Source organism: Grus americana, chromosome Z (assembly GCF_028858705.1).
Source record: "Grus americana isolate bGruAme1 chromosome Z, bGruAme1.mat, whole genome shotgun sequence".
NCBI lineage: Eukaryota > Metazoa > Chordata > Aves > Gruiformes > Gruidae > Grus > Grus americana.
The window spans coordinates 27907945-28484660 of record NC_072891.1 but is presented as its reverse complement, the minus strand read 5'-3'; the positions used below and the strand labels follow the sequence as shown (position 1 = coordinate 28484660).

The following is a 576716-nucleotide window of genomic DNA, read 5'->3' as shown; positions in this document are numbered from 1 at the left end:
AGTTTGTTGCTTCTGTACAGGTTTATTGAAAAAGTGATCCTGCAGAAAGACCTTTGAAATATAAATGAATATAAATGAAACATAAAGCCATTTTGTTCCCTCTTCTCATCTCGCCTGAAAGTTTCTTCTGGGTGGAAGCTTTGCTAGACAAAGGCTTAACTGCTGGAACATGATGCCTGTCATAAGAACTGAGGCACGCCATGAGAAGGAGAGCTGGGAATTGTTCCATGCTTTTTCCTTTTCTTTGTCCCATACTGACTTTTTTTTTTTTTCATGCACAGTAATGTACTTTTTTGTGATCACTGAGAATTTCCCTTAATGTATGGATCTACTCTGCAAAAATTGTATTACATGTTCCATTTTTTATAAGCTTCAGTGACCCCATATTAAATATAGTCCCTCCTAACTGCCAGTCAAACACATCTTTAGATTCAGAGTTAATAACTTTTGAAAGGGAAGAAAGGACTTTCCTTTTGTTGAATCATCAGCAACAAAAGGTCCCAAACTCCATAACATAACTGAGCCCTTGCCACATCTACATTAAACCAGTAGAACAATTTCTTTTCTGATAGTAAAATACATCTCAAGGATAACTTCCCAATCAGTGAAACTCTTACCTACAGTAAAATTACCATTTACGGAAGTAATCTGCTCCATCATTTGAAGCAGTTCTCCATGACACCAGGGCAGCCCCAGGCCTCAGGGCACTTTGCACCAGACCCCAAACAGCAGATTGGAACAGGAGCATGCCTGCAGAGAGTCTGCAAGAAGATGTGTAAATCAGCTCACTCTCATGTGCCATGCCTCACAGGAAAGCAGGAAAGATTTTATGCAGAAATTCCTGGCTATGATTCTGAGCAGACAGAGGTAAGTAGAATAAAAATGAGCCTTTTTAGAACTCTAACTTTGCAGTCTTCTGCCACATTTCAAATATTTTCTGACTTTGGATGCTTGTCCATCTTTTCTGTAACACTAATTTGCAGACCTCTAATAGTTTTATCGGGTTTTGTTTGGGTTTGGTTTAATGATGAAAATATAAGCATCAAACTGCATGCTATGGTCTGATCAAGGAAAAACGTCCTGTGTATCAGCAGACATAAAATGGCTCCAGCAGAGATTGTTGCTGGTGGATATAGGCCCCATTATTCATGCAAAACACGCTGATGCCACTGATCGTTATTCCTAATAGCAGTAATCCTCCCTGAATGGGTTTATTAAAGTGTCTTCAGCATCACTGTGGGCTGTTAATGATGTGCTGGTAATAGCCCATTTTGCTGTGTCTACTGCTTAACCCACATGTATTTCTGCTGGGATGAGTTTTTTCCCCACATTAATCATCCACTGAAAACATTTTTAATATTCTCTCTTGCAGCGCAGCTAGAGAAAGCCTTCTGATAGTCATTCCGAGTCTGCTTATTCTGGATCTTCTGCATAAATGTACCTGGAAAATCAGCAGCTTCATGCACCCCTGCCCTCCCAATCCTTCTCCAGAAATAACTGTGGTGGTGGCCTCTCCCAGTCTTGTTAAGAGAGGACCACATTCTGCTTTCCATCTCAGAGACTCCACCTGTACCTACCCTCCTTGCCTAGATACACCACAGCACACTGTAGCACCCTGCTGCCTTGGCTGTCCAGACGGGGTCTCCTTTTGGAGAATAGCAGGCTTCAGCCTGAAGCACCTGCATATAATCTTATAGAAACTACATTGCTCGAGGAAGGGGATGAGGATGCAATGCCAATGTGTGCTGGGTCTGATGCATGCACCCTGATGCGTGCTGGGTCTCACTCTAATACAGTGTTGGGGAAAAAAAACCTTAGCAGGAAAATGGGTCCAGGCACATGGAAATAATCTCATCTTCTCAAGTTTAAGTAAAACTTCAGAATCCCACCCACATTGTATAACACAGTGGAAGTTCACTGTATATTTTTCTCCATTTCAGCTTTATCTGAATTTTCTGTTTTGCAGAAAGTATCGATGACCCCAGCCAGTCGGCTTTCCAAAGGGCTTGGATCTTTTTTTGGTGGAAAAAAAAAGTTTAAAAGTCCTCAGTTTTGTAATCCTCAGCTTTCACTTTGCTTCCCTTTCACAGCAACAAAAATAATTCTAATAGAAGAACTAAGTATGAAATTTTCAATTAGTGATGCAATTAATCCTGCTGTGGGATTTCTGCCATTCTGGCTTTGGTGATCAATTAATGCTTTGCAGAGGTACAGCAAGAAAATCCTAGCATTGATTTTCTTAATAAACTTGCTGCTGTTTGGTGTTGAATACTGTTAATATCTGGGCACAAAAATGTGATTCAATTATGCAAAGAAAATGCACATGATTGTTTTGCTCAGTTAGCTTTTGGATTTTTATAGATGAAAAAAACTGATTAAAAACAAAATTTGGAGTACTATCCTAAAAAGCAGTAGGATTAAGGATATATTTCATAAGAAGTGATGTTGTTTGACACCTCATAGGAAGAGCAGACTTTTTCCTTAAAAAAAAAAAAAAATCTGTTGAATTACCCCTTTAGTACTAGACTTCTTTGCCTTGCGTGTTTATTACAAACAGTATTAGACTTCTATAGGGTTGCTTTCCTTATTGTTAAATCTTTAACACCTCTTTGCAACTTGTCTCTCTACCTTACTGCAAGGCCACAAGGAAAGCAAATGCATCCTTCTCAGTCACCTACATCCATCACACAGTATTTTAAAAAGCTAAGATGAGCAGACTTGGCAGCTACATCATTTGCATTAAACAGTAAATAGAAAATTTCACCTAAATCCAGCTCAGAATACACCCTCTCTTCAGCATTCCAGCAGAGCTATCCTTTAAAGGGGTAGTATCCATTTAGATAATTGAAATTAAAAAGATATTTCAGTTAATCTAGCCTGGGTCTCAATTTGACAGCCAGCTTCAATTTACTTCCCTGAAACTGTTAACCATATATCTTACTTTTGTTTTAAAATGCAGTTCTTATTCAGAAGCTTGGGAAACAGATCAATGCCCGAGGAAGTCCTGGGAAGTAAATTGACTACTAACACCTTTGACAGAAATCCCCAGGTGCATGAATTGCTTTTGCCTTGTCTAGCTGTCTCTGGTGTTCTTGGACTCATTTAATTATGACCTTGTGCCATTATCTTGGAAGATCTTTAAGGTCAAAAGTAATGGAAAGAAAGGAGATTTTGAAGTGTAGCTGGAAGACATCAAATTCTCTTGTCATTAATCAAATTACAGTGTGGCTAGATATATCATCCTCAGATAACTGGTTGTCCAAAAATATAGTTTTTCTTCCAATGACAAAAGATAAAAAAAAAAAAAAAAAGGATTGGAAAGCCAAAAACTCCTATAAGAGATTCTAAAAGAAGAAAAGGTACGTATTTCTATTTTATGCATACAAAAGACAAAACTCATAGCCAAGACCTAAGTCTCTGAACATCCCCCTACAATCAAGAGTTGAATCTGAATCCAAATATCTCAGCATTCATGTTCTATTAAATTGCTAAGCTGTGACTAAGTCTATATCTCAAGGCATTTTAGATTTTCTTTCTTTGTTGTTGTTGTTGTTAAACTGGCATTATAAGAATACACTGAATTTTCAATTTCATCTCTGTTTCCTACTGTTTTCATTTGAGCTGGAAACTGTCAATTGAAAACACAGTTTTATTTTAAAATTTTCAATAAAATCAAAGTACAGAGAGAGTATAGAAGAAAAAAACAACTAACCCCTCCACACACACACACTGTATCTTTGGCCCTTTAGAGAAGGACTTCTTGTACTAAGCTCAAAGGGCTGGCTTTCACCTTTCACAAATGCAATGATTCTAGTCATGGTTATGATTAGATGCTTTTAATATGTTTACATTAAGCAAAGCAGTAATTTGAAACAGATAAGAATCATCAAGCCCACATTAAGAAGCCAGGTTTCTGTAAGCGTATTCAAACTTTTATTTGGAGCTATCGCAAGAAAGAGCAAATGATGCTTTAGGCTGCCACACACCCCTTTACAGTCACTGCGGAGCAAGAGCAGTGAAATATCATAAAAGAAAGCAATGGTTTAATTTACAGGATTCTCATTCGATACCCCCAACTCATTTCATTAGAACCAGATCTTGAGGCCACAGAAAAAGCCACTTACCCAACAAGGTTAGAGACAGCATTCAGAACAATGAATAAATATTTTTGAATAATTGTGGTAAATCCTCGAATTGCATAGAGTTTTGGCAGGCATTTTATCAAAAGGTGTTAATGTCCTGTGGCATTAGGATCGCCAGGTTTTGTTTTCTGCAAAGGGAGTAAGGGTACTAGAGGGGTGGCAAGGGCTTCCCAGGCTCTTAGGGAAGCACCGCCTGTTACGTTTTAGAAAGATCTGTCTGTGGTTTCACGTGGTGCTCTGAAAGGCTCCATTGACATGCACTTTCAGAGCACAGTGACGTTACTCTAGTTATTTGTCCTTTTTATTGGTCTTTCCATAAGTGGTTTTGCATTTATACATCTCACTATGAAGGGAAGCCTGTTTTTAACTAGAAACTCCCAGTTATGCTGGTGGTAAGTCACTGAAGCATTGAAGGAAACTTTGGCATTGGTGAGAGTGTCTCCAAACCACTCTCAGTATTTCAGAGCCATGCTGTGCTGCACACACCCGATTTTCAGTACTATTTTCCATAACCACGCAGCCACTCGCTCTCTTTTAAGAGCAAAAGGCTGGGGACTTCTCTTTAACGCTCTGCTCTTCTTATAAGATCTTCAGCGAGTCAAAAGCTTATGTCCAAGAAAAAACTCTGTCCTCATGATGACTTAAGAGCCAAGGATGCCATTTTAAAATGATAGCTGTGTGTGCAATAGTAAGTAACTTCATATACTGAGAAAAACCTAAACTGAGAAGCAACAGAGGAGGTAGTGCCTCCACATTTTGGACAGTGTTATTTAGCTCATTACGCAGGTTTATTCCTAGTCTGAATGGAGCTTACACAGTTCTCACCACTAACATGCTAACAATGATTAAGCCAAGGCACATACATGAAATAATAGCTGAAATAGCTGGGTGGTATTTCTTGTAGGAGATACAGCAGTTAGAATCCATGTTCCAAATTTTTGCTTTATAGTGATGCCAGTACTAAAGCTAGACTGATGTCTTAAGAAAATTTCTTCCAGCTACACCTAAAAGAAACTCATACAGCAGGGTCATATAGCTGTTTACTGCAGCAGCTTGGGTTTGATTTAACTAGTAGCTGGAACTGTTCATATTTCACTTCTAACTGAAATGTTTTAGAAGTGATGCCCACATGGCATAGCTCTATAATAGGGAATTAACTCAAATGAAGCCAACAGAACTGGACAAATCTTCAAAAAATTGAACTATAGAAACTTTTACAAGACACTCAGACACTCCTTGTGCGGCCTCAGGTTGCTCTTTGCTAGCGTCCAGCTCCCTTGTAACTTGGGAGCGGCTGGACCCTCTTACCTCTGTGACAAACGAAAAACACTGTGAGACACCTGGGTGTTTTGAAAACATCCAGAATAGGTACAGATAAAGAAAGAAGTGGATTTGGTGTGCCTCTGCAACACAATGTGGGACTCCAGTGCCCTTGTGCAGATTTATTGCGTTTAACTGTCCAGTTCAAAGCTGCAGAGGTGACATATGAAGCAGATCCACGAGTGCAGCCTAGGGCTCACAATACTCGCAGTGTGGCAGCTGCGTAGTTTTTAGTCCCTCAGTGTCTTACACCCTGTGAAGAGCAGTTAGCAAAATGAAAGTTTTAAAATAGAAAAAGGGACTGTAACAGTTTTAGACAGCTGCTATATGAGGTAGCAGGTGGTGAACCTACCCAGAGGCCCCAAGAAATATTAATATTTAAAAGGTCTTACATTTCACTAACTTTGGGTAAGTGTGTGGCACTGTCTGTTGCCTTGAGGGAGTTGGAGCCATAGAAATCAGAATGAATGAATGAGAGAAGGGCTTTCGGCTTCTCTGAAATGGTTCTCTCATGGCACTTCCCCAGACCTGTTCTCCATGCTCATCAACTCATCAGCACACTGGGCTGACACCCCACCGGGCTCCTGGTATTGTCCCCCACCACCAGCCTTTGTCCAGGTCACAGCAAGCCACACATATTTAGGTAAGTACTATGCAATATAAAAAGTGGAGTAAAGCTCCACTGTCATGGTTGCTGCTGGTGCATGAGGTCAGTGTGGCAATTTTTGGAGTTGGTTGTCATCCATCACACCAGTTTCACCTGTAACAACCTATGGTTCTCACGGAGCTGCGTATCTGTAGACACCACCATTTTTATTTTTTTTTTTCCGCTGTGTGATGCAATTCTTTGCTGGGCATTGCTTATAGCTAGAGTGTGCTACTCTGAAATCTACATAAACTCTACTGTCAAGATAAAGTTTGGGAATTTAAAAAAAAAAAAATCAGGTTCACTTTTTACCACCTAATGTTACATTGCTATCTTTAGAATTAAATACACATCCCCACCCAATTCAGGTAAATGCATATACAATGGTATCTTGATATCAAATCTCCCAGTCTTCTAGGTTTACAAGCTAGTCTTTTTTTGTTTTGTTTTGTTTTGGGTTTTTTTTGTGTGGGGTTTTTTTTTTTTTTTGGCAGGAAAAGAAGAGATACATTGTGGTTGTCTTTTATTGTTGGAGCTAGTCAGGTGCTCTATTCATGGGAATAATGTTTATTAACCTGCCATTCAAAAAGATGTTGAAAGATTAATTATAAAGTTTTGTTCACTGTGCTATAAATCACCATGTTTAAAAATCCAACTGGCTGCACAAGTTATTTTATTCTAGGGAGACCTTCGGCATTTTAGATGAAACAATTTTTTAGAGGAAGAAAATACCTTCCTTGCAGAAAGCATTAGTAAGTTTCAGTGTTTCAATCTTGCAGACTACAAAAAATTCAGGAATTTTTTTTACCCAGGAGTAGAAAATAGCATTTTTAATCATGGGAAATTGCAAGCAGTTCTAATTACACTCACAGTGATATCTTAAACACACAAGTGTATGCAATAAATTGTATGAAATATTGTATGATATAAAAAAATGTAAAATAATTTTTTTATGGCATGATTTTGAGATGACATTAGCAATAATGAGGATGCCACTGATGAGCTAAGCAGTGTTCAGACCTGTATTGGTACTAGGCTTTACATTCTTTTACCTGACAAGTCACTGTCTTAAAGAATACAAGAAAATGCTGTTTGCAACTGTACCTGACATTTCTCTTGAAAGCAAATTCCTGCAGACTTGCAATTATATAAGCCTAATTTTGTTGGTTTGGTTTTGATTTTTTTTAGTAACTTCAAATCCAGCAGGATCAATTCTGATGCATTTAAACACAAAACATGGCAATACCAGCACATTTCTCAAGAGGCAATTCAAAGTTACTCCAAAACCAGCCTGATACATGGCTTATGCAGATCAACATTTTGCCACAAAATTAGTCTAGCATCTTCGTACAGTCCAAAGGTAGATGATATGTTTCTGTCTCCATGAAGATCATATCCCTCCAAGAGTGCAGGCACTCAGGTTTTATCCTTGCAGATAACTAAGTGAGCAGACTGAACTATTACTTATCCCAACAATGCAACTGAGGGGGGAAGGGGAGAGGAAAAAAAAAGAAAAAGAAAAAGAAGAGAGATCTTGAGAGTAGATTTCAGTGTGCATTCACTGTGAGAAGCTGTCAGAGGTCTGGAAGGCTAGCTGAAGTCATCAGGAACCTCTCTACTATGGGTACAGGTGGTCTGTTGTGAGTGAAATTTTTATTATCCAGCTACAGCTGCATATTGCGTACACAGGTGGGACTAGGCTGCCCAGGTTAAGTGTGAAACCATGTCTTCAGCTGGTATTTACCTTGATTTCAAGTTTAACTTGCTGCACTTCAGCCCAGTAGACACAGGCAGAAGTAATTCAGGGTGGGACAGGGATTCAATCTGCTGCACAAAATTATCTCCTTGGGGAGAGACTGAAGAGAGAGGAATGAGCCAGAAACTCCAGAAAAAACGAGCAGCTGCAGAAGCCACAGGCCTTTCTGCTTCAGGTCTCTTCTTGTCAAATTTTGGCTTCTCAGTCAAGTCTGATGTTCAAGCACCTTCAGGGTTAGGCAATGTCTTTTGCTGATGCAAATGCCAGTTGCTTTAACGGGGGTAATTCTGAATCCCCAGAATCAAGCAGAACTTCCCTGGTCTGCAGCGTGCCGTGGAGGATGCCACCCAAACACTCAGACTGGCTGCAATAGCCTGGGAGGCCACAGTAATTGCCTAGTATCACGATGACACACCAGTACAGCTTTTGGGATCAGAGTTAACATGGCCTGTATGTGCTGCACAATAGCAAGTGGCTCTACCACATACCTCACTGTACAGCTATGCCTTATGCTTTCATTATCTTTTCTGCAGTCTATCTAAAGTCATATTTCTCAAATTTCACTTAGGAAAAAACACAGTTCTCAAGTTTCTCCAATAACTCAAAAGACAGAAATTAGAGAAAGTAACCAAGAATTATTTGAAACATCCAACCACCTCTTTTCTTGCCAGCATCCACTACTTGCAGGCTCAGAGAGGAGCACTCTGATTTCCAAATTCTCCGGCATGACCCCATAGCACTCCTTGGTGTTTTGAACAGTGTTTGACACAGTGGGAGTCCACCCTTCACTGGCCCATCCTACTCCCATCATACAACTTTAATGGCCTTCAGTATCAAGTAGTTCAAGGAACACCTACAAGTATGTTTCAGCTGCTTCACTCCACTGTTTCCTGGGGAAGTAAGACCTATTCAATCCTTCTAATTTTCCATTGGTCAGTCTGTCATCTTCATCTATAACAGCTTATTCAATTTTATCCTTCTTTTACCTGTCTGCCAAATGTAGTTGAAGGCTCAGAAATAAAAATCTCCAAGAAATGTTGTGAGAATTCCTGTTTGGATAGAAGACTGATTAAATCACCTTTTGAGGGGGTGAATTAAAGTCACCTTTCCCTTATCAAACCAGAGAAGCTTCATCCAGTTGGTCCATAAGCACACAGGTGCTGGCCAGCTGATCTGCACATGCCCAGCTTCCAGGCATGAGAAATGTGCACCAGAACTCATCTGGACCAGTGTGAGGGGAACTGGGAAGGCACTGGGGTGGTGGAATGGCCCTGCAGAGGGCAACGTCAAAGCCATGGGAAGAAGATGAGATGCTACAAAGAGAGGGTTAGTAGTGTTTAGGGCACATACAACACAAATCCTTTGGGAAATCAGGCTTCATTAGTTTCAAGGATTATGGTATGACACACATAAACATAGACAGTGGGGAGGAACCCAAAGTACACACTTTGTGGTACACTGATGCAATAGAAATACATTTTAACTCTGTGCCATATTAAAAAGCAGTGACACTATGAATACTGATCAAAGCACAAAGCCATGTCATCCTATGGAAATAGTCTTGGTCTAGACAGCCTGAGCAGACTTAGCTCATTAAAGAGACACCACCCTCAGCCAAGAATTTAATGAGGACTTTCACAACACCCAGGCAAACTTCACAACTGGAACATTCAAATGTCTGAGCTGGTAGTGAACAGTGCTCCATTCTCTGCAACTAGAAGCCAATATTATCTTCAAAATTAGAAAGAACTCCGGATCTCTGGAGCATGAACTCTTAACAAATCTTTCTCCCAAATAGTGAGCTCTCAATTGCTGTAGTTTTGTTGATTAAAGAAGATTCACATTGAATGCCAAGAGAGTAGCACCACTGACCTCAATCAGAGTAGAAGCTGAACAGTAATCTGGAGCAGTTAATTTTTTTAATCAAAATTTGCTCATCAAGAAGACAACCATTAGAGCAGCCAGGCACTGTGTACCATCAGCAGCCTGCTGCTAATTTCCCTAAGAAATGGAGGATCTCTTCCAGGGGTACTGTAGACAATATAATATCAATGCCAAAACAAAGTTTATGCCTGGTCTGAATGTAGATTAGAGTCCATCATTCCAGCAGCCTTATTGTAGACAGTTTTGTGAAGGAGAGCCTTTGTGTATACAGAAGTATTAAAAGTTCAGTACCTCATCCACACCATCTAACTGTCAGACATTCCCTAAGCTTTAAAATAACATTGCTGTGCATGCCCCACCTTCCACCCGGCTGTAAGTACCCTGTCCAAGAGAATGTCATGTTTTTCTCTTTCAAGATATTTAGTTTGGGGAATATGTAACCACTGTCAAAAAATGTGAAGCAAACTATGGATAATAACCTAAAATACTATGAAATGTCAAATAATAGCATGCATATAGATAAATAATATTGTGTCCTGAAATTTGGACAAACTCCTGTCTGCATAATTTCTGCATTTTCTGCAGACAAAACTCAGCAACCTTGGAAAAGATCTTTGTAAATCCAAACTTTGCATCCAACTTCAATTTTCAGAGAAAAGACATCATCCTAACCAGGTTTTGGTGAGAATGGTTTGGCCTGACAGTCCAGTGTTTTAAACAAAGCAGCTGTAGGTATTTGCTGTTAGAGAATACCCATGCCTGTCAGCATTTAGTTGAAGCCTAAATTACATTCAACAATACCATAGAACTGTATTCCAGTATTGTGGAAACATACGGCTAAAAATCCAAATGGTCTCTCAGGCTCATAGAATGGTTTGCATTGGAAGGGACCTTAAAGACCATCTAGTTCCAACCCCCCTGCTGCGGGCAGGGACACCCTCCACTACACCAGGCTGCCCAAAGCCCCATCCAACCTGGCCTTGAACACTTCCAGGGAGGGGGCCCCAACAACCTCTCTGGGCAACCTGTTCCAGTGCCTCACCACCCTCACAGTGAAGAATTTCTTCCTTATATCTAATCTAAATCGACCCTCCTTCAGCTTAAACCCATTACCCTTTGTCCTGTCACTACACACCCTGATAAACAGTCCCTCACCATCTTTCCTGTAGACCCCCTTTAGGTACTGGAAATCTTCTATAAGGTCTCCCCGGAGCCTTCTCTTCTCCAGGCTGAACAACCTCAACTCCCTCAGCCTGTCCTCACAGGAGAGGTGCTCCATCCCTCTGATCAGCTTCGTGGTCCTCCTTTGTATTCACTCCAACGGCTCCATGTCCTTCTTATGCTGAGGCCCCCAGAGCTGGACACAGTACTCCAGGTGGGGTCTCACAAGAGCGGAGTAGAGGGGCAGAATCACCTGCCTTGACCTGCTGGTCATACTGCTTTTGATGCAGCCCAGCATGTTGTTAAAGAAAATCTTCATTACACTTCTGCATTCTGAACTAGCTCTTCCTTTGCCACTCGTGGCAAGAGCTTTCCAGAATGTTTTTGACTCAGGTGATGAGATGTGTGAGAAGATCAAGTAGTATTCTGCCTACTTGCTATAAACCACAACGTGCAACAACACAAATAATAGAATGAAGTCATAGGACAATCAACTTAGAGTCTATGAAGCCAAGATATAACCCAATACACACAGGCAGGCCAAATGACAGTGCTGAGTACCTGGTTTCTACCCTGAGCAATGTAAATACAAGCATCATGGAAGGTGATAAGAGGGGAAACATCTCACTCCAGGGTTACAGTGACCATTTCCAATTTCACTATTACACAGAGGGACCCCCTCTTCCCATAAGCAGATTTCTGGCTCCCAGAGCTGTTCCTAGCACCTTGTCCATTGAGCCTAATTTGAATAGGTTTAAAAGAGTAAAGGGACTGGTTTGGAGGATTAAAAGAAGTAGTTATTCTCTTGCTTATAATACCACCCCAACCAATTCTAGCAGAGCTGAATTACTGTTAACAATAAAAAGCAGCGTTAAAGGCAAAAGCTGTCCAGTGACTAGGGGATCTGCCCAGGACTTGGAAGATGCAGGTTCGCCACCTAAAACCACCATGGACAACCTTGGACAAGTCACTTACTCCTTGACTCTTGGCTACATGGGGAAAATAAGCGTCATGCAACCCTACAGAAATATAAAGATAGACTGAGAAAAGCAATGGGAGTATGTATGTATATTTAAGACATTTTTCCTGATGAAATCTTTGCTAGTTAAGGACCCAACAGACTATTCAAAAAGGCAAGGTAAAATGTACCGCTTTATAGTACAGAAGTAGATGATAAAATTACAAGCTATGTAAGACAGCAGCTCATTAAAGCCAAGGCAACCTGAGCCATGTACAAAGGCCATTTAGGCTCCAAGAAGTTTTCGGGTTGATCTCCTACAAAGATGCTTGCAAAGATCAATACTAACTGATAGCCTGAGGATCGTGGGCCACAAGATTTGATAACACTTAACTCAGAGAAGACTATTATCTTCCAATTTTGTAAAGCCACAGATGAAGTGAAATCCTTCCCAGGATGAAGAATTCTGGGAGGTGTCACTCACAGTGCCTTTGGCTGGCACCAAGTAGAGTTGGGCTCTGGAAGAGTACATAAACAGATCAGGGAAATTAAGATGGCTTGTAATTTACATGCGTGCTGTTCCATAAACACGCTCACAGTAAACCCATCCCTCCCATCGTTCTTTCAAATGCTGTGTTTCTTTATCGTGACCAGCAATTTCACGCACACCACATTTTTGGCATCTTCCTTCCTGAGACAGACTGACCCTCTGCTGCCTGTGCCTCATCTGTGCATCACAGGGAGACATACCAACCACTAGTTTCCAGCAGTGCAAGGCTGTGTGAGCCAAACAACTTCTTCATAAACTGAAGAGTGGTTTTCTCAGCGGGAAATAGCCGCATTGATAAATTACAGATTTTAAACTTAGAAATAAATACATGCAGGATCCGATACCATTCAGAATGTATTCCGGGTATTCATTGACTCGCAAGCTGAGAAGATTTCTAATGGTTCAAAATATACACAAATGCATCTAGACTGCAGTTCAACTAAGCCCCTGAATTAAGTAGTAGTCTGATCCATCTGTTCAGGCCTTTCTCACACACTGAAGAAAATAAAGCATAGCATGGTGACCCTGAGAAAAGTACCTTTCCCCAGGGCAATTAAATGGGTCTTAATATTCAAAATTTTGGAATGGTGCTTTGTTCACTGAAAACTAACAGCTTCTTTGATAGGCAATATTTGCATTGTGGCTAATCTGTTTCCTCTAGTTCAAATCAAATAATGGCAGCATTAGACCTAAGCATATTGCTCCAAAATGATACTTCAAAAATAATTTTTATATTTAATTTTGTAATAATCTTATATTACAAAAGGAAATAATTTACAAAGAAAAGTCAAGCAAGATTTATAAGAAGCATTTATAACGTATTACCCTAACTGCTATTGTTGGGAGAAGAAAATGAACAAATGTTAGACAAAAATAATTTTTCGGGTCTGAAACAGAAGCAGTCTAATGTCAAGATAAATACTGGTAAAGAACCATTGTCCAATTTCAGCTTAATGTTAATCAAATAAAGACTGGTCAGGTTTTATTAATTCAAAAGAAGAACATAATCCCCAGAGCAAGTCTGATCTCTAAATGATGTAGCACCAAATGACTGCAAAGGCAGTAGGCTTGCAGAAGACTGATGGATTGTTTTCATTAGGGGAACACGTATTTTTATTCCCTTAAAGAAATCAATAAAGAGGACTAGTTGCATATCCCATGCTCTTTAGCTTTTTGGCTATTTGGCCTCAGTAAATAACTTTCTAAACTATGCCATATTTGAGTTTAGACTAAAACAAGATTACAGCCTGCTTCACTCAAGAGATTTTTCCCAGACTGTTGAGTGTTTTCTTTGACATTTCTTCTTAAAAACAAGTTTTAAAGCAAATAATAAGACTGAGCTCGTAGAAAGTCTATATCTTATTAAAACATTTGAGACTACTACACTAATTTTCTTCAGACCTGGCTTTTCTCCATTAAAGCTCAATGAAATACTGTCAGCCAGCTGCCTGCTTTGCAAGATCATGAACTAATTGCACAGAGATTGCTTTACGAAGTGAAGAAAGCTTTTATTAAAACTCTGCAATACACAGCTCTTTCAGCATCAGTAGGCGAGTAATCCCTCAACTGGCCCAGCTGAGAGCAAGATTTGTAAGCTGCATGCCCAGTGGTATTGTTTGTTTGTACTGCAGTAACATTTAAAGGTACCAGCTAGGGAGTATGACCTGTTTGTCTAAATGCTGCATTTTCTCATGGATGGGAAAGACGGGTCTTTTAAGAACAAACTGGAATCTACAGCCACACATCTTACTGTAGGAGAAACTAGAAGCAGAGTTCAATAAATAGTAAGATTCTTGCACTTTTTCTACATTGTCTGTGTAGTTCCCCAATGTCAATAACAATCGCAGAACTAAATCTGAAACAGAATGACAATACTGCTAATTACAAGATTCCTTTTCCCAAGTAAGGTATTTTGCTTGGAAAGACCTAACAGACTATTTCAGTTTCATCCTCACCCCTCTAGCCTGATGTACTACCATCAGCACACACTTTATAGGTCCCATTTTTTTTACTTTCATCTGAACCGTAGCTTGCAATCATGTGTTGCAAACAGCATTGAAGCCTACAAGAGAAGGTCTAAGTAAGAACGTGATGGTCAGATTTATGATGCTGTTTGGTTAGTGCTCCTCTTAATTCACAATTTATACATTAGTACAGTCAAAACAGGAAGTGAATATTAATTGAACAACAACCAGTAAATTGCTATAAGGCAAGTTGAGGATAGAACACCACAAGGAGTCTGTAGAATAAAATAAGTTAAGTCTGATAACATGGTACAAGAAGTGTTAAACACCCTGAAGACACTTATTAGCACACTGTGACTTATGTTTGCCTTAATGTGATGGCTTGGTTATCTAAATGCCTTTCAGAACAAATTTCCAGTAAATAAATCCAGAATAGCATAGAAGGTATTTGTAGAATAACTTCTGTTAATGAAGAAGTACAAAGTTCACCAAATTCATCCCTTCCACAGACCTCAAGCTGAGGCTTTGCTTTGAAAGTACACCATATAGTCGTCATTTTCTGCCTTATATTTGTATTTTCATTATTTTCACCTATACTGTTGTCAATTCCACAATGAGTATGTTTCCTACTATTCCTACTTATACACAAATATGATGCTTAAGACTCCAGGCAGAAAATAAAGGCCAGAAGAAGCCAGCCCATTTATTGATAAACTAGGACATAAAAGGAGGTGCACAGTGCTACGTTAACATTTTTCAGATGCAAGTTGCTTTCTAGCCCAGAGAAAGGTTCGTGAGCATCCCAAACTACTGCCCACCGATGCATTTCCCATAACCCACCCTATTATTTCTCACATTCAGCAAGCTTTAGAAGTTAGACCCATGTAATTAATCCCATTTAAAGACTAGTCTAGTTAATTAATGAAACTAGGCTTCATGGGAACACATCTGACTAAGGCAGGATTATAGCTCTGAGCTCCCCACTCCTCTAGGTTGAGTCACACAACAGCCCTTCCACCCATACCCAATACGGGTTCTGTTGGGCAAGGACAGGGATCCAGAAATGAGTCAGGTATCTGCCAATGAGCACATTTAATGTAAAGGTGAATTAAAACCAAAACAAAACAGGGGTTGGTTATTTAAATGAAAAGAACCAGAGCTTCAGGTGCCTGATCTGGAACTTCTTAAACAAGTAGCCACTACCTCAAAGTCTGAGTCTTTGAAATAGCTTAAAGGTCTGGGAACACATATCATCAAAATTCATAGATTTTCATATGCCTGGTTGGCAAAGACTGCTTGTGATTTTTAATTCTTTTGTAATCTGTTTTCCATTTCATTCTTCCTTGGGCCTCATTAGTTTTATCTGAATTGAAGCCATGCTTGAATTCAAGCCATGTTGCCACTTTTTTTTTTTCTTTTTAAAAACCCCAAACCTAAACACCACCAACAATGCCCACCCCCCCACCCCAACCACCAAAAAACCCCACAACACCTTTACCTCTGCTTTGATATCTAACAATTATCTTTTGATAACTAACAGTTATTATGCTGGTATACAGAACTTCAAATTATAGAAGTCACATATTAATGCATTGCTTGGACGATTTGATATACAAACAGGATGGTGTGAGTCAAACATGATAACCTAATTATATAAGATTTCCTTTGCATTTTCCAGGCAAAAAAAAAGTTGGGTTCGGTAGTGTGTTTCATTCAACTGCACTTTTTCACTTTCCTGGTCTGGATATTTGTTCTATCTGATATCTAACTTGTATAGAAATGATGTATTAAAAAGGAAAAGAAATCTTGACAGTTTGTTACCCAATATTCAAGATAAATCTCTTTTCACAAAGTACTTTCAGCACTAAGCTTATCAGATCACTACTGGCTGAACACTTGCAAGACTGAGGGCCTCTGGCTACAAAGTAAAGTGTTTCCTGAAGTGATTAATGTCAGCCTGAGAGAAGAGGAAACAGTGTAGCACTTAGAATAGAAAGTAGCAAAATTAAGCTCAGTTAGTTGCACTAATACCAATGATGATGAATTTATGAGATACCCTGAAGACAACAGTATGTCATACTGCTGAAAAACTAGATCCTGGAAAACTAATAGTTTATACCAAAATGGTAAACAGATTGTATCATTCTATTCTTATGCTATTATTGTTCCAGATAAAAAACATTGAGGCTTATATAAAAATTGCTGATCCAAATGTATCTACTGTACAAGTAGTGAAGTCCAGAGAGCCATAACCAAGAATGAGCAGCCTACACCATGACTGTAATAGACTCAAATACTAGTGTGATGCCCTCATTTTCTTCTTTGAGGACTTTAAAAAGAAAAGGACGATTTGCTTGTAATGACTATAAATAGGGCTCTTCTACTGAAACTCCTTTAACAGGAGGTCCCTTTTGACTCCTGCCTCATCAGCCAGCCCATACTGTGATTCGAGTCATGGCAAAGCATCCCGCTGTGCTCTGTCAGGGATTGTATAGTTAGATCAACATGCAATATTGCACAGTAACAGGACAGTTGATCTAGATTCTTAAGAGAATTCGCCAGCTTTGCTGCAGGCTCCCCAGCTGACTTTAGAGAAGCTCTTTCTCTATTTCAGTTCCCAGTATTTAAGGTGATAATTAAACTAACTTTTGCCTCTGCTCAGTCTAGTTTATCTGTTGGGAGCCAAGCCTGGAGATCTTCTTACATGTGGTTATTTACCACATACTACAACAAATCCCAAACGTTGCCTGAAGTTTGTAGGAGCAAATATTAATCTTCCACTGCCATGATCTACATACTTTGCAAAACACACTCAGCGTTCCTGGCAGTCTCAAAAACATGGCATTGTAATTCATCAGGAAAAGAAAGCAGTTTTATTTTAACCACATATTCTGATGCTCATTTCAAAGTTACATCATCATCAAGAAAAGAAACGAGTGCCTACATTAGCATTTTGCTTTGGATGAGAGACACACATCTGAAATCAATGTCATGATAGTCCCTACTACCAGTATTTTGATTTGCAGGTGGTCTCAGAGCATAAAACTGGATTCCTTTTTTGATGAAACTAAACCAGAGGATACACTCTGAGAGCACACCTAGTACTCTTTAAGCATCAATGGACTTTCAGCTCATAGAACCAGACTGGAGCTTCTTGAAAGTGTGAAATATATATATATATATATTTACACACACACATGCACAAACAGAGATTGATATAGACAAATCAGTCACAAAATGCAGATAGTGTGGATGGTGGGTCTTCCAACACTAAACATTTCAGTACATCTAGACATTAGCAGTGATCCTATAATTAAATTTTAAAATATTTGAAAGTTACTCAGCCATACTCATTATTTAAATTAAAGGAGCAGTATGATTTTTAGCAAAGTTAAAACTCCGTAGAGAAGAAGGCATTAGCCACATGCAAGGGCCTCAGCAGAACCTATCAGCTCATCTCCTGGAGAGTCAAGACCTCCATCAAGCATCTGGTAAGAAAGTTCAGGTACCTGTATATAACAAGTTCAGCCTCTACAAAGTCCCATTGTGTTTCTGTGGCTTTAGTCACCTTACCTCAGTATTCCTCCTACACAGCCACCAGCAACCATGCCTGCAGATGGAGGTCTCTGGCTGAGACCTTCCAGATGCCAACTTCTGAAATAAACCATAATTGAAACCAGAGTTGGACCCTGTCATTTTGCTCAGCACATATGCTTTTCAGAAGCACTTGTCAGGACTCTTAAGCAGCTATTCCAGCTGAGTGAATCTCAGCACCCTCTGTCACCCCACTTTCTTTCTCCTCCCTTCTTCTCTCACTCCTGCTTTTGTCCACTGGTTCCCACTCCCTCAGCACATGTTAGAGTCCTTCCTGAGCTAATTCACATTACTAACCCAGTGGAAAACTGTTTTTTTCTTTCTGGGGAGGTGAGGGATGACTAAGCTAATGTTCTGCAGGATGAGTGAATTAAATCAACTCACAGGGAAGGTAAGGGACAAACACACAAAGTCAGGACAGAAAGCACATAGCCACAACAGGCATAAAGAGGAAGAAGTCCTTCTCCTTCAGTAGCTCTCACTTGCAATACTCAGTTTCAGCCCAGTCACCCCCAACACCCATACCTTCAAAAGCATTTCATAACCAGAAACTGTATCTCACAGCACCAACAAGCAAGGTATTGCGAACAAGGTTCCAAGGTTCCCGTGCTCTAGGACTATGTTGTCACAGAGAGGTCCTGATAAACCACAGGCTGCCTCAGCTACTCAGTACCAGTTTCTCCCACCAGCAGCCAGAGAGTAGCCTATCCCTCATCTCAATCTGCCTTCAGCTGAGCTGCATCCACACCTCATTTACTGGCTTTCGGTGACCCTTCCCTGGCCAGCACAGGTTTTGTACACACCATACCTTTAGATGCTATAACCCCTCTATCATCTACACTTTATAATCATTCTCTTTGGGACATCATGGGAATCAAAACCTTCTCGGTTCAGTTAATGGATCAATTGACATTACAAAGTACAGGAGCCTAAGCATTTCATTCCTAGCACTAAGAAAACTATACACAGTGTGCTGAGACAATTGCTGTCAAAACTGGATTGATAGTATTACTGCTGTGTTATTTCAGAGACACTTTTGTGTTTCCTCCAATCCCAAAATGAATATTTTGTTGTATTTCTCTATGTTTGAAATATTAAGAAAAAAGGATGATGAACTGATCATGAGCTCTGGTGATTGTTTTCCAGCAGCTTTCAGTTGGCTTATCTACACTGGAAATCTGTATAAATATAAGCTGAATTTTAATACAGACAGATGCAGTCTCCTGCTGGACAACCCTGTGCTCATACAAACATCTTTCTTCTCATTTTAGTTTATATTGTTTTAGAAATATAATATCCCTCCAATAATATCCATAATAGTTGGGACAGAGAGAACTACTCCTTCAGTGCATATGACTACAGAAATTTAACCATCACAGTATGTGTCATCAGTAGGACTTCCCAGTGTGTAAAAAGCCTAAGCTGCCCTACCTGGTTTCTCTTCTGGTGCCAAGTAGAAACACCTAGGTGAACATGCCTGAACACTAAGGAAAATTAGACTTATATAGGTGACAAAATTTTTGCCTTCTTAAAACTAACAGCACTTTGCAATCATACAAGCCTTTTGTGCAGAGGTATCTAAGTATGCAGGTTATTTCAATACTATGAAAAATTCTGAATGTTGAAACCCAGTTTATTTCTCTGTGAAATTGGAGAAAAGAAGTCTTGGTTTTATCTTCTTGTTTAACTCACCATCCTCTGACCTCTGACAGTCCCTGGTTCAGCAGGCAGCAGTTGGGATAGGAAGGAGGAGGGTGTTCAAACCCCCAGCTTTCAGCACTGAAGTAATCTCGAGTGCCAAATCTACAAACTTGCAAAAATAAATAGGTTTTGCTTCCCTTAAAACCTAACAAGAGCAATCCTATAAACAGGGGCTAGTAAATACATATTTTTTTAAAAGAAACAATTTTCCTTGAGTATGAAGTGCTGCTGGAAGCAATATATGTATGTTCTACTCTGTTTTAAGGGGATGTTGGAAAAGTGGAGGAGAGACAGCAAAGAATCACAAAAGTAATAAGAAAAAAAAACCACAATGGTGAACAATTCGGTTTGAGTAGTGCTGGATGCTAAAACACTTTTTTCATCTAGTTGGGAAAGGCACAGAAATATGTAAAAGATGAAGCCAGATATACTCAAAATAGTCTAACAACACGGTTTGCTAACCTCTGGAACAAGCTACCAAAGGAAGGGTAGATTCTCCTCTCTCCATGCTTTTGAATCAAGCCTGAATGTCTTTCTAAAGCGAACTCTGAAAGTTATTCACCCCAGCCAAGCACCAGTATGCAAGTAAAATTCAGTGGCCTGAGTGGGATTGTTTTAGAAATCCAGTGATCTGTCCCAAACTCCACAGAACTGTGACTGACACCAACTAAATTAGAAGCAGGATCAGGCTGCGTAAGTTCATTAACTTAGTGAAAAAAGATCTAATGAATAAGTAACTCCACAAACACCCAGCACAATTATTTCTATTTGCACCCTCAAAGGCTCCTCACTCCAGCTGCTTGTCAGGCAGATGAAGCCTGTCATTCACCCCTTTGTAACTCCTCTACCCTTTGTCCAAACCCCCTTTTCTTCTACGGAGAAACCCCTTGCTTTGTTCTTATGGAGAAACCTTTAAGAGCTGAGAGAGGGTAAGGGAGCCTTTAGCTCAAAACAAAGGGAAATAGAGCCAACCAGCAGGAGGCTAACAAGCAAATGACAATTTCTGTCTCTTGGGTCTGAGCACAATCTCTGCAGGCAGTGTCAAGCTCTGTGTCAGCTTGCTGCTCTGCCAGACTTCCAGGATGTCTGCTTGGGAGAACAAAACCTTCCTCCTCCGGGAAACAGCTCGGCCAGCTCCCAGGCACAATGTTCCCTGGCAAGGGCCATTCAGCATGGTACCCCTCTGTGCCCCTGAGGCTGGCTGATGGCCTAAATAACGGGGAATTATAGCTGCGTTGAAACAATCAAGTACCAATAACGGCAGAAGCAGAGCATGAGGACATGCCATGTGGGCTCTGTTTATCATTTAATGTTCTGGATTAATAGTCATTATATTGTAAAATAATGTAAGGTCTGTGCCAGATGAAAACATGACTTGAATTTGTGCAGCACATTACAACCCCAGAGAAGACCAGGGACTTGGATGGCTGCACTAAGACGAGTCATTTAACATCAGAAACTAAGCGAGCTGCAGGGGGTTCTTTCTCTAAGCTTTCTAGACAACTTCTCTTGATTGACTGGGAGGAGAGGGGAGAAATCACTTCTCTGCAAACCAACTCTATTAAATCCATCTCAGCAAAAGCCAGAAGGAATCTGCTCCCATTGAAAACTTAGAAAAAGGGAGGGGGGAGAGAGGAAGCTAATTCAATCACAAGATGGAAGAATTGCACAGAAAGCAATTCTAACATACGGACCTTCCTGTACCCTGTGAATGCATCACATGAGAGAAAAGACGATAAGGAAGTGAATGCACTGTAATTGATACAACACACCAAGACCTGGTTCTGAAGCACATAGGAAGGTCTCAGCAGCTGTGGCATTCAGGACTCTTTCTGAGAAACCATAATTCAGAGTCATTCTGAGTTGTCTTCTTTCAGCATTTTTCTAATGATTTTTTTTTCTTTTCCTGCCTGCTCCCTTCAATTTTTTTAATTCCTGGACAACCACATTTGCAACAAAAGAGAATGGTTGCAGAATGAACGATAAGGTAAGTCTGTCTCACTGCATATAAAATGCAGCTTGGGTTCTGTGGTAATGCACTGCTGGGAAGTCATCTCCAGTGATTAATGCCACTGGTTTCAAGAGAAGCATGAATTTTGCCCAATTCATGCAAGAAGGAGCCTTCCATTAACTTCCATGGGGACTGCAAGCTTTTATACTTAAATCTCAGAGGGGAAAAAAAAAAAAAAAAAAAAAGGGGGGGGGGGGAAAGAGCCATCAAGAGATGCTACAGTCAAATTCATCAAAGTGAACCAAGCAAGAGTTCCTTTTTTATGTGTTCCAACAAACATAGTCTTTATTTTTAAATGGTCTTTTAAGACATGCTTCCTTGACACAAATAATTCCCTTTCTGCCTCTGCAAGACTGTAAATAAAAGAATAGCCCCTTTTGTGTTAAGAGCATCTAAAAGAGTAAGTGTTCTTTTTTATGGAACTGACCTCTTAATGAGCAAAACAAAACAGGTCATTTATGATAAGTGATCCTCTGCCAACAGCCCCCATGCCTGTTACTGATTTCAAATACTTTATGTTCCCCCCTTCTGAAAGGCTTCGTACTCTTTCCCACTCATTAGAAGATGGCTATTATAAATACCACTTCCAGCATTAATATTAAATATGGAAAGAAATACATTCAAACCAGGTTATGGCTGTAAGGCAAACTGACAAAAGCCAGGAAATTCATAAGTTAAATACAGCCCTTAGCTTGCACTGTTGTGAAAACAAACGTGTGGGAGTTAGCAAGGTGCCCAGGGTCAGCGCAAAGCTGGCCGGGTGTAAAAACAGCCTTCCATGCAGGGAAGAGGGAAAGGTGCACCCACCTTCCCCTTGGGGCTCCCCTGGCTTTGGGGAGGGATGGCGCACGGCTGCGGTGCCTGCCCTGGCTCCCAGGGATGGAGAGCATGTCCCAGTGGTGAACCCCACCTCCCAGGGTGGACACTGAGAAGTATCCCCTGGGTAAAAAATGGTCTCATTTGTTCAGCTTGTCCTTGCAGAAAGAAAAATCAAGAGTTTTATCGCAGGCATGCCAAAATTCCACTAGTCATCACCTCACGAGCATCGCGAGCTCTTTTCAGGCAGGAGGCAGGTGCACAGGCTGGGTTTGAAGGACCGTGCTGCTGGGGTGCCTGAGGGAGAAGGGTTTGATGGGGTGGAGGGGCTTCTGGGGCTGGCCTGTGGCACTCATGCACCTCTTTAGACACCCTGGTGCCACACAAGGGACAAAACCCCCTGTTCTTCCCTCGCAGGAGGGTCTTGGGCACACACCATCCCTCATGCTGGAGCACAGTTCTTCCACCCAGCAGCAGCCCCATGCATCCCCTGGGCTCAGGAAGCCTGTCCCTGGCTGGCTAGGGGCAGCCGCCCAGCCCCGCAACAGCCCCGGCAGCATGTCGGTACGGCTAGGAGGCAAACAAAGGATGAATGGCCTGAAAGATGTTCATTTCAGTCTAAAAATTAAATTACTTTGATGAACACTGACTTGACAGTCAATATTCTAGTAGATTTTCCCAGTAGGCAAAAAGACAGAGTAGGGGAGGATCGGGAGGGAGAGGAACTTACCTAAAAATATTTTTTCTTTTGTAGGAATAGTTTTTCTTGTTCCCATATGGATATTATATGTGTAAAATCAGTGGGGTCTGGTACTCGCTTCTAGATCAAGAAGGTGGTACCTAATCCCTGCATTACCCATGACAGGGGATGAAAAATATCTTGGCCTAAATCCTTTTCTTTTAACCAACATGTTGGGGAGAAAAAAAAAAAAAAAAGTTGCAATATCGTAACTAGTATGTTATTTGAACTAGGTTAATTAAATGGCTTCAAACCTCTTATCATTAAAAGCACACTGTACATAGTTGCATTTATACTAATTCCTGTCAGTTTAAGTTAAACTGAAAAGAGACTCAATCAAGCTGTGCTCAGGCTGTTGCTGCAGCTTTTTGGACCGGTTCAGCTAACACACACCTTCTCCTAATCCGGTGCAGATCTCACCCAGAATATCCTCAGGATGCAATAAATATTTAATTGTATGACAAATATTTTATCTGCCTCAGGAGGCTGACAGGAATACGGGTGGTCAGCTGAGCGCAAAATGAGAGAAAACAGGTGAGTCAACGCCATACTGAAGTGTTAGCTTATTATTCCATGACGTCCAGTCTTTGAAGAAATACATCTTTTATAACCTAAGAGAAAAAGGAGGAGGCTGCTTATGGAATTAAATGTTCCCAGCTTCTAATTAGAAGAAGAGTAACTGCAGTGTCATTTATAGAGATCTTAATAATTTATTTCATTTTCAGGACAGGTACATTTGTGCTGTATAATTTTCATTCATGTGCCAATCAAAACAGGACACTTTTTTTTGTTTGTTTGGACTATGCACTTTCCTTCATTTTAACCCTTTATTTAAAGGTGCATTTTGGCACCTTTCAAGCTGGGAAAAAAAATAAATACCAAAGAAATATTAAGCTTTGAAAGTGACAAAATGGGAAAATTGAGATTTTTTTTTTTTAATTATTATTTTGCTTCTGTTTTCTTTGGTTGGGTTTTTTTTTCTCCTTACATCACCTGTTAATCTCTGAAGCAATGCAAAGGTATGGCTTCTTTAGCTGTCATTTACCCATTTCATTGGTGCTTTTCAGCAAAAATAAAGAAATAAATAAAACACTGTTTCGTTCAGAAAACCGCTAAAACACTGTAACCATTTACACATGGCCTGGAGTCTTTTTTTGGTACTATAGGTAAGAAAAAGAAAGTCCCCTCTACTTTAGGCTCAAAGTCTAAATTAGAAAAAATATTATCTAAGCGCACACTACATCAAAGCTTTGACTTCAATTAACTCCAGTGTTATTTATTTAAATGCAAGTTTCTCATTGGCAGACTACCACTGAAGGGCCTCAAGAGGAACATGGAGGCAACGAGGGGAATTCCATTATTCCCACCCTCCAACCTCCTCTCCTGGGCACAGGACCAACGCCAGGAAAATAATACAGTCACCAAATATAGCACAATGGGCTTTTTCCTCCTTAATTACCTTTAAAATTCCCAGCCGAGCACAGAGACCCCACACAGGCTTTCTGTGCTACGTATTAGCACCGGTTCAGCTGAGTGATGAACCTCAGAAAAATAAAAGCTTCATAATGGAGCTTGCTGACACAGCAAAGAGCAGCCCCGTAGAACGAAATGGTTTCAGAGCGGCCGATCCACTCCATCATTTCGAGGAGAGGCGTTTCTGCCTTTGAAAGCCTGCCTTTTGTGTTGCTCACACTCCTACGGGCTGCTCCCTGCCAGACTGTTTGCTATTCTTTGGAGGCTTCTGCCGCTTCCTACATCAGATGGAATTTACCTTCATGTAATTATTTGTTCTGGGAGCTTTGATCTCCACTTCCCTTGTAGCTGCAGTGTAGTCACACTTTGAACTACAAGAAAGTACCAATTTAAAGCTCTTGCTGCAAACATCATAATGGTTAATCCTAACAAAAAGGTGTTAATTGGTCTCCTGGTGATTCTAAGCCGCAGTCACAATAGGTTCTTATATTTGTTTACCGCCGCTGTATTTCCTCCCCAGTAAAAGTGCATTAGATCTGATAACCTTTTCGGCAGGCTTCTCGTTTTTCAGCTCACGTTACGATTTAGGGCAAAACCAAGTATCTATCGATGTCGGAGGAGCGGTTCTGGCCCGGCCCGATGTGATTACAGACCGCCAGGCTCACAACGAGCCGCCTGAGGCTGTGTGCTCGTGGGTAAGAAGTAAAAATTCAGATGACTCCAAAACTCCTTCTGAAGTACAATAGAGCCTCTGTACGAGATGAAAGCTGTTTCTTCATATAATACATTCACTCAAACCTTTGGCCCTGACAGAGATTTCATAGAGCTGGGGAGAAGCATTATTCTGTTTCATTTTTGGATCCTTCTCCTGCTCAGCAGTCCAAGAAATTTAAACTGAAGAAAATGCTTAAGCTTAAATAGCTCAAACTAATGAAAATGGCTCATCATTCTGGACTGCAGTGTTGGGTTTTTGAGAGCTTTTTCTTTATTGTTGAACGGGTTGTTTTTATAACAGAGCCATGACATTTGAAAACACCTTCCCAGCAGAAAACCAAACTACAGTCCCTACTCCTCCAGGCGGGGCTCTGTATTTTTTTTGTCTATATGGAACATGGTGTGCTTTTAAGCATCCGGTGTGCAAACATGTCTATGGCATTACCCAATGGAAAATTAGGCTTGTTTGCTTTTTGTCTTACACAAACAGGGTCCTTACTTTTAACATAACCACTGAATTCTGGTCACAGTCAGATACACTGTATCTGTCTCTCAAAAAACAAAAATAGAAATGACATATTTGAGTGAAGACACTGGAACTGATTTTGTCAGGCCCTCGGGCTGTTTCTCAGTGCAATGACAAAAGGACCAGACAGAACTGTAATTTCGGTGCTCAGCTTGCATATTCCTGGAGTGCAGAGGAGTCGGCTGATCAACAAAACATTACTCAAAAGATAAACATGGAAATGACCAGGACACCAACATCCCACCATGCTCTTCCGACCTCCTAGGGACTTTTCAGCCGTCTCAATGATGAGCAAACTGCCAGCTGTCCCTCCTACTTTCCCGTTTGGTATTCTCACAGGCAATTAAAATATTTTTGTTTACTTCTGCTACACCAGCCCTTCCCACTGACCAGCTCTCCCGAGGTGAGGTTTCCTGTTGTCCTCTTCCTGTGATTAGAGCACCTCAGAGTTAAACACTTAAAAAGTCCTGCTGAAAACGCCAGGAGAGCCCCAGCTGACCGAGGACAACTCTTGAACCCTGACTGAACTCCGGATTTCTCCCGGTGGAAAGGGCTGCAGATTTACTGCAGCACAATCACTGTCAAGGTACATCCCTGCAAAGAGTGCTCTTGAAGACCCGTGTAGCCTCCCCACAGAGAGCCTGCCCTCCCTCCCAGCCCCACGTGGAGGGGCCTCTCTTCCCAAGCATGGCCCTTCTTCCCCCACTCCTTCCTCTCTCTCCCCTTGAGAAGCAAGATAGATTTGTATACCCCCAATTGTGTCTGTAGACGGTCCATGCTACACAATGCCTCCCTGGTGCCCTCCTGCACACAAAATACCTCAAAGCCTGTTGATGAGCAGACAAAATTATATCATCATGACCCACTTCAAACTGCTTTGTAAGCATGGGAGTTCAGAAAGGCAATATCGGTTATGAGAGAGGAAGTGGTGTCCAGCAAGCTTGATGGGAATAGGTGACCTATGTACAGGATCCAGGCTGGGGGAAAGGCAACGCTCTTTCTTGCTCAGCCGCAAGCAAGGAGCTCACTCCCCTGGTGCTCTACATTACCAAACCAGGAGCACTTAGTGATGCTTTTCTATCAGTAAAGGCTTTAGCAAGCTGCTACATGCATGCACGCACACTCAGTTGCAAGCTCCTATCCCAGGGTTATAGGAAGATGGCAGCCCTGAAATGAAAACACCACTATGAGGGTTTATGTTGGAAAAACATTTGTTTTTCTTTTTCACGTTTGTTTTGCATGACTTCCTACAATCTCCTGAATACAATCCAGACCTTTGGCAGCTGCAAGCTATGGTCTGAGGCGTTGATAAATTTATTTTGCAAAATATCTGCAGTATTCTCATTTCATCACAATGCCCCCTGTGAGAGAGGGGAAGGGGCAAAAGATCCATCTGATTTCCCAGCGATGTTACAATTTAGAACTTATGCATTTCACATCTGGGGAAGCTGATAGTCACTGAAAACATTTTTGTTCTCACAGTTAAAACTTGAATCTGTGCCTTCTTTTTCTGGCTCCTACAGGCTGTTTTGTGCTCAGCTTTTCTTGGGTTTTTTGGGTTTGGGGTTTTTTTTGTGTTTGTTTTTTTTTTTTAATCTATTGCCATTAGATAACTAAACATTACATGGGATTTTGTTATGTGACAGTTGTTTGCATTTTTCTTTCAGGGTGGTGGTGGTAATATTTCTTCTAATTGGCTTTGAAATAAAAAAGCTTTTAGAACAAGCTATGCAATATCATCCCACTTCTCCTATTCCCAGGATATTTACAGCCCCACCTTCCTAGGAAAACAAGGGGTTTTACAGCAGCAACTTGATACAATAAATCTAATCATAATCATAAATCACACTTAAAAGTTACATTTGAGGATTATGTAGGTTTAGCAATGAGTCTGGATATTAAAAAAAGAGAAAAAAATCGTCCTATGACAGATGACAAGCCCAAGTTTAACACCTTTGATTTCAAAGCACAATTCTTAGCTGGGAGAACAGGTCTCTACTGTATTTTACATAAACATCCCCTTGCAAGTTAGGTGTCTGCAAAAAGTCAGTCATAGTGTTTTTTTCTCACCTGGGCACTTCACAGTACATGCTTGAAGCCCACAGCTCATATTACAGCATGAACATGCAAGGAGAGGAATTAAAATTACGTGACTACCTGGAGTAGAGTGGAAGAGAGCGAGACAAGTTTTCTGCTGTTATAACTCTGCCAAAGTCAGAGTTAACACAGAATTTCAGTCATGTCTGGGGCTTGGGACCAAGGGTTTTCTTTGCTGAAGAACAAGGCCTCTGGTAGCAATGCTCCATCCTCAGCTTCTTTGCTTGATTTATCCTGCTTGGTAAAAAATAATCCAAGGGTTTTATGGCTGCCTGTAGCGTAATAAAGAACTTCACAGCCTTCAGTAGGTTCATCCTCCCAGGACATGTACAAAGGTAGGAATTTAAGGCAGGAAACTAAGGCTCAGAGAGAGTAAACAGTAGTTTAGTGTCACTCAGAAAGGTTGTGGGAAAACAATCCTTGTGTGGGGTCTGTTCAGCATCAAACGCACACTTGAATCAGATCCTGTTCTCACTCTTCTTTGCAGGACTTTCAGTCTTAACCAGCACTGATGCTTCTTTGTAGAAAACCATTTTTCCTAACCTTAGTTTTAATTACTGATGTCTCATATGCTAAGTCAATTCAGACCAAAACTCCTGAGCAAAGTCGGCAGTAAACAAGGGCATGAGCAGTTACGAAGGAGGTGGCAATGTATTCGAATTCCTCGCAGTGCTGTGTCACTTAAACGCCACAGTGACAGCCGTGGCAGATATCTCAGGAAACGATTCCTCTGTGATCTTCTAGTCACTGTTCCATTTCTCAGTTGAGAAGCAACTCTTCCTCAAAAAGTACTAACATAACTAAAATTACTAAATATTAAAAAAAAATTATCTAGTGTTCATGTTTTCAGGGAGATAGTCATAGAAATCTGTTATATCTGCAACTGAAAATCTGTAAGGACAGGCTCTCTCCTTTCAAGCATCCTGGTACTTCCAGCTGCCAGCATGGCAGTTCAGCATTTCTGATAAAGCACAAATGAAAAGGATGGAGTTGGGAGTGGGGCCCTACCTACACCATTGTAGTAAATTAGAACAAATCTTTGAAAATTAAATGATAATTCGATTAGTTCTGACAGGCATACTTTATCCATTCTCTGAAATCCTGTGGCTTGTGTCATGGCTATTAGTCTGCATACTGTTATTTCAAAATAAGGAAAGAAACTCTACTTAATTCTAGTGCAAGGTGGATTAGTATGTATGGACAATGCTTGAAGAATCCCCAGTTCAAGATAAGGAGTAGGCCACCAGGGGCCTTATTTCCCAACATGTGGTCCTTTCCATAACATATGCTTTCTCTCCATACCTCCTCCACTCCACCATGCTCTCATATCCTTCATGACCACCTTCGCATCTTTTTATACACATCTTGCCCATGTCCCTTCCCCCTTTGTTGCAATGTCCTTGGTTTACTGCATTTTCCTACACGATACCATAGATGTCAAATATAGGTCACACTTGGTCTGCAGTCAATCTACCTCACCCACATCCCCACAGCAACCCAGGGTCCCCCAACTTCCCTACCTAGACCACACCATAATCTACTCAGTTCTTCCCCACATCCCCTGCTTCCAGCAGCGACAGCCTCAGCCATCCCCCATCTCCTGTGCTCCTTATAGCACCTCCAAGATCCTTCCCCACTATCGTCCTACAACCCCAACCCCAATTCCACAATGACATTTGCCAAGGAGCAGTGTGTACGCACCATAGCTGGTGTGGAGCCACCCAGGCACTAGCTGGTATGCATGTAGAAACAGGTCCGAACACTCAGGAATTCAGGAATGGGAACAAGGTGTGCACCAACAAGCTTGCCAGCTGCTGCCTCTCAGGCAACTATCGTGACACACTGCCTACCAGATGCCTGGCAGGTCCAACAGATGGCTTCAAGGTTGGCATCTCGTCCCCAGGCCTCTGCTGCTCCCACCGGGTCCCGTTCAGCTCACTGGAGTTTTGCCAGCTTGCATAAAAGTGGGATCAAATCCCAAAGAACAGAACGGGTGCCAGCCTCCCTCTCCCATGATGTTACCTCCCCATAGCATCGTTATAACCTGACTGCAGCCTTATAACCACCACCTCCCCGCTCTCCTCTGGTGCCCTTACTCTTGGAAGATGCCCCATGCACAGCCACAGAGCTCTTTCCTCATTCTCTTTGGAGAAGTCTTCCTTGTCGAGATACAAACAAAAATCTCAACCTGGGGATTAGGATGCAAAGGGGCCGCATTCCCCATCTCTCGTTCTGAGTGTGCTTCCACAAGATCTATGCTGTGCTCATTTGTTCATCTATATGCCTCTGCTGGCTATCTAACATCCAGAGTGCACACACTTTTCAGTGAGGGAACTGGCTTTTCATCCTGTTGTTGTACAACATCAAGCACAGTGAGATCCTAATCTCCTGCTCAGGATTGCAGTCATCAAAATAGTTTAGTTAACAATCCAATAAAATCTTACCAGACATTCAGTTTACAGATATCTGAGTGCCTGAAATGAGAAATAAGAGGCTTTGCCATCATACACTCAACTGGAAATCTGTGGGTTTATGCTTACTTTGAGTGAATTGCTGATGAGGAAGAAAGGCCATTCAGTGAGGATGGGGAGTGAGCCCTTTTTCCAACTGTTGACAAGAAGTCTTGATTCAAAACTTTCTCTAAAGCATGTAGGGAACCCCCCTCATCTCCCCAGAGGTGAATTCATGCTGTCCTTGCCAAAATGAGGTGGCTTTTTTATTTCCTGTTATCATCTTCCGCATTTCTAAATCCCCAGGAACGATCTGCAGGTGCATTCCAGAGGGGATATTGAATATTTTATTGACAGGCAAGTGCTAAAGAACTGGTTCCCATAGTCACTATCTGAAAAAGTCTTCCCCTCAGGGCTCACGCAAGGGGGGAGCGTGTCCCTTCCTACACCGTCCCTGCTGAGAACAATGCTGGGGAAACCCCCGCTTCCAGGAGGCTCATAAATCTCTCTGTTGATCCCTGACAGTTTTGCTTGTCTTGAAGAAGGAACAAATACACGTGCTTGAGATGTGCATTCCTAACTCATTATTGGTCCTTTAGAAAGGTGCCAGCTGCATTATCTAAAAATAGCTCAGGTACCCATGAGAAAAAAGTTACTTGCCAAATTCTGAGTAAGGAGAAGCTATTGCCCAATATGACTCTAACAAGTACTATGAAAAGAGAGCTCTCTCACACCTAAAAGGTTTGCATATGAACTCTCTGAAGACAAGGCATTTAAAGTGAATTCATTAGAGTAAGTACTTTGTTACTGGGATTTGCCATCAATGCAAAGTTGTCTTTAAACTCTTCAGTGCTCTCTGAGACCCATCACATCTGCACTGGATCTTCCATTTTAACCGTGCAAATATTTCAGGATCATGATGGTCTTCAGTACAGCACCTGTCATACAGCAAGTCTCATTTGGACTAGTTAATGCTGCCTGATTGACCACAACAGCTCTCTCATCCCTCCAATCATGCCAATTCACTGACTCTTTTCAATCCTTCTGCCATGGCTCTCTATGCATAGGCAAGACACCAGACATGGCTTTCTAGTGAAGCAAATTCCTCCCAAGTACTCCTTTTTTCACATAAATCCCAACCCCTAGCCACACCAAGCAAACAGATAACTAGGCAGTGTTCTGCCTTGCCATCTTCTCCAAGTCCATATGCATCTTACTTGATTTCTCTTGTCCATTCAAAATGTGTCTCTTGTATAATGTGCACTTCTTGGACAAAGCTGTCTTTTTCTTGGCTCATGCAATCACATACACATGGAAATGGCTATATTAGTAACGCTGAAGGATGCAGTTCGTAACACATTTTCTTCTTGGCAAAGCCGGTTTAGAAGTTCTCGTTTGTCCCTCCCAAGAGCTGCCCATTTCTCTGCTATGCCACAGCCTTGCATGCCCTCAGTCATGCCATGCACTCCTGCCCGCAACCTGGTTTGCAGCACGTCCCATGAGCACTTCTATCATCAGCACCAGCGAATGGGTGATGTCTGCAGAGAAGGGTTGGAAAGAATGAATGAATGAATGAATGAATGGTTAAGGAGGAAGAGAGATTTCTCAGGCTGACTTTGATGTTGAAGAAAACATATGGCATAACATCCTCAGATGGGAAAGATTTTTCTTATCTGCCCTCCTGACAGTTATCACCCCTCCCATATCCATAATATGAGCCAGCACAGCTACACAAACATGTAGGAGATCGTAGAATAATCAGTTTAGCTACTGCTAGAGGCCTCAGATCAGATCAGTTCTTAGGAAATCTGTTTGATAAGAGAGGAGATTACACAGCTTTTTTCAGACTACCATTGCCAAGCATGTAGTTTGAATACTGACGTTTTGAGACAAAGGGCTTTTACATCTACTTTCAAGCTGTATTACAAAGTCACACTCAGGTGATACGCCAGCTGTGTTTGAAATTGCACCAACACGACAAAAAGCACTCAGGTGCTATCACCAGATTAATTCAGAATTGGCTGATGGCAACCTAAACCAGGCTGAAAAACAGGTACAGTGCCTCTGACCAGAACCGCTGCACGTTCCTCAGCCCCATCAGAACAGCAGGCCTTAGTCAATGCCCCAAAGCCCCACATGAAACTCCATTTGAACATGCAATTTGTACACATAGACTGTGCAGTGCATCCAGAAGGCATTGGGTGTCTAGCAGATGTGTTACACAGTGCATTTGGGCATGCACAGAAATCCCACCTCCTAAACACATTGAATTTACTATGCTTGCATTGACCAACTGTGCAGAGCATGTGCAATACTCACAGCAGTCTCAGTGCCCCTGCGTATGTTCATGCCTGGGGCTACAGCACAGAAGTAGGGAAGTCTCATATAAGTGCTTCTGCTTCAGTTTTCCCCAGCCCTCTCCTATATATAATGGTCATGTCCACTGCTAAACAGAAAACAGTTGTAAGGCACCAAATGTTCAACTTAAGTGCAACCACACAATGGGCTGTCTCTGGCCACGTCCATTCATTTTGATTGTCTCCAGGTAGCTTCATGTTTTCTAGGAGAGCAAAGGAGAGCAAAGGATGCAAGTTAAGAACACGGGCCTACAAGGGACTGTGGGGCTTGCAGGGTCCGCGTGAATTAGTGTTGCTTCATAAGTACTGTGATCTCTTGATCTGTTTACCAGAGAAAGCAAAATATGTAGGAACAGAATGAAACACATTTTGTCATTCTTTACAGAAATGGTATAAGACAAGGGCTGTAATTTGATTGGCTACATTACCTCCTTAATCAGACAGCTCAGTTAATTCCATGGAATTAGTGGCAAAATCCCTATTGATTCAAATGGAGCCAGGATATAACCCAGTCATCAAAACCAGTTCGCTCTTCTTCAGACTCTGTTTTGACCACGAATTATATGACTCAAAATGTGTGGGACAGACAAGCTAAAGACAGAACAGAATTAAACAGAACAACATTCTAGACTGAATAACTCTCAAAGTAATAGGGGTTTTCTGTGCACACAACCCATGCATTACAAAACTTGCATCGTTAAAAGAACTGTATATCAGAAAAAGAGAACAAAATTATCATTAGAGGTAAACTTCACTTTCTTTTACTTGCATAACCCATAATTCTGCTGAATCATACGTTTACTGGTAGGTAATATGTGAGTTATAAGTACAAAAAAGCTGCATTATAAAAACAAAATGAAACAAAGCCAACAACCCCACACACACACAGTGTAAAAAACACCCAGTAAGACTCTTCTATTGTGGCAGGAATTTATAGGGGCATTCCAACAGACTTCTTTGACATCAGAAGAAGATGAGATAGCACAGTGGTATAAATGCCAGAGCACAATTGTTACCAACCATTGGCTCTCAATTAGCCCTTTGTAGAACCAAGATTATTAGGGATTAATGCATGAGTCTGCCTGCTTACACACAGAACTGCACAAACAAGAAAGAGTATCTCAAGATACAAGGCATTTACTAGATCAATACAAGAAAGGAAGGTACTCACATTTAAACAACAAAGCAAAGTAGGAGACAATGCAGACAGAGAAGTGTTTCCAAGAAAGTTTCAGGGGAAGCAATTGTGTGGATAAAACAAACATTAAGGAAATAATCTCACTCAACAGACAATGAAGTGACAGGGCCAAAAGAGGAACAAAGGACTGTGGAACATAAGTTTTATATCATCTTACGCTGAATAACAGATAGCCAGGAGTCCTCTCCAAAGTAAGCAATTCTTATACTAACACTGAAGGAGCAAGATACAGTAAAATGAAAATATATGATAATTGAAAGAGTACAGAGAAAGAAACATGGCTGAAGTTAACAGCTGCTGAGCCGATAAGCCACTTGCAGGAAACATTTTAAAAGATCCCAGTGGCAGCTTTATAATATTCCATAGATAAAAAAATTGCGAAGTGCATCATGGGTAAACGGTGAGGAAAAATGGGGAGAAAAATGCCTTTAAAAAACCCACCAAAGCTTTTATTCTAGCTTAGCTATTTCAAGACACTTTTGAAATCATAAATGAAGTGTTCTACCACAAGAAAAACTAAGATCTTCCATGTGATTGTTACAAAATGGCAAGAGGTGTTTAATCACTTGCTTCAGTAGGCTTGTGGACTGACTTTTGGGCAAATTTTGGCAGAATGAATACCATTACATGAAACTTTCAGTTCCACTCTGACTAGCCCAACTGCAATAATACTGACTCTGCATATGAGAAAACACTCTTTCTAGTGACCTTTTCTGCATTTGTATACTCATATTAAGAGATACTTCCACCTCTCGGGGAAGTCAGTTATCCACTAATATGAGCAAGAGAACCTTCTGGAGCACTTCTTATGTAGCCCAGGAGAGGGAAGGAAGCCCAATCTGGACACACCATGAGTCACTAGAAGTCAGGGGACAAGCAGAGAGCCATCATGTGAATTGTAGGATGTTCCTCCCCAGGATTACCCTGGTGAGCTGCAGCAATTGGAGTCCATCCAAGCTTAGGAAAATATCATCTGCTTAGCTCTGCACCTTTGATTGACCCTTTTGCATTGTGGCAGTTGATGAGTACAGGTTTATGCATTTCCCTTGGGTTTTATTCCCATCGTGCACTAAGGAAACCTGCAGGTACAACCCTGCTACATTCACCTCGCGGCTCCCCCCTATCTGTTTCCCAGTGTGAACAAAGCCAGACAGCAGCCAAGAACAACCCACGTCTTATATGATCACTCACTTCTGCATCCCTGGAGCTGCAAGAAGACAAGACTTTTCAGCAGTCAGCAAGCTGGATTCGCTGAAATGGAGGTTTCCTGCTGCTTTCTACTAGTAAAAAGTTATGTGAACTTTCTCCAAAATGAGGCACAAATCTGAAGAGAACAAACAAAAAGTCTGGCAATCTGCACGTTCCTCCGGAGACTGGGTTTCTATTTTGAAGGTAGGATGAAGCAGGGTATCTCTGCAATACACAGAAAAGTTGGGTCATTATGCTGAAATTGTTTTAATTCTTATTTTCTGATTTCTTTTTGTTGGTGCTCATGAAGGGCAGAAGGGTACTTGCCCAGAGTTTGACCTGTAACTGATTGAAATATGGGCCCTGTATTCATTTCATTTTTAAGCATCTAGCTGAAAAAAGGCTTGGGATGATTGATATGAGGATAGTACTGGAGAAAGTCATATTACAACTTAAAGCATAACAGATTTCACTTGGCGCTATTCAGTGGGAAATGGAAATCAAATACAGTAGCAGAGCAATCTGTCAAAGAAAACTTGTTTCACTGAGCAGCAGAATCCACTTAAAAGTACATAACTCACCAGCATACAAAACAAATGACATTTTCATTTCTTTCATTCCTCATGTCTTAAGGATATGGGATCTAATGCATAAGATCCATTATTATAATCAGAAAAACTGTGAGTAAGAGGCAATGTCTATAGGTTACTCTGGGCATTTAAGATTGTTCTGCACCTTTACCTTCTTCCCCAAGGCTTATCTCTCAGCCACATCTGTCTTAGTAAGAGTGACATAATGGGAAATTGTTACAGGTTTGAAGAATTTGTAGAAGAATGACTGACTAAAGGATTAGTCATTGCGCTTCCTGCATTCCACAGATAATGACAAGGTACTATCTTCGTCACTAAAAAAAAATTTTCAGGGTGGCATATTGAACTGCACCAGGTAATTTGGAAGAAAGGGCAGTCTGTGTAACATATTGGCTTTTCACAAGAACGACAGAAATATGTTGTCATTCAGAGTCACTTCTGGTGACTCTCTAATATGAGTCTTGCAGCAGAGTCTGTGAGTAAGTAATTTGGGTTGGAATTCTCTCAAGTTTACCCATGCAGAATAAAATAGACAGTTCAGAAGTGTGTTGAGCTCCAGTGTGCCAATGTTGATTACTTGAAGCCATGAGGAAAATGATAGAATTCTATTTATTTTTTTATGAGAAAAGGGGTAGCTATTTTTTTGTTTGGCAGCCTGAGGATGTCAAGCTTTTATTTGCATTTCCTGCAGGTTTCAATGGCAGTAATTGAGACAGGTTAAAACCCCTACTCTCTGTGAGCCCTCACTCAAAAGCTATCACTTTAGAAGAGGCAGAAAATCACACAGATCGCCCAACAACTTGAACCCAAGTGGACAGCAGTTTAAATTAGCAGTCAAGACAGTGCAATGTAGTACCCTTTGGCAAGAGGATGACTGGAGAGGTGTACGGTAATCTCCTTAGCCACTACAACCGAAGAAGACAGGAACCATGGCTCACAGACCTTAGCAAGTAATTTCCTTTTCCCCTACCCCACATCACCCCTTTTCATGCATATACTATTCACACTCTCTTTCGGACCCAATTTGGCACATATAATTTGTGGGACTTATCTTGGGGTTAAATCCCTGACCTTGTCATATTAAACCACCCAAGTGCCAGACCCAAGCATCAGCTCTCTCCATCCTGTTTTAACCCCCCCCCCCCGCTCCCTCCAGGCCTGCAATGCTCTGACAAGTCATCCATACAACGTGAACATGTATATCACACATAAGATCTCTCACACAAGAACGTGTATTTCTCATGGCTTTTCTGGTATAGCCAAGCCCGTGTTTTCCTCATGACACTTTGCCTGTCACTTTATGTTAAACATGAGTATTACATTTCTGGACTGAGGGAGCAGTCTCCTGGGTAACAAAAGTATTTTATTAAGAAGAGAAACATGTGCAGAAATATGTCAAGGGTACCTTTGACTGTAACCTTTCCCATTACAGTTTTTTATTGTATTATTTGATATTAGGAAAAAAATGCAATTGGAGACTATAAATCATTAACTGCAGGCCCATCAATATTGTGTTCAAGGCGTCACTCTAAAGCCAGCTAGAAATCAAAGACATATTGATCCATGCTGTTTTATGATTAGCAACATATCACTTTTCAGTTTTGCACTCCAAACTGTTATTCTGCTGCTGAACACACATCAGATTTTAGTGCAAGTTAGGAAAAAAAAATGCTACTTAGGATGGAAGAGGGATATGTTTCTTCTTGTGTCCTTCAGTTATATAAAATGTAGCACAAAAGTATTAATGAGGAAAATATGTACTCAAAGATATCAGAAATGTGGCCCACTAGAGTAAAATTATATGGCTGCAGTTTCACACAAATTTTTTGTTCCAAAATCTTTGGTTCTTTGCTGTCACACCCAGCATAGGTCACCAGACCAATAAAATACCTTCTTTGAGCCCCTGGGAAAGGGACCAAACTCTGAAATGTGAAAGAGTTTGGTGGGCCAGGACCGAGAGGTAGGTTACAACAGAAGAGGACTCGCCTCAGACCTTCAAAGAGAAATCCAGATTTCCCAGTCCTAGTATGTTCCCAGTTATCAAAGAGCCGTGCAACTCATTTGCCCAGACTTTCAGAGATGTTGCTCTTAACATTTGCCCGTTATGAATAGGCACTATTTTCTTACCTAGGTAGATCACACTGCTGCACTGCCTGTGTATCAAAGGCGCAAATAGTCTCTTTTGATATGGTACCACCACACCCGAGAGCAATAAGGAAGAAACTTATCTGATGATCTGATGGGAAGACAAAGAGGGAGATGGTGGAGACAGCACTGCTGTACAAAGCTCCCTGCCACCAGAGTGGGAAGGATACCTCTGACTCTAGCAGACAGCATGTGACAGCAGTGGTGGAACGAGCCCAGAACTGGCCACAGAATGCAAATCCTTCTTCCTGGGAAACTGAATGGTTTTGGAAAATGTTCTCTTTTAAATCAGACTGAATGTTTGATGAAAGGTTGAAGCTACCATATACATTGCCAGGAACACTCTTCAGGGCACTCACCTACTTACTGCAGCTTTTGTTATATCTGATCTGAGGCCGGACTTGGGACCTCCAGGTGAGGTCCCTCACCAATGGTCTGCTCTCTGGCCTGAATGTGCTCAACTTCTCTCTCTTCCCATTGCCTTTCAATGGGGAGTATGCAAAGAAAGGCATCATCACATATATCCTCTGTTCTTAAATTCTTTCCATGGGCATCTAGTTCCAAGCACTGGCAGAAAATAGGATCTTTGATCTGATCCTGTAGAATCAGATATATGTGCTCTCCCTTTTCTCTGTCACTCTCTCCTGGAGTCCCAGTCCTCTGTGAGAAGCCTCTTCTAGCCATAACTTCAGCAAAGATTTCTCAAGAAAGTTTTCTTTTCAACAAATCAGCATTTTACAATAATGTTTCTCACGACAGGAAGATTTTCCAACTCAGGCTGAGTAAAAGCTTTCTCTGAGATAGGCAGAAGTTTATCCTTACACTTTGCTGATACCATTTAGCTTGTCATGCAAATAAAGTCTCATTGACTGTATGTGCAAGCCCTTGAAGTTAAAGCCCTGGCTTTTTCCTGTGTAGCAGCAGTCTGTCTCAGGTAGCAATGTTCCTGGCATCCCACCAAAGTCCATGGAAAGATTGCTGTATGTTTCAGCAGGCTTTGGTTTAGACTCTCTTTGCATAATCAGCAGGCTAGCCCAGTGCAAGATATACCTACCTGCATCAAAAAAATAATGGCATATTAAAATTCAAAACTAAATGGTACCTAGTGATTATCCTACCTTGACACTTGTGTGGCTCCCTTGAAGAGATCCAGCTTATTTCAAGAGTATTACTAAGAAGATCTACCCCTTGTTACAGCACTGAGAACAAAACAGATTTGTGCCTCATGGGAACTAAATGTAGTGCTCTGTGCACCTATAAGGAGAGGGTGGATAAAGATGGCAAGTATCCTGTCATCTTCTGAACCCAGAGTTGGCCCAAGAACTGCAATTATAAGTCTGGACAGCACTGGACAGACTGATGCCCACATCAGCCTGTCCCAGCACGTCCTCAGTTCAGAACAGTGAGGAAAGATACAGTTGAGCTGTCATAGCTGAGACTCCTCCAGGCTTTTAGTGCAATGGACCATCACAAAATGGTCATAGGACCATTTAGGATCCCATGGCCCTGTAACACTCCCTAGAAACTAACTAGTTTCCAGTGACCCAGATAGTCAAACCTGAAAAGATGAACTCTGCTACATTCTCCAGTGACCCAGAACCCAGAACTGCGACCCTAGAAACTTGGTCTACCTGAGCCTCACAACCAGCAAGTCCCCGAATAACCACAGCAGGCAATTTTGCAGTATGTGGAATCGTCATTCTGATCCCAAGCTCCTAACAGCTCTATAGAAGCCGACTGCCTTTTTCCTTACTAGCCATTGGGAACGACTGCACTGAAGGCAGTAACCACACTGAATGAACCTCCTGATGGAGCAGAATTCAGCGCCAAGTCTCACAGTGCACCCAAACCCATACGGCTGACCGTTGCTTGAGGGGGGAATTTAGGCTTTTCTGCCACAATGAACATGTGAATTGTTCTGCACAAACTGGACATCGACTGCATTCCAGTAAGGAGACACAAGATTGCACAAAATAGGGCTGGAAGGGACTGCAAGGGGTCACCTCCTCTGTCCCCCTGCCCCAAGGCGAGCTCAGCTCTACCTAAACCATTCCTGACAGATGTTTGTCTAACCTGTTCAGAAAAACATCCAATGACAGACATCCCATGGCCTCCTTAGGCAGTAAAAATAACTTTTTCTGATCTTCCAGAACTCACCTCAACACATATACCAACTTCCCTAAAGTTCAAGATGAGGGGGGCATCAACTTTTAAATATGTAATTGAGATTTAACTTCTCAATTTTAAGGAGACCCCTCATGGATACAAGGGTGACAGCACAGTATCTTACATATATTTATACTGAAAGAGCAAGAGGCCTTCCAGGGCAGCCAACAAGGAGTGTAGGCCAGCAGCTGATCTGCTTTGAAATAACAGCCATAACTCTGGACTATGCTATTCCCTCTACGCCAACCCTGCTGCAGGCATTTAGAAAGTACCTGTGATCCACCTGCATGCACACAAGTGCATCGACCCCTCTGTGCTTTTCAGATCAGTCTTCAACTGCAACACCAGCGAGGCTCACAGCATCCGTGCCTGGTAGGATTGGTCTTGAGGGAGGTCCCCCAGCTGGCCCCAGTGTGACGTTCCCACACACTCTCGTTCAGGAGGTCACCAGAAGCAATTGGTGCAGATGGGTGCTACCATTCCATGGGATCTTTCCTCCTCTGGGAGACAGGAGGGAGACAGCTACCACACAGTAAGCTAGTGGTTGCTTTAACTGATGGTGGAGGAAAAAGCAGAATAAAAGAATATGACTCTGTATGACAGTATTTCCCCATTCAGTACAGGTGTGCATCTGTACAGATGTGTTCAAAAAAGTGAACAAGAGACAAGTATCATAAAGGTCAAATTCTGATTTCAGCCTTTTCAATAACTCCTGACTTCCATTCTGCTAGCTGGAGAGGAAAAGAACCTAAAACACAGGTCCTATTTGATTTCAAGAGTTTTCTGGGGAAAAAAAGAAAAAAAAAAGAAAAATATGTTCCTTGATACCCTTGGCCAAAAAAGCGTAACATGTTTATTCTTTCATGTGGCCTTTCTCTCTACCAGTAGAGTGGCTGCACACTGGTGGTGTTGAACACAATTAGAGTTTAATCCTCCATCCCCCAAAGTCAACATTTCTTGAAGTTGTCTTCAAAATGGCCCTGAGGCAATTTACAACACTTTTTGGAAGCCTGCAGAATAGAAATTTATACAACAGTTAGGAGAACAGTAGATTTATTTCAGTGTAATTAGAAAAGTTATTCTTACAAAGAAGGGGAAAGATAGGATGACTAAAAAGCAAGTAGTGGAGTTTATAATGTGGAAAACACCAGAGTGGGAGAGAAGTTCCTCTATGACTAGTGGATTGATTGGCCTCACCTAGATAAAACACATGAGGAATCTGCATCACTGCTCTTCTCCCTGGAAACACAGTTAGGTGAGACATAGCTGTGAGTTACTCCCAGGCAGAAGTTTAATTCCTGAGCTACACGACTGCCCTGAATTCATCATGTAGCACTAGCTGCACAACACTTGATGCCCCAAAGGTTCCCCCTCACACATGGCTGCAAGTTGCTTTTGCAATATCAGTGACCTGAATACATGAGAGCAAAACTCTCAGAGAGAATTGGATTCAAGAGGCTTGAAGCTTCCCAGGAATCTGAAAGAGCTGGCATTTAGGTCTTCATGGCCCACTAGAGCCAGTTAAAAGGTCAGAAATAAAAGGTTATTGACCTGTAGATTTTCTTGAGACTCAGAGGGCACCATGACTTCAGCCCTTGAGTTCTTCTCACAACACAGGGATCATAAAGGGGTTTGCAGGTCACCGACCCCTCAGCATATGAAATCAGGAAAATGACTGGTAAATTTACTCTGTGTTTTATTTGATTGGCATTGAATTTAAATAAATTACTAAGCATTGATCACTAATCAGGAAAGCTCATGAAGGGCACAAGTAATTCTCACTGCAAGAGATACTAAATTACACTCTGTGGCCTAAATTATACAGCCAGTCAAATGATGAGATCATAAGGTCCTGTCTGACCTTACAGTCTATGAATCTCCATTGTTTGCCTGTAACAAAGCTAAGTCTCTCTGTGTCTTGATTTTAGTTTTCTCTGTATTCCTTAAACTATATGTCTCAAGACCATCCTAAAATCTACACAGTCACCCATTTGTTCTTGACATGTTGCCAAGAAAACTTGAGAACACAAGTCTCTCTATCACTTTGATCATGAAAGACAAGTGGCTCCTGTTATTTGAAACTGTATTTGACAGGATGGAAGTGAGATAGGAAGTGAAATGTTAAACTCCACCATAAAGATCAATGCTTGAGAAATACATAAGCAAAACAGAACAGAAGTGGATTTTCAAAAGTCAATACAGGACAAGTAGGGAAAGACCTTGGTATACGTTTCATCAAATATCCCTTTAAAAGCCTGGCCCTGGTGCAAGTGAACTCTTTAATTGTTGCTGTGCTCAGAGCACCCTGGCTAATTCTAGAAAGCCACTCGCTGGCAACAGCAGATTGCGAGTGTTTAACAGTGCTAATCGGCATCAAAATGCTGCTGCAGCTTTCTGAGCACCTTTTCACCCACATTCTTCCCTCACAGAGACTAAATCCTTGAAGTCAGTAGAATTAGTCCTGATCCAGGCTGGTGGAAATGGGAGAATCAGCGCCTTGTCCCTCCAAGTGATAATCCTTGTAATCATCTTTTCCTAAAAGGAAAGCAAAAGCCACTGGCTGAAGAAGTTACCCCAACTTTCAGCTGGACTTCAAATATTTTACACACAAAGGAAAGCCTTGGAGAAATTACATCAGAAGTGGATGTTTATTTTAGTGCGGTTCTCCCGACATTACTGAGCAACTCAAGCTCTGCTTCAGGCTAAAAGCATATTATATGGATGAAAGACTAATAGCTTATCTAGCCAGCCTGATGACTGTTAGGATAGGGCTGAGCAAGAGCAAATTTTTAAAAGTGAAAATAGTTGCAAGTTTAAAAAAGATTCAAAGAGCTGAGGAATTCTTTGTGGTTTTGTCCATACAGAGTTTATGTTTAAAGGCCATTAGCAGCCAATATACTAATGAGACAGAAGTAGGCATCATGGTGACTGCTGTTTTTATTATATTCATAGAATCATAGAATGGTTGGAAGGGACCTCAAAGACCATCTAGTTCCAACCCCCCTGCTGCGGGCAGGGACACCCTCCACTACACCAGGTTGCCCAAAGCCCCATCCAACCTGGCCTGGAAACACTTCCAGGGAGGGGGCTGCCACAACTTCTCTGGGCAACCTGTTCCAGTGCCTCACCACTCTAACAGTAAAGAATTTCTTTCTAACATCTAATCTAAATCCTCCTTCAGCTTAAACCCATTACCCCTTGTCCTATCACTCCATGCCCTTGTAAACAGTCCCTCTCCAGCTTTCCTGTAGGCCCCCTTCAGGTACTGGTTCTCAAAGTAAACTGGATTAATAGGCCTGGAAGCACTCATCTTCACTCCAGCCAGGAGAAGATATATTTTAAGCAGTAACCACTTTAGGTCCCAGTAACATGGATCCCTTCACATGAAAGAGCAACACCACACAGCACAGCTGCCATAGCCATTAACACTTTCTGCATTCTGCTTTATACTCCTACGGATAATGTGGACAAGGACACATAACAGGTAACCATTGAATAGCAAGCTAGTGGTCATCAATATTTTACCACAGAAACTGCCCCTTCATGTGTGTTTTCATCCCACAATATCACTTGGCAAATGCAAACTAGTCCATCCATTTTTCATCAAATGGCACACAGTTTCAAACTACCTCACCCTTACCATGGGAACCTGCAGACCAGCTGATGTAGAGTAACCTGTTATCTCCAGTGACTTCTTCACATACCCATGGTTTGAGAAGTCTGATGCAGTTCTGTAATAGTGACACCAGCCTACTGGGAAATCCATTCTCAGCTCACATATAGGGATGATGCCCTTCAGTCAATTCTAACCATAGATCTATAAGCCCTGAACCTAAGCCACTAACCTTCCTACTATTGTTTTATCTAAGAAAATCAGTTTTAGCCATTAGCCTTTTTTCTTCCTCCAGTGAAAACTTGATCATAATTCCTTTGAAACCAAAGTTCACATCAACATTTGCGATATGAAGCCTGGAATAACGTATCAAAACGTCAAGAACTGTTGTAGAGACCTCTGAGGTAAAATCAGTGACAGACGCAGTTGCAGCAATCTGGCTGGTAGGCCAAATTGGAGGCTGATATATTTTCTGACGTGCTTTCACTATAGCCCATTCTGAGCAGATTTTGGAGAAGCGAGGAAAATAGGAAATTCCCGTCATGTCCTACTAAGGAGAATAAAAGAACTGGAAATGTGGCAATAGGCCTCCGAATAAGAATTTAAAAATCAATACCCCTGATGTCCATAACTCCTCCACAGCAGCCTAACGGCAGACCCACCAAAACATATCTCCACTTGATGTTTCCACTGTTTCCTTACACTCTGACATCTGGTTTTTTGGTTTTTTCCCACACTAGACATCTTGCTTGGGACACAGGAATCATCTTTTGGTCTGCATTGGAACATCTGCGTGCACCAGGCAGATCTCATTGTGTGGGGTGGGATATCCTGACATGTGGTATTACAACAATAAGAAATTACATTTTGTTTTTGTTGTATTAAATAATAGCTAGAGATACTGCAACCATTAATCTCAGCTATGATGTGAAGCCAGCAGGCCTGGATCTCTTCTGTTTGTGTTGTTCCCCACCATTTATTACTGAATACCCCCGCTCTGATCCCTTCCTCTCCGACAATACACATTGATCCTTTCTTTTCCCTCCATAATTTGGCCATTACTGAGAGCTGAAAGCCTTCTCCTCCACAGCTCATTATTTACTAGCATTTTTCAAATTACATCCAAAAGCAGAGCTGGCTAACGTACACCCTGAAGCAACAGAGAGAAAAAGAGCAGGAGAGAGAGCATTGCGCTGAAGAAAGAGCCACAGGACCTCATCCTGTTCTTCCACAGCTGTCCCAGTTAAACTTTTTCTTCCTGCTCCCTTAGCTCTTCTCAATCTCATGCTTGCAGAGTTGGGGATTTGGGCACTACTGCTGCTAACACATTGATTGGGCTAACCCCAGGTACCAATGCTGCTCAATAACCCTTGAAACAGAGGTAAAGGTTCATCCTGGTGCATTGCGGTGGTGACTAGGGCAATAGGGGTATTTTCACACAGATTAATCCAGTAACACTAGTACATAACTACCTAAACTGAATTGCAGTAACTGGTCAAACCTGTTCTAACAACAGCTTCTGGCTTTGACAGCAAGCAGCTCCAGTGAAGCTGCTGCTAGAGGGGATCTGATGTTTCAAATGGAAATATTTTACACCAGTTTGGACTTTCTCCAGACAACTGTAAATGATTTTTGGGAGCGGGCAAAGTCCTACAGCTATCTCCGTAACTCAATCATCATTCTTAGTTTGCAGCATTCAATACATTTTTTTCCCACCTTAGGAAAACATATTGTTGTAGGCAGAGTGCATATTCCCACCAGGTACTTTAACATAAGCTGTTAATGACTTGTGACTTCCTTATGCAGTTGGGCAGAAACAACTTGTTTCACACTAAGCAGGTAAGCAAAATTTAAACCAGATGGTTCCAAAAAGGAGGAGCATTGAGAGAAGCAGGATTAACATAATTTTATATGTTATGTACCTAAGCAGGGGAGCCAAAGCATGGGAGGAAAATAGCAATACATTGACAGCCTTCAGTGCTTACTTGGAAGACAAGACAAGCAGCTTACCATCTGGAGTCCTAGAAAAACGTCAGTTAGGAATTTCTTGGAACCACTTATAAACCTTGACCTAGAGCATCCATTTAATATAACAAGGTTCTTGGTCAACTTCTGGCTTGTATAGTTGGACTGTAAAGACACACTGCGAGGCATTAATTGTGTAACAAGGAGAAATCAGCCATGAGAAGACCGCTTTAAATTTCATGAGCCATCATGTGAATCCAATTTCACTTGTCTTTCCAGTTCAAACAACAGAACTACATGGATATGTGGATTTAAACAAGTCCTCCCTCTATGTAATAGCAGCTTCAGATGAAGTGGACAGATGATGCAAATGAAAGCTTTTCGTAACACCTTACCGGCACCTCACTTCACTTGAACAGAGAACAAACTTGTATTTGCAATCAAACTTAAATCTGGTTCCGGTAATTAAAGGGATCTTCTAAATCTCCTCCTCAGTGTCAAGAGACTCTATTTACTGGTTAATTAAAGGCTGTTTCTTAAGCTCTTTCAGAACAGAAAGAAAAGAAAAGAAAAGAAAAGAAAAGAAAAGAAAAGAAAAGAAAAGAAAAGAAAAGAAAAGAAAAGAAAAGAAAAGAAAAGAAAAGAAAAGAAAAGGAAAGGAAAGGAAAGGAAAGGAAAGGAAAGGAAAGGAAAGGAAAGGAAAGGAAAGGAAAGGAAAGGAAAGGAAAGAAAAGAAAAGAAAAGAAAAGAAAAGAAAAGAAAAGAAAAGAAAAGAAAAGAAAAGAAAAGAAAAGAAAAGAAAAGAAAAGAAAAGAAAAGAAAAGAAAAGAAAAGAAAAGAAAAGAAAAGAAAAGAAAAGAAAAGAAAAGAAAAGAAAAGAAAAGAAAAGAAAAGAAAAGAAGAAAAGAAAAGAGAAAAGAGAAAAGAAAAGAGAAAAAGAGTGAGAATGCAAGGCTGAAATTATTGGCTAGACTCTAACCAAAAGCAAAGATTTACATTTATCCACTAGCTCATGTGTGCTGTGTTTTGAAATGTATTATTTCTTTTGGTGTGGTTGAAGGTGAGAAGGAAGGTGGGTTTCTCCTAACAGCTTGTGGGCACGGCTGAGCTTACCAGAGACCCCGTGCCCCAGCTGAGGGGGGCGATGGGCTACGGTGCCACACACCGGACTCACAGGTACCGGCTGCACGGCAGGTCACTCTGTTACCAGCGCTGCAGGGGACACTGAGCATACTCCAGGTGTCCAGGGACATGCTGTACGAGAGAGGGGGAAGGACAATAAGGGACAGATTAGCACAGCTACAATATTAACACAACTTTATGACTGTCAGACTGACCGAGGAAAAAGTACGTATGTGTATCTTTAGATGTCAACATCATTTCACTTTGAAAAAACTTTCCTATGTTTCATTCTGGCCATTGAGCTCATTAATTTTCAGGGTAAGGGTGGTCTGGCAGTCTGGATGCTGTTTAACACTCTGGAAGATCAGGATTTGTTTCTGTCCCACACCACAAAGTTCCTTTGTAACCCCTTGTTATCACAGCGTAAACCAGTACAAATTACAGCTTACATGGCTATACTCCTGTGACTCCCTGTACTGAAGTGATTGCTCAGTAAAATTACCTCACGTGCACAAAACTCTCTGTCCCTCTTTGCCAATGCACAGCATGGAGCCTCCCCTCACGGACCTGTTATAAAAACAAATACACTAGAAACCATCTGGTTTCTAGGATCCATTTCAGTGGACACAAAATAGGTTTTCAGCCAGAGGAACATGTTTGGGATGTTCTTAGATCCTAACACTAATCTGCAAAATCAGACTTTTGAAAGTCAATATCTTAAAACATTTTGCTAATGTGTCTAATCAGTTAAAGGTAAGCTCTTGCAGATCCAGTGCTGAATTACCTGCTGGGTGTTTTTCAGTCAGACAGAAGTGAGTCCTCTTCCTGCCCCAAGTGAACAACCAGCACCGTGTGCAGGTCCTTACAGTCCAAGCACAAGCTGCTACTGCTTCAGCTAATATACTCTGACCCTCTACAAGACTTAATTCCTCAGATTTAGAATAATATTATCTACTCCCAAACAACTTTCTGTCAGTTAAGGCCATGAACAGAAAAAGTGACGGTTTAGCCACAGTATATTGTAGGCACTTGCCAATTCTCTCAGTTTTGTTGTTAGCAAAATTCTCAAGCATCCTTCCTCATAAATGTAGGACTCTGAACATTTGCAGTAGTTTACTGCATAATATAATATAATATAATATAATATTAGATAATACTACTCTACCTCCCAGCCAGGATTAGAAAGATTTATTCAGTTCTAGTGCAGATGTCTGTTCTGACCTATGCAGCTTCTTACACCATCTTCACCAAGTGAATTCAAGAGATGTGCTGAGCAAACATGGGGGTTGCAAAGGACAACCGAGTATGAGGGCAAGGGGTGCTTTGTAGGTGTACACCTGTATTTATACATGCACATATACATGCAAGCTGCTATGCTTTGGTTTAGAAAAGTTGAGGAAATGTGAACATAAAGGCAATTTAATGGGTCTTTGATTCAAAGAAAGTTAATTTTACAGTTTTCTAAAACCTCTGTTCTTACTTGTTCAGTTCTCCCTTCCCACAAAAGTCCTGTCTCCTGCCCAGGCAGTCCTAACCTTCCTGCGGAAGTGCTGGGGAAGCAACACAGACTCCAGCCCAGCACCGGCGGCACTCGGTGACTTGACAAAACACCAGGCACTGCAAGAATCACACATCACAATGCAGCTTTATGAAGACAGCATTCAACTACTATAATAGTAGGATAAAATTTGATAAAAAAGCATCAACATAAGAAAGACATGGAGCTGTTGGAGCGAGTCCAGAGCAGGGCCACAAAGATAATCAGAGTGCTGGAGCACCTCTCCTATGAGAACAGGCTGAGAGAGTTGGGATTGTTCAGCCTGGAGAAGAGAAGGATCCAGGGAGATCTAATGGCAGCCTTTCAGTACGCGAAGGGGCCTACAGGAAAGTTGGAGAGGGACTGTTTACAAGGGCATGGAGTGATAGGACAAGGGGTAATGGGTTTAAACTAACAGAGGGTAGATTTAGATTAGATGTTAGGAAGAAATTCTTCCCTGTGAGGGTGGTGAGGCACTGGAACAGGTTGCCCAGAGAGGTTGTGGATGCCCCCTCCCTGGAAGTGTTCAAGGCCAGGTTGGATGGGGCTTTGGGCAATGTGGTCTAGTGGAGGGTGTCCCTGCCCACAGCAGGGGGGTTGGAACTAGATGGTCTTTGAGGTCCCTTCCAACCCAAACCATTCTATGATTCTATCATTTTATGATTCACTGCTTGCATTGTGTACCCAAATCAGCTGTCTTTTTTTCATATACTTAAATGTTGCTGAGTATTTTGGAATAGAGGCTGCATAAAAAGTCTCCAGAGACAAGGGCTGCTCTCTACACTGCTTGCGTTCACAGTCCTGAATTCAGCACAAAACTACACTCCTGGTCTTCAGGGGGCCCTCTACCTTGTTCCTGGCTCTTGCCATTTCATGGTCATTTGCTTTTCCAGGAGGCATAGTGTCCTATCTCCACTAGCTTGAACATCTCCCTGTCCTCAGTATAGTCGTGTCTGTTAGGAAGTTTCTTTCTCTACCAGCCAGGTTAGCTTTTGGAAAGCTCTACCTCAGCCTCCTCAGCCCTCCCTGCATATCTCCTTTCAGTCATTCTGCTTATTTAATCCTCCCTTTGGACTCCTTTCTCATCCATACCAGGGAAGTGTGACAGACAAGTAAATCTTCAGCTGTCATCACTTCTCCCCTGGTGAGAAGGAGGACTGACAACCTGGCCTTTTCCCACGACTGAGCAAACTAGAACCCATGGGCTACATGTTTGCCAGTAAATTAAACCACTAATCTGTTTTGCTTAACTGTTACAACAGGTCTAGGCATACTTTCTGCCGGGGAAAATTCACATTCTCCTAAATATTACTGATTTATAGACATTATGGATTGATTAGCAAGTTCTGTTCTTGTAACGGGATGTTTTACCTCTTCGTTGTGTATTTTCCAGCAGGAATGATCTGTTTCAATTCACTGATCAAAACCTGATCACAACCTGCAAAAGGCAAAGCCTGCTGTGGTTAAAGTAAGCGAAGTGCAATGCCATGCAGCTTGCCCTGTTTGTGTAAGTTACTCACACACCCAGCATCAATCAAGAGGTGAAAGTTGCTGACAAAGGCCACCTTGCATAAACATTTTCTCATCCCACCTCTTTCTCAGCCCTTTCTTTCTCCTCTGGGAAACAAGCAGCCTTTTCACTTTGCTCCCAAATTCTCCCAAAAAGTACATTTCCCAGCAGTGCCTAACAAAGTCCCACCTTCCCTTTGGAGCACACCACAGTTTCCCATCACCTTCTGACCAAAACAAAGAGTTACGAAAACTCATCCATCCATTATTCACAGGGCAGAGCATACAGAGGTCGCAGAGCATCCCCTCTCCGCGACCCCGTCATGTTCTGCAGCAAAAGTCATATACAGCCCAGACTCCTCCTTGCTGACAGGAGGTACAGTCAAGCAGTACTAATTACTCTTTAGCCAAGGCTATTCAATACTCCGTCATGAACTGGACACAAAACATGAGCCTATTCAAAGCATGTAAGCATGTTTTCAGCATTTAGAAAAAACAGCCATGAGACATCAGGTAAAGAAAAATTCCCTGTCTTGGAAAAGGGGGATATTTGTGAAGGCTACTCCAGAAAACTGCCTCTAAAACATAAAGAAAGAGATCCAAAGAAAAGGAAAAGGCTTCGTTAGGCTTTTGTTTGGTTATGTATCGGTGTAACCTTTCAAGTTAGCTGTACATCTAATTAGTTGTATATCCCTGGAAGGATCTCTTAAGCTCTGGATTTCAGTACCCAGCCACATTCAGCCATCCCTTGGAGTTTCCCAAGTAACTCCATCTCCATGGAAACACAAGGGATAATGTCCGAGATGTACAATTAACATTTAAAGGCAATAGTATGATACAAACAAGATAATTTGATTAAAATATATAGAGTCATGGTTGCCACCAAATGGAAGAGACTTCTTATCCTTTAGAGATTATATAGTAAGAACAGCCAGTTGCTTCCACCCTTTTAATCTTCATAACCAAAAATGAACAGTTTTCACTTGATTCTACTGGATGTACATTTAAGATTTTTAGCAATAACAGTTAGACCTTGAATCTCATTGGCTTTGCAGTCAAGAATGAGTCTGGACCAGAGAGCATGGGTTTGCATAATGCTACTCTTCTACAGTGTGCAGACACTCCTGTAGATTTAAAACCGTATGTATTTTGGGGAGAAATAGCAGCATAAGAGGTTTTCAGGTTTCTCAAGCTAACAAAGACCAATTTTTAAATTAATTTAAATGCCAAATTCAATGTCACCAGCAAGTTGGAGATTGTTCCATTGGAGGCAGAGAGATTCCAGTTCCTGAATGCCTCCAGAAGGGCTTTTGAACAGAAGGCATCCTGTTGAGAAGACTGCAGAGAGACTGTGTGGTTAGAGGAAAGTGAGGTTGGATGTGCACTGATCAGATACACCTAGCAACTCTCTACAGCTCATTAATCCCCTTGTAGCTACGGCCTATATCACTGTGATCATGTTTGGTTTTTTTAATGCAAAGAGAAAAAAGTGAACATCTTAGACTATTTTAAGCATGTTTTTTTTGAATGGTGGGTATCTTGAAGAAATAACATTCAAATTCTTGGTTGAAAATAATTATTTTTTAATAAAACAATAGCTGGAAGGTTGTGGCTACAATTCATAGAAGAGGGAAACAAAGATAAGTCTGAATCTTGAATCTGCAAAGGCTGTTTCCTAGAAAATTCTCCCTGTTCTACCTCCTTACCCACATAGACCTGTTTGAGGGAATGCTTGTGGACAATGGCCACAGTCAAGGCAAACTCCACATTTTTCCAGTTGGGTTTTTTGGGGGTTTTTTGGTTTGTTTGTTTGTTTTTCCCCAGGAGTACTATTAGAAGTATTCACTAAATGCCAGCAGCACAGTCAAGACAAAACACAAGCAACTAGTTCTTTCTGATCTAAAACACAGGTTAACTAATCCACTTTTTAATTTACCAGTAAACCAGCAGTTAACTATCTGATGGCCTGTTCCGCCTTCATGGCAGATTGTTTTTGTAGCTTTGGTTTGATGATTTGGCTAATAACATGTGGAGGCTGAGCTGCACTTTTTCTTTCCCAATCCTTACAGAAATATAAGGTATTTGGCTCCAACTATCCAGTTAAATAAAAATAATCTTTTGATCTTAAAAATCCCAACAGCCCCATTGTTGCCACATTCCAGCTGCACAACAGTGTGCATGTGTTCTTTTGAGAGTGAGTCCAAAGCATAGATACAGAGATCTGAAACACAACAGGAAGGTTTAGGTCTGAAATCATTGTTTTCATAAGGGCTGATGCCTTTGTTGATGATTTGTATTTCATCTCTACATATTGGGCTGGTGAATAAACCATCTCTTCTATTCTTTCTGTTAAACACAATACACTATTTACTCACTTGCTAATAAACTTATTCTTCCTAACAAATCCTCTCATACCGTCATTTTAGAACTTGCAGGAACATCTTCTCTGCCTACAACATATCAGTCCCATAGCAATGCACTATTAGCAAGTTTTGCACTTTGTTGGCTATAGGTCTATGTAAGTTCTGCTCTGTTTCATGCACCCATTTCCAACTAATATTTTTGTGAGCACTACATTAGCAAAAAAATACAGAATCAGATCTCAGCTACTAGCAGAAAGGGACGCTTACCAACTAATAACATAGAAATATTTTCCTTCCAAACCTTACATATTTTCATATAGTTGCTAGCCAACCCCGCCGCCCCAGAGATTATCTACCTTTTCCATTGCAAAGATGTAGCCTGTCTGTAAAACAACACTGATTTCTAGGTGTCTTCCCTATCATAAAATGACTGATCCTTATTTTATTACATTCTAAAAATATATTTCAAGTGGCGAGCAGCAGACTGTATCTCTGAAGCTCATATACATGGTTAACATATTCAGGGTTCATATAGCAAAAGTCCTGGTGAAAGAAGACACAATACATGGAGTTCATAATTTAATAGATACCACCTGTTCCACAAAAGACTCTAAATTCAGCAGCTATATTATAATACGTAATTCTCAATTTAATACCAAATCTTAGTTAGATGGGTCATAGCTTATGCAAACCATACACATTCATTGTAAACAACTTCAATAAAACGTCCTTTGTAGTATAATGCCATTTCAGCAGATGCTTTAAAAAAGAGAAACATTTGTCTATTTCTAAAACACAGCTGAATTGAAAAGATGTAGTCAATGACCTGATGGGAGACCGTGGAGACGTATCCAGACTCTTCAGAGCAGTGCCCAGTGACAGCACAAGAGGCAATGGGTACAAACTGAAATATAAGAAAATCTATTTAAGCAAAAATATTTTACTGTGAAGGTGGTAAAACACTGGCACAGTTTGCCCGGAGAGGCTGTGGCACCTCCATCCTTGGAGATATTCAAACCTGACCGGACATGGCCTTGAACAACTGCTGTGGCTGACCCTGCTGGGAGCTGGGGCAGAGGTTGGACTGCACCATCTCCAGAGGCCTCTTGCAGCCTCAGCACTTCTGAGATATGGTGACTATATGATGCTTGAACATGCTGGATAGACACTCATTTTCTTTTCTTCTTACTAATAAAACTGTAAAATTATTATATGCACCATTTTCCAGGTCCTGGGTTATCTTCTGTCCCTTGCTGCAGGCTCAGGTGATAAATGAGGTGGAGGTAGAGTGCTCCCCTGAGCTGTGGCTGCTGGCACACAGGGTAACTCTGAGACTGGTCACAGGCTGCTGTGGGAGAGGCAGTACTCAATCTAGGTGACTTCAAGGAAATCCCTCCATATCCAGGAAAGCAAAGAGAAACTTCTCAGGAAGGTTAGTTATGCCACATCTGCTGCAGGGTTTCTCGCAACTGCTCTAACGTATTTTATAAAGTGATTAATCCATGCAGGATGCTGAACTAGAGTAACAACTGTCTGCCCAGCCTGATGGTAGCCCTAGTCTGTGCACCTGATCCCAAGATACACTCAGTGCCAAGAGTGCGTTCACTGAGCACGTCTCCATCAGAGGTGCTGCTGGTGTTCAACAGCACCAGAGAGAGGGTGGATCACTAGTTGTCATGGCCATAAGAATGGAAAGGAATAAATTTAAGACTTTTGCATCTAATTCTTCACAAATATTGTGAACTCCCAGACTGGGCTGTCAATATCACTAAGTAGCTAGTCCCTTCTTATTTATTCAGAGAAGAAAAAGTAATGCCCTTTCCCTCTCTGCCAATACAGTTCTTTGCAACCTGCCGGAAAGCTCTTTTTTATACATACTTTTTTAATGCACACCCCAATGTTTAGACAGGGGACATTTCAGTGAACACATATTACATTTCTGTGTTTTACCCTGTATAGAAACTAATATAGCATAACTAGAAAAGAATGCTAAATAAATTCTAACAATGACAATCTAAAAAATTAAAATTGTATTGTTTATATGCTTGGTATTCAGATATTCCAAGCCGTCACAGTTACTTTCTGCCTATTGCGTTGTTCAAGCACGCTTAGGAGTGTAATCTCTGTCTGCCACAGCAACAATCTTTTTGATGCCCTCAAGAGAAAAATTAAATGGTTTGGCCATCCCTCAACCCTTTATATCAGTACCCCGCAGTGCTCCGTCATGAAATTGTTTCTTACTAGCATGGGCCTCGATCCTGCAACGGATGCATGCTAACATTATGGTGTCTGAATGAATCCACTGAATTCAACAGAAGTATGCAGGCTGTGTGAAGTTAAGCACACACAGACAGGCTCGCAGGGCAAAGGTTGTATCTGAGATGACAGGGGGAAAGCTAAGGCATTTTATAGGCCAGCTTTCAACCAGAATAGCTCAACAAAAATAGGAAAAAAAAGACTTTTATCTATTTTATAGATCAAAATGAATGCATTGTTTGCTATTCCAACTAATTTAAAAATTACTCTTATGCTTTTTAACTTAAATATTCTTCTTATGGTGCCAGAATGTACAATCGTTTAAACAGCCACCTAGTTTACCTCTGAATTTATAAAGCTGATATCATAGTTTTTAATTTTTTTTTAAAAACTACACATTTTTTTCCTCCTTGCAACTTTGAAATGGATTAGAGCAGGTGAAAGAAATTACTTGTTCTTCCAAGGACTGAAGTAGCTGCAAGGAGTGAGAAAATATGCCTCAGCCTATTAGCAGCTGCATTTGTAGTTATCGGAAGTTGAGCCTCGGCGTAGAGTCAGGATCCAGGGCCGCGTGCTCAGCTCCGAGCCATCTGTTCACCAGGGCCAGCAATTGCAGCGAGGCCATTTCTCCCAATTTTCTATCCTTGATCCTGGGCAAGCAATGCCAAGCAGTATCTTGAGGTGAGCGTGCCCTACCCTTTCCTGGAAGTAAGACAGACCGTAGATACCAACCGGTTTTTGGATCAATACAGTCATATTTTATTATAGCATCATATAAAATAACTTTTAAAGAGAAACAGCCAAACGGACTGCATGAGGTGCATAAAGTGGAGATGCTTGGACACAAATACCGTGTTTTCTTAGAGGAAGAATGTGAGACAGAAAAATGTGTCTTTCTTCCTGTAGCTTTGCCTGCTAGTCTAGCAACTATGAGCATTGAAGAAACCTCACAAAATCTCTTCTGGGTCCCTAGGGAAGTCTCTTCCTTCAGCACCTCGGAGGCTCTGCATTAGGTCTGATCCATCTGGTAAAAAAGCCCCTGTATTTGTCAAGGTGCCACAGTCACCACTTGTGCTATCAAACACCTGCACCCCTGCCACCTGGGCTGCATGCCCAGATCATCTCCCACAAGCAGCTGCTCTCTACCTGAGCAGATCTCCTTCCATTCTGCTCGCCCACCTCGCTGCAATGCTGCAGCCAGGAGGACACAAGCAGGTGGGTGCCAAGTCACTCCTTGAAAAAAAGTTCCACTTTTGTATAGAAAACCAAGCAAACCAAATGTCCATAGTAAGGAGACTGGCAAAAAAGATCAGGCGAGGAAAGACAGACTTACCTACTCTGTGACTAAAGGGGTGGTATTTTCATCTGGGTGGGAGGTGGGGAGAAGGGAACTGTTTCTATCAGCTTGAATCGATTTGCTGAACATGCAAAGTAGCTAATAAATCCCAACATAAAACAGCCCTGGATGTTGGACGCCCGCGAGCAGGGTGAGGCGGTCCCTGCGAGAGCGTCTGCACGCACCCAACTGTTCCAGAACCCCGTTTGCAGGATCAAAGATGAAAGGCATGTTTCAGCTAAACAGAAGAGAACATACATCAGCACTGATGACTAGCCCTTTTAAAGCTAACAAAACACTAGCTAGCACAACACATCGAATCTTACCTTACGACATGAGTATTTTCAGGGGTTTTGCAAAGTTAACCAGAAACAGCTAGATACAGGCCTGTGCCAAACAGGGTTGCAAACAGCTAATAGCTGCGAGCCATGTGAAAAAGGGGCTAAAGCTCTGCTATTCAGGTAGAGCCAGACAAAGGCAGATGCTCTGCAGGATTATCAGGCCGTGGGATACAGCTCCTGGACCACATTCAACAGCAATATGTAAGCAAATACCGTCAAAAGCTTTTCACCTCCCTTCCTCCTAACATCCACAAGCTTCATATTTGTAAGATAAGATGTTTCTATTTTTGGAATGGAAAAGAAAACCTATTGCCTTTAAGATAAAAAAGTCTGACCTGCATCTTTCTTTTGGTCAGTACCTCTCCATACTGTTAGGGATGCCAAGGAGCAGGGTAATGGTTTGAGTCAGTGCAAATACTCTGCTACCACCAGCTCCCCAAATTTGCCTGCTTCCTGTCAGGACTCTTCAGCGAAAGGGTAACCATCTGCCTGAAAGAAGTATTGTCCCTCACCACAACGTAAAAAGCTGGCTCACTTGTGTTTACCTTGTGGCAAGTTCCCCCTAGCTCTGTTTGTCCTGGGAGACCACATCTCTGTAAATAGTTTAACCCTTTCTCAAGCCAATTAACAATGTGAATGAGATGACAAGTTTCCACAGCCAGTCTTGCAAAGCAGCCAGACATTTCATTGACTGGTGCAGTGCACGCAGTGGCTCCAGGAGAAGGTGCCGGGAGACCCGAGGACACTGTGCTGCAACTCCTGTTGCATCCTTCAACAAATCCTACCTGCCCCAGCTTCCTGGCCTGAGGCTGGGACTAAATATTTTTGCTCCCTCACAAACCTGTTGTTGGGATAAAACATGATGAGATATGTTGAACTCTCATGGAAAGGGCTGCAGATTTGTAAAATCTTAGTTTGCATTTGTGACTCTGGCTTATAAAAATATATAATTGCAATTAAGTAACATAGTTAACCATAAACTTTACCTCTGAATCAGAGCACAGGCTATGACCCACAAATTCCACACCGTGATTACAAAATATCTAATGAACTTCATCTAATACACAAGCATTAAGTAATTTACTAAATGTCTGATAACATAAGAGTAGGATTAGGAGGGGTCCTGGCAGAAATTCCAGTGGCTTTGCCTCCTTCACAGCTTCCTATCACTTCAGAGATAAAGATGATGGTTTCTAGGGTAACTAGACACACACAGACAAAAAAAGGACACATTGTCTAATTTGGTTTCCTGAGACTGTGAGAGCATTGTTGGGCCAGAAGCATAGCTTAAATATGATTATGAAAGAAATATGTAATTTATTCAACCACTCGTTTTAATTCACAGTCATGCCTTACATACATTTTGAGTTTTAAGTGTAATTCTCATATTTAAATGTACAGTTTCTAACAAATAATGACACTTTAAAATTCACCATCCACTATTAAAGACACATAGAGGACAGATGGTCCTGTTGTGTATGTGCATATGTTACCACTGAGGGTGTTTGTACTTTGCTTAATGCCACAGCCACACATAAATGTAAAGATGTGAATAAACATATCATTTTCCTATGATATTTATGTTTCTGTATGGTTTATGTGTGTACATTTATACAGATGATAAACCAGACCACCAAGTCAAATCGCGGCCTTTCACACTGGGGAGGGGAGTAAATTATGCAGGCCTTACAGAGGTGTAAGCGACAAAAGGGGACACGCTGGCAAAGCTGCGGACTAGTGATCCTTTAAAACAAAAGAGACTTAACTTTGTCTCCTTTGGTATTTGCTAGCCAAGGGTATGGGCACACGTATGCGTTCCCACGTGGACACCTGAGCTCTTTGTGACAGAGCTCCGCTCCATTTTCTTTTTTTGAAAGCCAAAGGAGAAGACAGCACGCTGCCGCTGCAAAGCCTGCAGGGCGCTGCCACCTCCTCCCTTCAGGCACACCAACCGTTCTTCGCTCGCATGAGCACTCCTGCCGCCTTCTCTCCACGCTTCCAAAGCTTTGTGTTATAGCATCTGAAGAAGCAGCATGTATCCACCTCTTCAGGACCCATCGTTTCCACTTATCAAGGTCCGTGTGACTCAGAGACAGCATTCCTTCCTCCACTTTCAACAGCATTTAGGTCGCTAACGCCGGGTCAGACAATTCCACTCAGTTATCCAGGACCTAACCGTGTTGTTACTCAGATGTCCCAGCTGGGATGACAGCAATATATTAAACTGTGCTCAGGAATGTTCCCAGGCACTGCAAGGCGATCATCAGTTCTGCTAAATTGTTTGAGCGGCCCTGGCATGGTTTTGGCCCGTGCAAACTTGCACTCCTCTGGAGTGTTCCCGGGCAGGGTTCAGGAGCCAGAGCACTCCAGCAGCCATCCCAGGCACCTTGTGTGCAGCCACACAGTCTTGCCAGGACAAGGGGCTGCTCAAAGACCTCATGGCTATTTCATGCCAGCTGGCCTCAGTGCCAGAGACTGATGCCAGGCATGTTCAATTTCCCAGTATAGACAGAGCCTTTGAGACTTTTCTAGGTCAAGGCTCATCATCCAGGTATGCTTGATGGAGCCATACTCAATGCTAATGAGCTCATTCCTTTCTAATAATTCAAGGCATTTAGTATTCATACCTACTGTAAATAGAGACTATGCCTTGCAGGTGTCTATTTTACAGATTATCAGCTTTTAAATCTAAATGTAATTATCTATTTTAAATTCTCACCATAAATATCAGACCTCCAGTATGAGAAGTCTTCCACATTCAGAGCCAAGCAAAGGAGTTGGAATCCATGACCAGATAAAAGTCCTCCAGTAAGTAATCTGGTGCCCTAAAATGACACCGGTGAGTCACTCTACAGCAGGCTTTTCATGCCCAGTGCTGCTGTAAGCATCCCAGGCCCTGGTGAAATCCAAATTAAAAAAAAAAAAAACAAAAAACCACAAAACAACCCAGGTTACTGTCCAGCAAAGAGCTTGCAATGAGCACTTTAACTGATTTAACCTTACCCTGTTCTGTGGGAAGGCTGATTTCTTCCAGTATCCTTCATATTTCAAGATTCTCTGAGATAAGCATCCCACTCCCTCAGCCAAGACTGATCGCAAATGCCTCAAACACAGGTTAACTGAGCAGTGATGAGACCTGAAAGTCACTTAATACCGCATCCCTGACTCTTTTGGGCACATAAACTTGCTGAAGAAACCTGTGATTTTCAGGGGGCAGCTACAGGAACTTTAATAGAGGTAATTAGAATATTTCAGAAAACTTAATTCTTGCAGAAACCACTACTTCCTGCTACTGCCTTGCCTTTCTCGGCTCAACAAGCACTACAATTTCATTTGCAGGCCTAGGAACCCAGGTACTCAGTTACACAAGTCACACTGTACAGGTTAGTGATGGCAACCGAGACATCAGCATCCTCGCTGCACTGGGCTGCGACCTGTGGACACCTCCTTCTCTTTTACTCCCTCCTTCAGAGCTGTACCAGCAAAGGGATGAGACGGCAGGTAGTGAAACAAACCAAAGCAAGGAAGACCAACCCTGTTTCTTTGCTCCAAAGCAATGGATGCACACTTGAGGAAAATCTTCTAGGCAGGACAGGAGGTCAGTACTTAGCAGACTTGAGCAACTGAACCTCCAGAGTGTGTGTATGAATGCCCCCTCATGATGTTATTTTACACCTGGATAGTGGTCAGCAACACCTTAAGGTCAGATATGTGCTAAGCCAACATAGAAAATCAATAGCATTAAAAAAAAACCCCAACAACAAAACCCCACAGCAAAAGAAAAACCCCAAACCATAACCCTCTATACACATAAAAACGTAAGTAAGCTTAAGAGTTTGGCTATATGTGTGCATTATAGAGAACTGGGATGTTTTACATACAGACTGTATTTTTTGCTTTAAGAATAATTAGGAAGGATTCAAGATGCCTAATTCCGCTTCCAAGACGTATCAGGCACGAGGTAAACTGTACTGCAAGCACCAACAAACTTGCATTTCCTGTTCTTAAATGTTTTGAGGCTCTCCAGTTTGAGATAGAGATCATAGTAACAGCAGCAGAACAGAACAAAGGGAAGGGAAGTGCAACTGAAGCAGAAGCTTAAACCAAAGCAGTAAACTGCATGTTGTCGATGTGCTTTTATTAAGAGGACATGAAAAGGACATTATAAGGGATTCAAAGCATTTGGGGGTGGGGAGGGAGGGGAGGAAGAGACAACACTTGAAATAAATGTTCCATGGAGAGAAAATCTCTAATAATTTATTAACCTTCAGTTTCACATTGTGAAAAAAAAACCCACAAGTTTTACAAAACCTTAAGATGTAGTAGCAGACAAAAAGACACAACATAGACAATTTTATTTCTTCACTTGCACAGTTTTCTTTTAGCACATGAACCACATCTTCAATAGCCAGGAAAGGGAACATTTTTCTGCTCTAATCACTCTTATGCAGACAGGTGTCAGACCTAGAGAAAAGGGGCTGCACAACTACACCAGAAGAGGAAGGCTGTCCTTTGTTATATGTTTCTACAGCAACCAGCCTGCAAAATAAGAGGAACCTTCCTGTCTTATGCCAGGGTTTTTGTGTGCACTCCACTGTGAACTGCATTTGCTTCAAAGTGTGGGGTGTTCTGCGGGACTGGCATGGTCAAATAGCTCGCCAGGATTCCCACATCAATTCAAAGAGCAAGAGCCTAGTGTATTCCCTGCAGAGCCGGAGGCCCACCCTGGCTTCAGCTTCCTTCAGCCTACACACAGGAATTAGTCGAGGACTTGAAAGCAGACCACAACTTTGGAAACAGCTGCAGAAAATTCATCCCACTCTAGGAAGTTGCATGGCACTACAAAACAGATCTCATAAGCTAAGTAGTTAGATGCAGTACAGCTTCATGTCTGGACTCTAATCAGCTTGACAGAGAAAAGAGGTCTCGAACCTATATGCCCTTATTCAAGCAAGGGGGCCCCTGGAGACCCAGTTCTTTGCTTCCTTGTACCTCATGCAGGCACTGGCGCCTGGGGAGAGGTCATGCAAAGCACAGGAAGCCTGACTGTATGACTCCCTTCGCACTCCCGGGAGCGATCCGCAAGAGGAAAGGCAACAGCAAGTCAAGGCTGTTTGCTTCAACAGGGCAACATGTGCAAGTACAGGGATATAGAAAGGAGACCTACCCTATCTAAGGTGTTTTCCTATTGCTTAAAAGCCACCTAAGAGACAAGGACCAATGCTGGGGTGGGGGGAAGGCTGTGGGTTTAAACACTTAAAAAGAAAAAAAAAAAATCTATCATTTCAATAAATCCATTTAACCAGAGGAACTATAACTGTTCACATCTAGCCGGGCCTCACCCTTTAAAAAACTGCTAATGCCTTTGCTAATTAATCAATGTTTTCTCAGTATTCACAGAACTCCAAATACTCTATTTCTGAAATGTACAGGTCTACTCCAAACAACAAGTCAAATGTAAGGCAGCACAGAGAAACTTCCAGTGACCAGTGTAAACACTTTCAGATGACAAAGCTTTCACAAATACAGCTACATCACTGTCACACAGAGAAAGGCAAGCATCACCAATGTGACTATTTCTGTTTTGCATGCACGCATGCGGCTGTTTACTTCTATTGCAGCACACACCAACCATGTTACTGAATGTGCCAGTTAAGTTGGGCTCCAGAAACATTCAGGAAAAAACACAATACAATACATGCTTCATGACAGGATCTGGCAAAGAAAGCACCTGTGAAACATAAGCTTCTGAAATCCAGAAGAAAAAGAGTAGCTTCATCTCTGTCTCAAGACCAGACTGATAAGAAAAAAGTTTGTTTAAAAATCAAATTTTGGTTTCTCAGGATTGTATCTGACGCTTCTGAGTGACCAAGTGTTTAAAGACACATCTGGCTAAGGAAAATAAAAGGCAGCAAAGTTTGATGGCTATTTTTAAGATTCATTTCTATCCCCATAAGAATTTTTCTAGAGCACTTGGGTCTTTGACACCTGGCCACTCAGATGATCATCTGAAATCCAGATGGATGAGGCAATCCAGTCAGTGCAAAATTGCTGCTTTTTTTTTTTTAAGACTTCATCGCTAACCTATCTTGAGGTTTTTTGTTTTTATTCTTGTATCACCATACTCCACTCATTCAGGTCAATGTGGCTATAATGTAGGTACCCCTCCTCCAACCCAATAAATAAATAAATAACTTTGGACAATGACTTCATCTGGGCTTGGTATCCAGAAGCTCTTCCACAGTATTTGCGTTGCAATCAGGAAGCTGCACAAAGAGAGAGCTGCAAGAGATTTTGGCCATTTCCAGATTAGAAATTGAAAGGCATGACCAACAAATGAAATGTAGCAAGGACACCATCTACAAGACACACCATGTGCAACCTGGGGAGCTGGTGGCCTGAGAAAATGACCTCCACGACTTCTTCTTTTAGTACGTGCGTAAGATCCTGCCTTGTAATCCTTCCATTTCTGACCAGGAAGCCACCCCTCCCTCCCACCTCCAACTGTTACCCAACAGTTTTCTTTCTTTGTGCAGCAGAGCAAGTCAGCAATCACAAAATGTGCAAAACATACAACAATTCACACAAGCCCTCGCAACATGAAGACAATTGCAGGCATTGTTTCAGCATGCAAGCACTGAACAATAAATAACTATATCTACAACAAGTAACATAACAGGAATGGGACAGTCTGAATTACTTATAAATACAGGGAGGAAAGGGAACAAGGAGCCTTTGGGGCATGTCATTCGTTCCCCACTCTTGCAAAAACATTTCACCACTGGGCTGTTCCTTATCAAGCAGAAGGTCACTCTCTGCATACGGGACAACGCAACGTGGGATCTAAGAGATGCTGTAGGCGCTGCCTACCCACAAGCACGATCCCGTTAGCAGAGTTCAGCAGCAATACCACTGCATCTTCATTCACAGTGGCATCTTGCTGTTTCAGACCTGGCCTGCTTCCCCTGCAGCTGGCGCTGGCACTTCAAACCACCACAAAGAGAGGTGACAACCATTTCAAATTTCACATATGAACAGTGGAGTCCATGGAAATCAAGTGCTGTGTGCTGCACAGCTCAGAGAAGTTGCGTCTCTTCTTTTTCTTCTTTGAAGGACTGATTAATATTAGCATTAATCCACAATTACTAGGACAAGGACCAGGTCATAGGTTTGTCCATTCATATTTAAACCACGTGCTGAAGCACCGAAGACAGGGTTTTTTTCCTCTCATTCCTTCATGTCTAGGTTAGATAATTTACAAGGTGCAGATGATTTTCTTCAAATGCAAGAGCCGCTGAACGATTTTTCTTCATTAAAACCATTTCTCCAGATCCGAGGTTCCAATTCTCTTCTCCAAATAAAGAAGTAAACTAAGAGCACGGGAAGAGTGGGGAGAAAAAGGAAAAAAAAGAGAAAAAAAAAAAGATAAGAGAAAATCCTTAAAGGTGTTTGCTGAGACAATGTACCATAAGATTTTTGTCAGATGTCAAAGAAAATCTAAAAGCTATGCTTAGGATACAATCCAATTGATGGGTTCCCCATTCCCCCACCAGCTCAGTGTTCCTCTGCGATAGTCAACTACTGATAAATAAGCTAGTCAAGAACATAATTATTTAGCGTCAAATTTTGCCTTTATTATTCTACTAGCCTTACTCTGCAAACCATTCCCCTGACTCCAGAAAGACCATTTAATTTTTTTAGTATAAATTCAGTTATTTGAAACCTCAATCAAACTGGCCCAATACAGCCCAATGATGGGCTCTGCCTACTTCATCATTTCTACGTTCCCCAAAAATCTTAAAGCTTTGGGGATTTGTTTTAAGGGAACATCACCTTGTGGAATTTCTGTTCCGCAAAAGCCCACATGAGCATTTAAGGCAAAGAGTTTTTTCTGTCCTGGGCCAAGGCAAACCTGGTTGGAGTAAAGCAGAAGGGAGGTGAAGGTGTCTCACCCCAATGCCTCCACTCACCATGAAGAATTCTGAATTGAATTTATTCACAATATAGAAGGACATATATGATCCCCTTACTTAAAACATATCTGCTATTCATTAGAGCAAAAGTCTGCCTCATTTCTTTTCACACAGCAATGTTCCATGCATCAATAATTCCATCCCAGAATCCTTTATAAAAATTGATTATTCACTGAGAAATTCAGCCTTTGGATGCCGAGATTGTGCTTTGCTTTTTCAATATGATGCTGTATTAAAACGCCAACTTCCAAACCACCATCAGCTCATCACAGAAATTTCTGACAGCACTGCTAGAATTTTAGGAGGGAAATCCTACATCATTACAATGCAAAGGAGCTCCAGCGAACTCACAGTTAATTTGAATATATCACATCACTCTCAAGCTGTGATGTCTAAGAACAACAAGGAACACTCACAGGAAACACCACAGCCTACATAACAGCCCAGAGCATCAAGCCTCTTTGCAACTGTGGGCTTGAAACACACTATCTTCATTATGTCTAAAAAAAGATCTCTGCAGTTAGCATTGATTAGTCCTTTCATGGAGTAGCATGCCATTCTTCCCACTGAAACACACTATCAACACTGAAGCTAAAACAATGTTCCCTGTCATGGGATAAGCTTTAAAAAAAATTATAAACAATTCTGAAACGGAAGGGGGGAAAAAAATCCCCAACCTACTCAAAAGCCCTAAGTTTGAGGAACGGGACAAAGCAGGCTAAAGTCTTCCTAAAAACTGTCAGTCTGGGGCCACACAGCGCCATGAAAACAGAGGGTAATCAGAAGTAATTTCCTTTTTGTCCCTCCCACCCACTGACAAAGCAGCAGGAGTCAGAAAAAAAAACCAACCTACTTGCTGGATGAGCACACAGCATTGGAGAGATTTCAGTCTACAGCTGCATTCAGCCAGTTATCTTGTGTGTTAGTTAAGATAAAATAATGGCTTTTAACAAGATACTGCAGAGTAAACGAAAGCTTTTTGCACCGTTATATTCTGAGGACTTTTTTTTCAAAATAAAACACTCCCTCTCATGTACTGTAAACTTCAGAACAATTAAGTCAGTCTCAGAAGAATAAGTCAATATTTTTCTTGGCACAGACCTGAGTCCAGGCATTCAATACCGCTGCTCTGATAACACTGAGAACTGCTGAAAGTCTGTAATAATAGAAGTTAACTGAAGATGTCAAGACATTGTTCCCAGCTAGGGAGGAAGCCACCGCGCAGAAATCAGGGCTTCCACCTGCTGGCTGTCGGGGGGTGAGATTGCTCCCAGCACCCAGGATCTGGTTAAGTCTCAAGGGTTTGCCCTGCTTTCCCAAGAGTAAGTCTGGGAAAAACAAAGCAAGGAGAAGAGGGAGGGCAGTGTCTTCAAGAGAAACAACCATCTGAGACAAGAGCAGCTGATGGCACAACGCAGCCCGATTTCACACTAGATTTCCATGCTGACCTGCTGCTTTGCACGGGCCCAACCTCGTATTCTTCACTCAATCAAAGCTCCCAGTCAGCTGAAAGACAACTACAAGATGAATCCTCAGTGTACCACACAGAAAGGAATTTCACGACTACCCTGCATTTCTAGGTATATACTTATATCTACTCTGCTTCAAAGACATTTGTGTTTCATGTTTATTGCAAGAGTCAGACAAGCGTCTCCAGCTGCAAGAAACAAAACACGATCTGTTCCGAAACAGACGAACATAGGGAAGTCTTGGTATACAAGCTGTTCTTCCTATTTGCTGGAGAATTTCCATCAGTCTTGACTTCTAAGTAACTTAGATGCAAAGGCAGAGCTTGTTTAGTTACTGCAACTGTATTTATTTGCCTTGTTCCTTCTAACCTGCCTGCCTTCATGGTTATATTATACACTGTTCATATCCAAAAAGAAACTACCACTCACAGGGCATGGATTATTTAGGATTAAGCATGCCACTGTATTTGGTTGGTTGGTTGGTTGGTGGTAACTGTGATTCCGTACTAAAGTATCAAGGGGCAAGTAGAGGAAAAGAGCAATGCAACACTAAGGGGAGTCTGCCAGATTTGTTGCAAAATACACATAGTTCTGGAAAATGTCTCTGACTTATTTTAAGTGATGTAACTCTAGAAAAGATAAAAATAAGGAATTATTAGTAATAGTTGAAGTAACAGTAGTTAGCGTGAAAGAACAGATTTTAAAAATAATATGTGTAAGTACCTGGATTATCTTAGTATTTTTGTTCATGAACGTTTTCTCCCCTCCTCCTAAAAATTAGAAATTCGCAACAACCAAAACAAGCAAGGCCAAATTCAGACTTGCTTGTGAGAAGATACAATGCTGAAGTTGCACCTGGTAAGAGCTTGGCCCATTATGTATAATTAAATTGTTTTGGAACAGTGTGTGCTATAGACTGGTAATTATTTCAGCCAGCAATATTAATTATATGTCTTCCCGACACTATATCTAGTCCAACATATATGACCATAACTATTTTTGAAAAATCTGTATTTTAAAGTATATCAATGGAGCAAATGCAACCTTAGTCCATGCAGGTGCAACCATGCTGTCTAGGTGAGATGGAAAATTAAGCCTGAAGTGCCTGTAAAACACCTTTCATAAGACAGCAAGTTTCCCCAAAGGCTGTCTGCTTTGAGAAAGCATGCTGTCTGCCTGGAAATTCAAGTGAATTCATTATCAGGCTTCAGATCAGAATTTACAGTATCTTTTCTGGGCACTGATATTGGATATACAGAGTGACCTGGCCTCTGCTGTCAGGAAAATGGCAGCAAACCCTTTTTTAGTGTGCATTTAGTATCTAAACGCAGAGCAGGACTCAATTTCCAAATTACCTACACTTCCACACAAGTAAAGGACTGAGCAAAAATAACATTTTCAACATGTAAATCATGTAAAAAGAAGTGGCTGCAAGATATGTGGCAAACTACCTCCAGCATCTGGCTTTGTCACAGATGTGGTGCCTGGCTTACAACAGCCTGTGAAGATATGTGTCTCAGTTGCTCCAGCTGTAAAATTGGATTGAATATACTCACCCTCCTCAGAGCTGCTGCTGAAAAGCATTATTACAGTGGAATTCAAAGGTGCTACTTCTTACCTGATAATTTGTAATTGCAACATACACACAATTACGAGGGGAGGTGCTTCCATGTGCTGACAAATGCCGTGGGAATTAACGAGTAGGGCACAGTTGTTATGCTGTTCCATGCATCTAACGTGGGATCATAGCAGTCCAACGTCTTGCACCTCTGAATACCGAAGTAGCCTCCAACCACGTACAATTTGTTTCCAGATGCCACTGCATGGCAGCTCATTCGCTTAGCTGTCACGTCTCCCACCTTAGTCCACTGGTATGTCTCACTGTTGAATTTATAAGCGGAGCACGCAGAGAATTCGGTATCTCCACCCATAATAAAAATCTGGTTACCCAGAACAGCTGCAGCCGTGTAGCGCCAGGGCTGGGGGCAGGTGGCTGGTACTGTCCATCTGTTTTCACACTGATCGTAGCACTGAACTTTGGGCAGCTTGTCATGGCTAACGCTGGTACCTCCAAAAGCAAACAGCTTAAGCTTTGCACTGACTACAGCTGCGTTGCTTACTCCCTCTCGCAGTGGGGCAACCATGGTCCATTTGTTGGTCACGGGATCATATTGTTCAACTTGCTTTAAGGATACTGAAGGGGAAGCTGGAAGGCAACCAGTTGCTGCAGTGTGTCCTCCTACTACATACAAACAGTGCTTAAGTTCAGCGGAGCCATGCCCAAACCTAGCTACCAGCATGGGAGCAGCCTTTGACCACTCCTCGTGAAGGGTGTCATACACCCACACGTCTTTGGAGACTCCGTTTTCTGACCCTCGTCCCCCAGTGATATACACTTTGCAGCCTATGGCACAAGCACTGAACTCTTTCCGTGGACTTGGTATGTCTGCCTTTGGAATGATCTCCTTTGCCTTTTGGTCCACCAGGTACAGCTTGTCGCACATAAAGGTTTGGCCACCCAAAAGAAAAAGCGAATGGCCAGTTTTACGGGGTCTGGCACACAAACTAGTGACCACTCCATCATTCTGCAAGATCTTTAACTTGCATCTTATAGATTCTTCTACAATCTCTTTGCTTTTCCTTTGCTTGGTGATAAGCTCTTCCATGGCCACATTCTCCATAAGGTATATGGCTGGCAAGAGGGCCAGTCTCACCGTCTGCAATAGCTCGGGCAGAAAACAGTGCCGCTTACTCAGGTCATAGTTAACCCAGTTGATAGCTGATTCATACACCAGCCTTTCATCTTCAGTTTCCAACTCTTCACTGGAAAGGAGCTGCACTACCATGTCTTTTGGCAGCTGGAGGAAGTCTTCGCTTTTACTGATACTCTGGAAGTTGCTAAGGCACATCCTCCAAGAGAGTTCATACAGCTTGGTGCACTGGTGAGCATCTGACAGCAGCAGCATGCCGAGACAGTTGGTGGGATGAAGGTTCTTCTCCAGAAATTCTGCACAAGCATCCCGAATATCCTGAAACTCCAGCATGTCACCGGCCTCCAGCAGCGATTCTGCATTCTCCTCGTTGATGATAACCCTGGAGGAATATGCATAGTCCAGAAGAAGTTCCAAGACTTCTGGGTGAATTGAGTTATGAAAGTTGACTTCACTGTCCTGGCTCTCCTTCAGTCCTCCGCTGAACATTGCTTCAAAATAGCGGCTGCAAGCAGCTAGAACAGCTCTGTGACAGGGGAATGACCTGTTCCCAGCATGGAGAAGTACATCTGTAAAGAGACGCTGCTGACGCAGAAGGTTCAGGTGAGTAAGGACACTATCAGCATAGGATGACTTGTGGAACAAGTATATGTTTATGGAGCCAGTACTGGCCCTAGATTTGCGATTTTCATGCATGCTGACTGACATTTTCCTTCACACCTATAAACGAAGAAAAAAATTAGTAAGATTAATGAGGCAGTTAAATTAATTATTAATTTTACATACAAAAAAGTGTATTATTCACTGTAAGATGGGAAAGAAAGTCTTAATTTATAGATGAGTGGACAGAGAATTGCATCTACCTTCGGCATGTGTTTATTTTTTTGTAAGATTAGTTTCATAAATGACATACTCTAAATTTGTTGCCCAAGAGCAGGTTTATCTTGGGAAACCTGATCTCCAGCTTTCACAGCAATACAGTAAGCAAGTAAGTCGGAGGAGAAAGAAAAGGAACCAGGACTGATTTTCTCACCCTTCCCCAACCTAGACCAGCTGATTCATTACATATGTACACATGCACATGCTTGAAACATTCTCCTGTACTGAATCATAGCAGGAAGAGCTACCAGACAGAATACCTAAGGAATGTCAGAAGCTGTACAGGGAACAAAAACCTACTAATCCCATTAGGAAGCTTCCCTTTGGTATAATGATTCCATATGCAACAGCGGAGAAGGAAAAAAGGGACCTTTAAAATAAAAGCCTAGCAATGATCATAAATTTACACTTGCAAAACCCTTACAAAAATATGACGAGTGAATTTTAGAGATTGCATCTTGAACTCTGCCAGCAGCTGCCTGTTATAGTGATACAGCATATACACAGGCAGAGTCAGCAGAAAAATGTGTTTTGACTATCAACTGAAGTCACAGAGGCATCACCTCCGAAGCCACCTCAAGAGTCAGGTACTCAGAGCACAAGCCATTGGTTCATTTTGAGGTTTGGAGGAGACTTTAAACACAAGGCATATCCTATGCTACCCTATGTTCCTAACAAACACAATGCTGTTTGGTCCCTCTTTGGAGGTGAATGTTACTGTTATCTGCCATGATATACAGGTCTATGTAAGATTACAGCAGCAAGTTTCCAGATTTAATCAGGAGTCAAGCCAAAACAGTATGGAGTATAAGGAAAGGGAGGAATATTGGCAGCCATATAAAGCTAATGGCCAAAAAGCCACAGTGCAAATAAAAGGAGATGAAGCATACAGAGCCCAGTGCAAGTTGTGGCTGTGACCGCTACTGTAATCTCACTTCTCTCTCTCCAAACTGCAGAGGAAGCTTGGAGAAAGAAGAGAAGCAAACTTCCCTAATCACTATAATATTTGCATGCCCAGAGTCCCTTTTGCTGCACCTTCAAATAAGGAACAGGACAAAAGCCTACCTGGGAAGCACCCAATGCTCAAAGTCAGAGCATGACCTGGGGCCACTTCCATAGGTTTTTAATGTGGATATACTTCCCCCTCTCACAGACTCGAACGTTTTCATATTACTAAGCAAGTTTAAGCAGTACAGAACTGTACAACTCTATTCCCACATTTCATGCTCCAAGATGACACAAGAGCTTTATGAGCCTCAAAAAACCAAAGCTTTTTTAAATAAATACTTGTATTTTTCTATATTTGTATGACCAGAATCTTCAACAAAATCAAAACCATATATGATTAATCTAGGCAGCAGACTCCATTTCAGATCAACTGATTTGTGTATAGGGAATATACAACACCTGCAGATTAACTGCAGCATAGCTGGTACCATCCTCCTCACTAGCTGTGCTGAGGTACAGAATAATTGATTCATCACATCAAACAGCAAGTTTGTGATACACGTTTCCCTTCAGTCACAGCAAAAAAGCCCCTCAAACCAACATCAATTAAGGAACAAAGAGACACTTTACTGCAAAAGTACCATAGCCTATTTCCTTTAATCTGGGATGTGACTTCCTGATGAAACTTAACTAGGATTGAAAAGAACAAGCAACACAGCTCAGTATACAGTGCTCAATCCAAAATCCTCCAAAACAGAGAGAAATCCTTCCCATCAGAGCCACAGGGCAGAGTATCTGTCGACTCTACCATGCAAAAGTTTGGAAAGTTATTTTACCAATGCTCCCTAGGCCAACCTATTAAATGCATTAACGCTAAGCACAGAACAGCCTAAGGAAGCTGGTGCGTCTTCACAACACAAATCCTTTTACAAGGAAAATTAAACTACCTTTAATGCAATTGTATTGTCTGGCAAATACTCAGATGGCATTCAAGGATCCTGAGCACTAATCTCAGACTAAAATTACCCACTTAATCTATAGCCAGAAAGATTATACTGACCGTATACAGGTTGAAACCTGCTGGAACCGAAGGATTACAGAAAGGGTCATGGCTTGAAATACTAGTACATAAACACTTTGGAGACACAGATGGGTGAACCCTTTACTGGCAAAGCACACCCTCCCACCCCCCTGCAAAATTTTAAAACTTTTCCAGGCACATTACCATTTCAAATGCTATTATGATGCAGTGCAAAGCATTCACTGGGTCTCTACAGACTGGCTTTCCTCACACTGAGGACCTACTCCTGCAAGGTTTCCTTGCCAGGGAGCAGGACAGGAGCTAAGCACCCACTGATAAGAGACAATAAAGTCACCAGGGTATGAAGATGCTCTTGCCACCCCTGCTCTCCATCCCAATCAAGTAAACGTGTGGACACCGCAGTTGAGGCATCTCTGTGGAAACACAGTTCCTCTCCTTTGCCCTCATGTATAGGGGGAATTCAGAGTGTACTGAAAACTTTATCATCCACACAGAGTTCAGGAATAGGGCAGGTAAAGTTCACATCAGAGGATGCAAACACAGGGGTTTAGATCCTTCAGCGGGCTCTGCACTCCTGCAAGCACCACGTGCCCAGCATCATTCAGAATGAGCCCATAACCACAACAAAATAGAAGTAAACATAAAAAAACCCACCCTGCAATTATGCGTACGTTGGATACTAGTGAGCTACAGATCATATGCAGAGGGGAGGAGCAGATCACTGTGTGTTACCCAAGCCCACCCACAGCCATAGTAACCAACACTGCTGTAAAAAAAAAAAAAAAAAAAATTAAGAGCCACCCTGCCACTCTCAAACAGCTACTGAATAAAGCACTCAGCGTTTCACTCCACTAAAATAGAAGACTTGGTCTTTCAGTGAGCAATGCCATTTCTTAGGAAGCACTTGCAAATTTTGAAGCACTTGCAGATTTCACATATGCTGGTCTTTAACTGTTCCAGTAACATTGCCTTTATCCCCTCAATGTCATCTATTGAGAAGAATTCAAAGTATGCCAATTCACATTTAAGATAAGCTAACATATTTCCCCAAACAGAACAAAGATACATATCTATACATCTTTTTCCTCCACTGTGGTTGCTGAGATGAGTTCACACATGGACTAGCTGAACAAACACCCTTACAAGCAATTATCATAATTTACCAACAGGCAGTGTTTCTGTAAACATGTCCTTTTGCAGTTTCTGACAATTAGCTCAGTCCAGAATCTTACAAGAATATTAAAATGTATAAATGACATCTCTGATTTCTCCATTTGGTGTTGGAAATTATGCAATCCTCAAATACTTCAGCAGAGGTAATTTACAGTCAGTGAGCAAATGTTCATCTTGAATAATATGAGTCAACTCCCTTCAGGCATTTTTTTCCTTAGAAATAATAATATTTGTATGTAAAAGACAAGAAGTGGTCAGTAAATTACAGATATAGATTTTATCTAGGAACAGAGGTTGAACCAAGACTTTGATTTATAATTACACTTCAACAGGCTACTTGTCACAGCAGCCCAGCAGCAAGCACTACTTTAAGACTAAACAACAGACTCTCTGCCCTACTTCTTAACAGCTATGCAGCATGCAGGTCTCAGCCTAAATCAAATGAAAAATTAAGTATTTTCAAATTAGTGACATATCCCTGATGTAGGCTCATTTTAATACAACTCTGAAATTACGTGGTGGTGGTTGCGTTTTTTATTTACAACCAGTGAAACAGCTGAAGGAGAGGGAATCTGCTGAACATCCCATCGATTTAACTAACACCACGTTCGGTTGCTAAATCTGCAGCGATACTATCCGTTTCGCAGCGCCTAATCCTCATCGTACCTAAAGTCCTCTAGCACAAACTCAGTGGCTTCCTAGGACCTGCAGCCAGATGTAAAGCAGAACACACTGCTCCTGCTAGGAATGCGTTGCTGCTCACTACATGCAGACAAAGAAACGCAACTCTAAATTCCCCCCAGTTCACTCCATCACAATGCCTGAACAACTCCGTCCCCGAAAAGAAACTTGTTGGGTTTCTTCCCAACCTAATAAAGAAACAGTGCCAGAAGTTAAAATGCATTTGGTTTCCTTTATAGAGGAATAACCACGTGCAGAAGTTTCTGTACCAGCGCAGGGAGAGCCGCGTCGCAGCCAGCTCCGGGAGCAGCGAGGCGCTCATCGTCCCCCAGACCAGCCTCACGCCCGCTGAGGGATGCTCCGGCCCTCCCGGGGTCCCGAGGAAGAAGCTGAAGCCCACCGGGGAGGCTAGCAGCCTTCCTAACAGGAGCCGTCACTTTCCGAGGACGGCTGCACACCGGAGACACTTAACAGCTACCGCGGATGCCTACCCACCGGCCGCCCAGCGCCCCGCTACTTGCAGAAGGGGCGACGGTCCCCGGCGCTCCGGGCAGAGCGGAGGAGGGCCGCGCTCTGGCTGCGCCGAGGACCGGCAGAGCAGGGCAGCCCAGTTCCAGCCGCACCGCAGCGCCCCGCGGACGCGGACTTAGCCGCGCTGCAGGCAGCGCGGACCCATGGGCAGCGCCTGCCCGAACACGCGGCACCTCCGCCGCCTGCCAGCTCGGCCCCCGGCGCCCGGCTCGCCGCCGTGCGCAGAGCGAGCGGGGCCGCCCCCCGCCCACCCGCCTCCTCACCGCGACCGGCGCTGCAACAGGTCGGTGGGCACCGACTTACAGCAGCGGCTCCCGGGCGAGCGCGGACGTCCGTGTGCTTTCGCGGGCGGCGCAGCGCCGCGCATGGGAGGGCAGCGCGGCTGCCGGCTCGGCTTGGCGCGGCGGTCCCGCGGAGTAGGCGGCCGGGCAGGCTGCGCTGCCGGGAGCCGCTCAGCCGGGTAGAGGTGGTGCCGCTGGCGGGAGGCGGGCCGCGAAAGGAGGGCGGGAGGTAGGAAAGAGGGACGGAAGGAAGGGAAAAAGGGGGCGGCTGCTGCTGGCACCGCCGGCCGCAGCTCTGGCCCGGCGGCGGCGCGGAGAGGGGTTATATGCTCTGAGGGGCGGGTGGAGCGTTTATGCAAAGTGGGTGAGTGACAAGCGGGGGAGGGACGGGAGGACGCGGGCAGCGCTCTCACACGGGTTGTCGTCCCGGCCGGCGGCAGGGAAGGTGCAAAAGTGCCCCCGTGCCGCCCCGCCGGGGGCTGCAGGACGTCCTCCACTCCCTTCCCCTCCCCTGCCCGCGGGCCGCGCGACGGGCGTCCCGCACGGCACCGGGCCGAGCCGAGGCGGCGCGGTGGCCCCGCGGGGTTAGCCGGGCACCCTCCCGCTGTGAGAGCTAGCGCCGAGTTGCGCGCCCGCGGCGTCTAAACCCCGCACCGTAAGGCGAGCGCTCCCGGCGGGGCGGGAGCTCCGCGGCGGAGCAGCCTGCCAGCGCCCGCAGCGCTCGGAGTGAACGAAGGAGCGTGCTCTGCGTTGCAGACACCGAAATAACTGCACGGGGGTGAACAGCAGCGCGGAGGGTGCGCGTCGCTCCGCGCGGAGGGGCCCGGACGGCGTGTCCCGCCGGCCGGGGCAGCTTCTGCAGCCGAGCTCGGGGAGGAGCCGAGCAAAGCAGCCGCTGGTGAGCACCGCCGCAGTGCCTTGAGGAGCGGCCGGGAGGTCCCGAGGGGGGCCGAACGCCGCTCCCGGACGCTGTTCGTCTCCGCGGCCGCGGGGCGCTGCCGGCAGGGCCGCGGAGCTGCAGCACAGCACGCTTTCATTGCGCTCTCATGAGGCCTTCGCAGAGCTAGGGCTTCAGAGCTGCGCACGACTGCTTCAACAGCACAAAGCTAAGCCTGGCTTTAATTATTTACCAGTTAACAAAGTACGAGAAAAACGCACTTGTGCAAAAGGCCGGTTTCAAAAATAAACATCTAGACGTGATGAAAGTGTTTACATAATGGTATTGTGCAGCTCTCTACAGGAAAAATACAGGATACCATACTAAACATGGTACATAACGCTAATTCACCATTTGCTAATATCATTTAAAGCAATGGTATTAGTTTAAAGAGGCTTCAAGGAAGATAAGAACAATTACTTTACTACCACTAGCAGGAAACTCATAGCTGCGTATAATAGTTTTGAGAATTATTTCATAGTGAAATATCCCCCGAATTTCTCCTGTTAAAAAAACCTGCAAGCAGCTCACCAACATGCAGAGAGTGACTTGTATTCCTGTTCCTGGACTCCTAAGTCTGCAGATAAGCACACAGTCAGTTTACAGCAGGACACATCTGAAATTCCAGAGAGCCTGGGGATGTACACAAGCCTGGAGAGCATGGCTGAACAGGGAGCAGATGAAAGAGTAATTTGTTTCATAGATTCTTTCTTTTTACGATATTGTTTGATTGCGACCTGAAATATCGCAGATTGCAAGGTCTAAAAGTGCTGCACATCTGTATGTAATAAAGTGTGTTTCAAAGCTGTTTAGGTGTGAGAAGCTGTTGGAAATTGTAAGCGACCTTACGCAAGGGGTATTCACGGACACCATGGGTCTAATCCAGTGCTCACTTGAGTCACATAGCTTTAGAGGATTTTGGATTAGACTGTGAATGTTTGACTTCTGTTGCACGTTGCATTGTTCATGTTATAAGTCTGGGTTTTTCCTTTCATCATAACATTTCCCATAAAATGCCTTGATCCTGTTTTCTCCCATTTTCCCTGACAAAACCTGCAGACATTCCGCCCAAATCCTGTCCCATTAGAGGTAACTCCATTATGGTGAATATTCCATAGTCTGGTGTCAGAAGATTATGTCATCCTATGCAATTGAAAACACAGGGACACATCATTTCATACAGTATCAGGATAAACTTCACACAGGCAGAATTATCACAAGTGAGAACCAGAAGTGGTAGAATAGTGTTACCAAATCTATCGCTCAGCAACATCTGAACTGTAAAACTGATTTTGAGCGTGGCTGTGGGGACTGGTCAGTGAAAAATGAGGTCTGTAGAGAGGACAACATACAAGGCTTACACAGCTGCCCACAGCATGCGGATTTGGGTAACAGTCTACATGAACAATAATCCTGTAAAAGAGTGACCAGATGAAGTAGTGATCTTCCTTGTCCTCCATAAAACGAGGAACCTGTTGAAGTTAATCAGGGCAGAATGATTGGATGAAGCTATACATCATCTGTTGGGGAAACAACTACACAGCCAGACAGCCCCTTCTGTGCACATGTAACAGCACATACACACTGTGTAAAGCAATGCTACTGGTGGGAGCAGAGAGAGAAGAAGAAGAAGTAACTCCGTAGTCCTCTGCCTGTAATTCCACACCTGAAACGCTTACAAACCACAACAGCGGTTCTCTTGAACGTGCTCACAGGAGCTCCTATTTATGCTCAGGTGGCAAAGAGCATCCAAAGTGCCTCTGTTCCTTTCTGCATAGGAGTTAAAACTAGGTAGCTCTGGCTGAATACAGTTTAAAACACATTTAGAATAAGAATAACATTCTTATGCATGGCTAGCATGGAAAAAACACTCAAGAAATTAACCTGGTCCAAAGCGAATCTTTGGCCCCGTTCACATTGGTCTAAGAACTAAGTCAGGTCACATTTAAACACAGTTCCGGTTAAGCCAGTTTTGTAGATGGGCCAATCTGTATTTTGACACTGCTGAAAACAAAGCTGGCCTAGCCTATCCCAGGGCATAGTTTAACATGCCCACTGAACTAGTTTAAACATGTTTCTCCTAGTATTTGTATGCCAGGATAGATAGGATCTTTGAAGTGTTGCTAAATATCATTATTTTATCACAATTCACATGATAATTGGCTCTTTTCTCAAAGCCCCAGCTTCTAGAGTCATTGAAATTGATGATCTCTTAGGGTTGGTTTTGTTGTTTGTTTCTTTTAATAAGAAGTCTGAAAAAATGACTATATGAAATGGAAGTGTGGCCTTCAAAAACAGAAAGCGTGTAAAACCCCAAATATTTTCAGTTTTCATCTCTGGAACTCTACGTGCCACATTTGATGCTAAAACAATTAGGGTAGCAAAAACTTCTTTGTTCAACTCAAATCCAGCTTGCTATGCAGAGCAGCACTGCTGTTTTAAGTAAATGAGTTTCACCTCACGCTTTATTTAAATTGGTTTGGCTTCTGTGTTGAGACAAGTTCTTGGATACTTGAATGTATAGCAAAATTTATAATATGGCTTTATTGACACTTAAACGTTTTGCAGGCATACCTATGTAGCTAAAACATCTTCCAGACTACTCACCAGCAAGAGTTCTAGTGCTGGCAGAGCTGTACCAGCAATATAATCCATTTACCAGCACAGGTTATTTCATTGAGGAGATGGGAATACATTTTTTGTTTTGTTAGTATCAGCTGCATCTACAGTAGCAGGGTTTGCCAGTACAGCTATCTTGGCAACACTTTTAAATGCAAACAAGCAGTATGTGCCCGCAGCACAGGCTGAGATCTCATTTTTAATGCTATTAAACAGCTGTGTCTTAGGCTTTTGCCTTGTTAGTCTCTTTTTAACCACATTATTTTGTTCAACTGCTAAATAAACAGCATGGGGTTAAATGTATTAGTGTAATTTATCTTCATTCCTTCCTAATTTACACTTCGAATGAATTAATTAGAATGATCTAATTAACACTGTACAACAGCAGTACCAGTGCCAGAGATCTCACAGGGGGATGGGGCCAGGAACACCCCTCGGTGACCCACACCTGCTTTTCTTACCATTTGCCTTTGATGGGCTTCTCCAGCCTGGCCTGCAAACAGAGATTTGGGTTGATACAGCCCAATGTGGTACAATGCTTGTTTAGTGCCAGAGACATGTTTAAAGTGTTTGGTGGGAGGTCAATACTCAACAGTTCTTAGCAACAATTATGCCAGCTTGCCCACTAGTTCTGGGGTGAGAAAACCCTCTTTGCCCTGTTCTCCTTTTCTCACCTCTGTATATTTTTCAAAAGGATTATGTTCAGTCAGGCTGGCCCTTTAGACGTCTTTCCAGCATAGCATGGCAGCTCAGACTGAAAAGAAAATATCTGCTATTGTCTAAAAACTAGCAGCGCTAAGGAGCAGATGTTGGTGTATGTGACATGCAACTGCTCCTCTCCAAAACATTTATATTGCACCAGTGGGACAAATGGTTTTGAGGTGTAAGTCCCGTGTCACTCATGAAGTATATGAACACTGGCCCATTTGAAGTCAGTGAGTTACGCATTCATCTTATGTGTAAGAGATAGGAAAAGTCAGGCCTTGGTTTCTATTTAAGGCTGAATATGTTTTGTACAAAAGATTTTCAGAAGTGTCAGTTTGGCTGTAAAATAATGTTACAGATGTGGATAATGTTTGGAGTGAGAAAGATTTTCACCTGAGGTTTCTTTTCTTGGAAAAGCCTGACTATTACATCTAGTCCAGAATTTACAATTCTGCATTACTCCAGCAGTATGTGCTTATACAGAAAAGTAGTATTGAGAAAAAAATGTCTCAGACTACAAGAAGAAGCCATCCACTTCTCTTTTGTACATAATTCCTCTGTCCATCTTATAATTTTCCAGTTTGTCTTGTTCTTTAATTACTCCCCAAAAAGTCCCTGCTATCTGACTTTATTTTTTGCCTTTTCCATATTGCCCGTTCTCCTTCTTAGCAAGAAAGTCATTCCTGGTCAATGAAGACAACAGTGGTGATGACCCACTTTTGACTAGGTTTGATTAGCAAGGGGTCTCAATTATTACTGGCGTGCAAGACACTTCCCACAGATACGTGTACCAGCACAGGACTGGGAGTACCGCTGCAAAGAGTGGTTGGTGCCACTTCTGCCATTGTTCATGGTGATGCTCAGCAAAAGTCTTAGCATCTCATTCATATGGTCGTTGTCAGGAGATACTCCCTGTGCATACGTTTGCTGGCTGTTCCCACCTCTGAACAGTGACTCCACGCAGGGACACTTCCTTGCTTTGCTCCAGGCGCTATCTCAAGTCAGTGCAGACTCCAGGCCTTGCAGCAACTTCCCTTTGCTTCTCTCTTGCAAAGTAGCAGTGGCCCCCAGTGGTGACAGCTAAGCTGGCTTCTCATTTCAAGTTTTCCCACTCCGTCATGAAAAGCCTCTGTACTGTAACAGAAAGTTGGCCTGAGGACTTGTGAACTCCCCACATCTTCCAGTTCTGCAGGGACCGTGGGACAGTTCTTCCTGACCCCTTCAAGCCCCTACAGACCTAGGTTTGGACCCAACCAACACCGATGAGCCTCTGAGAATAGGGCTGTACCTTTTATTGTTCGTTAAATGTTTAGTCTTTAAGAAGGGACTAGCTAATTTAAACAGAGGACACTGCGTCATTTAGGGTGACCCCTAAATGATGGAGAGTTTTTGCTTGTCTGTCTTCATCTTTTATGTTAGTATTGAAAGCAGGAAGACAAAAATGTATTCATGCAAATTAATAGCTTTGGATTTGTAAGGACAGGAATACACATCTAAGTAGCTATTTTTACATTCATGAGTAGTGCTACACATTTAAATACAAGGTATTTAAGGACTTTTAATACGTAAGGACCATTTAAGGACTTTTATTCAAAGTATTTAAGGACAAGGATTTTTGACGTAAGATGGGAATACACATACTTTTTTGTAGTGTAACTTCGAGTCACTCAGTCTGAAACACAGACATGGATGTCTCAAAAAAAATTACATTTTAGCTTGGGGACTTGTTACACTTAGATTCTGTTTTGCCCTCAAGTCAGAAGGGAACTAGCTCTTCATCTCTTCAGGCCTGCTGAAAAGTCAAGCCATACACCGACAGATGCTAGAAAAAAGAAGACAATGCACAGGAGCTGAAATGCCCTGACTGTGTCACATATTTAGGACAGAGCTTTGGATTTCTTCAGGTGGATAAGAGCAGACATGAGAGAAAGACTTTTTTTGCTCCTTATGTTTTTCGGTGCCCATGGGACTTTGACCTAATCTGTCCTTATGGATATATAGGTAGATCAGGACCTTGGGTGTAAGTCCAGGTTGCTCACTTGCCAAAAATCTATGTCTCAATGCTGCTATCATCCACTGTACCAAATTAAAGTAACAGTCAACAGACGTCTTGTAGTCATGCTTTCCATCATCATATGCATACATCTTAGAGGACTGCTTTCCAAACTACAGGCTGTGAGGTCATGGGAAGTGTTCCACAGAACCAAAGTAAACTGTAAACTTTATATTGTTTCCAATTCAAAAAGTTTCATGGTAAGAATCCATGAGAAATTTGGAAGGTTAACACGGTTTGTTGGGGACTACCGCCGTAAAGAGACAGAGTGTACAGAATTTCCTGATTTTTATGGGTTAAGGACAGATCCAGACAAGTATTTTAAAGTAAGCTTGTTTGTGTAAGTATGGCTTTATTAATTTTCCTGCTGAACAATTCACCACAAACATCTGGAATGGCATTACTGGTAGTTTTGAGGCCACATTAATTCTGGATGTTCTTAAATAGCATTTTTACAGATACTTAAGAACACTTAAGAAAGGTACACTTTTGAAGGCTCTTGGCAGAACATGAGAAGGTTAAAATAGTCTCAGTTACCTAGTCTTACTCTGTGAAGCTTGATGATCGTGAGGACTAAGTAATCTGATTCCAGACATTTTAACAGAATTAAATGTGTCCTATGGACTTGGTATTTCTGTGGTTTAGATCTAACTTTTGAACACGTTGCCTACAGCAGGGGTTGTTTCCCAGGCATTCTTATATGCACAAGTAGCCTCAGTATCCACATCAGCCTATGTCTGTTTAATGAAAAGGACTTAAAAGGACACATTTGCTTGTTTTAAAAGACTTGTTTATGTACTCTTTCAAAGCCTTTATTTGAGACTTTATTGTTCTTGTGTACAAAGGAAACCAGTGAATTGGATCCTGCCACAGAGCCTGTGTATTATACAAAGGTTTAAATCCTTCATGGTGTTGGTTTGAATTTTTTTAATCTTTTTTATAAGCAAGCCTTTGTAGAAGATGAATTCACTGTTGGTGCAGTGCTGGTGCATTTAGATCTGCAGCAAAACCTTTTTTAAAAAGAAAAAGTAGTTTATGAGTAAAGAAATGTAACTTCATAATAGGCAAAACCTTGCAAATTTCACATTCAACTGTGAGGAAAAACCAGATTTCTTAGGTAAACTGTATTCCAAAAAGGCCCATTATGTCTCTACTCTAAATTTAATTTGGATGATTTAGTTAAGCCCAAGTTAAATAGAAGGGCTTAAACTTGGAAGAATGTGTAGTGCAGGCAAAACTTCAAAACTTTCTTAATACAGTCAATGTGGCATTTACTTTGGTTATTGATTTGCATCTTCAAAGCTCTGCTTTATTTTAGGCTAATGGAGTTTAATTAGAGATCCGATTGCTGCTGAAAGTAGAAAAAATTAATCTGTTGATGCTTTATTTGAGCTAAACATTTCCTGGCCATTTTCCCAACCTCCAGGACATGTCTGAACATGTTGCTACGTTCCTACCTGAAGAAGGAGCCACTTGGCATGTCAACATATGTATATTTTGGCTTAAAGAAAAGACAGTAGTTTGGAAATACAAAAGACAGCTTCTGTCTTTTGTAACAGGTCGAGTGTTAAGATGTAAAAGAGGTAATACATTAAATTAGAAAGAATTTGAAGTGCATAGTTGGAAGATAGCTAAATGATCACTTGGGCTTTCTTAAAGAAATGTATTTAAGGTTTTAGTTAACAGGCAATTTCCTTTTCAGAATCTACTTTCATCTGTATGTAAACTTAGATTTTTGCTCATATAGAATAACAAAGCCTCGTGACTCACCACATCCAAATAATTGATTGGAAGAAACATCGGGTTTTTCCCTACAGGAGTAAATGCACATGCAGCTGTGGAAGCAATCATATCCTGTGCTGGCTAAAAGATCAGAAGATTCCCACTAGTACATTCGCTAGACATCTTTGAAATTCATTGCTTATTGTGATAAACTGCACATATCACAAGTATTCTGGATAGAAAAATACTTGCAAGCTTTGTCATATCACAATAAACAGATGGGGGCAGGAGCTGGCAGCCTTAATAGTGGTCCTCACATAGCAGTTGTCAAGCACATATAAATGGATTTTATTGTTCAAAAGTAATAGTTCACCAAAATATCTAAGCAGATATCTAAGTGCTCAGTAGCTTGTGTGAAATGCCAGCACACCTATGGCACACACACACACAAGCCCAGCCTGTAGTATGCACAAGCCCAGCTAGAACTTGTGTTTGTATGTGTGTAGTCTCATTTTCTCAGCTAGAGGAAAAAAAAAAAAGAAATTCATGGATGATGAATTATATGAAAATTCATCAGATTTGGAAATCTGGCTTTAAAAATTTCTCAAGCAAATATTACATGTTCATTGTTCATATGGAGATTGAAAATACCTAAAAACCTCAATAAATGTTAATACAACTGCCAGATTTTCATGCAAATGAAAGCTGCGTGCATATGCAAACAAAATCCTAAAATTTGCCTAGAGGATTACCTGAGCTGCTATGACTAAGATACTTTGGAAAGACCTTTTGTTCTCTTCTGCTGAAGTACATTTCAAGGAGCTTTCCTTCTGCTGGGTGCCTTTGACATTCCGGTATGTTAAATGGGGAGAAATCTTTGAGGTACAAAATATCTGACAAAAATCATAACTAGTTTCATCAAATGCTATTGATTTTGCCAGATCACAGCCAGATCAAAAGAGAAAAAAAAGATTTTAAAAAAACAAGAAACAACATAGAATTCTCCTTTATGATTGACACAGCAGATTCCATACAGTTCTTATAAAGTCAATAATTATTTTATATTGCTTCTCTGATCAGGTCTAGTGAAGTTGTGTTTCTGTAAGAGAGCTGTGTTGTCTGAAAGTAAAAGAATTTTAAATTTTCTAGACTTCCTACATCTTATTTCCTATCAAATAACATTAATGTGTGAAATTCTAAAACATGCATTAAGTAATGCGATGTGGTTTAGCTTTTTCATGCTACTGCATCTCAGTAAGCAGACTACAGAAATGAAAATACATGTAAAACACAGGGCTCCCAGCCAATCCAAATATAAAGCATAAAATTTTGTCTATGGTCTTCAGACTAGATTTCAACAAGGACTAATCTTTAGACTCCTTAACTTGTCAAATTTTTCCTTTTAGTATATCCTAAATATTCTGAATATTTCAACATACACCGATATACTCCTGGATGAGAAATAACCGCAAAAAATTTCCAAAAGTCCATTGTTTTAAGGGATCAAAAGAAAAAGATCCATTAATAATTTATTACTACAACAAAGTTTGTAAGAAGAGGAAAGGCATTTGACACTGTCCTGCACGACATCCTTGTGTCTAAATTGGAGAGATATGGATTCGATGGATGGACCACTTGGTAGATAAGGAATTGGCTGAATGGTCACACTCAAAGAGTTGTGGTCAACAGCTTAATGTCCAAGTGGAGAACGGTGACGAGTGGCGTTCCTCAGGGGTCGGTATTGGGACTGGCACTGCTTAACATCTTTGTCGGTGACATGGACAGTGGGATCAAGTGCACCCTCAGCAAGTTTGCCAATGACACCAAGCTGTGTGGGGTGGTTAACACGCTGGAGGGAAGGGATGCCATCCAGAGGGACCTTGACAGGCTTGTGAGGTGGGCCCTTGCGAACCGCATGAAGTTCAACAAGGCCAAGTGCAAGGTCCTGCACGTGGGTCGGCACAATCCCAAGCACGACTACAGGCTGGGTGAGGAATGGATTGAAAGCAGCCCCGAGGAGAAGGACTTAGGGGTATTGATTGATGGGAAGCTCAACATGAGCCGGCAGCGTGCGCTTGCAGCCCAGAAAGCCAACCGTGTCCTGGGCTGCATCAAAAGAAGTGTGACCAGCATGTCGAGGGAGGTGATCCTGCCCCTCTACTCCACTCTTGTGAGACCCCACCTGGAGTACTGCATCCAGCTCTGGGGGCCCCAGTACAGGAGAGGCATGGAGCTGTTGGAGAGAGTCCAGAGGAGGGCCACAAAGATGATCAGAGGGCTGGAGCACCTCTCCTGTGAGGACAGGCTGAGAGAGTTGGGATTGTTCAGCCTGGAGAAAAGAAGGCTCCAGGGAGATCTAATTGTGGCCTTCCAGTACCTGAAGGGGCCTACAGGAAAGCTGGTGAGGGACTGTTTATCAGGGAGTGTAGTGACAGGACAAGGGGTAATGGGTTCAAGCTGAAGGAGGGTCAATTTAGATTAGATGTTAGAAAGAAATTCTTTCCTGTGAGGGTGGTGAGGTACTGGAACAGGTTGCCCAGAGAAGTTGTGGAGGCCCCCTCCCTGGAAGTGTTCAAGGCCAGGTTGGATGAGGCTTTGGGCAATGTGGTCTAGTGGAGGGTGTCCCTGCCCGCAGCAGGGGGGTTGGAACTAGATGATCTTTGAGGTCCCTTCCAACCCAAACTATTCTATGATTCTATGATTCTATGAAATCTCTTCAAACCTTCATTCTTCTTCTAGTGTTAGAGCATCACCGCTACAACTGCAGAATTACCATCACGTTCAGGCATTTACTTGCTAGGTGTAATGCTTTAGACACCTCTTTTTAAACCGTGACAGTTGTCAAGTCTGGGCTGAGTTGTGCAGCCATCTCTCCCCACTATCCCTCTCAGTGAGGCGGCAGATGCCTGCCCCAAGCCCCTGGACATGAACAGCCTTCCCTGTCTGGCTGGGAGACAAGCACATGGCATTAGGCAAGACAAGAAACTGCCCAAAGTTCGTGAGAAATGATGTTAAACTGACTGTTTAGGCAATCCCTTATCATGAACAAACATCAGACATCTGAAAAAGGATGGGGTGAATCCTGGCTTTGTTGAAGACAGTAGACAGATGATCGGAGACGTGGTTTTGTCTCACCAATTATTACAGAGCTAGGCAATTATGTTTAGTAAAACAGATGAGCATTTATATTACCTAGGCTCACAAATGTAAAACTAACTCCACCCTTCCCTCTTTAAATGCATCTCTCCTCCCTCTTTTATTATTTCTTATGGTACAATTACTTATTCTTTATAGATAAACACATTCTTAAGGAACTCATGACAATGGTACTTATTCCTTTCTTGTTTTCTGAATATATTTATTTCTCTTTGCACGTTCCTCTCTTGCTGCATCGGGCATAGTGCATCCAGGCTGTGTCCTAACTGTTAACAACGTACATTTCTCTCAGCTGCCCTCCTCGCTTAGCAGTATTTGTCCATAAAGGTAAAAGGAGCTGCAAAGAGGGGAGCCTGCCAATTGCACAGCCAAAATATACTCAGTCACACCCTGGTAATAGAGTGATTTTGGAAGGATTGCACAGATTCCACCCTGATAGGTTTTGGTACCACACCCCTTATCTGATCCACTTATTTCAGTAAATCCCACAACCATGAAAAGATAGGTTTGACCTGTTAATGCCTGCAGGCATAGTTATCCACTCTACCCTGATCTGAACCAACAGATTAACTCAGAAGTTTCTGAAGCACATTTTCTCTACATTATTAATTTAAGACTAAAATCCAGCTCCTGTGAATTCAATGGGAGTCTTGCCAATGAACGTCAACGCCTCTGCTATTTATTCCTTGGCTTCCTAAGCAGGAACTGCCAATCATGCTGTATTACACAGTAATTTTATTAGGCATCCAATCGTGCTTTCAGTGAAGTAGAGACAAGTTACCCTTTGCCTTTGATGGCAACAGATTCAGGCGCCTTCAGCAAACCACCAAATTCTCTACATGTTTCTTTTGTTGGAAGACATAACTCTAAACAACTTCAAACCATCCTGACTTCAAACCATTTTGACTTGTGAACTGATAAACTAAAACATTATGCCATCACATATATGCAGTATCAATCTATAGTCTGCAAGCCTATTTTCTGACTTTTTTCCCCTCTTTCAGGACCTAAGTATTTCCCCATTTCCTTCTGAATAACAAGGGCTGTAAACTAGACATTGGTAGTTTCTATGTTATATCATTCTGCACAACTAATATGAAGCGTCAAGAAAACAGAAGATAAAAAAATTGAAATCTCATTTTTCATCAGAAAATCAACTTGAGCTGTACAAAAATATGTAGTTATTACTTCAGACTCTTTGCCTAGAGGTATGTATTTTTGACTGAGGTGTCTTTTTGTCTGGTTATTTAAAAAAACAATAAATCTATATATGACAAAACATAAGGCTAATGATATTAGGCAATCTTCTTTAAAATATTGGCACCTTGGCACAGTAAGTCTTGGCAGAACTGAAAGCAGTAGACAGATAAGGCTTTAAACTGCCTTCCTCTCTTTGTTTCCCTTCCTCCAGTTCCAGCTCTAGCCAAGGCAAAAAGCCACCTCCAAGCTTCTTTTCACAGTGTTTACATTAAATAGCCCTCAGGGAAGGAAAGCAGAAAAATGGCAGTACATGTGTGCTACCTGAGGAACACAAAATGTGAGCAGCACAAGTCTCCTCCATCTGGGAGTTTGCTTTAAAACCATTTTATCTATCAGCATCAGTAGAGGTGGTTCTAACCATGGGGTGCCATTTGACTGCACGTTCCCCCTGTCCACACAATTGACTTGAATGAAACTGGCTTTCTAAGCATTCTTCAGCTGACTGAACATAGTGTTGAAAATAATAGTAATATATATAGGCTATTTATGATACCATGTATTCATAGCTGTAATGTGAAGAACATTTATGCAAAGCATCCCAGGTAATATGAGCAACTAATGACCACAAGAAGCAGGCATTAAAAAACATGATCTGACCACTTCTTCTGACAAATTAAACTGCAAATACAATACACAAGCCTCGGAGCTCACTGAACAAAAGAGATTACTTACAGACTGCCAAAAAGGAAAGCAACATCTGTTACTGGGGTCTATACAAAGAAAATATTACTGTTTAACTGCAATCAAAACCATTCTGCAGGTCTTAAAATCCACAGTTCACTTTAAATGTATTGGTTTATATTTTCTTTGAAACTCGATATTTCGTAAGGTTTTCTTTATCGCTTAAAAAAAGCTTTTCTCCAAAATATTTCACAATAAATCTTGAAATTCTTTTCAACAGGTCTAACTCATTGTACTGAGTAATACTGCTTACAAAAGCCTCTTAGTTATATTGTGGCAGCTCTTTGGATCGTGAATCAGTGTTTAGTCGTATCTTTCTTTGAGACTCTCCATAGTCATAACTTTCAGATCACAACTCTCAGGCTCCACACTGTACTTCTAAAGGAAATTATCACAATAAATTAAATATTCACAGTAAAAATTAGGGGATTGGGGAGGTATGTATATCAATAACTATATTGATTATGTATTAAAGGATTGATCATCCATTCATTTTATGAATACACAGTTAAAATATTTGAAATCTAAAGTCTTTCTCATATACATAGCACTTTTAAATATAAACTCCATAAATTTCATCGAGTTTACTCTGCACTTCCCCATTAAGTGATTAAATTAATTTTGAGAGCTGAGATACCTCAGCTGACTAAAGTATATTAGATTATCTTCTTTATTGTCTCAGAATCATAGAATATTGGCTGGAAAGTGTCAAGGTCTCTAGTCCAACCTCTTGCTCAAAGAAGGGTTACCTGTACAGTGAAATCAAGTTGCTCATAGCCCTTTTGAAAATCTCCAGTCAACTTTTGAAAAATCTCCAAGAATGGAGGACATTAAATTCCCTCAGCCCACCAATGATGAGCTTGCTTATACCACTCATGATGCTGTTCAGTTTCATTGCTGCAAGATCACACTGCTGACTTAAGTTCAACCTGCTGTCCACCAAATGACCCAGTCCTTTTCTGCAAAGCTGGTCTCTCACCAGTTTGTACCAATGCATGGGGTTTTTTCTGCCTTAAATGCAGGACTTCACACTTGTTTTTGACCTTGTGCCTGTTTGTTCCATGGTTGCAAGGTTCCATGGGTTTGTATATGTCCATCTCATTTAAGTATTTCCTAATTTGATCCTGCTTTACTGTGGGTGGTATCCCTCTCCTCCAAATTTCACTAGTGGTCAGAGAAACCTTATTAGAATAGAATAGAACAGAATGCTAATTCCATCTCTGCATGACCACATGATCCTTCTGTACTCCTCCTTGGTAGTATATCCTGTCTTCCACTTCCCCTACAGTTTCTTCTCGTGTTTGAGCTCAGTCAGATGGTCTCTGTTTGACCACATTGGTTTCCTGCAGTGCCTCCTGGATGTCTTGCATATTGGGATAACCTCACTGGCCAATAAAGATGTCAGGTACAAGCAGGTAGAGTCTACTTGAAAAGAGGGAGGGGGACAATTTTTTTAAAAAATGGTTCCAATTTGGGCTTTGAGAGCACTCTAATATTTTGGCTTAGAATGATCCCCCCCCCCAGTGGAACCACTTCATGTTGTCCCTCATATCTAAATTACACATTAAGGCTGAGACATAGATTCATAGAATCATTTTGGTTGGAAAAGACCTTTAAGATCATCGAGTCCAACCGTTAACCTAGCACTGCCAAGTCCACCACTAAACCATGTCCCCAAGCACCACATCTCTGCATCTTTCAAATACCTCCAGGGATGGTGACTCCACCACCTCTCTGGGCAGCCTGTTCCAATGCTTGACAACCCTTTTGCTGAAGAAATGTTTCCTAATATCCCATCTAAACCTCCCCTGGTGCAACTTGAGGCCATTTCCTCTTGTCCTTTCACTAGTTACTTGGGAGAAGAGACCAACACCCACCTGGCTACAACCTCCTGTCAGGTAGTTGTAGGGAATGAGAAGGTCTCCCCTCAGCCTCCTTTTCTCCAGGCTAAACAACCCCAGTTCCCTCAGCTGCTCCTCATATGACTTGTGCTCCAGACCCTTCACCCGCTCGGTTGCCCTTCTCTGGACACACTCCAGCACCTCAATGTCTTTCTTGTAGTGAGGGGCCCAAAACTGAACACAGGACTCGAGGTGTGGTCTCAAGGCACATACTAGTGCCTTAGTCCTCCCCCCCCGCTAGGGCTATAGATTATGAGTAAACCCTTATGTGGCAGTTTACTTAGTACTACAACCAAGCAGTTGACAGAAACACTGTTTGAATCTTGGACTTGAATGTCACGCCTTTTTCTCTAAGCCATGGTTTCCTTTCAGCTTCCTCGATCTTGTTACTGAACAAAGCATGTATACCCACTCTGCTCATTACAGACTCAAAATCAGAAAAGAATATATAAATCCAGCAAGAGTTCTGAAAAGCAGAAGCTTGGTGTTGAACCCAAATTCAAAAGCATCTGCTGGAGGGATGGATGGAGAATATACATGAAAAAGTAATGTAAGCACAGTATTCTGGGTCTCCTGAAGCTTAAGAGTATAGGGATTTCGAACAACTGTAAAAGAAAGAGCTGAAATAGTTGAGACAGGAAATGATTCAAGAAAGAATAAGAATTTCAGCAGTCAGAGCTGAAGCAAGGAATAAGCCTGGCAGTGCTGTAGGGATTGTGAGAGGTCAGTGACACACAAGCAAAATGTAAGGGGGGAAGCAGGCTTAAAGATCAGTTCAGTCTCAAGGATGGCTTCAAGATTTCTGGCCTTCCCTACTGCAGAAGGTAATTAAGTGAAGTATTGCATTAGTTGAAGTCTTCTTAAAAAGTATTAAAAAAAAAATAATTCATAGCTGCCAAGCCAGCATCCCTGCAGGCTTTTCCTCCCTTTCAATAAAAGCTAAAGGAAGGAGGGATGTACTAGGAGAGCTACAGTGGTATTTCGGTACTGACACCCGTCAAGGCAGGCCTCAGTGCACTTGCTTTATAACAACCTATAACCTATATTTGTAAATACAGATGTAGAGGATTTATTTGTTTGAGGAGATATTGCAGAGTAAAAAAAAAAGAGATATTTGACATTGACAGCTCATCTATAGGTAATGATCATGGAAAAGGATGTGGAACAGAAGGATTATAGCAAATGCAGAATATTGTAGGATCATCTAATGTAGACAGAGCTCAATGGTCTCAACAGAAATGGGAATGGTGAATGAAAGAAAGTCATAGGTGCCATTCTTGAAAAAGCAGTGTTGATTCAGTCTGAAAATAGCAAAAACCTCAGACAAAGAAAAGGTGTAGAGGAGAGAACAGCTCAGTTACGTGCTTTTCAGGGCTGTTTGGAAAGTTACAATGACAAAAGCAAGGTGGACAGGGTTCAGTGGAATCCCTTCTCCACGCAATAGATGTTCAACTCACCTTACTTGAAAATGCCATGCAAGACTGTAAAAATGGAGACTATGCAGCTGGCTTTTATGCAAAGCTGTTGTCTTAATGAGAAAATGTGAAAGGCTGAAGAATAAACATAAAAGAATAATTATTTCATAGACCTGTAAATGTAACAGAACACAGTCCTAGAGAAGAAATAAACAACTCTTAGATCAAAGGATTCATAGATCACATTCACTGGAGGAATAAGTAGAAATTTATTAGTTGCCTTTTTCTTTTTCTCACAATAAGTATACAGCTTAATGTCAACTTAAATTACATCTACAGTTTTCTGACAGATTCATTTGCTTTTTCAGGTTTATGTCTAACACACTGACAGTTTCTAATCAATAGGAGACAATTCCCTTTGAGAGTTATTAAAATATACCGTGCATTTAAATGCAATAAAAAGCATGACTGAACATGCCTCTGTTCCTCATAACACATAAATACCACATCTGGTCCATAAAAAACATGCATTATACAGAGGTTGTATGAATGCCAGATACATATTATTGCATGGAACTGTTTTATCCATCTGGCCTAATTTCCAGATGTTTTATTACTTGTAGACAAGAGTATTGTCAAAACTGTTGCTGGAAGTCCATTTATTTCAAGAGGGCAAGGGACAGGGATAGTGAGTTAAGCTACAGGAAATGTTTGTGATACAGTTAATGGCAAGTCATGTGACTGAATCATCAGTGCTATCATGTTTAAAGAGATGCACTTAAAAATTCAAATTCAGAGTAAAATTTCAGTTGACTGCATTTTAAATATGCACTTACTTATTCTTCCAGCAGTAAATGGCACATAATTGCAGGTAATATTTACAGAAAACAGAGCAAGCAACTAATGGAAATGAAATGGAAACCATTACTACAAAAGTTGCTGGTAACTATAACCATATCCAAAAACATATCAAGCAGTTAGCTAAAAATTCTGAGGACATTGAAAACTAATATCCTTTAATTCCTTCAATTTGGAATTGGGCTGTAGGATTTTTCTTGGGTGTTTTCTCTGTAAGGAACAGAAATGTGTTTTCAAACATTATTTCTAATGAAAGCAACAGTTCTCAAGGAGCCATAGAACATCTGAAAAGCTTGTTTGGTTACCCCACAAAAGCCAGGTTTCTAGTGCAATAGTAAAATATGAGGTAGAGGAGGGGATGAAAATGCATGTAGGTGAGCACATAAAGGAAAGGAAAAGCAGCAGACACTATGTCATAAAAATGGTGTTTCACCAAGATGTCAGAAGAGATAGGGCTAGGTTTAGCCTGAGCATAGCAAGGTAGAAATGAAGCAATTCTAAGAATGCCACTAGAAAGTAGGCACTAATGTAAGGGTTGGACCATAGCAACTAGTTTTCCTTGTAATGAAAGTATATTTCATTAAACGTAGGATTTGGTTTAGTGAAGTACAAGCTATACAGAGATGTGAAGATTACCAAACGAAAACACACTGATTTTTAGAATATTTGGTGTATCAGTGTGACATTTCTGATTTTATCTCTGAAAATAAACTTAGAATTAATACAATAAATTTACTTTACAATCCCATTCAAAATGGCATCATAACGTGATCTCATAACTTCTGCTTCTAAGAAGTAACATTAACCCCAGGCTCTTTTCTGTCCTGTAACATTTCCTATACTGGCACTGAAAACCTAAAAGTTCTTCTTAATTCATTGTGAGTCCTGTTTCAAATTATGTACTACTTTTCACAGCATACCTTCTTTTTAGTAAATCCTGAGCAGGAGCACAGCCATTTAAAAAAAACAAAACAACAAACGTCAGGTAAAGGGAAGCAGTCCTAATAGTGTCTCAGAGAAGCCTGGAGGCTACAGTCTATGGTTCTAATGTCAACTTCCCTGAGTACCTCTCTTCAGATTTACTAGACACCAATGTTTAAAAAAGGTTTACACTATATACACTAAAAACCAAGAAAACATTTCCAAATTGTTTGATATACAGAATGGCTGAGAGGGTAAAATTCACTTCAGCCCTGTGAATACCATGACCCCATAACTTGCATTTACCTGAAACCCAACATAGACTGTAAACATGACCCAAGGCTTAGACAGGACTCAAAAAATGGGGAAAATGCTCATCATCCTGTCTATGAAAAATATGATGGTTACCCCACCATCACTGATAGTTCCTCAGAAATCAATTTAGGATTATCATCAATAACATACCCTACTTCTCAGGTTTAGCCCTGTCCTGCTGCAGCCATTAGCCCTCTTCTCTAAAGACAGCTCCAGGTACTGCCTTATTGATCAGCATTTCAGTAGGCCCCTTATACCAGTCAGAAAACTTGTGGTTTAGTGTACTACCAACCACAAGACCAGGACATCTAGAATTACAGATTGAGTAGCACGACGCAGGAGATTATCCTTGGTAAATGCAAGACCTCTAGGTGGAAGTGAATAGCCAGCTGAATGGCTTCTCAACATGGCCTGTGGCCAAAGCCAGGGGAGACCTCATGTCCCCTCTCAAAAGGTTTGTGTACAATGATTGAGATAGTTGCAATAAGATTAAGGAGGTAATTAATATATCTCACTGTATGTATCAGCCTGATCCCCTGCCCTTTCTCTTTCAAACTCTTTGTTCTCTCACAGTAAACAGAAAGGAATCTGGACAAAGACCATGTCTGATTCTGCTTGTACAATGTATTGCTCAAAGAGGACAGAGTACGCAGAAATACCCTGTGTACAAACACCACCAAGAAGAGAGAGACAATGCACTTGTATAGGATATTTTTCTTCCAGCACTGCACACTCTCTGCAATGTTTTTGTGTTGGAAATGTAAGTGAATTGTTCCTTTTTGGATCCCACAAAGAAGCACTGGTTAAATTAATCTTGAAACTCTACATGACTCCTGCTATTGAAAGTGAAAACAACTCAGCTTCTCTGCACTGCTAAATATTCTGACACCTCTCAGGATCAAATCTGTCACTTAGAATATGTTTATAGTGTATCTAACAGAATGAAATTAAACTTGACTGACTACAGCAATATAAACACATAATAGTAAGAGAATTCAAAACAAGCAGCTTGTTACAAACATCACAAGACTTTCACCTTTATGCTCAAAATGGATTTTTTTTCCAAAGCTAAGAACATAAGGATTATAAATGCTAATAGTAGTATTGGTGTCAGGAGGTCTCCAAATACTTTGCAAAGGAGACGCAGCTTTCCAAATATAACGTGCTAGCCAAAAACATGCTAACCAAGTCACAGAGATGGAACAATCCCAAGCTAAATCAGAACAGCTGCAAATTATATGGCAGGTAGAACTGGCCTCATCCTCAGTCTTTACAGTAATGCATTCACCTGTGTCCCACTATCAATTTTTATTGAAAGCATCTGTAAGCTCTCACTACAACACTCTATTGTCCAAGAGAAAGACAAGTGTTGTTAAAAAACCCCAGTATCCTCAAAGTTTGCCCCTCTGGGGATTTTTCAATATACTGTTACCTATATTATTGTCTAAAACATAGGGTATTCCTTTTGCAGTTCTCATGAAATCCAAGGAAAAAAGGATATCCATCTATTTTTTATTTTCTGGACTAGAAAATGTATCTGCCTTGTATGTACTCTGGGTCCTGTTTGCATACATGCTGTAATCCTAACACATGTTCTTGTTTCATTTTATAAGGACCAGTGGAAGAGTTTGTATCCACTGGCTTCTTTACTGCTCCATAAAGCATGCCTCTTCTGTAATCAAAGTTTGTGATAAAAATTAAATGAGCCTAAGGAGGCTAATTCATACGTCCTGCCTCCATATCCCACATCTACTCTGTCCTGCATTAAGGAGTCTGTATTTGACATTGAAATAAAAAAAAGGGGGTTACATTATTTTCTTTGTAACAGACTACCCTGCATGCAGCTTGCTGCTTTTCAGGATCACAGTCCTATTTTAAAATAATAGAAAATCAGTAACAATTTGCCAGCAATGAACAATGCACCAGATCTACTTTGGCAACACGGTCTGAGCTTTTGGACATACAGATACAAACAGATATGATAACACAAATATACCAAACATTTTTGGAGCATCTCTGCCTTTTGCTAACCCCTTTCTTGCTAGGTGATCTGACTGCTCTTGAGCCAGAACTTGACTTATGGGACTTTACCTCAATGGAAAACCTGGAGCACTGAGTGACATCCCCCCCTTTTTCTTCTCTTCTGCTCCCCCTACAACATTTACTCCCCTACCACTAAAACACAGTGGTAGCACTGCTCCATGTCCAGGACAGCTTTTCCTGCACCCTACCTACCAAGGCACAGTCACAATGAAGCTGCAGCATCTCTCTCTCCAGCTGCGCTATGGAGAGGCACAGCATGGCCAGGTGGCATAGAGCAGCTGAACCTAGTTAAGGGTATCCAAGGAGAACAGAAAACAGTATCATTAGGGTACTGTGCCTAAGAACTTTGATGTCACACACATTTACCTCATTGATCAGTACATATACTTAATTTAAATGTAGGGTATGTTGTAGATCTACTGCAGCTGGCACAAAGATACAGCAACATTGATCAAAGACTATTGGCATGAAAGGACTTCTGCACAGAGTGGACTAACACCAACACCAGATGAGGTCAGCCACAGCTTTACCTGGCCAAGCTCAAAAGCCCCTGTGGATGAAACGCTCTGGCCCCTCCAGGTAGCTTATTCCGGTGCTGCACCAAAGGAGTGACCAGCCTGTACTGATGCACAGGGCTATTCTACCCCTGCACACTTCTCATCATTGAAGTTTCTGAGTATTCTGTTAGTCCGATCCTTAAGTTTCTCAAAGTCTCTCTGAACTATAGGCCTGTCATCCTCTCCTACTAAATTGTACTGTCCACAAATTGGGCACCGCATCACAACAGACCCAGCATAACCTTCCTTAGAGAACCGGGACTCCGCTTGAAACCACAGTGTGTCTTTGTTTAGTGAGGATTTAGTACAGAGTAAAGTCATTAGGAGAAAGAGATCAAAACTTTTCCAAGGCCCCGGCAACTGAATTCATCCTAAGCTTAACATTTTCAGTGACAGTAAGGAGGGAGGCATGAACAAAACAAAATCTACTTGGGTCCTGAGAAACAGTAATTTTGTTTCTTGCTTCTCTAAACATAGCTGGTTTAGCTTTTTTGCTACTGGAAAATTCTTTTAGTGTCCTTAAAAAGCACGGGCTTACCCCTGTGCACTGAATTTTGCCCTGTCTCAGAAGCTGCAACAAGTAGACAATTAACTGTTATCCTGCAATCTGTAATCAGTAAATTTGAATGTTGACTACTCAGAATACAAGTAATCATGAAGTGGGCATCTGATTTGCATGGATTTCTTCAGTGACAAAGTGCAATAATATTTATGTTGCCATATATATACACAGCATGGAGGAGCTCAGCAAAAAATGGAACTCAGCACGTGGAATCCCGGTGCGGTTTCTAATCAGCTAATAAAAGGTGCAGACAAGACTAATTGCTGTTTCCATCACGCCTGTAGTTGCCCTTTCAGGGTGATGTCCCCAGGAGTGAAAGCCAAACGCTGATTCAGTGAGAACATAGCACCACCTGGTGCCAAAGACAAGACTTCAGAAAGGAGGAAAAGTTTTTGACATCTTTCCCCATAATATTGGTAGGTTTAATTAAAAAAAAAAAATAGACAGAAAAAAAAGAATTACCTTTCTCTATAGACCTCATCCTCCTTGATTATAAAACTTGCAATGGTTCTGCACCTCGGACGTTGTGTGGAGACTCCTACTAGGTGTCCCTGGGCCATTTCAATTACTCTATCATGTTTATATTCAGTGCTGACAAGGTGCTTCTCTAGAAAACATCCCTTTTAGAGCTTGTTTAGAGCAGTGTAGTCTAATATAAAGCAAGGGTGTAAAAAGATCTGTGTCTTTAAAGTGTAATTTATTACAGTGATGCAACAGACAAGTGACTAAGATGTTCTGACAGTAATTTAACCTCAAACAAATGTACAGTAATGTTTGTGTGGGTCCGCCTTTGGTTCATAATACGTTAGCAGGTGCCTTGCTGTACCGCACCTCTTTCTGATTCACCAGCCTGCTTATGTGGATGCGCTCTGCTCTCTTGAGATCTTAGAAGCCTTGACGTCACCTCTCTGAAAAAATGCTGCTATGCAGCTGGGCTTGGTCCACTTCCAGGAGACAGAGCACCTAACTAGCAAACTCGGTACCTGGTCTATGTTTTATGCTACCTTGTCATGTTATCAGCTGGAGCTATGCTGGGATTCTGGATGTTATTTCCCCCAGGAAGCAGCAAAGAGGCAGGATGTCCTGAATGCTTAACATCAGAAAACTTTTGAGGAAATTACTGTCTTGCACTGCTATCATAGCTGTCTTGGGCAGACAAACTAGTGGTCCTGTCTGAGTCCTCTCTCCCCATCTGAGTTGCACCCTCTCTATATATGTACAAAGAAGCTCTAACATGATGAGAAGTTTTGCACTACAAGACCTTTTAATAGCACTTAGTTCCATGACTGAGGGAATGCAGTAGCAGGAAGCCAGATAAGGGGCTGGAGATAATAATGCTTAATTGTGAGGAAGCCTGCCCAGAAGAAAGTCAAGAAGAACAACTGGAGCTATTTTTAAGGACAACTTTATTTAGCAGAAGGCCAAAACTAGCTGAATGTTTGGGCTGTAGTAGTAAAAGATCTGGAGACCTTCAGGGAAGTGGTCCTAGAAGCATAAGTAATTCTCCTTCTCCTTGAATAGCCCTTATTCCTCTGTGCTTAAAATAGTGACTCATTTGCTGACTACCTTGCTTCTAATCCAGGACAGCTCTACCACGTCCTTCCATGCCAAACTGTGCATGCAGTGATGGACAGTGGTCTGAGAAACCAGAAGGTAATGATTAGGCACAAATCATTACTCAAAACAGACTGTACCAGAACCCTTACTCGCTTCAGCCTTCCCCCCTGCCTCTGATATCTCATTGCAATCGCTGCAGACCAAAGAACCAGGGCAGATGAAACTAAAGGTGCCAGAGCAATCTATTTGGGAGCAGCCATTCTCCACCAGAATAGGATACTCCATCAGTCTGAAGTCCCCAAACCTGGAGTCAGTGCTGCTCCAGACATCAGAATTCCCAGACAGCTGTGAAGGAAAAAGACAAATCAACATAAGATCATGAGGAGTTTTATAGCCAGCCAGTAGACTAGAACATTTCTGCATCTGGCATATGCTGGTGCTTTCTCCCAATATGTTTTTCACACCTTCTAGGGGCTTAAATACCAAAGCCACAGACTTGACTCAGTACCAGAATCATTCAGATCTTCTTGTATTCAAACAATATAGCAAACACTGAAACACCAATCAGACAGTAACACGGAGTGAGGCTGGCAGCCTAAACCGCAATTCCCTTTACAAAACAATATGTGTATATAATATATGCTGTGTCCACAGTTTGCTTTGTAACTGTTTCACATACTTACACTGTTCATGAATCTGGCATGTGCATCCATTCACAAACTGTCCTTGCTGTTGTTTGAAGCAGTTTTGGCCTGTAAGTTTTCTTCACATCTTACGTCAGTTAAACATCCTGTTTTGGTTTAGTTCTCATCCCTAATTACTTACGTATGTCAACATCAGTACCAGCATTCTCAGTGTGTAGCTCATACACAGCTCCTGTATAATCTTCTTCCATTTTGAAATTCTCCTCAGCCAACAATCATACTTGAAGTCAGCCAGTCCTAAGCCCATAATTCAAATATTCTGTGGTCATACACAGGATTTCTAGGCTGTCAGGGCTTTCCAACCTTCTAGATCTAATAGGTGCCTGGATACCCCTGATATATAATGAGTGTCCTTAAAAATAAATCTGTATAAAGTGGCCAGGATTAAAGAGAAGATACATCTGGCAAAATCTGGACATCCAATCACCATACAGAAGACCATGTATAAGCTAGGTTAGGAATTTACAGTGCAGCAAGTGACTCCCTGCTAGAAGTTTATTCCATTGCCAAACTGCAGAATCTTCACAACCTTTCCATATAGGAAATTAATGTGAGCAGCTACTTGTAGCATGAAATTATCATCCTATCTTACTCAGTCACAACACCTCCTTGTAGGCAAGCCCTTCAGCTGACGTTCCCCTATGCCATTTACCTAGAGAGTAAGCTACTGCATGTAAAGATTCAGGCTCATCTGCAAAGAATATGCACTACTCATACTTAAAGGATATGTTCTGCTACTCACATAGTGGAACAGCTGAAATGCTTACAAGTACAGCGAAAACATTTACTTGTAATTTAAGTCAGTTTCAATTAACTTCGGAATTTAGCTTAGCTTGAAAATGCAGCAAGTAAAATATCACCTTGTTTCCAAATAATGGGAAAGTCACACTTCTTGCTAACTGTGATAAATTTCTTTCAGAAATTACTGGACAGGCCTTTAATGCACTCTAAAAATCTTTTCAAGACACACCAATGTGGAATTCCCAGTCTGGTGTCAATTCTCACCCTAATTTAATGGGCAGTAACATCCCCATATGTTGACCAGACTGCAGCGGCCACAGAGTATTACTTGGTGATAAGAAGTCACTATTTCCTGTCTGCTGCTTTGTTATTTCTCAAATAAGAAGGGGAGTCAACTGCAGAGACTATATAGTAAATTTCTTTGCACACCTGGAAACACTGCTGAGAGATCTCCAGTCATTTTGAAGTGACTGCTGTAGCCACAACAGAATTGGAAGAACTGACAGCCACCTTTACCACTTCCTCCTATAAAAGCTACTGCTGTCTAGCCCTATTCCACCATTTTGGTTACCAAGATGAACCTTTGAGATTCTTTAATGTCTTAACCTGCTTTTGTTTTTTCTCTTTTTTTTAACACAGGGATGTGTGTGTGAAGAAATCTGTACAATTCTGTTGTAGAAGTCAAGCTCAGCCATATTCATATCGATTTTTCACTGTAGCAATTTTTTCCTCCTTCTTCAGACCTCCCAGAAGAAAAAGTTAGACTATAAGTGACATTTAACATTTACCTTAGAGAATGGAAAAGCCATCTCTGATATAACCAGGGGATACAGGTTCCTTATCTGAATCATGATTCATGTTTGCACTTCTGAGTTTTTAAAAATGTGCACAAAAATGCAAAATAGTACTTCTAGTACTCATTCACTAGGTACATATAAGCTGTAAAGTTGTGTAAGTCTTTACAGGCATAAATAAGAGTACATTCCCATTCTACACAGTTTACAATTAAAGCAAAGAGTCTACAATAAAAGAGGATCAAAATCCATTCTTCTCAGGAGCATGACATCATAGGGACAGAACAGGCTAAGGATAAAGCATGAGATTCCTACATCCAAGACTTTGAGTTGATACTGGAGCACAGTGACTTTAAGAAATACTCTCATTGCTTTCCCAGGTTGTCCTATGAATTAGAGGTATAAAATCATAAAGAATTCACAGATACTTTAGAGTATCATTTGCTAATCACAGTACAGTCTGGAAGCATAACCATATCTGTTATCATTAAAGTTTTAGCTATCACTTGATGTATCAGCCTACCTACAAATTTTTAAAAGAAAACTAAACAAAATAGAACGATTCTCCCCTAAATTGTGACACTTCTTTAACCCACTGTAATGAATATCTAAAATAAGGTGTACCTCTTACCTGAAATCTGCTTCCACTGTCTATACACAAATGAGGTTAAAATGTCTCAGCTGAGGTGTTTTCTCCATCACTGTTCCCAACTGTTATGGCCCCATTTCCTTATCTCTACAGATAGCTGCAAAAGATTCCTTCCTTCCCAGACTCCTGCTTTGTCTACATTTATTCCATGTACTATGTCTTATCTTGCCTTCCTCCTCCACTGCCAACATCCGTATCTGATTCTCTAAAAAAGGGCAGTTAGAGACAACTAGTAATTCTGTAAAAGACAGAAAAGTTACTCAAGAATTAAATCCCACACTGCATACTCTTCAGGTGAAGGAAATAATCATTCCACATCTCGCCACTTACATGTTCTACTAATAACTTCCACTAAGAAAGCCCTTCTCTCCCAGACCCTTCCCCACAGACTAACAGGGAGTAACATACCACATAAAATACCTTCTACTGGTGTCTTACCGTCCACATAGCGCATAAGGAACCGTTTGTTCTGCCAGTGCATGCGGATGTGTTTCCATCACTGATACCAGGGTTCATCGTTCACATGGAAGAGGGGACATACTGTGTTTGTCTGGGGAGCGGAAAAAGAAAAGAAGCTCTTTGGGTAGTCATGGGGTGTGGTTATGAGGTTCATAAGAGACAAGGTAACTAAAACATGCTGTCTGGCCAGGGAGCCTATCATTTCCTTAGCTTTAATAATAATTTAAGTGCGGCTATTTTCCCTGTACCCTTCTGTATAAAGATTTTGTTTGGGGCATCAATTAATCTAAAGGAATTTGCTTCCTATTGACAACTGATTTATGCCATGCACATAATATTTTCTTTCTGCTTTGGTAGCTGTCTTTAAGGAACGGAAAGCATCAACTGTGTGTGCTTGGTATCCATTCAGTCTTCCAGATCTTGTGTCCATTCCCTACAGAGGAAAAACACAGACGCTCATCAGCCTATTGCCCTCAGACTCCATTTCATACCTCTGCAGTACTATCCCAGTCTCTTCATTGTTTTTAAATTTCCTCTTGATACGCTCCTTGAGTTGACTAAGGGTTTGTTGTTTGGTTTTTTTTAAAGACCATGAATCACACTGATGTCTTCTCTCCTTGGCACATGCTGGAAACAATTACAGTCCCAGCTCTGCAGTTTCATCATTCTGCTATGCCCAGTGGAAACCCCACTGAGATCAGCAGGCCTCTGAAGACACCAATGTACTGGAGGGCTGCAGCCTGCAGTCAAATACTTTTCAATTCTACAGCTCCCTGCTTATCCTCTTAGAGCCAGTCCCCAGATGCAATATAAAACTGGGTTACATTACAGCACTTCAAACATAGTAGTTTCTAAAAATACCAATGCAAACTCAGATTGCTTGTGGTTATTAAAGACACTACAGTCAGGTTTCCTCAGAAAATGAGGATAGCATGTTCATGTCTGTCTACTCCACCCTTCCACCCAATAACTTTTAAATCCCAGTGGCAAATTTCAAGCAAAATTGACAGAGTAGATGTCTTAGAGATACTAAGTGCCTACAAGTTTGTCCAGTATACAAACGAGTAAAATAAAGAAACTGTATTCGTGAACTTACACAAGGAAAGACTACCTGCTTTCTTTACTGATCATCTGAAAATCTACCCAGAGAAGAAAAAAAATTGCAAAATTTATTTAATTAGTTTCTGTGCACAGAATAGCTTATTTAACAAGTGACAATAATAAATAAATAGGTGAATATTTATTAGGTGACTAATAAATAGGTGTACTTAATTGGTGTAGAACAGCCTTGCTCTACGGAAGCTACAACCAGTGAAAACAGAAGTGAAAGCAAAAATGCTTGATACATCTATAGCCACCAGCCCTTTGGGATGGCCAGGCTGGTTAACACTTAATCAGTTAAGTTAACTTAACTGTAAACAGCAGACTTAGTTAAGTATCTTACAGCTCCCCAGCAACTTCAGCTACTCAACCTTGCCCTCTACTTCCCAACAGAGTTTACTGATCTCTCAGTTGTGCCAAAGAAACCTATGAAATAATCCAGACTTTCTAAATATCCCTAAAAAACTGAACAGAGGTAGGGGATACAAACAGCTGAGTCAGCACAGTTGAGGAGACAATCACAGCAGGCAAAGGGAAGGGCGTACGGAACAGGCGACCCAAAATCTCTGCTGCCACTTTAACAGCAACATGCAGCAATTCCCTCTGAGAGGGCCAGAAAAGACTGCTCTGCCATTTCCACATGTCTCACAGCATGCTGGGGGGCAGAGGGGAGATGGGCAGGCATTACGTGCTCTCTGCCTGTTCAGTATCACATAATAAAGAATTGTTTTTTACTTATAGCACAACAAGATTAAATAACATTCTGCTATGGATAGCCTGCATCAGACAGCTTCCATCAAGTCTTCATGCTCCAATTGCATGGATGGGCACAGTGAACAGCAAACCTGGCATGTTTTGTCATTCCCTTCAGGTGCAGTTCACAGTCTAAACAGGCCTGGCATAGTCCCAACCTTGTCCTCATCCTGCAGTTTATTCCCCCTCTTTCCAGTGTGCCATCAATTTCTTTGGAGGGGGGCGAGATTAGATCAGCTCCCCGGACCTGCTGAGTGCAGAATGACATAAATCTGACTACGTGACAGCAGCACTGGGGACGCCTGGCAGCCGGGGCTCACCTCCTCTTACACTGCTGTGACCCAGCCCTGCAGTGAATCACTAAGCAGGTGAGGCGACAGCATTCCCCGGGGGAGCCCTCTGGACAGCAGGAACAGCTTCTCCTCCAAACTTGCAAAATGATGTAGGCCAAAAGAGGACAAACACTACCAAAGAAGAGGGATTTTACTTCTTAGTAACTCAATGGCAAGATGTCTGTGTTCTTTGCCTACAGATGTAACCTTCATTATGGAGATGCTCTTCCTTTTTTTTTCTTAAGAGTCTATTTTGTAACCCGGACCACGCGACTCCAGAGTTAACCTTTCTGCACAAGGAAGATCGCCGAGGGAGTGATAGCTGACCGGTTCCTCAGTTAAACTGCAGTAACAGCATGCAGGTGTGTTGCCTCCCTCATCACTGTGGGTTTAACTGGTGCATCAGCCCAAGCAACAGCGATGGCACTGCAGTGTTTGCATTAACCCTTCAGTTATAAGTGGCTTAAAACCTGAATTCCTCCCCGCTGTGACTTCCAGCTTTCAAATGCTTGATTTGCTTTCTGAACGCTTCACAACAGCTTTCCAAAATTTGTACTGCAATCTGTCAAAGCACCTAGTTTGTTTGCTGAAAGCTCAAAATACTTTACCACAACTTGGACTTCTGCTTATTCACAATACAGTTTATAACACAATCTCCAGAAAGTCTGTTAAAAAGTGATTTCTGCTGAGACTGAAATTGCTTTGTAGCACTGCAAGAGATGCGTTAGTTTTCCCTTTACAAAAACGTAACCTAAATCAAGACCTTTCCGTACACAAAGGTCAGTATTTCCGACCCAGCAACGCTCCCTCGTTACTCCTTCGAGCGGTTTCACGAGCAGGACCACACGACGACCACTGAGGGAGGAAACCCCTCCAGAGGAGCGAGGCTCTGCCCGCGCTCCGGCGGGGCCCAGCTCCCCAGCCCCCTCCCTAGCCGCGCCGTCACGGTGGCCGCTGAGGGGCTGGGTCGCGGGCGACTGGGCGGGCAGGCACTGAGGCGCGCTGCCGAGGCCCGCCCCCGCCGGTCCCGTGATGGCGGAGGCGGAGCCGCGCTGCAGTTTGAGCGGGTCGTCGCGGGTGGAGGGGGTTGTTGCGCCATGGGTAGAGCCGTAGGGCTGGCCGGGCTGCTGGTGGGGCTGTTCCTCGTGCCCGCCGTGCTGGTGAGCACCAGCCTTCGCCGTGGCGCCCCGTGGGCCGACCCCGAGCCGGAGCTGGCCGAGTGGGAGCTGGCCTCGGGCGCCGTCCCCGAGGATTCGTTGTGGCCCCTGCCGCAGTGGCTCCGCACGTCCCCCCGCCAGCTGCAGCTGGCCCCCGGCCGCTTCCAGCTGGTGCACGGCGCCGGCTCCTCGGCGGGGCCGGCCTGCGGTCTGCTGCAGGACGCCTTCCGCAGGTGAGGGGCGGCGGAGCCGGGGGAGCTGGGGGACTGCAAGTGGCGTCCCGGTGGCGGGAGCTGTTACCTCAGGGCCCCGCCGGGGTCTGTGCTTCCCCGGCAGGTACTACGAGTACATGTTCGGGCAGTCCCGCCAGTGGAAGCGGGGCCGTAGGCCGCTCGGCGCCCGAGCGGAGCCTCAACTGTTGCAGCTGCAGGTGGTGATCGAGTCCCGGGACCCCGGCTGTTACAGCTACCCGCACCTCGCGTCCAGCGAGGCCTGTGAGTACCGCGTACTGCCCGTCACCGCGTTCCTCTCCTTCCACGGCTTATGCGGCACCGTTAGCGCTTGTTTCCCTATCATGTGCCCAGTGTAAAAGTCAGCAGTTTGGTGGGGTTTTTTTTTCAAGGAACTGGAAATCATAGGCTCACTGAGGCTCTCAAGAACACTATCACACAGAAGATAATTCTTGCTCTTAATGCTGTGGGAAGTCTCAGCCCGCAGTGAGTCAGGAAGGTGGTTAGAAGTGTAGCCTATGACTTCTGCAGTTTAGCAAGCATTCAGCTCGTTTACCTGCTGCTATCCTTCCTCATAATAGTCATTACGAATCAGAGGCGTTACGCTGTGCTGTACCCAATTATGTGTGGTGAGATCTATGCGTGGTCAAGAGAGAACCCTTTCTTTCGGTACAGGGTGTTGAGTGAAGACTGATGTTTATTCATCTGCTCTCCTTAGAAATAACTACATTTGAATTGCAGCTACCTTCACTGGGTTATATACATGGTATTTCTGGTTTTCCTGGAAAACCAGAACTTGTTGTTATTCAGCTTGTAGTATTATAAATCCACTTTCTTTCTGTCAGTAGATACAAGAAGGGATTTAAAAACATGATGGTTATATTGGATTTGTTCTGCTATGCTTCTTCAGTTCTATCACTGAAGTCCAGAATGGACAGGTACCTAAAATCAAATCCTAATCACCGGAGAAGTTTCTTAACAGAAATAAGGATGAGTTGACAGTATTGCTTTTTGTCTGGGCAGGTTAGGACAGAATTCAACTTATTCATCTAGTTCCTTCTTGAGGTAATCTGCTGTCGTTTGGTATCCAGGATACAGATCCTTATAAAAAGATCCTTTTAATCTTAAGTCATAAATCTGCAGCAGGGTAATTCCACCTGACTTGTGATAGAACGTACTGATTTTAAGTTTACTCAATCTTTTTGGTACATTTAGGCAAGCAGCGCAATTTTTGTGTGCAAGTTTATCGGACATTTCAATGCAAATAGGTATAGCAGCAAGATTGCTAAAGCTTTAGAATTTTTCTGCCACAGTGAGGTGTTATACTGCTTTACTACTACTTGAACTTTGAACTGGTTTGTGAACCTCAGATTTTAACCAAAGGTGGTTCTTCTCTTCTGTCAGGGAATCTGTCGGATCATGTGATTTCTAAGTTGCATTTGTCAGAACAGTCAGAGTGTTTCCCTGTGCTGTAGGAAGGGAGTTTTCTGTTAGAAATAATATGGAGTTTTCCTCATGTAGTAAGCTGAGCTCTCCAGGCTTCAGCAAGGTTTTAATTTTCTACTTTTAATGGGATAGCTTGTTTAGGGAACAAATGCGGAAATACACAGTTATTAGTCACTTGAGCAGTGTGGCTCCTTTTCTTAATAGGGATAGTATGGGTCAGTCAGTGAGTATCCTATAGCAAGAGTATTGGGTATGTAATCAAAGTACATGTAATCTGCCCTTCTCCCTGCTGGCTTCTTGCCTGCTTGTGTAGATGGTTCCAAATAGCCATACAAAACTTGTTGTTCTGCATTCGTTTAAGGTATGATATATGTTCAGAAAAAAAGCCTGCTGTTTTGGAAGTAAATCCCTGACTGAACTACAATTACCACTAAAACATCTGTGGAAATTACAGTAGTCTTTTAAATTCTGTTTCTTACCCAGAACTTCCAGTACATGCAATCTGTGTTTAAGTTAAAATGGAAGCTTGAGGTGCTTTCTTTATGTCCCTGAATGGCTTTTCTCTGGTAGTTTAGACAAATGTTTGAACTGTATAACTTATAACCAACTATTCTTTCATGTTGAGGCAGATACAATAAATCATTATACAGCAATTTATCCCTCTGACTTTTTTTATCTGTTGCTTCAAATGTGTGACTCTGGTTAGTTTATTATTGCTTCAGTGTTTAAATAATAATATAAATCTATAGATTTATGGATATAGTGTATTTTTATAGATATAGATATATGTGGGGTTTTTTTAAGTTAACATATGTAAAAGATACTTGCTTCTTCACTAAAATTTACTGAATCACCTTAAATGGAAACCCAAAATTTTTGCTTCCCCTTCCCCCCTAGTACTTTGTACTGTACTTCAGTACTCAAACTTAAGGGAGGATTGTTATAGATACCTTCAGATACTATTATTCATTTTAGTTCATCTTACTGCCCCCATACACGTGCTCATTAGATGGTGGGGGCTGATTATTTTTTTTCCTTTTTAATTAGACTTTTATAGTAAGCACCTAACAATATTACTTGACAACCTATATCTCCAAAAAAGTATGTAAGTATAGCCTATGTAAAAGGAAGGTCAAAGGAGAAGTAAACTTTGTTGGTTAGGTCTGGCTTAGTTACCCAACCCTTGTCACCTATGTCTTAAATGCAAAAATAGAATGTTTTAAATCAGTTGGGTTAAACTTGGCTGGAATTCTGGCTCGTGCAATATTTAACATTGCCATTATTAAGCACTGTATTTGTTTTATCATCTTAATGATTAACTGTTGACTCTCTGACTAGTAGCTTGCATTATTTCAGGAGCACATAAATGAAAAATAGCTGCACGGTATCACCTTTAAAACCAGCATTAGTTAGAATTTAAAAAACAAAGGGAGATGCGGCACTTGAAGGATCTCTTTAATACATTGTCCTATCAATCCGTGCTTCCTTGAGGAATAATTTTTTTTATCTTTTCTTTAGATCGTTTAACTGTAACTGAGCCTGTGGCTATACTGAAAGCAGATGAGGTATGGGGCGCTTTAAGAGGTAAGTGGATACTTTTCCTATAAAGCTATTTGTTCTGGGCTTATACAAACTCCGTGCCAGACTAAGAATCAGCTGACTGCTGAGCCTTGCCCTCATTCAGTCCTTCATGGGAAGTGAGCTTGGGCATAGAGGTCAGAAGGATACCCAGATGTGTGTTGGTCAGACCTTCAGTCTGGATGCTCAGCATCTCAGATCCAGTGGCGCACCGTAAACACGCTCTTGCTGTGCCTGAAATCAGCCAAGCTAACCAAATCCTATAATGCTCTCGGATCTACAGTGTGAACGAATTATTCTCTGACTGCACCTAATAACTGAATGTGCTGGCCACATTACCAAGAAGACCATAATGCTGAAGTTTCAGCCTGCTGTTGTTACTGGAATGTTAGTCTAAATTAGCAGATTTTTTCATGCTGACTTAGAAACTTCACCAGTTCCAGAAATGACAGGAATAGATGCATGACAACACCAGAAATTCCTACCTTACTCTCAGTGACTTCCATACTATCCAAGGATTAATTTGGTACAGCTCAGCTGTACTGCTAATTCAGTACTTGTGTATCGTGAAGAACTTGAAGTAAGTTCTAAAGAGAGAACCATTAACTACAGTGCTTGAGCAATTAAGGAAACTGTGCGAAAGAGAAAGAAACTCAGCTACAAAGCATTCTTTCTAGCTATGTAAACGCCTGTAAATAGTTACGGTCCCGTTTTTAACTAAAACTTTAAGGATAAGTACTGGGTTGTACTCCAGATACCTTCCTTGGATTTTTTTTCCCAGGTTTGGAAACCTTCAGCCAGTTGGTTCATGAAGATGACTATGGAAGTGTAAGTATAGCTATTAACTAAAAACTAGTCTTGCTAACAGACAGCGATGTTCTTTATTAAGTGCTCTTCTAGAAACAGCAGATCTACAAGTTTCATTAAGTATTTTTTTTGGAAAATGATCCTTGAAAGCTGTTAACAAACTGAAAAGTGACTAAGTACTGTTTGAAATTATGAATATAAAATGGGAATTCTAATTCTTAAATCTTGTTCTCCTAGTTTCTTGTTAATGAATCTGAAATCGATGACTTCCCAAGATTTGCTCATAGAGGAATCTTACTTGACACTTCAAGGCATTATTTACCATTGAAATCTATTCTTACAAACCTGGTAAGTGGGCTGGTTTGTATCATTAATAATGAAGGCTTTTTGTGGTTGTGTTTTGCCCCCTGAAGGAGGTTGCAGCTGGAGCTCATATGAAAGGAGAGCCCATCTCCTCTGTCTGACTTCTAAAAAGACAGAGTGAACTTTGCTAAGTGAAGGTCAGAACATACACCAGAGTGGGAACATATAGTGATTAGTGAATCCATACAGGAGACTGGGATTTGTGGTATCTTGGTTTTTTGTATTTTCTGTTGCTTAAACCAGCTCAAGTATTTCTTGGAAGCGTGTTTTGAGACATCTGACTGTCACCAAACAGTACAGGGGAGACCTTGCAAGTCCTGGCTTCAGTGCCAGTGGTTGCAGGAAAATTCCAGTCTTTTCAATAACCAGGCTTTGGTAATCCTTTCTTAAGCTTCTAAGAGCAAGCCATTAATTAAGTAGTACAGAGCAAGGAGGGGGAAATTGGAAATGTTCACTGGAAGCTACTGATTTCTTTCACCATGTCCATTCAAAAAGAAAAAAACCCCACATAATAAAAAAAAACCCCTTTCTCTGAAAAGCTTAACTAAGCACACTAAGAATTGTATATTCCCACCTTGATGGGAACGTGATGGATTTGTGTAATCAGAGCAGCCAAAGCTGTGGGTTTTTCTGTTTTGTACTGCCTCTTTCTGCTGTTGAAATCCTTGTAGCAGGGCTCATTTGATGGGTTGAAGTGGAGGATCCTTTGAGTGGAGGAACCTGCAGTTTCCTGTCTTGTCTCTGTCTTGCTTTTCCAAGATGACATGGTGTTAGAAATTTCCCTTCCATGTTGCAGAACTTTGCTGAGCAGGCTTAAGACAGGCAGGAAGACAATGCAGGTAAACCCAGTCTTAATTTCTGAGGTCATCCTTGAACTGTGCTCAGAACTTACCCCTCCATGGGTATTTATCACTTGTATTTACTTTAAAATCAGCTCTTGTTCAGCAAGTAGTTTGCATAATGTTTCATTTGCAACCGAGGGTGCTTCAATGACTGAAAACATAAGGGGAACGTTATCTTCTGCGGGGGGGGGGGGGGGGGAATGCATTATTTATTTTGCATGCATTTGAAGTGAATTCTGCAGAAGTCACTGGTAAGTAGGGAAGTACTAAATAGTAGGATAGTCTCTCATGTTGTTTAGTTTTTGAGTCCAAATTGTTTAGGTAGAAAAGTACAAGATTTTCTGTAAGCTGAAATAGCTGATGATGCATAATTACCCAGATATGTTCTGAAGTGGAAGAAATTCATAAGCATTTGTAGCAGTTCCCCTTCTACCAGCCAGAGTAGCACGATCAGATCAAGAGCTTGTTGACAAGAGTTGCGCAAATAGTTGGCAGAGGAATGAAACAGTAGTATAAACAGGCTGGTGTGCTTTGGTATATGCTTCTAGTATTCAGTGAAATGTGGTATGCTTTTTTCTTTTTTTTTTCTCTTGTTGCTTTAGGCATGCAGGAATTACTGGGACAAGACCACCGTTTTTTGCATAGGTTTTCTGTAAGAGTGAAGCGCTTAACAAGACTGTGTTGCATTATCTGTTACAGGATGCCATGGCTTTTAACAAGTTCAATGTTCTCCACTGGCATATAGTAGATGATCAGTCATTCCCTTACCAGAGTATTTACTTCCCTGAGTTAAGTGACAAGGTGAGTCCTGGAGCAGGGCGGGAGGGCAGAAATCTGGCACGTATTTAATGAAAACCAATGGCTGAATACATCTGCCTTGGCTGATTGTGAAACAGTACTAGAGAGCCAGTAACCAGCAGGTCCACGTTTAGGATCCTACCTGAGTGTCTGTGTGGAACATCTTCAAGTCTTCCTTGGTGGGTGCATGATAAATGACCTTCCTAACTCTTCTGGGCAAATTTGGTGGTGACAATGATCCTCAATGTTTGCAGGCCTTCAGGCAGTAATGGTGTGCAAATTACCTGTTGTGGCGAACACTGCTTGGATTTCTGTTGGTTTGTTTGTTTAACTGGTAGACTTCTGCCACTCAAACAAATGTAAGAGAACTTGTCAGCTGTAGGTTTGGAACCACTGCAGTAGTACTTCGGCCCTTTCTGAGATCTAGTTAACTTTACAAAACACAACATGTCTGTAAGAGGTCCGAAAGCGAGAAGTTGTTTTCTAAAACATACAGTGCAATGTATCTTTTTTATTTCCTGATTCACAGCAGACGTTGCCAATTAAGGAAGGCCATCATGAGGTTGTCACCGAAATCCGGGAATAAACCTCGTAACACCAATGTAGTGTTAAAAGGCAGGCATTCTTTATTGCAGCACTGGATGCACAGGGGATAGCTCCACCCAACGTGCATGCCAGGTGATCACCAACATACAGGTTATGTAGGATCAAAACATACATATTCATTGTTTATCTCAGAAAGGGCAGTCCTATGATAATCATTTCTTAGAATCCATTTCCATATTCTCCTCCCCGTCACGCATGCTCAGTGATTTCAGTCGTGGTCCTCAAGGGTCTCTGGTGGTCGTCAGTGGTCTCGCACCCGTGTCCGCTGGGTGACCCTCTTCTTGCAGGCATGCGCAGTATCCTTGCTGTGGATGCACCTGTCCATAACGACTTCATAAGATTAATATCTCCAAACCTATTGTTCACTTTGGTAGGGACTGTACATGGAACATAGCAGCATTGTACCTTGCCATGGTCAGTCAGCTTCATTACCTATTACCTTGGTTACAAACTAATTATCTCAACCTGATTCTATAGTTTCTGTTTCACGGCCCCTATTCCACGGTTATAAGGTTCTTGCTCACTCACGGTACAGTGGTAACCAAATCAAGCATGAATAATTAAGTAGACCAAGCATAAGCACAAGATTTGTGATTCTGTTTTAAAATGCTTCCTAGAATCTGACCCTCATGAAAATTATGTTGCCAGTGCTTGAGCAGATGTTGTGAAGAATTTTGTAATTCAAAAATTGTAGATGTTGGATGGTGCAGTCAGATTATTTTTCCTAGTAGTGTCTGTGGAGTTCTGTCCTATTGCTCACTGACAGCTGGAGAGAGGGGGATAGCCTTTGTCTCAATAGCCTTTTTGAAAGGGTTCTGGTTTACCATTATGTTTTTTGAGTAACTCAGCTGTGGAAATCATTTCCAGACAAATAGAAGCTATTTAGGTGCTATTAATTATGAGGCGTCATGATGCTTTTCTTATATAGTTTGGCTCTTTGGCAAGCATCTGTTTTGCCAAACTGTAGCAGTCTGGGTCATTTGTCACATTTGTTGGCTGTGTGGGAGTGGAATAACGCTCAAATTCAGGGTCACAAAACAAACACACCCTGATGCTAAATTGCATCAAAACTGTCAAGTGGAGGTGTTGGAAGAAGATGCTGTTCTTTCTGACTTAGCAGAATTTTTCCATTAGTCTTGCATGTCATGTAACAAGAGCCCTGTGTTTCAGAACTAACGATGCAGAGGTGGAGGGGAAAGCTAACTTGCTGCTGTACAGAATTGAAAAATGTATCTCAGAAATCTGATGGAATAGAAACTAGCTTTTTTGTTTTCTTCAGTAACTGTGAGCTAAGGAGGAAAGGAGATTTCTCTTAGTGTGGAAAAAGGAGTTGATCTTTGTGGGTGGCTTTTTTTCCCCCCCCCCACTAGTCAACCCAGAAGTTCTCTCAGTGCAGTTGCACATGTGATAAACCAGGAAAGGCCAACTTGTAAAATTGCTCTCCAGTCTAAATGATAACACTTTAATCCCAATTTTGTGAGCTGCTAGTATAATGCTTTGTAAACTGTCTTTAAATGTGACTACTTTACAGGGAGCATACTCCTATAACCACATCTATACTCCTACTGATGTCCAGCTGGTGATTGAGTATGCCCGGTTAAGAGGCATTAGAGTTATCCCAGAGTTTGATACCCCAGGACACACACAGTCTTGGGGAAAAGGTATGTCCAAGCAAGTATTAATGCTTAAAAGATTGTGGTAAGTAGGGTGTGGTAAGTAAATCAACTTGTTAAAAAGCAGCCTTGAAACCGCTTTGAAAGACCCTTGATAAGAGGAAAGCAAGGGCCAGACACAGTCATGTTCCTGACCTTTATGTGTTAGAGGAACTAAAGTGAAAGGAGGAAGGTGACACTTCCTGTACTGGATGTGTGTGCGAAGGCACAGATATATTCTGTTTGCCTTAGACCGTGTTGTTGCTGTCCACCCATCCAGTACTTCTGAAGTTAGAGTAGTAAGGCAGTGGCTAGAAATAGAGCGTTGCTGTCTCTAGAGATTTCTGCTTTGGGAAGGTTCTTTCCAAGTGGTTGATGTTTCTGTCTCTTAGTAAAGTGGTAATCTGCCAGCACACAAAACACAGCAAAATTGGATACTTCACTCTATTTTCTGGGTTTCAGAGTAATACTTTTCTTGATAGAAAATGCTTCAATCCTTAGAGTGGTGGTGTTTACATGTACTCAAGGATGGGGGAATCTTGTGCCTTAATTCAAGGTGCACTGACTGCAATTTCACTGCAATTAACATAAGGTAGTTTGGGCCAAACTGGAAATAGTAAATGTTTTTCTAGCAGTTCATAGCTTTATCTTTAGCCATGGGGGAAGTCTCGTGCTCATCCTGTGGGGATGTGGCCATAATATTGGAAGACACCTCACGCTCTTTCTCACTAATTTAAAATTAGGAGGAAAGGAACAAGGCAAAATCTAAATTTGCTAAACAGTCTTTCTGAATCCTTAGTCTCCTATGGTCTTTACTGTTACGGAGCACTAATAAAAGCCATTGGCTTGCCTAGTGTATGTGAGGTGGTCTACATTCATATTAAGAGCAAGGTTCAGCTTCCTTGCCTAAAACAAATTGTTCCTGATAGCTTCTTGTATAGTAGCCTTTTTTAATGTGATGCACAGGAGCCAGTCCTGGTGTTGCCTATGAACCTGGGTAGCTGCGCATTGTTTGCATTCAAATTCAAGATATTGGAGAGAAGTCTTAAGGCCTGGGAAGAGGGTGGTTGAAAGAATCTGCCACCAGAGCCCTGTTTGGGGGAAATGTGCTTGGAGTAGGAAACACACATCCAGGAAGGTGCTGCTGCTGCAACCACAGTTTACCAAATAAACTGTGTTTAGGAATCTCCAACCCACATGTAATAACTTTCTCCTGTTTTGTTATCCTGGCTCATTTTGCTTCAGATGTCTTGGCTTAAGAACCAGTGCTTAGTTTTGATGTTTGTCTAGCCTTCCTTTCTTGTGTAGAGGTAAATTCCTAGCAGACTGAGGTGGGGCATCTGCCTTGAGCCATATACCTCCACCTAATCAGGTGTTAACAAAGCAGAGTAATAAGAAGAGAGGCCTTTGGAGCACACTGATTATATTTGGATTCCTTCTAATTGACTACCTTCCTAAATCATTAAAGCTTTTTTATTCAAGTAGTCATCCAGAAGTTGTTTTCCAGTGACATGTTCCATAAATTAGTGTGTGTTAAATAACAAATCCAAAAGTCAGAGTCCTGATTTCCAGTTCCAACCTTGGGCAAGTTTTTTTTTATTTCATCCTGCCTCTGTGTGATTATACTTAGAATAGATGAGCACTTAAGTCATGAATATTAAGCTTTTTAATACGGGTAACTGCCTCTTCCTGCTAGCAAAGTTAGCATACCAACATGGAACTGAATATCCTCTATTAATTGTTTCTATTAGGTCAAAAAGATCTTCTAACCCCTTGTTACAATGGAGAACAGCCAACTGGGTCCTTCGGACCTGTAAATCCCATTTTGAATACGACTTATGACTTCATGACTAAATTCTTCAAAGAGATCAGCAGTGTTTTTCCAGATGCATACATTCATTTGGGAGGAGATGAAGTGAACTTCGATTGTTGGTATGGCGACACTTCAAAGAATAAATATCTAGTGCCTCTTAAACTTGCCTAAATCTATCAATTATGGAACTTGGATGCATAAGACAGTTTTTACTGCTTAACGCAATGATCTCCACTCCTACTTGTGTAACTATTTATAGGCAGAGCATTTGTGATCATCAATGAGCAAGTGATCTTGTGCAGAATTTTGCTTTGACTAGTACTTTCACAAATGTTCAGGTACTTTAAAGGATTTCTTCATGAAAATTAACCTGTCAGGAAGGAGAACTAGTATGGTACAAAAGTACTATCTAGGTAATATAATAAATCGAGGGTTGGAACAAGATGATCTTTAAGGTTGCTTCTAACCCAAACCATTCTGTGATAATTAACATTTAAATGGTTTGTGTTAAAGGAAAAGCAGTTCTTTCCATTGGGTTTTGCCTTCCAGAAAATCTACTAATGTTAAGTATTACAGTACTGACTCTTGTGTGCTTGTATTAAAAGTATGGCATATATTAACAGAGTTCTTCAATTGGTTGTGGATTTTGAATATTTTGGACTCTCTCTGCTGAAGTAACTAATAATACAGAAGTTGGAGTAGATACAATTGGATGAGTATTGAAATTGATCTAGTTAGTATTTGTTCTCTTGAAACATCAAATCTGAACACTCAGGACTTGCTTTAATTTTTCAAAAGAAAGAAAATTTCTGGCAAACGCTGTATCACAAAAGTGTTGGTTTGCTTTTGGGATATTTTCCCAAAGTCTTGATGTGTCATTCCTGCAGATCCCCTGGTACTTATGGCTGCTCAGTTTCCAGACCTACTGGCAACCTTCCCACAAAGTCGCAGAGAAGCCAGGAAACCTAAAGCTCTTAGAAGCTTGAGGCAGCCTGCCAGATACTGCTTCAGAACAGGGATTCCAGTAATTTTACCAGAGAAATGGGACTATTGGCTTAATTTCAAATTAGGATTAAACTGTTTCAAAATACCTAACTTGTGTTAGTCTGCTGCTTCTGCCTCTGCTCAGTTGTGCATTCCAGTCTATGGTGTGCCTAAGGCATCAGCTAGTGTGCTGTGCATAGGTGGAAATGGTTGGGAACCATTTGGTTTAAAACAAAACAAAATTATTCTATTTTTTTTAACTTGTTTTGTTGTTATTATTTAAGGAAATCTAACCCTGAAGTGAAAGAGTTTATGAAGAAGCAAGGATTTGGCATTGACTATGCTAAACTGGAATCTTACTATATTCAGAAGTATGTTGTTTTTTTAATTCTTGCTCCGCTTTTCACAGCCAGTATCCAAGGGTGGTGCTGAGGTGCAGATACTGAAGCTAATTTAGGTTAGCTTATATAATTTTCAGAAATTGCCATGTATTGGAGACTACCCACTTTCTTTTAATACACTGAATGTAAAGTTCACAGCTTTAAAATGTGGGACACAACAAGGACATGTAGGGTAGTTCTACACACACTCTGAATGTAATTTGGTGTCTTAAACTAGGTGTCTGCTGTCATGTCAGCACACAGGGCAGGGAGGACAAGTCCTAAGGCTTTTGCAGGCATTTATTTCTCTCATTGTTAAATAACATGGATTTGGACACCTGTATGAGTTGTTGGTAGTTCTGAACATCGGTTTGTGTTCCTTATACATGGGAGAACATCCTCTTCGAGGCAGAGCACTGAAGGCCAAAACCAGAAAAACCTGGTTTTTCTTGGTCCCCTGTGCAGTGCTGGGAAAGGCCTTATGTACCTTAGGGTAGACAATGTTTCTATTGTGTGTGTCTGTGGCGATCTCACTGAAGTTCACAAACATGATCTTATTTCTAAATTCTAGGATTTTGGACATTGTTTCCTCCTATAACAAAGGATACATGGTCTGGCAAGAAGTGTTTGATAACAAAGCACAGGTAAGATGGGAAAATAAATAAGATAGTCTTGCATAACAGCACAATGTCATAGGAGGCTTCCAAAGTAGTTATGGTTAAGTAGTTAAGTAATTAAGTAGTTATGGTTGTGTCTCTTAAGAGTTAAAGCAAGTTTGCTGACTTTACCAAATCTCCCCAGGTGTGGGGCCCACCTTGAAATTATAATTTATTGAACATGTAAAATAGGTGGAACAGGAACACCAGTACTGAAGTGCTTTCTAAAGGTGAACACAGATAATAGAATATGCTTTACAGCATCAGAGTAAAGGGTAGGGAAATTTCTGCAAGTTTCTTTCTTTTTTTTTTTTTTTTTTTTTCCCCCCTCACATAACCATGCGTCTGGTTTAGTAACACCAGGTGCTCAGCTTTTCAGAGCTGGTCAGATAACTGGTGCAGATAACTGGTTCCTACAGAACCCTCTTAGGGCATTAACTGTCTGTAGGATAAGCTAAGCTTCAGTCTAGTGTGAACTCTGTTTAAAACCAGCAAAGAGCTAATCAGCTTTAGACTGTGGGAAAAAAATTACAAAAGATACCTTCCAAAATGTTATCAGGAAAAATCCTTTTTCCTGATAACAGCAATTAAGATTATCTATAATGTTTTTGGGTTGGGTTTTTTTTGTTTTGTTTTTCCCCCTTTTAGCTGAAACCAGACACTGTAGTTCAAGTGTGGATGGACAACAACTATGCTAATGAACTGAGCATAGTCACTGGAGCTGGGTTCACTGCTATCCTGGCAGCTCCCTGGTACTTGGACTACATTAGTTATGGACAAGACTGGAAGAAATACTACAGTGTTGAACCACTTAACTTCCCTGGTTTGTTACTTTTTTTGCATTCATGTTTTGTACATGAAATAGACATATTAGGAAGAAATTCTTCATTGTGAGGGTGGTGAGGCACTGGAACAGGTTGCCCAGAGAGGTTGTGGATGCCCCACCCCTGGAAGTGTTCAGGGCCAGGTTGGATGGGGCTTTGGGCAACGTGGTCCAGTGGAGGGTGTCCCTGCCCATGGCAGGGAGGTTGGAACTAGATGGTCTTCAAGGTCCTTTCCAACCCAAACCATTCTGTGATTCTGTGAAAGTATTTAGTTCACAATAAGGTATAAACATAAACAATAAGACTATTTAGAGAAGTCATGCAGTCACTATGATCAGATATGCTGTAATCAAAGTACTTTATTGCCAGCTAGAACTCTGGAAAACTCTCAAAAAAAAATTTCAACTTTCCACTTCTCACAGCGAAAAGCATTACTTTCTTCAAACATCTGGCACTGGTGCTTTTGTGAGACAGGATGCCAGACTAGGTGGACAGATGCATCATGCATTAGTTGTGCAAAATGGCTGTTGGTCAACAGACACTGAATTCCTAGGTTAGCAAGCTTCTAGAGTGTCAGACTGTTCTAGAAAAAGACGTGTTCTCTCCCTCTGGCTAAAGCAGATACAAACATCTTGTGCTTTCCCTGAGGCATTCATCTTGTGCAAGGTAGCTCTCAGCTGATTAGCGAGGACTGCTGACTTCGTAGCTTTTTCAAGGAGTGTTCTGTCTGTGGTAGAATGAACAGTTTCAATCAGGACTGAAATCTCTGAAGAATGTCAAAAGGCTGAGGAATGTCTTCAGAGGATAAAAAGTAAAAGCCTTTGTGACAGAGAAGGGTAATGGGTTCTCTGGGCAAATGGCCTGGTGGTTCTCACGTCCAGTAACAAGACTACCAAAAAGTTAAGTTAGTGCTCAGGATAGATATTTTATATGATAAAACAAACAACTGAATGTCAATCCTCTCTCAATATTGGGCAGTGAAATTGTTGATATATGCCCATCTTCTGGGCAAATAGAAATTCTAACTTTCTGCTTTGAATTCAGGATCTGAAAAACAGAAAAAGCTTTTAATAGGTGGAGAAGCCTGCCTGTGGGGGGAATTTGTGGATGCAACTAACCTCACACCAAGATTATGGTATGAACTGCTTTGTTGTTAGATTTTTAGAAAGCCAGCTACACGGAGCGTTATTTATTCCAACAGGACTGTATGGTAGTGTTAACAGTGCTCTGTGCTGAACCTGAGCAGCTATAAAAATTGATGCTTCTGGATATATAAGACCTGGTATTAAAAACTTTAATCCATTCTTGGTTATAGACCATACTTGCTCTAAAACTCAGCATATCTTTACAGGCCTCGAGCTAGTGCTGTAGGGGAAAGACTCTGGAGCAGCAGGAATGTGACGAACTTGCAGGATGCCTATACAAGGCTGACTAATCATCGATGCCGCATGCTCCGGTAAGATGAATAGCTATAGTAAAACTTGGTTCTCATGCCTTATCACCAATGGAGCTCAAGTACAGGCCTAAACTGCTGGCCTGGAAATGAAGGGAGGAGAGGAGGAGAGCTGTGAGTCTAATCTGACTATGCAAGTGTCATCCCATGTGTTTTTGTATCCACAGAAGAGGAAGAACAGGTACATTAAGACAGGAGTTCTAGACAGTTTTGCAACTAATATTTTCAGAATGCCTTAAGTTTCTTCAGTGAAATACTAGAACTCATCTATGTCTCTCTTTCCTCTAAAGGAAAAAACAACATGATTGACTTATTTTAGACAAAAAGGATGTTAAAGGGTATGTGGGAGGAGTACACAGGAGAAAAAGTAATTTTTTTAAAAAAGTTGTTAATGATTTATAATAAATAATAAACAAAAAACCTGCAGAAGGCAATCTAGTGGAGCTGTTTGCATGAGAGGGTGAGCTGGAGCGAGCTGTTCTTTCAGGTATTGCCTTAGTTTAGAGACTGAAAGGGGTGGATGAGGAGTCCCCAATTAAATTTTAATTCATTCGTGGCTACTGTAAACAAAGGCAGTTTGTAACATATTCTTCTCTGCACTTCTTTCCTAAAAAGTACCTAGACAAGTTGCTGGTTAATTATTGCTAGTGCTGTCTTTGTATATTTGCAGTTGTAGAAATGAGTGATTTCTAGGTCTTAAGTCCAAGTTTGACTCTACTTTTAAAAGTATGCAGTCAGAGAGCCTTCTAGGATTTCCCAAATGCTGTTGCAAAGTTGGACTGCAGCAAGAATGCAACGTGCCATTTAATTTCTCTGCAAAAGTTTATGTCAAGTCATTGAAAATCCCAGCAGTGTGAAGAAGTATTTCAAGATAGATACAAATCAGCTTTTCAGAGAACAAGATACAATAGCAGTTGCCTGTAGTCAGCACTTAAGCACTCTGCTCATGTTCCTGTAGGTGTCTTAGCATGATTATCTGTTGGAATCACTGACTTCTAGCTTACAGCATAAACTAGTTCTTAAGTTGAGAGTGACTGAAAGACTCGAAAGTTTTGACTTGTTGGGTTTATTTCAAGTTGGCTTAAAATTATGCTATAGGAAAATAACATAATTAACATATAGCTGTTTTCCTCAGTCATGAGAAAAATAGATACAGTGAGAGAGTTAACAAATACATGTAAAAAATAAGATTAAAGGGCTTTAAAAGCTTATGTCCCATCACTTAACAGGATGGTGCATCTCTTGATGGGCCTCAGAGAAAACACTGATAGAACTGAACAGCGGCATGTACAGTGGCAGTAGCACTGGGATTAGGGTTTTACAGTGAACTAAGCTGTGCTATTCCTGGACCTAGTTAACTATTGTTGCATTGCCATCTTCTTCCTTAATGCTGGCACTTGTATTGCTGTATAGGGAGCTGATCCAGGTGACTGCAGCTGCTCTGGTAGTGCTAGCATGAGTGATGAAGAATGCAGGGGCAGAGTAAGGACCACATCCTGTACTTGTTGCATGCTTTTTCCTTAAACTACTTTCTGATGCTAAACTGCTTCGCTGGCATATAAACTTATGGTAAACAATTCCTGTTATAAACAGACTACCTTAATAAAAGGACATGTCTGAAAGTGATTATTTTTACACAGGCTTTGAACCAGAATAATACTAGAGAAACCATTCCCTTTCCACTGATGAAATGAGTATTCCTTGGAGCCACTGCCTTTCATGTATATGGGGCTTCCTCAGCATTGTGTGAACTCAAAGAGCTGATTTAATCAGTCAGGCTGTTAGGAAGTCTTAGAGCATGGACAAAGAACTATGTCCCTACCAATGTTTTTGTACATGGTATATACAGACCATGGCAGTTGCAGGGGGGCAAGGAGCCTTTCCAAGGAGAACAAACAGCTGTGGCTTCTCCTGCAGCTGGGTACCAGGGGGTGAGGGAACTTTGGAACAGCTCAGTCCACTGGAAGAGCAGTAGGTCTGCCTATCCAAGGCTGAGGCCACTGCTGTTGAAATAGTACCACGAAAGCAGTAGCTGCTATTCAGGTGTAAGCTCAGCTTTCTGTAGGATACAGCAGCCCAAATAGCAGAGATATGGTGATGGGAAAAGGGAAACAAACAGGTGGGTGTATATTACGGAGACCTAGACAACAACCCTGTCTTTTACTAAGGGGCAAGCAGTAGTTCAGATGAGCTATTTCATTATTCAGCTTCTTCCATTGCAGCTCTTAAGTGCAATTTAAACACCAGTATATATTATCCTACAAATTACTGTAGCAGTACTGTCTCGCTCTTAAATATCCAAGAAGCAGAATTTTGACTACAACTACTTTAACTCTGAAACAGAATAATTTATGATAGCATAGCTGGAAAAAATCCTGTTTACTAAAATGGCTCCCCCCAAAATGAATGAAAATGACAGACAGCTGCAGGAAACATTGGGGTTAGGGGGAATGTGCAAATGTCAACTGATTCATATTTTCACATTCTTATGACTACTCTTCAATAAAAGCAATAGATTTTGCAGAACATTGAGACAACTAGCCCCTGAATTTAAGCTTTTCAACCTGATACATCTGTTATTTCTTGGAAGTAGTTTTGTTTACACAAAGATTAAAATAGAGTGCCAGTATCTCTCTTCCTGCCTACCAGGAACCTGCCAGTTGTTTGATTATAATCATACATATTCCACTTTATTTTTAACAGCCGTGGCATAGCAGCTGAACCTGTATTTGTTGGATACTGTGCCCATGAAGCAAGAGGCCAGTAACTGCTGCAAAGACTTCTAGTAAACAACCTGAAGTGCCTCTGGGGTATGAATATACATCTGTGCAATTTGATATTTGAACAAAGACTTATGTTTTTCACTTTACAAATAAAGTTATTTGATGTTCTTGTTGGAATAAAAGTGATGGGGTTTAGCTTTCATTAGAAATGGGGACTCTTCACTGTGAAATCCTGAAACTTGATACCATAGAGTTACCAATTCCAATTTCCTTATATTGTAAAGTTGAGGGAAAATAAAGCTAAGACACTATTTAAAGACCAAACTATCTTTTTGATAGAAAAGTGGCAAATGCTATGTAACCAGATAATTGCAAATCAGCACCATTATAGCTTAAATCTTCACTTCCTAAGGGTCAAAAAAAATCCTCCCCTAACATACTCCAAAGGTGGTAAGGAGGGATCACTGTCAGGAGAACTCTGCCTTTCTTGTATTTTTTGTACAGATCTTACTCAGTTTGCAGAAGCATCCATTCCACTTACTTGCTAAAGCAAGCTCTGGTAGAAGTTACACCCAGTCCTGAATTCTAGTTCAAACTGGTTTCTAACAATACAATAAATATTTCTAGTTGTGTAGTTTAAAATATTTAACCATATTGTTTTATTCAGCTGAAAAGAAATAGAGAAGATAGAGACTGCCAAAACTGTAAAGCTGTTTCATTTACAGACATAAACTTCACGTACTAAAGTAAGAAACAGTCCTAATGGCACATTAAAGTGCACTCAGTGCTCGTTTCTGTGACGAGGATTTGCATCAGTTCTTATTGCAGGTATCTGCAAGATAAGAACTGGCAAAGCAGCAAATTGTGTTTTCATCCCTGGTTGGGCTGCTTTGCCATTACAAGGCTGTGCCAGAACAACACTGTCTCTTGAACCTTCCCTTGGACAGTCTGCTCATTCAGCTGCTAATTCATTTACCACAACCAGTTGGTCTCAGAAGAACATACTGTTGTACATAAATAGGCTCCTGAAAATATTTAACAGGGAGGTTAGAAAATAGCTTTGTCATTCTACAGAGTGCAGCGATCACACCAATCCCATCCTCCTCTGAAGAAGCGCGCTTTGCTCTTGACTGTTCAGGGCTTGATAACTGGCAAGCTGCAAAGTGAAGGTTGCTGAGCCTGATGTTAGAGAACGCAAAACCGTTGAGTAGCCCTAGACAAAATGGAGAACACATGTCACTCAGTTTATGATAAAGGGAAGATAAGTTAGCACAGAAAGCAGTGTAGGTCACAGAGAGAGAGAGATAGAGTAAGAAGTATACTGCAACATACTAGTAAGTTAATTTTTGAATATTACTGTATTGAAGTGCAACACATGCATGAGTCAACCTAATAATATACCTTTTTTTTTAAAAAAAGTATTCTCTGTAAAACCTGGTTTTAGTAGTATTTACTACTTCTCTGACTTAAGAGTTGAAAAGCATGCTGGTTTAACAATCTGGATCAGGTACAAAAATACTACTAGATTTGTGGGCACATGCTTCAGACCTTCAGTAATTGAAATACAGTAAGAGACATCCATTCCAAAATTATTATCTATAACAACAGGAAAAGTGAACTGAAGCCTAATTATTTTTAAGCATATAAAAAAATCAGATTTGCATTTTGTCATTAATGAGACAATCACATACCATCGTTTCTGCTAGTGGAACAGCAGCAACCACAACTCTGTTATCTTGACGACTCTGGATTTCCTGAATACTACCTCTCCGCTGTGCAAGGTCAGCAAGTGCTGCGCTGAGGTGATCTTCACTCACTGTGATTTCTAGGTTCATCAGGGGCTCCAGTATTTGTATACCAGCTTTTTTCAAAGCCTAGATGGAAGGGAAGGAGAGTTACTTCGATGACTTTTTTTTTTTTTGAAAATTGACATAATAAGTACTTACATAACTCAAGCTAACACTGCCTCTTAAATTCTCTACTTCCAAAAGCTATAACAACCCCAGTGAGTGCATTACGCTGCCAGAGAAGAACAATTACCAGATACTGATACACGTACATTTTCCTAGTAATAATCATGCTACTGTGTTCTAGGGCAGCTTACAGTTTCCCTGTACCTTTTGCAGGCAACGAGAGACACAGGCTGATATCATTGTGTGGGAGGTGTCAGGGTGCACCGTCAGTGACTGCACTGTCACGTCTATATCCTGAACTGGGAACCCAAGCAAAGGTCCTAGGATAAACAAAAATTAAAAAAAGGTAAAAAGAAAAAAGCACATTTGTTTTTCGGAAAATTAAGACATGCAAAAAAGTTTCAGGGTTAATTTGGAGCTTCTCACTTCCCTCTTTCCCCTTTCCTTCCCCTTCCTCCCTCTCTAGGGGCCTGACTACTGGTCTTGTTCCTCATTTTGTGACGATGTCACTACACTAGCTTTGCCAAAAGAGACAAAGGAATGCAGACTCACACTTTCTTACTCTCTTTACCAAAAGCACAGTTAATTTTCAGAACCAGAAGTTCCTGAGTGTGCTCATCCATACAACCATCCCCAAAAATTGTTAGTTTTTAATACATTATAGTATCTAAAACTTGTCTATTAAAACAAGACCTCATTTGAAAAAGTAGTGAAACCTTTTGTTTAACCTGAAGCCAGCATACCTTCTGTATTTTCCTTTTAAACACAATGTAATCACAGCAAAGACTGATACTAACCCACCACCAAAACTGCAGGGTTAACTCAATTCCATGAGGGATGAGCCTTGTCTCATGGCCTAGGTAGGTTATCTCCCTCCACTAGACCAAAAGATGTATTAGATTGGATGGGAGGCCTGAACCACATCACACAGCTTTTTGCCTACAGAGAACATGGCCGGATCTATCTATCTATCTATTTATTTTTAAAGCACTTTTAATTACATGAATTTTAGTCTGTAGACAGCAGAGTTGTGAAGTGTCTGAGGAGTGTGAAGAAAGCACAGTCAAGACTCATTCAACAGCCAGAGATGAGATGCTTTCCAACTCAACAAAGCAACATGGAAAAAACACCTCACACTGCTGCTTCTAGAGTAATTCTCATTTATCAATCCACTGCCTGTTAATTTTACTGTAAGGGAGAGTTCTCTGGCCACAAGTTATTAAATATTTCCTGTTTTTAATGAAACGTAAAGGATGCTTTTAGTCCTTTAGAAAACGTATACTTTGCAATTAGGTAAGGCTTTTTATTTTATGCTTTCATGGATTTAACATATTTGAAAATAATAATTAAAAAAAACCCCATCAATAGCTCTAATAGAAGCATGGTAAGTACATGTTGGCCTCTGAAACCACTTCTGTCACATCACTGTGGTTTATGTGATGTCATCAAGTAGATACCTTGTATCTCATACCAGATTAAAAAGCAAACCAAAAGAACCCCCAAGCTCACTGTTGACTGAGGAGAAATCAACCTTAAAACCCAAGGCATGCTGACTTCCATTCTTGGCATAGGGAAAGGAGTGTTTGGTGATTTTTGTAGTTCAGGAAATTCCAGAGTTTTCCTTTACATTCAATATTAATAGGTACTACTGAGGAGTTTAAATTAACATTTAATAGTTTAAATGTATTAAATTGCTTCTTACAGAAACATTAGACCAGTATAGCTGTCATAGCACTTCCTTTACCTTGAATGCATGAATTTGTGATTCCATTTTCTATAGCTCCTTGGAGTTCTTTGGGTAGCATTTCAATGACACTCGCAGCATACTCGATGACAGGTTTTGTCGTTGCTCTCTCCCCTAACCTGGGCCTCACCTCTAACTCTGCAGTTACAAAGTGTCGTTTATCTCCTACTGTTTTGTCCAATACATCTGCAGGTGAGGGGCGGGGGGGGGAGAAGGTGAAACAACCATTTACAACCAAATACATAAAATCCACGTCAAAGTCACTCATAAGATCATTTAAAGTAAATCAAGCTACAAAACCATAAACAAGATGTTCCTTCCATTCACTCATTTTACCTGTAGCTTGGGCAGCATTTAGGATGGTTTCTCTATATGCTATTTGAAGAGGTCCCAAATAAGTCTCAATTCCATATTCACGTTTGATTCGGTCATGAATGATCTCTATGTGTAGTTCTCCCATGCCACAAAGAATAGTCTAGTAAGAAGAGGAAAAACGTGCAAAACTCAGGCTTTAATACAAACTGTTTAAGCAAGGACTTGCATGCTTTTAACAGTCTTAGAAATATTTCAAATTCTAAGGAGCAGAGAAAGAAAACAGGACTGCTTTAGGTCATCTGACATAAACACCATATAAGTGAGAGGGTAATTACCACTGCTGTGACTACTATAAAAAAAGGTCATCATCTGACTACTTTGTAAAGCACAAGCGCACAAGGCTCCATTTTAGTTTGATGCACAGAACTTTGCACATACATGATACGAACATTTAGGGAGTCATTTCTGTTCAAGAAAATCTCAATATGCAAACATACTAACTGAAGGGTGGTCTTGACAGATCTAAAATAAAGCTTGGTTATAAGGTGAGCAATAGAAGATTGATCTTACTTGTCCTGTGTCAGGATCTAGCTTCACTTTTAAACTTGGATCTTCACGCTGAAGGCAGCTCAATGCATTATCTAAGTCTGTAAATACCAAACATTATATTATCTAAAGAGACTTCAGTGATTTGAGAATCACGATGAATGTCTAAACAGCAATTTCCCCGTAAGGTCAAATCTTACTCTCGGAATCCTAGAGAAGCACGGATTTTGGCAAACGAAGTCAACTCAAACTACAAGCAACTTGCAACTTCTGATTGTATCCAACAAATAAACTGCACGCTACAGAGTGCTTGAATTTAATTGTTAAAAGTACTATTTTCAGAGTGATATTTCGTACTTGTATGAAGACAGAATGGAACCTGTAAGTGCTTCATCAAATCAGTAAAAAGTACTGCGCTTTTTGTCAACTAACTCCTATGTGATTTGCCTAGATATTTCAAGATGAGTTCAACATGAAAAGGTTCAAATGCAAATTTCTTTTTTTTATTCCCCATTATCTTATCTGCTGAGGAAACTACAGGAAAGCAGCTACAGAATGATAAACTCACAGCTGAGACTGCATTTATCTACCTTACAGTCTATGGGGAAAAAAAAAAAAACCACAACAAAAACACAAACCAAAAAACCCCACAAAACAAAACATGCAACCCCCCCCAAAACAGGAACACAATAAACCCTAGTGGCTCAGCCTACAGAGATGTTGCTCCAAATCTATGTTCAACCTTGCTCCATTCTATCATACCACACTGGCACTTAGCCTTCCTCCTCTTCATCTCCAACCTAGCTCATCTTTGTTGGAATGAAGATACAAAGTTTAACGTATGTATTTCCAAAAGGAGTCAAATAACCAAGTTGTCTGGTACAGATTCTTCGGAAAGGCAGTAAGATTACAGGTCACACTGCATGGGTGAACCCTAACTAGACACACAGAGGTCTTGGTAAGTCTAGACTTTACACCATAGAGTAACATGAGTGAGTTGCACAAATTTATCAATCGGTGATCTAATAAGGCCCTTTTTGCTGTTTTGCACAGATATATTTTAGATCGTGGTTGTCAGTATCCTTTGCTATTACTAAATCAAGCAGTATTAGTACTTTTCTAGTTTTTGTGTCTAGAAAAGTAGTAGTTCTTCATTTTGAAAGAACAGATGGAGACACTTATTTCCTACTGTCATGCTTAGTTTTGCTGCAGTCATGCTGGTGTGCTATATATAGTGTCCTGAGTACAAATAACCTTGAAATGTGCACATGGACTGGGGAAGAGTCTTGGTCCTTACATATGAGAATATGATTAGGCTTGAACATCTCATTTGTTGAATATTTTATCATATTGTTAGGCAGCTATGTTGTACCTTCTTGTTTGGCCATTGAAGGAGGTTCAATTGTACAGAAGAAGACGGGGTCAGGGATCTCAACGCCTGCCAGCAGAAGGCTCTCTACATCACTGGTAGACCTCTTCTCTTCCCCAGCATCCCTTCCAGCTCGGCGCGCTGCAGCTACCGCTGAAGCCTTTGATGACACTATGGTGTCTCCAGTGGCACTCTACACATCAACACCCAGTGACCCACAAGACACAGGATGGGGAGAGGAGGGGGTATGAAAAAGAAAACCGGAACAAACAACACTACAAACCCTGATAATTTTTCTTCCTCAAAACCACTCGTGCTTAACTCCACTTATTTACTTAGTTATAAACAATTACTCTAAGTTCTCTCTTCAGATAACTAAAATGATCTGGAAGAGGAAAAACTGTGCTCAAATTTAGATTAACAATTCTTTGTCCAGTTCACTGCATTTTAAATCTAACTGACCAGTCATGATATAAAGCCACAAAGAACAGTATTGTTAAATGAAAATTTGCTTATGCATGCCAAAATCTGTTCAGCCAATAAAACTCTGAATTACAAAACTAATAGAAGCAACCATGAAACAAACTTATTTGAACCTACGTTAAACTGTAGGTAACTGATTTGGGGTAACTGATTTGGAACATCACTCTGCTTCCCCGCAGGAGGTCTCTCCATGGCATTACATTGTATTTTAAGAGTTAGAATATAAATACAAGCTCAGAACCCCACTAGAATACATCCTCAGCTTTCAGTCCTTTCCATGTAATCAGCACTGCATCTGCCAAGTCAATTATTGACATTTGTACATTGCATTTTAGGAGGAAGTAGTGTATATGTACTTCAAATAAAGCAAGTTTACATGTCACAATAATCAAGAACAAGTCTGAGATACAATACCATAGAAGAGGAAGCGCACTAATGAAACAAGCTCCCTTACAGAATCAGTATTTTCCATTACCTGTTTTAACCCAACAGTAAGAGCAATGTTGCCAGGCTTTAGTGATGGTATTTCAATTTGCTGATCAGCAAAAGGCAGGAGCAGCCGACTCATTCTCTCCCTGAAAATGAAATTCTTGCATTACTCAGACTTTAACAGACATTCCAATGCTACACTAAACCACACCTCTATCTTACTCACGTGCAACTTTTGTTAATATTATAGACAGCTGATTGAGGTTTCAATGAACCTGAGTAAACGCGAACAAAAACTAGTGGTCCACGACATTTATCATGGAGAACTTTAAACGCTAGGGCACACAGGTCATCCTTGTACCATTGTCTGCAAAATAAAAAGCACAATAAAAAGCATACTTGTAGGATTAATCCACTCAAAATCACATTTACCTAAATTTCCACTAATTTAAGAAGTGATATGTTTCTTATTGTAATATTAATAGAAGCAGACTTTTAAAAATCATTTATACCAAAAAATATTAACCTAAGCAGTTCCAGCTCCAGTAGGAGATGCAAGATGTCATGTCACTCAGCCAATACTAAAGATGATTCCCCAGATCAATTTTGTAAAATGGCAATATCCTCAGATAAAAAAACAGACTTTAGAACTCTAAAGTGCAAGTTTGACAACTGGAGATAAAAGCATACAATTCCAGTAGCACTGACCGAAGCAGGTTTAGCACTCAAGTGTATTTTTATGTCCACACATCTTTACTGTTATTTAATACCTAAAAACAGTAAACATTTTTAAAGATATGAATGTTTTCTTGATATTTTTCATTTTTCCCTTTTTCTGACCCTCCTTTTCTCCCTGTACTTACAGAAAGTCATATGAACGCTCATTAGGTGCAGGCAAATACATGGTAATAGCATCCAGTAACGGCTGCACTCCTTTGTTCTTCAGTGCACTGCCACAGAGGACAGGTACTGCTTTCTGAGCTAGCGTGACTCTGCGGATAGCAGACTGTAACTGCAAGAAAGAATTATTTTCTGTTAACCTATGAACTACAATTTAGTCTTAAGTTGCATTCCAGCTATCAGATATTGCTAACAAATCCCCAAAAGTTAAAAAGTATGTTTGCAAATATAACATCACTCTACCAAACTCCTTTCACTGCTTTTAGTGAGGTCCAAACTATAAACCCAAATGTTTAGATGCTAAAACAGAAGACACTGCTTTTAAGATTTCTAAACATTTCATGCAGATCTGCAGCTGTTCCTGCTCTTTTTCTAACAGTCCTTTGAATTCAGAACGTTGTACCTTGCCACTTTCAACATGCAGTGTCTGAAGATCCAACCAGTTCATAGCGGTTGAGAAGCTACTTTTGTTAGTAAGAATCAGCAGCTCAGACACAGACTGCAGTGAGTCTACATGGAAATTCCATTCACCTTTCCCTAAACTCTTCTGCAGCAGCCTAACTTTCAAGAAAAACAAGCTTCCTGAACAAAGGTATCCTACTTTTAAAGTTATGCCTAGCATGTCTGAGAATCATAGCTAGTGCATTATCGTATAAAATTCATACTAAGCTTGAATATATGTTGTCCTAAATACACAGTACTGTAAATTCACTACAAAAGCTGGTGTGATTTTTTTTAATAAAAAATGCACATCTGCAAAATCATAATCTGCATGTGCCAAAGGAAGAAAACCCCAGCCCTTCAGAAAAACAGCTAGTAAAAACTTGTTTATAAATAATGAAATGTAAAACTTACCTTGTCAGCTGGTATTAAGTCAAAATTTTCACTATATTCTCCTAGAACCAGTTCAGCAAATTCATCATCCAGATCTGCAACCTTCAACAGAATAGTTATTACTTGGCATACAGCAGTTTCACAGACAAGTCACAAATCTTAGTTATGTAGGATATATAGCTAAGCAGAGCAGGAAAAAAGCCATTAAAGACATCAGAGATCATAAACTCAAACCACAGAAAATTATGGAAATGAAAGTTTCAAGAAAGGACAGGGGGGAAAAAAGTCAATCAACTTATAAAGCTGCTGTTAGGCAAAACATCAGTGAGAGAGAATGCTTGTATGTCTTCCCGAAACTGAAAAAGCCTGCAGCCATACAGTGACAGTCATGAAGGGTATAACTGAATATATTTCAGATCTGCAAACAAGGTGGAGTCTGAATTAAGCGGCAAGTAACCTTGGCATGCCAACAGATACACAGCTGGAAAAACCAGACAAGCCTTCAGGGCATTTTGACCACCTTCATATCAAAGGCTTTTAGGTCCAGGAGCTCATCTGTGTTTTCAAACTGTACCACTTAACTTGACAAATAAATTAACTACCGTTTAAACCTCATCTCACATACACCTTTGCACTGTCATAGACCTTGGACACCCTACATGCAAGAAGGCACTTTGCCCCCTCTACCGGTTATGACAGCAAATGACCAAATACTGAAATGAGCCATTCATAAGCAATTACAAGTCTAATTAAGCTAATAGCTAAAACACAAGCGATAAAGGAAAGCATTCATTTAATTAAGTAAAAGCAAAGTGTGCAAGATGGCTGGTATTCAAACTACTAGATTTTACAGTGTTTCTGATAAGGAGTATTAATAGGATAGAAAGCATATTAAAAATACTTTACAAAAACAAGCTTATCTCAATTTTATCACGCTACTGGTCCACCCTTTCCTGCTTCAGGAAGGGCCCAGAAATGAAAGGAAAAAAAAAAAAACCCAACACTGTTCTTACAAAGCTTTTTATCTGATGATACATTTCTTAAGAGGCTAAGTAATAACAATCCCATTAAAAACCTCGAAATTTTGAAAACAAGATTGTGTATGTGTTTTACTGAACTCAGCAATATAAAATGGATCTCTCTGATTCTGATGTTACAAACTAAACTGAAAGCCTAGCATCACTGTTTATGCACTTGTACAATGCTATTCAAAGTTGTACGGAGGGCAGTCCTTCCAACAAATAATTTCCAAGATACTGATATCTGAAATAAACAGTTGTTAACCTCCCATATTTTTGCTTATAAAAGTACACATTCAAATGTAATCACTACTACACTTTTAAGTTGTATATAAGCAAATCAAATGTAATAAAAAAAACTTTTTACTTGGAGACAAGACTTGCTTACAGTCTTTTAAGTACAACCAAATCTTCCAGTATCATCATATAAATTACACAAAATAATGGGGAACCTTAAAATGCCACCTGATGGGAGAAGAAAAACACTCTGGACAAGCTATTTCAAATGTTCTGCACTGATCAACAGGCAAATTATTCTTGTACTTCCATTAATTCTTCCATTCTTCACCCCTTCACTGTCAACTGTGCAAAACCTGGTATCAAGTAGATGAAGTTTCTGTTATCTGTCTTAGCTTCACAGTACGACAATCTATGTTAAAAATATTTATACCGTTCTTTTCTCATCTCTCCCATGGACTTTTGGGATGGATCTGGAACAAGATTTATGGTGGAATTCAGCTGCCTCTAACACAGTGTTTAGTGCCATTTTGACCAGCCTGCAACACCCCATCCAGCTACTAGTTGCCAGTCCAGAAGGGTATGGATATCCTGCAGGTTCTGGGTCACATCTGTTTGCTTTTAGGTTTCCCAGCACAAAAGAGACTGACAAACTGTGGGAGGTCCAGCAGAAAACCACTAAGGTGGCTGGAGTGCAGCTGGAGGCCCAGAGGGATGGGTTGTCTAACTTGGAGAGGCTAAGGCAGGATGCAAATGCTGTCTCTTACTACTTGAAATGGCGGTGAGCCTGCTTCAGGGAAAACACAGCCAGAAGTACACAAGGACAAGCGGCACTGTTGCAGGTTGCAACACGGTAAATTCCCGTTGGATGAAAAGGGATAAGGTTTCATTATAAGGATGATCAAGCACTGGGACAGACTGCTGGGACAGATTGTAATCTCCATCCTTAGACACTTGAAAACTCAACTCAGCGAGGCCTGAGCATCCTGATCTAATGCTGAAGATAGCCCTGCTGTGAGCAGGTCACTGCAGCAGACACCTCCAGAGGCCCCTTTCAGCCTATTTTTTCTGCTGTTCTAAATAACAGTTTTAAATATATTATGTATTTACTTTAGAACTTTACTTGTTCTATTAAGGTATTTCTGGCATCCTGGACTTCTTGGAACAGGTTGGGATCATCAGCCTCCAGCAGCAGCTTTTGCTCAAAATTTTTTCCATCATCCAAATCAGGTTTCCAAATTATTTGCTCCTTAGTCACAACATCAACCAGTCCTCTGAAGGTCTTGGCTTCCCCTATGGGCAACTGCAAATAGAGTGGAGATTTTAGACAGCTGCAAAAAATTAAGAAAGGAGTTCCAGTCAAAAGAAAGCAAATAAACATTTAATTTCTAAGCTTACCTGTAAAAGCAAAGGTTTTGTCTTCAACTTTTGTTTGATACTCTCAACAGCGTATGTGAAACTGTATTAAAACAACAGATACTAAGTTACACAAAATTTAATAATATGGTAAAATAGGTTTACCATTCTTTATTTACTGCAAAAATTACTCCTAAAATTACACAAAAATATAGATCTGCATAATCAAAGAAGTATATCGCAAATATTAACATAATTGGCTCTATGCTTAACAGAAAAACTTAAAGTTGATTAGATACATTCTCTTACAAGGTTTTTAGCAATGATTAAAATAACTAAATACCTTGCCCTGGTTTTGTCCATCTTGTTCAAAAAGCAAATTCGTGGTATCTGATGTTTGTCCGCTTGTCTCCACACTGTCAGAGTTTGGGCCTACAGCAAAAGACAAAATGGAAACATTAGTGCCCACAGCTGAATTATACACTCCCCAGCACCGCCGCAGGACCGAGTTCAGAGTACAGAAGGGAGCTGCGCTGAATGTGCTGTGACAATTCTGTATCTAGCGGCACAGATGCACTCCACAAGCAGCTTCGTCTCATCTCGTCTCTCAGCTGCCGTCATTCCCTGTCCTTCACTAAAGGCACACAGGCAAGGGAACACGGAGAGAAACAAGTGTTACAGGGGATATATATGGAAAACACTCAGTAATGTAGAGACTTAAGACTTTATTGCTAAGATACTTTAAGCACACACAGGCAAGCATTTCTGTGGCTACACACACAAGACTCATTTTCTACATGAAATCGGAAAATGAGAAATGAACAGACAGTCATTTCTTTCCACTAGTGGAGCTGGCCAGAAGCATTCGCGTCAATTAACTTTTGCAAAGGACAGTAACAAAATGACAAAAAAAACCCCAGACTTTATTGGGAATCCCACTTATTTGCCCCTTATTACTATGGAAATTCCTGTACACTACAGGATTTGAAATTTTGATCAAAGCATCAAAACAGATAGTACAGAGCAATATCTCTGTACTATTATTATTATTATTTCAGTCTGACTTGAATCATTAGACTAAAAAAAATTAAAAAGAATCTACCAGTTATTTTTACCTCAACACCAGCTGAAGCATCAAACACTGCTACAGCTCCATCCAGTACTCTCAAGCAACGCTCAACTTCCACTGTAAAATCCACATGACCTAAGAAACAATCTTCCTTTTATACCATCATAATTCAAACAGGCAACATCAACAGGTCATTACAATTTTTTTTTTTTTTTTTTTTTTTTACGATCATGCCAAAACAACCCTGTCTTCACTTGCAGAGAAATACATCCATCAGTCCTTGAAACACACAAGATTGTTACATTGTAATCCCAGAACTGAGAGCAATTTAGTGTGGAAATGTCTGAACTCACTTTAAATAAACTGGATTAGGCACCAGCAAACAACAATTAGCCAAAGCTGAACAGAGCTCAGCCTTTTTACTGTCGCAATTAAACCAATTAAATACTGCACCATATTAAAACTAAGACTTATATTCTACAGCACCCCACCTCATCTCCTCTCCCTTCATAATGTGAGTACTGCTAAAGTGCAGTACCTGGGGTGTCGATCAGATTGATTCTATAGTCCTTCCAGTCAAATGTAACAGCAGCAGACTGAATGGTAATGCCACGTTCTCGCTCCTGTACCATAAAATCTGTCACTGTGTCCCCATCATCAACATCTGCAAACAGGAAACAGGATTACAGTTGGGTAGGTAAATAATTCAAAAGCTGAAATTGTCTTGGAATACAGACGCTGAGAGAGATTTGGAAATACTGTCCCTTTTATATATGTATAAACTATGAAAACTAGCTTTTTTCAGAAAATTATAATGTCAGCTAATTTACCCAGCCTCCCTTTCCAGGGAACAAATACTCCATAAGTCAAAGACAAGCAATTCCAACAAGCTTTTTTTTGTTCTTAATCCTGGTAACACCATGAGAAACTTAAAAAATAAAGCAAAGTCCAAAATCATGAACAAACTACAGTTTTTTAAAGCCTGGCTGCACACATTGTATGGAATGGTAGTGACATTTTAAAATTTAGTAATTAAAATGTAATTAAAACTAAAGTTAAAAAAAACAACAAAAATACAAACAAGAGGTTGCATTTTGCTTGGGGTTTTGGGGTTTTTTTTAATTTTTAATAAGAAGAGAAGCAGGACATTTTTAAATAGGCAGGACACCAAGTACAACCACTGCACAAGCCTAACATCTACCATTCTCATACACAGTAGACAGCAGGGAATTAAGAGGTCAAAAGGTAGCACAAGTGGAGGCTGCTGTGCCCTTTCAATCTTGAAGAATTCTGTGAGAGTTGTTGAAGCAAAGAATTCTTACTGTTCTATGGCTTTCAAAAGAAATTATTACTTTTTGTTAATCTGTTTCTTTACATGTCAAAAGAGAATTGAAGAAACAGCTTTACCAGAAGGGCCAAGGAGCAACAAGTAAAACAAGGAGAACTTCTAATTAAATGCTAAACAAGTCAAGGCACTAAAAGTAAAAGAAGAATAAGAACCCATGACCTCTCAAAGTACAATTGCCTTAGAACATAATGGATTGTGTGTTCAAATTTAATTACATTGCAGCATAACTTTTGAACAACTGGCTTCTATGCTAAGTATTCCACCAGCAACCTCCAACTGCATTGCATGTTACTGTATATTATTAAATCTCTCAAACCTGCTGAAATACAAAAAGTATTTCTAACCTCCAAGTGTTCTTATGTATCCAGAATAATACAGCATTCTTTCCGTTGTCGTAGTTTTCCCTGCATCAATGTGGGCCATTATGCCAATGTTTCGAATTCTGCATAAAGCAAAAACATTGCTCTTACTGTCGTAATTTTTTTATTCAGTGACATTGTTACTAATATAAACAATTAATAATCACTGGGAATAGCATACCAGATGAAAAACATTTTTCCTCTATTCCATATCTAATATAATGTACATTCTGATATGAAGTCTGTTAGTACTGAAATTGTTGTGGATTTTCTTCAGATCAGTAGTACTCAAGAGATTTGGAACAGGTTTCCACGCTTCACTTCAGGGGAAGGCCACTTCTTGGCCTCATCCTCACCCACCTGCCCTCCCCACAGACAGAAGTAGCCTGTCCACCCTCTCATTGATCCCAATCCCTAGCCCCTGGTGCCTGAAACAATCCATTGCGTATATACCCTTTATGCCCCAAAGACAGCATCCAAGTTCCCATAAAGTTGACCTTGATTCTGCTCAGCCAAGTCTTCCTTTCTGAAGTACCTCACCAGTAGCTTCCAAAACAGCTTCACTAGCTCTGTGCATCACAGCCTTGCAATCACCCCCCCCACCCCCTTGCCGCTGGTTCACCATTAATGCTAGCTGAATTCACCCTCAGGACACACGTAGTCTTCCAAGGGAGCTTCACCCCCAAACCATTTCTTTGGCAGCTCAGCCCCTAACTACCTTGCCCTCATCTAACACGGCTGAGCGCTCCCATGAACACAAAGCATACAGCTCTTCCCACACCGGTGGTCTAGTTGTCAAGACATCCCTTCCCCCTTATTCAGCTCCCAGAACCACCGTGGATTTGGAGCTTCCCTAAGAGCCCAGTTTTCGTTCTGATGATGTAAACAAGACACAGTCTCTGACACCAACAACTGTTCTATATTGAAATGTCAGAAGGGTGAAAGTAAGGAAGTACTAACTTTAATCTAGAACATGCATGTGAACTATGCATGTGACAGGCACAATGAAAACCCATGACTTTTTATCACATCAATTGCTCTGACTGCCAGTTACATCCAAAAAATAAGCTAGCATGACGTACCTGGATATATGAGGATTGATGACAGAACGCAGAGACTTAACATCTCCTGGAGACAGACAAAACAAAACAACAGTTTGTAAGACTGGGGACAGTGTAGAAATGATAGATTCAAATCAAATATATTTGAGAAAACTCCTAAAAAGCTTATTTAAAAAAAAAAGATTCAGAGCCACAACTCACGACAATCTCTACCATCTCAAATTTCTGAAGATATGTATTTAATTTTCAATAAATCTCTCTCAAAAAAAAAAAGAGAAACTCTTCAGAACATCTGTAATTTAGAAACAATAGGAAAACGCCAACACAGAAAAGTATCATCAGCACAGTAAAATCTTACTCTGCAGAAGCAATAACAATACATGCCACAGTTCAAGACAACTGTAATGCTGACGTTCATCTGAACTGGCTGTTAGATAACAAATTTCAAAAGTCATTTCTCCTTTAAACACTGAAGCTAGACAGCATAGTTCTCAGGGACAGAATGCAAACTGACCTAGGTTAAGAAAACACGGGAATGAGGAGTTTTAAATGCTTATTTTCTTGACAGGTATTTCTTCTCTCGCACCCTATTCAATTGGAAAATAAGCTGCCAAGCTAAATTTTTATGAAACTAATTCACGATTCCGTTATTCAAGCCATTTCAGTTGTGTTTCAGGAACTCACTTTCCTAGTACTCTAGTGTATCTTTGGTAGACCAGACAGAATTCACAATATTTAAAGTAACATTCATTCACAGATCATCCCTCTTAACGGAGAGACATTAAAGAGGTATATTCGAGGTTAACGTCTCGATGAGGAGGAAGACTGATCTTAGGATAAGCAAGGTAGCAGACTGAAAATTCACCAACACCACCCCCCAAATACAGACTCCAATGAACACTGCCTTTTTCCTTCCAGTTTCTAAAATAACCCACAAAATAACACATTAGTATGTTGGAGATTTCTTGCTTGTCTAAGTCATGACATCTTCTTGTGTGTGGAATGAATCTCTGCCTCCGTGTGACACACTGAAATATTCAGCACAGCAAAACTGGGCAGTAGACAGCAGGGACATTGCATAGACAACTACATAGAAGCTGTGATACATAGCAACAGAGACCGCATGGACATTAGCAACTGAGAAGAACAAGTCTTCTTCTCAGGTACAGGACAGCAGGTTAAAGACTTTTGAGAAGATACACAGTGCTGAATCCATTAACAGTTTGGGGGTTTTTAAAGAAGTTGGTTGCCCACCAGTTATGAGTACTTTCTTCCCATCTCTATCTTGATGTAGAAAAGCAGCCTTATACTACCAACACTACCTACAATTACCATTCAATCTCAGTGCCGCTACTCAAAAACCAGCAAAAATTCCTTTTAATTGAAACGTTGTTTTCCAAGTACCTTATTTTTACTGTCTTTAATCCTGAATCTGCAAAGAAAATACACTAATGATAACTTAACGCTTCAATTTAATCAGATCCCTGTCCTTCTCCCCTTGTCCAACATGCTGGCTATCATCAGTTATTTGATAACCAATTAATACTTCAGGCAACTGGAGAGGGGTTCCAGCATGCTTCACAACTGACCTGATTTCTTATACATCTGTGTCTTTTCTTTCTCTTGTTTTCTAAAGGCTTTATATCATATATTTACTGAGAAAATGGCAGCAATAGAAAACACTTCTTTTCAGTCCTTGAACCTTTTAATTGCTTTGTTCACACTTCATACACAAATTCTATAAATAATGACCAAAAAGAATACAACAAAACACAGTTTAGAAAGTATTCTTCCAGATTTTTAGAGTAAATGCTACTATTAAGAAAATAATTTAAACTTATACCTGGTGGAGAACTGTAGTTTCTTAGACTGCAGTTTTTCTGTGTTACACTTGTAATTCTCATTTTTGTCTTCCTGAAATACAAATGCTTAAAAGGAAGAAAACAATATAGTATTTATCATTATAAATAATTACTTTGTAGGTACATTTTTGCCAGTTGTAGAAAACTAAACTCAAAAAAATATCTACAGGAACTGATGTTGTTTGTTAGATATTTATGTAAGTTCAAGATACCAGCTATTTGGAAGCAGAAGCAGGAAGATGGTAGCACCGAGGTTTAAACAAAGTCCAACCCCAATATTATTTGGGAAGTCCAGTAAAAATCTATGATAGCATCAAAACATGTTGTCGGTACCCATAATATTTTAAATACATCTAATTATTTGTGTCAATAATATAAATTTAACAATGACAAATGTTAGGTAATCAAAATCACAGATAAGTAAAAGAGTTTACAGAAAAATTACAAATTCAACTTCCACTTTCTGACTTATGTGAAGTTCAATCCCAACATGAAATTATGTGTTCTGTTTGGATAACAATTTTTAAAGGAAAGACAAAAAAAAAAAAGAGACACATACACACACAAGATGTTTACTCAGAGTAATAGAGTATTCCTCTTGCTCACAGAGGAACTATCAAAATTTGGGAAAAAGCTTACCTCATTGCACAAACTTGATGATTTCAATGCGTTCACTGAAAATTTCCTCATCATTCTCAACATTCTGGCCCTCGTCTCTAAGGCTGCTCCCTGCCAAGATAAATAAACGTTGTACAAAATGCTTATGACAGAAAACAGGTAACTACACTACTTCCACCTAAATCAATCACGAAACTTCATTGTTTTTCAAGTTAGACCAGGTTCCTGTTTTTCAGATTATTACTTTGCAGGTTAAATTGGGTGTCAGATCTGTAAAAAGAATGTTAGTAAGCCTTAAAAATGCAGCATAAATGCACATCCACAAACATTAAACATATTTCTCAAAGCAATTTGCAAACAGTAAAACAGAAAAATTAACATCAGAGTGTATGCTAATAAGCTCTAGAGCATCTACTACCCATCAGTGAAGGGTGAACAGCTCTTCTGATCTTGAAGGAGGAAGGGGAGCAGGGAAAATTACATATTTGGGACAGAAATAAAAGAAAATGTTAAATACCACAAGTTTTTAAGCATCGCCAAAACCACCGTGACACAAAGCCCAAGTGCAGAAGCTTCACAAGCATTCCTAGCCGGCTTGCTGCTAACTTAAGGTGCCACCAGTACCCAGCTCCAGTGCTTTCACGCTCGGCGGCAGAGTTTCATGACAAAGGGAAAGGGACCTGCATACAGGCTCACTTCCACCCCCCCACCTTACAAGCCAGGCGCCCGTCTCCTGGAGCCGCCGCTGCGCTTGGCTGAGCCGGAGCGCAGGGCGGGAGCGCTGCCCTCACCTTGCGGGCCGTGACAAGCCCACCGTGCCCAGCCCCGGCAGCGGCCCAGGCGGTCGCTCCCCAGTGACGCTCCGCACTGCCCTGCCTGCCGCGTTGCGAACCGCTGGGACGTTACTCCCACGGCCCCCCTCCTGCCTCCGGACGAAGAGCTTTAACGAGACCAAGCCTGGGCTTGCGCCGCGGGCCCGGCCGTGGCCGGGACAGCCGCCATGCCACCGGAAGGCGCGCTCCTTCTTCTTTTCCCTGCCGGCCCCGCCACCTAGCCGCTCTCCCACCCCGACCTGACAGACCCAGGCGGCAAACACTGCCTCTCCGGCCTCTCCCCCTCCGTTTATCCCCTCTTCCCGGCCATGCCAAGTGGGCGCGCAGCCCTCGGGGGACGCGGACCGCCGCCTCTCCGCGAGGAGGAACCAAAACGCCGCGGGGGAGCGTTTCCAGCCGGGGCCGCTTCTCGGCCCGCCCACCCTTTTCGCTGCGGAGGAGCTTGGTGGGCGGAGGGCTCGGCGGAGCGCGGAGACACGCCGCGGGGACGCCGCCATGGTAGGAGCCGGGGCGGTGTGGCGGGATGGGGCCGACAGGGCACGGGACGGGACGGGACGGGGGAGGGGTGAAAGCGGCCGAGCGGGCCCCGCCGCCCCGCGCTGAGGGTGCCGCCGTCAGGCCGCGGCCTGCTCGGGCCCCCGCCGCGTGTCCCAGCGCCGGGGTGCAGCGCCGGACCCGGCCGCCCGGTTCTCGGCCGCCGGTACCTGCTCACCGCCCTGCCTTGTGCCCGCAGCCGCAGAACGAGTACATCGAGCTGCACCGCAAGCGCTATGGGTACCGCTTGGACTACCACGAGAAGAGGAGGAAGAAGGAGGGCCGCGAGGCTCACGAGCGGTCGCGGAAGGCCAAGAAGATGATCGGGCTGAAGGCCAAGCTCTACCACAAGCAGCGGCATGCTGAGAAGATACAGATGAAGAAGACGTGAGTACCCGCCGCTTCTCTGACGCTGTCCAGTCATCCTGATATTTGAAGGATGAGATGAAACGTTGATATCGTTACCAAAAACACCCTACTTATTACTTGGATCACATGTCATACTTTTAAGTAGGGCTCAGGTTGTAGTAGAAAGAGGGTTTTGCCACAGTGAAGACATTTCTGATTTCCTCTCTTCTCAATGGATGTTAACAATTCCGCTCCTAAAAGCGTTCCCTAAGTGTTAATGAGCAATAGCAGTGACTAATGTAATTATGACAAAAATATGAATGCGTTTACTTAGTGCTTTTACATCAGCTTCTGTATTAGCGTAGCAAGAGGCAGCAGGCATTTTTTAAATGGTGTTGATAGAAAAAGTATACTAACAGACACGGTGTTTCAGGAGAACATGGGGCTTGTCTTCAGGATAAATTACAATATCAAGCATAGATAAACTAAAGCATTTTTCTGAATTTTTTCTCTGTTGTTCAGGAATTGAAATCAGAGCTGTAAACAGCTGCAAATTATTGGCAATGAACTTAGTATCTATCCGCTCTGGTTTTGTTGTTTTCCAAGTATAGACAGTTATTTTCCTCTGTTACCTGTAAAGGTATTGGGTTTGTTAACTAGGTTGTAGGTCTTTTTTTCCCCTAAATGGCCTCAAAAATAATGAACCATGACCCCTTCTCAAAGTGTTTGGCTACTTAAGTCATTCAGAAATTCCTTAATAAGATGCATGTCTTGTGTTCCTGTCTTGATGGGAACCGACAAGCTTTTTATGTACTGTACAATCTGTATGTTGTTACATTAAGTGAAATTACTAGTTTACCTTGAAAATTATTTAGGATTATTCTTTAAATATAAGTACATAGTTGTTTACAAATATCTCTTAAAAATTTTGAGCAGGCACAAGGTAAGTTAAAAGGATGTATCTAAAAACGAGCCTTTTTATCTTACTCTTAATACGGGTTTTCTTTCCTTGCAGCATTAAAATGCATGAAAAGAGAAATACGAAGAAAAAGGATGATGAAAAAACGCCTAAAGGAGCTGTACCAGCATACCTGCTGGACAGAGAAGGCCAGTCCCGGGCTAAGGTTCTCTCTAACATGATCAAGCAGAAAAGAAAAGAAAAAGCTGTAAGTAACTGTATTAAAATTGAGATACTTGCAATTACTTGTGACAATGACCACTTTGTCTTGCTGATGCTTAGCTGACTTACAGCCTACAAGCAAAGTCTAAATAAAACCTGAAACTTTGAGTAATGGAGCAATCTAGGACAAAGAAATAGAGGCAATATCTTGATTTTAAAAACTTTAAAGACTAATTAAAATAAGTAGCATGAGTTGTATAAAAAGTAAGGTCTACCACTTTTCTTTCTGGAAGTTTTATGTTTTGGTTGTCCCTTTTCATTTAGCAATGTGGCATGTAAGACTACTGACTACTTTTTCTCACCCTTTCTAGGGGAAATGGGAGGTTCCTGTGCCAAAGGTCCGTGCACAAGGAGAGACAGAAGTTTTAAAAGTGATTCGTACAGGAAAGAGAAAGAAGAAGGCTTGGAAGAGAATGGTTACAAAAGTTTGTTTTGTCGGAGATGGCTTTACTAGGAAGCCTCCTAAATATGAGCGATTCATTCGACCAATGGTAATGTTCTTGAGCCTTAAAGGATGTTTAAGTAATAATTCTGTTGACTTACTGCTTTGAGTTCCTGTGGTGAGGAAACTTTCTTCCATGATAGAACACTCTTAGTAGTTTCCTTGCAAAAATCCAAACTTAAATAGCGTGAGGGTGGGGAGATGCCCCTGCAGTCACAGTCTTGTGTTGAAATACCTCTGCTCTTGCTCCCATAACTGAGATGATGCCAGTAAGTTAAAGCTACGAGCTGCCAAATTAGCAAAGGTCTTTAGCAAAGGCACTTTGAATAGCTTTTAAAGTTGGAGGCTTCTTTTTTCAAGCTGCTGTGGTTCTCTGAGCTGCAGAAGCCAACTCTGTTCTAGGACTCCAGAACTCCCTCCTTCTGGCTTGAGCTTGAAGCACAGTTGTTATTGTATGCAAGGGAAATGCTGTGCCTCCAGCCTCGCCTTTTCTTACACAGCTGCGGGAACAGTGCCTGGGCTCAAGCAACCTGGCAGCGCACAGGAGGAAAAAGTAGGTTCACTAAGATAGTGCAGTGTTTCTATAAATTCCTGTTTCCTCACAGGAATCAACTGTATCAGTATGCAGGCTGCCTGCTGGATCATACATCATTACTAGTTTCATGGTCATCTTACATGGAAGTCCTGGATAGATTTTTATTGACACAGAATAAGTTCGTGGTACTTCATAGTAAAGTACCCTTTACAAAGCACAGGTTGTTAGACAGAAAGTGCTGTAAGAGATGGGTATCTAATATTTTACAATATTTGAAAGGTTTTTCAGTTTTACAAGAAAAAAGGAAAATTTCTAGTCTTAAGAACCCGTAGCACAGTTAAATGCATTACCATAAACAATTTCTTCATGGAACAGAAGCCATCTGGGGTAGCAAGTATTATTCTTGTACTGCTATTAAAGCTTTCCATGTATATTTTCAGGATGTCAATTTTTATCTTGTCCTTAATCAGGTTTTTAAACAAATCTAGCATTCTACAGTAGGCAGACAGCATTCTGTATTCTAAGTTGTTGTATTCTTCCCAGTCTCTCAAAACATACAAACCTGAGGACATCATGCTTAAAGTGTTAAACTAGGTTAGTCGTGAGCACTTAAAGCAAATATTAACTCATTCTAACACTCCTTATGCAACAGGGCTTGCGTTTCAAGAAGGCACACGTGACACATCCTGAACTTAAAGCTACTTTTTGCCTACCTATCCTTGGTGTAAAAAAGAATCCTTCTTCTCCTTTGTATACAACACTGGGTGTGATTACCAAGGGTACCGTCATTGAGGTGAACGTGAGCGAGCTTGGCCTGGTGACACAAGGGGGCAAAGTTATCTGGGGTAAGTAGTTAAACTAGCTATGCTGCAGAACTACTTTTAAAAGTTTTGTCTTCATTGCCTGATGTATTGTTAAGACCATGTCTTATAGTCATAATTGATCCACTGTTAAATACTAGGTTTGGCTGTAGCAGAACCAACTACTAGGCAAGTCTAAAAATACAAGCTTTAAGTTTTAATCTTAGGCTTTCTGTTCACACTTTCAAATTTGGTGACGTACAGAACAAAGACTCAACTTGCTTGCCCATGTCTCACTTTAAGCAATGCTGCAAGTCTATAAAGACCTAACCATGTGAACTATGAGCAACTGTATTGTCTTTTCAGTGGAAGTTCTGTGTAGAAGTATCTTCGTAGGATCAGGCTGACTTCTTTTAACAGAGAGGTTGATTTGGACAATAGCAGGACCTAGGAATTTTATTTTTTTTAAAATCTACCCAGAACTCTAAATGATCCATTTATAAAAAACAGCATGAGTAAAATATTTTGAGAATGTAAGTTCATAGCTCAGCAGAAAGCAAAATGCATTTCAGTTTTGGAACAGGAATTCCCTACACTTAAGAGACTTGTGGATTGAATTTGCAAACATAGAAGAGTAATTTATTATGTGAACTACTTCAAGCTTTTGTAGACATTTAATTCCTTTTTCTCTTTAGGGAAATACGCACAAGTAACAAACAATCCAGAAAATGATGGCTGTATTAATGCAGTTCTGCTTGTTTAAGTTGTGTTTGATACTAAGCATTGGACATGGGCTCCTGCAAAATCTGCAGTGCATTTTCAACAAGCTTGCAAGACCTCTGAAACCTTCAGCCATTTAAGAACATTGACCACACAAGCTGGTGAGGAACTTAAGTGTGCCAGAAACAATTATTCAGATTTTTGTATTTATTATGTTTGCTCAGCTGAGCACTGTCCAAATAAAGTGATCCCATTTTCATGTTTTGCTAATGTCATATGGATTTGATCTAAACCTCCTTGGTGTTTTTACAGGAGCAGTTTCCTGGCTTAGGTATTCACATTCCTGTCATGGGAAATACAGCCACTGTCTCCCATGATGGCCTACTGTAAATAGCTAAAGGTACAGAGGAACATACTAATGTGTATTCTGCTTCTGGGAAAGCAGAACAGCTGGAAGAATGCAGCTAGAATCTTACTGCAGTCTGACATCAGAAATTAAACACTCATTTTGATACTGGTCCCTACAGAAGCATGGGCATGTGAGGTGGGGGGGTGGGGAGGGATAGCTAGGAGGGCAGCTATGTCCCCCCTCATCTCCTATTATCTCATGTCTTTTTCCCCTTTGCCTCCATTAATGGCAAGAGTCAGGGCTGGAGAACATAGCACTGTAGTCCCAGGCAAGAGGAGAACAGTTTCAGATGTTTAAGTTTATGAAGTTGTAGGCAGTTTGAGATGTGAAATTTGCAAATGGCACGACACACCTGATAGTACAACTACTTGCAGATATTTTGGTGGTTTTAAGAAACATCCAAGAAAAGCCAAAGGTCACAAGCATCAGCCAATCAAAATATATTTACTTTGCATCCCCAAAATACAAGAAACAAAAGCTGCTTCTGAACTCAAAAGCTTTCAGCAATGCTACATATTAATTGCATCAGTAATCTTGCAGTCAAGAATTTGGTGGTAAACAAACTTAACACAATCTCACTAATGCTCACCATTTTATATTCCTACTCTTAAACAGTACTTAAGTTCAAGCCAAGGAGCTTTTAACACAAATTGGAAGTCAAATTCTTATAAACTTTCTCCAGTTTATGAAGGCACTCTTACCCATCAATATTGTAAGAGGGAAACTTTCAAACAAAACTTGTAACTTCAGAAGCCAGAATGTGAATAGGTTTGTGCTAAGGTTTTTTGCATTAACAAAGCATTTGCTTAAAGCTAGAGGTGATCACACAGGCAATAAGCAGGCTGAGTAGCAGACCATACAATCACAGAGTAGCTAAGGTTGGAAGGCACCTCTTCAGATTGTGTAGTACAAACCCCTTGCTTAAAGCAGGGTCAGCTACAGCAGGTCTCCAAGGGACACATCCAGTCAGGTTGTGATTGTCTCCAAGGATGGAGTCTCCACCACCTCTGTGGGCAACCTGATCCAGTGTTTGACCACTCAGAGTTTAAAATGTTTTATGTTTAAATAGAATTTTCTATATTCCCATTTGTGCCCACTGGCTCTTGTCCTGTCACTGGGCACCACTGAGAAGTCTTGTTCCATCTGTCTTCGTATGCCTTCCCCTCCCCTCCCAGGTATTAGTACACAAGGTAAGATCCTGCAGAGCTGTCTCTTCTCCAGGCTGAAGAATTGCAGCTCTCAGCCTCTTATATGACATGTTCCAATCCCTTCATCTTCATGTTTCAGGTCTGGCCAGGCAGTCAAGCTAGCTGCTTTTGTACCAGCTTTCTAACTTCTTACTTTAACTATACCAAAGTCGTCTTTCACAGGCTATTTTGTTAGCTTAACGCACTACCCTAGTCTAGACTTAACGTGATTTTTACTTCTTTGTGTAGTGACAAGTGATTTGAAAATAAGACAGGGTCACAAGCCAGTAAATCATTTGCTTGGAGAGGGCATTTTGTCAAAACAGATAAGCCTCCATTTAAGTTCTTGTTGTGTTACCCTTTACTGCGTGTTAACAAATATCAAGAACAGAATACTTTCATTTTCTACAGCTGTCAAGAACATTATAGCACAAAATGTAGTAAATACATGACTTGTTGGCTAAATAACACAACTGTTGCACTCAACATTTTAATGTACCAGACAGTTGGGACTGCGTTACAGCATTTCTAGGTGGCTTGTCAGCAGTTAATAAGGTAGTTTGCTACAAAGTTTACATCTTGCATAGTTGGTATAAACAGCAGAATGCATGTAACATTCAGAGCAACCTATTCTACAGTTTGGTGGGTTTTTTTATAAAGTCTGATGCATAAGCTAATTAAGTACAGGAATTTGTTTTAATCGATGAAAGATTTTTCAATTAATAATCTCTGAGCTTTTAAAGCTCCTTAGTAGTAGAGACTGATTGTAAAATGATGCTAGTTCTAGTGAACTGAACCACTTCAAAATATGCCTTCTGTATAGCAGAAAGGACTCAAATACTAAAAAAGGAAAAAAATAGTCACAAAATATAAGTTTAATTACTACTTCAAAACATTTCAAAAGCAGCCAAGACAGTACTATAAAAAGGAAAAACTAATACTGTAACAAGACTTAAGTACAATACTCTAGAATAGCAACACATCTTTCTTGAGATTTACAAACAGGGTATCACTAGTTTAGAAAACATCTAACACCACATTTGTTAAATTTAGAAGTGTATCCTCTTGGAAATAAAATTCCAGAATGGGCACTTAAAGCAGAGAAGCTGAAACTTAGGCCTATTTGTTGCTATGTTTAACTTAGTAGTGTTGATGACAAATGATCAATTACCAATATCTACAAATGAAATGGTATAAAAAGCAACAAACCAAGGTCAGACATCATCTCAAATATTTCAGAAGTGCTTTTAACTTAAGACATGTATACATTTTCAGGTAAAGGGCTATGAAACATGAGAACAGCAAACAAGAATTCTGCATGAAATGAAAACAGACCAAAAGAGAATGTGGGAGAAGCAAAGCAAATCCTGTTAAAAATTAACAAACAATACAAGAGATATTTGAACAAATGTTGGATTCAAATACAAACCCAATTACATGTAAGGCTGAAGTCACATATTAGTGTTCTTTAAACTCCATTCCTAGACTAAATAGAGCTCAAAAATAATACTGCTTGCTTTCACTGTACACATGTAGTTCCACAATGTAACAGCATTTGGTACAAACTTGTATAAAGTTGATGTTTTAGTCATCAGTTGCTGGTGCAGTAAGATCTTAAGAATTCTTTAACTGTCTGTCTAATTACCATCAAATGCTTAACAGATCAAAAAATATCATCCAATCCTAAAACCCGCCCAAGGTAAAACACTTCAGTGAATACCTTTGTCAAACATGTTCCCTTGCATTAATGTAATAGAAGGTACAGACTATTAAACTACTGTTCTAATGGGCCAATCGGTACCTCAATAAAAACTATTATTTATTTAAAGTATTTTGACTTTGCTACTCTGTATTTACCACAAGATGACTGATGCCAAAGAAGGTGTTATAGAAATAAACTGTGCCCTTTAGTTCAAAGTACTGCTGCAATCACAGTTAGAACAATGTCCAGTTTTAAAGACTGTACTGGTTATCAGAATTGCTAATTGCACCTCAACTGCCCCCGTTTTGTTAGTAACAGTCTGGCCATCAGCTACTGTCTGGGGTACCTCAGATTTAGAGAGCTATCCGCTCAAGTATACTTGAAGATGTGAATGTAAGTTCAGTAATTAAAACCGTCTCACTGAAATGACTTCAGAAATCTGATTGTTCTCAGTAGAAACCAAGACTTAATCTAATAATCCTGTTGTAATATTTATGCATTCAAAATGCAAATGTCCTAAAAGAAAGATACTAATCGAAATAATTTCCAACTTAGCCATGAAAAGTAAAAGCCAGATGAGTGACATTTTAAGCCACCAGCCCTCACAAATCCCAAATTCTTAGCAGGGTAGTAAATGTGTTTTCTAGCCACTTTTTTTTTTACCACAATAAATCTTAGCATTAAGAGAGACGCCATACAGAAGATAACAGAAGTTTTGTCTCATGTGCTATATAGAAAATGCTTCATTAGTTTTGTAAGTGCTTAAGGTTCTCTTGAATATGTTTACAAACAATCATGAAAGTTCTTGAACATCTATCAGTCATGGGCTTCATAAGGAGTACCTGTATGTACATTGATAGGAAGTTACAGCTACCTGTAATGGTTAAAAGAAACCCAGATTTAACTCAGTAATACCATGCCCCCTGAATCTCAAGTTTAGGTAATACACATTTCTTTAAAATTGCCTTTTTTTTTTCTTCCATAAGCTGCTCTTAACAGATTAGAAAGGAGCATGGTACTTCATCAGCTGAAAGAAATAGTATTAATGTATCTAATACAGTTAAAATATCTTATAAATACAGTTAAACTGTATAAGCATACAATCCAAAACCAGATTCTTACATTAGCTTCATAGAGGGATAAAAATTAAGATAGCATTGCAATTATTCAAGTGAACTATGTACTCAGAAGTCCTGAACAGCAATTTCTAGATACCAGCAATTTTGAGACACTGTGGGATACTAGTTCACTTATCTTTAAAAAGGCATATATCAGGACAAAAAGCGGTGTGATTTCCTGTTCTTACAACCATCCTTCTGTCTTATTTCTGAGTTTTTAACCCATTACAAGAGGAACTTCACTTACTGAAAGAAACCTATAGCAAACTAAGGAGTAAGTTATTGTATGTGTGACAAATTAAGTTAAATGTATGGTTTGCCAGAACATCTGAAGGGAAACATGCATGAAAGGCCTGTTTTTATTTCTGTTTGCATACAGCAAAGTTTGGCTGCTGCTTTTAAGAAAAGCTGTGAACTGGGAAGCTATCATCAAGTTAGAAAAAGTGGGAATCAGCAGTATTTGCAAGCAATCACCTGCTAAGTCCTAAAGGCATAGAAGTTTGGCAAACAAGCATTTGCTGAAACACCCACTAATAGTCACACTAATGAATGTCACAACCACCTGAAATGCCAGCACTCACAACCTGGCAGGCACAACATTTTAGTAGCCCACAGCACTAGCCAAGCATTTGGAAAACACAAAGCACCACTTCCATTCAGACCAAAACGAGATCAAAAGTTGTCATATCCTTTTCCTGTAATGTAACAAGTAGTCAGGTATCCACTCAACACATGCAAGTAGTTAGGAAGGCAGTTTAAATGATTCCACATACGTACTGAGTCTACGCTCCGTATGTTCTGGAAAAACTCACACTTACCAAGATGCTCGCTTTGGAAACTACAAATAGTTTACGGCATAGGCATCTCTTAATATTCATGTAAAGAACATTATCAGAGTGCACTATGGTAGTAGATACTGCACTGACCATGTTTCTACTGACTTGGCTGTTTCAAGTGATTCTCTTGAAAGACAGATGCTGCTTATGTTGTTCTGATCTATTGAGTTACACTTTCTTGTGTATTCTGAGACGTAGAATTACAAAATCTTACGTTCTTTTAATCTCATCTGAGAAAAATCTATGGGGAGGAAGGATTTTTTTTCTTGTTCTGCCTCTCTCCACAGTCGAGAACACATAGTTATTTAAAAAAAATGCTAGAGTGATGTCTGGCCTCATGGAAGTCTATAGGAATTTAAGGGACCTTGATAGGGCCAGGATTTCACTCTGCATTTTTCTTCCACAACTGCCACCTCAAATATGCAAACTGTTCCGTTTGCCAGCACAACTGTATTTATTCAGCATGTATCCTTTATAAAAGGAGGAGACTGGCTGTTTACTTTTGTACTCTGATGAAGCTCAACATCTAGTGGTTAAAAATTCAGGAAAACTTGAGGAAAGGTGATGAATCCCAAGAGGAAGTCCAACCCAGAATTTTAAATGTGTGTCCTGTTTCCCATATGCTTTAGTTATACCCTAGTGTTTTACACAAAATAATAACTTTCTTATAAATAGATAAGCTAACAATATTTCATTTTTAAGCTGGCTTTCCTTTTTTCTTGGGTGGACCTTTGTAGCCTTTAGCCTTTCTTCGCAAGTTTCTCCGATCTACAATGGGTACCTCAATTTCTGCTTCCTCGGAGCTGCTGTCGCCAGCCCGCTCTGCTGTTGTCTGCGTGTACTGATCCACCTGCTCAAACTCTTCTGAGTGCTCTTCCAACTGGTTCTTCTGTCCTTCCTGTCCAGAAGGCTGCTGAAAAGAAACACCTTCGAGTTCAACCACTATCAAAGACCTCCTACTCAAGGTAGCAGGGGCCTCCTGTGAGTTGTGCCCTGCTTCCTCATTTTGATCTTTCAATGAGGAAGCTGTTTTGGACAATACATTGTCAGAAACAGGTTCTTCTGCTGCTTCAGCTACCATAGAGTTGGTCAGGCTGTTGTCAGCGGGCTCTTCCTTCGATGTCGAGACAGCTGCATTTTCAGTGATAGTCTTTTCGGGTTCTTCCTGTTCTTCAGTGCCCTCCTCTACTGATGTACTTTCTTCAGTCAGCATTTCTGAAACATTTGCATTTAGAACCTGTGGGGGGAGGGGAAGGGTGCCAAAACAACCAAAGGGACAATTAATTGAAGATACAAGAGGTTGAACAACTACTGCCATTGGCTAGCAACATCAGAGGGAGGGTATTTTGGCGTTCAGCAGTTTTTATAGCACACGTACAGTCAACAAACCAGTCCTTGCCTCCTTTTTGCACAAGGCTATTTTGTGAACTGTACTCATATCCAGAGTTGCTGTCCTCTAATTTCAGATTTAAATGACTCAAAGGATTATTCAGGTACAGTAAAAACATTCTGAAATTAATACTGGGAAAAAAAAAGTTTTTATTTTAGACACATACAATTACAATTTTGCTGGCATATAACAATGTGCTTTTGCACTATAAAAAACCCCAGTAAAATCTGTGTTCTAGAAGGGTATTTTACCAGTAATTAATTACTTGTACACTTCATCAGGACAAAATTACTAGACAATGTTAAGTATGTCCACATAATATTTTGGTGAGAAAGAACTCTTTCATTACTGCCAAGACAAACTGGAGCAACCTGTCTTTCTTTTTGGTATCGCATGCCTATATGCTCCACTTCTGCATATTAAAACAGAAATGTTAGTATATTCTGTTTATGGATTTACATCATCTGGCATAGTAACTGCTTCTCCCAAGAATTTCATATGATGGTAGGAGTTACTTCTATCTGTTACTTAACAAAATAAAAACCAGCAAGGTATGTACCCTCTGAAGGAAAGATGACTTTATGTTTTGTTTCAATTCTCTCACCTTCTCTGATACAATGTCTTCTGAAGGTTTTGCTGGAGGCTCAAGGATTAGCGGAACAAACAGCGTTAAGGGTTCTTCTCCCTGACTTTCAGACTGCAATTTTAATTCGCCACTTAGAACTTCATTCGCCATTTCCTCTTCAGCCATAAGTGAGGTCTTGCCAGTTTCTTCTGTTACCTCACCATTAAGAGGTTCTAATGGAGTTTCCTAAAAATCACATTTCTAAGTCAAGATTATGCCCAGCCATTGTTCCCCAACACCAGTGGGTTTAACTGTTATCTAAATTTGCAGCTTAATGTGAGAAGCATTAGCTTGGTATTGTCACCTGCACTAAATTTCTGACCACAACTTACCTGTTAGGAGCCAAGACAAGCAGCTTTAATGCATCTCACAACCATACGTGCTGCAGTCATTCCTTGAGCCCACTTTCTCTGTGATCAGTAAGAACATAAAACCCTGGAGGTATCACTAGGCACAAAGGGTACTCACAGATTTAAATTCAATCTGTTAATGAGTTGTAGATAAAAATTGGATTTGAACATCAAAGCAGGCAAGCTTTAAGTGGATAAGTAAAAAGAGCCACAGTAGTCACTGAAGCATACCAGCTATTGGCTTCTTCAAAGAAACTTTTTTTTTTTTTAAAGTACAAGATACTTACTGGATCAGATCTTGACCTTACTCCAGTGGTCTGGAATATTTGATTAGAAGAAATCAATTAAGAAAAGTAAGTTGGTACACCTACTTTTTTTCATTGGTATGAAAAAACAGAGTTGATAGTCAGATGGATCAAGGCAGCAAGGATCATATTTAACAGAAACCGTAGATGTATTCCAAACTTATCTGCTATCGCTATCACATTCAGCTCACCTCCTTCTCACTCCGTTTCTCAGGGGGTGACACATGTAGCTCCACTGCTGATACAGACTGGTTCTCATTTTCAACAACCATTTCCTCATCACTCTCAACAGTACTCTCCTCAGGTATTTCTAGTAAGTCTTCAGAGATTTCAGATGCATGGGCAGGAAGATCCAGCCTGCAACAGGATTAAGATATATCCTTTAATCTTTTAGATTAATAGATAATTTTGGTGATTTCAGCAGGGAAATTCTTTCAGGACCAATTATAAAGTGCTGTATAACATGCTTGTCATAGGAAATAAGAATCCAGAAAACTCGATACATCTAAAAATGGCTAACTCCTCATCAGGAAGAAAACATAAATTATGAAAAATTGCTTTGACAATTACAAAATGAAGACATCTATCTCACTTCCATTTTATGGGAAAAAACGTCAGAGATTTGTTTCAAGTCTGTTACTTTAAATTTAGAAAGCAATAATCAGTTACATATTTGGAAGCCACAAAGGGATGACAAAGGAAGCAATTTCTCCCACCCCCACTGTAGAAACAGTTTAAAATTATGGAGATGTAAAAGCAAATATGTTTGTATAATATTTGGATATACATACATTACAAAGACCATGACTGGAAAATAATTCAAGGCAATAAACACATTATGGCTGAAGGAGATTCAATCAGCTAGAGATTAAGTTAGCAAATAGCTAAAGATTAAGCTCTGATGCACTGTATAGGTAGTAACATTAACTCAAACATTCAGTTCTCATTTTTGCAATGATAAAACTTAGATGAACTAGAAGTATTACATACAAGCAAAGAAAAAAGTACATGCGATAGATTTGCAGGAGGCTGCTTCACAATCTCATAGTAAAGGCAGTTTTGGAGGGTTTTGTACCAGGTGCCAGTCTTGAGATGAAGGCACTCCATAGAATAAAGTCCCTGACAAAAGACCGCTGCATTTGCTTATGTGCCTGGAGAGAACCAAGCTGATATCCTGCCCTGTTGCCATCAGGTTTCCCCTTAGCTCTGCTCACAAATACCATGTCACACAGTTTGTTCAAAGGAGCAGTGGCACCTCATTGACTTCATTTTGCAAGGGCCAAAATCCTGACATTCAATAACAGACTAGTCCTTTCACATACCAACTAGACATTTATTAGTACTAACAGGGCAAAGAATTTCTCAACCAGTGGCAGCATCAAACCATGCCATTTGGCCTGTCAGAACCAGCTTAGGGCAGCAGAACAGTAGTGCTGTATCTGTAGTTCCACAGAGCAATTTAAACACAAAAATCAGACTGTATCTAGCTGAAGGCTTCAGCTTCACATGAAATAAAAACCCACCAAAAGCCCCCAAACACCCAACGAATTTTGTTTAAAGAAACCTAATGGAACAAGTTTGAGGGATTTTCTAGAAAGTCACCAGATGATCTTCAGTTCTTCAAAAGAGGTTTCTGGGCTTGCAGTGGGTTTTTTTTGGAAGACAATGAGAGACAGACATGGGATAGGCAGTGGCAGCGTGTGTCTATGCGCACACGTTTACTCACACACAGGAAGCGGGAGGAAGGAGCAATTTATTTATTTACAATAGCCACAGTTCTGCTTTCAGAATGTAAGCCAGTGCAAATTAGTACTTCAGGTCCTGTCTTGTACCACTTGCATGCCGTAACAATTCATACAATTCTGCACATCGCCACCCGACAATTATTACAAGGAATAACATCCTTTAAACTGGAGACAGCTTTTTTTTTTTCCAGGATGTAAGTTTGGATATGATGGTTTTAAAATTGAAATTTGTCTAAACAAATGGCTTTACTCTGAAGATGGGTGGCTCCCTATAACTGTTTGTTATTAAGTGACAAGGAGTAACCAGCTCCTAAACTAAACAGTCAGACTTCATTTTACTGCAATAAGCCACCATAACAAGAGGTCACGAAGGGACACCTCTCCAAAGATCACACCTAGCACTGTGGATATATGTCCAGTCATATTATTGCAAGAAACTATGCTGTATGAATATAGATGTTTTTACCTTCACGCAGACTCTAGAACACCCTCAGCCCTCACTGTTTTCTTACTGTTATTTCCAGCATCTGCCAAGCTTTCAGGGATGCTACATTTTGGTGCAATCACTTCACATGATGTTGCAATTTTCTTTCTCACATCAGGCTTCATTTTTAGTAACATTACAATCAAGCAAGTAAAGTAGGAATAAAGGAGAAGAAATATCAAGTAGCACAGAGACAGTGACCTACTTTGTGACTGCCCAAGCAAAAAATAAGAAATCAGTAAACTAGGGGCTCCTCTACCTGCTTTCTGACACATGAAGAGCATTTTCCACATCTCCTTGGGAAGATCCAGACTCAGATTCCTGGCTACATTTTCCTATCCTGGGACGTTTTAAATGACTGCTTCGTGTCCGAATGGCAATGAAAGTCACATGAAGGTCTTAGGGGAAAAAAAAAAAAAAAACAAAACCAACAAAAAAAAATAGATTGCATTTGCTCACTTGCATTTAAGATCTGCATACAGTTTTTCCCCCTAATATTTAATTAAAACAACTGAGTGCAAGTAAAACAGCATTTCATAGTGGTCCTTTTTTTCTAAACACAGATGCATAATATCTTTACCAAGACTCATAACAATTTTATTCAAAGTCCTCTAAAAGGTTTATGAGTTGAGCCTCAGCACCTTAGAAGGCAGCATATTTTTTATACACTTTGCAGATGAATATGCTAAGATTGGAAGCAGGAAAAAAGCCCACTAACCTATTAATCTACAGAAATCACAATACTGATGATAATCAAGGTTATGTTTACCTTCAGATGTGCTTGCATGGACATCTGTTGATCCTTTTCCTTTATGAGAGTCAGCCTGTGAAGCAAAAGCAAAGCTAATGTTATTCCAAAAACTTCTGAATTGATTGAAATACCTTCATCTCCCAGTCCACGGTTGCATCTTTCTAAAGCACTATGTTTTGGGGGTTTTTTAAATTATTTTTTATTACAAGGATGAGTATTTTTTTCTGCATTTTACTTTTGGCCTGAACATAGAAGATAAACATTATAAACAACACTACCAAGTTTTTTTCCTAAACATGCCATTTATAACAGGTGTCCACATAATTAAATGCTCGAAGTCTTTTTTTGTTTGTTTCCCTTTCTGTATAAACCCAAGGGATTACACTACAGTAGCTGACTAAATTTAACAGGAAAGTTTTAGTTTTAAATTTGCATTCTATTTTGAAGTCTTATTTTTATCATAGCATGCAACAAAAAATGGCAGCCCATGTAAAAGAAAAAGAGATCAGACAGGAAAAACCAGAACTTAGTGATTCAGCAGTAATGCAGGTTAGTCAGCACAAGAGGCTGCTTATGTCAGAGTTCCCTCTCCCTAGAGCTCTTTTGCCTCTTGTTCTTCCTTACCATCCCAGTATTTCCATTTTTTTCTGCAAATCAGCCAAGAACTGTGGTTGAGCACTTGATACTCTGAAGCGGGCACAAGCTGTACACATTAAAATAACGTTATGCACATTGCTCTTTCTTAGCTGCTGGAAGTAACCTATACCTGGCAATAACCAGCATCCCGGTTTTCTGCCGCCTTTCCAGCTTCACTTCCGGTACTACACAAGGCCAGCAAAGAGTGGCCACATCTACATTCTGCTGCTTGAAACAGTTTCAAGTGAGTTTTAAATACATAAAATTTTGTAGACCAATGACAAATTATTCTAGCATCAAAACAAACAAAATGGGGAGCATTAAGTGAAAGGTGAAAATGAAAGTTGGGGAATGTTTTTCTCCTCATTTGGGAGAAGGTGGGGTGTTTTATTTTGTTTGGTGGTCCAACAGTTCTCAAAGCATTGCAGAACTGCTTATAGATAGTGCAGATGCCAAGAAGAGAGCTGCCGGCAATTCTACTAAGCTATGAGGAGTTGGAGCACTTTGGTATGTACTGTCTTTCTCTTCTGGAAGAAGGCAAGAAATAAGGCTTGAGTTCTTAACTCACAGCAACAAAAATCGTAGGAACTACTATCCCTCTGCTATCTTCTCCAAGCATGTCTGTATAGCTCTACAAGCAAAGCATACATTTTAAGAATGTTTTGCTGATATGATCATTATTGGCATAGGAACCTAGAACTCAGTGATAATGCTCGCGGCACTGTTACAAATGAGAGACAATGAAGAACGGTTGCTTCTTGTCATTTAGAGACTAAAAACATCACTACTTTGCTGTCAGTTTTGCTTTGGGAAATGCTAATTTTCTCAACTGGGAAAAATAACATTTGACTTACATTTCAAATCTGAAGTTTAGATATTAATAGCTGAGAATATCAATTCAGCCATTATTTCCTATTTTTAATTAAAGCATTGACTTCTACAACAGCACAGTCATGTCAATACTACAGACAGTCCTGAAGCACACAAATCCATGCACACTGTATTTGGAGCTACCGGTTACTCTCAAGCACGTTATGTGTGGCCTCAGAATGTAGCAAAAGATAGGCCTATAATGAAGGCCTACTTATATGTGATAAGAAACTATTCATTGTTACTTTAGGTAGAAGGCTAACAATTCTTAGAATGAGCACCTGCTACACAGCATGAGAAAAAGGAGGAGCTACAAGACACTTCAAGGTCCTTACATACATACTTTTCAGAAAGGGAGGCCACTAATTGCCTCCAGCAGCATCCTTATCTTCCTGAGGCGTATAGCAAACAATTACCAGGACCAAAGTATTGAGAAACTAGGGGAAAGGTAATTTGGGCCAGGGTCCCCACAACCACCGACTCATAAGCCCCCTACCCAAATTATCCCACCTACTCAAAAGATAGAGGCGGAGAAAGGAACTGAGCATACGTTCTACTTTGCATACTAGGCAAAGAAATATGAACCAATTATTGTAATGGGGAGCGTACCACTTTGTAGTCTTTGTAATATTCATGTATAAATATGACAAGAGAACCAGTGTTAGGGGTGCCTGATTAGAGGAACTATCCTCCTGACACCCAGTGCTGCAATAAAGGAAATGCCTGCTTCTTAATGCTAAATTGGTGTTAAGGAGTTTTCTTTCATTCCCTAATTCCAGTGACAAGAACACAAATGAGATAGAGGAACAGCTTCATAATATTCAAGGACACAAAAATATTCATGACCATATATCTGTATGTAGCCAAAATCTGGTTGATATTTCCAATACGTACAAAGAAAGCTGCAGTCCTATACTGACAACGTACAACTCTGAATGCAAACTGAACACCTTCCGTTGTACTGAACTATGATGTGAATGTGCACTTCTATAAACACTTTTCCTCATTCTCTCCACTCTTACGATGACTCTACTGTTCAACAACCTTGTAGACAGTTTAACCTCAGAGCCTGTTGAGATACTCTCCCTTCTCTACGTTGCTAGCAAACAGCTCAAATTACAGACCCTGACAGCTGTGGCACAGACCCTCTACATTCATGGAGACCCCCCCCCCCCCCCATACCCCCCTCCCCCCCAAAAAAATTGGTATTTTTAACCCCAGCTTAGTCATCAGTGGGAAGAATAATATCCACCCAAAAAGCAGCAAAAGTATTTGTCTTTTATATAGAAGTGCGGACTTGAGCCAATTCAATTATAGTAAGATGGACAAAAAGCATTTCTTACACTTGTTTTTTTAGTAACAAAGTGTATTGGGTCTGGCTGAGATAGAGTTAATCTTCCCCACAGCAGCCCTCGTAGTGCTGTGCTGTGTATTGGTAGCTAGCAAAGTGTTGATAAGACGCCAGTGATTTGGCTCCTGCTGAGCAGTGCCGGCACACATCAAGGCTGTCTCTCCAACATTTACCCCCCACCTCAGCAGTAGGCTTGGGGGTGGGCAAGATCTTGGTAGGGGACAAAGACAGGACAGCTGACCCAAACTGACCAAGGGATATTCCATACCATATGATGTCTGCTCAGCAGTAAGAAGCTGAGAGATAGGGGGAGGAATGGGGTGGGGGCATTTTTTTTTTTTTTTTTTAAACATTTGTCTTCCAGAGCAACCAGTATGCATACTGAAGCCCTGCTTCCCAGGAATTGGCAGGACATCACCTGCTGATGGGAAGTAGAGAATAATCTTGCTTTTTGCTTTGCTTCTATGTGCAGCCTTTTCCTTTTGCTACATTAAACTGCCTTTATCTTGACCCAGGAGTTTGGGGTTGTTTCTTCCATCTTATTTTCCTCCCCTCCCTGCCTTGCTGAGGAGGGGAGTGATAGAGTGGCTTGGTGGACACCTGGTGTCCAGCTGAGGTTAAACCACCACACAAAACAATCAAAAAAGAGGTATCACCTTCTGGGGTAAAAGCCATGGGTTCTGTCAAACTGGCTGCCACTTAAAATAAAGAGATACAGCAAGTACAAGCTCTCCGCATAACCCAGGACTGTTCTTTAAGAACTCGAAACATAAGTATCAAACAAATATAACATACAATTGATCAAACATACTAATCGGTTGAAATGCTTCATTTCTTAAGTTCAGAAATGTTTACTGAACATAAAGAATAGATAATTAAAGTCAGAAGAATAGGACAAGATACATTATGAGCACAGAAAACTTAAAAGCTCTCAAGCCTTTTTAATATACGGATAACAGTTTGTGTACGTACACTTAGCTGTGTTTCTAGCTCAGTCTTCTGCCCACTTGCTTCAGATACTGCTCCAGATTGCCGCAAATTATCCTCTGCTTGGACATTCTTATTTTCTTTCTGTGAGGCCTCTGCTGTTAAGATTTAAAAGAGGAAACAGGGAAATAGAAAATCATAGTAACTTTACATAGCAATCTAATATGATATCACAGATCTCAGGACAAATAAAATCTTTCTGCCAGCTTCCATGGCCAGTGTTCACAGAAGTCACTGCTGTATTTGTAGAGTGTTTGTTCAACTTTTACAAAGTGTCAGAAAACAACAAAACAAAGCATCCATACCTGCAATTTTGAGCTTTTCCCTCTGCAACACAGATATAATGGGTTTTCTCTGGAACCAATGTCCTGCTCCCTCCACTTCCCACAAAAGGTTGTGATCCCCAGGGTACTTCTCAAGATACCGCTTACAAGCTGAACAAACATAAGAACAAATACTGTATTATATATACTGTATACCTAGCTGTACCTCAGTTTTTAAAAAGTTTAGCTGAAATCAAATCAATTTGCAATCTTCCATCATATACATAAACCACCACAGAAAGAACTGTTCAACAAAACAGTTGAGTCTGAGAAACATAATATTGCTTTACTCTACCCATCCTTCTCAATAAATCCCTTCTTCAGGTTTAAAGACTTTCCATTATTCTCTTAAACTGCAAACAAAGATGGATGGGTTCTTCTTCTTCTCTAAGCATCCACTTGAGTTTTACAACTTCACTGGTCACTGTCCCTGCCAATCACAAGACCCAGCCCAGGATGGAAGGGCTATCAGGCAGAAGATATAGTCAAGTGATTTTTGTCACTCCACGTTATCATAGGCACTCATGAAAACCACTGTTTGGGAATGTAAATACGTTACCATTGCATGGTCTGTCATCCATTCACTCTTCACTTCCGGGATATTTTCTTCTCTGCTGTCCCTCCACCTCTTTTCTCCCCATACACATACTAAACATCCATGTGGAGAGGCATGCTTTGGCATTATTCTGTAGTAGCTACCAGGAAAACTACTGTTTTTCATCTGATTCACTATTGATGCATAATCTCAGTGGACAGAATCCCTGTCATATCATTCCTTGACCATGGAAAGGGATTAGTCATTAAATTCTGCTCAATAGATCTTGCTGGTTGAAGCCTAACAAACCAGGTCTAGTCAGATGCAACAACAGACAGTGGACCTTGGAAAAGCAGAAAATTTCCAGTGGCTAAGAAGGCCAGATGAAAAAGTCCATAGAAAGAAGCCTGGCAGATGATCTAAGAGTAAGACAAGCCTTGAGAAACAGGGCAAAGGAAATGCGCTTCTTGCCTGAACACAGTCCCAAGCAAATCATTTCCAAAATGTGTGTCATTTCCTAGATGGTATAACTCTTTTGGGTTGCTAATGGAAGAGCCATAAATGTTTGCCCTGTACATTAGAACAGTGCCTTCTTATACCCAAGTTAAAACATAGCCCAGTATGTCCATTTGACAAAGAGTTCTGAGAAAGCATGAATTAAATGACCTTGTGAGGCTTAGGAGTGAACAAGAAAAAAGTGCCACAAAGATGATATGCATTAGATCACACACAGAAACACCTCAGCCCACTCTGGAGGCTTGGGCGGGGGACGGGGGAGACATACAGTGGTAAACTTCACAGTAGCAGAAAGCCAATGGAGATCCAATACTCTAATCTCATGTAGAGGATTAAAAATCTAATCAGGAACTACTTCGCTATCTTAAATCAGGATTTTTAATCTTCACTGAAGAGCAGAACATTTAATACAAAAACTGAGGATGCAGCCACAAACATGGAGCTTGAATGACAGCACTCATCTGGACATGTAAAGAAAGCACAAAGAACAGAAGAATAAATTAAAGAGCTTGCCTGTGTATGCGAAGGACGATAGTGGGTATCGTAGACCAAGGGATTCTTCAGCAAAGGAATCCACAAAGTCTTCCAATATCATTAGCCCAGAGTCTTTCCCACGATGTTTCTTTCTTACAAAGATTGTGTCTAGCACTGGCAGGTTATAATTCAGGCCACGGTAAGAGCTATAAACACTTCCTGAAATAGGAGGGGAAAACATATCCCTCAGTACTTCAGCACTGACATGTTGTAGCATGGATTTTAGCATACTCCTAGACTTCTATGATTTGTAAAAATTATACCAAACTACATAATTGTAAGTCATATAAAGTTATATTAAAAATTCTAAAAATAACTTATAACATTCATTAAAAATAAGTAATTGCTATCGGCCATTTATTGGTTCTTTGGGCAAGCTTCATGATGTTGCCAAGAAATATCAATAGATTAATATGTTAGAAAATGTCTATAGTACCAGAAAAGAATAGCAGAGATAGAGATGAAAGGCTCACTTTGAAATCTCACTATACAATTCCATAGGAAAACTATACTAAAAATGAAGATGGAGGAGGGAGGAGGGAAAAGGAGACAATAAAATTCTTGAATTGCACATCGCTCCTCAGGACAAATATGAAGACTATAATTCAGCTCTTGTTTAAAGACTGAAACAATAATTCCAATTTTTTAAATGAAATCACAAAAAATCCTAGGACAATTTACATTGAAATTGTCCTTTAAACAACACATTATCCATAATTAAACAAAGATGAAAGACTGTCATAACACATAGGTACTTCAGTATCAGGGGATTCAAGGGAATCAGTGGTGACAAAGGATGCCATATAATGGCATTAAGAAAGTCCATCAACTATCCAATCCATTTTCAGGCCCTCATTTTGTAAGTCAGTGTGAACTATGCCAAAAAAATTGTCCTTTGCTCTAACAAGACCAAAGAGAAGCATACAGTTGTCTATACAACATAGTTAGTCTTCGCAACCTTGTATTTTTGAGGCCAGTGAACATATTTATCTTCATTTTTCAAGCAAGGAAAACGTGGGCAGGGAGGTCACATTACTTGGGCACCCTTTGGAGCACCAGTCAAGGTCTACTACTCTTTCCTAACTATCTGTTTCCAGAGCTGTCTTTCTCCACGTAGACTACTCATTTGGAGAATATAGCACACAACCAAACATGGGTGAAATATTGATAATGCTGGAAGATTAGCCTTCAGTGTTTCCTAACTCAGGACAAGTAAATGAGAGGGCATCATGAGAAATATAACAAGCGAGCATGAATTTATGGCACTGAAGTTTTGCTATAAAGAAGTGTCCCCATTCTAGACTGAAAAGAATCGCTACTCTAATTTCCAGCTTTAGGATGCCACAACAAAAACCACTGCAATGTAAATACTACTTTGTGATCACCACACTACAGCAATTTTGACACTAAAAATAAGACTGAGACTTACACAAATTATGCACTGCATAATTTCTTTTAAAAAACTACAAGAGATAACAATCAGAACAAATTAGCTAGTTTTCCTGTCTTGATTGCCAGACCAGAATAGGTCAGTGACCCAGACAGTTTACTATTTTAACAGTTAGCAAAGGCATATATGTGCATTAGATGGAGAAAGTCTCCAGCAAGCCTGCAGTACCATCATTAATCCTGAATTAGTTAACCCCCTCTAGAGATGAAACAAAAATACTTGTTTCTCCTTGATCCAAATATTGATATTCTACAAAGTGCTGTCAATGTGCCCACCAGCATACCCAAACAGTAAGTTTTATTCAGCAAAATATAAAAACACAATAAATTCCAAAATAACTAAAGGGAAATTATAATGTTTAGAAAAATGGAAAAACAACAGAAAGACTGTACATTAATAACATAAACCTGCCAGCTCAATTGTAATCTCTGAGGTAATGCATGTGTGGAAGGAAAGGCAATCTCTGTTATCAGCAGGTATAGCTGAATCTTATGCCTGTGCGCAAAGTTTCTATACTTTTACGCTTTGAAATGTTTAATGATATGACACCTGATTCTACAATCATATCAGATAAACAGGATCTCTGCATTCTGGAGCTAACATCAAAAAAACCCACAAAACCCCCAAACAAACCACTCCCCCAAACCCAAAAATCAAGCACAGCTCAATTCAACTGTAAACAATTGTTCAACAGATAGAAGAAGAAAAAAAAAAAAAGCTATTGGGTATACCTCATTTCTACAATTTAAAATATTTTTTTTTAGAATATGAAGAAATCTAAAAAGCTTCTTAGATTGCTAAGGCACATAAACACTTAAACCTCAAATTTTAAACTCTTACGATTTCAGGAAAATACCAACTCATGAGTGAGGTCTGCAAGGCTTGCAAAGTCTACTAAACACAATATTCTTCAAATAAGCTCCCTATCCCCCCCCCTTCTACCCCCAAATCCCACATTACTCAAGTGTTCTACCTGTTGGTTTAACGGAATAGAACCCAATAGCCTCTCCTTTTTTCCACATGATCTTAGCATAGGCATTGCTACCGTGACAGAGAAAAGGGATCTCATTTTTTCCCATTTCTTGCGTCCGATAGATAATTCGATTCAAAACATAGAGAACAATCCTCTCTCCAAGAGACTTCACCTAAGGAAACACGGAATAACATTTTAGAAGAATTGTCAGATTAGTTAATATTCACACATCATGACCTTATTTTTCAAAGTTGCCAGTTAACACAGATGCAGATGGAGTCAAGAGAAGCTGTAAGTGCTAAAGCAGAACGAAACTCTAGGGTTTGAGGGCAAGGAGGTGCTCGGAAGCCACAGCAGTATGTTAAGTATAAAGCACTGCCACAGACAAAAGGTATTGCATGACTTCAGTGTGACTCCTAATTCAATGGGTAAAAGCTTACAGCAGTGCTGGGAGTGGGGGAAAATTTTTTAATTTCAACTCAACAACTATTTTTGTATTTGAGAAACATTCACCAAATACAATAGCAGTACATCAGCCTCAGACTTCCCAGGTTAGCAGGTAATTGGAGTCCTACAAAAGAGAAATTATGAGCCTCACTGGGTAGCAGGACTTGGCACACTCAATCACTCCTGATAGAGTGGCAGACAACAGGACATGATGCAGTGGAAGAACTAGTTACAAGAGTTTGTGGCATGAAACAAGGAACTCTGTATCCTTTTCCCTGTCCTGCAGAGTTCCTTTTACAGATGAAATTTAAATTCACCACTATCCTACCCGCAGTGAAGGAAGAACACCCAGACCCCAGAGTCTCAGCTAATCTACCTGTAAAATATTCAGCTTTCCTGATTTAATCACAATCCTACCATTAAGAAGCATATGGAAAACAAGGCTACACACCAAATTCTCTAGAGTAATTAAAAAAATAACAAAAAAAATCAGAGATAAGTGCCCAGATTCTATGAGCTGATATAAGTTACACTCCTGGAAGAATACAGATTTCCAGTTTTGGAAAAAAACACAAAACTCCATGCTACATAGGTATCAGTAACGGTAACAAAGGTCAATGATGAGCAATAAAGCAGATAAGTAAGTTGCAATAAAGACAACTTACTTTCCCAAACCTCATGCGCTGCCACTGCAAGACACCAGCTCCAACTTGCCTCTATCAAACAGGTTCCTGACAATATTTTTAGCTTTCTAGCCTCCTGATAACACCAATAGGTACTGCTATGGCACAATTCACCACTCTACTAAGACATTTCAATACAACCAGACATACAACGTTCTAAAGAGTAAAGAAAAAACTCTTAACATTGTTAACATCTAAATAGCTTACATATGAAGCTATTGTATGAGAGTCATTCTTACTCTAGACACTGTCTTCATAACCAAGTTTCCTTCCCCCTAGTACCTATTCCTCTATTCCCACTGACCTTGCTTTTGACATGAGACAGCCAACTCATTTCTGAATAAAATGAAAACACATAACATCGCAGAAGCTAGCTATTTGCCATTACCTTGAAGGATAAGAATAATTGCTAGGTGAATGTTGGAGTGCTTTACCTGATGAAGCCCTTGTCTAGTAGGGACAGATGTTCTCACAATGTCATCAATTGACCACCACTGGTCAGCAAGATACAGGGCTACAGCTTGAAAGAAACAAGGGGAAATAAGTAGTTAGTGATTCTTACTATTCCAAAAGAAACATATCCATTAAAGCTGCTAAACAATTAGGAGTAACACCACAGTAATCAAGTTAAGCATCTTCTAGTTGGGACTGTATCAACGCAGCTTTTACTAACCTAGCATGTGTGGTGCTGTACACCGTCCCATATGCAATGCTCCCTAGTCCAAAACTTGTTTGAAATCTGAGAACAATAAAACTAAATGCAGATTTTGTGCAGTATGACATATAGGAACTGTTTTTTCAGACATAAGCACTATCCTTCTTCACTGTGCCCTAGCACCTCCTTCCACTAAAAACTGGGCCTGCCAAGGAGTCTCATTCATGCATGTATTTTAGTTTTGGGTTGCTAATGGATAGTGATACTGAAGCTGTGCAGGTTTCAGGGAGTCAGATGGATGTAAAGAGGCTGACAAGCATGTGATTAGCAATCAGGAAGAGTTTGATCTATGGCCATTTGTGGCAAACTTAGCAATCATATACATGGCATTAAATAGAAAGAGACAGAAACATGGAAGACTGGAAAGGAAGGGAGAAAGAGAGGAAAAAAAACCCTCAAAAACCAGTGAGATACCACCTTAGCCAGAGCTACATTAGGACCTAAAGCTAAAGACAAATTTATACTTGATGATGATCAATCACTGCTAATAAAGAGCATCTAAATTCATGGGTAAATTAATGGATTCTATAAATATTCAATAAATTCCTTTTGGAGAGATGAGGTGTACATAAAGAAATCAAGAGATACATGTTGTACTTGTATTCCGATAAGCACCATGTTATTTTGCTACATATCTGGAACTGTTCAAGGCCAGGCTGGATGGGGCTTTGGGCAGCCTGGTCTAGTGGAGGGTGTCCCTGCCCATAGCAGGGGAGTTAGAACTAGATGATCTTTTAAGGTCCCTTCCAACCCACATCCATTCTATGATATCTTCTGAACTCAATGGGTTCAGTTCTACTCCAATTAGTGTGCAGATTTCTATCACTTGTGTATATGAATCCACAACAAAAATAATAGCATAGGAACAAGAACACAGTGAACAACAAATGCAGAAGTGGCAAAGTATGAGCTGCTCTAGCATGGAATGAGCAAGGGTCTGGTTACATGTATTTGTCACAGAAAAAGAAAAAGCAACACAGAGATTAAAATCTTAAAATGAAACCTGTGAGCGAGTCCCCTGGTGCAAACAAAGCAAGAACTTTGTGTGTCTGCTCTTCACCATAAAGAGGTACGAAGCCCACAGATGACAACCTAATAGGAATCTGAAACAAGAGTGTACAATACTTCAATAGACTCTTGCTAAAACAACATTAGTAAAATATACAGAGAATGTTTAGCAGGGTAAGCAAGACAAATGTTGAAAACTGAGTGCTTAACTGTAAAGGACAAGCATCAGACCCCAGCCCTTACTTCAGAAGTTTCTTCCTAAAGACAGGCTACGTTATAAAGAACTCTGACTCAAGCTGTGGCAGATTTAGCTACAGTAATTTATACTGTTACAGCTCTCTGCTGTCAGCAGTTTGAGTTCCTGTGCACAACTGAAGGTGTGCAAAGAGCCAGCAGTATGTTCACTTCAACTGCCCCAGCTATGCAAGCTGTCAAAGCCAACAGAAGAATAAGGCAGGCGGTCAAGAACAGAAACAAACTGGCACAGCAAAATTGCTGTTAGTTAACATGAGCCCTAAGGTGGGAAAGCTGGAGTCAAAAGGGTTTTCTTCCCTTAAACTGCACACATTTTAGAAATTCTAAAGTTGTCTGCTTGATTTCCCCTCAGGAACAATGTAAGAAGGGTCAAAACAAGCCACCTTTCAGGAGCTGAGTACCTTTGTGGAAATGCATTTTAATATTTAAATTCACAAGTTTTCAATATTTAATTAATGAAAAAAAATTGACAGATATTAATGGTGTGGTAAATAGACTTGCTTACCCAATTTAAGAAGATTATGATATGCTATGCCACAAATGAGGATGTTAGTACAAACAAATATGTAGGCATACAGCATCTGCAGAAATGCAGGAAAGTACTCAAGACACTGCTTCTGCCAAAGAATCTGCAACACTGACCTTTTGTTCACACTGAGAATCCTCTCAGCTCACTTATTTTTCATTAAGGTTATACACCATTGCTTTTATTGGTACTAATTCTAATAGAAATGTTCACCTAGACAGAACCAACACTGACCAACTTATCTTTGAAATTAGTGAAGCTTGCTGATCAAGAATTGAACCCAGCCATGAAAAACACTGAGGGACTCAGATACAAAAAAAGAGCCAGTTGGCTTCAGTAAATCGTGAACCCCTTAGTTACTATGATAGATTTTTGTGACTGCATATGCTAGTGCTTTTTAGGAAAGTTTGACTCATGAGTTGAAGTTTTAAGTCTCTTTAAAAATTACTTAATGCATACAGATCCATTGCCTAGAAGCAGCAAATAGTCACTGATGCCCAGATTTAAACACAATTACAGAATAAAAAAAAAAGTAGAGCTTGACACACAAACAGGAATTTGGAAAATACAAAAGCTTTGCTAAAATTATATAATTCAATAGTTATGGACTGGATATTTTAAGTCTTTTAAATCTACAAGTACATCAAGAAAATTGAGACTAAGGTATTTGCTGGTTCTTACTTTGCCGTGGTCTGGCAGAGACAAGAATTCAGGATTGTTTGGATCCCCATACCGAAGGTAAGACATGTAGTCTTCTCCTGAGCTCTCCAAGTCTTCATGACTGTAGCCATTCAACATATCCACAGGGAATGACATCCTCTTGAGAAAAAAGCAAGATTATTACTGTAGGTAGAGAGATACAATGCACAGTTTATCACATATTCCTATGAAACATGTAACTAAGACTGTTGAACACTCCCCCTCTGCTACTCTCTAGAGCCCTCTATATCCAAGCCAGAAAGAAGAAATGCTCCAGACATTTAGTTAGGATAGCGCCTATTAACACCCAGTCTGTAAATCAATACATGAACCCAATCTGTGTTTATAAGCAGAAAAAGGATGGGTTTAGCCATAGATCCCCCAGACCAAAACGTGGCAGATTTCCAACATCCAAGCCCCCTGTTTGCAGCACATGTACAATGGACCACATACTGCCTTGAGGTGGCAAGCTGTTACCTCCCTTCCCAGTTGATGTTTTTGAGGCCAGATTAAGCAGAAAGTGGCCTGTCAAATAAGAAATAAACAGCCCAAAAGATAACAAGAAAGAGAAGTTCATTTATTTCGGAGACCTTGCACTTAAATACATCTCTGAAGAAACCAAAGCACTGCTCAGAACTTCTCTCAACAACTGGCAAGTTAGCATGCCTACCAGCTGGCTGTTTCCAAAAGCATTCCAACTGAACAGATGCTACAAGCTCATTAAAAACAAGAGCCCACAACAGACTCAAAAGACACTTTAAGGAGGTGACAAGACAAAACTAAAGCACTAAAGACCAACCATAGTGGCAATAGCTCCTTGAAAGCTCTTAGATTCAAATTTTCTTTGTCAAAGTGGTGTCAAATTAAGATGAACAAGAGCTCCTGGAATCCACTGAGTGCTCTTCAGCTAATGCTCTTCCAGGTCTATAAAACTACACACGGAAACAGACCCCTTGACTCTCACAAGCATAAGCTACCACTAGTTCATGAGAACCTGTTCTGGAGGAACAGAGGCATCTCTTGATCTGTCTCGCTCAGTTCCCAGGAACTCATTGCCCAACTCCCAAAAGCACAAAGCTTTTCATACGGGATTTACGATCCCTAGTCTCTACTATAGAGTCTTTTTAAAATTTTTTATTTTAAATTCTAGTCTCCCAATTATTTTTTTCCTTTATCTCCAGTCCCCTCTCTCTAATCCACCATTCAGCATTCTACTGACACAGGTAAATCAAATGCAAAAGAAACTTTTATTTCAACTCACCCAGCAATTAAAAAGTCTGCATTTTAAAAGCTTTTTAACTGCAATAATATACTACTAATACTACGTTGCTTGAATAGATGAAGCTGCTCCTTCTACAAAAGGGATTTCTTTTTTCCTGTTAAAATTGAAGAACAAGCTTGGACATGACTTCATTGGCATTTAAAACTGCTAGCTTTAATGCTTTTGCTGGTGAAAACACTAAAGCTTTCCATGAATGCTATTGTTTAGATATATACACACCTTCCCGACAGCAATTTCCTTTCAAATGTAGCTCCTTCCTTCCCCTTACCTGTTATTTGGATTTTCTCTAGCCTTCTTTTCCAGTACCTCATATTCCTCCTGCTATTGCTTATTGCCCCTTTTAGATGCTTAGCTGCATCTTTTAATTTTCGACCTGTTTCTTCCCACCTTCCAGGTGCTGCCCTTGTTAACAGGGCAGAAGCAGGCAAGACACAACTGACACCAGCCAACTCAATTTGCTCCCCCTATTCCCAAGCAAAGGGACTTCAAGAACCAGAGGTGAGGCGTGGGTGCCTTGGAACACAGCAGCAATGGCGTGCACCCAGAGGAGCTGCTGCCAGGGAAGCAATTCATCCACTGCTCTTCTCACCTTTGGAAGATACGGTTTACTCACCCATATTACAGTTCTGGAACACACCAGCAATTGTAGTACACATAAACGGACTAGCCTGATGTAAGTATGTTGCAAGAGGAACAGGAAGAGAGGTGAAGTGTGAGATTACATGTCACTGCTTCTACAACAGGATGAGGCTTTAGCAGCTGGTTAGCTGCAACAGGCCAAGTAAATTTTGCTTTAAGGGAGTACAGGCACATGAAAACCACAAAATTTAATTTTCTGTACACTGGAAGAAAGGGGAAATCCCGCTCTACTATTAAAAAAATACCTAAATGCTTGGATAACTCTGAGCATAATAGACAAATTGAACTGAGTTTTTGTTATTACATGACAAGGAGATAAGCAAGCCACAAGCTGTAACTAAAAGCCTCTAGGTAATAATTCCTGACATTTTTTTAGAATAATGCAGAGCCAAAGCAGAAAACATGCAATAAGAAATTCCGGAGATTATCTGAGTTCCAACCACTACCCCACTATGAAAATAAAAGCAACAACCATATCTTTGCTTATAAGCAAAAAAGACAAAAACCTCTTTTCTGCTAATTAATAAGTTAATTGAATTACCCTCAAAATCAAAGACCTCCTTTCTGTTTAGCTGTTTGGGTGACTTTTATATAGCGTACTTTGATTTTATCCACTCCCAACTCACATCAGTCACTTAACTTTTCATCTTGTATCATTTGAAGAATAGGTTATGCAGGAAAAAACCCCAATACAGAGCAATCATGAACCAACAAAAACCTACTCAGCATCCCTGCTAAATAACCATCTATCACCTGTACCATGCAGCAGATAAGTGTTTGAGAGCTTGTCACTATCTAGTGTGATGTAATTTGTTTCAGTGTTGATGAGATCAGAAGTATTTCACAACATTTAAGTTCATTAGATCCCTGAAGAAATCAGTAACTATACACAGAAAGTTACCAAATTACATTAAAAGCATTAAACAGGTGATGAAAAGGAGAATGTCCCATGCCAATCTATAGCAAAGCATAGGCCAGTCCAAAATGTAAGCACCTTTATTTTGAAATGCAGAATAACCCAAAGACAAACCAAATGGCTTCCAACAGTAATAAATTAATGTATTTCTCTCACAAACCCACAGTTGGTTTGTCAGTGTCTTTAACAAAGTACAAATACAGATGGGTCCACATATAGCCAGTCTCAAGTAATGCAGGAGAGAGAAAAATAGCTTTTCAGTTTTCCTTGACAAGAAGGGAAAAATTACACATTTTTCTCTGTAGAGCCTGCAGGAACAGCACAGGTCTCTGTCACACAGCAACTCATGCCCCTTTTTGTTGCTCTAAGCCTCCATTTGTTGCACAACTGTAAAACTGTCAGGTCAAATCCTTGTCACGTATTGTGAGACTGTACTCCGCTCATGGGGTACCACTCCAATTGGTTAGCAGTCGGGCTGACCTAGCACATGTGATGTAGCCTTAAGCAGCCAAACTCATCAGAACTATTTGTACAAAAGGCATATTAGAAGTGTGTGTTTGGAGGGGGGGGGGAATAAAACTTATTTTTTAAATAAGACAAATTATGCTTTCCATATTTCAAGTGAAAGAAAATAAATCTTACACTCTTCAGAACCGTATCATTTCACGTGATAGTATTAAAGATTGTATGCAATAAACTCACATGAGCAACATTTGCCTCAATGTGGAATTGTATCGCTTTCCCCCTTGTCAACATTGTACTACGTGAGAAATGGCACATCCTTTTTTAGGAACGGCTGCAGCACCAGAGGGTAACAGAGATCAATTCAAGGAACACCAATAAAACCCACATTTAACAGGATGAGCGAACATATTCCTGCGAAACTGAGGCAGTTCCTTATTCACAATTTTTTTTTTTTTTAGACCTTAATGCTTATTGTAATAAAGTAGACTAAGTGGGCAACTTTGCAAATTGATTTTATTATAAATTATAGCTGAGACCCCTATTTCATCTTAGAAGTGCACAGTACATGCAGCTTCCAGCTCACACATGGATTTCAGCAGGAATCTGTTCTGTTCATCCCCTTGCATGCCCTCAATACTGAGGGCCATGAAATAGCAGAAAGAAGCCAAAAAGCTATATTGTTTCTTACAGCATGGCAGAGGGCTTAAATACATCTTAAAACTGGTTTTGTATACCTTTACCCTAGGGGAACTGAAGGCTAAGTGGTTAGGCTGCCAGCCAAGGATTTAGAGGCATCACGATGAATTTCCAGCTTCATGTGAGCACAGAAATGCTAGATACTTGATCCGCCTGAACTCCTGATCTACAAAATGCAAATAATCATTACCTCAGAGACACCAGTATGAGAAATACATTACCAAGATCATGAGGTACTTGAATACATATTGTATCAAAACTTGACAAGTATTGGAAGTAGACAATTACTTGCACAGCACAACTTAACTGCAGAGCTCATTTTCCTTCAAAAAAAAGAAAAAAATCACAACAATTCACCAAGGACTTTTCAACATAACTGGGACAGATAAACAGGCCTGGCATAACAAATACGCACAAAACAAAATCAACAGCTACACAGCAAGTGAATCTTCAGATTTAAATTTGTGTTTAACAATAAAGAATTATAATTTAATTAGGGTGTGATTATTTCATTAAAATTTGAAGTTTAGAGAACAGACACCAGGGTGCTCAAGCTAGAACCTGCCAAATTTTTCTGCTAATCAGGGCAACTAATCCAGCCCCAGCCCACAGGACACACATCAGGTTCAGTCTTGTGATAAAGTATTGGCCTACTCAGAAAAAAGGTAAACTGCAGTAGTGCCTGACCTACCCTTTAATCTATTTAAACAAGTGCTGAAGTACTGGATCACAGAACTCCAAGGACTGCCATACCTTTCTTACAGATCATCATCAACGTTGAACCAAGTTCTGTCTTAAAAATATAATCCTACCATGATCTCCCAGACTAGCAATAAGCTACACCTGGGGCAGCACCATGAGAAGAGACATAAATAACAAGTTAAATATACATCTCCACATATACACTAGCTGCTGATGTTCCAGAGAAAATGAAGCCAGGACTGCAGAAGTCCCAAGCCACACTCCAGAACCAGATCTGATGATGCACCAAACCAGCAATCATCATCTTCATCAGAGCAGCAGGAACATAATTTCTATCTTCCTATGTTAGTTTCCCACCTTGCAAGGTCCAATTGCTGATTTGGTGAAAGCTGTGAAACTACATAAAAGTTGGGAGAATTTTTTTTTTTTTTAAAAGTAATATTTTTAGTTTTCTAGCTTCAACTAAAAAAGAGCACCACATCTACCACTTCTAAAATTGTTAAGTACTACTAACGCTAATTCTATTAACAGATAAATTACATAAAAGTTTCCTTGCTTAGACTACCAGCTGTCACATACACAAAACATTCTCATTGCTTTTGTTTCTTCTTTATTCAACATCCAATACTTTAAATTGTGAGGGGTTCTTTTGAAATTTTTCTTGTTTCTACCCAAATACATTCTGAAACATTTAAGTAAGCAAAAAGGTTGTTCGTCCTTTTCTAATATAAAAATAATTAAATTTTAAACCTATACTAAGGTAATTAATCATATAAATAGGTATAGAGAGTACCTATCTGGTTTATTATGAGTCTTACAGTTTGAAATACATAGAGAAAATCTGTCCCATAATTAACAATTTAAACCACTACTGTAACAAAGCTTTTACGTTTTATAAATATCCCCATCTCTTTTATAACTCAATTTTAATTTTTAATATAATGTATGTCATCTGTGGGAAGATGATGACATTTTAGGAAAGGGAAGTTGGTTTTTTTTAACACTAGAATATATATTAGGATTTCTTGAAAACCATACAGGCTTGAAGAAGCAACAATAATACACTATTTGATCTGCCACATTGAATGGACAACTCAAACCCTCCTCACTCAAATAACTACATATTTAAAGGTAGGTTTTCTTGGGTTTTAATTTAAAAAGGTTGGTTTTGTATATTGCTAAGTGTTCTTCAAACCATTATCTGCACCATAGTAATAAGTCATATAAATACTATCTCCTGCAGTGTGGCTTTTGTTCACCTTTTTAGAGAATATAGACATGTCAATCTTAAATACAAGTTCTTCCCAATTTAGATAAATTTACTCTGGTCTAGGGTTTGGGGGTTTTTTTCCTAAAATTAAAAAGAATTTTTTTTTTAAAAAAAGGAACATACCTGAAATAACATCTACTTGTACCCTATAAAATCCCAAAATAGAAAGGTCTTAAGGCAACATAGGACAGTGGTCTAGAAATTGTTGTCAACATCCAACAAGAGCTCTGGCTTAATATGCCAACCACATTATCCGTAATCTGCTTGAAGCAGCTTATGCAGCTCTGGTTTTCTACCAGAGACACAAATCAAAGCTGTTGATATGAATGCAAATAAACAAAAATAATCAATCTTTTCTGTTCATTAATTAGCTACCACAATTTAATTTTTCTTGTATAACACAGAATTATGAAATCTACATAAAGGATCCAACTCCCCAGTCCTGGTATAAAAGACAACTGCAGTGGAAATCAGCAAGAACGATGGAGGAAAGACCTATGTGACTGGGTTCAAACAGTCTCTTGTCAAATGAAACATGAACAAGGAAGGAAATAGCCCTCCACATTAAAAAAACAAACAGCATTTGCATGCGATTTCTTTGCAATTAAAAAAATAATTAAAGTTTGATAAATGTATATTAACTTCATTAAAACAAAATAGTCTTAAAGTATCTAAAAATTCACTCTAGAATTAAATATATCCAAGTTGTTTTAACATGTAATAAAAAAGATAACATTTGGTAGCTCTAAAAGACTAAACTGCAACCAAAACGTACTAATGTAAAACTAGATACTCTTATTTAAAGTGTAACCAACAACATTAAAGAGTACATTTAACAAACTGGCGGTTAGATTTGCAGAAAACATGAACTCTGCTAACAAATACAAAATTATATGGCTTTAATGAAAACAGGACAGAAAACCTACTAGTTATCAAAACTGAGGTGACGGAGTAGTATTAGTAGTATTAGGAGAATACACAACTTCACTCTCACACCCACCTTAGGTAGGTAAGGTTCTTAAGTATATGCCTGATTAAGCACCTGTGTAACACCATTAGCATTTTGCTCAAGTGATTAAAATTAGGCATTTGATTAGTAGCCTATTTAACCAGTTCTTAGGTATACAAACTACTGACCTGTTATTTACATTTTTTCTACACAGTCTCACATTTTAATGAGATTATCATCTGGTTTCTTGAAGAGCACTTTCTTCAGGAGGGAGTTTTGGGAAATTAATATGCAGAAGTGCTTCCTATGAGGAAAGTGTGCCAGAGATTTACCAAATCAAAATTCTGTGTTTGAGACTACTCAAAATAGCCACAATTAATAAATCAAAAAATGAACTTTTCTATAAGAAAACTTTTATGCCTTTCCTTTCAGCTTCTCATTTGAGGTGAATATATCCATACGCAAAATGAAATCCATTCCAGTTGTGTTTGAAAATAACAAACATTTAAAGGAGAGAAAGATAGGCCTGAGGGATTATTACTTCCTGGATCAGCCTCTCTGACATATCTGATGTCTCCTGTGCTCAGCACCCACTCTTCTTTCTAATCTCCCACTTTCCTCCATCTCCCCTTCACTACACAAGATAAACTTGCTTAGTACCTTAAAAAAATAACACCAAACCCTAAACAGATACCCTAATGACCCACCTTTCCTCTCCGATCACTGCTCTTTCTCCCTTCCATGCCTCAGCAGCTTAGAGCTGCTGTTTTGTAGTTTTCCAGCACCATCCCCTGCTCCCTCCAATTTTGCTCCTGCACTTCATACCCCACAGCATCTGCTCTTAAAGGCCTTCCTATAGCTCAGCACTTGTAGCTCACACTCAGCCTCCCTCCGCAGGTGGGGACACACCCAGCCACACTGCTCTTGCCCCTGCTCATCTTCCACAACTCTGAGTCCCTAGGTTTGCCATCTGCTTCTCCAGGCACCTCTTCAACAAGGCAAGAAGATACACCTCCTCCCTGATCTTCTGCAACTTTATTTGACGCTTGCCATCAGAAGACCATCTCTTACTCCCACTTGGCACCCATGTTTCTTGGCAACTTGTTCAGTTTTCAAACGTTCACACCTTCCTCTACTATTATCCCTTCAGTTTGGAAGGGCCACCTCATAAATACATCTAGTGATTTCAGAGATAAGAACAATAAAGATCTTCCCTTGACCATACTTACAAAAAATCCACTGAATCTGGTTAGACAGCTGGTGGACTTGTAGCCAAAAAGAAAGGCCTGTAACGAAGGCCTGCTTATATTACACATAATAAGAAAACGTAGCCAAGAAGAAAGGCCTGTAATGAAGGCCTACTTGTATTATAGGTGATAAGAAACTCTTCATTATTACTTTAGGTAGAAGGCTAACAATTCTTAGAATGAGCACCTGCTACACAGCATGAGAAAAAGGAGGAGCTACAAGACACTTCAAGGTCCTTACATACATACTTTTCAGAAAGGGAGGCCACTAATTGCCTCCAGCAGCATCCTTATCTTCCTGAGGCGTATAGCAAACAATTACCAGGACCAAAGTATTGAGAAACTAGGGGAAAGGTAATTTGGGCCAGGGTCCCCACGACCACTGACCCATAAGCCCCCTACCCAAATTATCCCACCTACTCAAAAGATAGAGGCGGAGAAAGGAACTGAGCATACGTTCTACTTTGCATACTAGGCAAAGAAATATGAACCAATTATTGTAATGGGGAGCGTACCACTTTGTAGTCTTTGTAATATTCATGTATAAATATGACAAGAGAACCAGTGTTAGGGGTGCCTGATTAGAGGAACTATCCTCCTGACACCCAGTGCTGCAATAAAGGAAATGCCTGCTTCTTAATGCTAAATTGGTGTTAAGGAGTTTTCTTTCATTCCCGAATTTCGGTGACAGACTATCAAACCTAACATAACTAACCTAACACCGCAATGAGACTAGTGTTGCGGTAACCCTATGTACACATTTGCATCTGTTTTTAAAAAGCCTGGTTGTGCTATCCTATCCCCACAACCAGGGCAGACTTCAAAGCTGCACAGATTAAAGCAGGCAATTGCAGACACATGTTAGTACCGTCTAATGGGTTACTACTCATCAGCCAAACAACAGCAACTCCCTTTATGGCTGCTTCAAGAATATTCCATATGCAAATTCGAATGTGATGGTGACCATGGTTACTAACGGTGAGCAGCAGGTCATTAAGCTTTACAATCATACTTTTCATACCAAAGAAGTACCTAGAACAGTTGCCTGAGCTACAACTATGCCATGTGAAGTCTGTGGATGTCATGGTTTTCAACAGAAGAGCTGTAGGAAATTCAAGGATTAAGTATTACTCAAGCTCTTTTTGCCGTTTTTAAATTATCTGTAGGTGGTTTTGTTAGTTTTGTTTTTAGGAGACCTATAACTAAGAAAGCAGCAATTGCTTTGGTTTTGTGGGCAATTCAAATGAAAATTTCTAACCCCCTTTCTGCATTAACATGGGATCTTCCCAGGAGTAGGAGAAACTCACTGAAGTGAAGCAGGGAAAACAAATAAACAAGACTGCAACAACAGATCCCTGTCAGTCAACCCTAAAACTTTCCTGCAGACCAGCAAGCACACAGAATTAAGAAGTTTCAGAGTCTGACTATATGGCCTCATTTACAGTAGCCTGAGGATGAGAATCTGGAAGTCAGCACTACAGTAAGTATAACATATTTGGAGCAGTAAGAATTTAAGCCTTACTGTAGATTAAGAATTGCACTGTTTCCAGAAACAGAATAGGCAGCTATCTCCAACTGTTATTATAATTATCTTCAGAAGATCACAGGTGGTTAAAAATACAGTGTTTAATAAAAGCAAATTCTGAATATTACCTGCTATTTGCACTCAGTGTTCTACAGTAGCAAATTCTTTCAGCTACACACAGCTGAAGGCTTGACAAGGTACAACAAAATGATCAACTTCACAGACAATGCAGTTTGTGAACTCACTAAAACAGGGTGGGATCAAAGAACACCAGAAGAGCTAGGGACACAGATAACTATAAAGAACTTTATCTTGCCTTTCTCAGTGGAAAGGTAGGGTGGAAATCAGGTGACAAGAATACCACAGACATCAAGAACAATGTTCAAAGGATGTAACCAGGGCTGTCAGACACCATTCTTGGGCCACAGACACGATAAAGAAGTCATTACTGAGTGTCAGTCCGAGCTCAGTCATTTTGTCAAGAGGTATTTCAAGCTACCATCCCAGATGACAGTCACCGTTCCCACAGATACAGTGGCAAGTATAAGCATTTCCATATGCCCATGCAAAACAGCACCAACACTTCCTCATCTTTACAAAGGCCACAGAGACTACCCCAATCTAGCACACAGCTGGACTCAGCAGTGAATATGTGTCTTCCTCTTCCCATCTTCAGAAGGATGGAAAAAAGGCACATGTAAACTAAAACTATAAAACTGGAAGTAAACTCCATCCTCTGAAAAATAAGCATTCAAGAAACACAAATTCAAACCTAGTATCAAGATGACTAACATGCTAGGAAGGAGTCAGGCATCTTGTAGGCTGTTCTAGCTAGAAGGAAAAAAAATAAGTAGCAAGGTCTGGTATTTCTTGTTTATGTAGAAGTCTTGTTCCCAAAACAAAGAAGACAACATCAAAAGAGTATTGCATTGCTCAGAGCCTCAAGAATCTGTTCAGACATCAACTGATTTACATCCCTCTTCTCTAAACTTTCCATCGGGACCACACAAATGGGCAGCAGCTCAGGGCACACCATCTTCCCCAAAATGAATCACTTCTCCCCATTGTCCATACTTACTGCCATCAGAACCAATATCTAGCAAACTCCTTAGCTGTCAGAGCACATTCCTGAGCAGCTCTGTGTTTGCCTTTGCTTTCAGCAGTCTCATAATTGCAGATGGTTCATTTTTGTTTCCCACAATTGTCTGGGTATAGCCACTGCTGTTTTAGTTCAACCTATCACAGCTGCATTATAAAAAAACCCCACTTGTTAACATGCATTCACTAGCTATCAGTAAACATGTTACCACAGGACTGAAGTTCTATGTCTGAGAATGTTAGCAAGAACATCTCTAATAGCGGAAAGGAATTCACACACAACCTCCTCCCTGGTGTTATCCTGTCCTTATCTCCATCATCAGCCATCCTGACATCCTTCCAAGAACTTACACTTGCTGTGAATATACAGCATTTCCCCTGCTTCTCACTGTAATACACATTTGTAAAATTCAAACTTCTAAGCTACATCTCCTAGTACCTAGGCTATAGTGTTATGGATGTACTTTATTTTTTGAAAGAATGCCTTAAAAGCTTCAGTAACTGATGTTCTCTAGAAATAGAAACATTAGTTGCTTGTTAGGGGTTGGTTTAGAACAAAGATAAGCAAGTTAATCATATCCCTGAACATATCACCACACCATACTGCATAAGAAGACCTGGACAGTATTACCACTGCTAACTCATTATATTAACTCTAAATTAGCATTCGGCTTTAAGCCTCAGTTGCAAGGATCGGGTTGTTACCGCCTGCTTCTTCAGAAAACTCCTTCACTGCAGTATAAAAAAACCCAACCAAAACCACAACCTCCAACATTTTTAAAATACTTTTAAGTTGTCCATGCTGCACTGTAGTAGCATTTATATTGTTATTGTTAACATCCCCAGCTATTTTATCATCATCAACTCACAAATCATTTAAATTCCCTAAATTTATGATTATTGCTGGTTAATTCTACAACAGCTGTAAGAACTGCTATTCAAGTCAGAAAGCCTATTTGCAGCATTTGCTACCTGCAAAAGAGCTAGATAAAAGATTGGTCTTCTAGCAACACATTTGCTAACCTAAACACATTTCACATTTTTACACCTGGTGTATAAGAAGTATAAAGTCAGTTAGGGTTAATGCAGCATTCCACACCATTCAAAGTCGATGTATACTCAGTGCTTGGTAAAGGTCAGCGCAGCAGCAGGCTCACAACCATTGTTATGTTTGAACTTAGGAACAGGGTGTACTCTTCTAGCACTGCCTCAAGGGCTACTGATTCAACAGAGACCACACCTTGACCAATTATTCTTCCTCTTCAGCGATCCATAGAATTAAAGAAACCTATTTAACCACCCTTGACATGTTTTGATGAAGCCTAGAAGAAAGAGTAAGGGTGAGTTCAATTCACCCTGGCCCATAAACAATTTCTAACCATAAGCTGAAGGTAGAGACACTAGCACTGTGAATATGTAGGTCCACTGTTTTACAGTAATAAAATCTTAAGATGTTATTTTACTACAAAAACAAAGTACAGGACTCAGATTTGAAAACAAATAAAAAATCTAAAATGTTATTTTGAATAGCTGTACAATACACGGTTCAGTACACAATTCAGACAAATGCATCTTCCTAAATTTTCAACTCAAGGAATCATTTTAGTACATACAGATGTATCATTGTTCTGGTTTCAGCAGGGACAGAGTTAATTTTCTTCCTAGTGGCTGGTATAGTGCTGTGTTTTGGATTTAGGATGAGAATGTTGATAACGCACTGATGTTTTTAGTTGTTGCCAAGCAGTGAAGGACTTTCCACTTTCTCATACTGCCCTGACAATGAGAAGGTGGGGGGCACCCAAGAAGCTGGGAGGGGACACAGCCAGGGCAGCTGACCCAAACTGACCAAAGGGATATTCCATAACATATGATGTCATGTTCCATATATAAACGGGGAGTGGGCAATGAGGTGAGGCAGCTTGGGAACTAGGTGAGAAATTGTGCTGTTCATCACTTAGTTTGTATATTCTATTATTAATCTTCTTTTTCTGTGCTATTAAACTGTCTTTATCTCAACAAACAAGTCTTTTTTTTTTCCCTTCCCCCCTCCCACGATTCTCTCCCCCATCCCATGACAGGGGTGGGGAGTGAGTGAACGGCTTCGTGGTTCTTTTAGCTGCTAGCCAGGTTAAACTACAACAATCATTTAAAACACTAGTAGGTTTTCCATTAACTTTGAAAACAAAGATAGATATGTTAGTCCTGACCATTCACTCTTATTTTAGCTAGATTTTAGGGAAGATTTGAAAGCTCGTCACTCTTTTGGGACAGGATTCTTTTACATATTTTAGGGAGATATTTAAAAGCTTCTTTGAAATCTCAGGCTCACTGGAGAACACCAACTAAATTTAAAATGATTAAATAAATATATGCTGCCACATCCCATTGTTAAAAAAAAAAAAAGTCAGCAATAGCAGACAAAACTGCAAGAATGCCAGAGAAGAGCTATCAAGACACTACATGTGCCATTCCAATTCTGTTTAAAACAATGCAGTAGAGGAAACACATTAAAGCAGGCTTTTCCACTCAGGATTGCTTAATCCATATGGTAACAGCTGGGAGCAGAAGTCTGAGAGGAGGGCTGCATTCTGCTTGATTATTATTATTTTTAAATCCATTTCTATTTTATAAAAAAGGTGTGGGTTATTTTAAAGTTTACAAAATGATTACCCAAGAGACATTCATTGATGAAAGACATTCCAAAGAAAAGCATGCTTCTCTACCATAGCTGCCCCAAACTTTGTATTTCAAAGATCAAAGGATGACTATAGCTTTCTGGAACGTATAGCTGATACAACTGATGACTAGGTTACAACCTAAAGGAAGGTTGTATTTATCTGTGAGGAAATGAGAAGCTAGTAACTTGAACAGAGAAATATTTAAGGAATAGCAATGTGAAAATAAGCATAAGTACACACTATTTTAGCTCTAATAATATTACTTGTATTCAAAGTTTATAAACGTAATTGGTAACATCTTTAAATGATTACTACTACTTGATATTCATTGATTGGTATGAGATAGAGATTGATAAACCGAGCCTTATTATACCCAAGAATGTAAGCAAGTAAAGGACTCTTCTATTCTGATGAGCTTCTCTAATACAACCAAATTCTAGGTTCTTCTCTTAGTGATTTCATATCAAACACTTCCACTTTTCACATTTAAAAATGAAAAAAACCCAAAAAAACCCCCCACATTAATGTCAACCTTAACACTGAAATGAACTTCTTCCATCTTTCACTGGCAAAGATTCTGCATTGTAATAGGTGTGCAATTGCCACTAGTTAAACCAACCTGCACAGATAGGATGTTTGGATAAGTAAGGAGAGTTTTAAGTTCGAGTTATGTTATCTTTGCAAAACTTATAGGTGTAAAAAAAACCAAAACACCTCCCAAAAACCAAACCACTATTTTTAATTATTAAAGTGAAGAGAGGTTATCTACCTTAATATGCATATAGAAGAAATTAATAGTACTTTCCAAGTCATTTCTCAGAGTAATGCCTTTCTGTAAAGGAGCTAGTTATGAAACGCTCCAAAAAGACTTGGAGATAGTTACCAGAAAAGTACAGTAGAATCCCATTTTAATTACTCCTCTTCCACAACAGTAAAGAAAGAAACTGTAAAACATTTGCTTCCATACAGAGCAGAGGCTAAGTAAGATCAGATTGGGCGAACAGAAATGGGGAAGCAACTTAAACACTCATCTGCTATGTCAAGAGTCCTCAGCATTTCACCTTTTCATTCATAAAACAGTGTCAAAATTGAGATGATCATTGAGGTTAGCAACACCTGAATTTAAACATTTATAGCATAAAACACTCTCTGCCCTGATGTTTTCCCTCTATGAAACAGGTGATAAAGTGTTTTCTTACTAGCCAACATTAAGACAAGAAGTGAGTAGTTCTTCAATATCTAATTAAGCAGAGGTCAATTAAACAAGAAAGGTACCAGTGCAGTTAAGGAAACAGAGAAAAGATGCAGTCAGTTCCCATAGGAAGAGTTTGAAGGAGAAGTGAGACCATGAACGCTCTGATCTGTAGCAATCTTTTATAGGTCCTCCAGTGAGGCAGCACTGATTTTATTATACTGATCACTCTGCCGTAATACTTATTTCCCTTAAAAACTAGTGGGATATATACCAGGCTATGACCAATGGTGCAGCCCAACACACAAAGCGAATATCTGCACTTAAGCAGAAAGAAGAAAAAGTTCCTTCCTCTCTCCTGCACACACATACACAAAAACCCCAAGTATCAGCTGGACAATATCTCCACACCACAGGCTAGTTTTCGAAATTTCTCATTATTAATACTGAAAAGTCCACAGCCCAGAAGAGCTTAAAGATCATTCTTTAATGGTTTCCTCTAAATAGGACATTAATATGTATATAAAATCAGTGTGTTAGTGTATTCTGTTTTCCATTAATGCTAGTAAAACCTTTTGCTCTAGCTCCCAGAGTAACCCACTTTCTCAGGCTGGATTTAACACTACATAAGCAGGATAGCAATGCTACGTCAATGGCTATCTTAGGCAAGACAATTCCCCTTGTTTTAAGAGGGAAGAATCAACCCTACCTCAAAATAAAATTCAAGAAGTCTCATACATCACATATAGGAAAACATAAAATGTGTGTGTGACTCTGCATATTCATATGTATTTGCACACATATGCACACACAGAGCCATCTTTTGTAGGAGGCATCTATTGTAGCATTGCAATTATTATTTTCATACCTATTTGTAAAGGTATATGTATGTATAATAGATCTTATATACATGTGTGGCTATAATATGTAAATTGCAATTGCAGTAATACATAAATTGCTACAATAGATGCCCCCACAAAAGATGGCAGGCCCTAGCCATCGCGGAGCGGTCTGGGCCAAAACTCACACCAAACGTGGCATCACGCAAGCCCCGGCCCGCACCCCGCAGCCCCGGAGCCCCTCGCCGAGCGGAGGCCAGGCGACGCGAGGGGCGGAGGGCTCGGCCGAGGGGAGACCGGGCCGCCCCCCGCCACGGGAGAGCCTGGCCGGCCCCACCGCCCGACAGTCGCCTCTGCCTCCGCCCCCTTCCCGCGGCCCCGGCGGCCCCCACGGCGGCAGGCTCGGGGCGGCCGGAGAGGGAGCGCGGCGCCCGCGGGGGGATAGCAGCAGGGATGCCGGTGGACACCTGGAGCCGGGGCCTGCCGCGGGCGCAGACAAGGGGCCGCGGGGCAGTGGCCGCTCCGGCCCGCCCACCTGCCTCCCACTGAGCAGCACGGCCCGGAAAGGCCCGGGCCTGTCTCCCTTCCCCCGGCCTCTGCAGGCAGCCGCCCAGGTCTCCCACCCGCCCAGCCAGACTCGGGTGGGCTGCGCGGGGAAGCGGGACGCCCCAGTAGATTACCTCTCACACCCCGCCTCGCCTCGCCTCGCCTCACCTCACCTCACCTCACCTCACCTGAGCCGGCCGAGCCAGCTTACCGCGACGGCGGCACAAGGATGAATGGAGGCAGAGGAGGAGGCAGCCGGACTCCCTGAGAGCCTTCACGGCACGCCGCAACTCGCCTTCACCCGAGCCTGCTGCCCGGCGCCTGATATCATCCCCGGCGGCCTCCCCGCCCCTCGCCGCTGACGCACTCCCGCTGCTACGCCTCGAGCCGCCGCTGCTCGCCCCGCGCCATGGCGGCTGCCGGGGCCCCCGCAGCATCGCCCCCCGACATGGCGGTTAGTGTTGTGCCTGCGCCATCGCCCCCCGTACTTGCGTCATTGCTCACCATGGCAGCAGCTCTGGTACCTGTTCCATAGTCAGCCTCGGTGGCTGTGATGGTATCTGCGTCGTCGCTCACCATAGTCGGGGTGGTGGTACCTTCCCTCTGGCCCTAGCATACGGAGGGAACCCGGGGCTGCCTTGGAGATCAATGGTACCCGCAGGGAGGAAGGAGCAAGGCCACACGCAGTCTCCTAGCGCTGGGCAGCTCACCATGGGGCTAGGGGTGAAGTGTTCCCTCTGCAAGAAAGGGCTGCCTCCCTGTCTCCAGCAGACACCCACACCATGGGCCAGTCCAAGTCCTCAGCGCCACTCCTGTTCACCAAACTGGGGGGCCAACTGAACTGAATTACTGGCAGGAGTGTGTTTTCCAAAGGAAAATGGCCAGCCCTGTTCCCCAGTACTGACCACCACTGGCCACAGCACCCGAGTGTCCACCTCTGAGAAGACCTGCATGCCAGGGAGCTGAAGAGTAACAAAGTCAAACAAGGGTTCTCACAAGAGGACAGCACTTGCCCTTGACTCCGGCTATGCAACGTACCCTTGCTTTATAGCATATGATCCTTTGCTCTGAGCTGGGGAAATACTAGGTGCACAGCTGTGGTGACACTGGTGGCACAGAAGAGGCTGGGCACAAAATGGGGTCACTGCCCAATGTGGGGGACAGCAGTCTTTCCATGGACTTCTTGATGCTATCTGCCAAAGATAGGTTTGTCACTCCGGGGCCAGACAAGCAGGGATTCAGTGCGCTAATGATTATGTGCATGTCCAAAATAATGTAACTTTGCAGAAACTCTCAGATTACAAGAGGGGGTTTCACAGAATAACAGAACGATTTGGGTTGCAAGGGACCTCAAAGACCATCTAGTTCCAACCCCCCCTGCCATGGGCAGGGACACCCTCCACTAGACCACGTTGCCTAAAGCCCCATCCAACCTGGCCTTGAACACTTCCAGGGATGGGGCATCCACAGCTTCTCTGGGCAACCTGGTCCAGTGCCTCACCACCCTCACAGTAAAGAACTTTCTTTTTGGAGACAACGTGAACAGAACTTTTTAAATTCAGTGATTTCCGTAAAAATCCATTTCTAACCAAGTTTTGACAAAGGTCTGTTGGCTACGGAAAAAGGGGTTAATATGGGAATATCTCTTAGATCGTATTAAACCACACTTATTCCATCAAGAAGCCTTGTGAGCTCAAAGATCAACTCATACAGCTCTATGTAGTAGGACCAAGGTTTATGCTACCTTCATTTTTTTCCTAATTAGAGTAATACCGGTTAAATTTTGCACTTGTATTTCAAAGGCAGAAATTTTTTTTTTACGCAGTGTGATACAGTGAAAATTGTTCTGTGATATATAGTAGTAGAAAACAAGACATGTTAATGGAATAAGATTAGAATTTAATCCTGTCAGGTAACTCCTCTTCCTGTGTTTTTTGCTTTCATGACAAATGAAGGAAAGAACCTAGAAATGGGTTATGGGTTTCTACCTTCATTTTTGCTGACAGTTTCATGGAAGGACCAAGAACCTTTGGGCCTTTTTTTGGTGAAAAATTTTTCATCCATTTTGTGTCATGGTTATTACTAGATGTTTTAAAGGAGATAAAGAGCCTTTAACATACACAATAGAATTTAATAAAAATATTTCCCTCTTGGTCACTTTGGATATGGATGTGCTATTAAAATCCTGGTCATAAAGTCTTCTAAGAGAAGAAATACAAAGACAGATATGATCTTAAGGCAGAAAAATAAATTCTGACAGAAATCCTCCAATAAATTATTGCCTTCACGGGTCACCTCCAATGTTGTTTAGAAATAGATTTACATTTAATTTTCTTTTTTTTAACTGTTATTACTTCTTTCATGCCATTTTATCGGTGGAATGCAAAACCTACAAATAAATACACACTTTCTGCTTTCTCTTTAACTTAGGTTGTGAGGCTTACAGAAATCTTTGCAAAAGATGCTTGGTCATGACTAGTGCTTTTCCTGGTAATCATCCTGGTAATCTCACTGTGAGTTTATGTATCCATTCCTGCTCTCCTGTATCATGCTTACATTGGTGCAAACCGCATGAAGTTCCACAAGGCCAAGTGCAAGGTCCTGCACGTGGGTTGGCACAATCCCAAGCACAGCTACAGGCTGGGCAGAGAATGGATTAAGAGCAGCCCTGAGGAGAAGGACTTGGGGTGTTGGTGCATGAAAAGCTCAACATGACCCAGCAATGTGTGTGAGCAGCCCAGAAAGCCAACTGTGTCCTGGGCTGCATCAAAAGAAGCGTGACCAGCAGGTCGAGGGAGGGGATTCTGTCCCTCTACTCCGCTCTTGTGAGACCCCACCTGGAGTATTGCATCCAGCTCTGGGGGCCCCAGTACAGGAGAGACATGGAGCTGTTGGAGCGAGTCCAGAGGAGGGCCACGAAGCTGATCAGAGGGCTGGAGCACCTCTCCTATGAGGACAGGCTGAGGGAGTTGGGATTGTTCAGCCAGGAGATGAACTAGATGATTTTTGAGGTCCCTTCCAACCCAAACCATTTGATGATTCTGTGAAATATTATTATATTAAATTAAACATTTATAATTACTGTTGTTGTTGTTATTATTACTACTACTACTATTACTATTGTCTTCCTTTGTTATCCTATTAAACTGTCTTTATCTCAACCCATGAGGTTTTTTTCCATTGTCCTCCCCATCCCCTTGACAGGGGCGGAGGGAATGAATGGGTGCATTACTTAGTTACTGGATGGGGTTAAACCACAACAGAAAGTGAGAATCAAATCTGGATAATTCCTCCTTCCATTGTTTTGAGAAGTCATATCATATATATGGAGATCTTCTGACCTCACACAAGTGAAACTGGATTGTAAACCACCAACATAGACCTCCTCTTGTACCACATCGATACTACAGTCAGATGTGTGATTGCCACTGTGCATACAGTGTGCAGGTCTTAATGCTATTCATAGCAAAAAGGCATTAGTAATGCAGAGACCTGCAAGTGTGTTTGAAGATGCCATGTGGAACTGTAGATGCAGAAAGTTCTCTAGGAGGCCTCTACCATCACAGAAGAGAACACACTTCACAAAGGCTGAAAAAACGGCTTCACCATTCTAAGACTGCCCAAATTTTCTTGCTCAAATATGTTGATTTTTTGTTGTTTCACCCTCCACATCTTCCACTATTAGGACTGCCTGCAATCAGTAGTCTGGCCTCTGCAGGATGTATATCCCCTACCCCCCATCTCCCTTCATAATGCTTTTATTATGCACTTAATTTGAAACCTGGCCTCGTGGCCCCTGTCCTTTTGTTGGCCCCATGACTGGCTGCTTCTGGCCCCAAGGCTTCTGGCCCCTCACAGCTTTCCTAGTGTGAAATGAAATACCACAGCAGTCCCATGTGCTCTGTGCAGCAAAAAGTCAACCAGGCATTCACTAGTTGCAGTCTTCAGGAGTTAGAGAGGCCCTGTGCAGGGCACACATGGGAAGAAAGGGGGAAAAGACACAGATGGAAAAATTTGCAGTTAAATTGCACCGAATAACTTAAATCAAATTTACAAGATATTACTTAAATGGTGAAGAGCAGAACAAGTTAAGGTAATGTCCTGGTTCTGGCAAGGACAGAGTTAATTTCACAAGGAGCCAGGACAGGTGAGCCAAGCTGGCCAGGGGGCTATTCCATACCATGTGCCTCATGCTCACCGTAAAAGGGGGCTAGTGGGGGTGCGTGGCTCTGGGGCGGTAAATTGTGTTCTGTTATCACCCATTGTGAATATCTGTTATCAGTACTGTTGTTGATTGTTTCCCTCTCCCTTGCTGTCCCAGTAAACTGCCCTGATCCCAACCCTCGAGGCTTTGCCATTGTTTTCCGTTCTCCTCCCCATCCTGCTGGGGGGGGGGGGGGGGGGGGGCTGAGCGAGCGGCACGTGGTGCTCAGGGCTGGGGCTAAACCACGTCAGTCCCAACGTGGGGCATGAGAAAATTGAGTTGAGATAAGGATAGTAATTGGAAGAGGTAACGGACGAAACATGGACTGAACATAGCTTGAGAGTGGAACAGTGGTGAAAGGATGAGAGGTAGATTCTGTGTGTAGATTGTCCACTCTTGTTTGGTGTTGTGATGGTGGTGTTTTGATTTTGGTGTGGGGAATTCTTTTTTCTTTTTCCTTGTTGATGTGATAAGTGTTTGTGAAGTTTTTGTGTTGAATGTATATTGTAATGATAATTCTTAAATATGTGTTTCACAGAGGTGAGGGGTGGAATGTGTTGGGTTTGTGTGGCAAGGTTTTGGTAGCGGGGGGGGCTACAGGGGTGGCTTCTGTGAGAAGCTGCTAGAAGCTTCCCCTGTGTCTGACAGAGCCAATGCCAGCCAGCTCCAAGACGGACCCGCCGCTGGCCAAGGCCGAGCCTATCAGCGCCTCTGTGATAACATATTTAAGAAGGGAAAAAACCCAGACCTTTTGCAGCCAGAGAGGGGAGTGAGAAGATGTAAGAAACTCTGCAGACACCAAGCCCATGGAGGAAGGATGAGGGGGTGTAGAGATTCCCTCTGCAGCCTGTGGAGGACCCCACACCGGAGCAGGTGGAGGCACCTGAAGGGTGCTGGCAGGGCTTGTGACCCCGTGGGGGACCCACACTGGAGCAGTTTGCTCCTGAAGGTCTGCACCCCATGGAAGAGACCATGCTGGAGCAGTTCGCGAAGGACTGTAGCCTGTGGGAGAGACTCACGTTGGAGAAGTTGGTGAAGAACTGTCTCCTGTGAGAGGGACTCTGTGTTGGAGCAGGGGAATGATGAGAGGAGTCCTTCCCCTGAGGAGGAAGAAGTGGCAGAAACAACATGTGATGAGCTGACCGTAACCCCCATTCCCTGTCCCCCTGTGCCACTGGGGCGGGGAGGAGGTTGAAGCCGGGCGTGAAGTTGACCCCGGGAAGATGGGAGGGGTGGGCGGAGGTGTTTTAAGATTTGGTTTTATTTCTCGTTCCTCTACTCTGTTTTGCTTAGTAATAAATTAGATGAATTTCCTCTCTAAGTTCAGTTAGTGAATGATCTCTCCCTGTCCTTATCTCGACCCATAAGCTTTTCGTTATACTTTTTCTCCCCTGTCTAGTGAACAAGGGGAGTGATAGAGCAGCTCTGGTGGGCACCTGGCCCCCAGCCAGGGTCAACCCAACACAGGTAAGCAAGCTCAGTTTATCTTATCTCAATGTGTAGTGACAAGAACAAGTTAGTGTGAAGCAGTTCTTGGTGTGGATTTAACTAATCCATAGTAACTACCCATGAGAATACCTTTACCCAAAGATGAGTATAAGGTAATTACAAGGGGGCTACCCCTTTCATTTTTTTAAAAACAAAACAAATCTCTACTGTGCTTTTACTGCTTCTGGCAGAAATACACACACTTTCTTTGCACTTTAGAGATTTTTTTCAATAAATACCAAAGCACATCTCCATGGCTCCCTTCAAATCCATTCTTAATATCTTTTTTGTCTGTGATAGCTGCAGATACTTGATAGCAGATGGGTAGATGCAGACCACTGATGGGTTTGAATCTCTCCTTGTCAGGCTGGTCACTATTGTGTCCCTGTTACCTCATGCTTCTTCTGTCAACCCATAAATGCTCATGTTTCCTTTCTTATCAAGAGACTGTCAGTTCTCTGAACACAAACCATCTTCTGGTCATAGATAAGACCGTTCCCCATCTATGGCAGGATTAACATTTTATGGCAGAGGAGAAAATGGAAGGACAGCCTTTGTCCTAAAATGCCACACACAAATTACCACAGACAAATGGTAATCCTGAAGCCAGGATTTCATCCCATAGTTTCAACACATCCTAAAGAACCTTAGGCTGTTGTGCACAGAATGTTGCCTATACTATGCTTTTGCAGGTGGAAATGTCTCACAACCTTATCTTTTCACTTGTCGAAAACAGTGATTTTTAACATGGATATGTATCCCTGTGGGTTTGTGGCAACTTTTAAAGGATTTCTGAAGGATAATAGAAAAAAAAAGCAAGTTTGCTGTCCTTAGACTTAGTTTTATTATACAGAAGTGAGCATTGCAAAGCAGAGGTCTGCAGTGTGAGAAAGAGTGAAAATAATTGCTCTACCTGAACACATTTTTAATGCAAAGTTAGAAAACAGCAAAATCTTTCTGTCACCTTCAGATACCTATGTGTATTTATTACTACAAAACATGAATTTGGTAATTGTTCTGATTAGTTCTTAGCACTTTATTTTTTCACCTGAAAAGCAGTGACCTCACCTACTGGATAGTCACATTTTCAGAAATAAATTATATTCTGCTTTTTTACTCCCAAAATTCACAGAAAAAAATGCTTTTAAAATTCACTTGCAGCTCTCCCTGTGTACCACTTGTTTCTATACACTGATTTCCCTGGGGGTGCAGAGGGTGTGTACGTACATCCTGATGCACAGGACCGCAATGGCATTGGCACTCGCCACTGTGTGACCGTGCCTACACTCTCCTGCTCCAGAGGAAGTGTTTGTGTGAGGAAAACAGCTGCTGCAGTGTGCTTCTGAAGTGAATGAATACAAATTTCAAATCTTCATTTCTTGCAGTCACTAGCAAATAGCATTCTGTGTGAAGAAGAAGAGGGAGCACTGGCTGGGGAGACAGTTGGAAGAACTTCTAAAGTTGTGTCTGGAAACCTGGGGAATCTCCCTCAGCAGCACTCTTGAGATGGAGCGCTAAGATGATAACAGATAGGGAAGACTGTTTTGCAGAAGGGAAAGTCCCAATAAAGGCCAGAGAATCACCAATGAGCATAAAGAAACCCACCACAGCTCTAATAACAGACAGAGAGTGATAAGGTCACAGAGATAAGCATCTAAGACCTTTGTGGGGGTGTAAGAGGGACAGAGAGGTCTGACAACCTGATATTATTTTTTACATCTTTTTTTTCTTCTCCATCTAATAGCAGCAAGCTCTCCCTCAGAAACATGGGACTAGAAGGCCCTCCTGTCCATCCCTTTCTACTGAGGGAGGACTGAACCTAGGCGCAACTCTGGCAGATACTTGTCTGAACTTGCTCTTTTAACCTGTAGTGAAGAAGCAGCCACAAAATTGGCCTTGTAGTTTAAAAAACCCCTTTCTTTGATGTGCAAACAAACTTCACATTAATGTAAGTAAATTACTTTTTGTCCCTTGTCATTGTGTCCATGAGCATGATTGATCACAGTCCCCTGACAGCCTAAGAGAACATTTTTATGTGCAGTGCTGTACATTGTTTTTTCTTCACTAAACCACCCCATCCTTTCATGCTTACCTCATGTTTCCAATCCTCTTTTCACCCTTTACTGTTCTTTTATTGACACTGCAAATTTTCAGTATACTTTTAAGTGCAGCACACCAAACTGGAAAAAAAAAATAAAAAAAATACAAACCCGAGACTCCAGCAGTGCAAGTAGACCAAAATAATTACCATAGTTATCATTACTTCTGTTAACGTATCCTGGAAAATTGAAACAAGAAAGATCCTGACAGGATATAGGGAAAGACTTTTTTAATGATGAAGAGTGTCAAGCTTTGGAACGGGTTGACCAGAGAGGCTATGCAGTCTCCATGCATAGAGGTTTTCACAATGAGACTGGGTGAGGCCCAGAGCAACCTGGTCTGACCTCCAAGGTGACCTTGTTTTGAGCAGGAAGTTGGACTAGAGACCTCCTGAGGTCCAACCTGAATTACCTTATTGTCCTGTGAAAAGAATTGCTTCTCTGTCAGTAATGTACCATTGCTGACCCATATTCAGTTTGCAATGTACTATAATACTCAGGTCCTTTTCTAAGGACTGCCACCTGCCCTATCAGTCCCTATGTTATAGGTGTGCATTTGATTTCTCCATTCCAAATGCGATGCCTGTTCCTCTTGCTATCGTTCCCAAAGAGCTCCTCTCTGCCATTTCCTAAGTTTGCTGAAGTTTGCTTTTTCTGAGCACACTGATCATTCTGTTGCTACTATATCTTCTGCTTTACAAGAATCACTCCCCAGTTTTTAAGAGCTTTCTGCCATACTGCAGAGCAACTGCTTTTGGCACCACGTTACTTGTGACACCTTTGCAAGCCATTTGCTAAGTCAGCTTAGTGGGTCGGGAAGTGTCTGAAGCACAACGATGGAAGGATACTTCAGCCTGGGATGCCCTGTGGAGTTTCCCCAAGAAGCGGAAATGTCTTTGTACTAGATAGGGGCTGTGGGTTCGGTGATCCAGTCTTGAATGCAACAACTCAAATTCCAGTTTCAATTTGATCTTCATGTTCCATTCTCTTCAAATTACACACATCCTTTGACATTTCCAAATAATCAGTCTGAGATTTTTACCCCACAAAATCAAACATTCATGGATTGAGCAAATGTAAATATAGAATGAAATGAAATGAAACTGCTGGGTAAGTGATTCTGAACATGCCTTACCTTAAAATGCTATAATACCTGTAACTTTAGTTCAGGTCTTCGTTGTTTAAGGACAATGAAGGAAGCTCCTTAAGGAAGCTTTGAGTAGAACCACCTCACCTGGGAAAAGTCAGACCTCACTACCTGCTAAGGAGGACTTTTCAGCTGAGAGCAATGGTCTGCAAGAAACTGTGGGGGCTGGGGTTGACTGAGAGACCTGTTTGCATTTGTATGTGTGTGTGTCTGTGTGAGGCAACTGGAGACAAGAGGATCCAGGTGATACTGGCAGACCCATAGCATGCTTGTGTCTGTGAGTGGGGCTGCAGGCACTGGGGGCTTGTGTGCACAGGTGCTAGCAACTGTGGAAACTAAGGCTCCAGGACCAGTTAGTGAGGGTCTCAATCAGTTACTGGAGCAATCCAGATTTTGTTTATACATATAGATATGTTTCCAACCAACAGACCTTCATCCTGATGAGCCAGAGAAGGGAACAGTACAAGGCCATTGGTGTGGCTTGTGTTTGTGTGAGTGGTGTGTTTTCTGTCCATGTTCATCAGTGTGGCCAGCTATGTGTATTGTGTACGTGTGTCTGTGTGCGTGCGCTTATTGGGACTACAAACTCAGCCTTGCTCCTAGTTGGACCTGGGAGTGTGGGGCTGTAATGACTACCAGATGTGTCCTCTCCATCACAAGGTTTTGACATTGTATGAACATTGTTTTCATTCCACTGCAACCAAAGAGTTTTAAATTTGTTTATAATAATAAAATCTTACCTCAGTCTCAAAATACTTTGACTGGGAGAGAGTTTGGCTTCTCATACCAATTCAGAAGAACAAGAATCCCAAATACGGAATTTTTAAGGGGGAAAAATAATTCCTTATCAGTTTTATCTCTGAAAGGCTCTGGCAATTCCAGAAAGGGTGAACAAATTACTAGAAATTTTGCATTTGTGTATGCTTGTTAGGCTATACTTGAAATAAAACAACCCCACAGTACAGTTTTGAAGTACTGGCATCTGCATATCTGATCATTTCAAAAGGCCCAGTATGACCTGAGGAGAATATCCTCATTTTACCTCAAGCAGTTATGCTGCAATTGAAATGTTGTCCCAGTTCCATTGCAATTAAGACTCTGCTCATTAGTCCCAGTGAAAATTTCTCCTCTTACAACACCCCTTGTGTACTATAACAAATGAGGGGCAGACTGCTCTGATATTGTATTTCTGTTGGATGGGGACCGATACACAGTGGGATGACCATATCCTCCTGCTGCTGCTGGAGGATCAGGCCACCCTGAACACATGCAGGCAGTTGATGACAAGTGTCTCACGTCCTATCCGTCTGGAATTGTAGGGCACAATTTAGATATGCAGAATTCAGCCATCCAAATAGGTATCAGAGTGGACCAGTAAGAAAAAAAATAGCCATTTTTTTCCCAGGGAAGATCTGGAGACATCTAAAAATCTTTTATAAAGCTTGCAAAAACAAAGTTGAACTTTGCTTCTGCTTGTAGATTTTAGTTTTTTCCAAGGACATTTTAGGTTTCTGAGATACTGCACAGATTTTAGAATGAATGCAGGTGTAAAACACAGTAATTAAGAATTCTAGTTTACCATTTAATACTGCATCTAGAGCTCACCTGAAAGTCACAGCAGGCTGTTTAAAGAGATTGATTCAAGAAGATAATCGTTGTTCTCGTAACTAAAATAAAGTGTGTTACAAAACAGACCTCTACAACTTGAAAATTGATAAGCTCTGAGATATGCTTAAATTTAACTTGGAAATATCAATGTTAATTAATCCTCAAATTCAAAAAAATGAAAGGTAAATATTAATACAAAATGTTACTCTTGCTTAACTCCATGTCCAAACATGATCTTTTAAAGTAGGTCAATATTATCTTAATTGATATTTATGGATTGAACATAACAGTAAAGTTGTCTTTAACACTACAAACTGAGATCTAAATTGAGGCTTTCAAATACTTATGAGTAAATCTGACACAATGTTTGCACATAGTTTTTGTTGGTTTTGGTACTTTGCTGATTATTCCTGACTTCAGTTGAGCTCCCAAGAAATTGCCAAAGCTTCAGGATATAGCAATGCCTGTAGCGTGATAACCTGACATGAAAGAAGGGGAATTTCCAAAGACACAGCTTGCTGGTCCCTCTCTTTTAAACAAGAAACATCAAGTCTATCCATGTTTCTTCACCTTTACGCTGGAATTCACGCTGTGCCCTCCAGCCAGAGCTCGCTCTCTGTCTCTCCCAGCTGACTCCTGCACCATCCATGGCTCTCGTCCTACTGCGCCTAAAGCAGTTTGGCTGGTGGAAAGGAAGGATTCTGCAACGCAAATCTGACCAGTTTCACAACTGAAATTGTTAATTAACGTCTTGAAAAGGCAAAAGTGGTCCATTATGGCCCTCTGCACCAAAACCAATATAAATACACAGTGAGATGTGAACACCCTCCGGGATTATATAGGTCACTTTATACTGTACATAAGTAATGATGTAGGGAGAGAGGGAGAAATTAAAAGTGAAATTAAAAGAAAGGAGGAAATTACTTTTTTCTCATTTCTCCTGCTGACTGCTCCTTCCCATCCCCAGCAGGTGCTGCGGGTACAGGCCTGTTCAGCTCATGTTTCCCACCTGGAAGCCTTTTGGCTTCACAGTCTGTGCGTCAGTCATCAAGCAGAAAGAACTGTTCTCCATTTATACCACCAACTTTACCGGTGCACTTAGGCATGTGTTTCATAGTACCATCTTCTCAGACTGTCTTTCAGTACTCAAGGAACAACAAGCCAGGTGGATTGCCATTTGTCACCAAGATGATTGTCCTGGTTTTAGCTGAGAGGGTTGATTTTCTTCATAGTAGCTAGTGTGAGGATATGTTTTGGATTTGTGCTGGAGACAGTGTTGATAATATAGAGATGTTTTTGTTCTATGGACTTATTGTTGAGCAGTGTTTACACAGGGCCAAGGCCTTTTCTGCTTCTTGCACTGCCCTGCCAGCGGGATGGCTGGGAGTGCACAAGAAGTTGGGAGGAGACAGACAGGACAGGTGACCCAAACTGACCAAAGGGATATTCCATACCATATGACGTCATGCTCAGTTTATAAGGAGCTTGGGGGGAAGAGAAGGGGGGGGCGGCGGCGTTCGGAGTGATGGCGTTTGTCTTCCCAAGTAACCGTTACGCGTGACAGGGCCCTGCTTCCCTGGAGATGGCTGAACACCTGCCTGCCCATGGGGAGTGGTGAATGAATTCCTTGCTTTGCTTTGCTTGTGCGCGCGGCTTTTGCTTTACCTATTAAAATGTCTTTATCTCAACCCACGAGTTTTCTCACTTTAACTTTTCCAATTCTCTCCCCCATCCCGATGGGGGGGGAGCGAGTGAGCGGCTGCGTGGTGCTTAGCTGCCGGCTGGGGTAAAACCACGACAATGATCTTTTTTTGCACTGGTCTGAAGAGTGATCACTTTCCACCCCACTCCATTGCCTGGAGACAGGAGGGAGCTCCAGTGAGAGGTCTTGCCTGTGTAAGTTCCCTTAGATAAACTACCTTTGCTTAGTGCATACAAGAAGGAGGTAGCTTCAACCTTCATTCTGCTTTTCTCCCTCCCTCCCCCATCTCAGAGCAAGCCAGTCATACATAACCTGCAAAAGAATTCATGAAGCCAAGAGCATTCAGAGACCTCAACAGCCAGCATCATACCCCTCTGCTTGCTCGTCAGCTAGGAATCTCTAATGTCCTTCTCTCCACGCACCATCACTCACATTGAAAGGTCCATAATTGGGTCCCTAATCGAGACAAGACAGTCTCAGTGGTTGCTAATGAAAAATGATGGAAGAGGTTACCAATAGCAGGCAACACATGATAGCACTCGTTAGGTCCCTGAATATCTTGATGTACGTTGAGGTGACTAGTGTCCCCATTTCAGGTTTCTCTAAACCTGACCTGGACACACTGCTGTCAGGATGCTTGGGCAGGAGAATGACAAATGCCGCACAGGAAGACACGCAGAGTAGGCATGGTCAGAGGGACTGTTTTGTCATCGGGGTGCTAGGGCGCAGAGGCCACACAGGTCACTTTCTGCTATTTAACAACTGCTCTGCAGGCAGGCAGCCACTGCAATTCCTCTCTTCTTTTTAATAAATATATTTATTTACTTAGTTAGCATATATTTAGCTTCCTCAAGAAAGGGCAGTCATTTCTAGAAAGACTTTGGCCATAGCAACTTGATATGTTTCCTTTGAAATATTTTTGTTTCACCTATAGTGAAACTGAGCTCCGTTCTCCTGTACTGACAGCTGTCTGAACTCCATGTTCAACCCACTATGCATCTGTATATTGTAAAGTGTGGCAAATTGTTTTCCATCACCAGTGGAATATGAAGGATGTTGTTTTATTAAGTAAGCTATTCCTCATTCTGTAAGCCATGGCTTATTAGCAGAAGCAAGCATAGCCCACACGACTGACAGCGGTGAAAGCATTAGTTAAAATCTGATTCACTCTGGGTTTAGTTTTAACCAGATTTAACAAAGACAGATAGTTTGAGCTGGACTTGGGAAAAAAAATAAAAGGAAGACACTGATTGGAGTGTTAAAAAAACCCCTGCTTCCTCTGTTCCTGAAAGAAAACAAAAGTGAGTTTTGTTGAAAGTCCTTTGTCCTCAGTAATGTAACATTTTGTGGGAGTGATGTGAGAGAACAGAACACAGGAAAAAGTCTTCTGGGAAGGGTCAGGCTGAGATTCACAGAATCAGAAGAATGAGAAACAGAAAGAAAATGCAGTATCAAAGTACAGACTTGAAAGTTATAAATTGAGATCCCGAATGAGCTTATCAATAATGACTCATGGAAAAGTTACATTGGGAATTACGCACTCTTCTCTCACTTGTTTAAGAAGTAGCAAAGAGCTGACAGTATTTAATGATGGGCCTTAAGATACAGAAGGATTATCTGTTTTTTTGAGGTACTATTTAAGGCCATGCAAAGCCCACATGCAGATCTGTGTGACTTAATAGCTGAAACACAGCCTGGTTGATGTGTTAAAGCTAACAAAGCAGAGCATCTTGACCTATCACTGCAGCCAGCTGCTTCATCTGCAGGCTAGGTTTCACACGGAGAGAAATAGATTCAGTCCTGTCTCAAGCACTAAAAAGTCTAGTGGGTAACATAAGGAATGGTGTTCAATTCAGAGAGTAGGCAAAGATGTTAAATTAAAAGATTAAGATAACTGCAAAAGAAAAGACTGTAGCAAATCAGTTTACTACCAGGAAAAGTACTCCTTAGTAGAGAACAAAGTGTGCATTTAGCTAAGCCTCAATTGAGGTGGTATAAATACAAAGACAGAATGCAACACTTGGCAGGAACAATACAGGCAACTCTAGATTTCAATAGTAAAATTCTCCATATTGCCAAATGTAACATTTTCAACTGCATTATTCAAATTATCCTCACATGTTTAATAATTGACTGGCTATCACCTAATTTTCAAGAGGTTTGTATGTGTTTGTATGATAAATTACATGCGATAAAGCACTGGTGTGGCAAAGTTTGCCAGAGGCTTTATCTAAAATATGTGACTATCTAGGTGTTATCTACTTTCATGTCTGTTCAAGTGAGATAATACTGATGTTCCTTAAGAAAAAACTCTTACTGTAATAAAAGATGGGCATGTTCATGCAGCAGTTTGAGTAGATAGAGAAAACCATACTTTGTCTGTATTTATGGCAAGAAATACTTTGTTAACATCCTATGTCTGTTCCTAACAGGAAACATATAGTGTCCTGGTTCTGGCAAGGACAGAGTTAATTTCACAAGGAGCCAGGACAGGTGAGCCAAGCTGGCTGGGGGCTATTCCATACCATGTGCCTCATGCTCACCGTAAAAGGGGGCTAGTGGGGGGGCTCTGGGGGTCCGGTAAATTGTTCTGTTATCACCCATTGTGAATATCTGTTATCAGTACTGTTGTTGATTGTTTCCCTCTCCCTTGCTGTCCCAGTAAACTGCCCTGATCCCAACCCTCGAGGCTTTGCCATTGTTTTCCTGTTCTCCTCCCCAGCCCGCCGGGGGAGGGCTGAGCGAGTGGCTGTGTGGTGCTCAGCTGCCAGCTGGGCCTAAACCACAGCTTACCTTCAGCTCAGACTCTAAACTACATAAAGTTATAATCCCTTGTTACTTGTTAGGTAATTTTGCCATTTGATGTGATTAATACACTAAAGTTTTAGCTTAGATTGAACCTGTTGTAGCTGTAATAGAATGCTGCCAAGAGAAGAGATGTGCCTCTGGATGTTGCTGTGGTTCAGCAGTGCAATGCATTGACTATGGCACTGTGCTAGGCTGTGACATGAGCAGCACATACAAGGAAGCAATAGGGGAATGATAAGTATTCTGCTATACTGGGACAATCCTGGCAGGTGGGGGTGACACCTGTGGGATGACATCAACTGTTAATGTGGTGGTTTGACCCTGCCTAGCCACCCATTGCCCACCAAGCTGCTCCATCACTGCCCTCCTCAGCTGGACAGGGGGAGAAAATAAAACAAAAGGCTCATGAGTTGAGATAAGGGCAGAGAGATCAATCACCAGCTACCATCATGGGCAAAACAGAGTCGTCTGAGGGAAATTAATTCAGTTTATTACCAATCAAATCAGAGTAGGAGAATGACAAATAAACCAAAACTTAAAACACGTTCCCCCCATCCCTCTGTTCTTCCTGGGCTCAACTTCACTCCCAATTTTTCCACCTCCTCCCCCTGAGCAGCACAAGGGGATGGGAAATGGGGTTGTGGACAGACCATCACATGTCTCTGCCAATCTTTCCTCCTCACACTCTTCCTCTGCTCCAGTGTGGGGTCCCTCCCACAGGAGACAGTCCTCCACCAACTTCTCCAACATGGGTCCCGCCCACGGACTGCAGTTCTTCACAAACTGCTCCAGCGTGGGTCCCCCACAGGGTCACAAGTCCTGCCAGCAAACCTGCTCCAGCCTGGGCTCCTCTCTCCACGGGGCCACAGGTCCTGCCAGGAGCTTGCTCCAGCGTGGGCTTCCCACAGGGCCACAGCCTCCTTCAGGTGCCTCCACCTGCTCCAGCATGGGGTCTTCCATGGGCTACAGGTGGAATCTCTACACTCCTTCATCCTTCCTCCATAGGTTGCAGGGGGACAACCTGCTTCACCATGGTCTTCTCCAGGGGCTGCAGAAGAATCTCTGCTCTGGTACCCGGAGCACCTGCTGCCCCTCCTTCTTCACTGACCTTGGTGTCTCCAGTTGTTTCTCTCACATGTTCTCACTCATCTCTGTTCTGGCAGCTGTTGCATAGCATTTTTTTCCCCCTTCTTAACTATGTTACCCCAGAGACATTACCACTGTCGCTGATGGGCTCAGATTTGGCCAGCGACGGATCTGTCTTGGAGACAGTTCTATCAGACACAGAGGAAGCTTCTGGTAGTTTCTCACAGAAGCTATCCCTCTACCAAAACCTTGCCAAACAAACCAAATACACTTTGATTTTTCTTTTATTTTCTTTGTTACTCTGAAAAAATCAGCTTTCAGATGAAGGTTTTAGAGAAAATGTAAAAGTTAGTTTAGCTTGGATTGCAGGTTACTAGCCCAAAAGGTTTCAGTTAGCCTTTTGAGACACCCTAGCATGCCCCTGTGGCAAATAATGGTGTCCTCAACTTTTACACTGACAAAACTGCCCTATGCCATGTGTCACATTTGGTTCACTGTTAACACGGGGTACACTGGAAAAAACATGCATGAGAATACCTTAGCCAAACTACTGTTTGGTGGCAGTAGGGCATACATTAACCAAACTGTCTATTTGAATGACAGTAGTTTTAGGGGGAAAAAAGTGCATTCAGCCAACTTAGAAAAGCAATGCTATATGAGGCATTTCCAGGAGGTGGTGCTATTCTCAAGCCTTTTGCAGCTTTTCGGGGAATAGGCTTAGTGGACTGTCTGCCGTTGCCTGTTAAGTTCCAGGTTTGCATCATTTATAATTAACCACCAAATTGATTTGGTTCCTGAATTGCAAGACTGCACGTTGAAGGGCCTGCACTGCCGAACTCCCATCTGCCTGCAGAGGAGCCTGCCTGGGGTGGAGGAGACCTCTCACACCCATGTGGAGGGAATCACTTGTGAGTCTCCACCAGAAAAGGAGACTTAAGGGAATGAGCCTCAGGGTTTTTGTTCTTTGCTTTTCTTCTCCAGACGCAAACCCTCATTTATTATTCTAAACAAGGAATTTAAGCCCAGATCCATAATGGGAGTGGGATGCTCAGTCTTCAGCACCAAAGCTATAACCACCCATCTCTGCAGATAAATCCTCAGTTCCCAGGTCAGTTCCCAAATAAACACCTGTGGGAATTGATGGCTTCCAACTGGAAAGCACAACAGGCAGCATGCTGGGCAGGGAGCCACTGAAAATAGCCTGAAAAGGTGATGCCATCCAAAAGAATGTGTCTCAAAACCTTGCCCACATTGAGCATCCACTGCCTATGCTGTGTTATGGGTCACTTCTGTGCCTCCAACACAGCTCCTGGGACTGGGTTGCCCTTCCTTTCAGTGCCAAATGGCTACTGCTCAGATGAGTTACAGGCTGCAGAAGACTCAGTTCCTATTCTTGCTTTTGCTTGAGGATACCAAACCACACATCTCTCCAGAAAGTGTCCTAGATACCTACTACAGGTTGTTTTTCAAGAGAGAAGCTGGTTTTGTATTCCATTTTAAATCAAGCAACATTTATAACAAATGGTAAACCTAAAGGTTAGGGAAATCAGCTGGAAATTAGAGACTTCGTTATTAAAACTGCACAGGTAGGCTTTGGAGCATGGATGCCCATTCCCAGAGAAGATCCCAAACCACCTGGTTGTAGCCCTGCTCCTGCTCTCAGTCTACATCATTTTCCATCTTATTTATTTTTTGCCAGCAGCATGGCTTCATGTGGAGAGCTAGGACATTTTCCCCACCTTGTGCCTCAAGCCAAAGAACCTGTAGCTTGGTGGTTAGAGCAAAGCTGCCAGGCACATACGGGAACTGAGACCAAACTCCCACCTCGAGCCATGAAGAAGTTGTTGCCTCACCCATTGCTCCAGCAGGAAGAACCTGCATTTTACATGGAAGCCAATGCAGCAGGTGTCTGTGGGCACATGTGAGAAAATGGCCCTTAAAAAGGCTGGGTGAGAAAACAGCAGGTTTGTGAATCCTGACAGGCTTGAGGTGCAAGCTGATCCATGCAGCAGCAGGAACCAAGAGCCTCTAGATGTACTGGGAGAAGTCCTTCAGACATCAGAGGAATTTGAATGTCAAAGTCTCAGGTGCTAGCAGGCTCATACAGCAGACAAGGGGGCAGCTAGAGTTTGGATGGCACCGCGTAAACCTTCTGATCTCTCTGAGACTTGGTCTTTCAGCTGTAAAAAGGAAAGTAATGTTTATCTTAGTGTGTTGCAAGACATGCCTGAATAATGTACCAATCCTACCAAAGTCACTGGAGTGCTCAAGTAAATGAGGTGGCAGGATTGGATCCAAATTCTGGGTTTGGTGGGGAACGGAACCCCAGGACTTTCTTTTGCCAGCAGTATTCAGGCTCTGGAGGATGGACTGTATGTAGTTTCACCTAAAGATGGAAAGTCACAAGCATTAGTTTTGTTTAAAGAAAACTATAATTTTTAACTCCACAACTATCAAACACCAACAGCTTTTTTTTACAAAAAGTTGAGAAGTTTAATTAATGATGACTTTTAAAGCAGGTTAAATCATTTTTGGCCAAGGAGATTTCACCAGGCCCAAACATTAGAACAAATTTTTGCAATACGCACATGTAGTTCATGGACATTTAGTGCATCATGGCTGAGCATTTTTGGAGGACATAAACAAACAGATGGTCTGGTGTTCTCATGGTCACTTCTTTGTTATATTCATTACATTTTTTGCTGCTCTTTGTTTTGTATGTGTAACAGAGATTCTTGGCTTCTGTTTCCCTCATTTAAGAAATGCACTGAAGAGTTAAACATGTTTTAATTTAGGTGCATTGCAATTTGTCTTCTTCAGCTTCTTGGTAGACAAGCCCTTCTGGACTGTTTTTGGCACTAGTTTAGGAAAGCTTCTTTACTCTGGGAGAATATTTAAGCATATGCTTCAGTTTTAAAATGTACTTGAGGCCTGTTGCAGTTGTGGTTAAACACTTTCCTGGTGATTTCAGCTAAAGAATTGGGGTCTTTAGCTGGTTTATATTTTACTTACTGAGAAACGTCTTGTCTGAAAAAAACCTGCCTTGTCTGCAACAAGAAGCTATAAACAGTGAATTAGTGAATCAATGTAATTTTAGACCAGGAAGCTGCTCTGAATTACATTTTTCAGCTTTTGGAAAATTGCATTAAGCTCTACAAATGAGCCATTGGGGATACAAGAGTGGGTCATAAAAATCCATTATGAATATATTAGTTGCATTGAGTTTTAGTGCTGTAAAAAAAATAGTTTCACTGCTTGGCTGAAGATTTACTGAAAAAAAGAATACAGAAGCATCTGTTATTTTGTTCTATTGCTCCTTACACCATGTGAGGATGTGCAAACAAAATAAGATATTGGTTTTTGTGATGTGTTCAGTGTGCTTAAATTCATCCACGTAGTTGCTCCATTGACTTAAAAATAAGGGCTGCATTTGGCTCTGTATCAACAACAGAGCAGTTGTTGAGCAAAGCTTTGGGGTTTTTTCTATGTCATTATAGGAAAATTAAAGAACAAATTCGTTTGTTGTTTATTATTGATGTGGCTAGCAGATGGAAAACATTACAGCCACCCTGCATGGAGTTCATTTTTGGTGCTAAGAGGTAATAGAAAAAAATAACTAGTGTCTCTATCAAAGAACCTACTGAAAAAATGGGAATTGTATGATAAAAACCCTTGCAGCACACATCTGTCAAAAATTATATGTAACATTCATATGCAAGCACTACAGCTCCAGTATTGCAATGCACAACACTAAACTGCACCTGCACAAACTTCTCGGGAACTCTCTGCACCCAGATAGTGTGGAGGTACTGGAAAGACACGGTGACTGCCCAAATTATGGCCCGCATCTCTCCGCTCCTGGCTGGGCATTTTACGCCAATTTACACCAATTTACGTATTGGTGTAACAAGTAAATAGGAATTCCATTGAAATAAATAGGACTTCCGCCAATGTGGGAGGTCTTGAGACATCTCTTCTTTTATGCCAGGTACTACCCTTTAGGCTAAAACATTTTGCACTGTTTTCAGTGAAGCTTCATAGATTCAGGTGCAACTTCCATTGAACTTCAATATAATTAAATTCCTTTGAAAATTCCAGATAAGACTTTTCCACTAATAATGGAAATAGTTTGATGAGCTGCAGATTTACATACAAGAAAATATAACGTGTATATGACACACCTGTTTGCAAGTTATACAAAAAAGCTCTGTTCAAGAAATCCAACTATACTATCACCAGTACTCCCCTAACCCTACTGTAATCTGAACACTTGTGCATCTGAATGAAATGAGGGCCAGCCCAGCCCTTTAAAAAAATCTGTATTTTTAATGGTTAATCATTATTGTGGCCTGACAGCATCCTGCTTATTAGCACCTTGTGTCAGGGTTTGCACACAAAGACTCAAAGCCAGAAATACTGACTAGCTAAATAACAGGAAAATATAATAGAAACAGAAAAATTTCAGCTGGAAGGGACAGCTAAGAGTCATCTAGTCCAACCCCTACTCAAAGCATGCCCAAGGAGGTCATGCTGTGCAAGGCGTTGTTAAGTTTGGAATATCTCCAAGGATGCCAACTAAAACCTCTTTTGGCAACTTGTTAGTGTGCTTGACCACCCTCATGGTGAAAATTTTTTCATTATACCTAATAAGAATTTCCCGTACCTAACTGGTGTCCATTGTCTCATGTCCTGTTACTGTGCACCTCCAAGAAAAATCTGCCTCTGTCTTCTCCATAGCATCCCATTGGGTAGCTGAAAAGAGGACAAAGGTGTCCCCTTTGCCTGCTCTTCTTCAGATCTCAACAGATCTAAATGTCTCAGCCCCTCATATACCATGTGATCCAGCCCAAAGCAAATAGGTAAAAACTGCAAAATTGTTTCTATTTTCTACCTTTGCTCTGTTTGCTCCCTCCGCCGTGTTGCTGGCTAGATTCTTCACACGCCTTCGTGTACCAAACACCTTTCTGCCTTTCCACCTCCACACTCTCTTTCCCCAAAGCGCAGCTTACTCTAGTCAAAGCAGTTAAGGAGAAAAACAAGTACGCCCTCGTCCTCTTGTTCCAAATTTTGGACACAGGCTAATGTACCTGATGTAGAGCCACCATGCCAATGTGTGAGACCAGCATGAGTCCAGCGCTGAGTCTGAGCTAACAGGTCCTTTCACAGTCTGGAAGAAGGTGCACTCCCAAGGGACTCAAAGTCCAGTCAGTTTTCCTTGGCACTGGTGGGTCCTCACCAAGGTGGAGCCACCCCTGCTCTGAATTCCCCTGCTCCACAGGCATGGACAACAGCACTTTCCTGTGCTGGCCAGCAGTCAAATGCAATGTGATGCTGGGAGGTGAAGGCTTTGTGAAAAACACCAAATATTGTCAGGCTTGCATTTAAATGGTGAGCTTTGGCAACACTGACTGTATTTTCAGTTTCTCAGATCAGAGCTCATGAGAGAGACATACTGCTGGCTCCAAGCTCTGCTCCATAAGCTTAATACAAAAAGCTGCCCTAACAGACTGTTCCTCCCATCAGCTGAAGCTCAAACATGGCGTATTTCAAGTCATGTAAATTATTCCCTGACTGGAGGAAGTGTAGCAGAGCATTATAGAATCATAAAATACCAGGTTGGAAGGGACCTCAAGGATCATCTCGTCCAACCTTTTGTGTGGCAAAAGCTCAGTTTAGACAAAAGCACCATCTAGACAAGATGCCCCAGCACCCTGTCCCACCAAATCTTAAAAGTGTCCAATGTTGGGTAATCCACCATTTCCCTGGGGAGATTGTTCCAATGGCTGATTGTTCTCAATGTGAAAAGTTTTCCTCCTGTGCCCAATCGGAATGTTCTCAGGAATAACTTGTACCCATTACCACTCATCTTTTCCATGTCACTCCTTGTAAAAAGGGAGTCTCCATCTTCATTGTAGCCACCCTTTAAGTACTGGAACATGGTGATGAGGTCTCCCCTAAGATTCCTTTACTCAAGGCTGAACAAACCCAGTTCCCTCAGCCTTTCTTCATATCACAGGCTTCCCTTTGATCATCCTGGTGGCCCTTCCCTGGACCCTCTCCAGCCTGTCCACATCTTTTTTGCACAGTGAGGACCAAAACAGAACACAGTATTCCAGGTGTGGCCTGACAAGCGCTGAGTAGAGTGGGATAATGACTTATCTCTGCTGGTGATGCCCTTGTTGATGCAATCCAGCATCCTGTTGGCTTTCTTTGCCACCAGAGCACACTGTTCACTCACACTGAGCTTGCTGACCACCAGGACCCCCAGGTCCCTTTCCACAGAGCGGCTTTCCAGCCAGGTGGATCCCGGCCTATGCTTCACTCCTGGATTATGTTTTCCCAGGTGCAAGACCTGACACTTGTCCTTGTTGAACTTCATAAGGTTCTTGTTAGCCCACTCTTCCAGCCTATCTAGGTCTTCCTGCAGAGTGGCTCTCCCTTCTGAAGTGTCCACTTCCCCACTCAGCTTGGTATCATCAGCAAACTTCATCGGGATGCACTTGATCCCATCATCCAGATCACTTATGAAGATATTAAACAGCGTTTGGCCCAATATCGATTCCTGGGGGACCCCACTTGTGAGGGGTTGCCAGTTTGAAAAAGAGCAATTTACCACCACGCCCTGGGTGCAGCCTATCAGCCACCTCCTCACCCACCTCACAGACCACTTGTCTAGGCCATAACACATCAGTTTCTCTAGGAGGAGGCTGTGGGGAATTGTACTGAAAGCCTTGGAGAAATCCAGGTAGACAATGTCCACTGCTTGCCCCACATCAACCGAGCAGGTTACTTTGTTGTAGAAGGTGATGAGGTTTGTCAAGCACAATTTGCCTGTGGTGAATCCATGTTGGCTTTTCCCAGTCACGTGCTTCATTTGACTTGTGATAGTCCTCAGGAGGATTCATTCCATAACTTTCCCAGGGACTGAAGTAAAACTGACGGGCCTGTAATTTCCTGGATGCTCCTGGATTATGGATTATTCCTTGAATTATGGATGTGCGCTGGAGGCCAGAACCCCTGCTATGCTTTTGAGGACCCTCAAAGCATGCTTATGCAGGGTAGAAGTAACAAAAAAGTCTTTAAGCAGTGGAGTATTATTTTTGCTTATAATTAACTGATGGCGATAAAAAATGCCAAGACAGGAGGGCTACCCCATGCTCCTCTTGGATTCACTCTATAGAGTCTTACAGAAAGACTTGGTCATTCTACATGAGTAGTTTGAAATTAGTTTTAATGCATGAACTACATTTCAAGAACCACTTCTGTTCTTTACAGACTTCACACATTATCCCCATCTTTAGTCTGCTGAAGCCGGGCAGAGCCTTGCTCTCACTGCAGCGGCAGGGGTACTACTCATACGGATTGGGACCAGTAACGTGACACAAGGCTTGCTCATAAAGCTTCTTTTAATCTCATCTCATGAAGTTATTGCAGTCTCCGTGCCGCACATCAGGCAACGCTGCCATCCGTTCAGCTCCACTGGTGCAAAAATGTTTTTAAACCAGCAGGTGATGGGGTCTGGGTGCATGAGCTGGTTTTGACATCAGGATGCAGAGGGGAGGGAATTGCTCTGTGCTGCTCCTGCGCTCTCAAAACATTGTCTGGTGTATCTCACTCTATCAGCAAGTTAAGCAAATTCAGCACAGTGACAAAACATCACTAATTGCTTCAATAAAAATTAAATCTGCTTTCTCTAGTTGTTTCCAGGTTTCACTGCTTTTTTCTTTCACTGTAAGCTTGTGTGAAAGGGCACCACACAGTCTCTGGCGTGATTCTGGAAAGTTAAAGCTACACAGATACAATTGCTGGTTATTTCATAAGGCTTTTATCAGGCAGTCAGCTTTTATGCTGGAAAATATTTTAACTGAGTTTTTAAAGTTTGTGTGCATTCTTCGGTGTAATTCAAACTGCAAGCCAGTTTATAATTTCTGGTAGAATGACAGAAATGGTAATGGACGTACTGAGCTCAGAAAATAAACTAGCCACTAGGGGACAGCAGAAATCCTACCATTATGACGCACAATAAATAATATTCAGCTATAACACAGCTAATAGACGTCAAAACCAAATATATTGTGATATCTGTCTGAACTAAGATGGCTCTCAGTTTTCACTGGGGAGCAGCCTGTCACATTTAGTTAGCTGGGTGGTATAACTAAGAATTGTTTAAGATATTGCAATAACAATGCAACAATGAATGCTACAAATCTTTAAAAAAACCCAACTTGCAGTCCTGTGCTTAATTTTATCAGAAACAAAATCTTTCCTTCCATGACACCTGAACAGACAGAGACAAATTAATCTGGTATGTAAATCTCTGGATGTGTGAACTAGGGTTGGTTTTGCTGAAAATAAATTAAAAGTATCCAGAGAAACTGAAAATTCTGAATAGCTTTAAACAGAATAGTCTTAAGATGTTTGTGGACAAAAGGGCCTTTAGAAGAATCATTCTTCTAACCTATTGAGTTAAGTCTCATGCTGTTGTTAGTGGAATACACAGGAGGTAATAATTTCCTGATAACAATTTCTGGCAAGTTCAGCTTATTCTGTGGTCAGAATTGAGATCTATTTTTCTCCATTGGAGCAGAAAACCTAAAAAGGTCACACGCGTTGACAAATGCAGCTCAAAGAGATGTGACAGAAGCGGTGTTGGAGGGTGGTGTTACACTCTGAGCTCTCATTCTCCGGCTAACAAGAACCTGCCCGCCCTTCGTTGGACAGATCCCTTTCTCCAGGAAGGAATTGGTCCAGGGCTGTTCAAGGCTCTTTCCAAAGACATGCTTTGACCAAGGTTTGCATTAATTGGTGAAATGTTTCATGGCTCTCTAATGGATGTTTAAACAATGGGGCCTTTGCTAATGCATTTTGCAACTGCATACTAAGATCAATGCCAAGACACCACCACAAACATCGTCTGAAACCAACACACGATAAATAATCTATTGCTGCTCCCGTTATCAGATATTGGCTTGCAACCTAATAGCTTTTACGGTTTCCCATTAGACTTGCTAGTCATTCATTTAGTCCCCAGGAAAGAGGTACTGTGCAAAACGAAGGAACAGGCATGGTCTGGTCTCAACAGTTTGTCTTGTATTAAGGAAGCTTAACTGGTCGATCTGGCCCGGGGGGGGTCTCAATGAACGGCACCGTGGTGGACACCCACTGGGCAGCATTCAAACACAGCAGCGAGACAGAGTGAATAAACACAAAGCACTATTGCTCAGCAACGGGTTCAAGAGTAAAAGCCTGTCTGGGCCATCCTAGTCACAAGAAGAATGGTTTAGAAAAATTGTAATACAAAACAACCACAAAAAGAAATATTTATGCCTGCTTTCTGGTCTGAGTGCCTTCAGCCTTTGGTGTTTCAAGTCCTCCCCCACAAACGAGGTTCCACACAGCTGCTGCATCGGGGGCTTTAAGGAAAGCACCGAATGCCCACTTTTGCCATCAGTTTAACTGTAAATTAATGACAGTGAAAACCTCTTTGAAAATCCTAGGATGCCTTTTTGTGCAGAATGCATGTTGATATGTAATCTAAGTGTAATCTTAAATTTTACATGGAATATGTTAAAAAAAATACTGCTTTTCCTTATAACTGTAGTTGTATGGTATGAGCTTAAACTTACGAGACAGATGCTAACAAGCAGGGAATCTCTCCTGGAATCCCCATATGACACTGACACACAGAACATTTTTGAAGGCAGGGAATTGGTAGGAGCAAGAAATGTGGCTCCGGTATTTTCCTGGCCACCTCCCTTGCCCGAGCCCCAGCAGCTCCCTAGCAATTTGCTCTCCATAAATCCCCCACACCCATCTGAGACCTGCTGCTGCTGCTGAAAACTCATCATTACATATAATACAAGGCTTATCTCAGCAAAATGTTTGATCTTGAAAATGAAACTTAGATATCACAGCAATTGATCTTTGATGTTTTCACAGATGCTCAAGGTAATACTAAAAACAGGGGCAGGGAATGGTCTGGAAATACTGAAAGCATTTAGGAGCACAGGCATACACCAGATAAGGTTTGCTGGTGCAGAGATACTGGTAGGCTCTCCTACTGTAGAAAATTTATGTGGCAAAATATGAAAGATTGCCTGGGTCAGTATTGCTTCTGAATAAAAGAAATTGTACCAGTAAGACTTCTATTGCCCCAACAGCACACATGCAACTTGCTCTCACTGGAATAAATATGTCTAAACATAAAGTAAAATAATCCCCCCAGCCAACATTTCAAGCTGGTAAAAGTCTGGACTTCTTATGTGCAGTTCTCCACAGAGAATGTTCCTAAATTGCCATGTGCTTTTGAAAACCTCCACTTCATATAGCCTGTTTGCCTCAATGTCCCCTGTCCTGGTTTCAGCTGAGAGGGTTAATTTTCTTCATAGTAGCTAGTATGGGGCTATGTTTTGGATTTGTGCTGGAAACATCATTGATAATATAGAGATGTTTTTGTTATATGGATCTATTGTTGAGCAGTGCTTACACAGAGCCAAGGCCTTTTCTGCTTCTTGTGCTGCCCTGCCAGCGGGATGGCTGGGGGTACACAAGGAGTTGGGAGGAGACACAGACAGGACAGCTGACCCAAACTGACCAAAGGGATATTCCATACCATATGACATCATGCTCAGTTTATAAGGAACTTGGGGGAAGAGGAAGGGGCAGGCGGCTTTCAGAGTGATGGCATTTGTCTTCCCAAGTAACTGTTACGCGTGACAGGGCCCTGCTTCCCTGGAGATGGCTGAACACCTGCCTGCCCATGGGAAGTGGGGAATGAATTCCTTGCTTTGCTTGTGCACGTGGCTTTTGCTTTACCTATTAAACTGTCTTTATCTCAACCCACAAGTTTTCTCACATTAACTTTTCCAATTCTCTCCCCCATCCCGATGCGGGGGAGTGAGCGAGCAGCTACGTGGTGCTCAGCTGCTGGCTGGGGTAAAACCACGACATCCCCTTAATGTCCTTTTCTAGTCTATTTTAAACCTATATGGCAATTTCATCCAAGGTTTAAAAGGGGCATAGGTCTATGAAGTTCTTACACATTCCCCCAAAATTAACAGAATTGAAAAAAAAAACCCACTGGCCAAGCAGTCATGTTTGTAGGTACTGCCTACTTGTGCAGCAGTTTTCAAACTAGCCATAGGCAAATCAGAAAGGGACATGAGAAGAAAAAGGAGTTATAGCGGGGTACAGTTTGAAGAGGGGAAGAAGCTGAAGCTGCTCTGGGAGGAACTGGAGGTGCTGGGGGGTGGTGAGAAGGTCTAGGAGCATGGCAAGGACCCAACACTGCTCTGGGGGTAGGGTCCCAGGGACACGAGGAGAGCTGGAGAGAGAAAGGGACAGAAATCTGAAGGAAACCAGTCGTCATTAATTGCTCTGCTCATGGAATCATTTTATACAAACACAACTATTTGAAAAGTTGTTAGGCCATCCTTAGAGACACTAATTAACTTTCCAGGATTCTCAGAGAGATTTGGACACCTGGAGATACAAATACATTAAATTCAACTATACGAAAACAATACCCACACCATTTTAAAGTTAATTTATTTTATCCCTACAAAGGCCACACAATTTACCATTGTTTACACCACATAGATGCAGATTGATGGAAATTAATGTTACTTCTTGGTTTTGTACTTTCTGCATGTCCTCCCAGTATTTGTATACAGCTGCTACAATGCTCAGCAATATCAGATGCCGTGAGTAGATCTGAAATGAGCTTCCTGACACTCCAGAAAACAAGCACAGAAAGAAGATTGCCTAGATCTGAGATTATTAGGCAGCTCTGTTTCACTGTATTTGGAAGAGACAATGGGAATTTGGATGTGCAGGCTACAAGCAAAGCACCAATACAGCAAGCTCTTCTCTTGTTCCACACAATCTAACCCTAAAGACACAGTCAGCAAATGGATGTGCTCTGTATACATGGGAGAGGAATACAAGAAAGGTAGCAGAGAAATCTAAAGAAAGTGAGAGGGGACTATATATGCATTGAGGTATTGTGAGGTGAGGGGTGTATACAGGGGAGGAGAAATGGAGGCAGTGGGATGAAAAGGGAATCAGGGGCATAAGGAAATCCTGGCTGTGCTCCTCCTATAGAACAGGAGACCTCAGGCTGTCCTAGACTACCCTGCCAAATTAAGACAATGATGAACATGTTGGGACTGTGCCAGCATTCTTCATGGTTTTTCAGATATTTATGCTGAGAGCTTCCTCTAATACAAGAAGAAAATGCCTAGAAGACAGAGCCTAGAGGAAATCTCTAATGCTTGACTATCTTTTGGCATCTGAACACCACTGAATTTTGAACTGCTCAAAATTAATTTACCTTCAGCTCTGAACATTATGATCTATGCTTAAGATGCTCTAAAAAGGTCCTAGCAACCAGTCTTATTTGAGCAATGAAGCATCATTCTTTTGTTATGGTGCTTAAGACTTTACTATGCATGCTGTGAGTCAACCATTAAGCCTCGGTCTTAAAGAAGCAATGAGAAGAATGACCTTTATTGTGGTAAAGCCCAGTTCTAAATATAATGATTATGCAAATAACCTTCATCCCATTTTGAGCTAATGTGAAATCTCAACTTTCTTTCAAGTTGACGATGGAGTTACCTATTTCACTTATCAACTATTTTTTTATAGGAAATATAGTATGAATGATACTAGAAAAGTACTTAAAGTATTAGAAAAATATTTAAATTATTAGGTGGAATATCTCAAGAGATTTTAGCATTAAAGCATAAACCCCAGTTATGCTTTCCATTTAGGCTTGATTTGACTTACACAAAAGGAAATAGACAGAAAATCTCTCCCATGTGCTATGGCAAAACCTGTGAGACACATTCAGCCATATCATGATGGTTCATGCATTCCTAACTCTTTCTATATTTTCTTCTTCATCTGCTTCCAAAATCTAATTCCAAATTTCCTGCCTTCTCATCTGATGCCTGCAAGCCATCCAAACTCCCAATAGACCAATTCTTTAAACAAATTCATCTTTGTCCTTTACCTTCATGGCAAAACTTAGGTTGAGTGACCATACCACAGAAAATTTCGTGCAAGACCCAAGAAAAAAGTGACTGCTTATAATCTCTCATTTTTAAACTCCTGGCAGAAATATTGATCAAAGTCACAGATTCAAAAATTACTATGATATGATCTCTTCTACAATACAAGATTCCACAAGTAGCTAGCAAATCAAAACTTCCTCGCTCAATTATAGCACATTTTTCAAAACATTTCCCATCTCAGTGGGTGATTTTTTTATCCCCATGGGATAAAAAATTCCTGCGGGAGAAGAAAAGATGACACTGAGTTGTTCAAACAGTTAATTGTTCTCACTGGTAAGAACAGCAAACTGGCAACCCTCTCTGCTCCTCCCACACCTAGAATTTCTTTGACCCTCACTTTCAGCCCGTGTTATGAGTTAGCTGTGAAACTCTTACCATGATCTAATTTTTAGACAAATTTGATTATGCTAATATATTTTCTATCACGTGACTTGAATTACAGGGCTTTACTGCATTTTTTTTTACTAAACAACAGACAGAATCCTTCTTATGAAGAGAGAGTTCCTTTCCCTAGGAACCTGGCATGGGATCTTTAAAGACTTGTAAGTCATCTTCTGCCTCGCTGCAGAATTAATTTTTCAATGTCCTCAGAACATTAGTCATTACTCAACAGAGGTCAGCCTGCCCCAGTTTCTAAATAATAGTTTTTGTGAAATACTAAAAATTGTTCATTTCTAAGGACTAAGAAAGGAAGGTCTCTGTTAAATATTTTGCAGTAATTGAGTATTATCTCTGTTTCAAATGGACCCGAAGTTTTATTATGACTTACCTCATTATGAAGCTTATTCTTATTCAATTGAATTGTGGTCAGAAGGTCATTGTGATTGCATTGGATTTATCCAGGCTCAGGAAGCACAGCTAGTTACTGTCTGTGTTCAGGAACCACTTCTGGACATACTTTTGATAGAGAGAAATTGAATGAGTGAAAATAATTTAGAAAACTAATAGAGAGGAAAATGTAGCTCCAAATCAAATAAAAGCTCCATGCAGCTTTAAACTGATGGTGGATGGTTTAGGCCAGGCAGCTTCTGTCTTACAATAATTCTGGGTCAGCTGTTCTGACACAAACTCCTCAACATTGCCAGCAGTTGTGTGTGATTATCTTACCTCCAATCAGTCAATCATCTGAGATTGCCAGGAGAAAAATTCTAAGCTGAGAAATTGTATTTCTCCATCTAACGGGATATACAATAGCCACTCTGAGCACTATTCAGAATGCGCATTGACCTGACCATAGCACATGTGCTTATAGAGAAGAGACAGGTAACTTTTTATTTTCTGCCTCAGGAGAGGCTGACTTGGGGGAATTCACATGTAACAGCAATCAAAGAAATATGGTCCACGCCAGTCATGTAACTTCTTGAATAATTAACAGGGTCAGTGGGTCGGCACTGAATGAATTCCTGAGATGCAATCAGCAGTAATGCAGCTGGGAAGGCCTCAGAGTATTCAGAGGTTTCTGCATGTAACCGATCAATGCAGCTTCTCCCTCTCAGTGGCACAGTAGCTGACCTTCTAACACAACTGCGAAGAACCTAATTCCTTTTACTCTGGCCATTTACAGTTTACAGGAGTGAGTTTAAAAGCCAGCTGAAAGATTTAGGGACAGAAGCCCTACTGACTTCCAGAAGACCTTATGTTCTGATCATAAATCCTCCAGATGCTTCTGAAAGTCTCCCAGCATGCAGTTTCTCCTTGTCTGAAATAGTGAACCAATGCACTTAGTCCAGAATAGTGTTGACATCAGAAAAAGTTAGATCAACAGTGAGGCTCCAAACATATTTTAGTATCTAGTTCCCAGCTCCTGATGCTCAACTCCTTGTCTCTGACTTGTCTTTGAATACTGGCTGTCTACCATTTCCTCCCATCCTATGGAAGAACACTAAAATACTGGATTCTAAAAATATCTGTCCCCTAGGTCATTCTGTCTGAGTATTGTATCTATGTGTGTGCTTCCAAGAAGGTGCATGTCACCTCTGTCAACAGAGGACGTTGACCTGAGATACGAATGCATTGGGAAGGAGGGGTACAAGGGCCCTCCTCTCCCCTCAGGAAAACCACAGAAGAACAGGAGGAGACTGTCAGGGTCATCAAGACAGTCCCCCGCAAGCTTGGTGAAATTTATGAGGTAATTCATTCAGAAGGACTACACCTACCAGGCCCGTTCCCAGAAAGTCCCAAACACTGTCTAGCACTCCTTAAAGATGACCCCCAAGGAACAGAAGCATTGGAGTGTAAAAGTCAGCAGGGTTTTGTCTCACACTGACATCTTGGTTTAATGCTAATAAAGCTGCACAGAAATTATCACCAACTTTGTACTCCTAGTCTCACAACACTTCACCAGTGCACCAATATGGTACATCTGCAAAATGGGTAATATGTTTATTTTGAAAAGAAATATGTTGAGACACTGACATGCTAAGTCATTTGCCTATGATAGATCATACCATGATTCACAGAACCACAGCTTGGCAGGGGTTGGAGGGGACTTCTGGAGGTTATCTTGTCCAACCTGTGCCAGTGCTCAGTCACCCTCACAGTAAAAATGTGTTTCCTGACATCTGGACAGAAGCTCCTGTGTTTCAATTTGTGAATACTCCCTTGGTGAATCCATGCTGACTACTTCTGATGATTTCCTTGTCCTTCATCTGCCTGAAAATGGTTTCCAGGACTACTTATTCCATCACCTTCCCAAGAACCACGAGGAGGCTGACTGGTCTGTAGTTTCTATTCCTAATGATGTCATAGGCCCTCAGTGACTTCAACAGGCTTTAGTTCAAGTCACAAAGAAGTTGAGAATAGACTTTTAGTGTTAGCCACCAAATGCACCTCTTAATGTCATTGTGATGGTCAGCACTGAGCCAGTAGTTGCCTTCTGGACACAGCACAAGTAGAGCTCATTGTTTCAACAGCCAAGTTGTGAAGTGCCTTCCAGTATCACTTTTGAGGAAATGTGCAACAAAAAAGATGTACTAAAATAGGCTTACTATGAAAAGGCACAGGATGGCAAGCCTGACACAGTACATCGTTCAGAGGGATTTCCGTAACTCTCTGGCTAGTACTTAAACTGAGATATTTCTCTCCAAGTACAAAAATATCCTCTCTGCAGTTGGCTGGCTTTATGAGTTTTTTTGGTCTGATTGCACATTATCTCTCATTTGCATTCTCTGCTCCTTTTTCATAACCCTGCAGTGAACAGACATGTTCTTCCCCTCATATCCCTTGTCCAGGCCTCCTGGTATTCAGTCTCTTCTATTCAAATCTCATCTAACTTCATTATTTTTTAAATATAAAAGGGAAAAATCTATTCCCTGTCCATTGCACTAATTTATTTCTTGACTACATGCATCATTCAAAAACGTAGTCCAATTGTATGAGAGCAAGATGGAAATTCAACTTGCACATCACATCTACAACCCCTTCTGGGTTATGTGGCAGGGAAGAGATACTAAATATAGAAATTAAATAGCTTCCATAGTTAATCTAGATTAAATTAAAATTTTAATATTGAAATTAAATATCTAATGTGGCATTTAATCAGTACACTAATGGGATCGTGTTTCAAAATATGAAACAGAAAATAGAACATTCAATATTTTCCACCCCGGAGTCTGACTCCTAGGATCTGTATTAATTTTTGCTTGGGTGGCTATAATTCCCTTCATACACCTTACCAGACAAAACAGTTTTAAATCACAGGAAGGCTTGGCCACAGCCCAGCTGAAGATCTACTGCTGGGTCTCTTTTGGCATTTACACTACCTGGCACAGGACCCCAGTGGCTGAAAACTGGCTAGGGAGACAGTGGAAAAGCAAAACTGCTGCCAGGCCAGCAGCAGGTTGCTGCTTGGCATGAGCTGCTCTATGCTGATTTAAATCCAAATCTCCCCAGAACAGCTGCGCCCTGTTGAGGGGCCTTACTCTTTGCTTGGATGCTGGCTATGGCTCATTCTTCCAGAGACATCTGCTGCAAACATCATATTAAATAACAGAAGACCTTATTCCACCCCAAGAAGTGCTAGAAGCGTGGTGACTCTCAGCTAGGGAGCTGCCTTTTGTGTCCCCTCTCCTGGATGCTGCTGTGTCTCCTTCTTCACCATGGACACCTCCACACTTTGGGACACTCCCTCATCTCATCAGGATCCAGAGGCTGTCAGCTCCCCTTAGCCCTGTCTGCTCTACAGACAGTGTCCACACAGCACCGAGGCGGCTGGGCATGGCAGCAGGCTCTGGTGAGCTTGTCACCACTGGGGACGAGCGGCTGGAAGTAGCAACTCTCTCTCCTAAAGGTTTTATGGACTCCTCTCCATCAGCACTCTGTAAGTATTAGTATATGAACCTGGAAACCTCATGCTGTTTCCATACCCCATTCCTGTATATCCTTCAGAGCTTCTGCTCACTGCAGTTCGGGTAACGGACACATTTGGGTTCCCCAAGCAAGCTGCATTCCTAAAGGTATCAAAGGTCCCAGGTTATCTTGTCGTAGTATTGCTAATGCCAAAGGCCTGCAAAGCTTTCTCTGAAGTATATTCCTGCACCCAGATGCTTTAATAATTTATAAAGTCAGCAAATCACACAGTGTTGGCACAGACATGCTTTAATATTAAGCTGCTGTAAATCTGGACCAAATACATTCTGCTGAGCCCAATGAAAGGCAAATAGCAATAACATGACAAGACAGCTGAAATATTCAGTACATTTGGAAAGATGCTTGGAAACCCAAATATTTAACAATTTATGCATAGCTTCTGCAGATGCTTAAGGAGGATTTGATTTGGCTGAACACAAAGGTAAGCTACTAATAAGGTCACAAGTATCTGTATATTTACAGTATATAGCACAGTGTTATATAAGAGAGCAAACCCTGCAAGAGGACTGTATGCATTTCTTTCACAACATGCTATGTAATTGCAAAGTAATTCCTCTCATCTACTTCTAGTTATGTCAGACAGAAATGACAGGAAAAAAAAATCCACCCGAATAACCTGACATAATTTTCCCCGTGGAGGGAAAATGTCAGTCACCAGCAGTCACCTCTGGGGTAGAACGCAGCAGGTTTCAACAGCACAGAGAAACCTTGTGCATGTGCTTTGGGACGGGGTGTAGAGCTGTATAACATAAGAGGCACAAAGCAGAAAGCAGTGCCACAACTGTGTGCTCAGTCTGTGTGGGCATGCTTCATTACCACTGGCAGGAGTAGTTTTCAAGCATAGTAATTGGGTTTGTTTGGTTTTGGTGTTTGGTTTTTTGGGGTTTTTTTGTTTTGTTTTGTTTCAGTGGAACACAGAATATGTGATTAAAGAAAACATAGCATTTGTACATAAAGAAAAATGGCATTCCAACAAATGGAAAAATGGTGGGTCCCAGACTAAAATAGATACAGATAAAGTAATAAAAAAAAGTCCAGTAATACGAAGCACAGTGCACTGCAGAGTTAGCATTATTTTAAAATCCCTGCAATCAGAAAGTGAGGCAATTCACAATTCAAGAATCACAAGCACCGTCTTTGTCTATTTTTGTTTACACTAAAAAGCAGGCATGCTGACATCTCCCATACATGTGTCTAAGATAAAAGCAAAAGGCATTACATGTAGACTACAAAGTTTTATCCATATCTCCCATTATAGCTTTGTACCAACCCTTCTCTAGTTTGCTTTACTAGCCCCCCTCCTAAAATTAATACTACCTTCCAGAGGCTGGCTTCACCTTTCTCTTTACCCAGTCTCTCCCACAGGGTTATCCAGCCACCAGTGTTCCACCAACAAAACTAAACGATAACTTATCCCTTCTTGCTTCTGATGGCTTGGCTTTAAAAATGAAAGTCAGTTGACTTTGACCTCCTAAAATGTGCATTTGAGGTTTCATATTTGGAATGCGAAATTAAAAATTCCCAGCCTTGAGCTCTGAGAAATGCCAGGTGAATATCAGATGAATGGAAAAAGTAGAAAGGTGTTTCATCTAGGCTAGAGAGAATCTTCCAACCAACTGCAATGAGCTGCAGCACCTGAATATAAATATGCCTTTCAAAGAGAAGTACATTTAAGCTCTAATACTAAAATAACTTGTGCATATTGATGGCAATGTAGCAAAGCAGAAGTTTCCACTGGAGCTTAAAGCATGCTTTGACAAAGTCCCAGCCCAACATAAACATTGCTTGTAAAAGCAACATTAACAATACCCTGTTGAAATCAAAGGATCATTTCTTCACTAGGACTCAGAGGTAACTCCTTATACACAAACCATAAATATCTATGGCTTTGTCCACCTGTACTCTGCGCCACACCCGACAAGAGGCACAGCCTTAGCCTATCTTTCTGCCTCAAGCCCTGGCTTGCCTGGCATCAGCAGCGTCCCCTTCTCAAACGCACGCCATGAAGAGCTCAGGGAAGAGTCTCTAAATGTCCGCATGTAGAGGGAATTCACCCCCCACCTGCATTAAATGTTGGTCACTGAAATGAGGTAGGGGATAGAGGAGTTTTGCAGCCAGGTACCTGGAGTGCCCTCCAAGCTTCAGCCGTGGTGCATCTTGCAGCGCCAGTCCCGTGGCTGCCCACACTGACCGCACGTCAGGGCAAGGCACCCGTGGGCACTGCCTGTGCAGGAGCGGGACCACCGGCTGGTGCTGCTGAGCTGCTCTCCTCTGCTGTGGTGGGGACCCAAAACCTCACAGTCATGTCATTGAGCAGCAAATATTTCAGAGGAAATTTTTATTTCATCAGTTTCATGTATATTTTAAAGCCGATTTGAACCACTTTTGCTTGCTTCTTGCCCTTGTTGTCTAGAGCTTGTTTCCATCAAGTTCAATGAAATCCTCATCACTAAACTCAACAGGTCCACTTCACAATCCTCACAACCACCATCAAATTTCTGATTGCAAAGTGCCATATCCTGGCTTTGTATTTGATCTTCTGTCCCTGTCTTGCCTGATCTTAGCAGCTATAGCACCTTGCTACTCATAGCTAACGGGTCTCCTTTTTAGTTCAAGTGATAGATGTCTACCTTTTCAAGCTGATCTTTTCCCACAGCTGCTGTGCTTTACTGTAGGCAAGAAGTTAGTTAGAAAAGCAGGTGGGGAGCCATACTTTATGATAACTTTTTTTTTCATTTCATTTAGCCATAGAAATAGTGAGACTAGAGGCACAGAGAGATCAAGTAACATGCATAAACAGTAATTAAAGTTCAAAATCTGGTTCCCAGATCCCTACCTAGAGACGGGAGATGAAAAGCAGAATTTGCAGAGATACTCAGCACTGGGAAAATTCTGTGCCCGTCTCCTGGTGATGAGGGACACAGACACTGGAGAGAAAAAGAAGAGAGCTGTTAAAACATGCGCAAAGTCTTGCTGTCTTTTTAGAAGAAGTGAGGATCAATTAAGTGTGAACATCTTTGAGTATTTCCCCCCTTAGAAAAGAAATACTGCTGGAAAAGCTTTCATCCACTAAATGAGCTTACTTCCTAACAAACTACAGTGGCTCCTCATCATATTAAGCTTGGCTCCTGTTTTTTATTTTAATAAGAGTTAATGAAAAATAATTGTCTGATGAGATTGTCGGACCCAGAGGACCAAGACAGTAAGAGACAAAAACCCCAAACATGCTTGGTGTCGGGTGCCCTGCTTGTGTGCCAAAGACACCAGTCCAGGAGGGTCCCAGGCTTTGCTTTGTTCTGCTGAGCTGCCTGGGATTTATAGATTACAGCAGGGTTAATAAGCTTTGTTAGTCAATCCCAAAGCACACCACATAAAAAACACAAGATTATGGGGCAGCCTCTCCTCCAGGGCTGGGCAAGACCTGGGGAAAGCAGAGACCTGAGCAACCAACTTCTGAGGAGGGGAAATCTGATGAAAATGATGAAAATGGTTTCCTTTTTACATTGCTGCCCTCAGGGAGAGATGCACACGTGGTTTTCTTCAGAAGGCAAAGACTGAGGGTGAAGGTGGGGGTGGTGATTTGCTTTGCTTTGGTTTGGTTTTGTCTGCGTTGCTGCAGAAATGTGAAACTTGCTTCTCTAATCAAGTTACATGTTGTCTAATGCTTCACATTTGCCCGCAGCCTCAGCAGTAAGGTAGGACAGCTGTACAGCATTTTATGCTTTGCCCCCTCATGTGGCCTTATGGTTGACCTGATGCCTAGAAAAACTCTGAGACGCCTCCAGATAGTGCTGGGAGGAGTTTAGAGGAGCCCTGCTGCGTCTCCTCATACTCCTCTCCTCACCCTCCCGACATGCAGGGTGCGCAGTGAAGCAGGTAGCATGGGCAACCACAAGCTGCCGTACCGCTCCTGAGGGTCCCTTCACCTGACTGGGACTACCAATTGGCCCTTGAGGCCATTTTGACTCAGCAGTGCACCCACGAAGTGGCTCATAGCAGACTTTGATTCATTTTCCTTGCAGGATCTGTCACCATTGTTTCTTGTTAGGCTCTGTAGCATCTTACACTGGGGTCTTGAGGGCTCAAATCTTCAATCACCCCATCTTTTCAAGGGTGGTCATGAAGGCCTAGGTGAATTATGCCCTACACTTAGATTTATTATATCTCTGCTCTTTGCTACTGTTATTCAGGGTCCACTGGAGACTGGTTTATCAGACACAGATAACATCTATGCACTGTGGAGTCTGAGCTTCTGGATCAGGTTAGGACATCCGGTGTCTTCTGGTTTTGTCAATGCATCTGTGAAGAAATTATAATCTCCTTTTACAGAAGGACCACAGAAAGGATGGCAAGAATCACATGGTGTCCTGGTTTCAGCTGAGACAGAGTTAATTTTTCTTTATAGCAGCTAGTATGGGGCTATGTTTTGGATTTGTGCCGAAAACAGTGTTGATAATATAGAGATGGTTTTGTCATACAGAGATGGTTTTGTTATTGCTGAGCAGTGCTTACACAGAGTCAAGGCCTTTTCTGCTCCTCACCCCACCCCACCAGCAAGTAGACTGGGGGTGCACAAGAAGCTGGGAGGGGACACAGCCGGGACAGCTGACCCCAACTGACCAAAGGGAAAATCTGTACTATATGACTTAATGCTCAGCACATAAGGGGCTAGGGGAAGAGGAAGGAAGGGGGGTGGTGGAGGCAGCAGCATTTGGAGTGATGGTGTTTGTCTTTCCAAGTGACCGTTATGTATGATGGAGCCCTGCTTTCCTGAGGATGGCTGAACACCTGCCTGCCAGTGGGACGTGGTGATTAAATTCCTTGTTTTGCTTTGCTTGTGTGATGGATTTTGCTTCACTTATTAAACTGTCTTTATCTCAACCCACCAGTTTTCTCACTTTTACCCTTCTGATTCTCTCCGCCATTTCACCAGGGAGGAGTAAGCAAGTGGCTGCGTGGGGCTGAGCTGCCAGCTGGGGTTAAACCACGACACGTGGCTTGTAGGGAGCTGGCACAGCTACACTTGTTCATCTGCTCCACGGCACCGTGCCTCACATAGCGCGTATGACTGGTTCCCATCTGGCTGAGGTAGAGGCTAGCAGAAGAGCCACACCATTTAGTATTTGGCAACAAACACTGCTGCCTAAGTAAGGAGTATTAGGCTCTTCGGTTAGTCCAAGGAGGTCCCTTCAGAAGCAATTCAGTGTTTGATATAGTGTGAAACCTTTTAATGCAATCTACTTTGTGGCTTTTGTAACTAGAGTCACAGAAATATGCTTCCCTAATTACTAAGAAAAAACAACTCCAATTTCTGCCCTGCACATGTTCTAACTGCTTTCTGTCCCTACCTCTTCTGAACCAATTTGCCTGCACCTTGGTTACATGATATGTTATCACTTTGATCAGCAGTGAGCAGGAAATTAAAAAAAACACAAAGAGCAAAGAAATATCACCCTAATGTAATTCTTCTCACCAGAATCTATGTGAAAACACTCATAACAGGAGACGCTTCCCTGCTTACTGGAGACCGCTATATAATGGTATCACTTCATTGGTATCAGTGCAGAAAATACTGAGAATCAGGCCAAGCCAGATGTTTCTGTGTCTTGCACTGCTGTAAAAAAAGCAGCAATGAAAGAGAAGGGCAAAGCATTAGAGGTGGGGAAACCCTCTTAAGACCTACTGACTATTAGACATAACAAAACTGGTGCATAATCTAATGAGAAGGGACCACAGGTATTTGTAGATCACAAAGCAAGTTGTGATGATATGAATCCACAGTGTGTTGCACAGCTTGCAATTCTCACCTAAGGGCAGGTAAAATAAGGTTACTTATAAACGATTTGAGAAGGAACCTAATTTGCATCCAGGACATTTCTGTCAATAAAAATAAACTGTTCCAGCCTGCTGTCTCTCCTCATTCCCTTTTATTCTTGGTTGTTAGTGAGCACCATCTTCTCTACAAGGCAGTACAGAAGTTCCATCAAACACAATTTGTTTTAATCTGGCCACTGGCCAGAAGAGACCAACTTTCTGTTGGATCCCAGGGTAGCTTTACTCTGCTTGACTAAAACACTTAAGTCATACCTTAATTCTAGGTATGCAGAAAAGTCATCTTCCTAAAGTGTATGCCTATATTCCCTATAGAGAGGACAACAAGATGCAGGGACAGACCAGCTTGCCCAAGACTAGCTGTCTAAACAGGATCCAGTAAGCCCAAGTGTTTTGATTCAGCTTATTTGGCCACTGAACCAAATGGGTCCCAATTCAGTGGGTGGGTTTTACTTCTTGGCAGCGGTATAGCCAATTGCCCTGTTTTCCACTGCAGTGTAATATAGGGTATCTCTAAACAGTTTGAAAGCAAACATGCCCCAGTTTTCTTGGATGTAGCCATCTCCTAGGCTACAGACTTGCTTTGAGCCTGCTGCGCTAATGCCAGTGGCGTTGGATTGCAGAAGGCATTGCCAAGTGCTTTGGACACTTCAGCAACACAAAATATTAATAATCATATGCAGATCCAGACTTTCTGATTAGCTCATTGGCCTAGGAACTGTAAAGATTTCTCTGTGTGCCTCTGACCAGCAGTTACATGGTTAGAGAAACAGGTCTCAAAATTACTCCATGTTGTGTCCAAGCAAAATGGAGATATATTTCACTTTTTTTTTCTCCTTCAGAGAACATAAACTTACCCTAGCCCATGCCTGGGAGAACCAGCGCGGCAGGTTCAGCTCTGCATTTTTGCCACAGAGCTGCCTGAAGGCTTGTCTGGCCACATCAGCAACAAGGGCCAGGGCTGCACCAAGGTCATGCTGCTGTGCACCCAGGAAGGGAAAAAGTAGTGGAAAAGGGATTGTGGAGAGTTAATCTGGATGCACCTTTACCACCAGCTGTGAGAGATTTTGGGAAGAGGCGTGCTGCCACTGGGAGGAGCAAGCTCTGCACACCTTAACCCCTTATCTTGGCAGAAGCAGCACCCTCAGACCATCTTCCCAACGATCTGGCACAGGCTAAAATGAGGCAATTGCTGTTTTGCTGCCCTGAGCCATTTCCTTCTTTGACTTGACTACAGCTAGCCCTGTTTTCTCATACGCCCAGGTTGGTGATGCAGTTGGTGCTCTACAGTATGAGGTTCCAATGTTGCAGTGCTTCTTTACCTGGCTGATTTTGTTATTGCGTGTGCCCTGAGCTGCAAGCTGAAGTGTGGAAAATCCTCTCTCCCCTTTCTCTCTGATTTCCACCTGCTGTGTGCTTCCTACAAAACTATGATAAATATGAATCAGGGCAATACTAAATGGAGAGGTCTGCCAGCAAAGGGTCACATCCAGCAGTTGCAGTCTGCTCACTTTAATGACCTCCTACTGAATACAGTCATTGAGTGAGACAGATTTTGTTGTACTTGTTCCTTTCACCAATTAATGTTAGTATGACAGCTTTCAGGAGAAGTCAGACAGGACCTCGGGGAGGCAGCTAAATGCAGAACTCCTTTGAGCATGGAACTCACTGCAACTGCAGCCCTTAATAAAAAAATCCAGTATATTCAAGCATACAAGTAATTAGTATTTTCCCCATTGACAACTGCCTGAGAGTGAGTATGATAATGAACTTTGTTCCTGATAAAGAGTCAAACTGTATTTCAGAAGTTTATGACTATGCAATCAGAGAGATATGCAAGTTCTGGAGGCTGAAAATTTATATATCTTCATTTTCTACTTCCTTGCCTTGTTCCAATACTCTCTTGAGTCTGGCAAGCAGCTGGCATAAACTCTAACATCAAACAATGCACTGGGGCTCCAAACCCTTGATACAGCTGGTGATTCTTTTCTGTAGAGATCCAAAAGGACTATGGAAAAATTGTTTCCTATGCAGCATTCACAGACAAGTCTGTGAAACATTTGCCTGGAAAACCGTTTGGCTGCCCTACTCACAGCAGATCGATTGCAACCTGTAGTTACATCTCCATGGACAGAACTGCTCACTTTCATACAGAAGCTTAAGTTTCATGGTCTGTCAAATAGACAGCCTGGGCTTTTAATAGGACACGAGCTACAGATGCCTCAGTGATAACCTAATCTATTGATTTTCCACTTCTACATTTTCTCATATGTAGCAGCATTACAATCAGATAGTTTCTTCTTGATTCTGCTTAGTTCCTAGTATCACTAACTATACATACACACACACACTCCAAACAACAAATCTGTTCAAAGCACTGAAAAGAAAGTTTTGTGATCTTTCACCTTCTGGTACTCATAAGGAGATGATGAATTTTCCAAGGTATTTTGTAGGTATTTATGCATGAATGAAGTTAAAATACAATGACTGCATTTTGTGCTCTTCCGCTCCTTTTCCGAAGAATTAACTTCTTTTGGCCAGGTTCTTCTCTCCACATGAAAACAGCAGATCCAACAGAGTGAAAAGAGCTACGGTAGTTTTATTTGCTGTAAAATACAATCTGAATCACCAATTTCTCTTCAGCTAATTCATACATAAAGCCTGGTCACATCCATAAGACTTTACATTAAACTATTATTGGATGAGTGGCAGGAACGCATTTGCTACGAAAAGAGGATATAGTAAGCAACAAGAGCTTATAGATGTTGTGCCAGGTAATGACAACCTTTTGAAGGTTCTGGGAGATTTACTTTTATTGTCTGAGGAGATGATCAGGACTTCATGGAAGATACGTTTTATTTTAAAGACATGAGGAAGGAGGTCTCTGCTATCTGGGACACAATGAAAGCAGATGTGAAGAAAGAGGAAGAAATAACTGAGTGATTTTATCACACTAGAGCAGAGCAAAGCAAAAAGGAACAGGGGCAAAGCACCATGGATACAGGTCGTGCAGAACCAGCAAAAGCACAAAGGAGCAGATTTTCTGGCAGCTGGGAGAGCAGCATTTAGAGTGTCCCCACATTTTATGCAGCCTATGTTATTTCCATGTCCTAGTGCTGGCAGGAGGATATTTTTGAATCGTGAAAGGATGGATGGGAGAGCAGCAAGAGTCCTGAGCTATCCTTGCTGGGGCAGGCTTTGCTGGACTGGAACAGTCCAGAAGGGACGTGAAGTGATACGCTCTGCCGAGTGACTGGGGCAAATACTGCTGTCACAGTCAGGGTAATGTGACTGAATTCACACCCCTTGTTCTTCTCTTTTTAAACACAGGCTTTCATAATAGCCAGGGAAAGCTCTGAGAAGCATCAATCAGAGATCCCAAAGTTCAAATCTAAGCACTGTCCTAATAAATCTAGTAGGAGTAAGGGAAAAGTGGAAAGCATGAGTTCATTCATATCTGAGCAAACTACCATGAAATGCTCTAATAAAACGGGAGGAAAGTAGCCAGACATAGTCATTAATATGTACTTTGTACTCATCAAAGCATCTACCTAAGTACAGACAGCAACAATACAGGCCTTAAGCAAAGGCCAAAAAAGGACACAAACTGTACGTGCTGTTTGCAGTATTTTCTTTTTGAAAGGTACAACAGCATAATTCCCTGTGAATCAGGAAAGTGAATACAAAGCCTTTCATTTAGAATATGTATTTTATGTCTGTATTTGCATAAAAGTGTGTATTTATACATGTACACCTACATAAATGCACACAGAAATATATATATGCATTTATGCACATACACATGCTTGCACAGGGATGCCACGTTTGCCGTCCCTGTACAGCAAGCAACCAGAGGCAGCCTCACTAAATTCCACCTCCCGTGAGTGACCAGATGCAAAAAGTCCTGCTGCAGAAACACAGTGTGCTGTGAACCCGGTGCTGGCTGGAGTGGAAACTGATCTCCTTACAGTAGCTGGCATAGAAGGGCCTCTGATGCCCTGCTCACCATGCACTGGTGATGGCTTACCAAGTGGCAGAGCCCACCAAGCCAAGGGGAGCAGCAGAACTCTCTGCTATGCAAAAAAGCTTGCCCACGGAAAGAAAGTTTCCCATTTTCCCCAAAATTGTTAGAGTGCCCTACCTAGCAGGCTTCCTCAGAGAGCATTCTCAGTAATACAGAAGCAATACTGTTAAAAAAAAAAAAATCACTACAAGGAAATCTGAGCGGCAGCTGGTAACAAGAGGACAGTCCTTGCAGTCTCCTTCATTTTCTCCACCCATAGCATATCAGACTTGCTCCACCATTTGAGGGAGACCCTGCAAAAAAGCCAGTCTCTGCAAACTTCTTTTTTTTTTTTTTTTCCCTGGAGGCTGTTTAATTCTGAAAGCACAAGGGGGTTTTCCATTGGGGGATTTCTTTGAAAACATACCTGAAATTTATACTAATTCTTCCTCCCCAGGCTGCATTGCAAACTCCCATCCTTATCTCTTTCCTCAGATTTTAACCTTTGAGCTTATGGCATCCCTTGGGCTCATCCAGGGGCTGGAACAGCCTTCCACTTCTCAGCGTGCAGCCTGTGACCCTGTCACTCACAGCTCAGGAGCAACCCTGATGCCTTCACAGCCCAGAGGACACAGGTTTCAATCATGTGCATCCACCTGAACAAGGCTTCAAAACAAACCATTTTTGCTTGTCAAGACAGAGTCTCTTCACCATCCTTAAGTGTCTTCAGTGCTATGCACATAGCTGAGAGAACACTCCTAGCAATACAGGCTCAGGATTTTCTGTGATTTTTCTGCCCAGCTTCTAAGTTTATCACCTTCTCAAGAGCATAACACTTACATGCTGCGATAAAATTAACTCACCAAGTCCAAATCAAAGCTCTTTTGCTTCCTCTTTTCTATTTCTTTCTACCATCTTGAAGAGCACTCTTCATTCTGTGAAACACAGTTTAGTCCCATGCCCAGTGCTGCCATGAGCCCCAAGCAAAACCCACACTGATCTGGAAGAACAAACACCAGCCAAGCACAGAAGACTGCAATACTGCAGCTACTGCTGATGTGCTTTTGAGCACCTTCATCTATTTAGAGAATCAAAAGGGAAGTATTTGAAGCTGTGAGCAATCAGCAACACATTAAAGGAGCTGAGCAACCTGAAGTCTCATGGGGAATATGCAAAAGCATTCCCTTCACCCTGCAGGTTTGCAGTGTCTAAGCCATCTGCTCCTCTGTCCTCCTCAGAGGAATGGCGCCACAAAGGCACTTGCTTCAGGATACACTGCTAGAAGCAGATACATCCCTCTGGAGGACAGCATCCCTAATGTTAACATCACCCTGCCTGTCTTTCCTGCCGTGGCTCCTACAGAAAGTTATTTCTATTTAGAGCCAAATTTGACAGGTGAAGGAGGTATAAAACACACCCAGAAAAGGAAGTGCTTTGATCACTGACAAAACAAATGCATTCAGGGTTTTTTTTGCCAGAGCCAATGCTCTGTCCCAGACAATGATAACATTTCTGTGATTATTAGAAAAAAACTGCCTTTAAGTTTTACAGTAGAATAGTCTGCTACTTACTCTATAGGGTTTTTTTCAGCCATCTGTCAGAAAGATTGCTTCCTGACAAACCCTCAAGGATTTTTCTGTACGGGGTTGCCCATAGAAGTTCTGATCTCATGATGTTCTCAGGCATCTTGCAGAGCCCAAGCCACTTCCTCCAGGGAGCAAAAAATGAGTGCCTACTGAAACACAATCTTCTGTTCCACTTTCCAGCAGCAAACACAACGGTCTTCAGTACAAGGGAGGAAACTTGTCAGCAAAACAGGTTTCTGGGTAGCAGCAAACATGACTCATTGCTAAAGCCTGCAAGAGACAAAACCACAGACTTCTGGACACCAATTTATTTATGAAAATTCAGATTAACTGTATAGTGGAAAATTTGGCTTCCTCAATTTCTACAGAGGCATCAATCATTCTTTGACAAATTCCTCCTATGCGTGCAACCCATGTAGCATTGTCCTTTTCTTCAGCTTTATCCTCCACCTACCCATTTGTGTTACCAGTTTTGCCATTACGCTGCTACCTTTGACTACCCTGGTCCTTCCCAGAACAACTCCGTTCTGAGCTTCCAGTCATTTTCTTGGAGATACCAGCTTGCTTGAATCTCACTCATCTCTCCCAACTATAAATTATTCTTCATATTCCCCTGGTTATCCAGTTAAAAACAGCCTTATTTCCCGTAATTTGAATTTCTTTTAATAGGCTAGAGTTAATGGGTCATGGTTAGCTGATCCCAGCAGCACCTTCCTGGTGTTTTGACTGTCACCAGTGATCACACTTAATATTTGGTGCATGTCACTACCAGACAATCACTGGCAACAGGACACCGGATTGCTTTTAAGAGCTATCTCTGTGAAAAAATGTTAAGTAACATTCATCTTCAACCAGCAAATGTGTTTCTGTGCTGGGGAAAAAAGACGGGAGTTGTTGCAAATGTACGGAATTAAATTCTCATGTCGTTTGACATAAATCTTCTTAGTGATTATAAATGCATATGACTAGCTGGCCCATATTACAGCACCCTGTTCTAATTTTAACATAATTTTTCATGAAATTAATCATATCTTTCTGGTTCATTTGTTAGAAGTCCTAATTACAGTGGGTTGGATTATGCAGAATGGGAAGATTTTCCTAGGTCACTAGTTATCTCTGCAAATAAAAGTGTCCTGAAAGCACTCTATGCAATATCTTAATAGCTTTTGTATGAAACAAGTGGATATTAAAAGCTGGAGCTTAGTGTTTGTGCAACAGCTAATGCAAATGGGATCACATCTTGCTCCCAGCTTCCAGGGCTTGCCTACACAAAATGTCCACTATCACAGTGATTTTCCCATTGACTAAGGCAGACTGCACAAGTCTTGCTCTCCTGAAACCAGTGCACCTTGGGCTGTGAGTCTCATACTGTATCACTATTTGAACCAAATTTGTCCTAGGAATAACCAAATACCAGAACAGTAGTGGTTGGGACCTCATTAGGTTGCACCTCTTTCCCATGAGATGTTGCACATCTCTCCTACTAAAGAAAATGCAGCAGAGCTGTTCAGGTGAGAAAAGCAAACACATCAGCACTTGTCCTCATTAAAGATCCCATATCCGTTTCACATGGGAGCACATGGTATGCCCTAATGTAAACCTGAGACTAGAAAATTAAGAGATGTTGAGCTCAATGCTCTAACTGTGGTGGAAAAGGGGAAAACAAACTTTATATGAATTACAGTTTTGTCCCTGTGGTTATAATTTTTATGGGACGGCACATTATTATTGTGGTTGAGGAAATGTGCCTTGGGGTGAGCGAGTTACTCTGAACTCCTGTAGGCAGCAAAAGAGCAAAGGCTCAAGTCCGTGGAGGCAGAGGAGGGAAGAGGCTTTTCGCCAGAGCCGAGGAGATCTGCCAGGGCATCAGACCGAGCTCTCCCCGGGCCTGGCCGGGCACAGACCCAAGGCAGCATGGCACAGGACCTGGCACAACAAGTGTCTCCAAATTTGAGGAGCCTGCCCAAGCACAGCCACCCTTTTCCTCCATTTGACAACAGCCATCAACCCAGCTCTGAGTAGGTGAATGAATGGTGGATATATACATGGACATTTCAGGTGAGCCATGAAGTTCTCCTCAGAGCAGCCCTGATGACCGATCTGAGTGGCTAGGTCATGGATTGCACAAGGAAACCACGGCCCAAACGGCAGAATTTCAATTTTGCTTAAAAAACACCAAAAGAACAACCCCATATAAATCACCAAGGTGACTGACAGACACACGGCCACCTTTATTCCCTCCCCCATCTTGTGGGAAAGCTGCTACAGCAAGAACTTTTTTCCCCCTTTGCCACAAACTTTGCAGCTACGAACCTTCTTCATGAATCATTGTGAAAACCAGGCGGCTGCTTTGCAGAAGTCGCACGCTTGCCGCTCAAAAGCGGTGCCTCGGGTGTCCAATCCCACAGTTTTTCATCCTTTATGAAGCGCTGCCACTCACAAAAGCAAAGGCAGCAGTTTTGTTAAAAGGAAGGCTGTGTTTCGGCATTGCTTCCGTCACTGGCTGACTCACTGTTCAGAAGGTCAGTCTCTCAAGAGATGACTAGATGACATTTAGGTATCAAAGCTCCTCCCAAGAGCTCTCACGAACCATCAACAAAGAATAAAATCATCCCTACAATACAGAGTACATAAGTGACCTTCACTATCTGTCATCTTTGCAGTAAGGCTGAGCCTAAAACAATCTTTCATCAGCTCTTTCAGGTCATTGCTGTGCGCTTCAGGAAGGCACGGTAAGTACCTTTTCCTCCAGTGGTTCTGTACAAAATACGGCACGTTGTTTTTCAGGGAGTTTTCCTAATGGCTTTTCATAGCAAGGCTGCCTAGGATGAAAAGTCAAGTTGAGCTTAGTACGTCAGTAAACTGCTCCATGATGCGGAAGCCAGTAAACTCACTGAATTATATAGGTTTGGTTTTTTTTCCCTTACTGCAAATTCTACTGTTTGCAAATTGTGGTTATGCAAACTGCCCTGTATGCTGTGTCACAGCTACCCCCTCATCTGAAATTCACAGGACCGTTAGACACAAAAGTCAGCAATTTGCAGGAATTAAAATTTTCTGATATTTTTCACTTCTCCTTACTGTTAATCCATATCACTCTGTCTGCATTTGGTGCAGTAATGTTTCCAACATTTGTTTTCAGCACCCTTGCACTGCTTCCTGGCCCAGCAACCATGTCACTTCCTGAACTACATGGCTGCATACTTTGCAGCAGCTAACTCTGCAGCATGACAGACCCTTGTTATCAGCAAACGCAAAACACACATTTTATTAAACAGTAAAAAAAAATCCATTCAGTAAGATACATGTTGTATTAGCATGAGAGCACTATATTCCTGCTGAAGATTTCTAGGCATGTTGTTTCTTACATGGTAAAAAGCAGTGCTGTGCACAGACGTTAGCTGGGAAATCACAAGAGCTCAAGAAATATGAATAGAACATAAGAAATTGATTTGCTACAGGGATAGGAAACACATGCAAGTGATGGCTATGTCAAAATGGAATGAAAATACCAATAAATGTAAAAAGAAGGAAAACAGATCTTTAAAATCAAGAGGAAAGATTATAATGAACACTAGGGAAATCCCTGTTTATGGTGGAAATTTTACTACATTTATCTAAGTTTCAACAAGGGTTTGGTTATGTACAGATATGAACTTTTACATTGAAAGACAGAGAAATACAATGATGGTACCAGACCAGTTATTTATTATCCTAATTAATAATACATATTACTTTATATCAGGTGACTGTATATGATCACATCATCTTAGTAAGATAAAAATTATGTTTGCTGGGAACCTGGTACTCAAGCTGCTGCTTCCTACCACTTGTGGAAAGCCCAGGCTCAGGTCTATCGCTCACCTCTGACATTTTCTAGTCATCATTTGTTAGCCTAACATTAAATTGATCTAGGCTCCCTGTAAGGTTTATTCATGGGTGTTAAACTACTCTGCTGTTCTACCTCTAATGGTTAGCATGTACTAATTTCTATATTGTCGTATGGTATTGTCTAGGCCTCATAAAAGGACTGGGATTAAATGATAGCTTGGGGCCCCACGGTCACAGTGTTCCCAGAACAGGCAGTTCTGATGCTGTTAGCAAATAGACACATAACCTGTACTGGAAAGGAAGAGATAGCTTTGGTCAAAAGGGATTGCCTTGGCATTGCAAATCAGGATAGCTCAGAATCCCTTGCTCTCTAAAAATCTCATTACTTTTTTGATGTTATCATAACAGCATTGTGTTTCTTCAGGCTCTCCTTTTTTCAATAAATTCTAAACCACAGCCTTGTTATTTCTCTATTATCTATCCAAAATTGCTCCTCATTGTTCCAATGGACTATAAAGTATCCCTCCTCCTCTACTCTGGAAAAAGAGTGTGTTCCAGTTACAACCACCATCCATTACAACCCTTAGGAAACATAATAATGTTCCTGCTCCTCCAAGCATGTTGGACAAATGCAGGAATTTTACAGGTCTCCTCCCTCTTCCTTTTTGTAGTACACAAGTTTCACTCTTACTAATGGACCCTGAGGGAAGGAAAGTCTAAAGAAACATAAGGCACATCTGGTTTATAGGCAGAAGGGTGACAGTGCCCTGTCCTTACAGCACATGTCCACAGGGGAACAGAATGGGTTCCTCAATCAATGAGCACGTCCTTGGGGAGAGTAGGAGTTGTACCTTCTAGCCTATAAAACCACTGATAACTTTTATAAGAAGTTCATACGAGTAAGCTGAAAGTAAGCTAATATAGAAAGATAATGAGCAAATCGCCATTAGTAAATTGCTTTGGCCATAACTTTGTTAGTTCTCTAAAAACTGTGCAGTGCAGTTGTAGCAGGATTTAATGTATTTGCATGTTTATTGTAGCCAAGCTCAACCTTACTAAAGTCTGCTGCTCAGCTGCTCTGTCCTCACAAGCAGCACAAGAACTGCTCTGCAGGTTTCTTGCTCATTGCAAGACAGTTATGTAGGCGAGAGAGGAAAGAAGCGCAAAATAAAGAATAGACAGGTCAAATAAGGACATGAAACCCCTAATCAACATCTATGAGATCACAGTGAAAACACACACATACATATACACATTCATCTATTTGTACTCGTCTGTACTGATGGGCAGAATATACTGAGCAGAGGTTTTTTTCTTTAATACTGTGGGAGGAAGCTAGTATAAAGCAATCAGAAAAGAATCCTCGGAGTGACCTTCTGTGTTGATGTATGCTGCAGACATTCCCAAAGCTGATGGAGACAGCATAATTAATTTTCATAAATTATTGAACCAAAACCAACTTTCAGCATCTAGAAATAAATATCACATTGGTAACTGTTGCATTATTCACTATACATGGGCTGATTGAAAATCTATGTGCCAAGCAGTGAGTCAAATGTTTATTCGTAGCAGAGAGGTAACGAGGACATATATATACATACGCAAAGCCACAGGGAGACTTACTTCCTAATAGGAGTACCATGCTCATTTATTATTTACTGCTCATTTGCTTTGCAAGAATCATTTACACTTTTAATACTAATGGTGCCATCAAATCTCAGAATTTCAGTACATATTCTGAACACTCCAGTTCTGTGCATGCTGGGTGGGTGGCCAAGTCCAAAGTCTTAGCTCCTGTTTGTATTGCTTTCCTGCTTATTTTAGACAACAGGTTTGAAGAATACAACAAGAAGATTTTCCTTTCCCCAGGTCAAAGGCAGTATACACCTTGGTAATTCATTCTTCTTCAGTTTATCAGGACAAGTGGTATTACAGACAGGCTGCAGAGTAGAATTTACCCAGCCACAAATGCAGAAAAGAGCGCCACACAGGACAAACCAGAAGGGAAAGATGAGAAAAGGAGCAAGCAGAACGATAAATATATTTTGGAGAGGATTTGAAGAGTATATGCACGCCATCAAGTTATTAATATTTGGTCAAACCCTCCTTGAGATTTGTTTGCATAAGTTTCATTAGCATTTCTGTTCTTCAACACATTTTGCAAACAGAAACTATTCACTTCCAATAGTGTGCTACCTGTTACAACCTCACAGCAACTAGATGTATTTTCACTGAGAAACGGGAAATGTTTCACCTGAAAACCTGAGTTTTTCATATTCAAGTGTCAAAAAAATCCACAGGCAATCTTTAAAACTTAACTTTTTTCAAAGGAAAGTCAATATGGTTGCAGAATAAATAACTTAATCAAAAGTCCAGTATTCTGTAGAACAGCAGTTTCAGCAGATATTTTCTGACAAGTTCACTGGTAACTTGCTCAAAGCCTCGTAGTAATTCAATATCAAGCTCAGAGCTGTGCTTCAAATCAAAATATAATTAGCATCCTACTGACATTATTTAAATGGCTTTGTCATACCAGATCCCAAGCAAAACTAATTTCTTCATACTTTTGAAAGTTTTTTCCCCAGAGGTATTGTGCACCTGTGATGTCTCTTCTTCCTCCTAGTATCACTCATGCTTTGATCTCACACCCAGTTACTTGCAGTATCAAACCCACCAAATTCAGACACTGTCTGAATTTACACCTTTGTGCAGTCATGGGAATGGACAGAGACAAAAGCCATACCAATTAAACGATGGCTCACTTGAGCACGGTAAAGCCAGCATACACACATTGGTGCTATTTTGGCTATATTCAGGCCCTCAGAAATCGCTATTTCTTTACATACAGATCCAGGAAGAAGGTAAGGCCCCAGGCATGTGATTAAGGCATTGGCCTGGATCTTAAATTGAAGTTTGTCTTAGATCACTAGCATTTTTCAAAGCAATAAAAGTAATAATGGAAAAATACTGACAAAAGCTAAAACAATAAAATGCATATTGGGAATAAAAAAAAAAAAGAGCCTTCAAGCTATCCAGATCTTATATATACTCAGCAAGGTGCTCCCCACCGCCTTCACGCAGACACTCCCTTCTCTGCCTCTCCCCAGTCCTTGCTTTCCCCACATCGCACCAGAGACCCCGCGCATCCCTCGTGAGCCCCAGCCGGCCTCACAGCCCCCTCCCCTCCCAGCAGTAAGGGAGGGCTGCAGCCCCCGGCTCCCTCTGCTCCAGCCCGGCATGGCTGTACGTGGGGGAGCATCCCTCCCTCCCTGCCTCCCTCCCACAAACGCCCTGCAGCAGCAGGCCCTCCAGCTCTGCCACCGGCCCCAGAACACGCCATTGTCTTCATCAAGCAGCCCTGCTCCCAGAGCTATATCTACAAACAGAATTTTTTTTTAAACCATTTTAATTATGAAACAAGCATTTCATAAGTGTAGGCTAATGTGGTTTGTCCATGGGGACAAACCGGTTGACCAGTCCAGTGCAGCTCCAGGACCACAGTCCACTTACTAACACTCCTGTTGCCCTAACACATCAAAAACCATTTCAGAGTCATTAAAGATTTAAGATGTTTGCCAGCAGAAATGTAAAAACTATTTGCCATATAGCCCATTCCTGTCACTGGAAAACAAGCAAACAACCAAGCCGGGTCGCTGCAGCCACAGCAGGAAGGGATCAGTCCCTCGACACCGAGGGCACAGGCACACGCTCCTGAGACGACAGCCAGAATTACAAGCAGAAATTAGTTTTACTTCCATGGCTCGTTCATGCTTCAACCACTTCTCTTTCCTCCTAATATTTAGTTAAACTTTAAACTTTCTCTGAGGGGGCCCTCATGGAGCCTGACAAACTGGAGTTTAAAACTCTGTTCCAGGAAATGGACAAAAGGTTTCTGGAACAGGAAAAGCTGCTTTGCAACTGTCAGGAATTAGGCTTCTCAGAAAGCCTTTGAGTAAGGCCCGTCTATAATTTTTAAAGCAACCTAGTGGCAGGAATGGGATTCCTGTGAAGGCAACGACCAGCAAGGAGAAACACTTCGAAGTGTGAAGTGGGAATGTGCTGGGAGAGAGCACGGTTACCTTACACCAAGGATCATTCAAGGTGTGACTATGCAGCAGCAGCTCTTCATTAACTTCAGTTGCAGAATTTCTTTTTCAGCAACGTGTGACCCACTAAAAACTTCAGCTTGGCTTTCAGGCCAAGTTTGCATCGTTGGCTGTTACCTTTCCTTGAGCTTGTAAACCAAGACTGTGGGTAGGTGCATTGGTACAGAAGGCTGTAGCGCGAAAGCTCAAGTACATCATGCTGTTGCTGCAGGACCAGCAATCACAAGTGACAGCTGCAGACTTCTCCCGCATATCTAAGCCGGGAGCATCGTTAGCTGCAGCTGACACCTGAGCACCAACACTTCAAGCCCAAGGGCCCACAGTTACTGATTTGGATCGCTGGGTCCACACCAGGTTCCCTGATCTCAGGTCTTTTGACCTTTATGTTGACGTGTCTGTAAGGGTCTAATATCTTTGATTAGGCTTATGGCTTGTTACTGATGTAGCTGCTTGTATATGTGCTGTACAGATAATCTTCCCCTTCACTGCTTATTCTCCTTCCTAACAAGAATAAACTACATAAGGATAAGCACTGTTAAACAGGTTTAACTTCTCCTACTGGTAGTGCTTCAGCTGTTTAAACAAGAGCAGAAGAATTAAAGCTAGACACTTTTACATGTACACCACCATCACTTGGTCCTAATTAATGCAAGGGCTCTTTATGTTTGTAATGATCATTATGAGCAACTTCCACTTGAATTTAGCTATATTTTTTCCTAAGTTGATTCAATGTTTTTATCTGCAGCCTTGATCAAAAGCAGCCTGGCTTCTGCATAGTACAGACCATGAAAAATCAGAGTAATTCCCACATCAAGCCTTCAAGTTGCAGCTAAACTACCAATATCTTCAGATGACACAGGATCAAACATACTCCTTGGCAATTTGTTCCAAAGGCAAATTCCTTTGCTGAAAAAAGAGTTCTAATTTGAATGTTGCTGCTAATATCTGGCATCATGTTCCAGCCACTAGACCTCCATTATATTTCTGTCTGCTAGATTAAGCAATACCATAGTAGATGATTTGTTCATTTTCTGCATTTATGGCCCAAGATCAAGTTTCTTTTTTTTGCTTGGGGGTAAAAAAAGGCAGGTATGTCCATTTATCAGAAGCACTGACATAACTTCTTTTTGGCTACTTTCCCTTCCCTCTGGGTGTTCTTTTACTTTTATCTGGTCAAGTCACTCATCCATAACTCAGTTTCCATTAAACATTCAGCACATGGTTCGTTCACATCAGCGAGATCAACTGCAACGATGAACAATGGCCTGGCTGTGCCTTCCAGGACTCCTCAGCAAGGAGACACAGACGGATTTGCTTTTCTGTACGTATCACAAAAACGAAGAACAGGATCAAATGGTAGATCACAACAATAGATTCAACAGAAAACAGAAATAGAAGGATTTTGCAGGAGCGTTTACTGAGCAGCCAGAGAGAGGAAAGGAAAATGAATGCACCCTTAGAAAGACTTCAGGACCAGTTTGTTGTGAAGCAATGTAATCACCCAGGCGTGAATTCAGCAGCTACACAACCCCCATGGGCGTTTTGGTCTTCAAACACACCCGCATCCCAGCCTTGGAGAGAAGAGAAGCTGCTGGGTGCCCTACCCTTCGATGGATAGCACTCCAGAACTGCGTCACTTTCTGACACTGTACAGCCAGCCAAATCTTAACTGAACTGTCTGAGCAGTCACTTCTCTCATCCCTCCGCCTTGACTGGGTGGACGAACATGATCTTCTCACCAGTCTTGCCACCTAACCCAGCCTTGTGCATTCAGTTTAATTAACAGCACCCAAAAGAGGACACATATCCTCTCCCTTTGTAGCCCAACAGTCACTGTGCTTCCTGGAGTGTGAAGGTTCACTGCTTCATCATGCCTCTGTTGGAGGAGAAGGCACCAGGAGAACAGATAGTCAGAGCCATCTCTCTCAGACACTATGCAAAGTGCCACTTGTTTAACAGGAAACATTTCACCTTAATTTTAAACTGTCTGTGAGCAACACCCAAACTTCATGCTACCGAAAGCTAACCTGACAATGGTGGAAAGCCTGTAAGGCAGTTGAAACCCTTGGCAAATCAAGTTCATGTCACTCTACCCCTCAGCTGGACTTGAACACCATGCAGAACTCAGTAGTTCAGTTGTTAAAAAAATTTGAAGTAGATTTGAAAATAATCTGTTAAAAAAAACCCCAACCAACCAAAAATAGAATTATGACAGCAGAGAAAACTGTTTTGACGAAATGGTGGCCAAATACCCGTGGACTAAGCAAGTGAGTTTCTGCTACAGGTTAAACTAGTTCAGAGTGCAATGCATTTCCTTAACGCAACCCACACATCCACTTTCTGCAGCTGGTCATCTGAAGGGAACATGTCTGCATGTGTGAGTGTGAGTGTTTTTTCTTGTTGGGATCCACTGCAGCCCTTGTCTCCACTGTTTCCCAAGGCTGCAATACTGAAGCTCATCATCTGCCATGTTTATCTACTCCAACAGCCTTTAAACACTGACAGGTAGGATCACTGCCCAAAGGGTTATTTCTAGAGTGGTGGGACAGAGGCCACCTCTTCTGCCCCCTCGCCTGGTGACTGCAGTGAGCAGTGCCTCACCGGGGGGGAGAGCAAAGCCTCCAAAGCCCTGGGGAAGGTGGCCATGGTGCCATGGTGCCAGCAGCAACTCTGTGCTTTACGCATCTGTCCAGCATCTGAAATGAAAGCAGCTCACTTCATGTAGACTGAAACACAAACTTCCAGGTGAGTGCTCCAGGTAAATTTTTAATATCTCTACTTCTTGCTATTCTGATTTATGAAATGCCTCAGGTTTCTGAAACTGAATATAAAACTATCCACTTAATGACCATAGAGAAGCAAAATGCTACGGCTACATAATTTTAGGATGACTCAGTTCTTTGTGTCTTCAGGTCTTTATGGCTTTATGACTTCAGAATCTGATTTGGCTGCCTTGGTTTCAAATGAGGACAAGGCATGCAGTACAATAAGACATACTGTGTCTGTTCCCAAAATATAAGTACAGAGATTTTAAATAAATCTTCATTTAAGAAAGCCATAAGAGAGAATTCCAATATTCTTCAGCCAATGAAAGCAACACATAATACAATTAGCTGGCTGGTCTTGAAAATTGTAATGCTGATGTGCTCTAATGAAATGAAACAGAGGCAGTGTTTGCTCTTCCAGCTGAGTGGGCTGATTCCTGCTCCAGCTCGGTTTCTGGAGGCAGCTCCATCCTCGGGAGGCTGTGCTGTCTGATCACTTGCGTGCCAATGCCCAGATGCTTTTCTGGTTCTGCACTACCATATAGGAAGTCTGGAATCTGAGCCCTGGCAAAGAAATAAACCATCTAAACCTGCACATGGTTTCACAGAGTACAGCTCTGTTCTGAAAAGAAGAGGGATGAAGCTTTACCAATTGCAGGCATTCACATCCCAGTTGAGCAAAACCTTGGAAGTCAGAGTGCATTTTTAAGAACATTATTAGCAATGCAAAAAAAATTATTCTCCAACTGGCTCCAATAACAGCTGCACGTATTTTATCCCTGTTCAGTCCCAGCATCATCTGTTTTTTCAATTACTTGAAATGACTCTTCCAAACCAACTTTTTCTTTCCCCTTTTTGGGTGATGTATATAATTTTACTCTTTTGGATGTGTCTTCTTGACACAGCTTTTTTATATATAGTCTGTACCAAGCAGAATTCAAGACAAGAAGTTAAGTTTGGCATAGGAACAAAGGATACCTTTGATAATTTTTCCTTGAAATGCAAATGGAGTAAAATATGGGTAATCTCCTAGTGATGGAAAGTCATAACTGTTGTACCAGTTCAGGCCCAGGGTAGCTGAGCACATGCACATGTCCTGCTAAAGCCAATTAAATGGAAATTCAGCCATGCCACATGCTGATTGTATTAAGAGCCCTTGGCCCTGCTACAGGACAGAAGGCAAGTTTTGGACTCCAAAGCAGCTTAGAGTAAATGAGAGGTAAATGACAAAATTTAATTGATATAGGTATCTTAAGGCCATAAAGGAGCTGGGACTGCTGTATTAAAAGGTGAGAAACAACTGTAGGAAACAAAAGCAAGCATAACATTTCTAGGAGAAAATAAGCTGATGCCTTCAATTCTGCCATTTCAAACCTCTGTAGGAGGAGGACTTCTACTTTTCTGCTAACTAAAAGGTCCTGTAATACATCTACAGCTAATATTTCCATGTGTCAGATAAAAATGCACATATCACCTGTATTTTCATCCTACTTCCTATGGTCCCTAGCAATTTAGCGCTAAAATCATTGCGTGTGGTTATTTCCAACTGTATGATTTCATTATGTTTATGAACAAATAGTGACTTGAACCTCTACAGTATAAGATGCAGTTATTCTTTTTTCCCAGCTGTTATGCTATGGTGGTAATAATGCCACCTGCAGCATCTCTGTATACTCTCTAATCTTCTCATTGCCCCAGGTAAAGCTTAGTCTTGCCATCCTTTCCCTCACAGAGAACAAACTCAGGCAGAGAAAAGAGGCTCAGCAATAGAAAAGCTGCTACCTTTAATTAAATCACAATGAAGTCTCTAATTGTAGCCCAGGGAAGAGGCTGTTAAATAAACTCATATGTGTTATAGCAAACACTTGAGATGCAAGGTGGAAATCAGTCACTAGTTTTACAAATAAGCATATCTTCAAATTGGTTTCTACAAATAACACAGAAAGCATCATTAAAAACCATTGACCTGCCTTGAGCAAAAAAAAAAAAAAATCAGAGGCTCCTTCTTCTGCCCTCTCTGATGCAACTAGCACAGTCTCCCAGGTCTTTTTGTAACCCTCTACTCAAGCTGCAGTAAATTTTCAAGATTTTTCAGAGCACCTGTTTTTTACAAGAAGATAAACTGACACAGGCATACAGGCTCCAGGCATTTTTTCCTAAATGATCTTCATCTTCAAAATGTACTAACTCAAGTCTAACTTACCTCAATCAGAGATGGCAGCAACAACAGTGCTATATCCAAGCATTTCCACTTAAGCAAATCTCTGCTAAGACACACATGTGGCAGCTCTGTAGCAAGAAAACGTATTGCCCCTGTCCCCATTTACAATATACCATCTGGCTCCTTCCTGTCTCACTTGAGGAAATGCCTTGTCCAAAGTTTCATGGCTTTTGCTTGCTCTCTTTCCTAAGAAGGATTGGTACTATAAAGATTAGTATACTTTAGCTACAGAAAAATCAAAGAGCCTAGTAGTTATGAAAAAACAGGACCAGGATAGAGTGTTCAACTATCAGCTTGAAATACCAAACAACGCTGGAGTACTTTCAGTACAGATTTACCGCATCTTACTAACAGATCACATTGTTCTGAAGTATCTTTTCTATGTGAGTGGAAATTATCACCACCAAGAATGACGCAAGTTCTGTAAAAACACTCAACAGAGAGAGAGATTATACCTGAACTAAAAATCAAGATCACACTGTAAAAACACACTAGTGTGCCACATATACTCCATATTTGCTGCCCAAATACTGCTTTTCTCATGTTTATACATTCTGATTCAAATGCCACAGTAATGACATAGCAGCCATAGAAATGCTCAACAGGCCAAGTCTGTTTTAATTACAGTTACAGATTAGGTGTCTAATTTCTTGTCTTTCCTTTATTCCAATGTCAAAGAAAATACGTACTGAGGCATTCATGTTTGTATATACTATCCTCCTGATGCCATGTCCAGCCTAATAAATTCATTAGCGAGACAGGTTGTACAAATGCTGTCTCTGTGTCTCTTTCATTAAAGCTCATTATTTCCCCTTCTTTCTCACTTAACTTTTCCATGTTAGAATGCATTCAACATTTTTGCTGGTTTCAGCCACTAATGAAACGGTGGGCTAGACCCCTACACCAGTGCTGACAGCCAAGAGCAGCCCTAGCACCCTGCCCACGCATCCTTCCTGAATAGGAAAATCAGGTTGACTGATAGTCCAGATGCTCCATGCAGCCAGCACGGGGCAGGGTGGGTGGAAGAAAGCCAGCATGTGACTTTTTGCATTTGCATTTCAAATTTGTGAAATAACTTACAAGAGGAATGTTTTTCAGGAGGAGTTAGGAACGGGAAGAGAGGAAGAGGAAAGAGATGTCTGAGCTTTACTAAGGAAAAAAAAAAAATAATTCCCTGTGAGAGCAGAATGGCAGATAACTGCCTACAGTCTAAGTTCCAGCCCAAATAAAACTTCATATTTGCTTTGCCATAAAGTAGGTTCAGCTACTTTTCTCACAGGGAGAAAGGCGTTTATGGATCATGCCTCAGGTCCATTTTCAGCAAAGACAGACCTACCTGTGTAAAGAACAAAGATGATGAAGTCAAAGGTAAATAATGAAGTTGTTAGCCACCCCTGTAGTCTAATCACTTAACTATGACACAGGCATCAGTATGGCATCTACGTTGCTGAATGCAAAGTCAAAAAACAGAGAGAAAATTATTCAGAAGTTAAGGAACTTACATTTTGGTTATTCGTTTTCCTGGGAACACTGGAAAATATTGCCCAGAAGACTGCAGGATCTTCCTTAGAGATCTGCAGGACTCCCTGGGACATAGCCCAAGAAACGCGGCCCAAATTTAGTATTGATCCTTTTGTGATTGGGAGGCTGGGCTAGATGATCTTCCAGCCTGAGTGATCCTATGATTTTTGTGAACTTCCTTTCTACAAGCTTGAATAGCCTTTAAAGTTACCTTCAAAAACTAGAAATATCTATAATTCATTAGAAAATGAGCACTTGTTAAAGTTGCAACTATGCCTGTACAACTTGTACTTCCCCAGCTAGCAAACATACTGCTGTAACGGGTGATGCTGTGCCATCCCCACATCCACTTCTTCTCTAGCTAGGAAACCTGAGCTGCTTTATTTCAAACTAGTTAAATTACAGGTATCATACAACCCAATTCAGTTAAAGTAGCACGAAGTTGCATGCTGATTAAAATTATTTACTTAAGTTCAATATGCTGGTGGATTGTTTTTGTAAATTTATGGTAGAGCAAACCATTCTAATTAAATTCAGAAGGGGATGCGTATATACATACATAAAGCCAGTTTAACTAAATAAAAATTTTTAAATGTATGATTAGACATCAATTTATGTGTACAGAAGGCTGTGGCTTGGCCCTCTGGGATCCTAGCATCCTCTTTTATTTTCCTTTCTGCACATGGGAACTCTATATACAAGTACAGATGTATGAATCTGCAAATACTGTCAATATTTCATTTTCTACAAAGTGTGTATGAATCACATCAAGTCAGGACAGCCCTGGGCAGACATAGCAAGTCACTGAAGTAAGCAACACACACTTTAAAAATAATCCTCATTTATTTCAGAAACAGTACATCAAAGAAATACTTGACCTGTGCATCCACAGACTCCATAAATAGTTTGATAAGCAATTAGTACCGTGCAACAAACCCACAACACCCATAGATTTCGAAGTGCTTTGCAAGATAATAGAACATCATTGTTCCCGTTTTACAGGTGGAGTAGCTGAAACAGAAAACTCAGATGACTTGTGTGAGGTCTCATAGGAAATCAGTGTCATGAATGGGGAAAAAGGCCCACAATGGCTGACTCTCAAACCTAATCTTAAGCCACAGATGACTTGACCATGACTAAATTTATAAACAAAAACTGAGACTAAAAAATGACTTGGTTCTTTCAACTGAAATAAGAAACAAAGATTTTTCATGGGTACGAGACATGGTCATTATTGCAGCAATCTGTGGATTGATAAGACCAGATATCCCAAAGCCACTTCTGGGAAGAGGCCCCTTAATAAAAGCCAGATGGGTAGAAAGAGGACAGCAGCATGGAGCAAGCTAGACCCCAGGGTCCACTGGAACCATCGAAACCGAACTTGTGGCAAAGCAACGTTCCAGAGAAACCCTCAAAATGCTAGCAGGCATTTCTAAGTTGCAAGAGTTTCTGCAGAGACCCCTGCACTAACAAACACTTCCTTCATGCTGTAGCACGGGGAGCCCAGCTTCGAGGCTCCCGGGCTGCTTTGCTACCAGGAGGCCTGGCAGGGCCATGGGAAGCAGAGGCTGTTGGAGAACAGTTGCTCTACAGCTCAACCAGGGCTTGCTCGGGCACCCTCAGCACGGTATCGTGGCAGTGCAAGGCCATGAGACTTGCACAGAAAGACAGTTCTACACAGGGTCTTCATTTCTGCAATATGGCTATTCTTATGATTACCGCTCCACTTCGCATGTTTTGCAATTAGAAATAACACTTGTTATCCACTGCGTGTAGACATACTGTCTCAAGAGGACTGGGATTTCACAGGAGAGTATTTCTATGGGCAGAGATAAAAATGAAGATTGACCTCTTTTGGCATGGATATCCACTCTAAGGGGCTGCAGAGACTGCCCTTAGGGCATGCTCGTATACTGCCTTTGAAGAATAACAATGGATAATTCTGTTTCAGTCAACCACCACTGATTTCATAGGCATGGCACGGCACCTGAGCACATGCTTCACAGAAGGAAAAGAAACGCACAGATGAGCTGGGAGAAGAGAACGATGCTACAGACAATGCAGTGTCTAAGGATCTTCTTTCCCTTATATCATCCAGTCATATTCACATTGCAAAGATCTTTGTTAGCTCCCACAGTCGGGAAGTTTGGACTTCAGGTGAGGCCACACGGCTCATTTGGTGTCATGCTGATCTCTTGGTTTTGTCCGTGAGATGGGCACTTCCAGTTTTCCTGAGGTAGCAGATACAGAGGTCTTTGTTTCATACCTTTAAGAAAAAAGCGAAGGAAAAGGGCACAGGCAGGCAGATGCGTTGGAGTTTCTTATGAAAGACACAAACACACTTGATGTAAAACACATTTCTGAAATACTCTACTGGGACAGACAGCGCCAGAGCCTCCAAAAGCAAACCTCACCCTCTCAGAATCACCCTGAAGAACAATTACAGGATTATTGTGGCGAGTTACAAAACTGTTAATCAGAGAGGCAGGACTTTTCATAAATAAATGGCCAGGAACCTGGCTCTCCAGAGCCCTGAACTTTGTGCAGAACCGGCGTTTGGCTCGCTAACATCCTGCAGCAGGTCAAGGCAGAGGAACTGCAGGCGCTGTGCTAGAACAGTATACAGTACTGACAGCAGGGATGTCTGTACGCTGCTACAGCGAGGCATTCATAGAATATAGGTCCAGAAAGTATTTATCAGAGGACAAATATACCCACTCTTTCTGTTGTTCTGCCAGTTTTTCTGCCAAGCATTTTACCAGGACAGGGTCTACTTTGGAGTCAAACTTGTTGGCGAACCAGTGCCCGTAATTCAGAAGCCATCTTAATTCTGCAGCCCCATAGATGCAGACACTGCGAAGGTGGGTACCAGTGCATGGAGGATACAAATGGTTTTCAAGATAATTCCATTTCACCAGACGAGTTTTGCTTTGTAGGTCTGTTATGTCCTGGGCCAACCTTGGAATTTCCCCAGGGACTCCAGGAACACGTACAAGAGTGGCCCAGAAATGCTCATCCGGAGAGTACGTATCCCTTGACCACTCAAAAAAATCTTTTGCAAGAGAGCTTTCAAGGGTATATTGAATAAATGCTCGGCTTAAAACAAAATAGGCACTGCCTACAAATACCTCAATATTATGAGGTGGAGGATTCTTGGAAATGTTGGTTTTTACAGGCATCTGCATGTATTCATAAGGCACTTTCATAAGTTCATAATGATAAGTAAATCGTTCTCTTTTGCTACTGCTTGGCTTTATAGTTTCCAGCATGTTTCCTCCACCAAGTTTCTTCAGTTCAGCAACCAACTCAAAATTTGACCTCAAAGGGAAATCTTGGCCACACAAATTAATAACATACGTCCAGGGAACTGAAGAGTCCATCAAATCCGACAAACAATTGAAATCTGCTTGCAGCCGTGAAATATGTGCATAGTCCACTGTCTCCAATTTTGATGCAATGAAAACATTGGGGAAACATTTAGCTAGATTGTTCATAGCGGATTTGAAACTTTTTGGTGCTTTTTGGTCATAATGGATGCAGTAAATATTTTGATGACTGTACAATGAATGTATGAGCCTTTCTACCATCACTGCATCTTTATGAACAACCAAAGAATAGGCAATTGGAAAACTCTCCTCCTCTGGAGAAACAGGTTTTAGGTGGTATTTCCTAAGTGAACGATACATGTGGCAATCACTTGTCATTGCTACGACATCTTCATCGGCTAAATCAATTATCTCTTTTCTTCTTATCTCTAAGCTCTTGCCAATTTCATGGGGATCTTGCTCATATATGGATGAACAATTAATTTCATACTGGAACTCATTTCTAAGGTAGGAATACCTGTTTCTAACATAAGGAGAAGTGCTCAGGAAGTGCTCAACCAAATAAATGCCCTTAGAGGGGAAAAAGTGTCTTTCGACATGGAGGAGCTTCAGCAGTGCAATCAGCCACCCTGTAACACACAGGATCAGGATCTTCCTTCGTGAGGGACATTTGTAGGCACACTTGCGTCTCTTCATTCTGCAAGAAAACAGAGACATGATGGTATTTTAAATCAGGAACGAAGCATCAGAGACTATTCCAGCTTCTAACAAAGACATGTGCAGACCAGTCTGTCTACAGCATAAACAGCACCTTAGCAGAACAAGGCACTGGAAATCTGCAGTTTCTTCTTAATCACCATGTTAATTCAGAGACAGATTTTACCACAATAATACACAAAGATTTCATTCCCCTGAATTAGCTGACTGAAGGCAATAAACCAACTCAGATTTCAGATGATTTCCAGCTAAATAAGAATGTTGGAACAAGACTTCCACTGTTTATGTTCCAAACCTTTTTTTAATTTCTTATGAGTCACAAACTGAAGTACAGCAACATTGGCAGAAACATGACTGTCCTCTAAGTGAGTAGGAAGGATTGTTTATTTTCCTGAGTAACTCCAGAGGATTCAATGGGAACAGCAAGGGGATCTCTTGTAAGTCTGCAAGGAATGTGTGCTTAATGGTAGATATTAGTATTTAAAAAAAAAATAAAGCATTAAACTGAAGGCTTTAGAATTCAGTCAGAGCATCCTCATTGTCTCCAACACCAGGGCTGGCCCAAGAAGATGTCAAAGGGGAAATTAATTTCCTTCCTATCCTCTCCCAACAGGGTCTGACAAGCACAAAGTCCTCCCTGTGTCCAGATTTCTTCTGGAAAATACTGCTAACCTGCCCTGAAGAAAGAGACAGATGAAGACACAGCACTTCCATCCACTGGAAGGAGTATAATGTAACCTTTCAAAGGCAGGAGGGGTAGTTGTGAGCAATGGCACATCTATTCTGTTCTCTGCTGTGTGAAACAACCTCAGATGCAACTGCAAAAACACACACATGGCCTCTTTTTATGCAGCAGGGTATTTAATAACATTCCTGTGTAGCAACTCAACAACGGAGTTATTACCACAGTAAAAGCTAAATACAGTGATCCTCTTTCCATATAGCTTTGCTTTACCAGCTGACTGCAAGCAGCATTGTTGCTATCCCTGAATTAAAATCAGACCAGAGTCCACATCCAGGTGCAGCATTAAACTTAGCTCTACCTAGCTTAAACTAAGCTCTACTTTGTCTCTAAATTGAACAGCCCCCAATATTTTCTTTTGAAGAAGCTGTTCCAGAATGCTTCAGAGTAAATAAAATGGTGTGGCCACCAGAAGTGGCTCAGATGTCTGCAGATCCCATGTATGCATGTAAAACCAAGTACTGAGGTGTGCATGCAGCACTTACTGCAAGACTAACAGGAATCTTTAGCATTTCCACCAATGTCAGCTGTGGCAAGCTGTAGCTTCAGTTAAAATGCAGCCTGTCAAGGCAGAGCTGCTTCATTAGTCTGTTCTCCCTGACGTTCCCTTTCCCTGTGCATCTTTCTCCTTGATATTTTTCTTCTGGGAACAACAGAAAGGAAAAGGAAACTCCACCTCCCTGTTTCACCTGGGGGTGCCAGGTACAGACTGGGGAACGGAGCAGGGTAAGCCAACATGTACCTATTTTGTAGAAACCCGGGCTCAGCAGCTCTCTGCAGGTTTTGCAAACAGCCTCCAAGTACGCTAACAAAGAGAAAAAAACTGATCTATCTCCCCACAAAGCCAAAAACCCCACCTTCCCCCTTAGCCCGCAAGTGCTTTCCTTCACTTCTCCAAAATAATCGCGGCTCAATGTCTAATCCAGGTCTCCCCTTCACCTACTTCCTTCCTGTACCTATGTTCCTGGAGAAAAGTTGCTCTCGAAAGCCACTGCTAACCAAACCCAGGTTTCCAGCCACATGACGGAAGCCCTGCAGAGGGAAAGAGAGCTAACCTGCCCCTGTTTTTTATTTGGAGGGAGAAGACCCGCATGGTGCGATCTCTCTGTGCAGCCTGCCCTGTGCCTCTGCCCAGTGGTCTCCCTAGCTACCAAGGACAACCCCTACCTCTCCTAGCCGAACAGGAATGGCCTCATCCACGGAGCGAATCTTCCCTTCCTCTCTACCTCCTTGAAAAAGGCGAAAGAGAGCCTGAACAAAGCAAAAGGAGGGGAAAAAAAAGTATATCCTCCACTGCTCCAAAACCCCCTCTATCTATGGTAGCTCTGGCCAGCTTCCAGAATGATGCCAAACATTCTGTTTCTAGGCAAACCAACACGAAAGCCATCATGCCACACTTCCTTGCCTGAAACTAGCAATATAGACCATTAGAGCCTGCTGCAGTCCAGAGTTAGATCAGGATGTGCAAGAAATCACCTGGACACCACTGAGGACTCCCTCTTTGCAGCTGATGAGCAAAGGATCCACACTCGGCTCCCTGAACACTCCTACGGTTTTTGGCACTGCCAACCACAAGACACTATTGTGCCATATAAAGAGGTCATAGAAATCCAGAAGACTATGGCGACATGGTTCAAATTGCCTGTGGAGGAAGGAATTAAGGAGCACTGGTGAGAAATCTTAGCTCCTCCACCAAATCCCTTGTTTATGGAGGGTCTCCCCCTGCTTCTGGCCACCATCTGGTCAGATGAAGAGCATCAGGAGCCAGAAATTACATCCACAGCCCCATCCGTCTGTTTGTTGATTTTCTGAGTGTTTGCCTTTTTGCTTGTTTTGGTTTGTGGGGGGTTTTTTTTGGGGGGGGGTGTGGTTTGGGGGTTTTTTTGGTGTTTTTTTGGTTGGTTGGTTTGTTTTGTTTTTTACAACACACGCTACATCATCATCACCACAGTGGTCCAGACAGAATCAGGCCATGTGTGACCCCAACCACTCTTAAGGACTCTAACATTTCTCCAGCAGTGCAGTTCACCACTACCAATATCGCACTGTCCTTCCTGTTCCATCTTTATCACATTAAATTCATACTCTCTTGTTATGTCCAATGCATTCCACAGCCAGGCTCAGTATACCAGCAAAAGGGCAACAGCTTTGCTCTTTACCCATACATCATTTACCTCTAACCAGGATGAAGTTCATTTCTGCAAAAGACCGGGATTTCTTGAGGAACAGTGTGAGACCAGGGAATGAAATCCCTTGGGACAGAAGGGCCACCACAAATTTCATCAGGTTTTGATTCAAGTGCAAAACTCCTATTTCTTACCACATGCAGCTCTCAAAGCCCCACTCAGACATAGCAGTGTACCGTACACACAGTGTACAGAAGGGAATGGATGACACGTGGCAGATGAGAACAGGCACCTAGAGCTACCTGAAGCACCTGCCTGGGGTAGCACTGACCAGATGCTACCTCCAGTTATCTTGCTCACAAGTATTTTTTTCTCAGGTGCTACCATAGCATATGCAGGACCAATATTCCATCTTTTGCACAAAGATTTTATACTAGGAAGGGAGCTTGGCACTAGCATCTTGTCTTGTTTTGTAAAATGCTTGCACTTTGTCTTCCACACATGAGAAGACTCCTGAGGAAATTAATGGAGACTGATCTCGTCCTGCAACCAACACATATTGCACACCTGGTCTATATACACACATACACAACATCTAACCTGGTCAGGGCACTTACTGGCTGGGATGCAAAGCACTGAATGCTTTAGAGAAGGTAAATGGGTGTTTTTATTTATTCTTTGCATCTGTGAAGCAAGGGATGTTCAAAGAAAACAGATATGCAACAAATACAAGGGAAACACATTTGTGTTGCGTAACACGTGTTCTTACAGAACACATAATTCTAGCCTGTCATAAGGTATCTTAAAGACCATGACCTCAGCAGGATTCAAGAAGGAAATAAGCAATCAGCTGGCTATTGAGACTTTCCAGAGTTACCTTCACCAGTACATAAATACGGACGGAAAGCTAAATTCCCTGGAACCATGACATCAGACAATTACCAGCTGCCAAGACTTCTGACAGGAAGTCTTTACCAATAAAAACATTTCTGTCCTCTGAATCTGCTTTTATCTACTGCTGGATCAGAAGAGGGATTGCTACTTAGATCCATGATATTTGTATCCCACCCAGAAAACAGTTGGGTTTTCTGGTGGTGTATTTCACTGCCTCTTTTTGTATTTTCCTCCCTGAAAGAAGCTGTTTTGGGCAGCTTTACACATTCAAACACTTAAAATAATTTGCTTTCTGCAACTGCGCAAGCTGTGCAATGACACAAAAGGAAGAACAAGGTAGTAGGAGAATTTCACACCGTCCTAAAAAAGATCAGCTGCAGATCAAGTCCTTTGCTCACTGAATGCTGTGTTGGCCTTAGTCAGCAGAATAAACCCTCCCGAGAGGATGGGGCGAAGACTGAGCCATGCTGCTCTCAAATTGAAACTCTCAGTCCTCACTTCCAAGGTGCTCTCCAGCCAGGCTCAGCTGTCTGTGTCTGCCTAAGGGCTTGCAGAAAGACCAGAAAATACATGGCACTCTTCAAGTGGGCAGTGGAGCTCCCCTCCTTCCTCTGTGCTTCAACCCAGTGCGCACGTCTCATCTTTTGGGAGGCTGCAGAAGAATTCTGCAGCTCTCCTGGGGCTCACACAACAGTCATAAAACCCTATAAAACCCATAAAACCAGAGGATAAGCTTTATCCCTTGTGTACTGAAAGTGTTGAAAGTTATGAACAGAGCTATGGCCAGTTAAAGGAAGTACCGGGAAGGAAGGCCAAGCTGAAGGGAAAAGCACGATAGAAAATGCACATAAGGACATACACTAGAATTAGACCTTGGTTTCTATTGACTTGCAGCAACCGGGGAAGAGAGCGAGAACATGGAAATAAGAACAGAGGGAATAAGACATATTTGTCTATCGACATTCATATATGTATCATGGGTAACACAGCAAAGGTTTGGAGAAGTGAAGTATGGTCTGATCACAGGGGAGCATCTGTAAAGACCTGTTGCCTCAATAGTCAATTCCAGCTGCTATCAGCCAGACATGCAGAAGTTTACCTTCCTGAGAAAAATTGTCACTCCTGCTTGTAAACTACTGAATCTTATTCCAGCAATCTATAAACGCAGATTAACGGCTAGTGAAGCTGCCGAGTACCCAAAAGGGCGTGAACTGCTACACTGGGCACATCACAAACATGAAAAGCAGTGTTTGCACCCGTACACCATCCATAGGCAACCTACTTGTGTAAGTCACCCAAGCTCATACTGGAACACTGTCACAGAGGTCAAAGTAAAGTGCACCAGTGAAGCAAACTGAACTGGTGGCTATTTCTCTTGGCTTTTACAATATATATTACTACAAGAACACAGAAATGTTGAATTTCTACTTGGAGACTGTAATTGCTTGAAGTGTTAAATGCTGGCAAGGTGAAACCAAATGAAAGGCTAGTTAAAGGTAAATTAAAGCCTGCTTTTAGGATTCTTTCGGGAGGGAAAAAAGTATTAAAACAATTCTAAGTCCAGCTACCCGACAACACTTCTACACACCACCAGGCACTTACCTTGTGGGCTTCCCTAAGCATGCCTTTGGGGCATGGCCAGTCCAGATCTGTCACAAGCAAAGACGAGCACATCACACACACATCCGACCACATGCCTCTCTATCAGAAGGAAGCAACACCCACAGCATCCCACCCCTCTCCTTCCCACACTAACCCTGGTGCAACCCGGGCTCCAGAACTTTGCTCTTGCATGCTGAGAGGGGGACGGGAGAGGATTCAGCATGAGAGCACAGCCACTGACTTTCTCCCATGCCAGCCCTTCCCCATCTCATCCCTCCGGGAGTCACCCCGACTCCTGCAAACAGGAACAGGGGTGAGTTTGCACAGCCAAGTACTCAAGGAGGGCAGGAGCCCTGGGTCTTCACTGGGCGTAGGACTTCTGTCCAGATCCTCCCTGAATTATAGAGCCCTTTCACAAACGCTGGCTCCCAGGGAAATCCTCTTCTCCTCTCGCTGCACCACACTTTTGCTAAAACTCCCAGATTTTACCCTCTCCATGCTAGCCAAGAACAAACACCCACATTTGTATCAGTCTGATTAACAGACCCATTATGAATTTGCTACATCAAAGTTTAATCCACGACAATTCATCAGAAGATTTCCATTGGAGAAATCTACATTTCCCTTGTCACTAGCACCATAATGCAAGACCAAAAAAACCCATATAAAAATCTGGGAAATGGCTCTCCCTTCACAACTGCTGCTCACATTCAGAGAAGATGGACGAAGGCAAAGCATCCCCCAAGCATTGACTACAGCTCTTAGCCTCTCAAAGATCACGTCCTCAATGCTGTGTCGAAGGTTTCTTTATTCCTAAAGCCATGCACACCACTCATGTTTCAATCACAAAATGAAAACAGGTGAAGAGGAGGAAATCCACTCCCCAGGTGCTCGGGCTTCTGGTGTGAGTGCAGCATGGTGGCCTGGGAGCGGTCCGGCTAAAAGCTTCCACTCATGAACCACAGGCATTAATTACAACTCTTCTGATTGACAGCAAGGCTCTAGTGTGCTTTCTGCAATTTTGAAATTTAAAAGGCAGTCCCTGATAAGGGTGTCCTGGTTTCAGCTGGGATAGAGTTAATTTTCTTCACAGTAGCTAGTATGGGGCTGTTTTCAATTTGTGCTGAAAACACAAATGATAATACAGGGATGTTTTTGTTATTGCTGAGCAGTGCTTACACAAAGTCATAGAATCATAGAACCATGGAATCCATTGGGTTGGAAGGGACCTCAATCATCTAGTTCCAAACCCCCTGCCACAGGCAGGGACAAGGCCTTTTGATGCTCAGCATATACAGCTGGGGGAAGAAGAAGAAGAGGGGGACATTCAGAGTGATGATGTTTGTCTTCCCAAGTAACTGTTACGCGTGATGGAGCCCTGCTTTCCTGGAGATGGCTGAACACCTGCCTGCCCATGGGGAGTGGGGAATGAATGCCTTGCTTTGCTTTGCTTGTGTGCAGCTTTTGCTTCACGTATTAAACTGTCTTTATCTCAACCCATGAGTTTTCTCACTCAGCTGGGGAGGAAGGGGGTGAGCGAGCATCTGTGGTGCTTAGTTGCCAGCTGGGGTTAAACCACAAGAAGGGTTAAGCAAGGGTCAGGTGAAATCTGGTTAGAAACATCCCACCCTGTGAGCCATGTGAACAACCAGGTGCTTTTGCATTTCACTGGCACTCCCAAAAAACACGCACATTGCCTTAAGTCAATATATTTCTTTCAAACTCAAACATTTCCTATTTTAGGATTTTTTATTTAAACTGAACTGAAAAAAAGTTCTAAAAGAAATCCAATTTTGCACAGAAACAAAGTATCAGAGATGGCAACAATCCAGATTTGGGCTTGTTTTGCTGTTTAGCTTTTTGTTTCATCAAAATTAAGCTGGGTTAGAGCAATGTTTGCTTCTTCATTTGCATTTCTCATAATAAAAAAAATGTTCTCTTCTATAAAAATTTGTAAAAAGTAGCAGTGGCAATCTCGGCCTCCAAGGCAGAGCCTAAGAGGGCATGATGATCTGCCTGCCTAAAAACCTCTTCTGCAGTTTCACCTGAATACTGTGTAACTTTTGTTGCATTGATCTAAGCACGCTGGCTAAGGCCACTGTGCACTATCACCGCGGTAGCAAGGTCGCTGCATGTGGTGCTTGTAACGCTCATATACTATTGAATTTGTATTATTTATAGTTCCATAACATTGAACATGCTGTGGAAACAACACCAATCAGTGTAAGCCAGATTTAAATTAGCTTTGCGTGTACCTACCTGAAGTTTCACTGTATTTACCAAATCACTGCAAAAGCAGACCTTTTCAACTGCTGCATCTTCTCAGTGCTAGGCAGACAAAAAATCGTCACAGTTCAGCTAGTGAACTCCATATCTGGGGTAGCATAGGAAACCTCCTACCAGCTCAGTATCTCTTCCCTGGAGGGAAGCAGACCACACATACCCAAAGAGGAGTGGGAAGAAGTCGTGCTCACCTCCTTGTAAGCCCACAGCCCCTGAAAGAAAAACAGGAGCTGCTGATGTTGTGTGTCGGAGGAGAAACTGAGCAGTCAGATACTAACCAGCTGAGTCTGTACGGTAATGAAATATGGTGGTCCAAACTTCTACTCTGAAGAGCCTCCTGTGAGTATGCAAATTTATTTATTGGCAATAACATTTTTTACAAGGTGTACATCCATTCCTTCAGAGCAAAAGCAAGTTTAAAGCACCACTCCTACTTAGAAACCATATAACCATGCCACTGTGCAAAATTTCATAGAATCATAGACTGGTTTGGGTTGGAAGGGACTTTTAGAGGTCCCACTGCCATGGGCCGGGACATTTCCACTGGACTGCTTGAGGTTGTCCCACAACATCTAGGAATATTTTATGCCAGGGAGCAGAACTCAAAGTGGTTAATTTACCCACAGTGCTTCTGGATTTGGCCTTGAAGAAAACCAGCAGAGAACCTGTTCTGTATCCTGGTTGTGATACCATGCATGTGAGACCCACCTTGCCCAATGTTTGTCAAACTAAGCATCTGAGGTCCCTCCACAGCTGGTGGAAAGATACAAGGAAGTGCAAAGGACCATCAGTTTGTCCCAGAGCACGGGCTGTGAGACAGGTTGGATGAGGCATGCCTAGGAAAGTCACTGCCCCAACAAACAGGAGCCAGGACAAGAGCCCAGCTTTTGCGCCAGCACTGCGAGCTCTGCCAGCTCTGCTTGCAATGGTGCAGCCTTGGTGCACCTCCGGTGTGAAGCGTTCTGGGGGTAGCAGCATTGCACCCCGCTCTGATCCTCTGCCCGTAACATCCCGGCAACTCCTCTGCCCCAGAGCGGCACACAGGAGCAGTGGAGAAACACCGGCCTGGAAGCTGCTCTGGTCAGCACAAGACTGAGCTGGCCTGGAGAACCAAGCTTCCACTCTGGTTGACCTCCAACAGCTTGCAGCCACCAGGGTCACAGCAGCTTCAGCCCTCTTTGAGGCCATCCCTCTGTAAAGAGTTAAGGAGGGATTGGAGCAACTCGGAAACACACAGGTTCCCTTGAGCAGCACTGAGAAACTGGCAGGCTTTGGGCACATGCTGCCTCTCTGAAGGAGTGTTTCCACTTTACTAAGACCCTAATGATTTACATACGGAGAGCACTGATTCCTGAGAGAGCCCAGGACTTTACTGCTGCTCCTCAAACTGTTATTTCTGCTGTTTCCATAAACCCCATGTACCCGGAGTAACAGCAACTCCCAGTCTGCGCAACTCAGTGATGCCAATGTCATTAAAGCACAGGAGGAGTCTGCAACTCCCTTCACCCTGAGCAGGAACAAATGACCAACTCTCACGTTGCTCTTGCTCTGCATGGCAAGTCTCACCTGCAGTCCACAATGTCAACCACCTCTTGCATCCCTGTATCAGCAGTACAAATCAGAAAATATGAAAACTGACTGTGGTAAAAAAGGTAGCGGACCCCCCCTGGGACCGACAAAGCAGCCCCAGCCCCTCCAGAAGCCTCTGTTCCTATTTTGCAAGTGACTCACCTACGGCTATTGGAAACAGCCTTCTTGGAAATAAAGCAGTTTCCAAAAAACTGTTCCTTTAAAGTAACAACTGCATTATTGAAGGTAATTTTTCTTTAACTCAAAAGTCAAAGACCTGTGTGTATTTACATTTTAACACCTACTTCCTTCTCCTTCTCCCCACCTAGCAAAAACTCCCGTGGGGCAAACTCAACCATGAAAAACAGTGAAGGTTCAGACAAGCTATTTTTGACAGACACCATTTGTAATGGAAAAGAACCCAATTAAGAGTTTGCTTTAACCAATCCAGAAAGGGCAAATGTGTCATTGGCCTCATCAAAATCTGTGGTCTTCTTTCAACCTTTTCTATGCACTGCAGAAGTGCTCCCAGTTTGTCTGCATACAGATCACATGGATTTATTAACAGCTTGTCAAACACTTTGTTTGAGACTACAAGGAATTTTGCAACTCCCCAGCACTGCATTCCCTTTCCTCATTGTGTCTGTTCTGATGTAGCTTGTGCTCCAATAAATGCAATCACTTCAGTGATTAAAGGTAGAAGCTGCCAGGTGGATCTACAGCACCCACAGGCTCCCTGGATGCTGCCTGCAGGGTGGAGCTGTCATGAACTGCCTGGATCCATCACAGGAAGCCCAGAGCCTGGTGGGACCAAGATGCACCAGAAGCCTCTCCGCAGGCAGAAGGATGAACATCCTGCTTTGAAGGTTGGGTTTTGTTCAGGGAGGCTGGAGGAATCTCTGCTCAGAGCAGGCTGGCCCCATGGAGAGGGAAAGATGCCTCAGACAGTGCTGAAAGCAATAGGTTCAGCAGCAGGACATACAGGCAGGACTACCTGAAAAAGCTTGTAACCTGCCTGTCTCCAACAACCAGCGCCATCACAGCTTTCCTGAGGAACGCAAGGTATGTATCAGCCAACGTCCACTGGCCCTCCTGCTCTGCCCTCTGCCAGTCCTTCCTGAAGGACCTGTTTAGGAGGTAAGCAAAAGTTCAAGCTCAACCACCAACTACATTGAGCTACAGAAAAACAAAAACCATGATCTCCCTTAATGTGTAGCCATACTTAATTTATACTACTTCTTTTCTACTGTAGCATTACCCATCAAAGAGGTCTGTGACTCTCTACAGTTGGCTACAGATGCCACAAATGAGTTTTGGTGTCATGCTAGACAGCCAGCTGGTGGGAACCACCTCTTTATCTGTTGTCATATCAGTTTGGGAGTGGTTAACCCAGAGCGTGGAGTGGCAAGACACATTGGCAGCTACCAGAATAGGGATTCTTGGAAAATTCAGGCTGTGAGTAGGCAGTGCTCTCTCCTCGGTGGATGTGAAATACGTAGTACTCGCTACAAATGCTGCCGTGGGGCAACCTGCTTTTGTGGTTGCCACAGAGCAAGAGTTAAGTGAAAAGGTCAAGTCTGAATGCAAGTCTGTGGAAGGAGAGGAAACAGAGAGAGTGGATGCAGGGGAGCAGGAGCACTCCTATGCCATCATGCTGTTCTCTCTCCCATGCAGAAGCCCTTCTGCTGATGCACAGCATGAACAAGGCTCCTTGCTTATCACTTAGGTTAAAAAAAAAATAAAAAGGGAATGGGTGCTGAGAAGAATAGGAGCAGAAGAACAGGTTGGGAAATGATGAAAGAGGAGAATGGAGAAAGGGATCAATGAGGGTAAGTGCTTTTACATAGGTAGCATTAACAACAACAACAAAAAAATCAAACAGCAGCAAAACAGGTGCTTTCTCTGACATGCTACTCCCCCATCCCTCAAAGGCATCTGAGGCAAAACCAGTGTCTACACCTTTCCTTAGAAACCAGGTCACAATGTATTTCAGTAACCAACACCATTACCATGTAATAACAGGAACTATGGGAACAATTCTCTCTCCTCCTGGCAAAACCACTTTAGGAGAAGTTCTCCCTGATAAAATATTTCTATTTGCCTAATACACACCTGCTCACACAGCATTGCAAACTTGTTCGAGTTGTTTAGATGACCAACTCTGCAGAAAGACACAGTTGGTTCCTTCTGGTGTTCCCTCTACTATACACAAATCAAATCACTGGATGGGTCTGTGGGGAAGGTAGAGGGGACAATGTTCCTGGGAAGCTGGGGAAGGAAAAAAGTAATGATGTGGTTTGCTGAGCAATTTATTATTTTATTTTATTTTATTTAGTAAACTGTCTGTCTAAATTAAACTTTTAACTCTACTTGATTATTCAGTGTTGCTAGCTGGTAAAGTTAATTTAACCATGTGCTGGTGTTTACTGCTGCTAGCTGGTTATTTCCATCACAAAATTATCTATTGATAGGGATCACGGAGCTTCTGTAGGAGTACTTTTTATTGGCATTAAATCTAGATCAGTTGATTCTATCGAGTTTGTCTGGTTTTCCACCCACTTTCCCTGCACTGGAGCCTCAGCCTATGCCTCTGTAACATAGCAGCACCCACTACCAGCGTCGTTCCACATGGCTCACCCCTTGGCTTTGGCCTGCCTGTTGTAATGCTTAGATTTCCTCTACATGATGGACAACTAAAGAGCTAAATAACTGCAATTACTTACATGCTGCCTTATGGACCTCCGATTGCAAGATGTGGAAAAGCAAGCCATTCCTTTTAGACCCAAGCCTAATTAAATGCTAAGCCTGCCAATTTTAAGACCTTGAAGACTTAAAACAACACAGTGCCCCAAGGAAAAACAAAACCAAAAGTCTACACTTTACCACAGCCTCTTTTATGCTTCTTAAAGACAGCTTCTCACCACATACATAGTAAACACGGGTTCAGCAAAGATTTGGCAATTATGAGTATCACATATGATTTTGTCCCCAGTGCTAAACATGAGGGATCTGTGTTGCACAGGATAGAATCATAGAATCACAGAATGGTTTGGGTTGGAAGGGACCTCAAAGACCATCTAGTTCCAACCCCCCTGCTGCGGGCAGGGACACCCTCAACTAGACCACATTGCCCAAAGCCTCATCCAGCCTGGTCTTAAACACTTCCATAGATCTGTGTGTCCTAACAGAACCTGCTGTGCTGACAGTCAGCTGCTTTGCTTGTCTGTCTGCCACTCAGTCCCAACTCTGTATCTGTTCTTTAGAAAAGGCTGGATGCTCTTTTCTAGATGCTTCCAGTACACTGGCGATCCCTGTAATTGCAGTAAAATATCCAACATTATTTCCTGCACATCCACCTCCCAGAGATATGCCGAGGTCTCTGCTCTCTGGCCAGGAAAAGATGCAAGTGACTTCTGCAGGGTCATGCAAGAAGACAGCAGCACAAGAGAGAAGTGAACCTGGCTCCTCTGCATCCCCAACTAATCTGAACTGCTTTACAATGACTTTTGATGGAAGCTGTTCTGGTGGAGGTCTGAAAAGAAAAACTCTCAGCAAATCCCTTGGTACATTTCAAAATAGTCTGTCCTGCCAGCCAGAGGATTTGCAGCCCTGTTAAAGCAAGGAAGTGTTTAGAAAGCCCAGGGATAGTTGGCCATGGAAATTCTCAAGCCTGATTGCTTATACGTTGAGTATGTAAATTCTCTGACTTTAAGAGATGTGAGTATACATGTTTGCCAAGGACTTAATGCACCATAAAGACAGGAGTCAAGATAAAAAATAAATATAAAAAAATTATATTTAAACCCCACAAACTCAGGTAGATAGACTTTACTCACTTCTAATTTGGGGCAATCTAGAATTTAAGAGCTCTCATATGAGAGTTTAAAGTAATACTACTACTACAGTGGAGAGAGGGTTAACTTTTACCCCCAAACTACCACATAACATAAAAATCGGGCCCAAAGGGCCAGAACTTGTGTACATTGGCAAGGAGTAGCACTGTAAAAGAGGGTGGAAGTTTCCTGTTAGGGAGGCAGGAGAAACTGCACCGCGCTGCAGAAAAGCTCACATTAACAGCTCAAAATATTTCTCCATTTCCTTCACCTCTCCACCAAGCTCCCTGCAGACTCTCGTCGTCTGCAAGCCCCCGCTGTAAATCATCCCCTACAAGTCAATTCCTCCCACGTCAAAGTCTTCACTGCCAAAGTCACAGCTTGTCATATCAGCAAGATCATTTCAAGGAGAGGTGCAGACCTACCTCCTGGACTTTGCTGTGGTCTCCCCCCCTTGCGGAGCTCTTTTAGGATGCTCTGTCCCAGAAGATCAACATGGGCACAGCCAGCTCGGTGGTTGAACAAAGTCCTGGTGTCTGCTCCATCCTGCCAGTGCCCGCAGCCTTCAGCTTTATCGGTGTTTCAAGCGCGTATGAAGTCGGATGTACAGAAGTAGCAGGGACGACATTATTGCTTGCACAGATTATGAAAGAAAAAGTGTAAAATGTTAGCTGAAAAACAGTGAGTATGGAGGCTTTGTGTGATAAGCTGTGGAAGCCATTATCTCTATAATAAGCATGTATTTTTGTTTACTCGCATAGCATTTCTAAGCATCAAGAAGATGGGGGAAAAACACCATAAAAAGAACAGATCACATCAAAGCAACCTAATTTCCTTCTACGGCAGGGTGAGGAGAACTTGGGGAGAGGCAGGAAAGCACCCAGCTGTGACAAATCTCTGTCAAAAGCCTCAGCAAGTTCAAGACTTGCACAGTACTTCAGGTACTGAGACTTCAGGTCTCAGATGCCTTGCCCCCTCCACAGATAAAATAGCTCTGCCACGGAGCCAAAGCCAGAAATTTGGTCTACTGGTATGACCCCCACAGTCCTGGTGATACTTTCTGAAACTCTCTTTAGACACAATGATTTGCATTGCAAGTTCACCTATACATAAGTACCTCATACGGTATACAATGTCTCTTATATGGCAAGAAATATATTTTTGTGCTATTATGCCTAAGCTTTGTGTATGCAATAGTTACAAAGAAACATTTGCACGTACCACAAACAAATACCATGGTATTTTCCCTCAAGGAAAACATCACAGCAGTACTCCTAAGGCATATGTAGCATTCTCCTCCTCTCCATCCAGATTTTGGCTAAAGAATTGTGCACAACAGCCTCCTCTTCATCATTAGCCTTCCAGCTCATACAGATTTATAAACCACACACCTCTGTACTGTGTAGCTTATTATTTGCACTGTTCTCCAGTCTGGCTGGAGCAGGCTGAATCTCATAAGCTCCAAAGAGACGTCTGGGTGGTGCAGATTTACAGGATGCTGTAGTTCTGCCTTAGCTGGAGGGGCCCAGCATGGCAAATTCAGACAGTGAAAACAGTTTCTGAATTCCTCACTTAATATTTGGCACTCCCTATATGCATAACATGCAACTTGGCATGACAGCAGCTGGGTCAACTTTACCCCTTTTCAGTGTAATGGGGGGGGTACAGCAGGCAATGGTATAAAATGTTATTAATTGATAAAAAAATTAAGAACATAGAAATATAGCGATTACAGGAATTTCCTGTAAGACAAAAGCTCCCAGCACTATGTACCACAAAAACGCACACAGGCCAACTGCACTCCACAACATCAATCCAAAAAAAAAAAAAAAAAAAAAAAAGTCTTTGATTAGCACCAGGGAATCCTGCCCGGGGCCAGTGGCTACCTTCCTGATGCACCATGTAAGCCACATTGTAGTTAGACAATACGACAGAGCACAAAGATGTGTTGGTCTCTGATGGGCTTGTATGTACCCTGTCATCTGCTTAATGATGCGTCTGTCTGGGTGTCATGCGATTAGAGAACTCCTCTTTCTTCACAGTTGTCCCTCTTGTACTCAAAGCAGAGGGACCTGTGTGTCACACTTGGTCACGTTGCAAATCCTGGTGAAGCTTCCTTAAGTTTTTCAGCAAGAGGTCTGATGAGGCTTGACTTGGCAGAGTTACGCAAAACTTATCTCTGTTGCTGGATTTGGCATCCTGCAGTTTATGTTGCAGAAATGAGCCTTTTGTGACTCATCTGCTGCGTCTCTTAGTTCCTTTATTAATATTTCCTGAAGACCTCAAAAGCTGGAGTCACCGTCTGACTCCTGATGCCCTTTCTGCAGCTGTAACAGCTACACAAATGCCGTGAGCTCCTGCTAGAGTCCTCTTAAGCATCATCTGTTAGTGAGACCAAACTCACTTCATCAGCACACAACAGGACAGCCCACACTCCTTATCCACTTCCTACCTGAAGTCACTTTGTTGTGTCGGTACACAGTAACCACCAAGACTAATGACCGAGCGGGTACATCAGCACCTCTCCAGTGCTCTGCTCCTTCCTCTAACCAATAGCTAATGAGTTTCCAAAATCCCTGCATCGCCCTTTCCTGAAATCTTTCTGCTAAAGTCTGAAAATGCTGTGTTTCTGTCCTGCTAGTGGACATAAAGCTTCTTGAAATCACACTGTACATTGTGGACACCTGCAAGGCCCTCAGCCTTATCTGGCCAGGCTAAGTAGCTGCCAGACTGGCAAGATCCGCATGATCAACAGTCTCTGGACTTACCTGTTTGTTCTCAACCAACATTTCAACATTATCCAGGCTTCCCTGAATCCTATACATCAGCACTCACTGGTTTCTTTATATTTAGTGATAGCACATAGCTTTGACCCTTTGTGCTTTTTTAATTTTACCTTTGGCTAATTCTTTCCAGCTCACCTGGACTACTTCTAAAGAATTTCAGAGATCTTGTCTCAGCCATGAAGGCATTTTTAAGATGATCACAGACAGCCTGTTGACTGACTAGAATAATTTGCACATATTAGGCCAGAAAATAGCATGCACAGTATAGCTTATCATCCACAAAATCTATAGATCTTGGTACACAAGCGATTTTCAGTGTCTGGTCCCCTTTCCTGCATCTCCGCTGTGATCCCAGCACAAGGGCTGTGCCAACACAAGCAATTCAAACCTGAATGTATCCCTTACCACCGTTGCTGCTTTTCAAAAAGTTGTAGTCCTTAAGAATTGTTCATTTATATAAATCGTGTCAAAAAGCGTTAGCTGGGGTTGTTAGTGATCTTTAAGTGCCTTTACAGCTGGGCAGTGTACAGAAAAATACACAAGAACTGGACCAAACCCCATCAGTATCAGATACATAAGACCAAAAAAAAACCACAGGTGCACAAATACAGTAGCATTTCATTTCCCTTTCTATGACCATCTCAGAAAAGCTGTACGTATGGAAGAACAGCCACATCACATCCATAGGGCACATCCAGCCCAGCACGTTGTCTCAGAGTACCTGGATGCTTGGAAAGAGGAGAAAGAGCAGGAGAATAAGTACTCTCCAACGTCTTCTCCACATGCTCTTTCAGTTTCTGTTCCCTTACAACTTAGCAGTTTCCAAAGCCAGGGGTTACAACTTTCTACTTCTCATGAAATTTCAATTTCCTCCATCCAGTGGCTTTTGAACCCACATAAGTTTTCTGACATCCAGTAGACTTGAGGAGAGAGGGCAAGGAAGGGGGGTGAAACACGGACAAAACACTCTGCAGCTGACCTGAGTATTGTGTAAAAACCCACTTAGTCTTACTTGTTTTCAATATTTTCCTTCTCAGAGTCACTCGACTGCTGTAGTTCTTGGTCTGAAAGACAGCAAGCAGCTCTTTCCTGTTTATTGCCTCCACTCCAGTTGCAAGTTTATCTACCATATCTACCCCTCAGCTGTTTCTCTCCCAGGCTATCAAATGCAAAATCATTATTATTAAGGAAGTTTGTTTATTTTAAAAAGTTACCATTAAGGAAATTTGCCTAACTCAGAATGAAACAGGCTGGTTTATGAACTAGATCTTTGGTACAAGTCAGAAGATGTTCAGCGGAGCAGATCCCCAGGTGGGACACAGCAAAGTTCACCTCAAGGGAAGTTCCCCTTAAGCTTTACTCTGATATTAGTAAGTCTGTTCACCCTGTAATGAGAGAGAAGCTGCTACTGTCTCTCCTCGAGGAAAAAAAACATTTTTTTCTGACAGATCCTTGCTGTTCTGTTACTTCTTGTTTCCTCACAGGGAAAAAGACCCTCTTTCCATACTAAAGAAATGAGTAAGTGCACTTGGCAAATTAAACACAACTACAGATGAACACCTACGTTTTTAGCAGTTTACTGAGAAAGAAAAAAACCCACGAGAGACTTCAGCCAACATCACAACAAACCCGGTTCCTGTTATCAAACCACACGTTAAGTTGGTATAACTGTTGCTTAAGAAAAGCTTATGTGGCTGCAACAGCTGGGCACACCTACTGCCAGCCGAGCTGCAGGCAGGTGTGTGCCCTGACTTCAAACGCCTGCAGCCCGTTAACCGCTGCCTCTCTCTGTTCCCGAGACGTAAAATCCCCCCGTAATTAACTTTTAAGATGCACGGCACCTTCTTACCGGAGCTCCCCGGCAGCACTCGCCGGCACCGACCCTCTTCCTCCGGCCGCCACCAGCACCGCGCCCTGCCCAGCCCTCCCGCCCCCGCGCAGCACCGCCCCGTGCACCCGCCGCCCCGCTGCGCGCCCGCGGAGCCACGCAGCTGCCGCCCCTTCCTCCTCCTCCTTCTCCTCAAACTCCGCCGCCGCGGCCGAACCTCCAAGTTTGCGCCTATTGCGAAAGAGGGGGAAGCTGCTGCGGACCCAGCGCGCCGCTCCGCGCAAAAAACTTAGGGCCCTGCTCCGCGGGCCGGGCCGAGCTGAGCCGGGGTCCCCCGCCGCCGCTGTCCCGGGACGTGCCCGCTGGCAGCGCACTCACCGGAGTGGAGCGCGGCCGTCCCGGGCCGGCCGCTGCGGGCAGGACGCGCTCCTTTGCTCGGAGGCGCGCCTGTGTGTGTGTGTATATGATGCGTGTGCATGGACATGTGTGCGACACGGCACCCCATGACGTGGAAGGAAAAAAGGAGGGGCCGCCGCCCGCCCCACAACCTGGCGGGCAGGAGGAGGGGGGAGCTGCGAGGTCTCCGGGAGCCGAGCGGGGGCTGCCGCCCGGGCCCGGGAGCCGACACCTGGGCTCGGGAGGAGCCTGTCGCCTCCCCGCTGCTCCTCCTGAAAACGCGGCGCGGACCTGCCCCGCTGCTGCCCCCGAGAAGGCGGGGCGGCCGGGGAGAAGCACCAGTCTACGCTACGGCTTAGCAAACGCGGCGGCCGGGAGAGACCCCACTCGTGGGGGGCAGCGAGACGGGGCTGGGCGGGGCCGCGGGGCCGCCGGGCCGGGTGCGGGCGCGGCCGAGGCCGAGGCGCATCCACCTCCGGGAGCGGGCCCCCCCGCTGCCGCCCCCCCCGCGGTCCGGGGGCGGCCCGGGCTCCTCGCCTTCCCCCTCGGGCGGCGGCGGCCTGCGCTCGGCTGCCCTGGGAAAGCACGGACGTGCCAGGGGCCGGTTGCCGCGGCCCGGGGGCGAGCGGCGGGTGGGCGCGGCGGGCCGGCGGTGGCTGCTGTTGTGAACTAGTAAGCTGCGGTCTAGCTTTAAACCTCTACTGAGAGTGAAACAATGTGCCCTTGCACTGGAATATTGCAGTTCCCTAACGACTTCCCGGCAAAGGCCGGTGTTTTGGGAGTCAGGCTGAGCTGCCGGGCTCTGCTCTCCGAGGGCCTGCACACCCAGTGCATGGGTTCGGTGGGAAATTTGGAAGACACCACCAGAGTGGAGAGCGTCTGTCCGCTCCCGTAGCACAGACTGTGCAGCTGGGCACAGCTGTGACAGCTCTGCTGAAGGCTGGTAAATGCTTAACGGACAGTAACTGAGTGATGTGTAACCATATGCCTGAGCTCCTTCCACAGTAACAAATGTGAAATGAAAAGGACACAGCTGCTGGACAACTCACCTGTGAGTTATTCTGCTGTAATAATATTGGTGTAAATGGTAAAACTTTCTCCCACAGATGAAGCCAAAGCCTTAGCAACAATATGCCCACCCAACAAACAAAAAAACCCCCAAACCCCAACACAAAACCCCACATATATATGTGAAAAACTTAAGAGTTCTTTGAATTGTTCCATCTTTGAAATGTTTTACTTCATTCCTGTGTCATGTTCAAGCTTCTTTTCTTGATATGGCCAGAAACTTAATTCAAAATCCAGATCATTTCCTACCTGACTGATTACTTGACTACTGGTGACCAGAAAAAGGGCCTGTATCTCCTGTATGCAGTTGTTCATTCTCTTGATAATTTAAACAGGGTATTTTTCTCCAGTTAAGCTTTGAAAGCCAGAAAAAGAGTCTTTGCCTTTGCAGCATAATGACAAAACACTCACCAACTGCAACTGCTCCAAGAATTTATCCAAATTCCTATGGCAACATTATTCTGTATCACTTCTGCCTTCCCCCCCCGCCCCTTAGTTGCACTTCCACCATCAAAACTGCGAGTTGTATTTGTGCACTACAATACTTTAAATACCTTTCCAACGCTGGCCTTCATTCCCACGTTTCTCTTACTTTAACTCCTCTTGCTGGCTATAGTTCAGTTTTGCCTGGCAAGAAGGTGCAACGTTTTGTGCTGATCCTCTGCCTAGAGTGAATATAGCTCTGGACGCATCTTTGCCTTTCTTTCTTTTCTCTTTTCCCTGTGCCTCCCTTGCTTATACCTTTTCATAACCTCTGGCCTGTGTTATTCAGGAGGTCAGCTTATCACACTGGTCCCTGCTGGCCTTAAAATCTATGAATCTTGTGTTGCATTGTCTGCCTCCCAGCTGCTTTTCTTCCTTCTCACTCTCATTCTTTTGTTTTGTGCCTCACATTCTTCCTCACTGGTATTAATCTTCCCACTGATTTTTTTAACGCCATCTCGACAATAAATAAATAAATCTGTAGAAATATGAATCTGAATTTGTGGCTTTTGTTCACTTCATCATCTCTCTCTCCTCTTATTCCCAGCAGGCAGAATGCCAGGGGTTTTGTATTCTTTGCGTTTTATGTCCTTTTTACTTTAGCCTGTGCCACACAAAGTAAGTGCTAACTCACAGGCTAAGAGTGCAGAAGGGGTCTCCTAAATAAAAGAACTGAGTCGTGAAAGGAGCAGGAGGGTCTGGGAGAACTAACCATTGCTGTCTGCCACTTGTGAGCAGAAGCTTTACTACTCTGCTGTAGATAGGATAACTAACAGCTGCCTATCTTGGACCTGTGATAACAGCTTATATTTTTATGCAAAAGTACACTTTGCATGAATTTAAACAGAGAAAACAAAAAATCCTATTCATGATGGTATAACTTTTTGCCATCTCTTAATGGGTCTTCACATTAAGAAAAAGATTCCACTGGGGAGAATAGGGAAAATTCACAGTTGTTAAAAGATTTGGGAAGCAGCATCCTACATTTCTTACTCATATTAAAATGTATGTTGTGAAGTTAACACTTTCCTCAAGATAGTTATATACAATATTGAAAAAAAAACCCTGGTAGCTTACTTTTTCATATAGCATCAGTAACAGACAGTGGTTTTCATGTAACACTTTGCATTTTTCTCTCTTTGCCCAGCTTGAATCAATCACATTTTTTTGTCACTGTATCTTAGGGCTGCCTTAGGTCATGTAGTCATGTTACTATAATGGACTAAAAGTATTACTGTCAAATCCTCCCAGTTTTTATACATTAATTTTATTAGCTTGTAACGAAGAAAAAAGTCAAACAAATGTGTAAATAATTCAGAACTCATTTTAACAGTCAAAAGTCTTTCAATTTTCAGTCTAAGTGGAAGCGTAGTATTTGAATGAACATTTCCTTTAAACCAATATGCCTTCAGGTTTGTTTTGCTGGTGCATCTGTGAGACCACTCCATTTGCTTTCTGTGCGCAAAGTGACCTTTATGAAATACCTGTCACTCAGTAGCTGTTAACTTTTTTGACTTCCAGGCACTTCGCATTTCTTTATCCTTACAGCCCATCAGGCTATGATTGCTCATGCATCCTAGGGCACAGCATTAGCTCTCTGCACATCAGACCCCTCTCTCTTCCCTAAGCCACCTTCTGTTTAAGACACTAATCAAATCTCTGCAGAACAGCTCTTTGCACTCCAAATAGCTAGCTGAGGTTGTTATGTATTGACAGGAGATATTTCTCATCCCATTCACTGGAGTTAGGAGTAGCAGGTGCTATTATTTCATCTCTTCTCAGAATCCAGAGAACGAAAGAGCAAGAATGCCATTTGAATGCAGATAACGCTCATGACAGTCAAATGTGTTATAAATATGCTACTGAGGCAGATTCACACATTGTAAAATTAAAACAAATAGAAATCCTCCAGAGATAGGGGCGAATATCTAATATGTTGTTAGATGAAAATTTCCCGTTCCATGAACAGGCTAACTGTATTTCCTGCCATATGCCAGCACATTTTCTGCCTATCAGAAAAACTTGGCTGGAACACGAATGGAATTTCCCTGAGCACTTCCAATGGCTGAAATTCCTCTTTTAACGTCTCCCAGCAACCACCCCCTTCTCAAATATTTGTATATATCCACAGCACGTAAAGCAAAGCTGCTGGTGATTTTCAAAGCTGCCCATCTTGATTTTTTGCCTAAGCTAACAGCTTATTACACAAACGTGTAGCCATTTCTGATAGGACATGCTCAGGCAGAGCAGTTTCAGGCTTAGGTATAGGAAGTGACTATCAGTGTTGACACCTATCTGCTTCTGCGCAGCCCCATCGAGCATGGGCAGCCGCTGAAATCAGTGGAATTTCATACAAAGTTATTAACCTGGAATATAATTCACAATGAGCACCAGTGTATAACAGTCCTCGTCTACTTCCCCATTTCTTAGAGTGCAAAATTCACTACCAACAGTTATCCTCACCTGCTACAAAGTACTCCCCTGTTCCTCACTTACACAATCTTCAGTCCATTCCAAGTGCTGGGCAAATGATTTATCAAAATGACAGTAACAAAGCACTTTTAGTTCTAAAAGCTCAAATGTTTACTTTTAAGTGATGATAAAGAAAAAAATGTTAGCGCTCAAGAAGTCTTTAGAAACCAAAATCTTCACATCCTTTGTAGAAACTCCAGTGCTTTTCCATTAGAGGGCATGGTAGAAACTCCTCTTTACATACCACTACTCTCTCGTGGAATTGAAGAAAATGTGTCAGACTTCCCACTGAGTTGAACTGGACAGAAGAGCCTGTTGAAAATGAAGGCAAATGATTACAGAATGTATACTACAGTAACGGAAAGCAATCACTGGCGCTATTATCTATAGAGATGTTAACAGCTCATTAGAACCAGGTAAGAGTTAGGATCCCTCGGAATCTGAAAGGTGTCCTAAATCTTGTAGCATAAGACCCCAGCCATCTTACTGGTGTCTCTCACTTGCACCCAGACTTCAGTGAGACAAGGGCTGTACTACACTTCGTGGTGCTCAGGGTGAGAAGTCAACCGTCCTGGCCATTTCCAGTTATATAACAGGAAAATACAGTTGTTCTTCAGCACTGCTTGAATTTCACATATTATGTCCACAAAGGGGTAAGTGTAGTGTATGTTCCCAAAATTAAGGAATCCGTCTCACAGGGAATGCCCTTCCTACACTCCTAAAAGGACTATGTAAAAAGGAAGGTGTACACCTGTATACAAAAAATTGCAGGACCAAACAATGAGTATTTGCAATATTTAAATACCTGCTGGACTGAAGCAGCTATTGTGATGCATAAACTTAAAGCACTTGTGTCAGTGTAGGAGAAGCTGCACTGTCAGTTTTCCCCATTAAAATCAGTAACAACATAACACTGTAAAGATCCAGCAACAGGAAATGTTACAAGACATTTTCTCCCTAACAGCACAGACTCCAAAAGGCACTTGGAACTGCAGTTTTCAGAGTTAACTTGCTTTTGCTCATTTTTTGTCCACCCTTTCTCCCTTCAGTACCCTTGCACAAAATATCAGACCTGTTGATGCAACCACAACCAGCCCAAGACAGAAACAGCCAGCACGGGCGGACCTGTCACATGTAGCAGATGTTATCAGGAGAGGGAGGGCTGTCATGGAAGTAAACACAACCTCTATTTTTTCTTTTAAAAACACCACCAGGACCAACAACAAAGTGTTCAGACACCATTCAAGTGTCTTGAGAAGCAAAACAGGATAGGTATTTCAGCGTTATCAGATCAGTCAAGATAAATCCTTGTCAAAATGCAGAGAAAACATGTTTGAAGTGACAGCAGCTGGCCATTTAGCTTGCACTTATTTCTGGGCTACGATGTGCCATCCCAAGAGTTTGTCTTTCTTTGTTACCACAGTTTTCCAGTTGTGCTGCCTACACCAATTCCAAAATGCAAAATATATTCACTGAACTGACAACATCAGTAGGTCCCAATGCTAACAGTGTATCTTGTATGTATTACACCTTTTAACTCCATGTCTTGGTGAGGATCTCCCTGCCATTTCCTGACTTCCAGGAGCTCACCACCCAAAGCAGCAAAGTGGCAAACTGCTATGAGAAGTAAGCAGTCTGTGTTCAGAAATGCAAATACAGAGTCTTGTGTGTGAGGATGTATATTGTTCCACACCCATGACATCTACAGCAAAACTTCTGACTCTAGTGAGAACAGGATTGCATTCACTATCTTACATCCTCAGTTCATCTTCAGCATGCTTGTGCCATAGCATGGAACAAAAAGCATGATCTGATGTCTAGGGTATATTTAAGTATCTTGGACTGCAACAAAGATGGGCTGAATACAAGTCCCACTTGAGAAGTTACATCACTACGCTCCTCACACAGTCGTTATCGCTTATGAAGCAGCAGTTAGTCACACCAGCTTATGAAGCAGACAGTCACACTCACCTATAGGTGACATTTCAAAGGGCATGAGTAGGACTGCTTGAATGGGAAGTCACGAAAGAGTTTTAAGAACACCTTCAGGTAAAAATTACCTTAAAAGTAAGTCTGGCAATTTTTTATAAACTAAACTGGCAGAAACTGAGCTGAAACATTGTCATTGAGTCTATATTGACATGACAGGCATGATTTCAACCTGTCTTGATTTGTTGAAAAAAGCTTTTTTGTTCTGAAAGGTCTGCCCACATTTTGTATACAAGTATAGGAAAATTTCCTGGCAAAGTCTGAAGCTCATTTAACATTCTGTTTTGAGAGATCATAATTGGAGAAAAGACATTGTTTTCTTACCTTGAAAATGCTACTCTCAGCACTCTCACTTATTTACTAAAATGCTTCAACTCAAATTTGAAAGTGTAATAAAAATATGACCAAATAAATCTATTGACATAACTTTTTTCAGCAGCAGACAGCTTGCTTTGCTGATTCCTTTGGGCCAAATTAATGTTTTACCTATTGCATTAAGATTTTGTTGATTAAATATCAGCATTCCATCACAAAAACAACTTTGCCTGAGTGAATAATTAAAATCTCTACTCTCTCTAATCTCTGCTTTTCAGCAATTTCATGTAACAGTCAACAGTTAGCAAAAGCACAGTAATTTATACATCCCAAAGCTGTCCTCCTCAGTTCTGACATCTGTGTTGGCTATCAAAGGTTTTATATCCATAGAAAATCTTTTTTTTTTTTTCCCCCAGTAGGGATGGATCAGTATTTGAACATTTAGTCCCTGTGTTTCTTCTTCCATGTTCCAACACAGCCTACTAATGTCCTTCCCATTTCCATTTTTCTTTCTCAATTATTTTTCCCTTTTCTCTCTCCTTTTGCTTACTATTATTTTTAATCTTTTAATACCCACTTTGATGTTTCCTTTCTTCCTTTTGCTGTCTGTTAGCTCTCATCCCCTTACAAAGGACCGGCAGCTCACAGGCTGTAAGCAGCAGAGAAAGGCTATCCAAAACTCATCTTAGTGTCTCGGGTACAGAAGAAAGCTTAGTAGGGCAAGACACACAAAGGCAGGGTCTTTCTCTGCTTTCCTAGCCTTGCTGTCCTTTTAAGTGCTCTCAGCTTTCTGCCATCTTCATGAACTACAATATAAAGTATCAATCAGCACCAATATCAGAATGAGCTTTGTTTCCATAAATCTGGGGAAAACACAAGTGGTCTCTTGATACTTTTTCCAACCTGCTTGCAATAGGTTTTCTGTCTCTGATGGCATCTATTTTAGCCTTACAGTTCTGAAACCATTCTAAATGTGTTTCAACTTGTGTTTCCATTTTGTTACAGCTTTACAAGACCTTGCCTCTGTGCCTTCCGAAAGGACCTGAAAATTACATTTAAGGAGAATTTCCATTAGTGATGCAACTATATAAATGTCAGACCAGAATCTCCAGTTACATAAAGGTTAGTCACCAAAGACTGCCACTTCTATGCAGAATCACCATTCTCTGATCTCTAAAATGGGCCCTGAAAGATCAGTTTTTAAAAATGGCTATCCCACCTGTATCCTCCTTATTTTTCCCAAGCAAGAAAGTGCTAGAACTATCCAGAGATATGGTTAAGCATTTTATAACTATTTTACTTCTGTAAATTATTTGTAAAAGGAACTTAAATGCTCTTGCAGTTTAAGCAACATATTTGGGTCAATTCACAGGTATCAGTAAATCCAGTTTCAATAGTTCTGTAAAAGAGGTAAAGATTACTATCACATCCGAGGGAAAGACAAACTGTTTTGCAGTATCTGTGGCAAAACAGGAGATGTTATTCTTCTGACCTAAATGGATCTGGTTCAGTGCAGCTAGTCTAGACGTGGGCTACAGACGCATAAGCAAAGAGAAGATCTAAGAACAACACACTTGAAGGTGACAGCATTTGATCTAGGAGTGCCACAAGGGAGTATTTGGAACAAAATCTGTCTTAAGAGCTTTCAAGTTTCTTTGGCCTTATCCACACTCCTCTCAAGAGCTTAGAATCAGAGAAGATCAGCTACAATCCAGGAGTGCCAACAGGCATTGTCCATTCAAACCAAGTAAGGCCTGGGAAATGACAGCCAGCGCCTTGCATAAACAACATTTTTGGATCTTCTGACTCTTTAAAGGAGGGCTACTGAACTGAGGCACACGAATTCTGTCCATGCTAGTGGTGATTTTGAAAATAACTTTTCTTTCAGCTGATCAAGACCTGGTATGTTGGAAAAAAAGACCTGGTATCTGAAAAAATACAATGCTTTCCTGGTAATTTATTTTAATTGTTTTTTCCCCCCTCAAAATGCTTTCGCTTTTCTCCAGGTCGCTGCACAGTTCTTGATTCACTTCACATGATATAGATCTTAATTCTTTTTTCCTCCTGTGAATGCTAGAGTTTGAAGGTCTCTGCCTTTACAAACCAATCAGTAAGGAGTGATCTTTTTCTAACAATCAGACATATCGTGCCAGTCAGACACCTGAAGTTAAGGAGTCCGTCACCTAAAAGATACAGGCCAGCGTGGATTTTGGCTAATTGCTTTGTGATCCTCTGTGTCCACCCCCATCCTGATTTTGAAAGTACTTTTTCACCAAGAATTAATTTATCAAGTGATCCTAAATTATGCATGCTGCATTTTTTGCACTGGTAGTTATGATCCTTTGAAAAAAATCAAAGGTTATTTATAACATCTTATGAAAGAAATAAATAATTTCCGTTTGGAAGCTACCTAATGGACTATAATGACAAGATACTTCATAGCACAGCTATAACAGTGCCAGATGGACTTAGAGCACCTTCTGATAGTCCCTTAGCCTACAGTTCTTTCCATCACATACCAGTCACAACTCACCATGGATGATCTGTAGGTTCAGTTCATCATTTGCCTATAACTGGAATTTGTATAGCAATAATGTGGAACTTAATTCGTACTTCCACAGTTCATTATTCTATTCAGTTGCTTCAAGATAAAATGCTAAATTTGAGAAAGTAACATTTCTTCCTCCACTCAATAAAGAATAGTATTCCTCAGAAATTCATTCCTTCTTTTTGTTCTCCAGTGAGATTGGCAAAAGCAATATCATAAAGCAGAAAAAAGATTAGCTATCTAGAATAATTCTTCTTTGAAAGTATTTCATAACAGTGGCCTTTCTTGTTGCACTTGACATCTGCATAGAAAAAGGACTTGCAGGTATGATTAAAGATCAAGAATTCATGCCTTTTATTCTAAAGTATCAGTTTCAAGCTTTATGCTGAAATCCTTTTAATTATTTTATGCTTCATGTGGCCGAAAGTATTGTTCCCACAACATGGACCTGAAGATGTTATACCTTTTCGAGAGATCCACTTGATAGTAAATCTTTCTAACTGTCTGAAAAATGGACAATATTGACAATACTTTATAGCTTTCTTGCAAGCATTGCCTAGATAAGTGATATAAATACAATATATTATTCCCCATTAAAACTTTTGCCTACATCATAATCTTATACAGTAACTGGTTTTTCTCTTCTAGAAATATTGGGCATACACCTCTTACCTAGTAACAAATACTTTATAGGATATGATATGTTACATTCTGAATTATTATTCTTCAGGGGCCTTGCATTGGTGTATTAGAATATTGTTAAGTTTTTCATTTAGCAATGCGAGGAACTCAAAACCTCCAATCTATTACAGAAATCCATCAATGTTACAATAACTTATCAGAGAATCAAAAGAACAATTTAAATCTCAGTGGCCTTCTTTAGTATAGGTGTAACATGGTATTTTTTCCTCAAAAAGTGAGAGATATGATTGACATACATGTAAATACCAACTGGGAAATACATACAGCCTCCCATAAAAGAGTCTATATTCAAGACTGAATTTATAAAGAAATAAAATAAATAAGTACTTTTAAAATAAAACATAATGACTGATTCTCACACAAATATTTGTGTGTATATATATATAACACAGCTGTCCAGATGGCCTTTCAGTTTCTCGATTAAGTCAATCACTCTATTTGAATATGAAATTACCGAGTTCGAGTTCAACAACAACAAATGCATACATGAGTATCCTTATTAAAAGGCCCTGAGATTGCTTTAAAACGATTCATAAGAGACTATTTCTTGGTATGGCTATCAGGGTGCATGTTCCCACCATACATTTCTTTCTTTTTAAACTTATTATTTTGAGTTATTATTGTATACTTGATTATATAACTATTCGCTTGTATACTCATGTGGAAGGAAAATATATGGTTCTCTAAAGTTATTTCTAACAATTTTCAAAAATTTGAATTTCATGTGCCAAGATAGTGGATAAGAAGCAGTTCCAGGGCCAACCTTGGGTAATTAAAACCAGAACACTTTAAAATTCTTGGAGTTTATAGCACACTGAGATGCAGATTGGAAGAAAAAGAAGACAAAGTATAAATCAAGTTTCAGCTGAGGTAAGAACAGCTATTTGATAGAAAAAACAATAGTTTGTGTTTTCCATGCACTGGCAAAATCCACAGAAGCTGTGACTCATTCGGTGGGTTTTATGTACAGCCTCAGAAAAACTTCTAGAGCCTTCTCTTAGGCTACTTTCATGTGGTGATTTAAGGACTGAAGTGTTTTGTTTAGAAGCTTTCTCCCTACTTTGATAAAAGTCACTCCTGAAAAAAAAATAAGATAGAAGCGCGATATAATCTGAACGCTCACCCAGATAAGATCAGGTAGTCTCCTAAATGCTTTCATTTGACATTACCAGAGTGTGGTGTCAAAAAAGTCGGTCTTCTCTGTTTCAAGCAAAGCAATAGCTTCAGATACTGCCTCTTGGAGCTTGCTGTTTGTCACATTGCCTTTCATTTATCACTTTCATAAGTAAGATAAGAAAAGATAGATGTGTTCTAGGAAGATTATCTACAACAGTTCTGTTTGTCTTTTAGTCTTCTTTCAGTCTCCATGGGACCACCAAAGCAGATGAAAATGTTATAGTGCAGCTGATGAAATAAGAAGATGGGTCAGTTATCAAAGAATTTCTTTTACAAATTGTTTCACAAAGTAAAATGGCCAGAAAGCCAGTGTTTAAGGCTCTTGACTAGGAGTCAGTTTACTTATTTTTAGCCAGGTTTCTCAAGGAAACAAGGTTTCTGTATGCAAACAAAAAGGAGCAATGGTTACAAGTTTTAACAAGCAAGATTCCAACTAGGTATATGGGGAAAAAAATCCACCAGGCGCATGGTTAAGCACACAAATATATTGCACAGAGATGTTGTGGAAAGTCCATCCTTGAAGACATTCAGAATTTGACCGGACAAGGCACTAAGCAACCTTATCTAACTTGGAAGCTAGTCCTACTTTGAATAGGTGGTTGGACTAAAGACCTCCAGAGGCCCTACCTAACCTACAGTAGTCTATGGTTCTGTGCCATCACAATGTCATCTAGGTACTTTAGAAGTGATTTGCCAGTTTCAGAAAGACCTGACTGACAGATAAGAAACACAGTCATTAAATTCTTAGAATTGGCTTCCATGGCATGTAGTCCTTGAGAGCTGCTTCCCCCCCCCCGCCCTCTTTTTGGCCATCTCAAAGTGAATTTTGTCTGTCTCTTGCTGGCCACATAGCTCAACTCTGAGTCAGTCATGTGACATTCTGCCTTCTACCTTGCTGACAGTCAAATAAGAGAAGGTAGAGGATTTTGGAAAGGAAAAGTGTGCAGATGGAGGAAGCATATACTTCAGTCACGGTATGCAAAGTTACTGGAAAATATAACTTTGTAAATTCTGCTGACAGAACTATGTGCTTTGTGAAGTATGAAAGTACCTAGAGCAAATGCCTGGAACTTTAAAGTACTGGAAAATACTTTTAAATATTTTGTGTGCAAGCCATAAAGAAAACAGGATAATAGCTGCACCTTGAGATACCTCTGAGATGGAAAAAGATGATGGATATAAGTATTTGTCTACAATCTCATTTTGCTTCCAAAGTATGAAATACAAAGAATATATAGTTAATCTCCCTGTCTTTTACAGTCACATTAATGGGGACATTGTGTAGTTGATGAATATTCTGCTATAGGTAACAAGGAAAACACATATATTAAGTGCTAGGGTTTTGGTCTTGTGGGGGTTTTGTTTGTTTTGTTTTGGGGTTTTTTTGTGGTTTGTTTGTTGGGGTTTTTTTAAACTCTTCCAAGTACTTCAGATATACAGAATCAAGCTCCTTTAAGTCATGTAATTTTGTTAAAAAAATAAATAAAATTAACCTTGGGGTTTTCAGTTTATACCTTGACTTTTTAATTACTAAATGACATTCATCATCTTTTCCAGCTTTCCTCCAAAAAAAATGAAGATAAGAATAGCAGAGTTTTTCAGTGAAAGTAGTTTCTGACATAATTGAGCCTAAGCAGAATCTGGGGCTCTGAACTGGAGTACTATGCAGCACAAAATATATTGCAAGCTTTCAAGAATGCGTAACGTGTCTTTGCATTATAATTACATGGAGCTTTACACATATTGCAGGAAAAATATACTACAATAGGCTAGATTCGTTGTTTGGACTAATACCAAAGTAATCTTCAACCAGTTCAAAGATGCATATGAGATCCCTCTTCTGAGGAGTTTATAATTTAAACTCTAATGAAAGATTCTTGCAAATATGCACATGAAATGTTTACTAGTAGCCCAATTTTACACCCATCTAGGAGGTACTGAAATACTTAATAGCTTGGTTTCCTTCTACTGGAACAATTCATTTGGGTTTAAATATTCTCCTGCCAAGTCAGCAGTTTCAGCATCGCTACTTTGTACTGGTGCACAAGACAAGAAGGTAAGATTGACTAGTAAGAAAACTGAAATGAATTACTCTTCTATAATTTTCCCAGACCAGCGAAGCCCAGAAAGTAAACTAGTTAAAAGCCAATTTATACAGCTGAGCTTTACATTCAGAATTTATTTAGTGTGAAGTAAAGCAGCAAAGGCATTGTGTATCTGACTGGTTCTTTGGAAATAAATGTAGAGGGCAAACAAATACAGCAAATCTATCTATGGGCTATGTGGCTTCTCATGGCACTTCCAAAGCTTCATTTAAGAGACTCAATGAAATACTCACCCTGAGACACTTGTTTTTAAAGGAATTTCCTTCTTAAGTGAGAGTTTGCTTTTCATAGTTTGCTTTCAAAAATATTTTTGGTCAAACTATGAAACCTGAAAAGCTTCTCCTCAGAACTGGATGCAAAAGGTTTGGGTTCTGTAAGCCAGAAATGTGGAAACTGGGCTGGTGGTTAAATTTTTTAAGGGTTATACTGCATGTTAAGCAGTTTCTTCCTTCAATTAACAGAGTAATTGTAGTAGATATAAACAAAAATGTATATATCGAACAACATTTCTGTGAATTTCCAACTTAGTAATTTGTATTATATTATTAATCTTTATTTTTTAATAATCCCCACTGTCTGTTAGCAGTTACCTTTGCTACAAAATGGCTCTGTGCTCTTGCTATAACAATTTCCACACAGGACTGAGCACTCAGATGATAGGGTGTCAAGGACGATACATGCTACATGACCATTATCTTGGTAAGCAGCACTATAACTAGTAACTGTGTTTGAGAAAACACAAATATGGCTGTTCATCTGTTCAGCAGAGAAACATAACTTTTATGTAACTTTTCAATTCATATAAATGGGCAGTTCCACCTGGGTTTTTTGATACATAAATGTGAAAACAATCTACTACACAATCTATTTTCTGTAACTTTAGAGACCATCTCCCTCCAAATATTCTGCCCTGGCATTTCAAATACTAAGTCTATTTGCTTCTATAAAAAAAAAAAAAAAAAGTGGGATAAGAAAGCATTTTCCGCAGAGGATTCTCAGCTCCAGGGTTTACTTAATCCTTTGCACTGCAGCTGCAGGGCCTATGCATAGACTTGCAGAAGCATAAAGAATTGCTTTATAGTGTGGATACACTTTCATTGTGGATACAATGGCTGACACTGATCAGGCACTTCACATCTGATTTGCTTTTTACTGCCTCCCACAGCAGACCCGACTCAGCATTGTTGCCCACTTCAGCGCAAAGTGTTACCTGACATTGGCACAATGGGAGTTTGAGCTGACCACCCTGACTTTATACTGTGGTCAATCAGGGTCGTTCCCCTGCGGTGTAATCAAAGGTGGTAGAGGCAAAAATACTAGGACAGAGTGCAGTAAGCACTGTTCAAGTTGTATGAATATTACAGATAGGGTTTAATGTGCAATCGGCATAAAAATGTAATACTGAAAACTCAAAGTTACAAAGACAGTCAACTCCACAAAGATCAGAGCATCTTCAGGAACATTTCCACTTTTCCCTTTAAATTAGAGGACATGAGATTTTTCAGCAATACTTTTGTATCATATTTCTCTATCTAAATGCAGAAGACATTTGTCTATGCTATTATATTGTGGAGCCATTTAACTGAGTACTTAAAATGATATGGAGCTATTTTGTTAACTACATCAAAATAACAAAACGTTTCTAATCTGGACACAGGAAAGTTGAACACACTGAGCTCTGAAAAACTTCATTATTGGGTCATTTAGATCAATCCAACCCATCAGCAGAGTCATCATTTTTCCCCAGCACTCTCTCCTCCCACGCACAAATCAATTCCATGCCACTTACTTCCTTTTTCCTTTTGTATCTCTTGTATAGCCCTTGCACCTACCATTAGGTTTTTTAGGCAGTTAAAAAAAAATCTTACTCTTAAATTTCCTGGTAACAGCTGCTTCTCTTTCAGCACATTGCAATGTTTTCACAAGTTCTGTTTGTGGCAAGGATGGGGGTTTTGGGTGCATATTGCTCAGGTCAAAGCTCCCAAGAGGCTGAGCAACGGAGACAGTACCAGGACTCTGATGGTGTTGGTTGTGGTTGCTGGGGTCCCTTTTGATAAAATTCTTTCCTGAGAGCATAAAAAGATCAAGACAACTTTGTTCTAAAAACAATCAGTATTGTTTCACACTGGTGGTTTAATGCTCTGAGCTGTTATGCTTTTTAATTTTCTTAAAGGTAAATGCTGAAATTTTCACTTAGAAAATCCACAGCCTTCACCGCCCTACACCACCTAACACATGTAAAGGCAAACTGACTTTCCTCTGCTCCTTTACTGCAGCTGTAAGATCATTAAGGCATTCTCTTTTTTTAAAAATATGTCTTCCTTGTCAAAATTACATTAGATGCCATGCAAATTTAACTTGAAAAGTAGCGTACTAAATATATGTGTGTTTCACTGCTTGCCTCAAGAAAACCAGAAACATGATATCACATATATCACTGCAAAACAATTCTCATTTGCTTTCATGCTTAGCTGCTCATTTTATGGTACATACGTGAAGTAACACTAACATAAACCTTCTGATACAGCTCCCATGGTTCAGCCATTAAGAAATCATCTGGATTCCCTTTATTCCACACAACTTTGGGGTCTTTCATGAACTAAAGGTGAGCAAGACTTGTTCTAATCTTTACAGGTGGCTAATGGTTATTAAAGGCAGTAAGGGATTGCCAAAGCACAAGAATTGCACTAGTCATGCTGTTTTCCAATGACCATTTTCCTGAAATAACAATCTGCAAAATGAATGTACATATCACACTTACTGAAACAACTGGATATGCTTTTATTTTAAGCGACTTTGCTGGAATTTCAATGTGAAATATCTAACACCAACATCTGCTCTGCAACTGACATCTGCTGTTCAGCTGACATCTGCTTCTGAATCCTTGTTATTCTTGGTTTTTTTTAGCAAATATTATGTCATCATTACATGTATCAGAAAGCACAGAGGAATAAATTCCCAGCCATATAATCACTGTTTCTTCTGCTTTCCTACATACAGATAGTCTAAAAGTACTGTTTATTTTCTAAATGTTTAGTTCTCACTCAGACCTGAATACAGTAATTCCTGCTTTCTGCTAGCATGATCCTAGAACAGACCAAAGGCTCAGATTCAAAGAAGAGACATAAAGTGAAATTTAGTTAGTATTTAGATGGCTAATTCCAAAACTGCAATCTTTATAGCCTCTGTTAAATATCTGCACTGGTTTGAGACTGCTTTACTTCATGGAGTCTCCAAGTTTTTTTTGCATTAACATTCCTCAGATACCTAAAAATCTGCTGCTATACAAACCTTGAAGCACCTTAATCTCAACCACTCTGAAAAGCTAGGACATTTCTCATGCTGACAGCCACAGAACAGTAACTTCCAACTCCTTCACCTGTCTTGTCTAGGCTCCTTGATTTGACAGAGGTTCTTAGGACATGCTTCCTAAATTGGGCTCTATACAAAGTTCAGTGGTAGCTGCTTCTTTCTGTTAAAAGATGGCTAGATACAGCCATTTTCTTAATTTTCTATCATTTTCTTCCCACTTCTGCATCCTCTTTATACAGTTGCTCAATGAAGACTGAGCTAAGATATGGGAAGCTGAAAGGACTGTGGGGGAGGGCTATTTAAAATAATTGCATTCTCCTCCAAAACCCTTCAAATTATCAGGACCCAGTCTTCTTCTTTAATGATGCTCTGGGATGCAGAGAAAAAAATTCAATTCATTAATACAGAAAATAAAAAAGAAGATTGATTCTTTACAAAAGCAGGATAAACTTCTACTATAAAATACACACAGGCTGTAAGTATATTAGATAAAAGAGTGCCTGGGAATGTCCCCAGGCAAGTGGCACAGAATAGCTCACATCCGCACCAGCAAACTTTTGTGTGCTTTTGAGTAGGCTGGCTGGAGGCAAAGTGCCCGTTGGGAACAGCCCTTGGAACAAGCTAGCTCCTGAACCAGGCCTGGAAACCATTTGGGAGCTGCTCAACGCCTGCGACTGTTCTCAGAATACAATGGCGCAGGTTATTCCTCTTCTGGAATGATTTAAGGCACCGTTTAATTTCCTACTATGTATCTGGCCATATAGTATCTGAAACAGAACTGAAACTGAGAACACTTTGGCTTTCCCTCCCTTAGTTTCTCACCTAAGGCTCATGGTTACGCATTATCATGATCTTAAATTACATGTGACAAAAAAATTTCTTTAAATTCTCTTTCCTGGATTACCCTGGGCTATTTGTGAAAAACAGAGGGGAAAACCACTTACTGATCTTCAGGCTGATTTTTGTTTGTCAAGAGTATTTTTTGAATAAATGGATTTCTCTGTTTTAGAAGTTACAATGTTTATCACAAATTTTCCACAGGAGGAATATTTTACAGGAACTGGTGAAATATTCAAAAGCTATTAAAAAGTTAGGAGACTAAACCCATTATTAAGTCATTTACACCTGGAATAAACTTAAGTTACTGAAGCAGGACAATGTAAACTCATCATCTGGATGCTCTTAACCTGAAGCAAATAACAGTAGAACATGGTAGTCTGAATATCAAATTAGTTATTTTAAATTATTATCTTTTAATTTACTTTTACTATGTTAAGAAGAGACCGAGCCTGGTATCCCAGTTCACGTGAAGTGCAGTGTCTCACCAAATTAACAGAACCAATCACAAAAGCCCAAAAGCTTTTCAGACTCCAAGTACAACTGGCTGTCAAAGGGACTTGGGTTTTCCTGGGAGCACATTACTTATCAAAATTAGGCTGAAGTTCTTAAGTCTGACAGGCAGTTCTGAAAAAATTGTTCAATGTCATTTTGTCATATGAATGCACTCTGTTTCTTATGACTGTTTATTTTTAGAGAATAAAATATCCCCCCCAGTTATTACTGTTCCTTGGGCGTACTGGGATTTCCACCAATACAGATTATTTAATGTGATTTTAAGATGTACATGCAATTAAAACTTATGCTAGTGTATCTGAGCTTTCAACAAAATAAAAAAGTATTAAAAACGTCACTAAAACTTAAAATAAAATGTCACATAAATATATTTACATAGCAACCAAGTAACTAGTAATTATTATCTTCACATAACCAATTAAAAGAAACGTACTTCTTTAGACATCATGTGTAAGTTCTGGCTCTATTTATTTTTCAAGTCCAAGATCTGTGAGAAGCATGTAGCCCAGAAAAAAATCAGAAAGCAATAGAGGAATTTTGGAATTTAAGCTCTTTAGAAATCACTTTCTGCTGCTTTCAGTCATGGTAAATATTAGACTTTAAGTGGTACATACCTAAAGGCTCTCTGTCTTGTGATGGTAATTCCAGGTCACTAGAAACTGATTCTTCTTCAAGAAGAAATTTTGACAACTGTGTTCCAAGATATGTAACCTGTACAAACAAATCTAAATGGATCTAACTGGTCATTATAATTAGTTTTTTCTGATAAAACTTTTCTTATAAAACTGAGTTTATGCATTTAACAGTCTAATTTGTATGTCAAGATCAAGCAGAAATTCTGCTAATTTGAATTCTAAACTAAAAAAACATGATACAACCCATCTGCACAGCCCTCTAAACTGCCAGTATTTTTGCAATGTTTGTCCCTGACACCCTGGCATTTCAACAAGCTTGCTCCTTTTTATTCTACCTTTGAGCTTTTTCTGTCAGTCTCTTAATCATCTTTAAAACTACTCTTTCAATGCACTGATAGCTTACAAAGTGGGCATTCCACATTCTCTCAACACTCGTGACTAGTTCATCACTGTACAGGTATAGCTATGTAGCTCTTTCTTTGCTGCTTATTCATTAAGAGTAAGAAGACTTTTGAAAATTTAGGCTTGTACCCTCTTTTACTTTAAGAACAGTAAGGAGACCCAGATTAGAGAAATTTGTTATTGCCACTTATTGCTATTTTTAGGAGAAAAATCAGGCCTACCTTATTCCATACATACTTCCATGTCACAGAAATATCACTTCCTAGTACGTCTTTAACCCACTGAACTGGATTCTGCAGTATTTGTCCCTTACTGGTTCTGATCTTGCCATTGTTTAAGAGTGTGGCTTTATGACTAAATTCCTACAAAAGAAAAATAAAGACATTTTCAACTCATAAATTAACAGATCTGAGTTAACATCCTTAAAACATGAAAAAATGCTAAAGAACAAAGTAGCTGAAAAGTTGGGGGGGTTTCAGCTGTTTTTCTCTGAAAAAAAGTTAAAGAATTTGATGCCACTGTCATAAATGGTGGTATGTAAAATAATAGTCCATCAGAATAAGATGTTTTGGCCACACAAACACTACTGTCAGAGGACAAATCTCCCTATATGTGTTTATCAGAACTGTATTTGCATCTTAGTTCCTCTCACACATAACAAGGCTATTATGTGTGTGAATAAATTAATTAGCAACAGTGAAATCAGGAACTCACAGTAGGCAAGTCTGTGCAACAAGAAACTGTTACTCAAATGCAATCTACCTTACACATGTAGAACAAACACATGTCTCAGTGAAATTCCAGCAAGGATTCAAAGATGAAACATATTTGCATAAAAACTCCACTTATGTCAAGGACATTGCTTACATGTTTTAGGAGGAGCCCGACAGCCTTCTATTATGCAAAATTAAGTATAAAAGAACTGTTACTGCCTCTTTGACAATACTAACACAGCCCCGTTCTGCAATCATATATACACCTCCAGAAGCACGGCTTATAGTTGTTTATAGTTCAGTAAATTATGGTTTTGTTATACTGGTCTCAGTTAGCCTAACACAGCTAAATAACGCAAAAATTAGCTGTTGATAAACTATATTAGAACAGTACGGTTGCTTAGCATGCGTGAGGTTAAACAATCAGAATAAGAGAATGATCCACCAGCAAATATTGAACTGTCTTCTAGCATATCCACTGGCTTGGGGTATCTATAAGAATTTAAATTAAGATGTTTAACCCAAATATTTTGATGACCACTCACTACAGTTCACAGTTTCACAGCTGAAGTCTACAGCATTCAACAAGCGCATTCTGCCTGCCCAAAGATAACCTTAAGTAAGGACTATGTACTAGTGGTATGTTGTTATCATCTCTATAATGATAAAGAAGGAAACTTTACTGATCATCTCTTTGTAATACAACAGACATGGCCTTCTAAACTTCAATCTCTAGAGCACTGTCTTCCAAGACATAATGTCATTTTCATTCTAGTAAAAATCACTGACTTCTCTACATTCCAAACATCAACATTTCAATACAGGGTTATAATTCCTTAAGATTCACATGAATCAAGCTGGTATCACAGGTAGCAGTCTTGAGAAATGACAGTAAGCATACTGAATTCTTCATCCTTCCATTTAGTCATCCTGAGGTTCAGAGGAATATTACATGCCCTTTAAAGAAAAGAAGCATGCGTATGGATCTATGACATGGCCCAATGTAGAGGCTTGTGACTTATGCTGTCTTATACAAATACAAAACCACACAAAATGGTAACTCTCAGCAGAAAAGCATTCCCAAGCAGATTATAGGTACAGAAAAAGGAGTCTTTTCTACATTAACTACACTTGGTGAGTTGGCTGAAAGAACCTTTCATGTTTTAATCAGTATGTTGTCCTGGAAATTAACTAGCTTGCAGCTGGGAATTCATTCAATAATTTCATCATTTGCTCAATACCAAGCCAGTCCCCTGATAGCTGCTTTGCAAATCTGCTCTGTATTTGGAAGCACAGGGACATGCTTAAATGTATTAAAAAAATAAGTTGGTTTTTTTTTTTTCAAATATGGTTCATACAAGAGTGTAAACTATAGAACCAGCTGGCATGTAAGCAAGTAATTTTGCATATATTAATGTCCATCACAGCACTATGAAATCCTTGATGTCACATTTCTTGATTTGGGAGACTTGATAGTTGCTTCCAAGAACCACACTAACTCATAAAAACTTTAACGTTCCCGTTCCTTCCAATATAAAAATCAGATATTACAAAATGTAGAAGACCAACCAACAATTTTACTCTGGTTCTAGCAAAAGGAAACATTAACAAACTACTAATCCAAATTAAAACAAATTTTACATATGCAATATTCTGGATGTTAAAATTATGGGCTGACAGAAGACATCCTTCATAGCATTTTCCTTTAAAACTCATAAAAGGTTATCTGTAACCAATGGATAAAAATTTTCAATACTAAGTGCTGAAGATGTAGACTAAACCATGACAACTGCCATTTCATTTTTTTTCATTATATGCTAATATTAACATTATTATATCTCAACAATTACCTGCAGTTTGAATTCTAAAACATCTTCTCCTGGCTTAATCCTTCCCAATTCAAGTAGATCTATCAATTGAAGCTTTTTCCTACTTTTTCTTCCATATCTCACTTGTTTTTGTTCAAATTCCTGATTGCTATAGCTCTGAGAAGATTTCTCGCTGAGGTTTACTGGATAATCTGTATTTGAAGTAAGATTTGTAAGCACCGAGCTGGCATTACATGAGTTCTCATTACTCCGAAAGATCACTTGCTGCAGAGTATTAGGGAAGTTCTTTGTAGATGTTGACAAAATTACTTGCTGCTGCTGCTGGAAAGCTTCCTTCTTTTGTACATATCTGTGTAGATCCTCCTCTGTAAGAACTTGCCAGCAGTCACTGCCTGGCTGACAGACATCGTTATTGACAACAGTGCTTCGGGGTTCTACAATATTTAATGCATTGGGCACTGAAGTGGGATTTAAAGACTTGTTTCCTTGTTCTGCAATTGCTACACAATCAATGTATTTTTGCTGTAAGCACTTTGTCTTAGTATTGGAAACAGCAGGTGGTAAAGGCAGTGTCACCACTTCTACAGCATTTGTCAGCTTTGACGTGTTATTGAAGGGATATTCTCTTGCCCTGTTTTCGGATGCCAAAGCATGATCAGAAGCCTCTTTGCTTCTAATTGCTTCTTTATTTGCCCCTGTCTCATCCAAGCAGATGCGTGTATGTTGGCTGCATTCCTGAGCTGAAAATCTATTTTCGAAAGAGAGATGTGCTTCTACTCTGTTTCCATTAGGCATGCTGGCACCAAGCCCCATACTAAATGTAACTACATCAGGACACATGATTTCATCAGCAGTTAAACTTGGTCTTTTATAATTTTCACAGGAAATATCTAAGTTTGAGATTTGCTTCTCTGAACATGATGCGTTGAACACTTGTTTTGTTTTTCTGTAATTTTGTATTTTATGGAATAATTCTTCCTGGTTTTGGGCAACAGTCAACAGATTCTTTTGCCTAGAAGCAAGGTTAACTAATTGTTTCTTCAGTGCTCCATTTTTAAAAGATTCCACTGAAGCTCTATAGAAAATAAAAAAATAATAATAATGACACCAGAGTTACTGTAAGCACAAAATAAAAAGTTTGGTAGATGTAAGCCACTAAGAACAGGAATATGTTTCAAAGGACTCTGCCAATACCTAAAATTTGAATAATCTTTTTATCATGTATAAAGTTCATAGTTCAAATACCAGGCTTATGCACAACAAACTACAGAATCCCATCTAGAAGTAGGATGCAAAGCATCAAAACTTTAGTAATAGCATTTTCCTCCTATACCACCCTTAATTCACAGAATCAAAACTAGGTCTGTAGTATCACTGGCTGCTCTTCTGTCACCACAAATCACAACAGTTCATTGAATTCAATGCCTTTGAGGCTGTAATTTGGAGCCTTTTAAAATGAGCTCAGGGTGAGCTACCGAAGGATGATACTAACAGAATTTTTTCATGGTGTACACAACGAAACATTTTGTGAAGCCACAACTATAATAATAACACATGACCATTAAGAAAAGAGGACAGAGCAGTTTAGGATGTTTTATGTTAGTTTGGGAATGTCTCATCCACAGCAGAGATGCCATGGAAGTAACACCATCCCAGTCTTGGAAGAGAGAGATTGTTGAGAGGATCAGGACAGAGGTACAGCAAGACTAGTTGGTGCAGAACAAGGACAGCCAAACCACAGCACGACAGTAATAGCGTCCGTACTATGATATTCCTTGCTATCATGTGTTTAGAATCCATAATACAATCAACAGATATACTCAATCACTGATATGAGTAAGCCTTGACAACTATGGACTCCTACACAGGCCACTGAGGCTCCACACAATTTTCCAGCAGTGTTTCTTCACGAGAGGTTTGTTGCTTTATTGCCATATAGGTACAGAAGAAGCTGCAATTGAAGAGGTAAAGATAGTGTGACTGCATGACGAAGGCAAAGTAACTTACAGCCACTAACAAATATAGTACTTTCGTTCCCTAACTTTTCTTAGGTGAGAGATATATGTTAGTATCTTCAAAGGAACAGACAGAAATGGAAAAGCGTTAGTAGTATCTCTCCTTGTGCCAAGTAACTGAACAACAGAAAGATGGAAAATGTGATGATGCCTTCTGATCCTCTGTACATTTATGCATTGTGTAACAAAAGCTTATATGCTAATTAGTTAAAATAAAATGTTCACCATATAAATAATAAAAAGGAAATTTAATATAATTTGGCATGTAGCTCATTACTGTTGATGGATACCTGTTGCATTAGCTGCAGGGTATCTGCAATACTCAGAAATATTTACCACTTCACTCTAAGTTTGTGTAGATATTAATTTTACTGTTCTTGTTTCTTAATTCAGTCACTAGTTTGTTCACAAGGATCATTTGGAACCCTAACTTCTATTCACATAAAATCCTCTCTTTTTTATTTTCTTTATTATCTGTGTAATCTATGTATATTACATTTTATAGCTGGCAAAATGGTCTGTGACAGGAATGTTTCAGTCTCTTTGCTCAACCAACCTATATGCTTGGCCATGGAACAACCTGAAAGCTTGTTGCTTTTACATAACCAAATACTGCTCACACAAACAATATGTACCTATCCTCACCAGAAGGCCCAGAAGCATCCATTGAAGATGATGATACATTGTTAGCTGAGCATTCACCGTATGACCAGCATTCAAGTAGTTCCTCTTAGAAGGAAGTAAAAAGAGGCCTTGTGAGAGCTAGCAGCAGGAAGCTGACAATTCACATAGTCCATGCTCACACTGAATAAGTGCTCCCGGGTCACATTTGAGGTGTCCTCACAAAAAAAAGGAATGTTTCCAAGTACGCTTCAAGCCATTGCTCTAAATGGGTCTTGTGGGCTGTTGGTGGAACACTCCCAATCTAGGGGTGCTAAAGAAACAAAACTGGAGGCAGGGACACTAAAAGTAGTGTCTGAGTTGCTACTGCTCCATAATGCTGCAAAAGTAATCTAATTGCTCAGTACCTCAATTTCCTCATTTCAGCTTAGGTATTTTTCCACACCTTTTGTATGTTTATTACCCAATTTCAATGCTCACTGTGTGCACAACAACTAATTAGTATGCATTAGCTAAACCCTGAAGTTCTTCCTTGATGTAAACTCTTACTGAAGGTAACCGAAGCCTATATAGATCATGCTTCCACAAAATCTGAATGAAAACCAAACAGTTTTACTTTCACGCTACTGTATGCTAACTTTCTAACAGCCTCTATCACTATTGCTTTAAAGAATAGCTTCCTATAAATACAATCCTTGTTTTCTACTCACCTGTATTTTTTAGCAAGGCTATCCCTTTCTGCTTTCTGTTTTGCAAGCATTTCATTCAAAGTATCTTGCATCTGAGACAGCCTTCGGATATACACATCTGTCCAATATTTTGATATAATCAAAATGATGATGCAATAAGCAGTAGAAAGTAATTATAGTAATAACATTTTAGTGTAGCAAATACACAAAGTATGAAAATATTGGTACAGCAGTACCTTATACTGTCATGCATACTGATAGCTCTTTACAAGTAGACTACTTTTAATGAAATTCTTCATAGAAAGATATAAATACAAGTTTAACTTAAAAGGAAATAGCCCAAGTATTGGAAAATTTTGAGGTGCAAGTGCCTTGTCTACGAAATTACTAAGAGAACAGGATAGATTAAAGAACTGTCGTATGGATGATAAGTACTGATTTTTTTAAGTTCTCTTATTGCAAGGAGCTACATAACATGACAATTATATGTGAGGCTACCTGCAGAAGTTACACAATCTTAAGAAGGTGGCTAAAACCTTTATGTCTGAAGTCTTATAAAATAATTTAATGAGCTTAGACTGTTCCAAGTTACACACAATGGTAAAAACCTATGTATCATAGGTTTGCATAGTTTCAAATCCATACTATAAAATAAAATTTATTATCAGTTGTCCCCTTTTTTAAGCTATATTTTTCTAAAATAAGAAGAGCAATTATAAATTATTCTTTATATGCCCTATTGCCCTGGTTTCAGCAGGGACAGAGTTAATTTTCTTTCTAGTAGCCAGTATTGTGTTGTGTTTTGGATTTAGGATGAGAATAATGTTAATAACACACTGATGTTTTCAGTTGTGGCCAAGCAGTGAAGGACTTTCCAGTTTCCCATACTGGCCTGCCAACGAGAAAGTGGGGGGCGCCCAGGAAGCTGGGAGGGGACACAGCCAGGGCAGCTGACCCAAACTGACCAAGGGGATATTCCAGACCACACAATGTCATGGTCTGTATGTAACTGGGGGGTGGGCTGGGAGGTGGGTCAGCTCAGGGTCTTGCAGAGCATTGATTTTGGGTGGTGAGAAATTGTGCTGTTCACTACTTGTGTTGTATATTTTTTATTATTATTGTTATTGTTACTATTATTATTAGCCTTTTTTTTGTTTAGTCCTATTAAATTGTCTTTCTCTCAACCCACAAGGGTTTTTTTTTTCTTCCTTTCCCATTTTCAATTCTCTTCCCCCAGTGGGAGCAGGGAGTGAGCAAACATCTGTGTGGTTGTTTTAGCTACCTGCCAGGTTAAACCACAACGCCTATCTCTTAGCCATATAACATAAGGGAGACCTCAGAAGTCATGACCAGCACATACCACTGGGATAACAGGCTAAATATGTAATCTAATTCCTGAAATTCTAGAACAGGAAATATAAGCTTTTCATAATCATGAAAAATGGGAAATTACAGGATTAAAAATGGCATTTATAAATAGTTTCCCCAAACCTGTTTCATAGTATCTACCAGAATTTACTCACTTATTAAAACAGAAAAATATAAACATTTGCTCTTATTAAGGCAGCTTAATAAGGAATGTGAATCTATTATTTACAGTAGGTTGTATTGCATGCAAATACCTTGAGGATTTTATTCTACATCACAAATTCATCAATGTGCCTCTACGTTCTTGTTCAGTCCTGTGCCTCTTCACAAGTACTTACTATGAGTTAGTTTAAGAGGTGCTAGATTATTAACACTTTTATCAGGAGTGGTAACAGATCACCATGTTCATTTCTCTCACAGCCCTAAACAGGAAAAGTCTGATAGTTTTGATCATTTATGAAATTGCATTGATCTCTGTCTATAGGCCTCTGCCTATTGTATCATCTACCTGTTTGTGAAACATTTTTCAAGAAAACATATAAATTTTAATTAACAGTTCATATGCCATAAATTTGAATTGGAAGCTATAAATCTGCATAATTCCATATTTCACATTTCATAGAATCATAGAATCATAGAATGGGTTGGGTTGGAAGGGACCTCAAAGATCATCTAGTTCCAACCCCCCTGCCACGGGCAGGGACACCCTCCACTAGACCACATTGCCCAAAGCCTCATCCAACCTGGCCTTGAACACTTCCAGGGATGAGGCTGCCACAACCTCTCTGGGCAACCTGTTCCAGTGCCTCACCACCCTCACAGCAAAGAATTTCTTTCTAACATCTAATCTAAATCGACCCTCCTTCAGCTTAAGGCCATTACCCCTTGTCCTGTCACTACACTCCCTGATAAACAGTCCCTCTCCAGCTTTCCTGTAGGCCCCTTCAGGTACTGGTAAGCCACAATTAGATCTCCCTGGAGCCTTCTTTTCTCCAGGCTGAACAACCCCAACTCTCTCAGCCTGTCCTCATAGGAGAGGTGCTCCAGCCCTCTGATCAGCTTCGTGGCCCTCCTCTGGACTCGCTCCAACAGCTCAATGTCTCTCCTGTACTGGGGCCCCCAGAGCTGGATGCAGTACTCCAGGTGGGGTCTCACGAGAGCGGAGTAGAGGGGCAGGATCACCTCCCTCGACCTGCTGGTCACACTTCTTTTGATGCAGCCCAGGACACGGTTGGCTTTCTGGGCTGCAAGTGCACACTGCCGGCTCATGTTGAGCTTCTCATCAATCAATACCCCTAAGTCCTTCTCCTTGGGGCTGCTTTCAATCCATTCCTCACCCAGCCTATAGTCGTGCTTGGGATTGTGCCGACCCACGTGCAGGACCTTGCACTTGGCCTTGTTGAACTTCATGCGGTTCGCATGGGCCCACCTCTCCAGCCTGTCAAGGTCCCTCTGGATGGCATCCCTTCCCTCCAGCGTGTCAACCACACCACACAGCTTGGTGTCGTCGGCAAACTTGCTGAGGGTGCACTCGATCCCACTGTCCATGTTGCTGACAAAGTTGTTGAACTGTGCCGGTCCCAGCACTGACCCCTGAGGAACGCCACTCGTCACTGTTCTCCACTTGGACATTGAGCCGTTGACCACAACTCTCTGAGTGCGACCATCCAGCCAATTCCTTATCCACTGAGTGGTCCATCGGTCGAATCCATGTCTCTCCAATTTAGAGACAAGGATGTCGTGCGGGACAGTGTCAAATGCCTTGCACAAGTCCAGGTAGATGACATCAGCTGCCCTTCCCTTATCCACCAATGCTGTAACCCCATCATAGAAGGCCACCAAATTTGTCAGGCACTATTTGCCCTTAGTGAAGCCATGTTGGCTGTCCCAAATCACCTCCTTATTTTCCATGTGCCAGAGCATAGTCTCCAGGAGGATCTGCTCCATGATCCTGCCAGGTGCGGAGGTGAGACCAACCAGCTTGTAGTTCCCTGGGTCTTGCTTTCTTCCCTTCTTAAAAATGGGGGTTATGTTCCCCCTCTTCCAGTCGGCAGGAACTTCGCCAGATTGCCAGGACTTCTCAAATATGGTGGAGAGTGGCCTGGCCACTTCATCCACCAGTTCCCTCAAGACCCGTGGATGCAACTCATAAGGTCGCATGGACTTGTGCACCTTCAGGTTCCTTAGATATTCTTGAACCTGATCTTCTCCTACAGTGGGCGGTTCTGCATTCTCCCAGTCCTTGCCTTTGTCTTCTGCGACCTGGGCAGTGTGGCTAGAGCACTTGCCAGTGAAGACTGAGGCAAAGAAGTCATTGAGTACCTCAGCCTTCTCCATATCCTGGGTAACCAGGTCACCCGTTTCATTCCGGAGGGGACCCACATTTACCCTCATCCTCCTTTTATCACTAACATACCTATAGAAGCTTTTCTTGTTGTCCTTGACATCCCTGGCCAGACTAATTTCTATCAGGGCTTTGGCTTTCCTAACCTGCTCCCTGGCTGCTCGGACAGTTTCTCTGTATTCCTCCCAGGCTACCTGCCCTTGCTTCCACCCTCTGTAGGCTTCCTTTTTTTGTTTGACTTTGCCCAGGAGCTCCTTGTTCATCCATGGGGGCTTCTTGGTGTTTTTGCTTGACTTCCTCTTTGTTGGGATGCATCGCTCCTGACCTTGGAGGAGGTGACCCTTGAATATTAGCCAGCTGTCTTGGGCCCCTCTTCCTTCCAGGACTTTGTCCCATGGTATTCTACCAAGCAGATCCCTGAAGAGGCCAAAGTCTGCTCTCCTGAAGTCCAGGGTAGTGAGCTTGCTGCGCGCCCTCCTCGCTGCCCTGAGGATCCTGAGTTCCACCAGTTTGTGGTCACTGCAGCCAAGGCTGCCCTTCAGCTTGACATCCCCTACCAGGCCCTCCTTATTGGTGAGAATAAGGTCCAGCATGGCACCTCTCCTCGTGGGCTCCTCTATCACTTGGAGGATAAATATAAAGGGATACATTGACTATTTTAAACATAATTTGAAAGCTCCACTTTAGATTCAGGAAAATAAATTTTAAAACCCCCCTTTCTTTCTGTCAGGAAGCAAAACTGTTTCATGGCCATGAGCTGCTCCAAAGTAAACAGCCCTGCCATGACAGCAAGGGCAGCTGGAGTGACACTTTCGTTAAAGGCATTCCTTCAGCAAGCTTTGCCACTTGAACAGTCATGGCACAGGCACAATAGACTCAAACTGCTACACAGCACCAGCTTCGTGATCTCCTAGGAAGTCACTGTCACTTAACAGACTCTTGAGATTAATCTGAACTGAGATTTGATAGCCTAAGACAAATTACACCTCTGGGCACCAGCATTTCTAAAACTGCCCATCATCCACACTGTCTGCCTTAAAGATTTCTCTTTTTTCCCTTATAAATTATTTTAGGCTCCTTGAAGTCCAGTAGCACTAGAGTGAAAATGCTGCATCTGTTACTTTACATAGAGACATAGCTGTTCTTGATCATGAAGGGTCTCACGTGCTTGTAACTGAATAATGTTGCCAACAGTGTGGATTCTTAACTAATGATCTCTTTTTATATGATTAGGTTGACTTGAAACACACACCTCCAAGTGGTATGCTTCCCTTGTTTGTCATCAGACTCATTCCTAGGAAAACTGGAAGTACTTCAGGAAGTGCACTTACCTGGGAGCTGTTATGAAAATCTTATTCTCTGAAGTTGTATTTTCCAGAGGACATATTAGAATATATTACATGCAATACTAGTTTAAAACCAGTTATATTACCAAAGATATTTACCCCCTCCCAAAAAAAAAGTGAAAGAACTTGAATTTATATCTACCTGCATCTTTGGCAGTTCTCAATTCAAGCAGTAACAGTTCTTTTTGCTTCTTTTCTGCATCTTGTATGGCAGCAACGGACTTGTGTTAACAGACACAGAAATGATAGTAAGAAGTAGAGCCAAGTGCACCACACAAAAGACAGGCCATGATACGTGGCCTGCAGGATAAGTATTGGTAGACTCGAGTCATTCCAGGCAGGGGATTGCTGTGTAAAGGCAACGGAGGCACTGGTAGGATAGATGTACATCTTGCCTCTGCAAGAGGCCGTCACGGCCTGGTTTTGCCCAGACATTCAAACTAGCACATGCTCAGAATCCCACCTCTGAGTGCACTGCAGGGATTAGACAGTGAATTTCACTATGACAGCATCACCTAGACAATGTAGACATAGTCTACAGGTACCAGCAAGAGCTCTCCTAACATACAACTTGTGCAAAAATTTTCCTGGCTGTTTTAAAGTAAGATTAAACAATTTCTAAGTAAGTACCTTCATTATGATGAAGAAAAATCATTACTCTTTCAAAGAGCTATTTTAGAAATGTGGTGAAAAACCTCAGGATTCCTGATCCTTTTTCTATTCACATAGGCAATAAGAAATGCATGTAAGCATTGACTACTGTTTGCACAATAAATGTGCACAGGAATCATGAACAGAGAGTAGTGATAATATACATACTTATATATTGTAAACCACAGCTTATATACTGCAAGCCTTTGCATGATGCTGGTTTTAACATACATTCTGAAGGATTAATTATTCAAATGATATTTTAATGTTATTCAGTCAGCAAATGACACTATGCAGTACTACAATATGAAGCAGTTTATCAAAACTCTATTATCTATACTTACCACACTGTAGTTCTCATGTTGTTGCTCCAAAGCTGCATCATCATTTTTACAGGAGCTGCAACAATGACGCTTTGATCTTCTTGACCTAGAAGGATATTTCCTCTCTCCACAATTAAGAAAAAATAAACAGAATGTAAAATGAATTTGCAGGACCGTAATAGGTTAGATTAGCTAATACAGGTTACAAAGATGCAATGGCGGATCACATCATAAAAAAATACCTTGTATATGCAAAGGACATCATAAGGAAATAAATGTTAAAGCTACCACTTTTGAAAACACAGGGTTCCTATGAAAGGATATATGGATAATAACAAGAACCTGAAGAGCCAAATATGTCCTTATACCTCATTCTCTCAGGAGAAAAACCCAACACACGTATCCTATCCCAAGTGTAGGGTCCTGCACCTAGGAAGGAATAACCCCGAGTACCAGTACAGGTTAGGGGCTGACCTGCTGGGAAGCACCATTGTGGAGAAGGACCTGGGAGTCCTGGTGGACAACAAGCTCTCCATGAGCCAGCGGTGTACCCTCATGGCCAAGAAGGCCAGTGGTACCTGGGGTGCATTAAGAAGAGTGTGGCCAGCAGGTCGAGGGAGGTTATCCTCCCCCTCTACTCTGCCCTGGTGAGGCCACATCTGGAGTGCTGTGTCCAGTTCTGGGCTTCCCGGTTCAAGAAAGACAAAGAACTGCTGGAGAGAGTGCAGTGAAGGGCTACAAAGATGATTAGGGGACTGGAGCATCTCTTGTATGAGGAAAGGCTGAGAGAGCTGGGTCTGTTTAGCCTGGAGAAGAGAAGACTGAGAGGGGATCTGATCAAAGCTTATAAATATCTAAAGGGCGGGTGTCAAGAGGATGGGGCCAGACTCTTATCAGTGGTGCCCAGAGACAGGACAACAGGCACAAACTGGAACACAGGAAGATCCATCTCAATTTGAGGAAAAACTTTACTTTGAGGGTGACCGAGCACTGGAACAGGCTGTCCAGAGAGGCTGTGGAGTCTCCTTCTCTGGAGATACCCAGAACCTGCCTGGACATAATCCTGTGCAACCTGCTGTAGGTGATCCTGCTTTAGCAGGGGGGTTGGACTAGATGGTCTCCAGAGGTCCCTTCCAACCCCTACCATTCTGTGATTCTGTGTGATTCTGTGATTTTCTGAAAATAAGTAAATACATACATAAATTTCAGTAGCTAACAGTGTTAAAAATATCGGTGCCAGCCAATATGCAGCTCTGCAAATCAGCAGCATTCTAATGCATGTTTTTTCCTTAAGACTACAGGGTAACTCTGGCTTACATCACAAAACCAACATACCTGTAACTTCAATAGTCTCAACAGGAAGTACAGAGTCCATAGCACTGTAAGACTTCAGCAGTTCTTTCATTTCATCATCACAAGCTTTATCCAAAGCACTTTCGCCTGAATCATCCCTCTCACAGGGATTCGCTCCATGCTGTAGTAGAATCTTAACTGCCTGTTACATATTATTATTATTTGTATTGTGATAATTCTTGTTGTGGACTTATAATACAACTTATATGCGTTGTATCTATCATAAATTACAAATAATAAAGGTACAAATAAGATACTCTAAAACCTGTTACACTTGCAATCCCAATTAAACAAGTTTGATTGATTGTTATCAACATACTTGTATCCTACACTTCCAATTTTTCCTTTAAAGTACACAAATAATTCACAACTTGTCATTAAACGTACCATCTCTAAGGTATTGTTATAGAAAGCAATTACAAAACTTCATATATCTAAATTAAAATGAACTGGTCAATTGTATTAACACCAAAGTGGAGAAGTGCTTTTTTTTCTTTAGGTATTTAATAGTGGTTTTGGTTTTTAGTTACACGCACTGATGATTTTTTTCCTAATTCCAAATCACTTGCAAGTCTGCTTAATTGTAAAATGTGGAAATGAGATTAGTGGTGTCAGTGGAATCATCTACCCCCTAAAATTTGGATCATATGAAAGTGTTGATGAGGTCAGAGCTTGGATGGTAAAGAATTTTCATAGATATGATTTCTCATCTTTAGCATTTCTTTTTCTTTCATAGATTGAGAGTGCTGTTAAATATCAGAATCATAGAATCATAGAATGGTTTGGGTTGGAAGGGACCTAGAGAGAATAGTCTCTAGAAGTTCAGAATCTTCTCCATTGGTTTTCCCCCACAATGAATAATAGCTTACATGTTTTCAAGAAGCCTACTGATAGTTTGGTACCAGGCCTGTGAAATCATCCCCTTCATCTTATCTTTGCTGACAGAAAAGATAAATGTGATGAAATATCAGCTCTTCTGACACAAACAGAAGTGGTATGTATGAGCCAATCTGGCATCACCTTTTTATGCTCAGTCCCCTGGAACTCACTGTGCCAAAACAATGTTATTTATTTGTGTGCAGTTCTGGGCCCCACAATTTAAGAAGGTTGTTATGGTCCTGGAATGTGTCCAGAGGAGGGCAACAAAGCTGGTGACAGGGCTGGAAGGTATGTCCTGTGAGGAGCAGCTGAGGACGCTGGGATTGCCTAGTTTGGAGAAAAGGAGGCTGAGGGGTGACCATGTTGCTCTCTAGAGCTTCCTGAGGAGGGGAAGAGGGGAGGGAAGCGCTGAGCTCTTCTTCCTGGGGTCCAGTGACTAGATGTGTGGGAATGGTTCAAAGCTGTGTCAGGGGAGGTTTAGACTGGACATGAGGAAGCATTTTTTTACTAAGAGGGTGGGCAAACATCAGAACAGGCTTCCTGGAGAGCTGGTCGATGCCCCAAGCCTGTCAGTGTTTGAGGCATTTGGACAATGCCCTTAACAACATGCTTTAACTTCTGATCAGCCCTGAAGTGGTCAGGCAGTTGGACTAGACGATCGTTGTAGGTTCCTTCCAACTGAAATAGTCTATCCTATTCCAAAGAACCATAGAATGGTTTGGGTTGGAAGGGACCAATTAATCAAAAAAACGGTTGATTTTTAAACAGCAGGCCTAGGGGGTTTTTTCTTTATCAAAAAGCAAGTTTTTAAAATGAGGGTGGTGAGACACTGGAACAGGTTGCCCAGAGAAGTTGTGGATGCCCCATCACTGGAAGTGTTCAAAGTCAGGTTGGATGAAGCTTTGGGCAACCTTGTCTAGTGAAAGGTGTCCCTGCCCATGGCAGGGGGGTTGGACTATATGATCAAATAGAGAATGCTCAATTTAAGTATTATTTTTAAAAAGCCCAATACATGGGAGAGAACCATGGGGAGCTTCTGAATTTTTCCGATTTGTCCCCTGGACTGAAAAAGTCAGCTAACTCTACAATTTCAACTGTCACTATTGAAAAATATTTCTTTCTCTAATTATGATAATTTTAAAGAATATTGGTTTATTTCCTAAATGCAAATATACATTAAAATTGTATTAGTAATTTGCCTTTCCTTATTTAAACCAGGATTTTCCTTTGCTGACCGTCTGCTTGAAATCAGGCTCAGGAAATCTAATGTAAAAGAAAAATGTACCTCCAAATAATTGCCAGAAACAGCATCATGTATTGGCAAAATACCATCCAGACTTCTGCTGTTAACATCAGCACCAGCTTTCAATAATTCTAAGATCACTTCAGTAAATCCCATATTGGAAGCTTCATGAATTGCTGTCCAACCTAATAAAAGCAAGATGACACATACAGCATGCATCTGATTTGGAAAGATCCACACAGATTACTAATTAGTCATTATACATTTTGCTGCATTTGCTGTACTATAAGCAACGGGCTACTCTCTTTAAGATAAATCTTATACAATCATCTTGAAATGTCAAGGTAAATTATTTCCTGTGTAATTCAGTTTACTTTAGAAAAACATGTATCCAATATTTAGAAGAAAACTATTGTTTATTTTTCTACTACACTACTAAAAATAATAAAAGAAACCGTAGAAAGACTACAAACTCAGAAGCATAATATTAATAATCCGATTTCTAATCCCAGTGGCATTTTATAACATCAAGTCTGCCAGGCATCCAGAATAGAATATTGTTCATTCTGAGACTAGAAAAACAGAAATGCCTTATACATTTAGGCAGAAAAAATAAAAAAGAATCTTGTCATCTGATTTTTGTCCTCATTTTCTGAAGAAATACGATTCGTGTGAATGTGCTTCACACATGTATATATTCATGTGCGTAAGCATTAGCTCTCCCACCGAACCTCCAAGTCCACTTTCTGTACATATCTCTGAAAATGTGCTCTTCAGCAGAGGAGCAAGACCTAATTAATGCCGTTGCTGAGAAAATGGCTGCATTAGCTCCATGCCGAGACACAAAGTCCAGGGATTCACTGTTTGTGCCTGCACTTGTTGAATGACTTCCTTTCCTCCTCACAATTATATCATAAATCAAGAATCCATAATTATATTAAAATTACACAAATTATATAAAACCATATATGCTATAAGTTATATAAAATTGTATCATGAAACAAGCCCATAAGAGAGTGATTTTCAAACCTGCATAGTCCTGTTCATTGACGCAAATTCCAGATGACAATAGAGTTTTCACCAAAGACAAATCTCCTCTCCTAGCAGCAATATGCAGCTGAGTTTCCCCTTTTGCATTTCTCTTAATTTTCATCTTTTTCCCAGATCTTGTATTACAGGTACCATGCAAAATTACAGCTTCTTTTCTGGTAGATAGGGAGGATTCTAAACACATATTGGGTGTTCATTAGGAACCACAAAAAATTGTTTCATTCTAAACAAAAAATTAAGCTTCACGATTCATTTGAATTAATGTAAATGTGTGCAATACTGTTGCCATAATTATTCAACAACATTGATTTACTACATCAAAAGGTTAGAAGGTACTGCATAACAGCTCAAATAACAAAGAGACCCTGCGCAAAAGAATTTACAGTTCAAATCTAGATGACTTAACAAGGGTACAATGAATTAGGGATCACAGTATAAAACTTCAACCTTGTTACTTTCTTCATTGATCCCTAATTCTTTGTACCCTCGTTAAGTCATCTACAGGTAGGTAGCATGTTACTTTCCTCCATGGACTGCTTTCAAGTTACCAGGCATGCCTGCTAAATATATAAAGTGCACACATAAATGTATTTGAGAAACTATATAAAGTGAAGACTTGACCATCACCTCTTTTCTGTTCCTAATTCTGTATCAGGGAAGAGAGGTTATTTTTACAGCTGTGATGTGAGAAAGTCCCATAGACTGATCACAAATCTTTGATTAATGTCTAATGACATAACTGAACTGCCTTTTAATTAAACCTGTGCAGGATTGGACCCATAATTGTAAATAAACTTGATATAAACCTTCTCTTATTGGTTCACAAAGCAAACAACATTTTGTCATGTGATCATCAGACAAGTCCTAATTCTGAGGCTTCAGGTAACAGATATATCAAATTGTAAGAGATACAAAAAAAAAAACAGATTAAGAAAATACTGACTCTGTGTACAGAGTAAGGACAACCCCCTCCCCAAACTATCAAATGGACTAGCTTCAAAAGCTCTGTCATGCATGTTAGCTTTTTTTTTAACTCCCATCCCTGCTGTTATAATACTGTGCTACCAGATTTTTTTTTTAAGTTCTCTGTGTTCTTTCTCTGATTTCTTGAAAATCTGTAATTTTCAAAAAAAAAAAAAAGGGAAGTGTAAGGTTTTAAGTAAGCATTTTTCAACTCTTATCCATGTTTTTTTAGTTATTTCTATGTACAATTAGTTGCTGCATCCCAAGCATTTCCTCCTCTCATCAGACAAGCTGTCTTCTCAAATATTTTGAGTTATCAGTAGACATTGCTATCAGATATCTTCCATTATTTGACAGCTACCTTTCTTCAGGCTCCTCCTGCCTTCTGGAAAATCTGCTTTTCCAAGGTTTCCTCTAAGGTAAATTACTGAGCTTGTCATCCAAGATTGTTTGGAAGAACATGAAAGAAACTATATTAAATACAAACATATAGTGAGGATATATCCATACTACTTTTAAACTGCTGCAGCCAGATTATGGCAGCATGGAGTCAACTGCAGGCTATTCTAACCTGTCAGAAAATATTCAGGCGGCCCTCTTTGCATTGGGGGTGCTTGGCCCACACCATGTTGGCAAACAGAAGAGCTAAAGAGTTTCTTTTTTAAATGAAAACTGAGATTCTAGAGCACACAGAGGGGTCACGTTATTGAAAAACTCCAATCTGAGACCTACTTTTCGGTAAGATAATGTATTGTGTTTTGTCTGAAAGCTTCCGGGTCTGAACTCCCAAAGCAATCATCCACTTTCTGGTTCTTCCTTTTCTTCCCATTTGAGTCATGGGAGAATGTCCTAGGGACTCTTTAGAGATGTAGAAGGGGAAAAAAGGCGCACAACAGCCCATTAAGCTAATGACCCTTAGCAATATCGGCTGTAAGTGAACAGAAATAATTGCAAAGTTTTCCAGTGAAGTTGTCATGCACAACAGTTTCTTCATGGTTGTTAGGAAACATTTGCAGAAGCATAATAGGACATTGGTACGTGAATCACATTCTCTGTGGAATGCATTGCCAGGTGGGTCATGAGCAGGAAAGATCAGGAATTTGGCAAATACAAAACCCAGTCAGCACACATACAAAGCTAAGATGGAAAGATTACAGTAACCAGCAATCAGTCTAGATTAGGCTGCCATACCTCAGCAACTTCAAGGATATCCTTCAAAAAGACACGTGAATACTTCAACATTGATCTACGAGAAATTCTTTCCACAGATTGAACTATACGAAAAGAAACAAGCTGTTTGTACCTTCCTTCTTTATAAGCAGAACAGGAATGTTGAGAGCTTAGTAAGTGACTGACTGTAGATGAAAATGACACTGCATTATTTAGGAAGGAAAGATTTTTATTCAGAATAGAATAATATAAGGAAGAACACTGGGACACAGAAACAACTACATGAGATATAAAAGCCAGTTAATGAAAAAAAGGCATGAGACAGTAAAAAATCTGAAACCCAAGTCAGAAAACATTATCCCATCTTTCACTTTTTTCTGCTGCAATCTGAATGCCATTGTCCTGGTCTCCAAACCTATTAATGCCTTCAACTGTACAAAGAGCTACACTTTCTTGCATCACCTCTCAAACAGCAACATTCTCTGGGGATGAAGGAAATAATTAAATTTTAGCTGAAAAATATATTACCTGAAGCATCTCTTTTGGGGGAAAAAGTAATCTGTGAAATGCTGTTTCAGAGGAGACCAAAATCTAAAACACATGTTTGGAATACAGTTTTTAAAAAAATCATAATTGTATATACAGAAGGCAAAAATATAAAGGCAAAAAATCCCAAAATGTATTAATGCATACAGATTATTACAGAGACTGAGCAGAAATATAGGAGCTACAAAGAAGAGCAACTGTAAGGAATAAGAATCATTTCTATGTTCAGTGTTTATTTTCCAATAATTAGCAGGGGATGATGACATGTATCAGATATGCCATGCATTTTTTTTCCAGAATGAAGTACAAAAGCATTCCTGTAAAAGGAAGAACCAATTTGGAGTTAGGAAAGTCAAGTACTATTACTGCCAAATACTGGAGAGTGCTATGTAACAAGAAGCGCCTATTCCTTTCCTTCTCCCTTCAACCTCCAAAAGAAAACACGAGCTTGAAGTCCAGAAACTCAAGAGAGCAGACACTTAAGATGGGTTGAAAACTAGCGACCACCTGAGATGGGAAGAGCAGAAGAGGACAAGATGTGGCTATCAAAGAGAAAAGCATCAGCAGGAACTTCACACAGTTTCGTGAATGTTTTTTGTCATATGTTACAGGACATTGCAGAGATTGGCTAATGACTCCTTAATTCAACTTATAAAACTAGTGAGCATCCAGACTAAGTCCTCAAAGAGAAGGAGGGTACTAAGCAAACTACAGAAAGAGTTAAACAAATGAGTAGGTTGATAGTATGTGTGCAGAGGTACTTGTCCGTATTGTGTGTGCATGTACAGGTGGGCGTGTATATTTGTTATATGTATTATTTTACGTATACGTGCTGTTATGTACACTGGTTTTAGAAGCATTTAATGGATATAAGAGCATGAATTGCACTGATTTCCAAAATATATTTCATATACCTAATGCTAGCATTCATTTACATCCCACTCAAAGGCAAAGTTTGACCAACAGACCCCAGCAACGCATAACTGCAGTCAAAGAAAGTAAAATCTTTTCTGGCACATACTTGCAAAAAATAAATCAAATGTTATATCACACACAAATACACATGCATTCACACATAATTCTATAAACCTATATACATAAAAAACATCTTTTCCTATGTATGTATATACAAGGCATACATTTACACTGGCACAGTAGGTATTTGAAAGGCAAAGTTTCATGGAGCTGCAAACAATTATAAATAAAAAACAATTTGAAGAAAAAATATCAGCTGAAAAATATGATTAATAGCTAGGACATATTTCACAACACATCCCACATTCAAGATGAAAAGCTGCACCAATTCAAAAACTAGCCTGGCTTAGGAAGAGAATTAGAGAGCAACAGTAAATGAGAAATTGAAAAATGGGAAGTGAATGGTAGCAAATGTAAATAAGGAGTTGTAGAAAACTGCTGTGGAAAACAAAAGAATACAAGTAGATAGTAACAGACAGCTAAGATCTTAAGAAGGCAGTATTTTAAAATATATCAAAACCAGAAAAAGTAATTAAAAAAAAAAAGACAGAATTGCCTAAGACAATCAGAAAAGACAAATACTCTATTCCATATCAAGGCAAAGCTACACAAGAAACTCCTGTCATCTAATGAAACTGTTCTTTTCACTTCAACACAAGTTAAGGAGAATGCCAAATGGTATGACGATAAATATTTTTCAATCAGCAGTCCAGATATATTACATTTAAAAGTTTTAAGAGAGGAGGGATCCCACCTGAACTACAAGTTTTTGTTTTCAGTAAGTCTTGAGTGCTATGGTTCTCTGGTTCCAGAAAGAACCAAAATACACAAGATGACTTCCAGCTTTACCAAAAAAGCAGTAAGTGAAAAATACTTCAGGGTTATGATGAGTAACGCTTTGGACCAGGGCTCTATTGTGATGGTAAGACTACAAGATAAATGCCAGTCTTAGACATGGGATGAAACTGCTAAACAGAAAGCTGTATGTGCAGGCAGAAGAGAATATAGGACGCTAGATCCTTATGCTCACATAAAGAGGTTTGTTTCTATATTACAGCTAAAACCAAATGTACCAGTACTATCAGAGCCTATCCTGATTTGTGCCTGATGAGGACATAGTCTATAAAATATAAGTGGATATATGTGTGCCAAATACATGGACAGCCAGGTTTTCTTCTTTGATCTGCGATACCTAAAATAGTTAGCTGAGGACCAATTAAGTGTTATTTTAAACTATCATTTATGTAACATAGTTAACTAAGGACCAATTTAATGTTATTTTAAGCTCTTGGTTATGATCCTGCATTCACTCAACCACAACGCAAAAAGACTGATGAATGTAACATAAACAAAACAGAGTAAGTACGTGCATTCCGTAAAATGGAATACAAAAGTTCTGGAAATATTTCAAGTATTTGGAACTCACTAGACTATTTGCTCAACATGCTATATATATTTTGCCAAACTTTCCCTCATGTATTACAAAAAGCCTTCTTCATGTATGCCTGGAAAAAAATTGACTGTTTTTATAAAATATTATTAACTTTTCACCTGATGTCTTGGATGTTTGCTGTTCTGATGCTTGACTGAATTGTGATTGATTAGATGAAAGCTTGGTTTTGCTTCTACTGGAATATGAAGCTGCCCTTGGGCTTGTCTCCTGAGGGTCCAGTCTTACTCTTTTAGTTTGGACTTCTTTTGTTTCAGTAAACTGTGAAAGCATGTTGGCCTTTGCATTTCCTTCTTCTCCATTTTTTTCAGTGCCTTTTGTTCCATTTACTCCAGCAAACACTCCTTCATCTGTTGATTTAACAAAAGAAATTAAAAGTATCCATGACATAATACTCAGTAATTTCAGACATTATAACAGATATGAAAATTAATGTCAAAATGACCACCTATTCTAGGTTAAAAAATGCCTGCAGTAACTCACTCAATTTTTGAAAAGACATTAACATAATAAATCCTTTATCCACTATTCACTGTATGTTAGTGTACTGAGATTGAATCCAAAACAATTCAGATTCTTTTGTGAATATATAAGCTTTATTGATTCTTAGGTATTAAAAGAATAAGGTACTTAAGTATTTTGTTCTAATTATTCTAACGACCATTATGGTCACATTTTGCTAAATACAATGGGGACTTGGATATAAAACAGCCCCCAAAAATACAAAGCCAAAATTACTAACTAGTTAATCTGGCATAGTCTGTACCACAACACATTCCATGTGTCTGATATTTACTTATGGCAAAATACATTCCCTAGAGACTAACAGCTGGTGTTTTTTTAATAAAATACACAGAATGGTTACAAAAACCTCATAAAGTAATTATTTTCAAACAAAATATGGCACCTGTTTTCTGGGAGGCTTCTTTCTGTACATTTTCCACAATTTGAAATGAGTAAGGAGAGTTGCTGTCTGCATTAACACCGAAACGCAAATCTCCTTTTGAGTTGGTCTCCTGAAGATTGTCTCTCTTTGATCTAATTTGAAGTGTGTCCTTTTCATGGAATTGTACAGCTACAGGCTCAATCTCTAAACTACTAGTATTTTCAGTTTCAATGTGACATCCTTCAACACGTTCTGCATTAAGCAGGATCCTCCCTCCTTTTTCTGGTTCAATGGTGCTTAGTATACCACTAGTAGAATTATTACTTTCAGAAACACTTTCTCCATTAGTAGCTGCTAAAAGCTCATGTGCTAACAGTGTTTCTGCATTTGCTTGAAGTGTCTGTTCAGTGCAGCTGGTTTCATCTTCAGATATATTAGTATAAGTGTTTTGCACCTCATTTACAATAGTCTGTTGCAATATGACTGTGCTGTCTGAATCCATAAGATTTGCACACGCTGGTTCTGACTCATCGGTCTGTAAGGACATCTGTTCAAACAAAAGTAAAGAGAGTTTTAAACTTAGAGCTGATCCATTAATTTTACTTCCATCAACATCAGATTTAACTTGATTTGTCAAGTTTTGCAAAGAAAATTCATTCTGAAGGTATTCTCGTATCAGTATTTAGATTCCTGTCACTCAAACTACTACTGTTACTCTGTTTGAGACTATGTTGACCACTGTTATAAATCTAGACTTCCTGTTGTAACTTTAAAATAGATATATTGTGAGAGGAACTCAAAGCAAGTAAGTATTGACTGACAATCAAGTTCAGTTAAATCAGTAGTCTGACAATGCTGTACTCCAGAAACCACTTGAGGCAAGGCAAACTGGTGATCTCCTCCCCTGTTACAAAAGAAGTTGCTGAGCTTCCACCAGTTCTGCCCTTTTCTTCTGTAAATGGATCTTCACTTTTACCACTGTTGAATTCACGTTCCTGTTGCAATTCTGTCCGACTTAGCTCAGTTTTCCTACAACATTAACTGGGATGCAACAATTCTGATTAGAAACAGCAACAGTGTGGCCCATTTCATTAGGTCCAGCATCAGGGAAATACGTTTTCTGTAATTTAACTGTTCCTTGGTTTGCAAGTGGACCTAAACAAGAGGTCCATCTAACATGAGACAGTATTGCTCAATAGTTTTACTCTTGGCTATAGCCTCTGCTATAAGAATAGCAGATCTATTTGTCTTTTTTGAACTTGTATTTTTTTCATTCAGTTTTCTGCCTTCAGAATCCTGAAGAACTTTATTTTTTGTATATTTCACCAAATTTGTACTTCTGCTTTGCTCATTTTTAGCAAAATTCCTTTGATGCTTTAGTATTATCACGTTGAACTGTGCCATCTGCATTTAATTCTATCTACAAAAGAGGCCATATACTTAATTTCATTTTCTGATAAATTGTTTTATTATGTACTAAAGGAAAACTGCACTAATATAAAATTACCTGATTTCTTCTGCCTGTGCAGCTTTTAAAGACAACAGGACAAAGAAATTAAGGAACTAAAAATATGTGTATAAAAGTGTAAAACTTAATGGGTGAAATCCAATGATAATCATTACTGAAGTGCTTTACACATTTATTTCTGAAAATTGAACTGGTTTCAAATTAACGCTCCGCCTTTAAAGAATTTAAACTATATTTCTTCTCTGGTTATATGCCAGAGCTACAGTTTCACATTTCTGGCAAACCTGTCTGCAATGATTCTAAGAAATTATAAAGAAAGGGAAATAACACAGCAAAACCACACAGAATTAACTCATGGCAATCTCACAACAAAACTGCTCCAAAGGCCAATGACTAATTCGAATTATCCTGCTGATTACTTCATATGTGGAGATAGAATCAGAACACAAACACTGCAACAACTCACACAACTACTGAAATCATCAGTTACACAGCCACAGTAATAGGTTTTCCTAATTAAATGTTTACAACACCTTCTACTTGGAGAATATCCTTCATCAGTCAACTGATGTTTTAAAGTGTAATCTAAGACTATACACCATGGATGCTGTTACAGTATAACCTTTCTAAGGACATCATAGACTCTACTACTGTAAGTAACAAGGACAGTCATCATAACCACACAAAACTTTAGGAAGTAAGAATAAAGTGTGTGTGCACACTGCATTGTATGTTTCAGGTATTACCAGTTATCATTGTTCAAAGGGGAGCAAACAGGAGGGGGAGAGTACAGCTTTTAACGCCAAAAGCTGTTGTGATATATGCAAACAAACTATGACCCAAGTGACTGACCATGGTGTCTTGTCTTCATGTGAGACACCAGCTCCCGCATCTTACTGAGGTCTCATGGCATAACTGTGCAACGTCCGCGCACACAGTGGCTCCCTAACCCTTCCCTATCAAAACCCAAGACAACCTACTACACAGAGGCAAGACACAGCTGTCCTACTACTACATGCCAGGCAACATCTTGCAGTTTCAGTCAAGTTTCTGCATGTACAAAGAGGCACTGATGAACCACGCTTGCTGTAAATTACCTCTGCAGCGCTTGCAAAAACTCCACAAGAACCACTGTCCATAAGAGGCAGCTGATTGCCTGTCTTGCATCGTCATGAGGCTGCAGCTTATCCCAAGTACCAGTAAGGGTCAGCAACTGCTTGCCAAAGAATTGGCATAACATCAAATATCACTCTGTTTCAGTCCCTGCTGGGTATGAAGCATCTAATACATTATGTGCTGCTTCTGAAATACATTTCAGAAATAGCTGTCTGCTTTAGTTTACTGAAGACTGTTAGCAAGCCCTTATCAGTTCAGCATCAAATTTACATCCAGATTCTTTGTAAAGATGTACCTGGAGCAGGTTTGTATCATCTACACTTTGAGAATTTAACATATTCTCTGAATCATCTCCACCTGAAATGAAAGACAGAAAGAAACCAGAATTGAAGAGAGACCATAATTTTTTACCCAAATATCACTTCGTGTCCACAACGTTGTGTGTAACGGTACTTACCAAATTTAGCTATCCAGAAAAATTATCAAGCCATAAGGGTTTTATTAGAATCTAAAACATATCAATATATAAAGTATATATTACAATCTTGGAGCCTGATCTTTGTTGCAGATGGCATATTGTACAAACCAGGACAGATGAGAGTAAAGTATGACATTATGCTTCCAATTTTTTTTTGAAGATTAGTGACCTGAGCAACTCATTTGGAGCTACCACATTTCCCTAACTTCTAATAGGCTTCCTGAGACTTTTCCAAAGCTGGTGATGGTGGGATGATAGCCTCACTTACATCCTTCCCTGTATAGCATATTTGGGCAGGGAAAGGGATGGAGTAGCTAAAGCCAAGTCATTGGTGTAAAAGTAGGCAGAGATAATCCCCAGCACCAATTCAGTGCCTTGCTAGTGGTTTGTTTAGCTTTCCAGCTACCCTCTGTGCTGAGAAGAGTATAGCAGCTACCGTCATCTGACCCCAGATTTTAATATACTCAATCCATGCAACTCTATGCATTTACCTCTGGCAAGTATGTTCTTACACCTACCTAGACTAGCCACACTATATTGAAAAATATCTAGCTCATCACCCTTTGTTATTTTGTACTGCAACACGAACCCCAACTCCAGCCCTAAAATTCACCCAATAACCCACACTGGATCCAGCCTTAAATTTAACAGGCACTTCACAGCATGGCAACTCTTTCTCCACCACTTCAGGGAATCTGGCATGCCAGATGTTAACTCTAGCTGTAGGATCACTGTTAGTTCACTGGATCCTGCCAGGCTTAGCCCTAAATTAAGCCAAATGGCCCAGCTGTTGAGCACAGATTAAGCCAAAACCTAATTCAAACCGTAATTCTGAACATATTTTTAGCCCAACAATCTTTGTAAGGCTCAAAATATCTAGATGACCTTTGGTGGCTGCAGCCCTAACCTCTAATCATGGGACCTCCCAAATACAACAGTCCCTGTCAGGCTAATATCTTACAGTAGCATTAACCTTGGTTTCACACACATTTGACTCCTACCTACTCCTACTGCACTGATTCTAAACTTAGACAATCATGAAATGGTTTGAGTTGGAAGGCACCTGTAAAGGTCATCTAGTCAACTCCCCCAGCCCCTGCCTTGAGGTCCATCCACTCAAGAGGTGTGGAACGAGAGGTAGCCAGTGAAGACTGAGTCAAAAAAGTTGTTGAGTACCTCAGCCTTCCCCTCATCCATTGTTACCAGTTTGCCAGTCATGTTCATTGGGGGGATACACTTTCTTTGATGTTCCTTTTCTGGCTGACATACCTATAGAAGACCTTCTTATTATTCTTTGAGTCACTTGCCAAGTTCAACTCCAGCCATGCCTTAGTCTTCCTGACCCCATCCTTATACAACCAAGTATGTCCCTATACTCTTCTCAGGATACCTGTACCTGCTTCCACTGCCTGTGCATTTCCTTCTTGCCATTTAGTTTGGTCAGCAGGTCTTGACTCATCCATGCTGTTCTCTTGCCATCCTTCTCTGATTTCTTACACCTTGGGATCAAGAGCTCTTGTGCTCTATGGAAAGTGTCCTTAAAGATCTGCCAGCTCTGTTCTACTCCTTTGTCCCTGAGGGCAGCTTCCCAAGGGATCCTATTGACTAACTCCTTGAACAGCTGGAAGTTTGCTTCGCTAAAATTCAGGGTCCTGACTTTACACTTCACCTTGATATCCATAAAGTAGAATTTTCCACTTTACAGGCACAGAAATGTGTTTGGGTTAGTGCTTAGACACTGTTTAATTGAGGGTTAAATGCGCTACTTGCTTTGCTGACGACTGTATCTTTGAAGAAGAGCCAAAAGACTGATAAAAAGCATTCTTTGCTAAAGAGTATCCTTGAAGGAGACCTGAAAAACTGATAAAGAGCAAACATCCTGCCCCAGAAGGAACTGAGAGCTAGGCAATTGCCAGAGAGGCCTGAAGTCAACAAGAATCACCAGTAACCACGGGAAGGGAAAGGTGGCTGGGGGGGAGTGAGTTCACCACCACCTATCCAATTAAAGGACTATGCAAATTACACACCCCCACACCCTCAAGGAGCATGCCTGCTAATTTAAAGATCCTTGACCAAGAGTAGATGATGTGGTAATTAATAACCAATTAGCGTAAATTTAGGTGGGTTTTTCTAATCCTGTAACAAGATAAATATGTGGTAGATTCTGTGTGTAGTGTGCTAGCTTTGTGGAATTACCACCTAACACCCATCTCTGTGCAGACATGAAATAAATAAAGTACCTCTGCTCTGTGTGTATATTGGCGTACTGCACACCGGGTAAACGATCCCACTTTTGGGACAACAACCTGACCCATATCCCTCAGGACTATGAATTCCACCAGTGTATGATCACTGCAGCCCAAGTTGCCTTCAATCTTGACATCACCAATTAGCTCACTTGCACTGGTGACCATCAGGTCCAGTATCACATTCCCTCTGGTAGGACTGTCTATTACACCTGGCTTAAGAAGTTACCCACAATACATCTCCTGGATTGCCTACAGCTCGCCACACCCCTTCTCTAGCAGATGCCAGGATGGCTGAAGTCCCCCAGCAGGACCAGAGCCTCAAGTGCAATGCGTCCTGTAGCTGGAGTAAGAAGGCTTTGTCAATAGGCTCCCCTGGACTGGGTGGCCTATAGTAAACACCAACCACAAGGTTCCCTTTGTTGGCTTGGTCTCTAATTCTTACCCATAAGCTTTCAACCTGCTTGTGGCTATTCTTCAGAGACAGCTCTTCATAATTTATCCACTTCTTGTCATAGAGGGCAACCCTTCTGCCCCTCCTTCCTTACCTGTCCCTTCTGAACAGCCTGTAGCCATTGATAACTGCATCCCAGACCTGAGATTTGTCCCACCAAGTTTCCATAATGGCAACCAGGTCGTAGCTTTCTAGCAGCATGCTGGCTTCCAACTCCTCCTGTTTGCTGCCCATGCTGTGTGCACTGGTGTAGAGGCACTTCAGCTGAGCTGTTAGCCATGTCACCTTTTTAGAGGGACACACCTTAATTCCTTTGAGGTATTTCCCCAGTGTTTCCCTGTTGGCTCCTATTACCTCAGGAGCCCCCGGCTCATCTCCATAAGACTTAAAGTGTGCTCCAGTGTACCCAGCATGTCTCAGAGCAACAGGCTGAGGGCCCTTGCTAGCAGTCCATCCCTCTAACATTGGCGTGTCATCCAACAGCTCGTCACGGGCAAGCCCGATATTATTCCCCTTCCCCTTCAAGCCTAGTTTAAAGCTTTGTCAATGATGAGCCCTGCTAGCTCATGAGCAAAGACCCTCTTTCCCCTTTAAGAAAGGTCAATCCCATCTGACACCGGCAGGTCTGGTGCCGTGCAGACCATCCCATTACTGAAAAACCTAAAATTGTGGAAGTGAAACCAGCCACGGAGCCATGTATTAATAGACTCACTCCATCTGTTTCTTCTAGTTTCGCTGCCCACAACTGGAAGGAGAGAGGAAAAAATTATCTGTGTGCCAGATTCCCTTACCAACTGTCCCAAGGCTTTGAAGTCTCTTTTGATTCCCCTTGGATTACATGTTGCAGCTTCATTGCCACCCACTTGCCACCCGCATGGAAAAGCAATAATGGATAACAGTCCAAGGACTGGGGGATCCTGGAGATGCCATAAATATAATCCTTACTTATAAGGATAATATCCTTAAATATGCCACAGCCCACACTGGCCCATTGGTGTCCAATAGTCCTAATTCTAACTCTAATCAAGGCTTATCTTGTGGCACTGCTTTGTACCTGACCAAGCAGCCCCTTCTGAACCTCCTTCTCAATTTAGTTCCTGAGACTGTACAAGATCCAACTCTTGCCTTAGCCAAAATGTTCACCTACCAACCCCTGCAAACGCACTAGCTATTACATACAGTAATATTATGATAGTTCCAGCACTAACATTAGCAGTTAAGGATAAGCAGTTAAGGCTTGGCAACCCCTAGGACCTAGATCTAATTCTAGATCCTCCGTTTTTTATCTTATGGATCCTCCAAAATTCAATCTCTATATCACTTTAGAATTTTTATCCTTAGCTCCAAGTCATATCTCAACCATCAGCAAGTCCAGCCATGCCCCATCTTATATTCAGATAGGCAACAAATATTGTGCTTCCCATCTGCATTTCAAATGTAAAGGTAGCTCCAGCCCACAAAAAAGCTGGACATCATCAGCTTTTATACTTTGCCAATGTACAGCAACTGTGCTGGGTAAGGAGTGCTCACTGGTACTCAGGCACCAGACAGTGAAGCCCATGGAACTACTAGCAGCAATTAAGGAAATATAGTGCAACAGATGTTCTGAATTTCTCCATTTAGTGTTAATCATATGTCAGAATAATTCCCTCCTACCTGATAGTGGATCTCTTCTGGATTTTGCTACATAGCTTTTAAGCAGTTTCCTCATAGATGGGTCAGAAGCTTCTTCTAATGCACACCTTTCCATCTCATTTTTTAATAAGGGATCAGCTCCATACCAAAGTAATAACTCTGCCATCTAGAAAAATAAGTTTTTCAGATTGTTTCTTTTCTGACAATATTTTCCATACTCCTTCCTTACGCAGGCTTCTCTCTCTTGTACTCAACAACATGAGCAACTGAAACCAAATCTACGACAAATAATCCCTCTATGTTCCAGCTAATATACCCCAAGCATTCCCCTAGATGCATCGTTATCCTACAGTGTTATTATTTTAATTTTTATAAATTCATTCCAGTTATTAAACTGATGCCATTAAGTCAAAGTCTCCCAAAATAAAGCGTAGGATTCATCCCCCCATAGCTCTTAATTAGTGGAAAATAACACATGATTTTAGGGTATGGGTCAGCTTATCTATTTAGGATATCTATTTCAGAAGAAAATAAATTGTGTTCTAGGTGTGTTTATTGTGACTCCTGTGACTGCAAAGGGAAGCTTTGACAGATACTTCAGATGTACAACACTCATCTGGTCAAATTAAACCCACTCAGATGATCTTACCAACATTATGATTTCTGTACAAATATAAAGCCTGATTCTGTTGTCATTCAAGAAATTATCACTTCAGCAAAATGTTCCATCTACCTTTGCAAAATACTTTTTGAAGACATGGGAAATTTACAATCGGATTATTTCCTTTCTATGGGTAACCCTGCAATCTTATTCCAGGACTAGTGTGGTTTTACTTGTACCTCTGCCTTTCTCTCTTCAGCGTCTGTTATCATTTCAGACTGAACTTGACTCACATCCTTCACCCATGCGTTTAAAGTCCCTCATTACTTCTAACCAGATTCCTACTGAGAAAATTGCTAGTGAAGTTTTCTCAATTCATACATTCTCCTAACAACAGAGCAAATAAAATAAGGTTCAATCCACAGCAAAAACCCTCTTGGCTTACTAGTTGTCACAAATCTGCAGATTTTTTTCAACCAGTAACATTGAGAACTCTTCTTCCTTAATGAGATTTTTAGCTACACATCACACTCATATGCTGTCCCCCTTAACTGTACTACTGGAAAGTCTTGCATATAGTTACCTTTTCTCTGAAATAAGACATAAATTTTGCAACATTGCAGGCACAGAAAGGGATAAAGCAGTCAAAAGGTGTGTTCCCAATCTACAACAATAACGTCATGCAGAGAAAGTAGCTTTGAAAGAAACAGCTCCAAATACCATGTTACAAAAGTCATATAACTGAATCACTATCACTATTTCGTTGCTAGTCAGAAGCAACAAAAATTAAGTCTGACAGACCACTGCACTGATACAACTACACTGCTCCTCTGTAAATACAGCGCCACCATGTAGTACCATTCCCTGTGGACATACCAGCTCACATAACTCTAACACAGCTCTGTGTTGAATGATCTTGCTGTGCCCCAAGTGACCTAGCTGAGATCAGTATTCTTCCAATATCATTCAAGTTGCTGACCCCTAAATATTACTTGTGGAGATGCACAGTCCTTCATCCATAACCACGGACATGGTATTTTAGGTACTTTAACAGAACTCAGAAATATTTCATGAACCCACAAGAATCTGTGATCCACAAGCTGAAAACCAAGCCTGGGGCTTTCAAGTCTCAGAGAAAATTATTAACCAAAAGTCCATCCTTCCTCTTTGCTCCAAGAAGTCTTGGGTAGAAACAGATTAAGTCTTATCTCAGTTGTGAAACAGAAAGAGAGCAAAGGTGTAGGGAAAAAACTTCTTACACCTCACCACAAAAACCCTTTAAAATCTTGGAAATCAATAAATATTAGGCAGCATATGTGCACTTTTACAGAAAGAAACAGCAAGCAAGCAAAAGATACATGCAGAATTCCTACATAGATCTGGGCCACCCTAGGAACATGCACAAACAGGCAGAGACAACCACTGCCAGACTGAAAGACGATCCACAATTCAGGCAGTCTTATGAAACCACTGCATTTGGCAACAAAACTTGTAATTAATTCATATTGACTATTCAGTTGACTTTCTGTTTAAGACTGTGCAAAATATAAAGCCATGTCTTCATAACTCTCCATGCTATGTGTTAATACACAAAAAATGTCTATGCATAGCTGTGGCTGTATACCATACACATTTACTAAATCATGAAAAAGAATCATTAAATCTCCAGAAGCCTGCTCCGGTCACAAATTATTCTACCAGGTCACTATAAAATAAGTGAAACAAGTAGTATTAAACAGTAGCAATATATTCCTCAGTACTTCAGCCATTGTCCCAAACAGTTAGAAAACCAATTTATTTCTGCTTTGGACAAATTTTGTAAAGCATGAAATGGTTTGAACAGAAATTGGGCAGAAAGGACTTGCAAGCTCCTGAATTTACCCATAATCTGAAAAAAACAGCCACATGTAAAAACATTGTGTGACCTTCTGGACCCATCAACACTAATTTCTATTCCTCGACCATAATTTGTGTTCAATTTGGAATATACCTCATAATGGCCTTCTTTAACTGCATCTTGCAATGGTGTTATTTGTTCATTTCCTCTAGCATTAACATTAGCTCCTGCTTTCAAAAGTTCATTTGCTATCCTATAAAAGCCTTCCACACTTGCTATATGTAGTGCAGTCCAGCCTACAAAAAAGAAAAACCTGTATTTCACGTTTGGGTGAAATAACTTATAAACATTTATGTCAGTTTTACCCTGTCTATTTGACAAATATTCCAGAGAGTACACTGAAAAGTTAAAAACTGATGCACTGTGCAGTAAGTTGTATGAAGAAAAGTTTATTAAAAAGTCACAAGGGCTGGGAGATGTCATTCTTTTGTCAAAATTTGCAATTACTGAAGAAACAGGTGTTGCTGTAACAATATTAGTTTTAGATAGTTCCATTATGAAAGAAGAGAATAAAGATTATTCCACCCACATCTTAGTAATTTCTCCCCAAATAAAATGTATATGCTATTTTAAGAATGAGATAATTTTTCATGGCACTCTTTTATCTACATAGGCATGCTGAAGAGGCTAAGTAAAAAAGAAGAGACAAAATAAAGACCCAGAGTCTCTACTGCCAAACAAAAAAGTTTTTAAGACTATCCAAGAATGGTTTGAGTTTCTGAAGAGAGTAATAAAAAATTCTTACTGAAATTCCATATCCATTCACATCTAAATGGATAAAGCAAGATATGAGCTTCATGACCCACAGAGCAACTCTACTTCATGAAGGAAGCGTTGAGGAAAAATAGAACATGGCATATAAGTCTTTCAGCTGGGTTTAGCATAGCCTTGCATCAGCTCCTGAAACATTCATTATGTGCCAGTTTTTTGTAGTGTAAAAAACCTAAAAGACAGAGGACCTTCCACTTCTTATCTTGCAGCTTGCAAACCAGCATGCCCTTCAGAAGACCCTTTTCATTGACAGCCTTACTCTTTGACCATCTCTCATTATCAGAAGGTTGTCTGGGCCTAATTCACATACTAGATATGTGAATTAATATGTGAATTAGGCTTATTAAGACTGTTCTGCTCCCATTAAGCAAAATTATATTAATTTCATTAGAAAGAGAAACTCTTGAGGCTCTCTTATACACTACCCAACCCAGAATATTGTATATTCATACAGAGTTGCATTTACAACAGGATGTTGCATCAGGTTATCAAAAAAATTTTGTGCTATTATGCATAGTTTCCGGATGCTTGAAACTCAGCTAAGTTTTAACTACATTGCCTAATGTTGACAGTGCTTCAAGATGAATGACTTGTAACAGTTATCACTTGTAAAACATTTTACTTGCATTTTATAGAGCCTATTTCATTAAGAAGTTCTAGCAACTCCATATTCTGGAGCAAAAGTTTGAAATCTGTTAAGGGGAGGATAAAAACGGTTCACTTAGGGGAAAGGACCTATTTCTCCCTCAGTAAAAAATATCCTCTATCTCTTATACTAATAAGCCCCTGAAAAATTGAACCTGCAACATGTTCAATTGATAATCATGAGAGTTTAGCAACATGATTCTCCAAGGACACTATGAATGCTCCAGACCAAGGAGAAACACAAGTTTCATTGCAACAGTTTTCTGGCTCCCTCAAGGCAATGTAAATCAAGACAAACTGAGAGCGCAGACAGTGTCTCTACCATGCTGTCCATATCCTACATGCTGATGTCCAGAAAATAAAAAGGAGGAAAAAAAACAAACAAAAGGACCCAAGAACTCAGTAAGGTACTGAAGCAGAGTACTGTAGCACAGGAATAAGGAAAAATGCTAGGCTAAGATATGGATAATCACTGGTGGAGGGCTTTAAAGGAAGAGAAAAGGCACAGAGGCAGAATACAATAATCAGAACAATGATTTCCAAAGAGAGGGAAACGAAAGTGCATTTCAAGATGGCACAGGTCTGGCAACTCTACTTCTTTCTGATTACACCTCCCTCATTAAAAAAGAAAGAAGAAGGGCCAGGTCAGCCTCTTATCTCTTCAAGGAGTTCAACTAAAACACAGCAGTTGTGCTCCTTTCACACCAAAAAATAGCAGTCAGAGTCTGGGGGATGAAGAAACAGAGGCCTGGCAAAACATGCCAAGGCAGAAAAAGGAAGCAGTTGTGAGACCAAAAACTGGAACCAGTGCACTTTAGCACTCTTGCCCACAGAGGCTGCAGCTGAACCCATACTATCAACATTTCTCTGTTGTCAGTAGGTGGTTTTGAAACCCACCAACAAAATATTTTGTCATCTACCTCTAGCACAAGTTAACACACATTATGAGTCACTCTGTTAGCTCAAATGCCAGTCCTACACTGTAAAAGACTGAAATTTGCTGCTAACCCAATCTATCTCTCAATATATTCCAGAAGACAGATAATTTCTACCTTAATGTTTGGTCTGTTACGTGTTTGCATTATGCAACAGCCTTTAACTGCAGAACATTTTTTTTTTTGCTGTTGCCACGGAACTGTTGTGAAATCCTAGCCACTGCACCGGATGGAAACACTCTAAGAATGAATAAAGTTTTCTACCAAATGAGCCAGCTGTCTGTGAAAACATTTTTTCTTTTGTTATGGAAGTTTATCAGAGCCTAATGGATGAGACAGGCAGGGAACTGCAAAATAAGGGACAACAGTCTTACATTTGAAACAATCAATTGATACTTCAGGGTGTGGCAATGTCTTTGGTACAAAGTGTGATGACACATGAAGCTGGATAAGGTGAATTGCTTCAATCAAAACATTCACAGCTGGCCACTATTTGTCTGTTTTTTGTTTTTGGGGTTTTTTTTGGTGCCCAAGATGAAGTAAAAATGCAAAATACGAAGTACTCACAACTTTACAAAATCAAAGCAGGGCTACATTATGAAGCTACAACTTCCTTTAAGATGCAAGGGGCAAAATCAGAGTCCCTGAAAAATTAAACTGAAAAATCTAAGTCTTGGTGTCTCAGTTTTGCCACTGAAATGGACAAAAAAAGAATCTTTAAAAAGTATTACATTATTTAATTAAGGAAGTGTTTTGTGATAAGCAGGCACAGGATTGTTGAATTAAGGCTAAATAAACTTAATGCATCACTTTTAATTTTTTAAGTGCTCACTTTTTCCACAAAATTTTATTTTTTTATCATAACTTATACATAGGTCTATATATTTTCTTATGAAAAATTACCAAGTTAAATGAATAAAAATTTATTAATCTACTGACTAGTCACAAACCTACAGTCTTGTCCACTGCACAAACTCGTAATATGCCCTTTATTGGTTACAGGTAGATACTTATTTTGAAAATAGTATTTTAATACAATTGCAACTTACCAGCATAATCCTGAACATTTACATTTCCACTGGCTTTTATTATGTTACGTACAAGGTCTACATCTTGACAAGCAACAGCTCTATGCAGTAAGGTCTCACCATAAATATTCCTCCTATTAATTGTTGACAGTGAAAGGGGGCAAAGACGATTTACAGAATTCCTACCAAAAGCTTCTTGTCCTGAAAAATAATGTAAAAGATCCGTTGAACAGAAAAATATCTTTCCTCTCTTATTTTGGCTTCACTTTGCACTACAGTTAGTAAATAAGCTTTCTGGAGAAAAAATGGTCATTCAATCTAGTAGAAAAGAATATCTCAAAAAACACACTACCAATTAAATAATACTACTATTCAGAAAAAGATGCCATTGTGAATTCCATAACAAAGCTACAACTGAAATGCAACACACAGAAATATGATTTTGTAAAAGTGTGTTAAGTTTAGACTTCTTCCTTTTTAATTACATTTTTGCAAAGTGCATTGTTTCCCACTGGATTATAAAACTGCTATTCTAGGTTACAATTCATTACGAGATGAGCATTTCAATGGCTAGTCAGTTATTCAGTAATTTCTCTTTTCTTAAAAGTCAAATTTATGAGTAGTTCTTTTGTACTCATTTATGTTTTAAAACCTCCACTTCATGAGCAAGGAGTATTTACAGTAGGATAGTGATTAAGATTAGCTCCCTCAGATTATTTTTCCCCATTACTCCACAACCAGCTTGGCCACTTTTGCAATGAGAGAAAGAGAACAGCTGGAATATGAGGCCTAAATGTGAAAAAAAAAAAATGTAAAAGATACTGGTTTTAACTTCTCGTTTATTATTTTACAAAACAAACACTGTTTCCCATCATGCACTCATTAGTCTTCATCGTAGGGGAAATTATTTCCAATATGTAGATGACCTGTTCTATACTTCACCAGCAGTGACATCCCAGCATCCCTTCATGCTGCGGAGAAAAGCATCCTGGCTACTGCCTGTTCTGAAAAACAGGGAGAGAAGAAAGAAACAAGGGAGGAAAGAAAGCACAGGAACATTGCCTGCAGGAAAGCATAATCCATGGCCTAGGCGTGTTCCTACAGAGAGTATCTCCCCTGAGATGTCTGATGCATCCACCCAGACAGAACCGGTAAGGAAGGAGACCTCAGTACAGGCAGTAGGTTGCAGTGACTGCCCAGACCCTTCTCCTGGTGAAAAGGTCAGTACCTGCACAAGGTGTGCACAGGTTGATGATCTGTTACGTCAGGTGACCGAGTTGCAGGAAACAGTTAAAAGACTGCACAGTATTAGAGAAGCTGAGACACAGACAGATAGGTGGTTTCATAATCAAGTTCCAGTAGCGGACACCACTGGGAATAAGGCACCTCGGACCCTGGTGACCCACAAAAGCAGGGCTCTGCTTCAGTCTCCACCCTCCAGCTTCACAACCAAAACCAGACATGAAACTTCAGCAGCTATAGACACCCACGAGCAAGGTCTGCAAGGAGAAACTGTACCAGCAGTGCACAGTGGATACCATAAAAAGAAATGATGAATGCTTGTAGTGGGTGACTCCCTGTTAAGGGGCACCGAGGCACCCATCTGCCAACCTGACAGGGAGTCATGACATGTACGCTGCCTTCCGGGAGCCAAGATCCGAGATACTGCCAAGATGGTGCCCCGAAGTGTCAAGAACACAGACTACTATCCACTGCTACTCTTTCTCATGGGCATGAATGACACTGCAAGCTGGAACCTGGGTAGAATCAAGGAAGACTATAAAGTCCTAGAGGTGCAAGTGAAAAACATCGGTGCCCAAGTTATCTTTTCCTCCATTCTACCAGTTAGAGGAAAGGATGCAACAAGAAATAGGTGTGTAATACATATCAACTACTGGCTATGTGGCTGGTGCCATCACCAGTGCTTTGGTTTTTATGACAGCGGGACATTCTTTAATGAATATAACCTGTTAGGGAGGGATGGGATCCACCTGCCTAGAAGAGGCAAGGAAATCTTTGGCAGCAGGATGGCCAACTGGTGAGGCAGGCTTTAAACTGAAGGACTCATCGCATCCACCTGGGGAATAAGCCAGGCCAACCTGAGCAGCAGCAAGTGTTCCTTCGTGGCCTCCGAAGACAAGAACCAGAAAGCCAACCACCTCAAGGGCGTGTACGGTTATTGTGGACCTTCTTGCACCCCTCCAGGGTAACCTCCATGCTCGATTACCTCTCTGAAATGCCTGTACACCAACACATGCAGCATGGGGAATAAACAGGAAGAACTAGAGACCTGTGTGCAGTCACAGGGACATGATCTCACTGCAATTAGAGAGACATGGTGGGATAGCTCGCATGACTGGAATGCTGCCATGGATGGCTATGTACTTTTTAGGAAAGAAAGGCCAGCAATGAGAGGTGGTGGAGTTACTCTTTATATGGGAGAGCAACTGGAATGTATCAAGTTCTGCCTAGGCACAGATGAAGAACAAGAGCTAATGGATAAGGATTAAGGGGCAGGCTTATATGGGTCACACTGTTGTGTTTTTTTACTACAGGCCACCTGATCAGGAAGAGGAAGTTGATGAGGCCTTCTACAGACAGCTGGAAGTAGCCTCACAATCACAGGCCCTGGTCCTCATGGGAGACTTCAACCACCCTGATATTTGCTGGAAAGGTAACACAGCAAGGCACGCACAGTCCAGGAGCTTCTTGCAGAGCACTGATGATAAATTTTTGACACAGGTGGTAGAGGAGCCCACGAGGAGAGGGGTGCTGCCGGACCTTGTTGTAACAAAGAAAGAAGGATTGGTTGGGGATGTGAAGGCTGGGGGCAGCCTTGGCTGCAGTGACCATGAGATGGTGGAGTTCAGGATCCTGCGTGGAAGAAGCAGGGGAATAAGTAGGATTACAACCCTGGACTTCAGGAGAGCTAACTTTGGCCTCTTCAAAGACTTGCTTGGGAGAATCCCATGGGTTAGGGCTCTAGAAGGTAGGGGGGTCCAAGAGAGCGGGATTTTCAAAACACCAGAGCTGGATATTCAAACACCACTTCCTCTAACCTCAAGATCGGTGCAACCAGAAGAGTCAGAAATCAAGCAAAGGAGATAGGAGACCTGCATGGATGAGCAAGGAACTTCTGGAAAAACTCAAACGGAAGAAGGAAGTTTACAGAATGTGGAAAAAGGGACTGGCCACTCAGGAGGAATATAGGAATGTAGTCAAGAATACGTAGGAACTCAACAAGAAGGCTAAGGCCCACTTGGAATTAAATCTGACAAGGGTTGTCAAGGACAACAAGAAGGGCTTCTTAAAGTACATCAGCAGCAAAAAGACAACTAGGGAAAATGTGGGTCTGCTGCTGAATGAGGTGGGTGCCCTGGTGACGGAGGATACAGAGAAGGTGGAGTTACTGAATGCCTTCTTTGCTTCAGTCTTTACTGCTAAGATTGGCCCTCAGGAATCCCAGACCCTGGAGGTAGGAGATAGGAGAGAAAGCCTGGAAAAAGGAAGACCTTTTCTTGGTTGAGGATTGGGTTAGAGAACATCTAGGCAAACTCAGCATCCACAAATCCATGGGCCCTGATGGGATACATCCACAAGTGCTCAGGGAGCTAGCAGATGTTATTGCTATGCCACTCTCCATCATCTTTGAAAGGTCATGGAGAACAGGAGAGGTGCCTGAGGACTGGAGAAAAGCCATTGTCACTCTAATCTTCAAGAAAGGCAAGAAACTACAGGCCAGTCAGCCTCACCTCTATCCCTGGAAAGGTGATCAAACAGCTCATTCTGGGTGTCATCTCTAAGCATGTGGAGGAAAAGAAGGTTATTGGGGGTGGTCAACACGGATTCACCAAGGGGAAATTATGCTTGACCAATATGATAGCCTTCTATGATGGCATGACTGGCTGGGTGGATGAAGGGAGAGCAGCAGATGTTGTCTTCCTGGACTCCAGCAAGACATTTGACACTGTCTCCCATAACATCCCCATAGGCAAGCTTAGGAGGTGTGAGTCAGATGAGTGGAGAGTGAGGTGGATTGAGAACTGGCTGAACGGCAGAGCTCAGAGTGTTGTCGTAAGCAGTGCAGAGTCTGGTTGGAGGCCTGCAGCTAGCGGTGTGCCCCAGGGGTCAGTACTGGTACCAGTCTTGTTCAACATGTTCATCAATGACCTGGACGAAGGGACAGAGTGTACTCTCAGCAAGTTTGCTGATGATACTAAACTGGGAGGAGTGGCCAACACACCAGAAGGCTGCACTGCCATTCAGTGACATAGGACAGCCTTGAGAATTGGATGGAGAGGAACCAAATGAAATTCAGCAAAGGCAAGTGTAGAATTCTGCACCTAGGAAGGAATAACCCCGAGTACCAGTACAGGTTAGGGGCTGACCTGCTGGGAAGCACCATTGTGGAGAAGGACCTGGGAGTCCTGGTGGACAACAAGCTCTCCACGAGCCAGCGGTGTACCCTCATGGCCAAGAAGGCCAATGGTATCCCGGGGTGCATTAAGAAGAGTGTGGCCAGCAGGTCAAGGGAGGTTATCCTTCCCCTCTACTCTGCCCTGGTGAGGCCACATCTGGAGCACTGTGTCCAGTTCTGGGCTTCCCGGTTCAAGAAAGACAAAGAACTGCTGGAGAGAGTGCAGTGAAGGGCTACAAAGGTGATTAGGGGACTGAAGCATCGCTTGTATGAGGAAAGGCTGAGAGAGCTGGGTCTGTTTAGCCTGGAGAAGAGAAGACTGAGAGGGGATCTGATCAAAGCTTATAAATATCTAAAGGGCGGGTGTCAAGAGGATGGGGCCAGACTCTTATCAATGGTGCCCAGAGACAGGACAACAGGCACAAACTGAAACGCAGGAAGATCCATCTCAATTTGAGGAAAAACTTTACTTTGAGGGTGACCGAGCACTGAACAGGCTGTCCAGAGAGGCTGTGGAGTCTCCTTCTCTGGAGATACTCAAAACCTGCCTGGACATAATCCTGTGCAACCTCCTGTAGGTGATCCTGCTTTAGCAGGGGGGTTGGACTAGTTGGGTCTCCAGAGGTCCCTTCCAACCCCTACCATCCTGTGATTCTGTAATTGATCTAGTAATGAAAAAACATGGGACAGCAGGCTATGTGCACTGCTCCTCTCCACAAGCTGTAGCAGATGTGACTCACTGACTCTAAAACTCCACCTGGGTGTCAGAAATAGACATTTTAAGTACGACCTTAAAACACAATAGTTCTCCTAGAGCTGTAACTCACAAAGCCTGATATCTCTGCTGGTTTGTGCATGCTGATATATGGTGAGCTCAAACTAATTCCCAGCCTTCTTAAGTTCTTGACTCTTTGTAGATTTTTAGAATCTAATAGATACGGGTTTACCCAGGACCTTCCCTCAGCTGAGCACATGGATAATCCCTCTCCTCTACCTGTCTAGCATTGCAAGACTTTAATCATTTAAGATACTGCAGTCCCTAGTCAAAGCTGGTCTAAACTAGCCAAGCAGTACAGGAGGGATTAAACTGCACAGACATACACAGAACAAGGCGCAGTTTTACATTACACTTAACCCAATTTAACTTGTCACTTCAAGATGACCTATTTCCCATCACTTCTACCTTGCCTTGCCTACCACCTTCCTTGTATGTGACCTTGTGCAAAACAAGTGATGCTTGCTGACCAAAACTTTTTGTGGGGCTGTTTTTTCAGTGACCAAACTAAGATGACTCACAGACTCTTGATTGCTAGGTCTGATGCAAAAGGGAAGTAAACTTGCTACATTGGATTAACCTGAAGCTACCCCTATAGGCAGTACAACTCTTTCTGCAGAAATCATGCTAAAAAACCAACAGCTTCATTTTTTGAGTGGGAACTAGTAAGTCAATTTGAAATAGATGAGCAGTTAGTCATACAACTTTAAATTTAATAAAAATGGTGCTTCTACTGGGACTAATTAAAACCTTGTAAAAGAGAAGGTTTTTTAATTGGAGGTAGCATTACTCGTATTTTGTAAGATCTATAATATAGCTGTTACAGTTCAAATACTTCCACATTTTGTCAGCTGTTTAAATTATTGTAGGTGCACAAATAAATCCAGACTGAGTGGGCTTAAACAAAAACCAAAACCAAACAACCCCCCCACACACAGCCTTTTAAGACCCCAATCTTAAAGGTGCTAGAGTGAGCACTTAAGTGAGGAAACTCTGTATTCTCCTACACACTTCCTCTGCAAGGCAAAGAATTTCTCTGCATGCATCTTCAGGATGATAAATAGCAATCTTTCTCTCTGACAAAGCACACTGCAATGAAAAATACTTCAAAGAGTGCTCTGTGACTGTGGTAGTGAAGGGCCTGTTATCCTGTATTTAAAACAGACAAGATAACAACAGCAGGTGTTCAAAATAGAATTAACTGTTTTGTAGAGGTCAATTCTTGGGGATGGCACTGCCCTCAGAATGATGTTGCACACACAACATTAGATTATAGAAGGATATATAGGTGTTTATCAGGATCTACATTTTCACTTTGCATTAAAACATTTTTCTTCTGCTTTCCAGAATACAAGAAAATTTTTTCATATATAACATTGTGATAAAAATTGCATCCTGAAAAAAAATCTCATGATTCTTAAGGAGTTTATGCAAACAAGATAACTGTTAGGTTGCTAATATACCGATTTTAAAAAGTGAGGGAAATTATCAACAATTTTAATTATTAAAATGAATGTTTATACCACCTTTTTAAAAGAAATCCATGCGATAATATATTGGAATGCTTATGAATTATATTTGACTCAATATAGTTGTTCAAATAAAAAAAAATCTGTATGATAAACATCAGAGAATATCTTACTTCGTTTGTTTTCAATTCTCCTGCTCCTTCTTCTCTCCTTAGCTTTTCTATCCTCATTCAGAGTTATTTCTTGGCATATGTTGGTTTCTAGATCCTGCTTGTCTTTAGAAGTAGATTTCTGAATTTTACTGACAAGAGATTTACTTAGAATCAACAAAAATATTTTCTGTATAAATCAAGAATTTAGTAGAGCTAAAGAATGCGAATATATTTAATTTTAAAAAGAAGTCTGTAATAGCATGCAAGTATATCCGTTAACTTAGGTAGTACTGAATAAACAGTAAATCAGCAGAGAAACTAACTTCTAGATCTTTAAATAAAAAGTAAAACCTTTACCTTTTGATCATTCAAGGTCATTCACATAAGGAATGAGTACTCTGTATACATTGTATTTGTTACATTAATTTAAAAAAAAATATAAGAATATTATGCATGATTTTGTCATACTCAAAATCCTTAGCTTTGTTTCTTCTTGTACTGCCAGCGTGAGACATCCCCTGCTGAATGTCTTCTAGTATTTGGCAATGACTGGAAATATCTCTGTGCTTTCTTGAGGACATCTCTCTTAACTGCATCGCTTTCCATGATGATGTTTGGGTTGTTTCTGCAAATGTTGCAGCCTCCGCTGAATGTGAACTTCCCTCACCAGTTTGCTTTTCACTAGAAGTGGCACCCCAGTAACCTGAAATTACTTCTTTCTCTCTCTGCTGATCACCTACAGGCTGTGATAAAAAAGAAATATTATGAGCAACTGGTAAGCATGCAGTTAAAACAAGGGCTGTATATGTAAGAGCTCCAAGAACATTGTCTTATAAATATATTTCTGCTCACAGAAAATTGAGGGGTTGCTTAAGTGAGTAACTGGAATTCTACAGGTATGAGACAGAGGCTGCCATAGGAGAGGCACTCCTAAAGCACTATGCCACACCATGTGCACCTGGCAGAATTAGCCAAGTGAATTAGGATACTCAGAATCACAACTTTAATAATAAATGCAGGCTGCCTGACAGTGAACAAAAGTTGTTACTATCTGAAAGTTGTTTGGTTGGACATATGAAATAACTTAACAGATTCATTTCAGTTTCTTATGGACATGAGCTCTTGTCCTAAAATATAAAGTGATGTTTAAGACGTCTTAAGCTAGCCCATCTTACCTCACTCTTGCACAAGCCTAGAAATGCGCACAAGATCAAGAACCTGTGGTTCAGAAACTCCTAGCTGAGAAGTTATTTCTAAAGACATACCATCCCTGAGATACTGCCACCACAGAAGAGATTCACTTCACTCACCTTCACCCTTCTCAAAGCCAGGTATCTAGATGACACTAGGCATCCTCATTACCCCTATCACTAGTGAAGAGGAAGAGCTATGTTCAGAGATGATGGTGATACACCTTGTCCTAAGTTGTGCAAGGGGAACCTAAATGATTGGTGTATACCAGAGGCTTATCTCTAACAACAAGGGAGAGGAATCCCACCCCAAAGATATGTCTTTACATGGCAGTTAATTTGAGTTACTTGAGTTTATTCACTGTTTCAGTCAAGTGAGTGTGACATGCTGCTGAGTATAACTCAAGTTGCTGAAACCTGAGTACTCATTAGCTTATTACACGCTTGAGTAATGCTGAAAGCTCTTAGGACACACCCTCCGCACACATGAGCACAAATTCTTTGACAGTGATGTGGGAGAACTTGTTAGTCCTTTCTTGGGGCACAGATGGAAATGCAGGCTTCGCTGATTAATTTTTTAAATTGACGTGTTCAGCAGAGAGGCTACTGAAGAGGTGAAGTGCACTCCTAGAAGTGGTCCCTCCAGGTCAAGAGATGGTGCATGTTAACATGGCAGTTGGGGAAAACCAACTATTTCAGTTTACAAAACTATCAATGCAGTACTTCCCATGGCATCACATTTGTTATGGGAGGAGGGTTACAGAAGAAGAAGAAGAAAACATTTCAAAGAGAAAAAAAAGTCACTTGCTTTATAAAGGACCATATATTAAAATAAATGGGCTATCCAGCACCCCAACTGCATCTACCTTTTCGTACAGGCTCTCCTTTTTGGCTACTTGTTTCACCATAATGAGGATACTCTCAAGAAACAAGGATGAGAAAAGACCAAGGTGAACAATATACTGTTAGAATGCAACAGTTACTAAAAAATTAACTGGGATTTTTTCCTCATTAAATTGCCTCCCTACTTTCTGCCTTCAAGAACAGCAGATGGAGGCACAAAAATAACTAAAACCAATTATTAATTGACAAGAGGTTACAGATCCCCGTTCCCATAGGACCCTGCTTCACAATCTTAACTGCAATATTGAGAAAATTTATATATTAGGCTTCCCACAGCTCTGCTACAAATTTCAGAAATCAACGCTTCACTGAAAGAGCTTTGTAAGTTGCTATGGTTCTGAGGCAATTAGCCTAGAGACCTTTCAGCACCTTGAAATTAGCTACTTTTGTGGCACATTTTATTACGTACTGTTATATTCAGTTAATGCTACCAGCAAAATCAGAATTAACTCATAGTCTTTGCATGCTTTATGCCATTGTGGGGAAGCAAAGAGGCCCTAAAACCACCTTAAATGGCTCATTATATGTGGCTGCTCATTGATTTGCAGCTCCAGATTATCCAAAGACAACACAGAACAGAGAATCTGATTCCAGGTTTACAAGGGATGACTACTATACTCTATAGCATAAACACATCTCCTATGTGTTCTTCTCTTTCCCTTATTATAACCTGAACAGGAAGAGACTATAGCATTGCTTTCCATTCATGTTCCTCTCCCAATTTTTGCATTTGTGTTGTTGAATCCAAATGACCTATTTCAGATCACCTTCACAGCACAGGACATAACATTGTGGAGAGAACAGCCCAGGGTAAGAGAAGAAAACAGAAAGAGGGATCATATGTTGTATCCATACATACAGGTTTCTTCAGGGGAGGACATGAACACAAAACCATGCCTCAGTTTTTTCAGTAAGTCTTGCATAGGCAGAACTAAACAAAATAAATGCAATTCTAAATATACGTGTAAAAAATCCCCATAAGTAATCTTTCTAGTCTACAGGAAAGACGTAACTATAATTTCTTTTGTAATACTTGTAAAGCATTTGTATGCTACAGCAGTGAGAACTATGACAGCAGAAAACAGCATACTCTAGTCTGCAGAAAAAACAGAATCAGATGCGGTAGGAAGCTAGAATTGGAATTGGCTGGTATATGCCAGTGTGCTTCAATGAAATAACAGAATAGTGTTTTTGAACTTTCCTTGAAGAGAACACGAGACACAGATGATGTACAGGGGGACATAGAGTTTTTGAAACTCCCATGCTGATTCTAGAGTTCCACTTCAGTCACTGAAGTAACTTTACTAGGATTTCACATCACAGCAAGCTCAGCTATTTTCGTAACATGGCTATATCAACACAGAAAACCACTACTGGACTTTTAAATCAAAAACAATTGAAATGTATTAAATATGTAAGTTATTAATGCCAGTTTACTCTTTACTAAGATTCACATCTCCAAGTAATTTGACTATTCTATAAAATATTTTATGATAAACATAAATTTTCAAATATTAATTAAACTGTATATACTTGCTCATTTGTTGTCCTCTGCAAGTCAGATCCTCTTAAGGCTTTTATTTCTTCCACCTCAATTGTAGAAAGTTGAGGCTGAATCGTGGTTGTTATTTGTGTACAGTCATCATCTAACTGGGGAATACTGGGTTCTGAATTTAACTGCTCTCCCTCGGTGTTAAGCTGTCTCTCATCTGGCACTACAGGAGTGACAGGTTGTACTACAGAACCTGACAAGGCATTCAGAGCTGTCACAAGCTGTGCTGGCAGGGCATCACTGCTCTCATCTGCTGATGGATCAATGTCAAAGGCACGACCCTGACGCTCATCAGGCAATGGGTTTATCATTTTAAGACTCTCAGAATCACTGAGGGATCTCAACAAATCACTGATTTCAAATTTACCAGTCTCTATACTCTGTTCAGTGAATGCTTCCACGAAAATCTTCCCTGGGGATGTCAGTGAAAGATCTGTATCATTATTAGGGGAATGTTCTTTCACTGTGTTATCTGTGTCAATGATGGTCATGCAGGTTCTCTGGCAATCTTCTAAAACATGTGGAAATCTATCTTGTGGTGTCTGTTCCATTGGAACCAATATTATATCCTCCGGAGGGGCATCCAGAAAGAGGCTTATTTCTGGATAGAGATCTTCATTACTTAACTTGTGTGAAATCTAAACATTAAAAAAAAAAAATGTTTACAAAAAGGAATGGAACAACTCTTTCTAAAAAGCATGTAATTAACATTCACTTTAGAAGTCATCCATGTATATACATATATTTTATTTACAATTTTTGCATAAACTACAAGACCTAAAGCCTTCCCTAAGAACTCATACAATTTCTTAACAAGGGTTGGACTGAGGTCTGAGCTTTAAAAGTAGAGCACTTCAGCTGTTGACTTCCCTAGCAGTGAAAATCCAGAATAAGAGAGACTAAATTTATTATAAAGTCAAAGATATTATGCCATTGCTAATGACCTGAGGGTGTTAAAGGGCTTTAAAAGAAAGGCATTAAAAATTTCTGTCATCCAGAAATAATGAAAGTGAACATATTCACAATAACACAAAAAAGCATAGTTAATAAAACACAATGTATGAGTTTTCATTATGTGTTTATGTGGATCCCACATAGGTATGGAGCATTTGTGCCTCACAAGCTTCAGTTCAAAACCTTAGGAGTATGCTTGGAGGCTGCATGTTTGAGTTTCCACACTGAGTACAGAACCACAAAACCATAACCATTCTCAGAACAGTAACACTGCTACTGTTTTTCTAATCACTTTGAGACGCTTTCAGCAGATGCACCCATTTTTATACCAATTAATAGCTTTTCCTTTTTTTTTCCTATCTCTGTTTCACATGCTTCTGCAGGAGAAAATCAGATGCCTCAGCAGACCTAAAACATATTTTATCTATATAACTTTTGTATATAATAGTGCTGTTGCTTAGTAGTACAGGATCTTAAGAAAATCTCTTTCAAAACATTTTTAGACTCTTGCTGCCAGCAAGTGGCAATACTGGGCAGTGCAAGAATCTTTTAACCACTGGTAACATAATTTTGGTAGAGCTCACAGACAATAAAATAGAAAGCATTGACTCATGTTCAGTTTCTAAGCCATTATAAATCCCTGATTCTTTGTTGAAAAATTATTCCTCAGTCTGCTGTTTCCAGTCCTGCACCTGTGCAGCTAATTGTTCCTTTTTAAGTACTGACTACTTCTCACTTGGCTGTATTGAACTACAGTTTCTTCTTAGGCCACTTCTCCAGCTTGTGCAGACTTTAAACAACTGGGAAAAAAACTCACTGGCATAACTTTCTGTACTTGAGAAACTGTGGTATATATATACTGTGTGTATGTATATTACAAATTTACTAAGAAAAAGGCTCAGTGCATTTGTTGAAGGACAGATGAAACTTACATTTATATTACTGGAGAAGGATCAGGCAGGCACAAATTACTACTTTGCAAGATTCTAAAAAAACCCAAACATCAACTGAAAACCAACACTTAAATGTGACTGGTGTTTACAAAACCCCCATCCAACTACAGATGCCTAAATTTCTTTAGCACTCATTTCTGTTGGCAAAATCCTGTGGGACTTGCTCTATTACAATCTGCAAACATAATAAAAGTCTAAACTTTCTCTCCCTTAAACCCATCCTCAGCTGCCAGTTATTCATAAAGACACTTAAAGCCCCAATACCTAAGGTCCTTGTACCTTCTGCTGTCTGCTCAAAAGGAACAGAGGAGGTGCTGAAGGAGCAAGGCTGAGCCAGCTGGGAATTGAACCAAAAGAGGGAGTTCTTTCTCCTGTGGACCCCAGTCTGGTAAATATGGTCTGAATACACATAAGTTTCACTCAGAGGAGGAGCAGGATTCCCCCTCAGTGAGTAGCTCAGCAGTAAAATATCAACATTGTGGTAAATGCAGGTTCAGGTCCATCCTCTACCAGAAGAGCTATGCCCCACGCAACTCATTTAAAAAAGGGGTTCCTATGTAAGTATGCCAAAGAGAAAAATGTATCTCTTTGGCATAAGGCTGTTAATTCTTTTTAGGGTTTGAATGCCAACCATCTCATGGCATCTGTGAATGTCTCCCACTGAGTATGAACACACTTTAGAAGTATCTAAAGGCTTGATTTAAATCCCACTACCTTCAAGTCTCAATTATTCCCATTACAAATCCAAAGCAAAGTGCTCCTTAATCCAGGCAGAAATCCTGCTGACCTTCCAGAATCATCCCAGAATCTCTTGTCCCCCCATCTTACCAGTAAGCACACACTGGGTAACAACTGAGCATGACCACAGTCAACTCCAGCCTCAGCTGATTCAGAACCTTGCACCAGAGGAAGAAGGCGGACAGGGAAGTCAAGCAGAGGACTCATCTTAAAAAAACCAACTTACCTGACCGTGGATATAAAAACTGTGTGTTAACAAACTCACTGCACCAAAGGCTAGTGAGCTAGCCAGGCTTAGCTAAGCCATAGACGTCTACCTCTTCCCGTGGATTGTATGAGCAAGCTTAAACCTGGCCTGTCAGTTCCAGCAGATGGCAGTGCATTCACATCACCTTGGTGAATCCTGACATGCAAAGATGTTTTTTTCTATGTGTTTGAGAACAATTAAAAAGTTATTAAGGAAATTGATGGCTATTTGGTGTCACAGACTGTGGCTTGTACATGTTACAAGATACAACTGAACTAACTAAAACTGAAGCATAAATAATAAGGGTGGAGTGGAAATGTTAAGTGGACTCCTGTATCTGCTAGCTCTGCATCAAACAACAGCAGAGAAGTTCAGCCTTTCAATACATACATGTAAGAGAATCACTATAAAAGAGTTAAGACTTCAGAAGGATCAACATTACCAGCTTCTGTGCGAATGCTGAGCTGAAGATTACGGCAATATACTGGGACATGAGGGATGCACAGAGAAGCACAGAACAGTTGAGGTTGGAAGGGATGTCTTGAGATCATCTAGCCCAATCTTGCTGCTCAAGCAGTGTCAGCTCCAGCAGGTTGCTCAGGACTATGTCCAATCAGGTTTTGAGTATCTCCACTGGTGGAAAATGCACAACCTCTCTGAGCAACCTGTTCCAGTGTCTGACCACCCAGTTAAAAAGTGGGTTTTTGTGTTCATATGGGATTTATTTCTTTTTAATTTCCATTGCCTCTTGTCCTATCAGTGGGCACTAACGAGAAGTCTGGCTCCCTCATCTTCATTCCTTCCTGTCAGGTGTTCACACACATTGGTAAGATCCCCCCGAGCCTTCTCTTCTCCAGGTTGAACACTTCTAGCTCTCTCAGCCTGTACTCATATGAAAGATCACAGAATCATAGAATAGTTTCATTTAGAAGGAACCTTTAAAGGTCATCTAGTTAAACCTCCCTGCCATGGGCAGGAACATCTTCAGCTAGATCAGGTTTCCAGGGATGGGGCATCTACAACCTCTTTGGGCAACCTGTTCTAGTGTTTCCCCACCCTCATCGTAAAAAGCATCTCGCTCATATCTAGTCTGAATCTACACTCTTTTAGTTCAAAACTGGTACCTCTTGTCCTATTGCAACAGGCCCTACTAAAAAGTCTGTCCCCACCTTTCCTACAAGCCCCCTTTAGGTACTGGAAGCCTTCTATAATGTCTCCCTGGAGCCTTCTCTTCTCCAGGCTGAACAACCCCAACTCTCTCAGCCTGTCCTCACAGGAGAGGTGCTCCAGCCCTCTGATCAGCTTTGTGGCCCTCCTCTGGACTCGCTCCAACAGCTCCATGCCCTTCTTATGTTGGGGAGCCCTAGAGCTGGACACAGTACTCCACGTGGGGTGTCACAAGAGTGGAGGGGCAGAATCACCTTTGACCTTCTGGCCATGCTTCTTTTGATGGAGCCCAAGATACAGTTGGCTTTCTGGGCTGCAAGTGCATATTGTCAGCTCATGTCCAGGTTTTCATCTGCCAGTACCCCCAAGTCCTTCTCTGCAGGGCTGCTCTCAATCCCTTCATCCCTCAGCTGGTATTGATACTGGGGGTTGCTCCGACCCAAGTGCAGGAGCTTGCACTTGGCCTTGTTGAACCTCATGAGGTTCACATGGGCCCACTTCTCAAGCTTGCCCAGGTCCCTCTGCATGGCATCCTGTTCCCCAGGCGTGTCAACCACACCACTCAGCTTGGTGTCATGTGCAGACTTGCTGAGGGTGCACTCAACCCCACTGTCTACATCACTGATGAAGATATTAAGGAGTACTGGTCCCAATATGATCACCTGAGGGACACCACTCATCACTGATCTCCATCTGGACATTGAGCCATTGACTACTACTTTCTGGATCAGACCATCTGGCCAATTCCTCATCCACCAAACATTCCCTCCATCAAATCCGTATCTCTCGAATTTAGAGAGAAGGATGTTGTGGGGGACCATGTCAAAGGCCTTACAGAACCAGATGCACCAGTCCTTTAATCATCTTTGTGGCCCTGTGTTGGACTCACTCCAGTGTGTCTGTATCTTTCTTGTACTGAGGACCCAGAACTGGACACAGTATTCTAAGGGTGGCCTTACCAGTTGAGTAGAGGATCATCTCCCTTGATTTGCTGGCAACACTCTTTCAAATGCAGCCCAGGATATTGCTCGCCTTCTTTGCCACAAGAGTGTATTGCTGGCTCGTGGCCAGCTTATTGTCCCCCAGGATCCCCAGGTCCTTCTCTGCAGAGCTACTTTCCAGCCAGTTGGTCCCCAGCATGTATTGGTGCCTGAGGTTATTCCTCCCCAGATGCAGGACTTTGCCTTTCCCCTTGTTGAACTTCATGGCATTCCTCTCTGTCTAGTTCTCCAACCTGTCCAGGTCCCTCTGAATGGCAACACAACTATCTGATGGATCAGTCACTCCTCACAGTACCATCTCGGAACTTGCTGAGGGCACATTCTGTTCCATCTTCCAGGCCATTAATGAAGATGTTGAACAGTATTGGCCCCACTATTAACAGATTAACCACAACAGAAATCAGAGCTGCTATGTCATCAAAATCAAGAAAACCCAGCAAGACTCATTTTATGATGTCAGGACTTCTAATCAGAGATTATGTTAATTAATGACTTTCTCTTGTATTTTCAGGAATAGATACACAAAACTAACAGGCCCAGTGACTCACTGCTGGTTGTCAAGGCGTCTGTCCTGCCCTTTCTTCAAAACAGTACACAGAAACCTGTGATGGACATTGGTTTCTCTCACAAGGTCTTTCTGCAGCACTCAGATCTTGCCAGTGCCAACATCACCCAATATGCAAAAAATATAATTCAGTGTTCCTGAGTAGTGTTCCTCAGGGGTTGGTATTGGGACTGGTACTGTTTAACATCTTTGTTGGGGACTGGCACTGTTTAATGTCTTTGTTGGCGACATGGACAGTGGGATCAAGTGCACCCTCAGCAAGTTTGCCCATGATGCCAAGCTGTGTGGTGTGGTCAACATGCTGAAGGGAAGGAATGCCGTCCAGAGGGACTTTGACAGGCTTGAGAGGTGGGCCCATGCCAGCCTCATGAAGTTCAACAAAGCCAAGTGCAAGGTCCTGCACATGGGCCAGTGCAATCCCAAGCACAACTACGGGCTGGGCAGAGAATGGATTGAAAGCAGCCCTGAGGTGAAGGACTTGGGGGTGTTGATTGATGAAAAGCTCAACGTGACCTGGCAATGTGCACTTGCAGCCCAGAAAGCCAACCGTGTCCTAGGCTGTACCAAAAGAAGCATGACCAGCAGTTGAGGGAGGTGATTCTGCCCCTCTACTCCGCTCTCGTGAGACCCCACCTGGAGTACTGTGTTCAACTCTGGGGTCCCCAACTGTGGTGGTGCAACTCCCCCTCCTCTTGAGCTACTCAGCACTTGGTTCAATTTCTCCCTCTGCTTCTGGACCACATGCCTAGGCAGCAGACCAGAGCATTAAGGCACCTCTTTAATGTGCCTGATTCTTGGTTCGCTTGGCATTGGTAGCAGCCTGGTACATCTGTATTTGGATCATGACATTCTTGCTCCCTTATTGTTTGGGAACAATAACAACAATCGATCACCTCTTGACAGCCTGGTGCACCTGTACCTGGGTTGTGGCCCAAAGAGGGTGATGCCAGGAAAGTTCTGAGTCTGTGCAGCTAGTGGAAAGTACGAGAATACTTCGCCATCCAAGTTTGGCCAAAGTGGAAAAGTACCTGACAAAAGTCAATTATCTTGGATCCTATAAACAGCAATTCTAAGTGAGACCCTTTGAGCTCTCCTGGATCACATCAGGCTGTGACCAGCATTTCCCCTGAGCTGGGATGCCTCTCAGGCACAAACTCCTTGAGGACCATCTGCCAATGTACGGCTAGGGCGAAGGCAGCCTCCTCGAGTCTCAACTATTGCCCATTGAGGAATGCTGATGCATTTACTCCAAACTCGAAGAGTGAAATTTCAGCTATAAGCTAGCTTCCTTCATCCATCTCCCTACCTATATATGTGTTTAAATATACACTTTGCCTTCATGAGTGTGGGTGACATATATCACTGAGCCCAAATATTTCTGTCTGTATGCGTGTACCTGCATGTTTTATGTTTATATATATGTATCTATAAACTTTAAGATACCTTATAGTAAGTTAGTGTGAATCTTGTTATCTTCAAATCTGTAATTAAGTCACTGTTTTGATCATAGTGTATTTTACTGAATTACCTGTAAATCTTTAAATTAGTCAATCATTGAGTACTGCTAAAATTCAACCTTTCATTTAACTCATCCTATTAATAAATTCTGAATTGACTAAATTGTAACTATGTCAAACACCTCCACCTGCGACACCAACATAAGGACATGGACCTGTTGGAGCAAATTGAGAGGACAGTCACGAAGCTGATTAGAAGGCTGGAGCACCTGTCTTGTGAAGACAGGCTGAGAGAGTTGGGGTTGTTCGGCCTGGAAAAGAGAAGGCTCTGGAGAGACTTTATAGCAGCCTTCCAGTACCTGAAGGGGGCCTACAGGAAAGATGGAGAGGGACTGTTTACAAGGGCATGAAGTGATAGGACAAGGGATAATTATTTTAAACAGAACGGGGATAGATTTAGATTAGATATTAGGAAAGTATTCTTCACTATGAGGGTGGTGAGGCACTGGAACAGGTTGCCCAGAGAAGCTGTGGATGCCCCATCCCTGGAAGTGTTTAAGACCAGGTTGGATGGGGCTTTGGGCAACCTGGTATAGTGGAGGGTGTCCCTGCCCGTGGCAGGGAGGTTGGAACTAGATGATTTTTGAGGTCCCTTCCTACCCAAACCATTCTATGATTCTATGATTAATCCTAACCATCTTACTCCAGGCTCCTAAAATATCCTCTCTGGATATATCCTCAATGCACTGAATCTGCCTACTGGTAGGCAGGATCAGGTTAGGAAAGCAAAAGCCCTGATAGAATTAAATCTGGCCAGGTCTGTCAAGGACAAGAAAAGTTTCTATAGGGATGTCAATGATAAAAGCAAGATGAGGGAAAATGTGCCCCCCCCCACTTCAGAATGAAATAGTAGACCTGGTTACCCAGGATATGGGGAAGACTGAGGTACTCAACGAATTTTTTGCCTCAGTCTTCACCAGCAAGTGCTTGAGCCACACTGTCACAGAAGACAAAGGCAGGGACTGGGAGAATGAAGAACTGCCCACTGTAGGAGAAGATCAGGTTCGAGACCATCTAAGGAACCTGAAGATGCACAAGTCCATGGGACCTGATGAGATACATCTGTGGGTCCTGAAGGAACTGGTGAATGAAGTGGCTAAGCCACTCTCCATCGTATTTGAGAAGTCCTGGCAGTCCAGCGAAGTTCCCACTGACTGAAAAAAGCAAGACCTGGGGAACGACAGTCTGGTCGGTCTCACCTCTGTGTCTGGCAAGATCATGGAGCAGATCCTCCTGGAAAGTATGCTCTGGCACATGGAAAATAAGGAGGTGACTGGGGACAGCCAACATGGCTTCACTAAGGGCAAATAGTGCCTAACAAATTTGGTGGCCATCTATGATGGGGTTACAGTGTTGGTGGATAAGGGAAGAGTAACAGATGTCATCTACTTGGACTTGTGCAAAGCATTTGACATTGTCCTGCATTGTCTCTGTACTGGAGAGACACGGATTCAATGGCTGGACCACTCAGTGGATAAGGAATTGGCAGGATGGTCGCACTCAAAGAGTTGTGGTTGATGGCTCAAACCAAGAACGGAGGGAGTGCTGGAAGGGAAAAGAAGAGAGTGGAAGTGGAAAGGAATCAGGGCAACATATGACCACTGGATGTTTATGTTAGAGGTTGCAGAACCTTCAACTCTTGCTCAAGATATTTCTGGGTTGGACAATTCACATGGATATATTGTTGAATTTTTGCCACTGTGTTTTCTGGAAGTTTTCAGAGAATTCTTTCTTCTCCAAGGTCTTCGTTCTTTTATGTGCAAAAGCAGTGCTTGCAAGTAGATAATTACTAAAATACTAAGTATTATTTGTAAGCTACACTCATAACATGAAGATTGCATTAAGCTTATCTAAATTAGGGTTAGTACAGTCCCCACCCTTCCACTTGCCTTCAGCTGTGCATTTCCACATCCTCTCTTGCGCTGCTTTGGCACTTAACTAAATTCCTGGGGAGCTGGATTGAAAAGATAACCTGGCTGAAAACTAAGCCAACTGAAAAAAATTGAACAGCATCTGACAGTTGTTCCCCAAAACTTGCTTCATGCTGGGGGTCTCAAACAAGCACTAGTGTTGGCCCAAAGGAAGCAGGAGAAACACATGGCAAAGAAAACAGGCAGTACCTTGCAACATTCAAGTAGATAGGCTCACAGTGGAGTGGAATCATCCCTGCCTCAGTGTTGCTGAGAAAGCAGCTGACAAATGAATGGGGGAAAAAGTAGCTCCAAAGCTATTCCCTCACTTTTATTTCAAAAGTAGTGAAACCTGTCACTCATGAGCAGCTTTAGGATTACCAAAGAGATGTACCAAAGAGACTGGTACTACCTATTTTTGGCCACATGTCATTACTCCCAAAGAAAAGGACAGTTTCAGATACTCTCTTCCTCCTCAAAGACCTTCATAATGCCTCTCCCATAACTTTCATTGGTGGAAAACATGTTTTAAGCTACTGAAAGTCTTCCTTACTTTGGCTTAAGTAACAGCCCTTATAGATTCTGTGTCATGGTGATGTCTTTCCTACTTCACTGTTACTGCTATGCTTCTACCCTTGTGCCCTGCAAGCTTAGTAACTGCAGTTCCTACACAAAAAGCAGAAAATAATGGTTAGCTCCTAAGTTCTTTTCACCTAATGCACTCAATGTCAGTTTCAACAGCTATGTGCCTGCTTTTTAAAATGAAAGAACCAGGTATTTTTCAGTAAAATATTTTCTAATGCTAATTAAATTATATTTTATATACATTCAGTTGTAAAAATACACTAACCTTTCCTTCTGAATCTTTCTGAAATCCATCCAATTTGGTATCTAAATATAGAAGAGTAAACAAATATTTCAGTTGTACTTTCCACTTCTGAAAGTTCTCATAATCTCTAATAAAATGGCCTCACTTCCTGACTAAGGCTCAAGTTTCAAACTTTAAAAATTATTGTTGCCATGTTCCCTATGTTGAACTGACAATAACGTTTCTATTTAGGCTCTGTTAGCCACCAAATTATATTCCAGGGCTCTTTGGTCAAATTTCTTCACTGTGGTTCAGAGGTCTGTGTTTCCAAAGACTATCAGCACATGGAATTGCCACCCATTTCACAGGATGAGACCTATCCCCTCCTCTCTGTAATTACAATGCAATTAGAGAATACAGTTAAAGTAATCCAATAATTTACTGCTTCTGAAAAGGGCTGGTCCGAAACCGCTTCCCCCTGCCGCTCCCATCACCATATTTTGACATTCATGTGACTCCCTGGGAATTTCCTAATCAGAAATAAAGTGAATGGTTTTCTATTGCATTAGCAAAAATTAGCTCAAACAGGGAGAAAGCAAAACAGATGGGACAGGCCTGCGCTGCTGGGAGCACAGAGGAAGGGAAGCACAACCGAAGTAGCAGCAGATGACAGGCAGATCTGGGGAATGACCAGTAGCATTTTTGTTTCTCCTTTCTTACAGATGCCTTTGATTCTTGGATATGTTAGTAAGAAGCATGTAGGAACCCTTAATGACTGTCACATTATGCTTACCTTACGGAGCCGTATGACACTTGAGTACCATATGGCCTGTAACTTTTGTCAGAAAATTCCACACCAATGAATTTTAAGCTGGAAATACACCACTGGCTTGGGAAAATAGTTATTTCTTCAAACAATCCTGACAGAATACTTACAAAAATATAACTCGTAGTCCAAGACAACTACGAAAACTAAACAACTGTTGTAAAGGCCACATAGTCAGATTCTAAACCAACCTATGTGGATACTCATCTTCAGCTTCTCAAATGATTTTGCTACAGTTAGAGTGACTTTCAGTTTTGTACAAAATACAACATACCTACAGAATTATTTTGCTGTCCCTCTACTGCAGCATCTAGTGAAAAACCAGGCTTAGAAATATTTTCGGTAAGTGATGGACACTTTATCCAACCCCTAGAATTAAATAATATAATTAAAAGTTCTTATTCAGAAAGAATTGTAATCTGCTCAGCTTAAGAAAGTTTCTACAGTACTTTGAGTTTATTTATGCAGTTTTGTACTCACAATTATTTGTGGAAACAACTGCAGTTATTTTAGAGGCATACTTCTATTTACAAAGACATGCAGTAACTAAGACTTCCAGATTTCCTAAGTGGAGCTAGCCATGTTTGTACATTCATTCTCTAAGTGAAAAAACAAATTTTCCTATTTTTTATTACTTCTTTCTGTATTTCTATTATAAATCCATCTTCTATTGAAATCTTTACATAGTTTCTAAGAACAAAAGGTCTAATATTATTTATTACAAATTTCCATCTGTCTAATGGTTTTCTCTGAGTAGTTTACTGTCATTCCTGTTGCTTATGCCCATATACCATTAAAGGTAATACAATCAATATAAACAAATACAGGTACAGTTTGACCCATATTGTACAAAGAATTACCTCTGACATAACTATAGATCCTTCACTAAGCAAACAAGAAAACTGCTTCACAATAGAACACTGAGAATAAAACAACATACAAATGGAGGTGTAGCAGAATTGTTTAATTACAGTATGTATGACTGGAATTCCTGTGTGATGTATTATACTCACTGCAGTAGAGACTGAGACTGGTCAGATGCATATGCCTCCTGAGGTATCTGAATGAAAAAAAAAAAATCAAGTTAATAAACAAAGTACTTCATTATTTATTTTCTCAGCTTTATTACATGCTTATCTTTTTCCTTCTGTAATTGAGTTGGGAAATGGAATTTTTAGGTCTGATCTTTACATACATTACTAATAAGATATAAAAAACATTCCACTTACATTTTTTTTTATTTGGCCTGTTAAAGAAAAATGTCAAAAAATAAATCAAGACTATGAAAGACAATACTCACTCAGAAGGAAAACACACCTATGCAAGTAAGATATGATTGCTTTAAACTTAAGGTGTTTTATACATCAGAAGACAAAAAACACAGGGTATTTTTATTTTAACTCCCAGTTTTAATCTTTTTTTGTAACAATTCCCTCTTTTTGTTAAATAAGACAGGATGTTGCTCCAGAGACTGTGGAGCAGTATACAATTCTCAATATCCCTGGAAAGGGCAGAATTAAGGAACTTAGCTGACAAGACCTGCACATTAGCAAGCTCTAAGTAGCAGGGCTGCCACATGCAGACACAGGAAGGGACATGTGGGTAAGGAGACAGCTAATGTCAGAGCAGGAGCCAAATTCCAACTCTTTCGTAACAGGAGCTTGGATCCGCTTTTTGTGTCTCTGACTATACAAAAGGGAGAGAGCTCCTCTATTATGGAAAAAGGAGCCTTTATGTAAAGTCTAAGGCAACCTAGGAATGATTGAAATAGGCAAGTGAACTGCAGAACATTTCTCTTCCAGATGAGCTGAAGACTGGGGATTACTAGTGAACTATCAGCATACTGGCTGCAATTTTAAACAAATCATTGACATGCAATGGAGAACATTTACAGCACTAGGAAAACTCCGGCAAAGAAGATCTTGGTGTGGACACCAAGTGATGACTTATGTGGCTTGCACAAGGTATTAGCAACACAATAAGAACAACCATTTTAGCAATGTTCCTGAAGAATCATAGAATGGTTTGGGTTGGAAGGGACCTTAAAGATCATCTAGTTCCAACCCCCTGCTGCGGGCAGGAACACCTTCTGCTAGACCACGTTGCCCAAAGCCTCAGAGCAACAGGTGGAGATTGCCCAGTAGGAAGGACTCCTAAAAGGCTCCCTAGAACAGAATAGATTCTTTAGAAACAGTTTGTGCAACAATTATTGACTGATGTAGTTCCAAAATATGGCAATGGGATAGTTGGCAGAAAGTTATTGACTTTGCTAAATACACCCTTTGTACAAATCAGCCTGGGTATTTACACAGAACATTATGCAGACATCAAGTGAGGTCAGGATAGCAGAAGAACTACTAAACCTCTTTGACTGGATGACATTGCTCAGATAGACACTTAAAGCTCAGTGAACTACCATAATATCTCAGAAGAAGGAGGGGCTATTTTGTCTGCTAAAAAATTAGGTTCTAAGCAAAATCAATGTATTGCTGATTGGTTGAGCGGTCTTCTCAAATCATAAAAGTTACACAAATGGTATTTGTGGCCACTGACTGCAAGTACTGGGAAAAGCCTTTTGTTGTGCTCTCTTGCTTTTGGTAAAGAAATTCCTGGAAAACTCAACTGACTTTTCTCATTTGAGCACTTATTTATACAGCGAACTATCTGAGTGGACTCTGGATGTGCTCCAAAAAAAAGACTAATGCTTAAAAGTTGTAAGTGCCACCTAACAACTTTAGGTGCACTTCACCAAACTGGGCAAGAAGAGAACGCCTGAAAAAGGTGAAAGCACAAACTTATAATCACGAGGCCTGTTGAGGGATATTAGTTGTTTGGAGTAAATAAGTAAGTTTTAATTAGAATAAATTACTTAGGATTATAATAGGGTGAGATTTGTGCTGTCTGCTTAGCTTTACTTAGCATAAGTGGCTACCTTTGGTGAAGCCTTTAGGCCATGACAGAGGTATTTTTCTCACTAATTGTCCTAGTAGTTTTCCTAACAGCCAGTACAGAGCTGTGTTTAGTCTTTGAGTATGGGAAAATATTTTGATATCACACTGATGTCCGCATAGTGCTTTTCCCAAGTCTGGGACTCTTGAGTTCTCCATGTTCCACCAGCAAGGGCAGGTGCACCAGGAGTCTAAATCAGAAGGTAAGGAGGCTCCAACCTTCAGCAGAAACTGCAAGTCAACAAGATAAGAGCTTGCCTGTCTGGACACGGAAGGATCATCCAATTAGATGTTAGGAGACCCCCGATCAAAAAACACCATTGGACTAAAGGACACGTGGACAGCGCGTGAAGGGTGCATGAGGGGCAGGTGTATGGGACCCAAGGGTATAACTGGCTCAGGATTTCTTTGTTCTGGGTCCCTCTCTTTGGAGGCACCCAGCCCGGGCTGATCCTGCTGCTGCACCTTTCAGTTAGATTAATTATTTTGTAAAATCCAATGCCTGAGACTCTGCTGCGGGAAACCTATGGTCAAGCCTGAAGAAGGAGGAACTGTGCCCAAGAATAAGTGTGTGTATGCGCGCGCGCACACATGAATGGTGTGTGGAATGCACGGGCACCAGCTTCTCCTTTAACAAGGCCTGCCTGAACAAGCCATGGAATAGAGTTTTAATAGATAATGGAAACATCTTGTCAGTTGGAAAGAACCTGAACCTACAAAATCTGTGTATCTACTGAGTCTTTGGTGGAAGAAGTCTTACTTACAATCTCTTACACAGAATCATAGAATGGTTTGGGTTGGAAGGGACCTCAAAGATCATCTAGTTCCAACCCCCCTGCTGCGGGCAGGGACACCCTCCACTAGACCACGTTGCCCAAAGCCCCATCCAACCTGGCCTTGAACACTTCCAGGGAGGGGGCCCCAACAACCTCTCTGGGCAACCTGTTCCAGTGCCTCACCACCCTCACAGTAAAGAATTTCTTTCTAACATCTAATCTAAATCGACCCTCCTTCAGCTTAAACCCATTACCCCTTGTCCTGTCACTACACTCCCTGATAAACAGTCCCTCTCCAGCTTTCCTGTAGGCCCCTTCAGGTACTGGTAAGTCACAATTAGATCTCCCTGGAGCCTTCTTTTCTCCAGGCTGAACAACCCCAACTCTCTCAGCCTGTCCTCACAGGAGAGGTGCTCCAGCCCTCCGGTCATCTTCGTGGCCCTCCTCTGGACTCGCTCCAACAGCTCCATGTCTCTCCTGTACTGGGGCCCCCAGAGCTGGACACAGTACTCCAGGTGGGGTCTCACAAGAGCAGAGTAGAGGGGCAGGATCACCTCCCTCGACCTGCTGGTCACGCTTCTTTTGATGCAGCCCAGGACACGGTTGGCTTTCTGGGCTGCAAGCGCACACTGCCGGCTCATGTTGAGCTTTTCATCAATCAATACCCCCAAGGCCTTCTCCTCAGGACTCTGTCTTGCTTAGAGCATTGACTTCGGGTGTGAGAAATTGTGCTGTTCATCACGTTTTGTATTTTATTCTTATTGTTATTCTTTTTTTTGTTCTGTTTTGTCCTACTAAATTGTCTTTATCTCAACCCATTAGTTTTGGGGTTTTTTTCTTTTTCCATTTTCAGTTCTCTCCCTCATCCTACTGGGAGCAGGGAGTGAGCAAACAGCTGTGTAGTTGTTTTAGCTGCCTGCCAGGTTAAACCACAACAGCATGTCATATGCAGGTGGAAAGCTGATTGCTCAATTGAACAGCTTATGGGCTAGCTACCAACTGTGGCAAATATATTAAAAGGTAAGGTAATTAGTAGATTAGGGAATGCAGAATTATCCATACAGTACAATGATTACCCCATCATCATGCAAGCAGACATTTTATTCTGCATTTCAGATTATTATCTCTTTCATTTTTAAAGAAACAATTGTCCAATTGTTGGATCACAGCTAATCTTACAATGAGTAACCAAAGGTGTATTCTGGCATGGTTAACTCAGATGGTTATCTTTCAGCTCCTGAAGGGAACATACTAAAAAGTTTGTGCTCCATGACTTCTTCATATTTGTCATGGGCTTGTTCCTCAAATTTGAGAGGTTATACCCTCATGAAATACCAGGAAAGAGACTTTGATATACACTCCTGGAGAGAATGTGCTACACACGTGACAACTGTGAATAAAATTCATTTCAGCTGCAAGCCACCAGGCTCTTTTGCACATAAAGAATGGGAGGCCCAGTGAGTTTATTAATAATTAATAGTTAGCAATGTGTAGTATATCATGTAGATGTATCATTTCTATACCTACTGGATTTATCTGTTCTGCCTTCTGACCGTATGTGTGATCATAAAATTTCTGCATAAAACAGATTTCTGGAGAAGGAGCTCCTAGGAAAAAAAAGAAAAAAAAACAGAACAAAAATACAGTAATAAGTACTTAAAGGAAGTTTTGATTACCTTAATTTCTGCCTAAGTTTCCATAACTACATAAATTTCTACATCAATTTCTACGTAACTTGGTAATTGAGGTATACATATCAAAGCTTCTGATATGCAACAGGCGTCAGTGGTTAAACAGTCTATCTAACTAGATTTTTAAACCACAGTGTAGGAGAGGTCAGAAATTAATAAAACCAGCTGGGGAGGGGAAATTTATTTCACTCAGTGGTCTGGAACCCTCCCTGAGTTCATATCGCAGATTAACTCTTTGCTCTTATTTTTTAAACTAACAACTGCAATTTTGGTAAGCTGCCTGACCCATTTTACTAAAAATATTTGTACTCCTATATGGATTACTTTCTTTAATGACTATGCAAAGGAAGAACTGATCTCTGGGGAAAAAAAAAAAAAAGAAGAGAGAAACCCTTAAGGTTGGACCCTTAGGTTTCAAAACTAAAATGTTGTTACTGACATTAATAAAATATCCATGAAATTCATCTTTATGTTATGTATCTCATCACCAAATTGCTACTATACGAGTATGCACAAATGCATGAAAAATGAAATATGAATTCCAGCTTTCTGAATATAAAATGCCACTGGCAGAATACTAAAAATACCGTAATCCATTATTTTTACAGAGACAAAAAAAATCCACCCAACCCTTAGACAAATCCCTACCTCACAAACTGAACAATGAATCAAATAAACATGCCTTAAACCATATATGTTTAATGTTGCCAGGTTTTAATTCCAGTGGATAACCACAGGTAAGTTGAAAATGGAATGATGCTTCTTTCCTCAGACAAAACTATTGAGCAACTATGAAAGGTTCAGCATCAGGATATCACAGCCATAGGAAAAGTTTCTGCAGATTTCAATGGGCTGTAGGTAAGACTTATATTAACTCAGAGTAGGTTGATAAAAAACAATTGTCCACTCAGATCTTCTTTTGGCAAAAAGACAAACAAAAAAAAATCTGGAAGAACACTAAAAACACCTTGGGTCCTTAAAAACCAGGCAGTCTCTGTACTGCTGGAGTAACACATACAGGATACAAGTAAGATGGGTTATGTAAAAATGCCAAGGAGGTACTAGTAAAACTATTATGTAACTACAACATGATTGCTCACACAACCTGCTCTAAAGGAGTTATTAGGCAAGATTTTGAGGCTTTAAATCAGCATGCATGCATTTATGTTCAAAGTAATTTAATAATACACTTTTCATAGTGCACTTAAATATCCCTACCCAAATTCTGTATATTAAATTTAAAGATAATGGATATATTAACAATATTAAAGTTAGGTTTTTTGAAATACTATATGCAACTATAGTTACATACAACTATTATGTGTATAGATTCCATTTATATTACTATTATGTGTTCAGATACCATTTATTTTATTCTGCTCAAACACAATACACATATCTAAATAAAAATGATATCCCTATATATAGTTCAAACACTTCCAAGCCACAGAATCAGAATCACAGGATGGTAGGGGTTGGAAGGGACCTCTGGAGACCAACTAGTCCAACCCCCCTGCTAAAGCAGGATCACCTACAGCAGGTTGCACAGGATTATGTCCAGGCAGGTTCTGGGTATCTCCAGAGAAGGAGACTCCACAGCCTCTCTGGACAGCCTGTTCCAGTGCTCGGTCACCCTCAAAGTAAAGTTTTTCCTCAAATTGAGATGGATCTTCCTGTGTTCCAGTTTGTGCCTGTTGTCCTGTCTCTGGGCACCACTGATAAGAGTCTGGCCCCATCCTCTTGACACCCGCCCTTTAGATATTTATAAGCTTTGATCAGATCCCCTCTCAGTCTTCTCTTCTCCAGGCTAAACAGACCCAGCTCTCTCCGCCTTTCCTCATACAAGAGATGCTCCAGTCCCCTAATCACCTTTGTAGCCCTTCACTGCACTCTCTCCAGCAGTTCTTTGTCTTTCTTGAACCGGGAAGCCCAGAACTGGACACAGCGCTCCAGATGTGGCCTCACCAGGGCAGAGTAGAGGGGGAGGATAACCTCCCTCGACCTGCTGGCCACACTCTTCTTAATGCACCCCAGGTACCACTGGCCTTCTTGGCCATGAGGGCACACCGCTGGCTCATGGAGAGCTTGTTGTCCACCAGGACTCCCAGGTCCTTCTCCACAATGGTGCTTCCCAGCAGGTCAGCCCCTAACCTGTACTGGTACTCGGGGCTATTCCTTCCTAGGTGCAGGACCTACACTTGCCCTTGTTGAATTTCATTAGGTTCTTCTCTTCTTCTTAAGATGCACAAGTCCACAGGACCTGATGAGATGCATCTGCGGGTCTTGAGAGAACTGGCAGATGAAGTGGCCAGGCCACTCTCCATTATATTTGAAAAGTCCTGGCAGTCCAGCGAAGATCCCGCTGACTGGAAGAGGGGGAACATAACCCCCATTTTTAAGAAGGGAAAAAAGCAAGACCCAGAGAACTACAAGCTGGTCGGTCTCACCTCCGCACCTGGCAGGATCATGGAGCAGATCCTCCTGGAGACTATGCTCCGGCACATGGAAAATAAGGAGGTGATTTGGGACAGCCAACATGGCTTCGATAAGGGCAAATCGTGCCTGACAAATTTGGTGGCCTTCTATGATGGGGTTACAGTGTTGGTGGATAAGGGAAGGGCAGCTGATGTCATCTACCTGGACTTGTGCAAGGCATTTGACACTGTCCCGCACGACATCCTTGTCTCTAAATTGGAGAGACATGGATTCAATGGCTGGACCACTCAGTGGATAAGGAATTGGCACGATGGCCGCACCCAAAGAGTTGCGGTCAACGGCTCAACGTCCAAGTGGAGAACAGTGACGAGTGGCGTTCCTCAGGGGTCGGCACTGGGACTGACACTGTTTAACATCTTTGCTGGCGACATGGGCAGTGGGATCGAGTGCACCCTCAGCAAGTTTGCTGACGATGCCAAGCTGTGTGGTGTGATTGACACACTGGAGGGAAGGGATGCCATCCAGAGGGACCTTGACAGGCTGGAGAGGTGGGACTGTGCGAACCGCATGAAGTTCAACAAGGCCAAGTGCAAGGTCCTGCACATGGGTCAGCGCAATCCCAAGCACAACTACAGGCTGGGTGGAGAATGGATTGAAAGCAGCCCTGAGGAGAAGGACTTGGGGGTGTTGATTGATGGGAAGCTCAACATGAGCCAGCAGTGTGCGCTTGCAGCCCAGAAAGCCAACTGTGTCCTGGGCTGCATCAAAAGAAGCGTGACCAGCAGGTTGAGGGAGGTGATCCTGCCCCTCTACTCCGCTCTCGTGAGACCCCACCTGGAGTACTGCGTCCAGCTCTGGAGGCCCCAGTACAGGAGAGACATCGAGCTGTTGGAGCGAGTCCAGAGGAGGGCCACGAAGCTGATCAGAGGGCTGGAGCACCTCTCCTGTGAGGACAGGCTGAGAGAGTTGGGGTTGTTCAGCCTGGAAAAGAGGAGGCTCCAGGGAAACCTTATAGCAGCCTTCCAGTACCTAAAGGGGCCTACAGGAAAGCTGCAGAGGGACTGTTTATCAGGGAGTGTAGTGACAGGACAAGGGGTAATGGGTTTAAGCTGAAGGAGGGTCGATTTAGATTAGATGTTAGAAAGAAATTCTTTACTGTGAGGGTGGTGAGGCACTGGAACAGGTTGCCCAGAAGGGTTGAGGAGGCCCCATCCCTGGAAGTGTTCAAGGCCAGGTTGGATGAGGCTTTCGGCAACGTGGTCTAGTGGAGGCTGTTCCTGCCCGCAGCAGGGGGGTTGGAACTAGATGATCTTTGAGGTCCCTTCAAACCCAAACTATTCTATGACTCTATGATTCTCCGCCCAGCTCTCCAGCCTGTCCAAGTCTCACTGAATGGCAGTGCAGCCTTCTGGTGTGTCAGCCACTCCTCCCAGTTTTGTATCATCACCCAATTTGCCAGGCATTCTCAGTTATAGTACATAGGAAGAGTGGAGAAATTAAGAGCAAACCTATTTTGTAAATATTAAAAATGTGCTGAACATTCTTCTAAAACAATGGATATAACAAGAGAGCACATACGGTTCTTAAGAATGAACTTCATTCCACACTTAAGTTTAAATAACATGGACTCAGGCAACATCCACAGCAACAGTTCATAGAAAAAAACAACAGAGAGTGAAAAAGGCATCTGTCCTACCTTCATTAATTCTTATTTCAGTTGTTAAAGCCATGTCCATATTAGAAAAAGACCACCTTTGCAAAAAAAAAAAAAAGAAGAAAAAAAAGGCGTTAAACAGTTCTATGTTGTGCTTTTCAGTCCTATAAACTCAAAGGGCAGTTGAGGGCAGCCGAGTACACCAATCTTAGCTCCACTATTGGGACACTGCTAACTGCACACTGGGCCAGCACACCTCTCATGCTAACACCAACAGTAAAGGACCATTGAGCTGTGAGATATACCTGAAACTCTGCATAGAAAACTTTAGGTAGGGAGGTGTTAAAGGAGAAGCAGGTGCCCATGCATTCCACACACCATTCATGTGTGTGCGTGCGCGCGCATACACACACTTATTCTTGGGCACAGTTCCTCCTTCTTCAGGCTTGACCATAGGTTTCCCGCAGCAGAGTCTCAGGCATTGGATTTTACAAAATAATTAATCTAACTGAAAGGTGCAGCAGCAGGATCAGCCCGGGCTGGGTGCCTCCAAAGAGAGGGACCCAGAACAAAGAAATCCCGAGCCAGTTATACCCTTGGGTCCCATACACCCGCCCCTCATGCACCCTTCACGCGCTGTCCACGTGTCCTTTAGTCCAATGGTGTTTTTTGATCGGGGGTCTCCTAACATCTAATTGGATGATTCTTCCGTGTCCAGACAGGCAAGCTCTTATCTTGTTGACTTGCAGTTTCTGCTGAAGGTTGGAGCCTCCTTACCTTCTGATTTAGACTCCTGGTGCACCTGCCCTTGCTGGTGGAACATGGAGAACTCAAGAGTCCCAGACTTGGGAAAAGCACTATGCGGACATCAGTGTGATATCAAAATATTTTCCCATACTCAAAGACTAAACACAGCTCTGTACTGGCTGTTAGGAAAACTACTAGGACAATTAGTGAGAAAAATACCTCTGTCATGGCCTAAAGGCTTCACCAAAGGTAGCCACTTATGCTAAGTAAAGCTAAGCAGACAGCACAAATCTCACCCTATTATAATCCTAAGTAATTTATTCTAATTAAAACTTACTTATTTACTCCAAACAACTAATATCCTTCAACAGGAAGTACATCACTGCTTTACATACTTCCAAGCAATACTGGGACACAAAGCCAGTACAAAGTGCAGCTGCTTTATAGTTTCAATTTTTTGCCATGTCTTAAAAGCTACACGAAATCACATGAAAATGGTTGTCAAGTTAAAGTTGCAGAAAAAGAACATCAGCAGTAATCTTTTTTAATAGTGTTTTCTTTATTTTCTCTGAGTTTGGTTCTGGTATGTTTCAATTCCACTGACTAAAATGTTATTCAGGAGGGCCTGGAGGCACAAACTCTGAGGCCCAAAAGGTGCATGTGTAAAGTAAATGGGGTCATTTGCAGAGCTGAGAACTACTGAGTCTAAGAGCACACAAAACTGGTCTGACCAGTGAAAAAAGAAATAATTTAAAAAAAAACCCTAAAATACGTATTTATGAAATAATCAAGAAGAGCTGCTTTGCACTCCAGTATGTCAGATGCAAGAGAGGATCGTTCCCGTGTGTGCCTGGTGTTTTCCTGAGATCAAACCAAAAGCCGGGCAGGCCGGGGACAGCGGCCCGCCTCTCCTCAAGGCGGCCCGGGAGCGGCCCCTCAGCCAGCTGCCGCGGGCCCCTCGCTTCTCCGTGCGCCCCACGTGCCGCCGCCGCCGCGCTCGCACAGGTACGCGCAGCTCAGAGCAACACCGCGTTACCACCTCCTCCTACGGAACTCCTCTTCCTCCACATCACTCTCCGTCACAGATCCGTCCACGACGGTGCCGTCGCTATCGCTGTGCCCGCCGTCGCCCCTCTCCCCCATGGCGCCGCCGCTCTGCTCCGCTCCGCTCCCCTCCCCCGGGCGCCGCCGCTGGCCGCCCCTCCCCCTGCGTGCTGCGCGGCTCCCCTCAGCGCAGGCGGTGGCGGCCATCTTGTGAAGGCCTGGGCTCGGCGGCGCCTCCTTTCCCTTCGGGTGGTACTGGGTGACGGGTTGGGGGTTAGGGAGAAGCAGAGCGAGAGAGGAGAGCCCGTCCTCAACAAGCGCAGCCCCTCGAGCACGGGTAGGATTGGAGTGGCTCGTGGTAGAAGTTAAAGGCAGCTCTCCCTTCAGCACCATTGGGATGGGTCTCCCACGCACGACCGGCCTTGGCCTGCTTGGGGCAGGAACGCCATCCCCGCACCGTCGGCGGGGGCTGGTGCCTCCTCCCTGGCGTTGGGCTGCTCGTTCTGGCTTTGTGGCGCACATCATTCAGAAGAGCCGCAAAGCACTTAATGTGCTCATACCAACCTGACTCTCATCTAAAATTCTTCTCTTTTCCTAATTTGTGTATTTCCATGGCCACGTGTAAGAAGCTAACTTCATCGGCTGTCCTGAGCGTAATGAATGGTTCATATGTTTGAGAGAACCAAATTACTAGTTGCCAATATTTTCACAGTATTTGCAGTAGTGCTTTTGTATGTAACCCAGTGATCATCTGTTAATCACGGCAACGTTTTCCACCAGATCTGTTCTGCCTCAGTTTTGCCTTCTGTCCCTGCAGCAGGCCACTGCAAGAGCTACAGATAGGAAAACTTGGTGGCAGAAAGTGTGATGTCATACTTGCGCAGATTACAAATTCCAAATCGTAGTGACTCCTGCTGCCAGCGAACTTGGTGATAAAATCAGCATTTTTAGTACTTTCCAAATCATATTCATCACCCACTGCTACACAAAAAGGGTGGAAAACAGCAAGATACTAAAGGTCATCTTAAATTATGTATCAATTATTACCTAATTGTTGCAAGTGTGTATAAATTGCCATTTGGCTTTGACTTAGTCATATCCGTATGCAATTATAGCAATTGCTGTGCATGTGATCAAATGACTCCAAAAATCTTGTTGGTCGTACTTTTTTCAGGTAATAAAAGTGAGATACTCAAGCAAATGTGTTAAGCAGGAAGCTGGCAGGGAAGATGGATGCACAGTAGTAGGTTATTAGGAGTTAGAAGGATCATGTTGAAGATGAGAATGAAAAGTGTATTTACGTGTTAAAAGGCTGAGCTGGCATGAATGATTTCCTCACTGACAACAGCTACTTTGGGTGGAGTTCATAGGAAACCTTTTCCTCAGTGTGTCCTTTTTTGAGAATCACATGAATGCTTCACAGCACAGTACTAGTGGAGCTGCTTGAAATATTTCTGAATGAAATGGCATGCGTAAGAAGCAGTTTTTGAAAAGCTGGCGTGTGTATCATCTGCAGCAAAATCCTTGCAGATAATATTTTGTTTGTATTTAACGATGTTAGCCCATAAGCTCAGACCCAGAAACCAAAATGGCCGTGCAAAACTGGAGCAATGTATTGCAACCAAGAATAGCGTGTAGCACCTGACTCAGTGCCCAAAGAGAATAAGAAGCCTCCTGTGCTTCATAAGCAAAAAATAGTATTTCCTTTTTGGCTGAAAGCCACAAATAGGAATACATTCATTTTTTTCTGAATGTCGGAGGCACCACTGCTTTCCACAAGTAGGAGAGCTCTGAATTATCACGCGACTTCTTAACGCCTTGCTAAAGCGCATCTAGGCTGCGGGTCAGCATCAGCGTGAGCCGTAAAGGCGCCACGACTCTACGAGCTTACCGGGGGCGCCCTGCCCGCTCGACCTGCCCGGCAGGAACCCGCACAGCGTGCCGGCAGGACGGCAGGCAGCACACGGGACCCCGCGCCAGCTGCGCGACTCGGGGTAGCCGAGAGCGCTGTCGGCGCCGGGGGCGGCGCGGAGCGGTCGGTCGATCAGCATATGTAAATAAGCCGCATCCTGGCGCCCAATCAGGAAATACGGAGAAGGGAGCGCGATGGCCCATTGGCGGGCAGCCCATGGCGAGATGGCGTGTTCCCCGCTCCTGATCGAGACTCGAGCTGTACGGCGTTCGACGGGCGGTTGCCCCGGCGACGCAGGGAGTGACGCGACGCACGGTGGGCGTGCCAGGCCCTCGCCATTGGCTGCGCGATCGGGCGATGGCGGCGGTTGGCGTGTCGTGCCCCGGGTGTCCTTGCTCGGAGAGGAGCAGCCGGCTCAGTCCGCAGCGCGGCGGAAAGGAGGAGGGTCTTGCCTGTGTGCGGCGGAGCAGCGCCGGGGCGGTGAGCGGGGGCCGGCGGGGCAGCGGAGGGCAGGAGGGCCGCGTTTCGGTCAGGCGCGGTGCGGGCAGCCCGCCGTTGCGACACTGGTCCTCTGTGGCCGGGGGACGGGTTGCAGCTCTGGGCCCCGAGGGGCTCCTCGGAGATCGGCCGGATAACGGCGACGCGGAGGAGGTTACCGTCGCTATCGCCCCAACTAGGAAGCGGAGGCCGCCCCGCGTCCCGGCCCGCCTTACCGGCCGCCCTGGGTGGCGGGCGGGGGGGGGTCAGAATCGCTGTCCCGGTACCTTCTTGACGTCGGAGGGCGCGGCCCCACGGGGTGGACCGCGGAAGGCCATCCGCCGCACCTGCCGTCCGCAACGCGTTGCGGCCCTGGCCGCGCTGCCGTTGCGCGAGGCTCGCCAGCTCCGCCCGGCAGCGCGCAGTGCCTCTGCGGCTGCAGGGGAAACTCGGCCTTCCCCGTGCCGGCTTCCAGCGGGCTGCGGGGCGGCCCAGCCTAGGTCAGGCTGGAGGGCTGTGCCCCCTGCCTTTCGCGTGGGGTTTGAGGGGCTACGGTGATGGGCCTGCATGAGGGCGGTTTCCTTTTTAAAAACGCTACCTGGCAGTTTGTCAGGGTCTGTGTGGTGTCATGTGCTTTTCAGGTGAGCTCTGAACAGGTTTTTGCTCAGCTATTTTTGCCACTCGGTTTCTTTATAATTCTGTAGCTATTGCTGAGTCAGCCAACAAGAGATGGGAAATTTGTGCTGATCTAATAGATGGTGTTGCAGATGATTGCTCTGAGGTTAGTGAGAGCTGTGTAACAAACCTTAGGTATTTAAGCAAATAATCATACAGTTACGTGGCAGGTTAATGCTCTAAATCATTACATACAACCAGTCTAGTTTGCTTTTTACACGGTGGTTAAGTTTTTGAAGGGGTTGCAGGGTTTTTTGTTTGTATTTTATTTTGATTTCTCAGAATGGATTGCTATACTTAATAGTCTTATGGCAATTTTTGATTGAAAACAAAGGCAAGCAGGAAACAGGATTTATAAAGCATCCCTTTTGAAACATCATTTTGAAATTTAACAAAAGTATATTAATGATAAACTTCAGCTTTATATTTGATGTTATGTCATGCTAATTTCAAGCTCTGAGTCAATGTAGCTCAAAATACAGATGTTTCAAAAAGAATTAGAAATACAAGCTGATCATATGCATTGAAATATTTTTTTTACAGCACTCAATAATGCAGAAGTAGTGTACGAAATCTTCATCAATATTTTCTAGAAATGTTAAGTGCATAGAAAAAACCCCATGCGTTTCAAGCAGGTTAAATAAACACCAAAGCTTTAAAGAATCCTTTTAGGTTAGGAGTTACTGTCCCTAAAGTTAATCCCAAGATCATCAGAGAGGCATCCTGTATTTCACAGCAGCAGTTAATTATAAAACATTGTCTAATAATAGATATTATGGATAATTATTTTCATAATAAAATTAATGCACTTCCCCTAATTAATTTATGTGAATCCATTTTACACTTAATAGTTTTGCTTAGAAATGTGGAAAATACTATCTGAAGTAAGGTTTGAAATCTGTCTAGCTCTGCTAACAATTTGTAATTGTCTAGATAATAATTCCAACTGCCAGAATTTAGTAGTTATATTCTTAGTTTTAGGACTGGTTGGACTCTATAGTCACGTATGTGGTGGGTTGACCCTGGCTGGAGGCCAGGTGCCCACCAGAGCCACTCTATCACCCCCCCTCCTTAACTAGACAGGGGAGAAAGAAGTATAAACAAAAAGCTTGTGGGTCGAGATTAAGGACAGGGAGAGATCACTCACTAATTGTCGTCATGAGCAAAACAGACTGAACTTAGAGAAAAATTCATCTAATTTATTACCAAGCAAAACAGAGTAGAGCAATGAGAAATAAAACCAAATCTTAAAACACCTCCCCCCACCCCTCCCATCTTCCTGGGTTCAACTTCACTCCCGGTTTCAACCTCCTCCCCCTTCAGCGGCACAGGGGGATGGGGAGTGGGGGTTACGGTCAGTTCATCACACGTTGTTTCTGCCGCTTCTTCCTCCTCAGGGGGAGGACTCCTCACATTCTTCCCCTGCTGCAGCGTGGGGTCCCTCCCACAGGAGACAGTCCTCCACCAACTTCTCCAACGTGAGTCCTTCCCACGGGCTACAGTCCTTCACGAACTGCTCCAGCCTGGGTCTCTCCCATGGGGTGCAGACCTTCAGGAACAGACTGTTCCAGCGTGGGTCCCCCACGGGGTCACAAGTCCTGCCAGCAAACCTGCTCCAGCCTGGGCTCTTCTCTCCATGGGGCCACAGGCCCTGCCAGGAGCTTGCTCCAACATGGGCTTCCCACAGGTCCACAGCCTCCTTCAGGTGCCTCCACCTGCTCCAGCGTGGGGTCCTCCAAGGGCTGCAGGTGGAATCTCTACACCCCCTCATCCTTCCTCCATGGGCTGCAGGGGGACAGCCTGCTTCACCATGGCCTTCACCACGGGCTGCAGGGGGATCTCTGCTCCAGTGCCTGGAGCACCTCCTGCCCCTCCTTCTGCACTGACCTGGGTGTCTGCAGAGTTTCTTACATCTTCTCACTCCTCCCTCTGGCTGCAAAAGCTCCCCCTAAGTTGTTTTTTCCCTTCTTAAATATGTTATCACAGAGGTGCTGATTGCCTTGGCCTTGGCCAGCGGCAGGTCCATCTTGGCTGGCATTGGCTCTGTCAGACACAGGGGAAGCTTCTAGCAGCTTCTCACAGAAGCCACCCCTGTAGCCCCCCACTACCAAAACCTTGCCATGCAAACCCAATACAACGTACTAAGTACTAATTCTGATTTTCCTGAAACAACGTGGTATTCAAAAGGATTCATATTTTCATAGGATGTTGTTATACCTCTTCTATTTTTTGTATTGTTTCACCAGTATTGGCACTAAGATATTGTTCTGTCTATGTCGTATTTTAGTTTTTCTAATTAAAATGTATGTTCCATTCTACTGAGGAAAAACTATACTACTACTTCGGAACAGTTTTGCAAGAACATAAATTTACAAAACAATATGTAGATTTTATTACACAGGTAAACCCAAAGGATAATGTTGAGTTTAAAAGGCATGGTTTTGCTGTATGGGTTTTTTGGTGTTTTGGTTTGGTTTTTTTTAAACTTTCTGTCAGGAAATGAAATAATTTGTTCATAAGGAAGGCAGTCTGTTCAATCATTTTCCCCATTTGGTTCCATAAGCCACGAATATCCTGCCAGACCTTCACTGTGGAAGGGTAAAGGAAAAATATATTGGTGCTGTTGGTGCTCATATGATTGAGATTGTCATTGGTAGGAAACCAAGGTGATTCTGGTATCTTCAGGAACACTAAGCAGATAGATTTGCTCTTTCTGTTATTTCCTCCATCGAATGACAGCTTCATTTTTAATGTCCAAGCAAAAGAAAGACTAGAAAGACTGTTTTCCCAGAAGCCTGATGGATGGATTGCTACTTTTAAGGCAATGTGAAGGGATTTTTATATCCAGTTTGAAGTAACAATGTGTAGAACCCTCAACTCTGCTATGGAAATTTTTACAGTACTAGGTTTGTACATGTAGACACTGAATTATAGATTGTGTCTGTTAGCCAAGCTACTATTTAAGCATCTTTTGAACTTTATGATATAGTTATATAGTTAACGTTCCTCACAGAGTTTCATAAGCTGTTGATTTTACACATTGAGAAAAGCAAAGTCCCAATACTAATGTATTCAGGAGAGAATTTTATGATATTTTGTTTCTATGCTATAAAACATAAGTAAACATCCTTGATGAACTTGTCTAAAGGTACCACACAGAGCAAATAGACTAGGATGTGGGTTTTGTGACTGAAGGACTTACAGAACATCCATGTTCTCAGTTATGTGAAGGAGAGGTGTGAGAGTTTCTGTTGAGAGTTTGTTATCTTTTGAAAGCAAAGGGGATGATGAAATGCATCAGTAACCTGGGAATTACTTATGGGTACAAGAGAACTGTCACAGAATACTGTATATGACAAGGACTCGTGCTTGAGTTGAAGAAGGAATGGTTTTGAATGTGATTAACTTGAATAACTGAAGAATATTGAACAGAAAGTAGAGAAGATACAGTCAGAGGAAGATAACATTGAAATTCCTGCTATTGAAATTGAGCATTACGAACAATGGATAGTTGGTAATTTATGTAGTTAAGATAATCAATATTTCTGATGGGAAGAGTGAGTAGAAAGAAGTAACAGAATTTAGTGAGTGCTTAAGTAGGTGGTAAAAACAAGAAGTTGGAGTCAAAGTGGTACCAAAACTGCGTGACAGGAAGTTACTAAGAGATGTTGTGACAGTGGTGGAGACTTGTTATTAGTAAGACCTTGAAGAAACAAGGGAGATGTGTATTTAAAAAAAAAAAAAAAGATTGAGATGGCAGGAGCAGATCATTTTAAATTTCAGATGATGAGAAAGAAATGTGTTTTATATGGAAGGTTGAAAGGTGAAGATTAGTTTCCTACTCATCTGGTTGTTAACTGGTTTAGGTTGTTGGTTTGTTTTGGGTTTTTTTTTTTTTTCCTGAGGGTGACTTGCAAAAATTTATAGAGCTGTATCTTTTTTCCCTGAATCTTGTACTTGCTTATATGAAATACTTCTTTGTTGCAGGTTCACTAAGTACAGAAAAACAGTCTTGACAATGTTGTCCAGACTTTTTCGAATGCATGGCCTTTTTGTAGCCTCTCATCCATGGGAAGTCATTGTGGGAACAGTGACCCTCACCATCTGTATGATGTCCATGAAGATGTTCACTGGGAATGATAAGATCTGTGGCTGGAATTATGAATGCCCCAAACTTGAAGAAGTAAGGATTTAAATTCATGTTATAGTACTTAGTGTTAATCAGTAGATCTAGGGTTTTCTGTAGAATACGATTGGGTTGTGATGTATTAGGAGGAAAGTAGCTATGCAGAAACTTCTTTATTGCTTTCTTTCCTCATTGTGAATACTAAAGATGTACGCAAGCAGTGATTTGCTACAGGTTTTCATTAAATCTAACTTTCAGTTGCACGGTATCTAGTGAACAAGGATTTTATACTAAGACTATTTGCAATATTTAATTTTTTTAGGACAGACTAACAGTGATACTTACTTTATTCTGAAACTTTGTTTTTAGTGCAGCTCCACAATGGATTTTTTTATTACTGAAACTTAACAACAAGTTACTACTTAATGTAAAAACTAACTAAATCGTTTTGTATTTCAAACAGGATGTTCTGAGCAGTGACATCATCATCCTGACAATCACACGCTGTATAGCAATCCTTTATATATATTTCCAGTTTCAGAACCTAAGACAACTTGGGTCAAAATACATTTTAGGTACTGTATCTGATTTTTGTATTTGCTGTATGCATTTTAACTGTTTTTTTTAATACGAATTGGTAACAAATATTAGAATTTTAATATGTCAGAACAGAGTTCTTTTAATTATTTGCTAAACAGCAGAATAAATATTCTCCATAGATCAAAGTGCATTTTTTTTTAAGAGAGATTGTGTAGGATTATATAAACACTGGAAATTTAATTCTTGAAATAATTTTTTTATTGTGTGAAACACTTAATATGGAGCTGTTTAATGAATGAGAATTAATGAATGAATGAGAAGATTTATGATTTATTTCTTAAAGTCTTACTTTGAATGTAGTGCAGATTTTAGATTTAAATATCTATGTAAAAATAGCATCTACTTTAGTTTGTATCTCAACTGCTGTTAATGCACTCTGAGAGATGACAATTGTAATTTATTTGCTTCAGGATTGATCTAAAGTTATAGTTTTTAATTTTACTTTTTTTTTCTTTCCAGTGTATATATATAAAAAATTCCAATTATCTTTTTTTTTTTTTTCTAAAGGTATTGCTGGCCTCTTCACAATCTTCTCAAGTTTTGTTTTTAGTACAGTGGTAATTCACTTCTTGGATAAAGAACTGACAGGTTTAAAGTAAGTAATGAAATGTTATTCTGGATTTTGTGCTTGAATTTTTTTTCCTGTACAATAAACCTGGAATTTTAACATATGCCTCTGTTTTTCAGTGAAGCTTTACCGTTCTTCCTGCTTCTGATTGATCTGTCAAGAGCAAGTGCATTGGCCAAATTTGCACTCAGTTCCAACTCACAGGTCAGGGGGGTTGAGGTTTTTCTTTCTTTAGTTTTGTTTTTTTGCAATGGAGCTTTTCAATTTAATTATCAAAGATGAACATATCCCCTGGCAGGAGGGTTTGAACTAGATGATGTTTAAGGTCCCTTCCAACCCAAACCATTTGATGATTCTACAAATAGTCCAGGTGGAGAGACATACAGGTGAATACTGTATTGGTGATATATAAAAAGGATCAGTTTTTATCCAGATTCTGTGCTCTCTTGTCTTCAATCCAGATCACTGTTCAAGTGAATAAAAACGCTGTAAAATTAGTGTGCATAATCTTATGTGAGCTAAGTATGTATGAGTACTTTATAGGTTCAGAACTTTATACCAGCAATGCTTATAGCTCTGTTAAGGAGGCTAGAGTTCCTAGACCAAAGTCTTCCCTAGAAGAGTTATTGATAGATAAAAGTCAGTTTCTGCAGCTCAGGAAGAATATATAAAGAAACATGTAATGTCACAGTGCTGATACTGGATAAAGTATATTTCTAGACAAAATCTTAGCAGAACAAACATAGCATATGTGTAGACAGAAAGATTCATGCTCTTATGCAATTAACAGAGCACAACAGGAAGGAGCAACAGGACATCTTTCTTGTCACGCATTGTAATATTTCCTTCCTAAAAAAATCATAGAATCATAGAATGGTTTGGGTTTGAAGGGACCTCAAAGATCATCTAGTTCCAACCCCCCTGCTGCGGGCAGGGACACCCTCCACTAGACCACATTGCCCAAAGCCTCATCCAACCTGGCCTTGAACACTTCCAGGGATGGGGCATCCACAGCTTCTCTGGGCAACCTGTTCCAGTGCCTCACCACCCTCACAGTAAAGAATTTCTTCCTGATACCTAATCTAAATCTACCCTCTTTTAGTTTAAATCCATTACCTCTTGTTCTATCACTACTTGCCCTTGTAAACACTCCCTCACCGTCTTTCCTGTAGGCCCCTTTTAGGTACTGGAAGGCTGCTATAAGGTCTCCCTGGAGCCTCCTCTTCTCCAGGCTGAAAAACCCCAACTCTCTCAGCCTGTCTTCATAGAGGAGGTGCTCCAGCCCTCTGATCATCTTCGTGGCCCTCCTCTGGACTCATTCCAACAGCTCCATGTCTCTCCTGTACTGGGGCCCCCAGAGCTGGATGCAGTACTCCAGGTGGGGTCTCACAAGAGTGGAGTAGAGGGGCAGGATCACCTCCCTCAACCTGCTGGTCACGCCTCTTTTGACGCAGCCCAGGACACAGTTGGCTTTCTGGGCTGCAAGCGCACACTGCTGGGTCATGTTGAGCCTCTCGCCCACCAACACCCCCAAGTCCTTCTCCTCAGGGCTGCTTTCAATCCATTCTCCGCCCAGCCTGTAGTTGTGCTTGGGATTGCCCTGACCCACGCGCAGAACCTTGCACTTGGCCTTGTTGAACTTCATGCGGTTCACATAGGCCCACCTCTCCAGCCTGTCAAGGTCCCTCTGGATGGCATCCCTTCCCTCCAGTGTGTCAATCACACCACACAGCTTGGTGTTGTCAGCAAACTTGCTGAGGGTGCACTCGATCCCACTGCCCATGTCGCCAGCAAAGATGTTAAACCGTGTCAGTCCCAGTGCCGACCCCTGAGGAACGCCACTCGTCACTGTTCTCCACTTGGATGTTGAGCCATTGACCGCAACTCTTTGGGTGCGGCCATCATGCCAATTCCTTATCCACTGAGTGGTCCATCTGTCGAATCCATGTCTTTCCAATTTAGAGACATAGATGTCATGCGGGATAGTGTCAAATCCTTTGCACAGTGCCTCAGATGGTCTCGAACCTGATCTTCTCCTTCGTTCTCCCAGTCCCTGCCTTTGCCTTCTCTGACCTGAGCAGCGTGGCTAGAGCCCTTGCTGATGAAGACAGAGGCAAAAAAGTCTTCTCCATATCCTTAGTAACCAGGTCTCCCATTTCCTTCTGGAGAAGTCCCACATTTTCTGTAGTCTTCCTTTTATCCCTGACATACCTGTAGAAGCTTTACTTGTTGCCCTTGATGTCCCTGGCCAGATTTAATTCTGTCGGGGCCTTTGCCTTCCTAACCTGATCCGTGGCTGCTTGGATACAGTTTCCCTGTATTCCTCCCAGGCTACCTGCCCTTGCTTCCACCCTCTGTAGGCTTCTTTCTGTGTTTGAGTTTGCCCGGGAGCTCCTTGTTCATCCATGCAGGCCTTCTGGAAGACTATAAAAGTATAATAACTTATGAGAAATAAAGCAATTAAAGAAAGTATTCTCTCTTAATAGTTCATTTTCAATGTATGTTTTATAAGGCCTTGTTACCATAGTACTACTCAATTTCCTAGTCACATACTAATCACGTTATGTGTACTCCTTTAATTTGATTTTTGTCTTTATGATAATGTACAGAAATTTTTCTTTTTAGGATGAAGTAAGAGAAAATATTTCACGTGGAATGGCAATTTTAGGCCCTACATTTACACTGGATGCACTTGTGGAGTGTCTTGTTATCGGTGTTGGTACTATGTCAGGTGAGTGATACAGTCTAAGGATCTACATCTTTCCCGTTATAAAAGACTATTTGAAAGATGTTGGGATATTGAGAGTTTCAAATAATAGGTGTTACACATGAGAGTGGAGTGACTTAATCTATTTATTTAACTATTAATTTAGCTTCATAATTAGCCTATACTACTAGTTTTCTGGAGATACAAATAATATGTACATGTTGAAGGAAAGTTTGACATACAGATAACAGCTTTCCTTGAGCATAGTGCAGTAGGAGTGGACTTCAGCTGCTTTTAGAAAATTAAGACCTTTGTGGTGGGTTGATCCTGCCTGGAGGCCAGGTGCCCCCCATAGCCACTCTGTCACTGCCCTCCTCAGCTGGACAGGGGAGAGAAAATATAACAGAAGGGTCGTGGGTCGAGATAAGGACAGGGAAAGATCACTCACCAATTACTGTCACAGGTAAAACAGACTCAGCTCTGGAAAATTAATTTAATTTATTACCAATAAAATCAGAATTGAGTAATGAGAAATAAAACCAAATCTTAAAACACCTCCCTTCACCCCTCCTTTCTCCCTGGGCTCAACTTCACTCCTGATTTCTCTCCCTCCTCCCCCCCGCCCAGCAGCACAGGGAGATGAGGAATGGGGGTTGTGGCCAGTTCATCACATGTTGTCTCTGCTGCTCCTTCCTTCTCAGGGGGAGAACTCTTCACACTCTGCCCCTGCTGCAGCATGGAGTCCCTCCCACAGGAGACAGTCCTCCACCAACTTCCCACGGACTGCAGTTCTTCACGAACTGCTCCAGTGTGGGTCCCCCACAGGGTCACAAGTCCTGCCAGCAAACCTGCTCCAGCATGGGCTCCTCTCTGCATGGATCCACAGGTCCTGCCAAGAGCTTGCTCCAGCATGGGCTTCCCATTGGGTCACAGCTTCCTTTGAGTACCTCCACCTGCTCTGGCATGGGGTCCTCCATGGGCTGCAGGTGGATATCTGCTCCACCATGGACCTCCATGGGCTGCAGGGGGACAGCCTGCCTCACCATGGTCTTCCCCAGGGGCTGCAGGGGAATCCCTGCTCCGGCACCTGGAGCACCTCCTGCCCCTCCTTCTGCACTGACCTGGGTGTCTGCAGAATCGTTCCTTTCACTTGTTCTCGCTACTCTCTCCCAGCTGCTCTTGTGCAGCAGTTTTTTACCCTTTTGTAAACACGTTACCTCAGAGGCACTACCACCATCACTGATGGGCTCGGCCTTGGCCAGCGGCAGGTCCATGTTGGAGCTGGCTGGCATTGGCTCTGTTGGACATGGCGGGAGCTTCTGGCAGCTTCTCGCAGAAGCCACCCTTGTAGCCCCCCTGTTACCAAAGCCTTGCCACACAAACCCAATGCAACCTATCATTCTCATCGTTCCTGTTAACATCTTAAAGTAGCTGCTAAAATTTTCTGTTGGGCATTCTTAAAAATAAGTTACACATTCAGTACCTGCACATCTTTTTCATATTCTTGCAAAAAACAAGTATTTCTAAAAATCACTCCGGGCAAGGAAAATTATTCTAGTTCAATTAAAAATAACCAATCTTTTACTGTTTTTCCCTACCCCATCTTTTGATCTTCATCAGTTCTGTGTACAGTAGCAATTGTCTTTCCATAAAAAGAGAACAGTTAAATGTAATAAGAAAAGGATTTTCATGTATAAATAACTAGTAAAATAAATGAAGGTTCCATAGTTAGGACTGACGTGTGTTTTTGTTTGCATGTTTGGTTTTGTCTGTCGGTTTTTATGTTTTGTTTTGTTTTTTAAACTATCTTGCATACCTTAAAGGCATCTTTCAAAGCACTTTACAAATTGTTGCGGACCTTTTCAGGGTATTGTGTATTAATAAGCTGTTTTCCTGTTTACATCTAGGAAGAAAACTGATTGTGCTGTAGCATATAGTTGATTTTTTTTTAATGATTTATACTCTTAGCTCTTTCATCTTTACTAAGGCAGTTCCATAATGCATGTGTGACATGGCTAATTGACTTTTTCTGGATACCAGGCTTGTGAAAGAGTAAGTGGAGTATATAGTGCTTCTTACTGCCTGAACACTTAATTGGCTATCTTTCAGAAGGGATTTCAATATATAATGTTGGCTAATTGTTCATCTTGGTGAACTGTAATTTTTTGTATTTATTTAGAATTATATTTTAAAAGTTTTCTGTAAATACCATAAATACAGATTGTGCTTAGAATAAGCTAATACACAATGACTAGGGCTTAACATGCTTCTTTCTCATTAATCTAGGCAGGTCGTCCTATAATCTGCAGTGTCAGTTTAATGGTTTCTTTCTCACTTCTGCAATGCTTCTTCAAGTATATAGAAAGTCCATTGCATATTCAAATGTAAAAAATGTCTTATTTTTTTTTATGTAGGTGTACGACAACTTGAAATTATGTGCTGCTTTGGCTGTATGTCTGTTCTTGCCAACTACTTTGTCTTCATGACCTTCTTTCCAGCTTGTGTGTCCTTGGTACTGGAGGTAAGACCAACTTCAAGATAACATCAAACTTTGTATTCAGACCCTGTGCTTCTTGTAGGCTGTACATTTCTTCACAGAGTTACACACCAGCACGTTTCCTTTCAAAGTGAAGAGAGGGAGTGCACAAAAAGACTTATGGTGGCTTAGCTGATAACAGTAACTTGTTAATGCCACTGCAAATGAGTCACACTCAATAGTATGAATTCTGATCTAAAGCAGAGTAAATGAATTAAATTGTAAATTATTGGCTCTCCAGGGTTTTTCACTATGTTTAATTCTAACGTAGGTTAAACAGTAGACTGTAGGATAACTTTTTTGGTGGTAATTTCTTAATGATCAAAATACAATGTTGAAGTTCACTTGTTTGTTCTTCTAATATGCACTAAATAAGACCTATTTGTAAATTTTGTTACTTTTCCAGCTTTCTCGAGAGAGTCGTGAAGGGCGCCCGATATGGCAACTTAGCCATTTTGCTCGTGTTCTGGAAGAAGAAGAAAATAAACCAAATCCTGTAACACAAAGGGTCAAAATGATTATGGTTTGTGGCTCTTTTTCACATGTGGTTATGCAGTCTATAAGATGTCCTGCTCCAATGAATAAAGCTTTTGTTTTCTATAGACTTGTATTGTGCATCCCGTTAGTCTAGTTTACCATGGTGATTTTTAATAACGTCCCCTGTATCTACACCTAAAGTCTTCCTGCATATGCATTTCTGTGCCAAACACTCAGGGCTTTTTCATGTGTACTAATTTCCTCCCTCTTACCTCTACAGTACCCTCAGCTTCCTTTGCTCATTACTTGAGCAAGAGGATGGATGTGGTGGGACAGGTTCAAAGCTATGAGTGTTACGATAGGCCAAAAAGGGTGTTGATGAGAGGTTGTGGAAAATCAGCCCTTAGTTTTAGACTTTTGAGGCATGGGAAACAAAAAGAAGCCCAGAAAACCAAACAAACAAAAGAAGAAGAAAATGTTTAATCTTAGTAGGTTACATAGCTAATCATTGAAAAATGAATACTTGTTATGTTGCTTTGTGTTTTTAATACAGTCGCTGGGTTTGGTACTTGTTCATGCCCACAGTCGTTGGATAGCGGAACCAGCTGCTCAAAACAGTACTGTAGAAAATTCAGTGGGATTGGATGAGAACGCACCGAAAAGAATTGAACCTAATGTTTCATTATGGCAGTTCTACCTTTCTCGGTAGGTGACTTCACAGGAGAGAAGTGTGTTTCCTTGATTGGGGTGTATTCTGCAGTCCTGCCAAGCTATGGTCCTAGGGTACAACACTTGTAAACTTGAGATCTGACCAGCGTAGGATTTCTTGGAACCAGAGATGACATTTCAAGAAATATTTCAATATTATGCCATTTGTCCAATCTCCTTGAAGTAAGCAAGAACGTGAGAAGCCAGCTGTCCTGCATGCATCAAAACACTACCTTTTGCCACTAGCTCTGACACGTTTCAGAGCACACTGGAAAATAAATTTTCTGACTGCACTAGAGTAATTATTTATGCAGAGCTTCTGACCATTCACACCCAAGTGCAAAAACGTGCAAAAGCCATGTCACTATTGTTTATTCCTTCAGCTCAACTGAAGTTAACAGCACTTCTGAAAAAGCACTTTAAAGTTAGCACTTTACTTCTGAAAACTCAGAACTGTCTGGTTTAGGGTTTTTTTCCTCCCTCTTAGTGGTTCAGCTTGCATCATAGTAGTCATTATTGGTAGAGGATGATAATTGAAACTTTCTATTTTATTGTTGGGAGATAGGTGTTAAATAATTTGATGTAGCTGTTACTGAATATTTTACAGTCATTTCTCTTACTGGGACTGCTTTTTATGTAAGATTTAGTAAATATTTAATGACATCTGATAATTCTGATGCTATTAATAATATAAAGGAGGATTTCTCTACCCTAACCTAGCATACTTGAGTGTCCTGGTAGAAAATGTCTTTTGAATGGAATTTCTGTAACTGTATAAATTATGATGAAACCTTTTCTAAAGCAAAGAGATGGCAGAATGCTGTTATAAACAACAAATTGTATATACAACTTGTTTACTTTTTGATTTTTCTGTTTTAGAATGGCCAGTATGGATATTGAACAAGTAATCACTCTTGGATTAGCCCTTCTCCTTGCTGTCAAGTACATTTTCTTTGAGCAAGCAGAGACTGAATCCACGCTGTCCCTTAAGAATCCCATAACATCTCCAGTGATGGTCCAGAAAAAGGTGCCTGAGAATTGTTGCAGGAAGCAGTCTGGACTTCTGAAAAACAATCAGAAATCTAACACAGTAGAAGAAGCTTTAGTTCCCAAAGGTGGAAATGGTAATTTTTAGCATTTTAAAGTCTGAACCTATTCCTGAATATTTGTAACAAATAGTGACATCTGTGTTAGCATGTTGGTTTTGGAATGAAAACTTTTGTTTTGTAAACCAAAGTTCATTTCAATTGTCTTTATGCAGCTGAAGTCATAAAACCTGTATTAGCAGAGCCATCAATCAAGGCTACGTTTGTGGTTGGCAGTTGCAACCCTGTGGAAACGTCTTCATTTCTTAATGGAAGAGAGGAAGAAATTGAGTTACCTGAAGAACCACGTTCTATTGAGGAATGTGTTCGTATACTTGGAAATGCAGAGGTATGGAAAAATAACTTCCTTTTTTAACCTCTACTGCAACATCTGATTTAAGAATTTTTACAGTTCATTTCCCAGCTCTTAAATGTTTCTATTGATTGTAATGTCATTCTTCAGAAAATTATATGGCTTTAATAACTTGGGTGTGGGGTCATGACTGAAACAAAACCTTTTCGTAAGTCACTTCTCCTCCAGACAGTCGGGGTAGGAGGGGAGTGGGAAGCAGCTTCATCATTCATGACATACCAAGTCATTGAAGCTTCATCATGTACATGTATAAGGGCATCTGAGTAAAAAGTTTTTGATCGTATCCTGGCCTACTATAAAACCTGACACTGGCAGTTGGTTTCCTTAGATGTACTCTGATAAAGTCAAAGTTGTTGCCCTTTTCATTTGGAAACATTAAAAAGGCTTTTCACCAAGAGAATCTGTACTTTCTCTCCCACCCTTTACATTTCCAGAAAGGAGCAAAATTTCTTACTGATGCTGAGGTTATCAGCTTAGTTAATGCTAAGCATATTCCTGCATACAAACTGGAAACCCTGATGGAAACTCAGGAGCGAGGTGTGTCCATTCGCAGGCAGATGTTATCTAAGAAACTCCCTGAACCTTCATCTTTGCAATATCTTCCTTATAGGAATTATAATTATTCTTTGGTAAGTAAAAGGCAGACAAGCAAAAATCACTGTAAAACCATTTTCCAAATACATGAAGTACATGCTCGAAGTGTGGTATATGAATTAACAATGACCTTGGTCAAAACTGATGTAGAAGGCAAAAAAAAAAAAAAAAAAAGCAAACATAAGGCACTACCTTTTATTCCTCTTGACGTTTTTAAACCTAGGGAGGTAAGTTTTGTAGCTTACCCCAAAAATACTTCCTACCAAAGTATGCAGCTACCTTATCTCAGAAATGCAGGATTCTACTAATACTGAGCCTGACTTTAGCTGAATGATAATATTACCTTGAGCTCAAGTTAAAATGGAAGCTTATTTAAAATTCATTTAACAGTATTAGGTTTTTTTAATAGTGTTTAAGACTTAGTAAGATTCAATATGTCTGCCAAACTTACAGAATCATAGAATCTTAGAATGGTTTGGAGTGGAAGGGACCTCAAAGATCATCTAGTTCCAACCCCCCTGCTGCGGGCAGGGACACCCTCCACTAGACCACATTGCCCAAAGCCCCATCCAACCTGGTCTTAAACACTTCCAGGGAGGGGGCCCCAACAACCTCTCTGGGCAACCTGTTCCAGTGCCTCACCACCCTCACAGCAAAGAATTTCTTTCTAACATCTAATCTAAATCGACCCTCCTTCAGCTTAACCCCATTACCCCTTGTCCTGTCACTACACTCCCTGATAAACAGTCCCCCACCAGCTTTCCTGTAGGCACCTTCAGGTACTGGTAAGCCACAATTAGATCTCCCTGGAGCCTTCTCTTCTCCAGGCTGAACAAGCCCAACTCCCTCAGCCTGTCCTCATGGGAGAGCTGCTCCAGCCCTCTGATCAACTTTGTGGCCCTCCTCTGGACTCGCTCCAGCAGCTCAATGTCTCTCTTGTACTGGCGTCCCCAGAGCTGGACGCAGTACTCCAGGTGGGGTCTCACACAAGAACTTGAACAGTATTAGGTGTCAATGGCTGTAGCTGTTAACTTTCTGAGGTGGGAGTTGGTTGCTTTATAGTTAGGGTTGTGGGGTTTTTGCTAAGATACCTTGTTGTAGTCACAGGCACAGTATATAACGTGCTGTACCATACCACTGTGGTGTAACCTTAATGATACCTTTGTATTATTTTTGTAAGGTTATGGGAGCTTGCTGTGAAAATGTGATTGGATATATGCCTATTCCTGTAGGCGTAGCAGGACCACTGTTTTTGGATAACAAAGAGTTTCAGGTGCCAATGGCAACAACAGAAGGATGTCTTGTAGCAAGCACAAACAGAGGATGTAGAGCAATATGTGTAAGTATTGTTTGACTAGCTTGAAAAACTTTGAATATTATTAAACACATTTGGGGTAATATAAGGCATGTTTTTGACTTCCTAAAAACTAAAATTCACTTTCAGTATCTTTCTTTGTTTCCTTTCTGCTTTGATTTTCAGCTTGGTGGAGGAGCAAGTAGCCGCATTCTGGCAGATGGGATGACTCGAGGCCCTGTTGTAAGGCTGCCCACTGCTTGCCAGGCTGCAGAAGTTAAAGTGTGGCTTGAAAGCCCTGAAGGCTTTAAGATAATGAAGGAAGCTTTTGACAGCACAAGTAGGTTAGTACGATGGCTATTTCAGCCTTATTTCCTGACGTAAGACTTCTATGGATGGTAGAAAGCTCCTAATTGGCTTTTTTTTTTGCATACTTCAGGAAATTACATATTCATTTTGACTATCCCATGTAGTGTGAATGTAAGAGAACAAAAGTCTTTCTGGCTATGTACCAAGGCTAGTAATACGCATTTTCCAATGATAAGTGGTAAACAAGTGTATCTTAGCAACAAATACATTTGCATTGTGTAACACTTAATATATTATTTATTTTGTCTAAGCATTTAAACATAAAAGCTTATTTGGCTTTTTAGTAGTTACTATGCAAAAAAGAATTCCACGTTTGGAATCTGGCCTTTCAGATTATATTACTAATGTTAATAATTCATTTGTGAGGTTCCAGAAAATACAGGATAAACTAATGCTAGAACTGAAATGCTAAAAAATGCAGAACAGTATTAAGAGTAAGTTTATTTCAAGTCCTAGAATGGGTTTTTGGTTTTTTCCTAAGACTTATGATTACCTGCTTTCTTTAGGAAGATTCAGAGGGAGATTTCCGTATCAGGTTTTTTTCTTACCAATCTTAAAAGTGTGAGTCAAGGATATATGTGTATTTCAGCAGAATCAACTCATGCTACTGGTTAAATGCAGTATTTCCTGGTTTTTGTTTGACTCGTGGAGCTCACACTGTTATTGAAGATAGCATGGGTTTTACCTTGCTGGAAAACTGACATAAGAATTTCCAAAGGCCTCATTTTTAGTTTATACCGGGTAGTGAGGTGTTTTAAGGAATACACACGAATTAAATTTATATTAGCACTTCAGGATATTTTATGTCATGAAGTCCAGGGATAGAAAACATAAAAAGGTGGTGAACACTTTTACAGTGAACATTTTAGAGGTATTTACTTGAAACTACTATGTGCATGGTAGCTGAAGGTTTTTTCCTGCACTGAAGGAGGTAGAACACAGTGTAGTTAACAGCGCTATCTGCAATGATTTCCTGTCATTTTGCCACTTAAAACTAATTCAATCTTTTCCCTTGAGGATTGTAAGTAATAGTTAAATTTTCTTGCAGGTTTGCCCGCCTACAAAAACTTCTCATCAGTTTGGCTGGTCGTAACCTTTATATCCGTTTTCAGTCTGGAACAGGGGATGCAATGGGAATGAACATGATTTCAAAAGTAAGTACAAGTTCTCTTAAGTGTATTTATTTTTAAAATAAATAAATTATAGCCTACCGATGATGCGAAGACAGAAAGATAAGACATAGCGCTGTTTGCAGGGCTATAAAATAATGAAAGTGTTTGACTTTGTCAAGTGTAAACAAGAATAGGATGAGAATGATGAAAGAAAAAAGTAAGTTTGTATTTTAATTTTTTTTGTTACTTGAAGAAAGTATTCCTGATAATATGGAAGTTAAGCTGGTTGCTCTGTTGCTTTGGGCCAAAGATTTTTATCCAGCAGTAATTAATCTGTTACCATATTTATCACTTCTTTGTAAATAAGGGATTAGGAATCTGGTGAATGGCAGCAGAGGGCTGTTCTCTTGTTTTGTTTGTTTGGTTTTGTTTTTATGCAAACATGTGAAAGAACCTAAGACATGACCTGTGGATTGGAGGGATGCCTTGTGGTGTTGGAGATTAATACTGATTGCCTATTCTAGATAAAATTGAAATCTATCGAAAGCATTACATAAACAGGTCTGGTCACAGAAAGGTACGAAATATAGCAGACCTTTTGTCTGATTTCCTAGTGTGGAGAAGCTCTTTCCGCTACATCTAAAATGAATTCACTTCATGCCTGTAGTGTTTGACTTGGTTCATGTTGTATCATCAGTCTGGTAAGCGTACGCCCATTGACCTAGAACGTATCCAGAGAGTCCATATGTACTAGGAAGAACCAATTATTGCCCATATAATTCCCAAAGTGGTTAGAAAAAAGATAGTGATAATTGGGTTGGTTTTTTTTTTCCCTGTTCCAGGTTCCTTCCTGAAATAATATTTCTTTCTTCAGCTGTAACTGATGATCTGATTAAACTTAATCTAATCTTGCTGTTCCACTGTCCTTGAGTAGCTTGCTTTGCAACCATAATACATACACTAGCCCTAGATCTGTTTCTCTTCGAACAGGGTACTGAAAAAGCTCTGGCAAGGTTGAATGAAGAGTTTCCTCATCTCCAGGTTATAGCTATTAGTGGTAACTATTGTACAGACAAAAAACCTGCTGCAATAAACTGGATAGAAGGAAGAGGGAAGTCTGTTGTCTGTGAAGCAGTGATTCCAGCCAAGGTTGTTAGAGAAGTAAGTGCTTTCTTTTACTTGTTTATAAAAATGCATACATTTTACAAAACTGATACCTATCTTAATCATAAATATTAGCTGTAAGCTGTTTGCCAGGTAAGGATAATTCCTACACACATTTTCAGATACTGCTGTAGGATAAGCCGTTTTTCCTGAGACAGTATGCATTTTTTCCCTTCATTGCTCTTCTGACATAATGCGCATATATTTAATGATGCATATCTAGTTGAAGGCATTAGGATTTTCACTTCTTACGTTTGAAAAATTATGCCACAGTTTAACAAATTTTATACATGGGGTTTTGCATGTCATTAAACCCACTTATTTTGATAATTTCACTCATTTGTGACCTGACATTCTCTTCAGAGTTTGTATGCTCCTACTACAGTGAAAACAGATAATCAGGTGCTTGACTTAATTCCAAAGCTGCCTCAGCATCTTGCATGATGAAGGGTAACCTTTATAACCAGTGCTAGTCCTAGCCCCTGGCAAACTTGTCCTCCCTCACAAAAGCTGTCTTAGATTTTCTTCCACCCAAGCTCGGAAGACTGGCTCTGCATGTCAGACCAAATCCATTGCCTGTTACCTGGTTGCCACACTTGCCATGAGATACAATACCCAGGGAGCAGTTTACTACACTGTTCTCAGCATAGTCTTCCATCAGCTTGTTCAAGATTGTCTGAATTGGTGCTTTCATATTTGATGGACTTTTTTTGGTTTGTTTTCCCCCAGGAGTTTGTCCAGTCCCTTTTGTGAAACTATGTAAACTTTTAGCCCTAGTATTCCAGGCAGAGTTCCACAGTGCAGCTACACCTTGTGTGAGAACTACCTCCTTGTTGTTGATTTCATTGATGATGCCCCAGTTTTGTATTGGAAGAGATACTTAAAACTTTTACTCCATTCTGCTGCTCAAGATTTTATAGCTGACACAGCCCTTCCACCTTCCCAGCTATTCTCATTTTCAGACTGAAAAGTACCAGTTTCTTTCTGAGGAATGAGTAAAAAGACTGTTCTAGCATGTCTTTGAACATCCTTATCTCTAGATCTTTTTGAGTTCTAAGATTTCTAAAATTCTGTATACAGAGTTGGACACAGTATTCAAAGTGTGTGTGCAGGCTGGATTTATACATTGACATAATTTATGTCTTGAGTTTGTTTCCTGATAGCTTCCTAATTTTCAAATTGTTTGCATTTTTACAGCTGATTCAGTGGCAATATCTATTATAACCGCAAGATGTCATTCCAGTGTAGTAATGGGGAGCCAATCCTTTGGTAATAGGCAAGGATAGTTTTTATGTAAATTTGTGATGTTTTTCCTGAGCCACGTCATCACTACATTGGCTTACACTGAACTCTAATACATAAAGTTTAAAATTTTTGCCAGTGTTGCAGACTTTGTGCAGGTCTCTGTCATCAGTTGCTGTTCCTACTACACTGGAAAAGCTTGGATTATGAATATCTGAATTATGCTCACAGCACTATCTTTTTTTTATTCTCTTTGATCATTTTTAAATTCGGTGTAAATCTCTTACCTGAAGGTTTCAGAATACAGTCAGTATAGTATAATTACGCCACCTAATTTGATATTTCTGTGAACAGTGTTTATTTACTAATGTAGCACAGTGGTTTGTGTTTGAACTCTTCAGATTAGCTCCATGTTCTTAGGCAGAGCAAAACTGGGGAGGGTTTAGTGTCTGGAGCAACACGGGAGGAATGTTGCTATCCCGTCAAAGTGAATTAATGGGATATTTCATAAATTGCTACTCCTGCCTAAGGAATGGTGTAGTAAAAGTGTATCACTTTGTCTAGGTATTGAAGACAACTACAGAAGATCTAGTTGAAGTCAATATAAACAAAAATTTGGTGGGTTCTGCGATGGCTGGTAGCATAGGTGGCTACAACGCACATGCGGCAAACATTGTGACAGCTATCTACATTGCCTGTGGTCAGGTAGGTTTGCTTTACACCAGTTCAGGCTTTCTTTAGTTCAGTAATTCTTAACCAAACACTTAGTTGAGTGTTTTGATTTTGTTTTGCTTCTCCTTCCTGATCTGAAGGATGCAGCGCAGAATGTAGGCAGCTCTAATTGCATCACTTTGATGGAGCGAACTGGTTCCACCAACGAAGACCTGTACATCAGCTGCACAATGCCTTCTATAGAAATAGGAACTGTTGGCGGAGGCACCAACTTGCTCCCACAGCAGGCCTGTTTGCAGGTATAAATTAGAGAGTTTAAAGCAACTTAGCTTCTTAAATCAAACCTCGCTTTCATGTTTTGTATATTGTGTCCGAGTAATGTTGTGGGAATGGGGCCTCTTGAAATTTGGTGGATTTGACATGAAAATTTTAGAATGAGCTAATGAATTGGTTTCATGTGTCTAGTTTCTAAAGCTTAAGATATTTAATATTAAAGAGACTTAAAGCTAGTTGATCAGATATAATTTGGAAAAACTTACTTTAATACTAAATTTAGCCTAAATTTACTTAGATATCGTACCATAATATTGCACATCTTTCTCCCCAGATGTTGGGGGTTCAAGGTGCGAGCCGAGATAACCCTGGTGAAAATGCCCGTCAGCTTGCTAAAATTGTTTGTGCTACAGTGATGGCAGGGGAATTATCACTAATGGCAGCTCTTGCAGCTGGGCATCTAGTCAAAAGCCACATGATCCACAACAGGTGAGAAATGGAAAAATTCTTGTCTTTCTCTGCTGTTTTGCCCTTTGCCCAAGTACACAAGATTCGATAATAATTACATGAATAATTGCAACATATAATAGCAGTATAACTTTTTAACTACATCTAATGTAGTTATCTTACTGTTTTTATTAGGTCAAAAATAAATCTACAAGATCTTCAAGGAACTTGCACTAAGAAGGTGGCTTGAATACTAAAATGGCTTTGAAATGAAGAATTGTTCTAGCAATTGACCACGTGCACGGGGGGGAAAAATATCTGTGAAGTGTAAAATGAAAATCACCTTCAACTCAATGATATCTATGTAAGACAAACTGAGCGATCAACAGACTTGTGTGAGACTACTTACGCCTTTGACCTTCTTCAGTGGTTAGAGATGACTTCGTGAAAGAAGTCCTGTCAGATGTCTTGAACATGGCTTTGGAATTCTTACTCTTATACATCATTTTCTAAAGGGTCAGTCTTATGGTTTTACAGGTTGAGATTATTTTGACTAGTTCTTGGTACCTACAAAGCTGGAAAGTGATGTAATGTACTTTGTATATTTAAAAAAGACACGTATGTAGTTGGTCTAAATTTGGCTTGAATGCACTGGTCCTTGCCATCTTTATTTTCAGGTTAGACGAGCATGCTTTTTAAAGTGGTAGCAAGCCTAATCACTTTCCATGAATTCCCAATTTTAATTTTGTTCACATGTAGAATTTAGGTCTTAGGCTGTAAGACAATTTTATTGAATCACATTAGTTTTATAGAAACCTATGTCTATATATAGTGCTTAATTGCTGCTGCTTCAGCTAAGCAGCATTCAATGTTTTAATTCCACAATTTAGGTTATTCCTTTATAGAAAACTTGTGACCTATAAAGTTTTGAACTGATAAATATACTCTGTACTGAAGTAGGGAAAAACAGTGTCTTCAACTGTTTTGTTAATCTTGTTCAGGTAGAAAAAAAATGGATTTTGAAAATGGTAACTCCAAAAACAGTTATGTGTCAGACAGGTTCGTAATTTAAGCAAATGCAGTCTCTCAAACTTTTTGTGATAGGAGTGCATTCAAACAACAGGCGTCAAGAACAGATGTTTACACTTCTTTTAAAAGATGTCTCTTAAGGTACAGTGTGTTTGTATATTCCTAATTACTATTTTATTTTTTTAAGTTTGACACTTGTTCCCCAGGAATAAGTGTGTATCCAGTGCTTAAGCTGAGATAAAATGAAGCCAGAAAAATCATGCTGTTCTTTAACACTAGGGGATTTTTATGTTTTAATTCCTTTTAAACTTTCTTTTTGAGGGGGGAGTATTTATTTTAAGAAGAAAATGTATCCTTTTTTTCAATGAAAAGTACTAATTAAGGGAATTCCGTGAAATTACATGTTACTGCAACAAGCAGGTTTTGTACTAAAATACTGTACTTGGACCAGTGAAGCAGTCTCAGGTGTTCTTAATGTAATACAAAAAAACCCAGATATATTCTGGTTTGGTTCACCTTTGGGAGTGTTGCTAAATGCATTGCCCTGCCTAGTTAATCACACGAGGAAAATTGATAATATGATTGATGATGGGATTGGTTATTTTTTTGTTTGGTTTGGGGTTTTTTGGGTTTTTTGGGGGGAGGAATTAGTGGATTGAACTGGGTTTCTTACAGGAATGCAGCAGCATTCCTAAAAGGGTGACTAGCAGAGGTGCTCTTCTAATGTGCAAATTTGATCTAAATAACAATGGGTGGTTTTGTAGTTCACGAACACATTAATATCATTGTAGTGAGCTCATAAAGCTAATGTGCAAGCATGAAGACATACTACATGCTAGATATGTTATGATAGCATGTAAATATCACAAATGTTTATCTTCCTGCAGTATTGTTCCTAATAGCTACCATTTTATTTAAGGAAAGTTGGAACTACTTTGTTTCTCTGTTCATCTGGTGATCTTATTTAAAGCGACACTGTTCTGGCAATAAATGGTGGTTCAGTGTTCATTTTGGTGGATTTAACTGACATTCTGTCTTGCAGAATTAACATTTTGTATTATTACTAAATTGTGTACATTTTGGTACAGAACTACTTTTTCAGTTTCAGTAAAACAATGGAAAACCTATTGGCTTAATTGTGGTATTTTACTTAGTGCCATACCTTAGTAGACAACACAAAATAAGAGGGTTAAGGAAAATATGACTGACATACAGTGCTAAGCATAGCAGGGCTATGATACCAGAACTTCTCAGCCTCGTTCACAGAGGCCTGTACCCATTTACTCTCCTCGAATCTGAGTTACCCAGTTTGCCCACGTGGAAGAACTAATTCACGGCAGCGTTAGTGATACCTTCTGCTGGGGTCTATTTGGGCATTTCTCCTGTGTTCCAGAAAACTTGAATTGTACTTGTGGCGGTTTCTCACATGTCCACTAAAACCAAAGTTTCAAAGGTGCTTTTTAATCTGTTAACTTGCTACCTGAATTTAAACACTGCTTTCACCAGGAAAATGTAATTTTATCAAAATACACAGTACTGTATATTCTTGCAAGACAGGTTAAGCTGGAAGAATAAAAGAACCCATCAGTACCATGTCAGGAACTACGTGAAATTTTTATCGGAGCTTTTTATATCATAGTACATGTTACCAGCAACGTGGTCAAGCTTTTAGTCAGTACCTCACTACAGATCCTGGAAACTTACCAAAAATTTCCCCCTCTCCCTCTCATTTCCTCACCTGTAGTCCAACTCCCAGGTTTGGTCTTGTCAATGTCCATCAGTCTATAATCGGACATACAATGCACTCTGCATTCTTTTTCAGTCTCCTCAGAACCACAGGTTTTATGCCAGAATCATTTAGGGTGCTGAAGGGCTGCTGTGTCCCTGCATACACACTGAAAATTTTGTGTAGCAGGATTGCTTCAGTACAAGAAACAGCCTTGCACCATGTTTTGAGTCCTTGGCAAAACCAAACCACCTGTCCATAAATCAAATTTCTAAAGTTGCTGCAACTGCAGTGCTATGCTGCCACAACTGTTAAGAGTTTTCCAAATATTTTAAAATCCTAGAAAAAATAAAACCAGTAAAAATAGTGTATTTGACTCAGGTAGCTAGTTTGCTTTTCTCTTTACCTAGATTATCTCCTTTCTTCCCTGTGTCCTGTATCTACTGCCGGTTACGCAGCAGTCCCCTCCCTGCTGTCTGACAAAGTTTTGGAAGCTCTGCAGCAGCAGCTGTCTCTAATTACACAACTGTTGTCCACTTTGATTTCTGTCAGCTGTAATATGACGTTAGCAGTGACACGTACCAAATCTTCCCGCAGGAGCGGCTTCTGCTCACGTGGTGCAGGGATGCAAACTGCATTCACGCCAAAGGTCGCTCTGATACCAGAAGCCTGCAGGGGATGGTGATGGGATGGGAGTGAGCCAGCAAGGGCCCCAGCACAGGTGTTGCTGAGCAGGCACAACAGCTCCCAGAAGAGAGTGCAGCCGAGAGCCCCGCTTGCTTTTGCATGGAAGCATTCGGGTATATCCAGGCTCCAGGCGTGTCTATACACAGCACTGCTTGGGTTAATTTTCATCCTCGGCGTGAGTCCTGCTGGTAAGGTGAGCGCAGCTCTGAGAAAAGCTGTGGTAGATGGTCTGCCTCCCACGCCTCTCAGCTGCCTTTTGTGCTGGACTGAGAGCTCTTACTACTCATGGTGCTTTTAAAATACATCATCATCTCCACTTCTTTTGGGACATAACTTTTACCATTTTTGAGGTTGTGTCCTCTTACCTCTCTCTCCCTTTGGCGTTGGTTAGGGAAGGTTTATGATGCTGCACGATGACACCTGCTGAAACAAGGAAATGATGGTTTGGGCTTCAGGTGGCGTCCCTGTTACAGCACCTGTCTCTGCTCCACAGGTCCTCTCTGTTGCCTCAAGGGAAGCTCATATTCCTGGCAGAGGCACCTGGCCTTACTTGCGACTACGGTGCTGCACATCCAGTGAAACTCCCAGCACTGACAGTTCTGTACCTTGCCTTCCTGCCTAGAGATTACTGCTGGCCCCAGGGTCACATCGTGATACTTGTCTGTGGGAGGAGACCTGCCTCTGAAGCTTATCTCTACAGCGCTCCAGGGCTTTTGCAGTCTATTATGCAATGCAAAATTATCTAGTGTCCCATCTTCACCACTGTTTTGTGTTCAGAGTGCTGCTTACCCTACCCAGAGGGACACCAGGGGCTTCAGCCCCAGCTGTCATAGGTTCTTCCCCGCTTACAGAACCCAGCAGCATTCACACTAAGACTCGGTTGACCTAGAAAAACGTGGTGGGTTGACCCAGCTGCTGCTTGCCCCGCTCTAGCAGGATGGGGGAGAGAACTGGAAGGGTAAAAGTGGGAAAACACATGGATCGAGATAAGACCGTTTAACAAGTAAAGTGAAGCTGTGCATGCAAAGCAAACGAAGGAATTGATTCAGTACTTCCTAGCAGCAGGCAGGGCCTCTGCACACTAACGGTTACTTGGGAAGACAAATGCCATAACCATGAAGGCCCCCCCCCCCCCCCGCCTTCTCATTCTTTCCCTGAACTTCTAGTGCTGGACACAACGCCACGCAGTATGGAATATCCCTTTGGTCAGTTGGGGTCAGCTGTCCCGGCTGTGTCCCCTCCCAACCTCACACCCACCCCAGCCTACTCACTTGTGGGGGGTACAGGGGAGAAAGAAGCACAAAAAGGAAATGTTGATGCTGGCAACCCCTGCTCAGCGACAGCAAAAACACTGGTGTGTTATCAACACTGTTAGTCACAAATCCAAAACACAGCCCCATACAGGCTGCTGTGAAAACAACTAATTCCATCCCTGCCAGAGCCTGTACAAAAAAGAAAATCTAGATGTTGGCACTGGTATCTGCTGAGATCCTGTTCTGGTGCCTCACCATCCTCACAGCAAAGAATTTCTTCCTTACCTACTGTTGGAGAAGAATTGTACAAGGTCAGTCCATTTTCAGAAGCTAGAACACCAGGATGAAACAACCATGCCATAAAAATTATGCCAATGGTCAGTCTGTCCCACGACTACTGGGTGAAAGACCAGACTTAGGTAAGTCTATCAAGCTCAGAGCAGGACTAGTCACATAGGTCTGTAGCTTCTAGCTCTCCACCTGGTACCACAACATGGTTTGCCAGATTGCTTCCCAGTGTCCCTGTAGGAAAACACTGGTCTCCAAGGGCAAATAGAAGGCAATCCTACAGTAAGTGTATGCCATAGGCTGCATCATCATCAGTCCACAATCTCAGACAAGTGGTCTTCCAAGGAGGCAATCACCATGAAAAGTTGCCCTGAAAACATTACTTCACCCTCAAAACAAGTGGGCTATGTTGCTGCCTTCTTTTGCCCAGCACTGATCAGTGTTTTGCCCACAGCCCACACCCAATCAAGCCTCCTTTATACACTGTGCACATGTGTAACTGTGCTGCCAAGGGTAAATTTTTTTTTAAAAAGGTTCTCAAAACAAGCCAAGCACCAGTGTAACTGTATGTACAGCTGTCCTGGTCATTCCCCTTCTTTTATATGAGAGCTGCCATAGCTCTGTGTGAGCTGGCCCAGTTTAATGACACTAAACCAGTTAAAATTATCTCAATCTTTGAGAATACTGGCTCTAAAAGAGTGCTTCATTAGTGGGGGAAAAAAAAAAGGGCAGGTCTGTCAGGCACACAGAGAGGCACCACTGTTGGCAGAGTTTCTGGCTAAATAGAATTGCACTTTTCCAGCAATAATCTTGGCTTTCCCATTTGAAAATTGTTTCTGGGTAAGTAAGTCTAAAGAATTGGACACTCACTAAAGAAATGTTCTTATAGCAACTTCTTTTGGTACTATGACCCTAAACTGGTCATTTAAAACCCAGGGGAGACAGTACAGAAAACTACACACAACTTTAGTTTTTGCTTTGGTAATATGAGTTTAGGAACAGGGTCAAGTCTGGAAGCCACCAGGCTGGCCAGCTCATTGAAAAATTTTCCTGTTTTGCAAGGTAGAGGGGAATAAATCATAATGTGTACTATACTGAGGGTGACAGTAAGCCATCCGTTATTGGATGTCTGTTGCCTTCTGTCTTTATGCTGTAAGCTTACGTAGTCCTTTTATTTGAGACAGTCCCTCAGCTATTGACACATCATTGCTTGTGGTGAAATGGCTCAGAACAACCCGATGTCCCTGAATTAACCTGCTAAGATAGAAAAATCACTTAAAGAGTAATCCTAGCCTTGAAATTGTCAACAACTTTTAAAAATGTAAATTATGGAATGAACCCATTATATAAATTGCCTATTATATAACCAAATGGAATAACTAATTTCAACAAGCTCGCACACACTTGGGTGGTAGGTGGCTGGGAATAACATGTTTACCCTCCATTTCTATCTCTTGTTTCTCTCCACCCTCTCCATCTGCCTGACCCACTGTCTTCTGTGTCTGCTGCACCTTGTCTTCAACAAGTGCAGAAAAAGGTTCTTTTTACAATACCTTTAAGGTACAGAGATGCACTACAGAGTCTCCAAGCCCACGGTAACAACCAGCTCAGCAGCTGCAGGCCTGTATTGTTGCTATCTTTTACACAGCTGGTGAGGGGATTTGGAGATGCTCTGCATGTGTGCAAAAGCCACTTCTGCTGACCTATTTTGTTCAGTCCTACAGGGGGTCTGCCCAGTTTGGGGTAATGTTTCTTTTCTGCGCTGCACCACTGCGTAGCTCCTCAGGCTATGGGGCAGAACTAATTGAGGTATCTGCAACTGGGGAATTTAAAAGAATTTGCATTTCAAAACAACAAAGTAGCTGTCCTCTTAGGTTGGTTTTTTTTAAGGCATTTCTAATAACTCTACCGTGCACCTGAGCTAGGCAGAAGAGACAATCCCTATCACTACAGAAAGATGTGAACCTCAGAAACTACCCCTTGTGAAACACTAGAGTGCATTTTGGATCAATTTTTACTTTTCCTAGCTAACTTTCTCAATATATATTCTTTCATTCTAATCGTATTAAGACCACATTAACTAAAGCTATAAAAAAAGAGAGAACCTATTTTTTGCTCTTAGAAGTGCAAGGAAGCTTCCAAACCATTACCCAAACCTTTTGTTGACCATTTTCTTCCTTTATTTCAACACAGGCCTCTTATCTGCAATCAGGGAAGTACATCAGTGCACACAGGCTGTGGCAGCCGCCCGCGGTGTGGCTCCAGCTTCGGCAACAGCCACGTCCCTCCTGCGTTGCGCTGTGCCCCTCAAGTCACCCCAGCTCAGCTGCACGGCTGTACTCCAAACTAGCTCCCATCTATCAGGCCTGAAATAAATTATTACTGCCCTGGGAGAGCATGCTTACACCATTTCTGAATTTGCAGGTGTTTGCCTTGCGCTAATATTTGTGTGCTTAAATTTACCTGGGGGAGGCCGGGGACACAACCACCGTGCAGAGATACAGATAAAGGAAAGACAGACACACTGTTTTCTCGCCGTTGCAGCACGAAGGCCTGTTATAAAAACAACTAAGGAAAAAAATAAATTTACAACTCTAGGTTCGGGATCTGCAGAACCGAATTTACTGATACATACTGGGCATTTCTGCTGCCTTTTCGAAATGAAGGCTTTTCCCTCGAATAACTAGGGTGCAAAACCTGCCGCACCCAGACGACGAACGCGGCAGCTCCATCGCCGCCCTCCCGTTCCGCCGCGCAGGCCCCGTTCCGCCCCCGCTGACCGCTGGCGCCCCAGCCCCAGCTGCGTATTTTACGCGTACAGCTTTCGCTACGTAGGAAACCGGAGGGGGGAGCGCTGCGGTCACAGCTGAAGGAGCGGCTGTTCCCGCCGCCACAGCAGACGGGCCCCTGCCCGCAGCTCGGCTGAAGCAGCAGTGACCTCGCACGGCCGCTCCCGCCGTCAGCCTCCCGCTCCCCTCCGCCTTCCGCCGAGGCCTCCCGCGCGGAGGTGAGGCGGCCGCGGCTCCGCGCAGCCCGGCAGCCCTCTGCGGCCCCTCCGCTCCCCTCCGCGGGCGGCCTCCGGCGGGAGGGGCGGCCGTGGCCCTGCACGCATCAGCGCGCCTCAGCGAGCAGGGCCCGAGCGGCACCGCCGGGCCGCTAGGTGGCGCTGCCGCCCTCTCCGCGTTCGCGCCGCTCCCTCCGCCGCGTCGCCGCCTGCCCTCAGCCCTGCGGCCGGGTCCGCACCATGGAGGCGCCCCCCGTGACCATGATGCCCGTCACGGGCGGCACCATTAACATGATGGAGTACCTGCTCCAAGGTAAGCGGCGGCGGCGGGCGGGCCGGCGGGCAGCTCCCTCCTGCCCCCGAGGGAAGCGCCCGGCGGGCCGCGGGCCTGCCTGTCACTGCCACCTCGGCCGACGGGCAGCCCCCGGGGACCTGGGTCTGAGGGGGGCTCGGGAAGGGATCCGGACACCGGCGGGCTGCGATGTCCCACGCTTGGAGAAAGGCCCGCTCACCCGGGAGGGGAGGGGGTAACCGAGGTCTCTGCCCGCCACAGGAAGCGTTTTGGACCAGAGCCTGGAGAGCCTGCTGCACCGCCTGCGCGGCCTGTGCGACAACATGGAGCCGGAGACCTTCCTGGACCACGAGATGGTGTTCCTGCTGAAGGGGCAGCAGGCCAGCCCCTTCGTGCTGCGGGCGCGGCGGTCCATGGACAAAAGCGGGATGCCCTGGCATCTGCGCTACTTGGGCCAGCCGGAAATAGGCGACAAGAGCCGCCACGCACTGGTACGCAACTGCGTAGACATCGCTACTTCGGACAACCTGACGGACTTTCTGGTGGAGATGGGCTTCCGCATGGACCACGAGTTTGTGGCCAAAGGGCACGTGTTCCGCAAGGGCATCATGAAGATTATGGTGTACAAGATCTTCCGCATCCTAATGCCGGGAAACACGGAGAACATTGAGCCGCTCTCCCTCTCCTACCTGGTGGAGCTCAACGTGGTAGCGCCAGCAGGACAGGACATCGTTTCTGATGACATGAGGAACTTTGCTGAGCAATTGAAGCCTCTAGTACACCTGGAAAAAATTGACCCCAAAAGGCTAATGTGATTGAAAAGCTGGGCAGTTAAGGTATGGGTTTTGTTAGTATTCCCAAAGGGGCTGTGTTTCTAAAAAAGCCTTCTGAGGGCAAATCAAAACAGGGAGAGGGGAATAAAGGACTACATATCAGTCTTGTCAGTTGCAATTACCGAGTGTTTTTTCTTTCACTTGTGGATGAACACAAATGGACACTTTAATGCCATTAAAAACATCAGTAAATGCTAATAGTGGTAATCTTCCTTCTCCTGTTGGGGAGATACCTGTCAGAAAGCATATTGTCTTACAATCCAAAAACAGCTGACTTCCTGGAATTCATCTTTCTGTGTACCCAACATCCTGGTGCTGCTTAGTTTTGGTTTTGTTTTTTTTTTAAGCACCAGTGGTATATCCTACCTAGTCATCCAATTTTTTTTCTTTTAAGTAATACATGAAATTAATATCCTTTAATGCAGGAGGAGGTGTTTAACACAAGCATAAACCAGGAACTACACAGTATGAAAGAGTAAGTGTACACCAATTTACAATAGAATAGTAGAGTAATAGCATATGTAACAGAAACAGCTAGGACACAAGACACTTCATAGTGGAACTGTTTCTGATATAACGGCAGTTGGAAGACAATTTAGCAATATTGCAACAGGTTTTCAAATCTTTTAACGCTGTTCCATCTTTTTCACCAAAGATGGGTATGGCAGTCTTAGTTTGGGGTTTTTTATTATTAGACTTATCACACCTGATAGCAGTATGGAAAATTAAACATTTTAAACAATTAGAGCATCATACAGCTGCTAATTTAGTGATGATTTTGCTTAGCACTGCTCTCGCTAGTGGGATGGTTCGTTACCTTCCCTATATCTTAGTGATACTTGAGTTAGGTTTGAGAGTTTTCAAATACAGTTCAAACAAAAAAAGGTTGGGAAGAACAAAGATAAGCTTCTTTAAATGTCTCACGTTCTTAAGGCAACCATTTTACCCATTACTAAAATGTACCAACCTCTGTCAGAGACAGTGCCACCCTGTAGTACCACACAACCCTATGTAATAACTCAAGGCAAAGACCACTCCCACAAAAAGTTTAAAAAAAGCTTTTTAGGTTCACGGCTACATTTTCAACACTGGAGTTTGGACAAGATAAGCCATGACAACTGGCTTAGTGCTCACCGAGTGCAGTGTCTTGGGTGTTCTGCTGATGCAGGCTCTGCATACAGGGACGTGAGGACAACTGCGTACTTGAACACTGGGTGTTGTAGAAGACCAGTGACTACGTAGCAATGACTTCCAACATCCTACAGGCTAGAAGGTGATGCATGTGTTTGCTCATTCCCTAGACAGGAAATACTTTCTGCAGGGTACAGACATACCTACAATTCTTTTGTTCGTACTCAGGCATGACCCATCCTCAGCTGACACCACACTATCCTGGGCCTCCGGTCTGGAATTCTTCCATACTGTTAGAGGGCATAACTTCCCAGGGGGCCAGGGGTGGGTCCCCCAGCTCTGCCTGTACTGAACCTGCCAGGTTGCTCCATGATTCGGTTGCAGTCCCACCCTGGCAGGTGGGAATGGGAAGCCTCAGGGCTGTTGTCGTATCCTACCACTGTAACGCCGGTCAGGAATTGTTTGGCAGACTTCCACGATGCATGGCTTGAGGAAAATCCCACATGGAATTTCAGGCAGGCCCACTCAAGCAAGAGGAGACTGAATGGAAAGTTCCTAGTTGAAGTTTTTACACTTCAGGTGATGTCTGACTATTGCTTGGTCTAAGTTCTCAAAAATAAAAATGATCATTTAAAATAGCTCTTTTTAAGGAGAATTAGTTTAAACCTTAAGAATTGCAGCAACTCACATTACCAGCTTTCCTTATTCTAGCTCTAGCCTATGCACAGAAGAGGCAGGTGTGCAGAGGAAAACAAACTTAGTGCAGCAGTGGTTACAGCTGAAGAAAAATGGACACTTTCAGGCACATAATGCTCAAAGTGTATCCTTTTTTTTTTGAAATACACTTTTCTCCTCCTATGAAATTCCGCTTTTATAGCTGGAGACTAAAGACAATAGCAACACTATAAGTAATACACACTGGTAAATTGTGTGGCATAACTCTAATTATGATTCTTTGTATCTAGGGTCAAATTACATTATGGTTTTACAGACAGCTACAGAACTGCTCGACCTCTCCCTACTGAAAAGTGTGTGTTTTTTAACTTACATGCATAACTTATGGGACCAAGAATGTGACTGTGTTATTTTTATTTTGGGAGATTTCTTTTTGCCAGCTACAACAGCTGCATTCTTCAAGGGCAGGGCTTACCTCAGGACTCTGTTGCAATACTCTGCTTACCCGAGGCCTGATGCAACTGAGTTTAAGTATTTTTTTCTGTGCAAGTAATGCCTCCTGTTATTTCAAACTGTTCCTCCAGTCTTGCATGCTTTTAAGGTTTCTACAAATTGATTACCATATAAAAAGCAGAAATCCCTGCATAAAAAATAAAGGTAGGATTGCTATTGGCCCATTAGGCACCAGCTATTTCTGCTATTAAGAAAGCTTGCTCTACAGAAGCTTATCTCAGTTCTTAAAAATTCTTCATACTTTATCAAAAGCCACAAGTTTATCCTCTGGCACTCCTCAGTCCTGGGTCTCTATTCTTCCCATGGAAACTTCCGTAATGTTAATTCTGTACAAGTGAAGACAAGAGCTGAAATGCTTTGGAAGTGCTCTATATTAAGACTATACTGTACAGGAACATCTTTTAACATGTCTCCAATACGCTAGCACAGAATGAGCTTTTCAATATACAGACTAATGTGGCATTCAAGTTTTCATCTCAGTAACCTCAGTAATTCAAGCAAACTGCTTTCCTGTTAAATGTTTTCCATACATTATAATATTGTATATAACTTTATCCATGATCTAAAGGTTGGTTAAAAGGTAAAATGATTTAAACAAGTTTCTCCAAAGCACTGAAAGTTAAAAATAACTACAAACCAGGATTTTTCTTCATAATTTTTAATACTTTTCACTTTTAAATACTGGTTTTAAATTTGTGATTGTAACATGGAAGAGCCAACTTCTTTTCATTTTTAAAACTTATCATGAGGATCATAAAGCTATTATAGAACAGTTACACTCTACACACTCAAGGTACTCAAAAATATGATTCCTGTTTTAAGTCTGTAGATGAACAGTGGTGAGTCAAATACAGTGTTATCTGTACAACTTGACAAAAATACAGGTGGACAATCTGATTATAGAGAATCTGCACAGCTTCATATAAGCCAGCTCAGCCCAATTAAGTAAAAGTTAATTTGTTTTTCAAAGTGCATCACATTTTTCACAGATAAATTTGTCAAAATCAGATGTTCAGGTACTTAGGGTAACAATGCCCATCTCATCCTCATTCCCAATACAAGTTCTATCAAGTCATTTCCTTTAGATCTAGCTTGGCAACATCCAAATTCTCCAATGGACACAGATATTCAGAGAATGACATTTGATGGAGAAGATTGCTGCATTCTCAACCCTTCATATTGGTTCAGCTTATAAAGACATCCATTCTAGATTCAGGAGCTGCTTCTGCAAAGACCACCACAGCTGTATAAATACTACCGATCCATTAACAGGAAGAAGTGAACTCAAGAGCACACAGATATGTGGCCATGACTGAAAAGAGGGATGGGCTCAAGAGACAGGGCAAGTCTTATAAAACCATAAAACCAAGATCCTTTCCAGAAGGAAGGATCTAATGGCTACTTGTGCATGGACAACGTGAAAGGCCTACAGACAACTGCCTTTTCCTCATTTGTTTTTAAAGATGTGAATTAACACTGATTTCTCGATCTTGCAACCTCTTCTGTATTCTTTAAGAAGGTTCTTCCAACTCTGATTGGGCAGGGCTAGCTATAGTGAAGTACCAGTGCCTTTACCTAAAAGTAAAACGTATTCTTTACAAATAGTATCTGTAGTGTCATTTTATTTACAGAATAAATCGCAAAAGTACATCACATTTAGTGCAAATGCAACTAATGATATAAGTTTATATACGGCTCTGTAAACTTTCCATACCTTTGTAAAATAAAGCTATCCAATTAAATTAATAAACTCACCTGTGTTCCAACAATTACTAGAAATGGCAAATAAGGAGTTAAACTCTTTATATTTTGGATTTTTTTTAAAGTTCCCATCAGTGGCTATGGTGGAATGAACCATTACTTGGTTGATTGTAAAAAGATGGAAGTACATTTGAGGTATAAGATTTTTTTTTAACATCGCTATATAAAATGCTCACTGGTGATATAGTAAACATGTACAAATTTTCATCTTATTTGCCTTACTAGCATTACCATATAGGCACTTTTCTACATATTCAAATTAACAGAATAACTCTGTAATAAGGCATATTCCATGCACACCATTAGAGAAAGGCAAATAAAAAGGGAAGAGTTATGAAGCATGAAATCCGCATGCATGTGTAATCATGTGTTATGTACGACTTCATCTGTACAGAGAAGATGAACATATAATGTTTTTCAACACTGTGCAGATCACATTTAATCATTTACCAAATCTTCATTAAGTTACTATATTATGTTTATTTTCAGGCACCTACCATACTATATCAAATAAGACTTCCAGCTTTCTTTTGACAAAAATATATCTGAAAGTTTTTTCTTGAGATACACAAGTTAGTGAAACACTGAGCAGTCTCTGAAGAGTTTCCAACCATGGGACGTGGATGAAAGACCTCAAAGTCAGTACCAGTCTGCCACAGTCCTCTCCTAATAAGCATCTCCAGAATCAAAGGCAGGCAAATATCTGACATGTAAATTCTCACAGCAACTAAAGGGAACTTTCCAATAAGAACTACGCATCCTTGCAGCTCTGATGGTTTTTTGATCAAGAGGCAAATAATTTTCTACATGAACCTCACAGCATGGCTTTATTAAGATGAGGAAAACACGTGCAGGATCTGAAAATAACGTACTCATTCTCATTCTAGACTGGGAATGTTGTCTTATGTAGTCCAAATTACTTCAATTATATATTATAGTGTACCTTCTCACAGCTTCGGGAAAGCCCTGGATATCATGCAAGAAAGCAGTCCACATAGAGCATGGACAGATGACTTCTAGCTTTCAGGCAGTCTCTTGCCCTCTCATACAGAATCTTGCTAGATAGTTCTAGATCATGTTTAATAACAAAAATTCTGTAGCACATATTACATAACTAAAAATACAATAGAAATATAAAGATATCTGGAAAAAAATAAAGCTTTTCACACTCTTACTCCTTCCGAACCAAAGATCGTCATAAGAGTAAGACAATAGAAAAGGCAAAGTCATAAGGATATCGACAGCCCTCAGTTATTAACGGACATTTTATGTAACAAGATGATTTGTTATAGAAACCAGCAGCAATGAACTATGATTATACAAAGCAAAACAAAACCTGCCAATAAGTCACCTAGGCTTTACTGAAGTCCCTCTCTCCCCCAAAATACCACATAGATTTCTGTGCATATAAAGCACATACAGTATGCTATATGTGCATTTGTCTTTTGTGCTTTTTAGACATGCACAAAAACTCCACAAGTATCTTAGGAAGGTTGACAGTGAAATTCTGCAACTTGTTTAAAATTAAATCAGTAACCCACATTGGTGATTCCAAGTTGTATGCATTCTTCCTCTTCTAAAGCAAGCAAATAAAAATAGAGCCATCTACATGTTATCAATACATGTATTTATAATTACACACTGATTCAGCACGAGAAGTTAGCAGGAGAGAGCTAGTGTTAAATATTCAGCCTCATGGTGTTGCAACACTTCTTCACTTCAGTATACAAAGCCTAGAACTTGGGCCATAAAAAGACTGTAGATCCTTCGTTCCAACATGGAGTGCTCTATGCATGGTCACTTCTCCCACGTGGAATGCTCACCCAGTCTTGTTCCGATTGCTGCAGGTAAGGAAAGACAAAAATACAGCACTGAAAAGTTTGAACACTAACAGAGAAACAAAAACTTGTTAAACACCTTAAATAATATCAGCACTGCTGTGATCACATTTGAACTGTTGGCTCATGACAGCTGTGTTTTTAATGGTTCACCTACACTAGTTCTCTAACAATATGCAATTAAAAATGTGAGTCATTACAGGGCTACCTGTTACAGAAGGATCAAATGAGTAAGACTTTGGGAGTCTGATGTAATAAATAGAACCCAAAAGTAGAAGTAGCATCTGTCATGCATAGAAAAAGTGATAAAACTAGTTTTCAGATCACGCTGTAATACTGGAACTACCAAATGGAATTCAATGGTTTGACACTACAGTTACACACAATGAAGTACATAGCAAGAGTCTACACTAACAAAAATTAAGCAAAGCCTTACTTAGCACTAAGGCTTATGTCTGACAGATTCAGACAGCCCCCAAAGTGATCAAGAAATCATCTTCTAGTGTCATATCATCATTTATACATTAAAATGATTTTATATTAGCCCAATGACCTATACCATTAAAATATATCCATTGACTTCAGCAGACATCTGCAAATCCCTTTTCTTTCGTGGGCTTATCAGAAAGGCTAAAAATTTCAGTCACAGCCTTTTAGATACTCCAATAACGGACACTGGACTGTCAGAAAAGTTCCATTCATAAAAATCCTAGATCAAAACTATTCTGTCAATAGAAAAGACTACTTTGACCTTCATAATATTCTATCAAATATGCAATTATAAGGAGAATTTAAGACATCAAAACCTCAAGAGGCTCTGCAGAAACTTCAGTATGTATTCTTTTCAGAGCAAGTGTAAAATGCCTGTGATAGCTAAGAAAAAACAATACTTCATCCTTCTATACTTTTACATAAATTAGACATGTATGGAAAAAAATTGCAAGATAAACTAGCAAAAGTCTACAAAAACTAATACTTGATAACTGGTGCAGCCCTCATTCTTCATGCTAATAATACAAATGAATTACATGAATGCTTTAAAAAGTATATTGCATTCACACGTTAAAACTAAGCACTGAATTCATGCTAATCATGGTAAGACATTTATAGATTGCATACTTCTGTTTGGCCTTAAATTTACAACAGTGAATCAAGAACAAAAAAATGAATGTATACCTGCTAATACTAGAATAAAATAGGCTTTCCTGCTGTTTTCTCTTGCACGTATGACGTAAAACGCTTCAAGAATTTTGGATATTCTCGTTTTGCCACTGCCCGTAACACTGATGCTGGTGCCCATCCTCCTGGGTTCACTAGAAATAGACAGGAAGAAAGACACTGAAATAGAACAAATCAGCTAAAGGCTAGAAAAGAAAATTTGTTACTCCTGCAACTCTTTCTGAAGTAACAGGAAAGAATATTGATCAGCAGATTTTTTTAATGGCCTTACAGCGTAGCACTTTCTACTCTTAATACTCAAGCTCAGTCCAGTTCTATGATGCCACTATTTAGAAAACACGTTTGATGTTGTGTTGTGAGTCTTTGCGGAATGCCCAAATGGAAGATTATATTCTCCAAGGACTTCCAGGAAACAACATAAAAAGAGACTTGAGTTACTTCTTACTTCAAAGAAAACAGAAGTCAGTCTTAACTTTTCAATAACTGCTGCATTTGTCTGCAGAATTGCTAAATAGCCAATGTCTTACAAATTATTTTAAAAGCACTTCAAACAAAATTCAAACCAATTCTAAAATACGCTTTGGTACACAGGGCAAGTATTTTGCTGAAAAAGTTGCCACTTCCCATATAATCATAGCTCAGAATTTATTAATGAAAATGTATTTTTTTTATGTAACTGGGAAACTTCTGACAAGGAAAACACAGCAGCTTACCCCAGAGTTTAACACCATATAGTATTTGTACAGGGTTTAATACAAATTACGTCACTCCTATACAGCAAAGATTTATTGAACCAATTTTTCAGACTTTGACTCTTAGTAAGCCATATAGTAGGTGGTTAGAAGTAATAAGCAGGTGAGCTACTCTTGAAGTGTTTTGTAGCTGCAGGAGAGGAGCTAATAACTATGTAGCTCCAATACTACACTATACTGCAAAATACTAGGTACAGTAACAATACAGTTTGGCTTTGATAACTTTTCAACCAATACCAAGGATTCCATCAGTTTAAAAAAATACTGTAGGCTAGATTATACAGCTTGTAAACATCCTCATACAAAATGTATTTGCTCCTTCATAACACTGAGGGTAAGAACTGTATCTTTACTATCAGCAGCTTTTCAGCCTAACAAGATGAATCGGGGGGGGGGGGGGAACACATTATAGCAATACAGGAAAAAAACACAGTAGTGCTGAAATGAAAAGCTATGCCAAGTCATCCCAGTTGCAAACATTTCTTCTGCCCACGCTCCTGCACTCCAAGGTTCTGTACTTCGGACTGAGCTACACACATTTAATCCTCTCAGAATGCCACACGAGGAATGATCCCATTCACTGACTCATGTAGCGCATAAATCAATCTTTTTGAACATGAAGACCGCAAGTGTGGTGCTATATATAAATTTAACAGGAAACAGCATCAAGCTTTTTTTGCCAGTATTCAGCTCCCCAGAATTAGCAGTGATCATGAATGTCGTACCAAAAACTTTTAGACTTACCGTTAGCTACATATGTAATCTTGCATAGGATGTTGTCTCTGCTTATTTCCTTGTTCCCCTCTGGTGGGCTTACTAAAGTCTGACAAATCATAGCAATATTTATTTTGGCACGGACACAACGATTGTTCAGCTGCCAAAAAAAAGAAACACTTGTAAGCCTCAAACTAAATTTGCTTCAGCACACTTGACTGCTAACATTTTAATTTACTATGAAGTCTAAGACACTCCAGAAGCTGTGCTGCTGAGAGTTTGCATTCTGGCATTGCATGGATGTAACATGCATCTGAGTGAAATGAAAGGTACATGGTGAATAGGGAAAGGGTTAAACTAAAATGCCTGAATCTCAGGTTTCTGCTTGCTTAATAAATATTACGAGTGAATTACTTCAATTATTGTGACAAATGAGTAAAGAAACATTTAAAGAATAACTTATCAGCACTTACAAATATCTGTTAGCAACTTTTCCCTTGTAAGCAGGCTATGGCATGGCAATCAGAACAGAAATACTCCAAAGAAAACAATCATTGCGGAACTATGTAAGATGGAGCTTTAACAGATACCATATCTAGATTTATACAAGCCTACTCCTATATCTGACAATACCAAAGAGTATAACCTCAATTCTTTAAAAAGGTTTCACATCTCCAGAAATTTTGCTTCCATTCTGTTGCAACACCATAGATCTGCCAACTGTTGAGATAAGGCAAGAAAGCTTTTGGCTCAGAATGCCTTCATCAGGTCACTGTATCACCTGGTTTAAATAAACCATATTTTTGCATCCCCCCCCAATCTCCCTCACTCTAGTACTGCACATGCATTACCATATAACAGGAAAATGTTACCTTAAAAGCAGAACTTGATAGAATGCAACTAATACTTACAGGAGCACTGTCATGTTCCACAGAGAAATTGCACACAATCCATGTTTCCGGATCATTTTCACTGAATGCTGGTATCTTTCTGATGGCAGACAAATAGAGGACATCCCTTTGAGAAGCTGGCCACACCCTCTGCAGAGAAACACCTGAATATAAGCTTTTGCAATTTTGCAAATTAAGTACTTACTATCCTCAGAGAAAGGAAAAAAGCAAGCGAGGCAAACCAGGTCAGTCACGTTACTTAAGTAAAAGTTTCTTCAGGTTAGTAACTTCATTTTCAAAACTGAAACAGAACATAGCTGTACAACAGCTATGTATCAGGTTATAAGGCTATGCTTCATTTTAAAAAAATGTAAGGCAAAAGTTTAAGGCCTTTGAAATGCAGAAAGCCAAGCTGCAATGACTTTTTCAGTAGGTGAACAGGAAGAGGCAGTTCCCCACCTGTTCCCTCAACCTCAGGTTTACATTTTAGTCAATACTTGTAAGTTGCAAACTGAACTAGTGATTAAGTAAGTGCTCAAGGCCAGGTTGGATGGGGCTTTGGGCAACCTGGTCTAGTGGAGGGTGTCCCTGCCCATGCCAGGATTTTCAGGGTCCCTTCCAACTCAAACTGTTCTATGATTCTATGATAAGTATAAATAGATGCATCTACAGTTACTTATGTCTTCAGAGAGAGGGAGAGAAATATTTAAAACAAATATTATTTCAAAAAGCTACTATTTCAGTAAGACAGATATGGTAAACTGATACTATCTAAGAGAAAGTTTCAGAAGCAAAATGTCTGATAAAGAAAGAAAATACACAAAAGCCATTTTCCTGACACTCAACAGGGGAAAAAAGTCTAGCTTTTACCACAACACTATATAGTTTACACAATTGTCTTACTCAAAATCATGAGTTCTCTGTTACAGAAGTTTTAAGGTAACCGCATTACTGGTAAAATTGTCAAAGAAAAATACTTGGTTTAATATTTGAGTATACTACTAGTTGGAATCATGCAAGATTAAAGATGAATCTGTACACTTCATTCCCATTTTTTGAACCTTTAAGTTACAGTTGTTGGGTTATAATTCAGATGAACATTTTAGTAAATTTACACCAGAATTGGTTGGGGGGGAGGGGAACATAATGAAGTTACAAAATCAAATATTGTACCAGCAATTATATCACCTCAAAATGCAAATGTGTACGTCAACTACTTGTGGTCAACAATAGCTTGCATTATTGCAACAAAATATATGATACAGTGGTATAGGTTTCTTCCTTGCGGTCAGTGTTGATTTATTGCTTCAGTTTGCTTTAGATGACCCTTGCCTTGCTGGCATATTTAGAGATTAAAAACAGTGCTCATTTGTTGTTACAAGCTCTATCAGACACATGCACATCCAATTATGCTATCAAGACAAGTCTGAAAAATTGACAAAGTTGCAGCTTAATAGAGAACTTGTTCTGAACTGTTGTTTTGAACAGTATTTTAAGTTGTTAAGCCATTAAAGTATTCAGAATAAGATTAGAACACATATGCCCCAGACTGTCTCAGTAAGGTATGCATACGGCTGAAGTGTTATTACCTTATGTGTCTGGTAAATGATGATTGCATTATCAGCTAAATTTTCCACAACATGGAAATTTTCAATTGTTGCTAAAAGATGAAGGAGGGAAAAAAAATCCATCAGTAAACAAGCACAGATATTAGGTCAATGTTATAAACAATATCCTTGCTGGTATACACGCAAAGCTTAAGAACCAATTCCTTACTTTCCCAGTCATTACGAACATCGACATTCCAGAAGTAGTGGCAAACTTCATGCCCTGTTACCCCTTTAACAGCATGGGTTGCTTTCAAAGGATCTAACACTATTCCATTCTCTTCTACCTCTCTTCTGTATACCTATAGCCAAATACAAAGAAAGAAATGTAGAACAGAAATTGTCAAAACTGTTTGTGTTTAATTGTTTACAATTTCATGAAGTTTTTAAAAAACACTTACCTAGAAAAATAACACATGGATCATTTGCCATGTCAGTGTTCTCTAGTAACTACCAATGCAAACATTCTTAACATGGCAATCCACATTAAAATACCAGTCTCCAAAAATGATTAAGCTACCTTATTTATCACTATGCATACGGATCCATACAAGCACAATACAGCAGTACAGCAGCCAACACAGTAACTTGCTACTCTGTAACATTTGTTTTACACATCATTTTGATATCAGATTTTAAAGTAGGAGAGAATGAGAAAGGAATCTGCGAAGACAAAGCTATTGCAAGAGTTACACAGGATTTTGTATTAAGAAATAGATTAGAAGCCAGAGCTCTTGTGCACTCCAGTCCTAACTTAAACAATGCTATTCTAAGAGAGAAGTTTCAACAGCATAACTTGCTGAGTGATAGTATTCCCAGAAAATCATAGAATCATTTATGTTGGAAAAGACTCTTGAGATCATCGGGTCCCACCGTAAATCTAACACTGCCAAGTCTGCCAGATTGAAAGTATCCATCTTCACAGGGTATCATCTTCTATCAGTTAAACAAAACCCGAAATGTTTACCTTCATTTCTCCTTCTTCTACCACTAGCTGCCAATTGGCATCTCCTCCTACATCTTGCAAGGAATATGTCATATGGTTTTGTACCATCTCTTCCACCTTAAAGGAAAAAAAAAATTACACATTTTTAACTCATTCCTTCCATCTTCTTGGGCAGAGACTGTACAGTGTTGCAAGCCACAAATCAATACTTAAAATTCTGTGCAAAAGCTGAATTTGGACAACAGAGTTTTCTATTACAGGTTAAGAACAAGCGGATACTTCTAGCCTTCAGAAACAAAAGCCAAAATCTTGATTCAGCTTCCAACTTCATTCTTTATGGGTACTTCCTCTCCTTCCTTTGCACCTCTAAACTGTCAAAACGTACTATTTCTACCCAAGACAGTTTTATTTCCGCCTATAGGAACTTACTTCAGGTATCTTTAAATAGAATTACCATGCACTGTAAGATATTCACTGAAGAGCATTTTAAAAGCTGAACAAAGGTGAAGGGGATGGGGAGGAAGACAGACAAGCTCTAAAAAAATGAATGCATATCAAAAGTCATATTGGAAGAGCAGTGAGGAAACAGTCATGAGCAAAGCATGCTTATTCTGTTTCATTGGCATCTTTGCAGTCACCAGCTAAAAAAAAAGAACAGAAATGCTTACATTCAAAAAAATTATGATGATACAGAGACTCTATGATTATAAAATACTAATTTTAAAATTATTTAGCTAGACAGTTGTGTGCTTTTTTTAAAGGGCCAAATATTTGACATATTTTTACCAAACTATGTGAATACTTTTTAATTCCATATAATGTGCATGAAAATGGGTGCTGGGACAGGAAATGCCTTTTTATTTTAAATCTACAATCTTGTTTTGTTTCTTTGGTTCCCCACCCCTTCCCAAATCCCACTCTCCCCCAAAGAAAAATGGAAGCAACAATAAAAGGTAAACATTACACAGCAATGGATACAAGTACTGGAAACACTTCAATAACTTTTTTCCACCCAAAAAGTAGGTGACTACTAAAACTTGTCACAGCAAATAAGTCCATGTGATTGATACTATTTTCCTGAGTTACTAGAAATACCTTTTTTTAAAAGGAAAAGCACTACAAGCAAAGGTTAGTCAATTGACCAACACAAAAATTAGTCTAAGTACTCAATCACAAGATTAACAGCCTGAACCCATAAATGATTTTGCACAACTTACAAAAATAGTAAGCCTAATGTGCATATAAAATAATGTATAAAACATATATTTGAGCAAGTAGTACATGTAGAAAGCAAAATTTAAAAATACTTAATGATCTTTTTCTGATATGATACAGAATTTAAGGATGTTATTTACTTTTAATTTAAGGCAGTAATTTTGTTTGTACTATGTACTCCATGAGCAATACACTTAAGGCCAGGAAGAAGAAAGGTAATTGAATCAAGTCAAAATCCAAGTACAGCATCAAAATAAAATCCATTGGATGGAAATTCTAGTTTATCTTAACTATAGACTTCTCTACAGAAAGAAACAGTCCAGTGTTGGGGGTTTTCTCTGGGGTTTGTTTTGGTTTGGTTTTGAGTTATAATGAACTAAAAACACCTGCAAGATTTGTGTTTCTGCTTTTAGACAGGCCATCTTTTCCTGCCACTTATTGGCAGGTTTCCTGCAAAAGATTCTTCTATTTCATAGTATTATAGAATGGTTTGGGTTGGAAGGGACCTTTAAAGATCATCTAGTTCCAACCCCCTGCTGCAGGCAGGGACACCCTCCACTAGACCACGTTGCCCAAAGCCCCATCCAACCTGGCCTTAAACACTTCCAGGGAGGGGGCCCCAACAACCTCTCTGGGCAACCTGTTCCAGTGCCTCACCACCCTCACAGCAAAGAATTTCTAACATCTAATCTAAATCGACCCTCCTTCAGCTTAACCCCATTACCCCTTGTCCTGTCACTACACTCCCTGATAAACAGTCCCTCTCCAGCTTTCCTGTAGGCCCCTTCAGGTACTAGAAGGCCGCAATTAGATCTCCCTGGAGCCTTCTTTTCTCCAGGCTGAACAACCCCAACTCTCTCAGCCTGTCCTCATAGGAGAGGTGCTCCAGCCCTCCGATCAGCTTCGTGGCCCTGCTCTGGACTCGCTCCAACAGCTCCATGTCTCTCTTGTACTGGGGCCTCCAGAGCTGGACACAGTACTCCAGGTGGGGTCTCACAAGAGTGGAGTAGAGGGGCAGGATCACCTCCCTCGACCTGCTGGTCACGCTGCTTTTGATGCAGCCCAGGACACGGTTGGCTTTCTGGGCTGCAAGCGCACACTGCTGGCTCATGTTGAGCTTCTTATCAATCAACACCCTCAAGTCCTTCTCCTCAGGGCTGCTTTCAATCCATTCCCTGCCCAGCCTGTAGCTGTGTATTTATTTTTTTCCAGTGAAACAATGACAGCACAATCCAAACCAGGTAAGAATGTGGGCTATTTAAAGATTCAGTTTACTAGCTCTAGGTGACACTTCTCTCAGAAAGGAATCCTGGCCATGCTCCCAACATTTACCTGCAACACCTTCAGGTCCTTATGCCTCTTCTCCCCTAGTTCCTCACCTATTCAAGACAAAGCTAGCTTTTCTATGTTTGTTTTGTCTTTTGCTGCTTTTTGCTAAATGCAGAGGGATGAGGGGAATAGCAAGGAAAGAAGAGGAGGAGGCATCCACAGGAGTGCAACCTAAACAGTTTTCTTTCTTCTGCTTCACCAAGGAATTGCAGTACCTACAACAGCCTTGCACATACTACCTCTCCAAAGTGTGTGTAATCTAGGCACTGGTTGCTGTCTGTCAATCTGCACCTATTTCAGAGGCACAGAATCAAGATTCACAGCTGCCTTCCCACTGGGGAGGCCACACGATTACCTCTGGGTTCCTGGCAGGCTACAGGCATGGTCTGCAAAAATACTTGTAACCTGTATGCCATGCAGCCTTGGCCTGAATACGAAGTAGGAAGTTCTTGACTTTCAAGGCCCTCAGAACAGCTCAATCTATTTTAAATTTCATAGTCCTTCAAAAGAAAGTGATCTGCAAAACATCTACAGCCTTTTAAGCCCACAACCTCCCAATCAACTGGCAGAGGCAAATCAATGCTTTTCTAGAGGCACACTGCAAAACCAGCTCCCATCACAATACGTTTATACTTCTCAATCTTGAAAACAAGGCTGCAAGTTTCTACTTGGCCTTTTACTGATACCACAATTCCCTTCATATTAATGAAGTCTAGAAACAAGTCACATCTATTCAGAATCAAGATATTAGGTTGCCTTTCCAAAAGTCAAACCTTCAGCCTGGGGACAGAAGCCACTTCCCTATTAATAACCAATTTGGTTGCCACCAAAAGGTGTTCTGCTTTTCTCTTCATGCTCTCAGTTGTCTTTCACCTGCTTGTTCAGTAGCAATGACGCTCCAGTGCAGGTGGACTGACTTGTTGATCTAGCAAAAATCTGTTCTAGGGAAAATATTTGGGAGGGTGGGGGAGTAGTTTCCTATAAGTTCAGGACCATCCTTTCTGCAGTGAGTTCATTAACTCGAAACTGCATTCAAAGGCACTCAGTAGTAACTACTACACAGTATAATCCATGCAGCAGCTGAAAAAAGCAACAGCTTGACTCCAAGTCCATTTGATTTTGATCCTTATCCTCAATTTGCATGATTGTGATAAGGACCTGGTCCACCTCAGATTTGTTTTTAAATGGATAGTTTTTCAGCCACACTAGTGCTCCGATATTCAGGTTTATCACATGAATGCATAAATGTTACCACAGGCATAAAAGAGGTGAAAATGAGAAGGCCTGCATATTTTAGCAGCTCTGAGTTCCCCTTCTACTGAACTGCCCATGTAGCCTGACAGACAACTGGCTCCTATCTTTGGAATCAAACTTGCTTTCTGTTACTTCATATTCCCCTTCCTCCCAAACAAAAACAAGCTTGAAAAATTAATTTGACTGCTGGAGATGATCCTGTCAGTGTTGTGCAATATGACCTGCATACTTTTTCCCCTTGTGATAAGTTCAAATTTCAGAAATAAACTGACTGTAAAAGGTCAAGGAAAGTGTCACGATTTCAGTCCAATAAGCAAGTCCTTAAATGTTAGGGTCCTGCTCATAAAGCTGGCAGTAAGGTCTGCAGGTGGTACAATTCCAGGCTCTGTTAATCAAAAGAAAATCCATTCCTTCTATTTGAAAGAGCAGGTTGTTTGCAGTGTTAGTTAATAATTTCAAAAAACCTCCAGTATCAGATCCCAGAACGAAGCTCCATATTCACAATCACATACGGAGCACAGCAGAAGGAAATTAATGCCATGAATGCCACATCTGCACAACTTTTTTTGAGACACAAGAGCAAACACATCAAGTCATCTATCTAATCCTGCTCTGAAATACAACCTTCAGAGCAAGCACCTAGAGTAATTTTGCATGTTCCATTGTACTGGAATATGCCACTATGACTACATTGACATATTCAGGACGTCAGACTTATTTTCTGAAGGATAAGTGAATATATTGAAACTCTTCCATAAAAATTCTCATACCTACAATCTTGTTTGTCAACAACACAGTTTATGACCTTTCAGTAACAAAGCTAGTTGTAGAGGTAAAAAATGGTAATAGGGAACCTTAACATTTAGTATCTTAAAGCCATTATGAACAAATGTTAAAGACAAAAATCAAACCTTTGATTTAAAAGCAAGAAAAGCTACTCAATTTGAAGCAAAGACCATTCCCAGCCCTCACAAACCAGGTGTAATTATACTTTTATTATAATCAGAAATGCAAAACTTTCAAATTGTAGGCATTTCTGTTAAAGCTTCTGAATTAAATCCAACAGTTTCACAAGATTTGGGCATCTGCACATGTGATATGCAAAGCAAGCGTAATGTAAAAAGACAACCATTTAGTACAGGAATAGAGAACTCTTCTGTTTGTCTCCACGTACTAGGTTAAAGCAAGCAGTGATTTATGTAACAAAAAACCCAGGTTCTAGAGAAGAGGATGAAATACAGCAAAGATATGCAACCCCCACTCTACACATTAATACAGTACCTGGGCGCTGAATCTGTGAACATCGTCAGAGGCACTGACTAGATCAATGGAAGACATGGAGGAAGAGCGACTATAGGGCTACCAGAGACAGACAAAGAAAAAACCAAGTAATCAGAACACAGGCACAACAGAGCATTCAGTACCAACTTGCAAGCACAAGATAATGAAGAAAAGGAAAACAAAAGCACCATAAGCAGCAAGCACAGCAGCAAATGCTGATTTCATGCACCTATTATGTATTATGCTCCCACTGTAGCCCTGAGAGGAGCATAGTGTTTCCAGTAACACTAAAAAAAAAAGTCAACTCATCCAATACAAAAGACTGGTTTTGTTGGGTTTTTTTCTTTACAAAGTCAATTCAACGAATTTTGGTGAAGGTATCATGAAAACACTGAGGTTAGTGAGTTGGGATTTTTCCTTACTTAACTAACTGACAAGGTTGACACAAGTCAAGAGTATTCTAAATAGGTACTCAAATCAGTATGATTTGAGCCAAGACAAAAAACAGTCCTTCTCCAATTCCAGCTGCTTCATTTGGAAATGAGTAAACCATCAAAAGTTACTAGAAACACCCCCAAAAAAATCTCACCTATCCATACAAAATATTATGTAGAACTATCATAGATCAGTCCATTAAACAGAGGAGATCATGAGAAATATCTTACTTTTTGGACAAATCGATGAGTCCCCACAGCAGAATATGCATCTCCAGAAGGTAAGGATGTTGGCCAGTGTAATCTGACCTTTTCACTTTGGGACTGCAACAAAACAGATTTAATTAGTAGTAGTCAGCTGCTACTGGTTGGACTATGAAACAGAGTGAGTCATCCTCAGTCTACATAGTGACTACAACAACTAATGCTGTCCATGACAGGCAGGAAGCTGTCATCCTGCTGGAATTCTCTGTTAGTGAATGGGCCTGGAGACTGAATTTGTCTATACTTCAAGGTGTATTTCTGAGTTAAGGAAAATAGATCGGCAGCATTAAGGATCCATGTAGTTGTACAACAGCCACTCAAAACTTTTACTCTCCACTAAGAGGTTCCAACGTAGGTAAATTCTGCTGGGTACTGTACATGCGCTAGAAAGTCTTTCCATTCTTAACCAAGCCATTGTATTCACTACATTCAAAAGCCTAAACACTTGTAAGACAAAGGATGCACCACTTTGTTATTCCCTCTCATTTTATATACTGCTATATGTTTTCATATTCTATATATTTCCTCACATGCACCTTGTCCCTTTTTGATCCTTGTCATTGAAGTATACTCAAGAAATGAGTTTGAGAAGTAGCTAGAGCCTACAGGATTTTAAAATAAAAACAACCACCAACAGAACTCTGTCCTTCCTATTTCACATACTGCCAGAGTCAAAAGAAACTTCAAATCAATAATAAGGTTTTGATAAATAGCTGCAGTGTTTGATATTCTTATTTGCACAGGGCATCAGTTACATACAAAGATAAGCTTTATAGAGGACACTTAGTTAAGAACTAGGAACTAGAGATACTCAATTAGCTTAACACTTATACTACCCTTTTCTATGTAAGCTGTGAAGTCACTTTCTCAAAATTAGTGTTAAGCAACAATATTTAACTGTAAAAATATCGTGACCTCCCCTTATTGGTGGCAGAATAAAATATTCAGGAGATGCACCCCAGAACTGAGTTTAAGTCACAGAATTCTCCCATGAAGTGCCCATCATGAAGGCATTTTTCAAGTATCAATACCTGTTCTTCCATTTTATCTTGCCTATCGAGAGCAGCTTCAACAGCATCAAAGAATTCTTCTTCATTAATCAGACTATTAGGACCCTCCTAGAGCATAAAAACCAAAACTAGTTCAACATTTCGGAGACATGAGAGTTCCACTTAAGTTTAATATAAGAAATATATATTTATATATTATGCTTATAACTGATGGAAGCAAATTTCTCCTATAGATCTCAAATATTTTCACCAATATTCTTAGACTACAATTCCTCTGAAAACTCTACTTCTTAATGGAAGTTACAACCTCCAACTACAATTTAGGTATAGTTGTATAAAGAAGAAAAAAACCAGGAAACTGAGTAACAGTCTCAATACACTGTGACATCAGATTTAGGTTTTAATTAATATTTATCTTCTCTTAAAAATGTATACAGTGTGTCAGTAAAGTACACATATTAACATAATTGTGTAGTTACACTCCTTCCAAGTATTCCAGTGCCTTAGGGCGGGTTCAGATATGTGCTCAAAACATAACATGAGAAGACAAAATTCTGGGGATGTCTATTGAAAATTCCTGGAAAGCACAGTTGAACACTGAACAGCAGGTAGAGTTGAGTCAACTATTAAAATCTCAAGACTACTAAGTAAAATGGTAATTTCAGAAAATTAAGTTTACTTCATTTATTGTATTGTAAAACAAGCTGGTCCAGCAAATTTCAAAAAACTACTTTACAACAGGGATATCTGGGAGAAGCAGCTGGATTCATAACCAGGTAGACAAAGTCTAACTTCCTATTCATCTTTCTCTTTTACAGTGTATGCCTCAGTCACAAGAGAGGACCTAAGCTCAAGCATCTTTTAAATGTCTCAACATATTACTACTATTTCTCAGGCTATGATTTGTAAGTAGAAACGTGTTTGACTAATGTACACGAAAGGGTCAAGTTCTTAAAAAATGCATTATAGGTGCATTAGTTTACATTATTCTTCAGAGGGTGGTTTAAGCATCTTAGAATTTGACTATCACACTGAGGAGGAAGCTGCTGAAATATGCAATTTAACATGAAAGGAGCCTAAAATCACTAGATTTGTCAACATGAAATTTCAAGAGGCAGTGACAAGTTAAAAATCAATTCAGGTTAAACGTCAGATTCTAGGACTGCCTCTGCAGTCAGGGTTTTCATATTTGCTCTACATATCTATACAGTTGAACCATTAAAAAGAGAAAGTACAAAACTATTACACATAAGCAGTATCAAATGTACAAGAAAAATAATAAAATATCAGCAGAAATATCTGTAAGCAAAATGCTTTAGACAAAAGCAGAACACGGTGAAGAGAGACTCCCATTCTCAAAAATTAAGGACTGAGATTCTTCATAGTTTCAGTTTCCAAGGTGTAAAAATAGAAGTGGCATGAACACACTTGCATGAGCCAAATGCCTTGATTTGCATATCCCTTTCCCTGCTTTAAGAAACAAACCAATCTTTAAAAGTCATAGCATTTTTAAAAATGTCAAAAGCAGAATTTGTACCTCATAGTCCGGCCCTCCAAAGTGGGACTTTTTCTTCAGTTCTGTCACAGCATTTTTGTATGCTTCTTCAATTCTTCTCCTTTTCTCTATCTCCTGTAAAATTACATGATCCTTTTTTGCAGTGAGAATGAATTGACTGATAATAGTCAACATGCCAATAAATCAACAATTGCACAGCTGCTGATTTTCTGAATTTATTTGCACGCATGCATTATATTTGCTTGTATACATACATAGATAATACAATGCTTAGGGAGCTATCTACCTTGAGGATAATTTCTTTAAGTCATGTGGAAGAAACTAGATCAGCAAGCAAAAACTGGTATCTAGTTAAAGCATAGCTATTCATGGTTCATTGAGGGTCAGACTTCATATCTGACTGACCTCCTTGACACAGATGCTTGGGAAGTGATAACAAAGGGTGAAAAGTAAGACAGGAAAAAAGTTAACTTGTTGAACGTGGTGAGATACTAATGAGTCACAGTATGCGACAGATCCTGGCACAGGATATCAACATGAATAATTTTGTAAACTCCATGCAGAGACTAACAACCTAACACTGTTCCTCCTTAGTAAGTGTGTGACTGTACTAGAGCCACCGATGATGTCTATATTATTGTATATTTTGAATAAAAAAGTAGTAATGTCAGAATCAGATTACATCTAATATTTCCTCTGCAAATTCCACATACTGGCAGATATTCTCAGTGAAAAAGCTAAAAACAGTTTGGAAATTCTTGCAGAATTCAGCTTTAATACATAAGGTGTTTCTCAGTCCCCTTTCAGAATCACTTCAGGTGGAAGAAAATTAAGTCTTACAAGTGACAACTGGACACCACACACTACTTCTTGCAGATATAACTATTCAGCAACCCAATTTGAACTTTAAAGATTCAGTGGAAAACCCTTAAGCAATACTAAAAGTCTAAGTTTACCAACTGGGCATTTGGTGGTAACATTCACTCTGGAACCCGTTTTCCAGTCTCTAAAGAAAAGTTTTAAAAGTAAAGCACCAGTTCTGATGTAAAATAAAGTAGTATGGTTTTCCATGGGAAAATTCTTAGGAAAAAAAGCAGCACTTAAAAGGAAGACAATATTGTCTTTATTGTGAACATAGGCTTTTCCTTTCTGAAACTATCACAAAGAGGCAATAACTGCTAACACATTTCACAAAATTCTGCAAGTTTATCTTTTTTGAAAGTAACTGGAGAGTCCTGAAGATGCATAAAGCATGACTTGAGTATAAGTCATTGAGAGACAGCATAGAAGATTTACCAGAACACTTGGAATGAGAAACAAAAAAAGCCCAAAACACAACTCCTCCTCTCACTTGCCCCAAATCCCCACACTTTCTGTACTTCAGTCTGCAAATCAGTGTTAATTCACATGTGTCAAAAGACAACTCTTCAAATCTGCCAGCTTCTCTTGGCAACTACATTAAATAAGGCAGAAATTAGGAAGTTATTTGACTGCACAGCAGAAAAATTACTGTATTAAAACTCTGTAAAATTTAATGAGACATTTAAGTTACAATTGTCAAAGGTGAACAAAATAAGCTACCTAATCATGTTAATCTTAAGGTAAAATTTAATGTTCAGAAAATAAGTTCGCTCATTAATAACAATTAGTAAGATCAAAGGAAACAAGAATAGACAAATGTTGCTGCAGTCAAGACAACAAGAAAAGCATCATCACGAGGATTTTATTGCAAATAAAACAATGGACCAAAGACTAGACATTAAATCCTTTCCTTGTTTATCCATTTTAAGAAAAGTCCATCTTAAAATACATTCAAGAGGGTCATACTGAAAAATATACTGCACTGGAAAAATAAAAGTCAAGCTCAAGATCTTAACGGCTAAGAGTAAAATGGTGAAAGCAAAGCTGTAACTACAATTACCTTTAGATAACATTACATGCTTTTGTATTAATTTTATTCTGGCCATCTGACTGTTTTGCTAACAGACAGAAAACTAAATATTGAATTCTAAAATTACAATTGTTAAGTGCGTTACTTTAGCAGTCTCCTTAAAAATTAAAGGATGTTTTTATAATAATTTCTTGTTTTCAAAGGTTTGGAAATAGTTTCCAACCTTCAGAACGTAACTGAAAACCCTTTTATATAAAAAAAAAAAGGGGGGGTGTTTTAGAGAAAGATACTCACTTCGTAATACTGTACTCATTTCTAGTCAAACTGTAGTCACCTTCAGATTCAACAAATTCTACTTAACTTGAGCTTTTTAGTATGAGAAATTTTTTGGGACAGCTATAATTTTGAAACATATTTCTCTCAAGCTCAGCAGACATCAGTCTATCTTGCATCTTTAGGCTAAGCAAGGCCTCTACAAGATGGAGGCTGTATAATTTTGTGAGGTAGCAGGACTCAATCACACTTTGTTAAGTAAAAGGCAGTTCTAAAGCTAGTGGAGTGGGGAGGCTGGAGAGGAAAGGAAAGTGAGCTGGATTATAGTGGCACTTACATTACTTGTAAAACACTCACTTATTTTAGCCACTGACAGAGATCTTATTCTTCCTGGGACAGACCTGCACAGCACAGAGCTAGCAGTGTGAATCTGCTGACATGCAAAGGACAAACTTGATGCTGCACCTTTCAACTCTGCTAAGTGGTCTTTTACAAGCACTGGACAGACTTACAAGAGCTCTAAAACCCTCCCAGATAGAACATAAACACAAACAGCTGCCCAATTGCATGCAATTTTCCCCTCTAATCTCTTAGAGAAGGTATTCTGAACTTTATAATCTCACAGTATTTACTCTCTTTTCAGAGCAGTTTACACATCTATCCAAGAAAACCAAAACTACAAAGATCAACACCATTCTCCTCCCACATCTATTTATCAGACAACAGAGCAATGTTCCTCTCCACACCTCCACCCCCCCGCTCATGCCCATAGTTATAGAAGATACTCTTATAAAGCCATGTTTAACGACTAAAACAACAAGATAAAAGAAAAACAAAACCAGCTCTACAACTGAAGTGGAATAGTGTTAGCAGAGGTCTGAATACAGTCAACTGCTGTCTTTAAGGGTGTTGGTCACGAGGGACTGCAGGGGTGGACTCTGGGAGGAGGACAGGGGCTGCCCCACGTCAGACACAGGTGGTTCTAGCCAGCTCTGAAACAGACCCACTGCAAGAGATAGTTGAGCCTATCTACCACATGTGTGGCACCTCGCTGAAAATGTATTTAAGGGCAAAAAATACCCCAGGGACAGAGGAAGGGGGAACAAAAAGTGAGGAACAACAGAGGAGATGCCAAGACCAGAAAAGGAGGAGCAGCAGCTCCAAGCGAGAGAACATATCCACACTGCAGCCCATGGAGGATCCCATGCCAGAGCAGAGGGACATTTCCTAAAAGGAACCATGTCCCATGGAGGACCCACACTGCATCAGGTTTTTCCCAGAGGATCACCGCCTGTGGAGAGGACCTGTGCTGGAGCAGGGAAAAAGTGTGAGGAGGAAGGAGTGGCAGAGATGAAGTGTTTTGGACTGACTGCAATCCCCCATTCCTCATCCCACACTGCTTGGGGCTAGCAAGCAGCAGGTAGAGGGGCCTGCAGTGAAGGAGTGAAGCTGAGCTTGAAAAATGAAGAAAGCTGTTTTAGTGCTTGTCTTTTTGTTTCCCATTAACTGGATCTATTTTAAATCAGCAACAAATTGATTTTCCTCAAGTCAAGAACGCTCTGCCATGACAAGAACCAGTAAGCAATCTCTGTGTCTTTCTCTTGACCTATAAGCTTTCTCATCCTATCTTCCCCCCTAATCCTGCTGGATGGGTGGTGAGCAGCTGGGCAGGCATGTGGCTATTAGCCAAGGCTAGCCACCACAATTCTATGTTATTTAATTCAATAAAAATCTCCTCTTCCAAAAGGCTAGCAATTAGAGGAATACAAATAAAAAGTAATTATTTTATATTAGAATTAAAGTACTTTACCATGAGTGTGCTGTAAATGCCAGAAAATTTCTTTGACAAATGTGACTTTAAAAAAGTTGCAAGTCTACCAAAGCAGAGCAACTTAAAACCTCCAAGTTTTTAGAAGCTTTTGCTGTTTTAATTTCTGGGAAAACAAGTCCAAATAAGCTTGTGGCCCTCTTTAAAACGGATTTACTCATGCTGTATGAGGTATCAGTGACATGAGATGCAAAGTAAAATTTAGGTTTGCATTTGTTAACCACTTGCACAAAACCCAAGTGCTTTAAAGTTAGTCCACAGAAGAAGAAAAAAGTGACAAAACTAATTTAAACAAATTCAAATTCTGTATTATTCTCTATAACATATACTCACCTAGGGACAAGAAAAATTCACTTCACCAAAGCTCTAAGCAAAGACTGATCAACAAGAGTGAACTGTGCTTGCTCAGCCGGAGGAGGGAACGCTTTTGTGGGGGGACTTAATAGTGTTACAGCAAAATCAAATGTAACCAAGACTAATGCAACCTGGTAAACAAACCCCCAGTTTTGGGACAACAATAGTAGCCTTCCAATACCTCCAAGAAAGTAATAAAGAAATTGGGCCAGGCTCTTCACAGCAGTCTATAGTAGAAGGATGAAAAACAATAGGCAGATACTGGAATGAGAGCTACTCCAGCTAGATATAAGGAAAAGCTTTTTCACTGTAACAACAGTTGAGTAGCAGAACAGGCTGCCCAGAGAAGCTGTACAGTCTCCAGCCTTGGAGACTTGAAATCAGACTTGATAACCTGAGCAACCTGGTCTTATCTCAAACTGTCCTTCAAGCTGGAGGTTGGGGTGAGAGAGAGAGACTTCCTGCGGTCTCTAGTCCAACCTGAATTACCCAATGATCCTATGAACAACCTTCAAGTCTGGGATGTACTGTAATTCCTCCAACTACTTAGATGAACCAGTAACAAATTGTTGACAGAAGTTGCAATACAGTTAGTCAAGGCCAGGCCTTTGACATATGGACAAAGACGACCCAGCAGACAGGGGCAAGGATTCAAACATGGATGTATTTTATCTGAATGCATTCATTCTTTGAATCAGGTACCACTAAAACATATGGAGTAAGATCTGAAGTGTGATGTACACCACATGAAAACACGTTAAATGAAAAACAAGAGACAACAACAGCTAGAGGACTGCACAGGACACCAGTCAGTGATGGCAGGATTCTAGAAATCAATGTCTGACATACAACCTAGCCATACCTCCTGCACATCTCCTGAGAGAAGACACTACTCCTTTCAAGTTGCTATAGTGGTTGAGTAGGCCTAGCATAAACTGTCAGTACAATTAGAATAACAGATATTCTAATACCACACACCTAAAAAATTTAGCCAATTAGCATAAAACATGACTTAATATCTTCAATCTCCTAAAGGAAGGTGAAATAATTGTATCTTAGTTAGAACTAGCTGTTCTCCTCAGTATTGTCACCATCTCTCATCACAACTAAAACATTTCAGAGATTTGCACATCATTTTGCAAGCATGGATAATTAGGTCTCTTTTAGAAGCAATACACTTATTACTATGGAATACTGTCAGATTCTCTATAGATATAAAAAATATAGGAATACTACCTGAACAGGGGCTAGGAAAAGAGAGACTATGATGAATAATGTTACTATATCACCAGTGAGGATGAGGCTTTCACATTTTATAGGAGTAATAATGAAAGCAACTAAAATTAATAAATGCTGTACATAAAAATAAAAGCAATACCTGGAATAAAAAAGTTAACAGCTCATTTGAAATTTCTATTTCAAGCTGAAGAAACATTTTTTTCAACAAAAGTAAAAGGAAAACGATCTTACCTTATCTAGCCTTTTTTGCCAGCTTTCTTCACGTTTTACCATGAGTTCAATACAATGAGAGAGCGTTGCAAGGATTCCAGCAGTAGTTGCCTTGAAAGTTATAGCTTCTCCTTTAAAGTCTATGCCATTAATTCCTTTGGGTGTCACATGCGGAAACACTAAAACCAAACGTGAATCATTCACCGATAGCTGCCTTTAACTCAAACAAGCATTTAACATATATGCTTGTATTACAATTGTTTGAAGAAAACTGAGTAGAAAGTTAATTTAAAAGTAAAAATCAAAAGTGCTAATAATTTTCAGCTATCCACAGGATAAGGAAAGAGATTCAAAAGCAGGAGCACATCCTTTCAGCTTCATCTTTCTATACTGTATTTCAAGTCTGCTTGTAATGCTGTATTACTCTGCACTCTGCAAATCATGTGGGTGGAGGGAGTGGTAATACTTTGTAACAATAGCAGTTTGACAGCTTGAAGTGGGGACTAATTAACACAGAGCAACCTTAAAACATATCTGATACAGCACTAAGAAAGGAACAAATTCAAAATGCAATCAAACCCAAAACGTAACATTCAAAGTTGCTTTAAGCAAGTAATTATAGATTTTAAAACCTCAAAGTAAAAAGGTATGATATAAGATAAAAGTATCAAATCTGTTGAATTATCCAAGTACTGTGGGTTTTGCAATTCCAACAACTACTTCATGCTGTCAACCAAGCCATCTGTTGCTAAGGCTATTTAAACAAGTCACTTAAAATGTGTGACAAAAAAAGTAGCTGTTATATGTCAAACTTGTATGTAGGTTGACATAATAACAAATCAAACACTACACATTAATGTCAGAAAATATTAGAAGGCAGAAGTAACACTCATGTTGAAGCTGACTGAGGCCAGCAAGTTAAAGTAACTCCTGCTGTGCCATGGGGCAAGCTAATGACTTATCACCTAGCTGGATAACGCTTCTCCCCCCCCCCCCCCCCCAGTTTGTCAAGATGCCACTGTTATGGTTTGAAAAGTACAGATAAATATTTGTGTAAGTTTATCCAATATCTGTCTGCAAGGGCAAAGCAGAGCTTTCAAGCAGCTCAGTTCTCATAGGGAAGAGAAATGCAATTGCTGTTCTCTAATGGTTGAGCACAGCATCTGCACTTTGAGAACAGAAAGCAATCGTCACACGGTCTTAAGCAATGTTTAAAGTCTCTAGAGGTTTTAGACACCCTCCTTTCAGAAGGAATCAAACTATTTTTCAAACAGATGATGACAGACCACACACTACTTCAAACACCTCAATAAGCATACATACTGTGGTAGAACACAGCTTATTTTTTGTTTCATGTTAATCAAGAATATTCCCTAAAAGGTAAAGACGATGGGGGCTGGAGAAAAAAAGGAAAGTAAGAGAAAGACAAATCTGTTTTAAAAACAATGATAAGCAGAGCAGCTCTCTCTCCCCCTAACAGCTGCAGAGGGAACATGGAGGAGGCTGAGACTGAAAGTGGTGTAAGCTGGCAAGGAGGCGATGCAGTGGATTCACTGAGAATAATGAAAAGCACACAAAAAGAGCTTCACCCATAACACTTCATGACTTAAAAATAGTTTATACTAATAATTTGTCCTGTTGGTGTAGACTGTGTTCATGTGCAGGCTTACAAGCACAGCTATAATGCTTATAGATGTGATTTTTCTCTCTTAATTATGTAACATGCTAGACATGCTGAAGAAACTACCACTGGCTGCAACACCACACAATAATTTCAGAAATCTCTATGGTAGATTGTTAAGGGAGATGCAGCAACGCAACCTCATTTCCTGAAAAAAACCCCAGCTTTTGTTCCTGGGTATCTTTAGGTCTCAGCTACAGTTCATTAACACTTTCATACAGTTTCAGTCATCATTTATTCTAAGTCATTATTTAATGGCTAATCTTAGAGTAGCAGTGATACATGCAGAGCTTGCAGTTTTAAAGTCAGTGTCCATAGTTCCTTTCTGCCATAATTCTGGACAAAAACAAGCTTGGTGCAGAAAGATGCAAAAGCTGTTTCTTTGAAGAAATGGTCACTCGAGATTCCTTACGATGGATGGGAGTATTTTGATTCATTCCTAATCACAGGTGACATTTGTCTTCCTGGAACATGTCAGAAAATTACCTCAAGCCGCATCTCAGCAACAGTTGAGCTTCAGGACATTAGAAGTATGTCAAGAGATTTTCTATTTGGAGAGTCTGAACATCTTTCCTATTCCTTTCTCACGTTTTTTCATGTCATCTACAAGATTGAGTGTTTCAAAATGAAATCTGGCATCTAGAGATCCATGCGGTTCAAGGTGAAGACTAATAGAAAAGTGTTCTTACTGTAGCTGCTGTTCTAGCTATGATCTTTGGTGATCATACTGCATGCAGTCAAATGAAAAATGCAGCAGGATGATTTTTCTCCTACTTTAACTTCAATTTCAACATCTTCCAAGTGGTTCCTTTTTAATTGTCCTGTCTTTTAAGCATTTTGCTTTATTTCTGATTTGCTTTCTCTTGCCTTTCACATAAGGGATTCTTCATACCATCCTTTAGCCTTCAATAGTTCTTTAGCCCTTCTCTCCTACACCTCTATCTCTGTTAGGATAGGTCAGTTTTCCCTTCTTGTTCCTAAGATTCTGTTTGTAGTGCCTTCCCAGATGTCCCAAACTTCATATGTTTGATCAAATCTGTTTTCCAGTGAAACAGAAAATTATTCTGAAGACAGTAAGTAGAAAGTTCCTTTATCTTTTCCATTCTATGCCACCATAACATCTTATGTCACTAAACTAATTCTAAGTGAAAAAGAAATGTTCAGGTGCATGACCCATTTATTGGTACCTACTGTTTTTGATCTTCTCTGGATAGCAGTAGGATCAATATGACTAGTGTTCCTCTGAGAACAACCCCATTATTTCAGCGATATGTTGATGAATATTCTTCCTCCATTCAAAGCAAAAAAATCCATCATCAATCCCACTGTGGTTTACATCAAATTTCTCTCCTTCAGCCTCTGTACCATTTCCATCTTTATAGTTCCAGTACAAAACCACCTTCCATCTTCCAAGAGGTTCCTTACGTAGGTTTCACCTGCTCATCCTATTCTTACATAATTTAAATCCAAATACACTCATTTTGCTGAGTGGATGGATGGGAACAATTCCTGATCAAGATTCTACATTGTTAGAGTAAGATCCCAACGGATAAATATGCATCAACCAGCTTCTCCATTGGCATTTTATACAAATTATCATTGTTTCAGTTACCAAATTTTTTAATTGGAAAGTTACAAATAAATTTAAATAGATTCATAGTACTTTTTCTTCCTACCTCTTCATTGAAAGATCCTAGAGAACACAAAAAAAGAAAAAGCCTCCCTATCCAGGGAGTCTTCAGAGTAGTACACAAATCTTTATAGTCATGTTAACTTTCTCCTCCCACCCAGGGAAAGTGCAGAGGGGAATCAAGTTCAAAAGACAATGTAAATATGGTCCCTTAAGTCAGTCTTAAATCTAATGATTCGAGCACTAGATTGGTGCCCTAGTGGTTAGAACAATAGGCTTAAACACTCATTATTATAGTAGGCTAAATAACAGGTTGAATCCATGCTTCTCACTTTCTGGAGCACTGACTGCAGAACAGCCCCAGAATAAACAGGCAATCACTTCTCAGCTACAGTTAAAAAGATTGTTCCAGTCCTTCCAGGACTGGACAGAGACTTCAAGAAAGAAACCTGAAATTTGAGAAACCAAAGAATCTTAACAGCTGCTCTGAGGCTAAGCTTTAGAAAACAGTGAAGTTGAAGATAAATCTTTCATTATCAGTTAGTCTGAGCAGCTTTCTGCCCAATACCTGGGCATGGCTATCTCAACCTGAGAGATCTGCTTCCCCCACTGCATCACTTACGACTTATGATTCCACTTGAGGGCAGAGACTCCAATTTTTCATTTCTAATCAAGCTTTGCAGCACTCAGCTACTAAATATTTAATGGTTCTAACCCTTAGAAATCAAACTGAGGCACAGAAAAACTAAAATGGAGATATAGCTTTTCACAGAAATAATTGATGGAAAGTAAACTTAATGGAATCGGGAATCATAACAACTGGAATTAGAAGTTCTGCAAAAAGCAAGTGGTTGCAGAAATTATTTTCTGTAGTGAGTTACATATGAGTTTATATACAAGTACCCACAACACATAGCAACTTCCTAGCACGTAAGTTCCCAAAGACTTGATACAGAACTTTTTAGAAGAGGAATATGGGTATCAGTTCAAATTCCTGGTAAACAGGTGATGAAAATAATGAAGTCACTTACTTTGCATTTAAATATTCTCAGATGACCAGATGTACTAAAAATATAAACTTTCCTAATGACATTCCCCATATCGTATGTGTATATATAGCAGATACACCAGAAGAATGTAGATATGAAGAAATGTTCTAGAGGTAAATTAAGCTGAAACTCCTACATGATCCTACAAAAATTAAGTTTGACAAAGACATCTCTTTCAAAATGAATCATGCAGTAAAATTAAATTCTAACTTAACATTTTTTAAAGAAGTCTTTTTCAGTTTCATGAAATTTGTTCTGACTTAACAGTCCTCCAAAAAAAGTACATTTTTATATACACAATAGGGTTAGTGGAATAGGTGAGCTTAGGGCTCACAGGTTAGTGCTTACAGATGAACTTTGCAAGCTTGATTATCTTTGGTGATACGTGGCAAGAAAGATTTATTCAAAACTTCAGAGTTATATGCTACTTAACCTCTGAAATAAACATTACAATTAATCCTCTGTAGAGCAAGCACTTTATATAACTGAAGAAATCTACTCATATGATGAATTCTGGAAGTATGCTGAAAGCTCCTTCCATTTCCTTTCCTCCTTCCTCATAACAGTTTTGGCTATGCTCTAGAAAGAGCACTTAAATACACCAAGGAAAGATGTAACACATGGGGACAGTAGCCAATTAAAAATAAAACAGTGGACACAGGAAAGGCTTATTTTCCCCCTATATTTTCCAGGTTCTTGATATAAGTGTTTATATTTTTAAAAACACTTTTGGTGAGTACTGTGGGAGATTCCATCAGATTTGAAACTGGAGGTAGTGCAACTTCAAAGTTTTGTGAATCAAAGTCTTAGAAATACCTAAGGACTAACTGAATTGTCAACATCTACAGAATGGAAACACTAAAATATTTCAGTCAGGAAACAAGAGAAAACTTAAGAAAAATGCAAATAGATTTTAAAGGCACGACTTCTGCCAGACCAGAAATATGAGGTTTCTAGAACAGCAAGACTTGCACGAGTTCTTCACATTAACCGCACGGATGCAATGACTACAATAACTAGATCATTTAAGAATAAAAATCAGAATTCTGTTCATCATAACAATGGAAAATACAGTAAAAAGTGCTAAAATTATGATGATTGAGAATCAGTAACAGTGTTTGCTTAACCCCTACATAGCCATAGAACTTGGAAAAATCAAACTGGGACATACCTAGCTGGAGAAGCATTGTGCTCCACCACATTCCTAAAGCAGGTAACACTTGCAAGAAAAACTGCAATTACCTGTTACAAATCTCAGTTGTCAATATCTGAATGATGCAGTTGTTTCAACAGATAGTGAAAATGGCTTTGGACACAGAATAGGAATTTCCAGCTTGACAAGCTTGCATTAGTATTTGTGTGAATTAAGAATAACTCAGAGAATCATGAAAAGCAGCTAATGAATTGTAATATAAATAAGAACCTCCTGTCACATACATTTAAATAACTGTTGTTGATATTTTCTCCTTAGAAAAAGAGTGTAAATAGTCATCTTGTATTGGGCATATCATCACACCATTCATATGAATTTTCAGTGAAAAATTTGGGACACACTTACGTTTCTCCTTACTGCTGTTACTGTTATGTAAAAAATCCCCATCTGAACGCACTGTAGGGAAATCATCTTCATCATCTTCTACCACTAAATTTGAAAAAGAGCATGTTATGGGAGTGAGAAAACTTTTCCAATTCTTTAGTGTGCAAGAAAGAATTAAGAGCATCCTCATGGCTAAGCAGTATTTAAGATTTTTTCCTACAACAACGGTCATGAACATTCCCCCCCCTCCTTTTTTTTTTGACCCAAGACCATTATAAACATTACTGCCAGAAACTATCAGGAGACTAACATTTGCTCAGTGTTGAAGTTTAGCAATTGATTCTATGGTAAGAACAACATTATTTTGCTGTTACAACTGGATAAGCAGGGAGCCACAATTAAGCAACTATCTATGCTTCTACACTAGAAAGTTCTCAAAGAAGTGGAATTGTGCTTATACACTGGTTTCTTACTACCAAAAGTCTCAGGCTGCCATAACAAGCCCAAGGATGAATATAAACGTCTCAGGAGAGTGCGTGTATACGACAAGCTGCGCTATGCAAAGGGCAATTCAGAGATACGTAGACATCCACACCTGAGTCTACCAGGGCCTCAAGTGCACTCTCAGTGCTCTAGTTCCAGCCAGTACATTTCAGGAGCATTCACTATAGCAGCACCTTTGCCTTCTCAAAAGAATATAGTTTCTAACAAAGCTAATATCCTATTGTTTTTTTCAAAATAAAAGGTAAGAGACACAGTGATAAACTAACTTGACTTCATCTTATGAGGGCAAATAATTACTGCTCTATAATATCAAATGCTGAAAAGAGCATTTTTTTTGTACAGTTGACAGCTATGGGTTAATATTAAGTTAAGCAGATTTTTTTCTGAAGTGCAAATAGTTAACACTGTTTATACAGAAATATCTACAATTAATCCCTATACTAAAAACTAAATTTAGGATACATATTTTATTTATATGGCATCAAATGCTTTAGTAACTATTTCAAGGGCTATTACTGTGTAAAAAGCTAAATTCTATGGAGATAAGAGTTTTCAGTTACAGTTTTACCTTTATCCCTCTGAAGTTCATCTTTGGAAACTGCATCTGCACAGGCATCAAAATATTTCTGCAAAGTATCAACTTGTCTACACAAGATGTCTCTAAAGGTTTCCATTTCTGCAAGCTTCTCGCGTAAGCTATGGCCCTTCTGAAAATATGAGACAAAAAAGCCTGAAATACTTCTACACACTTAGCAATAGTTCAATGCATAAATAAAAAAAATAATATTTCTGCAGCTATGAAGAACAAATTCAAGTACACTAAGGACATTTCAGATAGCAGCAGCTATGAAATACTGTTAATGTTAGAAGAATGTAAGAAACGGTATACAAGTGTTCCTCACTCATTTTGTCCACTGGTCTCAATTTTACCTCTTGACTGCATCTGCTAGTTTAGAGCATTCAACAAAAGCTTATTAAAAATGCAGTCTTGTATGCTATCAACTTTATGCCTATTCGCCTGAAAACAGTCAGGTCTAGTTTAAGATCTTTGTTCCAATCTTTACTCCCCTTCCTTGTGTTGCTCCTCTTCTGCTGTCACAGAAATACAGCCCACCCAAGTTCATATGTTAAATTTTTATATGCATAGACAAGGAAAGACATCTTTTGTCAATTAGTATTAATCAAATTAATTAAGTCACAGAATCAGTATTCCTTTTCATTTAGAGGCCCTGATATTCTGAGGAGTAAACTAGGAAAGGTTAATTAATGCTCCCACAGGTTTGATTTTCTTGCCATTAGAAGATGACACAACAGTTTAAAAGGGACAACTGCACAGAAGCATGAGAAAGCTTCCTGTATCATCTAGTCATCATCATATGATGTATTACTAACACTTACAGTAAACCAAATATTTTGCATTTCTTTTATAATTAGGTGAATGAGTCTTCACATAAGTTATTTCTTTTCCAGTTGCGCGTGTTATTTATGCACCAATACTAAGAAAACATTATTCACTAACCTTGAACGAAGAGGTGGATGTTGCAGAGTATCCACTTGCTCCAGAAACAAGAGACACCATGGAGCCATGACGTCGTAAACTTGACTCTGATCCATAGCCAGATTCAGTCTAAAAACAAACCACACACAAAACTAGAGTGCTGAAGCTTTTAATAAAAAAGAAATCATGAAAGCAAGATTAATGTAATTTCCTCTGAAACCAGTCCATTTGCTTCATGTCAGGAAGCAGCAGGGGCTTAATAATGCAAATTGTGTCTGCACATTTAAGATGCTGATGCAGCATCTGTAAAGTTACTATGAATCTATTTTTTGTTATCGTAATGATTTGTAAAAAATTAGCTATTTACAACCTACTATGTTGCCCCAAAAGAACAACATAACGTATATTTAAGGGTTCAAAAAGGGGACAATGTTCCATTGTTTTGGTTTATGTAATCCCTACCAAGCAATTTTCACACAGCATTCAAAAACCTACAGTACTCTACAATTAAACAGGGGGTTAACATGGTTTATTTTGAAGACAATAAGCCTCAGTCAGTCCTTCCCATCATTCAAATAGTGAACTTTTATTTTTTAAAGTAACAAAATAAAGATCATAGAAAACCAGACAATTAGTGCTATCAACGTTTTGGGTTTTTTTTATGGCTTGTTCCAGGCTTCTTTAGCAAAATTCTTTACACTGGATTGAAATTATTTTTTACAATGAACAGAAGTCTATATAAAACAAGGTGAGATACTAAAAGCACAAGGGAGAAGACAATAACAGTAAATAATTAAATAATGAAAAGAGAGGAAAAAACCCACATATCTTGATTAAAGTTATATTAAAAAGATCTAAAATTATAAAGTTTGAAAAATTTCCTCACAAACCAAACAACAGCAGATACTGAGTAATTGGAAAAAAAATATTTCCCTAAAGGTTAATGTAAATGGCCTGCACATAACAAAGGGAAAGAAAAACCCTGTAAGAGAATGTAAAAAATAAATGGATGGTTCAGAGCAATATTTGAAATACTGTTAGTAGACGAGTTTGATCAAGTAGACAGTGACAACATTATGAAGGACTTTTGACAGAAATAAGAAATTCTGCAGTAGCACAGAAATTCAGATGGGGCAGGGAGAAGGGGAGACAAATTATATAAAACAAACGAGAAGTAATGATGAAATTCTAGGTGTTGTACTTTTTATGGAAAAAAATGAAACTGCATAGGCTTTGGGAAGGCAGGAGAGTGCTGATAAATTAATATACAAACGAACTTAAAGAGTATTAAAAGCAAGGAGATAGGACAAAAAGTTGTTTGAAGTGTTGATTAAAACAGTGGGATTTGGACAATACTGCAACGTGCGGGACAAAGAATGTATGTTTTGGTTACAAAGGAGCAGTGGCAGAGAAACACAGTTTTAGAGAAATTAAGGTATGACTGAAAAATGTGAGTCCCAGCGTTGTCAGCATAATTCCTGAATGAACACAACTGAATGAGAATATTCAGCAAAACCAAGCAAGAAGGAGCCAAGAGTCAATTTCTATCTGGCCCATTTAAAGAATGAGGTGGAAGACAAGAAAGCGTGAAGGAAACCGAAGACAAACAGGTTGAGTATCAAAAGTAGAAGTGGAGTTGAAACATTAGTATGACTAAGAAATGCAAGTGTAGTTAGAAAAAGGTACTCCAAAAGTCTTGGTGGAAGTGATCATCAACTTAAAAAAAAAAAAGAGGACACTTGTAAATTCTAAAGATTTAATAAGGCATATCTTAAGTTCATTGCTTAATTTAGCACAAAATTAGAAATACTACAACTTATCTGAAGTAGCAGAAATAGAAGTTTAATGACAGCTTATAGTGAAATGATAGAACAAAAGACATAGTTTCGTTACTAAGTAATACTATAGGGATGTATTAATTCTTTAGTAATTTCTGCTGTAAATCATGCATTTAAAGCTATTTTATACTGAGCAAGAGTCCTAGAAAAATAGCAGCCAAAATGCTAAAAGCTCATTTTTTTAAGAATTAGTCCTACTACTTGTTTTAAAGCTTGGCTTTAAAATATCTATTGGGATAGGCTTTTTATTTAAAAACATTCACATTGGATACATGGGCTTTTTTTTAGCATATCAGTTCAAGAGTTAAACAGTATACCTGGCTTTGGTAATGTGTTTGGGATATTAGACAACATTTTGAATTGCAATGCAATTTGCAATCAGTGCAAAGATTATACCTTAATTCACTGGGTTGTAATTTTAAGTATGACAGAAATCAAAGAATGAAGCTTTCATTAGGGTGGTTTTTTTTTGCAAATGCTCAAGAAAGGGCTTTTGGCTCTTTTTACGGACTTTTTTTTTTTTTTTTTAAGTCCCCCAAAGGCTTGACAAGTAAAAATGAAGTAGGTACGGGAATAAAAGGATTGTTAATGTGAGAAGTAAGAGTTTTGGGCATATAATTATTTCGTTTCAGAAGTGTTTAACGAGCATAAACATCAAAAGAGCAATAAGTCACACAACACTCTGAAGCATGAAACATTTCTTTTAAGATTTCCTTTAAATGCATATCTAAAAAAAAAAAATCTTCAGGTCCACTGGTTACTTCAGTGTTTATTTAATCATATGCTACAAATATTAAGATGACTCTGAATGTCATTTTACTACAGTTAGTTGGACAGTGAGGACTCATTCTATTTTCTCTTTAAGTTGTACACGCTAGAAGGAAGGTAAAATTTCATTTAAATAGGGTATAACTTAATGAACAGATCAATTTTAAAATGCAGCCAAAACATCGATGGCATTGATGTCAGAGCATTTTAACTAAGGACAGCAAATGTCTTCTGATTGCTTTCTCCTTTAAGTGAGAAAGACACACCTACGCAAAACCTGGATTTAAGCTTGGAAAGTGCAATTTCTGAATTTCTCTATTTGAAGATTTAATCAAAGTCACATCTTAACAGTACTATTCTAGAACTTACAAAAATAGATGTAATCTTAGAAGTAGAAAATCTGGTAACATATTCTACATTTGAATTAAATCCTTTTCTTCCAGTATTCCCCATATAGTCAATTCTCAGTTAATTTAGTTCACAAAATAAATGCTGAGGGTGAAAGAAAAAACCCTTTCCATATCAATATGTAAACTTGATTTTTTAAGGTACCTTTTCAGCTGTATATTTATCTGTCATTTATGCTTGTGATTAATAATTCCATTAAACAGCATATCCATGCTTCACCATTGTATACAAAACAGCATATACAGCTATCCACTGCATACAGTTATCAGCTTCTAAACCCTCCCAATAAAAAGGTGCTACATAAAAAGCATTTAGGCAGTTTTAACTACTTGCAACCAAGGAGCCAATTCAGCAGATGGAACAGCAGACTGAACAGCACACAACATGAATCTGAAGCATGTGCATTTTCAGATCATGTTCACAAAATGGTCTCAGACAATTATGCTTTAATAGCCAAGGGGAAAAAATGAAAATTACATCAAGAATACTTATTTGTCAGAATAAACAGAAAATAAGTATTCCTTTATAACCGATGCAGAGACAAGCCATCCAGCTTACAGCAGACTCATGCAAGCAGCTTAACACAATGAAAGCGTGCATCATGCAAAGCCCCACCATTCTACTACCGCAACATCTAAACGAGAGCAGGTCACTGTCGCATTTATGTCTTGCAAAGCAGATCATCATTAACTATTCACTGCAGAAATACTCAATTACATTGAGAAGAGGAATGTTGACACAAGCTTCTTCTGTTTACACAATTTTTAATTTCCAAAGATAAAAATTGGAAAAGCAGGTAGAGTCCATATGATAGATGCTAACAGTCTCTGCTTGAAAACCAAATAACTTGCAGAAGTTGTATCAATTCATACCAGCAAGCACTAATGCTAAATTACCATGCTCAATACATAGATGCAGTTCTTTGAAATTCCATGCATTCATCACAGCTTCAAAGCTACACTAAAACTGGCATTTGTTAGCATACTGCAACACCTTCGGCTTTCTAAGGCGGTGCACAAAATCCATTAATCCTTTCGTTATGATAGACGAGAGGAAAGAGCCACATGATCCAAAGCTTCATGTGATTCTTTATTGGAGCAGGTGCTGGTATCAGCAACAAGGCAGTACGTCAGAAAAGCTGCTTTCAGTAAAATAGCTAAGTATTCACAGAATCATATTGCAGACCTCCATTACGGCTCACACTGATCCACCAGTTAAGAATTTCGTAAAGTGGGTCAATAATACTCTCGAGTAAAGCACAGATGCACAGGAAAGCTCCCCCACTTAAAAAAAAAAATCAAATAAAGCAAATTATTCTCCCATGTCTTCAAGGAATTATTTTGATTATGTCTTAATTTAGTGCCTGTCAAGCACTTCAATGTATGTTTGTCCACCAAGGCAGATATTTTCAGTTAGCATTATAAATTATTTATTATTTTACATAACACAAGCAGCAGGCAGCTCCTCCCTCTAAGGCATATGGCTCACCCGAGGAGGTGATGAAACAGACATTAGGATACGGTGACTCTAATCATGTTCTCTGCAGTATTTGTGAAAAATCCTACTAAAACATCCAAGAGATCAAACCACAGTATCTTTTGAAAAACAAGAATGCAGAAAAAAGTAAAAACGCAAGATGAAAGAACTGGAAGGTACTATGAAAGACTTGGTGGAGACAAAGCAGACAAGCTCTGTAAAACATTTATGTTCCAAGGGCAATTTTTAGACTTGCTGCAAATGATTCAACATATACTTGAAGAAAGAAGCCTTACTGCTAGGAAGAGCCAAGGAAAGGCTACCTAGGGATGACTGCAGACAGTACGAACATCACAGACACTACAGATAGGGCAGTCTGGGATGCATTTCTGAGGACTGAAGTTAAAGATACAATTAACATCTATCTGTAGGTCTGATTTTTAAATTGTTCCATAGCCACTGACAATGGCAATTTAAGGTTTCAAAACCAAGTAGCTATTAGCAGGAAGGCAGAGATGGGAATTTCACAATCCAGGTCACAGTAGCTGAATGATGATTCCCCTGCCTACAGCCCTCTCAAGCACAGTGCAGGAGACTACTTAGAAAGCAAAATAAGCTCCTATTCTAACATAACCTTTCTTTACAACTGCAACAACAGGTAAAGAAATGTAGATATATTTTTCCTCCAACAGTGATAAACTGCAAGTAAATAAGCATTCTATGTGCACAAGAGGAAAAAATCAGTAGTTTTGAGTTGAAAAATATGTATAATAAGACAGCTGAAAAAATAGAAACTATAGCAATATAACCCTAAGATTGTTGTAACTATTATACGCACTTGTCCAATCTAAGTAACAATTATCCTTTGGTTCTTTACATCTCAAACTCCATATACTTTTGGTAAGTCACCAGGTGTTGCCTGCAGAGAATAAGCCTCTAACAGCTGCATGAGCTACAGCAGTATGCCAGCTGATAAGCCCTGGAAACACATACTGCTTTCTAAAGAGAAGGAAAGGGCTGAGAAGCAGTATCAACACAAATCATTCCACAAAGAAGAGAATGCAGGTTGACAAAGAGGAAACTAAAGGCAAATGACTGGCCTTTGATAATCGTGATCCAGGTGGTTCACACATGTTTAATTACATGGATGTGTAGTGTTTATCCATGAATTCTCTAAACTGTTAATGTACGCAGGAAAACTATTTACCAAATATTTTTCAACATCTTTAAATGCCAAGACTCCACAAAAGCTGAATAGGGAGAGGCAGGTGCTCTAAAAGCATGATGAACAACACCCAGGACACTGAGCAGGAGGACACCCAAGAGCCCACAGAGAAGGTGAGCAATAAAACACCTCTACGGACCTGCTCCTCAGGCTTGGGAACCACTGTGTCAAAGTGTGATTTTACAGAATAAAACTCTTCTCTGAGCAAAAGCACCAAAACCCAAAGTGACAGTAACTGCATCCCTCTGTATAGTGACTCAGTAATACAACTAAAGCAGCTTGTACTGCTGGGCCATGAGGCTACAGCAAGACTGGGAGAGGGCTACATTTGTCCCTCCTATGAATCTGGACTGTGGGGAGAGGAACAAAGATCTGTAGAGCTACACAAGAACTAGAAATCTCCATTCTGCTATTAGACACTGTCAGGAAAAGCACTGATGTTCTGGCTGCAGCTCCCAATGCACTGAAGTAAGTGTTCTTATTTGCTTTAATGCTTTGAAAGCTAGAGGCAATAGTCATAGATCTTAAAGAATGAGTTCAAACACATACTGCTTGATCTCAGTTTAAGGATAGGCGCAGCTGTGGCTTTAAAAATAACAACAGTTCTGATCCTAACTGAAAGCACTTGCCGTATCGTTCCTTTTAATTCAAATTAATTTAAAATTCAAAAGGGAGCGTTGCCAGGGACGATGCACAAGTGCTAGCAGGCAGGCGAGCCAGGAGGCGGGAGGGACACGGGCTGCAGCGGCCCGAGAACCGGCCTCCACGCGCCCTTCCCCGCAGCGCCCGCTAGGTGGAGGGAAAGCCCGCGCCTTGCCGGCACGGGCCGCGCGGCAGCCACCGGGCTCGGGTCAACGGTTAACGGGTGTTTAGCTAATGCCTGTCTCATCCTTCGAAGCCGCAGGGAAGGAATGATGGCCACTTACACCACTTGGTTGGGTTTGTTGTTTGGTTTTCGGGGTTTTTTAAGCCTTTTTTAAGGTAGCGAAGTATTGCATTAACATCACCTCTGTGTAGAAGTGGAAAAAAACATCCGTAATCAGTGTTACGCTGAAGAATCTTGGGCCGAAGACCATAATTGGGTTGCAAAGGAGAGACCATAGTTAAACAGCAAAGCTTTTTTTTTTCACCTTTGCGGAAAGTCACCTGTTGCAAGTCTGAGCCAGTTTTGGTCCTGGACTTGAGAAGCCTACGCTTTGCTTATTCAGAAGAAACGTATCAAGAAACCCTAGAATTCAAAGTACAGGTGCAGGCAAGGCTCTTTCTTGCACAGGAAGAAATGGGCTATGAAAAGCTTTACCGCAACACAGAACAAATCCATCAGCAGGCTTATCAATAAGCATAAACTATCAAAGCAAATGCTTCTGCAGAAAACACAAAGATCATTAAATCTCTTGTTCTCCTAGTGCAGTTAACAGTTATCTTGTCACTGCTACACACGGGAACAGAATTTTTCCCTCCACTCAATCCTCAGACAGTCATCTAGCCATCAGAATAGAAAACTCTATTAAATGCTTGGCATAGCCCTGAGTATGCAATTCCACTGGTAGCAAGCACTGGAGGATGAAGAAAGTTGGAATTGTCAAAGATGGAAAAGCCCACATTATGTTTGACAGAGGACATAAGAAAAATTGATCTTGCACCCAAAGGAAAACCAGGAGAACACACTCAGGTTTAAACTGCAATCTTACAACAGTAATTTGGTAAAAGGTGGGGGAGAAGGAGTCTGCTTTCAACATACTGCTTGTTTTGCATCTCACACCCTATCAAATCTAACACATTTTTCTTGACTTTCAAAACCTATTCCCTATTCTTCTTATTTCCTTCTTGCTGTAGCCCTTGTTTTTATCACTTCCCTCAAAACCAAGAGAGGCTGACTGCACACATTACACAGTTGAACAAAAAAGGTTATATGAAATAAGGGGCTTCCCAGGACATGCATCTTTTTGTCATGTTCTTGATACAGCTTCAGATTCCTGAAGTTGTCCAGGGTTGAAGTTTCATAAAAAGAGTCCTTCTATTTGTGTCAAAATTACATTTCTTTAGAAACGAAACCCAGTCTGGTTTAAAAGCTCTTTATGCACACAGAATCCTACCATCAGTAGAAGCTGTACACCTCTTTCCAACCATACATCAATTTGGCATCATAAAGATTCTGTATCTTAAGCTCAAACTAACTAGGCAATAATTCTGTCCAGAGGTTTGTTTGTTTTTTTTTTTTAAATTAACACACTAGATAGAAAATATCAATTATATAGTTCTGAAAGGATAACTATATAAACAACAACAAAAACAGTTCTGCAGGACAAGTAGAAAAGAGCTTACATGATAAGAAACATCTGCAAAATATTGTCAAACACCTGATACAAAATGGATGTACCAACATTTTTAAAAAGTTAAATGAAAACATGAATTAGTTTACAAAAACTAGCACTACCCAATTCTATAATTGTTAGTTTGTGGGTCAAGAACAAATCTAACATGATAAAAACAAAATGCTAAAGTGATACATTATCATAACACTTCAAATGTAAAGACCTAGTCCCAGATACAGAAAGGCAAAGACACACATATAGTGCAGTTTCCACCTCAAAAAACTTTAGAAGCAAATTTAGATTATGTAAGAGCTCTGTATCAATTAAAAAGCACATCTGTATATCCAAAAGGATAAAAATTCAGGTAATTTCCAAAAGCTTGTTGAATCTCTAACCTGAAGTATGAAAGTATGTCTCCCATCACAAGATATCACCATACACTGTGTTCTAACAGGTCAGGACTGGGCAAATTCATTTTCCATACACCCCATATTACTTCTGTATTAGTTTATTCTATGTACAAGCATTTTAAAAGACACCCGTTTACGTGTTTAACCTCCCCAAGTCAATATCCTGTGTGACCGCCAGAGGGAAACAGACTCGTCTAAAGGTTACTATTGGTCAAAGCCCAACAGTAACCCTCACCCTGTTTCTGCTTCAGTCCCTGTGCATATAAACCTCCTTTGCTTGGCAATTAAAACCAGAGCAGTTTTACCTTTAGCCTTTATAATTACATTTGAGACACATTGCTGAGGATAAAGTTTTCCGCACAGTATGCAAGAAGCAACAATGACATCTAATGCTGAAAGAATGACAGCAACTTCTAAGTTTTAATAGTGATGAATGACATTATTCTTACGTCACACCTCTCAGTCTGTTCAAAACAGCGAAGCAACTAATTTCCAGTTCAGATTGTTCAAAGTCATTAGCACCAAATTAAACACTCTGACAAATGTTTAGGTACAGGTTTTTAAACTTCATCTAACATGAAGCAGTTCGGCTCAATATAATTTAGCTTTAAAAAAGAATGCTTAATATGTTGCATACAGAAAACTGGGCACCTCTGTCTGAAGTACCATGTCCGGGTAGTCAACTTTTCTTCACATTCAATGGCTCTGCCATTAGTCTGCAGTTGTCAAACATACAGCTCCTCCTGAAAAGGAGTTTTATATACCAGCCAGATGAACAGGCACAGGATTTCTTCATGTACAGAGTATGCATTAAGTAGGTTCTCACCAAACTAGTTTTCCCTGTATGCATACGCACTTTGAGAAGCATCAGAAGGAACAAAGTTCTAGCTAAATCCTTCCAAACCCATAAAAAGCCATGCAGTAGCGACACAGAGACATTTCATTTGAAAAAGTTATCTAGCCTATTCATAACGCTTAAGTTTAAGCAGGCTTACTTAGGAATTTGTAAAACTGTTTTATGCAATGCATAAAAGCTATTTTCAGAAAGCTAATCTTTGATAATTAAAATGTTATCTGACATTACACACAGTAACAGTAAACATATCAGTAAAAATATTAAATTCAACCTAATCTGCCAGTACAAAACCACCCCCCACACTATCATTATTCATTCATGCGAATAGAAACAGACTGCTTTTATTTGCTGAAAGCCAACACCCTCTGTGCAAGACAATAGGAAAAACAACTTCAGGCGAAGCACAGGTCTCTACAGTAAGTTGACCTACCGTGCCCTTGAAAGAAAACCTAGGAACTGGTGGAAAAACAGCTTGCAAGAGGCTGCTTCTAGTGCACCAGAAGAAAGCAACCCAAAGGATCTAGGCTCTAAAATACCCAGGACTTTGGAGATAAGTGTTATCACCACTTTTATACAGGATTTTAGTACTGTTGGCCATCATCATGTTGTGCATTAAGCTGTGGGGTCACCTTTTTTTGTTCTTACTGCTTTCCAGAGGGGTAAAAAAGCATGAACAAGACAAAGGATGCCAGTGCACTGTTGGATACCAACACAAAAACCTCCTTGCAAGAAGCATTAGCTAGAGAATAGTGTATTACTGATAAAACAAGCAGTTTAGTAGCCTATTCTAATTCAGTCTTGTAGTAAACTAAACTGTTTCAGTCCATGACAGCACCACGATGTTTTGTACAAGCTGTAGGAGTACTTTTTGCAAGAACTTGTGCCTTACCTGCACACTGTACTATAAAAAGTCCAGGCAACTGCAGAAACACATTCAATATGTATGTCCTCAGAATAAATTATTTTGTAGACCCATAGATTCTCTACATACGCTTGCACAAACCTTAAGTCCTATGTGTTGTTTGATTAGATTATGGAAAGTGTAGTCTAAATAGCTGTTGTTGCTTACCTTTGCACTTTCTTTTTACATTTCAAAATGGCAGGTTTACCTAACAGATTTCTCAAACCTACTAATACCACTAAACACATGAAATAGATACTTTTCTGCTTAACCTTGTTCAGCATATATTAAGTAGAAGCTGCACCTTCAGACAGTGCAAGAATAAAGCAAAATTTGAAGGACACGCAGTCTAACCAGACCTTTTATTTACAAAGTGTTAAAATGAGCAAATTGAGGAAATAAAAACTTCACTTTGTTAAAAAAGGATTCGTTCAAGACAGGAATGAGGAATCCTTTTGTTGTGAAGTGGAAAATATTGTGACATGAGCAAGGAAGAATTGAACTGCTATATAAGAAATGTGGTTTTATCATATAATCAGAATGACTAGGTTGCAAGATATCTCTAGTACCACCTCCTGCTCAGAGCATGTCCAATGAGAAACCCAGGCTTCCATCCCATGAGGATGGATTCTTCAGAGAATTATAATATCTATTTTCAAAGCCAAAGTGATTCTTACAAAACATAACTGGAACACACAGGCAAAGAAAGATTGGGCTGGTTACAGTGAAACAATCTGCATTGTTTGAAATTAATCAAGTGTGTTGGGCTGGAACGGTCTGACAGCTTTAGTCCAGCTTCAAACAGTAACTGTAAATACTTATTAATAAAGCTGCAACTTACAGCTGCTGTTTGAACATGGGCCCAAGAGTGCCAAAAGGGTGCCAAGACAACTATTTTTTTCTTTCCTGAAAGGGAAGTTTCAACAGTTTGGAAAGGTTTGCTGCAGCATTGTGTAGTCAACTGCAACTGCTGATTCACTGTCTTTCCCCTAAAGTCTTCTTTCAGGAAATACATAGTTTCCAGCAGTAAGTGCACTTAGCAAATTTAGTAACATTAAATGACAAGCAATATTATATGTATTAAAGAGTTCCTGCTGATAATAGTGCTAAAATAATGGAACGTGTAAGATATACCCAAGCTTAGCTATCCTCCTTGAAAGAGCATATTTGATTCAATTTTAAAGAAAGAAACTTTTGTTATTTCCAGTAAAGGACTAATAACTTGAGCAATCCATCTAATCTTCCCCTGAAAGCACAGCTTCTGTACATCTACAAGTTTCACTAGCAGCATCATAACGTACATCAGGGCAAGTAGTTCTTACCATCTGAGCAGCCTCAGCTATATTTGTTTGCTTAAACCAGGAATTCTAAGGTAATACAAAAATCCCCACAAGTTATTTCAGATTACCACAGGGGGAAGAATGATGGATACCTCTCTTTTTATTCCTCCCTCTCCAACATTTCCTAATGCCTGTGTTCATGCCAATCAATATAGGACATTTAAATACTAGCAGTTAAATATTAAACCTTTCTTCCTCCCCTCCCATTTAAAATAGGTATGCTCAAGTGTGTTGGGTTTGTGTGGCAAGGTTTTGGTAGCGGGGGGGCTACAGGGGTGGCTTCTGTGAGAAGCTGCTAGAAGCTTCCCCTGTGTCTGATAGAGCCAATGCCAGCTGGCTCTAAGACAGGCCCGCCGCTGGCCAAGGCCAAGCCAATCAGCGCCTCTGTGATAACATATTTAAGAAGAAAAACACTTAGAGAGAGAGAGCTTTTGCAACCGGAGAGAGGAGTGAGAAGATGTAAGAAACTCTGCAGACACCAAGGTCAGTGCAGATGGAGGGGGAAGAGGAGCTCCAGGCGCCGGAGCAGAGATCCCCCTGCAGCCCGTGGTGAAGGCCATGGTGAAGCAGGCTGTCCCCCTGCAGCCCATGGAGGAAGGAGGAGGGGGTGTAGAGATTCCACCTGCAGCCCGTGGAGGACCCCACGCTGGAGCAGGTGGAGGCACCTGAAGGAGGCTGTGGCCCGCGGGAAGCCCACGCTGGAGCAAGTTCCAGGCTGGACTGGTGGACCCATGAAGAGGGGAGCCCACGCCAGAGCAGGTTTGCTGGCAGGACTTGTGACCCCATGGGGGACCCCACGCTGGAGCAGTCTGCTCCTGAGGGTCTGCACCCCGTGAGAGGGACTCCATGCTGGAGCAGGGGAACGATGAGAGGAGTCCTCCCCCTGAGGATGAAGAAGCGGTAGAAACAACGTGTGATGAACTGACCGTAACCCCCACTCCCCGTCCCCCTGTGCCGCTGAGTGGGGGAAGGAAGGTTGAAGCCGGGAGTGAAGTTGAGCCCGGGAAGATGGGAGGGGTTTTAAGAGTTGATTTCATTTCTCATTCCTCTACTCTGTTTTGCCTAGTAATAAATTAGATGAATTCCCTCTCTAAGTTTGGTCTGTTTTGCTCGTGACGAATTAGTGAGTGATCTCTCCCTGTCCTTATCTCGACCTACAAGCATTTCATTATGCCTTTTCTCCCCTGTTTAGTGAACGAGGGCAGTGAGAGAGCAGCTCTGGTGGGCACTTGGCCTCCAGCCAGGGTCAACCCACCACATCAAGACATAAGAATTTTGATTCCTCTGCAATAAGTCCATTCACCTAGATGTCACTAAAGTGATAGCAAATGCATATTTTTAAGCATTATCTGTTTTCAGAGAGAGAAAAGGATCTTTCTGTTGTCCTACAGTGGAAATTATATTAGAAGAATTACCTCAAGAGTTTCCAATAACAGCAAGTGGACATTGAATTAAAAAAGCAGAATATGCCCCAAGTCGCCTTGTTGTGTTTTTAAAAGAATTCCCCCAACTTTAGAGTCACAATTGCTCCTGCAGCTATCCTCTTTTTCAGGAGGGGCACAGGGGTGGTGGCAGAGGTGTGTGTGTGTGTCTCTGTTGCTCTCAAAAGAGCCACAAAGTTACCTCTGATGACTGTTACTGAATAACTATCATTGCTACTTGTGCACCCCACCCATGTGGCTGAGCAGCATCTAGTCCCTATGGCTAGGGTGTAACTCTGGTCTGTTAATACCAACTCCGCGAGTTTCACTGTAATGAAAGCTCACTGAAGAAAAACCATCCCTTACAAAGTCTTTTTAGAAAGAAAAAAGACTGTATTTGGTAGATGGAGGCACAGAGAGTATCCAAGATTTTTCTATTAAACTGTTCATGCACAATACTGTTTGAGCTGATGATTAATAACTCTGCGTAAACTGCATGCAGATCTATTTGGCAAGTGTCAACTTTTAACTGTTTAATCACTCGCTGCTTCCATATTGCAGCTCTGTACTTTCCATTCTTGATGCCAAGAGCCTACCCTGATTTGATGGGGCATTTACCACTGAAGTCAAGCTTGACACAGGTCTCTCAATGAACAATACTGTTTCCAGGGAGATCATCCAAAAATGTGCTGTCACTCTGCCACAGAGAGCTCAACTCCTACAACTACCGTGTGTCAATCTGCCGGTTACAAACATTGACATTCCCAGTATTTCTATTAAGTGAAAGTATATGCTATCAAAATGATCTACCACAGTTGTGTTCACAAAGTGAATTAATAACACCTTTGAGTTTACTACTAGAATACCACCTGCTTATAGAAATGAGACTGGTTATTTACTGCACCGCCAGCTGCATGTTGAGTCTGGTAGCTTAGTTCTGGTCATCTCAAGACTCAGCATTAGACTTGGCACCAAGCTTACTTCAGCCATGTACATCACCCTTCATTAAACAGCATTACAAAAATATTGGCTGACATACTCTTAACAGCTTAGCAGTAGTGTCACAAGCCTTTCATGCTATCTGATATCAAGTTTGCAGTTTTCAAAGTGTTTTCTTTCACGTGGTATTGCACTCACAAGGCAATGCTCTGCTAATGTGCATTTTGGCTGGTAATTTTGCGGCATTCTTTAGATATTTCAGAACATCCTGTTTCACCAAGTCTGGCTATACAGCAATCGAAAAGTAACTTTTACATGCATTCTAGTCTTCAGTCAATTCATATAATCAGCTAATTTAAGAGACAGATAGGAGTAAACCATCTCAACTAATTTCACTACCTTTATGGGGCAGGGGTTTGAGAGAAGGAGAGTTCAAAAGCTTTACTAAGATTATGAAGACTACCTGTTAATGCTCTGACTAGACGGAGGAGAAAACTTTTTAATTAAGAACATATGGCAGACAGTGATCACAGCTTTCATGGATACAAAGATTTAAGATTATCTTAAGTGCACATATGTATACAGCTTCAGACTCAGATAAGCAGCTCCCAACACAGTAACAAGCAAGCTCAGCTATCAACCAACATATCACTAAACAATCTAGCCTTTCCTCACCCAGTCAGTCTCCATACTTCAGAAAGTACTAGAAGCAGCACAAGAAGTTAAGAAACTGAACCCAACCCAAGCAGCACAAAGAATTACTTCTGGAAAGAAACCAAATCCCAAGACAGTAGAGTTGGGAAGACTGAAGTTTGACAGAAGAGCAGCAAAAACCTGGGTACACTGGAGAAAAATGAAGTTCAAGGTTTACTTGGTTATAGGAAATATTATACTCCACAAGTACAGGACAGGTAACAATCTGCAGATTGTTCTAGAGATGAATCAGATTTAGTGGTTCTCAAGCTGAAAAAGTAAAAAAAATCATGGTGTTGCAAAACAGGATAGTTGACAAGACCCACAAAATAATCCTATGTACTATACAACTTCTGTAAGATTCTCAGTAGGAATAGAGAGTCTAATTTTGGTGCTGTGCCTCAAAGAAAGATGAAGACTGAGTTCAGAAGAAAGCCATACAAGGTATCAGACAGTTGTAAAAGATGTCCACATGAACACCAATTGAGGAATAGGGAGCTGTACAGGCCAGCTAAAAAGACATGAAATCTTAAGTGTTGTAAAGACAAAGGGAAGAATCTCCTATCCAGACTGACTGTAAGACTACACTAATAAATGAAAACTCAGATTAGATGGGGATGGCAAGAAAAAATCCCTTTAACAGGCTAAAATGACTCCACAACCCCTCACTATTACAACACTTACCAGTCTAACTTACAACAAGAATAACTTTAGTTCATATTAGGGGAAGAATTAGGATGAACTTTATGAGTTTTTCTTCAGGAGGACCCTTCAGTTTAAATCTCCTTTGATACCTATACTAGTCAGATGTCACTGAAGAGCAAAAAGGGAAAGCCAATATTCACAGTTAAAGAACCAATGAACTTGAAAAGCTAGATCACGTGCTTGGACTTAAGACAGCTACATCCTTCTCCTGTGCAATTCCCACTTTAGTCTGAGATTCAGGCCAAAATCCAAAATAAGCCAGCTTACTACTGCAGAGTTCAGAAGACTATGCTTAAACTTAATTTTTTTGTTTAGTTATCAGGCAATATTTTTGCAAACACTTCAAATTCAGCTTTGAAGGGAGATGTCAAATGTGAATACACAAGAACTTAAGTTAAATATTTTATGTCAACATACAACAATGACTGAACAGGAACAAGAGCAGATCTAAGTTCCTGCATAAGCTTGAGCAACATGGCTCATAGTTTTCTAGTTTTAAACTAGTACACAATGTTTTTGCAACACCTTTATACATATGTCTTTACCACTCAACAGTGACTTGACTACACATTTAAGTCTGTTAAACAGGTAACAATTTTTTACAGCTTAACACAGATATCCGAATGCTGTTCTCCAGCCTACTCTCAGGCAAGCTGCACTGCTGCTGCAAGTCAGTGCCTCGCAATGCCACAGTGAGAGTGGGGGGCTAGCTTCTGGAGCAACATGTGATATCACAGCAACTAACAGGGCACTCTATACAATCCAAACATCAAACAAAAATTTAGACTTTGTTGATGTGCTGCAGAGCGTCAGACAACAGAACAAGGCAACCCAAATCAATATGGTAGGTAACAGTAGCTGACACCAAGACTACTTGAGAAACTTGTTCCAAAACGTAGGCCACTGATATCAACAGAGGAAAAAGGCGGCCTCATCATCACTCTCCTAGAATCCTCACTATGAAACTGACAAATAAAAACAAAGTTAAACAATATTTACCTACTCCCATACCTCCTGTGCTTTCCTTCATCTGCACTGTTACTTCCACTTAAGCTAGTCTTATTTGTGAATGGGTACGGAGGGGAAGTAGGGACACAGGAACTGGTGTTAGGATGAAGTGCCAAAAGAATGAATAGATTAGGGGGCCACATTTTCTTCCTTTCAGACCTCAGCAACCACTGCTGAGGAAGCCAATCATTAAAAAAAAAAAAATCACACGTTACTGAAACACCTAAACTCCAGGACAGGAAGTAGCTGGAGAAAGGGCAACAGACACTATTCCTATTGACCCCTCCTGTATGACATATTTGAAACTACACTATTGGAAAATTTTAATTTTAGAATAATCAACAACGTTGTATTTATAATTAGCATTAACTCATCAACATTAGAACAGACACCATTTGCTAAAAATTACTTGCCAGTGCCTATTTATCAGCAATATAGTAAAATGGTACCAAAAAATTAGATTTATAAAGGTCATAACTTCAATGTAGACTTCTGAAGACCATTCGCACAGTGTTTTATCGTGCACTTAAATATAGCCTACATAAACATTCAAACTACTTATTTCAGTGGCTCCACAAAGATCTGCCAGAGAACAGGAAAAGTAAGTTTAATGTACAAAATTATTTACTGATAGCAGAAATGTATACTACTCATTTAATTTCTATTTTAAAAGTTTGTTACATCAGTATCCTGAATCAAAACGTTTGTATAGCATTCCTACTCTTCATATACTTTCCTATTCAGTCTGAATTATCTTACTAATACTAGTTTCAGTCCAGACATACAACAGATGTTGAATGATTTATTTGCATGTCTTTATTGCCATTGTTGTTCAATCTTGGGGTGGGATTCGAGAGGTGTAGAAAAGAAGAAAGTTATCCTGTCTGCAGAGAATGTTATACCTCTCCTCGCAATTGCTGTCAGCCTATGGACAAGTTACCCTTCCATACTCTCGCTTTCCTGTTAATACACTGAGCTCTACTTTTTCCAAAATAAAAGTCTGATATTGATTTCTCACTAGATTAACTGGACAAATTTTTCTTTTCTTCGGGCATCCACTGCTAATAAAATAGTAATATGAGAAAGTTACCTACAATAGCATTTTTCAATGTTTTCTTAGCACTAAAAATAATCTCAAAGATCAATATTTACATACAGTATTCATACAAAAGCTTGACTTAAAGTATTGTTAATATGAAATTTCTTAAGGCAGCTCTTAGGTTGAAGTAATAGGTAGATGCACTTGGGTCTCAGTCTGAAGGTAAAGCATTCCAAATACAGAACACAGGGAACAGAGATACTCTGGGTGCTTATCATCAAGTTGGAAGTGAAATTTAAGGTTTCCTCTGAGTTTGAAAAAAGTTACTCCTGCATAACCTCTCATACTTGAGTTCATAAGAGAAATAACACAAAACCAGAATGCTAAGTTTAATTTTAAGAAATATTTTAATATTGTAGTTCAGTATTTTGGATTGGATTCATCAAGGGAAAATCATGCCTGACCAATCTGATAGCCTTCTATGATGGCATGACTGGCTGGGTAGATGAGGAGAGAGCAGTGGATATTATCTTCCTGGACTTCAGCAAGGCTTTTGACACCATCTCTCATAACATCCTCACAGGCAAGCTTGAGAAGCATTGAGTTAGATGAGTGGATAGTGAAGTGGGTTGAGAATTGGCTGAACGGCAGAGCTCAGAGGGTTGCAATAAGCAGCACAGACTCTGGTTGGAGGCCTGCAGCTATTGGTATGCCCCAGGGGTCAGTACTGGGTCCAGTCTTGTTCAACATGTTCATCAATGACCTGGACAAAGGGACAGAGTGTACTCTCAGCAAGTTTGCTGATGATACTAAACTGGGAGGGGTGGCTGATACACCAGAAGGCTGCACTGCCATTCAGCAAGACCTGGACAGGCTGGAGAGCTGGGCAGAGAGGAACCAAATGAAATTCAACAAGGGCAACTGTAGGGTCCTGCACCTAGGAAGGAATTAACCCCGAGTACCAGTACAGGTTAGGGGCTGACCTGCTGGGAAGCACCATTGTGGAGAAGGACCTGGGAGTCCTGGTGGACAACAAGCTCTCCATGAGCCAGCAGTGTGCCCTCATGGCCAAGAAGGCCAATGGTATCCCGGGGTGCATTAAGAAGAGTGTGGCCAGCAGGTCAAGGGGGGGTTATCCTCCCCCTCTACTCTGCCCTGGTGAGGCCACATCTGGAGTGCTGTGTCCAATTCTGGGCTCCCCAGTTTAAGAAAGACAAAGAACTACTGGAGAGAGTGCAGTGAAGGGCTACAAAGATGATTAGGGGACTGGAGCATCTCTTGTGTGAGGAAAGGCTGAGAGAGCTGGGTCTGTTTAGCCTGGAGAAGAGGGATCTGATCAAAGCTTATAAATATGTAATGGGTGGTTGTCAAGAGGATGGGGCCAGACTATTTTCCGTGGTGCCCACTGACAGGACAACAGGCAATGGGCACAAACTGGAACGCAGGAAGTTCCACCTCCATATGAGGAAAAACTCCTTCACTGTGAGGGTGACCAAGCACTGAACAGGCTGCCCAGAGAGGCTGTGGAGTCTCCTTCTCTGGAGATATTCAAAACCCACCTGGACATGATCCTGCGCAACCTGCTGTAGGTGATCCTACTTTAGCAGGGGGGTTGGCCTAGATGGTCTCCAGAGGTCCCTTCCAACCCCTACCATTCTGTGATTCTACCTGATGTCCTTCATGCTGTTCACCCAAAAGCTGATTTGCATTACCAACACATTTAAGCAATCTGACACTAACTCAACCTTTTAGAATTGGAACAACTAGAATGGTTTGAAGGGGCTCCTTTAAGAGTACTCTGATATTTTGCTATATTTAAGATGCTTTTCAAGTGCACAACACTATGGTGCTGTTTTTAGCCATTGGGAGTCTTGATTTGGTATGCTGTGGCACTCATGCTAGACTAGCAAAAGCCCACATCTACCTCTTGTCCTTTTCTCAGACACCTGCCTGCCTTTTCTGCTTCAACATCATAAGTACTGGTAGAAGTAATATTTTTCAATGCCTAACAGAACATTCAGTAACTCCTTTAGAACAGTACATTGACAAGAGAAAACACAACATGCAGATGAGCTTAGGGGTAAAATTAATGCCTTAATACTTTGTGCATAACGTAACTGTTCGCTTTTTGTTATGTGGAAAAAACCCTACATTTTATGTGGTTAACGGGCATTTTGTGATAACTTCAAACTGACAATGTTTTGTTTTTCACAACAGTATTCTAAAGTGCCCTTACTGACTGCAATCAAAATTATGCTGTTTAAAGTTTGCCCTGCAGTTTGCTAAATTAATCTATGAACTAGGAGCCACACTCAGAAAATCATAATCTCAAAACCAAATGTCCCAATTCTAGTTTACATGTTTGGAAATGTATCAGTGCTTATTAAAGGATGTGAATCAACTGGTTTAATACTTATGCCTGAATTTGACTTTACTAGCCTGCCAAATCTAGCTTTTTGCTCTTTTCCACCATCTTAACTAGATCTGTACTTAAACAATGCAAAAGAAGAACTGAGTTTGACAATTGCTAATTTAAAAAAAGTTATGTATTAAGAATTTCACAAAATTAGAATTACTTACAAGCTAAACTATCTTTTATCCCGTAAGGCTGCCACATCCCCTCCTCCCAAGCTATTTTTGGGGGAAAATTGCTAGAAAAGAGACATTGCATAAGTTTTACTCTTCCCAATGTTCCTGTATAACCCTATTCTAAGTAGCTGACTTCTCTCCCAGTGTCTAATCAACAGTAAAAATGATGAAGTAGTCACTCCTCCAAGGTAGCCATTTGATTCCTTTCACAGTCAGACTTCAAAATTCATGCCTCCTGCTCTAGATAAACACACCTTGTATATCATCACTTCAAAATAAAAAAGGGAACCTACCTACTCCTCACATGCCAAACTTGTTGGATATCTAGATATCCCTCTGGACAAGGACCTTTTCCAGTTTGACACACTGAAGACAGGTATTGAGAGAAGTTCAGCAAGATTTAAAACAGTATTTCAGTTTGATAAACCCAAGATTTTGAAAATCCAAGACTTAAAACAGTCAGTTTATTTTGATGAAGAGTCACAAAGTCAACACTGAACACATGCAGAATCTGTACAGAAAAAATTAAATCTAAGATGGAACAAAATGGGACAAACCTAAGCTGATGCAGAGTTTCTTATGAAACATTCATTTCTAAACAAATTCTCAGCAAGTTTTTAACTCAGGTGTTAGATTAACTTTACAAAAAATAATTATCTGGACCTCAGAAGTTCAAGTTAATTTGCTTAAAATAAGTTTGATTATCCAGGTGGTTCTCACAACTAACAGCAATTTACTCCTCTCATCTATACCTTTGGGAAGCAATGCAAGTTTCTAAGTTAACATATCAAATCTACCAGAGTAGAGGGTAAAGAATGAAAGCTTTGGATAAGCTTAATGCATGTAAAGAAACACCTTCCACTTCAGTAAAAAATTAATCTTGTTTATTCATACTATATAGCACACATTCATTTTATTTGTTAGAAGTTACATGCTTCAGGAGACCACGTTCTCTATAGGTAAACCCAGACATTTTCCTCACAGCACAGAACTAACAATATTTAAGACTGTTTCTCTAATCCTACATTAGAAATTCCATACTCCATTTTCAAACCACAGAAGAGACCTGAAGTCAGTCCTTCAATTTGTTATTTAAGAAGAGCAGCTTTTCAAAAGCATCAATACCTTGGTGCTCATGCATTATCCATATTTTTCACATCAGCGGAAACCTAGTCTGGTCTTGAGTTCTTCAACAATATACATCACCATTAGATCTATCTAAGAAAAGGTCATCAGCCATCTAGACCTCAACCTCTATCTCTTAGGGTAGGAGAACAGAGAAGCTTCCTAATGATACACACCCTTACAACCAGATATTTTACAGATATTTATCTGCTCAGTACATTTAATGAATCATTTAAATAGAAGAAAGGACTCCTGTTTACACATGAAACATTTCCTCATTTGTCTCACTGATGATCTTACTGTTGCTTTAGACTTTTCCTCCTCCGGTCCAGGGAGATTAATAAGCATTTTAGAAGCTGTACTTGAAACATTTAACCTAGTAAGCATTCAGGAACCTCAATACAAGAAATGGCTAGTGCGAGGATAAAAAAAAAGAGCAAATTCCAGCCGTTTTTATGCTTGAACATTAGATATTTTACATTTCTCAGCTACCAGCTACTCATTGGTGTTGCTAAGCAGAAGTTTTTCTAAGTCTGCTCGTACTCAAATTTAATATAAAATTTGTTTTAAATCAGTGTTTTCTCTGTTTGGAGCACAATGAAACACAGTCATAAAGTTTTAGTCCATCTTTCATACTCTAAAGATAAACAACCTTGTGACATGCTACAGTAAGTCTCACAAACATACTTTTGTTAGAGAACAGCTTAAGCAGCCTACCATAACTACCTACCCACTCAGTAAGCAACAAAGAGCTTCAAAAACAAGCAAAAAAAGTACTTTATATAGCAGTAGACTCAAGTTAATCAAAACAACTGCTTAGTAAAGGAAATAATTTCCCCTCTCAATTTTATTCAAATTATTATGTGTCAGTTCAAGAACCTAGTTCCCAAAGAAAAACAATTTTTATCTGCTAACAACAGCTTGTCAAGGAACTTCTGCTTGAGTTTCAGTAACCTGACCAGAAAAGTTCCTTTAGAAAATTTCAGAGTAAGCAGACAAAAATCTGAACTTCTCAGTGAAATAGGATATTTTGCCTCTAAAAAGCCCATCATCTACTACTCTCAATCAAGCATGTAGATATAAAACTTCTACAAGAACTGAAAAAAAAATTAAAGGATGGGTGAATAGTTACTTAAAAACTATGGATCACTGAAGTGTTGTCCATACAAAGTCAAATGAAAAATGGGATTAACTTCCAGACTCCAAGAAAATCTAATAACATTGATAGGATCTGAAAAATAGAAGTAATGCATTTTTCCTGTACATTTTTCCTACAAAGTGGTAATAAATTAGAGCATATAGTACTAACCACTCAATTTGGAAAATACAGAAACAAGACATTTGGAGATACATTCTTTAAGAAACATTGATAACCAGACTAAAAACTGGATTTAGACATTTCTGTTTTATATTTAATTACATCAAACACCTATTTATGTGCATACAGATTTTTCCATGATTTCTGATGATAAGATTCCTATGTATTTTAGTAGGAACAGTTAGTAGAAACAGATGCATCTCCACACCTACAACATTCATCACACAAACCTGCTACTGTATTATGAAGACACTGGAAAATATGCTAGTAACATGATTTTCTGAGATTTACTTTTAACTTGAGTCCAAGCTATTGTTACAAGACTGCATTACCTTTTGCTGTTTTCCTTGCCTTCTCTTATCTTGATTATGGTATTTAGTTGCATATTACAAAGAGAATGCTTTTAAATAATGTATTGCTTTAATACACTAAATGGTTTGATGGTTTATTTAGAAGTGAGGTGCCATAATATTTCCCTCTCCATTTAAGAATGTGTAGAATATGTATAAAAAATTGCTTTGACACGCTCTGGTCAGATCTGTCATTATCTCAACCCTTTGAGCCCCATGTGGGGCACCGAGAAGGACTGTTGTGGTTTAGCCCCAGATGGCAGCTAAGCATCGCACTCACTCACTTCTCCCCAGTGGGATGGGGGAGAGAATCAGGAAGAAACGCTAAGACTCATGGGTTGAGATAAGGGCAGTTTACTGGAACAGCAAAGGAAAAGGAAAATAACGACACAATTTGCTCACCACCTAGAATCCAGTGCCTAGCCCATCCTCAAGCAGCGACTCCTCCCTGGCAATTACCACTCTTTATATACTGAGCATGACATCATACGGCATGGAATACCCCTTTGGCTAATTTGGGTCAGCTATCCTGACTGTGTTCCCTCCCAGCTTCTTGTGAAAATTAACACTACCCCAGCCAAAACCCAGGACAGAATGAAAACAACTGCTATTTGTCTTAAATACTGTAAACAATACAGAGTAAAAAGGAATATGCAACAAATTGAAAAATGTCAAATATCCATGAAATTGCAAACTACAAATACTGAAAAAGCCACGAGATTCCAAACAGTAAAGTCCAGTGTTATTACATTAGGACAGCAAAATGCAAACTGAACTGTTTCTTGTCAGTTCAGCATATAGAGAAAGAATTTTATTTCCACTTCCTACTTGTAGACATACTTTTCTTCAGTTTATGTAATATTGCAGAACACATGACTCACTCTTTTAGCAATAAGCAGAAAGATAACTTCAACAAAATAATGAAAAAAAAGCACTCATTACTCTGTCCCGGTTTCAGCTGAGAGGGTTCATTTTCTTCACAGTAGCTAGTATGGGGCTATGTTTTGGATTTGTGCTGGAAACAGCGTTGATAATATAGAGATGTTTTTGTTATGTGGACCTGTTGTCGAGCAGCGCTTACACAGAGCCAAGGCCTTTTCTGCTTCTCACACCGCCTTGCCAGTGGGACAGCTGGGGGTGCACAAGGAGTTGGGAGGGGACATAGACAGGACAGGTGACCCAAGCTAGCCAGAGGGGGTATTCCATACCATGTGACATCATGCTCAGCATAAAAGGGGGGCTAGCCGGGGAGGGGCGGCAGCAGCTCCAGGACGCGTGGCTTGGGGACAGTCCGGTTTCGGGACAGGTCTGAGCGTGTGGTCTGAGTTGTACGGTCCTTGGGTGAGAAACTGCATTGTGTATCACCAGTTTCGTATACTCTGTTAAGTACTGTTTCGTTTTGTTCTGTTTTGTCTTCCTCTCTCCCTTTGCTATCCCAGTAAACTGTCCTTATACCAACCCACCAGGTCTTGCCTTTTCCTTCCCATTCTCCTCCCCATCCCACTGGGGGGGGGAAGGAGCCGGGGGGGGGAGTTAGTGAGTGGCTGCGTGGTGCTCAGCTGCCGGCTGGGGCTAAACCACGACAACTCCTATCCTGATACTAAATAAATACTGAAAAAATTGGGTAGTGGAAAGTGGAATTATCCAAGAAACCTCTCATTCCACTCCTTTAAATGTGAAGACAGATATCTAGTAAAATTTATTAATTTTTTTTTTTTTTTTACAGAACCATGAAATTCTTGAAAAGCATGGAAGTTTAAATTGTCCAAACCAAAATCAATGTTAAAATGGTTGGGTTTTTTTAACTGCATAATTAATCAGACTTCTTCACAAAGGAAGGTCAGTTTTGGAATGCTACAACTCATGCTCCTCAACACTAATTATGATCTGAAAAGAAGGTTGAATAAGATGACTGAAGTTTACCAATAACACCAGACAGAAAAAGAAAAGCAAACAGATACCTTATGATAGGGGCTGGGCAGTAAAGGAGGAGAAGAAAATTCAGTATTGATAAATACAATATTATTTTGGTTTGTGACACAGAAAAACAATTCCAAATTTACACATACCATGACAGACTCTAAACTATTACCACTTAATACTTCCATATTATAAATAGGTGGTTCCATAAAATTATCAGCTCAGAACTCAGCAACAATTAAGGACAGCCTTAGAAGAGGGAAAAGAACAGCATGAAAAAGATTTCCCTTAGAGGTTGTGTAGGGCAGAGTTTAAGACAGGATTTGGGTCTTTTCCTGATTCATTCCTGCATGGTAGCTTGCAATGATCCAGTCTGCATTTCTGTTTATCTAGACTTCAGGTTAAGTTCGGCATTTCACCAGCTAAATCATTCACCAAACCTAGCCTGAATTTTAGCCCAGGGTTATCAATTTCATGTCCCCACAACCCCATACCTGAAGACCCCCAATGCCTGTAAAACAGTTTTTGAAATGCCAGCTTTATGGATGTGTAATCCAGCAACTTATTCAGTGTATCCTCTTGAGACATTTCTCTCAAGTATTGCAAGAGTAACAAGTTGCAGTATTTTTGTCTCAAGAATACTGCATGGTTAATTTTGTATTTTTTCACTAGACTACAGAAAAGAACCATGGTTTTGCAACTTAATTTCATATGTTTTAATGTTACCTCTGTTTCAAAGTGAAGGTATAATGTCAAGCTATAAATGGACTAATAGTTTAATTGAGATGATTTTTTTTTAGAGAACCATTATCAAAAGGCAGCACTTTAAATTTAAGATCATGTGGTGCTTATTGTAAGGATTGCCCAACAAAAGGTGAAACTTCCTAATTATGTTACTTATATAAGCGATATGTAAAGAAGCTCAAGGTAAAAATATGTACCTACTTAGATATCTATTTTAATTTGTATTCCTGTAACACCTGTACAATGCAGATGTAGAAGTTGCATTGTGCTAGGTATTGTAGTTAAACTCAACACCTTGGGGCAGTGCCTATCTTGTACCTGAAAACATAACTGATGCTTTGCGCGCTACGTACTTTAAAAATAGCTGACCTTCAAGCCCTTTATGTAAAATGAAAATAACCAAGTTCATCAGAAAACATAAGGAATAGATTAGGAAAGCTGAACCAAAATGCTGATGAAGAGTAGGGCGTCAAAAGACAAGTAGACAAAAGTCAGTAATCAGATACAGTAAAAGCAGCCAAATGAAAGAGAGGAGCCTAAAACAGGAATGATAACCTAGAAGAATTGACTCTAACAAGCTTAACATCTAGGACAGATAAGAAACAATTCAATAATCAGTGAGAGGGGATGGACAAAACCATTAAAAAGTCACTCAAACATAATGCAAGCTTTTTCTTTCTCAAGCCAGGAAGCTCAAGAAAGGTTCACAGTTGTGAGCTCTCAGTTCTCTAAGCTCTTATCTATGAAGAACAAGTAAATCAATTCCTTTGAAAGATATTTAACAGCTTCAATCTTGCAGCTTTTACCTGTCATAAATACCTTGACTACTTCAATGACTGTACAGGGAAGCTTACAACTCTCCACAAGTACCACCAGATCTTAAGCGGGAGTGAGAAAGGAAATCAGGAAAAAAATAAAAATCAAACATACCTTGTGTTGTTCTATTGCATCTACCCACTGTTGTCTGTGGTCTGGATCCTGAGCTCGGAGGTACCAAACACTATCGTTTACACTAATATCAAATCTGCATTCGTCAAAGTCATGGGGCTGTGACAGAAGAGAGTGTAAGAATAGCTAAAATTAGAAACATGATCAACAATACCTCACAGAATATTTTGAACACTCTAAAACACTGTAATTAGAAAACCTGGTCTATATTGTCTGAATTTATCCTAGATTCTAAATTCTGTTTAATGTAGCTGTCTCAAATAATGAGCATACACTCTCATAATGAAAAATGCCAGTCTTCTGAAATAGAAAAGCCTGTTTAATACATTCTTATTAAATTAAATTTTCACAAAAATGTTCCACACAAGCATTGACCAAAACTTCACACTTTGAAACAAATCCTTTAGCAAAAAACCTACTGGACACAGTCAGGAAAACACACATACACATATTTATTTCAAAGTAGGAAAAAAAAGTTAAGGTTTTGCTATTAGTAATGCTTTTAGATGAAAGGAATACATACATCATAGCAAAAAGCACTGGGATAAAACCATAAAAGCACACTAGAGCAAAATGACAAGGAAGAGCAGGAACTAAAGGAAGCTGTGGCACCCTCTGCCTCAACTATTTGCACATTGTAGACAGGATTTTCAGTTAATTTGGAGCAACATGCAATCCTTTCCAATATTACCATTCACATGCATCTAACTTTTGGTTCAAACGCCTCAAATGCTATAAAGCTTTTACTAGCATTACAATGAAGCTGGTAAGGAAAGTACAGGGAAACAATGATCTAACCTGCCCTGTGCCCTGACACCATCACCTCAAAGCTACTCCTTAGTAAACACCCAACTGAGCACATCCCCCCCCACCCACTCCTTGAAAACTATTCTTAAATAAACATAATACAGGTATAGCTGAATATCTTTTTGCATTTGAATGCAAAGAAAAGTTACACATGCAAATAACCATTGGAAGCTAACAGACTTTAAGGTTAAGGCAAATTATGCAATCTGAATCACAGAATCATAGAATAACAGGTTGGAAGGGAGCTCAAAGATCATCTGGTCTAACCTTTCTTGACAAAAGCACTGTCTAGACAAAATGGCCTAGCACCTTGTCCAGCTGAATCTTAAAAGCGTCCAATGTTGAGGAAACCACCACTTCCCTGGGGAGATTATTCCAATGGCTGGTTGTTCTCATTGTGAAAAATTTTCGTGTCCAACAGGAATCTCCCCAGGAGAAAGTTTACCCATTACCCCTTGTCTTTTCCACATGACTCCTTGTAAAAAGGGAGTTTCCATCTTCTCTGTAGCCACCTCTTAAATACTGGAACATAGTGATAAGGACCACAAATACTGATTCCAGATGCTAAAGACAAATCTACACACGTTGGTACTATGTTTATAAGAACCACGCTGCAAATATGTTCATCTTGCAGACAACTAAAGCACTGTGGATCACTCATGAAACACTCCACAAAAAAGAACCTAAAAGCAAGTCTCATTTGCTGTCATGCAGAACAGTTGAAGGTCAGTAAGAATTATTTTCAAAGGATCTGGAAATCAAAAGCTATTTAGACATAGCACACAATCTTTCTTGTTTAAATATACAAAGGAGGAAGAAAAGCACAACGGAAGCCAATCTACCAAATAAAAAATGAGCTGGAAAGAATTTAATAAAAGTGAAACTTCACGTATTTTTTAGAAAAAAGCTTCGCATATTTCATCAAGTATCAGAACCTAAGTTCAATTTAAAGAAATTTAAACTTCCCACAGAAAACAAAAAACAGCAACTGCCAATCAAGTCAATCAACTGCAGCTACTAATTCTCAGTACCTGACCATCTCAACTTAATTCAATCCAAACAACTTTCAAAACTGTTTCTATATACTGCTTTGCTTTCATTGAACCACAGAATATAAGGATGTAAAGAGGGACATGTGGTGGGTTGACCTTGGATGGTTGCCAGGCACCCAGCAAGCGGCTCTATCACTCCCCTCCTTAACTGGATGGGGAGAGGAAATAAGACAAAAGGCTCCTTGGTAGAGGTAAGGACAAGGAGATCACTTTAGCAATTACCATCACAGGCAAAACAGACTTGTCTTGGGGAAATTAATTTAATTTATTGCCAATTTAAATCAGAGTAGGGTACTGAGAAATAAGAACAAAACTAAAGGCAATTTACCCCACCTCTCCCTTCTTCCGAGACTTAACTTCACTCTGGATTTCTCTACCTCCTCCCCCCAAGTGGCACAGGGGGATGGGGAATGGGGGTTGTGGTCAGTTCATCACATGTTGTCTCTGCCACTCCTTCCTCCTCACACTCTTGCCCTGCTCCAGTGTAGGGTTCCTCTCACAGGAAACAGTCCTCCACCAACTTCTCCAACGTGAGTCCTTCCCACGGGCTGCAGTTCTTCACCAATTGCTCCAACGTGAGTCCCTTCCATGGGGTGCGGACCTTCAGGAACATACTGCTCCAGCGTGGGTCCCCCACAGGGTCACAAGTCCTGCCAGCAAACCTGCTCCAGCCTGGGTTCCTCTCTCCATGGGGCCACAGGTCCTGCCAGGAGCCTGCTCTAGCATGGGCTTCCACAGGGTCACAGCCTCCTTCGGGCATCCACCTGCTCTGGCATGGGGCCCTCCACAGGTTGCAGGTGGACATCTGCTCCACCATGGACCTCCACAGAGGACAACCTGCTTCACCACGGTCTTCTCCAGGGTCTGCAGGGGAATCTCTGCTCTGGCACCTGGAACACCTTCTCCTCCTCCTTCACTGACCTTGATGTCTGCATAGCCTCTCACATTTTCTCATTCCTCTCCCCCAGCTGCTGTTGCACAGTCTTTCCCCCTTTCATAAATATGTTCTCACCGAGGTGCTATATCATCACTGATTAGCTCAGCTTTTGCTACCAGCAGGTCTCTCCTGGAGCCAGATAGAACTGGCTCTGTCAGATATGAGGGCAGCTTCCAGCATCTTCTCACAGAAGGCACCCCTGTAGCCCCGCCACTGCCAAAACCTGTCCACATAAACCCAATACAGGACATCAAGTCTTCTAGTCCAGGTCCCTCTTCTTCAAACTGCATTTGCTACATTATTACTACTACATATGAGAAAGATGTTTATCTGCCTCAGGGTAGTAAAGCTTCCACATCAATGTGTCAGGCTTATATACCTGTTCCCAGCCACCTGCCTGCTAGGCCCTCCTTTAGCCATGTGGTGAGGGACATGCATCTACAACAATGGAAGATTCTCCCAAAAACCACCCACAAATCAAGTGTACAAGAATGATCTATCCATGTTTTTCCTGCCATGACAGCATTCGTCTGCTAGATCTCTCCCTCTCTCTGAAACCCTCTGGGAGGAGTTTATAGCAATTACACACTGTGCAGTTAGAAAGACTTGCCAAAATTCATCTTAAAAGCCTGCAGTACTACTGATTCCACATTTCCATACACAACTTCAGTGCACAACCATCCTCGCTTTCCCCCCGCCCCCTCCATCTCTAAGCTAAACACTTTCTAATGGGATTTAAGACCATCACCTCTCTGCCCTTTTCAAAGGCAGGCTTATGTATTCCCTCTCTTTGCATAGCAGCTTTTAATATATTTGAAAATCTATGCCTCGTTGCTAAGACAGGGAAGGGAAATGTCTTCCTTGAGGTCTAGCTAAAACCTTTACACACTTTTCTGGGCCATTCACTGCATGCACACTTCTGCATTACCTATAGTTACAGAGACTAAGCCATCTAAAAAAATCAAGTCTAGGGTTATACTCAGCTCACTGTACAGTTCCATGTTGCAAAAAAGCCAGCTGATCAGGTGGTCCTGTTAGACAAGTTGCTTAAAGAAATAGCCACTAACAAGGCTAAATACTGCTTCAAAAGGAAGTTAGGCAGGTCATACATGATTTGCTCAACAGATGCATGTTACCTATTTACCGCCTCATAATACTTATTAATTACCTATTTTCTAGCAAGTAAAATCAGATCCATTATTTCCTGCCCCCCATTCCTCTGCTTTTTTTTTTCTTTTTTTTAAAGACAGGCTCCACTGTAAGAACCCTGAATTAACTGAACATGAAAGGCAAGTTCTCTAATATGCATTTTACCAAGAGCAAATAAACCACTTCAATCTCATGTGGCCTGTTCTTTTCTTAACACAGAACAAATCAAGTTGTTGTCAATTAATCTTTTTCTCAACCAGGAACAAGTTCACATTTTGTCTGCCTTGATAACTTGGCAGACTTTGTTATGTAACTTTTTGGTATCATCTGTTACATCCTCCTCCCCACTGAGCTATGGACAAACTTCCTTGGTTTCCCTCTTGCTACAAACGCCTTTATTGTTTTCCGTAGCTGCATCTAGCAGAGACCACAAAGCACTATTCACCACTTCTCAGGTCTGTCCTTTATTCTTCTAACATCCTCCTCAGACTAGTTTGAGCCTCTCCTTACACTTGCTGGATGTTTTCCCATTTCTCTTCCCTTCACTTTCTTCCTGTAGATCTCAATTCATTTAATTTAGATCTCCTTTTTTTCTGAGGTTCACTGTTTCTAGCCTAATGTTCACTTTCCTCCTTATGCTCAGAAGCGATTATAAAATGGTACAGTTCTTAGCCAGCCACCTGACAAGATGTTGGAGGATAAATAGGGATTTTCATCTGTGCTCAGGCCAGCATACGTTCTACTGCCCTTTCACAACCAAGATAAGGCAAGAAAGAGGAATATTTTAGTCATGCAGGGAAGCAGGAAGCAAGTAGGAGTTCACTATCTACCCTCAGGACCTAAAGCAGGTTGGAGAACTAGGGCTGCTTTTTCCTAACACCCCCCACCCTGCAGCAACCGCAAGGAGCATACATACCTAAATTGAGAGGGCACTGGAGAACAAAACCCAGACTGACACTATGAATGGGAGCACCCACAAACCTTCATAGAATTTTCAAAGGTGAGTTGGGCAGACTTTAACAGTCTGTGGCAGAGGCAGCCCGTGTACACACCAAGGGCTCCTTTCAGAGCCATTTAAAAAAAAACCAAACCAAAGCCAAACAGCTAAATCATAATTCCCTGCAAGAAACAGGCCTCCAGCATCCTTAAACACCCTTTCTGGCATCCCTCCTAATTTTTTTTTTTTCCCCTGAGGCACCTGCAGAGAATTCTGCCAAAATAAGGCAATTGCAAGTATACAAGTGTCCCAGGTCCTTCTGTATAAAACCAACCGATACCAGCTTTTAAATTCTAAACAAGCAAGAAGTTTACATGAAGAAACATTTACTTGGCTACAGTTACTGAGGAAGTCCATAGCCAGCTCAGGTCTCATGAGTCATAGCTGACTGCATTGCCACAAAATCCTTCCTGCTATACAGTTCTCAGGCCTGAGGTACTCCTGAAACAAGCGTCAGAGCAGTATCTCTTCGAAACATACTGGTTCAAGTGCTTAAGGCATATCACACAGGGAAGCTTAAGTGTTTTTATATACTTCTAACCTTCAAAAGTACTCCATGGGAAAGAAATAAAATACTTGAACTAATAAACTTTTGCTTGCTCTATCACTACTGTAAATGGTATTTCTTCTTTTTCCTACAGAGGAAAGCTAGGGCAGTTCACAGCAGATCCAACTCAGGTATGCACATTACAACTGTTTAAGTGTGCTTGTGCTGCTATTTCCATTGTAGAACTAGAACTCTTCTATAGTTAACTTATTTTAAAATTTTGAAGGTTTTTCGTATTAAGAAAATATGAAGCAGGACTCTAGGACACAAGACAAACAACAGTGGCCTTCGGGAAATGAGAACTACCATTCTTTAGTTCCCCCTCAGACATGAACATCACTAGCATAAATGCAACAGAGGCTGTTATCTAGCCTAGCTCCACCAGTTTGCGGTTATTAACAAAACAATACCATATACAGCTATAAAGATAACTGCAGTTTACAAATACACCGGTGTTATACACTATAATAACATATATTAAATGAGTGAAGACAAGCATTGTAATTACCTAATTCAGCACTACAAAGTTATTTATCCCTGAAGCTTTGACATAGCACTTTTTTATTATTTCTGATGCCAATAAGTCTTTTTTTCATACAAGATTAAGAAAAATTTAGTATAGCTACACACTGATTTTGCCCACAGCTAAATATGAAAACCTGTTCAGCTGCTGAATACAATGCAGGAATTTCTAAATTCCAGTCATATTTAAGCTGGATTCCAAAAACCTCTAATGCTAATTCTCATTCATCCTGTTAGAACACCACATTACTTACTTTTCTGTGGACTGAGTTATCACAGCCATAAAATCTTATAAGAGAACTATATTCATAAAAGAATAATTTTACAATGAAGGCAAGTATTAAGTACTACCTAGTTTATTCCCTCTAATAAAACTATTGCAAAATTGTGACAAATCATTGCTTTAGAAAAGGCATTTTGTGAAGCAATGCATTTTGATTTACTTAATTAGGCTTTACAAAATTTTCTTAAGGGAAAAAGCTCAAATGATCTGAATTCCTCTGATGATCAGTTCACTCTCAATCATTAGCAAAGACTTTAGGAGTAGCTTTAAGCTGAAACACGAAACCTGACATTTCCTCCTTATCTTAGTGCAACTTAAAGCAAGTTAACACAACTCCTCACTTTTTTCCAGGTCAGCTTAAGGATGGTATCAATCAAAAGGTACTTAACTGAAAATTGAGAAAATGAATTAATTTTTTGTAAACATACTGAAAGGTTTTTCTTAAAAAATGGCCTAAACATATGTGCCTTATGTCAGAATATCTAAGTCTATTAAAAGTGCTAATTCTCAGCTTTTAAAAAACAAAAAATGCCTATGTAAATAAAACTGACTTAACATAAGATTATTCTTACTATATGAATGTAAAGTGTTTTGCATATATTCCACTGATGCAAATGCTGAAACCCATGCTTACAGATTTTTTTTTTTTTTTGCAAGTAGGATGCGTATAGGGACAAACCACCCCAAGATCACTTCTCCTCCACTCAGAATACAAGCTGGTGCATTTCATCTCTTCATGTATCTGATGGTACTAGAATACCACTTTGCAACTCTGATGTCTATCTGCAAGCATCTTCACATTGACAAGCCTGAAAAATCTTTCAAAGATAGCAGTCTCCACCAATTGCAACTTAAATACCTCTTAGAAAAGTGGACATAAGTTATACCATGGAAAATGAGATGCAAGCCAGGCTATCATTACCAATGTTTGCCAGCTCAGAACTGAATACGCAATCTTTGCCCACCTGAATGGTGTCACTTTCCTGCAAGGTACAATTTATCCACTGGTTTGTGGAACAGTTTTTCCACCATCCCCATGGAATTTAGAAAAAAGTGTTCCTTCTGCACCATTCTACAACTTTCTGAAATCCTCCAGTTACATAGTACCTGAACAAACTACCACTTCCTCCACAAAAAGGGAGTGCAGAGCAGGTACCTCAAAACAAGATCTGCAGATCTGTCTATATGTTCTCATAGGTCATTCAATAGGTTCTGGACCTCGATATATTCACTCAAATGTCAAAACCCCCTCTATCAACTCTGGTTTCCAACAGGAAATCCAAAGGATCATTCCAGGACAGTATGTCTAAGACAAGAAAGCATAGAGGGGGGCAAGCAATTATCCAAATACACTAAGTTGTATCTATACATGGTATTACTTTTGAAACAGACAGACATTCAAAAAAGGACCGTGTTCACACATAAGCAAGGAAACCTCCTCACAGCAGAAGGCAGCAAACTGGACAGAGACATGTGTATTTGATACTTTAAGAAGCAATGGACAAAAACCACTACTGCACGTTAAACAGAGAGAGCTCATTCTATATGATGAGCTATAGAAATATGATGGACTTAAAGTAGCTTATCTGATGCAACAGAAAGAGGGAAAGCCAGTGAAAGCAATGTAAAATAACAACAGGTAACAAGATGAAATTAAAAAAAAATTCTTCACCATTTTCAGTAAGCAGCACATATCAAATTAAGAAAACCATTGCAGTTATTGAGAAGTGAGGCTAACACCAAAGTGTGTATTTTGACTGTGGGAACAAATAAAAAAAGAATTTATCTGAAGCCAGGTAGAAAAAGTTCTATGAACACATTCTGTATGTACTTATGTTGAGGTACTAACAAAAACCCAGATAAAAAGTTTACTGTAAGATTTGTGCTACATGATTGAAGGAATTGATTTTAAAAACTACACAGGAAAACTGCATTTCAGCTCCCATATAAAACCAGCTTGGAACTGGCAAAGGCTGTGATTATTCAGCTAGGAAAAAAAAGCAAGTGAAAAACCTCAGCCAAGTTTCAAAAAGTGCACATCTTAAAATAATTTTTCTAAAGCATTTAATTCATGACAGATTCGAACTGCAGAGGAATTATGTCTCCTCCCTACAAAATCTAAAATGGCTGAAAACATGCTAACTTATAAAAAACCACTGAACAGAAAAGATAGTGAAATAAAGTACCACAGAGACGATTTTTAAAGTTGTATTCTATATGATAAATAGTACTTGAAATCATCAATGGAAAAATCCTCTTAATCAGCTGAACCAAAATATGTGTTTTATCAATGAATACTATGCTTGATAAAAATTTTACCAGACAAGACAGGTCTAAAAACATGGTCTTTTGTGCCCTATTAAATACTAAGGAGAAGTATTTAGTCAAGTTAGCATATTTCTTTCTGGACTTACTGCTCATTTTTCAGAATACAGCCTAGCCATTATGATTACAAATGGTTTACTCCTTCCTTGACATTATTTCTTCTGAATAAACATCATCCTGGTCTCAGCAGGGACAGAGTTAATTTTCTTCCTAGCAGCTGGTATAGTGCTGTGGTTTGGATTTAGGATGAGAATAAAGTTGATAACACACTCCTGTTTTCAGTTGCTGCCAAGCAGTCAAGGACATTTCAGCTTTTCATAGAAGCTGGAAGGGGACACAGCCAGGGCAGCTGACCTAAACTGACCAAAGGGATATTCCATACCATATGATATGTTCCATATATAACTGGGGGCTGGCCAGGAGGTGAGGCAGCTTGGGAACTAGCTGAGCATTGGCTTCAAGTGGTGAAAAATTATGCTGTTCATCACTTGTTTTGTACATTTTTATTATTATTAATCTGCCTTTTTTGTCATATTAAATTGTCTTTATGTCAACCCACAAGTCCTGGTTCTGGTTTGTTTTTTGTTTTTTTTTCCCCCCTTTTTCAACTCTCTCGCCCATCCCACTGCGGAGGGGGTGGTGGTGGTAAGCAAACAGCTGTGTAGTTGTTTTAGCTGCCTGCCAGGTTAAACCACAATAATCATCACTATTTTCCTTTAGAGATTTCTTCCTTTCCTAAAGTTTGAGTACACACAAAATCCTCCCTCTGTTTAGGGACAATCCTTGTGACTTTTTATTCTTTTAAACAAGTACATTAATCACAAGCTATGTCCACAATGACTCTCTAGATTACTTTGGTGGCTTGAACCTACCTGGCTGCCAGACCCCCACCCAGACACTCTAATACTCCCCCTTCTCAGTTGTAGAGGAGGAGAAAATAAGATGAAAAGCTCGTGGGTCAAGATAAAGACAGGGAGATCACTCACCTACTGCCATCATGGGCAAAACAGACTTGAGTTGGTGAAAACTAATGTAATTTATTGGCAGAGTTGGATGGTGAGAAGCAAAGACAAAACTAAAAACACAGGCACAGGGGCATGTGGAACAAGGGCTGCATTCAGTTCATAACACTAACTCTGCTGCTCCTTCCTCACACTCTTTCTCTGCTCCAGCGTGGATCTTCTCCATGGCTGCGGTCCTTCAGTATAAACCTGCTCCAACATGGGCTCTCCACAGACTGCAGCCTCCTCCATGGCATATCCAGCTGCTATGGTAGGGTCCTCCACCGGCTGCCATGTGGACATCTGATCTGGTGTGGTCCTCTCCACAGGCCGCAGGGGAACACCTACTGTGCAGTGCTCTCCTCCACAGGCTGCGGGTGATCTCTGCTCAGCGCCTGGAACATCTCCTCCCCCTCCCGGTCCTCATCTCGGTGCTTGCAGGGCTGTTTCTCACACTTTTTCCTCTTTCTCACATGCTGCTGAGCCACATTTTTGCCCTTTAACAACGTTTATCTCGCGGTGTCACCACAGTGGCTGAAGGGTTCAGCTGTGCCCTGCAGTGGATCTGCTGGAGCCAGCTGGAACCAGCCATGCCCGCAGCAAGGCAGCCCAGCTTCTCTTCATAGAGGCCGCCCGACAGCCCCCACCCTTGCCATGTACACCCACCCCATGCAATTATAAAAGTCCATTGAGATCCTTTCCTCTCTATGAGATACTTTTTAAGACACTTGGTTTCGGAAGTGTAAATGTTAAAGTTACTAAAAAGAGTCATTACTTTTGCAAGGGTTTTTTAATATTATTAACTGTCAGGGTGGAGAACTTAGAGAAAGCCTTATATTTCATTGTTTATACAATATTTCATTAAAAACATACTGAAAACCCAAGTGATGTTGCAAGTTCTAATATCCTTTGTAACACTTTCCCCCTCCTCCCCAAAACCAAAATCCAAGTAGATCCACAAACCTGGGGAACTAAGGTCAGCCAAAATTCACAACACAAAATTCTGTTTTCCCTTTCTGAATTCCAAAACCCAGGCAAAACCTTATATAAACATTGGACTAGGATGTCCTGCTTTTCATTGCTGTCATTCTTAAGCAATACGAACCCACTTTTTAGTTACATCAGGATATAGGCAAAACTTACTGCAAACAAGCAAGTAAATAACACAGCTTTTTGCCTGCTAAAACAGTGATGATCCTTTTAGGTGGCAAAACATGGGGCAGCTAATCATTTCCTCATACTACATTAAAAAGAAAAACTTTCTCATAATGACACATTTACACAAGTAGAAAAATCTTATCAAGAAAATAGGCTTAAAAATATAAAAGTCTATTAAATATTTTTACATTCTTTGCTACTACCCAAATATTTCACTTCAGGTCTTAGGTTTGGATATTTGCCTGTAAAAATGTCTTTCAACACTGCTTTTTCTTTTAAATAATAATCTTATCTTTCCAAAACCTAGCTAAGGTATACATTCACTGCACCCATGAAAACAGAAGCATGTTAAGTAGAATTTAATATTAGCTTGTTAGCATGCTATGCAAACTTTAAAGTTAGCTTGGTTTAATCCATTGCGAAGTAGCGCTCTCGTCTGAGAATCACCTTCATAAGTCTGGAACAAGCATATATTGTACGTGTTACTTTAGCAGTGAAAACACATTTAAAATTTGAAATGTACAGTTCTCAAAAGCAAACCTGGTTAAGCTGGTTTTCTGCATACCTGCAGAGAGATTCAGATGCAGCACTGATCATGTAAAAATAATTTTTAGATTTTTTGTGGGGAATCAATTATACTATAGTCTTATGGTACCCAATTTGTTAATTAATATTTTATCCAATTATTTCCCTGTTAATAATTTGGAATTACTAAGTAGTATTGAGTCATGCTGTATTGGTTTATACATAAACACATCTGACACGTTATTCCAAACTGCCTACTGAAAAACCAATGACTTGTAATAGCAAGAGCTAGAATATAACAAAGGTGCACTTGAAATATCAGCTAAACTTTGGTCAAAGACATGGAATGGCACTGCGTTATTAGAAGAAATGAGGGCAAGACTGAAATAGTTGTAAAACAGCATGTGCACACAGCCATTGCCTGAAGTGATCTAGTAGCGACTGCGGATATCCTATGTAAGAGCTCCATGGATTAGTGATAGGGTATTAACAGATTTAGATACACACTGTGAGAAACTAATGGGCCTGTCCTGTTTGAACACAGTCTGAAGAATCCTGAACTTTATCGAAGTCATAACAACTTGTCTTTAGAGCTAACTATTAGTTAATGACTCTGGGATATGAGATACTGGAAATGGAAGTATGCATGTTGTCACTTTGGCAGTAACAAAACCAGAGAACTGAGTCCCCTGCCGAAAAATGCATATGATGCTTCTCAGGTATCCATTAGGAACAAAATATTTGCATTATCCACCAACATCATGCATCAGCCATGGAAAAAAAAAAATCAGAATTATACTACCTGAAAAAACCATCAGTTTAGAGTTGATTTGAAATCACCTAGTTAAACTCATTAGGAATCCTATCATACACAAGAGTAGAGCTATTAATCAGGCAGGAAGCAAGGCGACTTCGTATCAACTTTAGAGAATGCAAAAACCCTGTGTGTCACTTGTTAAAAAGTTTATTTTCATAGGCCAGCCAAATATAGGAGCAGGAATCACAAACACCTCTGTACCCCTAAAATCACTATTCGTATATTGATGAGCTTTGTTGTATCTCATGCTACATACTGCGGTGTGTCATGGAAGAGTCAAAAGCTGTATGTACACCAGCGGAACAGTAGTACAATAAGGATTTCACAAGAAAACCATGAGGCAACACCCAGAGAAGATACTTAAGAGAAAACCCATGCTTTGTAGCACTACGTTGAACCAGCAGAGAGAGTAGAGCACTCTGGACTTAGACTCACAGTGATGGGAATGGAGAGTTCCCATCCCATGAGAGCAGTGTAGCTGCAGCTAAAGCAGAGGCCCACTGTACCTGTGAAAGCAGCACACAGACTTAAGATTAGCTTGGTTTGAATCCAAACATAAGCAACTTAATACAGTACAACTGTATAAGTATTTCTATATATGCAGTATAACATTACTAGCAACAGGTTTTATGCTAACTACGCAAGGCCCCAGTCCTGATCTGTAAGGCTCATTATGAACTTATGAAAACTGGCTCTGTGAACTAGACCTTGGTACCAGGTGTCTCTTGTTATGACATAAAATTTAAGCATGAGATAACAAAGGCCTTGAAAATATGGACACAGGCTAAAAGCAGAGGCCCCGGAACCAGTGAAAAATTGCAACCTCCAGAGCTGGGAAGGCTGTTTCTGCTCTGAGTAACATCAGCTACACAAGGGGAAAAAACCAAACAGCTGAGCAACAGGGCAAGGCACCTGATGCAACCTGAGAAAGTAACACCTCAGTGTGGCATCACATCACATGTAGTCCAGGATCAGAAGCCTCAATCGTTTTATAAAAGATGGTTATAAAAGATGCTAAATTGAGGGGGGCAAGTGGGCAAAAGAAGATGCCTACTTCAATTCTGTCCCTGTCCTGTCATCCACCTCCCCCCACCCCTTATTGAAGACCTCTTCAGTCAGGTCGCCTTGACCTCAGCAACTAGGACCATCAAGAACAAAGATATCAGGCTAGCTATATGATATTAGCTACATGGTACTACATACTTACAGTTAATTTAGGATATAAGTCAGATGTAAGACTGACAGTTTTGAAAACATAATGATAATACATGACTGGCAGGTCAAAGGAGGTTATTCTGCCCCTCTGCTTCGCTTTTGTGAGACCCCACCTAGAGTACTGCATCCAGTACAAGAGAAACATCGAGCTGTTGGAGCGAGTCGAGGAGGGCCACGAAGATAATCAGAGGGCTGGAGCACCTCTCCTGTGAGGACAGGCTGAGAGAGTTGGGGTTGTTCAGCCTGGAGAAAAGAAGGCTGCAGGGAGACCTCAGAGCAGCCTTCCAGTACCTAAAGGGGGCCTACAGAAAAGCTAGAGAGGGACTGTTTATAAGGGCATGTAGTGATAGGACAAGGGGTAATGGCTTTAAGCTGAAGGAGAGTAGATTTAGGTTAGATACAAGGAAGAAATTCTTTACTGTGAGGGTGGTGAGGCACTGGCACAGGTTGCCCAGAGAAGCTGTGGCTGCCCCCTCCCTGGAAGTGTTCAAGGCCAGGTTGGATGGGGCTGTGGGCAACCTGGTCTAGTGGAGGGTGTCCCTGCTCATGGCAGGGGGGTTGGAACTAGATGGTCTTCAACATCCCTTCCAACTTACACCATTCTACGATTCTATAATTGTTAATGTGTAAGAACTAATGTATAGTGATAATTAACAACGTGTAAGAATTAATTATAAGCACAAGGCATGTTGCTAACGAATGTCAGCCTAAAAGCTTTCATTCTAAAGTTTAAAATTGGCTGAAGTCAGCCAGAGTATTTAATCTAACCCACATGGACTAGAATTCATGAGAAACATTGCAAAAGCAGCAATTGAAGCATATGCCTAAAGGAGGCGGCAAAAAGATTAAATGGGAGAAGCAGAAACAACACTCGTGTAGTCATTTGTGAAGAACTATTCTGAGTATAAGAACAGAAGTGAAAGGCTGATAAGTTAGCAACTTTAGGAGACAGCAAAAGAGGAGATAGCCTGGTGCAGTTGCGTATTAATAGACAAGAAAGAGTATTCTGACCTTTTTACTTAGGTATGCGTATCAAAGTGAGGTCTGGTATTGTACAAATCCTCAATAGAGATGTTAAAAATGTCATTAATGACTATCACAAGACAGATCAGATAATCAACAGCAGGTTGCCTAGCAGGACTGTTGAGCAACACTACAACCCCAGAGGGTGGTGACATATGAACCAACTGTATCCGTGAACAATAAATCAAGCTGTTGGAGCGAGTCCAGAGGAGGGCCACGAAGCCGATCAGAGGGATGGAGCACCTCTCCTATGAGGACAGGCTGAGAGAGTTGGGATTGTTCAGCCTGGAGAAGAGAAGGCTCTGGGGAGACCTTAGAGCAGCCTTCCAGTACCTGAAGGGGCCTACAGGAAAGATGGAGAGGGACTGTTTATCAGGGAGTGTAGTGACAGGACAAGGGGTAATGGGTTTAAGCTGAAGGAGAGTAGATTTAGATTAGATATTAGGAAGAAACTCTTCACTACAAGGGTGGTGAGGCACTGGAACAGGTTGGCCAGAGAGGTTGTGGAGGCCCCATCCCTGGAAGTGTTCAAGGCCAGGTTGGATGAGGCTTTCGGCAACCTGGTGTAGTGGAGGGTGTCCCTGCCCACAGCAGGGGGGTTGGAACTAGGTGATCGTTAAGGTTCCTTCCAACCCAAATCATTCTATGATTCTATGAACTATAAATCAATCTTATGAAGATGCACAGAAATTCAGACTGAGCAAGAATAAATTGCTGGGTATAAAATCATTGCTTTAACATCAAATGCAAACACTGGAATTATTTAACGCTTGAAATAACATCAGTGAGAAATGCTCCACAGCATGAAAATGCTCCGATATAAACCATGGGCAGGAATTATGATTCTGAAGTGGATGTCAAATCATGAACACTGTTAAAACTTAATTAATTCTCTTAATAAAAAAAGTCAAGTGGAAAAATGATATTCTAATTGATAATAAAAAGTTGACAGAAGTACTGTTGGATTACAGTCCTAATTTCAAGTGTGTGGTAACACATGATTATATTCAAGTACTAAAGCTAAATTCTTCAGCAATATTAAGTAATCCTAAAATATTTGCTTAATACACATTACTGATTTTTTTCACATCTTAATCATTATGAAATTCTTCATCATAATATGAAGAACAGTCTCACCTGAGCTGTTCTGGATGTGTATTCTTTCACTTCTGACTTAATTTCCTCAATACATACTAAGGAGGAAATCTTCCATTTCTCCATCCTGTCAAATAAGTGCTTTTTGCTTCCCAAGGTTATAGTACTCTAAAGCACTTTGATAAATACAGGGCGACATTCTGACATTTTCTCTTTGAACATCAACCCATTCATTGCTAGTTCAGATAACTCAAAGGCATATACAAATTTGTACAGAGGATGTGAATGCCATAAGAAATTGTCCAAGGAGAATCCCATGTTTCAAGCAACTTCTGCCTGGTTCATCAGCACCAGTCCAGTGTCATTATCTCCTAGGCATCAATTCCCTTTCTCTCGCTCACTCTCCTGTTGCTCTTTGGCATTTTCCTCTCCAGAATACAATCACCTCAGGCCTCTCACATATGAGTAAGCATTCCTGACCATACTTGCCTCTGTCCCGGATATCCATTCAGATTTCTCTCCCATTTAGCCAAGATTTTCCACCAGTCTGGATTTAGCTACTTGATCAAGGCACACACCAAAGCCTAAAAGTACTAATTGTCATGTGTCCTAAATAAACCCCTAACCAGTTAGGGCTTGTATTCTATGTCTTAGTTTACCCAGGTCATCTTTTGAGTAGCAATTAAAGCTGAGGAAGCACTTTATCAAATTACAGAAAATGAATTATTTAATTAAATGCTCATCACTTCATACTAAACCAGATTTGTCTTCCAACCTCAGACAGTTGGAAACAATATTTTCCCATGCAATTAGCAATTATTACAAATTTACTGCTATGGTATTTCTGTCCAAGGCACAGATTTATAGCTTAGTTTTTTTAATAAAAGCTTTCGCCAACTAAAAGCTATCAGTTCCCATTCAACTTAACTAGTAACAGACTGAATCAAGCCTATCAGTTAAAAGCAATTACATCATTCTTCTTTTATCACAAGCAGGTCTGTTAGCAAGATCAAAGTTCAGAGCAGTAGCTAGAAAAAAGCAGATCCAACATTTACTCACGTTACTCCAAGTGGGTACACTTCTATACACTACCACTCCAACTGCTTTCGAAATACTGTTACATTTCACTTTTTAAAAAATTTAAAAGAAACATACAGCCAACATACTGTTAACGTCAAGGTAAATTTTTTTGCAAAATATTTTTTGCAAAATAAGTCTATTTTGCAAGACATGATTCTTTATGCTAAAAGTGTTTTAAACAGTACTAGTATTTGTCCAGCACTGACACCTTTAATTGAAAAAACACATCTTTATTCTAAAACTTAAATATTTGTAGAGTTTAAAGTTTTTGTGAAAAACGCTCTAATAGGAAGTTTCTGTATTTGTTTAAACTGACAAATGAAGCATCCTCTGTTAATTTTTCAATTTATTTTTAAAGACATCAATCTGTACTTTGGCCAATTATTAACGGTGGCCAGCATCATACTATAAATAAACCAGAAATACTGTTAGAGTGAGGAAGGGTGGCTGTTCAATTAACCGTATCTTTAAAAAGTGGGGTAAGTTTTTTATTATTAGTGGCTGATTACTGGAGAGAACTATCTCACTCTTTCTTCAGACTATGTGTAAGGAAATGAAAAGCTTAAAATTGGAAGCTGCCAGTTTAGCTCTTTCACATACCATGTTCTTGTTCTTTTCATAAACTGGAACTAACACACATTTACACCAGCCCTAATTTATAACATGAATATTTATTACATTCTTCACAATAGCAATTTATTGTTATTCAGGAAAAAAGCTAAGACAATTCACTAAGCTGCCTCAGTCAGACTTCAGTTTTTTATCTTCCTGCCTGTCTTGAGCTCCAGATATTCACAATAAATACTCAAAAATCCACCCTTTCAGAAGTCCATTCTGAAGGGGAACGGCTTACAGCTTGTATATTAATATAAAACATCACTACTGCCTTCATTAAGCAACACTGCTTTCTAATTACTGTTTCTGGAAAAAAAAACCAACAACCTAGCTTACTGAAAATATCTCCATTATACAAACTGAATTCATTGCTTAATCTTGGTCCAGGCATTTCCACAGAACTGTCTAAATGTCTCTTTACAACAAAATAAAAAAGCATTCTAAAAAAAAGACTAATAACCAATAGTATGTTTCCATTAAGATTTTGACATGAGCATGCATCATCATAGTATAACCAAAACCAAGGAAAATCATTGCATCACAGTTCTTGCATCTTGTTTAAGCTACCAAATTATAAATCAATAAGTTTTTCTAGATCAGTACTATATTCAGAAAGGAAGATGAAGACTAAACACTTAAAACAACATGGCAAGTATGAATCGTATCTGAAGAAAAGCTGAAGGTTAATTTGGAACATAAGCTTTTGGAACTCTTCACGTATAGCTGGTCACCTCTAGTGACAAAAATTACAAAGTTCACACATGGCTGAATTTAAGCATTCTTAAATTTTATCACGCACAACATTTCTCTAAGTATTTTTCAAGATCCTCCATATGGATCCATGCAGAAGAGCTATCTTGAGCAGCCAAATCCTTTCTGGAAAAATCCTAGAACTCATGAGATAAACACTTTGTTGTTAAGAATTTCTAAATAGGTTTGAAAATCTATTAATATAAATTACCACCAGGATTAAATTAGTGCTGGCCTTTCTGTGAGACTGCCTGAAGAGGGGGGGCCACAGCAGATGATCTCAAGAGCTCCCTTCCAGTTTAAATTTTTCTATGCATACCATGTTATTCTTGATACATCTTGCTGTGACTGCATGAGTTAGTGCAAGTCACTCTGTAAAAAAAAAGCAACAATGGCACTATCAGAACAGACACAGAAATCAAGGCAAAGACAGTACAAGCTGAAAGGTCAGTTTGCCTGAAGTTCGACTTCCAGCTGCATTTCTGGTTGTTCTTTTAAAGACAGGCTCTAGACCTTCCAACTCCAAAGATGAATCCCACAGATCCACCGCTACAGGACTGCCATCAACATCCACTCCTAACCCTGTACACAGAAGTCCCTATTGAAAGTTTGACTTTAGGAATGAAAGAACTACAAAGCTTTAAAGTAATGAAGGGTATCTTTAATAAACGCCATCTGTTTTTGACAACCAGCTACAGCAGTACTTTAGAATGTCCAGGCTAGATTAATATAACAAAGCTTAAATCTGTATATATATGAACTTTTAATGATACCCATAATTTCTTCTCACCCCTTGACCACACAGGAGAACTTTTAACTTGAGTTCAAGCCTCCACTCTGTTATAAAACAATTAAACATCTTTTAGGTGTTTTTTCTCATGTAGCTAAAAGCAACTCCGCATCATGTATTGATTTTCACTGTCCTCCCCCATAACTTAATTCACATGGCCAGTTCTTGACAGTTCATTACTTGATGTAATCCAGTGAGTATACAATAAATACTAATTCCTTAGTCCTCTATTCCACAAAAATCAGCTCTTTCCAGTCCCAGTGGTTAATATATCAAGGACTCCAAACAGACCCCATCTTTTTCATTCAATTAAAGACTACTGTCACAGGAATCTACCTGTTTTGGAGGGATGACATTATAATACTACACTTGAAATACTAAAGAAGATATTTTAATAAGCTAATTTAACAAGTCTTCCTCTCATCAAATAAAGGGGAGACACAAGTGTCATCTTATAAAATATCCCTGTAGAATTATCTATCAATCTCTGCCCAATGTGACAGGAATCATAAAACAAGAGCAGAAGTGGCTGCACCTTTCTGAATACAGCATTCATGTCTCAATGCTATGACTTATGCTGATCTTCATTGCTGGAAGTACAGTACGACTACTCAGTGACAGCAGCTTTCCAAATTTATGCTCATAAATCACTGTGGACATTCTATACTACTAGTAGCATTAATTACACACAGAAAATCATTACATTCCCCGTTGAATCCAAATGCGCATATCTAATCTGAATGCCTAGAAGAAAGCTTCATGAAAATCCAATCACCCTTTCCTACAAGGAAACATTACAACCATCAACACCACTTCACACCACTCATGTCCTGCTTTGTATTGAAGAAAAACTTTTTGAAACACACCTAGGAGATAGGTAGTCACTATGCCTGGCTCTGGATCAGCAAGATCAAAGAAAATTAAACTTCCAGTATAGTGAAAGATTGATGAAAAATATTCAAGATTGATATCCCAAACACATCAAATCAGTGTAACTGAACATTAAACCAGTAAGAAACCTGACTTCCCCTATCTACCAAAGTAACTGTACTGTACATCTCGTGATTAAGTTCCACTTTGGCAAAAGTAGTTTTTACACATTATCATCTCAACATTTATTTTATCAGCTATTGGTGTTCTCCTATGCATTTAAATACAGGCTAGTAAGCTTATAGTTAGCAAGACATTACAAGGACATGAAAGTAAAGATTAACTGTGTACTTCAGGAAGAATATTTTAAACACTTATCTTTGTGCATAATTAATTTTCTATTGAAAACGCAGGTTTAAAAATATTCAATTTGCTACCAAGCAACTATCAAACCAGAATCGTTCATGCTAAAACTCTGGCTTAGAAGAATAACTTCTGAAAAATAAGAGACAGAATAATCACATGACAGTTTCAAAAGTAAATTTCTATATCCTAGACACATGAAATCATCCAATAGTAGTATTCCTGAGCCTATTACACTTACACAACAATCACTTTAACTGCAGCTACAAATAATTAACAGGAGTTTACTAGATTTCAGAGATGCAATCTCAAACCACAATCAAGCAATTAAACTGTCAAATACCACTCTCAAAGCATAAGCCTGCATAAAAATGGAACAACTAAAATACCAGATTAACTTTTAGAACTGTGCCCACTTTTTATTCCTTCTCTAACTCCATAGTTTCTTTCTGAACATACTCAAGAAGCTCAAGAACTGAAAAGAACACGATGATTCAAGTTACCAAACGTAACAAGTGCCAGATAGAAGAGGAAAAAAGCTATCAGTGAGAAGCTCCAGTGTTACACATTTCTTAGTCAGAAGGTAAGCTCGCCAACTTCCCTTCACAAAGTGCAATGTACCAAAACATTCCAGCAGCAATAGCAGCATCACTATAATCTCTCACTTTGCCACCACAAATGGAATTCAGGCTGCTGAGATGTGCTCTACAGCATGCTCCCAGACACCTTGCTGGTGCTGGCTCCTTGCCACCACCTTTGTGTCTCTGCCTGATTGGCATGTCAAGCCTCTTGCTAGCAAACCTGAGACCTTTTTGGAAGTCCTGGTCAGAGGCTGGTACTACTACAGACTTCCAAAAGTAAACTTAAGCCACAATTCCTAGAAACTGTTGTTGTGCACCATATTTTTGTAAGTCAAATCTTGAGCAAGCTTTAAAAGTTTAAGCAGTTTAAAAAAAATTTAAAATAAATGACGTAATCTGTTTTAATTTTTAGATGATTGTAATACCTGTCAGAGGTCTAAATGTAAAAGTTGCTTTTTCTTCCAAGCTTTTTTCCAAACTGCATACAGTTGATGCAATCAATCCAGTCTTTTTTATTTTTGAACCAAGATGCATTTAATAAAATTCTATTTGTAAACTCAATATTAGTAAGAAAGAAAACTTCTCATGTGTCATTCTTAATTCAGTTTGAAAAAACCCACATTCACTGGAATAAGAACATAAATACTAGAATTTAACACTACTACTCTAGGAACTTGTGCGTTATACAAGTCCAGCTATTTTTTCCCTAAATCACATAACTGGACTGACTATCTAACTGACTATCTAACACAGAAAACCTACAGCATGCATTTTGGCAAGCATTAGTCATAATTAATATATATCATTAATACAGTCATAACTAATACATGATTAATACATAAAAAAGGCCAATTCATCTTTTTTGAGATTACATTTATATGTAGGCTCTTTATTCTTACCAGTGTAATACCGGATCTTTTAACATTAGACAAAACCAGCACCACACTAACTTGTTCAGAGGAAGAAGCATGTGGTAGACCATTTTCTTTTGGAAATGTTCTACAGAGTCATGTTCAGACAGTACAGTCAAAGAACTACTACCCTCTCTCTCAAGTGAGAAATGTGAAGACTGTGATGGATGGTACCTCTTTTGGGAAGTTGACCTGGGGTCATAGGCTGACTGCTGAAAAAACTTTGTACACTCCAGAGGCAAACTGTATCCCTATCCACAGAAACTTCTAACGTAAGATGTGAAAAGCTGCTTACTGCAGCTGCAAATGAGAACATCTTGTTTTCTTATTAGGAACTCCTTGCCCTGCTTCACAGCATTCCACTGGTATCACTAACTTTCTTAATAGATGACATGATAGAATTTGCCATACCCATATTTGCTTTCACCAGACATTAGCCTACAAATATGTAACACCTCAATAGATGATAAGATGGCAATAACGAAATAGCACTTACTGTAATCACAGCCTTGCTCAGACAGATAGACCCTCTGCAGCCATACTCTGTTTCATCTTCAGACTTGTAATAACTGAGTGTGTTGCTTTTCAGAACTACCCATCGATCCTGCCAGCCATGAATGTAGTTGGTCCACTGAAAAAAAAATTCCAACAATCAGCTAATAGAAAAACAACAACAACAGACAGTGGCTGATATTTTCTCAAGCTTTCAAGCACCAGAAGAAGAAAGCAACTTATTTTTAGAAGTTCCTCTTAATCCTGGTCAGAGCTCCTAAAATAATTTTACAAACTCCTAAAGGTACCAAAACCCAGTTGTTTCATATGAACAATAAGATAACATGTCTTGATTGCAACTGCATTGTCAAGGCCAGTTAAAATAAAGGTAATAAACATACTGATGATACAAATTGAGGAAAGGGGCAGAGAAGGAAAAAAAAATCAAACTTAATCACTAAGGTGAGTTTATCCACCTGATTTAAAATCTGGAGTTAGACCAAAAGCCAAACTTAAGTGGAACATGAAATAATTTAATATTAAAGTTAATGTCTACAGAATGATTTTACTAAAGTACCTAGTTCTCTTCATATACATACAAACATGCCATTATCCTACAGTACAGTATGCAACTATTGTAGTGCCTAGAGTAATCAGTTCTTTACCAATTTAGTATTACCCATAGATACTGTTTTAGATTTTAATTCCTAACCACTTTCTCATTAAGAAGATAGCTGCTTATCAGGAGACATGCAATCATACTTCTGTTACTCAGATTTTTCTAAGGACTCCACATTCAGACATGGAATGAAACTGATATTCTAGGAACAAGTCCTGGATTCATCCTACAGAGATCTACTAAGAAGTGACTAAGAGTTCTGGTTATTAATCTTGTATTTGCAACATCTTCCCAACTGCACTTTGTAGAATCACACAACACTGATAGAGCATCAGGGATGTTCTGTAACTCTGACTATACACTGATGCTTGGTCATCAATCACAGTGCAAAAATTATAAATTAGATAAAATGGAAACAAAAGCATCAAAAATAGCTTTATCATGCAAGCATTTATTTGATCAGGACAACCATACTTTGACAAAAAGCTCTGAGAAACAAGCTTTTTTTAGCATTTAAGTCTAACCATTATTCACCACTTTGTAATATATAACCAACTACACGTATTGGTTAATACATGTTCCATAACTACGTTAACTCTAGGAATTACAAGAAGAGATCTAAGGAAAACAAATTCTATAGCTGAGAAATTCTTAACAATTTTGAAATGTAGGTAAGACCTTGATTTGCTCTCCAAAGACAAAGGCCTTTTTGATTTCTTAATACATTGCCTTGCTAAGTTCAGTATTTCTAAAGAAAGTCTTAGCTGTGCTCAGTACATGAACTGGTAGCACAAGTGGTCATGGAGGTGTATTATTTCCTGCCTCCCTCTTTTCCTGTATCTCATGTTCCCAACTCCTCCCAGATGTGAAAGGCAAAGTCCAAAGTTATCTTGGGTAAAAGAGCAAGGAACAGGGAGGAAAGCACCTTTCCTTCTTTGACAGAGTTAATGAGACAAATATAGCAGTCAATCTTGCATTTGCTGTTGCAATCAACGCTTGCTGTTGCAATCAAAACATGCCATGAATTGAAGGACTCCTGAAAGTACACTGGGTAGAAAAAAGGTTTTGGAAAAGAAAAGACCACTTGTTTTTCAAGCATCTAGATTCCCGCGCTTCAAGAAAGACTCTTCCACATTGAAGTTCTTTCTTCATATCCACTGTAAAATTGTTAGCAGGAAATAAAATGGAAAACTGCCTAGAATTCTGAAACCAGCAGGATGTACTTCTAATAAGCTTCTTTTACCAAATTACTCTGCTTCCTTCAAAGGTTCTCTCTTTAACGAAGGGCAAAAGAACTGAAACACTACTAAGCACAGAGAGAACTGCAGTCTACTTTTATTGCTTTAGTATTTAATTATACACAATAAGTTAATTAAAAATAAATATTTCTTGAGTAGAAAGTTCAGTATACTACCATTTCATTGATTAGTTTGTCTCAAGTATTACCAGTATTACCAAAGTAGCAACTAACAAAAGGTAACCTTATCCCTCAAGCATATTTACTGCAACAGGTTTCACTATACTTGACTATTCGGATTACATCCCATGTTCTCACAGGAACGGCAGCACCAGCTACAGCCAGCATAATCATCCAGAAAATAAAAAGTTTGCACATACCTAAGCCACAGAATGTCAGAAGCCATGGCTTCATGTGCTACACCAGTAAGAAACAGCACCTGGACTTAATATTTAATTTACCAACATGAAAATCAATTACATCCCACAAATATTAAAGTTTCTAATGATGCACACATCTAATTAAAGGAAAACTTTGCAGTGGATAAACCCCAATAAAACTACACTGAGCAAACCCTCACATTTTAACTGCTGTAACATCTCACATCCGCCTCATCTTCTCCCTCTCCCATCCACTATTAGACAACAATATCTTACAAATGAAAGCCGAGACCCTTCTTTTCTCCTAACCATTCCTCTCATCTCTGGGGTTAGAAACATTTTCAGGCTGGCAGGAGTTCACCTAGCCCCTCACAAAAAGCAGAGTACTAGCACCATTATGGCTATTTTCTCAGCATTCAAGGCCAGTTTACGATCTCTGTGATCTGTGCATCCTACACTGGCTTGCGTCCAGCCTTATGGTGTAGGGCAGGAAAAAAATTTCCAAACACAGTGCTTTAATTCTAAAGATATTTCAACATTATTCTGAAGGTACTTTCTGCAATAAAAAGTAAATCTGCGTTCAAACTTAGTAATTCAACTTTAAAGTACTTCTAAAAATAAAATTTCCCAGTATCACCTGACAGATACTTGCAAGTCATCTTCTTTTCAGTGATAAAAAAGGCAAAAATTATGTTTCTTTTTAAAAGGGGAAACAAGCTTTAGTGCCATTATCTTCTGCTCCATCACCCGTATCTCTTGCTGCAGGAGTATTTTATTGCCCTGTTTTGTTACTTGGACTAAAGGCTGTGCCGCTCCGCTGCCCGCTCCTGGAGAGCGACCACGGGCTGCGTCTGCCTTCGGGTGCTCCCGGGGTGCCGCGGCTCCAGCCCGCACTGGGGCCCGCCGCCGGCTCGACCGGGAGCCTGAGGCGCGGGGGAGACGCCCTCCCTCGGAGCACCCGGCCATCTCCTTCCGAGCTCGGCTCTCCGGAACCTCACGCCGGGCAGCCAGTGGACGGCACGGACACCCGGGCCGGGTGACAACGGTGCCTCCCCCAGCTGCCCGGCCGGGCTGAAGACGCGCCTGTGGTTCTCCCCTGAGGAAGGGCTTCCTCACCGGGTGGGGATGGGCAGGCGGCAGCTGCGCAGAGGCCCCGGCGGCAGGGATGTGCCGGTGCCCGCGGCTGAGGGAGGGAGCGCGGGCGGCTGGCGCCGGGCGCCGCAGCGGCTGCCTGGCAGGCTCCCCGCCGTCAGGTGGCAACTGCCCCGGCCGTGCCAGCGCCTCCCGCGGAGCCTCCCGGCCCCCCCACCAGGCCCCTCCACCAGCGCCGGGAGCCTCGGCCTGATCCTCCAGAGCGGACAGCAGACAGGCGGATGGCGCTGACAGCCTGCGTCCAGCCGCGAAGCAGGGAAGCGAGAGGCCGCGGGGCGGGGGAAAGGCGGCTTACCTTGCTGAGCACCCCGCAGAGCTCAACAGGCAGCCCGAGCTCGGTCTCGGGGTCCTCCTCGGAGCCGGAGGAATTCCAGCTCTGGTTGTCCGACATGGAGACCCAAGCCGCAGCCACCGCCGAGCAGGGAAGAGCCGAAACGGCCCCCACCCACAGCAGCCTCAGCCTCCTCCTGCCGAAGGGACGGGACGGGAGCGGCGGGCTCTACCTGAGCGGCACCGCTCCGTGCCGACGGGTGCCACCAGCGCCGGCCGGTCCCGAGGCACGCAGGCTCGGGCTTCCCCTCACCGTAGCTCCGCTGCCCCCGCCCGTGGTAAGAGCCACAACATAGGGGGGGGGGGGGGAGCAGGAGGAGGAGCGAGCGCGCGTCCGCCAGCCGTGCACCCAGCTTAGAGCTCAGCCGCTCCTGCCGCCGCCGCCATCTTACGCGAGGCGGGTGCGCTGTGCCACTATTTACCAGCTCCGCCCCACACCCTCCCTCCTAGCCCGGCTGGCCGGGCCATGCCGGCGCCTAACGGGAATTGTAGTCTTTCCCCGCAAGGCGGGAAGCCCAGGCAACGTTGCCTCTCGGGAAAGGTAGTTTCTGCTGCTCGCTGGGGCAGCACGGCATGCTGGGAGCTGTAGTCCGCCGCGGCGGCCTTGTCCGTCCCGTCGGCGGGTAGCCGCCATGTTGCCTTCGTCGTTTCTGTGGCACTACCGGCGGGTTACGCCTCCGTGCCCTCGATGAGGTGGGGAACTCCGCTCCCGCTGCTGTCGGGCGAGGGCAGCGGTGCTGCTTAGGGCGATGTTTGCTTTATTTTTTGTGGGGTGAGGAAAAGCTATTTCTGTAGTGAGGTGAAGCGTCTCTCCGGCCCTGCTTGCTTTCTAGTGTGAGAGATGTGGCCTTGTCTTCCCAGCTTCAAACCAGCGGGACTCTGGGGGGTGAGCGCCAAACCTTTCCCTTAACAAAAATGGTGGCCGTGGAGGCCGCAGGAAGGGGTGGGAGGTACTGCCGGTTCCCGGCTGAGTCGTGAGGGGAGGGTGGGTTGTCTCGCCGCAGGTAGCGGGTCTCTGCCGCCCGCGCGGGGCTGGCGGCCACCTGCGCCTCTCCCCGAGGCCGCGGGGCGAAGATGGCGCTGAGGCCTTCGCCCTGCGGGCGGCGGCGATCGCCGTTACGCGCGCTGTGCGGCCGTGGGTGGGCTCGGCAGCCCGCTCCTTCCCGGCCGATGCGGCGCTTCTGCCCCGCCCGCTTTCGTTCTGCTTCATTGGCTGTGTCCAAACGCGTGTGATGAGCAGAGCGGAAAGTGGCGGTCAGCAGTCTTTCAGCTGCGAGGTAGCGGTGTCCAGTCTTTTATTTCTCTAATATTTTCGCACTTTAGGGAACGAAATGATAATTTTTTTCTTAATGCTTCCGTCTGAGATAGATATATATATATATATATATCCTTGCCGATATTTATTGGTGGAGAAGTATTTGCAGAAAGGAAAGAAAAGGCAGTTGAACATGTCACTCCATAATTTATGAACAGATGTAGTGGGTTGAGAAAGACTTAGGATTTGTGCTGGCTCATCTCCTTTCTCGTGATTTAAAAAAAAAAAAATGTGTTAAATAGTGTTGGTTGAGGAAACTTTAATTTTGGAACACACACTTCTGGTTATATCGCAAGAGCAATGCTGAACAGTTGTATTTTCTCTGACTTCCTCCTTATGACACATCGTTGTGTAATTTTTCCATGTTGTGCCGCTTGAAAGTTTCCATTGAGGGTTTATTATTTTTTTGAGAGAGCTCTTAGCATTGACACAGCTATTTATATGCATTGTTTATATATGTAGCAGCTAAACGCTAAATAATACTAGTACCAGCTCAAAGTCTCTGGTATAAAGATATTTACAATGAATGCAGCACTGAGAGTGATTGGTAAAGCAGCATCATTGTCCTAAACAATTAGAAATAAGGACCAGTCACAGGCATCTTAATATTTGTGTAATCACTGGAATGCACAGAAAAATTTTTATATGAGTCTACCGTGGGTGCTATTTTAGACAATTTTCTAATATATAAAATGTTGTTGAGAAACTATGTTCTTTGATTCACCAGCTGTTTGGAAGGAAACCAAGCAAGATTTTTTTTCTTAGTGTCTGGTGCAATGTCTTGCATCTGCTAAGCAAGCAGAGTGGCTGACTTTTGTATTTATTGATATGTATGAGAATAATTTATAGTTCTTCTCTAAAGTATGTTGATGAAATTAAGTAATATCACTTGTAAAGCCAGTCATGGTTTCCCCACTAAACTCTGAATGAACTTCTTTCTTTGTCCTGATTGAGAGCAAGAGGTGGTGAGACATGTCTGAGCAAGTCTTTTTGGCAGTGGCAATGGCATAGCCACACGCTGTCATGCTTTTGGTCTAGAACTATTCACGTAGTTCCAGAAGTCCTCTCCCTCTCCTTTCCTTTCCTTTCTCCAGAATATAGATTGGCTCAAACAAGTGTTAAAAAATAAAAGTGCTGTGGGTAGACATTCTTTCAAGTTGTTTAACAAACATATTCATCCTTGTTAGAATATTTGTTAATTATTAATTCTAGCTAGTATTTTATAAGCAAACTTTAAATGAGTAAATACTGGATGCTAAAAGTTTTGCCTTTTCAACTTTTCACATAATGCTTTGGCTGTGATAACTAATAGATATTTTTACATCTGCCACATCCTCCTAATATGTCTTATTTTTTTCCATAACGTCACCAGCTTATATTCTTCTAAAAGGTATACTGGGGTTGTGAATAACTTATGTAAATGAACTCTTCTTTCTAATGTTCTGACCATCTTCTTCATATGTAACTTGCTGTCTATTAGTCTTAATGAGATCAGGCCATGTCTAAATTAGCACAAATGTGGTGCAGTGGGAGTAGGCTTTGCAGTGGGAGTAGGCTTGTAAAGGAAGGGTTTAGTGCTGAGGGCCTGAAGTTCATTCATCTTATATATGCTTTAAGAGCTGTTTCTTCAGACTAGCACTAGTCTGGTGCCATGGAGGGCACCTGCATTAGCAATTGTAATGCATCAGGTGTGTTCTGAAAGCACAGTCTTCCAGTTTAGTTTACTTAGAAGATAATCTGGTTTCCCTGCTCCAAGACCGATCTGGGATGCAAACCAGAGCATGGGAAATGGAGATGATCAAACTGATATGCTCATGTAAACCACTCACTCCTCTCTACCTCTTTCTATGCCTTTTCCACTGGACCTTTATTTTGCGCGTCACTGCTGTGTTTGTTCTTTCATCACAAGCCCCAGTACTCATCTGTGCCCCTTCTAGTGTCTTAGAGATTGTGAGAAGTTTACAAATTACTGTTTTAACTGGAAATAGTTAGAATACCTTTGTTAGAATAGTGGAACAGATACTCTTGTTCTGTATTGCTGTATCTTGTAATATAAAATTTTTTTCTGAGTTTTACTTCTAAAGATGTCAGTCATAAACATCATAAAATGGGTAACTTTATAAATACCTGATTTTTTTTCTTCTCCTTGTTTATATCTCTTATTTCCACTATTGTACCTTCTGGTTTAGTATGTTCATTGTGTGTTATTAAAACACATTCACCACTAGTGTATAAACATGGTCATGTTTGTTCTTAAATTTAAGACTCTTTTTCTTAGGAGGATCCTTGAAGGAGTTTTGTTTATGCCCCAGCATATTGCCTAATAGTCCAGAGTCTGAGATATAAATGATTAAGATAATTTTTTCTAAAACACTTGTGGTCTCTGTTAATCACTGTATTAGGGTTTTTCTTCTAAGTAAAAAAAGTAAACAGAAGATTACTGCTATTTATTAATATATTGGCAATAAACACATCTGTAGAAAGGAGGTTGCAGATAGCTACGCTGCTGCTGGTGTAGTTTTTACTGATGGATGTTGTTAATAATAGTGCAATTCATTATTTTCTGTATGGATTAAACTGCTAAAATATTTGGTTTTAGTAATCTAAGCGCTAGGAAAACTTGGTTAGAAACTTGAGATAAATCTTTCAGCTTAAAAAGTCTTGTAAAATGCTGAATAGAGACAGAAGAAGATATGACAGTTCTTTGCCCTTTGATTAAGCTTTGAAGTTTTAAAGACATGAGGTTTTTTAGACAGAGAAGCTGAAAGCAGGATTTACAACAGAATCATACTGTATCTTGCCTGCAGTAAATTAATAGGGGATGAGTATTCCACTTGTTTCACTGGCATCGCTCTTTGTATAAGTGGCAAACTATTCAAACAGTTTGATGAATGACATAAAATACGTATTTTGACATTTAATTTTGGACATTGTCAGAAGCAGTCTCTATTTGCTGTTTACTTTGTACTGTGAATTATTTACTTTTTAAAAGGATTGAATTGTCTGTAATTGGTTATATCTTAAAGCCAGTGAGTTCAGAAAAGACATGATTCTAGGGCTTTGTTTTTTGAAGGCTAATTCTAGGTGCTTGTATGTGATCTATGTTTTTGTAAAATGCTGAGTCAGCTGCTACTTGAAAAATAGTCCTATTCAGCTGTGTCAGCTTGGACACTTGGAATTTTCGCTTCCATGAATAGTGGCCTGGTTTTCTGTTCAGTATTAACTTACCATGTACCTTGGCTTATTCAATTTGTAAAAACATTTACATCTTTTTTAGAAGATGCCATTTTCTAGGGAACTAGATTTTATTATATATTGAGAGAGATAGGATAGTGAAACAGCAGTTTTGAACGCACTAGTAGGGAACCTAGGTGGTTAGCACTGTGTATGTTAAATGCTAGTAACACTGTTGTGCAGTTCCTCCTGCCAGTTCTTTTCTTGTAAATCACTACAGGATTAAAACTGACAGGAGTCCTCTTCTTGGGGCTATTCGGAAACCAGGGCTCTAGTAAATATCAAACCCCCTGTGGCTGAAAAGAATTGAGCAGATAGTTCAGAAGAACAGTCTGATGTGCTTGCTTGCACATGTCTTTGTTTGGTGGTGGTTTATCCTGCTGAGAAGGAGAAACTTTAGAGCAGCTGATACTTAAATCAGTATTGGAGGAACATGTTTTTACAAGGAAATGAGAGTTAAGGAGTTTGTTAAATTTGATCCTGTCAGCTAGAATGTTTCCTTGCCAAATAAATACTCAGAAAAGACAGGTGCACTTCTTGTTGGAAAGTATATAATGTAATGCTACTGTTTTGGGATTAAATCCTTATCCATGTAATGGATAAATCAAGTAGTATGAAATCAAATGTGCTACTGGAGTTTGTAGTATAACCTTTTAAATTTCAGAAATGTAAAAAATAATCTAGTGGGGTTGAATTTTCCTAGATGTTGAATGTATATTTTTTCTTGTCTTAGAAATTCAAGAAATAAAGCAATGCATGTGTGGGAAAACCGTTGTTCAAATGGCCAGACTATTGGTACATGACTTTCTATACCAAGGTGGGTTAGCTGGGTTTTAGTTCTTTAGTGATGGTGACTTGAACAGTTTCATGTATGGACTAAAGGAAGATACTTCGGTGCAGTGAGTGGAATAATAAGTATAGCTATGTGGCCACCCGTTCAATCTTAAGTAGCAATTTGAGTTAAAAAAAAGTGGTGTCCATTATAAATGTTGATTTAGATGAGTCGTAGTCTTATTGGGAAGGTCTCGTATAGTCTCATTTATTACTTGTAGTAGTATTTCAGTAGTACCCAGAGGCTTTGTTTAAAGGTGGCCTGTGATGTGGTTTCCAGTTGTAATAATTTCCAGTGCAAGGGAGACATTTGAAAGGTTGGGATTGAGAGTTACTCTTGAATCAATCTGCTTGGCTTCACTCTTCAATTCTTTATTCTTCAAGTATTCTTCAATGTTTGGCAACAAGTAATGAAGTAGATAAAGTATTTCATGCTTACTTGTGAAGTATAATCTTTAGTACAAGTGATTTTCACTTCTGCCCAAGATTATCCCTGTTCACTTACAGTGGAGTTTAACAGCTTTATGCACCTCTTGTCAAAACAATTTTTGTTAGGTTTTGTTTATTTAAAAAGGACTTGATTTCTTATCCTTTGATTCAGTATGTGTAGAACTTTATACATGACTTCTTTGGAGTATATTTTATATTTTACATTTATATAAACTGAAAGTTTTTGCAGATGGGTGAATAGGAGGTGTCCTGTCTGAGCTGTAGATCAGTAACTGCTCATTAGTTTATGCTTTTTGGTAGAGGAAGCTGCTTAAAGCACTGAGCTTAGTTCCATCTCAATATAAAATAAAGTGACTGCAAAGAATAGTTATTAGTCACTTTTTTTTTGGTAGCATTCTCACATACTTAACCAGCTTGCTTATTTTCGTTCATGTTGCTTGTCTTGGCTTATGAGGTTTTTTGTTGGCTTAAGTGTGTATTATAGTGAGGTGGTGGCCCAGCGAAGTTTTATGACAAGTGTATTGGTTGAAGTAACTGAAATTGCCTCTTTTAGAGTCTTAAACTACTGAATTACCCTTATACTGAAGATGCGTTAAAGCTGGGTGTTTCATATTTGACTTTTGAGGATCTTATGTACACTTGTGAAGTGTTGTAAGAGTTTCATATTATTCACAACCATTTTCTACATGGATGTGATTGTTTTAATAATTGTTTTATGGAAGAAATTTTTCCATCTCACACTTGCACTGAGTGCTCCAGACTTTAGTAGTATTTGATAATGGGTCATTTGTAAAGTTTTCAGAAGAAAAAAAAAAGAAAAAAAGCCGAGGGATCTCATGTGTATATGTTGTTATTTGAAAGGATGTTTTTTTCTGTCTTCTTCTTCTCTTTGATGTTTTTGGTATACTGCTAAATTCAGAGGCATTTATCTTTTGAACATAGAGTGATCCATACTACACCACGCTGGATTTTAGCCAAAAGCCTGAGAAGTGATCCTTTGTGGTCAAAAGTGGATGAAGTAAGTCCTAACTTTGCTAATTGTTTATTGTACTTTCAGTGCTTTTACAAAACTTCTGTTAACATCTTGACCTTGTCATTGAAATTAAGAGTAATATTGATTTTCTTCTGATGCAGCCTATGTAATCACAAGACTCCTGAAGCTAACCCTTCATCCATTCTCTACATTTGTATGTGAAGTTAGCTGTTGTAATTTTGTTTTCTTCATGCTAAAGTAAGAATAGAAGAGTTTAAATAAAGGAATCTTTAAAAATTTTAATCTAGGGAAAATGGGAAGTTTATTTTGGGCTCATACTACAATAAATGAGATGTCAGATTTTGATGAAATGTTATTGGACGCTTTTATGAGTTTTACTGAAATTAAAGCAACTATTTAATTTAGATCCTGGTTTTAGCCATCCTAAAAATAATAATTAGAAAATTGCATAGAAAGGAGTCTTTAATAATTGTGTTGCTATTTCTGACATCAGTGCTTTTTTATGTACTGTGGAGACTTACTTAGGGCAATTAGGATGTAAAAAATCATCCTTTACGTCTGTAAAATATGTCTTGATTCCTACATTTAGCTTTTGAGCTCTGGGGGAAGTAGGCAGTTGTGTATCATAGTAACTTCTTTGCATCTCATTATTGGCATGAGCATCTGTGGTAGCAAAGATGTCAGAATTTGATTTTCTTTGAGGACTGGTACACAATTTACGTGCATCAAATTATAATTCAGTATGTAAATAAATTCTTTTTCAAGCTTTTCCATACTGGTGTCATTTTCCAGTCCTAATATTTCTTTGCACCAGGTCATTAACGCTATCAGTAAAAGGCAAACTGTTATATACTATATAATCCTGTCTGGCTGATTCAATTGAGGTTCTGTGCCTGCTCCTGGAAGAGTTTGATTTGGGCTTTATTAGTGGTCTTTTTCCACTTGTAAGCATCCTAGGTTACTAACAAAGCCTTCCACACAGTAATGCTATTCTGTGGTTCCTCTCCACTTTTTTGTTTTGCATTAATTGTTGGCATCCACTGCTGAAGTCTTCCTCTTTACCCTTAGAAGTCCTTCCAGCAGCAATTGGAAATTTGCTTTCTCCACTTATGGATGATTCTCCTGCTCCCTTCCTCCCATTCCCAAATCACAGCAATAATAGGTTGGTATTTAATTGTAGACTGCCTTCACAGACTTCTCTGATTTCACACCTTACTTAGTATGATGCTGAGAAAGATTTAACATGTTGTGTTAGAGCAAACAGCTCAGTCTTGCAGCAGCTTCTTGAGGTGACAGCATGCCAAAAATATGTCACTCTGCCTAGACGGTCCTGAGTTAGTGTTCAAGTAGATTCTAAACCTCTACCTGCTTTTTCCAAGTAGTTTTAGCAAAAATGTTATAAAATTGTGTCACCACAAGCTAAATGTTGTCTCTAGGTCAATTTACCATTAAAACAGTTACTACTTGTCCTTACCAGTTTCTATGCTGACGTTTTGTTCACTTTTTGCATACTGTTTCAAACTGTACTTCTCCTATGTTTCCTTTAAATATTTACATTTTCATTTTGTCTGTGTCAGATGATCCACTGGTTTTATCTGCCAGTGCTATATCATAGAATGGTTTGGATTGGAAGGGACCTTAAAGATCATCTAGTTCCACCCCCCCTGCCATGGGCAGGGACACTCTCGCTAGATCAGGTTGCCTTATTGTAGCTTTTGTGATTCATTTCAGTAGGCTAAGGGTTTTGCATATTTTTTCAGGCCTGTTAATCTGTAACCAAGATAATCTTTAGGTTCTGTTTAGGTGCTGAAAATTGTATCAGTTGTTATTCATGTTTTCTCTTCTGTACACCTTTAATCTTTGGTAGAGGACTAATGTCATGTCCTCAAATAAATATTTTCTTCTTAATTCCAAGTAAGGTATTATTTGATATTTATACACTTTATGATCTGGTACCAGCAATGTATTTTGTTCCAGACAAGAAGCTGAAAAGATAAAACACATCAGGAGACCACCATTCATGAGACTTTTTGAAAGACGAATGTTTTTTCCATCGCTGGTGTCATCATGATAATTTCTTTTCTCACTGGATATATAACAGTGTGATAGAGAAGGCTTTTGACTGACATGAATTAGTGTTTAAAGCTTCTGCTATATAACTGATCCTTTAAGAGTGATCTGAATGGGGGTGGTGGGGGGGAAGATTTGTATGTGCTAGGGATAAAGACGCTTTCAGGAATTAAGGAACAGCTAAAAATGTTGCGAAGGCTGGAATAGGAAATGGAAGCAATCTTGTGTTCATTCCAACTTCTTGAAGGGAAAGAGTGATAAAAGAACAAGGGGAATAGTGGAGGGGCATTTACCTTGAGGAAAATATTTATTGGGAATTGTGCCCGTAACTTACCAGAGATTGCCAGTAACAATGGAATTATTGTGGAGCTAATTGATATAGGGGTGCTTATGAGCTTGAGATGAAACTTGGAATGTTGTGTGGGATGCAATGCTTTTTCCTTCGATTGAAGTCTAGCAAACCTGTTCTGGTAAATATGTATGTTAACTGTAAGAGATTTTCCTACTCTAGGTGAAAAAATTATGAAAATATTCATCATCATGGTGTTTTATTTGATAGATACACATAAGAGCTATGAAGTCACTCCCATTCCTAGTTGCCATCATAGTAGCTCAACTGCTACTAAAGGGTTAAGAGAAGAGTTCTGGTCTCTACCTCACCTTCTGTTCCTTGAAATACAACAAGCATTACTTGACTGATGATGGTGGCTTTGCCCCAGCCTGCAGCTACGCCCCATGCAGCCATTCACTCACTGTCCCCCAGCAGAATGGGGGAGAGAATCAGAAGAGTGAAAGTGAGAAAACTTGTGGGTTGAGATATAGACAGTTTAATAAGTAAAGCAAAAGCATGCACAAGCAAAGCAAAACAAGGAATTCATTCACCACTTCTCATCACAGGCAGGTATTCAGCCATCTCCAGGAAGCAGGGCTCCATCACCTGTAATGGTTACTTGGGAAGACAAACACCATCGCTCTGAACTCCCCGCCCCATTCCTTCTTCTTCCCCCAGCTTTATATGCTGCGTGTGATGTCATATGGTATGGAATATCCCTTTGGTCAGTTGGGGTCAGCTGTCCCAGCTGTGTCCCCTCCCAGCTTCTTGTGCACCCACAGCCTGCTCGCTGGTGGGGTGGGATGAGAAGCAGAAAAGGTCTTGACATTGTGTAAGCACTGCTCAGCAGTAGTGAAAACATTCCTGTATTATCAACACTGTTTTCAGCATAAATCCAAAACACAGCCCCGTACCAGCTACTATGAAGAAAATTAACTCTCTCAGGCAAAATCAGCACACTGATCTTGCATCTTCAGAAGACATCATAAATAATAATCTGAATTAATAGAATTTTATTAAAATTGGGATATTTTTGTCATGTTTTTAAAGATGCCTTTCTTTAATATCTTGACTTCAGTTGGCTAGTATGTTTCAGGAGAAGATCTTCAGGAAAATATGAACATTGCCACCATTAATTTTAAAGTCACATTAATTTGTGGTTGGTAATAGAGCTGCTGTATGTGCCTAAAGGGTGTGGCTTGTCTGTACAGGAAAGGCTACTGTCATGGGGAGCAGTTTGAAGGGGAGGTTTAGGAGTGAATGTGCTTCCTGCATGAGAGTAAAGCTGAAGTGGCTTATGAGTCAGCAGCTTGGAGTAGGAAGACATTCTTTCTGTATGCTTTTCCAGTAATAAATACATGTTATGTAATTTATACCAGTATCACACTTAGATTCTGCTTGTTTTAATCTGGTAAAAATAAGACCATAAATTCATGCTACAGAAGGTAAAATCAGCTTTCTTTAGTTTTTCAAGCTCAATTTAATAACAAGACAATTTACCATGTAATTAGAGCCTGTTGAAGGATTCGGCTATTCACTTTCATAAGCAACAAGGGAAGATGTGGGAAGTTCACATATCAGAAGTACCTGCATGCCTAAGAAATTACTGATGGCACTAATTAAGTATTAAAGGCTTGATAAGTTCTATTAGTTGGATGCCATGGCTCTACAAATTAATGGAAACAAGAATGCATTAATTTTATCCTGAATTAAACAATAGGGTTTTATTCAAAACTTAATTGAAGCCATCTGTTTCTAAAAGATGAGCTTTAACACAAATAAAAGGTTTGAATTTGAGCTAGAAATTACTGGTTAAAGATTCTATGGCTTGTCTCAAGCAGGAATGGGGATTAAATGAACAATGGTCTTCTGCAATTTAAAAATAATTCCTTTTCTTTTAATGTAATAATCTAGTGAGCAGTATTGTGTGTTTAAGGCAGTGTTGTTTCATCTGACAGGATAACATACAGTCATAAATCTCATGAGCATGTGTAAGGTACTAGCCTTTACCTGAAATTGTTGGTGCTCAATTACCTCTGTAAGGGAGCTCTTAAAAGAGTATATTTTTTAAGTTAATAAAAAAGGAAGATCTTACTGTCTCCAAGCACTGATAGACTTAGAGGTGGCCTTATGTGGTGAGCATTGCAGGTCAGCCATTTTACAGGAATACAAGCCTTTACATTTGTGATAAGTATGTTGTTTTCTGAATAAGTATAAAATGCTTATTCAATAAATACAGCAAATGAATTCCTTTTTTTTTATTATAGTTCAGCTGGAACTTAGAAACAAATGTGTGATTTAAATTTTTTTTTTCAGGTATTAAGTCTTAAAAGAGATACTTGTTTTCAGGAAGTGCTATGGAAGACGTGAAAAAAGTTGGTAACAGCTCTTGCAACGATGTTCTACTTAGAATGGGCCTCAATGATAACAAAGCTGGAATGCAAGGTTTGGATAAAGAAAAAATCAATAAAATCATCATGGAAGCTACCAAGGTTAGTTTGATTACTTTTTTTGTGGTGCTTTATCTGTTGTCCAGTATCATAAAGCCCTCTTCCTCCCTTCCCTGAATTTTATCCCTCACATGTGTAAATGGAGGGCAGCTTCTAAGAGGAACTGCATGTGTGGGGAGGAGGTGGAGGGCCTGTAGCTTAGGGTACCATAGAGTACTGTTGGATTCATCCACAGGGACTTGGAGGAACACAACTGAGTACATCCTTAGGTGCTCCCTTTTTACCCAAAGCAGTACATAAATATCACAGCGTTGTCCAGAGGTAATTGTGAAGGTTTCATCTTCCTTAGGCCTCTTGTTTTTCCCTTTTCTATTCCTTTTGCCCACCCCATCATTAATCAGCCAAGCAGATCTACCTCTTGGTTATCTTCCTGTAACTGATGAATTTGATGTAATCAGGTTTTTCTAGTACTTACAGTAGAATTTCTTTGTGCTTACTGCATGTCTTCTTCACCGTCTTCTCGGTATTCAAGAGAGGTGGCCAGTAGCGTGCAACTTTGTACCAAATATCCCCAGAGGACCCCACAAATCTGCAAAGCACTGAAATGTTAGTCCTCTTACTTGTTATTGGAGAGTCTTAATGTAGAACTGTGTGGGGATAACACTTTATTTGAGCAACTCTGGATTTTCTTATTTTTCCTTGCACAAATGTGTATTTCATTTGGCTCTAGGTTATGTGCTTGATATTTTGCTCTTGAATTCTGTGTTGACTACTATTGCTCCGTGGTAAACTGCAGGGGTGGGGGAAGCAGAAAACATACTGCAAACAGATCTTATTTGGCAAACTTTTTTTGCTTGCATTTTCATTTTGATGATACTTGATATGCTATCAAGTCCCTTATTGATTAGATGTTTGTTCTACTTAGTCTATTCACTCTTTGTTGAAAACTTAGTGCTTTGTCAGACATATCCCTAATAATGATATTTGGATAAATTATTTTGTCAGAACATTTACTGTTTCATTTCCTGGTATTAAATAGAATGGACTGTAAAATAGGCTTTCAAAACTGGTATACAGGCATCTATGTATTAGAATATATTTCTGTCAAAAAAAGCGAGAGAATATAAATACCAGATATAGCTTGAGAAATCTGAAAAGAAGCACTGAGTCTTTTTCTTAAGCCTTTAAAATTACACCTACAAACACTACCCACAATTGTATTGCAACAAAATTTTACGGCGTTTTCACTGTGAAATACTGCAAGAGACTTAAACCCCCCCCAGCTTAATAACAATCCTAAGTATTGTGTTGCTCCCCACACCAGTATTTCAGTACTTATTTCTTTCAGTGAGTCTCAATAAGTCATGTTTGATTGCAGAGGGGAGAAAAGATGAAATGCATGTCTGACATTAAAAGATTTCTTCTAAGCAATGAGATAGGACATGTTACAGTCTTGCCATTCATCCTTTTTATCATTATTATAAAAGTGGATATTTTTACTTTTTATATAAATGCCTGATTCTTACTTGACTATGACTGAATTCTTGGCACCAGTGACAGTTTGGTAGTCAGAGGCTTTGATCTAAAAATTTGTCCGCTTTTGCAGATTTTATCAGGTGGTTCAGTAAAAGACATTACCTCTTCCTGCAAACATTACTTCTCTTGTAAGCTAAGCAGATGTTGCAAGAAAAGTATTATATTTCCTGGTTTTGAATTTTTCTGTTTTCTATTTCTATTTAATATATGTCCTCTTGTCTTTGTTATGAGTCAGGAAGGGACGTCATATGTTCACTACATGATTGTTGTCTTTTTATGTTTTCATTACATCTCTCTTTATTCATTCCTTTTCTTGAAGAAGCAATTACATACTTGAGAGCAAGAGGACTTTTTTACTCCCGTTTGCTTTTCATCAGCCTCTTCCAAATAGCTTCTAATTCTGCAATGTTCTTCAAGATTAAAGGGTCAATGAAATACTCAACATTATAAGTGGATTTGACTTTTTACAATGTCATTATTTATTTCCATGTAGATTAAACTATAGGGAAGTCTGGCAAAATGCTTACATTTTTATTTCTTTCTTTTTGATTGTTTGTTTTTTGTTTTATACTCCTTATCTTGGAGATATTGCAAAGAATGATTTGACTTTTATCTACTATTTTGGAATTTTTGTTGTCAAGTGTTAGAACAAGTAAACATAGTAGGTTCTCTAAATAGTCCCTTATATACAGATCTGAGTATAGAGGATCAGAGAAGGAGAAATATATTTATGTTGGTTGAGGAGAGAGATGTAAAGCACCACTGGTCTATTTTGGGTATCATTTATATGAAAATTCAAAGTATACATTAGAAAACAGTACTGTGGTTTTTTGCGTTTTCTGTATTTAAAGATCAAATATGGTTGTTTACAGGAGAAGACAAATAAAAACCTTAGTGTTTTTACAATTTTCTTGCAGGGTTCTAGATTTTATGAAAATGAAGTTAAAAAAGATCAGCAAGTTAACCAACGAATTGAAAAAATGATGCAGCTAAAAGAGAAAATTACAACACAACAGCTCTTGAAAGCACAGCTGCAGGTACTAAGCTTGTAAAGACTTTTTGGAGTAAATGGTGAATGATAAATGTTTTGGTGCATTTTAGTTTATTGCATTAAGTTCTGGTGAAAAGCACAATGTTAACTACTGTTTTGATGTTATTTAATGCAAGTAAAAAGTACACAATGTTTTGATGGTGTAATCTTAATAAAAACTTGCTAGAAAAATAGATTGTAAAATCACTCCAAAGTGTTCTCTAAATGAGTAAAATGAGGCAAAGTAATTCCTGTTCTTCTAAGTCTGATCAGTTTAAAGCAATGTCATTACAGTTTATGTAAAAGTTCTGTTAAATACCTTGTTAATAAGTATCATATCAGTCTTGAGTTTACTTTCTGTTTTTATAGTATATGTATATTTGTGTTCAATGGCCTGCAGTAGGATGAGGGGATCACAGTTGTCAGCACTTCTGGATATATTTATACTTATTTATACTAATTAATGAAAAAATCATCATGGCAAGCAGTCACAAGAAATACAAGTGGCCTGAACTAGAAAGATGAAGAGGCTATTTCTCTTTTCAAATGCTAATGATAGATAATAGTATCCAAAGTATTACTGTGTATGAAAGGTTGTTAAAAGAAAACAATGGCACCAAGGTTGCACGCTAAACGTTCTTAGGCGTGACAGAATTAAAGTTGCTTGTAGAAGCTTAATTCCTTTCCTTTTTCATTTGTACTGTGATCCAGTCTTTAATTACATGATTGCTTGCTATTTTTCCCTAACAGGATTCCTGCTTCATTCAGTGCACAGTGCAGACAGTGTTCACTGAGTGGGCAATTATTCAATATTTACTGTTGTCCTCATTGTTCAATGGGTGGCCCCAAGCTTTATTTGTTGTATACTAGTCTAATCCAGCTTTGAATGCAGAATTACTGACTTCCTCATAGGCTTTTCTATGTTGTACACCACATAGTATGAATTCTTTAAATTATTCTTGCAGTACTCCAGTAAAGTAGGGTGATATTTTTGTTTTGTAGACAAGGAGCTGGAGCACATGAAGATTAAACACATCCATTAATTTTGAATGCCATTGTGAGCATTATAGATCCTGAGCTTTGGTGTACAATCTTTTTTTGTTCATTGCAGATTTGCAAATCACTTCTGTAAATTGGATGCCAGTGTCTCAAATTTGTGCCCAGAAAAGCTTGCAATTATTGACTACCTCTGAAAAGTTTGTTATAAGCCTGTATGCCTTAACTGGTTTTAGTTAATCTTTAACGTGGATCAGTTATGTCTCTTCTTGTCCAGGTTGTGGGTTTTTTTGTTTGTTTTTTGGGGTAGCTTTTAAGTCAATTGTGAAAAAATACGTCCTTCACCACAGAACTTTTTATTTTACAGAGAACCATCTTTCTTATAAAATGAATGACATTAATGACATAGATCCCATGAAATTAGGATATGGTTATGTAATTAAAGAATATATAGTGCATATAGTGAAAGCCAATGAATTTGAATTGCTCATGCTGTCTTTTTCTGAACTTGATTCTTTGATCATGCAACATAATGTTATTTACTGTTAATGTTTTGTATGAAAATCGCTTTCTGTAGAAGAAAAGCTTCAAAAAAGAGAGATTTTTTTTCATGTGGGTCCTACACGGACCTGAGGTTCAAACCCCATGTTTGAAATCTTTATGCCACTTGCTCAAATAGCAGTTGTCTTTATTTCCAATGGAGTAACTGTTAAGTCAGCTGTCATACTGCATGAGAACTGTCATTAGAGGGGGATAACATGCACATTTTTTTGTCGGCTAATTTTAGATCTTTGCTGTTATAAAAACATCTTGAAATCTTGGATTTTGGTTCCATCCTCTGTATGCAGATAAACTCTGGTTCATGATTGTTGCCCTCATTTCTTCATCACAAGTTCTGACCCTTTTGCTCTCTCCTCTCTCTTATCCTATCCTGAATTTTCCTTTTCTTGTCCCACATCCCCAGATTACCATCAGTCCTCTTTCCAAAGCAGTGCTTGTCTATGCCCCCAGCATCTCCACTGAAGTCACCAGTCTCCTGGCCTAGCCAGTCTTTATCTGTGTCTGATATCCTAAATGCCTCCCCTTTTCCTTTCACTCACCTGCCAGCTGCTCTTCCCCAGGCCATTATTTCCACCTTTAACTTTGCAAGTCTTTTTTGTCCTATTTGGTTTTCTTAATATGTGCTGTGTGTTGTTTAATAAGCTTCTTTATGTCTTCAGATATGGGTACAGTCAGCTCTCAGTACCTACTTTACTTCTTTATTATTGTTGGCTATCAAGTTCTTTAACTCTTCTTCTTAGTACTACCTTCTGATATACCATGAGAGAATTTGTTCTCCTCAAATTTGTAAGTGGGAAGTACTCCAGAATTAGAAATGTATCCATATATTTATTTCCATGAATGCTGCAAGTTCTCATCTGCAGATCGAGGCAAGTTTGTAGGATGGTTAGAGGCTCAGATATGACTTCCTAAGTGTAAGTGCTGTAATGTAAAAACAAATAAAAAACCCCTTACTTATTGGATTTGTTGGACAAAATCCTGGTTACATGGTGGAAACAGTAATAGAAATAAAATGTAGAATCTGCAATGTAATGCTGTCTTTCTCACCACTAGAGTGTGTGTATGCCAGGGAATTTGTGAAGAGTATTTCTCATATTTTTACAGTTTTCCTCAGAAGGCCTTCTTTGCAGAAAGGCACTTACACCATTGATTTTGCAAATATCAGAGATTAGAAAGTACTTGTAAATCTTCTTAAAACTGCCATTTCCCTGCACAAATATTGCTTTGTTTTTTCTTCCTTTTTTTTTAAATAATCAGAAATGTGAAAGGTAGTTTGAAGTTTTCCTAATGAATGTCATTTTTGTCTTTTAAGGGAGATTGTATACTGACCAGTTTCATGTAATTCTTAATTTTTAAAAACTTTTCTGTAACACACTGAGATTATCCTAACAACGTAGAGTGGAATTGCTTGACATAATATTTTATTAATAAAGGCTGAGAGAGTGGGGATTGTTCAGCCTGAAGAAAAGGCGGCTCCTGGGAGATCTAATTGCGGCTTACCAGTACCTGAAGGGGCCTACAGGAAAGATGGAGAGGGACTGTTTATCAGGGAGTGTAGTGACAGGACAAGGGGTAATGGGTTTAAGCTGAAGGAGGGTCGATTTAGATTAGATATAAGGGAGAAATTCTTTACTGTGAGAGTGGTGAGGTACTGGAACAGGTTGCCCAGAGAAGTTGTGGAGGCCCCATCCCTAGAAGTGTTCAAGGCCAGGTAGGATGAGGCTTTGGGCAACCTGGTCTAGTGGAGGGTGTCCCTGCCCATGGCAGGGGGGTTGGAACTAGATGATCTTTGAGGTCCCTTCCAACCCAAACCATTCTATGATTCTATGATTTTTAAAACTATCCAGCTGCATCCAGATTTGCAAACTGCTGTACTGAGTGTGCTATTTTTATCCATGTGGATTTTATCCCAAATGTTTATTCTGTAAATAGTTACTATTTTCTTAGAATAGTATCACTGTTTGTTAATCTCTTCACCTTGTGAGATGCTTGTAGAAATATAAAAGAGATTTTTGCATAATCTTTTCTGTCTTACTTTGATAAAGCAATTTAAGATAGAAAACTTGTATTTTGCATCATGGGATAAGAAAGAATGAGAAGTTACTCTTTAAATTGTCTAAAAGCCACTATAAGTAAGATTAAACTTCTAATTACAGTTTGTACTTTTTAGTAGTTTTTTCATCTAGCTTAGAAATAAAAAACTTAGTATCTCTTTTTATCTTCAAGGGAAAATTGAAAGCAGCTTTTTAAAACTTGTCAACCTGGGTTGCGTTTAAGGAACTATTCCATAACTTTCTGTATCTTACTAAGGAAACATTTGTAGGTGCCCAGAATTCTCTGAGTATGTCTGGATGTGTTTTGTCTTGGCATATTACTTGTATCCGTTGCTTTTGCTGAAGAGTTAGCTTTTTGTATTTCCAGTTAGTTTAATGTAATTTTACTTCATTCTTTAGCTGCATGTGTTAGCTGATAAGTGATTTTCATGTTAGAAATACATTTGGGGAGAAAAAGCAAAAAGTTTGTTATAAATGTGATAAATTGAAATATAGAAGTTATGTAACTAGAGGAGCAATTGACAGTATTAAGCCATTTGAATTTGAGAGTAACCTAAAAATTATATGTTTAGTTCAAAACAAGGATGCTTTTCATTATTTTAGTGTAACTTTAACCCTTGCTGAATTAGTTGCATAATGAAAATAATGTAAATTTTTCACTTTTTTTGTTGTTGTTTGAATGGCTTTCCCCTTTTGCTTTTAATTTGTCTAAACCAGTTTTCTCGGATTCAGGGAGTATACTGTGCTCTTCTGTATGGAATAGGCTAGTTTGAGGCCCTATTCTAGCCTTTCATCTCTCAAACCAGCTTGGAACAAAACAGAAAAGACTTTGTAAATCATTACTCAGCAATATAGTTAGAACATTCATAGCCACTTGCCTTGGCTTAAGTGTCTTCAGCTCCAGAGATGGGTTTTTGCATAAGATTTTAATGTTTTTTATTAAGCAACTCTGTCGAGGGCAAAAAGGAGAGAAACTGTCTTCAAGTAACCATGAAATTGCACGTAAACTCTCTTCTCTAGGACCATAAACTCGTTGCAATCAATCCAGAGATGTTTCTGTAATGGTGCCTTGATGTCATGAATGCCTGCGTGTGTCCTTATGCTTGCAAGTGCAGTGGATCTTTGGTTCCTTTTCACTACTTGAATTTCTTGAACTCTATTATGCCTATTTGTTGGGTTTTTTTCTGGCAGTAGCAACCTTTTGAGGTGTAGATAGAGGTTAGTGTAGTCATTAGTGTGGTTAGATAATCATAGTTTGATAGCACTTCCTTTTTTTTTTTTTTTTAATATTTTCTCTTTCACTTCTAGAATGCTGTGTGGTACTGCCGACATAGTCCTCTTAAAGCAGTAGACCTTAAAAATCGCTTGTAAAATAATGCATTCTTGCTTTCTGGTGACACTCACAGTTCATACTTCATTCACAGTTGAAAGATATTTCAGAAACAAGCACATGATCTGCAAGTCTTTTGGTAAAAGAATGTAAGCAAATTAAGCACAATTAAAGCCTTTCATGGAGAAGTGTGTGTGCGCTTCACAACACCATGGAGCCAATGAAGCAGGAGTACTGCTCACAGTCTACCAGTAGACAACAGATACGTCTTTAACTCTTGGAATGAAGCACACTTTCTATGTACAGGCTTTTCTTTAAAAGTCACCTTGCGGTTTTGCTAGCGATCCAGCTTAATGACATCTGGATTCCTGTAACAAATATTGAAGAATTTCATGAAAGGATTAACAGTAGCTTACTTAGCAGTACGTGAACCTGTTTGAGACCTTATTTCTGCCAAGACAGGATAGATGGATCTGTCCTGTGAGCTGTTGTTCTTCTCTTCACCTATCTAGGCCAATTTTCTGAAGTGTGATAGCTTAATTTAGGAGTGTTGGAAATTCTCTAATACCATGTTTTCAGTTTTTTTAAATAACCTGTATCACAGTAGCTAAAGCTGCATATTCAATGGTCTTACAAAGTTTCTGTCTCAATTAGATGTTGTATCTTTTTTTTTTTTTTCTACATAGGTGGATTTTTGTTGTTTGGGTAGGGTTTTTTTTTCATTGGGCTTTAGAGATTTTTTGCACCATTTGCTGGAGCAGTGTTCTCTGTGAGAGCAACTTTCATCAGAATTTTGGTTAGGGTTTTTTTTGTTGGTGCTGGTTTGGCAGGGTTTGGGTTTGTTGGGGGTTTTTTTAACTATATGCCTGATGCATTTGAGTTTTCAGGATCATTTGTGCTGTTGCACTTCAGCTGGGTTAATAGTTTTCCATTATTGCTTTATTCTGTTCAGGTGGACAAACTTGTGATAGAACTGGAACAGAGCCGTAACCTTAGCAATACAATTGTACACATTGACATGGATGCCTTCTATGCAGCTGTGGAAATGAGAGACAATCCAGAGCTGAAGGAAAAGCCAATAGCAGTGGGATCAATGAGTATGTTGGTAAGGCTGAATGTCAAGCTAATATGGAAATCAGTTACATGAATCTAAAGCTTAATAAATCATACAGTAATAATATAATGACACTGTTATATAGAAAATTTTTGTAAGTGTGGAAAAAATAACAAAAATAATAGAGGAAACGTGTTCTAAGACTAGACCACGTAAGCTGGATTTTATTTTTCAATAAAAAGTGTACTGATGAAAGCTCAAAGAATGTAAACAGATTGAAAGGTGGGGGGGTGGGGAATGCATATAGACTCTCAGCCTTGTCAGTCTTTTCTGCCTGGACGTATGTGATTAGAACTTGATTATTTAACACTAAAATTCAAGAAAAACTTGATTACTGAACATTAAACTTATTTAATCTCTCCGAAGTCCACCTCCAATTACCACGCTAGGAGATTTGGTGTACGTGCAGCCATGCCTGGATTTATTGCTAAAAAGCTATGTCCACATCTAACTATAGTACCATTAAACTTTGAAAAATACAGCAAAGTGAGTAAAGAGGTAAGTTTGAAAGTGCTCTCTAACTAAAAGTCAGTGTACTTGGTTTTAGACTCTATCAATACGTCAGTTCTAGATAATACGCAAAGTGTTAGTTTAAATATTAAACTCTTCAGTGATCTGACTTTGAACACAAACAAAACATTGGTGCAAGGAGATGAAAAAGCATTGCATTCACCCATTTTGCCGTTTTAATGAAGTGCTCTAAAACACTGGCTATAACTTTAGTTTGAATGTAGTGTAAAACTTAGGTGGGTTGGTTTTTTTGTTTTTTTTTTGAACCTTTGCATATGTGATGTCTGACATACAGTGCACAGAAAGGTGCATCAGCTCACGTGCTCTGCTGAGTTCCCAGGTCCCCAGAGTTTTAAGTGTTTACTGTAGTGTTTGTGAACTTAGTGCCTGTGGAATCCTTATACGCTGATCTTAATGATCTCTGCAGTAAAATACATTGCTCGAAATCTGTTTAGTTCTCTTTTATTACTGATATCTTGCTACTTGTGAGAAGCAGTACTATAATTTTCCAGTATCAATAAATAATCTTCTATAAATATCTTTAATATTGACTGGTTATCTTGAAGTTTCAGAGCACATTTGTTCACCTCATAATTGTGTAGCAAGATCTGCTCTTACAGCTACAAGGCTTTAAACTTTCACTGTGTGTTTATCAAGGTTAGAGAAATACTGACCGAATATGATCCCAATTTTATGCCAATGGGCTTAGATGAAGCCTACCTGAACATAACAGAGCACTTGGAGGAAAGACTGAACTGGCCTGAGGATAAGAGAAGATTCTTTTTTAATTCAGAAAGCACTACAGAAAAAGGTAAGCAAATTATTCTCTTTTCATGTGATCTCCTGACACTGAGGGGATAGATGGCTTCTTTTAGAGATCATTGGCAAAATGATGACAGCACTAAACCGTAGTTATAATTTAAACTTTATTTTCTTAATAGGAAATTATTATTAGTATAGCACAGAATTTATGATTAGAATAGCACAGGATTTCCACAAGCAGAATCAATGTAGTATGATCTGTAAGTAGTGTAATACAGAATTTATAATTCAGTTTAACTTAAAATTTCTAATCACCTGGACCCTCTGCAGATCAGGTTGGATCTTAGTACATGGCTTGCTGTATCAGTATAACAATGATAATCTAGACTCACATATAAAAGGAGTCACTCCCTCAGTCCTTGGAAGAAGCAGATGATGGTGGAGGCATCCCTAGCCACAGGGCGGTCCCGGGTCTCACTGTCCAGCAGCAGTTCTGGTCCAAGTTCCCCCTTAGGACTTGTAGCTGTTGGTTTACTGACAGCGCTCTGGGGGGCTGTTACGCTTCCCTGTTCTGCGGTGGGGGCATCACCACCACCGGGTTGGCCGGGTGCCTGGGACCTTCAGGGCTGGAAAGGAAGGGAGTAATCAGCCTTGTGCCCAGGAACCTTGAGGCCGGTAGAGAGAGGAAGAAGAAATCTGTTTGGTTCCTCCAGTTGGTGCACAGGACCTTCAGGGCCTGATAACGAGGGGAAAGGGAAAGAATACATGACCCGCTCTGTCCCAGAGAATGGCTGCTTGCCATATAAAAAGGCATTAGTTATGCTAACCATCTTACCTGGGGTGGGGAGCAGGGGGTATCAGTCACATATGCATATAACATAAGCGTCATATAAGCTGCACTCATTGAAAGTGTAGATACTTAAGTCCTTGGGTAATTTGTACTACTGTACCTCCAATTTTTTAGTTTACAGGTTAACTTCCTCTCCTACTCACCCGTGCATAAAAGGTATGCTACTGATGATTTGGACTTGGAGGATATTTTGAGTAAAATGTATGAAAAGTAGTACTAGGTTTACTAAACCAAATTGCATGTTTTAGGTGTGTATTTTTCCTTTACAATTCAACATGATAATTTTGCAAGTAGTAATAATCTTGTGACTTAAGGAAGCATAGAATAAATAAACTTACTTTTCTAAAGGTTATTTGTATTTTGAAAAAATATTTCCTAAAATACTGTGCATCAGAAACATGAGAAATTGTCTGCAAAGACAGTGTGCATAAGCTCTAGTTACATGATTGTTTTATAAGACTAAAAATGTATAAAGTAATGAGTGCTGCAGGAATTACAGTAATGCTTACAATATGACTTGGCTGTAGAAGATGGAGTGGGAACCACATCCACAACTGTATACCCCATCAGGAATAATAAAAAATGAGGAGTCATACAAATGTTTGATGCACAAACAGGAACATTTATATTACCAATATTCAAAAATTATCTAAATAGCCATTAAGAGGATAATCAAGGATACACTACTACTGAAGAGCATTAATAGAATGGAAAGAAACAAACTGGCATAGTGTCTACAAAATGAAATATCAAAGATGTGTAGTTACATGCCTCTTCAAACTTCTCTGATATATTTGTTCTTCTGAAGCACAAACAAACACTCAGAATGTGAAACCATAATAGTAAAGTTTGTTGCTGCTGACATTTCTTGTTCTACCATGACTGCAGTTGAAAACAAGCAGCTCACCAGGCTGAAGCTCACCAGATATTCCAGAACCCTAATTTTCTTTGGAGAACATTGAAAAACTTCTGCAAAAGATTTTATTTCCACAAAAAAAGGGAGCTTCTTGCCTTCACTGTGATATGAAACAAAAATAATGCCAACATTTTGATGTTTGCTGCTGCTACAGCAACAGGCCATTAAACTTTGTTGCTTCTCTGGATTTCATGTCCAGCCTCCTAGCCAATTCTTCCAATCTCAGCCAAGGTGTAATAATACTAAGAATAAAGCAGTTAACAACTCTCCTTTCATCAAACAAAAAAGCAATGCAATTGCTTTGGCTAAATAATTATATTTTTTTTCCAAACAGAAAAAAAAAATCAAACTACTAATGCACTCTCTTCAGCCACTGCAGAAGGAAATCAATAAAGTATATGTTTTATATGGATGGATTGTTTGTGTTTCTATCTAACATAGATAAAGATGATATAAATATGTCTGCCAAATTTAATGAAGATGGATACTCTTCTTCACCGGTACTGTTTGAAGACAACACACCTCTGATGGATGACCACCCTGAACGACGAGATCAGTCAGTGGAAAATTCGATCATCTTTGGGACTTCTGCAGAGGAGGTTGTGAAGGAAATTCGCTTTAGGATTGAGCAGAAAACTCAGCTGACTGCTAGTGCAGGTATTCAGAAACGTGAATAACAATAATAATGCTGTGTATTTCGACAATGTCTTCTACACTAAAGTCAGAGGGCATTAATTAAGAAATTAGGATTGCCACAGCATTCTTGTGCTGTGAAGAAATGTGTTCTCTTTGCAAGTCTGCAAAGATTGTGACTTTCAAGTGTTTCAACTGATTTTATGGCTGTGAAAGCCACTGAAAGTTAAGTTTTTCGAACAGTTCTTCACACTATTCCTTGCTTAAGGCAATATAAAAATTCATTAAAAAGTTAGCTCTCAGAGAAGTAAATATGCATTGAAGTTAACTATCCACTAGCTTTTTAATATTTACCATTCAAATTTTATGTCTTTTGACTTCAGGCAACGTACCTTAAGTCTCAGCTGTTTTGATAATAATCTGGATTAGGTCACTAAAAAAATTGTATGTCCCTAGCCACTTAGTTTGGATGCCATCTGAACTGCTTTGCAGCCTCACCAGGTCAGTGAGGCATTAGCACAGGAAGTGCTGAGCTTTATGAAGCAGATGTGAAAGGCCAGGGAAGTGTTGAATGTAAGCAGAGGTAAAGGAACAGCTAGCAGGAAGAAGGAGGATGAGACACACACGCCACCTTCCATGTATGTTATCTCATGAGTGGTAGCAAAATAATAATTTTGTTCTGCTGAAATTTTGTCTTCCTAAGGATAAGTTAGTGTTTAAAAAACAGACATAGCTGTTATAAACGCATCAAGGGTTTTAGGCCCAAAAATGAAAAACTGTTAGAAGGCTAATAGAAAAAATACTGAAAATCAATAATAAATAGAACTACTTCTACCATCCTGAATAATACATTATATCAGTGTGCAAATCAAAACTTAAACCACTAGTGCAGAATAATTCTGTTTTTCTTGCTAAACCAATTCCAGAGTTCATTTGTAAATACAGTTACTTTGATAGAAAAGAGCAATCCCTCCTCATCCCTGCAAGTGTCAGTGAAATTATATATATATATTTTTTTCTAAATGACTACATAGCAGTGGTATCCCACAAAAGACTTTAATTTGGTAAATTTTGTCAAAATTAATTTAGTCTTTTTTCTGAAATACAAGGAAGAAATATCTCCTCCCTATTAAGAGTTTATTATAACTGCTGTTTTAATAATTTCCTTTTGTCTTACTATAATCACCATCATAAAATAGTTCAATCACATAACTGATGTTATTTTTAAACACTTGGTATTTAACCCCTCGTGGCTGATTAGTGCATGTTGTGTTACCCTGACTATCTTAAATAGTAGGTACACTTTATCTGGTGCATCCGTTCTATTTAATCTACAACATGTATTTATTTATGTTGTCACACATCCATTACAAAATGTTTTTGCAGAATTTAAGAAATCTGCTTATCAATTATCATCATTCTTTTGCTTATGTTTAGTTTTTGCCAAATGTGTAGGCTACTCTTGTGCTTTTAAATATTGGACAGTTCTTATTACACATTGTCTTGTATTTTTTAAAAACATGTTGTTTGTTTGTTTTTAAGGAATAGCGCCGAATACAATGTTAGCAAAAATGTGCAGTGATTGTAATAAACCTAATGGGCAATGCAGAATTGCTCCTGAGAGACAAGCCGTGCTAGACTTCCTAAAAGATTTGCCCATTAGAAAGGTGAGAGATACCATGAATTTTACTATGCAATCATGTATGTTTCTTATGTTCTAAAAGCAAGATTTCAACTGAAGAAATAGACTGTTCTAGGTAATCTGCCCAGTTGTGTTTGATGTATATTGTTCTTGATATTGGATGTACAAATGGGAAGTTTCCAACATAATGATACTTAGTCTTTTTCAGGTGCCAGGTATAGGAAAAGTAACTGAGAAGATGTTAAAAGCCCTTGGAATTGTGACTTGCTCAGAGCTTTACCAGCAGAGGGCACTGCTTTCTCTTCTGTTTTCAGAAGCATCTTGGCGTAATTTCTTGGATATTTCCCTTGGTTTGGGTTCAACACATTTGGAAAAGTATGTTTTGGGGGTTTTTCTTCTGCATTTACATTTTTCTAAATTTTTCCTTGTGTATGTTACCTACTGTACGTTTTAAGACATATTTTATTGACAAAAACAAATCTCATGGCTAAGATACACACAACAGCCAAACATTAAAGAACAGAAGTTTGTACAGCTATGTCTAATACATGAAATCCAAAAAGTGTGTAAGAGAAGTTGTGCATAAGTGTATATCAAGAAATCAAGTCAGTATCATTTAGGATAACCTCATAATTACTAAAATAGCTAAAGAGAAATGAGTTATCCTAAGCAGAGGTGTTCAGTCCTGTTTTTTCTATGAAAATAATATACATTAATTGGTTTTTATTATTATCTGGTTGTAATGAAAATTGCATTGGCATCTGATCTTCTCTGGTGGTAAATTGTCATATTTCTAATGAAAGAAAGAGGAGTTTCTGTGTCTCCTATCATGTTTATGTACATATTTGTAATATCAGCTTGTGAATTTGCTGGAATAGAACTGGAGATTTTTATATCCTTCTTCATATCTGTTCCTTTAAGGTTCAGGCAACTTTAATGGCTTTTTAGACTCCTGTTGGGAGGGGAGAAAACAGTCTTACTAGTGAATACATCTTTTCAATAATATGCGGCATTTCTAAGCCTGTCCTGGATACAAACATTGAACACTTGTTCTTAAAAAAACCCGTAGCATTTTGCTCTTTGTGTAACCAAGAGTCCTAATTCATGATTGAGTCTTTTCTTTTAAATTTTCCTTCCTTAAATATCCTTCTATCCATCCCAAAGTGCTGAAATTCTATTTAAAAATGGCTTGACAATGATTTGGTTTCATTAGGAATTCCAAAGTGACTTATGCACTTCTAAAAGTAAAAGATTTATGCTGTATTAATTCTGTTACTTCTCTGACAGTAAGAGATCTTCCATTTTTTCCATTTGACTACAAAATAATATACACAGTTAGCAGCTTGTAGACCAGGAATGTGCTAGAACAAGTCTTTGTTTTAGGCTGTTTTGTTTATTTTTTTCCAGAAGTATGTTGACTTGAAACAAAATATGCAGTAAGATTGACTTTGTGAAGGTGACGTGATAAAAGATAAAATGTGATTTTCCAACTATTTGTTTCTGTTAAGATAATGTAACCTCACATGGTCCTTTAATAATTGGGGCACTCTTTCCCATTTAGGTTTTTTACAGTCTGAGAAATCTCCCAGTACATTAAAAAAACATTAAAAAAGCATTTTAAAAACCAAAATTATCATTGTGAAGGGGAACACATATTTAATGGTGTTTAAATTTTGGGGATTTATTTTTATTAGCACCAACTTGATTTCAGTGATTTTAGTGTAGAGAAAGCAAGCCCTTAATGCACCAACACCTGAGTCCTCAGTGAATGTTCATCTTATGGTCATTATCTTTGACCACCTTCATTTAGCAAAATCTGAGAATACAAAATTTGTTTTTTCCAATACTTAAAAACAGAAGAAGGACCTAAGAAGAAAATGCTCTGAGAACTCCTTGTATGCAGAATTGTTAAAGCATGCTCAATTAAAAGGAAAGGAAAAAACAAGCAAACAAACAAGAAAAGCCTTAACACATATACCTTTTGATATAGGCAATAATTTAGACAGAAAGCAAACTAATTCCTCAGTTAAATATTCAAATATACATAGTATGTTCAGGATTTTAATAGCAGTGCTTCACAGTTATAGCTAGGTGAGAAAGCATATGATTCATAGTTAGTTTTGTTTATAAATAAGACTCCTGATATGAGAGGGGAGTTCTGTTGGTGGTTTTTTGTGCATCTTTTTTTTTACAAGCTGTTTATTATCTTTGGTGTCTGTGGCTGATCTATGTCTTTACTTCATCTACAGTAGTTTAAGTTTCTAAAAAAACCAAACCATTCTCCATTTAGCATTTGCTTAAACTTGATGTACAAGGTTTGTAGAAAAAGTTACATCCAAATTTTATAGAAGAGACTACTGTTAGTTATCGAAAGATGATTGGTTGACTTGGAGTTGATTGAAAAGATTCTAGGCAAAGTGAGTAAAATAAATTGTTTTTCTCTTTAAAGGGATGGAGAAAGAAAAAGTATGAGCACTGAAAGGTATGCCTCTTTAATATTGAAAAAAAATACATTAGTCACTAAGCCTACTTAATGCCAAATAGTGTATACTTAGTCATATAATTTCATTGTGTATTTATATATGTTAAAAATGTGCATATACAACAAGGTCACTAAATCACATTCAAGCTTTCATTATTTTTTTTCTTTGGCTTCAGAATACTATGGAGGTACTTCTGTTGGTTCTTTTATCAACATCTGATTCTCCTAATGCCTTTAATGCATCAAAGTGGTCTTTAAGCCGTAATGTAGGGTGGAAATATATAAGGGCTTGATTTTTTTATATATGTTCCAGTTTAATGTCAAAATCAGTCTAGTAGCCTGCAGTCACATGCATAGCAAGTATAGCATAATGTGGACTTGTAAAGCAGACAATAATTTTGCTTGGTTAAAAAAATTGGTTACGTTTCCTAGCTTTCAAGTTTTTACCAGTGTAAAGTTCCTTAAGAAGGTGGTGTATGTAATTTCCAAAAGTTCATTTTTAAAAAGGAAATACTGCAAGGAGAATCTGTAGAGCACCGTAATAGTTATGCCTACCCTCATGTGTTGTCTCTTAGAAAAGAAGATAAGATTCTTATTCCTATTGAGACTTAATAGTTGTGGACAGCTTAAGTAAGCCCTATAAGGTTTGGTACCACCAGAGCTGAGAAATTTATAGCTGTAGTCTTGTGCTGGTTTGCAGGCAGACAGATAATCTACGTAGCCTATTACTGTACATTTCTAGTTTTATTTCTTTCTTCTTTTTTTCCTTAAGGGAAATGGTTTTACACCAGAGACATCAATGGGCTGCTGAGATCATGAAACTGTTTGTATGGGGGGAAGAGATGGGCCTGAAATAGCACTCTCTATCCTGCCCTTTCCAAACTTAGGACTTTCACAGCTTCCCAATTACTGCAGCATTGCAGTGCTGTAAATCACTGCAGCTTTGCCAGGATAATATGAGTTAGTCCTTGGATAATGACATGGGGCCCACAGTAAAATACTCATCCCGTTAGTTTGGCAGCATGCAAACATTTTTAGGGGAATGTAAATCATAATAGAGGGTGACGTCAACATGATCAGGTAAACCTGAATATAACCTAGGGATGTGAAATCCAGTATAGCTATAGGGACTTTACACTCGTAAATATAAAGCCTGGCATGAAACAATGAATCTGTGAGACCTTTCCAAAAGCATCTAGCGGCTCTAAGTTTTGCTTCCTGCTTCTCTTAAAGTCACTACTAACTGAAGGTTGCCTTTCCTCTGATGTTATTACTAAAAAGCAGAGGCACACAAAAAAAATTAAAATACTGTAATTCCCCTGCTAAGAAGCTCTAGCAAAGCCAGTTAGCAACGTTTTTGGCAGAAAGATACTTTTCCTCCTGTGAGGCTAGACATAATTATCCTAGCTGACATCTTTTTCTCAGCATCTGCATTATTTATTTCTGATATTTGGCTCTGATGTTGACTTTCTAATCCTTTCTTTCTTCTGATGTTACACAGCACTGTACAAAGGAGATTAAATACAAATAACTTGGCTGACTCATTAATTCAGTTGGTATTATTCTCTCTTGCAAATATTTAAGCATTAATGACCTTAAATCTGATACATTTTCAAATAGCGCATGAAAAATTGAAAGCCAAATTATTTCATTATTTGAAGGGCTTTGCAAACGTTTTGAAAGACATAAATGTGCACAAATCTTTCTCTATAATGTTTGTATTGATATTCATTTTTTTCTTGAAGTAAACACTCAAACCTATACAACAGTCTTCTGATGTAGTTTTGTTTAACTACAAAAAATACTTTTAGATGGCAGTCACTGAAGAAATTTTAGGATTCACACTGACAAAAAGATCATATCTTTATCTTAGAACATTCAGTGAAATAAACACAGCAGAAGACCAGTACAGCTTGTGTCGAGAACTCTGCAGAGACCTTGCTCAAGAGCTACAGAAAGAGGGTCTTAAGGTATTTATATTATTCTCTTTTTACTTGCAAAAAGACAACACTTTGCACTCAAATTTATTAAATGCGGTGTTAGTGTGAATGCTTTCAGCAGCGTCATACCATGCAATCTATCTTCAGAATTCTCCATTCTTCAGTTTGCAGATATTTAGATTTATTTAGGTAGCATTTTGATATTGTTCAGGTGGCTATCTAATAATATGTGTGGGAAAAAATAAACTAATTAACCAAGTTATTTAGCATTTAAACATTTTATGCTAAAAGCAATGTTTATAAACAAATATTAGAGTTGTCTGAGCTGTCAGTCATGTAATAATAATGTATTTAAAGCACTGTGTTTCTCTCCTGTATTCAGACAGGATCCAATCAACAGCCAGTAGTGTTATTTAAGAAGTTCACATGTCCCAAACTCGCTGACAAGTTATTCATACCATTCGATGGTATGAATGGTAGGAACAGTCCCTTTATTCTTTCCACCAAAATTTCTGTTGATTATCTAAAATGAACAGTTGATATTTTCTGTGAGGGTCTTTATGGTAAAGCAAGGAATATCATTCAAGACCTAAAAGAATTGTGATTAATTTTTTTCAGCCATAAAAGATTGTCTCAAAAGATGACAGATTGAAAAGGAAATAATCAGCTAAGAAGGACAAAGGGATAAGCTTACAAAGGTACCAGAACAAAAGGAGTGCCATTTATTTCCATTTGAATGGACACACTAAATCACATAAACGTTTTGGAAGGAGTTGCCAGGGGAACACAGATGCTGTGTGTGGCTCTGATAGCACCATGCAGGAGGAAGTTTTCAGTGAATCCTTAATTGGCTATCACTTAAGAATCCTTAGTAGTTTTCCCAGCAGTTAAGATATCTGGCACTGAAAGGTTCCAAGTTAAGAAATATTTTTTTGTAGACAGGATAGAAGCTGTGAATGTAGCCAGAGCATGAAATCTACTGAACATGCACTGGTGGCTGATGGTCTGTTGGGAACAGTAGCCAAATGACCCAGTTCAGAGAATTTGACTTTGGCAGCAGTTTAGGAGCAAGTGCAGAATCTTGCAGACAAATTCTTGGCAGTGCCCCTTGCTGTATGCAGTTAAGCACACAGTCTTGACTATGGCTTTAGGGCCCTTGTATAGATGCTACATAATAATTGTTTCTGTGCTCTATATGGCATGCTTAACCTCTTTCTTTTTTCTTTTTTTTTTTTCCTTTTTTTTTCTTCCCCCTAGGGTAAAACTGTTACATTGAAGCTAAAGAATGTGAACTTTGAAGTTAAAACAAGAGCTTCAACTGTGCTGTCTGCTGTTTCTACTGAGGAGGAAATATTTGCTGTTGCTAAAGACTTACTGGGAACAGAAATTGATAGTGTTGGTCCTCACCCTTTACGGATAAGACTTATGGGTAAAATATTTCAAACTCATTCTTCCTTTTCAGAGTTAGATCTTTTAGTGTATCATAGTAATAGACCGTACTCTAAATGTAAAAACGTTGTAAATGGATTTATCCATTCTCCATTACTCTGGTAGTTTTTGCAAAGTGAAACAGGTCTGGAGTGCTGAATGGTGACTCAGGAATGTTTTACTAATTGAGGTTGTACTTTTTCTAGCACCTGTTAGCCCTGGAACAACATACACATTGGCATAAGAGTAGAATCTTAACACATAACAGTGCTTAATTCTGCCTTAAAAAAGCTTTTACATCTGCTTTGCACCACAGCAACAGGTAGTTTCTGTCCATGACCTCTTTTAGAAACAAATGCTTTAAATAAAAGTGCTTATGGATTTGAAGATGCTATGTTCTGCAAGAAATTTGATAATTTCTGTCAAAAGTAAAATCTGTGTTTTGACTCTAAGACCTGTGTTTTTCAGATGCTTATATGTTCTGCTTGAACCATTCAGTGATATATAAAAGTTATTTGTCTATGGTATTAGAATACGCTGAAGAAAAAATATTTCGGTGGGGAAACCATGCAAAACTCTTTCAGACTGAATTCTGTATAACTGTACTAAGTTTATAGCCTCATGTTGTGGTGCAATCACTTAAAGTTTCATGGGTATTGAAATTAATAGTATGGTTGGGCAAGTGTTCAGGTCTGATAAAATTTCATGAACCTTGTGATCCATTGTTAGCATTTGCAGGTAGTATAGCCTCTGTTTAGAGATGAAATGCACTTTTATTGAATGGATGTAGACCTCAAAAGGTGTCACTTAAGAATTATAATACTAAATCTATGAATGCTTGATACTAAGTTTGTTTTTCATCATTAGGTGTAAGAGTATCAGGATTTCTAAGTGAAGAAGAGAGGAAGTACCAACAAAAAAGCATTATGAGTTTCCTAAAATCAGGAAAAGAAACTGGTTTTCTTAGGCTTCAGCCAGGGAAGTCCAACCAAGAATATTTCACAAAAAATTCAGAAGCATCTTCCAGAGGGAGTTTTTTTGATAAAAAGCGAGCTGCAAGGCAACTAAACAGTGAGAGTCTTTCTCCAAATGAAACTGTAGGTGAGCAGGTCTTTCATGATAGGAAATCGTCAGCAAATTTTGTGGAAGAAACAAAGAAAGTCACAGACTTAGAAAATTCTAATGTGCATAAGATCTTCACCTGCCCTGTTTGCTTTGAGGAGCAAAGAAGCAATAATTTGGAAGAACTTAATAGGCATATTGATGATTGCCTCAATGGAACTCTTGTTAAAGATACCATGGAAATACCCAAGAATGGCAATTTAAGAGAAAATACAATTAACTTTTTTCCAAAATTTAAAAATGAAAATGTCGATGAGTGTCAAAAAAATAAAAAAGACCATTTAGCAGGAACAGACCAGTGTGCAAGTACATCTGACAACTGTAGTAGCAACAGCACAGAAAAATTCACTCAGATAATATCTGATAAACTTCACAGAGAAAGACAGCCCAGCAATCTCAGTGATCTTGCTAGAAACGTGTGTATGAAACAGTGTCTGTTCCCCAAAAGAGGTTCACAAGACAATGAAGACTATTTTGAAAAGACTGAACATAGAGAAGAAACTAGCTCATCCTGTCTCTTTGAAGCCAAAGAAGACAGTGTTCTTGTTTGTCCAGTTTGTAATTCAGAACAGAAAACCACCAGTCTTGTGTCATTTAACAGACATGTGGATGTTTGTTTAAATAGAGGTCTTATCCAGGAGCTGACAGAAAAGAAAGATTATCCTACTCAGACTTATCATATGGAAAACTCAAACAGAGTGGGTGAGTATGTGCATTATTTGATTATTCAAATTATCTGCTTGTAGAATTAAAATAATTTGGTAATTGTATACTTTGAACTTTTCAGGGCATTGAGATTTTTGCAACAAGTTCATTTCAGTAAGGCCAGTGTAAGAGTGAGCATTTTTATTTAAAAAATAACAAATCAGTTTTCATGACAAACTGGATTTATGAAGGTGATGGTAGTTACACAGTGCATTCTCATTTGCCACAATGGTGATATAGGAATTACTGTAAATTGTACGTTTGCCAACCCCCAGCCATGTTCAGAAAGGTGTGTAAGACCACTGAGATTTAAATCAAATCCTGAAATTTAAATCAAATCAAATAATTGAAAATCAATGAAACCATCTTAAACCTGGATTGTTTCAGAGGTTCAGTAGACAGAAAAGTTCCATTATGTAATGTGCTGGCAAAAACAGAGAGGTTGTGAATGGTAGCGTAAAGGTAGGAACGTGCAAGCCTGTTTTATATCTAATAAAATATATCACGTAACTGCACCTGTAACATGCCAAACCAGTAGCATATTTACCCCAGTAGTTTCTCTTTTTGGTGAAGAGTTAATCTTTGGCCAGATTAGAGGACATGTGCAAGTAGTTAAGTATCTGTTTAAAGTACCTTGTCCCTAATCTAACTTGGGAACTTTATAAGAGGAAATTAAAATGCTGATGTGTTCAAATTATCAGAACACAATTAAGACTTACAATATGAATGTTTTACACAGAAAATTTTATAAGCAGTATTGTTGTTACATATGCAAAACTGACTTTGTTTTAAATGAAAAACTTAACTGTTGGCAAGTATTCTCCCCCTGCTCCACCAGGCTAAAAAAAAAATAATTAAAAATATACGTTTCAACAACCACCTTGAAAATCAACTACATTATGCTGAAATATTTCAGAAAGCTACAACAAGGTTCAAATTAATTCCTTAGAATTCAATAAACTAAAGGCTTTTTATTTTTCTCTTTTAAAAATGTTAATATAAACTACAGTACTCAAACTGCAGATAATAAAATGTTATCTGTTCCTTGAGACAGATTAAATTCAGTTATGTTAGAAAGAAAGAAAAGCTTTACCCAAAACTGTTCTTTTAAAAGTTCTACCATGTATATAATTTCTGAAGCATTCTTTCTTTAAGTAATTCATTTTGGTTGTTTCCAATTACTTTTCAGGAGGTTTAAGCAGAGGACAGCAATGCACAAATCCATCACAAGGAACAAAAAGGTAAGGATTTTCTGGAAATTTGAGTACACAACTAATTTTAAAATAATCAAGTTTAGAAAAATAATCAAGTTTTAGAAAAACAGAAGTTGTGTAGGTATGCATTGTATATTTTAACCTCTTACTGTTTGGTTGTTGGTTTTTTTTTTTTTTCTTTCTTTAACTTTAGGTCTGGACTAACAACTTCACAGTCAGTATCAAAAAAGGCCAAGTCAAGCAATTCCAAGCATACAATCGAAATGTTTTTTAAATGACTGTGTAGCAACATATTCTATATGAAGTATTTCATAGTGTTTTATGACTGCAAATTAATTTAGCATTGGTGGTAGACTGGATTCAGGTGCCTGTCACTTTGGAGCCATTGCATGCCTGTTTAAAGAGAACATGATGTTTGAGGTAGAAGAAGAGGTACAACTGAGGTAATTTTTTTTTCCCAAGAATAATACTTTTTTTTCCAGTTGTTTCTGAGAATCAAAATTCACTAGCACTTCGACTTTGTTTATATGGAACATGTGGAACTTTGTTACAGTCAGGAGCAGCCTCATGAACTCTCTGCTGTTCAACAAGCAGAACAGGGGGATTAGAGCTGCCATTGAGCAAGCCTCCCTAGAAAGCAGGAATCATTAGCTAGAGTGCCACGCTGTGCTTACTGAAGGCCCTCTTCCCACACCTGACTTGCCGACTTCTCTGTGTTGGTTTTATTGGCCATGGTAGCCATAGCAGCTCAGGCTGACACTTCCTTGGACAATTCAACACCAAATTTAATTGTGGTATTAGCTGTGTGATAACAAGGAAGAGGCGAGTTGCTTGATTTCAGCTTGTGAATGTCTGTCTTCTCAACAGACACAAAAATTGATTGTCCTTGCAGTTTCAAAGGAAAAGAGCAAGACTTTAGAGCAAAGTCAAGCTTTCACTGTTGCTGAAAATGACTTCAGTAAGAGTTGATGGGCCAGCCCTGCAGGACTCGTGATCTGATACAGGTTGACTTCACTGATTTAAAAAATGTTAACAAACCTATTGATGAGAGAAGGATTCTTCCAGATTGGTCAGACAAATGTTGTTTGATCCTTGGCCTTTCCAAAGAGACTGAGAACTTCAATTTTCTTCACAATTGTGAAATTCTTACCAATCAGTAGCACTAAATTTACTCTAAATGAAAGGTTTGTGGTGCAATAATAATGTGAATGATGTGCAAATATGCAAGATGCTGAACCTTTTTTATTGTTTACCTATCTGACTCTTTAAAATTACTTTGTATTTCTGAATAAACAATATTTTATGAGTGCATACGTGGGAGGAGGAAGTTGTAAAGTGCAAATATTTAAAATACTCTGTTTAGATTTTTTCTGTTCACACCAAACTGCTTAAATGTAGACATTTTATTATAATTAAATATTTATCAGCAAAGAATTTATGATGACAGCGTATTTCTTATAAGTTATACAAACAATGTCAAACCCTGTATGAAATATAAACTGCTTTTTCATTGCAAAATCTTTGAAAGAAGTGGCTACTATAGAAGCATCTGTTTTGATGTTTAATGGTATTGGAAGTACTTTGGGGTTTGCTTGTTTTTTAAACATTTGTACCTGGTATGTTTTAGATGCCCAGGTTAAGCCCAGAAAGTGCTTTTTTGTTTCCAAACTTGCTGGAATGATTTCACCACCTCTACCTGCTCATCTGTTTGTTTGCCAGATGCCACTGTACGCACAGCTGTGTCATGTCAGTGGTCCCTTATCTGCTTTGGACCAAATCAGCTGGACTAGTTCAAACTATGTAAGCTGACACAGTTGACTTTTTCTAAACCAGGTCAGTGAGCATTCAGCATGAGCTGTTCTGTTGGCAGAGGTGGGAGCTGGAAACTTTTGGTAGGAAAGACATAAAGGGAACTGAGGGAACAATGACTTAAGCTACCAATACTGTTTAAAAAGTGAATACCTGTCCCTTTATTAGTTTGTTTGTATCTGTCTGATTCAATAAAGTATAGAATGTTATTACCTTTGTCATTGTGTTCATTTCTTTAAAATGTGTATTTTTACATATGCATTACTTAACAAAAAGTAAACTACTGTAAGTGCTTAAAGTTAGTTTGGCTTAGCCTCGGAAGTTGTCTTACCATCTGTTTAAAAAAAAAAAAGTCAATAGAGTTATCTGAATGTCAGGAAGTTAATCATGGAATATGTTACAGTTAATGTCAAAACAAAACTCATAGTATGATTCTAAAGCCAGACATGTCTGTGTCTTCTGAGATGTGTGTGGGAATATACCTTGTGGAAAGGTGATTCTCTGTGTTTACAGAAAGTGTTTGGTGAGATTATTTTAATGTTTTCCGTGTAAATTATTTACTGCAATGCCAAACAGAAGTCTTTTTTTCCTATTCCTTTTAGTTTCTTAAACTACATTTATTATTGTTTTTATCTGAAGAAGGCCTTCAGTACACAATTAAGTGTTGTCATAAACTTCTGGGATATGATTTTTTGTCTCAATTCTTGTGAAGAAGACTTTCTAAGCAATGTTTTTGTTTTGCATTTTTCTCAGTGTCTGTGTGTGTTATATAATTGACCTTAACTTAAAATATCTTTTCATTAGCATCTGGGAATTTCTTTATAGTTGTGTTTAACATATGAATTATTTCCTACGTGTGAGCTATTCCATGCTTACTATATCCACAGATCTAGGTTAGCAACAGATGAGAATTTTTATGTAGTGTAAGAATCTCTCGTGTTTAAGCTAGATGTATATACTTTATCTTGAATTCCTCTTTTAGTTATGAATGATACAGAAAAAGGATGACATTTCTGTGATCTTTGTTCTTCTCTCCACCACTTCTGAAGAAAGGAATGCAGACAGCATACACATGACCACAGAGCGTTTATCTGTAAGGGTGCTTGGCATAAGTGGGACAGCCATAGAGATGCCTCTCTAAGAACAAGACTTGCTTGAGTTTATCTTGTAAACTCTCAATACCCAAAAACTTAGGCTGTAGAAGAGCATTTTCCTATAGAATCTGTTTACTGCTATCTATAGTAATATCTTCAATTACTTTTGAGTTTTGAAACTTCTTGCCAACAGAATGTCTTTCTGTTGTTGGATATCACAGTGACCAATTCTGTTTATTAGTTGTCTGGCCTGGGTGTCTCAAAATCTTTATTTTTAGAAACTTTCCTGTTGGGAATATATACTTTGGTTTATGCTTTTTTGTTCTCAGACCTGCTGAAGTTCCACTTCAAAGTGTCAGTAACAGGCAGCAGCATCAGCAGGACAGAGTTTGGGCTTGAATTGCTCTGCCTGTAGTTTGATCCACGTTGCAATTATTTTGGGGATGGTTTATCACATCTCTCACTATCTCTCACATGGTATGCAGATCCAAGCAGAAGGTTGGACCCATCAAGAATCGTACTGCCTACAGGTGAGCCTTGGGAGCAGCCTGCAGGTGCCTGAGTTTGTTGGCCAGCTGGTGTTCTGGGGATTTCTGCTGTGTCTTTTCTGATTGCCATTTGTATATGTGAGCTCCCGTTGGGACTGGGCCTCTCCATTTTGTTGTTCTAATTACTACTCATAAGCAAAGGCAAGTGGAAACAGGTAGCTGTAACCAGCAGGGATGAGGGGAGGAATGAGTGTAACTGTAAGGTGCTGTGTTTGCATAGGCTAACAATATGTGCATCGCAGGAGTCAGAATCCTGCAGAGTTTCACACTTTCAATAAAAGTACATGGTTTTATACAGAGTAATACACAATTTAATAAAAACAAAATACTTGCTACCTTGACTTTATCTTCAAATCTTTTACAGGACATAATTTTTGCTTGTTCCTCTTTATGCACTATTCAACGTGCTTTTGTCTTACCTTACGATTTTTCTTTGTCTTGGTTATACTTGTTTATGTTTTTATTACTACTGTTATTTTAAATATTTAAACAATGCTCTGAGTCCCGACAGACAACTCTGTGAAGGCAAGTGAGAAAGATGTTCCAGTTCTCCTTTGCTCTGCATTTTGTTCTCAGTTTTGCATCTCTGTTAGTTTCTGCATCAGTCTTTTCTGCAGGTGCTTGGGGCCATTTGAAAGGGTAGAGATTGTGGGAAGTGGTTGAAGAATGTGGTAAACTTGCTGTTTGCAAAGTTCAAGCACATAAAGTATATTACTGGCAAAGTTAGTTAAGAGATCAGGGATACACTGTGAAATGGTATTGTGTGATAGTAATTGGATCTGGAAACTAACAGCTGATGTTTCCAGACTGTATGTAAAATTATGATCCTGGTTTAAAGAGTCACACTGTAACTTGTGCTCCGTAGGAGGCTGCAAGTCTACTCCTGCTTTGGTGCCAGTTTTGTAGGCAAACTTAATAATTTCACAGTTGTCTCTTGTCTCTCATTTTGAAAAGGATCATTAATGTTGCAAACAGTAGGTCTGTATTACTAGCCCAGTCACCATACAGAAATAAAACTCTTAAGAAATTTTGCTGGAACCTTTGACTCACAGGAAGCAAGTAAAAGTGAAACCTCCATGATTCAGCTACGGCTAAATCAGTTGTTCTTCTCACCCTGGGTTTATTTTCACACGGGGTTCTTTTTCAGCTGAGTAACGTTCATCTACGGGAAGTACAGTTGATGAAACTGTCTTATCAAACCAAGGTGTATCAAGTGTAAAGATTCTTATACATCACAGCCTGACTGTATAAAAAATGTTTAAAGGAGAAAAGAACCGTGAAATCTATTCATGTAAGATAAGCAGAATCTAAGCAAATAGTTTTGTTTCTAAATTTGCTCAATTTACAAACTCTTTTTGAGTCATTCAGATTAATTTTACTATAGACATCTATGGTGTTAATAATCATGGAAGTTAAGATGACTGTGTAATTTAATTACAAAGAAAAAATTGTAGTGAAGGAACTCAAATGTGTCTTCAGTTGTGTAAGGCTGAATACTGACAGTCCTGCATTCTTGCAGCTACTTCTCCAATATTTTTTTGAAATGTTAGCAATGTCAAAGGCTGTTTTAAAAGTAAAATTTAATGTAGTCACTTTTAACAATTTTTATGCCCTATATCAGAATGTCATTGTCTACATTAAATGAAATAGCAATGTTGTTTTAAGTAGGCCAAAGTAACACTGGACTTCAGGATAAATACAGAAATACGTAGATTAGATAGATCTCAGTATGTCAGTTCACAAAAACTGAACCTTTGGGTATGTGTGTATTGATTTTTGACTGGACTTTGACAAAAGCAAATGAAAGCATTGTCTACCTGGAAATGAAGAGTCTTATGACTGGATCAGTACTGCTGCTGCATGCATGTATTTCCACCCAAATCTATGGCAGAAGTACCCCAGTCTCTCACACCCCAACGCTGTGTCAAGCTTGCAGGGGTGCAGGGACAGTCACCCCCTCAATCCAGTGAGCACTGGTTGACAGCAGTAAGAATAACTCCCAAGAGCAATTTCTCCCCAAAATGGCCTTCAACCTGTCAAGAGAGCTCCATGACTATCCTGCAATTAGTAACAAAGCTGCCTTTGGTTCCGGGGGTCCTGTGCAAGCTGTGATGCCCTTATGTGTCTGTACTTGTGGCAATGGCTTTTCAAAGGTGCCACTTGTTTTCCGTGATAATTTGAGAAGCACTTCAGGAGCAAACAGGATTACCTTTTTGTCTTGTGTGTGCACCTGGTGGTGCAAATTGCTGTTTGCACATAAGGCTATTCACTAGAGAAGACCCAAGGGGGATTGTGCAAGGATGACCCTGTTTGGTGCCTAGCCAATATCAAGAATTTCTGTGCATTTAGTTCCTGGTTTCTTGTAAAACAAACTCCTAAAGCTGCTCCACACCTCTGCCTCTTCAGATGATGTGGCCAAGCGCCGGGGTGCTGCTGCAAGTGTGCTTGCAGAGGTGTGTTGGGCCTGGCTGGGTGTGCTCCAGTCAACTCACAGCCCCGGGGAACCGGTTTGTCAGGGCCAGCACAGGACACCTCCCTCAGTGCCCTGCCCTGGGGGCCCCTTCCTTTAGGTGAAGAGGAAGAGGAGCCGAGGGCAGCGATGAAGGGGCTGAGCCACCTGCTCTGTGCTGAGGAGGATGCCGTGGAGGGAGCCATGGCAGCCAGCCATGACGGCCGTGAGTGCATGGAGGGTCGGAGGCGAGGCAACCCAGCGGGCAGCGCTGGCCTTGGGCCCCTTGCTGTGGCGGGGGCAGCCCCGGGCTGCCTTGTTTGGAGGCAGAGCACCAGGCCCTGTCAGGGCTGTCAGGACAGTGGGGCCCACCTGAACCCCCTTTTTGCCTCAACCAAAGAACAAAATGAGAGGTGGGGGAGAAAAAGGAGGATGTTGAACAAGAGCTGCTTCATATGCAGTAAAATACATCAGCAAGGATGTGTGGATGTGGGATTGCGGGCTGGGGTTTGGCATGTCTGTCTTCTAAGGGACAGGTCCTGCAAACTGCCCAGCGCCCTGCTTTAAGTTCACCCCTGAAGCTGTCTGAGAGGGTTCGCTGGCATTAGGCACATCCCTGGGGCTGAGCATGACCGATCTGGGCCCCCATTTTGGGCAGCACATAGAAATCAGAGGATCTTCTGGCCTCCTTGCACTCAGTGGCACAACTCGCAGTGATGGGGTCTCCGGCTTTCATCCCACAAACCGGTTTGTGAAAGAACAGCCTGCTTGGGCGTGGGCTGCAATTAGTGAAAATGGGTTATTTGTGGAAACTGAGTGGTAATTGTTAAACCCTGCTGCAGCCCTGTCCTGTGATTGCAGCATGACAGCCAGGAGCTGTTCTCCCAGGCCATGCTTCCAGGCTTGCAAAGAGGGCAGATACAGAAACTAATAAAATACCACTGCTGGACTCAATAGGTATTTTTCCCCATGACTTCTTTGAATTGGAAAACAATTTTTTAGAAAAAGATTCTCATATAACTTAACAAAATACCTCTTTTGCCCTAGTCATTTTATTTCCAGTAACAAACAATAAAACACAGAGAAAACATTGAAAATGTTACCAAAGCATCAAATATATTATTTAATTTTTAGAAACAATAGACTAAAAATAATTTTTTTGTCATTTTGAATCTGAATATTGTTTTTGTATTTTACCTCCTTGGAACTCTTCAGCCAATTCAAATTCCTGCATTTTCTCCACGTGCTTTTTGAGATAATGACAGATTTCATCTTGTGGATTTCACAACAGGAAGTTCAAAATAGGGGAGAAGAAAGTGGAAAGATTTCTGTTATCTATGAGTACTGAAACGTCTGGTGCACTTTTTTACTTCATTGGAAGTCATCCTTTTTTGTGGTCTTACTGAAAGACACATTGAGGCCACTAAGATAAGATGTAAATATGACGAAAGAAAAATTGAAGGTACTTCACAGCTTGAGTTTCTGTTGAGAAAGACTCTGTTTTCAGGTCAACAAAGCTATTTGTTTTTCTGTATCTTTTTACTTCCTTGTCCTTCCAAGAGACGAGAAGCTTCAGGATGTTCAATACACCACAGACAGGGCGCTCTACAAAGGAAATCAACTGATGAAATTGCTACTTTTAGTTAGCTCAAAAGAAAAATTGAATATTTTATGGTTATGACAAATATAATTATATAGTTATGATATAACCTATAGGGCAATAAGCGAGACATTTTGTATGAAACCAAAGAAAATACGCCCCCTCCCCCCAAAAAAGTTGACAGCCATGAATAATCAATTGCCGCTGTTACTTGAAAATTGAGTGATTGCTAATAACGCAGGGAGTGCCAAATCCTAGACACCTCAGCTTGGATAGAAAGCTTCCATAAATCTGTAGTCTGACAGCTCTATACTCCTGTAATTTCATGCATGAAAAAATCATTTTGCAAAAGCAGCAAAAGGTTATGCAGTAAATCAGTGAGTCAGTGCCATGGTGTGTCCGGATTGCCACTGTTCTTAATTCCTGTATTAAAAGATATTAAGAGAGAGAGAAATTATTAAGAAACATCACGCCCGGAGCAAAAGGGCATCTTTTTAACAGCATATGGCCAATTCATAACTTCTGAACAGGAGAGAAAAAAACAGTCATTACTACAGAACTACAACTAAACTGTCCTTGCCGATGCAGTAAAGAAACATCATTCTCTTGTTTCTTGAAGGCAGTGCGAGTAAACTGTTGGGACTGTTCCTGAATGTTCTGAGATGCACAGCATTTATCTTTGCATCCTCATATGACATACATATGAGTGTTCACCAGCAGTCAGTAGGAATGAATGTGGCCTAATTGTACCTAATTGCAGCTGATGGGTGCCCTATGTTTTGTTTCTATGTTTGCCACAAATTTGCCACGAGCAAGATATCCTGCGACCACTGTTTTACCCACTGTTTTACCTACAGTTGAAATCAGGGTAGTGGAAAGCTCTGCTGGATACTTCTTTAGGGCACAGACTATGAAAACTATGAGTGCGGCATTTATTCTGTAAAGATCCCTGTTCGTGATGCTGATTTTGCTGTCAGCCGCACTCTTGTCACAGATGCCAGGGGTGTGTTTTTCTTTGCAACTGCTTTTTTTATTATTATTTTTTTTGGTGATGCCCCCACGTTGTAAAACAAGTAAGTAATACTCTGTGATTTCCAGAGAATTTTGGGAGGATGCTTCTTTTGTTTGACGTGCTTCGATAATGTCATAGGAAAACTGGAAACAGCTTTGCAAATGTCCAATTTAATTTCTAGCTCATTTTGTACTGTACAAGTGTGATTATTCCCACCTAGATTATATTCATGGGTAACATGTAAAATGCAAGTAAGTGAATGCCATACTGATTTTCCTTAGTATGATCTGCAGTTATACTGCCTCAAGCTGTATTCTTATTAGGCGTTAACGAACTTAGATGTGATGCAGTAGGATGAACTTGCATGAGAAGCCTCTAAGGAACAGATAATTGTTGCAGTTTCTAGTTCAACAGAGTGCTGTCCTCTTTGATAATATCATTAGACAAGTGGCTTTCAGGCCAAAATATTCTAGACAGAAGATACCTACGTGATTAACTTTTTAACTATGATATGCTAGGAAATTAAAAATACCTACTAACATTTTTGAAACTGATTTAACTGCTACACTAATTTCTTCTAAGTGGTTAATTAAATGTTAAGGTAGAAACATGAGAAATACTCTGACCTCTAAGTTAGCTAAACTGGTTATCAGACACTGGAATTTTATTTTCCAAAGTTACTGAATATTAGGTGTCTAAATACATGCTGCGGCTACTTTAGTTGACCACACAGATGTTAATTTTTGGGTTGAGACATTAAGGGAAGGTCCCAATTCAATAGTAAATTCCACATTGTGGCCAAATTTCGAGTTCAAGTACCACCCCCGCCCCCACCCCCTATAAAACTCCTGGTTTGTTTGGGGGGATTTTGGGTTGTGGGGGGTTTTTTTTTTTTGTAGGGTTGGGTTTTTTTTCAGTTGGATCATATAATTTGGTTACTGCTACTTATTTTTATGTATTTTAGTGGTGTGTTCAGTTTTAAAACAGAGCAACTTTTCCAAGAATAGAAAATAAATGCTGCAGTTTGTACTGTTCACTGCTATGCCTATAAAATACTTTGGGACCTATTTAGATGGTGAGAGCTTCATAAATGAACTCTTGTTCCTGTAAGCAGTGTAAATAATGGTATTCCATGCTGTGAAAAGTCTACCTCTATTTGCACTTAAAAATTGAAACTAGAAACATCAGCCAGATGTCTCTAAAGGAGAAAAATGTAATCCTGGAACACTTGTATGATGAGAAGGAAATGATTCTCGTAACATATGAAGTCAGGACAAATAACAGAAAATAAGAACAGTGTCATCATCCCTTAAGTTGGTTATGGCTATTTTTTTTAGTAATCCAATTTTTTCATCATGTTTTTCCACAGTATTGCCAGATGAGAGAGAATTTCAATGTGCTGCTAAAATGAACAATTTGGAAACCATGGAAAAGCTGTTGAAAAAGAATGTTAATATAAATGCTGTAGATACTGTGAGTATGAAGCGTCTAACAGATCACTGATCTGAAATGTGACTCCTTGGGGTTGTGTGGTGGAATCCCTGTCAACTGCAAGGTAGTGAGGCTGCAGGAGTCCCTTCTAAGACCTCAGTAAGAAACATTTCACGTGTCCACTACAGACAGTAGGATTTGTGCAGCATAACTCACAGGTCTTTGCATTTGGCCATTAGTCTGTGCATCACATTAGGAACTAAGGGCTTCTGAATTGTGGTCCCTGCTCTAATGTTTAGTCTGCGTTCTTGAGTGGCTAATTTCTCGAGTTTCCCATCTTTCAAAGCAGGAGAGCTTAACCTCACAGTCGTTTTGAGAATGAATTTATGCTGCTAGCGTTAACAAATTTCAAGTGTGAAGTGTTACTCTTTGGCTTGTATGGAACCACGGGAGCATTCTGCCACATCCTCTGGCTCCAGGCTGAGATCAGAGTTCAGATTTGCCCTAGATAGATACAAATGCATTTCTTATGCTGACATCCACTCTAGGCCTAAAATCTGAGGATGTATACTTCACAGTAACAAAATATAGTGCTGTGTTTCACATGAGAGGTAGTTCAACAGCGATGGAGCGGTTGTGATGTTCATCTGGGAGTTGTGGAGAACAGTTTGCCCTCAGTGACTACGTATAAATCATCTACCCATGAATATCCAATGTTACTTAATCATGGGTTCTGAAAAAACTTGTTTCCCATGCCCATGGGCATTTTTCCTCACTGGAGAATTGAGGAGATAGTACAAGTGCATTCCCTGGTTTGTTTGTGAAAAAGAGACGGAGACAAAAATTTCTTTTGAGTAAACTTCTCTTGAACAATGAAAGTGTTCTCATCAATTACATAGTACTCTAAAAAGTCACTTTAAAAATAGTTCTTGCTTCGTTATTGCCTTCCAGAATTCAGGAAATTAAACTAAATAATTTTCCAGTCCAGTAGTTTGAATCTTTACTCTGTCATCTTAAATCAGACCTACAATAGATTTACTAGCATAGCTACGTGGGTGTTGTGCATTGATTGATTCTCCTAGTGGGGACATACTGGCAAAAACATTATTTTGCTCATGTTGATCATTCCTGCCCCTGTGCTCCCAAGCCAAATAAGCAAGGGTGCCAAAAGGTGAGTTTTGCTGATAGAACTGTTTCTGTGCAAGAGGCTTTTTCTGGCATAAATTCACATCATAAATCCCACCTTTTTATCCTTTTAATACATATAGCTGTAAATTTAAACTTATACATGGATAAGTCAGCTGACTGCAGAGAAGCATAAGAGAACAAATCCAAACTGATTTAAACTTAATTGGTTAAATCACTTATATATCCTTGTATGGAAACTTGCAGTGTATTATGTTAAATCCAGTTATGTTCACTTTAACTGGAAGCAAAACTCTCTCTACTAAAGTTTAATTCAATTTAACCATTCCCTTTTAAATTCACACCATTAATTACTTTAATGAAAAATTAATCAAGTGTTCCTGTTAAGCATTAAGCCTATTCACCTGTGTAAAATGACTCACTGTTTGCATGGTGGAAGCTTTCATTTACATTGATAATGATTCAGTCTGGGAAGATGACTAATATTGAGTGAGGGAGGGATCTCATCATGCATTGCAGAGATACAGTCAAAAGCAAGGAAGATACCAAAAGCAAATCTAATTGTGTAGATCTAGTCCTCAGCTTTTCAAATCAAACCATATAATAAAATAGTAAACATGGATGCTTCCTGTACTATATGCATCTCCTCGAGGCAGTATACAATTAATCCCACTTTGACATTTCAGTGAATTTCAGTGAAGGCATCATGCAACACAGAGTAACTAAATCATTCTGGTTCTACAAGAAATCTTTAAGATCAACACCAGAATTCTATTCAAGGGAACAAAAGTGCAGATAAAGACCAAGTGTGGTTGTTGAAGGAGAAATATGCATATGTATCAGAGAATTCAGAAATCCTGATCACCTGCACAAGGAAAAGAACTGTATTACGGACCTGACAACCAAAGCTTTGCTTATTTCAGCTGAAGCGCACCGCATTCCATTTTGCTGTTGCGAGAAGCCATATATCGGTGGTGGATTTTCTTCTCCATCACAAAGCTAGACTTGATATGGTGGATCAGGTAAGCTGATTTACATGTTTTGATTAACACAGTTTAGGAACCTCTTAGGGGGAAAGTAAACGTAGATATTTGCCTTATGCTCCTCATTTTACAAAGTTAAGTGCTTCCTGTAAATGCTTCAGTTTCTCTTAAGACTGCACACACTTGTATGAAAAAACATTGTTAGAGGAAAAACACATTGTCCGGAGCTTTGGCTATGTTGAATACCTGAGTGAGCGCAAGGGTGGTTGAAGCTAACCTGTGCAAATATGCTGTCTGTGGTGGTTTTGTATTAATCATTGTCCACTTTATACAAAAGCAATCACTAGAAGTAAAAATTAGCTCTGGGGATTGCTAGGAGCTCAGAAAGTAACTCCTTGGTGTTCTCTGCCTCCATTTTTATGTGAGTAAATGCAAAATACTTAATGCAAAACTGTCAGCTACTCTGCACCCTCCAAGACATTAGGAGTTTAGCAGTGTGTGGCTGCTTTGGTTGGGCCAGATGGTGATCCACAGTGCAAGATTTGATTCAGATATTTAAACTCAATGTATGGTATATTAATGAACAGGCTATTCAAACTAGGAGTTTTCCAGTGAACCGAATAATGAAAATAGATGATTAATTTATCTTTTTTTCCCCCTCTTTGCTTCTTTCTCCTTATCCACTGTATGCGGCAGTGTTTAAGTTGTAAGTAAGACAAATTCCAGGTTGTGGAGGGTGGAGGGAGAAAGCTGCTTTGTTTTCACATTGTGTTGGAATGAAAATAAGAGAGACCTGTCAGTTCCAGTTACCAGCAGCTCCTGGCTTAAGCATGTTCTTACAGTGCAGGTAACCATCTCCTCACTAGTGCTGCTTGAGTTGCTCTGAAATGGTCTCCCAACCTGCCCTATCAGCGAATACCTCATATACTGCTTTGAAGAAATACGGCTGTCTTTCCGGATCCTATGAGCTACCAAGCAAATCTTGCCCTGTTGTGCAAGCTGAAAGACATTGCCTGAATGAAGTACTCTAGAATTAATAGGCTATGATATAAATGCTAAGTAGACAGTTTTCTTTAAGTAGTAGTGCTCTGTATAGCAACAGTTAAGAAATGGATCCCTGGATCTTTTACAGACTACTACTGGGTACAGTGTGAATGTAATTTTATTTTATATCTATTGTAAATTGTTCTTTATGGCAAATTATTTTTCAGTGGCTATCTCCCAGATTTGTTGAGGCAATAAAGTGACTCAAAACATTTTTATGGGTCCTTTAATTGCCTTGATAGGGTGAATTGAAGCCAGGTTGGAAATACAGGCCCTCCCCCTATGTTTGGGTTCTATTAAACACTCAGAATCTCATTCTAATTAAGGATTACCTTTTAATTATTAGCTGTCTGTAATTCTTAGATGTTGTTAACCATCTTTGTTGAAAGACCATTGGAAACACTCCATCATAATTAGCTTACAGAGCTTAAATATTATGACATTACATAATGTATTTGACAGTGATTCATGTACTCTTTGGCATTCAGTTTGATCTTGCAATTGATAACAAGTAGAATGAAGATACTATGACTTTATTTCTTACTCCATTTCAGTTTCTGACATACTTTTTGTATAATAAATGTAAGGTCTTAAGCATTCTTAACATTTCTTAGTACAAAAAGTAAGCTGATTAAACACAATAATGTTCTTAGCAGCAGATATGTGGTACTCCCACATTTAGATTGGACACTTGTCATAACTCGTGGAGATAGTTAAGATGTTTATTGATTAAGGAGCACATCTCTAAGAAACCAATAATATATTAATTGGCTAATAAACATACTACTATTATTAGTAGTATTAATTCACAATTATATCACTCCAGATTGCAGTGATTGAGTTACAATTCTATTGCTTATTATCAGTATTAACATTGATACACAATTACATTACTGCAAAGAAATCTTATACTACTAAGCTGCAATTCTGTTTCTTGTCCTTCTGCACACAACATCAAGGTAAAAGTTTATCTCTTCTTATCTACCCTACCATCCCAACTCTTGCAGAAATGGCCCTGATGGAGAGGCCAGCAGAAGAGTCCAAGGTAGTCCCTTCCTATGTTGGGGAGGAGCTTGGGTCTTCAGGTCACCTTCACTACTGTCAGCAGGAGTCCACAATCAGACATCACAGGATCCTTCCCTTTTTTGTTCTCCAACTGGTTTTATACCTTATTTGTATTTTTAAAATTATTTTTTCTTTTCCTGAACCCACCTTTTTTGCTATCCTTGTGCCTCCTTTTCTCTTCCCAGACTCCTCCCTATCAAACAGCCCATGCACAGAATCACACAGAGTGGCTGACATGGGAACCTCTGGAGATGACCTTGTCCAGCCTCCTCCTCAGACCACAGTCATGAAGAGCGGGTTGCCCAGAGCTATGTCCAGTTGGGCTTTGATTATCTCCAAGGATGCAGACTCCATAACCTCTCTGGGCAATTGATTTCAGTGTTAGATCATCCTTAGAGTAAAAAAGGTTTTTCTTATGTTTAAGACAATCTTCCTGGACTTCAATTTGTGCCCATTGCCTCTTTCCCTATCACTGGACACTACTAAGAAGAGTCTGGCTGCATCTTTTTTACTCATCACATATTTATACACAACGCTAAGATCCATCTCGGCCTTCTTTGGCTAAACAGTCTCAGGTCTCTCAACCTGTCCTCATATGTCAGATGTCCCTTAATCATCTTTGTGGCTCTTTGCTGGAGTCTGTGCTGTACGTCCACGTCTCTCCTATACTGGGAAGCCCAGCACTGGACACAGTACTCCAGGTGTGTCTCACCAGTGAGTAGAGGGGAAGGATCACCCCCCCTTGACTAGGTGGCAGAACTCTTCCTAATGCAGCCCAGGATGCCATTTGTCTTGTGTGCTTCAAGGGCACGTTGCTGGCTCATGTTCAACTTAGTGTCTACCAGGAGCCCCAAGTCCTTCTCTGCCAAGCTGCTTTCCAGGCAGTTGGCCCCCAGTCAGTACTGGTGCCTGGGGATGCTCCTCCCCAGGTACAGGACTTTGCATTTCCCCTTGTTGAATTTCATGAGGTTCCTGTCAGCCCATTTCTCTAGCCTATCAAGGTCCTTCTGGATGGCAGCACACCAATCTGGTCCATCAGCCACTCGTCCCAATTTAATGTCGGCTATAAATTTGCTGTGGGTGCACTCTGCCCCATCATTCAGGTAATTAATGATCAATGCCTAGCATGCATTGCTAGTGACTGGTCTCCAGGTGGACTTTGTGCTGCTGATCAGAGGACATTGGACCTGACAGTGTAGCTGGCTTTTAGCACACCTTGGTATATCTATCTATGCCTGTACTTCATCAGTTTGTCTACAAGGATGTCATGAGGGACAGTGTCAAAACTGTTACGAAAATTGAGATAAACATTCATTTCTCTCCACTCATCCACCAGGCTAGTCGTCTTACTGTATAAGGCTATCAGGTTTAGTAACTTTTTCTCCTTGGTCACAGTTAGGAAGGTTTTTCAGGGCAGCATTTGAGCCACAGTTGTAAATTTTGCTCAAGCCCAGCTATATTCTTTTAGCCTGCGCACCAGATGCAAGTTCCATATTGCCCTTCACTGTTTTCCACTGCAGTTTCTGCTTGCTGTGCCCAGTTTGGGGCTCCCCAGTCCAGGAAAGACATTGGTAAGCTGGAGCGAGTCCAGTGCAGAGCCCCTAGGATGATTAGGACTAGGGCACATGGTGTATGAAGATATGCTGAGCTGGGTCTGCTCAGCCTTGGAAGGAGAATGGTTAAGGGTGAGACCTTATGGCTGTCTACAGATACATAAGGGGACAACATAGAGAAGATGGAGACAGGCTGTTCTCAGAGGGGCACAGTGATAGGACAAGGAACAATGGACAAAAATTGCAATATGGGAGGTCCCTATTAGGTACAAGGAGAAAACAAAAAATCACTGTCAGAGTGGTCAAACACTGGAACAGATTTTCCAGAGAGTCTGTGGGGTCTCAGTCTTTAGCATGTTCAAAACTTGACAGGAGAGGGTCCTGAGCAACCTGATCAAATGGGACTGGCTTTGAGCAGGAGGCTGTAGAAGTGTGAGCTCCACAGGCCTCTGCCAGCCTGAACTGTTTTGTTATTCAGTGAATAGTTTGTGAGTACTATCCTGAAGTCTCTGTAACAGCAAGCATCCTGCTGCCCAAAGTGCACCAACCAACATGCACAAAACTTGTTCCTGTTCTCTATTAGAGATGGAAATCAAGCTATTTTTTCCTCATTTACAGAGGAGAAACCGGGGAAGGTTTATAACTGTTAAGGAAGTGTCTTGATCCCTCTTGCTTCCTTTACGTTCCTCTGACTCCATCTCTTAGACCCGGTGCTTTTATGGTGGAGTATGAATGTCTTGTGTTTACACAGGACTTAGCATAATGAGCCATAATTTATCATGTTCCACCTGGACACAGTACACAGAAATTGAGAGAGAGGTGTGGAATAGGTAGAGAGATCTGTGGCCAAGATGGGAAACACTGACCGTAAGTTCCATATCTCTATTCCTTTTGGCTCTAAGAAGTTAACAACAGAAGGTTTTTTCCTATAAGAGAATAACTTTTTAGAGAATTTGAGAGAAGAAAAGAGAGAACCTTAAAAAGAGGCCTAACTGGAGAATTATGGTGACTCATGTAAATATAGTCATTACATATCATCACCTGAAATGTCATCCTCTGCACCCAGTGCTAACTATCTACATGGTTTCTGGGGAGAGTGAAACATTTCCAGGTAGTATTTAATTCCCCCCCATCTTCAAATGGGATCAGTCCTTCTCTGGAGATGCTAGACATTCTGTCAAGAAGAGGGGCAGCCTGAACATTTAGCTAGGTCTTGATGCATGACATCTAGCTTAAATTAAGTGAGATGAATCCCACTCACAATGCCAGGTGTTAATACTGATTTTCTAAGAGCCTGCAGAGCAGAACCCACTCATACACTGAATTAATCAAAAAGATTTAAAGAATTTGACTTGAGGTATTTTGGTGGTAATTTCTGCCTTTATTGTTTTATTTGAAGCATGGCCTGACAGTGATTCATCTTGCAGCTTGGACTGGAAATCTGGATATAATGCGAAAATTAGTCAAAGCTGGTGCTGATCAAAAGGCTAAGAATGAGGTTTGTTGATGACAAATTTTTACCAACTCTAAACCTGTTTATGTTGGAAAAAACCCCTTGTTCTTACAAAGTTGCTTATGTTTTTTCAGGAAGGAATGAATGTACTGCACTTTGCAGCTCAGAACAACAGCGTTAAAATAGTTGATTATTTTCTCCAAGATCTTCATCTGAATGACTTGAACAAGCCTGATGGGGTACAGTATGTTTCTTTCTGTTTATTTCTTTTATGTCATGAGGCATCTGTTGTGGGCAAAACAATCTTGACTTGAGGAATTTCAGTTAAGTTTAATTTATTGCCAGTTATATAAACTTCTAATTACTGATTTGGGTATTGAGAAACAAGTAAGACAAAGAGCCAGACAAGCACTTAGGGAAAACACCTTTCCTTTCTCTTTGCCTGACTCAACTGAACTCCAGATAACTCTCCTCCCCTGCTCCCCTTGCTTTTGCTGCACATGATGCTTAGTCCCATGGATGAGGTGATGGGAGGCAGGGGAGACTGGGGTCAGTCAGTCAGTGGTTTCCTTTTTTTTTCTGCTCTTTATTTTTACTCTTTCCCTCTGCTCCAGCAAGGGTTCTTCACAGGCTGCAGTCACCCATAGGGTATACCTCCTCCTGCCTTGCCTCCTCTCATGTGTCCTCCTGTTACCTCCCCTTGTGCATCGTCCCTGAAGCAGTGACCACCTTTTCTTAAATATGTTTCCACAGAGGTATCATGTGCTTCTCTGAAGGCTTGAGTGCTGACACATGGTGGGTCAGTTTTGTCCATTGTGGAGCCAGCTGAAAATGGCTGTGACCAGCACAGGGCAGTCAGTCTCTGACCTCCTCCCACACTGCTCGCCTCTGCAGCCCCCTGCCCTTACCAAAACTTGCTAGTTATGGCCAACACAGGCATATTTCGCAAATGTAGAACATAAAACTATGGGCAGCCATCCTCCAGAGGTGCACCAACTCTTCAACAGTGCCAGGGTGTTGTCCTCATCAGGTTTGCTGTGTTCTTATTTTTCATTCCCACAATGTTAGGATCTTGCTTTGAAGGCTTATTTAGCTAAGTAGGATGTTTTCTCTTTACATGAGAAAAATCTAGTCTTGTAGGATCTGTCACCAAAAGAACAAAGCTCCCCTATCCTTTTTTCTGAGTCTTGAATTGTATTGACCCAATGGTGCAAAATTCAGAATTCTTTCTACATGTGACAAGGCTGACAAAACAAACTTAATTTAACAAAACAAACCTTTGTGTTTTAAGGCTTGGGAAAGGAAAGGTGAAGAAGAATGTTCTTTATGTTGAGATTATTTCACAATTATCTATTAATTGCTTGCATTTTTTTTCTTAGACGTTTAATATAGGCCACTAGTTGGTTAGACAGCCTCCCTGTCTGACCAGTGGTATGGTTTTATGTCAAGATAACTTTCTGCAGTTGAGTTGTAAAGAGTTGGAAAAGTTTTTGTTAGTTTAACCACCTCCAGAAAAGCTGCCCACAATGTACAGCACTAAATTCAAGCCTCCTGGATGAAACTTCTGAGATATGGTTGTTCTGGTCTGTGTTTGCAGAATTCAGATCGAATGTGTTATGCCATGGAAATAAATCTTGCAACTTCTTTACTGCCTGTTTCTGAGTATCCTCAGACTTTTAATGAAACAATTCTTTTGATAAATAATTTCATAGTGAGAATAATTAAGAATTAAATATTTTGAGTACATTTTCTACTTTGTCACCATTTCCAAACAGTTTTAAAATATTTTCTTCAGATTATGCAAGATGTAGAATCTGATTTTTTACACTAAGTAAATATTGCATCTTTTTTTTTAATTCTTATTCTTCTTGTATTAATCTACTTTTTTGTTGATTTACTTAGTCACATGATATATAAATTTTTATGCAGAACATACATACACATATGCATGCCATATATCTAGTAACTGGAAGCAAAGTATTTTTACTTTCAATAACACTGTGTTTCTTTCCATATTTTTTTCCTAGAAAGGTAAAAAGCCATTTCTTCTGGCATCTGAAAAAGGCCATGTTGACATGATAAACAATTTGATTACTCTGAAGCTGTTTACCTCTGAAAAAGATAAGGTAGAGGTTTCTTTTCCACAAAAGTACAACTAAAAATGTGCTTGTGAAAGATTACTTCATTTCAGCATAGTTACTACATAACCAAGTGGTACGAATAAGCTGTGCAGATGTCATGATGCTGGCAGTGATATATATTGGACCAACAAATATGCAAGGATGATGATTCTTCAGTAATTAAGGGATGATAGTGGAACTTCTGGTCTTATTGCCAGGAGAATTTTCCATAAGCTTTAATAATTAATGTAAAGCAAGACTAGCATATGCTGTCTGTTGGGAGAAGTGGCAAAGTCTGATGATAAGGTGCTAGCCTCTGTACTGGGAGATCACGTTTCCCAGTTTTTTGTTCTGCTTGGCTGTCTGTGCATCACTGCTAAGTCCCACATGACTAATTTTTCAAAGTTGCTTAAATACTTCAGGATGCAAATAAACACCCATAGGTATTTTTCAGAAGTGCCTAAACACTTCAATGTGATTGAGTTTGCTTTTGACGCTGCATTTTAAGGTGTCTAACTAACTTCCAAAGTCTTCCCTTACATTTCCTTACTCCTTACTTCATTATTTGTGGAATGAGCCTGTCAATGTTTCTCTGCATCCAAGACACTGCAAGGATAAAAATACATCAAAAATTGGAAAATCGTCAGATACTGCATTTATAGAACCATCTAAGCAAGCACCTAGGAAGTTAACGCTTTTTTTGTTTGTTTTGGTTTTAGTTTTGGTGATACTTTAAAAGCTGCAGTACAACCTGGAGCTCTGATGTGCTAAGTAGTTTATCAGCAGCAGTTAAATAACAGTGTTGTCCTAGACATCGAGCAGGCTGACATGTAAAGCCGCAATGATGGGAGGCAAATGTTGTGATCCTAAAGAGTAAGTAGGTGAGAAGCCAGGACAGCAACTCATCTCATGGGTCACTGAAAGGAAAAGCACTGTAACCATCAGTTAACAAACACACCTTTTCCTAAAATGTAGTTGATTTTTCTGCCCCTCCACCTCCTGAGCGCTCTGATTGAAAAGCTGTTCTGGACTCTCATTTCTCTGAGGGGTAGAATCCTTCTCCAAATTTCTAGCTGCAGTTTGTTTCTAGCCAGATTTATACGTGTTCTTATGCCAGCATTGTCTTCTAGCTCAAAAGCTGCTGCTTTTCCTGATAATCATCTAGCTTGCTCTTTGGTTTTGTGTGTTCTTTTTTATTTAGCTAGTCGGGAGTTCTACTGATGGTGAAGAGGATTGAAGATTGTGATGTTGGCACAAGATTATATATACTTACCTAGGTTTTGGCCATTTGTCTTTAAATCAGTGCTTTTGGGGGCTTGATGTCTGCATCCTTGTAGGAACCAGTGCCCAAGTGGATTTAATCTTCTGATTAATTCTTTAGGAGTTAGAATTTTAGGTCTTTTTGGTAATACACTGCATTTTTCAGAATCTGAGACAACCAGCTAGACAAAGGTCACATCTGCATACATGTGAAAAGGTTCCTTTCAGATTAGTCTGAATCATGGAACATGCTGTGTGGATCTGCCTCCTTCCCCTTTTGTGTGAAAGAGAGATGGAAAGACCAAAGGCTTTGTGTTTAAGTGTATGTTGGTTTTACTTAATGTTTTGACTTTATTCTGGGTTTTAAAATATCTTATTTGACATTTTAATTTCCAGGAGGGAAACACAGCATTGCATCTAGCAGCCAAAAATGGTCACAGCAAAGTTGTAGAAATTCTCCTTGAACAGTGGGAGGAAATAAATGACCTCAATCAGGTAAGGACACAGAAATTACTGAAAGAGATAAAGTTAGAAATTTGAAAAATCAACTGAAAATAACATTTTAAAGGAATAAATGTTGCACTGAGTAGACTTCATTAGTTCTGCTGTTTTTCTAATACCTTTGCACCCTAACCCATTGTCCCTCCTCCAGTACATTCATCTCCATTAACTCCTCCTTCCTCTGTCCTCTATTTCTCACTCAGTGGCCTCCCCTCTGCCTCGAATGCCCTTGCATAACTACTGGTAGAAGGAAACAGAGGCAGGCCTAACCTCCACCTTGCTTCCTGTCCTCCAGCATTTCTGGCCATGTGATCCCATTCCTTTTACTGTCTCTGGTGCTTTTCAGGCTATGCATTGAGCTAGTTCAATATGCATACCCAGCACATACTATCACAGGCACCTCAGCAAAGAGGTCTCAAATTTGTACCTTGTTCATCTGATCTCAACTGATTGCACAGAGTTGGCTGCAGACGCTGCCTACCCACTTTTTCTTCCCTGAGTTAATGTTGGTGAGCTCAGCCAGCATATTCATAAATTGCATATTAGCTGTGAAGGTTGTATCCTTGAGTTGATGCACTCATGATCTTAATTTTAAGGCTTAAAGTAGGGGTGGAGGAGGAAAATGCACACTAACTACTCGACTCAGCATTCCTGCTTTCCTTGTGTCTTCTGCTTCTGCGGTGCAGCTGGAACGAACTGGGCAAGTTAATTCACTTTGTAGTGGGCTGTCGTGCCCATTGTGGGAACCTGCCATGTGGTTGACAGTCTGTTCTGCTGGCCCTGCAGGTGAAATGAGTACGGGACACCCACTCTTAACCAAGGCCCTCCTCTTCCTTAATCAGCAACAGATACATGGGTTGAGGGTTTCTCTCTTATCCAACTTGTCTGTTATTTCCAGCTCGCAAGCTTTGAGGCACGTGAGCCCTTTTGAAATGTGAAGTCCTCCTGTTTCCAAGCCTTGTCTAACAACGTTGCTTCTGCACACAAATCTTGTACTGCTTGTGCCCCTGTCTTGCCATGGCAAACGGTGTGGCCTTCCTGTCCAGCTGGAGATGTTCTGGTCTGTGGATAAACAGGTGTCTCTTTTCCCAGCATGAGCAAAGCACTAAAATATATTAAGTTTACCAGAATAATGGTGGCAGGAGTTTAAGCAAAGAAAAATCAGGATTTATTGATGCTTCTGTGAATGCTGAAAAACTAGAACAACTTTCAGTAAACCTTTGTGCATTTTAGGAGTTGAGAAGCAGGGATTAGATCATTGTGCAGCAATGTAACTTATTTCAGAGACTTGCTGTGGAGACATGGAGACATTTTCTGGGTGAGAAGATTTGAAATAAATACGCAACAGGATTATTTCTGCTCAAAGTGCTCCTTATAACTACCGCTAGAGTAGGGAATTCGTCAGAAATGCATGGTGTTGGACTAACAGAAATTGGTATTTATGGTATGTGCTAGCATGCTAGAGGTGTTGCCTAGTGTTGAATGGCAGCAATTGCTACCCACCATCTTTGTTTCTGTGCCTGTTGCTAACAATCTTCGCTGAAAAGAGCACAATTAATATCTATTATTTATCTGTACTGTAAACCTTACTGTACATCTGTCCACATAAATGTCATCTGTCACTTAAGTGTTGGTGAGTTGCCATTTCATTTAAATATTAATTTAGGAGCATTCAGGTTGTGTTCTCTTGTGACCACGTCCCTTTTCTATTGAGCTGGACAGGTCTGATCGAGCTAACCCGTTTTGTGTCACAGCCTTACCATCATGTGGCTTAAATTGGGACAGGCATTTTCTCTCTGTTTGTCTAGAACGGAGAAACTCCATTTTACTTGTCTGTTGAAGGAGGACATGAAAAATGTGCTGAACTCTTACTGGAAGCAGGGAGTGACATCAATATTTTAACTCAAGTATGTACACACTATCCCTTCAGCACACTGGTACTGGGACATTCTGGGCTGGTATATTCGCTCTGCTTATTTTTATGAAATGGTAAAAAAAAAATAGAATTGGGAATGTAGAGAGTGCTAACAGAATAACAGTGATGTGGAAGAAATATAGCATAGATTTATTTCACAGACTGCTGTGGTGGAGCTTTTTTATTTACTGTCTGTTCAATAGTAAAACATATGACTAGGAAATGTAACTAACTAGGATAATTGAAAATCCTTCTTTCTGGCAGCATATATGACTGATGACAAACCTGTTATCCACAGCTGGTTCCCGGACTCCAGTCCAGCACACATCTGTTGAATGGCCTTGGCTTGTCTGCCTGTGAGAAGTTTATGATTCCAGCGGGCTGAGACCTTGTTTGTTTTAGCAGAATTACTAAATGAAATTTTTCTATTGATTTATTTTTAAAAGTTTGTCAGTGTGATTGTACTTGCTTGTTAGATGTCAAACTGAACTAACAGACTAGGACGCATGTTAGCTTTGTCATTGTCCCTAGTGCAGGGTAGCTGACAATGCTGATTTATCCCTTTCTTAAGGGAGATTGAAAAGATCTATCAAATACTGGTGGTTTTAGCATGTTTGTTCTCATACAGAAAAAAATGGGAAGTTCCTTCCATATTTACGAAAACACATGACACTAACTGCTAATCCACTCAATTTTATATCATTTTATCAAAGGGTGGGGTTTTTTGGGGTGGATAATAACACAAATTTAAATAAAAGATTATCTGGTATTGATAGCTCTCTACTGCTGTTTTTCCAGCAACAAAAATTTAAGTTTTTGCTGTCCATACCATTTCTTTCAGAACAATAGCAGTGCTTTGCAGATTGCAATTCAGAATAGACATCTATCCTTGGTCACTTTTCTTATTGATAAGAATATTGACCTGGTCCCTAAACCTGAGGTGAGTGTATATCAGTATAATTGCTCTACTGTTTTTTGCGTGTCCTGTCTTTTATGGCCTTCCTTGGAGATACAGACAGCTGAATAAGACTGACTAGTTCCTTTTTTTTTTTTTTTTTAATCTACACATTATTATGTGGTTTATGGATGTTGGTTAGCAATATGTTGTACAAACTTAGTTGATGCCTGGACAGACTGGTGCAGTGCAGTGTAGAAGTGGCCAGGCTAAGCCAAGGACTGAGCACTATGAGAAGATGAGCAAAGTATCCTGCTTGAACTAAGCAGCAGTAATGCAGACATCCCTGTGTGCCACTTCATCTTGTCATGGGCAAAGAATTAGCACTTGTAACTGATTTTGAATAAAGGTAAATAAATGGTAAATAAACACTTCAGTGCTTTCACCCTCTGCACTCAAAGCATCTGCCTTCAAAATCTGCATGCCACCATGCTTTGGAGTTTTAAAAGAAAGAGGTATGCCTAATATTCAAATCTTGTCTCAATTTAGATATTACAGTTTTTGTTACCTCTGAGATTTCCTGTGAATAGGGAATTATTTTCCACTTCTACAGTACAGGATGTAAATACAATCTGGGCTTCTTGACTTATCTGCCATGATCACTGGCCTGTTACATAATCTTATCAAGAAAGAACAATTTATTTTGTACTTGAAATTATTTATTTTAAAGATCGGGCAGTTGTGCTGCTTGTTCTCATTAGCTTTCTGTAGCAGAAGCAAGTCATAAAATTCTAACCTAGGATTTGGAAACATTTCCAGTGCAGCATTGGGTAAGAGCTTGCTTTATTTTTCTGTAGCCGTGAAGAAATGGCTGTGGTTTATAAAGACACTAATGAACTGGCACCAGTGGATGGCACTGCTATGGAATTATTTTTCAGCTGTATTTAACAAGAAACTGATGAGTCACATGTTCAACATGCAAAGTGATCTTGCCGATCTAATGGTTGGATTGTGACTGGTGTTGGACCTGCACCCCAGTTATTTTCATGAATAATCACTCAACTAAAAAATCCTTAATTTCTTTCTAGCTGTAATTTGCTTTTTATAAATATGACAGCAGGTCAGTTTAGTATGAAGAATATTTCCAGCAGCTATATGTGACAAGTTTATTCCTGGAAAGTAGATTTTGACATCTGTTCACCCAGTACAGACCCAATACAGAACTAATCTGTCTCCAGCCTATTGAACTAAGGGCAAATCCACTTTTCTGAGGGAACAGAAACATTACCCTAACCTGTCTATTGTCAGCCAAGGGTAGCAGCACATCCCAGGTATGAACACGTAAGAGGAGTGCCTTGCATGTTCCTACGTGGTGGCACACTGATACGCACCCCGTACACTCAACACTTCCAGGTTTCTCAGCTGTATTTATTTACCTGCTGCTGTAGGCGTTGCAGGAGCACGTTGCCATCTCTGGCATAACTCCACACCTCAGGGTGCAGTTTTGAACCTCTGCTAGAGCATCTCGCCTTTGCAAGGGGCAGATTTTAATAAGAACCTCCTTGTTTGAATGAACTTATAATAACATACCCAAGTGTAATAGTTTTTTATTTTCCCTCCACAGCAGAAGAATTCCCCTCTCCATTTAGCAGTCATCAATAATGATCTACCAGTAGTAAAAAGCCTCTTGGATGCCAATCATGATATAAACTCCTTAAATCATGTAAGAAAAACTGGGAATTAACACAACTTCACTTGTAAAGAGGAGATTATGTGGATTTTGCTTGAAAATTTTTTTTTTCCATATGAGCTCAGGGTACAAAGGAATAGGAAGGAAGAGGCAGTTCCCTCTTTATTTTTTGCATGTGTGCATATGTATTAGTCACTGGTACATGCTGTGCTAATATTGCTTGCGCAAGATAAGGATAGCAAAATGCTATCTACTCAGAAAATATCTGGATTAATTTATTGTTCGAGTGTTACAATTTATGCGTAATAAATGACAGAAATGTCTCAATGTTACTGATCTCGGAGGGAAACCCAATGCAGAGTGTCACTTGGCTGGGATGGAGTTAGATTTTCTTCATAGCAGCCATGTGGTGCTGTGGTTCAGCTTTGTGACCACAACCAGTGCTGGTAAGGCACCAGTGTTTCAGCAGTTGCTGAACAGAGTTTGCACAGCACTGAGGCCTTCTCTGTTTCACACTTTGACCCTCCAGTGAATACACTGGGGATGTCCAGGGAGCTGGGAGGGGACACAACCAAGCAGATGACCAGAGCTGATGCTCCACACAACATCACACTGTGTGATGAGGTCACAGGTCTCTGTGGTGGAATTGGCTAGTGCATTCGGCTGTTAACTGAACGGTTGGTAGTTCAAGCCCACCCAGGGACGCCGGCATTGTTTGGTCTCTGCTTGGTGCTGGTGGTCTTTAGAGGCCTGGCTGGTTGTTGGCCAGTTTGCTGTAGACCACCTCCACCACCACTAATCCTCTCAGGCATTGGATACCCTTCTCTGTGGAAGGCCATATGATGTATGCCAATGTATTTACTTTGGTGCTGGCGTGCTTGATCCCTTTTTTGCTGTACAAAACCTCCTGTAATTGTTAATGACCTTTTTCAACTTCTGTTTCATATCACTTTGTTTTGCTTTGCCTGGGAGACCCATGATAAAAGCACTGGCCTTGAGACTAATCTGGTATTTTTGGGCTGTATGCTGCTGGTATCCAGGTACTTAGAGAACCATCTCATGGAGAAAACCAGCAATTACACCTTTCTCCTTTTCACCTTGGCGAGATGCTTTGCGGAGAATGGACCGAATGGCACCTACCCCTCCTTCTCCTCCAGGATAGGTCTCTCCCACCTTCTTGTAACAGCCTCTCAGTTCCTTGAATATCCTTGTGTAATCAGACTGTTCATACTAGTGTGTGTCATGAGCCTGATTTTGATTTTTATTCATAAGGTTAAACAACTAATTGGGAATGCCACACAGGTATGTGCCTGGAGGCAGTCGATCCAGGTGGCAGGGTGTGTGGGAGGAGTTGGGCAGGTGCCTGGGGGCTTGTATTGCCTCCAATAGCTTGGGATTTCATGCCTGAACAGGTGCATAGTCCCAGGTAATTAGTACACCGTTTGAAAGAGTGGAGCCTTGCCTGCCCCAGTGGAACATGGTGACTTCTAATACTGTGTTGGGGCCCGGTCCATGCCCACTGAGCTGCCATCCAGTGCCCTCAAAAGAGAAAGAGGATCTCCTGATCAGTGAGCACACAAAGGGACGATGAGAAGGTCTCCTGCTCTGAAGCCACCCATATAGACATTGAAAAGGTCACTCAGTCTGAGGGCACACCCAGAGGCTTAACCAGAGACCCAACCCTCAAGTATAATAGTTGCTCCTGTACTCAAGAAGAAATGGTGGAAGTGGATGTTGACTTGGTTAGTAAGAGAAGCAGCAGCTCCTGCTGAGGGGTGGAAGGGGCAAGAGTCAGAAGAGGCAGCCTGGCCTGCAGCAGGACAGGAGAGGGAAGAGACAGGAATGACAAAAGAGATGAAAACTACCTAGTCGCCATCCCTGAACATCCTATGAGATAGGTAGCAAGTACTCATCCATCAGCAAGGTGAGCACACTGCTGTCTAGTTGCTCCAATGCTGGGAAGGTAGGGAAACCCAGCAGCTGCAGTCCATCTCTAAGGACTATGAGTTTGACAAAGGGATCAGAAGACAGTCAGCCACCTGCAGGCCTCTGGAGGTGGCTCTTATCAAGTTTGAAGGTAAAGTATCTCCTCCTGGCTTGTAAACCAGCAAGGCAAGTAGACTACCACAGAAGAAGGTATCCAGTATCCGAGGGAGTTAATGGTGGTGGAGGTGGTCTACAGCAACCTGGCCAACAACCAGGCCTCCAAAGATCCAGATGACATCCAGTGCTTGTGGTTTGTGTGGCAGAAGTTTGTACAGAGCTTGTGGATGTTGTACACTGGCACCCTGGCCATAATGGACTTGGCAGACATTGAGGCACCAACTGTGTATAGACCGGCCTGCGAGCTGCAGCACTTCAAAGAAACTTTCCAGCTGTGGAAACACTGTCCCACTAGGTCTGTTGAGTCCCATGTGGGGCATTGTGGCTCCCTGTTGGGGAAACACACCCTGGTCTCCTGTGGCAGGTGGGGATGCTCCTCACGATCTTAACAAGGGCTAGTCTTTGAGAAATCTGTAGTTTGCCCCTTCCCATTGATCATTTTATTGCTAAAGATTAATTTATACACATTTCTGAGGGAGGCAGAGGCTGTTGTTTGTGGCTGGAGTCAAGTATGATGATAAGCTCTTCTGTCACAAAACACAGAGAATTTCATAAACTTCATGAACACATCCTTGAGAGATGTTTCACACTTTGTCTCTAGCACATGTGAAGTTACATACAATAGCTATATACGTATCTCTAAATTACTGCAGAAAACAAAGTAGGATGTGTTGTTGGGGGAAATTTATGAGGTCATGTGGTTATAGTGTGTATTCCCAAAAAAGCTGATGAGAGACTAATGTGGAACCCCGAGGCTGGTGTTTCTTGGCGTGTAAGGTCTTGGTGTTTGACTCTGCAACCTTTATGTTAAGATCTAAAGGCCAAAAAAGTTCTCTAACCAGATCTACAGAATGTAGACTTGCAACATCAGACAAGCATAGGTACAAAACCTTCAACTTAAAAGGATGCTGTGTCACATGAAACACGCTAAGGGACATGTCCAGATATGCAGGACTTCCACAAATGACGACGTATATTATTTGCTGCTGCACTACACCCACAGACGTCTGGAATTTCATATTCTCATATTCTGTATAAGGATAGATAAATAAATAGCTATTATTTGGGTACATGCAGCTGTGTAGAGGCTACACAACCCTCATTTCAGACCCAAAGATTAGACCTGAAACTGAATGCCCCTTTAGCTGTACTTCTTGTTAATGCTTTAGTTTTGTATAATGCTTCTTTTTTTTCCCTCCTTTTTCTTGTGCTTGTGTGTTTTAAGGTTCACTGAACTCATTATGGAGCAGGTAGACTTCTGCTACATGTCATCATTTTGTGGCAGGTCTGGCTAACAAACCCTGTTGTCAACTGTGGCACAATGTACTAATGAAAAATATGGATGCTCAGTTGTCTTTGCATGAATTTCAGCAGGGAAGATGTTACTCGAGAAGATAGTATGGGTGGGGGTTGGCAGTTGCATGAAGCTCTCTGTCCAAAACACCTTGTTTTAAGAAGGAAGAGAGTGAGCTTGTTAGATTACAGTAGTACATTAGAGGGGCATGACAGCAACTTTTTCCTGAGCCAGCTGGAACTCCTGCCTGGTTTTCCTACAGAGATCACAGGTGCTGTCTTATTTGCCTGAAACAAAACTGGCAGTTAGATCACTCAAAAGTTAAATGATTTCATTCTGTTCAATGTTCTCTAGCCAAGTCTCTAGCAGTCTCTTGTTGTGTATCTTCTTTTGATTCAGATTGTGAGCACTCTGCTTCTAAGAGGGAGTTTGATTTACTGTATTTATTTGGTGTCATTAATTCCAGAGGCAGGAAACCCCTCTACATCTGGCAGCTGATCTTGGCAATGTGGAGCTGGTGGAAGTGCTGCTGAAGGCAGGCTGCGATCTCAAGACTGTGGACAAGGTAGATTGCATTCCTCAGCCATTCAAGGATTATGTGATTTTATTTTGTGTTTTATAACCTTCTTCCCAGAGATGCAGGAAGTACTTGTTGCCAGTTGTCTTTCCTAGGTAAAGCTGTTAGTTGTTACAAAGGAAGTCTCCTTTTAATATTGCTGTACTTACTGCTTGCAGAGATCTGAAATGGTTTTAGTGAAAAGCTGTAAAACTTCTAAGCTCTGTAGTTTGAAGGGTAAACCCTGCTGGCAGACATGTCTGATGGAAAAAAGGCCTAGGCTTATGGAGTGGAAAACAGCCTGTGGCTGTTGTAACTGTGTACCCACAGCCATATTCATTGCCCGGAGAGGCACAGGTACAGGCGGCTTCACTAAGTACAGCCATGGTGCATTTGCCCTTTAGCACTGTGGGCCATCTGGAAATGGGTGCGGTGTCCCTAAGAAGCCGTCCCAGATACATTCAGGTGGGTGCTTTGACCCTGTTGCTGATGGGCAGCCTGGAAAAACTGAGGCAAGAATAGCAATGGCTGGAAGAAGTACCAAAGCAAAGAGACTCTGGAGAAGTGCTTTTGAAAGGACAGAGTACCAAATCCAGTTCTTAAAATTTTTGCTAAATTACTTCAAGATTGATCTTCCCATTTTTATACTGTTATCACTGTATTGAGTTTTTGTATGACTCACTTGACAGATTTGATGTTTATTGTGAGCAAAATCTAGCTCTTTGGTAATTTAAAAAAGTAATTTTCCTGCACAAAACTATCTTGATGAGGACTAATGCTTTATGGACTAGGATCATCTCTTTTTTTCCTATCCTGACGTGAGGCTTGGGGCTCTGAGTGTGGGTGACACGGTTGATGTGTTTTGGGAGGCTGAGGTAACATGCTGCATTGCAGTTAAGCCTTCCCATTCAGAGTCATGCCTACACTAGCCAGGGAGCTGCAGTTCTCATATGGGATAACCCAGAATGAAATCTTGTCTGCTTTACATGCACCTTAACCAGTAGAAAATTTTCTCTACCTATTTGTATTCCAAGGGCAGGCACAGAAAATGACTTCTTATTGCCTGCTTTGACGTTAAGCACCTGCAAGCCGTTGGGCTGGGTAGTGCCCTGATATTACAGCAGTGTTGACAGAGTTCAGGGCATGTTATGAGAATATGACTCTGAGCCAGCACAAATTCTGTCACCTTTCTGCATTGGTTTTATTTCCTGGAGTAGCTTTTCACTTGCCTGTTTGCTGGATGACCTGAGGCCATGCCACCGCTGAGAACATTTGCAGATACAGCCCTCTGAACTGAATGGGTGCTGAGATGCCAAAAATGTTCCCATCCTTACTGAACAGTAGGCAGCAAAAAGGGAATCCTGCTTCGATTGCACATTTTTCCTGGCCTCCATCTCCCAGAAGTAAGACTCCTCAGTCTCCAGATCATGTCATGCATCGGCATGAGTTGCAAACTGTTACAGCTCAGGAAATGCTTTCTCTGGAGTTCTTCCTTCCTCCCTCCCATCTGCAGATATAATTGTAGTTGGTTGTGATTGATAGTGCAGACAGTGCTCCCTGTGTGCAGGGCTGCCGTGCTACCTGTACATGCAGGACGCCAGCAGTATCTGCACTAGCACAGGAGGCCAGAAACACCCACTTTTTCCACCCCTCCACCTCCTTGTGAAATGCAGAGCATCTTTCCAGATATGTGACCCAAGCAGCTCTTGTGGTCTCTGGACTCTTCACATATAAAGTATGTCTATGCTATAAAAATTTTATGAAATGTAAATGCCTTGGCTTCCAGTGTGATGCTTTCCTAAAGAATGATCTTGAGCAGAGTGAGGAGCTAGAACTCAAACGGTATATATTGGAGAACTTCATAATAGCTGAAGAGTTGAAACACCTTATAATTTAACTACTGAACCTTCTAATTAAAGACTTGGCTTCTTTTAGGTCTAATTTTCTAGAATGCCTAGCACTTGATGTGTGGAGAATACCCTGAATATTTAAATCTGAGGCAGCTCCACTCAGGGCAAACCTGCTGAAAACACACAATTGCAGAGAGAACTGGACAATTGCAGAGAGAACCTTGTAAAGCCCCTGAGATGCTTTTACATCAAAGTGCTGATAGTGGAGATGGGTTCAGGTAGACTGAGCAGCCTTCTGCAGCCATAACTAAAGCAATGGCTTTTAATTCCTTTGTCTGTAAACCATGAAATATCACCTTCAGTTGTGCTCACTTCAGTTGTCATGAGAAAGTCATTCCCACACCCTCTTTACATTCTGTGAGCCAGCTTCTCTTACTGTCCAAAACAAGACGCAGGTTTGCCCTTAAATTTGGAGGGCCTTTGCCAGCTTATGCACCTGAAATGCCAGTTTAACCATAACATGGGAATGAACTGTATTTGAGGTAGTTTTCAGCCTGTGGGTGCCTGGGCTTGCATCAAGTTGGAAGCAGTGACTGGAGCACACAAGATGGTATGAAGTACGCAGCAGTCTCAGTGCAGGAGGTTTCTGAAAGCAGCTGTACCTCACCAGAAATTCTTTAGGGAGTTCAGTGCAGGAAAAAATTGACCACCTTTGGGCTGAGGGCACACAGCTCATGCAAAGCATAGAACTTTGATTGTAGCTACCCTGAAGCCATGAAATTGTAGTAAAACATTTTCTTGAAAAAAAGGGATGGGGCTCTGTAAATGAAGCTCCTGTGTTTCTTCTATGATATACTTATCCTCATATATATGAGATAATCATATCCTGGGCTGCATCAAAAGAGGTGTGACCAGCAGGTCGAGGGAGGTGATCCTGCCCCTCTGCTCCGCTCTTGTGAGACCCCACCTGGAGTACTGCGTCCAGCTCTGGGGGCCCCAGTACAGGAGAGACATGGAGCTGTTGGAGAGATTCCAGAGGAGGCCACAAAGATGCTCAAAGCGCTGAAGCACCTCTCCTGTGAAGACAGGCAAAGAGAGTTGGGGTTGTTCTGCCTGGAGAAGAGAAGGCTCCAGGGAGACCTAATTGCAGTCTTCCAGTACCTGAAGGGGGTCTACAGGAAAGCTGGAGGGACTGTTCACCATGGCATGGTGTTCAAGGCCAGGTTGGATGGGGCTTTGGCAATCTGGTCTAGTGGAGGGCGTCCCTGCCCTTGGCAGGGGGCTTGGAACTAGATGATCTTTGAGGTACATTCCAACCCAAACCATTCTATGATTCTATGACTGTTCTGATTCACTGTCTCTGCTTTCAGCATGGAAAAACTGCACTAGCTGTAGCATCAAGGAGCAATCACGCCCTCATTGTAGATATGATCATTAAAGCAGAAAGGTATTATGCCACGAACCAGGTAAGAGAGATCTTTCATTGCACTGAGAAGAACTATAAGGGAAAAGCCAATTCTGATCTTGAAGCACCTTTTGCCTGAGGTGGTTCCTTTTGGCAGGCCGCAAGACTGGCCTTGATAAATTGAGGTTAGAATTGGGAACAGGAAGGTTTCTACTCCATCCAGGTTTTATTCCGGACTAGCTATAAAATTATAGACAGATCTTATAGTTTTCTTGCATCATGCCCTACACACAGAGATAAAGGGGTGGAGAGAGATTCTGACCCGAATTCAAACTGTGCCATCAGCATCAGGGCTGGGATGACCTGAATCCACATTGATCCCCCTGTCCTTTGGTACAGCAAAATCTGTGGTTGAAAAATGGAGAGGTGCAGGTGACTGCCACTCTTTTGCTACTAAGGCCTCAGCTGCTTTGGCATGAGCTGCCTCTTCTGTTTTATGTGTGTTAATTATAAAACACAGTCAATGAAATGGGAAAGAACCAGGCAACAAGTGTGAAGGATGTGGCTTATGTGTGAATTTCTAACCTTTTTTCCCTAGTTACTACTTAAACATAGGCTGCTTACTGATGGCCCTCCCTAAAGGAGTGAGAGTCAGATGTATTAAAGTGTATATGACAATTATTTTGGCCTGCATTGACTATCCCACATCACTCATGAATACATATACGCTCTATAGGCGGTAAGTGTCTGAACAAGAAAAGCTAAGCTTAGTACTTCTTAAAATCAAAGGAGTATTTGGAGCTGGGCTGCTGGTGAGGCCCATGTGCCTAGTGATGTGCCTTGAAACTCAGACCTAGCCCAAATGGGTCTTGAAAATTCAAGACATCTCATGGGGTCTTAACGAGACCATTTAGTTCTGAGAAAGTTTATTCAGTCAATGACAGTTGTAGCAATGAGCCACGAAGAACCTGCTATACCTACACACTTGATGAAAAGGAAGTATTTCACAGGATGGTGAAGGTTCATTTTAGGGCATATTAATGCTCCATAAATCAGTCTTGTATTGGCTTACTCAGTTTTTCTTGTTTGGAGCCTGGGGTTTATGTGGGCTTCCTGAGAATTGATTAAATTTGCTGGGTTTTGACACAATACAGTTTAAAATCCCCATCTCTCAAATACACTGTTTGTTTGTAGCCTGGTCCTAAAGAGGCAGTAAAAGACATCTCTTGTAGCATCCACCATAAAACCTGCAAGAAGGAAGACGCTAACACAACCTATTTATGTAGAGCAAGTAATTCTGTGAGCACCAGAGCTAGCAAACCAGGGCAAAGGGATGGGTGAAATGAATTCACTTGACTGTCCGCTCTCGCACTTTCATTGCTGAGCTGCCACGCAAATCTGTAACTTCATTCTCATTCCTGCTTCCTGCTGGGAAATGTTTATTTTACCAGGTTTGCCAAGTGCGTCCTGGAGCAGTAAAAGCATACTGACCCTGCCTGAGTGCAGGGACATCAATTAGCCGGTCTTTTACCATTCCACTGCAGGCCTAAGTGTCCAAATTCCTGGCACTTTAATGTTGCAGGGCATTGTGCTGGTAAATCACAGATCTAGATTAATTATCATGAAAAACACCTCCATGAACTCCCTGTGTTGTGCATATTTATCTGCATCAGTTCAGCTGGAGTTGTCATGTATGTTATTGTTTCTTTTGGCTTAAAGGGGAATTAGAAGTGAAGTCATCTGTTGCCAGAGAAGGCATGACAAGTCTGACAGCCATGAGCCCATAATGCTCCTAACCTTTTGGCACTGTTTACTGAATTGCCTGAGGAGAAGAGGAGATGTTTAAGCAGATGGTTTTCTGCAAGAGCTCCACAGATCTTGGGAAAGAGAAACAGAAGTATTTGCATCCCATTACCTGAAGCTAAGAGCACAGCCTTTGGGAGCAGCTTAGATCTTACAGTTATGAAATATGCTGTTCAGGTGGTGTTACCATATAGGAAATGGAAGCATTTTGAAGCATTATTTTAAGAACTGTCTTTTTGTTACGTTGAGCTTATCATCTCTGCCCAGGCGTTAATTACAAAAGGAAATTTCATGTTACTGTGAGAATGTGCACATGATACTAATGTGTGTGAGAGTGTCTTCTTCTCTCCACTTACCCTTTTTTCTATTTACTGCTTCTACCTAACCCTTCCCTGTCACTGCCCAGGCTGTCAATGATGGGATTCGAGGGCTGCTGTTACTGTCCCACCCTGCTATTGCCTAGACACACAACTAGCAGCAAAGAGAAGCTGTGCTGCTGCAAAGGGAGGAGAAAAAAGTTTGCTTGTTTGTGAGGGGTTTTTCGGGTTTTGTTTTTTTAAAACCTCTGAAGAGAAACACTGAACTGGGGAGAGCCTGAAGCTGTCCTGTAGAATGTCCTAAACCTCACCAGGTGGTGTCAGGAAGCATGAAATAAAGTCTGCACAAGAAAAATGGAATCAAACATACATGACAATGGTTGTTTATTGAACTAAGATTATTTTTTTTCTTGCAAGACCCTCATAAGATTAGGAAATAACTGTGGTTTATTTTTGTGAATTTAATCTGGAATGGAGTATTTTATGCTCAGCACTTTTCAAATGTGGCATGCTGCCATTTCCTTTTTTGCTTAGTATCTGCTTTGTAATGTTGTGTCAACTTCCTGAAGACATTTTTCACTTAAGACGCTGACTTGAAACAGGACTAGCACGTAAACAAAATGAAATATCAGAGTCATGTGAGCCTACCTACACTAGCAGTGAGGCTTTTCCCTGGGCACTGCTCAGCTAGGGCTGAAATCACTGCTAGAAGAGTTTTGCAGAGGTGTCAAACAAGAAGCAACCCCATCACTCCTGTTTCAGACGAGCCATTCATATGGTGGCAACATCACTTTTAATCTGGAGGGTAAAATGCTTGTGGTTCTGGTATCTATCTGGTTTTGCTGATGCAGGCAGTAAAACTAGATCTAGGTGCAACGTGCATGTGCTTATTTGTCCTTAGACACTTTGCTGAACAAGGCTCTGCACGCTAAACCCAATGGCTCATCCTGCCACCACATGATCTGGTAGCCCCCGCTTCAGCCAAGCTGAGCTGATGGGGCAGAGGCAGGAACAACTTGAGCAGCTGCCACACCAATGGTGCCTAGCCTCTTCTCAGGGAGAGGTCAGCACTTCAAGAAGCAAGAGGAGAAGAAGAACTGTGGTTGAAACACAACAGTGTTCAAAATGTGACATATGAAGCAGAGCCAAGGAGCACACCAGTGCTGGTGTAGTACTTGCCCTTACTTGCTATTGTGTATCAAGTGCCAGAGAAAGTGGTTTATTTTGCATTTAACTTAGTAAGATATAGCAGTAGACGCAGGGGGCTTCATTTTTGTTCTGTTATTAAGACAGTAATAACATCATCCATGCTAAGACATCTTCCAAAGAGCTCTACCAGCCAAACAGAGTTCCTTTACCTGCACTGAGCAAAGCCTGTCAGTATCTACACATGGCTGTACAGGACACAGTGTTCACTGCTCGCTATGCAAAGGTTCCCAGCTTCATTACAAAATTTATCACCTGCTTTCTTTTTCAGGAACATCTAGCTCATAGTGACGATAGGTCAGATTTCGGCTTGTCCTTCAAACAAGATCACAGTACACAAACCAAGCAAATTCGTTCATCCCTGTGGAATCTAGCATACAACCAGCTAAAACCCCAGGAATGGAAAAAACTGGCCCTGTTCTGGAAGTTCACAGATGAACAAATTAAAGCTATTGAAGAACAATGGACAGGTAACAATATCTGAATGGCTAGACATAATATATAAGCTATAAAAAACACAAGGCAGTTGCTTTTAAACTATGCAAGTATCACAGATACACACTGGCCATAATGCTCTTATTTAAATTATGAAAAAGGGTGGATACAAGCCTTGTCCCTGGTTCCTGGGAAATGATGCTGTAGAAGTACAGGCCACTTCTGTTCTCCTTCTTGGCCTGAAGGAACCTTCATCTTTAGAAATCAAAAATAGCAGCAGCGAGCAGTATGGAAGGGTCTTGCAGGTCATGCTGCAAGTGAGGACCTGGGGAGCCTCGCGACACACGAAGACCTTGTTCGCACTCTGTCTTCACAGCTGCCACGAAACAGCAGTTTCTGGTTTCAGGCATCTCAAGCGCTGGGAAAGCAATGTTTCTATAGCATGCATTGTACTTGTTTACTACTAATCCAGGGTATATTTCCACATGTTGAGCAAAAATTAAAGGAAAAAATTAATTTTAAGATGTATTAGCTTCTCCCCTTTACAGCAGCCTTAGTATAAAACTAGAATTTTGTTTTGCTTTTTTTTCTTCTCTTTTTTAACCTTTTGAAGTCTCAGTCTTCATTTTGCTTCTAGGTGAGAAAGCAAATAAGAGCAAAAGAGTAGGTTTTAAACCTCTTGGAACTCTAGAAGTGCAAAAGCACAAAATACAGTTTCCAGCATGTAGAACACATAAATGCTTTGTGTATTGCATAGGGAAAAAAAGTTATAAGGAACACGGAAACAGGATGTTGCTCATCTGGTTACATGGTATATTGCTGGCTCATCAGAACCCTGTCAAGCATATATATGAAAATCTGGTGGAAGCAGGATTTCAGCCTTTAGCTGGTAAGTTGTGTTGTGGTGTACAGAGCTGGAGGACACTCTCTTCCTTTCTGGGAACCTGCCCTTGCCGGGGGTGAGGTTGCTTGAGGAAGGGAGTTTAAGTGAGACTTGAGATTTCTAAAGGAAGATAAAAATGTGCAAACTTTGCTTCCCTCCTTTGTCCTGCAAACACGGTTAAAATATGATTTGCCATCCTTCAGTTAGATTAGTCTGACCCTTGTAAAAATTAGAGCATGTCAAGCAAGCTTTTTCTCTTCTTGCTTTACAGAGAAGATCAGAGCTGCAAGTGGCACTGACATGGACTCCAGAAAATGTGCCATTTTATGAGTTCATCAATAAAACCTGGCATGTATATAATGGAATTACATGTGAGAGAGAAAGTGACTTTCAAATACAAATAATAACTTCTCTTGAAACAAAAACCTACTTTGAAGTTGTGTGACCTTTTCCAACCTAGAACTTGCACTCCTGAAACATTGCTTAGTTCTCTCTCATATGCTTGCTATACAATGATTTAAAGAATTTAAGAGTGAATGGCTGGCTGGTAATTTATGACTATACTGCTAAGCAACAACCAGCCCCCTACAATTTCTACACCTGGCTTAACATGGATACACTAATTCTGTATTGGAAATGCAAATTAAGCTATTTTGTGTTTGGCACGAAATGTAAATTAGATGTTTTCTACCTGAAAGAAATTAAATTTAATAAGTGAAAATTATGTGTATAAATCAACACTTCCAGAAATAGGTCTCATTTGGGATTCAGGTTTTTACAAAGGCTTACTAGGATTATAGTGTTCCTGTCTGAAGAGGGCTTTTCTCTTGTTTAATTAGTGCTAGGGTTAGGACAAGTCTTTCTTCTTCAACATTTTATATATGTCATGAAATTATACAAAAATGTCATGTCTAAAACTGTGTGGCTGGCATGACATAACCTTGTATACATACTCAAAAAAGAACATTTGATACATAACACAATTATTTACCTATTTCTTATTCATGTCTTGAATAATATTTGGTAATGTCTTGCTGAACACGTTTAAAGGTTTTCTCATTATTGAATATATTTCACACCTGAAAAATATGTAAAACGTCTATTTTTGTAATCTCCTCTAGAAGAAAACAGCAATAGTTTTATGTAATGGAAGCATTTAATTGCCTTGTCTATCTCTATATAACTAGCATTATTTTGTACTAGATCTTATTGTTTGTACTGAAAAGATGACGATCTGTATCTTAGTCTGAAGTCTTATGCCTAACTGCCCTCTTGCGTGCAACCTGTTTTGACATGGCTGCAGAGCATCACATGAATATTAAGAACAGACTGGTAAATCCTCAGGTTTTGGAACTAGGGATCTAAGATCACAAGTTCTTAGATCCTGCCGTGTATGCATCAAGTTCTGCAACATTAGCTTGGAAAATGAGAATGTTTAACAATTTGATGGACTCAGCACTTCACTGGGCCCAAGTCACACCCTGGGCGTGAAGGCTACCACCCTGTTATTCTTCATTTAAGTATGCTGTTGTAGTATAAAATTAAAATGCATGTCAACTACATTTAGTTGCATAAGGAACTAAAAGCATACATAGCAAAAATAAATTTAATTTTCACTTCAAAGTAGATTTTAGTAACGTTGGAACTAAACAAAGAGATTCAGACAAAAAAATCACATTCTATACTTTATTTAAAAGTGTGCAAAAGATTCCTTAAATAACAAGTGTTCATCTTAATAAAATAAGTTCTCAAATAGTTTGGAGGTAGAACAACATTTCAAGTTCTCTTTTTCCCCTCCAGATGTTTACTATAAAAACACTTTTACTTAATTTTTTTTTTCTTTCTAGAAAAGGGTAAAAACATGATACATACTTTAGGCCTTGCTACATCAAATCTGAAAAGACTGGGAAGAGGTTTAAATTGTACCTTGATAAAAATCCCCACCAGGAGAAAGATATTCATTCAGTCAACAACTTTTATTGACTGAACACTGTTATGAGTTTGGCCCTGAAGCATTCGCCCAACTTGTCCTGCAGGTCTCACAGTGGTAGAACCAGAAGAATGGAGCACAGTTCGAGGGTATTTAGCAGCAGTAGCTTGGGATATGGTTTGCTGAAAAGTAATCAGATATATCAAAACACTCAATAGCACAAAAAAAAAAAATCCCATTAAAATAGCTCTAAGTGAGCTGTAGTTTAAGCAGAAAGATTTGCAATCCAGCAAACTGAAGTACACTTCTCAAAAAAAAAAAAAAAAAGTGGGTTACTTTAACAGAATGAGTAACCTTTTTTCTTTCCTTATCTGTAATATACTTTTTAGAACATAAAGTGCTGAACTTCTCATTAACTAGGTACCCAGAGCTTTTATCACCTAGATCTTATTTCAGGGTTTGGTTGGTTGGTTTTTTACCAAATTGTTCAGAATTTTCCTCTGTAGTGCTAATTTAATCATGCCAACATTCCTTTTGAAGTTCAGTATTTGCTATGAGGAAGTCTCTGAAAGGTCTCTGGTCTCTGAAAGGAAAAGGTTTGCATTTATTTAGCAACAATGAATTTTGTCCCTAAAAAAATACCTTACTGCAATAAACAGTAGTCATTCTGTTTTTAATTAAGGTAAACTCTCTCCCCTGTCAGATTAATTCAAGAGAAATACTTCAATCCAATTGATTTCCCCTTAGGCATTTATTTGCAGAAAGAGTATATGGAACATATGCCTGGGACTGCAACGTTTATTAGATTTTTAGAAGTCAGTTTTTGGTACGGTAGTTCAGGTACTTTACTTGTCACACTAGTCATACAACCTGAATCCAGAAATTGTTCTTAATGAAGGAAGTCTCACACCAAACCTCTAAGGACATTCAATTTAAATATGAATTTCTGCTTCGGAGCCCAAACTCTCAAAAGCTATGTGCAGCCTGCCACAGGGCTCCCGTTCAGTGCAGGAAATAAGTGAAAGCAGAACATCCTTCAGACAGATACCAGTATCTCCAGCTCAAATGAAAGGACGTGATGTAGCTCTGCTTGTTCTGGCAGTATCACTGAAGAGAAACTGGGCTTTCAGATAGCACAGAGGAACTCAGATCCTACTTTACCGGTTAAAATATATATATAAAAAATAATCTTCAACTGTTCCATACACATCCAATCAAAACCATTTTTAGATTGGTCTAAAAGCATAGCAATTGTCTAGGCCATGTAGGCAGCTGTTTACAGTTGTCTTGTGTGTTGGTTTCATACCCTATTAATGCACTTACTTCAGTGGTTTTTCCAGGATAAATGGGGGGGTGGGAGGGGTAAGACAAAAATACAAGCAGCAGCCTTGATGAATTTGATTGCCTCCGGACAAGGTTTATACTTTTTTCCCCAATAATTTCCTACGCTCAGGCTGTTGGTCAAGTCTCTATCTCTACCACCTCTGGTTCAGTCACTCCTCCTGCTATATACCATGAAGCTTGTCTTTAAACTGTGGTTGCATGGTGATGACACCAAATGTTGCTGTACCAAGTAACCGTTTCTATGAAGAGGAAGACTTATGGAAGAGCTGGCCAAGAAAGAGACAGCCAAGACTACTACACCTGTGAAACAATTCCTACAGAAACAAGACAAATAAATTGAAGTGGTGATATTTACTTCCTCTCCTCACTAGCGACATCTACCAAGCTCACAGACAGTACTGCTTGTTATTTTAAACAGGACTGAGGTCTGAGCCTTGCCTAATACCTCTTCACGGTGGTCATTTTCCTCTAAACTACTACCAGACGCATTGTAATAAGAATACTGTTACAAGCATAATTCTGGCTTACCTGAGTGACTGGATGATGTTTTTCAACAATGATTGAACTCATGGGTGGAGCAACTCCCATCACTGCTAAACTACCACCAATTCTGGCCTTTTGTCCCATATCAGCTCGGCCTGTGATTCGAGCAGTGATTGTTCTTCCTGCCTTCTGTTGAGCAGATGTTATTACTTTCGCCATGGGCTGCAAATAAATTAAGTATTTGTTGGTAAAAAATGCTAAACATAATATTTACAATGCTCTAGTATGTCTGGTTAGTTTTATCAGCCATGTGCCTAAACAGAACGTGGGATGTTGCAGGCAATCCACTTATGTTATTCAGGACTGAATTTGCTCCACCTATTTGCAACCTGGTTTATTCCATCTTTCTCCACTCCAAGTATGAGATAGCGTTTCAAGCAAGTGACTTCTATCCTGAGGGGAGTAAGGCTAACTTGGCAAAAAATCAAGCAGCATGGATGGTTTAGCTTTGCTCACTGGCTGCATACTTGAGTGACAGCTGCAGGCACTTCCATCACTCTGGAAAGTGTTTCTAGCAATGACATCGCAGATACAAAAAATCTTCTGTGCAGTAAAATGCTGCATCTTTCTCTGACAGCTGCTAGCAAACTGTATCACATGGCAAAAAGAAAGAGCAGCAATGCAGAAGACAGTGGAGAAAAGTAAAAAGGACAGTTTAGCAACCAATACAGAAGAGGTAATGAGAGAGACATTTCAAACAGCAGGATGCTACAGCAAAGCATATTCTTTCCAGAACAAAACGGTATCACGTGAAACACCAATTGTTCTTGCGCTATGCTCAGGTGTACGTGTGCTCTCTTCTTCATTTTGTCACACTTCCCCCTCCCCACTCCAAAAATAATTTAAAATTGCTGCTATCATAAATGGGTTTCTGTAACATTAATGAGCGTTTGCAAGCTAGTGTCTTCACATAGCTATGTAAACTCTATGGCAGTTTCCTCAACTACATACTTGTGTTGCTCTCAAAAACGCAGAAATAACAATGCCCAAACTTAATATTTGTTATAATTATGCCTTAAAAAATTAGAAGTTAGTTTTAACATGTTACCAGTTTCTGAGTGGATGCCACACCAGATCCTGCAGCTGTGCTAGTGACGATTACTGGAGAATCAGAATCTAGCCTGGTCTGAGAAGTGCTTGCATGACCCAGGTGAGTAGAAAACTGTGAATTAAACCAGAGTTTACAAAGAATAAGTTTGTAGAAAATACAGTTTTACTGTTTACCTAGTCAGTTTTTTGACTATTCCAATTACCTTTCTAAATTTAACTTCTTGGCAGATATTTTATCTCTATTTTTACTGGTTTTTTGGCTAATTTAAAAATACTTGTCTAAAAATTGTAGAAACAGTGTGAATAACATTTGATACTATCAGACTGAAAAATCAGGAAGACAGGCAAGCACGCCTTCTCTGTTCTAGCCTGTACTCGAGCGTGAAATTGTTTTACAGGGGCAATGTCTTCAGCATGACTCCAGGGCAGGTCCAGGACGTCTAAGCTATTGGATAATGATCTGGCTAAGCTGACATGACAGGACAATAAGCTGAGTTCCTGCAGTGTCTATATATGTTACGCTTTTAAAAAACGAGCTTCAAGTCAAGCCAGCTTTTCTTCTTTTCAGATTATATCAAGCTCAGGTTTTTTGCTTTTTTATCCAGAACGAACCTTAGAGAGCAAATTCTGCTTATTATAGTGACCTTGTCTTCATTAGTTTAACACATTTTCACTAAAATAAAAAACAGAGCTTAATGAAAATATAGCAGGTCACAGCAGCTGTGCCCAGTTACTTCATTTACACAATGCAGTCTGAACATACCTCATAGGTTTCTTTTTACACTTAGACTGTGTTCAAATTCCTTCAATTCACGGGCTATGGAATTTACCTTTAAAAGGCTCCAACTGAGGATGTTCATTTTTGTCACTAGCAAATACAGTTCTGTTCCAGCTACATGCTTACCATGTCTTCCAGCTGAAGAGTAGTTGCTGGTGGAGGTGGTGGTGAAGGCGGAGTACATTGTGAAGGAGGTAGCCTTCCTGCAACAATGGTACCATTATCATTTCTCCTACTTCCTACATCTATTATTAGAAACACAAAGTAATGGGATCAGCACATAATCTAGCAAACCCTAAGGGGAAAAAAAAAGAGATAAGTCACAGTAAAAATTTTACTGTTCCTTTGGGATTTTTGTATAATCTAATTAAAAGGATCAGCATGTTCCTTATAGATGTGTATATATGTATATACACACATAAGCATCCTGTATTTGACCCTTCTTTTCAGATGCTTGGAAACAGTATTTTCCACGGGGTTTGTTTCTGTGTAATGCCTCAACACTTACTTGTCACGTACTTGTAGTGCAAAGAACTGAAGTTCTCTGTACTGCTTGTCAATACTAAATCCAGTGTGCAAGAGCTGCTCATATGCTAAGGGCCAAAATCCAGTGTGGGTGGAGAGCAGTAAAACACAGAAAGGCCATACTGGACTTCTGCAAGGGTATAAGATCTTTAAGGGGGCTCACTGTCAGTAAAATAAAATGGTATTTTAACTTTCCTGAGAACGTACTGCAATTTCAAGGAGCCATAGATCATGCTCAGCAGCATCTCATCTCCACGTACAATGGCTGGACACTGCCACATCCTGGCTGTAGGGCTGGGATGATCTATGGCGCCCTACAGCCCTCACCTCCCCCTGCCAGCTGGGTAAGCCTGAGTTCACAGACATCCTGGGGAGATCAGATCTGCAGACCTAAGCCCAATATCTTTTCCAAGTAGTTTCAGCCTTTTCCTTTAGAATACAAACTTCCTTAAAGGAAGCAGAAAGAGGTCTTCTTATTTACCTTCCTATTTCTGAAGCAGATGATGCTAGCAGCAGTTCCAGGACAAGGGAACTTTGCTCATTCCTGGGACTAGAGTGACACCATGTGGTAGTTGTGGGTTTTCTGGGTTTTGTTTGTTTTTACTCGATGTGAGCAGGAAAAATATAAGGAAAATAGTTCAAATCGGTGCAATACTCAAAGATTTCAAGAGTGAAAGTATGCCAGAATATGCATTTTGAACATATATACGTACATACATACACATTAAGCTTACGCATAGACAAGACCAATGCATGGTTACAGACCAATCAGATCTGATCTATGTTACTTAAAAAAGCAGTCTTAGGTCTTTTTAAGTAAAAAGTCATAAATTATTGTGGCTTCAATGTTCCTTTAACTACATAAAGAGGTTTAAAATAATAATAATGATAATAATGATAGTAACAATAACAATAATTAATAATAATAATACCACCCCAACATCTGTCAGTAAATCAGCCAGAGATTTTAGACCATCAACATTGACTCCAAATGTTATGGACCCATTAAGGTTGTGATACTCGCAAACTTTTAATAACCTAAATTATAATGTATATGTATGTTATTTCTGTATTGTTTGTATATTAAATATATATTATAATAACCTAATTATAAGAAATCTGTAAAGGCACCAAATTCTGCTTTTATTTCCAATGACAGTAGGTGGCACTGCAGTGCTCATATAAATATATAATCACTGACTGATGCTGGCACATGGAAATTTTAATGTCCACAGATTACAAGACTAGAGAAATCACAATAATCATCTAATCTGATGTTTGAAGTCCCTGATGTTCTGATAACTGTTCTGTTATACCTGGGGAAGAATGCAAACAAATGGTTGCACAACCATATTAAATAATTATGTAAGTAACTTCATTAAAAGCACCGTCTGGCTGTAGCAAGAAAGAAATAGTGTGCCTGGGGCAGGGGAGAAGGTGGTACAAGAGGCAGTGGAAGAAGATGGCAGGCGTGGCACCAAAGACAACAGATACTGTGAGATGTTACGAAGCCTGATGAGGACTACAGTGACCCCAGGAAATTAAAAAGCATGACGCTGGACACCCGAAACAGTTGGGTACAGGCACCCCAGTGTTGTCCAGCACAGCAAAATCTCTAGGGATTGTGCCTGTGTAGAGTATCAGCACCTGCCTCATAGTAAAAAATCAAGCAGAATGTTTGGTCCATGAATCCCCAGGGGCTGGTCATGGCAGCTCTATAGCTCCATTTTCTTCATTTCCTTCCTATTTACCCTTTTCTTTACAGGTTTACAGAAACAATGCTTTCCTATTTCACACCACTCAGTTACCCATTGTTATTTGGGAGACTCACTGTCTGTTGCATGGTTTTGGAAAACAATAAACAAATATAAGATACAGCTTCAAGAGAGAGTAGTTCTTAATGTATAAGACAGTGAAAAATAAAGTACTTGGGCAACACCCTGTAACTTTATTCCCAAAGTCAGTATCTTCAAGAAATCATTCATTCTTGATCTTCCCCAAATACTGATCTTACGTTTTTACCAGCACACAGCTACTGCACTTAACCAATGTCATATTCTAGTTTCCTAAGCAACTCCACAAATACAGGCTTAGACAGCTGCTCAGGTAAGCATCCTCTTAGACCTTCTTCAGGTTTTTATTTCCTCTTCAGACCTACATCTTTGGGCAGAAATTTCTCTGAAGTAGTTCACAAACTTCTGGTATAAGATTGTTAAGTTTAACAACTGAAGTTACTTGTCTAAGGCCATGAATAACTGCTGCCAGTACAGCTTGTTGTTAAGCCACGCGTACAGCTGTGACACTCCTGCTGGCCCAGCTATTTTCTCTTTAATGTAAACTGCTGCATCAGCATGATTATGCTCCGACTGCTGTAGATTGTCTCACTCTGGGGGCGATTTCATTGCATCAGTAAGGGTGCACAGCTCTTTCCTGTGCAGCTGCACAAGTTTTATGAGTGTGCTGCTGATATAATTACACCAGTGTTTCCTGTTCTGGCACAGAACTCCCAACTAGATACAGAACCTAGGAGATTTAGTTGCCCTTTTTGCATTAAAAGGCAAGATTAAGAAAGAAGGGAGAGCTGTCTGGGAAAAGCAGATTCATCGCACACTGAGAATCCAGAGAACAGAGAAGGGTTATACAGGAATTCCTCCTCACACCCCCACAACCTGGGTGCTGACAGAATTCTGGGTAATCCTCCACAGTATTTTAAGAAGTGTGCCATCCCTGGCTTCTTGTTCTGCCTACAGTTGCAGGTTACCACCCTCACAGCGAGGTGGCATGAAGAGAACGTGCTCCACCTTTCAACTACAGCATTACAAAGTTCAGCATCACAATATTTCTCAACATATTCAACAGGACTTTTTAAAGCAATAAGAGTTTGATAAACTCCGTATTGTCACAAGTCCTCATGTTAAATTTAAAAAAAAAAAAAAAAGAGAAAAGGCAGAATCCTTTACAACAAACAAAAAATCCAACCAAATACACTCAACAACCCCACCCCCCACTAGATTAGAGCTGCTTTTTATACTGACCAGGATCTGTCCTACTGTCCTTGCCCTGAAACATGGTCATTGCTTCCAGATTCAAAGCACATACACCACGCATAAAGGCTTTCTTCATGGTGTCTTCATACTGTTCTCTTTCACTCTGCAGTCGCAGAATCTCAGCCTTTGTCTGTTCCAAAGTAGCAGTTAGCTACAAAAGAGACGAAGGAAACAGCTGTCTTGTACTTCTGAATGCAAACTACGAACATATTCCTCAATTAGCTTTAACAGTCCCTTACACCATGTTTACAAAGATACACATTTTCACTCAAAATCTCTGGTTCACTTAGAAATCTCTGTTTCACCAGAGATTAAGAGCTACTTGTCATTTCTTTGTAGTACAGCACATTATTTGTACTAGAGCATACCAAGGACAACAGTGCATTCGAAAGGACTGTCAGACCCTACTGAACCAGCTGAGCAGAAATTTCTCTTGCAAGTTTTTGTCTTTGAGAAGTTAGGCATCTGGCACAAGCTAGATTTCTGCAGGAACATGGATTCACTATTCCCAGAAAACTATTTAAGCATACGGTGAATTGTCTCTCTTTTCCAGCTACTGTAAAAAACCTAAAAATGCTGCTAAAAGACAGACCAAGTTACCTTTGTAACTCACTACTTACTATTTTAGTACTGGTAAGCCACAGTTGGTAAGCCTGTTCTTAACATTCTAGATTCTTAAAATTCTAGATTTCATTTCTTGTTAAAATATACAGCTTTAAAAATGTGTATTATAAATCTTTATGTGTGCACCAAATGCACACAGTAACTTCACCTTAAGCTCTGAAAATTCTTTAGAAGCTTGAAGGCAAAACTGTATTTAAATTCAGCCTTTAACAGAGTAGCCATTATAGGAAAAAAATATTGTACTCATCATGAGTACAATCATGACCATAATAATGATCTTTTATTTCCATTATCCTCTTCAATAAGACCTCAAAATGCATAGCCAGTATTAACAGTGTGCTCTCTGAAAACAAGTATCATCCCTATTGGTGGGCAAATAGATGTTTGTCTCATTTCAGGAAGAGTCCAATTTACTTCATCTGTACGTGCAGATCACCAACATTTCACATCATATACGGGGGGGGGGGGGAAAAATCACATCTGGAAACCATAGTAGAGATCTTAGTTCTCCTCAGATCTTCTTGAGTACTTGGAAGCCCTGTTCTGCTGAAAAGTCCTCATGTTTTTCAGATTTTCTGAGAAAGAGATACTTTGGAGGGATGGGGGCTGGGGGAGTGAAGGAGAGAAAGAATGGAAAAAAAGAAGCCTTATTTTACCTCTGCAATTTTGGCTTCATAATCATTGGTGAGCTGAACACAGACATCTTCTGCCCTTAACTGACAGGCTTTTGCTACTTTTTCTTTCCATTTTTCTTCACTAAGGGAGCGCCATGCAGCCCATACTTTCTTCATCAAAGCCGTTCGGAATTGTCTGTCTGCTATTCTATTTGCATATTCCTTAGGAAACAAACATAACCACATCATATGCAAGTTCAAGTTTCTTAAAAATTTTAAGTACTCAAAAGTGTGGATGATCGTTTTATAACTTATTACACAGACCACAGCAGGAATGCCTAAACCGAGTTATACATGCTGCAGTAAAGTGGTACACAAACAGCGTCAGCAGCTCAATGTTTCTACCCGCACACATCACAGAGCATTACTGTACCCAGTATGAGAAACCAAATTCGCAAACTCCTAGGTTACACAGAACAGTGTTTCGTGGTTTTACTCTTAGCTTAATGACACTTAAGCAACAACTTCACATATAGGGTGTAACCATGCATGTGGGAAGCCATTTAGTGGGTATGTAGCACATTTTGATTCACTGCAGGAACCGTGTAAAACCTGCCGTCGCAAAGATTGCGGATGATTAGCATAAAACACCTATCTCTCTAATAAATTTAGACTTCAGGATGCTTTAAAAAGTCCTTTAAGACAATTCTATTATTCTAATCTATTCCAAAATAGTGACCAGACAATATATTTCAGCATTGAATTATTTTTTCAGAAATTAATTAGAAAAAAATAAAAAGAGCTGAGTAAAAACCAGACTCAAATTATTACTAAATTCTAAAATGAGAGGGAAGGAAAACAGAAAAAGGCTATCCCTCTTGGCAAATCAGCAGAGTTTTAGATAGCATCAATGAACTTGAGTCTAGCCAGGAATCTGTATCAATGAACAAAGATCCTCATTACAGTTTCTCCTTTTATCAGCCTGGAATGGGAAAGGTTTGCAGTCTTGACATAGGATCCTTCTTTTCTGTCATCCTTCATTTAGTAGACTGTTTACTGTTAGATGACTGACGTAAAGGCCCAACATTTTGTGTGCAACTAGCTCTTAGGTACTTCAGGTTTTGGCAACACGAGAAAAAGAAAAGAGGGCAGCTGAAATTTTAATTGTGAAAGTGTCTTCCCCAAAAAAGGTGATACTGTGTTCAGACATAATGCGTTTGAAATTTAGATAGAAATTCCCTTGGCACCTACTTCAAAATGCAGATACTGTAAACTACGGTGATTTGCTGTGAGCTGATCACAGTAACTGGAGCAATATAAAGACAAGAATAGGTTTGATTTCTTCCCCATCCCAGAGATTATTCTGATGGCAGTGTTCTTTTTAGAACTGATGTTTTCAAACTGTTATTTGACATTGTCAAACACATCAAAATAGAAACACTGTCATTTCTTCAAACTGTAACAGGAACTGCAGCTACTCTGACCCTTTCGAGTTCAGAGGTTTCATTTTCATGGCATTTTTATTCTGTGCACATACCTCTTGTTTAGCTTTAATGTGCTGAATCCGCCACAGCGTAAACTTTCTCATCAACTCTACTCTCTCCTTTTGCCTCTCCAGTGCTTGGGTCAAGTTAGTAATCACCTGCAAAAATATTTATTAACACTATTCCAATAGCTATGATCTTTGTAGGGTCAAATAGAATGTACTTTATGCATCAGTTATTTTTCACTTAAAGCATCTGCTTTTAACAGACGCTTTTGACTGAATCTTCCCCTTATTCTAATCAAGCAGGAAACAATAATCAGAATTCAAATCAAAAGTAAAATTCCTGTGGCTTTAACACTCAGGCTACGGCACTTAAACACTTTCACTGCGTAGCTTTAAGAAAAGTTCAACCGAATTGTTATTTCATCCTGCATCTGCAGGCTTCTGTGCTACTTCCTTATACTTAAACGTTACTGTAGCATAAGGTCAGAAGAATCACTTATTTCAAAGACAATTTTGATAAATAGGAAAATCTATATTTTTAAGTTTGTTTTAATTATTAATTAACTGAAGTATAAAGAAACAATTTCTCTGCAGAAAGCTTATTCAATTGTCTGATCAGAACAAGCAAGCTGAGTTAAGAACTAGAAAAATCTGATTAAAAATTGTTATTCTCTTTAAAAGTTCTCATGAAAGATAGCATATAGGCCTACAGCAATCAAAACATTTGAGAGGCAAGATGGCCTACTGGACAGAGAATGCAGCTAGGGATTTTTACCACCAATCTGTAAATATGTTTTAATTTGTTTACAGAAACAGCTGAGGTTCCCTGAATAAAACATTAGGCCACGCGTGATGCAAATTGGGTACACCAAATCACTGAGTATTTCTCTATATTTTTGCCTAACTTCTTAAGCTAGGTTCTGCCATCAGTCACATCTGAGCAACTCCAATGGGCAATAGTCACTGATCTTGGGACTCTTGTGAGTAACATAAAGTCATTTTAACTACTGCATAAAAATTGAGAAGATGATGTTATATGTCAACATATCTTAATATGTTATGTTGCATGTATTACGTGCAATAATTATTGAACATACATCAATGAAATGAATGATACTTAACATAAAATTTACCCTTAAATCAACAAAGTTATCAAGCAAACAGTACAAAACTCCTATTTCATTTCAGTACAGAATTTCATACAAACTGTTTCAGTCGATCTTCAGAATGTTTAATGAAATATTACTAGGCAAAAGCTTGGTTTCTTTAAGGTGTTCAAAATATCAAAGTCAAAACCAAATAGAGGGCAATTTGATACCTATAAAGTAATTTAAAGCTGATCCATCTCTAGAGTTTTAAGAATGAGTTCTTCATAATACTGTATGTTAATAAATCTAGTATAAGCTACTTTGCTTAAATATGACTAATTTTAACTTTTGCAGTTTCAGAATAACTGAAAAGTCTCAGCTATACAAGTAACAATTTCTCTAAAATGAGATGTAAATTTGCATAAATTATGCACAAAGCAATAAGAAAATAGAAAGCAAAGGAAATTAATATAATAAATTAATTACTTTTGTTGAAAAAGTGTCATATACTAACACAAAACATCAACTTTTGATGCTGCATACCTGTTGATACACACCAGAAGTCTTAGCCTAAATCCATGTTTGTTAATCAGTATATTTTTGCCACTAAAAAGCATTTGTGATATTTACAATATGAAAAAAAATCTACAGTATTCATAACATTTGTGAGGCTGATGCAATGTGGGTTATGGCCATGCCAGAACACAGCAGTTTTGACAACTATGGCATGATAATTGGAAGCATTACCACCTACCATTAAGATGGTGGCAATAATAATTTTCTATTGAAAACAATTTTGTCTGAATAGAACTACAAAATTGACTGAAAATTTCTTAGGTGGCAGAAAAAACCCACTGGTTTCAAAGTATCATGGCACATTAAACATGACTGACATACAATGATATCCAACAGAATTAGATATGTTTGAATGGTATACACTGAAATAACTATGGGTCTGCACATATGTACTATTTAAATGATATTACACTAGTCCTGTTTTTGTAATGTTACAATATTTATATTTGCTTGGTCTGTAAAATTAGACTGTTTCCCAGACAGACACAGAATATCATCTTCCTCCATATTTTAACTCCTTCAATGGATGTTTTTTAAAAAACGGTGAATAGGAATTAAAAACCCCAAACTCCACTAAGTGTTCTCAAGTACAAGGTTAAAAACTCAGGATAGCAATAAGACAACTCAATTATGTTATGTGATTGTATGGCTGCCAAAATTTTATATCCACCTCCACAGTTCTAGTTAATTTTGGAATTGTTGATATTATTGATAGCAGAAAAGCATAACTCAGAGGCCCCAAATGTACAATCCTAAGAATTTGTACAAATATACAATTCCTAAGAATTGTAAACCAGACTCTTTGACATTTAGGAGACTGCTGCCCATTTAAAATTCAAGAAAACCAATCCAAGAATTGAAAACTTAAAGGCTTTTAAAGTGTAAGAGCTAATGGACTCATCTAAGCCAGTGTGATCTTCATGAAATAAATAAGGAACAATAAATCCTAGATTTAAGAAGCAAACAAGGCAAAATATGTACATACAACACGTTAGGTTTCCATTGTTAGTATGGACATTATCAGCAAAAATTATTCATTTTCTACTATAAAGTCTAAAAATATTATTTACTACTCTATGTCACTTGCTGCAAGAAGAACTTTGTTCAAAGTGATGGACCCAAAAATTCAGTGTGGATATCTTTAAAAAAGAAACTGTTGAATTATGAAATTGAACTACTACCTCATCTTTTCTGCCAATAGAAATTTCATAAGTATGTAGCAACTCCTTCAGGTTTTCCATCTCATTGCTCAATTGTCTCACATGTGCAGTGTGTTTGTCTTTTTCTTGTTTCATTTGAAGCTTGTGATGTTCAATCAAACTAAGCTTCCATTTTCTCAATTCAGTCAGAACATTTGTCTGCAAAGTTAAAGGGGTGACAGTAGAGGAATTAGTAAAATTATTCCCTCCTGCCTAATCTTTTAATCTTAAAACACTTAGCACTTAAGGACACAGGAATATTTACAGTGACGCCTTCATTACACAGGCTGTTTATATCTATAAATACTACGAGACATAATGAACTATTGAATGATAATAACTGCACATCCTTAGTGCAGAGAAGTATTCCAAAGTTTTTGAAACAAGATATTCTAGTACTTATATGCAATACACAACAACTAAAACAATCAAAAAGAAAACTACCATTTCCCAGTGCGATCACACTGCAACTTCTACTGCACTCTTGCTTATTCTACAACACATTGATATCTGATTTTTACGGATTCCACACAAAATAAATACCTTAAGACTTCCACTCCAGAGATCAAGTATGTTTTCTATTTGAGTTACTTTTTCATCGGGTAAAGTTAATTCTGTCACTACAGTTTCCTTGATTTCTCCTGGACCGCGTGTGGACCCTTGTGAAGGAGTTTCTTCTGAAACAGCAGGGCAAAGTCGTTCCATATTGGCCTCAGAAGGCTCCTTCACTGATATTAAGACTAAAAATGAAACAGAGAATAGGGATCGATACTCTGGAAAGGCTAACTGGTCTGCATTCTGGATAGAAGTCAGAAGCCAGGCATTAAAAAGAAAAAAACAACAAAACCCTAAAATATTTATGCCATCAGAAACCTTTCCCATGTAAAACAAACAACCCAATTCACATATATGTTTCCAAGATACAAGTATATTTAAATCAACAGTCCTATTGTAATGTTAGGAAAATCAAAACTACCACTCCCTTAAAGAACACAATCTTTTAATGTAATTTCATTTTAAAGAGGATGCTTACAGCAAGTATCAAAAAAGTAGCGTTGCCAAAAACAGAAGGCATCTCTCTTAGTAAAGACTTTGTCGATTAACATCTCAGGTAACAAAATCTAAAATTTTTTGCCATTTTCCTTAATGAGATTGTAAACTTCTGAGGCCAGGGGCCTGCCTTTGTGCATTCACAATGCAACCTGTGGATATATTTCAATGTTGGTATGTACCTGCATCCATTTTTCTTACAGACTTTAATTTCCTCATCTAACTAGATTTTAAACTCTTTGAGAAAGGAAGTATCTACCATTTGTAGAATTTGTATAATGCCTTACACGGTAAGGCCTCACTTTCAGGTGCTGGGGCTAACTACCACTGCAGTAACAATTAATCCATGCCCAGAAGCGAATAGGCATGTGTTTGATTTCCAACTGATGGGAAGAAAAAAATGGGCTAAGAATAAAGAAGTTAATATTTAAGTAAACAGAGGAAATGAAATACTGTTTCATATTTAGTTATTCCTTACAGAAAATTTGTTGAGTTGACAGCTGAATAAAAAAATTTGGAAAGAGAAGGAACTAGCAGATTCCTGGAATTAATAAAAATCAAGACAACTTCAAAAGAATATTCTCCTTCATTCATAAATGGAGAGAGAAAACCTTCAAAATTATAGTCTTCACTTCTGAAAGCAAATACTGTCTGTACAATTGGTTTCATAGTGGATGGGTACTATTTTTTGGTACAAGCACGTAGAGATAAACTTAACTGTTTGTCTCAAAGCAGTATTTTCAGTGGACACTGGAAATGGATGTTTCTAATTTATTCAAGGCTGAGCCTGATGGCTGACACTCTTTCACAGTTTAGGTCTTTTAGGTCTCCTGTCCAAAGGAAGTGAGAGGAGCTGTCTGGCTAAGACAGCCCCCCATCAAGTAGGTTGAATTGCAACTAGTACACTCTTGCTTCAAAACAAGAAGGAAATAAGGAAGAACTGTGATGCAGAGGCAGTCTGTCATGGTTTAGCCCCGGCTGGCAACTAAGCACCACGCAGCCGCCTGTGTGCTCCCTCCTGGCAGGACAGGAGAGAGAACTGGAAGAGTAAAAGTGGGTAAACTCGTGGGTTGAGATGAAAACAGTTTAACAGGACACACAAAAAAGGAAGATATAATAATAAATACACATGATGAACAGCACAATGTCTTATCACCTGAAGTCAATGCTACACAAGACCGCCTGCTGCCCAGCCTCCCAGCCCACAGGTGCAAGCAGAACAAGACAAGGAATTCCTTCACCAATGCCAATTGGCAGGCAGATGTTCGGCCATCTCCAGGAAAGCAGGGCTCCATCACATGTAACAGTTACGAAGACAAATGCCATCACCCCAAATGCTGCTGTGCAAGACCCCCAGCTACCACACAAGACCCTCCAGCTGCCATGCCAGGCCCCCAGTTTCAACACCTCTCAACCCATCCTCCAGCCGTAAATCGGATATGACATCGTATGGTATGGAATATCACTTTGGTCAGTTGGGGTCAGCTGCCCTGGCTGTGCCCCCTCCCAGTTTCTTGGGCGCCCCTCACCTCACTGGCGGGGCAGTATGAGAAGCTGAAAAGTCCTGGACTACCTGGCAGCAACTAAAACATCACTGTGTTATCAACTTTATTCTCATCCTAAATCCAAAACACAGCACTACACCAGCTGTCAGAAAGAAAATTAACTCTATCCCTGCCAAAACCAGGACATAGTTGCAACTGCTTTTTGGTGTTTCTCCCAAGGTCATATACAACTACACATCATAAAATTAAAATCAGCTTGAGCTAAAAAAAAGCACCATTTTGTCTAGACTAAATTCCCTACTCCATTACGTAAGTAGAAGACCATAAACAGATTATTCCCAATGACACCAGTGTATTAAGATCAGGGTCTAGCTTTATGTCATTGTTTCTCCTGCAAATGAGAGAAGTATTGCTTAGCTAATGGCAGAATTTGAATATTCAATGCTTGTAAATATCTCCAAAGAGCATGACATGCTAGACAGATGAGCCAGATTACTTGAAATATCTCTAATTTCAGTGATTAAGAATGCGGCTGGCCTTTCACAATATAAAAACATTTGGCAGTGTTACTGGCTTTCAAGTTTTCCCAGTTCTGTCCTTTACCACCTGTTCCCATTCCTGCATGTCACTGTGTTCTTACCTGAATTGTGACATTGCTGTAAAATGCCTGATGGTTTGTTTTTATTTTTAAACTTCTATTATTTGCTTGGATTACCAAGATATCACAACTTACATAGCACAATTTGCAAGATATTTACAAGGAAAAAAAGAAGAACAAAATGTAACCACCAAAACCAGGTTATTAACCTAGACTTACAACTGCCACAGTATGAGGCTGTAGTATTACAAGTTCATCACTCCCTTCCCCTTAATCTTCCCTATGTGCAGATTATCAGCTTCCGTTTTTCTCATTTACCACAGGACATATCTTTCACTGAAACCACTGAGTATAACTGTTACATGTTTATATCATCATCTCATGTAATTTATCTTGGCCTTCCAGTATTGACATAATTTTCTAGTTCTATACACAATAATTTCATTCTTATTCCTAATGTTCTCCTTCTGCCACTTCTATTTCTTCTACTGCATTACATGATGTCATTCAGCTACAATGGACTAAATTACCAAGGACGTGGAACCATTTGGATATGATAAAGTATAAAAATGTACTTTATTAAATAATCCCTACATGCATGTACTCCAACAAATCTCTAGACCTTATTATTGTTTACAGTAAAGGTAATGAAATTAGCTGGTTTTCCACATGTCTGTTATCCAAATACTATTGTTTTGGGGTTTTTTCCTGTTTTCCTCTAGTATCTGAATTCTTCTGCTTTTATTAAGTAATTAAGTCCTGAGAGACTGTTCTCACACATGATCCGCTATCAATGGTCCAAGCTGAGGGTAGCAATTTGCTAAAATGCATAGGTTTTTTTTAAAAAATTCTTCTCAGAAGTTTAATAGATCAATACTGAGGACTGGTAGCCTGAAGAGAAGGAATTTTCCCACTGTTTGGGTATGAGTCATCATGACGCACCTTTGCTACAAATAATTTACTGCTCCAGTCTTCGTCATTTTCAAATTTAGTCAACTAAACTGGTAACAAGAACAGGGAATTGAGTTTTAGGTTTCAAAGTTTAAAAGCATTTGGACATTGAACTGAACAGTACAGCATATTTTATTCCAATTATTTTTCTTATTTGACTGGAAGCTTTTAGTGAAGATATTATGTATCATTAAATGTACTGCAACAAATAGAGAGTACAAGGAATGAGACTTCTACTGTCATAGTGGAAACATTCACTTCAGTTTCAAAAACCTGAGGAGAAAGTCAAAACGTCAGACCAAAGAATAGTCCACAGACAGAACTTCATTTCAGAAGACATCACGTGGCATTGGAAACTGCTGATTTCAATACCAATATCACATGGAGAAGGGGAAAAAACATTGTGAGCTTGAGAAGCTCTGCAGAAGGCCAAACTTTTACGTAGTAACTCTACACCCAGCACAGACATGCATTTTGAATTATGAAGTTATAGAACACTACCATAATAATTTATGCTTTTGTTATTTTAACACAGCAACAGCATTAGAGCTGGACAGGGAAAGAACAAATGTCTAAGAGGAGATCATGGAATGGTTTGGGTTGGAAGGGACCTCTAATATCATCTAATTCCAATCCCCCTGTCATTGGCAGGGACACCCTTCACTACACCAGGTTGCCCAAAGCCCCATCCAACCTGGCCTTGAACACTTTCAGGGAGGGGGCATCCACAGCTTCTCTGGGCAACCTGATCCTGTGTCTCACCACCCTCACAGTAAAGAATTTCTTCCTTTAATCTAAATGACCCCTCCTTCAACTTAATGCCATTACGCCTTGTCCTATCCCTACATGCCCTTGTAAACAGTCCTTTAAACCACAGAGTCCCTCCTGGCAACCGGGGATGCCCAGTTACAGACCGGTAACAGGAATCACATTTGTATTGTGTTCTAGTTGTATATTACAATTACTCTACCATGCTGTGACTGTTCACCAAGTCCTGCTTAGATTTTGGCTAACACACAGCTCACACTGAGGCCTGGTGTATCCTGGGAGTAATGCCATTAAGTCAAGGCATCATGTAGGCAGGACATGATGGATAGAAGGGCAGCTGTTATCACCTGCAGCTCGCTGTCTCCTGCAGCCATAATCCCTGCACATTGATTGTCTGGCAGTTCCTTCAGAATCTACTAACTTATAGTATAGAACAAACTTCCAAGCTGCAAGGTATAAATATCTCAGCTTACCAACAGCAGTCAGATTGCTAAGGCTTTTGTGCCTCCCGCTGTGATACAGGGAAGGCCTGCACTGTGATGGAGGAGGAAGGATGAGCAGTCTCTCTGTCAGTTAGGCAACTATTTTGCTCAGAGGAGTGTGAGCTACAAGTTGCAAGTTATGAACTGGAGAACTTTTGAGTTAGAAAGCTCAGGAATTAAGGGATGAATTAGTGAATTTGCATGTTAGACTAGTCTGTACAAAGGGGATTCAGCCTTTGCTTGATGTGTTTGTTTTCTTTCCTATAGAGCTCAGAAAATAAAATTTAATTTACAGAGTATGCTGACCTGTAAATTTGAGAGATCCAAACAGACTGTGACATGTGCTTGCATCACAATTTCCGTATATTGCTCTATCACTCTGCTAAACCAAGATCCCATGTAACAGCAAGTATCTTCAGACAAGTAATTCGGTATTAGAAGAATACAGCCTTCTTGCATGCAATATCTAAAGGAACCTGGCCAGAGAGTATTGGACTCTTGACACTAGCCACAGAATGTTCTTTGGCTGTGGAAATCACCTTTAGTTGAACCTATCAGACTGCAACCTGATATAACAGATGAGGATGTTTTATTCCCCCAATCAAAATATTTTGTATCATAATTTTTTAAACCCCAAGCAATTGCTCTCATTCTAGCAGTTGCAGGAATACCTCTTACTATAGTGGATTTTTTTTTCCATAATGCTTCACCATTCAAGAATAACTGCCATAGTACAAAACACCAACAGTTTCTATTGATCTGATTTCTTATGCAACTTGGTACAATTCCCATACAGGACATAATTACACCAGATGAAGTTAATAACCTTCAATATGTAAAAATAAAAATGCAAAGGCTTGAAAAAAGTTGAAACTTTTCTGTTCAAAGAAGTTTTTCTATCATCATTCACATTCTAATTCTAGATCTACTTCCATTACAGAATATTGTGTCTCTACAAATCTCCATTCTCATGCTTTTAATGAACCCAAAATAACGCCTTCTACATTTCCTATGGCAGTCTGATATTCAGAAGAACCACCACCCTAATTCTGCATGGGGAGAAGTTACAGAAATGATGTCCTTAAGGACTAAGATTCTCTGTTAGTTTATAAAAGTGATAAAACATTTCTTCTTATGGCGCACTAGAAAGAGACGTATTGGCTTGGTTGTCTGAATGTACCTAAACTCCACTGCACAGACTCGTGGAAAGATACAGAGCATAACCAATACTAACACCCTCACTTAAATCATATTCCTTATTTTAAGAACTTGTTTCTAGCTGACTTATTATACTATATTAACATAAGTTAACTAGATGATAATTGACAGCTTACTAAGACTGCTTTATATTCCAGTGAAAACAACATACAATTCAAGAAGATTTATTTTTATTCGTGGTTCTTTTTCTAACATGAAATAAACAGCTTTCAGCATCTGCATTGCCCTTTGCAATTGCACTAGTAAATTTCTGCTAGCAGAGTTATTCAGCTCTGATCAGCATGGCCAAGAGTTTTTGCATACATTAGCCACAAACAACATTTACTCCAAAACAATTAGCACCAAGTTTACACAGCACTTCAAGGCTGCTTAGTCTCTAGTAGTAAAATTATCGACATATTTTGCACCCCATTCTCCTCTAAATAGTAGAGAGAAACCCATCCTCAAGGATCACAAAAAGAAGAGTGAAGAGAAAACTGTGGGTAAATATTTTTATCAAGAAATAGCATGATAAAGAATAGAAGTTAAAGTAAGTTCTTCCTGATTAAGCTAAGCTCCCTAGTAAAGAAATAATGCAGGTATGATTGCTTACTATTTCTTCTGAAGCAAAATTAACAGAGCTTCCTCAATTTAAATGCTAGTGACAAAAGCAAACAACATATAACCGTAAATACCAGTGTTACTAATGCATCACAAGGCACTAAGTTTATACAGTCCTAAATACCAAGCAATAAAGTAAAACTGGAATAGAGTGACTGAACTAAAGGAGCAAGAATGACATTCATGTAGTGATATGATTAGTCAGTACACAAAGCTCTAAGGTAACTCTTACCTCCAAATAATCATATTTTAACTACTCATTTATTATGGCAGCACAGGTATAAACAAAAACAGTTGTGACCGGTCCAATTTTGATGAAGTATACTGTAAGTAAGGGCACCCCTTTTTGCAATATTACAGCAACCACTTTAAACATCTGCATCACAAAACACAGAGAACTTTATGCACATCAGTACCATGTCTGAAAGCAATGTCAGAGAGAGAACCCTTCAGTGAATATGCCTTCCTAGATATCTTGTTGTGCAAAATGTAAATGTACTATATATGAGCTATGTATATTTTTCAAACAGAAGCTATGAGAAGACTTAAGTCAAAAAAGTTATATCACTGTTCTTGTAAGCCCAACACATAGCTTTGCACATACTACCTGGAGTCTTATGGTGAATGGCATCATCTGTTACACTTGAAAATCTGCCACCTGCTCTCAGTTCTGAAGGAGGTTCTGACCACTTCGAGACACCCTGTTCAAACTTCGGAGTCACTACAGCATAACGAAGCAGCTCTTCATATTCATCCTGTCACAAAGTGAAAAGGAATAATTATAAAACTACAATTACTTTTTTAGAAAAGTAGTTACATGTGGGAAGGAGTGGAAATGTTTTTCAGTAATTTTGAGAGGTTTTTTTAGATTATTATTATTATTATGGTGAAATGAAGAGGATTTTCCTTAAAGTTGCAAAAGCAAGCTGTTTTCCTACCATGATTATAATAATTTATCTTTCTCTTGTTTCATGTTCATTCCAATTACAACTAGATGTACTATAACAGTTACACAGAAAGACTTTGCTAGAAGCCAGAATTGGATACTATAATAGGCACCTTAAACAAAAAACATGAACTAAAAAAAAATTCCAGATCATGTAAGCTATTAATCACCTGATACTATTTCTGAGCATTACTACCACTGCAAAGAAAAACATGTATTTTTATAGCCATGACAAAGACGCTACTGAACACAGTCACATTTCACATGCCGTAACATTACAATATCTCTGGTGGGAGTTCTAAAGCCAATCATCAAAGACATTTGATTATCCAGTATTTTCTTTAGATTAGATATAATTATTCTCAATTTATATTATGTATTTTTAAAATTGCAGAGGTATAGGGAATATGTATATATAACTAATATAAAAGCTTCCCTGTTAAAAATATTATAAACCAATCGAACTTGCATGTGGCATTATACTATATATAAAAGTAAGCCAATTAACATTTTTTTGAAATCTCCTAGTTAAACAGATTTTCAGAATGACAGAGTTCAATGTGAAACTGTGAACAATCTGTATTATAGCTTAAACATGCAATCCAGTAATTAATTTAAAAAGTTCCAGTAGCAGTTAAATGTTGAAACCAATCAAAGCCACTAATTAATCATTTGGAAAAAAACACCAGTTGGAAAGTACTAAATCAGGCCACCAGCAGTCATTTGTTCTTCACTTAATACTATCATACTAATTCTGTTTACTATCCTAATGAGGTCAAACCTCAGAAATCAATTGTGAATTGAAAAATAATTTTCCTCTTCAAGCTGGGGAAAGTTAGAGTGGAAAAAATCAGTTAAAGTTACCAATTACATGTAATATGTTTTTGAATCTACCAGCTGAAAAGGATAATATTTTAAAACTTTCAGTGTAATCCTTACATATATGTAAGTTTCAACTAATTAGAGAACATTTCAAGAAGGTAAGTTTTGTACATTTTAGCTGAATTCTAGTTTCGTTTCAAATTTCCATTTCCCATCTTCTGGCCTATCATGTTAAAATTAAAAGGCTAAATAAATGTATGTGAAGCTATATAATCACAAACAAATACATAGTGTATCTTTTTGATAAGCAAAAGGAAGTATTACATTCCACATAAAAGGTATAGTTAGTTGCAAATCAACAAGTTACCAATTTTTCCAGATCCCTATCTTTCTAAAGAAATACAGTTTAGATTTTATCAGATGTCAGAAGAAGAAAACAGGTATCTTCAGATGAGTTATTCAACCAAGAACTATATGGATCTATACAAAATTCCCTGCAGCAAAATTTCAGCAGAGTAAAAAAGCCAATATATTAGTCTTTACCTTAACTCACTGAAATTCAATGATTGTGTTGAAGACACTAGATCACTTCTCTGTCTTCTTCAAAGAGACCACGTGACCAAATAGCAACTGAAAACTAATTCTTTGCCCCAAACAAGTTAGTTTTTAGTCAGAGCTGATCCAGCATGGCCAAGAGTTTTTGCTTGTACTTTTGTGAGTACCTTATCCATTTCAAGGGGCATAGTAGGTAATATGTCAGGTGCAAGTAGGTGGCTTGAGTCACCCACTTTAATCACTAACACACAGTCTGTCTTACTAGACATCCTGAGCATTCAAAATATACATATCAAGTTATGGCATAAAATTTATCTAGTCTTTCAAGTTCTAACACTCTTATTAAAACCCAAAGAAGCCACTAAGTGCAAGAATACACTCTCTTATGCACCAACAGGAAGTGTCAATAGACAGCATCCACTGAAAAATCTGGAAATAAAGGCTTATACATTACAGTATTACAACACTACTGGAATGAAGTTGAAAGAAAATATGAAAAAAATGTATAGTATCTCAGTTGTAACCAGAAACTTAGACACACACATAAAAAAAAATCCTGGAAACTGCAACAAGAATATGTAAGACAGAGAAATGGAGACATTGACTGATTAAGTGTACACTATGTCAGTCTTAAGTAATCTTCCATAATAAGGACGCTGCAATTGGAATGCAATATTGACCAATAAATCTCAAATAAAAACATAATAAAATAAAATTAACAATATACCTTTGGTTTACTTATTATCTTTGCTCTGCTTTAAACAAAACTTTCAAGCTGTCATGTCAGCTACAAAAGTTCTCTTAGAGCATAAAACTGCAGGAATATAACTCTAAGGCCTGATGGTCAGAGACCTTTAATAATTTAACGCTGACTAGTTTGGTTTTGTAGAAGTAAATAATTAGTGTTGCAACAAGCAAAGGGCACAAGAGCATTCAGAGCTTTGGGTTTTTCCTTCCTTCTTAAAGCATTATAAAAACCTATAGATGCTGCATAGTATTTGTGCTTAGGACTGCAGTCAAGGTTACTAAACAACATGAAAAGAATGGATTGAATGGACAAAGTCTTGCATAAGTCAACTGTAAGTAAACATAAATTCTCTAAGAGCCATTGGATTCTTTTTATTAAGGCCTCTATTTGAAAGCATGAAATTATTAAAAAGGCCCAAACAAAACAAAACAAAAAAGGCCCTTCAAAATTATCTAAAAGGAGTACTTTCCTGTCAAGATTCCTATCGCTTAGCTGTGATCCTAGTGTTCTTTTTCAACAGTAATAGACTCCTATGTGGAGCAGCTGAGGGCGCTGGGTTTGTCTAGTTTGGAGAAAAGGAGGCTGAGGGGTGACCACGTTGCTCTCTAGAGCTTCCTGAGGAGGGGAAGTGGAGAGGGAGGTGCTGAGCTCTTCTCCCTAGGATCCAGTGACAGGACGCATGGGAATGGTTCAAAGCTGTGTCAGGGGAGGTTTAGACTGGACATGAGGAAGCATTTCTTTACTGAGAGGGTGATCAAACACTGGAAAAGGCTTCCTGCAGAGCTGGTCGATGCCCCAAGCCTGTCAGTGTTTGAGGCATTTGGACAATGCCCTTAACAACATGCTTTAACTTCTGGTCAGCTCTGAAGTGATCAGGCAGTTGGGCTAGATGATGCTGGTAGGTCCCTTCCAACTGGAACTATTCTATTCTAAATGTGTTCTCAGCTGCAAAGCACTCATTAATATTAGTTTACTTTATTATTCTCTACAAGGTGACCTTAGAACCTCCTTGGTAATCAACTGGATCATAAAAGAGAATTCTGGTCTTTCAAAATCTGTTGCACAATGCCTTCATCCTGTTTTCTAACTACAAAAAGCATTGGAAACACAGATTAATTACTATTGCTGAACAAAGATTAAGAAAACTTATCCATAAGATATGACCAAAAATAGAGAAGCATATGAACTGCAGAAATGAATTGCCCATAAACAGGTAGTTTGAAAAGGACAAAGACAATTCACATGAAGAACCCACCCTTAATTTAACAATTCATCTGCTATACATGCCCATTCCACCAGGTGACAAAAATGGAGATGCTTTTGTACAGGGTATCTATGTTGGATAGAATTCAATCAAAGGGAAAAAAACCACCACCAAAGGAATAACCAATTACTAAAGGATGAAAATTTGCCACTTTCAGAAGAATAGGACAAAAGACTTTATCCAGTATCTTTGCATCCTCTCAAAAGAATGCTGAGCACTGAAAAGGAAAAAAACCCCACCATTATAATCCCAGCATATCTTGGCATATTTAATGCAGGAAAAAAAAAAAAGCACTTCCTTTCTGAGATTAATCTGGCCACAATCCTACTCCAAGGGAAATAAAACCATTAAAAAAATATAAATCAATTGTTACAGCATCATGTAAGAAGCCTAGCACATACTTACAGTTCATCCCTCAGAAATAATGGGTTTCTGGCCTACCGTGTCAAATTTATGCTTCTTGATAAGATTTAACACACATAAAAAATCACACCAGGAAAAAAAAACTGTAAAGAAAACTGTAGTATTTCACTTGTCATTGATCAACCTCTTAAGTTTAGATTAAGAATTTTCACATAAATTGAAATTTCTGGTGAAATGCACAAAAGGGAATCTAAGTGAAGCTATTTTAATCTCAGATTTGTCTAATTTGCTTCTTTTCACTAACATTTTTATTTTACTGTACATGTGAAACATAAAAAAGATGCAGGTTTTGTTAGATTTCCTCATAATTATCCTTTGCCAAATAAAATGCCATGACAGTGAACCAAATGAGGTTGCCTCTTTCCTACCTGAAGATCTGAAGAAACAGAACTGCCCCGAACAGAGTCTTTTGGCAAAACTGGACTTGTGTTTTTCTCCTCATCTGATGACATTCTGCACAAAGACAGTCTATAAAACAGTAAAAGCTGAACTTCATTTTTCAGTTCCAACATGTTTACTGCATGTTCACCAACATTCTTCCTAGAAAGAGATTTTACTATAGAAACCACATTAACACTCAATCGGTGGGCTAAACTGATCATATAGTCTCATTATATAATGCTAGGTAAGATCTGCCTGATTGAAACCATATTCAAAACATGAAAACACTTCCACTGATTTTAAAAGAAAACAAAGGAAGACCCAAAAGCAACAATATAGAAGTCTTCGATTATTTTACATTGACTGAATAAGTTTAATACCTAATGCTTCTTGATGCACAATGTAAAATTTTGCATCATTGCTAACTAAAATACACTGCTGGAGGAAAAAAAGAGAAACAGATATATCAAGAATAACAGAAGTCTTTATTTACAAATACATTCCTGTGTGCATCCCTGCTTCTTATTCATGCTGTATTGTTTTGGAGCTTATCAGCTTGTTTCAGTACAAAATTGGTATAGAGTGACACAGGAATGACTGAGCCACACTGCTATTCTTTTCCCTTGAACTACCTTTACCACAGCCCAATCTCAGATGATGCCCTGAACACTCCAGTTCAATACCCTGAAGTCTTCACTTAGTGGTCAACACCATTGTCGCTCTACTTTTTTGAGTCTTCTTGCCTTACAGGCCCAGAAAGATGAACAGATATGGGAGGACAAGTAATGCCTTAGGTTCAGGTAATGTCAATCATTCCAGCAATTTCTAAGTAAGACAGTGAGGTATTCTTTGAACATTTGGGAAACAGGCAATGTTGTAGAACTGACAAGAAACTTGAAGACCTTCTGAAAGATATATGTATCTTGTCTACTGCAGCCTTGAATAAGTCCTTCAGTGAAGAACTGAAGCTCTTGTGATAAAACTTCATAGGATATGGGGAAAAAGAACTCTAAAGGATATGGAGGGGAATGAAAGGAATTACAGAATGAGTGGGAACTGAGTATTAAGCAAGATGAATTTGTTAATGAAGGAATGGCAGAGTTATATAGTTGCCTGATGCACATGAAAAACAATCATTAGATATGTTGAGCAGGGAGCTGCCAGCAGAGAGTAAGCACGGGAAGACCACCACCATAACCAGAGGAACTGACTGCTTGCACAATGTAGCGAACAACCATGCAAGGAAAATTTATTTTTAGAGACACCTTAACAACTGTCAATTATAATATTCTCAATTGTTTTTTTTAAACAGATGCATTTTCTGACAGAAATGTTATTTTTAAATTGCTAGTTGCACTGTCATTAAATTGGCAGGAATATCATAATCTTTTTTCAAAATGTCAAAAAAATGCAATAATGTCATAGCTCTCTATATAAGAATACAGATGGAAATTAATTGCCTTTTTGTTCTTTCAGTTATTCTAGATGCTGATTCTGCCTGCACCACAAAAGCTCTCTGCCACAGGTATCTAAACCTTTCAGAATGGGAATTTAGTTTCTGTGCTGAAGATGGATGTTTTAAAGATGGTATAAAGACAATTTTAAATGCTGAGATTTCCTACAGCCCAAGGTTCAAAAGACATGATTAACGTCTCTCTACTTCCTGCTGAGCCCTAACATACCAACCATGTTTTTTAAGTACAAAATATGAAGTCTTTGGGACGTTTACTACTTTTTTGCTGTATACCGGTGTGTAGATGGAAGAAGAAATACTAGATAGATGAGAGAAGAAATACTAGCTTCCTCATCTCTTCCATTTGCATTGTCTCCTGCTCTGATAATTTTCTTCTTTCCTCTCTTCCACAAATTATTCCCTATTCGTTCCTTTGGGTTTGGCCTCTCTACCTAATCAAATAACTTTATGCTAGCACTTCCCCCTTCCTTTACGTGATAAATACTTTTAATAGCCAAAAAATACGTCAGTAACCTTAAAAAGTCAGCTTAAACTCCATATGCCTTCCTCCTCTTGTAGTTTCTCAAACTGTAGGTCCTGAGTACCCTAAAAGTCCTGGAGGTATTCAAACGCATGTTTGCATGTGTGGGGGGGCATGAGGGAGGATCACAAAGGACCAGCTATCTAGCACTTAGAGCAATTAAAGGTGTATTTGCAGCCAAAAATTACAAATACTCTTCTCAGTCCACTTAAAAGGAACTAAACTACCATCAATTCTTCTGAGAAACAGGAGGACAAATGGAGTTTCACATGAACACAGATGAGGCCAAGGAAGTGGAAGGGAGAGGTTTCTTCTGAACAATTAGTTCAATAACTCAAGACCACTGTCCTGACTTCTGTTTTCAGGTTTCTGAGATCATGTCCTCAGCATTCAGTCTAGTGTATCTAGTTCTCTGCTTATCACTGAAACTACTCTCAAGTTTGTGGTCTTCCAAAACTCAAAAGGTTCCTTCATCACAAGTGATGGCACCACTCCATTCCAGACCACTCCTCCCTTCAAATCTATAACTGCAGCTTACCTGTTTGACATTGTCTTACAAGAGTCACTCACTGTCACCTCAAGCTGAGTATGTTTGCCTCCTCTTCCCACCCCTTTTCTTTATACCCATAGACCAGCTCCCCACTGTGTTTGTCCATCTGGTTTGCACCTAACTGCCTTTGCTGACTTGAATGCCACTTTAGATTCCACTAACAGGTTACTACTTAAAGTTCAAGCTTTCCCCACATTTCTGTTTTGCCTGTCTGTACCTCTAATATTTGTGTCTAGAGTCTAACCCTGCATTTTGATTATTGCAACATTCCAGTTGTTGAGGGATATTAGTTGTTTAATGTAAATAAGTAGGTTTTAATTAGAATAAATTACTTAGGATTATAATAGAGTGTGATTTCTGCTGTCTGCTTAGCTTTACTTAGCACAAGTGGCTACATTTGGTGAAGCCTTTTTAAGATGCAATAGAGGTACTTTTCTCACTAATTTTCCTAGTAGTTTTCTTAACAGCCAGTACAGAGCTGTGTTTAGTCTTTGAGTATGGGAAAGTATTTTGATATCACACTGATGTCTGCAAAGTGCTTTTCCCAAGTCTGGGACTCTTGAGTTCTCCATGTTCCACCAGCAAGGGCAGGTGCACCAGGAGTCTAAATCAGAAGATAAGGAGGCTTCAACCTTTGGCGCAAACTGCAAATCAACAAGATAAACTGCAAGTCAACAAGGTAAGAGCCTGCCTGCCCAGACCCAGAAGAAGAATCCAATTAGATGTTAGAAGACACCAGGACAAAAACCACCATTGCACTAAAGGATATGTGGACAGCACATGAGGGATGGGTGTATGGGACCCAAGGGTGTAATTGCCCCAGGAGTTCTTTGTTCTAGGTCCTTCTCTTTGGGAGCACCCAGCTCCGGCTGATCCTGCTGCTGCACCTTTCAATTAAATTAATTATTTTATAAAACCCAACATCTGAGACTTTGCTGCAGGAAACCTAGGGTCAAGCCTGAAGAAGGAGGAAGCACACCCAAGAATAAGTGTGTAGGTGACACCATGAATGGTGTGTGAATGCTCAGGGAACTTCTCCTTTAACATCAGTGAAAATTTCAGTAAACCTAAAATTCTAGAAATCTGCTTACATACAGAACAGATTGGATTACTATGATAAATTAAGATAAATACACTTCTTTTTAGTTGATGTTTACAGGCATCATTGCCACGTCATGCTAAGAATAACTTGTCTGCTTTGATCTCAATGAACAAGCACTAAGTTCAAGAAAATACTCATTAAGTTTCTAAAAGAGAAGTCAAGGGATATTAACTAAGACACCACCTCTGTGTCAACAAGTTGATTTGCTAAGCTGCAAATCATTATATGGTGAGAGAAAAGTGAGAGGAGCATCTTCACACTTACCATGTTCTTCTAATCTTCCCTGAGCATCTGCCAAAACATATGTCTGACTTCATTAAAGAAAGACTCCTGTTAACAACAGTAGTTTCTTCCAAACCGTAAGTGTATGACTACAACGCTAAGACACCTACTTTTAGAAACAGGATGCAACTATAAAGATCTCTGGTCTGACTCACCATAGCTGCTCTCATCCTTAATTTTGAATTGCTTGAGCTATGCTCAGGATTTTGTGCTTTTGGGGTTGTTTTTGACTAAAAGTGATGCTTTCCAAATAATTTAATGTTGCATTCAGATCACAGGACTCACCACCTAGGACAGTACTTAATCACCCAGTACACACAGGACATATTCCTTCTCCTGTACTCCCTTGCAAAGCAACACTGCTCATTCCACGTTTTTAAGTATCTCACTACAGCATCTCTGCAACTACCCTTGAAGCCTGCAGAGCTGATACTGCGGTGGCCACCGCTGTCATGTCAACCAGCGACAATAAGGACAAGCTGCAGGGTGTCACACAGACACCTGGAAGGCAGAGCCGGGTAGGCGCACGGGTGGACCAGCAGGAAGAAGCACAATTCCGTACGTAAACAGGAGATTTTTTTTTTTTAAACCAGGCCTTTAAAGGCAACCAATCCAACTACCCGGGGACAGGTGGTGCCCACAGGCCCCTTCAGAGGGCAGTGGGAAGCTCAGGTAGGGGAGGGCTTCGGCTAAGCCGCCGGGCAGGAACACCGGGGTTATGGAGAAAGTACCGTGGAGACCACGACCACTCGGGGCGCAGCACAACGCCGCCGGCCGCCCCCACACCACCACCCCCCTCTCACCTGCGAGCACCAGGCGCCCCCGGCCGCCGAGCCAGACGGTTTCAAACTATCAGAGCGGAAGAAGAAGCGTTTCTCCGATAGGCTCGGGTGCGCTTACAAAGTATTCTCTGATTGGGCAGTTTGGTGGCAAAGTAGCCAATTAAGAGCTCAGCCGGGGGGGCGGGCGTGACAGTCCGTCCCATCGCCATCCCCCTTTCGCCTACGGCTGCTTCGTCTGCCGCCGGCTCCTGCCTGTCAGCGGCTGCCGCGCGCTGATTGGCGGCAGCATTCCCGGGGCTGGTGCGCGGGCCACCGCGGGCCGTTAGCGGGTGCATGAGCGTGAGGGGCTGCGTGCGGGGCGGGGCGGTCCTGTGGTGCCGTGAAGGGCGGGCGGGGGCTGGAGGGTGTTGGGTTTGGTCCGGTGGTCCCGCGAAGGCTGTGGTGCCTCCGTGGTCCTGGCCTGCGCCCCTTACTGAGCGCCAAAGCGGCTAATGGCCCTGTCACTGCGGGGGGAGGAGGGGTGTAGCGGACCATGCCAGCCTAAAAGCTTGGGCTAGGCAATGGTGGGGGAGCCTAGTGTTCTCCACGTTGGAGAGCAGCTGCTGAAGGGCATTCCTGTGGAGAATGAAGATTTTTTAAAAAAAACAGGATTCTTTGGTGAAACTACTTAATTCTTAAATGTTTCTGTCTATGCTAGTTATGAAGCTAGAACACCTCCAAGAGTATGTGCGTTAAATAATTTTTTGCAGTGATGTTACAGAAGGTGCTTTGGGCTTGTGGTTTCCAGCATTTCTCTCCATTCTAGCCTTTCAATAAAACCTTTTATAGGTTGACATCCCAAAATGGGGTTCTTTAGCCGGTGTGCAAAGAGCCACTAACAGAGTCAAGATACTTGCTTTATTACATGATCTGCTCAGAGAGGGGTGGTAATTCCACAAAGCTAGCACCCCAGTTGTAGTCACATTGCATACTTACACAGTTCAGAATGTTAGTTCTACAATTCGTTAACTCTTTTTCTCGCTTCAATTTAAGGATACAGTACCTCTTAAATTCACTGTGCATGTTCGGTGAGTAGGGATCTCTATCTGGGGAGGGGGTGTATTCAGCACTGGAGGTATGGTTTTCATATTATAATGAGACAGTTCACTCTAAAGACACCAACTAGAGGAATTTTGCTGACTTTTGACTCCCAAGAATGTACATCTCGTTTCGATAATTTGTTCTCTGTTCAAGGTTCCTTTGCTACATCTTATCTAAGTGTGCTCCATTCTAAAATAAATTGGGTATGTGGTATGTTAGTTACATTAGTTATGTCTTTAAGCAGCTAAACAGTTAATTGTCAGACACACTAAGTGATTTCAAGTGTTGAATTCGGTTACCCTGTGGTAGAGCTGTGTGTAGCACACCCCATCTGAGGCAACCCTGCTGGTTCAGCAGTTGGAGCAGTAACTGCTCGGTGTGATCCCTGAGAGAATTGCATTTATTATTTTTATTTCAGGCTGTATTAAACATAAATTCAACAGCAAGTTTTAAAGATTTTCTATCAGGCATCAAGGAGTAGAGTCCTTCTGTTTGCGAGCCTTCATTTGTCTTGATACCATCTTACTTGGTTTTTCTGTAATGCAAGCTGTGACATAGAAAATCGTTTCAAAATAATTTACAGCATTGAACTGGCCACAGCTGTATCATCAGGTATACTAGAGCCACAAATAACCGGGTCAAGCTCCATAATATGTGAATATACCTTATATTGCACCAACGTTTTGTCTGATAACATGAGAAAGATAGCATAGACATAAAATAGCCAAACATCCACAAAATTATAATTTATAATTTGCACTTTATAAACATTTACAGCAATATATGTATCTTGTTCTAGAATCTTCTGCATCTGTGAAACACAGTTAAACAATAAGGAAACCAGCACAAAATTTCACCTCTCTCAGAGGCATTAAGTTCTCCCAAAGTAAGCCTTTTTCCATAGTAAAAAGCCTGCTTCAACATCTGGGGTTTTTTTTTTGGTTGGGTGGTTGGATTTTTTTCTTCAAAAACCCTCTTGGCTATTGCAGCATTCACTTAGTTGCCAATTTTACCTAATGCAAAGCTTCACTTAATGTGGAGTGCTTTTGCTCCCAAAAAGTTCTACTGCTTCCCGCTCTCAGGTCTGAGCCATACAGAACATAATCAAACCCAAGACTTCAGTTTCTCTTTTTAGAGTACTTTTCAAACTGTGTAAGATACATTAATACAAAAATGTCCACTTTCTAGGTCATCTCTTAAAAAAAAAAAAAAAAAAAAAAAAAAAGACCACCACAGCTTCCAGATCAATGAATAGTTTTAAATTATCCCAGGGATGGTTTGGTAAAATTGTTAGGCTGGTAGAAATATGATCTTTATGCTTTTTTTTATTCTTTTTAACAGATTTTTTTTCAGGGATTTCAAGATAAATCTTTTATCATGGCATATATCAGGTATATTTTTTACATTTTCATAACTTTCTTATTTTTATATGTGTTACGTTGTTGTCTGTTGTATTTATAATGTGTTCATGTATTTTTGGTGGAAAATTGATTGCCCAAATCATACCTCAAGCGCAGCCCTAATCACATCCAGGTGGCTGATGTCTGTGTATGCATCAACATAAGATATTTCCTTACCCCAGCCATATGCTTTCATGCAGTAAACTAAATTCTTCCTTCCTACTTCTCTGAAACCTTATCTTTAATCCCAGTCATAACTTCAATCTATAGTAAGTGACCAAGAACTATCAGAATTAACAGAAAGCATTGCCCCTTATCAGCCTCAATTCTCCATTCCAGCCTCAATTCTCCATTCTAGCAATCTACACAGTAACCATATGTTTAGCTGTTCTATTTTTCTTTTCTAAAGACATAATGATAATTTCAGTTTAGGTTTAGCTAAAGAGAGGTGCTGACATTGTTAATATTAAATGC

General features: G+C 40.4%; 13 protein-coding genes across 42 annotated transcripts; 6 read left to right on the top strand and 7 right to left on the bottom strand.

The window, feature by feature from the left end:
• Positions 1-60423: 60423 nt before the first annotated feature.
• ENC1 (ectodermal-neural cortex 1) lies at positions 60424-74173 on the bottom strand. 2 transcript variants are annotated; one of them, XM_054811129.1, is made up of 3 exons: positions 73899-74173; positions 67249-69061; positions 60424-63558 (listed from the first exon to the last, which is right to left on the bottom strand). In XM_054811129.1, exon 2 carries the CDS (start codon positions 69047-69049, stop codon positions 67280-67282), a length of 1770 nt encoding a protein of 589 aa, XP_054667104.1. In that variant the 5' UTR covers positions 69050-69061; positions 73899-74173; the 3' UTR covers positions 60424-63558; positions 67249-67279. The 2 variants fall into 2 exon arrangements, with proteins under 2 accessions (XP_054667104.1, XP_054667103.1); XM_054811128.1 differs by lacking the exon at positions 73899-74173 and adding an exon at positions 73560-73774.
• Positions 74174-103692: 29519 nt separating this feature from the next.
• On the top strand, positions 103693-121165 carry HEXB (hexosaminidase subunit beta). The gene is made up of 14 exons (XM_054811131.1): positions 103693-104061; positions 104165-104322; positions 107023-107088; positions 107864-107910; positions 108127-108237; positions 109794-109895; positions 112030-112159; positions 113902-114082; positions 115232-115318; positions 115899-115971; positions 116632-116806; positions 117852-117942; positions 118159-118263; positions 120964-121165. The coding sequence occupies exons 1-14, from the start codon at positions 103769-103771 to the stop codon at positions 121025-121027; spliced, it is 1683 nt and encodes a 560-aa protein (XP_054667106.1). The 5' UTR covers positions 103693-103768; the 3' UTR covers positions 121028-121165.
• Positions 121166-121618: 453 nt separating this feature from the next.
• GFM2 (GTP dependent ribosome recycling factor mitochondrial 2) lies at positions 121619-139647 on the bottom strand. Of its 7 annotated transcripts, none has more exons than XM_054811121.1 (21): positions 139527-139647; positions 138467-138556; positions 137809-137893; positions 135987-136032; positions 134890-134987; positions 133736-133861; positions 133244-133332; positions 132472-132560; positions 132171-132231; positions 131896-132075; positions 129538-129618; positions 128646-128794; positions 128009-128149; positions 127829-127928; positions 126874-127063; positions 125526-125602; positions 124977-125115; positions 124641-124826; positions 123101-123216; positions 122675-122857; positions 121619-122196 (listed from the first exon to the last, which is right to left on the bottom strand). In XM_054811121.1, the coding sequence occupies exons 2-21, from the start codon at positions 138527-138529 to the stop codon at positions 122068-122070; spliced, it is 2328 nt and encodes a 775-aa protein (XP_054667096.1). In that variant the 5' UTR covers positions 138530-138556; positions 139527-139647; the 3' UTR covers positions 121619-122067. The 7 variants fall into 7 exon arrangements, 6 of the variants coding, with proteins under 6 accessions (XP_054667096.1, XP_054667097.1, XP_054667093.1 ...); XM_054811122.1 differs by lacking the exon at positions 139527-139647 and adding an exon at positions 139317-139518; XM_054811118.1 differs by lacking the exon at positions 139527-139647 and adding an exon at positions 138864-139458.
• Positions 139644-144100, top strand: NSA2 (NSA2 ribosome biogenesis factor). The gene is made up of 6 exons (XM_054811144.1): positions 139644-139776; positions 140012-140199; positions 141176-141326; positions 141652-141831; positions 142970-143162; positions 143813-144100. Exons 1-6 carry the CDS (start codon positions 139774-139776, stop codon positions 143878-143880), a joined length of 783 nt encoding a protein of 260 aa, XP_054667119.1. The 5' UTR covers positions 139644-139773; the 3' UTR covers positions 143881-144100.
• Positions 144101-145975: 1875 nt separating this feature from the next.
• FAM169A (family with sequence similarity 169 member A) lies at positions 145976-184057 on the bottom strand. 2 transcript variants are annotated; one of them, XM_054811124.1, is made up of 13 exons: positions 183480-184057; positions 167230-167367; positions 165763-165862; positions 164479-164564; positions 162915-163086; positions 160471-160650; positions 158889-159017; positions 158569-158678; positions 154758-154812; positions 154248-154386; positions 151951-152116; positions 151084-151290; positions 145976-150326 (listed from the first exon to the last, which is right to left on the bottom strand). In XM_054811124.1, the coding sequence occupies exons 1-13, from the start codon at positions 183726-183728 to the stop codon at positions 149787-149789; spliced, it is 2271 nt and encodes a 756-aa protein (XP_054667099.1). In that variant the 5' UTR covers positions 183729-184057; the 3' UTR covers positions 145976-149786. The 2 variants fall into 2 exon arrangements, with proteins under 2 accessions (XP_054667099.1, XP_054667098.1); XM_054811123.1 differs by having other exon boundaries at positions 146411-150326; positions 158569-158681.
• A 59506-nt stretch (positions 184058-243563) lies between these two features.
• Positions 243564-264937, bottom strand: GCNT4 (glucosaminyl (N-acetyl) transferase 4). 9 transcript variants are annotated; one of them, XM_054811139.1, is made up of 4 exons: positions 264459-264507; positions 263630-263681; positions 260257-260464; positions 243564-246762 (listed from the first exon to the last, which is right to left on the bottom strand). In XM_054811139.1, exon 4 carries the CDS (start codon positions 246759-246761, stop codon positions 245394-245396), a length of 1368 nt encoding a protein of 455 aa, XP_054667114.1. In that variant the 5' UTR covers position 246762; positions 260257-260464; positions 263630-263681; positions 264459-264507; the 3' UTR covers positions 243564-245393. The 9 variants fall into 9 exon arrangements, with proteins under 9 accessions (XP_054667114.1, XP_054667117.1, XP_054667113.1 ...); XM_054811142.1 differs by having other exon boundaries at positions 264467-264498; XM_054811138.1 differs by lacking the exons at positions 263630-263681; positions 264459-264507 and adding an exon at positions 264824-264937.
• A 4087-nt stretch (positions 264938-269024) lies between these two features.
• ANKRD31 (ankyrin repeat domain 31) lies at positions 269025-351643 on the bottom strand. Its single transcript, XM_054811104.1, has 26 exons — positions 351525-351643; positions 349781-349836; positions 345485-345564; positions 341247-341293; positions 340508-340602; positions 339450-339490; positions 329529-330185; positions 326371-326645; positions 325924-326051; positions 319111-319290; positions 315804-315946; positions 313234-313378; positions 308695-308756; positions 305837-306362; positions 305031-305279; positions 299805-299999; positions 298818-298960; positions 296636-296795; positions 295322-295425; positions 294469-294547; positions 289290-289386; positions 285965-287018; positions 283623-283763; positions 282979-283075; positions 279568-279765; positions 269025-269176 (listed from the first exon to the last, which is right to left on the bottom strand). The coding sequence occupies exons 1-26, from the start codon at positions 351626-351628 to the stop codon at positions 269025-269027; spliced, it is 5208 nt and encodes a 1735-aa protein (XP_054667079.1). The 5' UTR covers positions 351629-351643.
• A 2148-nt stretch (positions 351644-353791) lies between these two features.
• On the top strand, positions 353792-377096 carry HMGCR (3-hydroxy-3-methylglutaryl-CoA reductase). Of its 4 annotated transcripts, none has more exons than XM_054811107.1 (20): positions 353792-353921; positions 358581-358776; positions 359183-359294; positions 359827-359914; positions 360007-360091; positions 362513-362618; positions 365009-365115; positions 365537-365653; positions 366161-366312; positions 367195-367439; positions 367577-367749; positions 368208-368402; positions 369548-369706; positions 369848-370005; positions 371079-371184; positions 372133-372303; positions 374113-374253; positions 374361-374519; positions 374828-374982; positions 375136-377096. In XM_054811107.1, the coding sequence occupies exons 2-20, from the start codon at positions 358612-358614 to the stop codon at positions 375188-375190; spliced, it is 2649 nt and encodes an 882-aa protein (XP_054667082.1). In that variant the 5' UTR covers positions 353792-353921; positions 358581-358611; the 3' UTR covers positions 375191-377096. The 4 variants fall into 4 exon arrangements, with proteins under 4 accessions (XP_054667082.1, XP_054667083.1, XP_054667081.1 ...); XM_054811108.1 differs by having other exon boundaries at positions 353796-353886; XM_054811106.1 differs by lacking the exon at positions 353792-353921 and adding an exon at positions 354022-354559.
• A 5926-nt stretch (positions 377097-383022) lies between these two features.
• On the top strand, positions 383023-384268 carry MED18 (mediator complex subunit 18). Its single transcript, XM_054811145.1, has 2 exons — positions 383023-383240; positions 383481-384268. Exons 1-2 carry the CDS (start codon positions 383168-383170, stop codon positions 384032-384034), a joined length of 627 nt encoding a protein of 208 aa, XP_054667120.1. The 5' UTR covers positions 383023-383167; the 3' UTR covers positions 384035-384268.
• A 2745-nt stretch (positions 384269-387013) lies between these two features.
• On the bottom strand, positions 387014-470430 carry CERT1 (ceramide transporter 1). 3 transcript variants are annotated; one of them, XM_054811127.1, is made up of 18 exons: positions 469980-470430; positions 466301-466435; positions 444374-444490; positions 418077-418184; positions 417126-417264; positions 416075-416158; positions 410178-410335; positions 404383-404475; positions 402867-402953; positions 401803-401895; positions 401138-401215; positions 396080-396175; positions 395282-395414; positions 395095-395165; positions 393527-393655; positions 392646-392775; positions 391147-391283; positions 387014-389973 (listed from the first exon to the last, which is right to left on the bottom strand). In XM_054811127.1, exons 1-17 carry the CDS (start codon positions 470073-470075, stop codon positions 391156-391158), a joined length of 1875 nt encoding a protein of 624 aa, XP_054667102.1. In that variant the 5' UTR covers positions 470076-470430; the 3' UTR covers positions 387014-389973; positions 391147-391155. The 3 variants fall into 3 exon arrangements, with proteins under 3 accessions (XP_054667102.1, XP_054667100.1, XP_054667101.1); XM_054811125.1 differs by lacking the exon at positions 401138-401215 and having other exon boundaries at positions 469980-470428; XM_054811126.1 differs by lacking the exon at positions 444374-444490 and having other exon boundaries at positions 469980-470270.
• Positions 470431-470613: 183 nt separating this feature from the next.
• On the top strand, positions 470614-505948 carry POLK (DNA polymerase kappa). 8 transcript variants are annotated; one of them, XR_008574774.1, is made up of 17 exons: positions 470620-470707; positions 476787-476862; positions 481556-481731; positions 484143-484262; positions 490149-490301; positions 490677-490808; positions 491478-491631; positions 493790-494005; positions 495524-495648; positions 495832-495998; positions 498073-498105; positions 499979-500075; positions 501303-501474; positions 502341-503297; positions 504490-504541; positions 504708-504957; positions 505382-505948. XR_008574774.1 is itself a non-coding variant. In XM_054811112.1 (17 exons), exons 4-17 carry the CDS (start codon positions 481597-481599, stop codon positions 504790-504792), a joined length of 2598 nt encoding a protein of 865 aa, XP_054667087.1. In that variant the 5' UTR covers positions 470620-470707; positions 476787-476862; positions 477907-478000; positions 481556-481596; the 3' UTR covers positions 504793-505948. The 8 variants fall into 8 exon arrangements, 7 of the variants coding, with proteins under 7 accessions (XP_054667085.1, XP_054667087.1, XP_054667084.1 ...); XM_054811112.1 differs by adding an exon at positions 477907-478000 and having other exon boundaries at positions 504708-505948; XM_054811113.1 differs by lacking the exon at positions 470620-470707 and adding exons at positions 471025-471291; positions 477907-478000 and having other exon boundaries at positions 504708-505948.
• A 4616-nt stretch (positions 505949-510564) lies between these two features.
• ANKDD1B (ankyrin repeat and death domain containing 1B) lies at positions 510565-542858 on the top strand. The gene is made up of 15 exons (XM_054811146.1): positions 510565-510640; positions 514396-514499; positions 516527-516625; positions 521648-521746; positions 521836-521940; positions 523729-523827; positions 525478-525576; positions 527391-527489; positions 528339-528437; positions 530017-530115; positions 533946-534044; positions 537256-537351; positions 540888-541086; positions 541809-541940; positions 542206-542858. The coding sequence occupies exons 1-15, from the start codon at positions 510565-510567 to the stop codon at positions 542262-542264; spliced, it is 1563 nt and encodes a 520-aa protein (XP_054667121.1). The 3' UTR covers positions 542265-542858.
• Positions 542859-543641: 783 nt separating this feature from the next.
• POC5 (POC5 centriolar protein) lies at positions 543642-573814 on the bottom strand. Of its 2 annotated transcripts, none has more exons than XM_054811132.1 (12): positions 573784-573814; positions 569040-569139; positions 564521-564668; positions 557285-557481; positions 556724-556900; positions 553927-554031; positions 552432-552611; positions 551140-551302; positions 547706-547824; positions 546800-546913; positions 545737-545913; positions 543642-544046 (listed from the first exon to the last, which is right to left on the bottom strand). In XM_054811132.1, exons 2-12 carry the CDS (start codon positions 569121-569123, stop codon positions 543897-543899), a joined length of 1614 nt encoding a protein of 537 aa, XP_054667107.1. In that variant the 5' UTR covers positions 569124-569139; positions 573784-573814; the 3' UTR covers positions 543642-543896. The 2 variants fall into 2 exon arrangements, with proteins under 2 accessions (XP_054667107.1, XP_054667108.1); XM_054811133.1 differs by having other exon boundaries at positions 547706-547782.
• Between the last annotated feature and the right edge of the window lie 2902 nt (positions 573815-576716).

Excerpts from the sequence above, each read along its gene's own strand:
- ENC1 (XM_054811129.1), bottom strand. The coding sequence starts at position 69,049 with ATGTCAGTCAGCATGCATGAAAATCGCAAATCTAGGGCCAGTACTGGC.
- HEXB (XM_054811131.1), top strand. The coding sequence starts at position 103,769 with ATGGGTAGAGCCGTAGGGCTGGCCGGGCTGCTGGTGGGGCTGTTCCTC. Across the intron at positions 109,896-112,029 it reads TCCCTGAGTTAAGTGACAAG|GGAGCATACTCCTATAACCA; the intron begins GTGAGTCCTGGA and ends ACTACTTTACAG. Across the intron at positions 115,319-115,898 it reads GAATCTTACTATATTCAGAA|GATTTTGGACATTGTTTCCT; the intron begins GTATGTTGTTTT and ends TCTAAATTCTAG.
- GFM2 (XM_054811121.1), bottom strand. The coding sequence starts at position 138,529 with ATGTTGAGAATGATGAGGAAATTTTCAGTGAACGCATTGAAATCATCA. Across the intron at positions 132,232-132,471 it reads ATGGACAAAACCAGGGCAAG|TTTCACATACGCTGTTGAGA; the intron begins GTATTTAGTTAT and ends GTTTTAATACAG. Across the intron at positions 132,076-132,170 it reads CAAAACCTTTGCTTTTACAG|TTGCCCATAGGGGAAGCCAA; the intron begins GTAAGCTTAGAA and ends CTCTATTTGCAG.
- NSA2 (XM_054811144.1), top strand. Across the intron at positions 141,832-142,969 it reads AGCGATTCATTCGACCAATG|GGCTTGCGTTTCAAGAAGGC; the intron begins GTAATGTTCTTG and ends CTTATGCAACAG. Across the intron at positions 143,163-143,812 it reads AGGGGGCAAAGTTATCTGGG|GGAAATACGCACAAGTAACA; the intron begins GTAAGTAGTTAA and ends TTTTCTCTTTAG.
- FAM169A (XM_054811123.1), bottom strand. The coding sequence starts at position 183,728 with ATGCTGCGGGGGCCCCGGCAGCCGCCATGGCGCGGGGCGAGCAGCGGC. Across the intron at positions 159,018-160,470 it reads ATCGTCCTTCGCATACACAG|CTTGTAAGCGGTATCTTGAG; the intron begins GCAAGCTCTTTA and ends ATGTTTGTTCAG. Across the intron at positions 152,117-154,247 it reads CTTCATGTGTCAGAAAGCAG|GCTGGATCTTCCTGCCCATG; the intron begins GTAGAGGAGCCC and ends ATCCTGTTGCAG.
- GCNT4 (XM_054811138.1), bottom strand. The coding sequence starts at position 246,761 with ATGAAGAGACGCAAGTGTGCCTACAAATGTCCCTCACGAAGGAAGATC.
- ANKRD31 (XM_054811104.1), bottom strand. The coding sequence starts at position 351,628 with ATGGGGGAGAGGGGCGACGGCGGGCACAGCGATAGCGACGGCACCGTC. Across the intron at positions 326,052-326,370 it reads AACAAAGCTAAGGATTTTGA|TAAAATTCAGAAATCTACTT; the intron begins GTATGACAAAAT and ends ATCTCTTGTCAG. Across the intron at positions 269,177-279,567 it reads TGTTACCAGGAAATTTAAGA|GCTCTTCTGTCCAGTTCAAC; the intron begins GTAAGATTTTTT and ends CATTTTCAACAG.
- HMGCR (XM_054811105.1), top strand. The coding sequence starts at position 355,929 with ATGGGGAGTGGGGGTTACGGTCAGTTCATCACACGTTGTTTCTGCCGC. Across the intron at positions 362,619-365,008 it reads CGGTGTTGGTACTATGTCAG|GTGTACGACAACTTGAAATT; the intron begins GTGAGTGATACA and ends TTTTTTATGTAG. Across the intron at positions 370,006-371,078 it reads GCTTTTGACAGCACAAGTAG|GTTTGCCCGCCTACAAAAAC; the intron begins GTTAGTACGATG and ends ATTTTCTTGCAG.
- MED18 (XM_054811145.1), top strand. The coding sequence starts at position 383,168 with ATGGAGGCGCCCCCCGTGACCATGATGCCCGTCACGGGCGGCACCATT. Across the intron at positions 383,241-383,480 it reads GATGGAGTACCTGCTCCAAG|GAAGCGTTTTGGACCAGAGC; the intron begins GTAAGCGGCGGC and ends TGCCCGCCACAG.
- CERT1 (XM_054811127.1), bottom strand. The coding sequence starts at position 470,075 with ATGTCGGACAACCAGAGCTGGAATTCCTCCGGCTCCGAGGAGGACCCC. Across the intron at positions 404,476-410,177 it reads GGCAAAAAAGGCTAGATAAG|GAGATAGAGAAAAGGAGAAG; the intron begins GTAAGATCGTTT and ends GTAATTTTACAG. Across the intron at positions 401,216-401,802 it reads CTCATCGATTTGTCCAAAAA|CCCTATAGTCGCTCTTCCTC; the intron begins GTAAGATATTTC and ends TGTCTCTGGTAG.
- POLK (XM_054811110.1), top strand. The coding sequence starts at position 481,597 with ATGGAAGACGTGAAAAAAGTTGGTAACAGCTCTTGCAACGATGTTCTA. Across the intron at positions 490,809-491,477 it reads ACAGCAAAGTGAGTAAAGAG|GTTAGAGAAATACTGACCGA; the intron begins GTAAGTTTGAAA and ends GTGTTTATCAAG. Across the intron at positions 495,649-495,831 it reads AAGATTTGCCCATTAGAAAG|GTGCCAGGTATAGGAAAAGT; the intron begins GTGAGAGATACC and ends AGTCTTTTTCAG.
- ANKDD1B (XM_054811146.1), top strand. The coding sequence starts at position 510,565 with ATGAAGGGGCTGAGCCACCTGCTCTGTGCTGAGGAGGATGCCGTGGAG. Across the intron at positions 510,641-514,395 it reads GGCAGCCAGCCATGACGGCC|TATTGCCAGATGAGAGAGAA; the intron begins GTGAGTGCATGG and ends GTTTTTCCACAG. Across the intron at positions 521,941-523,728 it reads ACTTGAACAAGCCTGATGGG|AAAGGTAAAAAGCCATTTCT; the intron begins GTACAGTATGTT and ends TTTTTTTCCTAG.
- POC5 (XM_054811132.1), bottom strand. The coding sequence starts at position 569,123 with ATGTCATCAGATGAGGAGAAAAACACAAGTCCAGTTTTGCCAAAAGAC. Across the intron at positions 556,901-557,284 it reads TCTGGAGTGGAAGTCTTAAG|ACAAATGTTCTGACTGAATT; the intron begins GTATTTATTTTG and ends TTAACTTTGCAG. Across the intron at positions 552,612-553,926 it reads ACATTAAAGCTAAACAAGAG|GAATATGCAAATAGAATAGC; the intron begins GTATGTGCACAG and ends TTGTTTCCTAAG.